The 576,716-nt window shown below is 50.8% G+C and overlaps 2 protein-coding genes and 1 pseudogene across 3 annotated transcripts; 2 read left to right on the plus strand and 1 right to left on the minus strand.

The window, feature by feature from the left end:
- Window positions 1-6,324: 6,324 nt before the first annotated feature.
- ATP2B2 (ATPase plasma membrane Ca2+ transporting 2) lies at window positions 6,325-408,750 on the minus strand. The gene is made up of 29 exons (XM_079933858.1): window positions 408,696-408,750; window positions 375,673-375,742; window positions 374,644-374,745; window positions 279,738-279,782; window positions 195,740-195,834; window positions 114,857-115,360; window positions 84,264-84,461; window positions 76,910-77,167; window positions 75,777-75,902; window positions 64,151-64,276; window positions 62,505-62,537; window positions 61,357-61,416; window positions 56,313-56,354; window positions 55,307-55,465; window positions 52,051-52,265; window positions 47,852-48,094; window positions 36,905-37,146; window positions 35,714-35,948; window positions 27,239-27,418; window positions 26,970-27,057; window positions 22,922-23,028; window positions 22,271-22,462; window positions 19,970-20,183; window positions 18,139-18,350; window positions 17,877-17,984; window positions 15,951-16,133; window positions 13,947-14,122; window positions 9,964-10,018; window positions 6,325-7,125 (listed from the first exon to the last, which is right to left on the minus strand). The coding sequence occupies exons 6-29, from the start codon at window positions 115,053-115,055 to the stop codon at window positions 6,814-6,816; spliced, it is 3,963 nt and encodes a 1,320-aa protein (XP_079789984.1). The 5' UTR covers window positions 115,056-115,360; window positions 195,740-195,834; window positions 279,738-279,782; window positions 374,644-374,745; window positions 375,673-375,742; window positions 408,696-408,750; the 3' UTR covers window positions 6,325-6,813.
- Window positions 349,010-438,895, plus strand: LOC307192977 (26S proteasome regulatory subunit 10B-like; annotated as a pseudogene). Its single transcript has 4 exons — window positions 349,010-349,089; window positions 355,830-355,945; window positions 356,037-356,269; window positions 437,756-438,895. The product of its transcript is annotated as a 26S proteasome regulatory subunit 10B-like (transcript).
- Window positions 438,896-454,098: 15,203 nt separating this feature from the next.
- Window positions 454,099-573,757, plus strand: SLC6A11 (solute carrier family 6 member 11; the record flags this gene model as incomplete). Its single annotated transcript, XM_079933859.1, has 14 exons — window positions 454,099-454,719; window positions 457,633-457,767; window positions 457,883-458,023; window positions 461,530-461,620; window positions 478,005-478,137; window positions 508,124-508,258; window positions 544,079-544,182; window positions 549,963-550,087; window positions 562,049-562,161; window positions 564,908-565,045; window positions 568,793-568,895; window positions 569,700-569,800; window positions 570,608-570,778; window positions 573,605-573,757. The coding sequence occupies exons 1-14, from the start codon at window positions 454,464-454,466 to the stop codon at window positions 573,755-573,757; spliced, it is 1,899 nt and encodes a 632-aa protein (XP_079789985.1). The 5' UTR covers window positions 454,099-454,463.
- Window positions 573,758-576,716: the final 2,959 nt, after the last annotated feature.

The raw sequence follows: 576,716 nt of genomic DNA on the forward strand, positions 1-576,716 counted from the left end.
GGGACTCATACGTAACTACACCTCCACCCACCTCTCTGTGGTTCTGGGTGCGACTGGCCTTATGGTGAACAATTTAGGATGACTAATTTTGGGAGTAGTGGCCAGACTGGTCTTAGTGCTTCCTTGTCAGTCTCTCCTCAGGACCCAAGGCTGGGACCAGGGGCAAAGAAGCCCAGGGAATAACCCTTTAGCCAGAGGCTGAGCCTCTCGCCCTGCCCTCTCCAGGCCAGAGGACCCATGCCTTCAAACTGCCCCTTCCTTATAGCTCTGGGATCCTGTGAGTCTGGCCCACCAGGTAGATTCCCCAGGCAAGGAAGGATCTCAGCCAGACTCCTGCAGCTAGAGCCCAGGACCCAATCGCCAGTTTCCCCAACCCCTAGGTCCCTGGCTTCCCATCGGCACAGTGAGAATGCTGTACAGCTGGACAGAGCCTGGGGGCTCCTCTCAGCCACACATGGTCTGGCAGCCCTTGATCTCTCATGGCTTTAAGGAGTTGAGTGACCCAGGATGGAGTCTAGGCTTCCCTTGGGTGAGTCAAAATCCGTTTCCCCTCTTGAAACTGGAGGGAAGAGTCCTAGCAGGAGATGGTCACTGCTGGAGGGACGATGTTAAGGCTCAGAGGGTGTGATAGACCCAGACCATCGAGGAGCTTTGGAGAGGGTGTCGGGGAATGGGGTCTTACAGAACTCAGGGCTGGGCCTCCGGGTAGCAACTCACCCTCCACCCCCACCCCAGCTTTCAAGACCCGTAATTTCCCTCTAATGGAAAAAGATTGCAGGGGTGTGAGGGGTGGTGCTTATGGTGGAAATACTGCAGGGAAGAGAATGGGAGGGGCCCTTGGGTCTCCTGTTCTTCAAGGGACATCCCCGATCTCAGATCTGTAGATGCACTACTGATTCTCTGGGTGATAAAATCATATCACTTCCTTCTGAGCCTCACTTTCCTCCGGTAGAAAGTGGGGACGATGACACGTTAGATAAAATACAAACACAATGCCTGGGGCATAGTTGTTATTTAAGGAATTCCCTGGTGTAGGCATTGAAGTTGGAGAGATTGAGGATTTGGGACAAACAGTGCAACTGTTATCCTATTCATTAAAGTATTTGCTGGTGGAGCTGAAAAGTTTTAAGTGCTGATTCTGGCATCAAGACTGCAAGGTATCAATACTGTATCCCCTACTTACTAGGTGGGCACACCCTTCTCTTCTCTGAGCTGCCGTCTCCTCTTCTGTTAAGTGGGAATTGTAATAATACCTCCTCTGGAAGGTTGATCTTGGGAGTAAATGGACCTTTGGATGTGAAACTGGGTTTGGGTTTGGAAGCGGCTGGGCCTACAGCGCTTGATCTGGGGATCAGTTTTCCCTGAGAAGAGCTGAATTTTCGTGTGTGTGTGTGTGTGTGTGTGTGTGTGCGCGCGCACGCGCACGCACACGTGCAACCATCAACCTTTGAACCAACGTTGGCACTGTCTCCTGGTCTGGGCACATTCTCGTTCTTTGTTGATGTCCACCAGAGGTGTGCAAAGTTCAGACTCTTAGTGTGCCAGGGTCCCTTCTGCATCCCCCTGTCCCCAGTGGGGGATACCACCTACATCCTTTGTCCACATCTCCCATCAGCTCCCTCCGGTGAATCCCAGACCCCAAAGCTAAAAAAGCTTTCCCTAATCTGTGCCCTGACCTCCCAGACCCTGAAGCTCCACCTCTTCTTCATCCTCCTGAGGCCTCTTCCCCCAGAGTCTTGCCCTCTGGGATTGTCAGCTGTTCCTCGTGGAGGGTTAATGACTCATGGCAAGCTGAACTTGCCTCCCTCAAATGGTGACCGTTCAAAAGGTGTGACTCGGCGGAAGGAGAGAGACCACCCCTGAGCCATGCACCCTTGGGCAAAGTGCCTTTCCCTCCCAGGCCCTTGGCTTTCCTCTGAGTTCAAATCCACGGAGGGCGGGGACCCAGCTGTCCCACGGAAAAAGGCCTTGTGATGTGTACTGTGTCTGCATTTCCACGTGTGCATTTATTGTTATTGCTCAGTATAGTGTTGAAAAGGCAGACAAATCCCATTAATTACAAAGAGCACAAGCCAGAGATACAGAGAAATCAAGAGTGTACAATAAGAGCACAGTCACGTCCCAGCCCCGATTTCCCCAGAGCCCCCCAGAGCCCGGGTAGCTCGTGGAAGCTGGAGGCGGCACCATTTCCTCGCTACTCTGGTATAAAATATGTGCACGCGAGAGTTAGCAAAGTGTGGCGACTAACCCCTCCCCGCCCCGAGAGGAAAGGTGAGGAGAGCACCACAGGCGTTACAGAACAGACTTAGGGAGCCGAGAAGGGCAGTCCCAAAGCAGCCTTAAATATCTTGTTTTCGGTGGAGGGGGTGATGGCTGATGCCCAGGGCCTGGGATCCCCCTCCCCCCACTTGGATGAACAGGATCTTTACATCAAAATCAGGAGAGCTTGCTTTGGAACTTGGGAAAGACTTGGGGATTTTCTGCTGTTGTTTGATTTCAGCCTCGGCTCTGGAGGACCCAGACGCCTTCAGAGAAACGCAACCCATCTCCACCCCACCCGCCATCTTCTAATGGTGGGATCTCCGACCCTACGGAGAGAGTTTTGTGTGGGAGGCACGTCACAGCGTGCGTTTGACAGCCTGCTGTAAGTAGAGCCAGAACCACTAGGGGGAGTCATCAGGGTGGTGAGAAGGTCCAGGCAAGAGATTGCTGCATCCCAAAGGACGTATCACAACTGCTGAAAACTGTGAAAAATGAGCAAGAAGTGACCCTCTCCCCACCAAAATAGTTCAGGAAAGGGATATAGGAATAAACATTTCTCCATGAGGAGAATTGGTAACTGGGCTACACGTTCTGGTAGCTCCAGGTCTGGGAGAGACCCCTCTTTCTTGCCTGGACCAGGGCAGATGGCGGGTCCACCTCAGCAAAGCCAAGGTGGGTGACTTTGGGTCCCACACTGAGATTGGGTGGGGGCTTGGTGGCCTCTCCTAACGACACCCTGGCTTAGGGGACAGGTGAGATGATGGGAGGACTATCTGGCTTCCCTCAAGATTCAGGATGTCCTTTTTATTTCTCCTTAGAGGGCTGTCTCTTTAGTGAGCTGGGGTGGACAGTGCTTACAATGGTGGGAAGATGTTTGCGCCTACAATGAAAGGGCCCAATATTTGGAGTGAGAGGAGGGCAGGAGGATGCAGGACTCGGCAAAATTTTAAGTTTACTTGGAAGAATCGATGTGAGAGAATAACCAGGAAATTTTGTAAAAAAAAAGAAAAGAAAAGAAAAAAGCGAAGGGTATTTATCCCACCACATAATGAAACATTATATAAAGTGACAATAATTAAAACTGTGTGGTTGGTGCCAGATGAGACACCCAGATAAGGGAACAGAGGAGATATTCCAGAAATAGACCCAAGTCTCTCTGAGCTGTCAGGATGTGGTAAAGGGGGAATTTCAGCACAGTTGGGGAAGAGCGGCTGTTCAATAACTGGGATGTCCGGGCTGAGACAGGTCCAGGGTCCTTGTCCCAGTGCAGTCACTATCATTGGTCTGGTCTCAGAAGCAGGGGGCCCTCCTTCTTGTCCACTCTCTGCTCTGGTTGGGACAAGGGGGCAAGGGGCTACGGTGGGGGGGCTGGTGGGAGCAACCCAGGCTGCTGCTGAGTTAGGGAAGGAAACTCTTCAGTTTCCTCCCTGTCCACCTCCAAAGGTGGGTGACTCATTGAATGGGTCCCCTGGTCTTCCGTCATCTGTTAGGCGGAGACAGATTGGTGAGCTTAGACCTTGGAACTGAATATGCTACCTTCTCCTGGAGCCCCTGTCCAGAGGGCAGACAAGAAGCTGAGGGGATGGTGCAGTCCAAAACCAGCAAAAAGTATACATTACAGAGTACATATTTACTATGTTGTTTTATGTTGGTTTTTGCCTTTTTTTTTTTAAGACCACAGACATTTCAGAACCATATTGCGGAGTAAGAAGAGTCAGCAATTGAAAGCATCACCATTGCATAGTATTAAATGAACAGAGATGGTGAGTTCTTTATTTACAGTTATTGTCTAGATAAAAAAATTCATAAAAACAGATGAATGGTCATAAATTATTTACCCCCTAATGGGGTGAACTGCCAAACGTACCCCATGCTGCTAGATATAGGACGCCGAGTGCAAGCTCTATGTACTACAGGGAGTTCTGACAAACCAATCATTTCCTGTGTGTGTGGATGTGTGTGTGCAAGTGTGAGGGCGAGGGTGTGTGTGTGTGTGTGTGTGTGTGTGTGTGTGTGAGCAACCATCATTCCTGACAAGAAAAGACCAACACTGACGTGGGGCATTCTCGGTAGCTTCCATGGCTCCCTCTCCCCTGGGCTGGGTCCCACTAGGGGAGACCCCCTCCTGCTTCCCTTGCGTCCTGGCTCCGAATAAGCAGGGAGCGTGGTGTGCAAGCGGGGCTTTCCTGGTGTCATGGAATGAGGTCACGGACACAAGGTTGGAACAAAGCGGGAGATGGAGAACCCTGAAAAAGGAAACTACAAAAAACACCATGTTCCAAAGCTGCCCCAGGTTTTACAGGAGCGGGTCTTTCCTTTCTCTGAGGAGAACAGTGGGCGGTATTGGTCTTGGAATCCCATAAGCATATCTGAGGGTGGTCACCCCTCGGGGGATGCAGTTTCCTCTGCTGGGTACATTCAGAGATATTTCTTCACGACATTCAGGAGATGCTCTTGCGCAAAGAAGGTCCTCCTTCCAGGAAGGTGTTGCCAGGTGGGATGGGCTGACTTGGGGTCCTAAACCCTCGGGTTTCTCCACAGCCATCCAGATGCAGGCCCTCCCAGCTGACTATGGCTCTTTTCCCGAGTGGCTCTCATCTTGTTTGTGGAAGAATTCTCTGGGCCTGGAGAAGGGAAGGGCCCGGGTAGACACAGAGCAACTGTGGGAAGGGTCAGTGTGAAGAATGCATTTTGCAAGCGAGGCAGAAGCGTTTGGTTTTCCTTGAAGCATGGGACATCATCGATCATGGTATTCAAAATGTCTTTTGCACTGTACAAGTTTATGGAAAAAGATCGTATGCTGAAAAGTCTCAAAGCAAACTTTGTATTAAATACAAAAGTTCTTTTATGAAAAAAGCTGATACCCACAAAGTGCTTAGCAGTTAGGAGGCTGACATACAATTAAATAAGCTCTTATTAAGTGGGATTACTAGTGCTGTTATTGTCTCAGGGAAAAAATAACCACCTTTTCTCACCTGTGATACTGTAGGGTTTCAGAATGGCTTTCTGTCTGGGAAAGCAAGACTTGCTGTTCAAAGGCTACAGTATATATTGCGACTACAGGAAGACAATTTGGTTTAAAAAAATCACACTGAATACATCTCAATATACACGTCATAAGGTTCGTTCGGATCTAAATAGTGCAGAGAAAAAGGCTGTTCTTCTTCAAAAATAAAAATAAGAGCAGCAAACCATAATGATCCTCATCCAATAGGCCAACAGCTCATCTGCTGCAGTTCGTAGGGAAACAAGCCTCGAAATTACTAACTGAAAAAAAAAATCAACACAATAGCGTTTATAATATTGCAAAACCACCTCAGTCTCTGTACAGACAGCGCCAGAGAGAATCTCTATTTGAAATGCTCTTAGTAAACTCAAGTGAGTTTCATTGAGAGAAAAGTCTTCACCCAGTGCTTTGCCAACCCCGTCACCCTGGGGCCGGGCTGGCCATCAGTGCTTTGAGCGCAGGAAGACTTCTCTCCTCCTCCCCCTTTGTCTACGGAGCACGCTGTGGGACCCCTCGGGATGGATACTCGCTAACATTTGGCTTCTGCCTGAGCCCCCCTCGGTAGTCACATAATTGAACGGAAGTAGCAGGCAAAAATCGGAGCATGGCTATTGTAAAACATCAAGGATGCAATCCAGGGAGGTGTCTATCAGGCTGAGCTGTCTTTATAGCATCTCAGCCACCAGTGTTCTTAAACCGTACAAATAGCCGAAGACGTTATCTACAGGTTTGTAAACAAATTACATTCTTCTTTTAGGACATAAATAAGTTAAAATAGAGCAATTTAAGCAGAAACAAGGCAACATGCCGGCAAAGAAACTTTATATATCCATGTGTGTGTATATATATATATATATGTATATATATATATATATATATACATACATATAGACACATATATATCTACCTATCTATATGGACGTATACAGTCTTGGGGAAGTATACGTTGATATAGATACAAAGAAATGGATATAACCTTGTGAGTGTCTGAAGTTCTTCGGTTCCATTGGTGCAAATTTACTAGGCGAGATAAGCTCTGCAATTTCAAAAAGTTGTTAAATTAACCTATACAACTGAGACCATGCTGCGCAAGCATTTCAAAAACTCACAGACCAGTGGATTGGATAAATAGTCTCAGAAAAGAGTCTGTCTGCAGTTCCCGCCTAAGAAAACAAACAAACAAACAAAAAAAACCCCTCCCCAACCCCCCAAAAACCAAACAAGGGGAGGACCGGAAGTGTACAGTACATTCATGCAGGGGACATGGCGCCGGGCGGGTGCATGGCTGGTCCATGTCGGGTGGGAGCCAGGAAGGGCTAGTTCTGGGAAAAACCGCTCACTCCCTTAAGCCCCCGGAGGAGATCCCGCCCTCGCCTCGAAGTGAAAAAGAGTTCAAACAGCATCGCAGCCAGAAAAAGGGTCTGTTGGGTGGAAACGGTTTTCTCGCCAGTATTTGGTTTCCTGCTGTGGCTCGCTGCTGCTTGGGTGAGTCGGGTGCCTGGACGGGTGGGTGCCCGGGAGGTGGGTGGTGGCGGGGTCCTCAGCTAAAGCGACGTCTCCAGGCTGTGGATGGGGCTCCCTGGACTTGAAGAGGTAGCTGATTTGCTTGTGTCGGTCGTCAGGTTGATCCCGCTGTCGATGGCGCTGTTGTTCTTGTTGAGCGAGGACGGCGGGCTCGAGTTCTGCTTGAGCGCGGCATCTTCTTCCAGGTCGGTGTCGTCGATGAGGGGAATGTGGGGCTGTGAATCTTCGACCCGGAATTCAGGATGAGCCATGAAATTATGGATGGAGGTTCGAGACTCAGGCTTTTCTAGACCTTCATAGAGAGAGCTACGGAACGCCTTCACGACGCGGATCTGCAAGGGAAGCACGGGGGTGAGGAGCGCTGCCCCCAGGGGGGCCGGCGGCCAAGCTCTGGGGGGCTCGGAGGAGGGGCGGGTGGGGGAGAGGGGGGTTCGGGCACAGCAGGTGGCTGGAATCCACAGTCGCTGGGTGTCATGAGCACGGAGAGGAGAGGGAAGAACGGAAGCGGGGATTTAGGTTGTGTTCATCCGTGAGGTTTTTAAGATTGCTTGGGTTTGGGTAAAGACTACAGTATTAGGACAGGAGGAAGGAAGGCCCATCATAACGATGATGGGAAACTGTGGTTAGAGGAAGCTTAGTCCACTCCAGCGGGCACCCAGACCTAGTGAGAGACTGAGCCTTGTTAACTTTAAAGCAGAGGTTCGACCATGCAGAAGGGGTGCGAGACCAGGTGGGAATAAAGGAGGAAGGAGGAGAGGCTATTTATTTGTAAAAAATTAATCTTAGAAAAACCACACGCGGTTAAGAAACCACACGACATGGAACAGATAACGTGTCACAAACAGAAAAGGAACAGAAAGGAGAGACAGTTGGATGAGCCGGGATGAGAAAGGACACACAAGGGCCAAACAGAGAAGGGCAACATCAAACCGAAGCAGCACAGCAAACCGAAGCCAACTCGGGGCTTTCTGGGGTGCAGAGCAGAGGCAGCCAGAAAGCACGACGGAGGCAGCGGCTGATGACGTTCAGGGGCACGAGCATGCTACGGGGCGGGGTGGGGGGCGGGAGCCACACGGCACACACAGACGACACACGGCTACACTTGGAAGCCTGGACAATGTGAATGGAGGTCGTTTGTACCCAACGTTTCTTCCCTTCATGCATTTGGGAGGTAAACACTCGAGTATAGACTCAAAGCCCTGGCCACTCATTGGAGTTGGCTTTGGGGTCCCTTATTTCCTGGGGATTTTTCCTCCTTTCTTTATTTGTGCTTTGAAAACACAATACCAAAAAACGAGGCCAAAATCAGAGGGCCAAATCCAGGCCCTGGGTAGGATTCTAAGAGGCTGTGGAACTGAGCCACAAAACGGCAAGTTCTTTCATTTTCTGTGTCTCAGTTGGAAGCTGGGTTCCCTGAAGAATGGAAGGAGGCTGGACGCTGACTCGTCCAGGCCAGTGGGCAGAGCACTGGATCCAGAGTCGGGAAGACCCGAGTCTGCGTCCGGGCTCTGCCACTTCGGGTGCCTTGACTGCGGGCGAGCCACACCACCGGCCTGGCCGTCCCCTGTCCCGCCTCACAGGGTGCACAGGAACCGGACCCTCACTTTGAAGAGAGGCATCCCTTCTCTGGACTCCTGGGAGGGGGAGCCAAGCCTGCCATGTCAAGGGGCTGATGGGACTCGGGACAAAGGCGCCTCCTCCTCTCTTCCCAGCCCCAACTCAGAGCGGAGCCAGTGGTGGGGAAAGCAAGGCGGTATCCATGCTTCCAAGGAGCAGAGCCTCAGCTGAGGCGGCCGGGGTGCTGAGGCCGTCCGTCTTGGCCTTCCCTCCCCCCACATCACAGGCCTGTAGGGGGACAGAGGACCGGACAGGGCAGTTGTGGGGAGGCCCTCGTGGTCCCAGGATTTGCGGAGCTAAACCCAGAGGTAGCTCGTTGGTGGGGCTCAGGGGGGAAAGCCCTGTCCGTGGGAGTGAATTTTCACAGTGACTGTGGCTGACGGTTTTAAGTGTCACAGCTCAGGGTTTGCTTGACTGTTTCAGAGAGCAGTCTTTCTAAAGCACATCCTAAGCTCCTCTGCCTTTTAGTTTAGAGAACACAGAGAAGAATTTAAGTTTGTCAATAAGCCTTCTTGGTCTTGTGTAAGACCCCACAGTTTTGATTTTTTTTTTTTTTAAAGTTTTTCTCCTTTGCTGTCAGCCATCACTTACTAGTTCTGGCTTTCCCTTGTCTTCTCAAAAGCATCTCTGTCCCCTCTCCTTCTTATGTGCTATGAGCGGGGGACTCCAGGGAAACCTGCCTGGTGGAATCCTGCTTTCAGTAAGAGGCATCGGGTGCCAAGAGAGAGCCAGCCAGACGCCATGCATTAGTGCTGGTCGTCCGTGATGGCCATCTGGCTGCTCTCAGGTCTCTTTCTCCCTGGATTCCCTATTTGTGGCTCTGTAGAGATTATTCAGTATTCTGATATCCTGATAACTGGGCCACTACTCCCTTGACTAAGTGAAAACAACAACAAAAAAGATGTTGCAGGCCTCAGTTTTCTTAACTGTAAAATGGGAATAATAATGATCATTGTAGCTGCTCAGCCCAGAGCCTGGCTGAACTGCAATAAGATGCCAGCCGGGAGCGCCTGGTGGAGGAGGAGGGATGGTGGCAGGACCCTGTCGTGTGACTGACAACGCGGAGGGGATGACACACAATGAGATGTAGGCCCCTCCCCCTCCCCCTGGAATGGAGACAACAGAAAGAATGAACTGCTCTGGACAAGACTGTGGGGACAAGACTTTTCGGGACACCCCGCCACGGCCGTCTCAAGTCTCCACTTCGGATCTCTCGCGGCTGAAATGGAAAAAAGTATGGGAAGAAAAAAAAGCTCTCCCATCTCCCCTCCCTGCCTGCCCTGGTGATGGGCCTTGCTGGCATGAGCTGCACTGGGGCGTGGGGTGAGGGGGAAGAGAGGAAGGGCCTCGGTCTGTGGGCTTTCAGATGTTTTGGTTCCATCAGCACAAAGCGGGTGGGGAGCCCCATGCCCGTTGTCGATGGCTCTGAGCAAATGCATGGGCCCCGGTCTGGGGCGGGTTCGACATACTCGAATGTTTACCCGGCTTCAAGGAAGCCAAGAGTCTGGGATTGATTCACATTCATTTCAGGCTCAAGGTTAAAGACTCACAACCTCTTTTAATTTCACTCTCTCTTGCTGAACTCTGTGTCCAGGGTTCTCTAGCCCTCTAGGGAAACAAACACATGGAATATTCAGACAGCGGAGAGGTCTGGGCTCCCCCCCAGAAGCAAGCCATTTTCTCGCCAACCCAAGGTTGCACTAAGTTAGTTACCAGAATGCTAATGAGAGGTCCAGCTTCCTTTCCTTCCCTTCTTCACTTCTCCCCCTAAGAGATGCAAACTCCTTGCCCTAGCAGTCCTCAGAACCGGGAATCTGAAGGGGGAGTGGGATGGGGGATGCCCTGTCTAGCAGGGTACGGCGTCCAGAAAGTGGCTGGTCTGGGGTTAGGAGTCTGATGCTCTGGGCCTGGTTGGTTTGAAGGAACAGGACCTTCACTCATGAACGTGGAGCATGCTATGAACTTGCTAAATACAGAGGTAGCTTGAGATGGGTTAGGAATTTGTGGCAATAAGAGAGAGGAGCGCTGTAGCTTGGCCTTGGATCTAAGAGCTAAATGCTAATTCTGTTCTGATCACCGATGGGAAAATGCCTCTCTTCTCAGTCCCTGCCAGGCTGGTGGAAACTCAAGCAGAGAAAGAGCTTCCCTGGCCTTCTAGACCCCAGAGGATTGGCTCCTCCTTTTCACCGGATGAGGCTGTGGGCGTGGGTACTGGTTCCACAGTGGAAATTCAACCTCTGTGGGCTCTAGGTCTGTGGGCTTATCTGGGAAGTGGTGTGGGTGGTGAGAAAAATGAGGGACTTTGGAGTCAGAGCTCTTGTCACTTACATACTGTGTGATCTTGGCCAAGTCAGTTCACTTCTCTGAGCCTGAGTGAAGGACGTGCTGAACTGCTTTGGAAAATTTTGGGTGAGGCTAGAGTATAAGGCATTAGGGGTGTGCCATTAAGTTTCTGGGAGAAAAAAAGAAACTCGCTTTTGAGTAAGTGAGAAGAGGAAAGCAAGGCAGTGGACCAGAGTTTCCTCCTGATCATTCCAATGCCAGTCTGACCAGACAGACTGTCCTGTCACCGCATGGTATGTGTCTGCCTGGGGCCCTCCGCCTCACAGTGGTGCTGAGGGAGGGATGTGTGATGTGCTGGGGGGTTCCTCACCCCAGGTCATGAGTCAGAAGTCAGCCAGGCGCACGCCACCCTGCCCCAGGACTTGGTGGTCACTTCTGATAGCCCAAAGTACGGTGGTTTGACTCCTTCCAGGGCACAGAGAGCCCAGGTGTTTTCAACTCAACAGGCACCCTACTCTACTGGAGAATCCTGGGAAGAAGATCCTGCTCGGAGGAGGCAGGGGGTGGGGGGAGCCCTTCTCTTACTTCCTGGCCCCCTGCTTCACACCCTGTGGGAAGAAAGCCTTTTGGCTTCTGTAGGGACCCTGCCTGGTATCTAGAGGGCTCTCAGAGTCCTTGGAGACCAGAGGAGGTGACATCGCTATAGAAACTATTCAAGCAAAGGAGGAACTAGGGGATATTTCCCATCGTGACTGTGTTGACCGAAATGTGTCTGTTGAAACCACAGAGGTTGTGATCAATTTTGGAACCAGTACCCTTGAGCAAGGGGATGGTCAGGCGTTTTTTGAGACCCCATGCCCAAGAAAGGGTCCCAGAAGGGACCCAGAATTACAGGCTGGATTCTACAATTGCAGGTAGGAATGCAAGATTCCTAAGGCGGCGTGATGCCTGAGGGAGAGGCAAGACGGCACTTGGGTGAGGGAGTCATGCTTGATCAGCCCCTTTGGGTCCTCTGAGAAAATGACGGGTCATGGGCAAGGCCTATAGCATCCTTCTCAAAGGCTGTTCCATAGTTGGGTCACCATGGGATAAAGGGATTAATCTGGGCTAGAAGGAGATTGGCTTAGAGATAGGAAGCAAAGGGCAGGCAGAAATGGGCATTTCTCTGAAGGAAACGTGTTGAGAACCAATTGTCACAGGACTGGCCTTATTGAATGGTTTTCTAAAGGGCAGAAGAAAAGGTTCAAGATGACTGCGCTCTTTCTTCGAGACTGGAAGAGCTAAGATGCGGGGCCTAACCCAGGGAGAGGCTGCAGGTACCCAGGAGTGTCGTGAGCCCCCTGTTGGCCAGGGTGAGGCACCACGCTTCCAGAAAGAGGCCGAACCGGGGAGGACGAAGACCTGGGCCTGGACCCGGAGGCCACCTTCTGGCAGTCAGACCGGCCGGAGGCATGCAGGAGGCAATGGGAGGGCAGTGGGAACCCCGAGAGGAAGAGATCCTTTCCCCAGGTGGCTCTCCAGCCCTGAGCACTTTTGGTCTCTGCACCTCACGACAGGAGGCAGCGCTGACCAAGGCTGGAGCTCGGCTGGCGCAGGAGTAGGGCAGCTGGGCGCAGGCCTCCCACCGAGGCGAGGGCGGTCTGTATGGAGCGGGAAAGGGTGGGAGCGAAGTGTCTCCTGCTCTGAGAAAGCCTGGCAGTGACTTGCCGGCGACAGTGCCTCATGGGAACGCGACTCAGACACCGTCTGCTCAAACGTGGCCTCACTTCACCTGGGCTCGTCTGGCCTCCCCATCGCTGTGTTTTCGTGCTGATGAACGAGCACAGGGGCTTTCCCCCGTTTCTGCATCCTCCCTGTCATTTTGTGTACTTGGCGGGACTGCACCCACGGAAAGGCCGTGGGACGTGAGCACACGCCACCGACAGCACCGTGCGGCTCGCGCCTCTTGTCCAAGGGCTCAGATGGCATCATTCTCACCCAGCACATGGTCCTCTCCTGCCCGGTGGCAGAGGTGTGTGTTTTGGATGTTCTGTGCTTGGGAGGGTGGGGGGTAGTGGCACCTTATAAAGTATCAAGAGACGAGGCCTGGAGTCTCATCAGAGAAGCCCAAGGGCTGGCTGAGTGAACAGCAACGTGAGAGGACCAGACTGCAGCTCCCTTGTGGTTTAGGAGGGGCTGACTAGAGACAGGGAAGGGAGGCAGGTGGCAAATAGAAACTCCTCGTGCCCTCTGGGGCCTGGAGCCATGGGGGGTTCATAAAGATCTAGACAAGGCCAGAGTTGAGAAACTTGTGTCAGACGCCCTGGTGTGAGGAGATGAGCTCGAGGGAGGGAGGTGATGGAGGGGGTCGGAGTCCCAGGTGTCCCTCCAATGAGGAAGGAGGAAGCCACAGGTTAGACTGGGTCCCTCGGGCCTGCTGTCAGCCAGCCAAGATGAGACCCCCCACTGTGCTCTACCTGAGGTCAAGTGGAATGGGTCAGGAGCCTTGTCCCTTCCAGGAAGGGCTCAGGCCTTCGCTGTGCTCCAAGCCCCGCTGCAGGGAGAAGTGTGTGTAAGGTAGCTGGTGCTCGCAGGTGTACAAGGAGAGAGGGCAGAAGGGGCTGAACTACTGGTAGCGGGCCTCCAGGCTGTGATCTCCTTGGGGACCTGGGTCCCCTGACCAACTGTGACCTCTGATCTATAGTGACCCCTCTGGGTTGGACCTCACTGTGGCTGACTGTGACCCCTGAGAGCCTTTCCTCCCTTGACCCACAGTAACCCTTGGCCTGACTTCGACTGCAGGACTGCGATCTCCTGGCCAGCTCTGACCCTGGCCCTCACAAGCCAGGCTTTTCCTGACCGGGTATGACCCTACACTGACTGGTGTGCTCCACGCCCCCCAGCTGACTGCTCCCCTCTGGCCACCGTGACCCTGTGGGGGACTGTGACATTCGATCACTGAAACCTCCCTGACCAACAGTGATCCTTTGACTGACCCAGACTTTTTGACTACTTGTGACCCTCAGGACCCCATGACTGCCTGGTCATAACCCCTGACCCTGACCCCAGCCGACCCTGACCCCCTAAGGGACTGCCACCCCATGCCTGGCTGTGGTCTGCTGACCGCCTGGGACCCTCCTCAATGGCCGGGGCCCCTCAGCCCCCTGGGCCTAATCACGACCTCCTGCCCCCCGAGTCCCTGGCGCCCCGGCCCCTGCCCTCCTGGCCGCCCGGCGCTGGCGGCGGTGGCACCCGAGGCGGTAAGGATTCACACTCACGCCCGGCTGCAGCAGGAGGAAGGCTGGTCGGAGAGGAAAGAGCATTGGACAACGACACGCGACTAGGGCTAGAGAGATTGGCTACGTCCTGGCTCTGGCTGGTGACGGAGGATTGTCTCCGCAGGGCTCCCTGAAAGGAGGCCCCGCTCTTGAAAGTATTGACTACTTCAATCTGCAACGGAGGAGAGAACGAGACAAGTTGCGAAAAGAATGGACACGACAGCTACACGACTGACAGGCGCCAGGCCACGAGGACAGCCGCAGCCACGGCAAGACAGCACGCCACTTAAACCAAAACGACAATACCAGGCACGCGCCAAGGCTCTGAGAGACGTCTGCTCAGCTCGGGCGCCTGGGGTCCCCAGGGCCCGGTTGAGGGGGGAGCCACAGGGGCCCGGCCTTGGTCCTGCTCTAGTGACTCAGGGGCCAATGGGCTGGGCGGGGGCCCGCGGGTGGGGCGTTAAACATGGTGTTTGGAGGCAGAGGGGGTGCTCAGCCCTCGGGACCAGGCGTGGAGCCAGAGTGGTGTGCTGGGAGCTCTGGGGTGGACAGACCCTGGCCCAGACCCCAGCTCTATCACTTACGAGCTAGACGGCCTTGGGCAAGTCACTGCCCAGCGGCAGCTTCTTGTCCTTCAGAAGGGGCAATGCCACCTACCTGGCAGGGTTAGCTGCGAGGGGCAAAGCACTGGCCCACTTAGTGGTCCGTGAGAGTCAGGCTAGATAGGACTCGTGCTCACTCAAGAAACTACAGTCCCGGCGTCCTCCTCAAAGGCTTTGTGGCCAGGCTGGTGACAGCACCAGGGCTGTGTGTGTGCTGAGAGCTGCCGGGCCCGCCTGGGAAGTGCGGGATGGGGGCTACCCGGAGGTCTAGTCCCGGAGCACAGACTGCTGTCTGTCAGGAGGCTCTGGGTGTGCAGCCTGCTCCCCCGACCCAGTGCCCAGAAAGGGCTGTCTCCTGAACCTCGGTTACCCCTAAAACTAGGTGCGGGGCACACCGACCTCTCAGGGGGCTGGGAAGGCCAATGAGATGATGTTTGGGACAGTCCCTGTAGGGTGTGAGGCAGCCCAGGTGACCTGTTTTTGTGCTAGGTGGAAATGCAGTGGTAGGCCACGTAGGACTGCAGGACCGCAGACCCGAGCTGGGGGGCCCTGACGCACTTCCCAGAGCGTGACGGGGGCAGGGTGACCATGAACGTCCCAGCACGGCTGTTCCAGGCCGGCTGGGCAGGAGACTGAGCCTCTCTCGGTTTCCTGGTCCCTCTGTTCCTCATCCTACAGGGCTGTGAAAGCACCCCGAGAACTGCAGCCCTGACTCAGGGAGAGGGGCCGTGTGGGAACACGGGGGCTGCATGTTCGTGGCGTGTGTCAGGTGGTGGCCACGCAGTCCCGTTCTGAGGCAGAGACCTGCTTCTGGCCGGACACACATCCCACACGTGTGCTCTACATGTGTGTCCTTGGGGTGCGTGTGCGTGGAAAACCAACCTTTGGTCCCCAGAACTGACTCAATGCCCCAGTGGGGGCTAGGAGAGTGTCTGAAGCCCCCCGTGGAGGAAGATGTACGTGCAGATGCAGGCCTGACCACGTGGCCGGGAGAATCTGGGGCCCACCCCGGCCTGAAGCTGCCATCCTGGCCTCACGTGGATCAGTCTCCAGCTTCACCTGACCCTCCTGGCGGCCCCCCAGCAACCCTGACAGGAGCCCCTCACTCACCTCGGCCCTCAGGGTCACCCCTCCTCCACCTTAGGGGCACCCCCTGCCCCCCGCCCCAGAGCCCACAGTGGGTGTGACCCCAGTCCGACCCCAGCCAGGTGGACAGGGAGGTAGGACCTTCCCGAGGAGGCCGCTCTTCAGCGGCAACGCAGAGTGTGTGTGTGGGGAACATGGGTGCACAGGAGGCTGGTGAGATGGTGAGAGCGGGTCTGGACCCACCCTCATCCCCGCATCCCCATCGCCACCCACCCCGCCGGGCACGGGCCCGGCCCCAGGAGCCGCCTGTACCTGGGTCTGGATCCGGTTCAGGCCTCGGAACCACAAGATCTGGCCCCGCCGCAGCTCTCGCTCGGCGTGGTCTATCTCCTCCACGTCCTCGTTCAGCTCCTCCTCCGGGATCTCCTCCTTCTGCGTGAGCCTGCCCGCCTCCTTGAGGAACTTGAGCCGGCTGGTCGGGATGGTGGCGATGACCTGCGAGGGGCCAGCAGAGGGCTGTCAGCGGAGGGCTCGGCCTCCCTTCCTCCCTCTTGCTCTTCTTACCCACTGACCTAGTTACGTTCGACTCACTCCTTAACTCGTCGCACCTCCTCCTCAAGTCAACTTTAGATTTCTTTTTAATTTGCTTCTTAATTCACTCACTCATCCAGAGGCAGGTGGAAATCGTGGGAAATCTGGGGAGTTGGACACGTGGGACTTTGGATACCCCAGACCTTACAAGTCCTGTGACTTTGGGCAAGTCATTTAACCTCTGTGAGCTCCGGCCTTCCCATCTGGAAAGCTGGGACCGGTTCTCAGAGTTGGAGATGCTGTGTCTAAGTCACTGGCCCTCAGGTCTCTGGCTTATTCTTCCTGAGGTCACCGGGTCCTGGGGTGCCCAACCCTGGGCAACAGGAGCTCAGAGCTTGCGTGCCTTGGGGGCAGTCAATCCTGGGACTCTTGGAATGGCTGCCCTCCCGGAAAGGGAAGGCAAGATGGGAGGGGGATATGCCTTTGCTGTTACTCTTCCTCCAAAGGGCTTGTCCGTGGGGCTGAGGCCTGAGCGGCAGGCCCTGTGGGGCAGCTGAGGTGGCAGAGGTCAGAGGCCCCTGACATCTCCTCTAGGGACTGACAGGGGCTGCCCTGCACACTCTCAGGGGTTCCCCGGGGGTTTAAGGTGGGCCTTGCCCGCTGGCATCTTCCTTAGGTGTCAGGAACCTGCTCATCCAGACGCCGAGGGCTCCCTGAGGGATTGTCCAGTGGGACGAAGATGCCCAGGCCCTGAGGGTGCCCAGGGAATGGCGTTGTTAAGTCAAACCTAGTTTATCAACTCTCCAAAGAAGCGCCAAAGTTTAAAGAAGATTATTCTGAAGGAAGCTAAATTTTATTCTTTACCTTCTAGTTAATTTCTCTCACTGGAATTTCCCACTCTAGCCTGGGAGCAGCTTGAAGGCAAGACCAACGTCTTAGGCCTGTTGGGGCACCCACTGCCTGGATCCAGCTCCGGGTACCATGTCCTGGTCAGGCGTCTTTGAGCTGCAAGCTGTGAGTTCCATGATGGTGCGTGTGCGTGTGTGTGTGCATGTGCCTGGTGGGAGAACGTTCTGGGGTCATGGCTAGAAGGGCCCCTAGAGAGGATCCAGCCCCGGGTTCCCCGAAGCTGGGGAGGGCCACAGATGGCTGCAGACACAGCACTGCGATGCAACAGGGTTTGCCCCTCTTACGCTCCCTCCGCGCTCTCTGAAGGAGCCTCTGCTTGGTGTCACACCAGCTACTAATGCTCTTTACCACAAGCCGGCTTCGAGCTCTGAGCCTGGGCTGGCCATGGCCTCTAGTCAGAGTTTAAAAACATCGCGCTTGTTACAGTTTTTTGGTTAGCTTCTGTTTATGACAAGTGATACTGACTTTCCAATCATATCTGTAATATAAATTACCTTTTGAAATAAATTTCAGTTCGAAAAACAGATGTGACTAAAAGAAAGTACCAAGTAAATAACAGGATGAGCGGGGTGTAGAGACAGAAGAAAAATCACGGTGGCGATACCCAAGTGACCAGCATTCGAGACCTGGGCCAACCCCACGGCTCCGGTCTCCAGAGACGGGGAGGCCCTTGCCCGGAGCCACACAGCTGATCCGTGGAGGAGCCATGACCCACTCCTGGGGCTCCTGGATTCCCCGTCCAGTGTTCTTTCCCTTCCCCTGCCGAGAGGCCCCTCCTGCAGCTCCCCCAGCACTCACCTGGCCCCAGACAAGCTCTCCTAACCCGATGAATATGCACCACAACCACTGGTCCAGCTGCAGCGGAGAGCAGCTGAACGGCTTCCCGCCAAACTGCACAATCACTATCTGGAGGCCACAGGGAGCAGAGAGAGAGAGAGAGACAGAGGGACAGGCCGTCAGGGGCCAGCTCGAGGTCCGGGCTCTCAGGGCACTGCCGAGGGGCTCCGGCGGCCCGCTGCCCTCTGCCCACCCCGGCCCGGTCAGGGTGGGGGCCCGGTACCTGGATGGCAAAGGTGCCCAGCACGATGGTGCAGAAGATGGGGTTCCGGAAGATGCCGTCGAAGACGTTGCGCTCGCCGTGGATCTTGCGGGCGTTGATCTCGTTGAAGAGCTGCATCATGACGAAGGTGTTGAAGATGATGGTGTAGTGCTCGGAGGGCGGCGAGTGCAGGGGCGCGTTCCTCCCGCTGTCGATCTGGAACATCTTCTCGCCTGCCAAGCCGAGAGGGCGGGAGCCGGGCTGAGGGACGGAGCTGGGGAGACGCCTGGCCCTGCGTGGGGGCCTCTTCTGAACAGCCGGGTGGGTCACCCAGATGCGGGAGGTGCTCTCTGGACACTGGGGGGCAGGTGGGCCTGAACTGTGGGGTGTAAGTGAAGGGGTAACAAAACCCTTTCTCCTCTAGGGGAGAAAGGCCTTGGGTGGACTTTCTTCCACTTTTCCTGCAGAAATCTGATAAAGGTGGGAGGCCAGCTGTGCTACAAGGCGACAGGGCTTATAAAAAGCAACCCCTGGTTGGCAAACTCATCCGGACTGGGAGGATGTAGAGTGACCTCGGAATACCTGGCGGGAGACCATGGCTTTGGGTCCCCCCGAAAGTCTTGCTGCTTGTAACTGAGCACGTCCTTGCTGAGACCTCTGGAAGCGCAAGGGGCTGTTACAGGAGAGACCAGTTCCTGCATGGAGGCTGGAGCTTCCAGGCCAGGCTGGCTCTGGACTCACCCAGGTGGCCTAACTCTCTGTCACAGGAGCTGCCACATGGCAGTGTGTGGGGGACACAGCCCCGGGCTGCTGTGTGGACACCCACCCATGGCATGCCTGATGCCGTCCTGCGTCCTTTTGCAAAGCTGCATGAGCTGGTGCTGGGAGGGCTTGTGGGGTTTTCTGAGTGTGAGGATCTAGCTGAGTCCAGGACTGCCCAGAGCAGGCGCTCAAGTGGGGAAGCCAGCGAGTAGAGCAGGAGCCCACCACGCCCCCCTCTCCCCCCAGCCTGACAGCTTTCTCCGCGTCTCTACTAATTCTGCATTCCCCGAACATCCTCCAAGGCTTTTCATGATCATCTTTGCAACCGTCCTGCCAACACAACGGCAGGGAACTGCACTCTGAGGAATGGGATCGTGCCCCATCGCCATCTGTACTCTGGACTTGAGGGCAAGGGCTCGTTGGCATTGAAAACCCAGCTCAGAGAGGCTCTGGGGACTCCAAGCTGGCCCCAACTTGCCATGTGGCTGTGGGCCAGCTCCTGCCCGCCTCTGGGCCTGTCCAGGTGCCAGGGGTGGGCTTCACCCGGATCATCTCTGAAGCACCCTGGAAGCCAGGCCAGTCTTAGAACCAGCTAGGGTGCCACCTCAGACCGGCTGTGTGACCTCGGGCAAGTCACCTCCCCTCTCTGTGCTCGGTGCCCTCAGTGTCATGGGGGTTGGTGGTAGAGGGTCCTAAATAAACGTGTTGTGGAAACAGCTGGCGGGTAGGCAGGCATGCGGCTCTTTTCTGAGGATGGCGTGGTGAGGATCCTTCCGAGTGTGGGAGCAATGAGAGAAGGGGCTGGCCACTCCCCCTAGAGCTTCAGGCTTCTGCGGGGCTGGCGTGAGGCACCACCTGGCACTGTGTACACAGTGTCTGCAGCTGTCATCCGTGGAAAAATCCCTGGCTTTGGAGTCAGCCAGACCTGGGGCAGGGCCAGTCTCTACCCGAGATTTGCTGTGTGACCCTGAGCAACTAACTTCACCTCCCTAGGCCTCCATCACCTCACCAGCAAACAGGCAGGCAGCTGTGAGTCCAGAGCACGGGGTCTGGGCCATGGTGTCCCTGGTGGGCAGGGTGGGGGACTCACCAACAAAGAGCAGGGTGAAGATGAGGGTTAGCTGGTAGACGGCGTGGCCCAGGATGTTCTTCATCATGGTCCGCGAGATGAGGGGCTTGTTGCGGCCGTATGGCTTCCTCAGAAGCAGGGTCTCCGTGGGTGGCTCGGTGGCCAGCGCCAGCGAGGCGAACGTGTCCATGATGAGGTTCACCCAGAGCATCTGCACGGCCTTCAGAGGGGAGTCCTGGGGATAGCGAGTGGAGAGGGGGCTGTCACGGGGCGGCCGGCCTGCCTGCTGGCCCGAAGTGCCCGGGGTGGGGCTCCTTCCTGAGGTGTCAGCAGCTTCCCACCGGAGCTTTGAGGCCGGCTCTCCCCGTGGGTCTTCCTCGGCTGGCCCACCCCCTGGGTTCCAGAGCAGACGTGGAGCAGGTTTGCTAGGCCTTCCCTGGGGAACAGCTCAGACCCGCCCACTTCAGACCTGTCTTCTCGCACAAGGAGAAAATTGAGCCCCAGGCCCGATGGCCACCAGTTCCACAGCCCAGCCCCCGTAAATACAGCCACATCCCCGCCATCTTCCCTCCTCCGCCTCTCCAGCCCCCGTCTGGACGAGCCCCTCTTCCAGGCTAAGGTCACGACCCTCCCACAACCACCTCCCGCCCAGACCCCACCTCCTCTGCTTCCCGCTGCCTCTTTCCCCTCGACCACCAATGGCTCGGGCCTCTCCTATCCCACAAACAATGCCTGGGACCCTGTCCCTTTTTTACTACCACCCAATTTCTCTTTACCCCTTATGTTTACTTTAAGCAATTATTATGTGTGTCTGTGACGCCAAAAATAATGTATTTTCCTGGTAGAAAATTTGGGCAGGTAAGGAACAGAAGAAGCTAAAACTCATCAACATTCACCATTTACGGGTTCCCACCGTGCACATTCTGGTGTGGATCCCCACACTTCTCTCTGGCTGAGACAGGGATCGCATATTCATACTGTCTGCGCACAGTCGTACCATGTGGTCTACACTGCCCGAGCACCTCCTCCAGGAAGCCTGCAGATCCTATATACCCAGCAGCCTGGACTGAGCTGGCTCCTGAGGCCCCTCCGCCTACGCCTTACACACTCACTCACCTCCTAGATATTTATCACCGCCCCTCGTCCAGGCCACCTCTCCCACCTCTGCCCGGGCTCAGTCACACTCCCCACTCCCCTCAGCTTCCTCCTGCCCATCAGCCTCCTCTATGCACCGTGGGGTCAGGGCCCCCATCTCCCCACCAAGGCCTTCACAACCCTGCCACCAACTCAATCCAAGACCTCAGGCAAACTGACGGCCCCCTTGGCACCTCAGTTTCCTCATCTCGCACTAGCTGGTCTCCAAGAAGCCTGGTGTGAGCAGCTGTACCATGGGAGTGTCCCTCAAGCCACCACTAGAGGGAGCCTCTTGTCCACAGAGCAGGAGACAAGGCCCTTACGAGCAGAAGGGACCCCCGCCTCCACCCCGCCCTAGGCACCGCCCAGGGCTTTCACTCTCAGGGCTGGGGTGTTGGGTGCTGCCACGTGCACCCTCAAGGGCTCAGAGCACAACAGAGGGGACAGCATTCCCAGGGGCACACAGCTCTTCAGGGCAGTGCTGGCCTCTGGCCCTCTGTCGTGCTCTTACGGGCAGGACCTTGCCTGCCCACCTGGTTCTGGGAGGGGCCAGGCCTCGGAACACCTGCCCTCTCCTGGTCAGGCCCCGCTGGGGTGAGGCAGGCGGCTGCGCGAGCAATGGCAGGTGCCTGGCAGGCCCATCCTCTGAGGCTCGGTTTCTGCCTCTGTGAAATGGGGATCACCACAGTTCCCGCCTCGTGAGGCGGCTGAGGAAGCAGTGAGGCTGCAGGTGCTGGGGCCTGCCTGTCGGCTCCACGAGGCCCAGGAACCCAGGCACAGAGGCCTTTCCCAACGCACTCCACGCCGGAGCTGAGGCTCCCAGGGCCCTGCCAGCTCCGCGACCCCAGCTGGCTGCCTGTCCTGCCTCGGCCTCTCTCTGGCCCTTTATGCGGGCAGGGGTCCTGCCTTCCCTTGAGGGTCACCTCTCCTGCCTCTTGGAGCAATGGCCAGGCCTGTGCCTGGGTCAGGCAGATGTGGAGGTGGGCCTGGCATCTCCACTTGCTGGGTGACCTTGGGCAAATCCCGCCACCTCTCTGAGCCTCATTTCCTGCACCCTGAGGTGGGTGGGTCTGTGATGCAGCTCCTGGCCCTCAGCGTGCAGGTGTGACGATCTGGGACACCCCATGTGGGTGTCCGCCCTCCCCAGGCTTCGGCCCGCGCCATCCTGCCTGCCCCTGGTGGACCCACCTGTGTGATGCAGGCGCCCGTGAAGGCCACGATCACGGCCACCACGTTGACCGTCAGCTGGAACTGCAGGAATTTGGAGATGCTGTCGTAGACATTGCGGCCCCACATCACCGCCTTGACGATGCTGCTGAAGTTGTCGTCCGTTAGGATGATGTCCGAGGCCTCCTTGGCCACATCCGTGCCTGCGATGCCCTGTGGGGATGGGGACAGGAGCCTGGGTGGGGCGACCGGAGAGGCGAGCAGAGCTAGCGACACTGTCCTCACCCCTACACCAGCCCCCGCACACACCCGCCCTCCCCCACACCGCCAGGCCACACGAGGCATGCACGTGCGTGCACACCACAGCCCTGCTCCTCACAGACCCAGCCCTGAGGCCAACGGTCTGCCTTCAGGAAGGGGGGCCCCTCCCCTCCCTCCCCTCCCTCCCTCCCCCAGACCCATCGCTACAGCAAGCCCCCTCTACCCTTCCAGGGAGACCCGGAGGCCAGGCCGAGCCTCAAGAGTGCTGGGAGCATCAGGTGGACGGAGGGTGGGTGGAGTGTGCACTGGGGGTGCTGCGCTCCCTGCAGGAGGCTGTGTGGTCCACGCTCCCCTAACCCCCTGCCTGCGGGCTCCTGCCGGATGCTGCCCCAGGCCCCCGCGAGCTCCTACCATGGCGAAGCCCACATCGGCCTTCTTGAGCGCGGGCCCATCGTTGGTGCCATCCCCCGTCACGGCCACCACCTGCCGCTGCTCCGTGTGTGTGCTGTCGATGATGCCTGTGGGTGCGGTGAGCATGTACTGAGGGCCCTGGGACTCCCAGCGGGGCGGGGACAGCCTCCTCTCTGGCCCCTGCCCTGCCACCCCCTCCCGTCGAGCTTCTTCCCAGCACCTGAAGGGGACGTGGCGCCCCTGAGTCCGGGGCCGGCTGCGGCCCTCTGTGGTCCGGGCCTGTTGTCTCTCCAGCATCCTCTTTGCTTTCTGCAGCCTGTGGCCACAGTGGCAGCCACCCTGGCCGGACGCACCTCCCCTCTGCCTATACCCCAGGAGCCCCTCTGCCCTCCTGGGGCACCAGGGTTTGGCCGGGGGGCCTACTATCTGCTCCCTCAGCACCTTCTGCCTGGGGGTGGGGCGGGCGGTGTCAGTCACACCCGAGGAGGCCTGGGCTCTGCCGTTTGCCAATGCCTGCTCTCCAGACGTTCATCCTCAGTAAAATCTTCAGCAAATAACAGAGCGAAAGATGACACACGGCCCCTGTCACTGCTCTGGGACCAGTAGAAAAGGATGCGTGACAGAAGTCGTCACTGGGTGTGTGTGGAGTTTGCGGGGCCCCAAGCAGAGACATCCATGGCAGGACAGAAACTCGGGTGTCAACCTTGATACATCCCTGTCCCATTCCGCACATCAGATGCATCACTGCGTCTGCGGGTCCTACAGCCCCGAAGCCCCACTGGGATCCTTATCCTCCTCTCTGCCACCCCACATGCAGCGCCTCCACTCCCCCTCTCCCTAACACCAGGCTCCCCTCCAATCTTTTTTTTTTTTTTTTTTTGCGGTATGCAGGCCTCTCACTGCTGTGGCCTCTCCCGTTGCGGAGCACAGGCTCCGGACGCGCAGGCTCAGCGGCCATGGCTCACGGGGCCCAGCCGCTCCGTGGCATGTGGGATCTTCCTGGACCAGGGCATGAACCCGTGTCCCCTGCATCGGCAGGCGGACTCTCAACCACTGCGCCAGCAGGGAAGCCCTCCCCTCCAATCTTCATAGCAGCCCCAGGGCCTTTCTCTCTGACACCTGAGTCTGAACCCAGCTCCCAGCACCAGCTGAGAGTCATACTCTCACTGCCCTCAGCCTCAGGATGACGCCGAGTTCTCGGCTCCACCCGCTTGGTCCTCCGTGGTCACACCCTGCCCATTCTCTGATCTCTTCCCTTCCCCAGCCACCCCCAGCCTGTGCTTCTGCCACGGGAACGGCTCTCCGTCCCATGCAGCTGGCCACCTGCCCGTCTTTGCACAGGCTGTTCCCTGGGCCAGCCGTCCCGTCACCCAGTCACCCGGTCTCAGCCCGGATACTGCTTTCCCTGGGAAGCCTTTGTGACACCCTGAGGACCCCCGCCCACCCTAATCAGGTCACTTTTGCTCCCACACGTGTGTCCTGCAATTGGCAAACCGCAGCAGCCTCTGGAAGGAGGGAATGAGTTCCCTGACCTGGGGCACTGTATCCCCAGACCCTGTCTCCCCGCAGCTCCCTGCAAGGGTCAAAGCTCCACCCTCTTCAAGGTCTGGCTTCAGGACGTGTGCACCGGAAGTCCTCCTGGCCGCTCCCCCAAGCTGTTCTGCTGCCCCGGATTATCCAATCTCTGTGCACTTGGCATTTGAGGCCTTCACCCCGCCGGTTCCCTGGGCCCTCCTGGGTGCTGCTCCGAGGCAAGGAGGGGGCCAGTTTTCCCCTGTGGCTCCCCAGGCTGGCCCAGCTCTCCTACGGCTTCCGATAGAGCGGGGAGCTGCAAGAGCTCCTTCCCCCAGACCTCTTTCCTCCACCACCAGTGCTGACACGCCCCGCAGTGCATGGTCCCCAGGGACCTCCCTGTGGCTGACTCCTATGGTTCCTGTCCTATCTCTGGACCTCTCAGCAGCCATTCACACCGTGGACCACGCCTCCCCCCTCAGCAGGCCTCCTTCCTCGGCCTGCTTGTCCCTGGACCCCTCTGGCTGCCTCTTCTTGGTGACAGACCCGCTGACAGGTCTCAGCCTCTGCTCACCGCTCAGGTGGGAGGTTCCTGGGTCCAGCAGCTCCTCTGCTTACCCCCACTCGTCACACCCCACCTATGTCTTCATCGGGGGCCAGCTCTCTCTCCTGAGCCCTGACTCCATGGACATCTCCACTTGGATGTCAGAGGGCCTCCAGCTCTGCCTCCTAAAGCAAGTGCATCAGTTTCCCCTCAAATTGGTCCCTTGTGCGACTCCTGACACCTAGCTGCCCCCTTGTAAACTGTGCAGCAGGCTCTCAAGCAGGTATAGACTGAGCAATCCTGGACTCCCCTCTCCCCCATCCCTCCACCCCATCTGAACAATCGCCGGGCCCAGGCCCCTCCTGCCCACAAAGAGTTCTCAGACCCGTCCCCTTCCAGTGCACCTGCACTGTCACCACCCCTGCCCAGGTGTCACCGCTCACAGCTGGACAGTCCTGGTGGGCCCTCTGCTTCCAGGCCACTCGCCACACAGCGGCAGGGAGGGCGCTTTCCCCTTCAAGGCCGTCCCTCGGCTCCCCACCTGGGCTGACTGTGCAGGTCGCTGCTTGGCGTTCAAGGCCCTGTGTGATCTGAGGCCGGCACCCCGTTCTCTGGCCGCCTCCTCTTGTCTCTCTCTCTCTCTCTCTCTCCCTCTCTCTCTCTCTCTCTCTCTCTCTCTCTCTCTCTCTCTCTGCTTGAGGCTCCAGCCCAGCCAACTGAACTTCTTTCAAGTCCTTGACAGTGCCTGGAAATCTCTGCCTCTGGGCTTTCATAGTGTAGTTCCCTGTCCTGCCTGAAACACAGGCCCTTCCCCCTGGCCTCCCACCCCACCTTCCACGGCCTGCAATATGACACCCTCCCCAGCTTGAGTTAGAGGCCGGCAGAGGGCCCAGATCACCCTTCTCTCCCACCAGTGCAGCCTTTAGCTCTACGTAGGGAAACCACCTATTCAATGTCTGCTGGATAAACTGGACCACAAATTCCAAAACGGGAGGACCACGTCGGCCAAGACCTGGGCCTGGCACATACTAGATCCTCAGGAAACATTTATCAAGAGAATGAGTGAATGAATGAATGCATGATTGAACAGGAACTGGGGAGGGGTTGGGGGTGGTCTCCTGCTTGGGTATCTGTGGTTCTGGGGCTTTGTGTTTCTGTTCCAAGGCCAGATCTGCCTTCCTTAATGTCTTTGGGCGCACCTTTAGGAGAGGAATCCCAGATGCCCTAGGGATGACCTCAGCCAGAAACCTTCCCCCATGGCCATTTTACAGATGGAAAAATTGAGCCCTGGGGCTGGGCAATTGCCCAAAGCCACAGAGCAGGGCAGGGGCAGAGTCTGGATTTAAACCCAGGCCTATGGGACTCTGAAAGTGCCCAGCATCTGACCAGCTAGATGAGCTCAGCGAGGGGTGTGCCCTCTCCCTGGAGGGACTCAGGGAAGAAGGACGCTGGGTTTTGGCTCATTTCTCAGATTGCTATTCCGAGGACAGCCCACTCCCGGCGTCCTGGTTACACATGTCGGATAGCATCCTTAGAGAACAGGCAGACCAAGGGTCTCAAACTCACAAGCTCTGGGGCCAGACTGAGAACATAAGTAAATGAAATGGGCGGAGTGTCAGACAGCAGTGGTTAAGACGGCATCAGATGGGAGGAAGCAGGGTCTGTATAAAGTCATTCAACTTGAACATTGAAAAAGACACACCACCCAAATAAACTCAGCTGTGGGCCCCATTCAGCCCTCAGGCCATGACTCTTGGCCCCTGGATAGGCAATCCCATTGCTGCCCATGGGAGGTGGGGCCCAGGGAGCAGATTCGCCGCCTCCTTACTTCACTGTGGCCCTTAGCAGGCCTCCCGGGGCGTCCCCAGGTGCGGGGAGCCCCAGGCAGGAGCCCCTCCCATCCTGGAAAGAAGCTGAAGGCGCCAGGACAGGAAGGCCCGGGGAGGCCTGGCGCCTGGGCCTCAGAGCTGCCCGTGCCCGCCCAAGTCTTACCTTTGACCAGGGTATGCTTGTCCGTGGGGGAGGAGCGAGCCAGCACCCGCAGCTTTGGCCAGATCTTGTCGATTCGTTCCTGCTCAATCTGGAGAGGGATGGGGGAGGGGCGGGTCGGTGGGGCAGGGAGAGAAGGGAGGGGACTTGCCTCGATCACTGGGCTCTGAGTGGCACACTGGCTGGCTGCTGGGGCTTCATGCATGCCCGTGCCTCCCAGCTCCCCGTCCAAAGCCCTGCCCTCTGAGGACCCTCTGCACTGGGCCACATACCTCCCCTTTCTCGTTGCGGATTCTCCGGTTGAACTCCTTGCCCTCAAGGCACAGGAAGTCCTCCCCAGGATGGATGATGCCACACTTGATGGCGATGGCCCGGGCTGTGTTGATGTTGTCACCGGTGACCATGCGGACAGTGATGCCTGCTCGCTGGCACTTGCGGATGGCTTCCGGGACCTGGGTGGGAGGGCGTGTGCCATGGAGTGGACGTCGTCTCGTGCAGGCCCTCCCTGCCCTCACGGATTCCAGAGTGAGCCCTGCTCACAGGCAACGCCACGGTAAGGGGCCTAGATGACCAGGAGGTACTGATGGCACACAGACCATCTCCTCCTTTCCTGTGGCCGTGGTAGGCATTGTTAATCGATCACAGCACCCTCTGATGAAACCCTGATGTGGTCTCACAATTCTTTTCTGCAGTGTCCCAGACAGCCACCACCTATCACCCATGATACTGCATCCTAAGAGGAAACCATTGGCTATCCTGACCTGGACAAGGACTTTGAGAAAGACCACAATAAACATCCTCTTGGATATGGCCCCAGGCAAGAGTACAGAACACTCCACTGCTGAACAGGATCATGTCCCTGCTTCATCAACATGCACATTTCCTGCAAACTCAATGATAAATATGTTTGTGTGTTTTCAGTTTTTTGCCAGGGGGGCGGGCAGGGGAAGGACATTGCATTTTAGGATAATTTATTTATATAATGTGACATTGGCTTAGAATAAATGTGAATGATTAGGCTTTGTGTAAAACATGACATCTCCCTGCGAAAGTAAGGGCTGCCTACTGCCCTCTTTGTAATAATAGACTGACATCTGGGCCATTTAGGCCAGAGCAGACCCAGCCAATCAGAAGCTGTCGCCCACCCCCCCCCCAACTTTGCAGGGCGCTGGATCTGCCCAGCAATTAGGATGCAAAAACCAGCCTGGAGTCGGAAAAAAAAAGGTTCTGAAGAACCTAGGGGCAGGACAGGAATAAAGACACAGATGTAGAGAATGGACTTGAGGACACGGGGAGGGGGAAGGGTAAGCTGGGATGAAGTGAGAGGGTGGCATGGACATATATACACTACCAAATGTAAAATAGATAGCTGGTGGGAAGCAGCCGCATAGCACAGGGAGATCATCTCGGTGCTTTGTGACCCCCTAGAGGGGTGGGATAGGGAGGGTGGGAGGGAGGGAGACGCAAGAGGGAGGGAATATGTATACGTATAGCTGATTCACTTTGTTATACAGCAGAAACTAACACACCATTGTAAAGTAATTATACTCCAATAAAGATGTTAACAAAACAAAAAAACCAGCCTGGAGCTGCCATGGCCCTTCACACACAGCACAGATCAACCGAACAAGTGATTCTGACCCAGTGACAAGTAACAAAATAATAAGGCAATATTTGCTGTAAAATGTCCTTCAGTGGGAGAGGACACGTCAAGGGCAGAAAATCCAGTTGTACTAAAAGTACTTTAGAATCTCAGACCTGGTGGGAAGGGGGGCCTGAATCCGACTCTCCTCTTCCACATCCTCGGATCTGAGAACTCACTTCCACCCCGACCCTGACAAGTCACTGCTGAGAGAGTTTAAAGGTGTCACGGCTGAATTTTGTCGTTTCCCCGCCCCCTCCCTCCCCCACCCCAGAAAGCTCTTCACACCCAGTACCTCAGAATGTGACCTTCCTTGGAGACAGGCTCTTTATAGAGGTAATCAAGTTAAGATGAGGCCATTAGGGTGGGCCTGCATCCAATGTGACTCGTGTCCTCATAAAGAGGGGAAATCTGGACAGAAACACACACACACAGGGAAGACATCATCACGGGAAGAGGCAGGGAGAGATCTGGGCGATGCTGCTACGTGCTAGCAGGGCTGAAGACTGCCAGCTCGTCACCGGAAGCTGGGGGAGAGGCCCGCGGCCAAGCCTCCCTCACAGCCCTCAGAAGGAACCAACCCTGCCGACACCTCGGTCTCAGACCTCCAGCCTCCAGAACCAGGAGACAACGCAATTCTGCTGTTGGTGGTACTCTGTAATGGCAGCCCTAGCAAAGAGTGCAAAGAGTTAGAACGCTGGTCCAAAACCTGACTGCGGACAACTTACGCCCACCGGTCCCTTTCTGCGCTCAGGAATTTTAAGAATAAGAACTGACACAGAAAGTATCTTGCCTCTATCCACAACCCGTCCACACCACAATCTCAAGCAGAGGTCACTGCCCAGCCCCTTCCCAGTCTCCCTGCCTCTGGCCCCGCCTCTTCCATCTTGCCCCTACCCTGACCACCAGCTACCTGCCCCAGGTTTAGCCTGTGTGCCGCTCCCTTTCTGGGCCTCCACCCCGCCGCTGATAGAGAAAATCCCAACTCCTGAGCACGGCCATCCTGCGGTGGAGTGAGAAACAAATGCCGGGCACAGGCAGGGCCTAGGTCAAGGTTGGGGGAGGCCCCTCCAGCTCCCTGAGTTCTCTAACAGGCCGGCTCTGTGGCGGCAGGTAGTGATCTCCCTGTTGTTGAAGGGCTGGAGCGGGGCGAGCTGATCATGGGCCTCCTCTCAGTGTATTTCCAGAGTCTGGGGAGGAGCCTTCTGGGGCCCACTCAGGGCTTGGGGCCACGTGAGCAAGGCTTCTGCCTCGTGCCATGGCGGCTGCTCACATAACCAAACGTGACCTCCTTTTATAGAGCCGGAGGGAGTGGGGATGTGGGAGGTCCAAGATCCCGTTTACATAATTTATCGATGTCCTCACAATGGCTGTAACCTGGCTGCAGCCCCCTGCTGTCTCCTGGCCCAGGGGACAGGAAAGAGCCGCTGTTCTTTTGGGAACACACACCTCATCTGGCTTCTGCCCTGAAAGGAAGAATTTAGGTTATGCTTGTTTAAAAGATGCTTGGAGTTGGAAGGGACTCTGGGTCATGACTCTGACCCTCTGCTCATTGCCTAGATCTCCTCCCACACATCCCTGACAGATGGTCAGAGAGCCTCTACTTACTTGCCTCTGTTGACAAGGTGCTCATCCCCTCTACGGTTGACTGCTCTAAGGCAGAACAAGTCTATTGTATCCTTTCACATAATCTTTCCGTTTTTAAAAAATTAATTTAATTTTGGCTGCGTTGGGCCTTCACTGCTGCGTGCAGGCTTTCTCTAGTTGTGGTGAGCATGGGCTACTCTTCGTTGCAGTGCACGGGCTTCTCATTGTGCTGGCTTCTCTTGTTGTGGGGCATAGGCTCTAGGTGCGCGGGCTTCAGTAGTTGTGGCACGTGGGCTCAGGAGTTGTGGCACGTGGGCTCTAGACTGCAGGCTCAGTAGTTGTGGCTCACGGGTTTAGTTGCTCCGCGGCATGTGGGATCTTCCCGGACCAGGGCTCGAACCCACGTCCCCTGCATTGGGAGGCGGATTCTTAACCACTGCACCACCAGGGAAGTCCCCCTTTCACATAATTGTTCTTTTTTCGGATAAGAGAGCAGTTACTTTGGGTCAGACCCATTCTCTGGTACAGAGACAGGGTCTTTGGTAAAGATGTGTACAAAGAGTTCTGGGAGCACAGCGGAGCACACTGTTACTTTAGAAGGAAGTGTGTGGGGAGAAGAAATCTGTGGGAGCTTCCTGGAGGAGGGGATACTTGATCTGCTTCTTTTCAGCCAACACTAACTGAGGCACTGATGCCTGGCACTGTGCCCATGCTGGGGCTGCAGAGATGACCAGTTCATTGTGGTCCTGGCTGCAGACAACTGTCCCATGAGGTACACAGAGAAGGGGAGGGCACTGCAGACAGTGCTGCGGGTGATCTGGGTGGCAGAGGCCAAGGGAAGATGTGGGGTAGGGGCCGGTGGCCTTGGAGCTGGAGAGGGGCTTCAGGTCCAAAGGTGTGGGAGTCAGGGCCTTGTTCCTTCAGGCCTGGGAGGCATGGAAAGTTCTGAACTGGGAGTGAGGTGATGGATGCCATGTCTTAGGAAGACGTCTGTTTTCAAGACTGTCTCAGGAAGCTGAAATCTGCCTGCTTGGAATCCCTACCCTCTGGGCTTCCACTGAACAAGCCAGACTGGGAAAAAAGGAGGAGGCTAATTTTTATGGTCCCCACACTTTACTCTGTGCAGTGGAAGTGTCTCTGCCCTGTGGAGAGAGGGCTCAGGGGTCAAAAGGCTGGGCTGGGCTTTGCCCTGGGCTCCCACCTAAGCCTTGGTTTCCTCATCTGTAAAATGGAGTGCTAGCCTCCACCCTTCACTGAGGCTGGAGAATTCTGTGACAGCAGCAAAGGTCACCAAGCTCAGGGCCAGCACAGGTTGGTGACGTGTGGGTGGAGGAGGCTGGCAAGACGCTTGACCCCGGGCTCCCTTGTTTGCTCTTTCCGCTTCAGGGTGGGTACAGGGACACAGAGGAAGGATACAGATGCAGGGTGTGCGATGGGGGTGCAGCGGGCATCTAGAGCACTTGGAGGCGCAGGTGTCTGGGGCGGTGGGATGGACTGGGCTCCCCACCATGACCCTTGGATCAGGTATATTAAGGGCCTGTGACCTGCCTTGAAGGTGTGGGGGGGATTCAGGACAGATCTGGAAACACCGGAGGAGCCTCCCCTGGCCACCACGAGTTACTCCACTTCCTTTATAGGCAATGGGCCCCTAACTGGACGACCTTGTCGTGCTTCAGTCCTGTCTGGTTTTACACTCTGGAAGGTTTTACACCTTCGTGTCACTAGGCTGTGGGTCTGGAGGGCAGGGGCTGCCAGCCGCTCAGAACCCTCTCAGGGGCCTCGTGCAGGGTAGGTGCTTGGTCAATGTGGGTCACTGTGAAACACCTTTGTGCTTAAGTCCCTCGAAGCCTGACCCGGGTGAATGGGTTTGGACGGGCACATGCAAATCCTCTACAGTTTGGCTCCAAGCTCCCTTCCCAGCCTTTTCTCTCATAAACCCAGCTAGGGTTTTCACTAGTTCCCAAACACGTAGCATCCCTCCCCACCTCTGTGCTTTTGCCTGTGCTGTCCCCTCTGCCTGGGATGCCCTCTCTCCCTGGGATGCCCTCTCTCCCTGAATCTCTGTGTGTCACAAATCTTTCCCATCTTGCACATGAAATGCTCTCTGTTCAGCAAGCTATCCTTGGTCCCTCCGACCCAGTGGGACACCTCCTGCAGCTGCTCAGCCCTTCCTTTTATCGCTTCACTCACTCATTTATGCAACGAACAGCTATGGAACATCTAACTGTTCCGGGCAGGGAGGGTGCAGAGAGGATGAAGACCCGAGCCCCAGAGGCATTGATCTGGTTGAGATGTGCTTTCCCCATAGATAAAATAGCTGTAAAAAAAGATTCCTTCGTTTGCTAAAATTATCCTAGATATTTCTCACTGAGGAAAACCAGCCAGCAAATGGGTGCTTCCTGTTTTCATTAAATAAAGGCTTTTAAACATCTGTTGTTTGTGGTGACAGCAGTTGTCTGTGACTTCGAGGGTTCCAAACACCCCCGGATAACCCGGCAAATCCCAGGCCGCTGCTCTCCTGATGGCTTCATCCTCACTGGCTTCCATCAGACTTGGAAAATGCACCACTGTAGCATCCTGGGGGAGGGGGGATTTGCAACCCTGTTTTTATCTGTTCTGTCCTTTGTCTTCTCAAGGGAGGAAGGGAATAGGAGCTTCTTTCCCTTGACAGACGGGGAAACTAAGGGAGGGAGGCCGAGTTTCTTTTCCTGCAGCAAATGAATCTGACCAGGCTTGTGGGACCCTAGAGGCGGTCTGGGTGGGGCTTTTTTTCTCTGGCCGGCCTCACGGTTGTCCTGGCAACATACACACACATGCTCACCAGAGGCAGGGACCCTCTCCAAAGGTCACCCGAGAAACTGGTGACTGTGGCTGCCTCGGAGGTGGTCACTGGGGTCTGGTGGTGGCATGGGGGGCTACTTCACCCTGTTTGTGCTATCGAACCTTTTGAATTTGGCGATGATATATCACGAAGCCTAAAAAAAACAAATCAAAAACCATACCTGCCTGTCTCCTGAGGCTCTGCGTCCACCCCCACCCCACGGGAGATGCTGAGTTAAGAGGTCAGAGCTTTAATACTTTCTTTTTTTTTTCTTTTTTTCCCTGTGCCACGCAGCATGCAGGGATCTTAGTTCCCTGACCAGGGATAGAACCCATGCCCCCTGCAGTGGAAGCCCGGAGTCCTAACCACTGGACCGCCAGGGAAGTCCCTGAGCTTTCATACTTTCAGGCAGCATCACCAGTAACTCCACTGTGTCCCTCACTTGTTGACGTCCAACTTTCCTACTGTTCAGATGGAAAAACTGAGGCCCGGGGCAGTGATACACCGGAGGTCTTCTGTGAAGGAGCGGCAGGGACGGGATGAGAACCCATGTCCCTAGACTGCTGTGTCCCTCCAGTACGTCCCTGCCCCCCAACACAGTTACAGCTTGCAAATCCACATCCCGGGGTGAGCCCAGGGGAGAGAGAAGGTCACCCACAGGGATGTGTTGACGGAGGGAAGCAAAGAAAGGCATGAGAGTAAGCCTCCCAGGCAGCTGGCTCAGAACCTTAGAGCTGGATGGGACCTGAGGGGCCCCCAGGCCGACCACCCATTTTACAGATGAGGGGACTGAGGCACAGAGAGGAGAAGTGGCTTGTTAGTGGCAGAGCTGGGGTTGGAACCAGGCTCCCTTTCTCCGACATAGGCTGAACGTGTTCCCAGCCCTGCTGTTTTAGGCTTGGGGTGGGAGTGAGGTGGCATGTGTGTGTGTGTGTGTGTGTGTGTGTGCGTGTGTGTAGAATACTATTATTGTCCCTAGTCTTCAGATGAGGAAATGGGGGCTCAGAGAGGTTATGTAACTGGCCCAAGGTCACACAGCTCGTGATGCCAAGGGACTCAAAATCCCAGGTCTATCTGATGCCCGAACTCACGCTTTTGACCCCTCTCCCTGCTGCCTAAATGTGAAAGTCCACGTCTGTGACCTTCAAGTTTCACTTAGTCTTTGGAATGCAGAGTCTTAAAACAGCGGGGCCAGGAGCTTGGAGGGCATCTTGCCTGCTCCCTTTCACTTGAAAGAAGGGGACATGGAGGCTCCAGGAGGAGCAGGGAACAGCCAGATGCCCCAGAGGATGGAGTCAGGGTAAGCGGGGGACACTGAAGTTGCCCTTGGTGGAGGAAGGCGGCCCTGAGACAGGCTGGGACCTGGGACCGTTTGCTGCAGTGCTTGCACCTGGACAGACGTCTCCTCGAGCAACGACATACAAAGAAACTGTAAGTGACCAAAAATAACCGCGTGCATGCCCAGTTGGGGCAAATTATAGACAACAAGATACAAAAAAGACCAAAAGAACCCAACTGCCACTTCCCAAGAGTCAGGAGCAAAAACAGGGTGATGGGCGCGCCCCCTGCACACAGCACCACCAAAGGGGTGGGCGGACCACCTAAGCCCCCCCTTCGGCCCGACCCCTGGACACACCCCTACCGTCACCCCACAGAAGGAGCCAAGAGCAAAGGAACCTGTTACTTGTTCTCACTCCCCCCTGCTGCAGCAGGAGCCCCAATAAAGCCTTGCCTGAATTTCTTGTATGGCCTCCTATCAATTTCTATTGACTAAGGGGGCCAAGAATCCTGGTCAGAAACAGTCCCAAGGGGCAGCATCACCAAATCCCACTGCCAAGGCCAATCTGGGCCCAGCAGCATTAGTCCTCGAGGAAGAGGAGGCCAGCTCCTCCTGCGCCTTGCCTCCCGGGCTCCCAGGGCAAGCTCGCTCTGCCCACAGCAGCATTTCGGAGACTCGAGGCAGCTCTCTCCTCTTCCCACACCCTCTTCCCAGCCTGGGCAGCTCGACCGACCACGCACGTCCCATCCTTCCCCAGCCCTGCAAATTCCCGGCACTGAATCCTTGGCTTTCCCCCCAGATGCAGAGTCAGCTAAAGGAGACTGAAGACACACTGTCATCTGAGCACCCCAGTAGGGGCACATATTACATCACTTTTCTCGATCTTTACGGGGAGGGGGTGCTGTCACCCGCCCCTTCCCTTCTGCTTGAGAATTTGACCTTTGGTTAACTTTCCAGCTCTGCTCCCCTGGAAACCTGATAGAGGCAGACTGCCCGCTGCATCACTAGGGAAAACTAACCGGTAAACTTGGTCTGGATGGGGAGAACTCTAAATGCTGATGGGGAGGCCCACATTTGGGGTCTTCTTGAGTGTGGTAACCTTTGTTATTGGGTGTCTCCTTTGCAGGGACCCTTGAATCTGGGCCTATGGGTTTGGACAGGAGATCCTGGCTCCTCTGAGGCTTCTAGGGCAGGGCAGCCTTCACCGGCTGCCAGGCTGTGGGTTGCACCCCACGTCCCAAGCAGATAAGTGTGGCTACGCTAGCCTTAAGAGTCTGAATGTTTAGGAGTAGGTACAGAGAAGACCCCGTGGGCCTTGCAGGGAAACTGAGGCTTAGAGGGGTGAGGCGACGTACTCCAGGTCACCCAGCAGGCTGGACGCCCACCCCCTTCCCCAAGCTCCACGGCGGGGCACCTGCCTCGGGCCGCACGGGGTCCTCGATGCCCACCACGCAGATACAGGTGAGGTCGTTGAGGATGTCATTCTCGTTGTCCCAGTCGGGCTCGGGGCTGCCGGGTAAGTCGCGGTAAGCCACGCAGATGGTGCGGAGCCCGTCGCAGGCCATGGGCTCAATCACCTTCTTCACCATCTCGTCCCGGTCGCGGGGCCGGAAGACCCGGGGCTCACCCGCCCCGTTGAGGATTTTGCAGCATCTGGGGGAGGTGGGAGGGGGCCGGGTAAGGTCCAGCCAAGGGCCCAAAGACCCTCCCTCCGACGGGCTCGGAGCTCACCCCCACCTCCCCAGTGACGGACGTCCCACTGGCCGTGGTTGGTCATCCAGGGCTCGTCCAGACCATCTCCCATAATGCTTCAGGGGTGGTCCTGGCCCCTGGGCCCCAGGCAGGGATGAAATCAGGACCAGCCAAAAAGAAATCAGGCGGCCTTGTTGTAATATCTGCCCCAGGCCATTTCAGCAAGAGCAGATCTACTTTGCTCTGTTTCATCTTCACAAGATTTCATCTGAAAAAAATAGTTCCACAGCGAAAATGGTTTTCAGAGGGCATGAAACCTCCGCTAGTGGTTCCTGACCCTGCCTGCGTATCAGGATGGCTTGGGAAAGCACTGAATAACCCCACCCCCCACCACACACACACTGCAGGCCCCACGCCAGAGGTTCCAATTCAGTTTGTTGGGGGTGAGTCCAGGAATCAGTGTTTTTTTTTTTAAAAGCTCCCTGGGGCGATTCTATGTGTGACCAGGGTTGAGTCCCCCTCAAGGTACAAATGGGTAAACTGGGGCCCAGAGAGGGGGGCTGACTTGCTTAGTTCTCCAGGCTTACTTCTGGCACCTGGAGTCAGAGGACACCTGCTCACAGTGAAAAGTCACGCCGTCTACCAACTCTACGCTCAGGGAAGTGACGTGAGGGGGCTCTGACAGGGATAATGGGAAGAACTTCCTGATGAGCCAGTGACTTAGGGAGAAGAGGGAGGAGTCCCTGCAGAAACCTTTAAGAGGAAACAGTAGCAAAAGCCCTGGGGGAGGGCACGTGCCGGCGGTCTTGCTGCGGGGCGTTGGGCACGGCCCTTCCCGTGACCCTGGGTGCCCCCGGCCCCTCCCCGCGGCCTGTGCCTGCGCCCCGCGCCCCGCCCCCCGCTCCCGCACCGCTTACTTCTTGAGCACGATCTCCGACGCGCCCTTGCTGTACATGCGGAAGCTCTCGTCGGGCAGCTTGATTACGGTGCTCATGGACTTGCGCACGGAGTTGAAGGTGTAGACCTTGTACAGCTTCTCCTCCGGCATCTGGCTGCGCACAGACTCGTAGTCCTGCTTCAGGTCCAGCACGAAGCCCAGCAGGCCGCACTCTGTTTTGTTGCCCACCTGCTTGGGCAGGGCGCCCTCCTTATCCGGGGGCTGCGGGGAGAGGCGGGGTGCTCACCGGGCTGCCGCTTGCCTGTGGGTGGGGCCACCCCTCCCCCCCACCTTAGGATTCTGCGTCCCAGACCCAATCCGGGCTCTGTTTGAAGGGAATTAAGCAAGATCAGCTGTTTAAAAATTATGAACTATGTCAAACATAAACCTGTGACCGAATGATAAAAAAAATTTGTGCCCAGACCCTACAGTTCTGGAGAACCTTAGTTCTAGGCCATGTTTGCTTCAGATTTTTCTTTTTTAAGAAGTAAAGCCTAACAGATAAAGTTGAACCCCCCTATATACCCCTCCGCATCTGCATAACGCACCCCTTGTCCCAGAAAGAAACTCTAACTTAAATTTGGCATTAATCCTTGCCCTGTGTGTTTTAACTTTTTATTTCGAGATAGTGCTAGTTTCACAGGCAATAAAAAATACCACAGAGAGATGTCATACATCCTTCATCCCGTTTCCCCCAGTGCTCACTTCCTGCATGGCTGTAGCACAATGTCACAACCAAGATGTTGACACTGATACAATCTAACCCGCTGGATTCAGATTTCACCAGTTTTAGTGTACTCTCTCTGTGTGTGTGTGTGTGTGTGTGTGTGTGTGTGTGTGTGTATGTGTGTGTGTTTAGTTCTGAGCAATGGCATCACATGTAGATTCCTGTGACAACCGTCATCAAGACACACAACAGTTTATCACAGCACTCCCTGTGCCACCCTTATGTGACTGCAGTCACCTCTCTCCCTTCCCCGTCCCTGCCCCTGGCAACCACTAAGCTGTTCTCCAGCCCCATGATTCTGTCATTTTGAGCATGTTATATAAATGGAATCATACAGTATGTAACCTTCGGAGACGGGCTTCTTTTCACTCAGCACAATCCCCTGGCAATGCAGACAAGCTGTCGCGTGTGTCAGGAGCGTGTTCCTTTGCATGACTGGGTAGTATTCTGTGCTCTGGATGCAATGTCCCTTGTGACTTCAGTTGAGGTTGAACCAAATGCAACTGCTATTTTGTTACGTCACAATGGCCAGCCATTGGCAATTTCATGTAGTTTGACCTAACGTACATATGTGCAGCACTGTTTTGCATGTTGAAAACGTCATGTAAGGAGGCTGTACATATTCTTCCGTAGCTTGCTTCACTCATGGAACGTTCAATTTTTGACAGTCATCCCCATTCACAGCGTTAGTTCGTTTCTTTTTAACTGGACACCACAGCCCCTGCCCTGAGCCTCAGTCAAACCACCGACCACATCTCCCCAGCGCTTCTCACTTCCTCGTGCGGCTGCCCGAACACGAGCTGTTTCATGCCTCTGTGCCTTCACCCCTGCTTCCTCCTTCCCTGCCAGGCAAACTCCTCCTTGCCCTTTAAGAACCAGCACAGATATTTCCTTGTCTTTGAGAATTGCTTTGTGGGTTTGTCACCCCGAGTAGGAGTTGCTGTATTCTTTCCCCCCTGGGTTCTCAGGGCAGCACAGAGCCCGGCACACAGTAGGCATTTGCTCATTGTTTGCTGGATCGCTCAACGCAGGCCAGTCTGGGGTGCGGGAGGCACAGGCGAATAGGTAAGAACGAGACGCCTCCACGTGGGCGCTAATGGTGGGACTGGCAGGCGGCTGAGGGAAGTTCATAAGGCAGGTAAACTCACCTCCCGTGGGCAGCCGCCACACGTGCATACACACACTCAGACCACTGGTATAAAATTAACGTGCAGCGACTCAGGTGGAGCTGGCTTTGGGAGTGGTAAAAGCCACCACGGATAAACCCAAAGACCAGAGAGATACTGAAGAGGAATAATACCTATGAGCATTCTGCGTCCCCCGACCCCGTCATGAGGGGCTCTTTGTGGGTCTCAGGCCAGCCTTGCACAGGAACCCTTCGTGTTGTTCCAAAGAGCAGCAGGCAAGAAGAAGACGGAGTCTAGAAGATGCTGCATGGACTGGCTGTGAGGGGGGCAGGATGGCAATAGGATATGTCCCTGGCCAACTGCCCCATCCACAGTTAGGACTCGGGCCCCGGGAGCAGACCTGAGCCCTGTCGGGTCATGGGCATTGACCTAGGCGTACATACCCTTAGACCCTAAGCTCTTGTCCTCAGTTTCCCCATCTGTAAAATGGAGAGGCTCTAGCAGATGATTTCTAGCTGAGAGAAAAATCAACCCACTCCTTCAAGTGGATGGTGGATGGCGGTGAAGGATGGTAGAGCAAGGCAGAGCTGCAGGTCCGTCAGAGGGGGTCTGGGGGCCACGGGTCAAGCCTTAGAACACCCTCCCTGCTCCATGCCATGTTCAACTATGTCCAGGCATCATGGGCCTTGGAAGCCTCCCCACACCGAAGCTCTTCGGTGGGATTTGATCTGGAAGCAGAGGAATCTGACAGTTTCCCCTTTCTGATGTTTGGGAAAAGAAATTCAAAGTACGCCCCTTAGTCTCTGCAGTATGCAGTTATGTTGTGTTTTTAAAATTTATATATTTATTTACTTATCATTTTTTTTTACAATTTTATAATTAACCTTCTGGTGATTTCCAGGGTTTTATGTATCTTCCAAAACAGTTTTTTCCCCCTCCACTAATGAAAGAAGATGATGACACGGAGGACTGAAATAAAAATGCCTAATTACTTATTTGCCCAAGAGAGCTAAGCAGTTATGCCTGTGAAACAGGCAGCATTTTTATTACTCTCTGTGAGATATTTTAATTTTCCCCTAAAAGGATTTCAAACAATCTATGGTTGCAAATGGCAGAGCTGCCTCCTCCATAATTCAATTTGTTACCATGAACTTGAGCTCTAAAATCGCCTAGGTGCGTTATTAAGAAGTAGGGACTCGTCCCTTTTTTCTTTTGGCTTTTTTTATCTTGACAAACCCAGAGGTTTTACTATTGCTGTAGACTTTCCATGAGGCTTGCTCTCCAGGGCTCTAATTCTGTAAGGGAGTTAAGGCATTGGTTTTGAGGGGCAGGAAGCAGGCCCGGGGGGAAGTGATTTGCTCCTCATCACAGACCTGCAGCGGGGCAGGCCTGGGGCTACCCCCAATTCCCCTGATTCCTAGTGCCACACCGTATCCAGCACATTTCCCTGTATGGGCACTAAGCCCTTTGGGAGTGCTGGGTGCAGCTATGGGTGTAACTTTGAGAGGACAATTCATGCTCCTGTTCTGGGATGCTTGGGGGTCACTAGAGCTAAGACCAAGGAATGATGACTTGAAGAGTGACAAGTTATAAATAACATCTGCAAAAATGAGATGAAAAGAAACATAGCTAGCAGGTACTGCCTCACACTCATGAGGATACCCATTATCCAAAACGAAACAGAAAACAAGCGCTGGCGAGGATGTGGAGAAATTGGAACCCTTGTGCACTGTTGGTGGGAATGTAAGATGGTGCAGCTACTGTGGAAACCAGTGTGGAGGTTCCTCAACAAACTGCACATAGAATTATCATATGATCCAGCGATTTTTACTTCTGGGTATATACCCAAAAGAATTGAAGGCAAGAGACTTGAGAAGATATTTGTACACCCGTGTTCACAGCAGGATTATTCACAGGAGCAAAAAGGTGGACGCAACCCAAGTGTCCACTGACAGATGAAGAGATAAGCAAAATGTCATCTACACATACAGTGGAATATTATTCAGCCTTAAAAAGGAAGGAAATTCTGACGCATGTTACAACATGGATGAACCTTGAGGACATTATGCTAAGTGAAATAAGCCAGACAAAAAAGGACGGATACTGTGTGATTCCACTTACACGAGGTCCCTTGAGTAGTCACATTTATAGACACAGAAAGTAGAAGGGTGGGCGCCGGGGGCTGGGGGAGGGGGGGAGGAGTTAGTGTCTAACGGGGACAGAGCCGCACTTGGGGAAGATGAAACGTTCTAGAGATTGTGGTGGCGATGGTTGTACAATGTGAATGTACTTGATGACACTGAACTGTACACTAAAACGGCTAAGATGATACATTTTACGTTATGTGTATTTTACTACAATATTAAAACAATATTAAAACATCCTCAACACCCCGTCCTCCCTGTGCCCCCAAACGCGGCCACCACTGCACGGTAATCGCAGCAAATGCCGTAGGATGCCGATTGTGAGAGCGCATGAGAAAATGACTTCCTGCTTGCTGGCTGTCTCTGGTGGCCTAGCCCCTCCCCCTCCCCCCTTGAGGACAGGCACTGGCAGACGAGCCTCCCCGATGCCCAGATGGACCACCAGGCAGCCTCGGCAGCTGCGGCAGTGACCTCGCTAGCTCTTTACCAAGCTCTGCACGTGCGTCCTCGGTTGCATCCTCATGGCTCCCCAGGGGTCGGGCTGTTATTATTCCCATGTGCACAGGGAGGCCTGGAGAAACCAGGTCACACAGCTAGTAAGTGGCCGAGCTAGGATCTGACCCCAGCTGTTCTCAGCTCTGAGCCCACACAGCACACGCCCTGCCTCTCTTCACTAGCATTTGAGATGGTTGTTTAACGAGGTAACTGGTGGGTGATTGGTGTAGAGCCCATGGTCGGGGGTGGGGGGAGGGCTGTCTTGCTTATCTCTACTTCCCACTTGGGGTAACTAATGAATATGCGTTGAATGAATAAATGAATAATTTGGTGTCTGTGGGTGTGGAGAGCTGCTGATGGGAGGCCAGGTGGGATGGGATTTTGTCAGAATTTTGGCCTCTGGAATTGTCATCTGAGGGTCTGCCTCCCCAGGAGCCTCTCAGGTGCTGGGCCTCGAGGAGCAGCAGGGGGCAGAATCATGGACTTGCCCCAGAGACTGCAAAGGCTTAGGGCGGGGTGTGTGTCCTGAACAGCTGGGACAGGCTGAAACGCCCTGGGGAGACACATGCTGGAAAGCAGGTTTCCTGGGGACCTTCCCGAGCTTGCCCATGCACTGTGCATGTGTGTGCATGTGGTGTGTGTGTGCTGTGCAGTGTGTGGTATGCGCATGTGGCGTGTGTGTGTATATTTGTGCATATACCTGTGTGATTTGCGTGTATTGTGTGGTGAGTGTATGTGCTGTGTGCGCGTGTGTGTGTGGTATAGTGTGTGTGTGCTGTGTGTTTTGTGTCACATGCACAGGGTGAGAAGGTGGGATATAGGGATTAACAGTGCTGTTGAAAATCAGAATTCCCCATTCAGGGTTATGTGCTTTAAACTGTTCTCCTAGGGATGGTGTTTGCAAAAACAAACAAACAAACAAAACCAAACAGAACCAAAACAGCTGCTGAGTCCAACACAAAGGCCCCTGTCGCTTCACAGACCAGAACGAAGGGCCGCCCCACCTCCCCCTCTTAAGGCCCTGCTAAGCCACTTCCAGGGCCTTCTGTGCCCTCTGGAGCCCCTGCCTTGGCCAGAGCCCCTCGCAGAGCTCGCTTGACTCAGGGGGTTCGAGGTTCATTGGAATATTTAGTCGCACCCTGGGTTTGGAGCCGTCTGAGTTCAAGGGCTGACTGCTTCCTAGAGTCACCTCCCCACTCTCCCCTCCTCTCAGGAGCTCTAGATCTAAGATCTGTGCGAAATACAATCGAGCAGATCCTTCCTGCCTCTGGGGGTCCTGGGGGCTGTCTGTGGATGAAGCCACCTCAGTTTGGGAACGGGGTAGACTGAAGACCTGGAGTTTCTAACGAGGTGAAGTGTGGCTCATTTATTCAGGAAAACCATCCTTCCAGGCAGATCCTCCCTGCTCCTTCTTCCAGAACCACTTCAGGGACTCCAAGGAGATTTGTTTTTCTTTCAGTAGTTCATGTTTCCAGAACATACGCCATAAACTTCCAACAATTCGGCTCCACAAGTGCCCATCTTCATTTTAATAATTCAAATGTTAACTGTAGTGTCAACCTACGTTAAAAGAGGTCTCATAAAATATAAACTGAAAGTCCGCTTGGGTGGTTTCAGCACACAGAATAAACGTGGGTGGAAAAGGAGAATGTTTTCCCAAGAAAGCTCCGTGCCTCTAAAGTCTGAGGAGGAGCTATTTCCATTTGAAAGCTCAGCTGCAGCTCAAGAAGCAGCAGGGCTACAAGAAGAAGCAGCTAGCAAAAGTCTTGACGTTCAAAGAGTCGGAAGCGACAAGGCAAATCTGAGGGTGTGCCAGGATTTCTGAGGTGGGGAAGCAATTTCTGACTACAAGATGATTCATGTAGCTTCCCTCAGAGGGCAAGCTTCGTTCCTAATGATTAGAAATAGGAGTGGAAAGAAGAAAGTTCTGCCATCCGCAGAAGGGCTGGGGCATGGGGCTGGGGCTGGCCCTCTGAGAGGCGCGTCCTGGGTCACTTTTTCTGGCCTTCCCGCTGGCAGCCTTGGCTCTCACGCCACCCTCCACCCGTGCCTGGCTGGTTCTGGGCACTGTGATGAGAAAGCCTACTAAGGGCTTATCTGCTGCCACCCAACTCCCCCTCAGCCTTCTCAGCCTCGCCTCTCATCCCTGTGGCCCTGGGAAAGGTCCAGGCCACAGACCGCCACATCTCCTGAGAGGTCTCTGGGCTTTGGCAGGCTGTGGCCCTGCCTGGAATGACCTTGCTCCCTCGCCCACTGGGTAAACTCCTCCAGAGCTCTCGGGACTCAGCTCTGTCACTTGGTGGCAGGAGCAGCCCTGGGCAGGTTACTCGATATTTCTGCAGCTCTGTTTTCTTAGCTGCAAGACGGGAATTGTCCTATTTGCCTTGATTACCTGGAAGGGATGTGGAGGGTCAAACTAGACAGTGGCTGGCAAAGCAAACTACAGAGGGTAAGGCTCGGAAATAATAATAGAAGTGATAAGAGTAACAACTGGAGCGGTCTGAGCGCTTGCTACGTGTCCAGCACTGTGCTGACAGCCACACCTTCTCATCTGATCTCAGAGCAGCCCTGGAACTGCCTCAAGGCAAAGGTGCAGCCAGAGGACTTGGAGAAGGAGTGGTGGTGAGCTGTGCAGGCTCTGGACTGGACAGACCTGGATGTGAACCCTGGCTCAGCCTCTCATCCGCTCTGGGGCTCTGGGCATGTTCTTTAACTCCTCCCAGCAACAGTGTCCTTATCTATGAATTGGAGACGTGATGTCACCTACCTCGTGGGGTCCTCATACAGGGCAACATGGGTTAAGCACTCAGCAATGAGTCTGGCTAAGTGAATATTAGTGATTATGAGTCATTGTATACTCATTTTACAGATTGGAAAACAGAGGCTTGACGAGGTTAGTTAACTTGCTCAGGATCACACGGGTGGTAAGTGCTGCAGCTGAAGCTTGAATCTTGGTCTGTCAGACTTCAGAGCCAAAGCTCCTAACCTCTGCTTACTGGACTGGGTGTCAGGACATCTGGATTCTAACTCCACTAACCCACAGGGTGACTTGGCCCAAGTCCTCTCCCATTTCTGGGCCTCAGAGTAAAGTGAGGGGGCTGGACCAGGTGGTCCTTAAGGTCCGCGGACCCATGCAGATTATACCTACACAACCTACCCCTGCAAACACTCATCTAGTTTTAAAAAAAATCTTTTAGAATAACAGGCACTAGCTAATTTGGAAGTCTCCGGATCAATGCAGACTAGAGAGTTGAGGGCAGTTTCAGAATAGATTCGCTCGGCATGCTGGAGGTACCAAGAGAGCACTGGTATTAGCCGTGGGACTGGGACCAAGGCCAACTACTACTTCTTGCTGTCACAAGAATAGGAAAGTAGAACATAGAGGTAGCCCTGTCCTGAGCCTCTTATCAATTCATATTCATCCATCCACCACCCACATATTCATCCGTCTGTCTACTCTTCCATCCATCCATCCATCCACCTACCCACCCATCTCTCCATCCATGCCCCACCCACCCATCCATCCCTCTCCCTACCTAGTCTTCATCTCACTGATACATATCTATAAATTTATTCACCAGTCAATTCACTGACCTCACCCGCCCAACCAGTACTTCCCAAGAGCCTATGCTGGGGGGGGGGGGAGCAGAGATAACTCAGCTGTGTCTCTCCCTCTCAAAGAGCACACAGCCTGCATCAGACTGCAAGAAGACACAGAAGAATCGGCACCCTCGTACAGGGGGAAATACAGCCTTGCCCATGGTCTGTTTCCCAGGCCAAGCTCATTTCCCAACCAAAGCTTAGGGGTAGTGTGGGGACATTGCGTGCCTTTCCTGCCCGACTCCTCTTGCGTGGTAAGGATGTTTTGCAGTCTAGATTTCCCAGACTGGTCTGGAGGGTGGCTGGACTTCCACCCTCAACTGAGCAGCCTGTGACTCTTCTCAAAATTCCTCTAGGCCTAGAAGGGCAGTCCCTGGGAGCCCCTTCTCCCAATATGGCTGACAGCCCTGGCTGTGAATCGGACCCTCTAGACTCCACGCCTTCCTTCCTGAGACCAACCAATACTAAAGATGCTGCAGGATTGGTTTCAAGGACCAAGAACCGAATCTGGACACCCTACTCAATAGCTGGCTTTAGGGTATCTATAAGTTGGCTTTGCCACTAATTGGTTGTGTAACTTTGGGCAAGACCCTTTCCCTCTGTAGCCCTGATGCCTCTGCTGTCTATTCGTTTATTGATTAACCTCTGCCTGGTTACCAAGGGATGATTTTACTGCTGACGAACAACAATGCTAATCACCCTGAGCACCGAATATGTGCCAGGCCTTGTGCTAAGCACTTTCCACTTACTAACTCATTTCATCCTCACAGTAATTCTATCATCTCCCCCAGGAAACTGAGGCACAGAGAGGTTAAGTAACTTGTTTACAGTCACACAGCTAGTGAGGGATTTGAACCCAGGCCGTCTGGCTCCAGAGTGTGAGCTTTAACTGCCACCCAGACATACCAGGGGCCTCTGCTGTCCCTTCCACATTGACGGCCATCAGCGCCCAGCAAAGAGAACCGTGTGGCCAGGGTTCTTTCAGGGAAGCCCCAGAAAGAAAGGCACAAGGGTTCTAGGATGCCAGGGTTCAAGGCACAGAAGGGGACACCGGTGCCCGAGAGGTAAGTGACTTGGCCTGTTTACAAACCAAGGATCCCGGTTCCCAGGTCCTTGAGCTCTTTCCAGGCTTGGCAGACACACTCTTCCCCAAGGCGGACTGATGGACCCCTGTCCTTTAAGCCACCTGGATACAGCCTCAGTCACCGACATCTGGAAATGAATTTGAGCTGTGCCACCGGTGCTGTGAAGCTGCCTAATTGAGCTTTATCGCTGCAAAGATGTTTCGCAGCCCTCCCGGCAGATCCGAGAACTCCTTTTTGACTGTAATTGCATAATATACATCTCAATTCAAGCCCATCTTGCAGGGCTCTGCCCACACAGCCACCCCCATCACCAGAAGCCTGTTCTGGGAATTGCCCCACTCCCCTCTCTGCGGGACGAGATCATTAACAGCATCTCAGTTATTTTAGGAAGGCCTGGGGAACAGAATAAAGCATCGTCAACCTCCCTTGATTCCCAAATCGGGGCTGGGAGGTAGGGGATGGGGTGGGGTGGGGAGAAGACAAAAACGCCGTCTTTTCTGGCATTCCCCCGCCCCGCGCTCCTGCCGCCCCCAGCATCCTCTATCATCCATCTGCACGCTTTCTCCCGACCTACTTTCTCCTTCTGTCAGTGCTGCCTCCCCAGCCTGCAGCTCAGGGCTGATGCAGGAGTACCTGCTCAACCGCAGGGGCGGGTGCAGTCCTTGCAGCCCCAGTGTCCCGTACCCCCCACCAGCCTTTGGCCCTTTGCCGCAGACTCGTGCTCTTCTCCCAGACTTGATAAAGCTTCTGGCACTCCCGCCACCCAGCCTGATCCTGAAGGTTCAGGCCGGCTCAGGAGCCGAAGGAGAGGTCAGGGCTAGGGCACGTTGGCGGGGTAAGCAGGAAAGCTCAGCTGCTCACCCAGATGCTCACACTGTAGAAATGGGCTCTGGATGGACAAGTTTGTATTTCTCTTCATTCGAATACTGGTTAATCACCAAAAGGCAACCTATGCTTCTAACCCAATCAGGGATTCTAGCATGATGCGTCCAGGCAGCTGAACTGAGACAGGAATATGAGAGTTTTTCTTAACAAAACGAGTACTACCACTACTATTACTGACAACAATGTCGTCGCCAGTGGTAGATTGTGTAAATGGCCACAATTAGTACCCTCTCTGAATCCACACCCTTTACAATGTGACTTTGAAGTTCCTCCCATTAGAGATGGAGTCTATTTCCCTGCTGCTTGAATCTGGACAGGCCTCTCGACTTGTGTTGGCCAACAGGATGTGGCAAAATGACAACGTGAAGAGCCCAGATTAGCCTGCTGGAGGAGGGGGACCACACAGAGCAGAGATGAACCGTCCCAGCCGAGGTCATCCCAGATCAGCCTGGAGTCCTGCCAAGATCAGCAGAGTTGTGGATGTGACCCACCTCAGACACACGAGGACATGGTCCCCCAGTTGAGCCCAGCCTGAACTCCTGACTCACAGAAATGTGAGCTAGATACACAGCCTGGTTTTCAGCCACTACATTTTGGAGTAGTTATACAGCAGAAGCTAACTAATAAAAAGACTATTTTTTTGGTAGGGAGGGCAATGACAGGGTCTAAAAAACACAATTAACAACAATCTTCTTTTTTGTGTCATGCGAACAGCACAGCTGAGTCAAAGAGAAACAGGCTACTATCTGACCACCCAAAACACATCAGTAGGATTTAGAATTATGCATCACACTGCTTAGCCTGCCCAGTGCTTCTGTATCGCCCCCGGACGCTCCTCCCTCTGGTGGAGGCTGCACCACTTACCAGAATCTTGGTGGTGTAGGCGCTGTTGATGGCAATGGCGTTGACCAGCAGCTCCATGGTTTTGGCGTTGATGGAGCTGGGGTCGGGGACCTCCTTGTGATGGACGTCGCCCACGTAAACCTGCACCACCGTCATGCGATTGGTGGTGAGTGTGCCCGTCTTGTCCGAGCAGATGGCCGTGGCATTGCCCATGGTCTCACAGGCGTCCAGGTGGCGGACCAGGTTGTTGTCCTTCATCATTTTCTGGGGGAAAGGGCAGATGAGATGGCAACAGTGAGGAGAGGGAGCTGGGAGGCAGGGTCACGGTGTAAGCACGCAGGAAATGAGGCAGAGCTGCCCCTTTGCTTCACACATGTGCGAAGGATCTTGCTGGCTACAGCCCCTGTCATCTGGACTCCTTTTCTGTGTGCAGCCCTTTTTCTCTCTCTCTCTCTCTTTTTCGTTTCTTTTAAATTATTTGAGGCATTTAAAAGAGTTGATTAGTTGACTTTATTAATTTGGATTACAGAAGTAATCTGTACTCTTTATGGAAAAAATAGGGAAAAGGATGATAAATGAAGATTGGGTCCTTTCTGATTACTTCAAATAGTTTCCTCTTACACCCTAACAGAAATAAATTCCTTATTTGGTTATGAGTTTTTTCAAAGGTACCATCTTTCACTGGTGCTTGGTTTTCACTGTCACTTTGGTTTCACCCAAACTGAATAAATTTAAGGTATACATACGTTAATAGACATAGGACACTATCTGGAAATAAACAAAATATTAGTGTCATTATTTCTGGGTGGTAGAGTTATAGGATTGTTATTGCCTTCTTTTAAAAATCTATAGCTTCTATTTTTCTACAATAAATACATATTATAACTTGTGTAATAAAAATCACAAATTTCTTTTAAATATAGATGCACAACAAAGAAAGTAGATCAACCATAATCCTACCACCTAGCACGGATACGTCTTACATATCAATATCCTTTCTTTTAAAATTTATGACAAAAATGAACTCCTACTCGACATATTATTAATTTTCTTATAGTCACTGTCCTTTCTCTCTTCCCAGCATCACACTCCTAGCTTCTTCCAGGTTCTCAAGCAAGTAACGCACATAAAGTGATTCTCAAGGAACCACCACTCTTACTGCAGGCCCTTATGACACAGTGACCCTATCTGGCAAGGACAGATGTGAAAAGGTGCATTTAGCTAAAGGCTGAGTCAGATGTTGTTCTAGTCTGTGCCTAGGAATCTGATTTCCTTTATTCTTGCCCTCATTATAACTCTTTATACCAAGGGTAAAAAAGGAGTGCAATTAGAATAATTTTATGGTAGGTCATGTTACTAAAAAATGAGTATTGGTAGAATTATGTGCTCTTGCAGTGTCTCTTATCAAAACCTGTGATAATAGTAACAATAAATGTATGTGGGATGGATGTATGTCGAATGGATGCATTTAGCAGCGATTTGAGTTTGCAACACACTTCACAGTTTGTAAAGTTCTTCCGCCCTTATTTCCTCATCTGATGTCATGAGGATCCTATGAAACCTTCATGGACTCTTGTACTCCATTCTGGTGACCAAAGAAGCCAAGGCAAAGCAGCTTGACCAGGATGACACACCTACTGAGGGTTAAAGCTGGCCTTTGAACCCAGCTCTGTTTAACCTCACAGCCTGGATCATTCCATCAGGACTCTGCCCATCTGTCCTCTGTGAAGAGGGTTCGTCTCTGGGGCTTAAGAATGTATAGGCCTGAGCCTCCCGATATGGTTGCTACGTGAGGCTATTAAGTACTGGAAACAGGGCTGGTCTGATGTGAAATGTGCCGTAAGTGTAAATTACACATCCAGTTTTGAAGACTTATTATGAAAAGAGAAATGTAAAATACCTCATTAATAACTTGTATATTATCAAATATTACAAATTGGCTTGATAATAACTTGGACATATCAGCTTAAGTACATTATTAAAATTAATTTCACCTGTTTCTTTCTGCTTTTTCTTTTTAACGTGGCTACCAGGACATTTAAAATCACACGTGCAGCTGACATTATGTCTCTACTGGACAGTGCTGCTCTAAGCGGTCACCACTGTTCTTTTGATGACGGCTCCCAGGGGCTAGGTCCAGGCTCAGAAAGGGGAGAGTTTGCCCCTCCTGGGTTGGGGGAGCTGTACTAAGTTTATCACGTGACTGTACAAGTAACACTACCTAAGGCAGCTGAAGGCACAGGTGCCAGAGATACAAACTACAGGTGTAGAGGTCTAACAATGTCTGTATGGGAAGCCCCGAAACCGAAGCTGTGAGACTTTTAAGGAGATCTCGAGCTCAACTGGGTGGCTTGTGGGGTCCCGGCTCACGGCAGCAGGAGGTCTCAATCTCCGGGCCCCAGGCCCCCGATCAGCATTGTGCTGTGACCTGTTTGGGCTTTGGTTTGTGGGATGGAGTTTCTTCGAGAACCCCAAAACAAGGAGATGATAAGGGCGGTATCCTTTACACATAGCTGCCACTTTCTGGCACCTGCCCTGAGATCTCTTTTCTGTATGAAATTACATCGGTGAGCCCAGCCCAAATTCCAGCTTGGAAACTGACGCTGATCGTGCCCTCTGGCGGCTCTGCATTCTCGGAGCGAACGCCTTGTTTTTAAACATGGCCTGGCCTCTGCCCTGGCAGGGACATCCTGGACTCAGGGCCCTGGGAAACAGGAGCGCAGAGCCCTGCTCTCCCAGGTGGGGAAACCACGGGACCAAGGGAAAATGATGAGCCCAGGGTGTGAGGACCTGGGGGGTGAGCCAGGCTTGAAGTGTCCCCAAGAGGGTCAGGCGCCCAGTGCTCATGAGATGCCAGCCCCATACCCCAGCGTTTGGGCTCTACCGACGGCCATGGGCCTGGGAGCAGAAGGAGGTGGGGCTCTGCCATCAGGGTGGCATTTTGGAGCAACCGCCAGACCCAAGGCATTCATGGGCCTACTTGCCCTTTATTGAATTGCTTTTAAAACTTCATATTTTTAGCCCATCTCCTGAGAGGAGGGGGCTTTTTTTTTTTTTTAATAATAGAAGCTACTGTTTTTATTTATTTTTTTAATTAAAAAAATTTTCTTTTCTTTTAAAAAATATTTATTTATTTATTTATGGCTGCATTGGGTCTTCGTTGCCACGCGTGGGCTTTCTCTAGTTGTGGTGAGCGGGGGCTACTCTTTTTTTTTTTTTTTTTTTTTGCGGTATGCGGAGCACAGGCTCCGGATGCACAGGCTCAGCAGCCATGGCTCATGGGCCCAGCCGCTCTGCAGCATGTGGGATCCTCCTGGACCGGGGCACGAACCCGTGTCCCCTGCATCGGCAGGCGGACTCTCAACCATTGCGCTACCAGGTGAAGCCCGGGGGCTACTCTTCGTTGCAGCGCACGGGCTTCTCATTGCGGTGGCTTCTCTTGTTGCGGAACACGGGCTCTAGGTGCGTGGGCTTCAGTAGTCGTGGCGTGTGGGATCAGAAGTTGTGCCTTGCAGGCTCTAGAGCACAGGCTCAGTAGTTGTGGCGCACGGGCTTAGCTGCTCCGTGGCATGTGGGATATTCCCGGACCAGGGCTCGAACCCGTGTCCCCTGCATTGGCAGGCGGATTCTCAACCACTGCGCCACCAGGGAAGTCTGAGGAGGGGCTTTCATAAAACCAGACATCCTTTTTATTTTAGGCTTATCCCTTTCAAACTTCAGGGAGCAAACTCCGAGATTAGTCACACAAGTACTATGGCTACAGCGGGGTCTAAGGCTGCGATGGCCAGGCTTCTGCCTACGTTTGGGGGGACAGGGGTGGGTGTGGGCCTGTAGGGTGATACCTGCATCTAATTTATTTTTTTTAAGTTGAGTCGATTGTCAATGTTTAAAAATCAGGAGAGTTTATGTTAGGTCCAGATTTCTGGCTTCTCTTGGAAAAAATCTGAATATCTGGCAACACTGGACCCCATCCCTCCAAGGCGACACTTGGCTGTGCTGAATAACAGCTGTCCCCTTAGCCAGGGTGTGGCTCTCCTGGAGGCACGTGAGTTTCAGCCACCTGCATGCATCCTCTCTCCGAGCTTCCTCTGTCCCCACTCCTGCTACTTAGCTCTTCTCTCAGCCCCGGCACTGGCCCCGCCAGCCACCCCACGGACCCCCAGCTGGGGGCAGCCAATCTCAGTGGCATCAGCTGGCCCGCCCTGCTCTCCCCTCCTCACCTTCACCGAGTAGGCCAGTGAGATGGTGACAGCCAGAGGGAGCCCCTCGGGCACGGCGACCACCAGCACCGTCACACCAATGATGAAGAACTTGACGAAGTACTGCACATAGACGGGCGTGCACTCGGGCAGCCATGGCTTCTGGTTGACCACGAAGGTGTCCACGGTGAAGTAGAGCACCAGGATGATCACCGTGATGGCTGACATCACCAGACCTGTGACACGGGTGGGAGGAGACCTGTCAGGGGATTTCCTGGGGGTGCGGGGCCCCGGGAAGGGAGATGTGGACCAAAGCCTTGGCTCAAAGGGCTCTGGGGACAGGCAGGCCCTAGCTTACACCCCAGCTCAGCTTGGTAGCGTGGGGCAAGTCCTTAATCCTCAAAGAGCCTCAGTTTCTTCCTCTGTACAATGGGGATGCATATTTATTTCACATGGTTTTGTAAGGATCAAATGTGATGAATACATGTAAATTGCCTAGCACAGTGCCCGACGCAGAGTAGGTGCTGAGTGATCATGTGAATCAGTAACTGCTTGCACGGTGCCCTCACACAACAGGATGTGCAGAGGGTACCACTTACTTCCTCCTGCCTTCACGTACATACTCTTTCCTATTCCAGGAACTAGGGACACAGCAGTAAAGAGGACAGAGTCCCTTTCAGCCCTTGGGAAGCTGAGATTCTAGAGGGGGAGGCAGACAAGAAACAAACACACGAACAAGATAATTCAGATACAGATAACGCTGTCAAGAAAAACTCCAGGATGACGTGGTAGGAAGTGACATGGGCTGAGGATACGAAAACAACCCAAATGTCCATTGACAGATGAATGGATAAAGAAAATGTGGGCTACGCGTACAATGCAATATTATTCCGCTTTAAAAAGAAGGAAATCCTGCCATTTGCAATAACGTGGCTGGACCTGAAGGGCGTTATGCTCCGTAAAATAAGCCAGACACAGGAGGACTTATCTGAATAATCTAAAAGAGTCAGACCCATAGAAGCAGAGAATAGAAGGGAGGTTGCCAGGGGCTGCACGGAGGGGAAAAGGAGCGTTGTTTTTAGTGGGGAAAAAGTTTCAGTTATGCAAGATGAGAAAGTTCTAGAGCTCTGCCGTATAGCATAGCGCCGATAGTTTAACAACGCGGTATTGTGCACTTCATAATTGCTTAAGAGGATCTTACGTGTTCTTACCCAAAACACAAAAACCGAAAAACCCATGAAAGAACACAAGGGAATTTTTGGAGGTGGTGGATAGGTTTAGTACCTTGGTTGTGGTGACTGGTATCATGGGCATATGCATATGTGGAAACTCATCATGTGTGCATTAAACGTGTGCAATTTTTTAATATATAAATTATACCTTAATAAAACTAAAAAGAAAAAGAAAACAAATGCGACATGGCCTGGTAGATCCAGTGGCTACTTTAGCTAGGGTGGCCAGGGAAGACTTCCTGGAGGAGGTGATATTTGAGCAGACAGAGGAACGATGAGCAGCCAGGTAGTGACTTGGGGGAAGGGTGTTCCAGGCTGAGGAAACAGCAGGGGCTCGGGGAGGGGAAGTGACTTGCCCGAGGCCACAGGCCAGGGAGGCACTGTAGAATTAGCACCTGCAGGTGGCTACTGGCTGCTGGCAGGATCTCTCTTGCCAGCCCCGTGCGCCCAACTACCCCCAACTGCTGCATGTGCTGTACAGCTGCCGCTGAGGCTGCCCACACCTGAAGCCTCTGCAGAGGAGGATGATGTTTGGGCAACTGGCGTCTCCTTGTCACAAAGTGCCTGGGAGTCCACCCACCCCAATTTGATGGCCAATATCCAATGGCTGAGGTGGAGGTCCAGAAGCCCAGACACCTTGCTGCAGGGCAGGTCAGACCCTGCAGAGGTACCATGCTCCAGAGCTCCCTGTAAGATCAGGTGGAGACTGAGATTCCTCCAGAAACCCCGGCTGCCTGTGCTTCTTCCTGGGCTCTGTTGCATCCCTGACCCTTTACTGGTCTCACCTGAGAGCACTCCGCCAGATCCTGTGCCCACCCATCTCAGGTTCTGCTTTCAAGGAATTCAGCCCAGGAGAGAAGCAGAGGTGGGACGTGAACCAGAAGTGCTCGACTCTGAACTCCATGCCCGGCAGGGCTGAGTAGGGGAGGGAGATGAGTGAGGACTGTGAAGGCCACGGGGTGGTTCTCGTCGCTTTGTTCCCTGCCCTCCAGAGCCACGTTTCCGTGGAGTTGTCTCCGTGGCGGGGATGGAGGAAATCCCTGGACCCATCACTGCCCCGCCCGCACCGCCAGCTGCGGAGACCCAGAGCCGGCTCGATCCCTGTCTGACAGTTGCAGAGGCGGGAAGCCAAGCTCCCAGCAGCTGGGAGCTGTCATCAGGCCCCCAAGTTTAAATATAGACAGTCAAGCCTGTAATTTGCCTCTTTTCTCCACGCTGTGGTGCCTATAATTAGAGCCGGGAGACAGCCATGGAGGAGCAGGCAGCCAGGTGGGGAGGCCTTGGCATCTGCCACATCCTTACCCGGGAGGGGAGGCCAAGGCCGTGTCAGGGCTGCAGGGCTCACCTTGCTTCCGGGCTTGGCTTCCAGGGCAAGAGGGGCCGTCATCAGCCATCACCTGCAGCTACTAACTCGGGAAACCCGGCTTCTGCTGGGCCTCAAACAAGAGGCTTCTCACCGGGCTCCTGGCACTGCCCTCTACTTCTTCAGTCTTTCCTCTGCACGGCAGCTGGGCGGTCATCATACAGCTCAACTCCATCCCTGCCCTCCCCTGCTCACACCTCTTCCAGGGCTCCCGCTGTCCTCAGAATAAAGCCTGCATCGCAAACTCCAGGCCCTACAGGGTCTGCCCCCTGTGCAGCCACCACACCTGCCAAACGCTGGCGCCTGTACGGGTAGATAATCTCCTTTACTCCTCATAGCAACCTGTGAAGTAGGGACTACGGGATCCCAAGTCCACAGACCAGGAGGCGGAGGCTCAGAGCTCGGTGAAGGTACCTGCCCAAGTTCTCAGAGCTGTAGCTGGACGAGGACACAGGCAGGCTGCCCCCAGAGCCCACGCTTCTACCTTCACTCTTCTGCCTAAGTGCGAACTGAGTGCCTACTGTATAAGGACTCAGACTGGTTTTGTGGCAGAGAAGGTGGGTCTCATGCAAGCCCTCGCTTTGCAGAGGAGGTAACTGAGGCCCAGGTAGGGGCAGGGCCCTGCCTGGGGTCCCCCTGCATGCCCCGTGTCCTGTGCCATCTCCCGGGGCCGCGTGCTCACCCGCCTTGCCGATCTGCACAGCCAGCTTGGTGAGCTTGCCCTGCAGCACCGACTTCTCCTTCTTGTGCATGCTGGCCTTCTTCTTGTCGTCAGTGTCGCCGCCCTCGGCACTCTTGAGGGGCTGCATCTCCATGGCGGCCGCCCCGTCCTGCTGTTTGGCTGCAGGGGGCAGAGCACACGTGCACACACACAGACACAGACACACAGACACACACAGACACACACACACACACACACACAGGTTAGCCTGCAGGGTGGGGATGTTGGCACCCACCCAGCTGCCCAGCAGAGCACGGTGAGGCCCTCACTCCCCAGCCTGGGCCCTGGCACGGCCGGCACACAATCCCCGTGATGGGGGGTTGGTTTCCTCCTGCTGGAGACCCTGGTCCCAGGGCCACTGGCTGCCTTGCACCTGGAATTCAGGACATAGCAGGGAGTGACACGGCTCCACCCTGGATTTCCAGCAGGAGTGGGCTAGGGTCCCCTCTGGGCCTGAACAAGCCCGCAGACCCTTCCCCCAATGGCTCTTCAACTTCTCCACATTCAGACAAGACACAGGCTTGGGCTTTGCCCAGTTGGTCCTTGGGCCATGTTGCTGGATATTAAGTAGTCACTAGACAGAAGGGACACAAAGGGGGCTTCAAGAGTAGAAGAGAGTGTCCCCATCCACAGGTGTCAAGCTCCTCCCCCTTCAGCACAGGCCCGTGGCCTGACAGGACAGCACAGGGCCTGCGGCCTGACCCCTTAGCCCCTAAAGACCTCAAAGACCCAATTTCAAGTCTTCAGCTGAATGGGCAGCATAGCTCAAAGGCTGGGGAGAAGCTGGCTTGTGGTGGCCTGTCCTCAACGGGTAATGCCTCCATTTGACCTGGCACCATGTGATCACAGCTACCCCCTCCCCCCAAAGGTGTCAGGCGCCCATAGGCATGGACGTCTGCCTCTGCTGTGGCCCTCAGAACCGGCGGGGAGGGGCCGCAGGGACCACAGGTTAATACAAAAGGGTTACCTTTGCTCTGGCTGGCGTCCACATTGCCATCCTGCATTTTACCTATACGACAAAGAATTTTAACAGACAACAGAGAATCAGACAACACACGTTGGTCACCATGAAGACGCAACAGGGCCACAGACATTCATGTCAGATGGAGGGAGGGCCAAGCCGGCTCCGCCCTTCTGTGCAGGGACGCCGGGGAGGCCCCTGAGACAAGAGCAAACCCGTGGTGGCTGCAGGCTTTCTCTTGATTCTCTGGGGGCACAGAGAGAGCGCTTCTGGGATTATTTTGGCCCTAAGCATTTTACAGATTAACCAGCAGCCTTTGAGGGTAAAGGAACCATAGTTGGTTGGCAGGAAGCAGAAGGAGTGGGAGATCTAAGGTCCCCAGTGATTAATGTGGAATTTGGTTGGTGCCTTTTGTGGGCTGAGAGGAGGCAAAGGGAAAGATGAGAGAGAGAGAGAGAGAGAGGGAGGGAGGGAGAGAGAGAGGGAGGTTGATTCTAGGATGGGTAGGAGTTTGGTCAATGTGTCCTTAGTTTCTGGCTCCAGGAGGGATGATTCCACTTTCTGCTTCTCCTGGTGAAGGGGTGTGAAGCCACAACATGGAGAAACCCCCACCCAGCCTCACTGAGAGTGACTCAGGCAAAGGGTGGGCAGGGGCTCCCCAGTGGTGGGCTCTGAGGTGCCCACACGTGTCCAGGGGCCTGGTGGCAGTGCCCTGGCTCCCAAGGGGAAGCTGCCTGCCCCTCCCCTCCACTGAGCTGCGTGCTCTTTATTCTGGGTTGACCAGCTCAGGCCACAGCAGGCAGGTGAAGTCTGGCTGATGGGATCCCCTGGGTGCCCCCAGCCCCCCACCCCAGCCCTGCCTATCAGGGACAGATGATGCCTAGTGCTGGGTCTGGGGCTCCCCACCCCCTAATCGGGGCCACCGGGGAGGCCGCCTACCCAGTCTCAGCCCAAGGCGCGTGGCCTGCATTCACAGGGTAGGAGGTATTGGTGACCTGTTGCCTGGCAGCCAGACACCTGTCTTCACTTGCTGGCACTGCAGGGGTCGGGGGGCACCCTCCTGTCCCACGGGCTCACCCTGAGGACTCTGAGAAGGGTGCCCCCAGCCCCAGCCGTTTGCTGAGAACGAGATTTTCACAGCTCATGTTCCAGGCGCATACATGACCACCACAGTTTCATCTGGGCCTCACCACATCCCTACCGGGCCGCTCCAGATCACACCCACTGACGATGAAAAACTGCGGCTCAGGGAGGGACACGCAGCAGGGTCTCTGCCAGGTCTCCGCTGGTAAATGGAGAGCTGGCCCCAAAGTCCATGCACATTTCTGCCCCCATCGGGGAGAATGCAGCCACCCTCAGTCCCCCGAGCCAGGGGGAGGGCAGGTGTTGAGGCGGCACTGGTGGGACTGGGCTCCTGAAGCTGCTGTTTCGAAACCAACTAGCCGCGTGGCTTCACCTCTCCCAGCCTCGCTTCCATCTCTGTAACCAGGGGTGGCCACATCGCCTCCCCGGAGCTCCTAAAAGTTGCCTTAGTGACAACCGCTCGCCCAGCAGCCTTTGGCGCTTTGCAAGTGTCTCCGATCTTGGCAGTTTTCCTGATACCCTACAAGGTGGGGCGGGAGGGGTTTTCATCACTCTTATTTTACAGATGAGGAAACTGGGGCCGAGGGAGGCTCAGGGGCAGCTGTCATTTATAGAGCATCCTGATGACTGTCCTGAGGCTGCGTGAGAAGTTCAATAAACACTGTCATCCCCACCACCATATCCGTCATAGGTGACTCGGAGGGGAGGAGTGGCTTCCTGGATGCCAGCCCCGCACCATCACTCCAAGGTCAGTGCAGGGCTGTTCCCACTGCCTCTCCCAGCGAAGGGTCAGTGACCCGCCCCGGGGTTTAAAGAGAAAAGTCCCCGTTGCTCTATTGTAAAATTCTTTCTACTGGATTAGAAACAAAACAGAAAAAGGCGTTTTGGAACCAATAGGAATTAACTACAATAATTATTTTTATTTTTAAAAATAATTTTACTAACTGGGCTAAGGGGCACCAGAGGACTCCTCTTCAGTAGTCTGGTGTTAGACGGCACAAAGGAGCCTCTATCTGCATTGCATATTATCAGATGCGATAGCCCGCATGTGCCCAGCAACCAAGCTAGCAATTTCCTCTTTTATTTGCATAGTGACCACACGGCCAGAAAAATAATCAACAAAGCGTATGTTTGAGGGAGGGAGCCATATCCTGGGGGTGCTTTGGTGCAGATGGCCTGGCTTCTCAGAAGCAAGCGGCTCATCTGGGGTTCTCCTTAGCCAGATGGGTACTCGCCTGGCCCTGGAACTGTGGTGGGACGTTGCTCTGGTCCCCCATGGGACGTGGAAGATGGGCTGTGATTCAGGGGAGCTGAGATGGAGGACAGGACCCAAGATGGGGAACCGGGGTGGAGACCTGGAGGCCCCTCTGTATCAGATGCTAGATGCAGCTTTGCCAAATGGGTCTGTCCTCTCCATGCACTGTGAGGGTCATGGGTGCAGAAAGCTTCGATGTGGAAGGTCCACGGTGAGAAGACCCGGTCCTAAATAGGAGACCTGGGAGGTGTCACTTCCCTTCCCTGTGCCTCTGTTTCTCTCTCTGTGAAAAACAACACTTTCAACCAAGGTGATGCTTACGAAAAGCACTGCAAAGTACCTTGTTAATGTCCAGAGTTAAGAGTGATGTATAATTAATCGTGATGTATTCTATAGTGATATATCAATAAATATAAAAGAAATAATAAAATAAAAATGGCAATTATAATGCCTCCAAAATGAATGGAACACCCCTACCTTTCAGTTGGGAGGGGCTTGGGGGGGTGGAGTGAGGGGGGCATCCTGCCACCTGAGTGTGTTTTCCACATCCAGGTCATCCTGATTTGGCTCAGACGAAGGAGGGGAAAGGAACAGTTAATTCTCTCACTCACCAAGGCTCAGATTAGCACCCCTCAGCCTTTAGTGCCCTCTGCCTGGAGCCTGGAAAGCACGTTAGAACGCAGGTTCTCATTCAGGTCTGGGTGGGGCCTGAGATTCTGCATTTCTAACAAACTCCTGGGAGACGCCCAGGCTTCTGGTCCTCCGACCACAATTCGAGTAGCAAAAGCTTAGAGTACTGGTTCCAAAGTATAGTTTGGGGGCCTACCAATCCCATGACATTCAGCCAGGACACAGCACAATCAAGGCTGTCCCTCTGCAACAAGGAAGAAACCAGTTTTACCCAGTGGGTTCTTAAACACCTTTGACCACAGGAATCCTTTCCTTGGGCAGGGGCGTTGGTGGTGGGGAAGACTTCTTAACATCCTTGTGAAGTTTACAAGACATTAGCAAGAGTGGCACACACTTTCGAGCCAGGCAGGCCTGGGTTCACATCCCAGCTTTGCTACTTTCTAGCTCTGTGACGTTGGACTAGTGTCTTGATCTCCCTGAGGCTCAGTTTCCTCATCTTTAAAGTGGGGACAAAAACCTCTGAATCATAGGGTTATTGTGAGGATTCAATGAGATGCTTGCAAAGTGCCTGGTGTGCAGGAGGTGGTTAAGGAATGACAGTTCCCCGTCTTTTCCTGCAGCTTTTCTTGGGACACTTGGAGTTTTCTGCTACAGCTGCAAGTGAGGCTGCCCCTTTTCTGGGACCCACTAGTCTGGATGCGGTCTATATGTTCCCCGAGCCCAGCAGGCTTGTCATCCTGGGGGAAGCAGGATGCCACTTCCCGTTTCCTCCCTGCCGCCCCCCAGCCCCCCACGTGGGTTTGCCTACTTTGGTTCTTCCTGTTATCTCTCGCCACCCCTCCCTCACACATGATACCTCCCACACCTCAGGCTGTCCTGATTTCTCCCCCGTGCCTGAGATAGAGCCATACCCGAATTAGCCCTTCTTGGCGAGGCCCTGCTCACAGAGCAGTCTTGCCCAGCCCCTGACATCTACGGTGTGTGTGGGGGGTGCGTCCATCTTTGGTCACTTTGACTCCGGGTGGCTCAGCCGGAGGTCTAGGGCAGGGGACGGGAGGATGAGGCGGGACCAGAGCTCCATGTTTTCCCGGAGTGGTGAAGAGTAAATGATATAATGGATGAGAAACCCGCAGCCAGAGATGCCTGGGATGCGTGACGCTGGAGAAAAGAAAACTTTCCTTCCCCTTCAGTTCTCCAGGGCAACGGTTTCACGACCAAGCCCTAACAGCTCCCAGGAGCAGTCTGGGTGACTTTACGTCACCTAATTTGGGTACGGGGACGTATCTGAGAAGATGGGAGGGTACAGAGATAAGAAATCTTGGAGGCAACTGAAGGAATTCCTTCCTGCCTGTGTGTCAGGAGGTTAAGATGCAGCTCCCAGGTACAGTGGCAGCCCTCTGCCCCCACCACTCATCCCCGAGGAGGCCAGTAAGAATGCAGAGACTCAGAACAAACGCTCCAGCACAGGCAACAGCAAGAAACACCAGTCCACATCCCAGGGGCAGAACCAGGCCCGAGCCCAAGCGAACCCCCGGCCCGTTCGCTCCGTGAGAGAGAAGAGAAAGAATGTCTACTAGTGGCTCAGCCATGCTACGGGGTGGGGTCCAGGAGCTGAGCTCTGGCCTGGGTCCCCCTGCCTCGAGGGAACTGGCGAGTCGAGGACCGGAGCCTTCAGTGGGGACCCAGACGCCAGCTTCAGCCTAGGTCCTGACCCCGGGCCTTCTTCCCAAAGCCGGGGCCAGGAACGGGCTTAGGAGAGGGCCACGCCGGGCGGGACGCTGCTTCTTGGGGGGCCAGATCTGAAGCCAAGGTCACGTCCCTCTTCCGGGCTTCACCGGGGGTCAAGGGCCCAACAGGAGCCAGTGCCGTCGTGGCAGCCATGAGTGGGGGCAGAGCTGGATCCCCGGTGGTGGCTTCTCTCTTAAGCGCCTGCCCCGTGTGAGAGGACGACCGTCCCCGAGCTGCCCATGCACATCCAAGTCTGTGCCGTCCAGACTAGGGAGAGGCAAGCCCAGAGTTGAGGGTGCGGGAGACGCCCATCCAACCGAGACCGAGAGCTCGCCCTGGGAGTGGGACACGTACCATTGACTAGGCTGGTATTTGCACTATCTGCAGCATTTGAACCTGCCGCACCATCGGCCGCTGCGGGGGTGGGAGGGATGGAAAATGCAGTGTGTCACAATGGAGAAAAGCAACAACGCAGGACAGCAACAACAATCGACATGAACCAACTTGCGGGAAATAAGATGACTACATTCTTAAAAAATCATCTCCGTTGGAGATCAAGAAACTCAGATTTGGGGGTGGAGGTGAAATGTTCCCATAGAGATGCCACAGAAGTCGGGGGGAAAAACTCAGACGTGGAGGGTCTTTGAAATAAAATATGGAGGATGATCAATGTGGTTACGCGGGGTGGCACTGCTGGTGGTGAGGTTCCGGACTGAGGCACCCCGTTGGCCCAAGCAATCAGGCGGGGGCCTTTCAAACAGGGTTCTAGGAGAGGGTCTGGCTGACCATCAGGGCCAGCGGCGCTCATGGCCAGGAGTCGATTCAAAGTATTCAGCGAGCAGTGCAGTGCGGGCACTGGCCGTTCTGAAGGGGTGCTTGCTATGACCATTGCTGTGTCCCGGAAGAACGTCCGTCCACGGCAGTGACTTAGGATTCATGCCCTTGACTCGGGCTACTGCCCATGGCCAACTCCTCCTTCCCTAACTGGCACTCAAAAGATCGCCTTGGTGACCCCCATAGGAGGTGCCCCACCCCTTAAAAGGTGACATCAAGCATGTGGTATTTTGTGCGTGAGACAGAGAAGGTACTAGCGAGTTTTCCTTAATTTAGGAATCAGAAATGATAGGATGTGCTCCAATTCACTCTTGCTGGTTTTTCTTGGGGTGGGGAAACGGGTTCTGCGGGAAGGAGAGGGAAGAGATGCTGGGTAAGGTGGCTGTGCTGTGAGGCGAGGGGAAGGTGGGACGGGCTCTGTGGGGTCATGGCGTGCTGAGCGGGCTGAGGGCGTGTGGAGGTGGTGGCGGTACCATCTGCACTGAAAGCCCTGGAAGGTAGGCAGACCGGGAGTGCACGGGGGCACAGTGGAGGTCTGGTGGGGCAGAGCCCCCCGCAGTCAGGTACCCCCTTTAGCTGTGTGCTGGGGATCTAGGGCCAGGGCTCAGGGGTCAATGGCTGCTGCTACTTCTAAAACCCCAACTACCCTGAGGAGTGTCTTACTGTACCTGGTAGCTGAAGGCCATCCCCCTTCTTCACACCTGTGTGATGATTTTTGAGACATGTTAATGAAGGAGAAGCACATACAGCCTTTTGTGTGTGCACGCGCACACACACACGCACACGCACACACACACACCGGTACGCCTGGGGTCATCCTGAAACGGGAGGCTCTAAGCAATGTCCCTGGTGGAGGTGATGGAATGGAAGTGCCGAGGAGGTCCAGCCTGGCTGTGCTGCTCGTGGGGGCCTGAGGGGCTGGGCTGGCCTCCCAGATTCCTCTGTCACGTCCCCTGCACATCCCACCTCTTCCTTCTACACTGATGTCCCCATCTCGTTGGAGTGCAGGTAAATGTTCAGCAAGGGACTGACCTGTGCTTTGGGGCAGAAGAGGCCTGTTTTTTTACTGGAGTTTTAAGAAACACCGGTCTGGCCCATGGGAGCTTCTGGGTGCTTGTGCCCCTCACCCAGGCCCCAGTGAGGCCAAGGAAGTGGGCAAAGCTGCTGCAACCTGCCCAACTGCCCGCACCTGGGGCCACAGCTGGCCACAGCTGCTACGGCATTGCGCGGACGCTGTCCTGACGTGCTCCGGGCCTCTTGGCCAAGACTTGGTCCTCAGTCTCAACCTCAGCTCTCCCAGATCACAGCTTATTTCCATTGCTGCTGGATGGGCCATCGTAATCTTAGGGGTACCCCACCAGGAAACGGGTTTTGCCCCTGGGAACAAGTATCCTTTGATTGTGACCCAGACTTGGTGCCTGGCTGACCTCTGAGAGCTGGAGGGAGGCTGGCTGCCCCTCAAACTGAAGGAGGGGTCATCTATTACCTCATCTCCTTCCCCTGGACTCCAGAAGGTCTGGGTATGGGGCTCCTCCTCTGGAGCTTGGGGAAGGAGACAAAAGACTGCAGATGTGAGAGTGGGGGGTGTCCCCGAGACCGAGTGTGAGTGTCGGGAAGTATTCAGCTGTTCTGGGCCAGAGGCTGGGCCTTGGATTTGGGCCTGGTCTGATGGGATTGGGGCTCATGTTTTCCAACCACCCCTCCTCTGCTCTGAGAGGCAGCTGTAGCCCAGGCCGACAACCTGCTGCACCAAGGGCAGCCCACGGAGTGAGGAATCTTGTTTGCAGGGGGAGGAGGAGACAGAACCCAGCTGAGATGGCAGCTCTGGGGACAATGGGGAGAGGCTCACAGCAGTTGATTTGCAGGCACACATTTGGCCACCTTCCCCAGAAGACCCACCTCTGGGGAGAGTCTATACTGGGTGAGTGTGCAGCTCTGCTCAGTGGAGTTGAGAATAGTGGAGGAATTCGCCCAGGTGGGGATTTCTACGTAATATCAGGGGTGATGATGGGAACAGGTCACACTTGAGGCTGGAGACTCAAGAAAAGGCTCAGCCCCCTTGGCCTGGCCCAGGGGGAAGGGGGGCCCCCCATGACATGACTGGACAAGACAGAGACTGGAACGAGACCCTGGAGATGGAACAGACAGAGCCTCCTGGCCCAAGAAGGGCCTTGGGGTTACAGGAGGAAGCTGTTGGCACAGGGTATGGACATAAAAGGCACTCAATAACTATTTTGTCTAGTGAATGAGTCAACAACAAAAAAAATGTGGCCTTAAGAGCTCCTTTTCTGGTCCACAAGAGCGTTGGGCTTACCTTTCTTGTCCTTCTTCTCTTCCTCCTCACCGCCGGCCCCCAGCAGGGTAAAGATGATGCCGGTCTGAGAGTTCACACCCACGGCGGTCACCACCATCCGTCCAGAGCCCTCCATCACATGAGTCCCTGGGGAAGGGGACGAAAGCCAAGTTACCATTGCACGGCCCAAGCCCCCTCCCGCAAGGAGCGGAAGGCACTCGGTCTCAGTTGACTCGAGGCAATTTGCCTGCTGAGGTCCTAGGGCACCACCTACAGTTAAGGTTCAAGGTGTGTGCTCAAGGTGGGTCCTTTAAAGATGATTTCACCTTGGGATAGTGCTGTGATGGGCCTGGAGCTCAAACACTGCTATACCTCAATTCTTAGGCCCCCAGAAAGCTCAGGCCTACCACCTCCTACCTGCTCCTAGAGAATCCCTTCTTCTCTCCTCTCTCTCCCCTTCCCCCTCTCCCAGTCTTACGGGCCAAGCAGGGACCACTCCCTCTTTTCCTTAATGATATATCTAGAACCAGACCTTGCTCTGCAACCAGCAAAAAAAAAAATGCCAACTAAGCCCTGGACTGGACTGCTTAAAATGGGGTGCACCAACTTCCCAAAGATCTGGGGAAAGAATTCAGGGCTCTATGAAGTTGAATGAGAAAACAATGACCTCTTTATTTCCACAAACATCAAACTGAAATTTCGCATTTCCCCCTATTAAGAACATAGGCAATAAACCCCAGGAGTGTCAGTGGTGGCCACAACACCAGTACATATGTTACAGAAATCATGGGGTTTTTTAACATCACTTTATAGCTGTTGCAGATACTTTTTAGGCTTATCCTTATTCTACAACTAAGGCAGTTATTACACTGACTGCTGGATCTTGTTATTCTAATAAAGAAGCACATATGTTACTACACCACACATTAATTCTTTTCTAATTACTTTAACTATTTCAATCTAATTGGCTTCCTTTGTGATCCAGTGTATTTTATTTTATGTATTTCAAAGCTTTATTCTGAATAGGGGTGGCCCCTGATGACCTCAGACCTCCCCAGGGGTCTGCGGTGCAAGAAAACTTAAGAACTCCTTTCCTAGAATTTTAGATTTTTAAAACTGGGTTCCAAAGGGTCCTGGAATTCTTTCAGGGGGCAGGACGGGAGCCATACGGGGCAAGGGAGGCCTTTGGTCAGAGTGGCCCAAGTTTATTCATCTTTGGGGTTTCTGTGTCAGCTTTTATTTGACAGGAGGGCACTCTGCTTAGTAAAGAATCTTGATAAATGGAGTTTGGCCTGTCAGGTGTTCCTTTTTTCCGATTTTCATTTTTACCACTCTGGCTAGAAAGCTCTCTACAATGCAGCATACAGTTTCTCCTTCAGCAGAGAACTAACAGTCCAATCCTGCCCGGTGCAGGGTCTCCGGCCATCCCCAGGCTGCACAGGAAGAGCTATACCTGGTCTACCAGACAGACGGCCACGGCCACTGACCCCAGCCACTACACGGCCCTGAGGACTTGCTTCTTGAACTCCTTCTGCTGTTGAGAGATTTTCCTTCTTTCCCCTCAAGATCATGGTCATTTCCTCCTGTTTTCAGGCTCACTTGTCACTGATGGCCTTCTCCTGGCCTCCCACTTTGCTTCAGACTTGAAGTCTAGGTGGACAAACTCATTAGGATTGTATCTAAAATAAGAGTCAAGAGGTTCTGAGTCAGGGCAAGAAGCACTTTCCTTAAAGCAAGGAATCTCTTTTCACTTTTCAAGAGGTTTCACCCACCCCTTCCCTTTCCTTCTGGGATCTGAGAGATGTCCTGAGACTGTGTGTGCGTGCGTGTGTGTGTTTGCACACGTGCCTGTGTGCGTGTGCATGTGTGGTGTTCCAGCCTCTTGGCCTCCAGGATCTCAGGATCTTAAAGTGCTTTACAGACAGACAGATGCCCTCCAGTAAGCTCCTTTGAGGTGGTAAAGGTTGGTCTGTCCATCCCTGATGGGTAAACCAAGTCATGAAGGCTCCCAGAGGCAGCATGGAGCCCAGCAAGCTGTACCAGGACCTGGGCTCTCAGGGGGTGAGCTCCTCAGCTGGTTCTTTACCCATTCCCAGCCTCTTCGGTCCCCGAGCCGGGCACAGTGGGGACCACAGAATGAGCTCGGACACTAACTCCAGGCCGATCAGCCCAGGCCTGGTGTCTTCCCGTCACAGACAGACCCTGAAGCACACGTACCCCACAAGGGGCACAAACAGGGAGAATCTGGGCCCCACTATGGGACTCTGGGAGCTACAATAACTTGCTGACAAAATGCTTTCTCATACACGGGCTCAGCTTGTGTGGGAGCTGGCTGGATGGACTGTTAAACACCAGCAGTATTAGAGGAGGAAACTGAGGCCCAGAGAGGTCACACGTGGGTGAGGGTGGGGTCACTGTAGATCTTTAAAGGTGAGGGCTGAACACACTTCAGTGCACTCACAGGGCGTAGATGGCAGGGACAGCAACCAGTGCTACCTTCTGTAGGACACCTACTCCGCTCCAGGCTTTGTGCCCTAACCCTAACCCTAACCCTTCACACGCAGTCATCTCATTAGTCCTCATACTGGCCCTCGGTCGACAGAACAGGAAACTGAGGGAGAAGTAGCTTGCCCAGGTCACCAGCTGGAGAGGGACCAAGCCCTTGTCCGGTTTCTCACATACTGCTCTTCCCCAGGAAAGAAGGCTTCACACTCTGGTCTCAAACGTGTTTGTGAAAAAGTTGGCTCTGCCTGGCTGGTGATGGAGAAGCTGTTCCCCACCTCCCCAGTCCTGGGCGGGATGGAAAAAGACACAGGGGGCCAATTTCCACCCAAGATAATCAGACCCCAAATCACCTTCTAATCTAATCACTCCCATCTCAGCACTGGGAGGCCAGGGAGGAGGGAGGAAGGAGGAGGAAGCCAGGGAGGTGGCCTCTGCCCGCAACATGGGGATGCGGGGACATGGGGTGAAGGCACAGCATGCCCCCCACCCAGCCTCGATGAGCCCTGGGGAGTCCTCCAGGCCCTAGCCTCAGATGGGCCAGAGAAGTTGGGGGCATCAAACTCCCCCTCTGGCCCTCCCTCCCTCTGTGCCCCGGCAGCACGCCCAGCCTTCGCTCTGACCATTGCCCCCCAGCTCAGACACCCCCCCCCCACAGCTCCCCAAAGTCCAGACACCTTGGTCAGCACCCCCTGGATCACACCTCCACCTTCTTCCGGCCCTTGACCACTGATTCCCACACTGCGCCCTCTGCCCTGGGCGCAGCACAGCTCACTGGGCCCTTCTGTCCAGCCCTGGTCCCCAGCCCCATCCCCGCCTCTGCTCACACAGTTATCACTGCCTGAATGCCCTTCCCACATCTCTTCTCCAAAACCTCCTCCTCAAGGCTCAGGACAAATGCCTCTCCTCTTAGGTGACTTCCCTGACCCCAAAAAAGGACATCACCTCTCTCCTCTGGACTGCCCCCCGGGGTTTCCCGGGGCATCACCCCCTGGGGGTGCCTCCCAGCCCGGTGTCCCCACTAGCCTGTGAGCCCCTGGAGGGCAGGTTTGAGGGCGAGTCCTCTCCTCCTGCCACAGTGGAGGCTTGTAGCTGGAATCCAGCACTGTCCTCCCTGCTACCTCCTTTTTTGTATCTCCCATGGTGGACATGTATTACATTTATAATGGAGAATCCACACACCCTCAATAAGCCATCTTTATGGTTTCACAAAGGGTCAAATTCATCCAGCCCAGCTGTCCTCCCTGGGCTGCCCCTCTCCCGCACCGGGACCTCACAGCCTGGTTGCCCCTCCTGCAGGAGGAAGAACAGAGCGGACCAGGTCACCCCCAGGCTGCCACTCCCCAGCTCCAGGATCCCCTGCAGGGGACAATGTTTAACCCCAAGGGCTGCAGACCCATGTAAGCCATGGGTCTTTGGGTGCGGACAGAGGTTGAGAACCTTTTGGGGAGGGGGGCCCTGGCTGGGCCTTGCACCAGGCTCCCAAGTCCATGGTCCCATGGTCCCTTCACCTCCTTATGCTCCCATGGAGCCCCTCAGAACACACAGCATGGGGGGTGGTTGACAGAGAGGACCCTAGGCTGACGGGGAGGGGACTGGGAACAAGTCTGGTGTCTGCTGCTGATGTGCTGTGTGACCTGAGGCCAGCCGTCTCCTCTGTGGACCTCAGTTTTGTCCTCTGTAAAATGGGGAGGTCTGGCTTAGGTCATCACCTCTCAATGGTGAAGTCTGGGCACCTTAGGTCCCAAGGAGATGAGGGCCACTCCTGGCTGGGGTAGGGCAGCCTCCATGAAAAGGCAGCATCTCGGGGAGTTCTGACGGGCCAGCAGAGGCCTGAGTAGACAAACTGACCATGTGTCACTCCCTTCCAGGGCCACGCTTGTTCACGGGGTGGACAGGTGTGGTGGAGTCCAGCCCTGTGCCGGGCTCTGGGGCCCAAAGGGCCTCTGGTGGTCCCTGCCCTTCAGGGGCTCACAGTCTAGTTAGGGTTGAGGGGAACAGACAGGCACACACATCAGCAACAACACAGGACAACAGAGACCCAAGGGTCCCGTGGCTGGCGGGGGACACAGCCCAGGCAAAGGGGGCAGATGGGACAGTGTGACAGCTGCGGATCAGCTGGGCTGAAGCTGAGGGTCGCCTGAGTGCAGAGCTGCAGGGTTGGGTGTCTCCTCGGGGTTCAGTAGGGAGCCGCCGGAAGTATTCTGGGGGGAGGGAAGAAGAGAGCTAATATTTATGGACGTTCCCCATGTACCCCATACTATCTGAGCCCCTTTTCCCACTCGGTGGCCACAGTCCCCGGGTGAGGCCATTATCATCACCCGCATTTCACAGGGCATTGCTGGGGCGGCCGGGTGGCTCCCGGCTCCTACTCTCTCTCCCTTGCTGGGAAGGCTTGTGCACAAAGTCAGAGGCAGAGCTGTTTGGGGACACAGCCCCGAGGAGCGAGAGGGAGGCAGGCGAGCGGTGAGGGAGCTCTGTCAGCATCTAGCTCCCGCCCATCTGTCTGTCCATCCATCCGTGAGCCAGAAAGGAGCTCGGGCCCAGGGAACACTGCGGGCTCCCACCAACGGGACGGCCTGTCCTGCCCCACCTGAACCTTCATCTCCTCTCCCTGCAGATGACTTCTGCGGCCTCTAACCTGGCAGCTGAGTGTCGGCCAGAACTCTCCCAACTGCAGACTCAAAGCCCATCTCTGCCTCAGACTTGCTGCAGGCCTGGTCCAGATGGCATCTCGGGGCCAAAGTCTCATGCGATGGCAAGTGGGGTGCACTGAGTCCCAGGTGGCAGAGCTAGAGGAGCCTAACTTTACAAAATGAACCTTCTTAGCCCAGAGAGGGCAAATGGCTCAGTGAGGTTGCACAGCACATGAGGCACAGGTAGGGGCTTAAACCCAGAGCTCCTCACTCTCCTGGTTTTGACTTCCTAAGCCTCTCTTTGGACAGGGAGAGCGGGGAGGTCAGACCTTCTAAAAGGCCTTTTCCTGGGGGTAGAGAAGGGAGGAAGGGACAGAGGCCTTCTCTGGGGATTATTACCTGCCTCCGGCACAAGCATCAAGCAAAGCCAATGCGATTGCCACGCCAGACGCGGTTCTGTCTTCATTATTGTTATCAACGCAGTTAATAACAGTAATAACGCATGCTCACAGAGCATGAGACAGTCGGCAAAGCACTTCATGGCCCACAAGCCCGTCCCCCTCACAACAGCCCTGTGAGGTAGGTTTCAGTGCAGCACAACCCCAAGCCCCTCCGCCCACCTGTGGCCTCTCTGGCTCAGAGAGGTTAAGCGACGGCCCAGGGTCACACAACCGTGAGCGGTGGAGCCGGGACTTGAACCCGTGCTCTATCCACTACACCCCGCTGCCTCTCATGGAGAAGAGGCAGGGTAGTGTAATGGAGAGAGCGCGGGCCGAGCGGCACACTGGGCCTTCCTGCGGTCACGGTGCTGTCCTAGGCTCCCTGGTGGCAGCGGCAGTGGTGGTAGGTCCGGCTCCCCGTGCCTGGCCTTCCGCTCGGCAGGCCCGAGAGAGTTTGTCGATGTCCTGGGTAACCTCATGCTGTTCATGCTCTGGTTCCAGGGGTGATGGAGGAGGCTGGGGTCCTGCAGGGGACCGAGCCAATGGGCCTGCTGCTTTTGAGGACAGTCCCCACCCTGGCCCGCTGGCCCCTGTCCCTTCCATGGCCACATCGATGGTGCCTGGTTGTTGGTTTCCCCGTGGAATTCACTATCAGGTGCTTCAAACAGGCCACGCCGCTGGGTAATGAAGTCAAGGGGTCCTCGGAGGTGCGCTCGCGTGTGGGCGCTAGGAGGCTGCCGGGCTGGAGTCTCCCTCTGGCCCTGGCCTCGGTGGGCCTTTACACGCCTGCTTGGGGCCTCAGTTTCCCCAGCTGCAAATCGAGACCAGACCATAGTTCTCTAGGGATCTGTGAATCCACTGACAGGCTGTAAGGTGACAAGTCCGGACATTTACTTCTCATAAGAGGGATTATTGCTTTCATGGGACTCTCATGGGGGTTCATGACCCAGGCAGATTAAAAACCACTGGCCTTCCAGGAAAGGCAAAAGAAGGCTGAGGACCTGCTCTGTGCTAAAGGAGGCTGAAGAGGCAGGACACCTAAACGCCATGCGGCTGCGCTGGCTCCCAGCCTGGGGGACGCTGTGGGGACAGCTGGCACGTGTGAATATGGATGGTGTGTCGGGTATCAGTACTGCATCAACGCTTCCTGAATTGATCACTGTGCTGTGGTTATGCACGAGGACACCTTTTCTTCGGAGACACACCTGAAGTAGGAAGAGGCCCTGACGAAGGAGAGAGGGAGGCTCCTGAGAGCAAGGGAGGCACAATGGCAACAGCAGTTGAACCAGAGGGGAGGCCATTCAGGCGTTCATTGTACTAGTCCTGCAACTTTTCTGAAAGTTTGAAATTATATTAAAATACAAAACTAAGAAAAAAAATAGGCCGAGGTCAGAGTTTGTATTCCAGGGCCCACCCATAGGGTGTCTGACCCACACAGGCTTTTGAAAAATTGGAATTTCTTCCCAACGTCTTCAACATCGGGAGATTGACCTGAAAAATCTGAATCTCTTGCTCCCCTTGCAGAGAGTGGACTTTGCGGCCACACGGGGGGCACGTCCACAGGCAGCAGGGGAAGCAAGTGAGTGCTTGGTTTGGTGTCCACACTCCCCCTACCTCACCCCGTGGATGTAGGGACCTGCGATTTCTGCACGTTTCTACTCTGCCTGGGCTGAAGCCACTGCAGACATGGGCCTGTGTCTGCCTGTGTGTCCTGGGGGGCGAGCTCCAGGCCTTTAGGATTTCCTTTGTGCCCACAGCTTTGGAGACATCTGAATCTTTCTGAAGGCTCGTCTGCCCCCACTTGTCAGATGGGGAGACTGAGGTCCTGATGGGCAGAGGTCATAGCGGGAGCCAATGCAGGGCTGGAACCTGGAGGTTCTGCCTCCAAAGGCTGTGTTCATTCCTCAGCACACAGCATCTCACACGTGCACCGTTCACAGAGGACAGTCACATCTGTCCAGGCATGTGCTCCCCACAACAGCCCTGTGGAGCAGGCAGGGGGGAAGGGCTCCTCACCGGCTCACTGCACAGACACAGACATGGAGGCTTAGAGAGGAAGGGACATTTCCAGGGTCAAAGGTCGGGCATGGCAGGCCACCTGATCGAGAACTGAGCATTCTTTGCCTTCCTCTAGGCTGAGCCAGTGTGCCAGGTGCCATGTGGGGGCGTCTGAACTACCATGAGGACCCTGCAGGGGCCCCCAGCATGGTCCCTCTGTGTTTTCTGAGGGTCCTCTGACCAGAGGGCCCAGCAAAGCCACCGGCACAGGGGAAGGGTCCGAGATGTCTGGTCATGTGAGAGTCCAAATGGCAGTTATGCAGGGTTCAGAGCACTGGGGAAGACAGCAATCCAGGGGAACCCCCTGGAGGAGGCAGGCTTGGGCAGGCTGAAGGTGGAGAGGAGCTGGATGGGGGAGAGACAGGGCCAGCCCAGAGAGGGGGAAAGGGGACACATTCAAGAAGAAGGAAGGGAGGGGAAATGGACATATAAGCTGGGGTTCCTCTCCCACTTTACAAGTGAGAAAATGGAGGCTCAGAAAGGGTATAAGAAGATCGTCCAAGGTCTCCCAGCCAGTGAAGGGCAGAGTCGGGATGTGAACCCAGGCTATCTCACTCCCAAGTCCAGGCTCCGTCCGAGGAACAGGGAAGGGAACCAGCCGACCGTGAGCATCCCTCCGGCAGCACTGTGCTAGGTAGGGGCCTCACCTACATCACACACCAGGACGCCACTGTTCTCCTCACAGGTAAACTGAGGCTCAGAGAAGTGAAGCGACATGCCCAAGGCCACAAAGCAAGTTCATTTCAGAGCCCAGATCCGGCTCAGCCTGCCCAACTCTGCTCTTTCTACAATGCAGCGCAGCCTCCCTCCTCACTCTGGCAGACAGTGCCTGAGCCCTAAGGTGTGCAGGGCCTGGGGTGGAGCTGGGCTGACCTCCCGACAGCCTCAGGCTCGGGCTCCCACCCTCTTGGACCGGCCAAGGACGGAAGGGGCCCATAGAAGTGAGACCTGTTGGACTTGTTTGGGTGATGGGACTGTGGATGGGTTTGCTCTTTATTTCACCTGAGATGCTTTGCGCAGCACAAAACTCAATCAGCATGATGAGGCTGCGCCCGAATGGGCCGAGCGCGGTGTGACGTCACAGGCTAACGCATGGGTCCCAGGTGGCACAGGGCAGGGGTGGTCAGGGAAGACTTCATGGAGGAGGTGGGACTGAGCAGACGGGCAGGAGTTAAATGTGCAGTGGGGAAGGGAGAGAGCCGTGTGGGAGGAGGGAATGGCCTCAGCAGAGGCAGGGCAGAAGGAAGGAAACAAGGTGGGTCTATAGCAGAGGTGCAGGTGAGAACAGGTGTACTGAATCTGTGACTCTCACCGCAGGGAGCAGCACTGAATGCAGCGCCCATTCAGGGTTTCGGCCTCCTCTACAACATACCCACCCATAGCCTGTCCAGGCCCTGCTCACACACAATCAGTGACGGGGAACTCACTACCACACAGGCAGCCTCTTTTGTTCCTGGAATGGTTCTGACTGTTACAGAATCCTTCTCTTTCCAATTAGATTGCTTTCCATCGGGCTGACCATGCCCCTTTCTCACTGTCTTTTCCCCAGGAGCCTGGGCTAAGCCACTGCCCTCCCTCTCCGCCAGGCAGCTGGGTTTCTGAATGTCAGTACTGCAGCTCACGGTCAAGTTTCATTTTCTTGAGTCTAGTTCACCCTGCACTCTGGCCATCTTTGTGGGTACTGATCCTTGCTTTCTCTTTGTCAGCCTTCCTGGACTTGTGGTCTCTGTGAACTTGATGGGCATACGTTCCATACCGCAACAGGACAGAGCTCCAGGGAAGGCCGCTAGAAACCTTTCACCAGATTGCCAGCAGTTCAAGAGTCAGCACAAACTGACCGAAATCCCCTGGCCTCAGCACAGTCTTCTCCATCTTGCCCACAAAGACACCACGGGAGACCTTGGCTCCCGTTTCCTGACATCCAGAGGCCCAGGGTCTACTCCATTTGCCTGGGCTTCCAGCCAGATGGAAGGTCGAGACTAGAGTGGTTGATTCCACTCCAGCTGGCCAGCCGACTTCCCATCCAACTCTGCCCTGCTGCTCTTTTCCAACGTCTTTGCACCTGTGCCCACCTCTGTGGCTGTTTGCTCATGCTTCAGGTCAGTGACCCTGAACATTTTCTCTCCCCAGTCTCCTGTCAGGGAACCATCCCTCCTCTCCTTCCTCCAAACTGTCTGGAACCTTCATCACTCATCCACTCAGGCCTAGCTCCTTCCCTCGACTTGCACTGATCCCCGTGACCCACCTGGCCCCTTCTCCCAAGGATGCTCGCCTGTCTGACAACCACTTAAGCCCAGAGGTCAGAACCAGGGCCACAGAGCAATGACCATTTACTGAGCTCTCATGTGGCTCTAAGTTCCAAAGGGCATTTGAGGCTTTCCATGATCACTTGGTCAGACCCCGCCCCGGGCCTTTGCACTCGCTATCCTTCTGCCTAGAATGCTCTTTCTTCTCATTGTTCTGGTTTTAGCTCAAATGCAACCTCTTCAGACAGGCTTTTCCCTGATCAACTAAGATTCCCGTCCCCTTCCTCAGGGTCTCTATCTCACTATAATGGTGTAATGTCTTCACCTGACTTATCACTATTTGAAATTATGTTAAATATCTGCTTGTTTGTTCCTTCCTTGTTTGTCTCTTTTACTAGATTCTAAGCTCCAGGAGGGCAGGGACCTTGTTTGTCTCATTAACCACGGGCACACAGTAGGTGCTTAATAAATGTTGGTTAGATAGTTCTTGATAATAAATGCCCCAGACCCAATTCTCACTCCTTTTTACCGTCGTACCCTGCAGACATGCTGCTCTCCTCTTCTGTATTTCTAGGAAATCCCGCTGCCCCTCTGCTAGGAGGGCCCTTTCTCCACAACTCTGCTTGGTGGGCTCCTACTCACCCCTTAAAACCCAGCTCAGTTCCACCTCTCTGGATAGTTCTGTTCTGTCGGTTTTCTCACACCTTCCTCACTCCTCTACTGTGGAATCAGCTGTTTGCTGGTCTGCTTCCCCCAGCTTACTCAAGCTGGGGGCTTCCAAGGCCAGGGGATGAGTCTGTAACATCATGGAAGGGAGGGCCCAGGGCCTGGCCCAGAGCAACTGCTCAGAGGATGTTTGCTGAGCGCTGCTGGACAATAAAGCCCTTTTGGTGCCCCTGCTTGGAGGGCGAGTATTTCACCTGTCTGGTGCCTCACCTCTGCAGGGTCTCCTCTCCTCTCTTGCCCCCTGAAGCAGCCAGACTGAGATCTTAAAAATGTAAACATGATCAGCTTACTGCTGATTCCAGAGAATCCTCATCGTACGCAGAAAATTTATAAACTCCTGACCATGGTGCACAAGGTCTCCCTCTTGCTCCCGGTCCTGCCTCAGGGCCTTTGCACTTGCTACTCCTGCTCCCTGCTATACTCTTTCCCTGGAAAGTTGCAAGACCAGCTCCTTTCCATCATTCACACCTCAGCTCACATGTGGCCGCCCCGACCTCCCCCACCACCTGCACTCCATCGCCCTGCTTTTTTTTCATCATATATGTATTACCCTCTGGAATTTTAACATTGTCTGTCTCTCCACACTATACTACAAGCTCCTCAAGGCTGGGGCCTCATCTGCCTTGTACACTGCTGTGTCCCCAGCCTCCAGCCCAATGCCTGGCACACAGCACGCATCTAAAGTAGGCATCACCAGACTGATTCTTTCTCATCTCTCACGAGAACAGGCTTCCATGTTTGACTTTTCAGAAAATCAACTTACTAGAAGGTAAGTTTCATGGGGGCAGGAATTCGTTGTCAGTTTTATTCACTGTGCTCGCCCCAGGGCCTGCAGTGCTGCTCAGTGCACAGTAGGCTCAATGTACGACTGCAGGGGAAAAGGGAGGGAGTTCTCGTTTGGGTCCGAGTTGGCCAGAGATCTGGAGACAAGAACCAAAGTCTCTGAGACCCTCCAGCCTCATACAGGGGACATGGATGCCCCCTGGGCATGGGGGCAGAACCGGCAATGGGAGTGAGCCCACCGTGGGCCACAGCTCACCTGACAGCAGCATGGGGTCCTTGTCCACAGACTTGCGCACCTGGTCAGACTCCCCTGTCAGGGAGCTTTCATCGATCTTGAGGTCATTGCCCTGGATGAAGAGGCCATCTGCAGGGAGGAGGTCGCCTGGTAGGAAGAAGGGTGAGGGGGTCAGTCAGCAGGGTCTCAGGTGGCTGGAGAGGCTGGAGTATTCTCTTCAAGGTGTGGTTGCAAGGAAGGTTCGCCCTTGGGAACTGGCTGCCTAGAGTTCCCAGGATACAGAAGCCAAGATGGTGCCCATCAAAGGACCACAGACAGCTGAAGCCTGGGGTCAGGGTGAAGGGCATGAGGCCCGGGGGGCTGAGGTTAGGTCCCGCAATAATCCTCGCTTGGGTGGGCATATCCTTCAGTTTATAAAGTGCTTCTCTTGGCATGGCATGGACTTGGGGCCCAGTTTTCTCAATGATTCAATCTTCTCTGGTCTCAACTCTGTTTTGGGGAAATTCTTTTGGAAGGGATTAATCTCTCTTGACTAGGCTGAAGAGCCCCCCCAAGACAGGCATGTTATCAGAGGAAACCAAGCCCCCTAGGGCTGAGTGAGGAGAGGCCTGCCAATCTTTCCCCCATTTGGCCTCTACTTCCTAGGACATATCTCATCTAAATCCCCGTTGGCACCAGCCTGCTCACGTTCTCCATGGCTGTATCACAGGCCTAGAATGTTCACTCATCCATGTCCACTCCCTGTAACACCTTCTCTAGCCCAACAGCCATCCATTAACAGCCGAATCAGAGGTGGGAAATGGATTTCACCTCATCAACCCATTCTGAGTGTTAGTGGTCCCTGGAGTGTTATACTGAGAAGGCGTCTGAGGATGTATCTAGGCTTTGAGCTGAGATTGATTAGGAATGTCTGCTAAGGGTAGAAGTCTGGAGAGTTGTGGTACGTGTGCCATGTATTTGCCATTTCTGATTTAAATGGATTCTGGAATCCTACCTCCAGAAAGGAGCCTTCCACCTCTCCAAGGAGCTCAGAAGACAACCTGGCTTGGGCTCAGCCTTCAGGAATCCACCCCCTGCCCTGGACCAGCCTGTCTGGGTCCCACCTGTGCCCAGATGCCAGCTCCAGCATGTGGCTCTGTGGTTGGGTCACTTACCATATTTGACCTGGGCGATATCCCCAACCACGATCTCAGCCACAGGGATCTGGACCACCTGGCCAGCCCGGACCACGGTGAACTTCTGCTCCTGTTCAATGCGGCTCTGCAGGCCCCGGAACTGTTTCTCTTTGCTCCAGTCATTGAAGGCCGTGACCAGGACCACGCAGATGACCGAGAGGAGGATGGCGGCCCCCTCGATCCAGCCCGCCTCCGCCTCCCCTTCATCTTCTGCCCCCGCCTGGGCCGTTGCACACCCTGCAGACAGCAGGAGGAAGCAGGTGGGGTGGGTCAGCCAGGCAGAAGGGGCCTCACGGCAATCAATAGTGCAAGTGCTTTAGGGTCTAAAATGCAGTTTTGCTGATGTCCTTTCCTTCCCTTCTTCCAGCAACTGTGAGGCAGGTTTCTAGGCTGCGGCGGGAGCCATAGTGCTGGACCTGCCCTCCAACAAGCTGGTCTGAATCCTGCTGCTGCCGCTCTATGGTCCTGGGTAAGCCTTCCCTAAGCTTTGGTGTCCTTATCTGCAAAATGGGAGTCACTGAGACCACATTCCAGACTCAAGGGGAGGAAGGCAGAAGCTCCAGCCTGTGCTTAGCACCAGGAGGTTCCTACTCAGCCCTTGTTGGATTTGAGCCCCGACTGCACAGTGAGGACACCGACACTCCGAGCCACTTGTCTGATCCACAGTGACCCTCCACCCCACACCCTTGCACCATTGAACCTCCAGGTCTGGGCCCCACATTGCTTAAGGCCTGCCAGACCCACCATGTGACAAAGAAAAAGAAGACACCAGACACATCTGATGCCAAGGCCTCGGACATGAAGGCAGGTCCTGCCCACGCAGTGCTGAGCCCTAGCGCCTTTCCAAGCCCCTCCGCACATCCCGTCTCCTGCATCCCCAGAAGGATCCGGAAAGTCAGAGGTATTACCCCCATGGACAGATGTGGAAACTGAGGCCCAGAGAGATGAGTGCCACACCAGGACTGGCCTAGGCCCTTCCTTCCAATGGGCAGGGGTCGGGGGGTGGAGAAGTGTCTCTCCATGGACAGCATCTGACGATCCACTCCTAGAAAACTCAGAGCGGGCCCCTTCCACCGAGGCTGGGCCCCACTGGGCCATTCGCAAGGCCTGCTGTGTGCCAGGCATTCACTTTAATCCTCAAGCTGGCTGAGAGGAGGGAAGCAGTTCAGAGAGGGACAGCAACTCAGCCAGGATCACACAGCAGATCTGGAGTCTGAATCCAGGCCTGGAATCTGACACTGGACCTGGCCTGCCCACTACCCCTGAGCCCAGTGGCCCTCTCTGCCACACGCTGGCCTCACTGGGAAAGTAGAAAGTGTCGCCAAAGACCCATGGTCGACTGTCTGGAAGTCTAATTCAGTCCCAAGGAATAGAGAACAGCGGTTTCAAGAGTCCCCAGCATGACTCTCTGGGAAATGAGGGGTCGAAAGCAACATGACCAGCAGGCCAGGTGGTACCAGGGAATGTTTTCTGGCTCAGCTCCTGGAAGGGTCAAGGCTCAGCTGGTGGGCCCGTGCTCGAGATGATACAGAGTCACTGCAGGCCGGCGGTGTGGGTCACTAGAAAATTCCACATCTCTGGCTGAACCAGCCACTCCTCATCGGCTCATAAACAACTATACCACTGTGTGGGGTTCTCAAAGCCACTTTTCTTTTCTTTGGGAATTTCAGACTTTTCCAATAATTTTAAACTGTTGAACTGAACCAGCCTTTGGTGGTGATGATAATCGTTATCATGGCGATGGTAACTGACCTCGGGCTATAGCTGTGAGCTCAAATCCCAGCTGTGTGCCCGGAGCTAGCTGCTTAACCGCTGTGCCCTGGTTTTCTCATCTGCAAAACTGGGGTAATGACAGGTGCTCCCTCCTAGGTGGTGGTGAAGTCTGGGGAGAGGCTGTGCGTAAAGCACCTGACGCAGCAGGCACACGGTAAACGCTCAGTGTAAGGGTGGCTTCTTGTCCAGCACGTGACATCATCACACAGGCAGCCTGAATGGGGCCTCGAGCCCCCACGTGGCAGAGGGGATCCAGTTGGACTTCAGAACCACGTGAAGATGGGAGGAGGGGAACTAAGGTGCCCCTCTACTAGTGAACACCACCAGTGAAATCCCCCAAACTGGGAAACACAGGTGAACCTTGCTAAAGAGAAACCCAGTACACGGAGATGCATTCTCTTGGACTCGGGGGAGTGATTCAAGATACAGAGCCCAGTGCTTCTCCTTCTGGGACCTTTGTTATCCCCTGCCCCTGCCACATGCTCTGTAAGTGGGAGGGCTGTTTTGTCCCTGTCCTGTGCTTCATCAATGGCCCCCCGCTTTAGTTACTGAAATGTTCAGGACACTCAGAGACAGTCCAGGACAATGAAAAGCCTTTGGGCCCTGGAACTGGAAAGACATGGCTTCAAATCCAGGCTCTGCTGTGTGATCTTGGGTAAGTCACTTGGCCTCTCTGAGTCTCGGTTTGGACAGCTATAAAGTGGGATGACCCCAGGGACTTTGTGAGCCCAGGGCTTAGTAAGGGCCTGGCATGTGGTGAGTACACGGCAGACATTGGTCCTCTCCTTTTCATGAGCTTCTCTCTTTGGACTGACTTCTGAGAACCAAGGGCATGGTAGCTGAGACCTGTTACCTGTTACCTTGTCTCCAAGCCCCGTCTGCTGCCCTTGCTGATTCAATACCAAGGAGCCCTCTGGGCCTTTGAGGGCACTCACTTGGCCAGCAAAAATTCCATTAGCTTTTTGAGAACTATCTGATGACTACATGGTGCCCTGGGATGGCAAGAAAGTAGGGATGCAGATTGCTTAAGCTATTGGGAGCCGCCAAACCCTGAAAACAACTCCTGCTGCTCTGGTGCAATTAAGGGAAAGAGATGAGAAACGGGAAGAAAGAGGGGCATGGGTGGGCCCTGCTGAGGTCTCCTCTGGGGCTCCCTTGGACTGGGGCAGGGACAGGATCTGGAGATCGTGACCACAGCGTCTGGGAAAACTGCAGCTGCCCTCCCTGGACGCGGGGTTTTCTAGGGTGTGGCCACATACTGTCTGTGTGACCTTGGGGAATCCACTTGGCCTCTCTGGGCTTCCCTCTAGTTGTTCATCAGTAAAATGGGGAAACTACTGTCTAGGTGGTTACCAGGGCCTGGCATCGAATAAGGGCTCTCAAAACGGGTCAAGCCACAAACATTTTCCAAGCACCTACTATGTGCCGGTCGCTCTGCTGGCACTCTGGCACTAGGGGAGCTGTCATAGGCAGGGAGTGGGAAACATGGGGTATGCCTATCCCAGCCCTGCCACAAAAGTGTTGTGTGACCTCTGACAAGTGTCTGGAGGTCTCTGAGCCAAGAAAGCCAACAGGGAAAGGTAAGGCAGCCTAGAGCCTGTTAGTTCATCACCAGCGTCGTTTTATACATAACTGAGGCAGCCTGAGTCTGACATGGCAGTGGGTGGTCCAGGCAACACGGAAGGTCCAGAGCTCAGAGCTCAGGCCAGGGCCTGGGTGCTGGGGAGGAGGTAGCACAGTCCCGAAGTGCAGGAACTTCATTCTGTGGGACTAGAGTGTGTGCATCTGCGCTCATCAACTGAGTGTGGCCTGAGCTACTGTCTCAGCTGCAGGAAGGGAGGGCAGTAGAAAGAACCAGAAGCCTTGGGTTTAAAATCCAGCCCTACTGTCTAAAAGCTGTGTGACCTTAGGCAAGTCCTTCCCCTCTCTGGGCCTTGGCTCCCACCTCTCTAAGATGGAGGTGATCACAGCCATCTGTGTGCAGGGCTGGGGGAAGGCTCCTCCTGGTACAGCCTGGGAGCCTGATCCATGTTCCCACTGCACCCCGTCTATCATCTGCCTGCGGAGTTCTAATCTTGCATTAAATTGGGTCACATGAGGTCACTTCTCCACTGACTCAACCTGGTCACTTTCTGAGGAAACGTAGCCGAGGGATAGGAGCGTGGGCTCGGGAGCTGGAACGCCTTGGTCTGAGTCACGGTTCTGCCGCTTCCCAAAGTCTGAGCTCCTCCCAAGTCATTTACCATCTCAGGGCCTTGGTTTCCTGGGTGATAATAGCACCTGCCCACGGGGTTGTTGTGAGGGTCAAGTGAGGATCAAATGAGCTGTTACCCTAAAAGCTTCCAACCAGTGGTGGCTCTAAAAATAGTAGGAATTCCCTTCTTATTACGCTTTGTGTTCACCCTTAGCTTTGTTCAAGGCTCATGCAAGTAGCCGTGAGCCATCTTCTATATTTTCTGGAAAACTTCTGCAGAGAATGCTGCCCATTATGCATCTCTCATAATATCCTACATGAAAGTTCATCCCAGAATTCGTTGTCAGGGGACACGCTGTCTTCCTAAAGGACTAGCTTTCCTCCTTGTTGATTACTTGAGCTATGCGAATCATCCTAATTCACTTTCTGCTTTGGCTGCCAGGAAGTTCAAAGTCAAATTTATACCTCAATCGTGGTAGCACATTTATCTGCTTTAAACCCTCTTTGGAAAGAGGGCATGCAGAGAAAAGAAATCAGCCAGTAATACGAGGTATAAAACTGAGGTAGTTGGCCAGACAGACTTGGCTATCCAGTTTCTCAGAAAACTCTGGCCTGGGAGGGGGTGGGGTGACAGCTGTTCAAGGAACCTCAGAGACCACTTTCTCATTTGGGGAAAGGAGGCCCATAAGGGTGATTTCTCACATGCTTTTCACTTTTTATTTGCTTGCCTGAAGCAGCGACGCTAGTAGGATTATCTACTTACACAGCACATTGATGAGGAAATGTCTAATTATAATTAATAACAAAGAAAAGTGTTTATACTTTTCTACTAACGCCAAATCAGATTATAAAAAGCTAACAACAAAAATATGTGATCCCACATATCTCATGGTGTGTGTGTGCATATATATCTGTCTGCCGATCTATCTATGTATATATGCGTAGAGTGATACAGGTTTAAAAGACTTTGTCATCATAAAGGAAAGCTGTCATTGGAGCTGGTGAAGCCCTAGCCCTTGGGGGGTGCTCAGTTTCTGGAATGAAGGATGAATGGAGGTTGAGGTTTTCTTTTCCTTTCTTTTTTAAAAATTGAAGTATAATTGACTTACAGTGTCGTGTTAGTTTCAGGTGTAGAGCACAGTGATTCAGTTATACATGCATGTGTGTGTATCTATCTATCTATCTATCTATATATATACACATATACACACACACACACACACACACACACACACATATATTCTTTTTCAGATCCTTTTCCCTTATAGGTTATTACAAAATATTCAGTAGACTTCCCTGTGCTATACAGTAGGTCCTTGCTGGTTATCTATCTTATATATAGTAGTGTGTATATGTTAACCCCAAACTCCTCATTTATTTATGAGGTTTTCCATTAGGACTTCTAAGTCCTGACTTTGAGAAGGTGGGTTTGCCCCAGAACCCTCCCTGGGTGAGCGGCACACTGTCTCCTCCACCCACAAAACAATGTCCCCATTCAGAACCCAGGACAGGGTTCGGGATGCCCTCTCAGGTCTGAGACTCGTCACGTGGGAAACCATGTTCCGCGTCAGGCCCACAAGGGTGTGCGTGACACTGAACCAAGCTAGGACCGGGACTGAGAGTCCTACCCCCGCAGGTCACACAGTGTGGGATCCCCGATGGGGATGCAGGGAAGGAAACCCGGGGCGGTCTCCCCGCAGCGGCTGCAGGTCCAGCACCTCCAGGTGCCCTCTGTGTGTGCCACGCTGTCCACACGGCCCTTCACCACCTCCCTGTAATAACCCTTCGAGGTGAGGTCTGTCGCCCTGTTTTGCAGATGAGGAAACTGAGACTCAGAGAAGGAAAGTGACTTGCTTAAGGGCACACAGCCGGGAGGTGATGGAGACAGGATTCTAACCCGGGAGAATGGGCTCACTTCAGAAACTGAGTCTTCATCCACTTTATTCTCCTTCCACACTCAGAGAGCGGTGGCTGGCCGGGGACAGGGAGAATGGCTTTTTTTTTTTTTTTTTTTGCGGTACGCGGGCCTCTCACTGTTGTGGCCTCTCCCGCCGTGGAGCACAGGCTCCGGACACGCAGGCCCAGCGGCCATGGCTCACGGGCCCAGCCGCTCCGCGGCATGTGGGATCTTCCAGGACCGGGGCACGAACCAGTGTCCCCTGCATCGGCAGGCGGGCTCTCAACCGCTGCGCCACCAGGGAAGCCTGAGAATGGCTTTCTTGGAGCAAAATTTCCCTTCCTGATCTTCTAGAACAGAGGTTGGCGAACTTTCTCTATAAAAGGCCTGAAAGTGAATATTTCAGCCTTTGTGGGCCTTGCTGTCTTTGTCACAGTCATTCAAGCCTGCCGTCGTGGTGGGAAGTCAGCCACAGACAGCATGGAAAAGAAATGGGGGTGTCCCAACGAAATTGCATTTTTAGACGATGACATATGAATTTTCATACAATAGTCACGTGCCGTGAAATAGTATTATTTTGATTTTCTTTCAACCGCTTAAAAATGTAAAAGCCAATCTTAGCTCACGGGCCATATAAAAACAGGAGGTGAGCCAGAGTCGGCCGTGGGCTGAAGTCTGTGGTCCCTGTTGTGGAATATCAGGTGCACAGAGCTCTGACGTCATCATGGATTTTTTCGTAGTTGCAGGCCTTGAGGAGCCAGCAATTTCGGGGTTCTGAGGAGAAACCCAGCGTTGGAGCTGAAACAGGGTCGCGCAGAAGCTGGAGCACCCAGAGAGCAGGGCACCTGAGCACAGGGCTGATGCCCTGTCAGATCAGAGCATGGATGTAGGCCCCGAGTGAGGATTCGGGGGCTGTGTCTCCAGCTGTGAGAGTGGGGAGCTCTTAGAGAGCAGCCTGGACAGAAGTTCGGGGTCACCCACCCTTGGGCTCCATCCAACACAACCAGAGTCTCTCAGGGAGTGGTCTGGGCAGTGGTGTTTTTAACAAGTCCCAGTGCAAAACCTGGGGACTATTTCTTCGCTGGGTGACCTCGAGCCAGTGAACTCACTTCTCTGTGCCTTGGTTTCCTCATCTTTAAGATGGGCATAATCATGGACCCTACCTCATGGGGTTGTTAGGACAGCCTCTCAGCCCAGAGCTCGGCACCCTGTAAGTGCTCAATAAACACTCACTCTAACATGACCGTTGTTGGTCCAACCTCTGCATTTCACACATGGGAGAATGGGGGCCGGGCACTCTCCGCCTGGGGTCGGGCTCAGCCACCCACTAGCTGTGGGTGAGGCCCTGCCCCTTGGGCCTTGGTTTCCTCACCCGGAGGGAGCCACGGCCGCGAGCTCCTAGTGCCCTCCTGTGTGGCCAGGCACGCATGTTGTCGGGTGGGCAGCAGGGGTCCCAGGCCCTGTCTTACCTTCGTTGTTTTCACCGGGCGGGTGGTAGAAGGATAGCCCCAGGGAGATGATGGCCGCGATCTCCAGGATGATCAGCGTCACGTCTTGCAGTGCCTCCCAAACGAGCTGCAGGAAGGTTTTTGGCTTCTTTGGAGGTATAAAGTTTTGCCCAAAAATCTGCTTTCTCTTTTCCAGGTCTGGAGCGGTACCCGGCAAACCTGCGGACAGAGTGCAGAGAGGTTGGCCTGGGGGCCCAGGAGACACACACACGTTCTGGGAATCATCCACACGGTGGAGGGAGGAGAGAAGGGGAGAGAGGCAAAAACGAGGCAGGGGGCTGGCAGGCACCCACCAGGAGCCCGGCGCCCAGTGTTCGCTTTGGCCCAGAGGGTCTCCTGAACAGAGACACTAGCGTGCTGGGGTGGGAGGACTGGAACATTCTGCTGTTAGAGTTTTGGGGCCTCGTGGTCTAATATCTACTATCATAGATAAGCTATCACATCGTAGCTTCTAGAACTCCAATAGTCTGTCGTTCATTCGCTCATTCATCCAGTTATTCATTCAACCCGTGCTTCTCTCGCTGCTGCAGGCCCGGCCAGTGTGAAGGCTGGGGAGTGTCCCGAGAAGGGGAAAGCCCCACACTCAGGGATGCAGGAGCTCAGCGGTCCTGGGAGTCCCGCAGTCTACGGCTCAGGGGTACAGGACGTGGCCATGCCGCCTCCCGTCTGGGTTTCTAAGTGCTGATGCCGACCGTGAGACACCCACCTACCGCCGCCAAGAGCCGGGCTGGCGAGACCTCCTGGGAGAGCCGGGGGCGGCTCGTTCCCAAAGAAACCCCACACCTGCCTTGCCTAGCAGTGCAGGTAAGCACTGGAGATCTGCTGTCCTGCCTGTGCACGGGAGGGAGGAGCCCGAGCTGAGTTATGCCCATTTCATAGAGGAAGAGACCAAGGCCTTCAAGAGACCCAGAGGTGGCCTTGACGCCGCTCCTGGGACCTGAGAACCCAGGCCAGCCCTGTTCGAAGCACATGGAAATGTTGTGCTTCATACCTGGGAGCTCCACACCCAGAGCAGGCAGGCACGATGTAGCATGATTCAGGGACTGCAGGGAGGTCCTTGTCTTCCTTCCTTTGCCCAGTTCTACCCACAGACAATGTCTGAAATGCTTCCCTTTACCTAAAAGCTCCAACTCCTTTAGACTCCCTGGGAGGGGAGGCCATCGTTGGTTCTGGACACCATAGTGTGAACGAGCTTCAGGCTTTTTCCTGGGAGCGGGTTTTGATGAGGGGAAGAAGGGAGAATTTGAGAGGGTGGTGGGCCTCTGAGGAAGGGGCTAGGCACAGTCAAAGGTGGCCTGTTACAGCAGTTAGCTATGCCTTTGGTCAGCCAGTTCCTTCCTCTGAGCCTCAGTTTCCCCATCATGAAAACAGGAGAGCTCAATAGAATGTACGGACCCTGAGGAGCCCAGGGATTTCAAGGTCTACAGGCCCTGAAGTGATCTTGCTGGGGTCTGTTCACATTTTGGGGCTCCTCATAAGGTTTGGAGTAAATGAAGGTTTCACTAAGAAGTTTGGTGACAGTGGGACCAGCCCACCTCCTGGGCTCCTCCTGATTGATTCAAGGAGAGATGAGTCTTTGAATCTCCTGAGTGTCTGTGATTCAAATGTTCTGGAGTCTACCAGTAGTGTGACCAGTAGAAAATATGGGTGCCCTCCAGGTCAGGGGGTCTAGCCATGGCTTAGAGGTTCTGTCATCCGGTTGTTCACAGGCCTAACATTGAGATCCTGGGTCCTGGGTCAGAGCACAGGGCAGGAGCTGCAAATGAGAATAGCTGTGGGGTCGGGCAGGTTTTGTGAATGAGTGAAGTAGGTGGGTGGGAGGCAACAGGGAGTGATGGGGACTGGGGCAAAGTGAAGAATCTCAGCCCTTCTAAAGGGGATATTTCTCATCTCCTGTGGGGGACTGTGGGCCCAGTGTGGTAGACTCTCTGGTCTTCTAAGACAAACTGGACACCTGGAATTTGATGTAAAATTTCCCCATTAAAAACATTCCAGGGCCAAACACAACATATCCGTAAACTGGATTTAGCCCGTAGGTGGCTAGTTTGAGACCAAGCACCAAGAACTCGGGTGGGGCTGGGAGTCAGATGTCATGGGCTCAAATCCCAACTGGGAGTGACTTTGTGCCTCAGTTTCCCCTTCTGTAAAATGTGGGCAACGGCCGGGCCTACCTCACAGGGGCAGGACGAGGCTTTGGCAGGCTGTCCGTGTAAGGTGCCTAGTGCTATGCCAGGCACCAGGTGAGGATATCGGGTTATTATTGTCCAGTCTTAGGAGGTGGAGTAATTAATCACGACCTCCTGGAGGCAGAAGACTGCAGGAAGACTTCCCCCCAATAAGGTGGGGAGGAGGGCGGTCAAGCTGAGGACAGGCACAGGGGAAGGCCATGGGACTGCAGACAAGCCACTTCCCTCTGGACCTCAGTTTCCCCACACGTGACATGAAGGATGGGCTTGGCGGAAGGCCGGGGACTGGTAGCTCTGATGCCTTATATCCAAAGACAGTTTTCTCGATAACACGTGGATGCAGCACCGCTAGTTTATGTGCACGCGTGTGGACGTGGCACAGAGTGGGGCCAGCCGCTTGTGAGCAGCCAGACACTGTGTCCCTCTAGCCGTCGTGACACACGTGGACATAAATGTCTCCACTGATTTAAGTCCCCTAGTCTGGCTGAGTTTCCACCCCTATCTCCGCTGTAGGAATTCCTAGACCCAGGAGACCTGTCAGCCCCTGGCTCTAGAATGTCTATGTAGGCAGGAAAGTGGGCACTGGCAGGAGGGTGGCAGCGGGCGGTGAGGACCTGGTTGGAAGGTGGGTGGCCAGGACTTCATCTAGAAGCTGTGAAGACGTAAATTATCTGTATCAAAGAAACGGGCGGTGGGGGGGGGGAGGCGGTCCAGTGGAGGTGAAGGCCCTGAATAGGGCTGCCTGATAAAATACAGGATGACCAGTTAAATCTGAATTTCAGATAAACAGCAAATAATTTTTTAGTATAAGTTATGTCCCCTATAATACTGGGGACATACTAATAAAAATTATTTTTTACCTCAATTCAAATTTCACTGGATCTCCTGTATTTCACGTTGTTAAATCTAGCAACCCTATCCCTAAAGCACCCCCCATCCCCTCCCCCACGGTTCTCCCATTGTTGGAGTAGGACAAGTCCTGTGGTCAGCCAGTCTCACTCTCCCACTTGACAGGCAGGAAAACTGAGGCCCAGAAATGGGGAAATGACTTGGCCCAGATACAGTGATTCAGCTGCAGAGCTGGGGCTGGACTCCTGACTCCTGGCCCAGGCCCTTTTCACCAAGGGAGGGGCTTCTCATCTTGCTCAAATGAGAAGTGAGTGAGCTTTAAAAAACTAAGCCTTATTGCACACACAAAAGCATGGACATTTCATACCCTCTCTGTCAACCTCATTTAAGAGATTTGATTCAGACTGTCCTGAGGTGACCTCTGAGTAGCCTTTATCTCATCTCCTTGGAAAAAGGGAGGCCAGAAAAGCCATTTTTCTCTCCTCCTGCAAAGGGTTCTTGATGGTTGAATGCAGACATCTGAGATGTCATCATGAGAGGAGCTTCCCTATCTTTCCAGGAGGGGGCGCTCTGCAGAGCAGCTGCCTGCAGCCTCAGGGCAGCTTTCAGAAACAGAGGGACCAAATTCCAGTCTCAACCTGCCACTAACTGAGACTTTGGGCAAGTGGCACCCGTTCTCTCAGAACCTCAGTTGCCTCACCTGCAAACTGGGGCAGAGGGACAACCCTCTGCTCTGCCTGCTGGGGAGAAGGTGAAAGGCCGTGCAATATGGGAAATGCCTGGCACACAGTAGGTGCCCAGAATCTGGGCAGAAAATCCCTTTGAACTCATATGCCACCCCCATACGGCATTGCCAGCAGGGGCAGAGTATTCGTCTTTTCACTGTTCTGGGACCTTGAGTGACCCTTTAGAGATGCAAGACCTACACCCCCCTCCTCCCCCCGCCCCCGCCACCCCTTTCCCTCCACTATGTTGGGGCCGCAGACAGTGGGGCACTAAATGCACACATACGTGCTCTTAGGTGATCATCGCTTTACATGTGGCTTGCATTCACTTCTCCTGGCCATTCTATAAGATGGCAATTCTAAACTCCATTTCATGGATGGAAAAATTGAGGCTCAGAGAGGTAAGGTGACTTGCTCAGGGTCACACAGCTAAAGCTGGGATTTGAACCCAGGTCTCTGAGGCTCCACAGCTGTACTATTTCTACATCGTGCCAGGATGCCTATTTTAGGGCCCAGGACCCAAAAGCTAACAACTCCACTGTTCTCCTTGTTCTCGAGACAGCCTTTGGCTATAAACAGAGACTTGGCAATAGACAAGAGCTAGCTCCCAGGGATGCCAAGCACCTGAAGAAAACGGGAAAATTTAGTCACCAGGCTGGGTGTTGCTAAATATTTCTGTTGTCGCTGTGGTGTAGGTTCCTCCATTAGCATAAATAAAAGCCTTATATTTTGAAAGAAAAAAACCCCCATAAGCCCTTCAAAAGCTACAACATTTATAGAAAAATGCATTTCTGTCTTTGGAAAGTGAGTGGGCTAAATCAACTGGGGTGCATCCAGTCCATAAAATACTATGTAACAATTTTTAAAAATGCAATCCATTTATATGTACTAACATAGTACAAACTGAGTGAAAAAATCAAGTTGCAGAGCAATGTGTATAGTTTGATTCCATTTATGTAAAACAGAAAACTCAGGAAAACCATAATTTATATTTTCTGTGGGTACATGTATATGTAAATATGTAGCAAAATGTCTGTAAGGATCTGCTCCAAACCCATGACAGTGGAACCTCTGGGGAGGAAAAGGGCACTCTGATTGGTTGCAGTGGTTGGGACTCTAGCTTTGACTGAAACATTTTGATTTTAACCAGGAGAATGTACTCATGTTTTATTTGAATGATTCAAAGTTTAATTTAAAGGGGGAAATCAATATGTACTGTAAGAAAATACATGTTTTTTTCCATGTAACCTTTAGACATGAACTTGGAGACAAATATTTCTGGGTTAAAATCTTGGCTTCAACACTTAGTACCTGTGTGTACCTCCGCCCAAAGAAATACTTAACTCAGATCCAACCACTCTCCTTCACTACCTGCATATTAGTCGTAGCCATGTCCCTACTGTTACCCTCAATCCATTCTCCACCTAGTGGGCAGAGGGATGGTTTAAAAGCATAAAGTGCACTGTGTGAATGTCAGATCCTTGCTGGAAATGCTCCAGGGGCTTCACTGCACAGAGAAAATCCATTCTCCTTGCCCAGATCTGGAAGGCCCTGTACAGTGTGGTCCCTGCTTTCTTCTGAAGTCTTATCATCCCCTCCCCACCACTATACTCCAGTGCCACCAGCCTCTGTAGTACGGCTTCAACACAGTGCCCTCCTGCCTCAGAGCCTTTGCATGTGCTGTTCCCTCTGCCTGGAATCCTCTTCCCCTCATTTGCATCTAACTCAGCTGAACCTGTCTCTCTCCCTGCCCAGGTTGGACCCCTTTTTGAATGCTCTCATACCTCACTGAAAATCTCTTTCATTTTAATTTTAATAATTAATAATGTAATTGTTTTTTCTTAGTGTTGGACTCTCCTGCTGACTATTAAGCACCATGAGGGCAGGGACTGCATCTGTCTTGGTCTGATACACACTAGCTGTTCAATAAACAGGTGCATAGGAAGAAAGGAGGTGAGGAGGGTGCAATACTTAACTCCAAAGCAATGTCTGTTCTGAGGTATTTTCAGGCTGAGGCCGGGGCTGGGGGGCAGGGGAGATACTCAGGGTCTCCTCCTGTGTCCAAGGCAGTGGTCTCCTCTGTCCTTCTTGTTGATGAGAGGGATGGAGAAGCCTCCAACCAGATCTCCACAAAAGGACTTGTTGGGGAAACACACATGTCCAGCCTCAGCCTCACCCTGTGGTATCCCTCACACTTAGGGAGGTACCTGAAGTTACTGGGGGAAACTGTTGGTGAGATCCAGTATCTGACATAAACATCAGGAAAGGAGAGGCCTTCGTTTCTGTGATAGTAGTTTCTCCTACTCTTCAAAAAGGCAGCTTTATAGAGGACCAGGAGGCATCTCTTAGAAATAGAGTCTCTCTGAGCATGAAAGAATTCTGGGGGGGATGGGAGAGCCGGGAGCAAGGGAGAAGGATGGTGGCGTGACAGTTTTTACCCATGAAGACCCCAGAAAGCAGAGAGTAACTCCCTTGAAAAAATTTTAGGAAATGGGCCCTCACCCCTGATCTTGTTTGGGCCTCTCGACTCTGCAGAGGGTGTATTAAGAGGTCCACGTTGCAGATAAGGAAACTGTGGTTCACAGAGGTTTAGGGACCAACCTGAGTTCGCATACCTAAACCTCAAAACAGTGATGATACTCATGTTTTCCCTGTGACGGCATTTTGTTATCCCCATCTTACAGATGGGGACACTGAGGCATGGGGATGTCAAGAAACCTCTCCTCTGGAGGGCAACTCCAAATCTGTCTGAATCTAGAGTCTATGTCTGAACCACTGTATCATGACCCCCAGAACATGAACCTGGGTCTCTTCACCGTATGTAACCATTGCAAGCTCTTCCAGCCGGGCTGATCCTCATGAGGGAGGCTGGAAAGGCATCAGGAATAGCCCCATTTTACAGATGAGGAAACTGAGGCACAGAGAGGGGAGAAAGTGACTCTCCCCAAGGCAAATCCTTGAGAGCTCAGGGATCTGCACTCTGGGCCAGCCACAGCTGCACTCTCCCTCCTTTGAAGAGGAACGTTTCAGAGCCTTGAACCCTGACATGCCCCTTGCACTTGGGTCACCTGGCAGGTTCTGAGCACCTGAAAGGCTATATGGCTGGAGGCTTAAGGAGGTCTGTGGAATCAGGTAGACCTGAGTTTGAATTCTGGCTTTGTCACTTTCTAGCTATATGGCCTTAACCAAGTTATTTACATCAACAGTTATGGACCTTGGTTTCCTCATCTGTGCGAGGGGGATAATTGGTACCTACTCCCTCGGGGGACTCACGTAATGCACGCAGCATTACACCTGGTGCAGGGAAATACCCTGATGAATGGAAATCACTACTGGTACTATTATTATCTGCTAAGGAGCTGCGACATTTGTTTTTGTGTCCAGGGCCACAGTCCCTTGGTCCTCTGTGACTCCAAGCTGCAGCCGTGGTGGGCAGCTCTGGAGCACAACGGCCATACCCCCATGTGCCCCCCGAATTTGTCTTCTGCTTCAGGGCTCTTCCTGTAGCTGGGTGTTCACTGGGTGTCCCCAAGCAGGGGGCCCAGAAGTGCCGGCAGTTACCCAGACCACACCCAGCGGGAGCCGGGAATCAGATGCCCCAGGCTTGCACCCTTAGAGGGACAATTCTGAAATGCATCCCACACACTCCCTGCAAAGGTCCAGCGGGGCTGAGCCCCCACTGCCCGCAGCAGTGACCAGCTCACCTCCCATCGGCATTTCTCTCTTCCCTGCTTTCCTCTCCTTGCTCTCTCACTCCTGAGATGATTCCCAAACACACCACCTGCACCCCATCCTCGACTCACACCGCTTTTGGGGAACCCAAACAAAGACAGGCCGGCGGGGAGTGAGCACGTGAGAAAGCCAGGGATCTGGCGTCCCACCTTGATTTTCCTCCCACCTCTGGCCATGTGACCTCGCTGGGCCTCTGCTTCCTCTCAACGGAGGGGCTGGGATTAGCCCTGTGAGGGCTCTGCTTGCTCAAAAATTCCGAGATCCTCCTGCACACTTGTCTTGTAACCGTATCATCCATTCATAAAACCGTTAACCGAGGGGCCTTCTAAGGCTGCTGGGTCAGCCTGTGTCCCCGCACTCAGCGGAGGTGCTGCCAACCGGGGGAGGGCGTGAGCCTGCCCTGTGCGGAGGCACACCGGGCACAGGGTGTCCCACCGATGATGTCACTTTGGTGGAAAACCTCTTATCTCCTCTTGCTCTAGCTCCAGTGCGCCTGCGCTCTCTCCGCCTGGCCGTTTGCCTGCCTCGCTGCTCTGCTGGCCCGCCGCCTCCTGGGATGGGTCACTGCCTTCCTCAGGAAGCCACCCTGACTGGTCCCGCTCTGATCCAGTGGCCCCTCTACACTGCTCAGCCCCCACGGAAGTTATTAAGTGGTATTTTTTTTGACAGTTCTATATTTTTATTGTAATTTATCCCTTCTCTGAAACCATGCTATTTGTACCCTTAAGGCTGAACATTTTGTACTCTGTATTTTATTATTTATTTTTTGTTTGTCTTTTTAACATCTTTATTGGAGTATGATTGCTTTACCAGGGTGTGCCAGCCTCTGCTATCTAACACTGTGAATCAGCTATACGTATACATATATCCCCATATCCTCTCCCTCTTGCGTCTCCCTCCCACCCTCCCTATCCCACCCCTCTAGGTGGTCACAAAGCACCGAGCTGATCTCCCGTGCTATGCGGCTGCTTCCTACTAGCTATCCATTTCACACTTGGCAGTATTTATAAGTCCATGCCACTCTCTCACCCCGTCCCAGCCCACCCCTTCCCCTCCCCGTGTCCCCAAGTCCACACTCTATGTCTGCGTCTTTATTCCTGTCCTGACCCTAGGTTCTTCGGAACCTTTTTTTTTTTAAGATTCCATATCTATGTGTTAGCATATGGTATTTGTTTTTCTCTTTCTGACTTACTTCACTCTGTATGACGACTCTGTGTCCATCCACCTCACTACAAATAACTCAATCTCGTTTCTTTTTATGGCTGTATTAAGTGGTATTTTAACTGACTCCTGGGATTACTTAATTTTGAGCTCCTGAAAGGCAAGACCTGTGTCATTTCATTGTGTGTCCTTGGTTATGGCTGGCACACAGGAAACACTCACTGTGTGCTTGTGGAGGAAAAACAGAGGGAGGGGAGAGAGAGGGGGAGGGAGCAAGAAAGGGGGAGAAGAAGGGAGGGGGAATCACTGGCTGTGAAAACACTTGGGCCAATAGCTCTAATGCTCAATCACAACACAGATACGCAACCCTCTGGTTAAATCCCTTGTTCTCACCATCATCACAGGCAACACTTAGTGTTTACTCCGTGCCAGGTTCTGTGCTAACCGCGTTCACATATACAAACTCATTTAATCCTCCAAGTGGCTCCCTGCAGGAGATACCATTATCATCCCATTTTACACACAACTAGGAAGCGACAGAGCTAGAACTGAACCCAGGGAAGCTGGCTTGAGTCCTGTTCTGAACTAGTCTGTGTGCGGCCTCCTTCGTTTGTTCGTTCATTCATTTATTCATTCAGTAAACTGTGACTGTGCACCTCCCTGCACCAGCATCCCACCAAGCACCAGTCACACACTGGTGAGCAGAAATGCCACTTCCCACCCTCCCTGGCTTTGCTACACCCACCTGGGGGCCTAACTGTGTAGAGCTGTCGCCATACATGGCCTCATAATCTTCCGGGGGCAGGTGAGATATGCACCTAATTTGGGTCCTCTGGGCTTAGAACTGTGTGGTCACAGCCTCCAACAACTAACCATGGCTCCGGCTGTACCACTTTCCACAGCTGTGTGACCTGCGACAAGTCACTCACCTTCTCTGGGCCTCTTGGGCTATAAAAAGGGGAGATCCTGCAGACCTCAGAGGGCTGATGAGAGGGTTATGTGAGGCAATGCCTGGCATAGAGTGCTTAGTATAGTGTGTGCATTGAGAATTATCCCCTAAATATACAGCTTAAAGGGCTTCAACTACAGAAGCCAATAGCCTTTGGACACTCCATGGAGGAGGAAACTGAGGCTTGGGGAGGTGAAGTGACTCATTCGAGCGCATGAAGCCATTAGCAGCGTAACCGGGACTAGAACCCAGGTCTCGAGATGCCAAGACCCCATTCCCCTGCTGTTCTACGATGTAGGCTGTGCTCTGTGACACAGGCTCTTTCGGGACCAGCTGAGCATTTGCGCCAGGAATCTATCACTGATGTTGATGCTTCGCTGCACACTGCTGGGCGTTCTTTTGTGGTTTAAGTGTTTTGTGTGTCTCTCCAGTAACTTGACAAAGGCCACCTCTGTCGCTGCCTGTGCAACAGAGAAGGGTCAGCACCGCTTTCATTTCAGGGGCAGGGTACTTCCCGTCCCCTCACTCAAGGGCCTGGCATGGCGGTGGGTGCAGCATGGGGCTTGATAAAGATGCTTCATTGACCCAGGCTCACGCTAATACCAAGAGCACGGGGACCGCCGGGAAAACACACTCAGGGACTCCAACTGGAGCAGACATGGTCGTCACCACATCCATCTCCTGATTAGTGGCAAAACCCAGTGATGTCTCTCTCTAGAAACCTGCCACATTCTCTCTGAAGTGTTTTATTTAGAGGTGTGTTGCTCTGGGAGCGTGCGCTTCCTTTAGCAAGCTGTTTCTGTAGTTTTGCTAACTCTGGGCGCTAGAGAAGTGTTGTGTGCCTGCTTTTAGGAACCTGGTTCTTGTGAGGCTTGAGGGCCCACAGGTCCCCGGCCAGCCCTGCGATGCTGGTCCTGCTGGGAGGTGAGTCCACCCTCCTCTGGGGGGTGGAGAGACGGTTACTCTGCTGACCAGCCATGCCCCTGCTCCTGCCAGGTTGGGGGCAGGGATGCTGGCAGGTCGACTGTGATGCTTTCTTGATAACTGGAAGGTGACAGAACACTCTCTCTTTTTTCTAGCTGTTAAGCTGGCTCTGAAGGAGGAAGGGTCGCCGGGGCCAGTCACCGGTGAAGCCATAGATGGCTCTGAGGCCAGCTCTTGCCCTAGTTTGCCAGGCTGTAAGCTCCATGGTGGAGACTGTCCTGTTACTTCGAATAGAGCCCAGAACATAGTAAGTGCTCATGAAACAGGCGTGGCATGAATGGCTGGCAGGCCACAGAGCCCACAGTAGGAGAAAAGCACACTCCTAAAGTCTTCACCGAACGATAAAACTGAAGTCACTTGAGAAGAGTTAGGCTTCTCAGGAAAGTTATCAAACTGTACCCTCAGAATATTATTCTTCATAAGAATGGATTCTTTTTCACTAATTGGAATGAATGAATAATAATAGCTGGGTGATTTTGCTTAAAAAAGGGTTCCTTAAAAAAAAAACTCTTAAAGAGTTTAAGTGTTTATAAAGATAGAACTACCTCACGACCCAGCAATCCCACTACTGGGCATATACCCTGAGAAAACCATAATTCAAAGACTCATGTACCACAATGTTCATTGCAGCTCTATTTACAATAGTCAGGACATGGAAGCAACCTACGTGTCCATCGACAGATGAATGGATAAAGAAGATGTGGCACATATATACAATGGAATATTACTCAGCCATAAAAAGAAACAAAACTGAGTTATCTGTAGTGAGGTGGATGGACCTAAAGACTGTCATACAGAGTGAAGTAAGTCAGAAAGAGAAAAACAAATACCGTATGCTAACACATATATATGGAAACTAAAAAAAAAAAAAAGTTCTGATGAACCTGGGGCAGGACAGGAATAAAGATGCAGACGTAGAGAATGGACATGAGGGAGGGGGAAGGGTAAGCTGGGACGAAGTGAGAGAGTGGCATGGACATATATACACTACCAAATGTAAAACAGATAGCTAGTGGGAAGCAGCCGCAGAGCACAGGGAGATCAGCTCGGTGCTTTGTGACCACCTAGAGGGATGGGATAAGGAGGGTGGGAGGGAGACGCAAGAGGAAGGGGATATGGGGATATATGTATACGTATAGCTGATTCCCTTTGTTATACAGCGAAAACTAACACACCATTGTAAAGCAATTATACTCCAATAAAGATGTTAAAAAAAAAAAGAGTTTAAGTGTTTAAACTCTGTAAGCCTTTAAAGTCTTTCTTACAGACGGAAGATACATGGTTCTGACCTGGACCTCAGGTGGTTTACACCCAACCTTAACTTCGAGGCCTCCCTGTTCCCACCTCTGCTCCTTCATCAGCCCCTTTCTTCTTCTATTCTGGCTTTCAGAGAGTGGTCCGATCTGAAGGCTCCCCTTGCCACCCCTAGGACAGGGGCCACAAATAAGTTTCATCTTGCAAGTCAACTGTGATTGATTAGCAGGGGTTACCTGGAGTTGAATTTGAGGAGTCTGAGAATGGGGATTGATTAGTGATGTCTGCCATAGGTGTGGGTTCAGGATGTGGGGGCCTGTGTTTCAGGTATTCACGGTATCTCTCATCCTGTCCTCTTTCTCTTTCAATCCCTGGGCCAAGATGTTGAGGGGCCCACAAGGTAGCCCCACCTGGTTGTTTTATTTACATCTCCAATTCAGGAGGTCTAAGACCAAGCTCTTCGTTTCCTTCAAATCTATCCCTCCTTCAGACCATACGGACCAGCCTCCCTGGGATTTCTTGGGTTTGACCTTTCTTGTTCACTCTTGAGGTCATCATCTGAGTTCGGGACCCTAGCGTCTCTCATTTGGCCCTGTCTGCAATGGCTCCTTGGTGGGTCTCCCTCCCAGAACCACCAACCTCTGACCCACAGTGAATGCTGCTCTGATTCCCCTTAAGTGTCCATTAGACATTTATTTCCCCACTCTGGAAGTTGCAATGGCTCTAAATGTTCAACAAGTAGTGTCTAACATCCCCTGTTGAACAGTTAAGACTAATCTCTCTCTCTCATTCATTCATTCACTTTTTTTTAAACATCTTTATTGGAGTATAATTGCTTTACAACGGTGTGTTAGTTTCTGCTGTATAACAAAGTGAATCAGCTATACGTATACATATATCTCCACATCCCCTCCCTCTTGCGTCTCCCTCCCACCCTCCTTATCCCATCCCTCTAGGTGGTCACAAAGCACTGAGCTGATCTCCCTGTGCTATGCGGCCGCTTCCCACTAGCTATCTATTTTACATTTGGTAGTGTATATATGTCCATGCCACTCTCTCACTTCGTCCCAGCTTACCCTTCCGCCTCCCTGTGTCCTCAAGTCCATTCTCTACATCTGTGTCTTTATTCCTGTCCTGCCCCTAGGTTCTTCAGAACCACTTTTTTTTCTTTTTTAGATTCCATAAATATGTGTTAGCATACGGCATTTGTTTTTCTCTTTTTGACTTAACTTCACTCCGTATGACAGACTCTAGGTCCATCCACCTCACGACAAATAACTCAATTTCGTTTCTTTTTATGGCTGAGTAATATTTCATGACTCGGTATATATGTGCCACATCTTCTTTATCCATTCGTCTGTCGATGGACACGTAGGTTGCTTCCATGTCCTGGCTATTGTAAATAGAGCTGCCATGAACATTGTGGTACATGACTCTTTCTGAATTATGGTTTTCTCAGGGTATATACCCAGTAGTGGGATTATTCATTCTCTTATTCCCCTTTCTTCTTTATTCACATATTTATTAAATAAACATTCCATGATCGCTGCATCCAAAATGTCAGATATGTATTGTCTCCTAAGGACACAAAAATAAATACTTCCCCTGCAGCTTCAAATCCTGCAGGTGCTGATGCAGTCCTGTTTTCCTGTGGTAGATAAGTCCAGTCCAAGGTATGTGAAATTCACAACCCCGCCCAGGTTATTAGTTCCCTTAATGCCCATGTTACTCCTGCTTTGAGGAGCTCACAGTCTGGGGTGGAGACAGACACCTTAAAAATTCATTCTAATTCCAGGTGATAAAGTGCCACCTGAAATACCTCTCCTTTTACCTTTGGTTCCTTTTCCAGGCCTGGGCCTGTCTCCTTTCCTCTGGGGTCTGCCTCAACGCCACCCTCTCCCAGCATCTTTCTCTTCTCTCATAGTCCCCACCACACCCTGGTAAATATTCCGATGGCCTGCTTGGGTCTATTTGCCATCACTCCCTTTCCACCAGCTCCAGATCTTTACCTCATTTCTGTATAACGCAAACTATCCAGCACACAGTAGGGCCGCAACACGAGCTGAACTGATTCAACTTCAGTTTTTGAGTAAATCTCTCATGTGTTCTATCTCTCTGACCCCCAATCTCATCTCTCAGACAGGCCATCGACCCATTTGCTTTGGTACTGGGCTTGGGGCTGGACTGCCTGCCTCTGCCACTTACAGGATGGGTATGTTAACCCCCAGGTGCTTCAGTTTTCCCATCTTTAAAATGGGGATTTTGATAGTAACTGCCTCACAGGCTTGCTGTGAAGATACAACGAGTTAATGTCTGTTAATGTACTTAGAACAGTATTTGGCACAAGGTAAAAGTGTGGGCCACTATTATGGTCATAAAGGGCCTTCCCTACATAGGTCCTTCTCTATTTTTCCTGTGGGCCTGAACTCATTTCATGTTGATTTGGAGTTGTCACCCTCTCCTGTTAGCACTTACTTTGCATTTTGTCCCCCTCATCATGAGTCCCTGGGGTTCTCCTGCCTGGCTGCGAGGGTCTGGATCTTGAGGGGTTACGGAGACGGGAGGGTGGGCGGACCTGCCACTGCTGTCTGGGAAGAATCATCGCCCCCACCACTCACTGGGTCACACCTGGTTGCCTAGCAACCAGCAACACACATCTCGGCCTCGGCTTGTAATTATACAGGGAAACAAAATGTTTCCGATGAACCCTGAAATCACACTCCATTGAGTTCTGTTCAGCCCGTGGCCCAGCAACAAAACCAAAAGGAACAGAACAAAGCAGCAAGACCTCTGGGGACAGGGCACTCTGCTAGGAGACCAGAGCTGGGTTTCTGGCCATGCTGACCCCTGGCTGGCTGGGCGATGCAGAGACCCTCACCCAGGTCTGGGTTTAAAAAGTGGCCCTGTCACCACCTCCTCACTCGCTAAGCCATAGCCGTTCAGTGCCTTGGTCTCTCCTCACCCTCTGGAGTGTGGATTGGGTACCTGCTTTGTAGGGCCTGGCAAGAAAGAACGAGATAACATTATCATGTCCCTCTCCTGTTCTCAGCTCTCCGGCAGCTGCCCCACTTGAGACGAAACCCCACAGCCTTCCTGCAGCTCCTGTGGTTGTCTGGCCCTCGCTGGCTTGCCCTCAGGCCCCCACTCCAAGCCTCTGTCCACACTTGCCCTCACTCCACAGGGCAGCCTTCCTTTCGTTCTCCAGGTCCTCTCTGCCTCCTGATCCCAGGATCTCAGACTATCCCTCTGTTATTACTCCCCAGGCCCTTGCTTATTTCCTCCAGAGCCCTTATTACAATGCATGATCTCAATTATTTTTCCATTTACTTGGCTTTTTTTCTTGCCACCCACACTCAAACACAAGCCCCACAAGGCCAGCAACATTTTTGGGTTCATTCGCTGCTGCATCTATCCCCAGGGCCTAGAACTATGTCTAGCACATAGTAAGTGTTCAAGAAACATCTACTGAATGAATGAACAAATGAAAGAGCTTTCTGATGCCCGGAGCTTAATAGGTGCTTGGGAACTTCTAGCCTTTTGTTCCACTCTAGGTTTTTCTGCTGACACCTTCCAACTCCGTACTACTTGGTCCAGCATCGACTGGAGGCAATTCTTTCTTAGATATTTACAGCAGAAGGTAAAAATATACATTAATTGAGAAACATGCTAGCATGAAATCATCATCCCTGGCACTTTTCAGGGACAAAACTTCAGGACAGAGCTGGTAGGATGTGTCCCAAGAGGCTCTGAAATTGAAATACCCGCAGATAGGAAAAAACCATCTAAGATCTGAGGGCGTCTAGAACACACTGAAGAGTGGGGGCTTGGGCCAGGTGGGCCTGGGTTCGGATGTCACCTCTGCAACCTGTTGGCAAATGACCTTGGCACACGGTACCTCAGTTTCCTCATCTCTAAAATGGTAACAATATTGAAAAGAGATGCCATACGTAAAAGGCACGTTCCCCAATCCCCACCATCCTCCAGTGCTCAGAATGAAACCTCGGGGCTGGGACTCACTGCAGCCCCAAGGCTGGTCTCCGTCAGCCTCCCACATCGTGGCTGCACTTTCTTTGTTACTGTGCCGAGGCCAGAAACATGGCTGGCTCCCTGAGATGGTAATTGTTAGGACAATTTAGGAAACCTTCGGGGGAGACAGAAAAGCTGGCAGTTCCAGATCAAACAGCCAGCTGTCCCGGAAGCCCATTGTCAGAACATCACAGGGACAGTTTTGCAGCCTGGCCTCACATTAACTGCAGCAGTCAGAAAACGGATTATTCCAAACCCCAGCGTTCACTCACTCAACACTTTCCCCTTGTCTGGATAATTAGATCTCCCGGGACTTCAAGAGGATGCTGGCAGCTTCATGCCAGCTCATGCGTCCTTGAGGCTGGCAAGGGGGCAGCAGGATGTTCATCTCTGTTAGATCACAGCCTCTCCCAGCTGGCACCCTCCCCCCGGGACCTGACCTCCAGGTGGGGATGAAAAGAACATACCTTTTCAGGTAAGGAGACAGTGGGAATGCAGGGAAGCTGGCCTGGTGCATGTACAGGGAGGTGGTGGAGACACTGCTGGCAGCTTTGGCCAGGGGTTGGTTTTCTGATATCTCTGTGATGCTCAAGCTGAGCTGGGCTGAGGGTTCTGGTTGGGGGCAGGTGGACTAGGGAGCCCTTAGAATGCTTACACATGTCATCATCTCTCATATTTTCATTTATGCAGAATCCTGCTAGGTGCTGAGGTTTCAGAGGCAAATGAGACTGCCCTTGTCCTCAGGAAGCTTAAGATCCAGAAGTCTACGATGGTGCCTGCCCACTCACCAGATAGCCTATAGCTGCCTCTATCAAGTGGAAGGAAAACACTTTGGCCCTTTAGGAGTTGAGCCAAAATGTGGTAATTTACAAAGCTACCCTCTGCACTCTACAGTTTGCCTCTGCAGGGATATATATATATATATATATATATTTTTTTTTTTTTTTTTTTCCCCCTGCAGTGGGGCTTGCCCAGGATTTCCCCACATGCCTCCTTCTCTGGGATGGGAACAGTTTGGTGACCACTTTTTCTCAATGAATACTCAGTGGTTTCTTGGGACTTGGCTCTCTCCCAGCTCCCAGCTCCAGCTTCTAATAGACTAGGGAGCTTTTTTTTCTGACACTGTGATTCCTCCAAACACATGCCAGCAAGGAAAGAGGTGGGGCAAGGGGCACAGGACTGGGAAAGTGAGGAGACCCAAGGACAAGTCCCGACTGTCACCCACTCACTGTGTGACCCCACACAAGTCCTCTCTGAGTCTCAGTTTCTTTATTATAAGATGGGAGGCTGAAAATGCTTGTCTCCCAGGGCAGCCACCATGGAAATTAGCACACACTACACACGAGGACACCCTCTCAACCCAGAGGGCTGCATGTTAAACGTTTGCCAGCGCAGCGCTGCCTGGAATCTTCAGCAATACAAGGACCCAAGATGGCTGGAGCAGATTCCACCCCCACCACCCACATTCCCCAAGGACGCATTTGTTCTGTCAGTCCTGCCACCCATCCCTGCACGCCCCTATTTCCCTCGGTTTTCTAGCCTCTGCTCTGACACAGAGGGACCCGTTCTGCCCTCAGATCTGCGGTACGCTGCCCAGATGGCTTCTGTTGCTTACAACCAACATGCCTTAGCTGACCCACCTTAGAACATCCCCAGCAGTGCAGAAAGAGAAGCTGAGAGAAAAACCATCACCCCTAATCTCACCCGTAACCACAACACCGGCACTTTCTGGATGTTTATTTTCAGCCCTTTTTCCTCGCATCTGTTTCTATGGAGTTGTTGCCATGGACCATGCTACACCCTGCTTTTTTCACATTGCACTATATCACGAGCCCCATCCACATTGCTTTTTGTTCTCTGTAACAACAATTTCCCACATTGTTCCATCAGGCACATGGAGAAGCTGAAGGTGGCTTAATTGCTTTCCTAATGTTAGGCATTCAGGAATTACTTTTAAAAAATATCACACAGGGCTTCCCTGGTGGTGCAAGTGGTTGAGAGTCCACCTGCCGACGCGGGGGACACGGGTTTGTGCCCCGGTCCGGGAAGATCCCACATGCCGTGGAGCAGCTGGGCCTGTGAGCCATGGCCGCTGAGCCTGCGCATCCGGAGCCTGTGCTCCACAACGGGAATAGCCACAACAGTGAGAGGCCCGCGTACGGCAAAAAAAAAAAAAAAAATCACACAGGGATGTGGTTAAAAAAAGCTGGGACTGCGGGTCAGGAGACCTGCATGTTAAACGTTTGCATTCTCATTTGGTTTGAGTTTGTTCTCATTTGGTTTTGTGCCAGACGGCTGTTGAGCTTGGGCAAGATCTTTCCCTCTCTGGGCCTCAGCGTCTTGAACCTATAATATGTAAATAATGATGACGACAGTGATAACAGTAATAGCAATAATGGCAGTTTCCCCTGCAGGCTTCCTGCACTGAGCTGTGTGTTCTTGCTCACAGCAGCTCATTTGTTCCTTACAACGGATCACAAGCAAGTACTGTTTCACAGATGAGTAGACAGGTTCTGAGAGGTGAAGTCATCTGCTTCGCACAACACAGCTGGTTAGTAAGTGGCACAGCTGGGATCAGACCCAGGACGCCTGCTGCTGAACACTTAGGCTGTATCGCTGCTTCCTAATGCCCACTGTGTGACGGGCTCTCGGAGACATACGTGTTCACATGCAAGGGAGCTCATCTGCCCTCACCACAGTCCTCATCTGTCCCCCTGTACATTCCCACGTGACAGGAGAGAAACCGTGGCTCCAAGTATAGAAGTGATTGTCTCAAGTGAGAATGTTCTGGGTGGATTACGCCCCTGCCCCAGTCCATATGCTGAAGTCCTAAGCCCCAGAACCTCAGAATGTGACCAAATAGCGTCACTGCAGAGGTGAGTAGTTGCTAAGTTAAGATGAGGTCTTGAGGGTGAGCCCTACTCCAGTATGACTGGTGTCCTTACATAGAGGAAATTTGCAGTCAGAGACAGACACACACAGAGGGAAGACGATGTGAAGACACAGGGAGAGGACGATCACCTACAAGGTAAGAAGAGAAGCCTGGGACAGACCCTTCCCTCACAGCCCTCAGAAGGAACCAACCCAGCTGACACCTCTATCTCAGACTTCCAGCCTTCAGAATGGTGAGACAATACGTTTCTGTTGTTTAAGCCACTCAGTTTGTGGTCCTTCGTTATGGTGGCCCCTGGAAATGTATACAGCAGCAGGGCAGGGATGAATGAGAGCTGAGGTTCTGCGGGGAGGTGAGGCGGCTACGATGGGGGCAGGGAAGAGGGACGTCTTCCCCCTTCACCATGTGCAGGGGCGACTCAGGGGCCCCGGGCCTGGGTCAGGACCTCACCCACGGTACACCTGGGCAGGTCCCTTCCCTCCTGGCCCTCAGTGCACCCTGGGATTGCTGGCTGAGATGGTCCCTGAGAGCCACTCCAGACCTGTGGTCCCACGGGTTTGCGAGTCCCTCAGGCTATCGTCCCATCTGCCTTGACCTGACTGAGCTGGTGTGTGTCGGGGCAGCCCTAGGGAACATTCTATTCTGCTACAGTAAGTCCCCTACATACGAAGAAGTTCTATTCCGAGAGTGCATTCGTAAGTCCAGTTTGTTTGTAAGTCCAACAAAGTTAGCTTAGGTACCCAACTAACCCAGCTGGCTATATAGTACTGTACTGTAATAGGTTTATAACACTCTTCACACAAATGATAAAAAACAAACACAAAAAATAAAGAAAAAGTTTTTAATCTTACAGTACAGTACCTTGGAAAATTACAGTAGTACAGTACAACAGCTGGCACACAGGGGCACGTTCAAATCTTTGAAAGTTCGCAACTTGAAGGTTTGTATGTAGGGCACTTACTATATTTTGTCCAGCAGAGGTTTCCCAAGATCTCATGCAGCAGCCTGTCCCTGGGGCTATTTATCCTCCTTGGACCCCTCCTGGCAACCCTTACTAACTGATTGCCTATCCAGTGTCAGACACCCTGACCACACCCTACCTGCAGGTGACACTCTCCTTCTTCCTCTCTGACTTCTCCTGCATTGTTGGTTGCCTGCTCCCTTAGCGGCTGGTGTTCCCTAAGGACCTGTGCTTGACGAGCACCCCAGGTGAATTCATTCCTGCACGTTTATTGACTGTACTCTCTGCCGGGCACTGTTCCAGGCACTAGTATACAGCAGTGAACAGCACAGGCCCAGATCTCTGCCCTCCCCCCATGCAGCTTTGGGACCTGTTAGCAGAGACAGGACTTCTCTGTAGGTGTCTTTGTCATCTAGATGTCCTGCCTCCGGGCCTGCCTTCCTATCCCCCGGGCCCTGAGGATGCACAGTGCCCAGCAGAGACCTTTCATTTCACCCAGCCTTGCTCCTCTCCTTGCTGGCCCGTCTCCACCACAAGCGGCCAGCTGCTGTCTTGAAAACCGAGTCTGCATGACACTCTCGCCCTTGACCGTCTATCACAGACTATGTCCTGCTGTATGGTGCGCTCTCCTCTTCATTACCATCCCCGGCTGGGTCCAGCCCTCTCTTTTGGATGTCTGTCCTTCCCTCCTCACTGGCTTTATTTCCTGGGGTATCTCCCCATCCAACCCACACTCACTCAGACCAATTGTCCCAGCCGCACTGTTCCTCTGCTCGAGAACCTTCCAGGCCTCCCTCCTGCCTCTTAATTTAAGCCCAAACTTTGTGCCTTGACATCTGGAGTCCTAGTATGGACTCTGGAATTGCCGGCCTGGGTTTGCATTCCTCCACTCCTTAGCTGTGTGACCACGGGCAAGTGATTTAATTTCCCTGTGCCTCAGGTTCTTGATTTGTAAAAATGGGGATACTACTAGTGCTTACTCCATAGGGTTGTCAGGAGGATCGAATGAGGTGATGACGTGCGTAAAACTCTTAGAACAGTGTCTGGAGCATCTGCAATGCTCAGTTACTCCTTAATTATTATCACTACCACTGTGGTTCCATCCTTCAAGCCGTAACCAAACAGAATGATCGGCTCTTCCTTTTACATAACCTTCTTTGCCTCCGTGCCTTTGTCTACACTTTTCCCTCTACGTGGAGTGTCCTTCTCCACTGCAAACCCTGACTATCCCTCAGCATCTTGCTCAAATACGGCCTCCTCCATGCAGCCCTCCCAGATCCTCCCATGGGAAGGGCTCACTTCTGCTTCTCAACTCTCTGGCATCTTCTCCAAAGTTATCCTATAGAAAGAGCCTCTGAGTCTCTTCTGCTCAGAAAGGGTCCCTGGGATCATTTTCTGGGGCCATAGAAATTTCTAGGGGCTTCCCTTTGGGGTGGAGGCTGACACTGGCAGGTGGGTACGAGGGAACCATCTGCAGAGGCCCTAATTTCCACTGACTATAAATAACTGTGTGTCTGAAACCACAGCAGGGCCGGGATTGTGCCAGGAGGAGTAAGATAATCGCTGTGGGGAGACGGGAGGGCCTGTATAAGTAACTCACCTGCCCTGTCGGGGCCTCTCGTGTGACAGGCAGGCCTGGAGGGACAGGCGGCCTCAGCTCTCTTGCGCTTTGTGGGACCTGGGCTGGGTGGACAACTGAGGTCGCCCTAATGCCAGAGACAGTGTAGCCTGTGGTTACCAAGCAGCATCTCTCCCCCCTCAGCCCACTTGACAGATGAGAAAACTGAGACTCAGGGAGGTGAAGTAACCAGAGACTGGTGTCCAGGGCAGACCTATTGCATGGGAACCCCACACGGGTCTTTGGAAGCCAGTGTGGGCAGGACTCCGAAGCCGCCTGGTAGGGAGGCTGGGCGGGGGCTCGGGGCAAAGGGCCGAGGGCACTGCCCCGGCCAGGGCTGGGGCGGGGCCTCAGCGACACCCCAAAGATATGAAGTTATAGTCTTTCAAGGGAAGAGGGATCTGGGGGCTGGCTCTGAGTTAGTCACCCTTTGGCCAGTCTGATGTCTGTACTGCTCTTGGGGGGGTTGGTGGTTCCTGAGGACCTGGAGGGGCCCCAGGGACTCCTAGACCTGCCCTCTTCATTGGTGGTGGGGCTTGGAGATGTCTCAGTCCATAGGGACCAGAGTCAGGTCGGTCCCCACTCGAGGCTTTCCAGCCCCGTGCGTCCTCTAACACAGGTGGGTGGGCCACGCACGAGGCCAGAACGTGGTTAGGGTGGAGTGGCTGCAAGACGAACCTCCTGAGGCCCCGCTGTGGGCCAGGCTCTCTGAGTGTGTTTCCTCATTTAATCCACAGACCAGTATGGACCCTGGGGGCTGGATTTCACCCACTCCATTTTACAGATGTAAAAACTGAGGCACTGAGAATTTACAGAACCTGAGCTCCAACCCAGGCTTTTAGACACTACAGTTCAGTATCTTTCTCTAGTACCAGAGGTTTACACATTTTTTTCTTTTCTTTTTAAAAAATTCTTTGTTTAAAAAAAAATCTCACCAGATGCTTTACCATGCAAAACAAATTAAAAAAAAAAAAAAAGGAGCTGCTCTGTTACATGGTGGGGCAGAAAGGCCAGAGCCCCCCACTCAGCATCTCCCTGACCCCTGGGGCACCTCCATGGACCCCCAGGGAACCTCGTATCAGAACAACCTCACCCAGACCTCAGTCTCTCTGCCTTCAGCGAGTTCTTTGGTTCTTTGGCCCCTGAAGAGGAGCTGTACTCACGCCTCGCCCTCATGGAGCTCACGGCCCATTTCACACTCACGTGGACAGCACAGCACAGACAAACATAAACACAATCACAGGCTGACAGTCTGCACACACTGCATGAACATACCAGCTAAAACCCAGCCTACAAAAATCAATCCACAGTCCGTGGGCTGGAGTCCTCTGTCCTTTGAGATACATCCTAGGCTCCAGGCACAATGAATCCCTCACTTCTCCCCATGCATGTGCCGGCTCTAACCCCAGGGCCTTTGCTCAGGTGCCCCTCTCATGAAGAACGTGCTGTCTTCCCCATCTCTGTGTGCTCAACTGCTCCCCGCCCTTTGAGCCCTGGCTCAGAGGAAGCCTCTCCTGACTCTGTCTCCGGCCAGGCGGAGACCGCTCCCTCCTTCGCCTGGAAGCTCACTCCCCCTTGCTGTGGAGTTATTCGTGTCAACAGGAGACAGTAGATTAAGGGCACGTTTGGCAGCCAGCCTGTCTGGGTACCGGTCCTGGCTGGGCCCCTTGTTAGCGGTGGTGCCCTGGACCCCGATTTCCTCATCGGAAAGCTGGGATACAAACAGTTTCTGCTTCACAGGGTGTGGATTGAATGAGGTGATGCCGTGAAGCCTCAGCAGAAGAGCTGGCCTTCTGTGAGCCCTCAATACGTGCTAATGAGTCTCTGGTGTCACAGCTGAACCGTGTATCACAGCTGTACCTGGTATGTATCACAGCTGGAACTGGGGTCACAGCTGAACCGTGTATCACAGGTGTACCTGGTATGTATCACAGCTGGAACTGGGGTCACAGCTGAACCGTGTATCACAGCTGTACCTGGTATGTATCACAGCTGGAACTGGGGTCACAGCTGAACCGTGTATCACAGCTGTACCTGGTATCACAGCTGGAACTGGGGTCACAGCTGAACCATGTATCACAGCTGTACCTGGAATCACAGCTGGAACTGGGGTCACAGCTGAGCCGTGTTTCACAGCTGTACCTGGTATCACAGCTGGAACTGGGGTCACAGCTGGCAGACCTGTCACAGCTAGACTGGAAAGAGTCTTCAGGGCAGGGAGACTTACAACCCAGCTCTGTACCCCCCCCCCTTTCCAGGGAATCTTTAGGGAGCTCTGGAGCAGAAGGGGGTCAGGAAGGGGCTCCACCATCCTGGACCCTGGACCAAGAGGGAATGTGCTGGAAGGCTGCCCCGTCCCGGCCTCCCACCTGTCCCATGTTCAGCCACATCACACAGATACCGCCTGAGGAGCACACGGAATCCAGAGGAACAACGTGGCCCAAGCCCGCGCATGGCAGGTGCACAGCACACGTTTGTTCAATGCGTGAATGTGTGTCAGCTTACATCTCCGCTCAGTATGACAGAAACAGGGGAAACCTGGGACAATCTTGAACCCCTGTATCCACTGGTTCTGGCAGGTGGGTATTCTGATCATACCATTTACAGATGGGGAAACTGAGGCTCAGAGGGATGGAGTGACGTGCTCAAGGGCCCCGAGGGTAGAGCTGGAACTCAGGTCAGTGCTCACAGTCTGTTACAGCCAGTAGGTGGCTTTGGGAAGCAGGCTTTGTGGATGGTGGGTCCACCTAGTGAGAGGCCTACCTGAAACGCTCCCCCCAGCCCACATCCTCCACGCCCGCTCTGGGTGCCTGACGACGAAGCACTGACCAAGCCAAGCGGCATCGCTCAAGGAAGGTGCGGTCCCTCTAGCCCTGCTGGAAGCCCCCAGGAGCCCCGTCAGTGGCAGGTCGGGCCCTTTCTCTAACTGTTCTGCATTCTCCCCAGGCCTGCAGAACCGTTTGCCCAGCACAGACTCCGCTGCCCCAGCCTGGGAAGATGGAGAGCACGTATCAATCAGCACGTGGGTTTATTTTATTGATGATTCAGAAAGATGTGCAGGTGGCCTTATGGAAAGCGTCTACACGTGATTCATCCGACTTTCGCAGAAAGCTGTGCTTCTAAGGGATTTATTTTTCCCGGTGGCGCTGGGGGTTGGGGAGGGAATATAAGCCTTGCAAATCAAATACGGCACTCATGTTTTGAAACCCATAGACTCACACGTGTTGCTTAAGCCCTTTATCTGCCCTGATAAGCTGCCTCTTTCTTCTCCACTAATTTAAACCCAACCTGTCCCTTCAAGTCACCCAGAGTCCCCAGCTGACACTGAGACAGCACCTGCCATGCACTCAGCGCTTGACACGTGTTACTGTGATCCTCACAGCGACCCTGTGAAAGAGGCACTGTTATAATCTCATGGCACAGATGAGGAAACTGAGGCACAGAGAGGTTAGGTAACTGGCCCAGTGTTCCACAGCTGGATAAGAATGGAGCCAGGACTTGACCGTGACACAGAGTTGGCCCCTTCACTGCTGGGACACTAGTCGTAGACCCCCGTCCACCCGGACGGACCCAGCTTCTGCCTGCTTCCCTGGTGTAATTATTAACAGTGTCATTATGATCACTCCAGGCTTGGTGCTCCTGAATCCTGCCTCCACACTTCTCTCCTTTCTCCCCATCCTCAAGGGCACGCAGCATGCCTGCTCTTCCTCCATACCTCCCCCGCACACAGTAGGACCACACCCCTCTGGGGTGAGCATATGACCTGGTCTGGCCTATCAGCCTATTCCATCCTCTGGCCACAGGGATTAGTTCAAGGGTGGCTCCAGGTGACCCAGTAGGGGGGAAACCCTGAGAAAGAGGTGCCTTTGGCTGCTGGGGGCCTCACGGGGTGAAGGCCTGCCCGAGAATGAAGCCAATACAGAGGACGGTGGAGGTGGAAGAGAGCAGGAGAGGGACGGACAAAGCCCTTCTCAGCACTGGCGGCCCTGGATCCAGCCATGCCTGAGGCCAGAACAGTCCCTGGACGTCTCAGGCACACAAGCCAGAAAATCCCCTTGTTGCATAAGCCAGTTTGAGATGGGTTTCTATCAAATAGGATCCTAATAGATAGAAATGGTGATGACTGTTTGGTAGAAAACCTTCAAAGCACATTCAACTCACTATCTCCAAACGGCAGAGAGCGAAGTAGCACAATTCCCATTTTACAGATGAGAAAGCTGAAGTTACCAGTCTAAATATCTTGCCTGAGGTCAAGAACCTACTTAGTGACAGAGGCAAGGCTGGGAAGCCTCCCCAGGCTTCACGCCTGGCCCTCCTCCACCCCTGCATGTATTTGAGAAGGTGGTTGGTTACCTCAGCCTCTTAAATACCTGGAGGGGCTTTGCTCCTCCAGGCCTTGCCCCTGACAGCGTCCTGGGTTGCTTCACATGAAGACGGCGGTGGGGAGGGGCTGGTGGGGGAAGGCGTCCTCCCTCATCTCTGGCCAGGTATGAATTCCCTGCATGGACCCTGTGTCTGAGCGGGCCCCCAGCTCCACCCTGCCTGGGACACTGCTACAGCTGTGTCTGCCTCACTTTCCCTGTTGACCTCTCAGGGCTCCAGAGATACCTGGGGAGATGGAGCACACGGAGAAACAAAGCATCACAGTGACAAACAGGAGACCCCCTTTGCTGCCTTCATGCCCCCCCCCCCGCCCCGTGCCTGCGCAGTGGTGGCTCTGCGCAATGTGGGCCCTGCCAGGTCTGAGGGGTGTCTCGTTCATCATCGTGTTCATGCCACATGGGGTACCATCTCCCATGATCTGCTCTCCTGTCCTCCCTCAGCCCCTCTCTCTCCCCGACTTGGGCAGGCCATAGGATTCATACAAAATTAACTGGAGGTTCCATTTCACAACACTCCGATGTATCCGGTTCCCACCCTACCCTGCGGCTGCCCTGTCTTCTTTGTCCCCTTTCTCCCCCACCATGAAATATGCAATGCAGGGAGCGCCCAGCAGGGCCTCTTGAGCTGCCCCTGCTGACAGCTGGTGGTGCAGGGTCAGGAGTGAAGGACGAGAGCCATGCATGCCGAGTGAGTGGCTCAGGGCACTGCCACTCCGGGCTCCCGGGAACCGAAGCTAAGTGTTCTCTGGGTGACGCAGGGTGTCCTGTGTCCTGTCCCCACACTGCAGCCTTCCATACTACACAGAGAGGGACGCTAAGCACCCCACCTCTTCCTTCTCCCTCCCTTCCTTCATTCTGCTGATGCTTTCTGAGTCCCAGGCATTGCAGCAGGTGCTGGGATACAGTGGAGAATGACAGTCAGCTCCTGCCTCAGGGCTCACAGGCCACCCCAACACCCACTACCCATCTTTCCAGACAATGCGACGTCGCCTCCTCTGGGAAGCCTCCTCTGATAGCACACTGACCCTTTGTTGGGCACCATCTTATTTAATTGCCTAATTTTTGTACAGGGATGGGGCCAGATCATGATTTTTTTTTTAAAAAAGAGATACTTGGGTATAATAATAACAATGATAACGAACATCATTTTGTAAGTGTCTAGGGACTGCCACACAGTGCTAAGCCCTTCATGTGGATGACCTGATTTATTTCTCACATCATCCTGTGAGGTAGGTAGTGTTATGCCCATTTTACAGATAAGACAACTGAGGCTCAGAGAGGATTCACTGAACTCTCTCAGTGTCCCTTGAAGAGTAAGCCAGTCAGGATTCAAACCTGGGTCTCAGGGGCTCTACTGTCCTAGGCTGGACAGGTATGAAAAGAAGGGAGCAGTGGAGGGCACGAAGGGAGGGGCATGACCAGGATGGAAGAGAACCAGCAGTGGGAGAGGAAAGCAATGGCACTCAATGGCCCAGTGAAATACCCAACACTGCCAGACCACGGGCGCTGAGTTCCCGGCCTGTGCGGGCAGCAGGTGGTACCCCGGATGGGAGTTGATTTCTATGGCTTCAGATCCCCTCTAGCACTTGCAGAGATCTTTTTGCCTAAAATTAGCTGGATGTGAACAGGAAGGCTAATTTATGCGGGGCCTGGAGCAGTTTCCGGGAGTGTGACTCAGAGGCTGCTCTCTGCTGACGTCAGCAGACTAGGGCAGGGGGTGTCGGGAATGGCCAACCTGGGACCCTGGGACAGGCTGGAGCTGGGACAGCTCCAGACCACTGGGCTTTGAAGTTGGGGGCTGGGGCTGGAGGCCAAGCATTTCTCTGAGTCAGAAGAGGGCTAAACAGGGCAGAACAAATGCTGAGCATGAGAGGGAAACTGAAAAGTGCCCTGGCGGCTCCACCCTCCTCAGACCCTTGGCAGACAGAAGGCACCTTCGCAGGACTGTTCCTAGGTACACGCGCGTGGCTGGGGGCGGAGGGCACACCTGGCTGTGGTGTCTGACACAGCTGTGTTCAAAGTCTGAGCTGATGTGAGCCATGGTGGTGACCTTGAGCCCTCATGCTTCCCATCTGTGAAATGGGTAACACCACCTGCCGCCAGGAATGTGGGTGATAAGGATGCAGAACAGCCTAGTAAAACGTGTAGCATCAGCTCGGACACTGGCCAGTGTCCCAGAAGCGTCAGATTTCACCGTTTCCGGAGAACGTGACTGCTTCTTCCAGAGTAGTGATAATCATACTGGAAACAACAAAAGCTGATGTTGACTGAGGACTTCTATGCCGGGAACTTGGCCTGATCTCGACGTTCAAAACCCATGTTACTGATGGGGAAATGGAGGCGTTTAGTCTCTGGGGCTGAATTCTAACCCACAGTGCTGTCCATGTGCCTGGTAGGCAGGGTACTAAGCTACTTCACTTTAGCCTCACCACAACCCTATGAGGTAGTCACTATTATTATCCCATTTTTCAGATAAGGAAACTAAGGCACAGAGAGGCTGAGTAACTTGCCCAGAATCACACAGCTGTTAAGTGACACAGCTGGGATTTGAACCCAAGTTGTCCAAGTCCAAGTCCAAGAGTAGCTTTACGCTCCTCTGTCCTTCCCCAAACCTCTTTCAGCTCCATCTGCACCCTGGGAAATCCTTCAGGGGATCAAGGCAGCAGGGGCTCTGGTTAATCCTACTGTGGGCTTTCCTCCTTCTCAGGGACGTTTCCCATGAGAGATCTCACTTGATGCTCATGAAATATTAGAAAACCAAGGCCCAGAGAGGTCAGACAAAAGCCTCAAAGGCACACAGCTGACAGGCAGCAGAGCAACAGTCAGAGCTGTCATTATCGTTTCCATTTTACAGATGAGAAAACAAAGTCTCCTTTATTTTTCTTTTCATGTAACTTCTTGCAGCACATCAGCAGTCAGGGGAATTCTATCTAAGAAAGGTGGCTCTGTGCCACATCACATGCTTTCCCTTCTCTTCCCTCCATAGCCAAGTTCAAACACCTCCTCCTCCAGGTAGCCTTCCCTAACCTCCACTGCCCACCCATCTCGTTTCTCCTCGATCCCTGGGGTCCTTGCTGCACTTGGTCTGGATTATCTGCTGTTCTGGCTGCTCAGCCATCTGAGAGCTTCTCTCTGTGGGCTGGGGACTCAGTGGCCACATCTCAGGGTTTTATGGGTCAGTTACCCACCCTCCTCTGTGCCAGGCACCGGGATGGGTGCTGGATGTTCAGAGAGGAGCAGGACAGGATTCCTGCCCTCAGGTGCACACCTGCTGTCCCCAGCTGGAGCGTGGCCATGAGTCACTCGATTTCCCAGGTCCCCGAGCCTGTCAGGTGGGAGGGGAGGGTGGATTTCTTAACCTGGGGTCCAGGGCCTGGCTTTGAGGGGCTCTGCGAACATGCTGGTAGCGTGGACCACACTGTTGCACACAGTTGACTATTCTTCTGCGGGGAGGGGCCATAGATTCCATCAGGTTCACCACAGAGTCTGGGGTCCAGAGACACTTAATAATTCCTGACTCAAGAGAATCTCCTGGTCCCATTCAAAAGGCAAAGACCATTGGGACAACCCTGCCTCCTAGCAGGTCAGGTGTGCCAAACTGACGGTGGAGGTGAGCATGGGCCATTCTGCCACAGATCGATGTTTACATGAGGCCGGGGCCCAGGAGCCCCCCCGGCTGAGCCCACTCCCATCTCAGGGCCACACGTGGCTGTTCTCAAGCCCTGAGCTAGAATCGCGCAGGGAAGAAACGACGCTTCCCCTATTTCCACCCTCCCCACCAAAACAAAACCAAACAATATCAAAAAAGCAAAAGGCGTTTCTAAACTTCTGCCCAGACTCAGCAAGGTGGGCGAAACATCAGAGACAGCAGCGAATCTGGGAAGAAGGACCAGTCTTAGCTTTTCCTCCTGACCCAAGAGAAGAGGGCCCCAGACGAAGAGGGACACTGACCCCTGGCGCCGCAGGGCACAGTGGGTGCCGGCACAGCAACGGACCGTCTGGCCCTGGCTGAGCAGCTAGGTCCACAGGCAGCCTCAGATTTCTTGTCTGTCAGTGGGGATGAGACTTCAAATGCTGCCTGCCTCCCAGGGTGTGGTCTACACCTGGTGGAGGGATTGTCATCCACTCTCTTTAGAATAATAACGGCTGCCACTGTACCTACTGAGCACCTACTGTATGCTCAGGCTTCCACTAGGCCCTGTGAGGTAGGTATCGGCCATTTTCCAGAGGAAGAAAGTGAGGCTCTGCAGCTTCTTTGCACCAAGCTGCAGGACTGGGGGTGCCAGGGCAGAGTACCTCACACCTGTGCTTTTGGGGTTTATTTAGGGAACTTTTCTTCTTCCTCGTGAGGGGAAGGTAACTGCGGGGATGGAACCCAAACTCTGAGCTCTGGTGCGCAAGCTGGGCTGGTGCCCTTCCTCTCCGCCTTGTGGCAGATGACATGGCTTTGGTCCCCTCCAGAAAGCTGAAACCTTCCCTGTCTGGAGATTGCAGGCCTGCTCATTTTGGCAGTTGTAAGAAAGCCCCACGCCCAGCTCCAGGGCAAGACACACATGGGCATCTGTCACCTTTCCCGTGACAGCCCATCTTCCTGCCTGCCCTGTCTTCCCAGCAGCTCCACGGCTGCCCCAGAGACCGAGGGATCCCCAATCAGAGTCTGGATTTGGATGAGTCGGACATGACGCAGCCCAGCAGCAGGGGCTGGGGAGCTGGAATTGGCTCATTGGTTCCATGCTCAAGCCCAGATGAGGGGGTTCCTGGGGCCTGGGTAAGGGAGCCCAGGGTCTGACGGAGCCCCGAATTCAAACCCCGTGTTTAAGCCTTGTGCACCTACCTTCGACAGGTGAGGTTTTGAGGCGCCGGCAGATGGTGTCAGTGTCCCCGTAGGTCTCCTTGATCTTGACCACGGCCTCGGTGCCCCGCAGCTCCATGAGGGAGCGCAGCTCCTCCATCGTGCACCCAAACTCGCCCCCATGGCTCGACTCATTTCTTTGGTTTTTGGAGTAAAAGTCACTGTTGGTCATGTCACCCATGTCTGCCGCGGTCCCCGCTCGGGGTGGGTCCGAGGGTCAGTGCTGGACAGGAGGCTGCCAGGCGACGGCTCCGTGTGGCTGTCCTCAGCACACCCTCACTGGACGGCTGTGGCTCCTGGCAGCTGACTCCAGGGGGCAGCCGAGGTGGGCTGGCGACAGTGGCGGTGGGCTCTGAGGGGCGTCCCCGGGCGTGGGGCAAGGTCCAGGGGCCGGAGGGGCTCAGGGCTGTAGACCCAGGAGTCTCCATTCAGCGGGGCCCATGCTGCTCCCTGGAGCTGGCATCTACATGGTCGGGGTGATGGCTCCTGCAGGGGCAAGCAGAGAGGGGACAGGGGTCAGACACTGGAGGCCTCATGGGGCAGGTACCCAGGAGGCCCGGCTTGCAGGTGCTACACACACGCCCCCCACCCCAAGTAACACCCACCACACATACACATACCTGGACGTGGATGTTCGTACAACACCCCATCGTGCACCGGCACCCACTGCAAATCCAAACGTACTGACACCCACTAGGCCCTCCATGCTACACCCCACCCCCAGGCTCATTAGGTTATGAGCCTGATGTACCCTCATAACACATGCTAACCCCCTAATTGTCCACTATGGACACACTGACTTCGCGAAACGAACCCTGGTGTACACACACCCTGTGACATGCCGCTTGGGGTGCAACACCCCACCTGCCTACTATTTTTAGGGCCCACCCACTGCCATACACACACACCAACACAGGGCCCCCTTCACACACACGGTGGCGGACACCCCCTCCCCACCAGGCACACTGTCACACGTAGTCACATTTACAGGCGTCATCTTAACATCCCCACCTCCTCCCCTCAAAAATACCAGAGCTCACAACCCTGTGTACACACATGCCATGCCCACACAATCAGGGGCCTAACCCCTGCCCCCAAGAAACAGCTCCCAGACGCCCCAGCACGGATGCTTCCCCTGTCCACGCCTCCTATATCTGCCGAAACGCACTGCTCTCCCCACTGAGTCTCACAGGCGTGGGGATGGGAGAAAGCAACCTGCCTGCACCCGCGGCCCACAGCTACACTGATCGAGGGCCTCAGCCTCGCCAGAGGGTCCGTCTCATGCATATTCACCAGGATGTCACTGTGGCCCTCAGAATGAACCGGGGTCAACAGAACCCTCACCTTGGGGCCCCAGAGTCCGGAACCACGGACCGCGGCTGCCACGTCCCTTAGGGAGCCCAGGAGGAGGAGGGAGCCCCGGCTACTCCCTGCCCGCCTGGCCACCCTTGCCGGAGTGTGGCATCTGTGGAGCTGCCAGGAGAGAACCCAATCCACCCAGATACCCAACACCGGTGGCCAAGGCCCCGGCAAGCGTTGGGTGACAAAGGGCCTCTGCTGAGCTCAGCTGGGTCTGGCACAGGGACTGGCCCCGCCCAGCAGCCGCGGAAAGCTGGCCGTCCTAGGCCCAGAACAGTGAGGGGGAAAAGGTGGGGGCAGGAAGGTGGGACTGAGCCCCACTCCAGCCCCAACTCCTCCCTCGTGTCCCCCTCCCCTGCCTCATCTCTTTCCTTCACAATCCTTTCCTCTTGCACAGAGTTTTAGACCTGGAGGTAATTTAGGGTTAATCTCATTTTCCCAGTGAGGAACCTGAAGCTCAGAGAGGGAAAGGAACTTGTCCAGAGACACACAGAGCAAGAGTGGACGGAGCCCAGAGCTGGGCTGGGATCTCCCGACTGCCAGCCCGTTGCTCTTTCCCCTCCCACTAGGGGGCGCTCCCTCCCCTCTCTCTAAAGAACAACACAGGATCCTAAATCACAGCAATCCGGGTTCAAATCCGAGATCTCCTGAACCCCGGCTGTGGGATCCTGGGCAAGTCCCTTCACTTTTCCGAGGCTCAGTTTCTTCATCTGTAAAATAAGTCATTCTCCCCTGTGCCCCAGCTACTTCCCGGTTTACTGGGAACTAATTGTGAACCACCGTGTTCAAATCCAGTGAGCTTCCACCCGGGGTACAGAGCTTCCCAGCCTGGATCAGGGGGTGCTGGAGCCACAGGAGAAGCCTGTCATACCTCACAGGAGGGCACTTGCACTCAAGGATGCAACAGGAAGCCTTATTTTCACACTGGGACCAACTGGTATCTTACCGAGTAGAACTTAAAATGGGCCTGATGCCTTAAGCAGAGACACGAGACGCCAAAGAACGTGTGTGCTTGGGATTCCCACCCGCAGTCCTGCAGGAATACTCGGGGCCCCTGGCCATCCGGGCATGCACCACCACCATAACCCGTGAGTTTTGACCCCAACGGTATATCCCCGAGAGGAGCAGGTGAGGCAGGGACCAAGCAGGCCTGTGTGCAGAGATGCCGTGGAGGTTAACTGGACGGGCTCCAGAAGACACAGCCTCTGGGTTCGAGTTCTGCCACCTCTCAACAGACTGGGAGGCCAATTCACTTTAGTTTCATTATCTTAAACAAAGGGAGGGGGAGTAATAGTATCTACTTCATAGGTATTATGAGGCTTAAGTGAATTATTTCATGCAGAATACTAAGAATTGAGTCAAGCGCATGGTAAGCACTAATTATTGTGATTATTAGCAATCATACAACCACTTTATGAGACAGGTAGTCTTGTTATTCCCTAGAACATATGAGGAAACCGAGGCCAAGAGAGGTGAGGTCACTTGCCCAAGGTCACAGAGTTGGCGAGCGGAAGAGCTGGGATTTGAACTCAGGCAGTCTGGATCCAGAGACACTGTTATTCATCAGGATGTTCTGCTGCCTTCCCTGGTGCATCGCCCTCAGAGCGTTCTTACAATGCTTAAATGAAGCGCTATATGTGATTGAAAGTGCTTTGCAAAAACCACAAGGGACTCTAACGCCGAGGTGCTGTCTTCTATCTGTCTTCCTGCTACCTGTGGCGTGTCCTACAGGCACTGATAATTACATCTCTGACAGCACGAGCTATGAGACCCGTTAGCAGTAATTATATCTGTGATGACAACAGCAGAGATGAGTTAATGGGCTACTGGTGATTTTAATGACTATTGTGTTAAGATGAACAATGATCTTCAACCAACTATCCATCCATCTACCCATATGTCCATCCATCCATTCATCCAACCAACCACTCATTAATTGTGTCGTGTGCACCTACTTTGTGCTGACAAGGGGGAAGAGAGACAATTAGATGAGTGACCTCCATAATATGATGGGTTTGCCATGACAGGGAGCCCCAGGTGCTGTGCATGTCCAGACCAGGAAGATGTGACCTGGCCCAGGGTATCAGAGAAGATTTTTCCTTTTAACATGAGTAGGGAGTTTTTTTCCCCTTCAGGAAAATGGGCCGTGTGACTTTGGAGAAGTCACCTAACCTTTCTGGGCCTCATCTGCCCAGTGAGGTTGACCCATCTGTCTTACAGGCTGCTGTAAGGACCCATTGAGGCCCTTATGTGTGGGTCTCTGTGTGGCTCCTGGCCTGGAGCAGATACTCTACAGTGCTGGCTTCTGCACCTCCCCCAGCCTCCCTCCTACCTACACACCGTTATTAGCAACTGCACCTCCCTCAAGGCTGAGATGAGGTTCATTTGTAGCCAGTTCTTAATACCACACTGACAGTCACCCCTGTCCTAATTGATGGGCACACTGGCTGCTATGGACTGAATGTGTCCCCCTGCCCCAAATTCATATGTTGAAGCCCTAATCCCCAGTGTGATGATATTTGGAGGTGGCGCCTTTGGGAGGTAATTAGGTCATGAGGGTAGAACCCCCACAAATGGGATTAGTCTTCTTATAAAAAAGAGACATGACAGAGATGATCTTTCTTGGTCGTGTGAGGACAGTGAGAAGGTGGCCATCTGTAATCCAGGAAGTGGGTTCTCACCAGGAACTGAATCTGCTGGTACCTTGAGCTTGGACTTCCCAAACTCCAGCACTATGAAAAATAAATTTCTGTTGTTTAAGCCACACAGCCTATGGTATTCTGTTATAGCAACCCGAGCTAAGACGTGTGCCTGGGCAGGGCAGAAGTCTGGGCAGCCAGTCCTGGGCCCAGAGAGGTTGAGCAACACAACTAGGGGGCACACAGCCAACTGGGGTCACAGCCCACTGAAAAGCCCCTCCCTGTTTTCCAAGCTCCTGCTGTGTGACCTTGACCAAGCCCCTTTCCTCCCTGGGCCTCAGTTTCCCATGTGGAAACTGAAGAGATTGGACTGGTGTTCTCTGGGGTCCCTTCAGGCTCTGGTGCGCCAGCTCCTTCAGAATCCAGAATGAATGTTCTGACAATATTGGGTTTATGCATTTCGGTTTCCTCTTATTAGCATTTAAATGACTCTGTATTGTTACATTTCAGTGACTCAAGAATAGGTTGGGGCACCTTAATAAAAAGTCTTTGCCAAGAGAGACTCTGGCAGAGGAAGGAGCAATGGATTTTTTTTTTTTTTGGAGTCAATTTAACAAAGAAGAAATCTATCTCTCGAAGGAAGCTTTTAAAAAAAACACCCCAAAACCTAAACCATCAGCTTTTCAAATCCTAATTGAAGGACGGGACATCGCAAATGAATTACGTGCTAAAAATAATTTTCGGATGCCGAATCGGCCTGTTTTCTGACCTGCGGAATTTAAATGCCATCTTCATATGTATTTATAAAGTTACCCTTTACTTTGAATCGCCCCTGGCACCAGTGACAGATGTGGGGACACAGGCCCCGTCTGGAGATCCCTGATGATGAAGCCTGATGCTGCCATTTGGTAGTTTTGTGATGGGGGTGGAGTGGGGGGGGGGGCAAGGTCTTAGCCCCTCCCTGGGCCTCCATCCCCTCTTACCCGCACGCCTCCCTCCCGCACAGGGCTTTGCGAGGCCTACCTGAGCTAGAGCTCAGAGCAGTTCCTGGCACAGCGTAAGACTTGTTCAACAGGGACTGTTCTTCTGATGGTGACTTAACTCGCTCCTTCCCTCTGCTCTCAGCTCACCCCCACAAGTCTGCTCTCAGACTGCCCCCCACGCTACTGTCCTGAACATGGGGCTCAGGCCAACCATGCCATCCCCACAAAGCTCCCAGCACTGCTTGGAAGGCTGGGGAGGGTCCCAGCTTGTACGCACAGCTTACAGGGCTAGCCTCTCCTCTGCTCTGGTCCTGACTGACTAATCCCCACAGGCAGGACATTTTCTTTCCTCTCCTGGATGCAAATTCTGGCCTTTCTGTGGTCCCCACCCTGCCCCGCCCCAGCTGAGGGGACCCTCCTCGGTGCTGACCGGGGAAACGGGTGACCTCAGCCAGGCAGCTGGGGGCAGAGGGACAACTGCTCTTCTTCCCTCAGCCTCACTGGGAGAGTCAAAGCGTTGTAGCCATTGTCTTAGCCGCCCCTCTCTGGGGGAGGGAATGTTCCGTGTATGTGTGTGTCAGAGGGTACCTGTGGTGTGTCAGCAGATGTGTACTGACTCTGGGTGACCCTGGAGGACAAGGTGTGCTGTGCAGGTCTACCGGAGTACGTCAGGATGAGTGTGTACCTGTGAGTGTGAGTGAGCCAGAGATGTGTGTCCCATGCCCGCCTCTGAGTGTGCAAGCCCCACGATCTGTGTGTATGTGTGTGTGCATCAAAGCTGACAACGACAGTCTCGGCTTTGAATCCTCACCGTCAAGGAGACAGAACGGGGAGAGAGGAAGGGAATTGAAAATGAATACCTCAGAGGCGAGTTTAGTGCTATTTTTAGAAAACTCCTATCCTGTTAACCAGAAAAGGAAAATCTAAAAAAAAAAAATTTTTATATATATATATATATATATATATATATATATATATATATATATATATTCCACAGAAGCAGCCACGCACCAGCCTCAAAGGCACAGATGGCGGAAGCAGGGCCAGGGCGTGGGCTGCTAGGCACTCAGGGTGTCTCACATAGCTTCTCACTCTCCTGCCTGGCTCAAGGGAGGGTAGGTCCCCAGCCCTTAGCTGCCCAGCAGGGTCAACTCTCTCTACTTCCCCTGTTCTCCAAAGGAGTTTCCAGTGTTGCATGGTAGGAAACCCCCCACATTTCTGGTCCTCTAGGTGTCTTACATACCCACTCATCCACTCACCCATCCATCCATCCATCCATTTGTCCATCCACCTGTCCGTCCATCCATCCATCCATCCATCCATCCATCCATCCATCCATCCATCCATCTATCTATCCATCCATCCACCTCTCCAATAAAAAGCTGCATCTCAGGCCCTGCCCCAAGCACTGGGACTCTGAAGAGAGCAAGGGAGGTGCACAGACCCTCCTTCTAGCTGTTGAAGTTACGCTCACTTTGCCACACAGAGTCCCCCGAAACCCCATGGTCAGGCTCTGCAGACCAAGTTGAATGATTCCTGCACAACTTTTGCGTCAGAGTTTGGGAGGATGTAATCCAAATGGCACTCGCCTGGGAACCAGATCTGCTGAGCCCCAATCTTGGCTTGACCACTACTATTAATAGAGATTGCTTAGCACACGCTTCCATGGGCTGTGTAGTATCACTGTCCCTGTTTACAGGCAAGAAAGCTGGGGCTCAGAGGGTTACAGATGGCCAATGCCGTACAGATGGGACCCGGCATAGTTTAAATATGCCTGCTTGAGTCCAAAGCCTCTGTGTTTCCTCTGTGTCCCGATGCCTTTCACCAACTCACGGTATGGCCTCGGACCAATGCCTTCTTCCCTGTGCCTCAGTTTCCTGTCCTATAAAGTGAGAGGGGGACTGGACAGATACTCAGTCTTAAGGGGCCATTTTAGCGCCATCCTCAAGGATTCTCCCGTCACCGGATACTGGCTTCTAAGGGCACACACACTTCCCCAAGCCTCCTTGCTGTCCTGCCATCCCCAGCAGAGCACCATTCTAGTTGCAAGCCAACTCCTGCTTGGCTGGAGGCCTAAGGAAGGAGAAATGCCCTAGAACCTGGGAGTCACAGGCTGACGAGAATTCACCTGGTGCCTCTGACATCCACTGCCCGCCCCCCTCAGCCTCTGCATGGCAGTGCTTGCCTTCCACGATTTGTACCCTTTATGTGCTCCTTGTTTAGAAATCTTCCCTTTAAAAAGGAGAGTTTTCCGATGAAGCAAAAACAGTAAAGTCATCAGCATATCAAGGCAAGAAAGCTTAGCTGAGGCAGAAAAGTGTTGGGGGAGACTTCACTTTGGCCTGCAAGAGAGGGGACATGCAGTGAGGAGGCTGGGGATGGTGACTCTGCCTAAGATGGACCAGCTGTCCTGGAAAGTGTCCTCTGGTTTCAGTCAAACGTCTCAGCCACCTCCCCAGCCTCATTTCTTGCCCTGCCCAACTTTCCCTACAGATGCAATGACTTCCCTGGCTGCCCCCAGCCTCCAGATCCTAACTGGCTAGGGTGACACTGTCCCTTCCTGTCTTCATCTGCCTCCTTCTCTCCTGCCTCCAGCTTTGTCTCCGTGGATTACAAGCAGAGGCCTGAAGAAAGGACAAAAAATGATAACAGCAACGCTTGGATCATACCTGCTATGTGCCAAGTACCATCCTATGCGCTCCACATTTTTTATCTCATTTAATCCTTCACAACAACCCTAGGCCATGGGTATTGCCACACTCTCGTTTTCCACAGGAGAAACAGAAAAAGAGAGTGCAGTGATTGGCATAGGTCTTTGGTTGGAGGGGTGAGGGCGGCAGAGGCGGGTCTCTCACACACACACACAGACACTCTTAAGGGCTCACTCCCATCCCTCTTTCCAGCAGACCAGGCTCCTACCCTTTTTTCTGGTTCCTATAATGAAGCACAGGGTTCTGCCATGTCAGTGCTCTGACCGTAAACAACAGCAGGTCGCTGGCTCCTTGGGGAGTCTTCAGGCTTCACCTCTGACCATGGAGGGTTGGGGCCCAGGGAGCCGTCTCTGGGGATGAAGTGTTGATGGATGGATGGAGGTGGGTGCTGGGAGGGATTGGGTAGCTAAGGTCAGGGAATCTGAGAACCACAGGCCCCCCTCTCTCTGCTGCAGGCTGACTAGCAGAGGCCGGGAGTGAGCGCTGCCCACGTGCTTGTGGTGCTGACTGACAGCCCCCCTGGGGAGGACAAAGAAACACGCAGTGGGGAACGGTCTCCACTGGGAGCTGTCCCCAAGGCCACAGTGCTGATTCGGGATCTGAGTTGGTTTTAGGGACCACGTGCCAAGGAGCTGTCCATGTTCTGTGGTGCTGACATAGGGCAAAGGGTTAGAGTGCCCTTAGAGCTACCCAGGATAGCAGTGCTGACCAGCGGAGCGCAGGGTTGGGAAGCCTGAGGAACTGGGTGCAGTAGGGAGGGCGCAGGGCATTTTCCTTGAGCTATGTGAGCAGGCATGGGTAGCTGGCCCCAGGTATTTGTGCTGTCGCTCAAAGCCAGGTTGTCAGGCAATGAGGTGTCCTAGTGAGCGGGCCTGAGCCCAGAAAATGACACCAGGCAAAAGGTCACTTGGGGCCACTTACATGCACGCACAGAAGACTCACCTTGGCCCATCAGTGCCACCTGTCACCAATGCCAGAAATCCCACCACTAATGATTCATTCTTTTGTGTTGTGCTTGGTCCCTTCCCTCTGGTTCCTGCTGGGACCATAGTTCAGTGGTGGCATCTCATTCTGTCTGAATTTATTAAATTCTTTCCTCCATGGAATGGGGAAGGAAAATTCACCCAAAGAGATGCCAAGGGATGAGTTTAAGTTGGGAGATTACTTTCGAATAGCTGGGTAAGTCCTTTGGGGTCCAAATCAGAGAAGCTGGAAGCTAAGGCTTGGGGAAAGTCATTCTATGTGGCCTGAGAACACAGAGGCCAGGAAATAGAACTATATAGAAAAGGGGAAAAGGCAGAAAAGCAGGACTCCTAGATTCCAAGGAGAAGGGGAGTCAGACTGGTGCAGGCACTGGCAGGGGTTGGTGTTTGTATGTGTTCGGGGGTGTTTTTCAGATTCTACTTCTCACTACTGCAGTGAGTCTTCCAGGCTCAAGCGGAACTAGCCCTGGTTTGGTGACTGTGCACTCACTGCCTTTCCTGCCCCAGCCCAGGTTCTCTCCCTCAGAGTCTCCTTGGTGGAAAGCTAGTGATGTCTGTCGGGACACTGACTTGGCTTCAGACCTGAAGGGGGTGAATCAGAAGGTCTGGAAGCCAGAGGAGGAGCCCAGAGCAGGAACTGCCTCCCATGGTCAAGGTTTCCTCTCCTTCCTCTCTTGATAAAAGCTTCTCTGAGTGGAGCTCGGGGACCCCAGAGCAGGGCCACTCAAAGTGTGGTTCCCCAAGGGCCACCTCTGTTGGCATCACTTGGGGGCTGGTTGAAACACAGATTCCCATGCCCAAGCCTGCAGAGATGGGTCAATCTCTGGTGGTGTGGCTGGGAGTGTTAAACAAATAGAACCACTGCCCTAGAGTTTTGGGGGTCCCATTCCAGCCCCTCTTTCGGCCTTCTTCCTCTTGTAGCCAACATTCCCCTGGTTCTGCGTTCTAGAATCCTGTCCTGCTCTTGTAGCCCAGCCTACGGCTCAAAATCATTTCCAGCTCCCTGTCCCTGCTTTTCCAAATGCCACTTCCGGCTAGGCCAGGCCCTAGGTGTCTTCTGGGAATGACTCCCACCAACCGCTCCAGGGCCCTTCTGTCTTTACACCCTTGCCCACACCTGATGACCCCCATCCCTTCTTCCCACTCTCCTATGGCTTCCCTGTTGTGGGTGAACTGCAGTCTTTTCCCACAGTCCTGCCCTTGACCCTCTTAATGCCTCACCTCTCCCTGGCAATGTCACCCACCTGACATCAACCTGCATCCTAACATGAGTGATTCCCAAACTGCCCTTTCCACCCTGCCCTTTCTCCTAAGCTCCAGAACCAAACTTTCCAGGACTCTCAAATGTCCCCTCTGAAGGTTCTCCAGGCTCTCAGACTCTTCCACATGTCCTCATCCTTCTGTGGCCTCTGTGCCAATTACGGCATGTAAAGCGTCCGCTCAGATTCCCAGAATGGGACTATCAGGGTAGCCCTCGACTCGGTTCCCTCCTTACACTCAGTCAGGTACCCAGACCCAGGGACCACTGGGGTAAGAGCTCAAGCTTCATTGTCTTCCTTGCCGCCCTGGGCTCCTGACCTAGTTCAGGTTCCTTATCCACAACCTTTCAACCGGTTCCTCACAACCCGCCCCCTCCGCCTTCACTGTCCCCAGAGTGATGCTGACAGGGACTCTCATTTACTCAGTGGCTTCCATGTGTCAGGAGCTCTGTTAGGCTCTGAAAACATCTTATTCCACAATAACCCCATGAGGTCGGCATTCTTATGCCTATTTAACAGACGAGGAAACTGAGACTCAAAGAGGTGAAATAACATCATGCCAAGGCCACAAAGCTCACAAGTGGCAGAGCCAGGAGTAGAGCTGGGATCTGTCCGGCGCTAAAAACCTCTTGGATTTGAACATGCCACCCTCTGGATTAAAAACCACCACTGGCTCCTTGGTGCCTATTAAACAAAAACATATTCCCGACCACTGCATCCAGGATCCTGCCTGATTGGCTCAGAGCCAACTTCTCTGGGCTCTGGTGTAAGTCAACTCCTTGTATTTGCTGAACAACTAACACATGTTCCGGCCTCCGACCCTCTGTATATACTGTTCCCTCCACCCGGGATGGTCTACACCCACTTTGCCACTAATCCAAACCTTCCTCTCTAAGGTCCAGCCCCAATGCCAATCTGCGAAGTTCTCTCTAATTCCTCTGCTACACATTTCAACCCCCTTCCCACTGCCAGCTTATCACATGTGGCTCATTCCTCAACTTTGCACCCTCCACCCTCGGTCTTGGGGTGGGTTCTACCAGCTTGCCTCCCCGACTAGACTGTGAACTCTCTGAGAACAGGGCCTCTCCAGCCCCCAGCACAAGACCAGCCTCCACCAATGCTGGTTCCATCACTGAGAAAGCAATCTGACTACGGAAGGACACTGGGGACAACAGATCTGGGGACACAGCCTGCATCTGGAAAGTGAAAACTGGTCAGCCGAGTGGCTGGATGAGTGGGTGCTGAATGCACCCAGGCAGCGTGCAACAGAGAGCAAGTTGGCAAATCTGCACCTGAACCTTGGGAAGCAGCTGCTCCAGCATCCCATTTCACAGATGAGCAAGTGGAGGCTTTGCCAGGTTAAGGAAGTTGCCCAGGGTCACATCACGGTTGGATTCGAACCCAGGCAATCTGCCATCAGAAACCCTGCCTAAGTCCCTCCCAGCATGACTCAGAAGGCAGAAGATGGTGGTGGCTAAGACAGTGTGACACACAGAAGCATCTTGGGTCTAGTGGGGAGATGTCCTGGCCCTCCTGGACCACACTGATCAGACCCGTGTCTTCTGCCACACCCAGTGTTACATCCCACAGGGGATCCTTGTGGTCTGGTCATCGTACTGTTCTCCCCCCCAACCCAAAGCTGGAGAACAGGGATAAGGTCAGGCCAGAATCTGTCAGGAGGCAGGTCCAGGCTCAGGCCCAGGGACTAGGCGGGGCGCTGGGAGCACAGGACGCCCTGCGATGACCGTCCCTGGCCCCGGAGCCTCCCCTCTGGCAGCCCCAGACCTCCGACCCCAGAATCCCACGCCTCACGGGCCTGCAGAATCTCCTTGGCCCCCTCACCCAGCAGGCCAGCTCTGCAGCTCTTCCCCTGACTTGGCATGGCTGTCCCGGCCACTGCGGAGACAAACAGAATCCGCCCGGCACCTTGAACAGATGGCGTCACTTCTAAAAATAACGCCGCACCACGCTCCCCGGCGCAGCCAGCCCCGGCGACAGAAGCGGGTGCGGGTGGGCGCTGCTAGCTGTGCTCACCAGCCATCTGCACAGGGACAGATGCGAACGCAGCCTCCCGGGGGCCGTGGGCCCAGGGGACCCCAGCCTCACTGAAGCTGTGCAGAGCCGTGGGCCTTACCTTCCCTGAAGCGAATGTAAGGCGGCGACGACGGGTGCGTGTAGCCTGGCTCCCCTCTCTCCCCATCATCGTGGAGCCCCGGCAGCCCCTCCTCCACACGTTGCGTGGCTGGGATTCCCACCTGGAATACCCGTTCTTTTTCGCCTGCTGCTTCTACCCCATATCGGGGCCCCTATACCCACAATCCCTAGTGCCATCTTCTCTTGGGAATTTCCTCCCACTCCCAGAAGCTTCTTCTTCCCTCTGTGAATTCTTAAACCACTTTTCAGTGGACTTGCAACCTAGTAGGGTCAGAATCCCTTTCTTTGAGCTTAGAGTCAGAGAGATCTGGGTAAGAACCCTCAATCTGCCATCACTGAGGGATCGTGGGTAAATCAAGGCACTTCTCTGGCCTCAGTTGCCGCGTCTCTAAAATGGAGACGGTCCCTTCCTTGCAGGGTGGCTGGGAAGATAGTGTGAGTTGATGCAGGGCACAGGGTTCAGCCCAGAGCCTGGCTAGTGAGAGACACACAATCAACTGGAATGATAGTGATTTCTAGACGGGGAAATGGAGGCCCTGAGTGGAAGGCACTGGCCCAAGTCCTCAGAGCAGGTGCTGGCAGAGCCAGGTTCAGGCCCAAGGCCTCTGCCAGAGCTTTGACCCCCCTAAGACATTCTCCTCTGTTTCTGGGATATTCCAGGGATATGTCTCACCTTCATCCTTGTGCAGGATTTTCCCTGAGTGCCAGTTCATCTCCAATCCTGGGAGCTGGCCAGGAGGCCTAAGGGACGCCCTGAAGATACCCCCTCCCCATTTCTCACTAAGAACCAGCCCTGAGCCCCAGCCTGACCCCTCCGGCTTCTCAAGGAAGTTCAAGTCCTGCCAGAAAGTTTAAGAGCTCAAAAGCCACAGTGCTTCCAAGGCCCCAGGAGACCCCAAACCTTGGACCCTGGAGGTATCCACATCAGCAGACCTCCCACAATGGCCCCCAAAGGTGCCACTCCCTCTGATTTCCCTTCCTCTCCCCGTGGGGCACAGCCCAGACCCCCTCCCCCACCCCATCACCGTTATTCTGCTTTTCAAAAGTCCTGCTCCCGCCATGTCTGCCCTTCCTTTCTCTCCTGCAGTTCCCCATGGCTCTGGGGGGTCTCCCAGAAGAGAAAGGGTACAGGGATCCATGGTGGGGGGAGCCTGATGTCCCCTAGATTTCAAACCTCATGTCACGCTGCTTCTAAGGCCTGCTCTCTGCTGGGTGTAATACAGGGGAGTTTAGATTTTGGGGTTCAGACGCAGTCAGAACCTATGCTCAAATCGTGCACAATTCCAAGTCCTGGGAGCTTCCTCCAGCCTACCTCACTCACTCCCGACCTCTCTAGATATCTCAGTCCCTGACACCTCCTGCTAAATCAGGGCTTTTGCTACCCCAGACTCCTTGTTACAAGTGACTGACAAAGCCAGAGCCGTCACCTCTTTCCCTCTCCAGGGTCAGGCCTGGCATGAAATGGGTGCCAGGTTCCGGGGGCTCTGGTGTGGGCATCTTTAGCGGGGGCCACAGATGCCAACGATATCAGGCCTGCTTGGAGCTGGTCCTTGTGCACCACGTCCTGAACTGCGGGGGCACTCCAGGAAGCCCCGCCCCAGGGCGGAGAACACCAAGGGGGCATCACTGTTTGCAAAACTTGAGGGAAAGCCAGAAGAGGCCCCGATTCCACAAGCTTCCTTGAATCCACAGACCAGAAGGGACCTCAGAGGTGAAAATCCCTGGGATGCCCAAGCCCCTTAGTATCATAGCATCTTAGTATCATAGCACCTGTGTAGAGTCCTGCTTGGGCTTGCATGCTTCCCTTGACGGGGGGTTCACGCCCTCCTTCCATGATAATCTATGTCCGCGCTAGGAATTACCGAGTTCTTTGGGTTGAGCTGAAATTTTCTTCTTGCTAACTTTTTATTGTTTTACAGTTAATGGGCGCTTTCCAGCTCACACAGAACAACCCTGCTCCCTCTTCTCCGCTTGAAGTTCATGACCGTGGACGCATACATATGTGTGTGCCAGGGCAGAACGTGTGCCAGGGAGCACACGTGTGGTTGCACGAGGGCATGCATAAGCCTGCTTGAACATGTGTGAGCTGGGGGCGGGGGCAGCGGGGGCTGTGCTGAGATTTGCAGAAATGAATGTATTTTGGAAATAAGACTCTAGATGGTGCCTGTAGGGGGATGTTAGGGAGTCATGGGTCATGGCAAAGACTCTTACTACCACCTCGAGACAACCTTAGTCTCACAGTTTGGGAGATGGGTGGGTGGCGAGAGGGAGCACCCACAAAGGCTCCAGAACAGAACAGAAGGCCAACCTGTAGAAGATGCCTTGTCACTGTCTCTGTGGCTGTCTGCAAGGTGGCCCTGAACCTCTGAACCCCACACCGTGCCATCAGATGACTTTATCTCCAGGGAACTCTGCCATTAGGGCCCGACCTGAACAAAATGACAGCGACGACAGAGTATCATTTTATACGAGTCGTGAACTGCTTTTCAGCTTGAAGTTCACAAAGAACCCACTGATGATTTACAGTTCAGAAGTAAGGAACTAAGGCGAGAAAGATGCAGGGGCCTCTGGTGGGCCCCGCAGAGAGTGATGTCTCCGGGGGGCGACCTGGGGCATCAGGGTTCTGCACAGAACATACAACTCTGGGGCTGGTCACCCCCAGCCATGGGTGGATGGGCTTTGGGCGGGCTTGGCCAGGAGGTCTGCCATTAACTGTCCCCGGGCCACCATCTTCCCTCTTTGGCTTGAGTTTCTCCATCTGTCCAATGAGGAGCTTGGACTAGATAGCTTATAAGAGACCCTCACATACTGGCTTGTGGTAAGTCTTGGACACTGGATTGGGCACAGGGGAGGGGGCTTCTATGGCTCTCGGAATCCGCCCCCCAGTGGCCATGTGTTTGCCCTTGGATCAGCCAGAGTTATCTTCTGGATACTGGGACATCTATGGGGGGAAAATTTCCTGTTTTAAAAAATAAAAAAATCAGCTCAGAGCTTCCTTGTGAACATGCCTTAGCACAAGCTCTTCCCTTCCATTTGCTTCTCTGCCTGTTAGACTCCTATTCACCCTGCAGGGCCCAGCTCAGAGGGCCCCTTCTCAGTGAACACTATGCTGACCCCACTCTCCAGGCAGAGACAACTGATCCCTCCACTGGGCTTGACCGTTGACACCATCGAGGTCAGGGGACTGTGTCCATCTATCTCCAGGTCCCCAGTGCACCTGACAGACAGAGTCAGTGTCTAACAGAAGCTTGCTGAGTGACCACAGGAACCCACAGCTTGACCTCAGAAACTGAGAGAGAACAAGATTGCCTGGGTCCTGGGCTCACCCACTTCTTCAACAGCTGCTTGCTTTTGAGGCGGAGAGCATGCACTGAGCGCCTACTGTGTACCCAGCACTGGCCTCCGGGAAGGATGGATGCTGTGGTCTAACTAGAGGAAATGAGATCACCTCCCTGGCAGGGAGATGGTCACAGTAATCATGGCAGCAGAGTATCAGTAACAGTAATAAAAATAATCATAAGAGCAACTAAGCGTTATCACTGCCAAATGCCATTTACCTTTTCCTACGCACGATCTCGCTCATATGCGTAACAGCCCCTGAGGTCGATACTCTAATTTCCTTCATTTTACAGATGATGAAACTGAGGTTCAGATGGTGGGGTGACTGCCTAAGGTCACAACAGGGTCTGCACTATGGTCTGACTCCCAAGGCTGTACTCTTGACCTTGGCACTTAACAGATCCCCAGGTCTGAGCTCCTGGTGTCCAGGTGGGCTGGGGGCTGGGAGGAGGCCCCCAGGCTTTTGCCAACTTCAGCATCCATACGAAAGCCCCCAGTGGGATTCTTGTCTGCAACCCTGCTGACAGGTGCGAGGCGGGGGCTTTGGCTGACCTGGCAGGCTGGGTATGAGGGGCGGGAAGCAGATGGCAGCCCCTTCCTGTGTTTGGAAGAAGTCAAGGGTGAAATCCTGGAGCCGTCAGCCTGGCCGCATCACCTGCTGTTAGAAACGGCCCCTGGGCCAGAGGGCTGGCGGCCACCCAACGTGGCTCTGCTGACGAATGGTAGGCCTGGGGAGGTGCCAGCCCAGCCCTTTTCCATGGAGAGCATCGCTATCTTCTTATAATTAAGGACTGTTACTGGAAGGGGTTCTTCACAGTACTACCTCCTTTGTCTTGCCTGTGACTCTGGGGCAGAGGGAGCAGGGTGCCCATTTTAAAGATGAGGAGACTGAGGCTCAAAGAAGACAAGCAAGTTCCTTGATGCAGGTCCCTCACAGTGCTGGGACTGTGAGGCAAGGGAGGCGCCCAGGGTGCAAAATGCAAGGCAGTGCTCATTCTCAGGTTCCTGCCCATCCCTCCCCTAGCTGTCTGTCCTGCAGTTCAAGTCCACCTGAATTAGCCATGCGCCTACTTGCCCCAGCCCCACCCCAAACACAGGGAAGAGAGTGAAAATCTACAAAGTGATTTTAAACCCATTTTGGTAATTGTGAAGATGACGCAGCCGTAATAGATTCTAAGAAGTACCCAGAATTGTAAAAGATGTTTAAAGTCGATGTCCTAGCAATCAGTGCCCTGAGCAGCAATAGATTTTGGGGCAAAGAGTTCACTTCTCACTTCCACTCACTTGGCAAACTTTCGCTGTGGGCCCACTACATGCCTGGACTTGTGGGATGCGACATGGACAGAAAGGAATCGGACACAGCCCTGTTCCCTCCCTGTGCAGCACGGGTTCTGCACACTGTAACAATTTCAGGCAAATAATCATGATAAACTAACATTTATGCAGCATTTTCTATGTGCCAAGATCTGTGCTAAGCATTTTACAGTCGTCATCTCATTTGATCCACACCACAACTCTGAGGCAGGTATTCTTAGTATCCCATTTTGCAGAAAAGAAAAATGAGGCAAAGAGAGGTGAAGCGACTTGCCCACGGCCAGGCAGAATACAGTAGGGCTGGGATGGATGCTCAGTACAATGTTTGGTGAGTGAATGAATGAAAACGTAGGGCAGGTCGTGCAGGGGTGATGTGATTGGTTAAATGTGACCATGCAAAGTGCCCTCAGAGCTCCAAGAAGCGGCATCAGGCCTCCTGAGGGCAGCGCTAGGAGTGGGTCAGGGAATTATCTGTGCTTTTGGGCAAACTTCGGCTGCAGGCTTCCAAGAAGAGGGTGACAGTGACGGCCACCGTATCAGTTAGCAGCGCGAGGAAGCTCCGATTTCTCCCTCTGTGAGCCTGACCACGTGCCCCATCTATAAAAATATCCCAGGCTGATGGCCCCTTTTACCCCGAGAAAGTGGGCTCTGAGACAGGTCGGCCCTGGGCAGGTATGAGAGGAAGAGGAGGTCTCTCCTGGGCTGCCCCGGTCAAGGGTCCCAGCCCTGAGCCCTCCTGCTTCCCGGCCACATAGTGACCATAGTGACGGGGCTCCGGCCTGCAGGGAGGGGGCTGCAGCTGGACACCCTGACACCCAAGCCTCCCCAGCTCGCGCCTCAGTTGCCAGGCAACCAGGCAGCTCAGGTTTCGGGGGCTGAGGACAGGGCTCGGGTGAGGGCATCAGTTAATAATAATACAGCCCAGCCCGGTGGGGCTGCTTGAGATACACAAATCTCAGACCTGGGCAGGGCCTGGGTGGTCCTGTGGTCATTTTGCAGATGGAGAAACTGAGCCCTGGGAGGGAAAGGGAGTTGTTGCCTGAAGTGACCATTGAGTCAGTGATGAAGGTAGGGTCATCTCGCTGAGAAATAAAAATTCAGAAAGTGATGGAAAGTGCAGTTGCCACGTGCGGGCACGGACTATGTGCGTGGCACCGTGCCAGAGGCTTCTCCCACCTCAGCCCAACTCATCCGCAAAACAACAATGAGGGGCAGATGTTGTTTTCATGCCCATTTTATAGATGGGGAAACTGAGGCTCAGAGAGATTGTGTAGCCTACTTGAAATCATGGAGCTGGTAAATGACAGAGGCCAGATAGGAATGCAGGCCAGTGTGACTCTGAAGTCCGTAAGCTTCGCCCCGACCGGTACCGCCCTCGGGGACTAAGGAGAGGATGGGTGAGAACTAAGGGGCCCGCCTCACAGCTGGTGGTCTCTGATCTCTCCAGCAGCCCCTGGAGAGGGAGGCGTATCACTCTTCCTGTCTCAACGCTGAGGATGCTGAACTCAGGGGTTAAGTGGTGGTCCCAAGGTGACCAAAGTAGTAGGTGGGGATGTAGGATCTGAACCCACATCTCTCTGGCTTCAAGGCCCAGGCTGGCCCAAGTTGCCCAGTTCGCTGGCAGAAGCCTGGGGCAGTGCCCCTCTTGCCAGGCCTTCCAGCGTCAGGCATCTCTGTCCCTCCCCCACCCTCAGCAGCGTGAGATTTCTCAGGGGACAGGACCCCACTCCCCAGCCCCGGAGAGAGCCGGCAAGCCCCAGCATAGAGCGGCGACCTTTGATTCCAGGCCACTGGACCTCTCCCTCAGTGGCCCACGCCTCCCGCAACCTGAGCCTGGGCTGGACGGGGACACGCAGGTTGCCATGGCGACAGCACATCGGATACTGACCTGGGGACCCGCTGGCAGCACAGGGGATGGGCAAGTCTTGCCTCAGAGGGATGGCTGGAGGGACGGAGGACGGGGGGCCCGGGGGCCCTGCAGCGGCCGTGGTTGCTCTGTGGGCCAGGCTGGGCACAGGATGCTATTTATAATTCTGCTGAATGGGCCCAATGACCCGACCTGCAGTCCAAGGGCCGGGAAGCCCAGCAGTCGCACAGAGGGGAGGAAACAGCTCAGGAACCTCCACCCCACTCCCCCACCCCTGGTTCCCAGCTCTGAGCACGGGGCTGAGGGAAGTGGGGAGGATAGGACACCTCCCCCACCACATCCATTACCCTCCGCATCCACCCCTCTGGCCGACCCTGCCCTCATCCCTGTGTCCTGGGCCAGGTTCGGCCAGTGTGGGAGGCTGGGGGTGGTGGTGCTGGGCTCGAGATCGTGTGTGTGTGTGTGTGTGTGTGTGTGTGTGTGTGTGTGTGTGTGTGTGTGTGTGTGTGTGTGTGTGTGTGTGTGTTCCAGGATGCCTCCCACTGGAGGGGGAGGAGGGGGTTGGGTGGAGAGCAAAGAAAGGGGAGAAAGAGAAGCCGTAAGGCAGAGAGGAACTTGAGAGGCTGGGGTGGGAGGGACGGGGGAGGAAAGGAGGTGGAGGAGGGGGAGAGAAACAGAGGCAGACTTGGAAATAGATAAAGTGAGACGCAGTGAGAGAGAGAAGCAGGATAGGGGCAGGGAGGTGGACAGCAGGAGGGAGGAAGAGGGGGAGAGAGAGAGAGAGAGAGGGAAACGGACAGACAGACACAGAGCCAGAGAGACACAGAGAAACTGGGACGATGGGAGACACAGAGAGGAAGGACAGAGCATCGCGTCCTCTCTGCCCTGGTGGTCAAGCCGCGGGTCCAGAAGCCGAAACGCAAACACGACTGGGTACTCGTGGGGCAGCTCAGCAGCCTGTGTGTCGGGGAGAGAGGGCCTGGGCCACGGTGCCTGCACTGACCACCCAGCGCCCTTGGCCCGGGCCTGGAACTCTGGGCCGGGCATCCCTCCTCCAGTCCCCTTGCCACCCGGGGACACAGGGCAGCGCAAGGGCGGCTCCAAGGTCTCCGGAACTCAGCCAGGAGAGGCATGGTGGTGGCTCCCGGGGCTTGCCGGGCTGTCCGCCCTCGGATCGGGGTTATTTTGGGAGCTAAAGCAGCCAGAGCCCACCTCCTCCTCCCTTGTTCGTTGGCCAGTGGCTGCTGACTCGAAACATTCTCTCAAGGAAAGTGTCTCCCCGAAGTCCAATGTCACTTCTGGGAGGCCTTTCCTGACCCTCCTGCACTAAATTCTCTGCTTGCATGTCCGGTCCAGTGCTCGTCCTGGGGAACCAGAGCCAGGGTGTATCTACCCGTCTCCCCCGTTAGACTGTGAGCTCCATGTTTACTGAGCAAGGACTTGACGTGCACCACCCCATTTAGCCTCTCCGCTGCCCTTGCGGAGGCTTCAGGAGCAAGCCCTGGCTTACAGAGGAAGACACCGAGGCACAGAGGCTAAGGGGTTTGCCTGTGGTTTCACAGCTGGAAGTTGCTGAACCAAGGTCTGACCCATGGCAGTCCGATTTCAGAGCCCAGTCACATGGCCACCGGGCATACAGCCTCCCCCGCTCTAAGGATCACTTCCCCTCCCAGGACTCTGCTCAAGATCCTTCCGTGGCTCCCCAGTGCCTCTAAGATCAAATCCAAATGTCCCACCTGGTACTAATTCCTTTCCTCTATTCATCCTGCCATTGTCCTTTCAGGTCTCATTCTCTCCCCCCGATCTCCTGCTTCTAGGTCCCCTCTGCTCTGGCCTTTTGTGATTTACTCACTCAAGAGTTATTTAATGAGCACCTACTGTGTGCCAGACACACTGTGCTTGCTTCTGTTGGAAAAGACAGGCCGTGAAGAGTGCTATGAAGAGACTAAGGCATGACCGACTGCCAGGGGACTTATGTTGCCAAGTAGACGTGCAAAGAGCTGGGGCCAGTGTATGCCAGGCAGAGGGAAGGGCACAGGCGAAGACCCTGAGGCAGGAAGGGGTGGAGCATGGTTTTAATAACACAAAGCATGGCTGGGCCTTGTGAGTGAGGCAGAGGGATGAGGCGAGCTCAGAGAAGGACACGGGCCAGACTGTGTGAGGCTCTGAAGCCATGGTGAGGAGCCTGGGTTTTACTCCAGGTGCAGAGGGACGCCTCTAAAGACTTTCAGGTGGCAGATTAGCACGAAGTTTGTTCGTTTGTTTTTAAGATCCATCATCTATTGGAGGATACACTGTCAGGGTGAGAGGGAGAGAGGGTGGGAAGAAAGAGCGGCTACTGCGTCATCCGGGCGAGCGCGGACAGGGTGCCGGCTGCAGGGCCGTGGGCAGGTGGGAGATAGGAAGAGGAACCAAGAGGATGAGCGGGGGAGACGCAGGCGCAGGAGCATGGCCGGTGAGGGCTCCGCCTTCAGCGAGAGGGTGGGTGACGGTGCCATTTACTGGGATGGTAAGTTGGGGAAGGAGCAGGTTTTGGGGGTTGGGTGGCACGATCAAGAATCCTGTTTTGGACTTGTTAACTTTGAGATGTTTTGTGAGACGTCCAAGTAGAGATGCCAAGCGGCCAGTTGGATGATGAGTTGGGAATGCAGAAGAGAGACTCTGGCTGAAGATAAAAATATGGGAATCAGCAGCTTAAAGATGATATTTAAAGCCATGGGACGGGGTGAGATCACCAATGAGAGAGCAGAGTGAGAGAAGGGAAGCAGCTCGGAGCCGAGCCCCCAGCATTTGGAGGTCAAGCAGAGGAGGACAGAGCCACGCAGCCTGCTGGCTGACCTGTCAGGTGACTCCCTGCTCGGAAGCCTTCAATGGCTCCCTAGTACCCTCAGAACAAGGTTCAAAATCCGCAGCTCAACACACAGGTCCTGCCTACTTCTCCAGTCTTACGGCCTTCGGCCCCTCACTTGTATCCTTCCTTCCAATTGTAATAAGCACCTTGTGAAGTTCCACACCCTCAGGCTCTCGCCCGGGCTGCTCCCCCAAAGCAGGGGGAGCTCCTTCTTTGGGCAAAGGCTAATTCTAACTCTTGCTCTTCTAAAGCTTTCTCTGATCTTCCAGGCAGACTTTGCAACCCCACGTCTGTGTTTCTATGGCCTTCTCAACGTGCTACACTGTCACTGTCTTTCTGGGAGCCCCCTGGGGGAGGAGGCCGGTCCACCTCCGCGTCCTGGACCTGGCACGTCCGAGGCTCACGGAGAGCCCTCGTGTACTCAGCATCCATCTCCGTGTCACCCAAGAGTTGGAAAAGTGCCATCTGAGCTGGGAGGGGGCCAAGAATGTGGACTTCATCCCTTCCATCCTGAGCCTGGGCTGCGGCTCTGCACAGACTCACAGGAAGGAAGCTGCAGAGAGGGAGTAGGTGAGTGGGTGTGAGAATGAGGGGCGGCCACTGGGCATTTGCCGGGCCTCCCACCTGCCGCTGCAGCAGGAGGGGAAAAAAGTGAAAAGACAAAATCAGGGCCCAGACAGCACTCAAGTTCATCTTCCTCACTACTGCCCCAGCTCGTGACTAGAGACTTCATTGTGTAGGAACTCAAAGAGGTCTTGGGGAGAGGGGGACTTCGCCTGGAGGGGTCACAGCAAAGCTCCTGCATGCTCCCAGGCCACTATTATTCTGTATTGTGTCTGATGTTACCACCCGCAGGCTCCTGCGGAAAGCCTCTCTAGCTGGGGGGCTGGGGGCGGCACCTTGCCCATTTAATGAGCACCTAGTAGGTGTCAGGCACCATGCGTTTGTTCAAGGGCACGGACTGGGCTTAGGCAGACCTGGGCTCTGATTCCAGCTCTGCTACTTCTACACGGCCTTGGGCAGGTCATGGCCTTGCTCTGGGACTCAGTTTCTTCATCTGCAAGAGGGGGATATTTACACGTGCGTGCTTAGGCTTTGGGGGAGGAGATGTGTGACAATGGCTGCGGAATGTTGAGCACAGTGCCTGTCACACAGCTGTCTCCTTTCATCTTCCTAATAGCCCTGTCAGAGGAGCGCTGCTGCTCCCATTTTACAGACAGGGAAACTGAGGCTCCGAGAGGCCCAGATTGCAGAGCTGGGATGGACAGAGCTGATGTGTAGGAGCATTTCTGTTTCCAAAGCCAAAGGTCCCTCCCCCTGTGATGCCCCATGCATTCTCTTAGTTGTCATTCAGTCAGTTGATTTGGGGGCCTCGGGTTGGATGCTGGGAACTCAAAGGTGAATCAGGCAAAAGCTCCACCCTTTGGGGGTCAAGGCCTCCCACCACTGATTACTTGATATCCCCTCCTCCCAATCAGAGAAGCTGTGAATGGGAGGGTGGGGTGGGGACTCCCAACTGTACAGGAGGAGAAATAATTTGGGAATTCCCAGCTTACAGGCCCAGTTACTCCTTTTGGGACCAGGCAGGCCGCTAGGATTACTCCTTTGAATCTCAGTTTCTCCATCTGCAAAACTGGCATAAATTGTACCTCCCCCTGAAGATAACCAGAGGGTTAAGCAGAAAAGCATTTAGGTAGGCTTGGCGCCATTGCAGGGAGCCCCAGATCAGGCTGTCTTTAGCCGAGGTCCATGTAAAGGTCCTTTGTAAAGGTTTGTGTAGGTTTGCATTTTTTTTTCTGAGAAGGAAACCTATGGCTTTCATCAGCTTCTCAAAGCAGTCCCTGACCCCTTTGTCCCACAAAGACCCAGAATCACTCTGCAGCGGGACCAAGTCAACTCCCTGCTTTCCAATGAATGCTGTGTAGAAACAGTACCAAGACGGTAGAGCCAGGAAATCCAGGGGCCTGGGGATGGTCAGAGAGAGCAAGGTTTGAGGCTGGGAGCCCAGGCTTGGGGGCCCTCAGCAAGGCAAGGCCACTTGAAAATCACCTCTCACTCTACAGCTTTCCCGCGGTCCTGTGGGTCTGGGTACCGTAGTAACCAACTCCCCTCCAGGCCAGCCTGGCGGAGGAGAAAGAGCTCGGACACTGGTCTTTCCCAAGAGAAATGCAAAGCTAATTCTTCCAGACAGCAAGTTCTGGTCACCATAATTGATCAGCCTCTTGTTTAGAGGAAATGAGATTTCATCCGACTCCTCCATTAGCCCCAGGGATGGGAGAGAAAGAGACAGTGCAGTGCAGAGAGCTGTGATCACAGATGCACCCCGAATCTGGCCAGAGAAGTAGACGGACGGTATAAGCTACAGCCCAGCGAGATGCCACTCAGAGAAGATACCTTGGGAAAATGCTCAGGGGCTCATCTGCTTGGACATCCACAACTAGACCTATTCCAGAGGTGGCCCAAAGTCACTTATTCTAGTCTGGTGGATCCTAAGGTGGGTGACCCCATTGGCGGCTCCAAAGGCAGATTGTAGCTAGAAACATCAGCTGACTTTGGGGCCTCAACCTGGTTCCTCCAGCCCACACCTCATCACGAGTGGCAACCAGCTTCCTACCTGGCCTCTCCACCCGGATGTCCCCACCCCTCACACTCAACCGATCTCAAGTCCAACTTGTCAGTTTTTTCTTTACGATAAATGCTTTTTTGTGTCTTCTCTGAAAAAGTCTTTTTCTTAGGTGGTGAAGATGTTCTCCTATGTCTCCTAGAAGCTTTACAGTTGCAGATTTTACGTTCGGATCGATGTGTCATCTCCATCTAATTTTTCCCATCTACTTTTTTTCCTATTGTGGTTAAGTCTGCATAACATAAAATTTACCATCTTAACCATTTCTAAGTGTCCAGTTCAGTGGCATTAAGGACATTCACATTGTTGTGCAGCCGTCACCACCACCCATCTCCGGAACTTTCTCATCTTCCCCAACTGCAACGCTGTCCCCATTAGACACTAGCTCCCCCTCCCCCCTCCCCCCCGCTCCTGGCACCACAATTCAACTTCTGTCTCTATGATTCTGACTACTCTAGGGGCCTCATGTATGTGGAATCACACAGCACTGGTCCTTTCGTGTCTATTTCACTTGGCATGATGTCTTCAAGATTCATCGTGTTGCAGCATGTGTCAGACCTTCCTTCCTTTTTCAGGCTGAATAATATTCCGTTGTATGTTCAGACATACGTTTTATCCATTCTTCTGTTGATGGACACTTGGGTTGCTTCCCCCTTTTGGCTATTATGAATAATGCTGCTATGAACATGGATGTGCAAGTATCTGTTTGAGTCCCTGTTTTCAATTCTTTTGGGTACATACCCAGAAGTGGAGTTGCTGATCATGTGGTAATTCTGTTTAATCTTTTGAGGAACCACCATACAATTTCCTACAGCAGCTGCACGATTTTACATTTCCACCAACAGTGAAGAAGGGTCTCAATTTCTCCACATCCTCGCCAACACTTGTTATTTTCTGGGTTTTTTTTCCCATAAATTTATTTAGTTTTGGCTGCATTGGGTCTTGGTTGCTGTGCACGGGCTTCCTCTAGTTGCAGCGAGTGGGGGCTACTCTTTGTTGCAGCGCGTAGGCTTCTCATTGTGGTGGCTTCTCTTGTTGGGGAGCACGGGCTCTAGGCACGCAGGCTTCAGTAGTTGTGGCATGTGGGCTTAGTAGTTGTGGTTTGCGGGCTCTAGAGTTCAGGCTCAGTAGTTGTGGCGCAGGGGCTTAGTTGCTCCGCGGCATGTGGGATCTTCCCGGATCAGGGCTCGAACCCGTGTCCCCTGCATTGGCAGGTGGATTCTTAACCACTGCGCCACCAGGGAAGTCCCTGTTTTGCTTTGTTTTTTATAATAGCTATCTTAATGGGTGTGAAGTGGAATCTCACTGTGGTTTTGATTTGCATCTCCCTAATTATTTTTGACGTTGAGCATATTTTCATGTGCTTATTGGCCATTTGTGTATTGTCTTTGGAGAAATGTCTAGTCAAGTCCTTTGCCCATTTCTGAATTGGGTTGATTGGCTTTTTGTGGCTGAGCTGTAGGAGTTCTTTATATATTCTGGATATTAATCCCTTATCACATATATGATTCACAGATATTTTCTCCTATTCCATGGATCATCTTTTCACGTCTTTTCACTGTTGAGAGTATCCTTTGATGCGGAAAACTTTTTAAGTTTGACGAAGTCCAGTTTAACTGTTTTTCTTCTGTTGCTCATGCTTCTGTTGTCATAGCTAAGAAATATTTGCCCCAAACTTCCCCCGTCCTCTTCTTCCCTCTCACTTTGATCTGTGTATGGTGTGAGGTAGGAGTTCAACTTAACATGTCTGAAATCCAACCCTTAAACTTCCCCACCCCCACTTAATTCTCCCCTTGGGTTCACCGCCCCCATGAATGGCCTCATCTTCTCTTCAGGCGGACAGCTCAGAACTCAAGAGTTACCCCTGTCACTTCCCTCTCCATCATCCAAGTCCTGTTGATTTCGCTCCTTCCTACATTTCCTTGAAACCACTCACTTCCCTGCATCTCCACATCCCCTGCTCTTAAGCTTTCCTCATCTCTTCCTTGGGTGGCTGCAGTAGCCTCTTAACTGGCCTCTCCGCTTCCACTCAGAAACGCAAATCTGATTACATCACATCCTCCCCATCTTGCTCTTAGGATTAAGACAGAACTCCTTATTAAGTGACCTTCAAAGCCCCGGGTGGCCTGGCCCAGCTCCACCAGCCCTGCCCAACACCCCATTCTCTCACGTTCTCTGCTGCAGCCACACTGCTCACTCTCCCCACTAGGCCTCTGTCTGCTCTGTTCCCTTGCCTGATGTTAATGCTTTCCCTGCCCCATGAGCACCTAGCAAACTCCACCTCATTCTACTATTCTCGGCGTAATCCCACCTCCTCAGGGAGGCCTTTCCCGACTTGCCTACTATGTGCTCTGCTGTCGAACTCATCATGGTTGTATTTTACACGTGTCTGTGTGACTGCTGGATTACTGTCTGACCCTAGATCAACGAGTGCAGCGTCTGTGTCTGCGTTTTAACCACTGCTATACATTCCCAGGGCCTTGCACAGTGTTTAGCGCATAGCAGGTCATCTGTAAACAGTTAAGGAAGGAGGGAAAGAAAAAAGGAAGGAAGGAAGGGAGGGAGGGTGGATGCATGGAGTGAAAAGATTGATTCCCTTTGCTTTACAAGATTCTTCCCAAAGTGGGCCGCTAGGGTGTTCATCATTTCCAAAGGGCAGGGAGTGACACTCACTTTCCGTCAATTTCACTTATTATGTGACAAACATCATGCAGCCCCTTTCTCAGCCTCAGTTCCCTCATCTGTAAAGTGGGGATAATAACATTCCCCTGTAGGACTGTCATATAAGAAGAGATGATGCATGTGAAGGTGGTGAGCCCCAAACAGGTGCTCCATAGATGACCCTGAGTCCAGCCATGCTCCCAGATACAGCCAAACTCTCCTAGGTTCTCTGTGCCGTAGTCTTGTCTTCATTAGCCACCAGATTTGGGCATGGACGCATCCCTAAATGGTACATGGAGACACAAGTCCCTTCTGAAGCATGCAGTCTTTGAGAACTGCCCTAGGTACATGCCCTGGGAAGCTTAACTCAGATACACCTGGATCTCCCCTTACCTGAAGCCTGCTCAGAGCAGGAACCTTAGAAAAATGCTCATGTTTCATCTGACTGGACATTTTTTTTTTTGGAAAGTTTGGAAATGGCCCAAGACTTAGTCTAGTCTGGTGGGTCAGAGATGGGTGACCCAGCGTGGGCCCACCATCTTCCATAAGCCTAGACTCTGGGCAGTTCTTCTCCTGCATGTGACGTGAGTCAGTCTCCGTGACTCAAGGAAGGGCAGACCCCTTGGCTGCCCTTAGGCACCTAGAGTACGTCAGGACAAGTCTTGAGAAGCTCTGGGACTTACCCAGGACCCTGATGCTGCTCACAGGGGATACTGTTCTGCCCTGGACCCAGCACTGGTGGAAGGGGCAATGGCCATGTCTGAAGTAGGAGGCTTCCTCAATTCTGGGCCTCCTGTTGTCTGCTGGGTGGGTTCCTGGACCTTTCAACTCTCCTTTCCTCACAGCTGGGGCCATTTGGGCCCTACCTACAAGCTCCAGGCTCTGGGCTCAATGGGACCCTAACTGGGAGAGGAGTCCAAGATCTGAGGCCGCCAGCTCAGGGGGCTCATGCCATCTGGGCAAAGAGGCCCCAGCTCTAGGGACGGGCTCCTGCCTTGCCCCTGGCACAGAGCTCCCTCCCACACCCCAGTCCATCTGGAGTGTAGACTCTGCCATAGTCCTTGCTGGGACCCTATTCCCACCTGGGCCCCAGCCGTGGTCCAGGGTTTCCCCTAAGTCCCCTCCCGCCCAGTCCATCCCCTTCCCTCCATCTCTACGTCCATTATCGAGGCTCACCTGGTGATCGCACTAGCCTCCTCATCGATCTCCCTGCTAACCCCTTGCTCCTACAATCCATTCACCACACAACAGCCAGAATGACATTCATAAAACATAAATGATCATGCCACTTCCTAGCTGAAAACTTCTATGGCTTCCAGCACACTCGGAACTAAGTCCAAAGTCCAGGGTTTACAAGGCGGGGGCCCAGGTGCACTGGCTCTGCCGACCCTCCCCCTTCCCCTCCCCTTTCTTTACCTCCCATGCTCTTCCCTCAGCCTCCTCTCACCTGCCATGCCTGGACCTTACAACAGAGCATCTCTTTTTGCTGCAGTTACAGACACATAGGACATCTGGCTGGGGCTGCTGGGACCTTCCTGAGAACGAAGATAACACAGATGCAAGCAGAGCTGACGAATCAAAACACTCCTTTGAGCACCAAGATACAGCCCTACCTGAAGTCAACACATCTTTTTTCCTTAAGTTAACTTGCGTTGACATTTATACGACTTGCTTCTGAAAGGAGCCCAAAGTAATCCAACTGGCCAACCCTTCCTCACCCCGCTTCATCTCCTTTTCTGTTCCTCCGATATGCCAGCACACTCCCACCTCAGGGCTTCTGCCCACGCTGTTCTCTCTGCCTGCAGTGCTCTTTTCCCAGATGTCCACATGTCTCACTCCCTAACCTCTTCAGGTCCCTGCTCAAATGTCACCTCCTTAGCGAGGCCCGCCCTGCCCACCCCGTCAAAAATGACGAGTCTCGTCATCACCCCCTACTCCCTTACTCTGGGTTATTTTAAAAAATAATACTTTCAACCACCATGAATGTTACATGTTTACTTACTGTCTGTCTCCCTCTACTAAACTTTAAACTCCGTAAGGGTAGCAATTGCGTTAGGATGTCCAACTGTCCGGATTTTCTTGAGAATGGGGGGTTTTCTGGGGTGCGGGACTTTTAGTGCTAAAACCAGAATGTCCTGGACAATCTGACGACCCCAGACAGCTTTGTCTGTTTACTGTAAAATCCCATTGCCCAGATCAGGGCTGGCACACGGTAGATGCTCAGTACACAGCTGAGTGGGTAGAATGCTGGCCTGGGCCACGGGGCGCCATGCCGTATTTGTGTACACTGTTTTGTTTCATCCTCACAGCCAGCCCGGGAGGTGGGCTCTATTATCCCCATTTTACAGGGGCTTGGGCAGCTTGCCTCCCAGTTACAGCCTGCTCTGCTTACGCCAACTGACCCTCAACCCCTGTCGCCGAAACGGCCCCATCTGGGCCCAGAGCAGCTCACCCCTCACCTTGCCCCACCCAGCTGGGTGAGAACTCACCCAGGGGTGGCTTGTTCTTGGCCAGAGGAGAGGGAGAGCAGGCAGTTCAGGGGCTGGAGTCGAGCTGCACTAAGGCGGGAACCCTAGAGCGTGGTGGCCACCTCCCTGAGCTGTGCATCCACAGGGCACTTCCAGTCCAGGCTCCACTGGCTCCACATCTCCCTGGGGGTTTGTCAATCACAGCTGCCTTCTCAGCTGGTCCTATCCCCTGTGACTGAGCTGGAGAACGCCTGTTTTCTGCCCACCCACAGGGGCCTAAACTAAAACATCCTTCCCACCCCAGTTAAGGGAAAGGCTTCTCTGCCATTCCAGGCCTGCTGCCCTCCCCCACCCCAACTCGCCATCAGAACCAGAACAGCACTGGGAGCGGGGACAGGCCAATTTACGTCTCATCTGACCCCTACAAGCAATCCTGGTGACACGTGCTCTTTCTTATCCCAACTTCATGGATGAGGAAACCGAGGCCCAGAGAGGTGAAGTCACCTGCCCCATGCGACACAGCTCATAGAGACAGAGTCAGGGCTGTCTCCCAAGCTCACGCATTATCTCCCTATTCTGTGTTGGAGATGATCCGAGTTTCTGTCGTCTCCCGAGCCAGGCATTTCCCACGCCTTAGTTCTCATTTCAACCTCGTGCAGTAGGTATGATTGTGTCCATTTTTCAGGAAGTCGGACAGCACAGGAGTGAAGTGGCTGACCAAGGTCACAAGGCCTGGATGATTCCTAGTGGAGCCCGTCTTACCAATGTGCTTCCCTCCCTCTTTTCCTTCCTCCCTACCCACCCACCTACGCACCTATCGCACCTATCTCATAACCAATCAGCATTCACTGAGTGACAGTGAGGCACCAACACCACCCCAGCACAGAACAGGAGGATGTCCTGGGCTGCAGTGGCTGTCCTGGCTCCTGGCCCAGAGCAGCTGGAAATCCCTTCCGGAAAGGCTGCCCGGATTCCAAACCAGGATCCCCTGGGTCCTATTAGAGATCTACTTGGGAGTCTCTCACTGGGGAATTCTTCTCCACAGGTTTCAATCTGGGATCTCAGCTGCTCTCCCCCCTTCCTACCCACCAAGGAGTTGTTTTTCAGAACAAAGTGGGGTGGGAGAAGGGCCACGGAAGGTTTCAATAATTCCATCACTGGAAATTTCCACGGCGGTGGAAAAGACCTGCTGGCTACCCTCCAAACATGTCCCTGAAAAAACTTCCAAAACCAAACCTCTGGACTGGGCCACTGCAGAGCCAGCAGACACTGGAGCCACCCACGGAAGGGCTCGGGGCCAGCGTGTGGGCATCAGCCCCCAGCATGGGGCTGGGCACCAGAGGCCCAGGGATCAAGGAGAACGGGGAGCTTTTCTTCTCTTGGAGGGAAGTGTGGAAGGACAAAGCAGCTGCTCCCCTGGGAGCGAGTCACAAGCCCAGAGTCCGTTTTCTCTGCCATCCACTCGCTGTGTGACCTTGAGCAGTGACTAGACCTCTCGGAGTCCAGTTCCTCCCCTAGGAAAGGAGGCAGTTGGTGGGAAGCTCTTTAGGGTCTGAAGCATCGGTGATGTGTGCTGGCTCTGACTTTGGGTCTCCTGAGTTCTGGGGACTGAGGCCAGAAAGGGTGCAGAGAAACCGAGTCCCTGGGAATACTTGAGGAATCTAAAGGGCCCAGAGGCTTCCTGGGAGGGAGAAAAGGGCCCGCAGGTCCTGGAGAGTGCGAGCTTTCAGGTGAGCAGGCAGCTCCCTCACCGCCCAGCCACCATCTGCTTCTCCCACAGGCACGCAGCTACCCCCACTGCCCTCTACGAGAGGAAGGGACACACGGAGGGGTCTGCACAAAGGTGAGGATCCTGGGGACGCCCTCCCCCCAGCATCTTGCCTGCTGTCACCCCCACAGCCATCCCTGAGGGTCTTGGTGGCATTCTGAGCTCTCCACACCCACCTGCTGCAGCCGCTACCCACTCCTGCCTCGGTGGCTCCTTCCCACCATCCCCAGGCTGCCCCACTCCCGGCTCTGCCTCTACTCACCAGCCAGGCTGGTCTCTGCCCATCCCCGCTCTGACCCTGTCCTGCTGAGGGCCCCCAGGGCCCTAACGCCCCGCTGGGGAAGAAGAGGGGCAATAACCCGGAGCATCAGGTCTCCCTCCACCTGAAACCTCTCCTCCCAATGCAGGAAACACCCTCACACACCAAGGCCCACAGTGGAGCACAGCCTCCACAAACAACCTAAGAAGAATCCCCAAAGGTTAGGAAAAGTGGCGATTTCCCCTGCAGACCTGGGTTTGAGTCCCCCTAGACAGACGCCTTCACAGCTGGGAGCCTATTTCCTCAGCCGTGATGGGGGGCTGAGGCCATGGCCCTTACACTGTTGTCCTGAGGATGGAATGAGAATGAGCCAGAAGCCCTGAGCCCAGAGCCTGGCCTACAGCAGACCCTGGGCAGACCTGACCCGGTGGGACCCCCTCCGTGAACGGGGCTGGGTCAGGGCTCAGATGGGGCGTGGCGGGGAGTGTGAGATGGGGGAGATGGTGGCGGGGGTAAGAGGCGAGGCGGGTTTTAGGAAGATGGGTGGCCACCATCATCCCTGCCATCACAGACGTGCTGTCTGCTTTTTAAACTGACTTAGTATATGCCAGGCACCACGTTGAGGGCTTCTTGCAGCTCCCTCAGTCACGTCCTGCCCGGGAAGGTTTATCACCTCGTTTTGCTGCTGTTGAACAGGTTCAGAGCGGTGAGGTCCCTTAGCTGGTGGGTGACACAGCCAGGACATTTACCCCTGAGCTCTGCGCTGGCGAGGGCGCAGGAGGGAAGCAGCGGGGTGACAAGAGGGCTTAGCAGACAAGGTGGGTGATGGTTTTGTGCCCCCTTCGCTGTGCCCCTGAGCAGCTGCTCAGGGTGAGTCGGGCACACAGGGAACAGCCCCCTCATGCCTTGGTGGACCCTCAACAGGTTCCTCTCTTGCCTCCTGCCCCGGGGACCCCTCTTCTTTGCTTTCTGCTTGTCTCCTTGTGGAGCCCGTATAAAGCAGGCCCTTGTGATCACAGCAAAGGAACCAAATTTACTCTGCCTGTCTCCAAATTTTCTCCAGGGGTGGGTGGGGACAGGGGGTGGAGCGGGGTCAGGGAGAATCTTGTCCATCCCTCCTGCCCACTCCACAGAGCCACAGAGGCCGGGGCTGCACACCAGCTGTCCTGGGCTGCTTGCTGCCCTGGTCCCCGCCAAGTCTCAGCTGGGACTTGGCTCTCAGGGCCTAGGAGTCGGGAGGTCAGTCTGCGAGTGTGCTGTATGCCAAGGGCAGGGGAAGGCCTTTGCAGAAGCTTCTGACACAATCCTGTGACATCCATGCTCCTGGCGCCCACCCCTCAAGGCCCCCGAGCGGAGGCAGGTCCAAAGCATCAGGGAATGAACCAGTGCCTCTGGAACTGGAGCTAAGGGGGCGGTGAGTGAGATGAGGGGGCGTCTGCCTTAGGGGCACAGAGGCACCCAGGAAGGGGCCAAACCAGAGGCCCCTAACCGGTCAATGGCCGCGTCAGCATCCTGCAGCCCGACCAGCACCATGCCATTTCCCGGTCCGGGGTCCTTCCGTGGGTGCCCACGATCACGTGCAGGACTTGGTCATGCAGATGTGGGTTCAAACCCTGCTCTGTCACTTACTAGCTGTGCAACTCAGTTTCTCTATCTGTGAAATGGGAATTTCCTCATCAACTGTCCAGAACTGTTGCAAGGAATGAATGAGATGACAATCCCTTTTCCACACAGCAGCCAAAGGGGGCTGCGTGTGTGTCTCACCCCTGCTTAAGACCCTTCAGGGTCAGGATCAAATCCAAACATCATTCCATGACCTACAAAGCCCCCACGACCTGGCCCCTTATCGCTTCTTCTGCCTCATCCACCTCCCTCCCTTCTGAGCACCTACAGCAGCCACAGTGGCCTCCATCTCTGAACACGCCTCACTCGTTCCCACCTCAGGGCCTTTGCACATTCTGGCTCCTTCGCTGGGATGGCTCTTCCCCCAGATGGTGGCACGGCAAGGTACTTCTCGTCATCTCCAACGTCACCTCCTAGGGGAGGGCCTCCCTGACCATCCTGCTCAAGCTGTCCCAGGCGGCCCCTTCTATTGCCCTGTTAATTTTCTTTGTAACACTCACCACTGCCTGGAATTATTTATTTTATTTATTAGTGAGACCTATCTTGTTCACCGCTGTATTCCTACTGCCTCAAACAGTGCCTGGCACGTAGCGACAGTTCAAGAAATATTTAAGTGAACAAATATGTAATGAGCCTGAAACACAGTGGGCATTAAATGCATGCTGGTCCCTTTACCTTTACCCATTCCCAGCACAGTCTTTCCTCCCAAGCAAGTGCGCACATGTACACACACACACACACACACACACACACAAAATCCTCAGATGAAACCAAAGAACAAAAATCGCAAACAAGAAAACCCCAAGCTAGAAGGAGGATGCTGGGGGTCACTAGGTCCCAAGGCCAGTCATAAGGTCTTGCCTGGATTACTGGAGGGTCTGCACTGAGGCTGCAGAAAGTCAAGGTCTCTGGGAAGGGCAGAAAGCAACCCATCACTTCTCAGCAGGAAGCTGGTGGGCCGCTGAGCCCCAAGACTAATCTGCATCCTGTCTCTGGTTCTGAGGCCCAAGGGAGGGTGAAAATGTGTCCTGTGGGCAGAGACTGCGTCTGGTTCATTCACACCAGGTCCCCAGAGTGCCCTCATGGAGTGAACGCTCACAGAATACTTGTAATGTATAAATGAATGAGGGTGGGGTGTTGCACAGCAGGAAAACAGAAAGGATCGGCCATCAGTGCCCACAGAGGTTACCGGCTTGGGAGATGGTGCCAGACACTGCCCAGTGCCACCATCTGACAGTGTCTCCAACAGTCCTCACGTCCTGTCATGCCCTTGCTCAAGAACCTGCAGTGGCTCCCACTGCCTCTGAGAAAGTTTGGATTTCTTAATGTGGCATTCAAGGCCTGCCTCTTTGCCTCTCTCCCTGCCTCCATCCATCCTGCCCCTCTACCCATCCATCTGTCCATCTGCCTGCCCATCCATCCATCCATCCATCCCTCTGTCCCTCCACCCATCCACCCACATATACTCCTTCCTCCCTCCCTCCCTCCCTCCTTTCCTCCACTCATCCATCCATCCACCCATCCATCCTTTCATCCAACATTTACTAAGTGGTTCCAAGGTTCTAGACAATGTGCTAGGTGCTGGGGTCAACCCAGCTCTTCAGTTCTATAATAAAATTATCTCACCAGATATTGATCTGCAAATCCTGTCTGCTCTACCTTCAAAACATACCCCAAATGTGATCACTTCTCACCAGTGTCACAGCCTCTACCCTGGGCCAAGGCACTGTCTTCACTCACTGTGCTCATTGGGGAGCCTCCTCCCTGGTCTCCCTGCCTCTCACTCCCATCAACCCACCCCAGTCTGCTCTCCACAAACAAATCCAGTCCTTTTCTTTTCAGAACCCTCCTGCGGTTCCTGCCACTCTCCAAGGCAAAGCCAAAGTCCCTGCAGTGGCCCTACATAATCTGTACCCCCCACCCTGTTACCTCTCTGACCTCATCCCCTCCGCTCCCCCTCGCTCGCTCCCTTCCACCTCACTGTCTTCCTCGCTGTCCCTTGAACCTACTGAGCACGCACCCACCTCAGGGCCTTTGCACTGGCTGCTCCCTTGAGTCTCTGCCCAAATGCCACCTTCTCAGGGAGGTCTTCCCTGGCCCCATACGTGAAACAACCCTCTTCATCTTCCTTCCTCTGCCTTATTTTTCTCCATCCATGAACCACTCCCTGACGTGCCACCGGCTTGCATCTTTGTTTACTGTCTATCTCCACCCCTTCGAATGCAAACCACGAGGCAGTGAACGGGTCTGCTGTACCGAGCGTGGCATCCTCAGTGCCTGGCACACAGTGGGCCCTGCACTGACGTTTGTGGCCTGAAGGAATGCCCTCCACCTTTAGGGATGGGTAGTCGTTTCCATTTTATGAAGGACGTTCCCATTCCTTTTGTCAGTGATCTGTCATAATCTGATGATTATGTCTGTTTGTAATCATCCCTCTGGGCTCTCATTAAATAGATTCGTAGGCTTTCCCTGACCTGCTTCCCCTCGCACCATCTCCATTCCTTTCTAAATGGCCCCAGTGTCAGCTGGAGCTCTATGCGGCCTCCCCCTGGCTGCCCTCTTAAGTCCCAAAGCCTTGTCAGCTCACGCTACGCCCCCCCCACCCCCGCCCCAGAACCTGCCCCTTAATTACCCAGGTGCCTGTCCAGCCTCCACCTCACGGGCCTCCAGCCTCCAGCCTCGTCTCTCCAACCCATTATCCTCACTAGAGCCACAGGATCTTCCAAACGGGCCAATCTGGCCACATCACTGCTCAGCTTAAAAGCGGCCAGCCCACTGCCCTTGGCTTGGCCCTGCCACCTCCCTGCTGAGTGCTCACCACGCCGGCCTGGAGCCTTCTGCTCTGGCTGCAGCTGCTGGCCTCCGCCCGTTTAGGCGGTGCCTTTGCCTGGGGCACCCTTCCCACCTCCTACCTTCCTTCCAGCTGGCTGGCTCTTATTTATCCTTCCATTCGGCCGCGTGACACCCTCCTGGGGCTGTTCCTTGACAGCTCCAATGATGGGAGGCCTCCTTTGGGCCCCGCATCCCTGTGGCTTCCCCTCGCTGGGCTGTTAGCACACTGATCTGCAATTACTGCTGTCCCTGCTAGACGGAGCACTCGGGGACCGTAAGGCTGCTGTCGTCACGGTTAAGCTGGGGGCTCTGAAGCCAGCCTGCTGGCTGGGTGCCCTTGGGCAGGTCACTGTATGTCGCAGAGCCTCATTCCCTCACCTGTAAAGTGGGGATAATAACTGCCACAGGGATGTTGTATTCAATGAATCCCAGAAAGCACTCAGAGCAGCATCTGTATATGCGTCAGTCACCGGCATTCAGATGGAGAAACCGGCGCAGGGAAGGACCCGAAGGCCCTGGCGCGTAGGTGCACCGGGCTGCTCCAGGCCTCCTGGTGCTGGACCTACCCTGGTGAGGGCTGGGCCACGGTCCAGAGCATCACCTTGGCCTCTCTGTGGCCTTCCTCTAAGAAGTCTCTATTTGCTTCAGCTGATTTTTAAAAACGTGTCTTATTTGCTTTGGGGGCGACAGAAGCGTCTTTTCAGGTTTGTGGTTAATGCCCTTCGTTTTCTTTCTTCTGACCCTTGTGCCTGTTTTCTGACTTTGCCTCCTGCCCTTGTTTGCATGTGGCTTTTTTTAGCTGACCTTTTGCATCCAACCTTTTTATCTGAGCTCAGACTCCCTGCCCCTCCTCTGGGTCTCAGGGCTACATGGGAGAAGCGGGGAAGAACCAGCCCCGGGTGCACGCTTGGTGCCAGTCTGTGCTGGGCACTGCACGTGTGCAGTGCTGGGGGCACAGAGAAGGCACACCACAGCTGGTAAATGGCAGAGCGAGCAGCTCCCAAGCCCTTGTCACCTGCACTAGCCTCTGTGTCTCTGAAAGACTGCCGAGCCACCAGGATGGCCACGGTACCCTGAGGACGTCACAAAGCCACGGGTGTGAACAAAAGGATTTCGAAGAAAGGAAACAAAATCCCTCCGAACATATATGTTCCAGGAAGTGAAAATACAAGCAAGGGAGGGAAACAGCGAACTGCCAGACTTCGTCAGACTGAGTCGCACCACGATCCTACGGACCACTAAGAAAGGGAAAGTGGTTCCGATAAACTGGAACACGATTCAGGTTTGTTTTCTTTCTTTTTCAGATTACACTGTACACCTGAAACCGACGGAATATGGTAAACCAACTATACTTAAAAAAAAACCAAACTATAATGTGTTGTCAGCTGCAATATTTATCCCTTTCTCAGGGCCGTGAAAATGTGGGAAAACGTGCATCCCAGAATTGAGGAAACACGGTGTCGACAATGGTTACATCAGGAAAAAGTGGGATGTGGGGAGAGGAGAATTAGCTGTTTGCTTATAAACCCTTCTGTATCATTCTGTCTGTTTCAGTGAACATGCCGTTATTTTTTAATTCAAATGACTGCAGTTTGTACAAAGGAAATAGGTTTTCCAAGCAGTCGCTGCCTGGTTTCTTTTCTAGCCGCCTCATGGGTTGGGGACGTAGTAACTGGCAGCTCCTGGTGCCTGCTGGGGGAGCTGTGGAGGAGAGGCCAGTGAGCAGCAGGCACGCACAGACTTTCCAGAGCGTGTCCTGGGTGAGGCTTGCCAGTAGAAATGTCCTCTTATTAAGGCCTGGCCCCCAGACTCCTCAGTAAGGGCTCTCCAAGTCTGAGAGTACTCGGCGGAGCCACAAACAATGCAACGAAGCCCAGTTCCTCAGAGCATGGGATAGCCCAGGGCTCTTCCTCCTGCACCTTCCTCTGCTGCATCTGCATGGTTACTGCTAGCTGGTGTCGAAACATTTAAAGACCCGGCTGTCTGTTTACTGCCCTCTCTCCAGCTAGAACGTAAACAGGAGGAGGGTGTGGAGTGCATATGTCTTGTTTAGGGCTGCACCCCTCACCCACTCTCTCCCTCTCTGGTCCCTCCCTACGAGGCCTACTAGAGGCAGGTAGGGTGAGCATGGGGTTCCCAGGCAACCCCCAGAATCATTTCTCTTCATCTTGTATATACAGGGTCAAGTGTGATGTTGAGGAAGGACACTGCTTTGCCCTTCACAGCCTCCCAAAACAGACACCCTCCCCTGATCTAGGCCCTTGAATACAACCGTGAATGGGACTGTCCTCCAGGAGCTGGTTGTCTAGAGGGTAGACAGACAACAAATAAGACAATAAACACTGAAACCAATGTCAATTGTGATAAATGCTTTTGAAAAACAACTGCTGTGACAGGGAAAATTCTTTTACATAGATCAGGGAGGACCTCAATGGTGACCTGTGAGAAGGAACCTATAATGTAAAGCGAAGGGGGAAAAATAGTCTAGATGGCGAAACAGCATGTGCAAAGGCCCGGAGGCAGGAAAGAGGCTGATGAGTTTGAGGAATGGAAAGAACACCAGTAAGCCACAGGAGACGAGTGAGGAGAGAGGGGTGTGGTGAGGGGCCTACAGGCCATGGAAGGAGTCTGGGTTTTATCCTGTGCAGCGTGGGGAGGACTGCAGAGCTTTAAGCAGAAAGCACCACGATCTGATTTATATGGTCAAAAGGATCCATCTGGCCACTTAGGGAGAACAGATGATTTGGGGGGAGCAAGACAGGATATGGGGGACCAGTGAGGAAGGTCATCCTTTCACTTATTCCACATGTGTTCATTCAACAAGGTTCTAATGAAATCTCTGACAAACACAAAGATGAAAACAAAGAAGACTCATCAGCTGAGGCCCGACTCCAGAGGTCCAGGGCCTGCCACCGGGAGCTTACAATAAAGGGAGAGGCAGGAAGTCTTCCTGCAGAAGGAGGCATTTAAGTGGGGTTGAAGGATGGCTAAAGGGTGTTCATGGATGGGCACAGCCTGGGCAAAGGCTCAGAGGTGGGGAAAGGGTCAGTGTGAACAGGAGCTGTACTCCAATTCGTATTGAATGACTAACGTCCTGACAAACTTAGTGGATGAAATAACTGATGAGGGAGAAGTAGTATGAAGGTGAAGCTGGAGGAAGGTGCTGGAAGGGTAGGTGGGGTATAAATCATGGGCGCACCGAATGGGGGCCAAGGAGCCTGAGCTCTATGTGCTTGGCAACAGGAACACTGAAGGCCTTGCCCAGAGAGGGACCAGCCAGATGGACATTCTGAGAAGGGCCCCCTGCACTGGCGGCCATACGGGGCCATGGAGGAGGCTGGGGCAAGACCCAGGGAGAGAGGGTGAAGGGTGGGGCCTGGCTACCCTGCCCGTTCTGATTCTATGGTTAATAATAAACAGCTGATACTTCATAGAGTTCCTATGTGTCAGGCACTGTTCTAAGCACTTCACACCGATTAACTCATTTAATCAGCACAAGAACATTATAAAGTTGGCACTGTGATTTACTCCCATTTTGCAGGTAAGGCGACTGAGGCTCAGAGAGGTTAAGTCACTTGCTCAAGGTCACAAAGCAGGGAAGGATTACGGCTGGGAATCGAGCCCAGGTTCTCAGACTCCAGAGTCCACTCTTAACCACTGACCTTGGCTGTCTCCTCTACCCAGGATCCCACAATCCTACATTCTGGCAGAGAAAACCCTCTCTCAACAGGGCCCCTGGCTGCCTTCTGAGGCTTCAAGAATACGTCAACAAGCCCCTCAAAGCATGTGGACTGACCAGCTCCCACTCACGGCTCTGTTGCTGACCTGTGAGACCAGGGCGAGTCCCTGGACGTCTCTGAGGGACCTGTGTCCGGTCTGCAAAGTGAGGATGAGCACGCCTTCTTTGCAGGATGTGTACGAGAACCACGTGTTGCTAGCCAGGGTGATAACCACATGAGTTAGCTAGGAGGCAGCGGGCAGGGGACGCACGGAGCCTTTGACTCACGCCTCACCTCATCTCCACAACAGCTACAGTCATTTCTCCCATTTTAGAGGTGAAAAACATGAGGCCCAGAAAGGAACACCTCACCCAGGGGGACACAGCTTGCCAGTGGCAGAGCTGGGGTTTGAACTACAGTTCGCTCAACAGGGCCTAGTACGCGCTTAAGAAATGTAGGCATCCCTCTTGCCCAAATGTGGACCCAGTGTGGCTCCGACCCCACCAGGGTTACCGGGTGTCTTTAGGGGGCGAGAATGAAGAGCAGGACATGCTCATTCCTGGGGTCCAGGCCTGTTGTTGCTGAGGTGTCTACCTTCAGGGTCTCCTGAATGTCCCCTGTGCCCATGGGTAGCTGTGTTGGGCAACTGGGCCGGGTGTGAATGGCCCTGTTCCCGGCTTGATGTCTGGCCTGAGGCCTCGCCATCTCCCCTGGAGGGCTGGGACAGCACATAACCTTTGGGGGTAGCAGCCGGTACCACGGACAGAGTCCTGGCCTTCTGGGCTCTCACCGGGCAACCTTGGGCGATTCTGGTCTGGGCCTCGGTCTGCCCTTGAGTCCAGTGCACACAGCAGGATGATGGGGGCGGGAGGGTCGGCTTCCCCCCAGCGGTGCCCTTCCCAGTCGGGAGAGCTGGCCTGAGCCACCGCACTTCCCCCAGCCCGGGTGTCCTCCTCTGTAAAGGGGTCCCGTCACGGCCACGAGGGGCGAGGGGACGCATGCGCAGACAGCGCCGCACACAGAAGCCCTTGGTCAGTGACACTGTTATTGTTAAACCGGTGACCGTGAAGGCTGCAGTGAGGCTGGGGGAGGCCACCAGGTGAAGGCTCACCGGTCACCGTTCAGCACCAGCGCCGCCTGCATTCACCTTTAGCTGCCGCAGCCCCACTGTCGAGGTCTGACTCTGGAGTTCAGAGATTCCCGGGAGAAGCTTTTGGAGGTCCCAGGCTGAGGGAAGCTGTTGGAATTCCCTCCCCCTGAGGACGTCTGTGCAGACTCCGGCCTCTGAGAGCCTGCACCCCAACGCCCAGCCACTCTTAATTCTATTACCACTGCCTAAGCATGGGGTGGCCACGGCCACCGACTCCTCCCTACACTGGCCCCATTTCAAAGATGAGGAAACTGAGGCCCAGTGAGCTCCAAAGACTGTGGTTGAAGAGGTCAAGCCTTGGGCACAGGAGTTGTTCATGGTCCAGCCCCCAACTGGGCATCTGCCATCGCCTACCACCTTCGACCGAGGGCTGCACGTGGCCTGACACACGCTAAGTACTCAGCCAATATTGGTCTTATTGATTTCTATTCTCTTCCCTTTTCAAGATCCTCTGAGTCTGGAAACCCGAAATTGGCTGGGGGTGGGATGGGGAGAAGGGCCTCGTTTTAATCTGAAGTGAGTCATGTAAGTTGATAAATTTAGAAGTGGCCTAAAGAGCTCTTAATCTCCTGCCTTCAGATAGTTGCTAGGAAGAGGCTGGTTCTCAGCAACCTCTGCGTTGCAAATACACATGACCACACGGCCACTGTCGGTGCCCCGCCCGGGTCCCCCTCACCGGCCTGCAGCACCCGTACGCCAGCTGCTGGGCTGTTATACCTTCTGCCTACCTCCTCCTCTTGAGGAATCGTCCTGGGATGAAAAGGAGCTCCTGCTGTCTCGGGCTTGCTCCCACGGACCCCAAGCCGAGATCCACACTGATGCGCGCACACAGCTGCAAGCTCTTTCACTCCAGCCCTGTCCCTTCCCCGTGACCTTGACCATCAGCAATGCCTGGGAAATTTCAAATCTTACACATTTAAAGTCCCAGGGGGCCCAACTGGCTCCAAAGTCCTTGTTTCAAAGATGGGAAACTGGTGCCCAGGGAGGGACCGTGACAGATCCAAGGTTACTTGGAGTGTTTGTCAAGGCCAAGCTGCACCCAGGTCTCTGCTCCCCCTCTCCCATCCCAATCCCTCCCGTGGCCCTGGCGCTGCCTGGTGTCCGGACCAGCTCGGCAGCGGGGCTTCTGCTCCCTCCAGGAGGGAGTTTTGCTGTGTCAACTCTGCAGCAACCACCGAGAAGGCACTTGGAGGCCAGGAAGTGCTGGCGGGTAGACCTGCAGGGTGGTTGGCAGGCTCTGCCGACCCTGGGCACAGCCCAGCGCAGCCCCTTCCCCTGTGCTGTGGTGAACAGGCAGAAACGTAAAGGAAGAAGCAAACCACTTCTGATGAGAACCCTAACCCAGCAGACACTGCACCTGGCTGCAGCTTCTTCTCGAAAGCCTTCCTCCCCTGGCAAGAACTCCCTTCTCCATAAGAGTCACACAGTCCCAGACTGACACGGGCGAGGAGGCAACATCAGGCTGCTGCCTGGATGCTGGGGTGAGGTTCCAGCTCTGGGGAGGGCCAGCTGTGTGACCTTGGGCAAACCAACGTGCAGCCTGGGCCTCAGCTGCCCCATCTATAAAACGGGTGCAGTCTGTCTTCTTATGACTTTATTGAGCCCAGTGTCCATTTTAGCTCTATTTATGGAACTAGAAGAGACTCATTAGGAGCCCATTAAATAATAATTGCTTACACGTCTGTCACGCACTGCCTTAGGCACTTTAATTTTAATTCTCACGGCAATCGTATGAATTGGATACTTCTGTTATCTCCATTTTACAGATGGTGGGCACCAAGGCGCAGAGAAGTCAGGAAACTGGCACAACGTCACATGGCAAGGAAGCGGTGGAGCAGGAGTGGGAACCCCGGAGTCTGTGCTTTAAATCCCTCCCTGCACTACCATCCTTGCTGTTTCCTTTGGAATGCCAATGATTAGGCACCTACTGCATATGGGTACTCTGCTGGGCATGTGATATACACGAGCTTGCTAACTTCTCACAACAGCCCTGGGAGGCCAGGATTCTCAGGCCCATTGTTTCAGAAGAGGAAATGAAAGCTCCTATGAGATGCACAGAGATGCCCAAGATCCCACTGTGACTGAGCTGGGGACGCAGGTGGGAGCCGGGTTTGTTCCCATCAGCCTGGTGGCCCTAAGTCCTTTATAGGTTTTATCTTATTTACCATATTTCACCGAATCTCAGGTGCATCCACTACAAGAAGCATCGCTACTTTATGTATCGTTAAGAAAGAGAAAGGCATGGCTGGGTCTACTATGATGCGCCACCCGTTGTAACAGGCACCCTGGCTCAGATACGTCAAAACGTGCATCTGGGAATCCACGCGATTCAGCTTTCATCACCACACCCTACAAAATAGGCACTGTTATCACTCCCATTTTACAGCTGAGGGAACTGAGGCTCAGAGATGAAAGACACACAGCTGGGCAGGGCTCGGGCCTCAGGTTTGAGGCTGGGTTGGCTGGGCCCAGACTTGGTCCTGAACCATCATTTACATCACTGCTCAGTCAGACCACGTGGGACGTGCCCCCCGCCCCCAGCACATTAGGACGCGGAGAAGAATCAGTCAGCTGGAGCCCAGAGCCCCTTGTTTCCCCAACAGCTTCCCAAGGATCCTCCTCTCCGCCATGGCCTCGACAGAATGCAGTGACAGCTCAGCTCCCGAGCCACCCTGGAGCCGGCCCTCAGCCCAGCGAGGCAGGGGTATCGGGCACCAGGCTGTACGAAACTCCCCAAGGCCCCTGCAGTGGAGACCCCAGGCATCCAGGCATGGATGGGTGGAGCTGCCCAGGCCAGTGTGGAGAAGGCCACCACTTCATAGACAACTTCCCTCGTGGTGGCCTAAGCGACCTGCTTCTTTCCTTGGAAGCTACATGGCTCTTGGACCCAAAACAGGGTCATCCACTCACAGCTTCCTCCCACAAGCTCTCGCAACCCCAAGCTCCACTACAGCACAACTTCTCTGGGTCTTTGAAGATCGAATCCACCCCACCCCTTTGACTAGGATTTGCCCCTTCTAAGGACATCTTTAAGGAAGTCCTCTGGGGGTGTTTCCCCAGGAGCAGGACAGAAATTCAACTTCTTTCAAATGTCTGACATGATTGGGGCTCCACCTGTGACAGTTTTCTGTCCATCATGTCACATACACTATCTTGTGAGACAGGTTTCTTTAACCCCACTTTACATGTCAGGATGCCAAGCTCAGAGAGGCAAAGCTACTGACTCAAGGTCACACAGCAGTAAACGCTGGCATTAGGATTTCAATTCAAGTCTTTCTAATGGCACGAGAGGAGGCCACTTTAACATCGATCTCTGGGCAGGCCCTGAGCCAAGTGCTTCCTCTGCATTACTTCACCAAATTCTCACACAAGTAATAGTATGATAATAACACTATTATAACACAACACTATTATTACCCCCATCTTACACATAAGGAAATATCCCCTGGGCCTTCAACTAGAACATAACCCCAGGCAAGGCACCTTACTTGAATCCCATTTGCCTCTCACAGCATCAAAGAAGGTGGGTACTAATGTTACCCCCTTTAGTGCAGGAGTAAACTGAGGTTAAGACACTAGTTCAACCACACACAGCTATTTCATGGTAGAGCCACTCATTAGGATGTGGCTTGGAATAAGCAATTACCCTCCCACACATTAAATTAAAAAAATTTGCAAAGTGCTTTTGTATACATTTTAGCTATCAGTGATGACTATGATGATTAGCATTTTAGAACTTGCCAATTACCCCACGAGGTGGTGTTGCTGTTCCCATTCTCCAGATGAGAACACTGAGGTTCACGGAGAATAAGTAGCAGATAAGAAGGGACTGTGGGCTCTCAACCCTCTGCCCCACACTGGTCTCCTGGGGCCAGCGGGGCTCACTCATGCCCCCGGGCTGCCCTGTCCATCCTCAGCTCTTCTCTCTGGGGCCCAGGAGCCCCGCAGGCCCCGGGTGAACACAAGGCTGGCTGGAGGTCGCACCCCATGGGTTCCTGGCTGCGGGCAGCTCCCATGCAGCTCCAAAAAGGTAGAAAGGAGAAAGCGCACCAGAGACCTGGGTTCAATCCCAGCTCTGCTCCCACTTGCCGTGTGACTCGGGCACCTCTTAATTCCCCAGGTCTTGGTTTCTTTGTCTGTAAAATGGGTGATAGTGAGGAAACGCGGCACTTTGCAAAAGGACTTACTAGCAGTAAATACTCAATAAATACAGTCGTCCCAAGACCCCCTGCAAATACCAAACTTTGAGGATGCTCAAGTCCCTTCCAGGGGGCCTTCCGCATCCGTGGGCTCCACATCTGCAGACGTGAAGGCTGACTACAATCATGACTGTAACGGGTTGAATAGTGTCTCCCCAAATTCACATCTACCCAGCACCTCAGAATGTGCCCGTATTTGGAAATAGTGTCTTTGTATATGTAGTTAGTTAGAGATCTCAGTCATCCTGGATTTCAGGTGGGCCCTATATCCGACGACCGGTGTCCTGATACAAAGAGGAGACACACAGAGGGTGAAGTGAAGACGGCCTCGAGATGGAGGGATGCGGCTACAAGCCAAGGAATGCCGCGGGTTGCAGGCACCACCAGAAGCTGGGAGAGAGGCAGAGGGTGGAGTCTCCCTCAGGGCCCCCAGAGGGAACTGGCCTTGCCAACATCGTGCATTCAGAAACCCAGCCTCCGAAACTGTGAGAAAATAAATTTCAGCTGTTTTAAGCCACTCAGTTTGTGGTCATTTGTTACGGTGACCACAGGAAACACACACAGCAGCTGTAACTACTGCAGTTGTTAATGCCTCTGACTTGCAGTGGCTCAGACCCTTTACCCTAAGGGCCTAAGGGCAGGAGAATCTGCTCCCACTGAGGACATGAAGCAGGCAGGATCACTGTCCCCTCCTTCAAGGGGAGAGCATGGGACCAGGGCGCTGACACAATTTGCCCAAGGTCACCTGCCAGTGCCTGAGGTGGGCCTGGAAACCAGGTCACCTGACCCTCAGACCAAGGCCGTCTCCCCTATACCCAGGGGCCTCTGCAGCCTCAGGAACGCCAGCCTTGGTGTCCCTCCCCTTGGCCCCATCAGGCCCAGCCATCTCGCCCTGCATCTGACCCTGCAGAGGTTTCCTGGATTGTGCATGATGATTCCAACGTCTGGAGACCAGGGTGAAGCCCTTAGCACATCACCTGGCACATGGCAGGTTCTCCAGAGATGCTGAAAGCATCACTTATTTTTTATTGTTGTCATACTGCAGTCCTATGTAGTGGGCAGCCTGGGAAACACAGTCCCATTTTACAGATCCAAAACCACGGCTTGAAGAGGCAAAGGGGCTGACACAAGGGCACTCTTAAGCAGCAGAGGTAGGTTTTAAGCTCACACCTTCTGATTCTCAATCTCGACGCCTTCCATTCACTAAGCCATAAATATGGGCCACACCCTGAGCCCAGCACTCTTCCACTTGCCCCTCGCCACGGCCTGAGAAGTGGGTACCATTGTCATCCATTCTACAGATGGGTGAACTGAGGCTCCACCCAACCATGTGGAACACCAGGGCCTTGCCATCTCCACCTACTTCCAGCTCTTAATGAGGGGTAAAGCCAGACATCCAGTTGTCTCCAGCCAGGGGGACATTCTCCCAAAATAATTTGTTTGAGGTTCCCACGGGGACGGAGAAATGAATTACTGCAGGTTCAATGTTCTGGCTTTGGAAAGTGCAGGGTGGGCTGGGGGGCGCCCAGATTCCAGGCAGGACACCCACCCCTGCCTCCCACATTGTACTGTGTGCTCCAGGCAGGGTTGGGGGAGGGACCTGTCCACCCCCTACAGCGTGTGTCTGCACGTGGCACCCAGATCCTGCACCTCAGACACCTCCCCTGCAGCCCTTTGGGAGCTAAGGGAGGCTGAGAGGAGTCATAGTCTGTACCTCAGGCTCCCCCATGGCCCCAACCTTGACCATGCAACTACTATGTGACAGCTGTTTCTTAATTTTAATTAAGCAGCTCTGTCCTAAATCTATCCCCCTTCTAGGGAAGGGCAGAATGAGGTTTACATGTCCCCCACTGTCAGATGGCTGGGGAGAGGCACCACCAGGACTCAAGGCCACGGTCCAGTGACTCTTTTTGGAGCCCTCATTGCAGCCACACTGGATTTGAAGGTTGCCCTGCTCCCAGAAGGGCCTGATTTAACTGTGCAGGCTGAAGCCAGGGGCTGGGGGTGGGACGGGGGACTGGAGGGCTGGAGACCCGAGTTTCAGTCTCCCTCCGGCACCAACGTGCCAGGCACCCTCAGTTTCCCCAGATGTGGCAGTGGCAGGGGAACAGCATGATGCCCAGGTCACCCCCAGCTCCAAGAGCCTGTCAGCTCCCCGAGCTCATTCTCATGCACCTCGGCTCCCCCACGGCACAGAGCCATAGAGATGAGAACCCTGGGGCTCCCGTGAAAAGGCAGCCCCCAGGACCTCCTGACTTCCTGGGAGACCCAGAAATCTGCCCCCACCAGGTGATTCCTTAAGTGCAGTCGTGCTTGAGACTCACGGACCTAGAAGTTCCCATCCTTGCTCCCCCTCGTGACCTTGGCCCATCGCAGCACCAAGGTGCTCTGCTGCCCTGGCTCCCAGCCCTGACGCCAGTCACAGCTCTGTGCACAGTCCTCTACAGGAGTCCAGGGCCCCGGCCACTGTGGGCTAAGGCAGGGCAGGGACAGGTCTACCCTGGTCACACACGAGGACACTGAGGAGCAGAGAGACAAAGCGACTTGCCCAAGGTCACACAGCTGGCCAGGAGCAGAGCCTGGGTCTGGCGTAAGCATCCTTTTAACTTGGACTCAAACATCTGGGGGAAACCAGGGGCCCAAACAGGCCTTTGCTGCTGCATGCCTGGGACCTGAGACGGGCTAGCAAGACTCCCCACTCTCCCTAGAGTACAGTATGACCTTGGACAAGTCCCTTCCCCTGGCTGGGCCTCAGTTTCCCTCTTCTCATTGGGTCTGGGCCAGGGAACTTTAGAGCGCACAGTCTGCTTGGCTTTCTAGGTGCTGTCAATTCCATGGGGTCCTGGGATGGCAGAACTGTCTGGCTGCCTAGGACAAGGCCACGCCTGCCTGTGGAGGGCTCCGCCTTCACCCACAGGAGACCCTCTGGACCCTTTCTTGGAGCCTCACCCCCAAATCCTAAGTTCTTGGCCTACTGGTGCTCAGGAAGTTGGCACCCCAAATTGGAGCTGGCCTCACCCAGGAGGGGAAAGGAGGAGAGGGTCCAGGAGGGCAGGCAGGGAGCCTGACGGCCTGGCTTCCAACCCATCTCTGACACGTTCCAGCTGTGTGACCTTGGGTAAGTGTCTTCACTTCTCTGCGCAGCTTCCGCATCTGGGGCGTGAGAATAATGAGGCTATGAGAGGCCCCACTGAAGCGACGCACGCAGAGTCATCAGCTCAGCGAATGCTAGAGGGCTCATTATCATCTACCCCTGCCCCTTGACCCGCACCTGTGCTGGGCAGGGAGAAGTGGGGTGGGGGTAGTGGGAAAACAGCGGGAAGGGACCAGCCACGGGCAGCTTTTCTGACCTTCGGTTTGAAGAGGACTTTGGAGGCTGCTGGAGGCATCCCAGGCCCCAGCTTTCTGAGACCCCACAGCCATGTGCCGGTTTTCTGGTGCCAGAGAAGGGGGTGGTGGGGCTAGTCCAGGCTCCTGGTGGTCTGGAGCTGCCTCTAGACCGGTAGCTGGTCTGCCCTGGTGGGCAGTAGCTCCCGCCCCCTCCTCTGTTTCCTTTCCAACTCCGGGCAGCCCTCTTTGCAGAACATCAATAACCCAAGATGGCCTTGCTGAGCCCAATCGTGGCTTCCTGGGAATGAAGCCTGGCCCTCCCCTTAGGCCTGTGTGGGAGCAGGTGTCCCTCTGTCCCCACAGGCAGTTCCTGAGACGCAAGCCTCTCCCCAGCGCCTAGAGAGGCACCTTCGCTCCCACGGAGGATGCCTAGCTGCTGAGGGGCAGGTGTGCGCGCAGAGCACCTGCAGAGGTGCTGCATCTGTGTGCCTGGGCTGTCTTTGTACCTGTGCAACGTACATTCACCTGTGGGCACATTCCAGCAGGCTGTGTGCCTGCCAATGCCCAGACAGGCATGCAGATGGCACTCAGGACACCACATGTGTGTGCCTGTCACTTTCACAGGGGCCAGCCCTCACATGGACGCGTGCCACATTTGCGGCTGCTGCAGGGCACCGCGGTGTGCAGGCCGATTCACCCACGGGCAGCCTACTGCATTCCTGTGTTGGTGCTACATGCATGTGAGGGCATGCTGCACTCCCAGGTATGAGTGTGAGTGTGTGTGTGTGTGTGTGTGTGTGTGCGCGCATGCTGCATTCGTGTATATGCTGTATTTTGCAGGTGAGCAGTGGTATTCAGGAATGTGAGCTGTATTCACACGTGCTGGGTGTATCTGAGGGCATGGGCACGCCGTATGTGTGTGTGTGATTTGAACAAATACGATGCACTACTCTGTGTACTATATTTGTACATGTGCACCTGTGCAAATCTGTGGATGTATATATGCCTTGATGAGAATGGGACTGGGGGTACAAAGGTGGCTAAATAATATGGGCCATCAACCTCTTTCCTGGACCCTGCCAGCAGGGTTCCCCCAGAGCTGCAGCCCCCTCCCTGCCACTGCTCCTTCAATGAAGTTAACAGGCGGAGGCCCCCAAGGCCTGTGCCCCAAGCCCCCTCGCATTGCACACGTCAAAGCAGAATTTCTCCGGAGGGCGCCCGCCACTCCTGGAAATGCCCCAAACATCAGCTCTGCCTCCTCCCAGTGATTTGGAGAGCAATGCAGGTGAGGAAAGGAGCCCGTTCTGTGCCAGGCAAGGGGGGCTCAGAGTCACACGAAGACCCTCTGCTGGTCCAGCCTGCTGCTCACTTACCCTTCTGAAGGTCGAGCCAGGCTGGGTCTCTGGGTGGAGGCCCCCAGATCCCCGGGGCTCTTGCCTGACTGGGGCAGTCCAGCCACAGAGACCCCTTGCCACGTGACCTGGGTGAGGAGAGGACAGCCGTGGTGTGGAACGGCCACTTGGCTAGAAAGAGTGGCTGCCCATAGCAGCCCACCCTTGGGGAGTGCAGAGGCCCCTTGCTGGATTTCCCAATCTTGACCCTGCCAGGGAGCAGGGAGGAGCCCCAGGTGCCTAGGGCTCAGCCAGAGGCCACCGAGGCTGGCAGAGGAACGGGGCTTTGGGGAGAAAGTGCCAACTCCACCACCCAGCATGACCGCTACACAATGGCCCGGCCACCCCGCTCCTGCCCCTCTCCTGGCCATCTCAGGGACCGGGGGACTTGTCCATGCCACCACACACCCTGGCTGGCCTGACCCGGTGGCCCGGGGCACACAGCAGCCCACCCCACCAAGGGGACCCTCCACGGGGGCATCCCTCTGCCTCTTTCCTGGGACTCTGGCCGCAGTGGGCAGGGGGCACCCTCTGGTCCTCTGTTTCCCTGGGACGCAGCTCAGAGGGAAAAGAACCTTGCCCCACACTGTCGGCTGGCCGGCCCTTGCGTAACATCCATTAGGGGCATTTGCTGTCCAGAGGCTGCCGGAATCTGCCTGAGATCCCGGGTATCCGCCTGTCCGAGGCCCCCCTGCCCGTGTCCCCAGCGCCCCAGCCCTCCCCCCAACACACGGACCCTCACACTAGTGCCTCCCTCAGCGGCGGCTCCCAATGCAGCCTCAGCTGCTGTCAGATAAACAAGCCCGGCTCCCCCCCCCCCCGCCCCCCCCACCCCCCGCTGCCGCCGCCGCCACCACCATCAGCGCTGAAAAAAACCAAATGAAATGAAACAAAATAAAATGGGTGAGGGAGGAAGGGGAGAGCGGAGTGGGGCGCTTTTTATTTTTTATTTCTCATGCTGGGGGATGCCGGTACTTACTTGGCTATGAAAATCGCCACAAATCCGGCACGGTTTCCAGGCGGGCAGCCCCGTAATCTCGGTGCGGCAGCTGGTGCCGCGGCTGAGCCCAGCCAGTGTGCCCGGGTCCCTCTGCAGACTGTACCATCCTGCCCGAGGAGGGGGGGGGGGCGGGGGGGGGAGGCGCCGGCGCCGGCTTCTAGGAGAGCATCTCGCCCGGCAAAATGCAGTCTCCGGGGAGGCAGAGGCCGCTGCGCTGCTGGAGGCTGGGGGAGGGGGCAGGAGGACGAGGGAGGGACGCGGGGAGGCCTCATTCTGGTGGGGGGACTGGGGGAGGAGAGTGGGGGGCGTGGGGGCGTGGACCGAACCACCACGGTGTTGTTTGCGGTTTTAATTCTTCCCGTGGGATCATGAGGAACTGAAGCTGGCGGAGTCCCAGGAATACGCCCGCTCCCCCGAAGTAGGAGGGAATGTCAAGGGCATGGTGAGGGTAGGCTTGGGGCTGCGCTGGAGGGGAGGGGGGGTCCTTCGAGTAGTGGAGTGGGGGTCAGTGAAAGAGAGAAGAGGATTTTGCTCAAATGGCCCTAAGTCTTCCTTTACTTTCTGGGGGACCCATTCGGCTGGGCAGGGGCTCTGGTGCCCCTTCTTTTTGATCAGGACACCCCCAGACCTAGGGGGCAAAGGTCACATGAGGAGCAGTGGACTCAACACAGTCTAAACACAACTGTGGTTGCAGGATCGACGGAGCAGAGCCTGCAGCGAACTCCCTGCTGCCGTGGAAGCACAACCCCTGAACCCCTGCAGCCCCAGGGTTGGACTGTGTGCAGCCCCATCTGCCTGGGGGTTGCAGGTCTGCAGAGGACCCCCTCAAGAGGCCATTTCTCTACTCACGGGTGCCCACTGCGTATGCCTCGCACATCTACAGAATTTGCAGGGACATCTGTGGTGAGTTGCCGGGGGCTGGTGATGTCCAGAGGGCCCTAGGGACCCCCAACAAGGAGTCTGCAGGAAGGGGATTCCCCCACCCAGCTGCCTGCTCCTTCCTGCCTCATCTCTGGCAGACCTGCTGCCTCTTTAAATCCAGCCAGGTGGGAGGACAGCCCCAGGAACAAGGGGAGGAGGGCACAGTGGGTGAAGGGGCTCCTCCCAGATTCAGGAGGCTCCCCTCCACTGCCGTGCCCCCTCCAGGAGGGTTGCCCTGCTTGGCAGGAGGGCACTGAAGGTGGAAGGACCTTCAGGAGTATCTTGGGGCACCTGTCCGCGTGGAGGGGGTGTGTGAGGGCTGGGGGGTGCCCCAGGAGGGAGTTCCAGACTAGAGCTGCCTCCTTCCCCTGCCCCCACCCCCTGACCACTTCTGAGCTGCCCGCCCAAGCGAGCGTCCCAAGCTGCCACTCCATCCCTGGGCTGGCACAGAATATCAATTTGTCTCGTTAAGCTGAAAGTCTGCACTGCACCAAAATCAGAACCTGGCCGGGCAGAGGGGCCACAGGAGGCATAGAGCCGGGAGCGCCAGTGGCAGGGCCCCTGTCAACAAGGCCACGCTGATACCCCCTTGCCCTTCATCCCCCTAACCCCACTAAGGGGTCCCCTTCTGTCTCTGGGCCAGGCAGAGTGAGATGCAGGGAGGCTGCTGAGAAGCTTAGGGTGCTGGGCACTGGGTGGCCCTGGGCTCCAGTAGGGCAGGCAGGGAAGGCACCAGGCTGGGTTCCGAGGGAGCAGCCCAGGACACCACTTAGGGAGGCTTTCATCCTCTACCGATAGCCTGCGACAGGGACCTCCCACCTTGGCCCCTTCTTGGGGGTGCAGACGGGGGACTCCACTGGCCCCTCTCCAGTCAGACTTCTAAGACAAACTCTATTTCAGGAGGGGCCAGGCCAGCCTCTGCCCTCCAACACGGGGCCAAGTAAAAGTGTCGGAGACACTGGGGTGAGGGTGAGCACAGACCGGCTGAGGGGAAAGGACCACTCCAGCTCCCATCTGTTGGAGCAACTGTCTGGGCCAGGAATCCCACCATCATTACCGTGACATTAATGGGGGCAAAACCCTTTCCCTGTGATTACAAAACAAACAGTCCCACCAGGGGCCGGTTATGAGCTACCATCTCAGCAATGACAATCCTGTCCATGTCCGGCACACTTTTGTTCACAAAGGCCACCTGCAAAACAGTAAATCGCTTGCTTCTCACAAGTACTGCTGGAATGGCTGCTGTGAGCACCCATGTTACAGATTAGGAATCTGCGTGTGGCTCAGAGGCGTGTGGTGGCCAGCACAAAGTCCCTTGGTTGGGAAGGGGTAGACTGAACCTGTGACCCAAGCCTGAGGACTCCAAGCCCAGGGCTCCCTACATGTGAAGGCCAGCATGGCACAGGCCGCCTGGGGGCCCCAGTACTCATCCACTTGGCAGTTCTAAGTCCTGCCTGCTCACTAGCCCCTGTGAGGGGTGGGCTGGGCCTTCACCAACAGACACCAAACTCTCAGGAGCTTATGGATTTTGGTTCTCAGGATGTAAGACTAACACGGCACCTGGCTAAGCTCCCAGCTTCTTGGCATTTCAGGCCTGTGTACTTCAGCCTCTGCATCCATACCCCAAGTACAGGATATTCCCTAACTTTTGAGGCAGTCCAAACGTTAAATAGCAGAGTTTGGAAGTTTTTTCTTATGTTAGGCCTATGAACTCCTACTCATCCTTCAAAGTCCAGCTCAAATGCCCCTTCCTTGGACAGTCCTTCCTGATTCCAGCAACAGAACTAGTTCATAACTCTGGCCCAGCTCTGATCACAACATACTGTGATGGTTTCACATCTGTCTCCCTCATTGGGCTGTGACCACATCAACTCTGTCTCCAGAGTCCCAGCTCCCAGCTCCCAGCACGTAGTGGGTGCTGCAATAAAGGCTTGAATGAAATCTGCTGCTATGTGATTTTAAGTTCAAATACCAGAACTAGAAAGACTCTTATCCAGTTCTCCCATTTTATAGTGGAGCAAACTGAGGCCTCAAGAAAAGAATGTAAGTGGCTTGCCAAGGTCATCCTTGAGGGTCGAATCTGGCCACAGACATTCGTCCCCTGCCCTGCCCCCTTTGCCTCCCCTTCCTGCAGCAGACACACCTGGGGCATCTGGCCTGTCCTTCCAGGATATGTTGGGGGCAGGAGGTACTGGACAGGCAGAGGTGTTGTGAAATCAGACAAACAATGGCCCAGTGTCGCAACTCTGGGAAGGTTGGAAACGACAGGTCAGGGTCCCTCACAGGGAAGAGGGGGAGAGAGGCAGGAGGCCAGCCAGGAGGATTACCCACAGCTTCTGCCTCCAGCATGATCTGGCTTATGGTGGACATGGCTGGAGGGTCAGGGTTGGGGGAAGATATGAGAAATAGGGCAGGGGTGAGGGGAGAGCCGGTCCAGTCATATTTCAAACAGTGTTTAGTTGCCCAGTTTTCTCCCCTTGGGGCAGATCCTGGGGCCGGAGAGAGAGGGGGAGTAGAGAGGGTCAGTCCACCCAGGCATGAGGGTGGGGAGCCTGGCCCCAGCTGATGGAGGCATTTTGCATAAGGGAGACTGATGAGGTAGGTCCAGACAGGTCTGAGGCAGGCAGAATGGAAAGCGATCCGAGGCCAGCTGTGTCCTCTCTAGGAGATGTGGGCCCTCTGGGGCTTTTCCCCCTTGAGGGGAAGCAGGAACGAAGGCTATACCTGCCCTCACCTTGCCCAGCTCAGGGTCTTCTGAAGCCGGGCCGGGGGTCCTGGGGCAGCTGCCGTCACAGTGAGCTGCTGGCTGGGCCTCTCAGGGGATGAGAAGCTATTTCCAAAGGCCCCTCCCATCCCTGCCTTGTCTGACTTCCACTAATCACTCACGGAGAGATCGGGCTTCTTCCCATTTTGCAGGAGAAAATTGAGGCCTGGAGATTTTGAACAACTTGCTTAGGAATTACAGGGCCAGTGAGGACCAGCGAGGGCCAGAGCTGAGATTTGAGCCCAGATCTGTCCCACTCGAGCTTTAGGCTCTTCCCTCTGTCCTTGCCTCAAGCCACCCAACTCTGAGGCCCATGACTCAGGCTCTCCTAGGCCCATGACCTCGAGGGGCCACGGAATGTCTAGGGGGCTATGTGGCCCAGCTTGTCCTAAGTCTTTCCTCTACCACATTGGGGTCCTATACCCACTCCCACCGAAGTCCAAAAGTCCTTCAAGACAACCTGATCTTGGGCTGAGACAAGACAGCCCAGGTTTGCGGTCAGACAAACCTGGGTTCAAATCCTGGCTCCTTCATTTACCAGCTATGTGACTTTGGGCAAATGACTCAACCTCCCTGAGTCCCAGTTTTCTCATCTGCAAAGTGGGGACAATAATACCTATTTGGCAGGTTTGCTAGAGGAGAATGGCAGTGGTTATTCATAGAAAAAACATAGGGGTGAACTTCTTCCGAAGGCCCCTGGGAAAGGTTGGGGGAGTGGGCCTCTCCCAGCCCCTCATCCCACTGGCTTGTAATGGTTCTCAGATACCACCAGTGGGGCCTAGGCAGGGCTGGTCTCTAGGACTCTGAAGGCCCAGACAGCTCTGCTGAGACTCGAACCCAGGTCCCCGATTCCCAGCTCCTCCCACTGGGTCTTGCTCCCTCAGGAAGGAGGGTACAGGCCTGACCCCTGGCTAACTCCAGCTGCCATTCACATCGACATCCTACCGTGTGTCTCATGTGGTGTGAGCGTCACAAAATCCTGGGAGGTAGGTCCTATTTTTACCCTTCCCCCCCACCATTTTACAGATGAGGAAACTGAGGTACAGAGAGGTGAAATGATGTTGCCCAAGGTCATAGAGTAGGGGAACCGGGGCCTAAAACCAGGGCTGCGCGAGGCCCCACGCTGAGTCCAGGGACTGTCGGAGGCAGGCATAAGCCTGGGTCCAGGGAGCCACGCGGGACCTCGATTTCCCACAGATCAGAAAACCTCAGCGCAGAGGGCCCACCCCACTCCTCCAGCGGGGCGGGGCAGGTATGTGGCTATGGCCGACTTGCCACCTCTCTGCGAGGGCAGGAATAGGGGCCAATTAGGGAGCAGGCAGAACACAGAGCCTAGTGAGTCAAGAGCTACTCTGGGAGGACTCCCTGGGGGAGGCTGCCTTTTCCAGGCCCGAGAAACACGGTCTCATCCACGGGCGGCTAGCCCTTCAGGTTAATGCCGCCTTGTTAATGCACATGCACTTACACACTGCCCACTCCCATCCGTCCATCCTGCCTCCTCACCTCGGTCTCCCTGCTGCTCCGCCTGCCATCCTCCTCCCGTTTACCCACCCCCTGCACCCTAAGGACCTTCCTTAATTCTTCTAAACCCCTCTTTGGCTGCCCTGTGCCTTCAGCATAAAACCCAAATTCCTCACCATGACTCATGAGGCCTGGATGACTGTTCCAGACCCCTCCCCTTATCCTCTGTCCACTTTCCCTACATCAAGCCTTCCTTGCTTCTGAAACACACCCTTGCATTTCCATGCTTCTGTGTATTTGTGTGTACCGTCTACACTGCCAGGGATGGCTTGCTTCCCCACTTCTCTGCCAGGAGAACTTCTATCATCCTCCAACAATCCTTCCTCCAGGAAGCCTTCCCTGATTTCCCCTCCATCATCCCTGCCTCCCCTACTCCCCCTCAAAAGATTTGCTGCAATTAAATTTTTTATGTACATCTGTCTTGTCCATCAGTCTGGGGGGATCCTTAGGGATAGGGAACAAGTCTCATTAGCCTGTTGTGTCCCAGCACTGGGCACAGAGCCTTAATAAATATTGATTGAACCGATGAATACAGGTTTGTTGAATGAAAATGCAATTCCCCTGGTGGTTTTAAACTGGTATTTGCATCTCTCTATGGCTCTGGAAATATCCTTTGGGCTTGCTTGGAGGTCCTGATTTAAGAGTTGCTATTTCCTGAACCTGTCAATGAATGGGGCTTCCTCTGTATGCCCATCTTGGGAAGAGGAAAGGAAGACCCCCCCCAACTTCACTCAGAAACCCTGTCCAGAGATGTCTCAACAGGCTCAGGATGCCTGAGCCCAGGGCTGGACTCAAGGTGAGTTAAGCAACCAGAGAGGAGCCCGTCCCTAAATGCTCTCTCCAAGGTACCTAGAGCCTGACATTTTACCGTCAGTAATTCATTTCTTTGGATTATTCAGTCATCAAATATTTATTCAGCCCTCACTAAATGTGAGGTACTGTGCTGGGGTCCCTATTTAACATTTGTGTGTATGTATGTGTTTTCACTCCTGCCAGAAGGCTGACTCCCTGGAGGAAGAAAAGGAGGAGGAAGGAGGAAACAGAGGGAGAGGGGACGATGAATCCAGGACTGTCAGGAGAAGAGGGAAGAAAATCTGTCATTTGCTGAGCGCCTACTATGTGCCAGACACTTAACACAAGAGATGTCATTCACTCGTCATCACCACCCCAGGAGAATTGAGTGTTCTCAGCCCTCAGTTTAAAGGAGAAGATCAAGCCCAGAGAGGGTGAGCGTCTTGCTTCAGGGCACAGAGCTGGGTGGCACAGGACTGAGCATTCAAACCTAACGCCCACTGCCCTGAAGCCTGTGATCTCTGCGGACGTCCTCCCACTGAGGAGGCTGTAGGGACCCAGCAGGGAAAGAGGACCTCCCAGGGAGGACAAGGGCAGAGGGGTGACAACTGAGATCCTACAAGCTGAGAGGCCTGCCTGCTAACTGGCAGGAGAGCCGGACACAACTGGAGTTGTGATCAGTAAGAAGTTCAGGCATGAACGTGGCCACGCCCGTGGTCTGCGGCTCATCAGAACGGGAGGGAGGCTGCGGGGGCCATATCAACTGTCTGCTGAGTGTTTTCCTGGGTGCTAACACACAATGAACCTGCTATGTGGAGCAGATCACTCCTGTTTTACTGATGAAGAGACCGAGGTCTGCAGAGTGGAGGGGACAAGCCCAGGACCAAACAGCTGGAGCCAGAGTTAGAACTCAGATGTCTCCTGGAAGGCTTGCAGAGGGGCGGCAGGCTTGGGGGTTCACCCCTTATGAGGTTTCCAAGCAGCCAGGGCTCTCAGCATAACCGAAGCCCTTGACCTGTCACTCAAACCCCTGCCTCTGGGACATGAAGGGGCTCAGCTGTCTCAGTCCCTCTTTGCACCCACAGGTAGCAAGGAAGTGGGGGTGGGTGCACCAAGCTTGGGAGCTTGAGCCCGATGGACTAGCTCAAACCCTGCTCCACCCTGATGGGCTGTGTGACTTCGGGCAAATCTCTGCATCTCTCTGGCCTCAGGCTCCTCATCTGTAAAACAGGCACGGCACCATCTGCTTCCTGCCTCTCTGGCGGCTCACTTGCTCAGCAACATCCACTGATGTCCACTACTCGTCAGGCTCCTTGCTAGGTGCTGAGAATACGGCGGTGAGCAGAAGGGCTCACGGTACCCGCTCTCAGGAGGGTTTAGAGACAGTTGTGAAATGAAATGAGCGCACAAACGAATGTAAATTTACCAAGGGGTCTGCGATAAAGGGGCGGAGGCCATGAGCACGTTAGGCAGAAATGTCTCTCGTGGGAGTGAGGGGGGCAGCTGGAGGTTTCCCCGAGGGGGTGGTGACTGAGCAGGAGCTCACTAGGTAAAAGGACGGGGTGGTGACAAAGGGCCTGAGGCCGGAAAGGGCATAGCCTTTCTCAGGGGGTGGAAAGGAGGCCCGGATGACTTAGACAGGGAGAGTGGGCAAGGGGCAGGAGCGGGCAGGGGCCTGTGGACCAGTTACAGAGTCCTGTCCTTATCCTGGGAATAGGAGGAACCTTAGAAGGGTGTGAAGGATTAAACAGGATGAGGAACATAAGGCCCGTGGCAAGGGCCTGCCGCAGGACAGAATTCCACAGTGCCGTGGGACAGCCGCACCACGTAACACCCACCTTCCCCAAGGAACGTGCCCATTCTACTAACCGGGATTGGGGCAGACTCTGGGCCAGGGACACGTCAGCCTCGGCTGGGAGGAAAAGCACATCCAATAGACACATACAGACTCCCAGATGTGCTGAGAGCTGAGGGGAGCCACCTGACAGAAGGAGAAACAGGCCAGGAGAGGGGAAGGGGGCCCTTGTCCCCAGGGTCGTGGGTGACTTGAGATGAGAGCTGTGGGCTCAGGACTCTCAATCCAGTGCTCCCTCCAGGGCCTTGATGGTTGCCCTGCTGGGCAGAATAGATGGTATTACTATGAATCCTAAATAGTAGTACTGAGAGGTGGTATTGGCCGAACAATTATTACATGCCAGGTACGTTTGTTCTAAGAACTTTTCGTGTTTTGGCTCATTCAATTCTCACCCCTTAAGGTAGTTCTGACTATCATCCCCATTTTATAGATGATAAAACTGAGGCACAGAGAGGTCAGGGACCTTGGCCAAGGTTGTTCAGTAAGTGGAGTTGGGATTTGAACTCAGATATCTCCTTCCTACCCTGCCAGAGGTCTGGGGAATGCTTGGGTCCCACTAGGGTGTCCAGCAAGTGGCCTACGGAAGCAGGGTAGAAGTGAGATGTGGAGTCAGAGCTGGCTGAAGAGGGAGGTGGGCAGTGGGCAATGCTGATGGCCTCCAAAGTCGTCCCCACAAAGGCATCCCACTTTTCTCCCCAGAGGGAATTGCCTTTGGGATCTGCCTGTGGAGCTGGTTTATGTGGAATCGGGGCCCGTCGGGGCTGGCAGACGCTGCCATGCCCCTCTGTCAGCCTACCCTTCCGTTTTACAGATGGGGAGCCTGAGGCCTAGTCAGGCAGCCATCTGCCTTGGACACGCCACAGCTAAGCCAGGGCTGGGAGGCAAGTGCTGGCTCCAGGGCAGACCTTTAACCCTATAAGAAAACTCTCCTGTCACCTCGTGGGGCTACCTGTTCAGCACCCCTCTTCATCAGATACGGCTCCAAAAGCAAGCACCTACACAGGGGCCAGGGCCACCTTCTAAGGAGACCCTGCATCAGTGGGGTCCTCTGTGCATGGGACTGCCCTCAAGGCTGGGCCAACACTCTCACTACAAGACCACTGACAGGCTGCCCTGGGAGGTGGGGTGAGTCCTGGACCAGGAGTCGGCCGGGGTGGGACCAAATGCTGTGGGGCAGGGGGCATCCTTCTCTCCTGAGCCCACCTTCCTCTCCCTCAGCTTTCCTGCCCTGTCACCGCCATGGGTCAATCTGCAATGACAAAATACAAGAAGGAAATGGACAAGTCTTGACAAACTGTAAGTAGCTTCCTGGATAAAAGGTGCTGTTTCTTTCTGGGGGACTCGGCACAGCAGAGGAGTAGAGCAGGGGCTTGGGGATCAAAGATATGGGATTGAACCCCAGCTCTGCCACTTACTATTGAGCTAGTCATTTGGCCAATTTGAACCTCAGTTTCTACATCTGTGAAATGGAAATAATACCTGCAGTTGTGAGAGTGTTGGGAGGCATGAATGAGTAACATAGGCATGTGACACATAGTAGGTGCTCAGCAAAGTCTGGCTTGCTTCTCCGTCCCTCTTCTGCAAGGTGATAACACTTTGAAGCCATAGGAAATCTGGTCTTTGATTTCAAACAAAACGAGAGAGAATCAGAAGATACCATTGGTTCACTTCTTCAGTGTGAATTGAGCACGTACTACATGCCTGGCAGTGTGGGGACTGCCTCCTGGGGCAGGACACTCAACTGCAAAGAAGCGAGGGAGGGAGGGAGGGTCTGAGGAGCCCTGGGGGTGCTGAGTGGTGCCTCTGCCCTGGGTGAGGGCTAGGTAGTGAGTGCCCCACCCATCTGAGGGTGTCTCAGACCTCTCAGAACCTCCCCCAAGGGAGGTAAGCATCTCCTCTGGGCCTTGGTCAGGACTCTCGGCCGCCAGCCCCACAGAGGGATCCCATGAACTCCTGCCTGAAAATCCAGCCCCAACTCAGGTCCTAGAACTACCTGGCTGGAGGCTGGGGGTGTGTGTGGCTGGGGTGTGGGCTCTGAACACACACACTCCTGGGTTCAAATCCAGGCTCCATAACTCACTGGCTGTGTGACCTTGGGCAAGTCACTTCACCTCTCTGAGCCTCAGTTTCTTCATCAGCACGATAGACATAATGTCTAGCTCAGAGGATTGTGCTTTGAATTAACTGAGATACTGCATGTAAAATGCTTCACCTGTCCACAGTTAATGGTAGTTTAAAACGGCACACAAGGCCCTCCTCTCTTTCCTTGAAGCAACTGGGACATAAGTATCCCTCCCTGTGTGGCTGGCGCAGCGGCAGTCTTGCCTGGGGTGCTCTGGAGTCACTCCGAGTGGCTCGTGAGAACTGATCATGTCTATGGCCATCTCACGTTGCTAGCTTGCGACCTGCCAGGGTGGGAGCACTTACACCACAGACACCGGCAAACGCTACGTATCAGGGCCCTCACCTCCCTACGAGCCGGTCTAGAACGTTCCCCAGCACACCACCGAGCCCTGGTCAGGAGCGCAAACCTGCTGCCTGGAGTCTGTTGCCTTCCGGGTCTCGGGACCTCTTCTGCCCTGGTTTCTCTCCACCTGCTCCTCCACACCTGGCCACCCTCACCCACCCCAGCGTTGGTAACCTGCCCTTGGGTCTCTCTTATTCTCTGCCACGGGGCTGGCTGAGGATAGCTGCTCTGCCCAGAGGGATTTCGGAGTCAGATGAGGTGAGCCTGGCGAGGCACAGCCCTAGAAGCCTGGTGGCCAGTTATCTTCTCTCTCCCTCGCTCCCTTTTCTGAACCCTTGTCAGCCCTCCTCTCAGCCTCCAGTGTCCCAGCCACAACCTTCTCGCTCACACTCTCATCCTGAAGTTCCACGATGCCTGGCACCCACTCCTCTGACCTTTCCATGCCCACCTCTTCCTCCTCCAGCCCCATAAGGCCCATCAGCAGCCAGTGAACCACTGCGTTTGGAGACAGGTGGCCCCGAGGAGGTCCCGGCCCTGGGCCTTTCCCCTGTAACACCGAACAAGCTTCTCGGCCTTTCAGAGACTCCTCGGTAAGGATGGTGATATAAATCGGGCTCTTGCCATGGGTCAGGCACCGTGCCAACAGCTCTACCAGCCGAGCTCATCCTTGTTTCCTCACCTGCAGGATGGGGATGAGAAAACTGTCTGCCCTGGGGACTTGCACGGTGATCCCCATTAATAGCTGGGGTGAGGTTGACTCTATTTGTACAGCGCTGTGCTAATGCTGTTATTCTGCTCTGAAGGGCAATGCTTGTTGAGATCTACAATTTTTAGATGTGTTAAAGAAAAAAAACGCCACAGGCATGTTATTTATAGTCAGCTCCGTACAGGTTTTTATCATTCTTCGCCTGCTCTGCTAAAAATAACAAATGACAAAGGTCACATCTGCTCCCACCTATGGGAGGAATCTACAAAGAATGAGGCTTTCGATTCACTGCCTGGGTGAAGTGAGAATTCCGCTGCTGCAGCCCCTGGAATTCCTCCCCAGGCTCGCTGGGAAGCTTGGGAGGCCTGCTGTGCCTCACTGGGCAGGTGAGTGGGGCCTCAGTCACCTCCTCCCCCAGCCTGGGGAGGGAGATGGCGGTGGGGCATCAGGAGATTGGGCCTTGGTTCCAGGGCTGCAGCGCCGGCCTCAGCTGCCCCGTATTCAAAGTGAGAGGGGCGGAGCCAGTAGGCACTGCGAACTTTCTCCTGACCCTAAATGCAAAGATGCCCTATTCCCTTCCCCTCCACCCTGCACCCCCGTGGACTCACTTACTGAACGTCCATCGGCCCCTGATGATGACAATTGTGCTGATGATGCGAATAATCAGGACAATGTTTGTGGAGCGCTGACGTGGGCCTTCAGGTGCAGTAAGCACGCTGACTCCGTGCACCGTCCCCCCCCCCACCAACCCCAGGTTAGGAAAGTTGGTGACCCCATCTGACAGATGAGGGAGGGGACGGAGCCCCGAGGGTGACAGTGCACGTGCACGGACTGGCACCAGGCAGTGACGGCTCCAGAATGTGACCGGGTGTCTGCCTCCTGGGCATAGCAGGAGGACAGAAACACCCAGAGCTCGCTTTCCCCATCACCAAGGGAGCCATGGTCCCAGCTATGATGACTCTCATGTAGGCAGGGAGTGGCCGTGGATGGACAAGGGCCTAGGGCAGCCCGGAGGAGGTCCCAGCGAGGGCCTCATTTCTCCTGGTCCTTGCCAGGAAAGGGGGACAGGCACAGAGAGAGTGGAGGTGGGGTGGGGTGCCAGTGCCTGGCCTGTTTGGGGAGGGCGGGGCTGGGCTGTGGGCTGGGAGTGGCAGAGGCCACTGGGACCCCACGGCAAGGGGGCTGGCAGCTCGCCTGGGGACCAGAAGCCCCTACACCTCAGGAATGATGCTTGCCGCCTCCACAGGTATAGCACACACTTCACATCCTTCTTTCACTCAACTCCCTTTTAAAAAACGTATATACCTTCTTAGTATATTATCTTAAGCATTCACAGCCACGAGATCATGGATTTGCTTTGCCAGTTGTGTTTTCCCCCCAAACACATTAAAATAAGTGCTCACTCTCCAGAATGCGGCCCGGGTCTGCCCTTTGCGAACCACAGCTGTGGCCTTGGCCGGCCGGTGGGTTTGAGGCGGCTGATCTGATCTGGGTTACAGGAGGGTTTCGCAAGGTTCACAAGGGGCAGGAGAGGCCTTCCTGGGGGTCGGCCCCTGCCCCATGACAAAGCCCGGGTGCCAGCGTGCCCCCCGCTGGGCACTGCCTGTCGCCCCCCCCCCCCCCCCCCTCAGCTCCTTTCTCTGGGAGAGCGCGCTCCTGGATACACCCTTTTCCAGCCAAGAGCTGCCGCGGCCCGGCTGACCTCAATGATTAACACACATTCCTGGCCTAGTTAGAAAGCCCCTCGCCTCTTGTATTTATAGCCACCTCCGGACTCAGCTCGCGCCTCTGAGGGAGGCCCAGCTCTTCTCTCGCCACCTCTGTGCCGCCCCAGCCCTGCTTGTCCTGACAGGCACTGCCAGACCCTCCTCTTTGAGAGAGAGCAGTGGAGCCGCAATTTCATTCTGGGTAACCGAGGCCAAGTGGTTCCTGCTCCCCAAACCTCATCTGTAAAACGGGAGCCGTCGTACAGGCCAGGCTTTGGTGAGGAATCAGTGAGCTCCTAGTTCTGAAATACGAGTAATGGTTAATGCTTAGGGAGCGCCAACTACATTCTAGGCCCTGTTCTGAGTACTTGGCACGTATGAACTCACTTAATTCTTACAACCACCTTATGAGAGAGATACTATTACTATCACGCCCATTTTGCAGAGGAGAAAACCGAGGCACAGAAAGGTTAGGTGACTTGCCGAAGGTCACACAGCTAGCTGGGATTCAAATCAGACTCCACAGCCTGTGTCCTGAGTGCTCTGCTGAACCTGGCACACAGAGTGGGTCCTCAGCCCCCATGTGTTCCCTGCCTTCGGGGTCTCCTTAATTAGTTAAGGCATGTCACTCATTGCCTGCAATCAAGTGGGCACTGAGTAAACAAATAACCACGGCCACGTGCTGGCTGCGGACATCAGCCCCAGCGAGGAGGTTAGGAGGCCACGGCGAATGAGGGGACAAAGCAGGGAGGGGCTGAAAATCACAGGTGGGACTCGTATCAAGGCACCCCTCCTTACAGAGGGGATGCTGAGTCCCAGATAAAGGAAGCCAGGCGGTGGCAGCAGAGCCCTCAGTTCCCACCCCCACTGCCCCCAGCCATCCCTGATCTTTCTTGCCCTCACATTTCAAAGGGGAAACATGTGCAATAAACGTATTCACATAAAGGTTTTAGGAACTTAGCCACCTTGTCCTATGAATATTTATAGTTACAAATGGGAATTCCAGGAAGGACAAGAGAATGAACATCGTTCAGTGTTTTACTCTGTAAGCGGCACTGGGCCAGGCGCTTTGTAGTCACTCCTTCATTCAACAAACATTGGCTCAGCCCCTGCGCCACGCTGGCTGCTTTATATGTTGCATGTGAGAGGTTGTCACCTGCTTCATCTCCTCACACACCTTCCCCGAGCGGCTCACATCTGGCTGCACCCCAGTCCTTCAAGCCCCCTACCTGCTCCCACATGGTCACCCCGACACGGGGCAGAGGGGCAGCGAGGGAAATGTCCCGTCTTGCTGCTGTTCCTCACATCAGCCCTAAGAGATAAACTCTGTTCTCAGACTCAAGCGAAGCTGCAGCCAGGGCTTCAGAATCCTGGAACGGAGAAGGAGGGGTCGGGCTGCCTGTCCTTAGCCGGAAAATTGATGGCCGACCCTGATTTAGTTAGCTTTTCCGTAGAATCATTGAGGTAAGCCCGTAATTAGCTCAGGGGCCCAGAGGGAGAGGCCGGGTGTGGGAGCCAGCACTGGAGCAGGCGGTAAGGGGGCTGGGGGCCAGCTTTAAGCTCAGACGCCCGGTCCTGCACCGGCGGTGAACCCCTCCGTGCCCGTGGGAGGTGAGTGGAGAGAAATCCTAAGTAACACGGAAGAAGAGATGGGCCGGAGGGGCCAAGAGTGGGCTAGGGACTGTTCCTTTAGGTTGTGATTATGTTGGACCAAACCGCATGACTTGTAAGCACCACGTCACCAGGGGCTCAGGGGGTGGCAGTGAGACCACGCTGCTGCAGATAATCTCTCCGAGGCCCTTGCCGAGGGCCGTGGAGATGCTGCGACAGGGCTGGGTGTTAAAGCAGGATTTCCCAGCTAATAGCAGGGGGAACCCCGTTTCCAGTTCTGAGGAGGAGGCTCCCAGAACAGGGCCTGCACTGCATGTAGGGTAAGTGGGTGTGAGCCAGGCACAGACAGGCTTCAGGCTTCAAGGGCACACACATCCCAGATGGGCATGGGACCCTTCTACGGGCCCAGACCCCACCAGCCCCACCTTAGTGGGATTCCTGCCGCAGGGATCAGAGCCAGGGCCCCCTTTCAGGAACGCAGCGTGACCAGGAGGTCCCAGACAGGCACCCATAAATAGTCAGCTGAGCAACGGCACAGGGTTTCCAGGCGATCCTCGGGAATAAGACATGGGATCTGGGGCCAGAAAGCCCTTCATTCATGAGCTTTCAACATGAGAACTTTCAGAGACACTAATGAACCTGTACATTCTCACAGCTAGAGGATGGCGTGTTAGTCCCTGAGGGTGGTTTATCCCTTCATCCCAGCGATCTGCCTTCTGATGCTCATTTGCGAGGTGTTTTATGGACGTTACTAAGCCCACCATGTCCAATCAACATAGGAGCAGTGTGGAAATCATGTAAAGAGACTGTGGGAATGGGGGTGACACTTACTCTTCACTGAGGTATACAGCCTAGGTGCTTGTCTCCTGTCATCTGAGATGTAAAGACAAATCGTGAACTCCTTGGGGAGTTCAGTCTGCCTTCGGGAGAACAGAGGAGCCAGAGGTGGCCCCGGGCTACACTTGGAAGGAACGGCAGCAGTGCCACTGTTGGAATGCCTGCTCTGTGTCAGGGCCCATGCGAGGTGCTTTCATCTACATCCTCTCCTACGGTAACTCTGCTGGGGGGAGGGGCAGTGTTAGCTCACTGACAAGACGAAACTGAGGGTCAGAGAGGGGAGGTGATTTGCCCAAGGCTACTCAGCCAGAAAGGGCAAAGTTTGGATTTGAATCCCAATCTGTCCGATACCGGAGCCTGTGTTCTTCTATACTTCACAGAGGCGGGTGGTGGGCTTGGAGACTGAAGGACAAGGAGGATTTGAGGCAGAAAGGAACGTGGATGCTAAATTCAGGTTTTAAAATCTAGTCCGTGCACTGGTCGGGAGCCAGGCCACAGGGACGAAGAGTACACGGTGCCTGCCCTCCAGCTCCTCATGGGCCAGTGTACATGCGCCGCTAGGACCTACTTGGCTGGCGTGCCTTCCCGGTGTGTGTCCTGCTAAACCCTGCTTGACCCGTGTTCCCTTCCCAGGTTCAGCAGGAACCCTTCTCCCCCGGCCCTGGGGCTGGTTTCTCTCTAGCCCCCCGCCCTCTGCAAGGTCCGCTGCCCCAGCCTGGGACCTGGCACTTGTCTCGCTGGATGTCTGTGGATCCTCATGCTTCGCAGCAGCCGTGCTCAGCACCACCCCACCCCGACCCCCCGTCATAACAATACTCTGTGTGCGGCTCAGAGAGGTTGAATAGCAGGTTCAAGGTCACCCAGCTAGGAAGTGGAAGAGCCGGGATTTCATCTCATGTCTATCGGACTCCATAGCCTGAGGCCTTCCGCATGACCCTGTCTCCCCTGCGGCCCCCATGCCCACCTCCTTCCGCCTCCCAGGTCATTGCACCGGAGGTTACCTGCGTTAGGCATAGGCCCTGCCGAAGCCAGCTTTGCACTTGTTAGATGGAGAGAGGAGATGCATTTTGGAACCCACCCAAGAAAAAGACACTTGAAATAACTTTGCTCTGTAGCTCTTGCTGCCAAAGCGCACTGAACCCCGAAAGGGATCAGGCCTCTGCAGGACTCACATCAGTGCTGCCCATTTGACTGGGATTTGCAGCTGACGGTGCGCTTTCCAAGTCATTACCTCATAGGTCCTCAGAGCAGCCCTGGGGTGGGTGTCCTGAACCTCCTTTTACAGATGAGGAAGCTAGAGGCTCAGGAAGGTCACAGGGGGTGCTCAAGGTCAGGTCCCCCTGTGGGTGTGACCTTGGATAAGTCATGTTTCCTCTGAAAGCCTCAGGTTCTTCATCTGCAAAGCTGATGATGGTGTTGGCTTCCCAGTGTTGCTCTGAGGGTTAAGGAAGAGAAAATGGGTGGGAGGGTCTAGCATGGAAGCTGACCTATGAGAGGCACTCCACAGCTGGTAGGTCTCCAGACAAAGCTAAGATCACAAACACGTAGAGAGTCAGGGGGAAGAAAGGCCAAGAGCCACAGCTCCTCAAGTCCCCACCTGTGCAGACAGGGAGGCGGGCTGCAGCCGACAATGACAACCACACTGGTTTTTATTGCTTAATCCTCGGCACACGCCGTCTTACTGCATCCTCGTCGTAAGCTGCAGGAGGTTAGTACAATGTTTATCCCCATTTTACAGATGAGGAAACGGAGGCACAGGCAGGTTAAGTAAATGGGAACCAAAGAGCAGTTTTTCAACAGAAAAGAAAAAACAACTCACGTTCAGAGTAGGACAGGTCTGTAAATTAACCCTCTTGCAAAAAAAAAAAAAAAAAAAAACAACAACAAAATCCCTCCAGAACATGCCTCCCCTCATTCCTCAACCCCTTTAGTTCTCACTTAGGCGACTTCCTCTACATAGAGTTTATTGCTAGCTCTTTCCCACAGACTGAGGGTCAGGAACCCCTTGGAATCGTGGCCTCCCATCTGCTGCGCCAGTGCTGGAAGTGACGCTGGGGGTCCCAGCATCCCTAATCTTTGTTAAGGCTTTGGAAGTGGGGAAACTCTGCTTCATATCAGCTGCACCCCTGACGCATGGCGCAGATGGCATCTGGTCAGCAAACATCGTATTTCAAATACGCTACTGGAAGAACCCAGGTGGAGGGGAAAATTCCCCCTCAAGTCTCCCTCCCTCACCTGCTGCAAAGCCTGGTGGATTCCCCGGGGACCCCGTGTCGCTTGCAGCCGGGAGAGGGAAACTAGGAGATTGCTTCTTGCCTCCAATAAAAAGTCAGACACACAGGTCCAAGCATTTCTCTCTGTGCCTCAGTTTCCTTTTCTCTAAAATGCAGGAAAAAAATAATAAAAGAAAGCAAACTGGCAGGGCTAGACTGGGGTGGAAGCTGCAAATCAACTGTTTGGGAGAGCAGCCAGCTTAAAATAAATTTGTTTGTTTTACTCAGAGCTTAAAATAAAGTTGAACTAAGAGCCAATGTTTAAAAATTGGGGAATTGTGCAGAATCCAGATTTCTGGCTTCTCTTAAAATATGAGAAATGCTGCTCACCCCGGGGTTGGCTGGAGTAGGTGAGGCCATATAGATGGGCAACTGGTCAGCAGTTCGGCCCTCACCCCATCTGGCTTCGTGAAGGGCAGTTTCCTGCCTGGGTTCAGGAGGTAAGAGAATTTATAACGCCTGGACCTCGATCTCTGGCAAGAGTCAGTGCCTTCCAGAGAGAGGAGTGGGTTTCTGGTACAAAACCTCTCCCAGGTATTTAACAAATACTTGTTATATGCCAGAGGTTGTTTTAAACATACCAGGTATAGTCCCACGGGCTACACACATACCAAACAACCACTTAATTCTCATAACAACCTCGTGAAGCGAGTGCTGCTGTTATCACATCTATTTTACAGAGAAGACACTGGCGCACACAGAGGTTAACTCACTTGCCCAAGGCCACGTGGCTAGTAAGTGGTGGCCTTGGAATTTGATTCCTGGCAGCCTGGCTCCCGAATCTGTGCTCTAACCACTGTGTGAAGCTACCCAACCCCTTTTCTGGGTCAGTGGCCAGTCCTGTGGCTTCATCCAGGTTTCCATGTCCCAATATGAAAACGAAATCATCACCCCTCCCCCATTTCTCCTTCCCTCCTGGCCTATATTTATAACTTCCCTCCCTCGTGTCAATCAGCTCCTTTAATCCTCTCCACACTCCTGTAAGGCACAGGAGCTACCATCATTTCCACTTTCAGATGAGGAATTTGAGGCATAGAGAGGTTGACTTGTCCAAGGTGCTGTGGCTGGAGGTGGCAGGCCCAGGCCATCTGGCTGCAGAGTCTGCACTCCTGGCACCCTTTATTCCCCCCACTCTCTCCCAACCATCCACGCTTTCCATTCATTTCTTCCCCCCTTCATTTCTTCACTCCCCATCCATCCAACGCTCAACTCAGACCCCGTGCTGGCCATGGGGACATGTATCAGGTGTATCGAGGCTGGGGAGGGGGGAGTGGGAAGGCGACACCCTGCTCCCAGAACAGGAACTGCCCATGACCACTCCCTTTGGGGCTGAGGCCAGTGGGAGAACTGGTTGCCAACTGACAGCCCTGGAGAGCTCAGGGGGAAGCAGTAGAGGGAAGCCGGTGGCACCTGGCAGCTTCCTGTAGGGCGAGTCCTCAGCAAGGCACTCAGGATTCAGGGAGACCCTGGCAGCCCTGAACCCACGCCCCAAACCCCAACCTTTACAGCTGAGCACTGACCAGCCTTTCAGTCCTGGCTCTGCCACTGACCTACTCTGGGGCCCTGACGAGTGCCTTCCCCTTTGGGGGACTCAGTTTCCTCATCTGTAAAATAAGGGCATTAGACCACTGGAGGTCAGAAACTGGCAGCTCAAAGGCCAGACCCTGCCCATGGATATATTTTGCTTAAATATCTGAAGAGTGCTTTTTTTTTTTTTTTAATAGACTTTTTGTTTTAGAACAGTTTCAGATTTACAAAAAATTTGCTAAGAATAGTACAGAGAGTTCCCACCTACCACACGTCCAGTTCCCTTTATTATCAACAGCTTACATTACTATGGTGCATTTTTCACAATTAATGAATCAATACTGATATGCTAATATTAACTCAAGTCCATACTTGAGTCACATTTCTTTAGGTTTTACCTAAAGTCCTTTTTCTCTTCCAGGATCCCATCCAGGATCCCAGATTATATTTAGTCATCATGCTTCCTTAGGTGCCTCTTGGCTGTGATCGTTTTGCAGAATTAAAAAAAAAATTAAATTTGTATGCCTCAGAAGGAATGTTCGGGGTACTAGAAATATTCTACATGTATTTTGATCTGGGTGGTGTAAATATGTGTAAAAATCATCAGATGGTACATTTGAGATCAGTGCTGTGTACATGCTTTAATGTATGTGTATCATGCCTCCACAAAAAAACAACTGAATGGCTCTCTCCAATTTGCCACAGTCCCCAGCACTCCCTATTATCTCACTCAGAATCTATCCTTCTTTATTTCATCTGCTTGGCATCTGTAGTTACCACATGGTATATAAATAAGTCTCTTCTAGTTTACTCATCTGTAAAATGGGTATCATGATATTTTCTACCTGATTAGGCTATGGTCAAGATTAATTGAAATAACATATATAAAGTTCTTAGCACAGTGCCTGGTGCATAGTAAGTGTTCAATAAATGGGAATCATAATAATTATCATTGCTCATGTAATATTTATATTATTAAAACAAGTACATAACTCTTCTTTCTCCTTAAAGCAAACTCCGTCCTCTCTCTCCTCTCCCTCCTCAGCCTCCTCTTGTGTCTCCGTCCCTCCCTGCCAGGGAAGGCCCAAGCTCAGATGGCTAGAAGGTGGAGAGACAGAGGGAAGCCTTCAGAGGTGCCCCAGATCAGCTAAGGAACCAGGAGACCCCTGAGGGTGACCCCAGATCTGTCCTCAACATCCAAGGAAACCTTGGTGGAAGTTGAGGTCCCAATCCTTCCCTTCCTAAGGAGCCTCTTGGAAAACAAGGAGTTCTGCCCTCAAAGGCTGTATCCTGCCCCCCTCAGTGGCCTCCCTGGCCAAGGATCCCTGGGCACAGCGGGAAGCTGTGGGCTTTTGGAGGGGCACTGAGGAAATCACGGGGAGAAGATAGCCTGCCCCAGCTCTCTGCTGGCCCAGCATCTTGGGGGATGCCAGCTTCCCTTGGGTGGTGCCCCCAAACTGTGCCCAGAAGCAATGAGGTCAGTAAAAGATAGGTCTTATATGCTTTAGGGTGACCTCTTGCAAGCGGAAACCAAGCTCTAGGCAGGATGTGCTGAGAGGCGGCGAAGACCAATGAGGTTCAATGAGATGGTGAGGGAAGCAGAAAGAACAGGGACTGGGGGTTAGGAGGTCGGGGCTGGACCCTGTCTTGCCCTCTGACTTGCTGTGTGACTGCTGGCAGGTCCCTTTCCCTCTCCGAGTCTCCCTTTCCTCAAAACATCATCATCAACAACAATGACAACAACAGTAATAGTAACAATAGTGATGATGGTGGTGGTGATAGTGGCTCCCGATTTAAGTATGAAGCACAGGATAAACTTTTACGTGTGAGGCATGATTTCATCCTCGCAAGTATCCCATGGAGTAGACCCTATAATTTTCTCCACTTCACATATGAAAAAATGGGGGTCAGAGGGTCAAGAACTTGTCTGAGGCTTCCAGCTGAAAAGTTTGCAGACACAGGGTTCCAACCCCGGTCTGTCTGATTTGAAGTCTGAGGCTATAACCTAGATCATCTCCTTTGCAGCTGCACCTGTGAATCAGGCAGATAACCTAAGGAGTCTCCTAATTTTCCTTCCAGCGCTGATCAGGCACCCTCTGAAGGTGGGTCCCTTGTTCAGGGAGTAGCAGGGGCAGTGGAGATGCCCAGAGCTATGCGGCTGCATCTACCATCTTATCCGATCTTCGTAACAGCCTTAAGAAATAGGTCCCACTATCACCACTCCCATTTTATAGGGTGGGAAACTGAGGCACAGAGAGCAGAGGTAAATGTGCAAAGTCACACAGGGGTCTGGATTTGAACCTGGGCTATCTCACTCTCGCGCTCACGTTAGCAGCCCTCCGCAGGAAGGGTGCCCAGAGAGCTGAGTGAGGGCCAGAGACTGACCCCGTGGGGCTCCTCATAAACTTCCAAAGGGCGTGCCTGCCCTCCAGCCTCCCTCCCGGCCCAGCACTCACAGGCTTGCGGCCCCTCCCCTTGCACTAAGTTGCTTCCGTCTCAGTGCCCGCCCTGCGCTGGAGTCCCAGGACCCCGAGGGGCCCAGCCAGACCAGGGCTGCGGGCTGTGCCGGTGAACCACTCACCCACACCTGGGCTAGAGATGGTGGCGAATCCCCCGGTGTCCCCGCTGCATCCCAGGCCACGGACACAAACCTCCACTCTGACCTCTTGGCTTCAGCACCGACAGCAACCACAGAAGTCTGCAGCCTGTGGCTATACCCTGTGAGGTGGCCACGGCGCCTGGTCCAGCTGCCAGCAGGGCTGCCTCCCTCTCTGGTCTTGGGACCAGCGAGGGGGAGGCCAGGGTGGGGAGGGGCGGGGGAGCATGGCCGGCCTCCACAGCGCCTATGCTCGGCAAAACAGTGCCACTGCCAAAAGCAGTGTGGGTGGTGAGCACTTCTCTGTGGCCCTGGCTTCCTCCTGGGCTACCGTTCACTTGAGGCTTCTGATCCTATCAGCGGTGCCCTGGCTCCAATCCTGTTACCTGGAAGTCCTTTTGTTCTGAGGACTCCCTGTACAAGTCACTGGTATAGAGTGGCCCTGGGAACGTCGGGAAAGGGCAGCCACCACATGTGCCTCTGGCCAGACCCGAGCATAGAGGCTTCCAACGAAGCAGCCACGTGTGTGTGAGCACTGGGGAGAGGCCAGGCCAGGGGCAGTGGGGAGGGCCTGGACCAAACAGCCTGGATCTCGCCTCCTCCAGGAAGCCTCTCTAGACTAAAGGGAAAAAAGGTGACACAGTCCCCCACTCATCCTGTCTCGTGGCCCCATGACACTCCTCGCTTGTTCCCTTAGAGCGTGCCCGATTCCCTTCTGTCCACTGACAGAGAACAGGAAGAAAACACACCTGTTTCCTGTCGAACGGAGAGCCAGACTTTCTCCAGCATCTCTGGAGAAGAGCAGTTCCACACGAGGGACTTCCCAGCTCCTGTAATCTTCCCCTTTGCGCGCTGACGTTTGTTTTATTTTAAACCTTTCAGGTGTGAGGAACCCGCCCTTGACTATGTTTTTCACTTGTACATGAATTGATATTTTGCTGATCACAACAGCTCCTATTTGACAACCAGTAGAACATCTATGTCGCAAACATATTATTTAGTCACCCTCGCGATTTCCTTCGCTTCTCAGCCTTTTGCTTTTTAAAAGGCAGTTTAAGTCACACAGGTACTAGATGAACACTCCCCTGTTGAACAAAGTTGGTTCAGGGACCACAGTGCTGGCAGCTTGCCTGGGGTGGCTCCTGGGTGGTGATGTGTTTCCCTCTGCTGCCCCTTCCCTAAGTAGCCCCAGACTGCTGCACGTGTCTGGCCTGCACATCTTATTTTCCTGACTGTTTTGTCTCTTGGCTCTTCCAGCAGAAAAACTCCCTCCCCTGCCACCTCATAACTTGTACCCATGGCCTCCTTGCGCTTCCTCTCCTCAACAAGTACTCAACACCCACTGTGGGTCAGGGACTAGGGAGACAGGGGTAGGAAGACTTGGACTCTGCTCAAGGAGGGCGAGAGGCTCATGAAAACTCTGACGTTGATCCGTGTGCTCAGAGAGGTTAGATCATTTCCTCTGGGTCACACAGCCAGGAGGGAATAGGGCATGAAGGTCAGACTTATTTGAGTTAAGGTCCAAGCAAGCTCTTTCCACTGACCCACTCCTTCTAGGGAGTTAGGATCTAGTGAGAGAGATGTAACTGAACAGCCAAGTAAAACACAATAGGATACATTCTACAACAGAGACGTATCTGAAGAGCTGCAGGGACAGAGGGTGAGTGGTTAATTTTCCTGGGGATGGAAGTCCTGCTGGGGATGTTTCAGGGGAGGTGAAACCCGAGCAGGGTCTTCAATTAAGCTTAAGAAATCAGATAACTCATGTGGTTAAAATTGTGTGTAAACTAAAAGTCATAATGCCCTGAGTAAGGAGCACTGGGTTTATACATGCATAAAACGCCTGAGCACAAGGTGTGTGAACTGGGTGCCGTCTCTGCTCTGGGTCACGCAACAGGTAGTGAGGTCCCTGTCCCTGGAGGTAACCAGCAAGAACTTAAAAAGTTACCAGTCATTGGGTGGGGTTGTTGAGGAGTTCTTTGGTTCCTTCTAACAATAAGATGCTACAAGTTTTTATTGTTCTTCCCTACTGAAGGGAAGGCAGGTCCCTTCTTATTTCTCCCGCTGACCCTGGGGAGGGGGCACCCTCGACCCCAGGCAGGCCAAGGCTGAGAGTGAGGCCTGAGGGAGCTCAGGAATGCCTGGGACCCCAGTGGCCTTTGACCCCATTGGACTCTGACGCAGCAAATAGTTTTGAGCAATTACCTACCAGGCCCTTGCATATTGGTAACCTCAGTAGCCCCCATGCCAGCCCCTGAGGCAGGGGGTGCTGCGCCCAGTCTACAGACAGGCAAATTGAGGCACAGAGAGGAAAGGGCCCCACACTGAGTGACTGACACTGTCTGGTCTTTCCAAGCCTGAGCACAGTGCTTCTGCTACTGCAGCTGCCAGCACCCAGCGTCGACCAAGTGAAAGGACAGACCCGGAGGGCAGGACCCCTCCCAGACCGGGCCCAGGGGGTTCTGCTCTTGGCACCTGACGTTGGGCATCTGGCCTGTCTGCATGATGCCAGGAGCCCCGCAAAGGGGGGCAAGGCCTGTCATGCAATCAGCTGGTGGGGTTGGGGGCGTGGCGGGGGAGAGGCTGGGGTGGGCACGTGGCCTACAGAAGCGCCTTTGGTCCTCATGACAACACTGTGACCTGTTTCTAGATCAGTCAGCTAAGGCCCAGAGAGGGGAGGTCACTTGCTCAAGGTCACCCAGCAGGGCCAGGTATGAACCCAATGTCCATGCTCTCTCTACCACGCCACGTGCCCACGCTACTTCCTACCTATTTTCTTGTTTCATTCTCACCTTGGTGCAGTGCGGTGAGCAGAATTCCCCCAGAGGCAGTGAAAAGGCACCAACAGTACCATCTCAAGGCTCAGGGTCAGACCTCACTCCACAACAAGAGTTGCAGAGAAAGGCTGACTTGAAGGCAGCCCACCCCTAGCCTTCCTGCCCACAAGCCCACCACGAGTGCACTAGTGGCTTCTGTTATGCATCTTCTTCTACTGCGGCTCCACTCTGAGAATAGAAATGTCCCTGGGACATTTACCTCCCTCCCCCAGAAGGGGTAAAACATTCTGCCCCCTGGACTTCAACCTGGGTGAGCGGATCCCATAATACATTCAGCTGCACAAGTACTTGTCGGGTGCCGAGCACAGGACATGGCATGTGCGAGGCGCTGGGCGGTGTCCCCATGAAGATGCTTTTGCCTCCAGCATGCCGGAGGTGGCCTGGGTACCTGGAGATGGGTAGGGAGCATCTGACTGGCATTCTCAGAGCCTTTGAGATGGCCAAGAAAGGACTGGGGTATGAGAATTTAGGGCACCTGGTGAGGCACAAACTCAGACCTCTGGATGGCTGCATGAGGTCAGAGTCTCCAGGAACCTCGCCACGGTCACCCTGAGCCAGCAGGCCTGTGAGCAGTGGGGAGCAGTTGCCCCAGCTCACTCAGCGAGCTCCTGGCAGAGCAGGCCTATGGGCTGGGAGGTTTCTTCTGCCCGGCCAGACGCTGGACTCCCTGGAGGACACCCCAAGAGCCACATGGAGCTTGCCAGAGCCCGTTTGGTCCAACAGCCCTGCTGGCAGGGGAGGAAACTGAAGCCCAGGGAGAGAAGAGGGAGCATGCCGACTGGATGCTCAGCACTGCACGAACCCTTTAGAGATGGCCCTCACTCGTGAGGTAGGAACCATCTCCACTTTGTACATGGGAAGCTGAGACTGGAAAAGTGCAAGATTCACCTGGGATCAGAGAGCTCAGACTGGCAGCGTTGGGACTCGGCCCAGCACCCAGGCCTGCTTGCGCCGAGTCCAGGGCACTCCTACCCAGTCACGGCGCGTTTGGAAACGGATTCCTGGCTCTCAGTGCAAGTGAAGTGGGCACCTCCAATATTCAAGGTGGGGGAGCTTATTTTAAGAATGGAGATCAGGCAAGAAGGTGGGGTCTACTACTGACCCCTCACTCTCCAGGGACCCGGGCTGGGGGTGCCGTGGGGATGATGGGCTCGGGGTTCCCCTGCACTTCCTGTGTACACAGAGGCCCAGGAGTGGGTCTCATCCCAGAATGACAGTTGAGTGACTGATTAGTTATCTGACCACGGAAAGAGCAGGTGAGGGTTCTCTTGTGGTCCTGGGAGCACTCATGTCCACCTGCAAGGAGACAAAGGCTTCCTTCCCGGGAAGGAAGCCTCTTCCCCTCACCTCTCGAAGATCATTGCTGGGAAGGACCCTGGTGCACTCCTATCTGTCCTGTGGCCTTCCCCTGTGACCGCATCAACAGCTGGGACCGTGGCTTCCCATGTTCCTGGAGTCCAGTTCACAGTCAGGGCTGACCAAGGGCTTGGGTTCAAACCCACTTGCTCTTCATATAAGATAATGGCTGAGAGAGCCAGACTGGGGTGTGTTAAGGCCAAGTGTTCATGAGGGATCTACTGGAAGCTAAGGAGTCAGTGATTTTGAGGACACCGTTCTTTTAGAAAATGATGTAAAATGTTCTTTGAGCCTATTTCAGAAATGTCGTGAATGAACCTGGAGCCCATTCAGAGTCTGCTTCAAACAATTAGGAGGGTGTTGTGTGTCCCCCAAAAGGGATGTTGAAGTCCTAACTCCCAGTACCTGTGAATATGACCTCATTTGGAAATAGGGTCTTTTCAGAGGTAAGCACGTTAAGAGAGGGTTATTAGGGTGAACCCTGCCCCTACAGGACTGGTGTCCTTATAAAGGGGAAATTTGGACACAGAGATAGACAAGCAGAGAGGGAAGATGATGTGCAGGTGGGGATGGGGTAATGCATCCACAAGCCAAGGATCATCAAGGATCATGAACCTTCCAACCACTAGAAGCTGCAGGGGAGGCCGGGAACAGAGTCTCCCTCCCGGCCCTCAAAAGGAATCGACCCCGTGATGCCAGACTTCCAGTCTCCAGGTCTGTGAGACGCTAAACGTCTGCTAATTTAAGCCACCCAGCTTGTGGTGCTTTGTCACAAGAGCCCCAGCAAACTAACACAGGTGGCAACGTGTTCCCAGTGTTTGTACGGTTCAGAGAAACTGATGTGCTTCCAGTGGGAAGGGGTCCGGGGTCCTCACACCTGAGGCAACCGTTCCCACTGGGGCCGCCGGGGGCAGAGACCTACTGAGCAGCAGGTGACACTCCATGCCCTGAGATGTCCTCTCCCACTTAATCCTTCCAACAGTCTCAAGAGGGAGGGCTTCTTACTCCCATTTTAAAGACATAAAACTGCAGTGGCAGAAATTTAAACGCCTTGCCAAGGATTGCATGGTCAGGACCTGAAACCCGCAGGAGAGCCGTGGAGCTTGGTCGTCTGCCACGCCCACCTCCCCAATACAGAACCTGTTTTGAGGAGTTTCCGGGGCTTGGGGTGCGTTGCCCCAGCCTCTCTGCTCCATCCCTGGTATTGCAGACTCTTGGGCAGACTGGCCAGGGCATGGGCCCATGTTTTTCTCTGTTCTCTCATTGAGGAGAACAGGATGCAAGGAAAGGATGAGATGTTTACGAATCGGCGAATCTTTAAAAGCCCTTATGTGTGTAAGTTTCCACCTTTCACACAGCACTTTCGCATGCATTGTTCCCCGGCCCCAGCACTGCCCCTCAGATGGGAATTACCGTCCACCTCTGAAGGACGGCTGACTTACTTGTAAACTGGCCTTAGTTACGACGGCCTAATATGTTGCTCTGATGTGGAAACTCTGCGTTGGATTGATTTATAGGGAACGATGCCTGTAGTTTTTACTTAAAAGAGGTTCCACTGGGACTGTTTTGGGGGTTGTTCCTGAACAGACTTGGAGTAAACATTTCCCATGGACGTTCTCTGGCTTGATGAACCCCTCTCGGTTCACTTCTCTTTGTACGTGCCTGTCGGCAAAGAGAGTGGTGGGATTTCTCCATTCTGTTGTCAAGGACTTTCTCTGCTCAGGTCGCACTGGCTCATCTTGGCAGCTATAGGAGGGCCAGGCTCTGGGAGGCCTTCTGCTTTGGCCACTGAGGAGCCAGCAGGCTCTGTGGGGGACAGCTCAGCCCTTCGTGGTCTCCCACAGGCTCCCGGAGGGCCTGCCCCACCCACAGGCCTGGGGCCTGGCCCCAGACTTGGAAATGCAGATGGCGCCAAGTCAGATCGTAGGTGGTCCACTTCCCCCAACTTACACTGCATTTTGCTAAAAGCCTGGACTCTGGAGCCAGAACTCCCGGTTTCAAATCCTGGCTAGGGTAAGCTCCATGCTTCAGTTTCTCCTTCTGTAAAATGGGGATAATGGTCGTGCCTGCCTCATGGGCTGTTGTGAAGGCTAAACGATTCGTGTTTTTTTAAAGCACTTAGAGTAGGGCCGGGCACATAGCCAGCACCATAGTTAAGTGACTGCTCTCATTATTGCTATTGCTGTTATTGTTATCAGTTCATTCAGCCAGCATGGACTGAGGGCCATACGTGCGGAGTCAGATGGACGAGGTTCAAATCCCACCTTTGCTACTAACTCGCTGAGCAACCCTGGGCATTTCACTTCACCACTCTGCGCCTTGGTCCCCTCCCTCTTCTGTGAAATGGAGATAATGAACGTACATATATCACAGGCTGCTGGTGAGGATGAGGGGCTCGGCCCAATGTCTGGCTCACAGCCAGTAAGTGCTTAGTAACTCCTAGGTACTATTATTATCATCAATATCAGAGTTACTGTGATTCCTGCAGGCTCAGGCCAGGCCCTCCACAGCTGCCCTGGGAGAAACACCTTGGACAGATCCTTTAGCATTTGGGGCCCGGTCAGCCCCTCCTGTGCCTTCCCTGGAGTCTCCCTGCCCACCCCCAGCACTCCAGCCCTAGAACCTCGACCCCGCTCTTCCCTGCATGCCTGCCACCTCCCAGTCCTCTCCCAGATGCAGAAAGATGTCTTCCTAACATTCAACAGATTGCTAGAGCCCTCCAACAGCTTTGCCGCTGCACACAGACTGCAATTCCAATTCCTCATGGGGGCCCTCTCGATCTGGCCCCAACAATTCTGGCAGAGGTGTATCCCTCTGCCTGAGTAGCCTACATGGGGCCCTCACTCACCCCTCCCCAGCCTACTGCCTTTCTCGCTCTTCCTCAACCCCACCAGGGCCACTTGCTCCTTGCCCCCGTCCCCATCCGCCTGGAATGCTCTCCCCACCACCCTGACCTCTGCATGGCTGGCTGCTTCTCCCATCGGGACCTCTGGTCAGAAGTCCCCTCCTCAGGGACTGCCCGCCGGTCCCCACCCTGCAGCCCTGTTTTGTTTTCTTCACAGTGCTTACCACGCCCAGAAGCCATCTTCTGTATTTATTTGGTCTCCTGTATGAGGACCAAGTCTCATGTGTTTCATACTCGAAGGCACCCCAAGGGTGAATCAGAGTGTAACAGAGACTGCACACAGAGGATGCTCAGTAAACACTCATAAACAGATAAACAGGTGGCCAAGCCCCGGCTCCAGGCATCCTTTAGGGAAGAGCTAATGCATCTTTGTTGTTATATAATAAAAGAGGTGGAACCCCAATGGTGAAAATTCCACGACGTTTTTGCCAACCATAAACCTGGGAAGCCTTTCAACCCATCTTGGGAGGAGGAGGGGGGTGTCACCTCTTTACCCCGTAATGGCTCATAGATGGCTCTCCTCAACCTCCTTCCCCACCCACACCTGTCAAAAGCTGCTGGGTTTAGACGCCCGTGTTTCTGTTCCGAATTACCGATTGTTTAATATTCAAGAGATGGCATTAAATAAATATGTGCACAATTATGTAATGTGTTTGGAGACAACCTGGTTAGTCCCAAAGTGCTTGGGCAAGAAACAAAACTTCGGCATGGTAAGAGATCTGGGTGATCTCTGAGGGCTGAGGAGAGAGGCATGCAGCTGGTCTGCCTGTCTGCTTCCTCCCTTATGTGGGTCTGGAGTCACTCATCTTCCTCGATGCCGGCAGGGTAGGGTAATAGAAAGTGAGCTCAGAATCTCTGAGTTGCACCCTGGCTCTCCCAGCTCCTGGCTGAAAGTTACTTCTCTCTGGGTCTCAGTGTTCTCACCTGTGAAAGGGCTGACAACACCTTCTGGGAAGGTCACCTGAGATCCTGACTCTGAGCTCTAGCTCAGAGGCTGTTCTTTCGGAAGGTAAGTTGCTTCTGATGCTCAAAGATGAGCAGTGTGACCTCTGTTCCCTGACAGGGGTGGGTCTGGGGGAGCAGGCATGGACTTTGAGGTTCTTAGGTATATAACGCAGGGCGGATCGAGCAAGGCAATAACAGAGGCCCAAAGAAAGGGCTTTGGGAGAACAGAGGAAGGTGTGGTTAATCCCAGCTAGGAGCCAGAGAAATCTCACAGAGCTGCAATATGGGCTGGCTCTGGAAGGCTAGGCGGCATTTTGACCCCAGAGAGGGCTGCCCCATTTAACTAACGTGCACTAGGCAACTAGCATTTATTGAGCACCTACTTTGTTCCAGCTACTCTTCTAATCATTTTACATGGATTATCTTTGCTTGACCTTGACAAGAGGGAGATGCTGCTGCCGCCCCATTTTACTGACGAGGGACCTGAGACTCAGTTCACTGTGTGCAGTGATGCTGCCTTCCTTCTACGCTTCCTAGCTGTTCTCCCTATTCAAACGCAGAGACACGTGGGGGGATTTCCCCACACCTGCACAATGGTGCATAAATAATTCAAGTGTCCCTGCTAGAATGGCAGAAGGAAGGCAGCTGCTGTCAAACACTGTTTTCCTGCTTATCAGACCCTCCATCAGCACTCCCTGCAAGGGTGCTCTCTTTCCAGATCTTCCCCATCTCCAGCTCCAGCAAAACCCCAGTCTCCAACTCACCCCTCCACGTCTTCTGGTTAAATGAAAGGCGTCAGGGTTTGGAAAATAGGGCCCATGTCTTGCCAGCTCTGGGGACTGGGTGACGAAGTTCAGCTCTGGAAAAGGGGAGATGGCATTGGTTAGGGGTGGGTGACCCAATGGGGACTCAAGTCAGGAAGGAGTAGGAAGGGAACAGCGGTGTGGAGCGTCCCCTGTGTGCTGGCACTGGGCTAGTGCCAGGGTCAGGTCGGGTGGAGATGGAAGAGAAGCAGGGGAACGCTGCCCCTGCCTTCTCCATCAAGACCTGCCTGGGGGGCTTCCCTGGTGGCGCAGTGGTTGAGAGTCCGCCTGCCAGTACAGGGGACACGGGTTCGTGCCCCGGTCCGGGAAGATCCCACATGCCGCGGAGCGGCTGGGCCCGTGAGCCATGGCCGCTGAGCCTGCGCGTCCGGAGCCTGTGCTCCGCAACGGGAGAGGCCACAACAGTGAGAGGCCCGCGTACCGCAAAAAAAAAAAAAAAGAAAGAAAAAAGACCTGCCTGGGTGGGCTTCACCCCTCCCAGGCCCCATCTCAGGGGAGCTAGTCTACTGCCAGCAGGCTGTCAAGGTGGGGTCTCCCTGTCCTCTGTCTGCTGTCTGGTGTGGCCTGCAAGGGCAGAGGGAGTGAGGCAGAGTGGTCATGGGCATGTGCTCTGGAGAGACAGAGGCTCTGGGGCTCGTGGCTGGACCTTTCCAAGCCTCTGTTTCCCCATCTGCAGGATAGGATAATAATATCTATTTTTACATGCACTTGTGTGTACGTGCGTGTGTGTGCGTGCAGTTTTATCATGTGTGTAGTGTTACGTAGCCACAATCACAATCAAGATACAGAACTTTTTGCCACCATAAGCTTCCTTGGGCTGTCCCATTATAGTCAGCACCTCCCCCCACCACGCCGCACGCATCCCTAACTCCTGGCTATCATGAATCTGTTCTCCAATAATGCTGCTTTTTTAATGATATCTATAAATGGAATCATGCTATGTGCGACCTTCTGGGACGGGCTTTTTTCACTCAGCACAATTCAGTGGAGATTCATCAGGTTGTTGTGTGTCTAGACAGTTCAACCCTTTTTATGGGTGAGTACCACTCCCTCATGTGGGTGGACCGTAGGTAGCTTAATCATCTATTAAAGGACATCTGGCTTATCTCCAATTTTTGGCAATTATTAGTAAAGCTACTATAACCTTCTGTACAGGGTTTTTGTGTGAACATAAGTTTACATTTATTTGGGATAAATGCACAATAGGACAGTTATTGGGTCACATGGTAGTTGTATATTTAGTTGTTTTTTTTTTTAAAACAAACTTCCCAATGGTTTTATAGTACCAGTTTACATCCTGCCTACGATGTACGAGTGAAGCAGTTTTTCTGCATCCTCACCAGCATTTGGTGGTGTCATTTTTTATTTTAGCTGTTCCGACAGGTGTGTAATTATATCTCACTGTGGTTCTAATTTGCCTATCTTTAATGACTAATGATGTTGAACATCTTTTCATGTGCTTATTTGCCACCTGTATATTCTCTTCATAGAAATTTCTCTTCATGATTTTTGTCCATTTTCTAATTAGATTGTTTGATTTCTTTTTATGGTTGAGTTTGGAGAGTTTTTTATACATATCAGATACCAGTACTTTGGGAGATTTTGTGGTTTGCAAATATTTTCTCCCAGTTTGTAGCTTGTCTTCATCTTTTTAACAGGGTTTTTTTGGTTGTTTGTTTTTGTGGATCATGAGCTTTTAACTTTGGTGAAATCCAACTTATCAATTTTTTTCTTTTATGGATCATGCTTTGGGGTCAAGCTTAAGAACTCTTTGCCTAGCCCTAGATCCCGGAGATTTTCCCCTTACATTTTTCCCCTAAAAGTTTTATAGTTTTAATTTTATAGTTAAGACCATGACCCATTTTGAGTTAATTTTTGTATAAGGCATAAGACTTAGATAGGTTTTTGTTTGTTTGTTTGTTTGTTTTTCTTTATGGATGTCCTATTGCTTCAGCACTAGTTATTGAAGAGGTTATCATCTTTCCTCCACTGAACTGCTTTTGCACCTTGGTCAAAAGTCATTTGGGCTTATTTGTGTGGGTCTACTTCTGGGTCCTTTATTCCATCCCATTGCTCTATGTGTCACCTCTCTGTTGATACCACAAAGTCTTGATTTCTATATAATAAATCTTAAAATCAGGTAGACTGACTCTTCTTACTTATTCTTTTTCAAGACCATTTCAGCTATTCTAGCTCCTTTGCTGTTCCATATAAATTTTAGAATAACCTTTTCTACATCTACAAAAATGTTGGGGGATCTTGGTAGGAACTGCAGAGAACTGACATCTTTACTATGGTGAGTCTTCCAATCCATGAACATATATGTTGCTTCATTTTTTTAGATATTTTTAAATTTTTTTCATCAGTTTTTTTTTGTAGTTTTCAGCATACAAATCTTGTACATGTCCTGTTAAATTTACACCTAAGTATTTCATTTTCTGAGTGACTGTAAATGGCACTGCATTTTAAATTATTGTGCCCACATGTTCATTGCTAGTATACAGAAATACAATAGATTTTTGTATGTTTATCTTGTACCCTATGATCTTCCTGAAATCACTTATTACTCCTAGGAGGTTTTTTTTTTCTTTAATAGATTCTTTTGGATTTTTCATGTAGATGATGAAGTTAGCTGCAAATACGGACCGTTTATTTCCTCCTTTCCAATCCATACTCCTTTTCTTGTCTTGTTGCATTGGCTAGAACTTCCAGCACGATTTGAATATAAGCGGTGAGAGCTAACATCTTGCCTTATTCCGAATTTTAGGAGAAACCATTCAGTCTTTAACCATTAAGATAATATTACCTGTAGTTTTTTGTAGATGTTCTTTATCAAATTGAATGAATTCCCCTCTATTCCTATGTTTCTGAACATTATACCATGAATGGTTGTTGAATTTTATCAAATGTTTTTCCTGCATTGATGGATTTATCATGTGATTTTTCTTTAGACCATTAACATGGTCAATTATACTAACTGATTTTTAAATGTTGAACCAACCTTACATTCCTGGAATAAACCCTATTTGGTCATGATGCATAATTGCTTTTATACATTGCTGAATTTTATTTGCTAATGTTTCATTAAAGATTTTCACATTATATTGATGAGGGATGTTGGCCTGTAGTTTTTCTTTTTGGTATTGTCTTTGTCTGGTTTTGATATCAGGGTCATTCTAGCTTCATAAGATAAATTGGAAAGTGTTCCTTCCTCTTCTGCTTACTGGAAAACATTGTGTAGAGTTGGTGTTAATTTTTTAAGCATTTGGTAAAATTCTCCAGTGAAACTATCTGGTCTGGGGATTTCTTTTTAGGGTATTTAAAAATTAAAATTCCTCAATAATTATAGTGCTATTCAAATTATCTATTTCATATGGGTGAACTGTAGTAGTCTGTATTTTTTGAGGAACTGGTCCATTTCATTTAGGTTGTCAAATCTATGTGCGTAGAGTTATTCATAGTATTCCCTTACCATCCAATTGTGTACTTGCAAGGTCTATAGTGATATCACATTTCATTTCTAATTTTGGTAATTTCTCTCTTTCCTTCTCTTTCTTTCTCTCTCCCTGTTAGTCTTGCTAAAGTTTTGTCAATGTTGTTGATATTTTCAAAGACTCAGCTCTTTGTTTCATTGCGTCTTCTCTATTCATTTTCTGTTCTCAATTTTACTGATTTCTGCTCTTTATTATTTCCTTCCTCCTGCTTGATTTGGGTTTATTTCGCTCTTCCTTTTTTATTTTGTCAAGATGGATCTTAGATTATTGATTTGAGGCTTTTCTCTTTGCTAATTATGCATTTAGTACTAGAAATTTCCGTCTCAGCACTGCTTTAGGTATGTCACACACATTCTGATATGTTGTATTTCTATTTCAATTCAGTTCAATATATTTAAAAATTTTTCATTTAGACTTTGTCATTGACCCATGGATTATTTAGATGTGTATTATTTAGCTTCCAAGTGGCTGGAGATTTTTCTGTTATCTTTCTATTATTGATTTCTTGTTCGATTTTACTGTAATTGGAGAACACATTCTCTTTGATTTAAATTCTAATTTTGCTGAAGTTTATTTTATGTCCCAGAATATGGTCTATCGCGGTGTATGTTCTGTGGACACTTGAAAAGAATGCGTTCTATAAATGTTGATTTGATCCTGTTGGTTTACGGTGTTGTTGAGTTCTTCTATATCCTTGCTCTGATATTCTGTCTAATTGCTCTATCGATTATTGAGAGAGGGGTGTTGAAGTCTCCAACTATAATTGTAGTCAGTTCCATCACTGTTTGCTTCACATATTTTATAGCTCTGTTGTTTGGTGCAGATACATTTAGGATTGCTATATCTTCTTGGTGGCTTGACTCTTTTACTGTTATATAATATTCCTTTCTTACTCTAGTAATTTTCTTTGCTCTGAAGTCTACTTTATCTGATATTAATATAGCTACTCCTATTTTCTTTTGATTAATGTTGGTAGGATATACATTTTGTCTATTCTTTTACTTTCAGCCTGCCTGTATTATTATATTTGAAGTGAGTTTCTTGTAGATAGTATATGGTCAGGTCATGTTTTTCAAGCCACTCTGTCAATATTAGTCTTTTAATTGGTCTATTTAAACCATTTACATTTAATTTAATTATTGATACATTAAACTTTAAGTCTGCAATTTTAATTTTTGTTTGCTACTTGTTCTTTCTACATCACTTAAAACTACATCAGAAAGTGTTATAATTTTTGCTTCAATTGTCAAATATAATTTGGAAAACTCAAGAAGAGAAAGAAAGGGTCAATTGCATTTACCCATATTGTTGCTTACCATATTTTTTTTCCTTCCTGATGTTCCAAGATTCTTTTTTTTTTTTCTTTAGTATGCAGGCTTCTCACTGTTGTGGCCTATCCCGTTGCGGAGCACAGGCTCCGGACGTGCAGGCTCAGTGGCCATGGCTCACGGGCCCAGCCGCTCTGCGGCATGTGGGATCTTCCCGGACTGGGGCACGAACCCACGTCCCCGGCATCGGCAGGCGGACTCTCAACCACTGTGCCACCAGGGAAGCCCCAAGATTCATTTTTTATTGTTTATTTTCTGTTTAGGAAACTTCTTTTAGCACTCTCTTAGGGTAGGTCTTCTGGCAATAAATTCTCTCAGTTTTTCTTCATCTGAAACTGTCTTGATTTCCCCTTCATTCTCTTGTTTGTTTGTTTGTTTTTTGCGGTACACGGGCCTCTCACTGCTGTGGCCTCTCCCATTGCGGAGCACAGGCTCCGGACACACAGGCTCAGCGGCCATGGCTCACGGGCTCAGCTGCTCCGCGGCAGGTGGGATCTTCCCAGACCGGGGCACGAACTTATGTCCCCTGCATTGGCAGGTGGACTCTCAACAACTGTGCCACCACGGAAGCCCCCCCTTCATTCTTGAAGAATATTTTTGCTGGATATAGGATTCTGAGTTGACTTTTCTTTCCTTTCAGCATTTGAAAAATGTTGTGCAACTTCCTTCTGGCCTCCATGGTTTCCAATGAGAAATTCACTGTCACTTGAATTGTCTCCCCCTTATAGATGAGGTGTCATTTCTCTCTCACTGCTTTCAAGACTTCTGTTTTGTTTTTAGTTTTCAGAAGTTCACCTATTTTTTACCTTGGTGTGGATTTTGTTGAGTTTATTCTCTTTGGAATTTTGCTCAGCTTTACGAATCTGTAGGTTTATGTTATTTGCCAAATTTGGGAAGTTTTCAGCCACTATTTCTTCAAGTATTTTTTCAGTTTCACTTCCTCTCTTATCTCCTTCCAGGAGTCCAACGACATAAACATGAGATCTTTTGTTACAATCTCACAGGTCCCTGAGGCTGTGTTTACTTATTTATCTTGTGTCTATTTTCTCTTGGTTATTCAGCTTAGGTAACTTCTATTGTCCTATATTCCGGTTCAGTGATTCTTTCCTCTGTCCCCTCCGGCCTTCAGTAAAGCACATCCATTGAATTTTTCTTTTAAATTTCAGTTATCATATATTTCAGTCTAAAATTTCTATTTTGTTCTTCTCTGTGCTTCTGTTTCTTTGCTGACACACTATTTTTTTCATTTGTTTCAAGTGTGTTCATAGCTGTTTCTTGGAGCATTTTTATTTTATTTATTTATTTATTTTTTTTGCGGTACGTGGGCCTCTCACCGTTGTGGCCTCTCCCGTCGCGGAGCACAGGCTCCGGACGCGCAGGCTCAGCGGCCATGGCTCACGGGCCCAGCCGCTCCGCGGCATGTGGGATCTTCCCGGACCAGGGCATGAACCCGCGTCCCCTGCATCGGCAGGCGGACTCTCAACCACTGCGCCACCAGGGAAGCCCTCTTGGAGCATTTTTATGATGGCTGCTTTAAAATCTTTGTCAGATAATTTCAACATCTCTGTCATCTTGGCGTTGGCTTCTATTGATTGCCTTTTTTCATTCAGTTTGAGATCTTCCTAGTTCTTGTTATAAGTGAATTTCTACAGAAACTTGGGCATTTGGGGTATTATGTTATGAGACTGGATCTCATTTAAACCTTCTGTTTCAGCTGGCTTCCTCTGACACTACTCCAGCAGAGAAAGGGGGTTGGTTGGGAAATCCAGCTCCCCATCAGGCTCCCACTGATACCTCCATGGCTGGGAGGTACAGGAGTGCCTTGTTACTGCTCCCAGTGTGGTCTCTCCACTATCATGACAGGGACTGGGGTGAGGTCTTGTCACCACGCAGTGGGGAATGAAAATCCTGGCTCCCTACTTGGCCTTCTCTGACACCACTCCCGTGGGGGACTTGGGACGCTTCATTACAGTCTGGTGAAGGGGGAAGTCTAATCTCCCCACTGGATCTTTGCTGGTGGGGGTGGAGCCACAATGTTTTCTATGGTGTTTAGTTAGAGTAGAGCAGTTTTTGCCTAAAAGTGTCTGTTCTGCTAGGCTGCCCCTTTCCTGGTTTCTGTTGGGGCATTTTTTTGCCTGCCCATTGGCATTTCCTCATTTCTGGCTTCTTCAGCTCCAACTCTGGGCTATATGAGGCAAAAAGAAAACTCACCAGGAACTCACTGCTATGCTGTTTCTTGGGTCCCCAGGTCCCAAGAAGCAGGTCTGTCTTCTCTCTATCTTTTAGAATTTTCTTATGCTTATTTTGTATAGAATGTCTAGGGTTCTCAGTTGCACCTAGGGACAAGTACCTTTACTCCACCATCCCGGAAGCAGGAGCCCACCTGAAGCCCTCTGAACGTGTGCTTTCCAGCTCCCTGGAGTTTTCCAGAATCATCTATATCGTCTTAACACAGCTAAACAAATCAGATTTTCTAAGATGCCTGTCATTTCCCATGGGCTCCCAGCTTTCTACCTGACCCAGGTGAATGCCTACCTGTCCAGTCAAGGACCCGAAGGACTCCGGGCTTTTAGGAGGCCTTTTCCTTTCAAAGCTGTAGGTGGTAATGGGTGACCTGGAGCAGAGCCCCAAAGATGCCGATTTGTTAAAACTAGAAATCCTGCTGGGCATCTCTTTCAGGGTCTCTAGGTCTAACCTTCTGAGGTCTCTTCAGGGGAATACAGGGATCTGGGCAGTGTCGCTAATCAAAAATGACTTAAGCCAGGGCATGAAAGTTCATAACCTTGCCTCATTCCCCACCACAGCTGGTTCCTCTTGCCTGGGCTGTGCATTACCTTTCACAAAAGGCTCTCAAGTCTGTACCTTATTTCCTTCCCTCCCCAGCTCTGGGAGGCAGGAAGCTCCCACCACCCTTTATGTGTAAAGTGCCTGGCTTCTAGAGGTCAGTGAGCTATCCAAGGCCACTTAGTTCCACACTGGCAGAGCTAGAATCACACCCAGGTCTTGTCACTCTGGCACCAAGGTCATTTTCGAGGCCTCAAATCATCTCCGTATTTTTTATCTAGGTCAAAATGGTTCTCAAAGTGTGGTCCACATGCCCGTGAGGGTTCCCAAGACGCTTACACGGGGGGCTGAGAGATCAAAACCATCTTCCTAATAACATTTAGATGTTATTTACCACCTTCACCTGTTGATATTTGCACTGCTGGTGCAAAAGCTGCTGGTGCCCTAGCATGAATCAGGGAGTGGCACCAAACTGTACTAGTCGTCATCCTATTCTTCATCACCACACGCGGGCGGTAGAAAATGCCAGCTTCACTAAGGAATGTCCCGGATGAAGCAGTAAAAATGATTAATTTTATTAACTCTCAACATGGGAACATGGAATGGGAAATATATGCATCAAGCATTCTGCTGTAACCCAAGTATGATGGGTGTTGGAGGAGAGGTTCTCCTATGAGCATTTGAGTTGTGAGCTGAACTTGCCTCTGTTTTCACCAAACCCATTTTTACATAAAAGAACAACTGACAGACACACAATAGTTATTCAGACTTGGGTATCTGGCAGACATTTTCTCAAAAATGAACAGAGTGAGCCTATCATTTCAAGGAAAACAAATGAAGTATTTGTTGCCAATGATAAGATTTGAGCTTCCAAAGTGAAAATTAGAATTTTGGAAGACTTGTATGTGCCATCATGAACTTGACAGCTTCCCCAATACTTAGAGACGTTTCTGATGAGGTCAGTGCTAAGATAACAAATGTGACATTTTATGATATTGTATCATGAAATACACAAACATTTAAAAGATCTGCATAACTCAATGAGCCAATATTTTCTAAATGACCAGTGCAGGATGTCGCAAAACCATGCATAGGTAAGAAAATTCATCAAAGCGAAAGAAAAAAAATGGATTATAATGTACAATATGAAAAGTTCATTGTCATGGCTTCAGATTCTTCATTGCAACTAATTTAAAAAATGCTGTCTGCTCTGGGCTGAATTGTGTCCCTCCCAAAGTTCATATCTTGAAGTCTTAACCTCCCAGTACCTCAGAATGTGACTGTATTTGGAGATAGGGTCTTTTAAAGGGGCGATTAAGTTAAAATGAGGACATTAAATGGGCCCTAATCCAAAATGACTAGTGTTCTTATAAGAAGAGGGTATTTGGACACACAGAGAGATACCAGGGATGTGCACACAAGAGGAAGGACCCTGTGAGGATATAGTGAGAAAACAGCCATCTGCAAGCCAAGGATAGAGGCCAGCAAGCCTTGATCTTGGGCTTCTAACTGCCACAACTATGACAAAATACATTTCTGTTGTTGAAGTCATTCAGTCTGTGGTATTTTGTTATGGCAGCCCTGTAACTGAGCAGGACCCTGTGGGGCCTTCTTGCAGACAGACTCCCCCCACCATGTCCCCCCACCTCTTGTTTATAAAAAAGTTTTAGCTTCTTAGGCCTTCCCCGAGTTCCAAAGAGCAAATTTAATCAGAGAAGTGAGAAAATGCAGAAACAAAGGAAAACAGTCAAGCAAGACAAAATAATAACAGCTTAGCCATAAAACAAAGTCAAGGACCTTTAGTTCTTCTTCAAGGGCTCTAGGTAATCTCTTGAGCCATATCCTTGAGTTGTTTTGTGGATACTAAAATCCCCTCCAGGTAGAAGAAGCTAACTGCATGCTGACCACCAGCATGTAGACCCCAGACCGGTTGAAACCAGAAGGATGATGATGTTAACTCCTGAAAAGCCACCCTATTACCTCACTACCAACCAATCAGAAGAATGTCCACAAGCTGATCAAGTACCCTACAACCCTCACCCCTAATGTTGCCTTTCAAAACCCTTCCCCAAGAGCCATAGAGGAGTTCAGGTCTTTTGAACACGAGCTTCCCATTCTCCTTGTTTGGCCCCATATTGGGTGCTTTGCAATAAGTGCTATACTTGCCTTTACCACAACCTGGTGTCAACAGATTGGCTTTACTGTGCACGGATGAGTGGGCCCAAATTTGGTTGAATAACAGCCCTAGCAAACGAATACGTTATCACTTGTTGAGTTTGGGTGTAGTATCAAAGAAGGATATCTACAATTATCTGAACGGCTATTAGAATCCTCCTCCCTTTCCCACAACATATCTCTGTGAGGCTGGAATTTCTTCAAACACAGTAAGCCAAACATCACATGGCAACAGATTGAATGCTGAAGCAGATGAGAATCCAGCTGTCTTCAATTAAGTCATTAAAAAGACTTGCAAAAACATAAAACAACACTACTGTCCTAGTTGTTTTTTTTTTTGGAAAATATAGTTATTTTTCATAAAGTATGTTACCATAATGGATTTATTATTGTTATTTTTAAAAGAATTAACATACAAGTATTATTACAATCTCAGTTTTGACTTCGAATATGGTAAATATGAAGAGATAATATTCACATAAGCACAACTCTTTGGGGTCCTCAATCATTTTTAAGAATGTAAAGTGTCCGGAGACAGAAAGTTGGAGAATGGCTGATTGAGGTCAGAATTTCCCCAACCCGGGTCAATCAAATATGACTGTCAAGATGATTACTATCTGTCCTTTAATCAATCTCATTTTCTCTTAATAGCTTGCCTTATTAAAACTTAAACACATCTATTTTAAAAGGAAAACCAGTGCCACTCACCACAAATAAAAGATGACCACAACAGAAAAATTATAACAGGATGTCCTGATGTTTAGTGGATTCTATTGCCTGCCTGAGGCCCTGAGCCCAAAGGTGGCTTGCTCTCTGCCTAGAGTCTAGCCAGTGTTCAGGCAGGGAGGGGGCCATAATTAAAGACACACTAGTTCCAGACAGAACCTTTAGCCTTGAGGTGACCTGGAAGACTGAAAGAGAACTGGAAACAGATGAGTTTTCTCACCAGGTGATGGGCTGTTATTTCATACCACCTAGTATCCTCTTAGGTACCATCAGGGGTATACCATCCACAGTTAGGGATACTCAGATTTAATGGCACTGAGGCTAAAGGGGGAGGGACAGTGATTCCCTTCACAAACAGTGCTTCTGCCTCCTTGAAGGCGGGCAGGGGAGAGGGTTCTACTCTTGCTCCCAAGCCCAAGACAATGACCCTGGCAGCTGAGCTTGAGGGATGAGAAACGGCGCATTCCAGCTCAGGCAAGCCCACGAGACATTCTGTGTAGCAGCCCTCCTCCAAAGCCAGATCAGTTCATGGCCTGTGGACACCTCAGCTCAAGCTTGTGTGTGCTCCACTCTGGATTCTACCCCCTCCCAAATCTGCTTTAACCTCGCGTGTTCCTTTTCTAGGTGATGGCGCCATGGCCAAGAATGTTCCCAGCAACACTGATGGCAACAGCTGCTCTGGAAACCACCCCCATGTTCACCAGAAGGAGAACAGATCAACGAGAGTGCAATATCTTCATGCCTTGGAATACTATACAGCCATACAAATGCACCAGCTCCAGCTGCAGCAACCACGTGGATGAATCAGAGAAACAGAATGTTGCCGGAAAGAAGCAAGACTCAAAAGGTTACATACTGCGCAATGACATTTTAAAGAACTAAAGCAAAAGCAAAACTAAACAATAGATGGTGTAAGCATACACACACGAGATAGAAATGTTTTTTTAAAAGAAGCATATGGGAATTCTCTGTACTTTCTATTCAGTTTTTCTGTGAACCTAAAATTGCTCTAAAAAATACAGTCTATAGAAAAAAAAAAAAAAGCAAGGAAATGATAAACACAGGATGGTCACTTCCTCTGAAAGAGGCAGGGAGTTGGGATGGGGACACTCACACAGGAATATGCAAGTTATTGGTGACATTCTAAGTCCACGATATACATTGTATTATTAAACTAACATATATGCTACATAATTTCCTTTGTATGTATCAAATATAATAGTAAAAAAACAAAATAAAGGAAAAAATGTACATCCTCTTACCCAGTCATTTTGCTTAAGAACTTATTCTAACGGAAGGAATTAGAAATGCAAACGATGTTTGAGCCATATCGATGTTGATCACGGTGTTTTTCTTTTTAATCATGGCAATAATCTGGACACAATCTAAATTTCTAATCTAAGAGATTAGTTACGTAAATTACTGAGAAGCCACAGGACAGAATATTATGTATCTATCAATAATCATGTTTTCAAATAATTTTTAATAACCCAGGAAAATATCTTAATAACCTGAGGTGAAAAATTCAGAGTAGATAAGATCTCAATTTCTATGACCTACAACAAGAAATGTATTATGTTTATAGCCTAGAAAAAAAAAAGATATAGTAATTTTGAAAGACATAGTGTTCCCCAAATGTCAACACTGTGGGGTGAAAGTTTCGGTTCTTCTATAAAGTGTTTGTATTTCCCTGTTTTCTATAGTAAACATATATGTAGGAAAACATACTTGCACATGGTACATCAGTCAGGAAGATGGGTTTGCCCATCCCCCATCACTCTCACAGCCCCCTCCCCTCAAATGATTATCCCATCATCCAGAGGCTGGACCTTAGTCTGAGAAGCCTCCATCAGCCTGACTCGATCAGGGGGCAGAGGAGGGAGGGAAGGAGGCCTCTCACCTCCCCTCCCTCCCACCCTTCAGTCTCCCCACTGAAGACCAAAGACCCTCTCAGTGTGCCCCTTGCCCACCTCGGTTCGACCTCTCCTTCCCTGGGCCCACCCTACCCAGTCCCTCTGTCCAGGGTTACCTATGGGGAACAGAGGAAGGGTCTGGGTCCCCGGGGTTTGCCTGGCTCCGCTCCAGCCACCAGCCAATACACCCCTACACGGGGGCACGGCGGGGTCACACCTGGGACAGCTCCGCTCCTGGCCCCAACTTGGGGCCTGCCAGGGATCCTCCCTTCTGACACCACTTTCCCATCACTTCCCCTCTCTAGAGATAGAAAGCAGCCCCCAAAGTCCCCTCACCACATGTGCATCTTCTCCCTCCATGAAGCCATGTGCCTATGAAATTGATAAAGGATGGCCTCTGGGCCTCACTGCTCCACTTTACAAATGGGGAAGCGGCGGCTCTCAGAGGGAAGACTGTGTACCTGAGGGCGCACGGCTGAAGGTGGCCAAGCCAGGATTCGAACTCAGGTTGCGTGGCTCTCAAAGCCGGCAGATTCTGCTGCCCCACGTGCCAGACCTGTTGCCCCCACCAGCGAGCGCTGTGCACTTGTGCGATGTCCTCTATGAGTCAAGAGTAAACCGAGGCTCAGTTCTGCTCTGCCATCTGCCACACCTCGACTCCGAGGCAGGGATGTTGACTTGCTGTGCAGAGAGGGTGCACTCCCGCACTCGGAACTGAGCAGCGAGCTTCCCTGGCTGGAGGTCGGGGAGGGGAGAGGGGCTTGGGGCAGAGCAGGGGGCAGAGGGGCCGGGGCAGGCACAGTCCTTGACAGGTGGTGGGGGAGAGCTATGGGCTATGAGTCAGCATCCCTGGGCCAAAGCCGACTGCCGCTGAGGCTGGGTGGCCTTGGGCAAGTCCTTTCCCCTCCACTGAGCCTCAGCTGCCCCACTACAAGGGGTTGGAACATTTGATCCTTTACAGGCCTGACAAGGTCATATGCTACGGCTGCAGGTCTGGGGGGGCTGCCTCCACATTCCTGGCCCTTTGGGGTCGACGACAGCCGGTGGGGAGGAGAGAGGATCCTTAGAGAGAGGAACCGGCTGGCCCAAGGTGACACCATTCCTAACAGCAATAACATCAACAGCAGTGATAATAATGCTTCCCTACTCATAAGATGCACACAGCTTGTTTCTCCCAAAGCACTCCCACGCCCATTATTTCATTCACAGTCCCCATTTTACAGATGATGAAACAGGATTAGAGAGGGAGAGGGAACAGCCTAAAGCCACACAGCTGCCCTGTGGCAGGGAGGACAGATCCTTATTCCCATGCATCTGTTCCATGAAACGTCTGAGTTTTAGTCCCCAGGGAGCTGTAGGCATGAACTTTCCAGATACCTCTCCAGGGAAGCCCCTTGTAAGGCCAAGTCCAAAAGTGGGAAGGACTCTCCACCCAGGAAATTCCTCGATTTAGGCATTTCCTGAACCTGTTTCCTGTGTTACAAAAATAACCACTGGGAATCCCAGGTGGAGGATTTGCCCAACGCCCTCCACATGCGTTATGCTCACTTCCAAGGCAGGTGGGAAGAGCAATGGGGGAGGAGTCCAGTCCCAGCACTTCCCGCTTAGCCACGTGCCTTGGGATGAGTCCCTCTCTGCAAAGTGTTGGGGGTGGACAGGGTGGCTCCCAGGGTCCTCACCATTCCGAGCACTGTCCCCGTCATTCCTGGAGGCATGTCTGTCATTTCTCATTCATCTTTTGTCAGCCAGGAGCGGCCATGAATGCTGGATGGCCAGAACCCTGCTGGCTAAGCTCACTGCTTGTACCCTAGTATCTGGTACTCAGTAGGACCATGTTACCACTTGCAGACTGATTGGTGGGGTTCTAAGGAGCAAATCCCGAGGACAGCTATTTTGTATCACACAGAGGGTCCCGGGAAAAGGCCCCTCGAGGCCGTCACTCATCGAGCGCTTAATATGTGTCAGGGTCTACTCTCCAAACTTTATTTTTATATTTTAACATCTTTATTGGAGTATAATTGCTTCCAAACTCTAAATAATCCTACTTAATCCTCACAGTGACGGCTAAGAGTGCAGAGATGCTACTGTTGCCCCACCCATAATCCCACAGATCTAACCACTGTGGTGTCATTTCCGCCACAGATTCTGCATCTCTTTGCCAGAGGACCTTCTCTGGTGGGCAGAGAATCCACAAATTCTAGAGAAGTAAAGCCACTCCCCCAACCCTGGCAGCCCTTGGCCAATGACTGATGGGAGCTGGGAGTTGGTATATAAATACCCCAGCTCCCTTGCTCCTTGGGTGGGAAAACCATGAGCTGTGGGCTCTATGCTAGCTCTCAGAGTCCCCCCAGAGCAACTGAGCCTCAGTTGCCTATACTGATAATTAACTTGCTTGAAAACACCTCCTGCGCGTTCCTGTCTCACTTTCCTGTTCCCCTACTTGCATTCCTGTGCCTCCCAAATAAATTATTTACACTTGAATCACTGTCTCATGGTCTGCTTCTGGGAGAACCCAGGCTGAGATGAAAGGCACTGATATTATTCCCATGTCGATAGGAAAGAAGCTGACACTCAGAGAGGGGTAACTTTCCCAGAGTGACGTGGAAAGCTCAGATCTGAACCCAGGTCTGAGATGTTCTGTTTTAATCATCACACATTCCAGGAAGAAAGAACTAACAGTGTGACTGAAAGTCTAGTGAGAGAATGGCCATGGAAGAACATTCACTCACTCACTCACTCAATCATTCAAAGACTCTTTATTGAAATCAACTGCTTGTCAAGTCCTAAACTGGGTGCTGAGGGTACACTGGTTAAATGCACCAGCTCTAGAATCTTGGGGACCTGGGCTCAAATCCAGGGTCCAACCATGTGCCAGCTGTGTGACACGGGCAAGTGATTCAACTTCTCCTGACCTCTGGTTTGTCATCTGTCAGTGGAGGATCATGGTGGTGGCTACCACACAGGCTGCTAGGAGAGTAAACAGGCTCACATGTATAAATAAGTGCTCAATATGCGTCAGCTATAAGATGATGGTAAAATCAGTGCTGAAAACTGGGACGTGATAGGTGGCAGCAATACTATTGTTTTTAGCATGTCTTATCACTTAGGCCAGTCTGTGGTTAAAATAAATAACTATGAGTTCCAGAGGAGTTGAAAATTTGTACTTCCCCCTACTTTTCCTTCCTTTCTCCCTCCTTCCCTCCCCTTCCTTCCTTTCTTTTCCCCACCCACACAAAACCCCTGCCCTCTGCTCCTTGCCAGCCTCTGTGCTAGGCATGGGGACACAGAGATGACAAGACTCTCTCCCCAGGTAGCTCTCAGGGCCCGGGAGGGATTGAGGAGGTAGAGAAGGGAACCACATAGCTCAATGTGGCGAACAAAGGCCCACACAATGGCAGGGGAGCACGAGGAGGAGCACTTGACCCTGCTCATTGATGCTGAAATTGAGGGGAGTCAGCAAGGTTAAGTCACCTGCTCAAGGCCACAAAGCAAATAAATGGTTGTTCTGACTCCAAATTTCATATGATTTCTGGTATCCTGCCATGTGGTCACATTCTGTTAAGAGCCCCAAGGAAATCATAATAACAATGACTTCCATTGCAAGATAGGTCTTGGGGACTCAGCCCAAGGGAATCTTTTGTGGCTGACTAGCCACATAGAACAGAGCCTCTGAAGTCTCAACAGTATGAGCAACTGAAGAGTTGAGAACAATATGAAAGCAATAAATATTTATTTCAAAGGGAAGCTGATAAGACATATTTTTCTAAGAATTAGAAACTGAGCAAATAGTGGAAATGTGACAAGACACTTTACTGAAGAATAAGTTGGAACTTAGGGCATTTTATCTTGCTGCAGATGACTGTTTTTCTGAATTTTCAGTCATCTCAAGATTAATTCAACCACATAACAATATCTTTATTTTTTCCTCTTTAACACAGAAATAAATTAGATCCTAATTCTATAAATCAGATTTTTGTTTTGTTTGTTTTCAGAAAGCACATTTTTCTCTGATTTTTTCTTTTCTTTTCTTTTTTTTTTTTAAGACCTGGAGCAATCTGAGATACAGCTCTCTTAACTTTTGGGGTTAAAAACTTCTCCCTTCCAGAAGGAGACATTCTAAATGCTCCAGTGAAAGTCAACCAGAACCCAGGTTTTCATACACAGAAATTCATTTTATAGAAACCTTGTCAAGACAATTCCAGGAACCCAGGCTGCCTGGGCACCAACATCACACACTCTTCTGATTATGGTGAAGATCAGTGTCACCCCAAACTCTACCGAACGAGCTGCAGAAGAGTTTTAAATAGTAGGAAATCCATGCCGGCTGAGGTCATGGTGAAAAGGAAGGGGAAACATTCACAGTTGCTCTGGGAGAGAAGGAAGCTGTTAGGCAGAGCGGCCAAGACCTGATGCAGAGCAGAGCATAAACTCCAATCAGGCCAGGCTGCTGGCAGGATATGACTCAGCCCGCTGCTCTGCTGGCTGAAAGGGCAGTCTGGCTTTTCTCGACCCAGGTCAAGCAAGTTTAAGGCTCACACAGGCCTGAGGTTGGTGGGAACGCCTGTGGACCCTTTCTGCCCCCTCCACTCTCATTTATGGCTATTTCCCTCTGGCCTGAGCCAGACAGCATAGCGGTTCACCTGACAGACTCCAGCCAGAGGCAGCCAACATGCAAAGTCACCGGAATGACTATGCAAATATTTTCTATCCCCTCCCCCACCAACACAGGGCCTCCCAAGCCGAGCTTGAGTCCTAATTAGCTCACAGGACAGTGAGTTGAGTACCTGATGGAAGAACAATTAGTGAATTCAGTGGGGAAAGAGGAAAGACACAGCCCCTGGAGAAGCAGGTAGGGCTGTTTTTAGGACCAGGCAAGGCAAAGGTGAATGGATGCCCACATACTGCAGCACAGTGACGATGGGGCAAGAGTGCCAGCCTCAGCAACTCAGATCCAAGCTAGGACCTGTGATCACCGTGGCTGCTATCTGCAAAGTATGATCCTCTGCACCACGTCCTTTCCCTTTAATACTCAGTTACCACATGCATCCTCCACAGGCCCAGCTTTGCACTACGAAGAAGTTCTGAAGTTTCGTATAAAGAAATATTCCCCCTAAAACGTGCTTCTAGTTTATGGGAACTTATATTTAGAAATAGATTTTTCTTTCCTTTTATGAGAAATCGACTTCAAACTTCTAGCCCACCAACCGGACATAACTGCTCACAATGACGTTTCATTTGACAAAGAATAAAATGTATCATAGTTACCTGTTTCGCTGTCTCTGGTTCCAAAAGCTAAGTAAGGAGCCGGCAGGACATAGAGGGGGAGGTCTGAGGGCTGGTGCAGAGGGCCGGGGCTGCGCGTGTCCTAGCCATGCGGTCACAGGCACGGCTCAGTTTCACCACCTGTACAGTGTGGAGGCCGGCCTCTGCCTGGGCTGCAGGAAGCAGGGCATAAGGTCTGGCTGGGCCGGCTCTCTAGGGCCCTCAGCAAATGGAAGTGAAGGAACATTAGCCTTGCTTTTGAACAATGTCAAAAAGTTGCATAAGGAGGGTAGCCGTGCTTATCGTGGGGCACGGTTCTGGTTTTCTGGAGCAATCTTGTGCAGCGTTGCTGCAGCCCGAGAGGGAACACCCTTCCCACGGCCTCCGCCTCGTCTCAGCGCTGGGTGGTGACTCAGTGCTGCAAGGGGCGTGGGCGGGAAACCACTTAGGCATCACCATGGAATCTGACAGATTTGCCCCCGTGGAGCTGCTCTGTAAAGCAGAGGGGAAGAGGGGCCCTGCTCCCTCCCGCAAAGTGAGTGGGGCGTGAGGGAGCAGTTTTCATCAGCCGAACCCCCTCCCTGCCAGCGCGGCTGGACGCAGAGGACCTAAAGCACGCGGTGGCACAGGCTTCCGGGGTCGGGGGGGCGAGTCCCACCTGTGGGGACTCCTCCCCCCTGCAACGGGTTCGAACACCCCTCCGACACTTCACGTCAGGAAGGCAACACAGAAGCCTTCCGAGCACCACGCCTGTGTGCTGGGCCCCCTACCAAGCCCTCTGCGTGCTTTGCTTCAGCCCATCCTCACAACGGCCGATTCTCATGCCCATTCTACAAACGAAGAGGCTGAGGCTGAAAGCACGTCACACTGCTGCCCCGAGGCAGAGCTCGGATTCCAACGAGATATTCCCAGTGCCCTGAAAAGCTTCGGGAGACCCCCAAACAGGTGTCTGTGGGCACATGAGGAGCAGGAGAATGTTCCCGAAATGCAACTGTCGGGGCCACAACAGCTCAGGCTGGAGGCGCTCATTTTAGGCAGCTGTCATTTTTTAAGGAATTTTTCTGCGCTGTCGCGTGTATTCTTCACGACCGTTCTCTGCAGCACGTGCTAATATTTCTATTTCACAGGTGAGGAGGTGGATTTTTTTTTTTGCGGTACGCGGGCCTCTCCCGTTGTGGAGCACAGGCTCCGGACGCGCAGGCCCAGAGGCCATGGCTCACGGGCCCAGCCGCTCCGCGGCACGTGGGATCCTCCCGGACCGGGGCACGAACCCGTGTCCCCTGCATCGGCAGGCGGACTCTCAACCACTGCGCCACCAGGGAAGCCCGCGGAGGTGGCTTTTGAGTTGCTTACCAAGGGCACCCAGCCATTCACTGTCCTGACCACCCCCCCCCCCGTGACCCCTGGCCTCCAGCTCCTCATCTGTGCAATGGGGACTTGAAATCACACCCTCCAATACGTCAGGGTTAAATGAGGGAACAGAAGGGAAACGCTTTAGAAACTGCAAAATGCCACCCGAATACCAAGGAGTATTATTATTTACTAAAATAGCTGAGTGGGGAGAGTGCAAGTGAGGCTGAGAATGACAGGGCTCTGGATGCGATCCTAGATCCGGCAGAGCGCTTAAGTGGCACTCTTCCCTGGACTGGAAGCTCCCGAGAGCAGGGATCGCATCTGCTTCGCCTCGGTTCCCGGCTCTGGGGATGGCCCAGAAAGAGCCCTTGAAAAATCTTGGCTGAACTATTCAGGATTAATTCAGGACAGGAGGAGAGGGTAGAGGGGAAGAAAACTACATTCAAGGGCTGGAGGTGGCCTTAGGGTGATCAGAAGATTGATCTTCCAGATGGGGACACTTTTGAGAATAAAAAGGACATTTTTAATAGTCATGAGAAGCCAGGGCTGTTCTAGGCCAACCAGGACATATGGTCACCCTGTTTGCTGATCATTTTATCTGATCCCCACGTTGCGAGGGAAACTGAGTCCCAGCAGGAGGCACGGAGCCAGGCGCAACCCAAGGCTCCCTGTGCCCTCACAGGCCTACTCTCAAAAGAGCCAGAGCAGCAGCTACGAGTGGGTGGAGCTTGCTTTGGAGGGCCTGCCGCTCTCTGGAAGGAACTGGGTGTTCTCCACATAGGCCAAAGTTTCTGCTGGGTAAATATCAACACTTCTGGTCCGGTTATTAAGGGCCTGAGGAGTTGCTAAGCGGCCATGTGACCTCATGAGGGCTACTGTTCAGCGTTCAATAAGCCTCCTTGAGTGACATTCCTCAACTCCCAAACGCCAGGGGCCCCTGGGGTTCTGGGAAAAGACATGAGAGATTATAACGAGCAGCAGCAACTGAGAGAAACATGGTTGCTTTCTGGGCTAAGGGGTGGAGGGGCTGCAGCCTTTCAGAGCAGAGCACGGGAAGTTTGGGTACCCAGTGAGAGCCATCAGCAGCTGATACTAGCAGCAGAAACACCCCAGGAATAGAGAACTAGCCCATGAACAGTGCCTGAGACATCATCTCAGTTTGTTTCCAAAGCAGCCATATGGGCAGGGAGGTTGTAATGATCACCCCAGTTCAAAATATAGGAAGCTGAGGTCCAGCGAGAAGCAGCAGCTGCCCAAAGCCTCCCCAGATGTTTGCCAGGTGTGGGGAACAGAACAGCAGCCACCCAAAGACACCCAGGTTCTGATCCCCGAGCCTGTGACTATGTCAGGTTATGCGGCAAACGGGAGTGAAGGTTGCAGACGGCATCAAGGTTGCTCATCAGCTGACCTGAAGATGGCGGAAGGGCCCGTGAGAAACACGGCAGCCTTTGGAAGCTGGGAAAGGCAGGGAATCGGATGTTCCACAGGAGCCTCCAGAAGGGGACAGAGCCCTTGATTTTAGCCCTGTAGACCTGCACCTGACTCCTGACTTAGAGAGCTATTAGCTGATTTATTTTAAGCTACTTGGTTTGTGAGAATTTGTCCTAGCAGCAACAGGAAACTAACGTGCTAGGGTTAGAAATCTGCAAGGTCTGAGCCAGAAGCGGGGGCCTTGGAGATCATTGAGCGAACTTGGAGTTAAGGAAAGGAGAGGCCCAGAGAAATGAGTGATTTGCTCAAGGTCACAAAGCATGAGACACAGATAATGACAGAGACCTCCCCAAGGCTACCGACACAATCCGCCGAGGGGCTGGATCTTCTAGGCCACTTCTCTGCTGATTCTCCACCGACAGGTCTCACTGGGACCCGGGGCCCCAAACCCTGTCCCCTCTGTCTCTCTCGGCAGGCCAGTGGCTCGTTTTATGGCAGGTAGAAGGCGCTCTCCTCCTGTGTCCCATCACCAAACACAGGTGGCCTGGAGCCAGCATTCATAGCCCACGACCTTGTAGCCTCAGTTTCCTCATCCGAAAATGGGCACAGCACCCTTCACATCAGGTGGAGAGAACACAGTGCAAAAGGACAAAGGGGAAGCCTGCGGCACATGCCTGGCACTCAATGCCTGCTCCCCGCTTTCTCTCAGTCAGGACGAGGCCTGCCATGGGTCCCCCAAGACCACTGGCTCTAAAGCGTTTGGAATTCAAGAGCCTCATTCCCAGAAGAGCGTTCTCTCTGCCTGGTACACACAAGGCGCTCAATGAATTCTTGTGGAATGGACCACAGGATTGACACCTGAATCTTCCTCTTCCTCTGCTTTGCCTAGAAGGCTCCTCATGTGTCCATCAAGATCCAGCTCACATGCCACCTCCTCCAAGCAGCCTTCCTTGACGTCAAGGTGCAAGGTCATGGGGTACTCTTTGTGCTGGGTCTCCAGCTTTTCTGTGGCACCCTGGTTTTCATGTTTAGGGCTCAAGCCATGCTGTCAGATACCCCTGGGCTCCAGTCCTGGCCTTGCCTGTGTGGTTCTGGGCCAGTTACACCTCCTCTCTGAGCTTCGTCTCCTCTGTTCCATCTCTGGGCTGTTGGGAGGAGCACGTAAGGTGCTACATGGGAAGGGTTTAGCATAGTGATGGCACAGAGTAGACTTGTAGTAAATGGCCGTTGTTTTCATTAGAAAGGTTATTATCTTAGATGCTTCCTAGCGTAAAACCACGGTCCCCAGGGCAGGGGCGTGTCTGATTCATCTCTGACAGACCTCAAATCTTTACTGAGCACCTACTATGTGGCAAGCTCTCCTCTGGCCCTGGGAGGATAGAGGGGAACAAGGTCCCTGCCCCCATGAGCTGACTTTCCAGTGGTGGGGGAGACAGACATGGAACAATCTGCACAAATAAAAACAGAACGTACCAGGTGGGGGTGTCACTGTGATGAAGCATGGAGGCACAGCAAGGGGCAGGGAATGACAGGGGAGCCTCTGCTTTGGATAAGGGGCCAGGGAAGGCCTCTCTGAGAAGGTGGTGTTTACACCCCTATCGGAGTCAGCGAGTAGAGTGAGTCACGTAGACATGTGGGGAGAAGCATTCCTGGGGAGGGAACAGAAAGGGCAAAATCCCCAAAGACTGTGTCTGGCGTGTCTGAGAAACAGCAAGGAGGCCACGTAGTGTGTGCTCAGAACACGCATGCAGAACTGACATGTTATTACATTATTTATACTATTATAGAAAAAATACTGCTATACCCATTTATTTATTCTTTCCTATTTTATTAATTGGAATCATATTCATTGAGCTTCTTCCAAGTATTATGTCACTGAATGCTCACAGCAACCCTTTGGGGGCGGTGCCATTGTCCCCACTTTGCAGATGTGCAAAACTAAGGCTCAGAGAGGTAAAGTGCTTTGCCCAAGGTCACACAGCAGGTGGATGTCTAAGTCAGGATTTGAACCCAGGACTGTGTGATATTTCAGTTCTTGCTTTTTCTCCCAGGACGCCAGGCTTCGGTGGTACTCATGCCCCCCGATTCCTGCTCCCCCACCATGAGTTACTCTGAGCCCCAGGTGGTGACCTCCCTCCTTCCTTCCCTGGCCGGGTATTTATAACTGGTTTCTATGGCCTCCAGCCTGGGTCTCTGTTCTGAGGCACAGAGGTAAGCATGGGGAGTGGACCCTGGGGTGGCCACTGTGGCCTCAGGGATCCAGTTCCAGTTCCAGGGGCCCAGGAGTGGCTGAGGAGATAAATGAAGATGCTGGAGGGCAGGCAGATGCTTGGGAAACATGGGCTTCTAAGAAGTACATCAAAAAAGTCAAACTGCAGATGCTCCACCAGCTCAGCTCAGGTCTCTCATGGCCTTGTTGGGCAGCATCTGGGTGCCTTGACGAGCCTGGATTCCCAGGGAGATCGTGCCTCAGCAGTGCAAGGGAAGGAGACAGAAGAACATTCTAATAGAAGAGCTGATGGAGGGAGGTGGCAGAGAGATCCCAGGGCAGGGCTCCAGGAGAGACCAGGCTGCAGTGCGATGCAGGGAGTGGGCGTGGAGGGGATAGGATTCCCAGAGGACAGGGTACTGGGGCCGACTTCACAGGGAGGGAGGAGAAATGGATTGGGCATTGAGTCGGGTACCACAGGGCGCAGTCACCAAGGGCTGTGTCCAGGGTGGGGAGAGTGGTCAGAAGCGGCTGGAACAAGTGTTGTACCAGAGGGCAAAGTTCTGTACCATTATTCGGTCTTTATCCTTCCCCTGCCATCATTTATCTCAGTGAGTGGCAGAGCAGAGATTCGAACCTGGATCTGTGTGAGTCTGAGGCTCATGCTGTTTATACACTCTCTTGCCAAGAAGCAGAAGGTGGGGCATCATGGTGAAAGGACCAAGGTGGTTGGGGAGGACAGGTATCAGAGGTCCAGTGGCAGAACCAGGCATGGCCCAAAGCTGGGGGGGCGTAGCGCTGCATGCTGGCTGAGGATGGTACTATGAAGGCGGCATGGCAAGCGAGTAATCCGGGGACATTTCCCCCATATCCAGAAGTAAGGCAATACCAGGAAGGAAGGACAGGATCGTAATAAGCTGCTTGGCAGAATGAAGTGTGCTGCCTGGCACGGTGATGCCTGTGGTGCCTCTGCTGGCATCTGTGCCTCTTCCTTTGGGTCAGAGCAGCCTGGATTGCCTTTGGGAAATTGCTCGTCCCTGACTCTCAGACTGTGGGACTTTGACGGGACTCCCAGGATGGGTGTAAATCCCAGCCTTGGCCAAAAGCTTTGCAGTCCCCACCCAGTGACCTGTCTGTGTATGTGCACATGACCTGTGAGCCTTTGAGAGTTAGTCTTAAGAGCTTTGCTAAGGCTACAGGGAGTAAAGTGCTTTCTTTCTTTTGGGGTGGCTGAGCTGTTAGCATGTAAACCTGAAGCTGCTGGGGGCCACAATTACCCCCACACAATGAGAGAATGCCTGAGGGTGCAGCACGAACAGCAAGAGGCAGAAATGAGAGATGGAGAGAGAGGAAGAGAATAAGTTCTGATATTATTGTTCCAGCCCCTGGATCCAGCTATACCTGAAGCCTGTTGCCCTAGGACTTTTCAGTTAACACAAGCCAATAAATTCCTTTTTGGGCTTCAGTCAGTTTGAGTCACTTTCCACAGAAAGTCTCTTGACTTACATAGCTTATAACTTTCTTGGAACAAAAAAGAGAGAATGGAACTCAGAAGAAAAAAAGGAGAGAGATGGGTGTGGGGAGGGGGGAGTGAGAATTAGCGTTTAATGGGTGTAGAGTTTCAGAGTTCTGCAAGATGAAAAGATGATCTGTTGCACAACAATGTGAAAACACTTAACACTACTGAACTGTACACTTAAAAATGGTTAAGGTGGTAACTTTTTAAAAACCAGTGTGTAAAAAAAATGGGTGAGGGGAGACAGTAGAACAGAAAGGGGAGGAAAGGAAGGCAGGAGAGGTGAGAGGAGGAGAGGGAAGAGGAGAATGACAGAAGGTGGCCACGCAGCCTCCAGGAGTGAGGCCAGCTGCTCCTGTCACCTACTCTTCTATTTTTATACCTCATGGCTCTCCAGGTAACTTCACACTTGTTATACCTGCCCTTCAAACACTAATTTGTTTTCCAACATTTTAGAAATTCCTTTCTTCCCTGAGAAACTCTGCCTGTTTCTCTAAGTTCCTTATTTTTTGAAACATGTGTGTCCCTGGGAGGGGTAATAGGCAGAATAATTGGTGACCACTGGGGCTGTGATGCTTTTGTCCACTTTCACACTTTGTGTCTTATGGAGGCCTCTCAAAAACCCGTGAGGTAGATAGGGACGTAATCAGCCCATTTTACAGGTGAGCAGACCTAGGGCGAGGACAGACACGCTCCAGGCCGCCCAGCCAGGGATGCTGGGTTTGCGTCCAGGTCCTTTGACTTCCAGTCCTGCCCTCTGAAATGTGGTGGGGAGCCACGTGGGGCAAAGTGGGAGCTTGGAGGTTATCTGCAGACCTCACTGGCTTCTCAAGATTCATCCTGGGCTTGACTGGAAAGAATCTTCAAGGAGGCACAAGGCCCACAGATGACGTCCCCGCTCACGTTCCCTCAAGGGGAGCTCAGGAATCCTGGGTATTCCGCTTCCAAAGCGAAATGATTTAAAGATGCAGCAGGCAGTTCAAGTGCTGGGAATTGCTTAACACTCTTCCTTTCAAGTTTCCATGCTGAGCGATTTGGTTTCCATTTTGGGAGGAGTGAAGTTGCCCCGGTTTAAAGGCGCTGCTGAGAAGAAGGATGCTGGCCTCTTGCAGCCTTTGATCATTGGGTGCATTTAACTCTGACTTCCCAAACCTGAACAGCTGGTCCAGGCCCTTTCAAATCTAGCAGGCAATTAAATTTTCACAAAAAGAAGTAGAAACTCCAGGGATAATGAGATGGCTGAAACTCAAAGGCGGCAGCTGGGCTTCTGAACAAACCAGGGAAAAGCACGGTGTAGTGGACGCCCTCTATAACGAGGTGTCACAGGCAGACCAGGGTGGGGAGCCTCGGGTGTGAGAGCCCCTCAGTCGGAACGTGCCAAGCTTCTGACATGGCTGTGGACAGCCAGGACCTGGCCTCTGAGGAGGGACGCGGCTCGGCAGGTGCTCAAGGCAGGGGCTGACAACCTGTGCTGTCTCGCTGAGGCTCTCTCTCTGACGTGTTCTGAAAACAAAGGAACCTCCCCACGGCCGGCCCCTCTTCTGAGTGCCTGGCCTTACAGCTGAGAAGCCCCTCAAATGCCCCACGGGCCCAGCTGAGCCCTTTCCTTCTCTCCTCCTCCTCCAGTCTCAGGATACGGCTCCCACAGCCAATCAGCTGCCTGCCACCCATGGATAGCTCACAGCCAGCCCACGGCCCAGTCCCACAGGTTCTGCATCCCTCTCACCTCTCTCCCCTACACGGTCACCAGCCCATCGGTCCACTGTCATCACTGGCCTGAATGAACGTCGTACCTTTGACCTGGTCTGTGGCCTTCACTCTCACCCCCATAATCAATCCACTCTCCAACAGAAGGGTCTTCTGGAAGCCAGATCCCATTACAGGAAGCTTTAACGGCTCTCCTGCAGTTAGGATAACGTCCAAAGTCTACACACGTCCTGCCGGCCCCTACACACCCTCCTCACAGTGCCTTTCCTGCTCTGTGGACTCTAGTCACTTTGGCCCTCCTTCAGTGTTCCCAGTGCATGAGACCTGTTCCCACCTCAGGGCATTTGCACATCCTGCTCCCTTTTCTTGTACCCCTCATGGCCTGCTTTCTTCCCGGCAAATTCTTCCGATCATCCAGGTCACCGGTGCAGAATGGTCTTCCCTGACACTCTAATCAGAAGCCATTCCCGACGTGCTTACAGAGCATCTGTACGTGTCTCTCATAGCAGTTCCTGGGATGGAGACTGTACAGTTATCTGTGTGATGATTTGATTCTTGTCTCCTCCACCAGACTGAGAGCTCCTGGGAGCAGAGAGCACTTGTCCTGTGTTTAGCTAGTCTCTCAGAGCCTAACAGTGCACCTGGTACACAGTTGGTGCTCAACTGATAGTCTGAATGAGCAACGGAGAGAAGTCAGCTGATCTCTGGACGCCTGGCCAGAATGGGATGTGGCAGCGGCTCACTTCCATGGCACATGTGCTAAGTGTCGTATGGCATCATAGTGGCTGACTCCCCAGGAGTCCCCCGACATTTCAATATGCAAATATCTGCAGTGTCTGGCACATGGATCAGAACATGTCTGCTAGTTTTATCATCCCCATTTTACAGATGAAGAAGCTGAGGCTCAGAGAGGTGAAGTGACTTGCCCAAGGTCCCACAGCAAGAGGCAGAGCAGTGATTCGAACGCTTTCTGACACTAAAATTGCTGCACTTCACTGCTAGACTATCCTGCATCTCCAAGAGCACCTTACACAAAAGCTGCATCCTTTGTGCATTTCTAGAACTTGCTTTCATGAGGGACTCAACAAGACAACATCCCTGCTCTTGGGGAACTCAGACTCTGGAGGGTAGGGTGGGTGAGATCACCAATATATAAACAGTCACGGCACTACATCGTGGGAGGTACTATGATCCTCTAGAGTGCTGTGGGGTGGCGACAAAAGCTGTTATGGAAGGGAGACCATTTGATCTGCATCTAAAGATGATTACCAGGGGCCAGAACCAGTGAGAGGGTGTTCCATGCTGGAGGGACGGCAGGAGCAGAGGCAAGGTGGCATGACGGGGAATGGTGCGTAGTCCGGCGTGGCTGCAGGGTTAGGCATGAGCTTGCTCCTGCTGAGAGAGGGGGTTGCTATTCTCTGTCTCATATCTGGTCTGATCTCGTGATGAGCTGCTCCCCTCCCTGTGGTGGGGATCCTGCCTCATTTTCCCTTCCTGGCCTGCAGGATCTCTCCCACTGGGCCTTGGGGAAGGAGGGAAAACTCGGCAGGGAAACGATGGCTGGATGTCTTATTCCCTGAATCACCTCTTGCCCTGTCCCCTCCACCCACCGGCCCTTCTCAATCTCCAGTCCCTAATTGCTTCTCAGGACCCCCATCTCATCGAAGCTCTGTTTGTTCCCTTCCGGAAGACTAGGCAGGTCTGCGACTCAACTTGGTCACTGAATTGATAGCAACGTTGGGTAAATATGAAGAATCAGTTAAACATGTGGGTACTAGGATGTTCATGGTAACATTGTTTATGATAGAGTAAAATCGGAAACAACCTAAATGCCCACCAATGGGGATTAAGTAAATAAATTATGGAATACCCACCCATATGTTCTATAATGGATATGATTGGTTTTGCCTTAGGTATGGTTACAATTATGTACGTATGTGAAACACATATGGTTTCCCTCTCTGCTTTGACTTCTGAGAGACTCAAAACCAAATCTAAGCCATAGGCTGTGAACTAACTTGCCCATGGTTCCATCTTATTTTCCCACCCTTATTTTCTGAATCCCTAGTTCATTTCTCTTCCACCTGTTGCATTATATAAACAGGCTGACACAAAACTTTTGTTTCTTTTTATAAAAATTGTTAGAGGGCTTCCCTGGTGGCGCAGTGGTTGGGAGTCCGCCTGCCGATGCAGGGGACACAGGTTCGTGCCCCGGTCCGGGAAGATCCCACATGCTGCGGAGCGGCTGGGCCCATGAGCCATGGCCGCTGAGCCCGCACGTCCGGAGCCTGTGCTCCGCAACGGGAGAGGCCACGGCAGTGAGAGGCCCGCGTACCGCAAAAACAAACAAACAAACAAAATTGTTAGAGTACTAATGACGTCAGCACCTTATAGTGAGTGTTGGCTATGGGTCAACACAGAGCCAAGAACTTTGCACGTATTAGTTCATCCAATTCTCGTACCAACCCATGAGGAAGATACTATCATCACCACTTTACAGATGGGGACACGGATGCCAGAGAGGCTAAGTCACCTTTGCAAGGACAACTGCTCAGTCCCAGTTTTGCCTGACCTCAGGACCCTGGAGTCCTAACCACTATTCAACACTACCTCCTGGTAACTTAACAATCCAATCAAGCCACCATGGAACCACTCTGACCCTCAAGTCAGAGTGTTGGGTCAAGATCTTATATGGCTTTTCTCCTTCTACTCTTATAGGTGAGAGAGCCAGGCATTGCTGGTTTGGGGTTGAACTTATCAAGTCTGAGAATCAGAGCCTCCTTGAACTTGGGCATCCCCCAGATTGCTGTTGAAATGGTGCAGGAAATACATCAGTCACTGCTTTTCAGGGCTGGCAGGGACCTCAGAGGGCACCCAGGGCAACACCTCCTTGTCTCCTAGGGGTTTTCTGGATCCTGACAAGCGATCGTCAGGCTTCTACTTGCATACCTTTTGTAAAAGGGAGCTCACCATCTACCAAGGCATCTTCTCCACATCAGTTGGCTCAGACTGTTGGAAATCTTTTGCTTACACTGAAATTTGCCTCCCTGTAACCATATATCATTAATAACAACAATGAACAAGAAAAACCAGGCCACTGTGTCAGCCACCTTGCTATGATTATTTCATTTGATCCCTGCAAACAATTGTCCAAGGGCAGTATTAGCATCCTCATTCTGCAGAAGGGGAAACTGAAGCTCAGAGAGGTTCCGAAACTTGTTCAAGGACACACAGCTCTTAAGTAGTGGAGCCAGGTTTAGAACCCAGTCTTCTTATGCTTTAAATTCCACCTGTGGAGCCCAGTTCCACCCATGGGAGCCATAGCAAACAAGCCTACACTTCTGACCAAGGTGACCCTTCAGATGTTTGGAGGCTGCTCTCTTCTGTCTCCTGGGCATGGGAGATATGGTGAGGCAGGGGCAGGCAGAGAGGCAGGCAGAAGGGCAGAAATGGATAGAGGGGGATGAGCAGACGTTATGGGAAACCACACATGGTTGTGTCTGCATGCACGCAAGCCCCACACAGAGTGTTTCCATAGGGCTGCCACTCCGGAAACTTCCACCAAGCCCTGGTGAGAAGGAAGTGTTAAGGATACAGCCAGATCTCCATTCTGGGCTAGCCTCCCCTCTCAGACTTGGAATCTTGTCTCTGGCAGCTAAGGCCAAGTGGATCTATCCATGCGGAAAAGGATCACATTGGCCAAACCACTGAGGGTTTATAAATATAAGATCCACAGCATGACCGTCACTTTCTGCTGTTACTAATCTCTGGGTTGCCCCCCTGTCGTTCATGTGGCTTAAGTTCTTCTATTACCATGCAACCAATTCCCTGCATTAAATTCCCTCTGTTTGAAGTACCTGGAGTGGCCTCCCATACCTCCACGTCTACACCTGAGCTAAGCTGACACACAGGTGAACTATTAGGCCAGCAGCCCCTCCTCCCCTGCTCCCCAATAGGGGGCATGTGCCTTACCAACATCCTTCTGCCTTCTGCTCAACCCTGGCTTCAGGCTGACCTTGCCTCCCTCTTCTCCTAAAACATTTCCTCTCCTGACCCTATCCTGCCCAGATTTTGGCATGAAAGCTTCCTTTCCATTTTGAAACTGCCTCTAGGCATCTATGATCTCTTTCACCATGTGCTGATCTGTGGTCAGACCCTCCTAGCTCTGGGAGTGCCCTCATGTACCCTTGCACATCCATTAAGAATAATGGTAATGACACCTGCCATTTCTAAGCTTCCACCTCATGCCAGGTATATGTCGGGTGCTCCATGAACATTATCTCATTTTGTCCCAATGATAAGCCTGCGTCCCAACATTTCCCAGGTGTGACAGATATCCTCTTGTCCTCCCAAAGGCATTTTCCTCTCCTTCCAGAGTAATGGAGATCTGGCTGGGCTCATGGCTGCTCAGATAGACTACACTTCTCAGCCTCCGCTGCAGCTAGGTGTAGCCATGGGGCCAATCCTGGGGTGGCATATGAGTGGAAATAATATGTGTCACTTCTGGACCTTGACTTAAAACATTTGGGTGTGTGTCCTTCCCCTGGTTCCCTTCCCTGTGGGCTGGAATGTGACATGCCTGGGACCCAGTTTCAACCGTGCAGATGAGAGTAACATCCTAAGTGGTGGCAGAGCCAGAAGAGGGAGGGAACCTTGGTCAGTGAGTGACCTTGTGGAGCAGAGCCCCGTGTCAGGCTACAGCAGCCACCTGTTACCCTAGAAAAATGCTTCTAGCTTGCCTAAGCGGCAGTACTCGGGGGCCTCTTTGTTGTAACAGCACTGCCTTTATTGCCCTAACTAATACATACATTCGATGCAGGAGGTAAGGTTCAGGAAAGGTAAGTGACTGCATTCAAGGTCACACAGACCTCTGTGATTTTCGCTGCTCCTCCTCTCTCACTTGGGCTTAGTCACCAGGTCCTGACAACTTGGGCTTCTGGAAGCCTCCTGAATCCATTCTTGCTTCTCTGCCCCCTCAGCTCTATCTCTGGCTCAATTCCTCATTGACTGTTACTACAACAGCCTCCTCACAGGTGGGCTCCCTTAAAACCTGGCCACTACGTTGCTGGGTGAATTGTCCTTCTAAACCCAGAACGGATAGTGTGATGGCCAGACTTACACAAAACCCTTTGCCAGCTCCCTGGTTGCCTGAGGATGAGGTCCAGGGTCCCATGGCATTCACAACTGATCCCCAGTGTTCTTCTCCAGTCTTCAGCCCATTGGGGCAGTAATGAGTCAGACAGACATGCCTTCAAATCTTGGCTTAATCCATTCCTAAATGGGGACTTGGGCAAGTTACTTCATCAAATGTAATGCAGTGATTAAGAGAATGGGATCTGGAGTCAGATTGCCTGGGTTCCAATTCTACAGGCCAGCTGTGTGACTTCAGGAAAGTGAGTAAAAGTCTCTGTGCCTCATCTTACACCTTCCTCATTCCATCCACTCATCCTTCCCCCTAACCACCCACTCACCTGTCTGTCTGCCCACCCGCTTTCCCATTTGTCCATCCACCCATCCATCTGTGTCTGCCTAGCCATTGCATCTGTCCACCCATCGGACCATCTGTTTACCACCTGACTGTGCACTCACCCACGCATCCGTCCACCTACCCATCTTCTCCATCCACCCACCTCTCTTCTCCATCCACCCAGCCACCCACTCATCTGTCTGCCCACCTATCATGTCCATCCATCCACTTGCCTCTCCATCTGCGTACCCACCTAAACGTCCATCCATCCATTCACCCACCTGTCGGTCCATCCAAATGCCCATCATCCATTATCTGTCAACACCTCCTGTTCCCCTGCTAGTCCAGTGGGAGAACCAAGTTAAAGAGATGATGTCAGAGGCCTGGGGTAAGAGCTAATGTTCACACTTGTATCTGAGGTCCCAGCTAACTAGGGGCAGGGCAGCATCCACAACTCTGTTTCTGTCCACTATGCCAGTGGTTCTTGGCCCCATCTGATCCAATACCCCTTTTACTATGTAGAAAGTAAATTCACAGCAATACTACCTAGCAATACACATAATTTAAAGGGCCTGTAATGCCCCAACTGTAATACAAAGGAGAAGTGAAAGGAAAGTCATCTCTAACAACACAGAGCGCACGTCCACATCACAATGCCTGGCTGTGACGGCTCCGGAAGACACGATGAAGCCATCAGACAATGGATCCTACTGGGGATGAACAGTTTGGAAGAGAAAACACCATTCAACTGAGTGTTGTCAACTCTTTTCTTCATGTTGGGCATTTTGAAGTGAGGGCTAAATAAATAAGTTCCTACATATCACATTGAATCACTGAAAACGTGACAGTTACTAACACAGGCACAGCTATTGCATCAGCATCTCAAAAACCACGGGTGACATTGCTGGTCCTGTTTTAAATTGGGGACAGTTCTTGGTGAAGTTCTGAATAAAATGAAGTACAGATTTCCCTTGATTTACTTGGTAGTTTGCTGGAAATTCTAGGATATATCAAGAGTCAATTTGTAACACAGAGTTAGGTTCTGGGCTTAGATACAAACAAACAGGATCTTCACCAGCATCAACGTTCAACAAGACATCGACCACTGTCAGACTGAGGATAGGTCCACATGCATTGCAGGGCCTGTTGCACCCCCGATCCTTGCCCAGAAATGCCGGCAGCCCCCAGCCATTGTGACAACCCAGAATGCTCTCCATTCTCGCCACTGACAGCCAGACCGGGCCCATTCCTTTCAGGGCTGAGTCTTCTGGAGCCAGTGCCTCCTCCCTGCCAGGGGCAGGGATCCAAGGCGTATCTGCAACCTACAAGCCTTCATCTTAGCCACAGCTCATCAAAGCCCGCAGAAGGACACAATGCCCTTTTGGAATGAAGGGGCCATATGTCACAGCAAAAGGAGTTTTGCAGCTGGAAGTCCAGAAACCAAAGTCTCAGCTGGGTGACCTGAGGGAATTCTATTGGCCTCTCTGAGCCTCAGTTTCTGGAATCACTAAGTCAGACTAATAATGTCTCCTGTGTTAGGAAGAGGCCAAATCAAACCTGCATTTGCCAATCCTGACTTTGTTCACACTGACAGGAGAGGCACAGAGGCAAGAGAGGGCTCGCCAGCCTGGCTTTTGGCCATCTGATGACCCCATCTATCAGCTGTGTGGCCTTGGGCAAGATGCTTGACTTCTCTGAGTCTCAGTTTCCTCTTCTATAAAATGGAGATGATAACAGGGGCTGCTTCACAAGATAGTTGTGAGATTTTCAAGAGAAAATTCAGGCCAAGTGCTTTGCAGAGGTGCTTCAGCCCGAGCAAATTCTCAAGAAATGTTAGCTCCAGTACTGTTGTCATTTCTATTTATGACTATTATGAACATGAGGAATATGTCCTAGGCTTGGGGAATGGGATGTGGTGATGGAAACAAGGAAAGGTTTTGGCACGCCCTGCAGGCCAGGACTGTGTTTTATCCACAGTACCTAGCGGGTGCTCAGGGAATGACTGAATGGCTATTGGGTTCATGCAGAGCATCACTGAGGGGTCCTCGGGACCCAGAGGGTCAATGGAGAGGGAGGGAATTGTGTGAAGAAGGCAGCATGGACTTTCTGAGAAGGGCTAAGACAGCATCTCCTGTTTGGCCAACTCCCGAAATGAGCCCTGCCCCTCAGGCGAGTTGAAGGTGTTGGGGCCTGTCCCTCAAGGGAGTAAAGGAGAACCAAGGAGTGTGGGCCTGGTTCCCTGGTTCTTTCTTGGGGGGCCCAAGGCCCAGGCCATGCCCCTGATGCTGCCGACCCTGCCAGCATCAAGTGTAGAGCTGCCACTGAATGAAAGGCACCCCTTTGCCTCTGCTCAGCCCTCAAGTGGGAGACCCAGGAGGGCAGCAGGGGCTTTCCTGACCTCGACACTGGAGCTAAGCCAGCCTGTTCCCACCTCTCTGCCGTCCACACTCCAAAGGCACGGAGGTCAGGGAAGAGCTGTTCAAAGCAGGCCTGGGCTTTTAGGCCCCTGGCAGGATCAGGGGTTGGGTGGCCTGTGGTGTGAAAATCCACCCACCTGATGTTCAAAGAAAGAAAGAAAAACCTCCCAGAGGAAACCTAAATATTCCAAGATCTAAAGAGATACAGGTTTTCAGGAGGCTGGAACTCATGGGAAGTTTGCTTCCTACACCTCAACTCTGACTGTTGAACAATCAGTTTACTACCGGCTATTTCTGTCCCCCACTGCTTCAGAAACGTCCTCTCAGGAGAGAGGCCTGGGAGTCATTGTCTCTCCTTTGGTTTGAGCACCACACATGACTTCCTGGATAAGCTCAGGCAACATCCCCTAAGAGCGGCTCCGACGATGCTCGGAACGTGTTCCGACCCCAAAACCATCTCCTTCCGCTGGCATGGTTCCTGCTGTTTAGATTGCAGGCGTGTAGCCTTGGTTTTCCATGTTCCCTGCCTCAGTTTTGTTTGAACAACAAACAGGCAGACTAAAAACCTACCAACTGACCAGTGCCCGGGGGAAAAAAAGAAAGGATAGAGATTTGCTGTCAACAGGAAACAATAAGCACGATGCCGCTATTTGCAGAGCCGTCCCATTTTGACGGAGCCTCCGGTGAACTCAGTGACGTGGAGCTGCTGCCCTCTTTTGAGTTTCTGAGTTCATATTCTGGGGACGTCAGAGCCAGACGTCAAATCCTCATGTGGCTCCACAGCCCACACTCCATCCAAGAGTAATAGTGACAAAGGTGACAACTGTGAAAACAATGCTGCTCTTTACTGAGCCCATCCTATGTGCAAGGCACTATCCTGTTATACAGGTGATACAGTTGAATTGTCTCCACTCCTCACTCACATCCTACTGGGAAGGATGCAGTCTATTTTGTAGGCGAGGGGACAGACGCTTAGAGACGTGAAGTGACTCGCCCAAGGGGGAAGGGGTAGAAACAGGACTTGACTCCTTTCCTGTCCCAAAGAGTGATACAGATGCTTTTAAATACTATCCTGACAATCAGTTTGTATTTTAGTAGTTATGGATTAGCGGCATGAAGTGGCAAAAAAATTTAACTAGAATGTAAACCCTGACCTCCTGGACATTATTCCTTATGACAAAGCTAAGGACGATGTTTAACAGAAACAGACTCACGGACATAGAGAACAGACTTGTGGTTGCCAATGGGGAGGGGCCTCGGGGAGGGGTGGAGTGGGAGTTTGGGATTAGCAGATGCAAACTATTATATAGAGAATGGAAAAACAACAAGGTCCTACTGTATAGCACAGGGAACTATATTCAGTATCCTGGGATAAATCATAATGGAAAAGAATATGACAAAGAATGTATATGTATGTATAACGGACTCACTTTGCTGTACAGCAGAAATTAACACATTGTAAAGGAACTACACTTCAATAAACGAAATTTAAAAAAGAAAGAAGAAAAAGAAAATAAATGATGAAAGTGAGTGAGCTCAAGGAAAAATACTAAGCTGAGCCATTCAGAACCTCCTGGAGTGTCGGAGCGAGAAGGGGCTCAGGCTCAGCCCTCTGGGATGACAGTGGAAGAGGCAAGACCCGAGAAGGGAAGGGTCCTGTGGAGGGTCAGCCAATCCAGGCTGGTAGGGTTCACAGCACACACCCCTCTTTACACCCCCTGGGGCTGCCTCTACCTACGGACTCTATTTTACAAGCACAGACTGGGACACCTGGTTGGCCAAGAGACTGTGGAGAATTTCCAGGCGTGGAAAGAGAGAAAATAAAATTGGGAAGCTGCACTAGCACCTCTGGGGGGCCATTATGTGGCTTATTTGGAACACAGGAATTATGTTTAAAATCCAGCCTAACCCAACACATTGCCCCTGGGATGCTCGTCATTTACTTTGGCTGCCTGGTGCCTGAACCCTTTCCTCTATTTAGGAGCTGCCCAACTTTTGACTCAGAGTCCACCTTCCCACTCAAGAAGCTGAAAATGCCTGTGGCTGGCTTTCCACCTCCTTTGCTGCACAGGGTCAGGCCCGTGACCCAGGTTCCACTGGCCAGACACCCCAGACCTGTCATTGGGAGCTAGGGAGTGCAGAGGCAGTAACCTTGGGAGTGGGGTCTTTCCCAGGCTGGTTTCACTGTGAAGTGTGGAGCCTTCCTCCTGGTGAAGCAGCCCTGAGCCTGGTTCCCAGCCCTTGCCGTGAGTTCCTTCAAGACCCAAGGTACTTTAAACAGATTCCTTTTCTGCCCAGATTATCCAGGTTCAGTCTCTGTTGTTTGTAGTCTAAAATCCAGTCAGAGCCAGCACTCTGTGGGTTACTTACCCAGGATCATTTAGAATTATAGTAAGAGGCCCCCTAGAAAGAGGTCAATGCTAACTTCCACTAGGAAGAAGTTCCTTACTGGGGAAGAAGAGAAACACAGGGATCTAAAGGACCCAAGTTGTGGTACCATCTATGCGAGCTGTGCCACTTGGGGCCAGTTGCTTGTATTAGTTTTCTATCACTGCCACAACAAATTATCCTAACTTTAGTGGCTTCAAACGATGCATGTTTATCATTTTACAGTTCTGTATGTCATAATTCCAACATGGATCTCAGTGGGCTCAAATTCAGGTGTTGGCAGGGCTGTGTTCACTCTGGAGGCTCTAGGGGAGAATCTATTTCCTTAACCTTAATCACTTCCTTTTGCCATGTAAGGTAACAAAGTCACAGGTTCTGGGGATTAGGATATGAATTTGGGGGCCATCATTCTGTCTATGACAGGTTGCCCTGTGGCCCACTAAGATTCATGTCTATCCCATATGCCCACTAAGGTAGCATGTGTTTGCAGATGAGTACTTTTAACAGCCTGTGCCTTGTCAGTAGAATTTGAGGCATCTGACAGCCTACTTTCATTTCGTATTTTCTTTCAGGCCAATCTGGCAGTGTTTCTGCTGGTATAGCATTCTCAAGAACCCTGTGGGTCTCCTGTGTATGTCATGGGGATTCACTCCATTACACAAGAGGCTCCACACATCCTTTCCTTGTAAATCCCTTCTTTATTTTTGGAATTTGCTGAGATGGCTTAGGAAATGCACATCCTTAAGCTTCTGAGATACTCTTGGGTTTGATTGAAGGGATCTGTGACTCACGCCTGTAATCTCTTCAAAGAGCCTTCTGTGTGACTGAATACTTTGAACTTTTGGGTTTTCTAAGGTACTAGCAGCAAGTTGTACAGCTGCACACAGAGCCTTTCTCTAGAGCATGATTTCTTGACAGCAAACCTCTTAATTTTAGCATCTTTTCCCAGTGAGATAGGCAGAGAACTCCCCAATCATCAAGTCCTGCTTCCTTTTTGTATAACAGTTCTTCTCTCAAATTCATCTCTTTCTGCTCACATTTTTCTATAAGCAACAGGAAGAGCCCTGCAGGCCATACCTTCCACACTTTGCTTGGAAATCTCAGCTAAACATTTAAGTTCATCATTTACAAGTTCTGTTTTCCACAAAAATGCAGGACACAGTCCTTCTAAGATTTCTGTCCCCATATGACAAGGATCCCCTTTCCTCCAGTTTCCAACAACATGATCCTCATTACCTCTGAGTCATCATTAATCAAGTTGTCAATAACCATGTTTCTACTAACAGTATAGTCTAGGCAAACTACGTTTTTTTCTATCATGTGTCTCAAAATTCTTCCAGCCTCTGCCCACTGCCCGGTTCCAAAGCCACTCCACATTTTTAGGTATTTGTTAAAGCAACAGCCCACTCTGGGCACCAAATTCAGCATTTTTAAAAACTGTTGCTGTCATAACAAATAACCACAAATGTAGAGACTTCAAACAACACGGATGCATTATCTCCCAATTCTATAGGTCAGAATTCCAACACAGGGCTCACCGGGCTAAAATTAAGTTGATGGCTGGGCTGCATTCTTTTCTGGAGGCTCTGAGGGAGAATCTATTTTCTTGCCTTTTCCAACTTCTAGAGGCAGTCTGCATTCCTTGGCCTATGCCCCCTTCCTCCATCTTCAAAGCCAGCAAACGTCATATCTCTCTGACCCCCTTTCCATCATCACGGATCTATCTCTCTAACCACAGCTGGGAAAGGTTCTCTACTTTTAAGAACTCTTGCGATTAGACTGGTCCCACCTGGGTAATCCAGGTTAATCTTCCACCTCAAAGTCCTAACCTTAATCACAGCTGAAAAGTCTCTTTGGCCATGGAAGGTAACACAGCCATCGGTTCCAAGGATTAGAGCGCTGACATCTCTGGGGGGCTATTATTCTGCATGCCATATTACCCAACTCTCTGACCCTCAATTTTCTCATCTACAAAATGGGAATAATAACATCCCTCCCATGATTGTCATGAGGACCGAATGAGGGAGCTTGTCAGAAATGGAGAATTTCAGGCCACACCCCAGACCTACTGACCCAGAATGTACATTTTTAACAAAATCCCTGGGAGATAGAGATGCATAGCAAAGTCTGGTGTTGGGAATTTCGCACTGGATGGAGAATCTCACCCCTGGACTTGAACCCTGCTCTGCCGTGAATTCACTCTGAAATAAGGGGCCTGTTCAGGTACCCTCTAGGAACACTTTGAGCCAGGACACTGAACTAGACAGTTTCCTAGGCTAATCACAGCCTGACATTTTACGATTTGATGATTAAAGTGCTGATGGTGGAACTGCAGGCAGCAGCAGTTTGGTGAGTGGGTGGGATTTGTAGCAAGCGAAGCTTCCTGGCACCCCTCAAGTCACATCACTAAGGTGACCACCCACTCTGCCTAGCCGTGAGGTCAGCTTGGTCCATTATTTGTGATTTTAAGAAGTCAATGTCTCCCCAGCAGGTTGGGCTGGAGCTGTAATGGATCCTAGCTGTTGCACCTGAACAAACGAAATAGTTGTCAACTATCCCAACTGATTTTCCCCCATAATTCAGGCAAGGATAAGAAGGTAGATTCCTCACTCTCTCTGGCCAAAATTATGTGAACACAGAGGCTGCTTCTTGGTGGAGAGAGTTGCATGTAAACCCCCCGGCGTGTTGAGCAATGAACTGGCACAGGTCGGCATCGCTGGAGCCCAGCCTGATGCTCCACTGGCCGGGAGCCGAGGGCTTCCTGCTCCTCCAAGGACAGCCCGCTTTTCCCACAACTTCTCAGCCCCCCAACATATCCCGCCACCTTGACCCAGGCCTGAAAGACCCCTCCCTCGGCTACACCCAGAAAGGCCCACTTTGTCCACCTGACCCCACCCTGCTCCCTGGTCCTTAATGGAGATAAATTCTCGCTGTCATTACTGAAGCACATACGCAAAGCTGAGTTTAAATATAACATTCTGGGTCAGCGAGCTGGCCTACTTCATCCTTTTTGTCTATCTTGGGCCCCAAATGAAAAGAGAAATTTCTCCATGTTTCAGTTCTTCCAACAGTTCAGTCTGAAACTCCAGGGGTTGAGAAGGGGAGACATCTGGAAGCTCTGTTCTCTGGCTACCCAAGTGAAGAGGAGGAGGCTACAGCCAGCACTGACTTGGTGCCCACGGGGTCAGTGCCTCCCCCCCGGGGCTCTCCAGCTCCCCAAGGTGGGCAGAAGCTGGGGAAGGCCCTTGTCTGGGGGTGAGAGGATTGCCCAGTGGTGCCAGGGACAGAACCTTCAGCAGGGATGCCAGGGGTGGGGCAGGTGACTCATGGGCTGGGAGAGCCAGCTGTGCCGCTCAAGGCCAGGGGAGCCTGTGCTCAAGGCCAGGGGAGCCAGCTCTCTGCCTGGAGCCCCTAGTGACAGACAGCCTGGAGGAGGGGGCCCTGCCCTGGATGCAGAAGCCTGGGTGGTTTCCACGAAGCAGTCCACATGAACAGAGGCACAGACATGGGTGTGCAGCAAACAGTCTGGAAAAAGCTGGGGGCTTGGAAGGGCGGGGAGAGCCAGATAAGCTTGGCTGGGCCATTCAGGCTCACCTCCCAGCACTGAATGCCAAGCTAAAAGCTTTGGATGGAGTTGTAAACTGTTGAAGAACACTAAAACCACTGTGGCGGGGGTGCCCTTATTTAAGTGTGCCCTGGATGAACCCTTTCCTAATGGAAGTGAGCACTGCTGGGCTCCTCCTCTGCACCCAGCCGTGTCCTGCGTGACTTCCCATGGCCTCCTGGATGACTCCTTAAATGCCCTGTGAGGTAGGAATTAGTCATCTCTGAAATGGAGCTATGGAAGGTCATATCACAGGCCCTCATTCTTGAGGTTGCCCTGGATTCATGCCTCTTGTTAACTGACTTTGCAGTTATTCCCATTCAAGGAGTGCAGTCAATTTCCTTGCCCGGGGCTTTGCATCTGGCCATGTGACTTGCTTTGGCCAATGGACTGAGGGGTGCCACTTGGAATCTAGACCTTAAAAGCTGTTGCAGGTTTCAATCTGCCCCCCGTGGACCGCTGCTGCCACCATGAGAAAAATATTACTCTCAATGAGTTTGCTGGCTCCGGGCAGAGCCTCAGAGACAAACAAAGCCAGCCTGGGTCAGCCAAACCCTGGCCCCCGTGCAGACGCGTGAGCTAAAGAAGTGCTTGTTATCGCCTCTGGCTGAGGTATTGTGGCTGTTTGTTACACAGCATTACGCTGGCCATGCCTCACTGATATACAGGGATAATAATAGACCCTATCTCTCAGAGCTGTAGTGAGGATCCAATAAAAATAATCCACCTAAAACTCTTAGACAAGAGTTTCAGTTTGGGAAGATGAAGAGTATTGGAGATGGATGGTGGTGATGGTTGTGCAACAATGTGAATACAGTTGACCCTTGAACAACATGGGTTTGAACTGCATGGGTCCACTTACACATGGATTTCTTTCCATAAATATGGTATTATGTCTACGATCAGTGGTTGGTTGAATCCATGGATGTGGAACCCCAGATAAGCAGAGCTGACTAGGTACATTTTAGTATCCATGTGAGAAATAAAATATTGTCTGCCACATCAGCAAACAAAGGATGTCACAGTCATCAGCTATTGCAGCCGCCACTGAAGGTGAGCTGGTGAGCTCTGAGGGAAGTCAGGAAGGAAACAAAGAATACCTGTCATCTAGCAGCCATCAGGCTGCAGCCCCTACGGTGAGCCCTGAGGAAACTCAGGATGCGAAAACACAGGATACTGGCCCCAGAGAGCTGAGGTGCATATCAAAGGAATGACTTCAGAGAGTCCAGACTCTTGCATCTTCCCATACATAGAAAAGCGCTAAATTCCTTAACTTGAGATATCTAGTTTTCCTTTAATAACAGTAATCTTTTGTTCCTACTACCTGCCCTTTGTGAGAGCTCCCCCCTCACCTCGGAGCAGTTTTCTCAGGGTTGAGTTGCTGCCTCCCGGGCTTGAAGGCCTCAGTATGTCCGCCAAATAAAACATAACTCTCCATTTTTAGGTTGTGTATTTTTTTTTTGGTTGACTCATGTCAGGTCCTGGAGCTAGTCTCGCATGGATACCTAGAGATGACTGTATACTTAATGCCACTGAACTGTACACTTAAACATGGTTAAAATGGTAAATTTGATGCTATGTATATCTTACGACAAAAACACACACTTGGTGCCTGGCACATAGGGAGTGCTTGATAAATTATTACCAATTATTGCTAATAATAATTAGCAATTATTAATAGAAGGTAGGAGGAGGTGTGTGGTGAAACTACACACTCCAACCACACTACAAGGGTGACCAATGAAGCTCCCAGGTAAATGACTCTGCAGTGACTGGCCTCTCTGCTCATTTCTTAAAGGAAGGGGCATACACTCATTCATACTAACAGGCTGGAAGGGCATCTGCAGTGGCCATGTGATAAAGAACAGAAGGTCGGAGCCGGAAGACTGTTCAGCAGTGTCTAACTCAGCCCCCTCACTGAGAGAAGCTGAGGCTCAGAGAGGCAACCCCACGGTCACTCAGGAACTTGGCGGCAGATCTGAAATTGGAAGCTGGATCTCTTGACTCCAAGGCCAGTGCTCTTTCTATTCTGCCATAGAGAGGGACACAGTAAAGTTTCATCTAACCACTAACTGTGTACACTCTCAGACGCCTGCAGACAGGATTTGGGGCTTCCTGGTGCACCTCAAACCACACGCACAAGACAACCACCACACACAAAGCAATTCCTGCCCTCAGGCTCCTTTGACACACGGGAAGGATATAAAACATTGGTTTTTTTCCCCTCTCCTCCTTCTTGTTTTAATTAAGCCCAATATATCTCTGCATGGGATCTTTACTCCACTTTTGGACAGGGTTAATTAAAAGAAAAAATACATATTAAAAGGCCAATTTGATTACTGCTACACATTCGTAATGCGATGAATAATTGATTGAATGTCTATGTTAATTGCTCCCTGAATCAGTGATTTTGCTACTGAATACTCAAGAGCTGTTGCTATTTTGAAGTTGGTAATAATTTCATCGCATCCGGATGGCAGAATGCGCCACGTGAGTGTCCTGCTGGGTTTAAACCTACCTCCATTTCCTGTTCACTCCTTTCATCCTGACTTCTCCATTTCTTCCCTGGGTCCTCGTCTACCACCCACTCCTGACACCAGCGGGTCTCAAACGGTGGTCTGATCCGACTCCCAGGGAAGCTTGTTGAAATGCGTACTCCCAGCCCCCTGGTTTTGACCTGGCAAACCTGGGACTCTGTATTGTTAATAAGTATCTCAGAGGCAGGGTTGGGGGTTTCCTTTTGAAAAGAGCTGGCTGAGGTAGAGATGCCTTATGAGGTGCCAGGCTCCAGACTCTGAGAGCAACGGTTTCCTCTCAGTGGGTTTCAACCCTCTGCTTCTTTGCTGGTGGATCTCTCTCCAGCCCAACTCGTCTAAAATGAATCCGTGGGAGTTCCCTGGTGGCCTAGTGGTTAGGAGTCCAGGCTTTCACTGCTGTGGCCCGGGTTCAATACCTGGTCGGGAAACTGAGATCCCGTAACCCGCGCAGTCAGGCCAAATAAATAAATAAAAATTTAAAAATAAAAAAAATAAAATGAATCATGATGGGCCTCCCACAACCTGCTTTTCCTCCACCAGCTGCCAGCTCAGCAAATATGGGCTCTGCCCGGCCCTACTTGCTCAAGCCCGGAAGCCTCTTCTGTTCTTACCAGCCCTTCCCCAAACATCCATGCAGCAGCCAGACTTGCCTGTTTCTCCCCATTACAAATCCTATTGAATTAGGATTCTTTTCTGCAACTTTAAAAGTAGGTTTCCAAGAGTCCTTTTTGCTTTCCCAATGGTCCTCCTATTGCCTCTCTGTTTCATAGACGCAGTATCTTACCTCTCTGAGATGCTAATTACAGTGGTTTCTGGCAGTTATCTTCTGTTTCCTGCATCATCTCTATTTTCTCTGTTTCTTTTCTGTTTTAGTTCCTGCTTCCTTCAGATGCCTGCTGAGCCTGGATGTCTATTTCCAGGGGAGAAGCACGAAGAGCTGCCTGGGAGCTCTGTGGGGTAGGGGTGATCGGTGAAGGGTGGGCTTCACTGAAGGTGGCTGAGGTGAGCTGTGCACTGGGAGGCCCCAACATGGCAGTGTCCGTGGGTGTTTCTTTGGGGACTGGTGAGTCTCCCGAGAGCTGAATCATCCAGTCCTCTGCCTGGCTGCAGGCATTCTCAGAGCAAACTAGTCAAGGGGTTTTCCCTATATCGACCTTTTCTTCTATTGACTTTCACTCCATCCCCTCCTAACATGGCCTCTAACACCATCCTCATCTTCAACTGTGCCTTCAACCCACTTTCCGTCAGTGCATCTGACCACTCCCGCTCCCTGAGACTGTTGGTTCCAGCTTCCCTGGCACTGGCTCTCCCTCCCCTCCAGGCCCTGGTGGATGCCCACTAAGGGCCCAGCTTGCATGCCCCATCTCTGGGCAGCCTTCCCGTCACCCCAGGCAGCCCTGCAGCCCCTCCTGAGTCTCACGCATCTAGCCAGGTGGTCAAGGGCACAGGCTCTGGAGCCAGACTGCCTGGATTCAGGATCTCCTGGGGTCCCTGTCCTGGGAAAGGGGCGTGACAGCAGCACTCCCTCCTTAAGAGGATGAGAGAGAGGCTGTGTGGGAAACCCAGCATAGCACCTGGCACAGGCCACGCCCAGGAAACACCAGCTCTTCCGTCTGCTACTTTACATTCTGACTTCGAGCTGAGCGTGCAGCCCATTCGCGAGAAGAAAAGGTCTCGTGTGAGGGCAGGTGGTGGACACAGCCTACTGGGAACAGGGTCCAGGGCTCTGCTGCTTTCATCTCTAGGGATGGAGGGAGGAGGGAGACCATAAGTCACCGGGGTCAGGGCCTCAGAAAGAACCTCGGAAGCATGGAGCCGGGACCAGACTCCTTTCTTTCTTTTGAATGGAATTCTGTTTAGTGCAAAACACATCCCACAACACAAAGATACATGGGATACAGGTGAAAGCTCCCTGATGCCTCATCCCACTGTCTCTTCTATGTTCTTATTAATTGAGAACATTAAGAAAAGCAATTGAAAATACTTTCTTTGTTTCAACTTATTGTTAAAAACTTCACCAAATGTCGGAGCTGAAGATTCCTTTTAGGATCACGGAGCATATGGGGAAGCCAAGGCCCAGAGAGGAAAATGGACTCGTTCAAGGTCACACAGAGAGGGGTGCAGAGGTGAAAGGACAGCCCGGGTTCCCAAATCTCAGGCCCACACTCACACTGGCCTCCTCGTGTCCCCGCTGCCCACCTCTCCCCGCAACACAAGCATTGGTTACCACTGTCTCAGGGGGCCAGAAGCTGCATAGGAATTCTGTCTTTCTTGTACTCTGCAGGCTTTCATAACCGAGTCCCCTCTCAGCCCTCAGGTCCTCTCCAGCCAGGGCTAGGGAAGGAGAAGGTTAAGGGGTGAACCACTCCTAGATCTACCCCCAGACAGATGCTAGAGGGCATGTAGAGTTTGTTTTCTTTTAAAAGCTTTAAAGGAGTGTGTGTGTGTGTGTGTGTGTGTTTGCTTTCTTTTAAAAGTCCATATTAAGAAAAGTGACACTATAATTAAACAAGCCTCAGCTAATAGAGAGCAGGTTATTTTCTTTGTGTTTTTTTTTCTGCCCGAGACTCAGTTTTCCTCATCTGTAAAATGGGAATAATAAATCTCACAGATGCTTGAGAATTAAAAGAGACAAGGGTAAATGTACCCGGCCTAATACTAGGTACACCGCTGGTGATCAATAAATGTTCACCCTTCTCTTCCTCAACCTCAGTGCACAGAGTCCCTTCGGCTGGATGCTGGAAGCAGCCATGGAAAGTAACGGGAGGCCACAGTCTAGCTCATCACTGTGTTATTTAAAACAAAAGAATTATAAGCCCCCTCTTTGCTCAGCAACACAGAAATCAGAGTAGATGGACTTGATGTTCTAGGATGTGGCTGTTTATAATCATAGACATAACGTCCACAGCACAAGAGCATTTGCTTTGATTGAGCTCTGAATTACGAGGTGCCGGGCCCCGTACTCTCCCTGCAGGATGTCATTCCTCCCCCATCCCAACCCTGCAAGGTCGGCTCCATTATCATCCCCACTTTACAGATGAGAACACTGAGAAATGAATCAGAGTAAAACGAGTACAATATAAAATTGGCCATACTTCATAATTATATCTGTAAAATAACAGAATAAAGAAAAGGCCAGAAGGGAATGCAAAATACGATAGTGGTCATATTTTTCTTCTATTTAAAACATTTCTATAATGTTGAGTTATTACTTTTAAAATCTTTTAGAAAAGTAGCTTGAAATTTAGGCAGTATGGGATCACAGAAAACCACCAGACAGACCCAATCCAAACCCCAGCTCTGAGACTTGCCAACTGTGTGCCCTTAGATGAGCCAGTCTGTGGGTCTGTGCCTCAATTTCCCATTTGAGATATGAGTGTGATATTTTGGGTGATTATTATTTTCTTTTTTCCCTTATCTCTAATTTCGAACTGGTCTTCAGGTTTCACTATAACTATACTACTTGCATAACATGGAGAAAAGACATTTAAAAGGAGTAGTTTGCATGATGTTTTAAAGATTAAATTAGGTTATGAGTGTAAGGAACCTGACAGAGCCTACGATATTCATTTTAAAAGAATAAACGGGAGGGGGAAGGGAAAGCTGGGACAAAGTGAGAGAGTGGCATGGTCATCTATACACTACCAAATGTAAAACAGATAGCTAGTGGGAAGCAGCCGCAGAGCACAGGGAGATCAGCTGGTTGCTTTGTGACCGCCTAGAGGGGTGGGATAGGGAGGGTGGGAGGGAGACCCAAGAGGGAGGGGATATGGGGATATATGTATATGTATAGCTGATTCACTTTCTTATACAGCAGAAACTAACACACCATTGTAAAGCAATTATACTCCAATAAAGATGTTAAAAAAAAAAAAAAAGAACAAACAGATCTCAGCAGGGTGGGGAAGGGGTGTCATGCTTGCACCAGCAGGTCATCGTGTTCATTTTATTGCGTGTTTGGCAAAAGATATGCCTGGTACTTCAAACCAGTGGTTCATTTATGTCACTGGTTAAGAGAAATCTAAGTTTTCAAAAAATGTGATTTAAAGAAACACATGGATTGAGGGAGGGGCTCCTGGGCTCTTGCTACCCAAAGTGTGGTCCTCAGACGCGCAGGGCCAACATCTTCTGGGAGCTCTACAGAAGGCCGGGTTCTCAGACCAGACCTGTTGAGTCAGAATCTGCATTTAACAAGATTCCCAGGAGAACCGTATGTACATTAGAACTCGAGAAGCACCGAGCTGGATGATAAACAAACGTGTCAAAGCCACCAAGTTGCCATAGGAAATGCTGAGAGGGGCCTTCGAGCCCCACACACCAGCCCAGCCTCCCTGACTTCTTAGTATCTCCATTTTACGCACAGTGACAGGGGCTCAGAGAGGAAAGGCGACTTTCCCAATGTCACCCAGCAAGACAGTAGCAGAGCCGGCCTAGGATCTCGGGGTTTTGGTGTCTCAGGCCCTAGCCTTCATTTCCAAGGCACACCCAGAGGAACACAGGGCTCTAGAAGCCCAAGGCTGGGCCAAGCCGACCGGGAGTCTGAGGCAGCCCCGGCATCCTCATTAATCTCCCAACCTCAGAAGGGGTTGTTTTCCTGAGAGGAACAACCAGTGCCTTTGGGGACAGTAGAGCCCCTGGACGGAGACTCTGACAGAGCCCTGAGCTACAGAATGTAGACTGTGTCCTGCCAGCTCACAAAAGAACAGTCTTTCCTGGCAAGCTCATGGGGACGCGTTCCCAGCAGCGTGGCAGGGAAGAGCAGAGTTACCAGGGAGCCCGGGCTCTCCATGGAGAGGATGGCGCGGACCCAGGGCACCGTGCCACCAAGGAAGAGGACCGGCTTGGCCCATCGCTGCCACTGATGAGTGCTTCACATTCAGAAAACACTGACACAAGCACCTCCTCTTCCATTCTGATTCTGTCCTGAGCTCTGTGCCTTGAACCCTGGCTACGACACAGTCCCAGAATCTCACGGAACCCGAGTCTCTGCTCCGCCATTAGGAGGTGTGTAGTCCCTGGGGCAAAGGGCTCAGCGTGTGTGAGCCTCAGTTTCTGCTTCCATGAAATGGGTATGATTACACACCTGACAAAATGGCTAAAATGAGTATGACGGACTGTACAAGTATCGTTGAGAACGTGGAGCTACAGGAACTCTCCGACACTGCTGGCGGGAGCATGAAATAGAACAGCCATTTTGGAAAGAGTTTTGACAGTTTCTAGGAAAGCTAAACCTACACCTATCCTGGGGCCCCCAACTCCTACTCTGAATAAAAGAAACGAAAATGTATGTCCACTCACAAACTTGAATATTCCTAGAGACCTAATTCATGACAGCCTTAAGTTGGAAACACCCCACACGTCCACCCGCAGGAGGATAGATGGACAACCTGTAATGGCCCCTTGCTGTCCCCTTCCATAAACGTGGTACGAGTCAACCCATCAAGCTTGACAACGTCGCTAACACCCCCTGACACGTGGGAGCTCTGGGCGCCCTGGTCACAGAGAGGCCCAGGGAGACGCATGCAACCACAACCAGGGGCTCTAATGGTGAGGATGGTCCAAGGTCCCACCATCCTGTGTCAACGGCGGGAAGCACAGATCACAGGCCTCGCGTTAGAGTCAGGAACACGGAGGCTCACAAAAGTAAAGGGGCAGAACGGCAGGGCAGTGAGGCTCATGCCCAGGTCAGTGTGACCTCATATCCTGTGCTCGTCCCATTGCAGCAACAGTGACCTTGGAAATGCACTGCAAACCAAAGGATGCTTACCAGCTACGTGATCCCCAGGAAGGTGTCCTGGGCCTCAGTTTCCCTCCTTCAAGGGAACATAAGCTCTTATGAGGGCAGGGTTTTCTGTGTGTCTTGCTCTCCTATGGCCTCAGCATGCAGCACAGTACGTGGCACGTGGTAGGTGTTCAGGAAATACTTGTTACACACAGAATTGGTGATTCCGTGAATGTGTGTAGCATTCAAGGTCAGCCTGGCCTGGCCCAAACTGACATTGCCAGGTGCCCTCCCACGCTACCCCTGCACACAGAGCCTCTTCCCCTCACCCTCTGCTTCTTATCTTTGGGCCTCACCCCTGTCCAGAGCACCTCCTCCCGACTCACCCTTCTTGCCTGTCTGCTCCCATGCCTTGCTCTGTGCAGAAACTTCCATGCCTGGGAGGGAAGTGAGAGCCCTCTCTTTTCTGATTTTTACAGCATTTCAGAGACAATCATAATAAGGTTGCTCCGAAGACCAGCTGTCAGCCAACTCCAGTCTGTGGGTCAAGTTTGGCCGCCATCTGTTTTTGTAAATAAAGTTTTATTTGAACACAGCTACCGCCTTTGTCTATGGCTGTTTACACACTACAACAGCAGAGCTGAAAAGCTGCTGCAGAAATTGACCTGCAAAGCCTAAAATAGCTACTATCTGGCTCTTTGCAGAAAAAAATCTGCTGACCTCTGACAGAGATTAAGTGCAGACTATGAGATCTTACACATTATTTTGTTACATCTTCACAACAACCCTATAGGGCTTGGGAACCACTGCTATGCCCATTTTATGGATGTAAAGGCTCAGAGATGAAGGGACTTGTCCAAGGTCATGTATCTAGTAGGCCAGCGGTCCCCAACCTTTTCGGAACCAGGGACTGGTTTCGTGGAAAACAATTTTCCCACGGATGAGGGTGGGGGATGGTTTAGGCGATAATGCAATCGATGGTTCAGGCAGTGATGAAGGCAATGGTTCAGGTGGTAATGTGAGTGATGGTTCAGGCAGTAATGCAAGCGATGGGGAGACGCAGATGAAGCTCGCCTGCCACTCACCTCCTGCTGTGTGGCCCGGTTCCTAACAGGCCACAGACAGGTAGCGGTCCGCGGCCCGGGGGTTGGGGACCCCGGCAGTGGGCGGCAGCGCTGGGATTTGAATCCACCAATGTCCTAGATTCCACGAACAGTCTAATTACAAACAAGGCAAACACACCAGGTCTAGCTTGCAAGATGTAAGTAGATTCCACAAGCACAAGAGAAGTTCTGTAGATGAGGGTAAATGGGGCCAGAGCAGCCCAGAAGGCTCTTGGAAGAGGCAGGATCTTAGCTGAGTCAGTCAGGGAGAGGAGATTTAGCTGGATGGGAGGAGGGGAGAGATCTAGAAGAGCACATGAAGGAAATGTGGAAGCGTGGTCCAGCTAACTGGGACAAAGCAGGGGCATGAGCCAGCCGGGGAAGGCTGGCCCAAAGCTGGGGTGATGGGCAACCACAGAAAGACACTCTTGAAATGATGCTTACAAGCGATGATTTGTCTGAGGACCCCAAAGGGCTGCCAGGTTCACAGGAAAAGGAGAGAAATGATGCAGGAAGTTCCTTACCGAGGCATTGCAAGGATTCCTAATTTCCTAAAAAGGGCACACGTGAAAGCTGGGTACCTTTTGACAGCGTGGGTTATAAGCAAGGTTTTTGCTGTGGCCAAAATGTTGGCGAAAACTCCCGCAAGGGCACTAGCCATGTGAACTTGGGCAAGCGATTTAACTCTATGCCTTGATTTCCTCAACTGTAAAATGGGGAACACCATGGGCTGGTGGCAGGGGTAAAGGCATTGATATTTGCAAAGCACGTCAATCAGCGCCCGGCACAGAGTAAGCGCTATAGAAAGGTTTGCTAGGTGATACAGAACATAAATGAGATCCGGCTTCAGCAAATATCAGCTCCCAATTTTTTTGCCCCAAATGATTCCCAGGCTGTTTGGAATTCGCTCGGTGCACGATGTGGTTAATTTAAACACTGCCGCAGAGTGGTGAGCCTGCACGGCATTTCAATGAACACAAACCTTATTTTTAACAAGACACACTTTGGCACTTGCAAGAACATTTAAAAATACCTTCCCTATTCCAAAGCAGTAACCAGGTCCAGGGAGAAATCCTTAGTTTTGGGGTCACTGTTTTCTCCGGGAGCTGGGCTCCGGGGAGGGAGTTGCTGGAGAGGCTGCTATGGGCGTCCGGGGCTAAGAGTAGGAAAGAGAATTCGCGGATTGTTGATCAAACACCCAAGTTGACACCTGCCAGTCTGCTTGCTCCCCTGTGACTGGGGGCCTTCAAACAGAGATTCTGCATCTTCTTTCATTCAGCAAACACACGGGGATGCCTACTGCCCTGTGGACACGGGGATGGGTCCTAAGTCCTGGGGCTCACATTCCAGTGGGGAGACAATGAACATGGAGATGAGTAAACAAGCCAACGAGATCATTCCAGGGGGTTATATGTGCTTTGGAGAAAATCAAAGGGGAAGATGGGACTCCTGTGTGCATGGTGGGGGTGAGGGTGTTAGGATGGTCAGGATGGGCTTCTGGGAGGTGGTGACATTTGCGGTGAGAATGGAATGAGGAAGAGGAGCTAGTCCTGTAAGATCTGGGGAAGAGTGCTGAGGGCAGAGGTAGGGTGGAGCCCGGTGATTTAAGAACCAGCAGAAGGGTGGGGTACTGGAGTGTGACGGGCTATGAGGAGAGCGGCCGAGATGCAGTGGCAGGGCCACCACACAGGACGTGGAGACCCAAGTAAAGGCCCCTGCAGGATTCATGGGACGAGGTGCTGGGTGGCCTGCATTAGGGTGGGGACAGTGGCTTAGGGAGCCGTGGGGAAGCCACCGCACAAACCCAGCTGCCTTCCTGTGAACAGGTGTCCCTCTGATCACTTAACCTGGCAGTTCTGTACTGGCACCGTGCTGGGCACAGAGTAGGTATTTAATGAAGGTTTAATGAATAGTCATTAAAACCACCTTCGCTTCAATGTCTGTGACAGGCTCCCAATCTCCAGCAAATTTGCTTGTTTTTAAACAAAGTGCATGCTTCCCGCACTTTCTGCTTTCAGACGATTCTTGTGTAGCTCTTCTCATCACCTTGGTTAGCTGGATTGTTGGGCAAAAGGAACACTTGATGTGATCTAGACCGACCGTGTGGCATCTTCTGAAGCCCCTGCAAGGAGGCAGAGACATCGTGGTCCTGTCACTCACAAGTCCCATGGCTGGGAGGACTGCATTTTGATCGATGCTTGGGGTTGCAGTGAAATGCTGATGTCCAAGTGCTCAAGGAACAACAAAGAGAGGAGAGTCTGCCCACTAACAAATCATTTCTTTCAGCACTTCCTGGACTCCCAAGATAATGCTGGAGACGTGCGTGGCCTATCCCACAACACATCCAGAAGGCCTCATGAAGAAAAGACTGATTCCTTGACCCTAAGCCCCGTTTATTCCCAGCCCGAGCATATTCAGTCCTTTGTGGTGAAGAAACTATGGGATTGTATGCTCCCTGCCCTGTTCCCAACTTTCATCCAGGCATTTCTTATCTCAGCTGACTGACTACAAAAGATACAAGTTGTTTTAAACATATTTCATGAACACCATCAGGTAGCTTTGTAAACATGACCTCGTTGAATCCCCCTGTGAGGGAATCTGTGATTCCCAGTTTACAGATGAGGAAACTGAGACCCAAGGAAGTTACGTGACGAACAGGATTTGTATCTGGTGGTGTTCAGATTTACCTGGGTCTTCCGCCTCCACTCTAAGGGGCCAGTACAAATGTGGAAGCTGAGTGTCATGTCATGAGCTGGGAGGGAGCTACGAGGGTCACCGAGCCTCGGTCACCAGCAACTCCTCAGCGCAGACTGGAAACCAAATGGAGCAGCTGTGCCTGGGACCCTGATGACAGCTCCTTGGGGAATCCAAGTCAGCAAGTCACTGGCCGAGCCCTGCTGCTTGCTGGGCCCTGGGAACATCGCCGCAAACTAGACAGTGGCGGCCACTACCTTCCTGCAGTGGACAGTGCGGCTGCACGGTGGTTATTAAGCAAAAGAGACTTGCCGAGAAGTGAACTGTGAGCTTGGTCTCGAGGGAAGGGCAGGTGCTGGCCAGGCAGAGGCGGTGAGAAAAGGTAGCGGGAAGGCCCAGGGAGGGGAGGGACGCGCAGAAAGAGGGAGGCAGAGGCCAGGGTGGGGAGATGGGGAACGGGGAGCGACAGGCAGGGGCGAGGCTACCGTGGTACCTCCCCTGAGGGGTCTGATGGCTGGGGGAGGAGATCTTTCCTGCTCCCCTTCTGTTGGTCTGACACAGCATACAGGGGTCCAAATGGGGGCTCTCCAAGTGACCCCTGGATCTTTACCAGGCTTCCTGACACACGTGAGCACTTCTGTACCCAGCAGAACCTGCAACTACTACAGAACCAGAGAAGCACAGATCGTAGTCCTGAAAAGCCGTGCAGAGCCGAGCTGGCCGCTCTCTCCGGAAGGAAGGCCACATTTAGCTCGTGGCTGATGTTCACATGATATGTCCTCACAACCACGGCTCCCAGGGGCTATTTTCCCTGAACATCCTGCCTTAGCTTCCTATTCTTTACTTTCTACTTCTGGGCAATCTTAAGGCTCTAACTTTCCATTCCATCACTTCCCAGCACTCACCCCTGATTCCAGAAACACAATCCACCTGCCGCCTTAGCATCACGGCTGGGATATCTAACAGGCATCCCAACATGACCCCACTCCACCAATCCTTCTGCCCTGGGCTCCCTACCTGGGCAAATGGCCACAATCTTCCCAGGTGCTCAGGAGAAAACCAGGAAGCCGTCCATGACTCTTCTTGTTCCCCCAGCCCTTGCGTCCAATCCCCTGGCAAGTCCTAATGGTGCGATCTCCAAATATATCCCAAACAGGAGCCTTCTCTCCTCCTCTCCACCACCCAGGTCCAAGCCACCACTGTCTATTACAACTCTGTAGCAGGCAGAGCAGCCAGAACGGGTCTTTTCAAAGCACAGATCAGATCATGTTACTCCCCTGCTCAAATCTCTCCAATGGTTTGCCCTGTAGTTAGAATCCAGTGCAAGCTCCACTCCATGGCCTGCAGGATCCTACATGGTCTGGCTCTGTTGGCCTCTCCAGCTTCTCCGTTGCCTCTCCTCCTCCATCACTCTCTATACCTGCCTTCTTTCCCTCTCACCAACACACAGGTTTGCTCCTGCCTCAGGGCTTTTGCACTTGCTATTCCCCCCACCTGGACCGCTTTCCCCAGATGTGCGCCTCCCTCCCTCCCATGATTCAGATCCAACCCCAATGTTCCTCTTCACAGAGGCCTTCTCTGAGGCTGCCTCCCCATCACTTTCTTTCACACCGTGGTCAAAACTAGCTTCTCTATTTGTTTATGAGTTTAATGCCACCGTCCTCTCCGTCCTCTCTGTTTAGATTGCTGGGGTATCTCCAGCATCCAGAGCTGTGCCCAGAAAATGGCAGGTACTCAGTAAACACCTGCCGCCTCACTGACTCACTCAGCGCCTTTGCTCAGACTGCTTCCTCGCTGTAGGGCTTTCCCCTTAGCAGTCCTGTTTATTAGCCAAAGACATGTTGAGAGAAGACAAATAGTGGCACTGGTTTGTTCTGATCAAAACCACAGCATCATCGCTTTTGCTCGGTGATGTCCATACGCTGCCATTATTCACAGAGTGGTATTGGAGACTTCATCTTCCTCACACCTGCAACCTGGGGCCCCTTAACTCATATCACCAGCAAGAACGAGAGAAGGATGCTGGCAAGAGAGAAGAGGAGGGAGGAGAGGTACACGTACAGCACCTCTACGTGCCAGGATCCGTGGCAGAGCTTCCTTAGTATCACCTCATCTGAGTCTCCATCACTCCAGGGGGATGGGTGTTACTGTTGCCATTCTACAGATGAGAAATTGAGGCTCAGAGAGTTTAAGCAACCTGCCCAAGGTCACACAGCTGGCAAGTGGTGGGAGTGGAACTCTAGGCTGCCTCGCCAGGAAGAGAACCTCTGTGGGTCCTCGACAGAACCTTTTCCCCATCCTCAAAGGTCCAGTCTTTAAGTGTCTGTGCATCCTTCCAGCCCTCAGAGGAAGGTACTGCTTAGAAACTGTCATCAGCCTCTCCTCAGAGGTATCAGAGGGAGCATCTCAAATGGACTGCATTTCCAAAATAAGAACTCCTGCCATTTCTCAAAGCTTGACCGAGACCTTCCAGAGAAGGGCGTCCATGTCTCTGCTTTCAACACACATGACATCCACATTTTGTCCATTTATCATGTCCTGCTCCCCAGCTCTGCTCAGGTCCCTATTCAAAAGTCACCTCCTCTGAGAGGTCTCCTCCGATCAGCTCTTCATCACACCCTCTCCCTGCCCTATTTTACTTTCCCTCACAGCGCTTGTCACCACCAGCTGTTCTGTTGTATTATAAATATCACATATTTATGTGTTTAGTCCTTTATTGTTTTCTTCTGCTAGAACATAAGCTCCAAGAAGGCCATTTTATCTGTTTTTTTCCTCCACTGTTGTAGCCCCAGTGCCTACAACGATGTCTGGTATATATTGGGGGATCAATACATATTGTTTAAATGAATGAATGAATTTAATTACTATATAGAGTCAGTACACATTTTATGCCTTTCTGACATTACCCTGTTTTTTCCTTCCTTAAATAAAGTTTTCATTATATAAGCGTTACAAATCATAGTGGGAAATTTTTTAAAAACACAGATAAGGGGGCTTCCCTGGTGGCACAGTGGTTAAGGATCCGCCTTCCAATACAGGGGACACGGGTTCGAGCCCTGGTCCGGGAAGATCCCACATGCCACGGAGCAACTAAGCCCGTGCGCCACAACTACTGAGCCTGCGCTCTAGAGCCCATGAGCCACAACTACTGAAGCCTGTGCGCCTAGAGCCTGTGCTCCACAACAAGAGAAGCCACTGCAATGAGAAGCCCGTGCACCGCAACGAAGACTAGCCCCCGCTCTCTGCAAGTAGAGAAAGCCCACGTGCAGCAACGAAGACCCAACGCAGCCAAAAATAAAAATAAATTAAAAAAAATACAGATAAGCAAAGAGGAAAATAGGAATCTCCAGCAATCTCACCATGCCAATGGTACATTTAGGAGTACTCCCTGCCAGATTTTACTTATCCAGAGGTACATTGTTTGAAAATGACATATTGCGGTTCACTGTATTGCAGGCGCTGTGCGCGGCACTGGCTCTCACGGGATCCTGGACCGGGGCACGGAGCCTCAGCCATGGCACTCTGTAAACATTTGGGCTGCATAATTCTTTGCTGTAGGGGTTGCCACGTGCCTTGGTCTCTATGCACTGGATGCCAGTAGCTCCTTCCTAGTCATGACCATCAGAAATGTCTCTAGACATTCCCAAATGGCCCTGGGGTGGGGTGGGTAAGCTAGGCAAACATCACCCCATTGAGACCCGCTGGTCTAGAGGAGGAAACAGATGTTTAAGAGGCTTACACTGTACCTTGCCTTAAGTGCCTAAGGGCTGTCACTCATCAAGATTCGTGAACCTATTTCCAAGTCCCCAGACCCATTTCTGACGGCTGTCTGTTGCACAACTTGTTGCACAAGTGTCCACACAGCTGGACACTTAGGTTGTGTACCTGACTCTGAGTCAAAGGCAGAGCCCGGAAGAACAGGGGGCCCCACTGCCTAACTCTGGCCAGCCTCACCCAGCCTAACAGCCGCAAGCACCGCCTTGGATTTCTGGAGGAAAAGGTCTCGGGCCATATGTCTTCCTGGCTACACAGGGCACCAAGCCCCCAAATCCTCTCCCAGAGCCTCCTCACCACATCTACTCACTCCCTGCACTACAGAAGGGATGGGAAAATGGAACCTGCAACGGGGAGATTCTTAGAGCAGGGGAGCTGGTGGAGACTGTCCCGTTCAACATTCCCATTTCACAGATGTGGAAACTGTGGCCAGGAGAAGGTAAGGCTGGTCACCTCCTGGCATGAATGTCCTAAGGGGGTTTTGGCACCATTTTCTGAGGGCCATGGTGAGACTCAAAGGAGACGGAGGCTGAGAGAGAACGGTGGGTGCGGCATGGTAACTACTCTCATCCAGCCTGGAGCACCGCCTTTGGGGTTCCCCTACGGAGCAATTCACCGGCATGATCTCACTGCATCTCTACCACAGTCTTTACAGGGAGAGATGCTTTTTACGTCCATTTTTACAGACAAAGTGAAACTCAGAGAGGTTAAGTGTCCAGAAATTAAGAAGAAAAAAAATGGACCCAACAGGAAATAACCTCCTCTTTTACGTTCAAGTCCTGTCAGATTCCCAAAGAGACTTGCCTTGCCCGTGGCTGGCAATACCTCATAAGCCTGTAGATTAATATTAGGAAGGACTGAGAGACAGTAGCAAGTTTCCCAGACCCTGACTTCTCTCCTGGGCATGAGCTGGTGCAGCAAGCGGGGAACAAAGCCCACAGACCTTGGAGGGTGGGTGGTGTGGGCCTGGCTCTGAGACACCAGATCTTGGGAGGACCTGGGGGGCTGTCACAGGTCAGGACGGGCCCCCGTGGAGGGTTCAGCTGACAGAGCTGTCCACACCTGGCCTGGTCTTCCCAAACTCTGGCCCCATCTTTCCTAGTGGCTCCCTCTCTATGGGATGAGAGCGGCCCAGAGAGGCTGCTAGAATCCAGGGAAAGGACTGAGGTTCCTCTGGCACCAGCGTAGGAGTCAGCCTTGCAGCAGGAGCTCATACACTGGCTGCCGCACGCTTTTGCTGGGTCTGTCCCAGGCCTGGAGATACAGAGATGACCAGGACACAGTCCCTCAGGGGGCTTACAGACCATCAAAGGAGGCAGACAGGCTAAGAAGCGGCTGTCAGGGGAGAGTAGAGGGAGAGGCGAGCCTGGGGCTGAACCCGTTTTCCTGTGGTGTGAGCATGTATCAGTACTATCCCCACACTGGGGCAGAACCTCTCAGGTTGGCTGAGCTTTGGAATAGACAGTGGAGTTTCCACACGTTGGGCCAGCCCTTGTTCTGCAGGACCTTGGAGACTCCTCTGGGCCTCAGTTTCCAAACCTGCAAAATGCTCAGCACTTGATGAGATAGGTATCAAACACTTAGCTCAGTGCCTAGCCCTTAGGAGGTACTTAGGAAGGCCCCCAATACTTATTGATGGCTAAAAATAAACAAAGAAACAAACAACGACAATACTAAGTGCTGGCGAGGATGTGGAGCAACGAGCTCTCGTCCGTTGCTGGTGGGGATGCAAAATGGGAAAAAGAACTGAACAGTGTCTAACAAAATTAAACAGAAACCTATCAGTCATACAACCCAGAAATCCCACTTCTATAAACTTAAGTTTATACAAAAATAAAGTGGCTTTATTCATAATTTCCAAAACCTGCAAACAGCCCTAAGGCCTCTCCAGGGATGACCTAGTGACTAGATAAACAGGCTCCAGTGAGTCCTGACAATGCAATACTCCTCAGCGTCAGAAAGGAGTGAACTGCTGAGAGAAGCGACCACTGCGACCACACTATGCTGAGGGGGAGAGGCCAGGCTCAGAGGTCGCATACTGTATGACTCCGTCCATATGCTGCTACGGAAAAGGCAAATCTACAGATCAGTGGTTGTTGGGGACTTGGGGGAGGGGAAGAGGCTGACTGCAAAGTGACGGGGGGCTTCCCTGGTGGCGCAGTGGTTGAGAGCCCGCCTGCCGATGCAGGGGACACGGGTTCGTGCCCCTGTCCGGGAGGATCCCACATGCCGCGGAGCCGCTGGGCCCGTGAGCCCTGGCCGTGGGGCCTGCACGTCCAGAACCTGTGCTCCGCAATGGGAGGGGCCACAACAGTGAGAGGCCCGCGAACTGCAAAAAAAAAAAAAAGTGACAGGGAAATTTCGGGGTGATGGAAGCGCTCTATACCTTGATTAGAGGGGTGGTTACACAACCGTATGCATTTGTCAAAACTCACAGAACTGTACACCAAAACAGGGGAATTTTACTGCATGAAAATTATACCTTAATTTAAAAAATTAGAAAAAAAACTTCTAGAATGATGTTGGCCTCCTGTAAGCCCAGGACCACCCCTGGATCAATCCTTCCTCCCCAGGACCGCCCAGGGCTTGTAGGTCCTCACTTCGTCCTGCCTGGAAGCCCAATCTTCTCCACCCCGAGCTAGAAAGGGAGGCAGAGCAGCTCTTGGATTCACTCTGCCCCCATCATTAGCCTGGGACTTCCCCCAGCAGCCGCCCAGGCCCAAGGGAGCAGTGGCTTCTGCAGGTTCTCCTATGTGGAGCCCCGATGCTCCCTCCTCCCCAGCTGAAATCGGTGAAGCTGAGGGAGGGGCAGCTGTGCTCCCAATCCTGGCCTCGGGAAAGAGGATCTGAAGCATGTGCACCTGTACATGTGCCTTAGACCCAGGGACTGGGGACCAGGTTTCAAAGACCAGCCATCCATGTCTGCTGACACGAAGGCTCAGCTCCTGGACTCCCTGCCTCCTGGTCCCCGCACTTCACAAGCTGTGGTGTGGTGACAATGGGCAAGAAGGGCTTCCTGCTGAAGGCTCAAAAGCGCCTTGTTATCCCTGGTGACTGGGCTCAGCAGACAGCTCAGCACTGGGATTCACTGGGATACCCTTCACTGGAGCATTCCCCAACCCTCCTCAATGGGTCTCCTCAAGCAGTCTTGCCCTCCCCACGGCAGGCATGGCCATGTCACCTCCTCTGCTCAAAGCTCTTCAATGGCCCCACTGATGTCAGGATAAAGTTCAAACACACCAGCTGACCCCCAAGGCCTCTGTGACCATGGGCTGCCTACAGTGAAGCCTCATACACAGGCTCGCCCTCATGGGTACCCCCGCTCCCCTCTCCCCTGAATCATCCTCTTGTTCCTTCTCTAGTGGATCATTCCCATTACGTCCTGAGCATGCTGTACTCTATTCCATCGTAAAAACATACCCTCTCTTGACCTCAGGCTTTTCCTCTTGCTCCATTTCTCTGTTTTCCTTGACCCCTACAATCCCTTTCTACAATGCTTACTCCAAAGGGGATGAATATCAGAACATCAGGCACTGTAATAGTCCTCATAGCTTAAATCCTGCAAAGCACTTTATAACATGAAGGCAGCACTATTCCAGAGGAGGAAGCTGAGATCTGCACTGGGGACAGCCATTTAACTAGCGTGATAGCAATCCATGTTTCCTGACTTTCCATGGCATCTCCCTCAGCCCTGGATTAGGACAGACCAGAGGAATGGAGGGGCAGCCTCAATTCCCAAAGGTGAGGGGCAACGAGAATAGTGGGGGCCAAGTTCCAGAAGGTAGGTCCGCACACAAAGGTTACATGTGAACAGGAGGCAGATCAGAGAGCCTTAACCTGGAGAAGAGGGTCTGAGGGCCAAGTCTACACTGATCCAAGGCTCAACCAGAGGGGCGGCTGGGAAGAAGAGAGAACTCACAGCCACTGAGAACAACCGCTGTCAGGACTTCACCTTTCTCCTTCTTCATCTTCCCAGATACCCTGTGTTTTTGATGTCACGGTCAGCCCTGATTTACAGCTTAGGAAACTGGGCTCAGAGAGGTGAATACTTACTGCCACCCAGCTGATCTGCCTCACTATGGTAGTAGTAGGAGGGAGGGAGACAGATGGGGGAGAGATGAAACAAGATTAGTCAATGGTTGATAATTATTGCCACTGGGTAATGAGTACATGGGGCTTTGCCATACTAGTCTGTTTTTCGATATGTTTGAAATTTTCCAAAATTAGAAGTTAAACATAAAGTTGCCCAGCAAAGTGGTGGAGCAGACATCTGAAGTCAAGCCTAGGTGATGTGCTTTTCTCTCTGCCCACAGGGACTCCGTCCATCCCAGCTTTGTGCTTTTCTGTTGGAAAAGTTTCAGGCAGTCAAAGACCCACAGCTTTGTTCTTCTTCCCCTATGAATATGGAAACTCTAGAAACAAACCTCATAAATAGTTTTGTTCTGACACACACCAAGGGTTCTATCCCTTCTGAGAACAGATCTTTTTCTTGGGGTCATGACCATTTAACACTGATGGTCGTATGTGTGGACTCCACCTAAGAGCGATGGTTTCCCATAGTGGTTATATCGGCTCAACTCAAACACGTCAGTTTTCACTTCATTTCACGCTGTCACATTGGAACACGACCATTTGCTTCGATTTACTGTCTGCCCCCTTGTAATGGAGTTCAGGGAAACATCATAAACCTGCTGTTAGGTTAGAGACGGACTTGAAATTAAATTCTGTTTTAAAAAGGAAAGGAAGGTCACCTGAAAATTCAGTCGAGATCCCCAAGTCTTTGCTTGGTACTTATTAAACTCTAGCTATCAAGTATGCAAGATTAGCCCCATTTAACAGGTGAGTGGCTTAGTTACTCACACCATCAGGAGGAAGCAGAGCTGGAACTTGTATGAGGTCTGAGGGACCCCAGAATCCGTACCCTCATAACCAATCCTCTGGTCTAGAATGGACCTATCTGAGAGCTCACCGCCCAGGCAGAGGAACATCTATTTAATGAGCACCTATACAAACCAGTATGAAACAGCTATCACCACCCCCATTTTAAGGATGAGGAAATGGAAGTTTAAGTAGTTAAGGTCATAATCTGGTTAGAGATTTTAAGCCAGGTCTGCCTGATCCCAATGTGGTTCTTTTCCCAGATACTTGTTCTAGGTCCAGATGTGATTACCACAATCCATTTCTAAGACAGTGCAATTGGAGTCAGAGCTATATACTAAGGTGACCGCAATATTCTGGGAGCACCTGCTGGTCAGGACCCTGGAGAGCTCCAAGCGCCCTGTGGGATTGGCTCCAGGACCGGTAAGCCACAGTAGGGCTGGCATCTTCTGCTATAAGTGGGCCTTTACTTACAGGGCATGGTCAGGTGTCTGGGGGGACTTTGGGGGAAGGAGGGGTGCTGGAGGTCCTCAGGGCACGAGGTGGGGTATTAGATACTCTTCTTTGATATCTTCCTCCCTCCCCTAGTGTTTAGGTCTTCCAAGACTTTTTTTTTTTAAACATCTCTAGTGAGCATCTTCTCCCCTAGGTGCGATCTAAGGTCCTAATTGCTGAGGGATGCCACAGTAGAGAATTCTCAATGGAATCATACACGTCTCCAGCTGCATACCACCTGGCAGTTTATAAAATACTTTTCTGTGGAATTATCATTTTTCATTTTCACAATAACCTTGTGACTCAAATATCACCCCTCTGCACATACAAGGAACCAGTGGCTCAGAAATAGCAGATGACCTGCCCAAGGTCACACAGTTAGGAAACCTCAGAGTGAACCTTGAGCCCTGGGATCATTACACCAACTTTCCATGACTCATTTAAAAAGACCCTGTCACCTTCCATTGAGGATATTACCTTCATCAAAATTGTGTTTACCAGATGCTTGAAAATTTTGTGAGAACAAAACAGTAAATGTGACCATAATCCATCACCTTTCCTGAATTCAAACATCACTTGTTGGACCTCCCTGGTGGCGCAGTGGTTAAGAATCCTCCTGGCAACGCAGGGGACACGGGTTCGAGCCCTGGTCTGGGAAGATCCCACATGCCGCGGATTAACTAAGCCCGTGCACCACAGCTACTGAGACTGTGCTCTAGGCCCATGAGCCACAACTACGGAGCCCGCCTGCCACAGCTACTGAAGCCCTCGCGCCTAGAGCCTGTGCTCCGCAACAAGAGAAGCCACCGCAACGAGAAGCCCGCGCACCGCAACAAAGAGTAGCCCCCGCTCGCCGCAACTATAGGAAGCCTGCGTGCAGCAACGAAGACCCAATGCAGCCAAAAATAAATAAATAAAAATTTTAAAATGCTTTAAAAAAAACCCCAAAACATCACTTGTTAATCAACAGAAAATGCAGTCTACTTAATAGAATAAAATCCAAGCTCTCTGCATGGCTGACAAGTTTCTACACGAACTGGCCTCTGCCCAGCTCTCTGACATCATCTCCCACCGCTGTCACCTTCCTTGCCACTCCTTGAAATCACCACGCTTATTCCCAACTTGGTGCTTCTGCATTGACTATACCCTCTGACTGAAGCGCATTTCCCTCCGATCTTCTGCTTGTCACTCCGCTCTCAGCTGAAAGGCCCCCTCTGCAGACTACCTGACTACCTGAGCTAGGTGGCCTCTTGTCACTCTGTCATGTCACCCTGTGCCACATTCTTTCAGGCAGTCGCCACCATCTGAAACGATCGACTTGATTTATTAGCGCATTATCTTTCTCTCTGTGTAGAACCCAAGTTCCGCGAGGGCAGGGAGTACGCAGATCTGAACACCCCCATAACTCCAGCATCAGGCGCAGCGTAGACACCCAAGAAATGCCCGCTGAGTGAACAAACTTCACCACTCATCTCCCAGTCACCACGGATTTCGATCTTCCAGGTCTGCAGTGTGTCTATGATGACCTCAAGGGAGGTGCCAAGGCTTTGAAAACGAGTTCTTAAAATTGTTTTTTAGATGAGCACGCCCCATCTCACAGTTGTAGAGTGCGAGGCTGTCACTCTAGGGTGGTTGAGAGTCACGTTGGTAGTCAAAAGAGCCCATATATTTTTTTTCAAAGAAGAAAACACAGTCCCAGGCAAGATTGTGAATTTCTTGGCTGTCATGCTTCTGTGGCTTAGTTTCAAAAGAAAACTGGAGTTTCCCGAAGAAGGCTCAAATCATTCTGAAGGACCCCCACTTCTCTCTGGCCCTTAAGATGAAATCCCGACAGTCAGCTGCCAGCAGCAGCCCAGGGACGGGAGAAACACACAGTCAAGAAAGCCTTTATCCCCAAATGAAGGAGGCTGCAGGGAGTCAGAGAGAGCCGTGATGTGTGAGGCTTCCCCAGGCTGCAAGGAATCTCAGCAAACTGGTACACAGCACACCGCAGGCATGAAGACACATGCATGCACACACACACACACACACACACACACACACAGGAGCACAGCCTCTCAGTGACCAATAGCACTTAAACCAGCCCCTGTAGCATGTGGGATTCTGTGGTGGCAGGACACTCAGAAACCCTAGGCTGAGAAGGAAAGAAAGAGGATGCCACCAGTGGAGCTGAAGGAGGGGTCAGTAATGAGTAATCAAGTCACCCCCACACACACAATTTGCCAAGTCCTCTGCCCTCTTCCCCACTAGCCAGCTGAGTGAAATGGGTCAGGCTGTGGTTCTGGAGCCTGACTTCCTGAATGTGAACCTCCGTTCTGCCTCCCACTAGCTGTTACCTTGGATAAGTTACTCTAGAAGCTGGTGCCTCAGTTTCCCCAAGGGCTAAAAGGGAATAGCAATAACAGTACCTACTGCCTGTACGTAAGCTCAGCGTACATTTTAGCTGCTGCAATTTTTATTATTGCCATTGTCCTCAAGTCTTTGAGCCCTGGTCACCTCCTCTGTCAAATGGTCGTCAGTGTCACCTCAGAAGGAGGTGGCAGGGATTAAGCGGGAAAAGGACTTGCAAACGGTGAACATCACATAATTAGGAGGGGAAGGATGAGAACAAGACCTCAGATTAGATTCCAGGCTGGGCTATTGGGGAGAGGGGCCCAGATATCACAGCTCTTCCAAAAGGCAGATATCAGGGGGAGATACGTGATAAGACCACCAGCAAAAGAGACTCCTCCGAATGCACAGCCCTCCTTGGGATTCGGGGGAAGGGGACAAGATCCTCTGAGATGTGTGTCCCAGAAAGGCCTCACGAAGAGGTAAACTGAGCACGATTCGGGGTGAGCTGAGCTAGCTGTAGCAGTATGAGGAAGATTGGCTATGCTATCTCAAAATAGGGTTTATGGGGTCAGAGCTCCTGGGTTCAAAACCCAGTTACTCTGCTTCCAAACTATGTGACTGTGAGTAAGTGACTTACCCTCTCTGAGCCTTAGCTTACTCACCTGTGAAATGGAGGTAATTACACTTCTTACTTTCATGGGTTGTTAGAAAGATTAAGAGATGACACATGTTAAGCATTTAGCCTAATGCCACAAACTTTATGTTCTTAAATGACAAAGATGTGGGGTGAACACAAAGAAATGTCGTTTTTACGCCTCCCAACTGTTCCTTCTCTTGAGAAGGAGGGAACTCCACCCCAAGGCTATAAGGGTTTAAAATTAAAGAGCCTTAGCCTCCTCTTCAACTAATTCCAAACGAATTCTTAGCTCTGAGCCTCTGCCCATGAAGCTTCCCCACCCACCCAACCTCCAGGAGAATCTGTGGTTGAATAAAGTAAATAAGCAAGTGAGCAAACAAAAACCTGGATCTGCACTAAATAAGTGTTTGTTGATTGACTGCACAACATGCATTTAACCAAGAGGATGGCATTTCTAAGTGCCAAGAATGAACCAAGCAAGGGTGATGACCTGAAGTCCCAGGCCTGGAGAAGAACACACCTGGGGTACACGGATGTGGTACCTGTCCTCTCGGCCACTAATCTAGGAAGACGTTTATCCCCTTCAGAGGAAAGCGTATCTTATAACAGGTGTGTGATCCCCCTTGCCCTGCATTTTACTGCCGGGCCCTCTGCAGAGGCCTGCACTGTCAGTCGTCCTCAGAGAGGGGCCCAGTGCCTGGTGTCATATTCCATTTCCCTTGTGGAAGCAAAGGCAGGCCCCGAATCTTCTGGAGCTCCGGTCCACGCTCTGAGCTGCTGCTGGAGAAATGCTCCTAAAATACAGCTGCTGGTGCCCTGCCCCTGCTGAATAACCTTCAGTGGCTCCCCACTGCCTTCTGGACAAGGTCTGGAGTCTGGGTGTGCCATTTGAAGCCCCTTAGGGACACGTCTTCACCAACCCTCCAACCCTAGGCTTCACCATTCCTCGCCATAGGTTCTCAGAACAGCCTCACCCTCTGGGGCACTGCACCCTCTTCTCTCCCAGCTAGACTCCTGCTCATCCTCCTGGATTGTCTCCTTCTCCAGGAAGCTTCCCTTCCCCTGGCTGCACTTCCTCCAGCCCTCCCTTACAGCCGTATCCTGCTGAACTGTGATTTCATGTCTGTCTTCCCCTGGACTGAGAGCCCCTCGAGGGTGGGCACGGTGCTGGCTTCATCTCTGTACCCTCAGCACGATGCAGCGCAGGGACCCGCACAGAGTGAAACAGGGGCTCAGGGAACCTCTGCTGATTGGACAAGCCCCAGAATCAAAGCGGTCACGATAGACCTTTACACTCCTGAAATTATGTCTTTTTTTTTTTTTTTTTTTTTTTTTTTGCGGTACGCGGGCCTCTCACTGCTGTGGCTTCTCCCGTCGTGGAGCACAGGCTCCAGACGCGCAGGCTCAGTGGCCATGGCTCACGGGCCCAGCCGCTCCGCGGCATGTGGGATCCTCCCAGACCGGGGCACGAACCCGTGTCCCCTGCATCGGCAGGTGGACTCTCAACCACTGCGCCACCAGGGAAGCCCTATGTCATGTTTTTAAGTGGAGTCTTCGCCCCCCAGGTTTTACCTAAGTGTATTCACTCAACCACTGCTGAGTATGTGATCTGTGCCAGGCGCTGAGTGAGCAAAACAGACAAAGCCCTGTCCTCATAGAGCTTACGTTCTACAGGGGAGAGATGGCCAATTCACAAGAATTCAAATAAACAGAAAGTGCTTTTCGAGTGCTGGGTGACAGGGAGTGTGGGGTGGTAGGGCATAACCCATATTCTGGAGGGTTTTTGGAGGACGAGACATGTGAGCAGGAATTCTATGGATCAAGGGGAAGGTGGGATGGGTAGCGTGGGCTGTTTTCCCACAGGCCCCTCGACTCAGAGTTTAGTTTGGCCTGGCTTGCTGAACAGTGGACTCTTTCTGGGCGAGAAACCAGCGTGTGGCAGGCACAGAGGATGCCATCAGAGAGCAGAGGGGCTGGGGCGGGTGGGGGAACAGGCTGCCACCCCAGCACGGCCCCCCATCAGCTCCCTTCTGAGCCCCTGCTGGCCCTGTGTGACATCAGAAAATATCTTTCTCCTGCTCTTGGGTTTAATTTCCTAAGTGTGTCCCTAAAGGTGCCGCTAACTGGATATCCAGGAGGGCTGGCATCCTGCAGCGTGGATTCCTCTGCACTGACATTAACCGTCTGCTGACTGGCATGGAAATAGCTGCCCAGGGCTCCCAGCCCACCTCCTATTCATCATTTTCCAGCCAGGGTGGGGCCCGCACCTGCCCCTGCCGAGTGGCTCCCCCTGGGCCCCGAGGAGAGGGCTCGGGCAGCCTGCTCAACCCCCGCCTCTGAGGATTTAATTAAAATGGAATCACTGCTCACCCAGGAACCCGGGGGTGCGCGGGGGGTGTGTGGAACAAAAGGCCCTTTCACGGTGGGAACAGGCTCGGTGGCATCAGTGGCGTCGGCTACAGCTTCCCTCACAAGCCTCTGGTTTCAAACTCCAGACGGGCTGGTGCTGTGGTTCTCCATCAGCAGGATCTGCAGCCCTCTCCCTGCCCCCTGCCCAGCCCGTGCCAATCCTGACTCCGGCTTGCAGGGGGCTCAGAGAGCCTGACGGCAACTGACTGTCCTGGGGGCAGCTGCAGACTGCATACCTTGCTCACCAGGACACCAACCCTTTTCCTCCCTGCAAAGGGGAGGGGGCCTGGGAAGATGGGACAGGGGTGGGAGGCGGGTGGTGTGTGCGCTGGGGTAGGGGGTTGACCATGGAAAACCGATGGAGGTCGGGCAGAAGCCAGATGAAGTATTAGGGGATGGAAAAACTAAGGATCCTGGGAGAGAGGCTGGCTCTGCAGTTGCAGTTAAGGACCCCCAACCTGCAGTTGAGCAAGACCCCCAGTTTCCAAGACCTGGACACACTGTGACCTGCAAAACCCAGCTGCTCTGAAAGGGGAGGTCCTGGCGCATGCAGGGAGGGCGCCCGGGGTTAGGGGCACGGGGGTCTCCTCCCGTGTGCTGGAAGCCTCCCGGCCTTGCCAAACTGCCCGGCGGAGATCATTTCAGAATCTCTGCAGGTGGAGGAGACTTTGTGTGGCATGCTTGGCAGAGGGCAGGGGAAGAGGCCACAATCTCCAGGCAGAAAAGGGGAAGGTGTCCCCAGAGGCCATGATCCAAGGTGAGTGTGAGCAAAGATGCTCCTGGCACAGGCTAGGCACAGATATGAGTCTAGTTGGGTTGAACCCCGAGCTCAAGGCCTGCATAACAGGGACACCCACCTGGCAGGTCCTTGGGGCGGGTTCTGAAGCCACTCGCCAGCCCCCCTGAGAGGAGGAATCATGCAGGGGGAGAGGCCTGGGCCAGAGTCAGGAGACTGAGGTCTGGCTTGGCTCAGCCCCAGACAGGCTGTCAGACCTTCCCTGCTCTGGGCCTTGGTCTCCTCATCTGTAAAATGGGAAGTCATAATTTGCACCCCTGGCCGTGGAGTAACAATGAACTAGATGGTCTCTAAGGTTCTTTCAATCTAACATTCTCTCTCTGCTCTTGGTTGTTCAGAAGGCATCTCTCCCTTCCACCCCCGCCCCCCTCCTCGTGAAGGCCAGAAGCTGAGCGAAGGCCCCCTTGGAGGCCAGGAGGGGACTCTCACGAGCACGCACACGCCGTACAAGCTCGCACGTGACCGCAGGGAAAGCTGAAAGGGGGACCCACACCCCGAGAACCTGGGCAGAGCCCAGAGGGAGGCTGCCTGGAGCTCAGGGTTGACGGGGACGACTCTGACCCCATTGGGAGCAATCCCCCGGCTCCCCTCCAGCCTCCCAGGGAGGGAGAGGAGCTTGCTTAGTTTCATTTCTCCCACCTAAGCCAGCTCTGGGGCACATAAATTCATTAATATGGGATTACGGGGATTACAGGCTGCCCCACCCTGCAGGTGATCGAGGGCAAACTCGAGGGGCCTCAAGACGTCCTCCCCGCCAGCTGAAGGAAGAAGCCGAGGCTCCAGCAGCTCTCCCTGGATGGCAGAGGAAGTGCTGGGCTGAAGCCCCCTCGGAACCCCACCTGCCCCTCCCCACCCCATCAACAGGGAGAAAGCATGGGACACGTGTCCACCTCTTGTCACAGAAAGTAGGGCCCGTCCTGGAATCCCACTCCTTTCTGCTCTCTTTCGAGCACCTCTTGTGGCTTCTCCAGCCCAGAACTTCCCAGATTCAGTGCTGGAAGGTCAGCGCATGACTTCTGGCTGGCTTTCTGCAGAGCGCGACCCCAGACCCTGGGGCTCGCAGAGGTGATTTCAGGAGGCACGAAATGCTGCCCCACGTGTGGAAATGGGCTTCCGGCTGGCTCCCTCAAGGAGGAAGGACTCCACTCAGGGTCAGTGGGTCTTTAACATCCACCCCCTGGCACCTGATGAGCCCCTTCTCTTTTAACAGAGAGACAGAGAGAGAGAGGACCTCAGGCCACACAGCTGGGTAGAATTTAACCACATTATTATTTTTCATTTCTTTGTATACATTTTGATGGTTAGCTTCTGCATGAGGGATATTCTAGTCCACTGAAGGTACATAATAAAGTTTATCTAAAAAAAAATGCAATTGAATAAAAATGGAACTGAGAAAACCAAGAATAATTGGGTAACAGTGCAGGTGGTTTTCAGAGGCGGTGAGACTTGTGAAGGGGGACACAAATGACCCAAGTTGGGGAGAGCTGATCCAGAGGACAAACTGCACCCTCTGCAGATGGGTAAACTGGGGCCCGGAGAGGGGAAAGGACTCGCCCACAGGGTGCTCGTGGCAAAGCTGGGATGTGAATCAGGCTGCACCCAGTACCAGCCCTCAGAGACCACCTCCTCCTTTTCCTGACTTCTCTGCCCCCTCTCTCCATCCTTTCCCCTCTTCCCCTGCTCTCCAAACCCTGTGACGCTCCATTTCAGACCATCCTTGCTCTGGTCGAGGGACGGAAACCTGAATTAGGGAGAAAGCACCCTGAGGTGTAGCAGAAAGAACTCACACCTGGTAGCAGCCCTGGGTGACTCTGCGCCTGCAGCTGAGCGCACCTGCACCCGCAGCTCACCTCCTCTGGGCCTGGCCTCCTTTCCTCTGTAAGGAGTGGTAATGCCACCCCTCTGGGCACCCGTGAGAGGCTTAGATGAGCCGGTGCCTCTCCCAGGCCCGCACAGCACCTGGAGTATGCGAGCTGCTCGGTAAATGTGAGTTCCCTAAGAGATTCTTTTTCATAAGGAGTGCAGCAGCGTTGCTCTGAATGTCCTTGGTAGGCTCAGTGACACTCTTGACAGCAGATGAGAAGTCTTAAACCGCTTTAAAAATAGATAAGGAGTCATTTATAATTTGTACACTCATCGTTGGAATGCAAATGTTGCCGCTAAAAGCCCGCGCTCCTAAGTGGGCTTGTTAAACCATCAATCTGCTTAGCAAATCCTTTTCTTCTCTCAAGTACAGGTAAAACCCTGTCGCAAGATTTCGGGAGAGCAGAGCTCAGAGACTGCTTCTGGGCACGGGATTGGGATTTCACCACATGGTAGCTGTGTGCCCTGGGTAACCCGTATGTCCACTGCCTGTCCTCCCGCCAGGTGCCCACGTCACGGGGTGGGGGTGGGGAGACGCCATCAGAGTTGATGAATTCACAGATCTTTGTTCTGGCCTTAAGTCTCAATCTGCTTTCTCCCTCTTCAGGGCTTTCTAGGAACAAAACACAAACTAACACCCAGGAAATAAACTTCTCAACTCTCAGACCACAGAGCAACCACAGAGAGGACAGAGATCTTCGGTGCCCCTGGAAAGGGTAAGATCCGGGTGCGGGTGTGATTCTGAGTCTTCAGCCCTCCCTCTCCTGACAGCTGCATGTTTGGACACATGGCACAGCTTCTCTTGGGTGTTCCAAGGGCGTGGAAACTTAACATGGCCCAAACCAGGCTCATCGCCCCTCCTCCACTGCCCCCCACACACTTCTCCCCCCAGGTTCGCCGGTCAGTGAGATGCACCACTGAGTCCCCCAGGTGGATCGGGAAGCTCTTTTGTGCTCCAAGTCCATCTCTGCAGAGGTGATGCCTCTAGAAGCCCTCCCCTCCTGTACCCCACAGCCTTGGCCCCGGCCACCAATACCTTCTGCATGGAGCCCTGTTAAGCATCCTGACCCAGCTCTCGGCCTCCCATCTCCCCCCTCCAAGCCAGCCTCCAGCTGGCAGGTGGAGTAATGGCCATAAAACAGCCGTCCCGGGCTTCCCTGGTGGCGCAGTGGTTGGGAGTCCGCCTGCCAATGCAGGGGACACGGGTTCGTGCCCCGGTCCGGGAAGATCCCACATGCCGCGGAGCGGCTGGGTCCGTGAGCCATGGCCGCTGAGCCTGCGCGTCCGGAGCCTGTGCTCCGCAATGGGAGACGCCACAACAGTGAGAGGCCCGCGTACAAAAACAAAAACAAAAAAACAGCCGTCCCATCGCTTTGCTCTTCTGCCCCAAACCTTAGTCTCCCCTAACCTTCTAGATAAAGTCCAAATTGCCTGACGCACCCTCAGAACAAGCATGATTAGGCACTGCCATGTGCCAGGTCCTGGCCCCAACGCAGACACAGGCCCACCGGCACAAAGCAGAGTCTAGGATCCATAGTTTCACCTCCTCTGGTGCCACCACTCACAGTCCACCTCACGCACAGCCTCTAAACCAGAGGCTGCAAACTGGTGGCCCCCAGGTATACTGTGTTTGGCTTCCTCAGTGTTGGGTCAGTGTTTCAAAGTCAGGAGATTTCACATAAAAACCTGGGTTCCTGGCATCTCTTGACAACTTGCAAGACTTAGCAACACGAGGCCAGCTTTCATTCCCAGCAACCGCTGCCTGGAGCTAAGTCCCACTTCCCCTTTAGAGTCGTCAAGCTCCCACCACTCCATGTTTTCCTACCCTTGCCTGCTTCTCTCCCCTAGCTCACACGCCAGGGCCGTGGATATCAGGACCTGCTCCCCGGGTCCATGAACACTTTCTCTAGTGCACTGACTCTTCTTGTCCTGAACTTTTGCCTCTACTGGTCCTTCGTCCTGCAATCACCCTACCTGATGGGAAAATATCCCCCTCTTAGGAAGCTCCACTCCAGGGCTCCCCTAGCTTCTTGACATAACGTACCACAGCCTTCTGTGTCCCCACCGTATCCCATTCAGACCTCCTTCCCAGCATCTCTTGCACCAAAGTACCTTTACTTATTAATACTTCCATCTCTCCCACTAGAGTGCAAGTCTGCCCCATATGTCTAGAGCATAACACGCTAATTCCCCCACCAAATGGGCCCAGGAAATCACTGATGGGTGGATGAACAGATGCCAGGAATAATGACACAACAGTACCCCCTCTGTGTCGGGCTCTAGGTTAAGGATTTGACGGCTATCTCATTTAACACCGAATAAAACCCAATGTTGGTACTCTTATTATGCACATTTAATGGCTAGAGAGACTGAGGCTGGAGTGGGGCGGGCGTCTTGCTGCAAAGCAGCCTGTTCACCACCCCTGAGCGGCAGCCTCCTCGCAGCTCTGAGGTGCCTTCTTCCCACTTGATAAGTCACTGCCCAGAGAGGCCAGGCTGTGAGGAAACTGGACAGTGGCTCTCGGAACCAGGCCTGGGGCATCAGGAGAGAAGTGCCCCGTGTCCCAGGAGGCCTCAGATTGTCAGGAAGTTATAGGAAAGGCCCGAGGACCCCACCATCCACGGAGGCTCTGGGCATCGGGGTCACCCTGAGCAACACCAGCTTTGGGCTGCTGTTTTCATCGAGGAGTTCAGAGTTCAGGTGTGTACTCTACCACTCGTGAGTTGCGTGACATCCTGGGTGAGATGCCCCATCTTTCTGAGCCTCAGTTTCCTCAGCTCTAAGATGGGGTAATAACTGGACCCACCTCCAGGGCTGGAGTAAATGTGAGAGGAAACAACACATGCCAAGTGCCCCGGGCCGTGTTGAATAGATGGTGGCGGTGACCCTCAGCAGAACCTCCGGCAAAGCTGCATCTGCACCATCAACTCGAGGAGCCTGGGCCCTGGCTGATGGGCGGGGTGGAGACAAGAGCAGGACTGAAGTCCTGGGCTGGTCTTTGCGGTGAAATAGGATGGGCTGCACGTCAAATCCTCTTGGCTAACGTATCAGGCTGAGGGTCCAGTACCCTCTGCTGAGTTAACCCTGTGGGTGGATGTGTGTGCGTGGGGGTGAGCACACGTGGGAGTGTGAGACTGGGGCACGTATCCGTGTGGATCTATGTGAGGCGAATGTGTCTATCCTTATGACATTGTCTTGGAACACTAATGCGTGCATACATGTGTGTTTGCACCCCTCCCCATGGGCGCTCCCGTGACTCCCCAAGAGCCTAGAAAAAGTCTGCCTCAGTCACTGCTGTGTCCCCAGGATCTGGCACGTAGTAGGTGCTCAGTAATACATAAGTGTGATAATATGTGTCTATATACATACACAGATACACACACACACACACACACACACCCTTCTGCTGCTCCCAATCAGTCTGTTTATAAAAACACTTAAGTTGGTGATTCCAGGATGAATCTCATACTGTTGGCAAATGTTCTATCTTTCTCAACTTTAGGCAGAGACCAAGGTTTGCCACTGGCATGGCAGTGGGTGGAGAGAGAGGAGAGCCCTGCTCCGGAGTCGGCCAGGCTTGTGCAGGAACCCAGCTCTGCTACGTATTGGCTGTGTGACACTGGCCAATTGCTTCACCGCTCTGATCCCCTTGTGTGAGGATTGAATATGCCTGGACAGGGGAAAAGGCAGCACAGAGCGCAACACAATGGAGTTGTCTGTCCAAGTGACTCTGACCTGGGGATCCCCCACAAAGCCAGGCACCCCCAGACCTCTAGCACTGGGGCATCCCACCTCAGAAACGATCTCTACTTCCTGTTTAGGTTATTTATTTATTCTATTATTTATTTCTATTCCCTAATCTCTGTTTCTATTTCTCCTAACCCCAAGGTCTTTTCCAAAGCCAAGCAGGATCCCAGAAGGCGGTGAGTGGGGGGCCAGGGCAATGCTCGATCAGCCAGACTCCAGTTGCCCCTCCTTCGCCCCCCTGCCGCTCTGTCGAGGGTCTCTGGGCATGTGGCCAGCACACGAGACTTTCTCAAGGTCCAATTTCCATCATAGGCTCTACACCAGCACAACCTGCTCAGCAGCATCCCATTCACAGTTGGGGAATCTGCCCAGGAGGGATGCAGCACCCCTCTTTCATACATGCACACAGGATTATGTACTCCCAAGCAGTGAAGATTCTAAGCACACAGGAGGTGCAGGGTGAGACCTTACTGCTTGACCGATGGCTGACACACAATTCATCAACCACAGGTGGAGGACCAGGAATCTCAGGGTATGGAGTCATACATGTGGCTTTGACTCAGCATCCCCAGAGGCTTTACCGTGGAGCCCGCCGGGATAAGGGACCGAGGGTACCTGCCAGTGCCACCATCTTAGAGTGATGTCCCTCTAGCACCTCCAGCTCAGTATGGCCACATCTGAGCTCATTACGTGTCCTTCCTGCCCCCCTGCCACCTGCTCCCCCTCCTTCGTTCCCTCTCTCATCAAGAGGCCCCATTGCCCATCCAGTCCCCGTGGTACAATTTGAAATCACCCCAGACTCCTGCTTTCCCCTTACAGTTGACCTTCCACCCTATATTGACGCTCAAACTCAGAAAGAAGCAGAGCTGTACCCTGTTCCTCACCTCCCGACGACCCTGGTCTAGAGAACGGCCTCCAAGAGTTTGAGGACACAGCTTCCTCCTCAGACGTCTTCCTGTGTCCCTTCTCATCCTGTCCATACTGTAGCCAGACTGAGTTTTCTAAGATGTAAAACTGACCACATTATACCACTGTTTTCAAATCTTCAGCATCTCTCACCTGCCTGCAGGACCAAGTCCAAACTCCTTCACCTGGCATTTGATGCTGTGGCCCTGTCAATCTTTTCTGCTTACTTTCTGCAGCCTCTGGTCAGGCCTACTGAGCTTGTCACCACATCCTATTATGCGTTTGTGTGTTCAGACCTCTTTGCACTCACTCATAACATCTTGGCTGTCTTTTGTCCCCTGAAGAACTCCTATTCATCCTTCAGGAGCCAATCCAAATGGCCCCTCCCCTAAAAAATCTTCTCTAGCACCCTGAAGTCCGGTTGGCCTCTTCCTCCCCTAGACAGACCCTTTCTTATCATGCATACATGACACTACAGTTATTTAAGCAACCATCCTCCTGGCAAGACTAGGGGCACTTCTGGGTAGAGGCCTCATTCTTGTCCTGCTTGAACGCCCTGGTACCCAGCAGGGAGCTTGGCAGGTACATGGCCTTCAGTTAACATCTGGCAAAGAATGAGGGAAGGAGCTAAGGTTCTTCAGGGAAGTCCTATAACTGTCTTGCTCTGGCCGTGAGTCAATAGCAACCTTCCTTCCCCAGAATTCTCGGCCACCTCAAGTGTGGGCAGAGCCAAGTCCTGCTGCTGCTTCACAGAATCACCAGGAACGGGCTCTTGAGCTGTTTCCTCCTCCAATCTCCGCAACAACAGCTTTACCAGCTTTGTTTTTCTAGAAGTCCCAGAGCCCATGGCTCCTTCCCAGCCTCTGTGGGTCCACGGCACTTGCAGCCCCTCACCCCTCCGAGTGTGTCCCGGGCCAGCTGTGCCAGAGGAGTGGGCCTCTCCCATGCCTCGGGCACCGGGGCTCCGGGCTGGAGGGGTCTGCAGGGTACGGAGCTGTCCAGACCTCTGGCTGCCAGTAGCAGAGGCGGGCAGCCGCTGCTGCAGAGCCCGCAGCTGCCCCCACGCAGGACTGCGGCTCTGGCAGCCGCAATTAACCTCCCGGCATCGATCAGTCCTGCTACTACAAGCCTCCTCGGCACGCCTGGCTGAAGCCGGGAGCTTTGCAAGCGTGCGTAAAAAGAAATAGAAAGTTAAAGAAAAACATCTAAGAAAAGGCCATCGGTGGGGGCTGGACAGTACACCCTTTGCCAATACAGAAATGATACTGGCCGGGGTGCAGGAAGGCCCCCGAACTTCCTGCAAGGGGAGGGGTGGCAGAGGGATTTCCAGATAACTGAAGGTTAACCCAATAAGAGCCAACTCCTTTGCCTACCAGGTTTCTGGGTTGGTTTTAATGGGAATGGGCATAAAACTCACAAGGTAATGTGTAGCAGACCTCCCTTGTAATTTAAGCTCTTTTGATGACCCAGAGCTGTTGAGGTGAACACGCTGGGACACTGCAGTGCCTCTGCTCTATTCCCAGGTGAGTGGGTTGTTTGGCCAGACATTGAATGACCCCGTAGTGCTGGTCACCCCTCAACCAACTGAGCTCTCCACCCCCCTGTGATGCTGTGCTGCCCACTGCCCTGTACTGTTCCTGATGTCACTGTACATTCCCAGTGGACTCATCACAGGTCTGGAAAAACCTGTGACCCAGTCTAACCTCCCAGACCACTGCTGGTTCCTTTGCTTCTCCCCATTCCCCTTTTATTCTTTTTTTTTTTTCCTCACCTATCTCTCTAGCTAGCTAGCTACCTAGCTAGCTAGCGATCATCCTTTTTTTGGCCCACTGTTCCAGACTCTGGCCTTGAAGATCTGATGATTACATTCCCGGCCACCAAAGCGCATGAGCCTTCCTTCCAGCCAATCCCTGACCCATCAGTTCTGGACTCTGGACTCTGGAAGCCTCTCATTCCCTTCGGTTATTTTTGGAGTGGCCCAATTTGGGGGCATTTCCAGGACCTTGGGGCTCTTCCAGGATTTGAGCCAAGGGATTCCCAAATTGCGGTCTGCCATGAACTGCATTTGAGGAGAGTGGGCCCCTGGGACTTGCAAAGATGATAGAGGGGAAGGAGAAAAGAACAGCCAAGCCAACTGAGGGACCAGATCAGGATCAACGGTGGCACCAGCCTCAGAAACTCAGTTGAGGGCATGCATGTGGGCAGTAGCAGGCAGACTCTGGACCCAGGCTCCAGACCCCGTGGGCCCAGCTTCCCATCCTGCTCTCCTGCTTGTCGTCTGGGTCATCTAGGCAAATTCCTTAGCCTCTCTGTGAGTCAGTTTGCTCGACTGTGAAGTGGCACAAGTCTGGAGTGAAACAGCTCACACAAGTCTCCAGGCTCGGCACCGCTTTAGAGGCGTGACCGCTTCCTCCTAACTGCCCCTCCTTCAGATCTCCCAAGGGGCACATGGAGACGCCAAGAACTAAGGAAGGAAGCTCCAGAAAAAGCCGTGAAATACGACCTGCAGCCCAGATCCAGCCAAGGAGGTTCGGGAGTCAGGGTTTCTGGAAGGCAGCACGGAACCCCTGGGAGAGTTGAAAGCGCTCCGGCTCTTCAAGAACTGGCCCTGTGGCTGCCCGGGGAGGATGGGCGAAAGCAGACAGGGCCAGCATCCCTCAGACTTGTTCACCACCTGCCTCTTGATCCCAGACATTTTCAAACCCAGGCCCCTGGGCCCACAGTTTCCAGCCCCTTTCCATGTCACTTGTGCATGGGAGTGGCAGGATGTCATGCCCTCTACCCTATATCACTAAGTGCTATCTCCTGCTGGATGCTTCTGCCCACACAACCTGAGACCAAGCCATCAATACATTTGCTGCAAAAGGAGAATGAAACAGTTGGGACACAGACTTCCAGGTAAAGTGACCGGCTCGACAGGTTCCAAATTGAGAATGTTCTAGGCCTCACTTGCTCTCCAAGGAGCCAGGATTCCTAGTTCCCTTCTTGAAAGCAAGGATGAGCCTCCATCCTCTCAAACCCACACAGCACCCTGGGTCTCATCCCTTTCCCATGTCCTCTTTTGCCCTCCCTCCCTCCCTCCCCTACATAAAAAGATTTAGGGAGGAAATAATAACACCTGCCCACCTCATAGATCCAACTGCCTCCTCCCCATCTCCACCTGGATGTCTAATGAGCGTCTGAGAGTCAACATGCCCCAAACACTACCCTTCATTCCCCCACCAAACCTACTACTCCCAGGCCCCACCCCTGGTCTCCGTTCTTCTGCAGGTCTTAGTAAATGGCACCAGCATCTACCCTGTTGTATCATAAAGAACTGAACTGCTTTTTGTCCCTGGTTCCTGGGAAGGAGACTCTAAATTCTTGGAATTTCCCAAGAGATAGCGGTGTCTTTGCTGTTCCTGAGCCCCTGGGACCACACCTGAGTTTATGCTAATGCGCTGAGTCAGGATGGGGGCTGGCCACCAAAAAGACCAACCAGGGGAACAGAGGGTTGGGGCATATGGGCCAGCCCTGCCTCCAGGGAGGGGGAGGGGTAGAGATGCAGTTTAATCATGGTCATCCTAAGTATCTCTTCACTTGGCTGGTCTCGACCTGGATCCCTTATCATAAAACTCTAATTGTAAGTATAGCACTTTCCTGAGTTCTGAGTCATTCTAGTGAATTACGAAACCAGACGGGTTGTAGGAACCCCAAATTTGTAGCCAGCCCATTAGAAGTATGGTAGCCTGGGGACACCACTGGTGGCTGGCATCTGAGGTGGGGATGGTTTTGTTGGGAACCGTGCCGTTTATCTCATAGGGTCTGCGCTAACTCTGGGTGGTTAGTGCCAGGTTTGAACGTCAGCACGCCAGCAGTGTCAGAATTACCCCCGTGTGCCAAGAGTCACCCATGATTCCTCTCCTTCTCTCTTCCCCCATATCCAATAAAAGAGAGAGTCCAATCAGCTCAACCTTCACATCTGTTCAGAACACGGCCACTCCTCCCCACCCCCACTGTACCGACCCGGTCCAGCCACCAGCATCTCTCACCTGAATTACTGCCGCTGAAGCCTCTTCCCTGATCTCCCTGCTTCCACCCTTGCCTCCTGCCGCCTACGCTCCACAGAGCAGCCAGGGGGCTGCAAGTTGGCCACGTGCCCCTGCTCGAAACCTTGAAGCCTGCCCCCATCCGTCCTGGAGTTAAGGCAGAGTCCTTGCCATCTGCCCTCACTTCCCTCCCTGACCTCAGCTGCCACCACGTGCTCCCCTGCTCTGTCCATCTGGCCACACTGGCTTCTCCATGCCCCCAGACAAGCTTCGGCCTGCCTCAGGACTTCCCCTTTATCTGGAATGTTCTCATTCCTTTCATTCAGTCTGAAAGGTCACCTCCTCAGAGAGGCCTTCCGTGACCACCTTGTGTAAAACTGCCCCACCCCCAGTCCCTCCCCACCACCTCTTCTCACCGGCTTCACTCTCCCCGATAGCCTGGACAATCTACTAGACAGCAGCTTCGTTGTTGACTGTCCACCTCCCTTAGTGCAACGGCAGCGCTTGAGGGCAGGGGCCACGTCTGTCTTGTTTGCTGCTGTCTTCCCAGTATTTGACTCAATAAATAGCTATCAAATGAATGAGTAAATAGGCCCACCAAGAAGGCTGGTCAGATGCTGAGAAGGGCATCGTACCAAGGATGGTGTGTTTCATCGAACTTTTGCTTTGCAGCTGGTTGTAATAAAGATGTATTTACATGGATGTGGAAGGAACCACAACAGGGCGGTACAAGAGTTCAAACAGTTCGAGTGAAAGATAAAAAATGTTTTGTTGGTAGGTAACCAACAGATGCTCTGAAAGAAAAATGTGCCAGGTCATTTACTTCAAAAGTTACTGAGAGATGAAAGACAAAAAAGGCAACTGGGAAAAATGCATTGAATGTGGAATCTCCTAACTTGGGTTTTGGTCTTGTTTTTCTCATTTCCAAGTTGTGTGACGTTGGACAAGTGGCATCCTCCCCCTGAGCCTCAGTTTTGTTATCTGTAGAATGGGGAGGACGCTAATAAGGCCTCCTGGCCTGTGTCCCGGTGTCGCTGGGAGGGTCCCGTGAGAGGCAGATGGAAGCAGGCCTGTAGGATGTTACTCAGTTTACTGCTGTGCTAACATCCACTGGGGCAGGAGTCCCAGGACATTTCCCAGGAAAGATGCTGAGGGAAGAGATTTTGCTGAATTAGAAGAAAATGCTAAACCAAGTTGTCATGCAGGGTGGGGCAAAATTTTCTCAACAACTGTCCCCTCCACAACTCTGAAATCCCGGACACAGTCCTGGGTCCCAGCCTGGGCCCTGATACAGGGCCGCAGGCAGGCGGTCTCTCCACCTCCCTGGACCTTGAGGTCCCTGGGGGCCGACTGCCGCAGCCACTGTGAGGCAGAGTCCTTCTGAGGGGCTGGCAGTTGGACTGTTGGAGCTCGGTGTGGGGTGAGAGTTTGGTAAAGACACCCCCAAATATCTCTGGGAGTGTCCTCCTATCTGCCCTTGCCTAAATCCCAAACCTGGAGTCACCTGTGACTCTCCTCCTTCCTGCCCACATCTTGACTGTCATTCTCTTCTGTTTACTTCCTGTCACCCACAGGCACCATCGAGTCCAGGTTACTGCCATTTCTCACCAGGACAACTGCATCAGCCTCCTAACTGGTCCCCTTCCTGCTCCTGGCCATCTATTCACTCCAAGGCAGCGGCCAGATCAGTCCTTTAAAAACACAAGTCTGTTCCCGTCACTCCCTGACTATAACCCTCCAAGAGATTCCCGATATTCTTAGGCTAAGATCCAAACCCTCCTGACAACAGTGGCCTTACGATGCTGCCCTCCTGCCTTCACCTCTGACCTTTCATCTCACCAGCCTCGCCCCCTTGCTCTTCTTTTTTCTGAAATTTTGAATTTATATATATACATATATTTTAATTTTTACTGGAGTACAGTTGATTTACAATGTTGTGTTAGTCTCAGGTGTACAGCAAAGTGAATCAGTTATACATATACGTATATCCACTCTTTTTTAGATTATTTGTCCATATAGGCCATTATAGAGTACTGAGTAGAGTTCCCTGTGCTAAACAGTAGGTCCTTATCAGTTATCTATTTTATATATAGTAGTGTGGATATCTCAGTCCCAATCTCCCAGTTTATCCCTCCCCACCCCTTACCCCCAGTAACCATAAGTTTGTTTTCTGCATCTGTAACTCTATTTCTGTTTTGCAGATAAGTTCATTTGTACCCCTTTTTTATATTCCACATATTGAACTTAAAAGCTTTTGCACAGCAAAGGAAACCATAAACAAAATGAAAAGATAGCCCTCAGAATGGGAGAAACTATTTGCAAATGAAGCAACCAACAAGGGATTAATCTCCAAAATATACAAATAGCACATGCAGCTCAATATCAAAAAAACAAACAATCCAATGAAAAAATGGGCAGAGGATCTACATAGACATTTCTCCAAAGAAGGCATGAAGACGGCTAAAAAGCACATGAAAAGATGCTCAACATCACCTCACACCAGTCAGAATGGCCATCATCAAAAAGTCTACAAACAATAAATGCTGGAGAGGGTGTGGAGAAAAGGAAATCCTCCTACATTGTTGGTGGGAATGTAAACTGGTATAGCCACTATGGAGAACAGTATGGAGGTTCCCTACAAAACTAAAAATAGAGCTACCATCTGATCCAACAATCCCACTCCTGGGCATATATCTGGAGAAATCCATAATTCGAAAAGATACATGTACCACAATATTCATTGCAGCACTATTTATAAGATCCAGGACATGAAAGCAACCTAAATGTCCATCAACAGAGGAATGGATAAAGAAGACGTGGTATATTTACACAATGGAACATTACTCAGCCATGAAAAAAGAATGAAATAATGCCATTGCAGCAACATGGATGGACCTAGAGATCGTCATGCTGAGTGAAGTAAGTCAGAGAGAGAAAGACAAATATCGTATGTTATCGCTTATATGTGGAAGCCCTTGCTCTTTGTATTCTAGTAATGCTCAGCTTCTGTGTTTCTAATACTCCTTGCTCACCACAGGACCTCTGCAGTCTGTGCCTTTGCAGGAATACATTTTCCCCTTATTTGGGCTTCCCTTTTCCTCACTTTCATCTTGGTCCATCATCTAACATCTATGACCTGGTCAAGTAGATGCATTCCCACACACCCTTCAATTTCTTTAATAAGCGCTTCCTCAAGGAAGTGCATCTTGATTCCATCACCCCTACCCCACCATTAGGCTCTCACAGCAGACTGGGCTTCATAGCACTCACTGCATTATAATTATTACTTTATTATCTGTTTCCCCCACTAGGCTGTAAGCGCCATGAGGAAGGGACCATGTCGGCCTTGCTCACTCCGCTCTCACCAGAGCCACACTCATAATCGGAGATTGATAACTAATAAAATTGTCACCCTGGAATCATTTTGGAATTATGCTCCACCTACCTCTGCAGCTTACATCTAATCACTGATTTCCTTTACATCACCAACCTCAACCCACGGACACTTGCTGAGGACCAACTCCTCAGCCCAGTGAAGCCTGGCAACAAACAGGGAGGTGTGCAGACAAGTCCCCATGATGTGGTATAACAGTGCTCTAATGGGGGGCAGCCCGAGAGGAGGAGTGACTGCCTGGGAGGTCAAGAAAAGCTTCCAGGCAGAGGGGCTCCGTGAATGGGGCCTTACAGGATGCTTAGGAGTTTGCCAGGTTGGGGGTGGACTAGAGAGAACGGCATGCACAAAAGGCCCAGATAAATAAACAGCACTAACAACATCTCCCAAATCTCCTCTGGAGTTTTATTTCCAGAACTTAGATCTAGATCCTCATCCCAGCACTTCTGCAAAGCCTCCTAACTAGATTTTTCTGCCGCTTTGTTCTCATTTTCGCTCAAGAACCTGCTACAGCTCCCTACTACCCTCTAGCTTAAACCTAAGGTGCCTGCCTGCCGTTGGACGCCTGCCTCAGCCTCTCCCTACCTCTCTCACTCTCAGGAACATTCTTGCTCATGACTCTCTGACATAATCAGCTTTGCTTCTACCGAATTCAACGACCACTGCCTTCCACACCCGACTCGCTTATCCTATTCCTTCTGCCCACCATTGATTTTATAAATCAATATCACTTTCAAGTGGGCACTAAGAAAAATTATTTTTTTGAATTTGAGTGTTCAGAAGCCCATTTGAATGATTTAATTGCTTATAGCTAAGTCACTGCTTCTTACTGCAGTAGACATGCTTGAGAGTTTCTTAGTAAAATTATTTAAGCCTCAGTCTCCTCACCTGCAGAATGGGGATAAGCATTTCATCTTGTTCTCAGGATGAACTGAAGCGAGAGATTCCCACCACACCCTTCGCACCTTTCCTGCACATGGCAGGGACTCAGCAAATACCAGTTGCCACGCACACTAATGCCTTGCTGAGGCCTGGAAATGCGGAAGGAAGGCGACAGGGCCCTGCTCTCGGAGGAGCTGAGCAGGGAGAGGAAGGGCCAATTGTATCCTGAGGTGAGAAGCACCTTGACGGAGGGAACAATCAAGCCCACGTTATGTTTGGAAAATGGTCACGATCTGGCTTCCTAGCTCACGACCACAGCAAAAGCAGAGGAGGAGGCCACGCCACCTTCGACAGAGCTTTAATCCTTCCTCACTACCACCTTTTACCTCTCCATCAAAACTTACCTGCCCATGTCTTGGTTCCCCAAACCCTGCTATCTGCTAACGGCTAACCTGGTCAGAGAAGTTCTGCAGTAGACATGCATGCCCAGGGCTTCCTAGGCCACTCCAGATAGCGTTTGGAAAAAAACAATGCAAGCAACACAGGCTTATTACGTAAAACTCAGGAAACGCCGAAAACCCAAATTGCCCATTCTCTTGTAACTAACCTACAGATGACATCTGGACAGAAGCTTTCAGAGCTACCTCATCCCTTCCCAAGGAGTGACGCAGATGGTGGCAGGGAGTGGGTGTTGGGTGGAGAAGCCTCTCTCCTATCAAACACTCTGGAGTGACTGCTGATTCCACCCAGGCACAGAGCCAGCTCCCCACACTTGCACCCCATGAAAGGACAGTTTCTCTGATTCTCCGATTTCTCCGATTTCTCCGAGGTTGCTAGGGAAGCGGCAGCCCAGGGCCGTTGGCAGAACTCCCAGGCAGTCCCCCAGGCAAAGGGGCTGTGTCTCTGAATGTTTGTAAACGGATGGACAAACAGTCATGAAGCTCTGGGACAGTCCTCTGTGGGCTCCCAGGCCCTCGTTCCGTCCCAGGCCCCACCCAGGCTTAGGCAGGGCCCTCCGCACAGGGCTCCCCCTTCTCAAGTCCCCAAGTCAATAATACCCCTCGGTGTGGCTGACCTCCGTCAGACACAAATTGAAAAATAATCTGACAGCATTAAAAGATACTCAAGCGTGAATGACTGAAATGATAGCCATGTAACCCACCCGGGAACATTGCTCTTTATCTCAAAAGGACATTGGCTGGGACTTCCCTGGTGGCGCAGTGGTTAAGAATCCGTCTGCCAACGCAGGGGACACAGGTTTGAGCCCTGGTCTGGGAAGATCCCACATGCTGTGGTGCAACTAAGCCTCTGCGCCACAACTACTGAGCCTATACTCCAGAGCCCACACGCCACAACTACTGAGCCCGCGCGCCTAGAGCCTGTGCTCTGCAACGAAGAGAAGCGACCACAACAAGAAGCCCGTGCACTGCAACGAAGAGTAGCCCCAACTAGTTCTCGCCGCAGCTAGAGAAAGCCAGCGCGCAGCAACGAAGACCCAATGCATCCAAAAAAAGAAAGAAAGAAAGAAAGAAAAGAACAAAGACATTGACTAACCCAAGCACACCTCTGTTTCAGTGGAATATTTCAGCAAGGTAAAGTGGCAACATACAGGCTCTGTGGGGACAGGGAAGGGAGAAGATCACACCTGCAGCAAATGTGTCCAAACCTCCGTTTTACATCTGTTTCTTGCTTCCTTTTCCTCCCCGGCTACTCACAGGTCCACAGGGTTTGGGGAGCAGCGGCCCAGAGCCTTGGTGTCAGGAAGGCGTTAGGGAGGCTGGGGCAGTCCGGGCAGTCGGGGTGGGGAGGGGAGGTCGACGGCGCTGAAGTGTAGGTGGGGATAGTTGACTGTACGGAGCGGTGATTTGCAAACCAGGTGTTTCCTAATCAGGGCCATTGACGGCGCTGCAGTGTACGTGGGGATTCTGAGCCCCCCAGGTGAACCAGGGGTCTTGGTCTCACACTCACCTGTCTCCTGGGCTGCTCTCAGTCTGCTTTCCAGGTGTGAGAAACCTATAAGCAGAGATCAGAAACGCCTGTCAGAGGGGCTTGTATTTTCTGGTGGCCAGGGATGCGGATCTGGCTGTTTAAAATTTAATATTTGAACTGATACCAGTACTTAGAAACCGAGGGACTGCACACTTAAAAGCCGGCTTTCTGACCCCTCCGGGGAGAGCTGCATCTCTGGGCCACGTGCAGATTGGACAGTCATGGGCTGGAGCTGCGTGGGGCTGTCCCTCTAGGCCCACAGATGCTCCCCAATCCCACCCATCTGCCCCCGTGGGCGCTGGAGTGAGCAGCGCTGCTCGGGCATCTGACTGTGCGACCTGCACAGCCCAGGCTGCTCCCCATCTTGGCCCTGCCAGGCTCCCTCCCTCACCCATCCCTTCTCTGCTCCAGATACACAAACTGAGAATTCCAGGGAAAGAACGCCAGGCCCGTCCCTTGGAATAATCAAGGGTGAGAAGATTAAGTCAGACTCCAGGCAAAGTTTGGGTCAGGGGCCCTGCCACCCCCTCTCCAGGGTCCCTTTCCAGTATCTCTGCTCTGCAGCTCTGGGGGGCTGAATCAGGTAGTGTTCTGAGGGTTTAATAAAGGACCTCTTGACAAAGATGTGAGGAGTGGTGCAGTTCCCCAGCGAGAGCCAAAGTGGCGGTCCTGTTGCTACCATCCCTAATCTGGAAGGGGGTGGGAGGAAGAAATAGTTTCCAGACCCAGGCACACGGTGGGCTGCATGGGAAGACTCCTGATAGGAGTTGTCACCTGTGGGCAAGGCATGCAGCCAGCCCAAGGTGACCCTGAGAGGGACAGCTGGGAGACTAAATACCCCAACATCTCCCCCACCCCTCACTCTACAGCTTGCCAGGGCTCCCCATTGGCCAAAGCCAACAGGAAACTGGAGGGGGAGGGACTGAACGGATGCAGCCCTACAGGTCCCCTCCCGGCACAGGGCGGGGTGGAGAAGGGCAGACAGTGGGTCTCCAGGGGTGAATGGCAGGTATCCAGGGCAGTGGCCCTGCCTCCCGTGCCCCGTTCACCCACTGGATCCACACCCCTCAGGCCGTAAGCCAAGGCTGACCAGGTCCTTCAAGGTGTCAGAAGCTCGGTTCCACTCCAACCACTATTAGCTGGCCCGCAACCTTCCAAAGCCTCTCTGTTCTGCTCACCTGGCCTCAGCCTGAGTCTTCTGCCCCATCCTACAGCTACCCCCTCTCCCCCAGCACCTGGAGCCCCATCCGTGGGGCCCTGAGCTCACCTCGCCACCCGCACCTATTCTCTTCCACTGGACACCGGTCAAATTCCTCTCACTACGGAGCCGGGCTGTCCCCTTCCCAGAAAGACAGCCCAGCACAGGGTTCACAGAGGTCTGGGAGCAGAGCTACGGGGAATCCACAGGCACGAGGCTGACATAGAGCAGTCACGGAGAGAGCGGGCAGCTAGTAAGAACAGAGCCTGACAAGAGGCAGCCAGGTGCAGGGTTTCGTGGAACCCAGAGCTGGAAGTGACCCGGGAGATCACCTGCTCTGGCACCTGCTCTATGCAGATGGGCAAACTGAGGCCAGGAGAAGTGGGGGAGGCTTGCACCGCAGACACAGCCAGAAAGTGGCAGAGCCGCTGTCCTGTTGGCCTGCCAGGCTGTCCCTGCCTCCTGGCCTGGGACACACGAGGACCCGGCTGAGTCAGGAGACTGGTGTCAGGTTCAGTTTTCTCAATAATGGTTTTACTAATAAGCACCAACATCAAGGGATCCTGGTTCATCCTGTCTTCATCCCAAATCTGTGAGGCAGGTACTGTAGTGATGCTACAGATAAGGAAGGTGAGTCCCAGAGGAGTTACCCAGCACGCCTTAGACCAGCACGGCAAGTGAGTTCTGTAGCAGGGGCAACAACATGGATGGACAATAATGATAACGAGCACTGCCGACGAGGATGTTTTCTCCAAACTGGCCCCGTGCTTAGGTCCTCACACACACTAGCCCATGAAGCGTCTTGTTGTTTTGGGAGTTTTTGTGTGTATTTTTTTTTTTTTTTTTGCGGTACGCGGGCCTCTCACTGTTGTGGCCTCTCCCATCGCAGAGCACAGGCTCCGGACGCGCAGGCTCAGCGGCCATGGCTCACGGGCCCAGCCGCTCCGCGGCATGTGGGATTCTCCCGGACCGGGGCACGAACCCGTGTCCCCTGCATCGGCAGGCGGACCCTCAACCACTGCGCCACCAGGGAAGCCCTGTTTTGGGAGTTTTTAATGAACTCTTCCCACTTGGTTAGAATGTGGAGGGTATATATATCAGCTTTACTGAAACATAATTGACATATAACATTATGTGAGTGTAAGGTGTATGTGTCATGTGATATGCTTATATATTGCAAAGTGATGATCACTGTAGCGTTAGCTAATACCTGCATCACATCACATAATTACCATTTCTTTTTTGCTGTGAGAACATTTAAGAGCTGCTCCCTTAGCAACTTTCCAGTGTATATATCCCATAGTTTTAACCGGACAGGACTAGCTATGGGTTATTTAGATGACTCCTGACTAGTTTCCACACACTCATTTTCTGACCCTCTGCGGGCCTCTCCCTGACATTTCAGCCTGTACGAGGCAGAAAGCAGAATCGGCCACCTGTCACGCCCAGTACCCTTCCGTGATGTTCAAGGGGCCTCCCCAGGCTCAGCTGGGCCCACCTGCTCCTCACCTGAGGCCCTGAACTCACACACACGGTGGCAAGGGCCCAGGCTGTGGACAGCCAGGCCTGCCTCATCGGCGGTGCCCTGTCTTCTCCAACAGGGACTGCTGGGATGAAAGCCTGATGAGCAATCTGTCCTCGCTGGCAAATTTTTAATTATGGAAGAAAGGAGACCCCGGCCCCTGGCCCAGCCAGCACTGCAGGGAGGGTGGTGCTTGGGTGTCGCCACTGTTAACATTTTATCCACACTGACAACAGCTATGAACCCTGCGTCCACGTTTTTCTGTCCGTAAATGAAGGTGAAAGGCTAAGATGAGGGGTGATTGGCGGGAAAACCGCCAGACCCCCGGCATGGAAAGTTCTGAAGTGACATGAGGGTGAGTGAGACTAGGTCTCCAGAAGGCCTGGGGCACGGTCAGGCACAGGGGTAGGGGGTGTGGGAAGCTGAAGGCCTTGCCAGCTGTCAGTCAACAGCTCTTGCCCTTCTAAACTGCAGGTGATGCACCTCGCTCCCTGGATCCTCTAACGGTGAACCAGCCGAGACAGGGCTGAGCTTGGAGCACGGTCCCTGGGTGGGGGCCCCAACCCCCGGGCTTCAGGTCACTGATCCAGGAGAGCAGGAAGCCTGTGGGATTATCCACAACTCAACTCCAGCCGATTTCACAAGTCAGCCCATAAAGAGAAATGAAGGCCTGAGTTCAAATCTTCACTTCATCTTTACTGGCCCATGTTCTCGAGCAAGTCACTTCAACCTCCTGTGCCTCAGTTTTCTCCTCCATAAAATGGGAATAGAAATAGCCACTGGAGAGGGCAGTGATGAAGAGAAACTGAGAGGATGCAGGGAAAACATGGAGGGCTGTGCCCGGCATACAGTGAGTTCTTGATAAACATTAACCATAACAAGGAAGAAGGAACCACCAGCTCTGCTTGCAAATTACTTATAAACTAGTGGGGATCTCACACTGGCTAAGAACAAAACTCACAAGGAAGATGAAGTAAGGGTAAAACGACACTACAAAACACCCGGAATGAGAACTTGGGGTGTGGACAATCATTTTGATTTAGAGGTGGCAATCAGGGGAGGTTCCCCTGAGGAAGGGACCCGGAAAATACACCTCCAGGTACCTCCATCCTTTGTGAGTTCAGGGACTAATCGCTGGTGGGAGGCCTTCCCCATCCTGAAGTCCCCTTTCAGCAAATTGGGCATCGATGAGGTTACAGTGAGGACTGCTTCTCAGTAATACCACTGTTTAGCCAATAAAGTCACGAATCATTGGCTCCCAGGGGCCCCAGACTTTCTTCCAGGAATCTTCCCAGGATTGCTTCAGCCCATGTGGATTCCATGCTTCTCACGTGGCACTAGCAGCCAAAGCCCAAACCACATGCCCTAAACAGCCTGCTAGCAGGGGTGGAGCCCTGGGTTCTAGCCCCAGCTCGGCCCCCTGCTTCCTGTGAGATGTTGACCAAGTGCCAGCCACTCTCTGCGCCACAGCTGCCCTATCTGTGCCCGGGGGATGCACTAAATTAGAATCCCCCTGAATAAGCTCTGGGAAGCACTAGACTTGTGAGAGGCTGCTTAGAGGGGGCCATGGTTCATGCTGAAGCCCCTGCCGCCCTTGTAGATTTCACAAAGCGATGAACACATCAGGCTCTGATAAGTCCTGCAACATAGAAACCGGCTTAGTTTTGCTGGACCCAGCATTTCCCGAACTAACTTCACTTTCAAACTTTTTTGGGGGAGTAATGTCTATTAACACCCACAAAACTAGCATTCCTCAGAACCCACTTTGGGAATGCTGGCCTCAAAGATCTCTCAGGTACCTTCCTGCTCTGTCAATAAGGGGATTCAATAAGAGTCTGAGGTGTGGAATTTCACCCTCTGGGTAATTTTTCCAAAACGTCTCTGCTGCATTTCTGACCAAGATGGGAGGGTGCCCTCCTCCAGCTCCCATGGCAGGTGCCGTGTCTGGATCTCCATCACAGCCATCCTTGCCCTGCAATGGTGGGTGTGTCTCTTCCCACAATGGACCATAAGCTCTTGAGGGATGGACCGTGTCTGGACACTGGTGTGTCCAAGGGCTTGACAAACTCAGAGGCTGAAACACATACATACACAGTGTGTGCTCAATAAATATGTTTAGGGATGATGTTTAAAATATTTTACACGGGGCATGTACCAAGAGGGACTCAAGCTATAAATAACCTACAGGTGCTTGTCAGTTGAACACCAGCCTGGTGGAATGAATGAATGAATGAACGACAAGACCTGTAGGAGAGAACATAACTATTAAATAGAGAGAAAAAGCACTTTCTAATGCAAAGCCCAGTGCTCTGTTTTTAACATTTTTTCCCCTTCTGGGTTTTCCTGGCTTGGCTATTCAGATCTGGGTATGGGGGCTGGGTGCTACGAAGATAACCCTCCCCCCAGTGCCCCAGGCGGGAGCCAATGCCAGAGGAGAAAGTGGGCTTTTCTGTGTCCTCAAAAGAGCTGGCAGTAGGTTCAGCATTTCAAATATCCTTCTGAAATCTGAATCCAAAATGGAACATTTTTTCGAGTAAATAATACCCTTGAAGTCAGTTCAGGGCACCACAGCCCCCTGAACTTCAGAGGTGGGGCGGCACAGGGAGCCGTCAGAGCACAGCGCACCCCAAAGCCAGGTCTCCTGGCTCCCCCAGGCTGCCTGCCTTCCAGGGGCAAGAAGAGTGGGGGCATTTCAGGCCTTGGAGTATCCAAGAGACATTTTTCTCTGATCAGACCTGCTAAGGCCACAGGGAGATTCTGGAAGGCCATGCCCTGGGGGCCCTACAGGGTCATGGGCTTTGGGGGCCCTGGGTCAAGGGTGGGGGGGTGGAGACGGAGTGGAGGAGTCTGGTGGCTGAAGGTAAGATTAGAACGGGTCAGGGTCCTCTCCGAGGGACGGGCAGCACCTGACGCCGTGGAGCTAGCGGATGGCACGGCTTCAGATTTCCATATTGGTTTCTCTCCGCCATCAGGATTTGAAGCAGATACCACCCGGTTTGAGTTACAGAATCCGGCTCATGGCTTCCTGACCTTGCAGAGGAGGTGTGAGTTCTCAGGAGGGGCCAGGCCCGGGGCACATCCAAAGGGTGCAGGAGAGAGTGGCCAGGACAGAGCCAGGACAGCAGGGCTCCACTGGTGGGAAGCAATGTCCACCTCAATTTAACCAGCAGTTTGCCTTTTTTTTTTTTTTTTTAGTGTTTTTATGGTTACTTTCTATTCATAACTGCTGTTACCATTTTTTTTCCATTTATGGTAGCAATAAGTTTCATTTTGATTTTTTAAAAAGTGAGCTCATTTGAATAGAAACACAAAGTACTTTTCAGGACAGGTGACCTCATCTACAGGTGAGGAGGAGGTATGACAATGACTGGAATCTGGGCAACTCTCATCTAGCCCAACCTGCCCACATCCCAGATGCGTACACGGAGTCCAGAGGGGAGGGATCTTCCCCGAGCACACACAGCTGGTTGATAGCAAGAGTCAGGATGAAGAACTCAGGGTCAGGGTCTTTCTGTTGGGCCATCTCTTCTCTGTGGAGCCAGGTTGTGAAGCTCCCCCAGTGTGGTCCTCACGGTGCAGGGGAAACCTGCTGCCTCCAGGGTACTGGGGGCTCTGCAGAGGCCGGACCTGAGCCATATTCATCTCTCTATGCCACAGAGCCAGTCACAGAATTGGTGTTCAGTAAGAATCTGGTGAAAGGAATGGATGGCGGGGATGGATGGGTAGATGGATGGATGGATGGGTGGGCGGATGGATGGTTGGAGAGACAGGTAAGTGGATAGAAGAAGATGCAGAAGGAGAAAGAAGGGGATGGACGGAGACATTAATGAATAAATTATGTGGCTGATGACTTAAGCTCTCCCTCCCAACTTCATCCATCTAAGGGTATTTTCATTCTGTTAGAGAACTAGCAGAAATTTCTCTAAGACAAAAGAATTCATGGTGAAATTTCAGATACCATGACAGACTGGGAGAGACAAAGAACCTTCCCCTGTCCCCATTTCACCAGTGAGACCTCGAGACAAAAGTGAGTGACACTGCTCAGGGAGCCCAGGGCCTCAGCTTCTCATTTGGCTTTTGAAACTTACTCTATGACCTTGGATGAATTCTCTCCCTTTCCTGGCCCTCGCTTTTCTCATGCATAAAATGGGGGGTGGGAGGCAAGTCAAATGAGTCCCGCTATCTCAGCCTCCTAGGACCAACCCCCACCCCCCCCGCCCAAGGCCTATCAGAGGCCAAAGCCCCTCCAAGCATGTCCGATGCTGCCAGTAGGCACTGAATCCTTCAGTCAGACTCGGCTTTTCTAAGAGGTGAGCACCTTTCTGCAAAGTGATGTGCTGAGGGCAGCCAGCCAAGCAAGAGCCCCAAGAACAGATCAGCCATGGGCTCCATCTTGCTGTGCCTTTGGCACCAGCGTATATAAAGGAGAAAACATCAGAAAGGCTGGTGACATGGAGTCAAGTCCTGCGTCCCCTAAATGATGCATCCCTTCACATATAAAACTGTCATGCACAGGGTGTGGACAAACCAAAGGTGGGAAGACAAGGGAGGGGCGGGAGGGAGAGGCTCAGAGCACAGGCCCCTGGGTCAGCCAGGCCTGGGTGCAAATCCGGCCCCTGCCCCTTCTTAGCTGTGTGACCTTAGGCCAGTCTCTCTGCACCTCATCATCATCTTCTTCCAACGTGGGGCACCTATTAGCTCGCCACTTCACTGCGCAGTTGTGAGTCAAAGAAGATAATCCGTGTGCATGGCTGGGCTCCGCTTCCCCAGTGGGCTGCATGGGGATGGCTGTTTGCTCAAATGCTAAGTGTCTGCTGAGCACCTAGACATGCCAGGCCCTCTGCTCTGCTCTGGGGCCTCAGTGGTTTACTAAGGCAGCCCTAGTGTCTAACCTCGTGGAATTTAAAGTCTCGGGGAAGAGATGGGGAGATGGTCATTTACAAAATGGTCACTCCAATGAATGTGAACTGTCCCTGAGACAGGTTCTATAAAGGGGAAAGTGGGGTGGAGCGGAGGCTACGTCACGGGGATCCCTTTGTCCTGGGGCAAGCAAGGGTCATCAGGGAAGTGACTTCAGCTGAGACCTGAAGGGTGTGCAGGCTGTGAACAGGTAAAGGTGTTGGAGGTGGGGAGTGGGTAATGGGAATAGGGAGAGAGGTTTCGCAAGTGCAGAGTGGTAGGAGGGACACAGTGTATTCAAGGATCTGGGAGGAAGCCAGTGGGGCTGGAGCAGACAGCAAGAGGCAGCGTGGTATCAAATGAAGCTGGAGACGTAGGCAAGAGCCTGAGCACCCAGCGACTCGTGGGCCATGGGCAGGGCTTAGGGTTTTTTCCTGGGAAAAATGGGAAGCTATTAAAGGGCAGAAAGTGGAAGGGTGAGGAGTCCAGTTACTGTGATGTGGAGAATGGATGTACGGAACCCAGAGGGGACGCTAGGAGCAGTAGGGCAGCCATGCCTCTGTCCAGGCGAGGGGGCCCAGGCTGGTTGGTGGCCACAGAATGGACATCAGCCAGGAACAGCCCTCATCCAAGCTTCGGCAAATGACTAATATACAGGGAAGTGGTGCCTGTGAGGCACCAGGACATCCCCTGTCCCATTTCAGCGAGGTCTCTTAAAGGCCCTAAAGCTCAATCTCAGCCCCGAGGAACAAGGCAGGCCCTCCCCGGAGTCCTCAGTGCGGGATGACTTCCCTGGAGCGGGATGTCCATGTGATAGTTAAGGTAATGCTTATCCACAGACTTTACAGTTTACAACCACCCTTCACAGCCTTTATCACATTTGATCCTCACAACCGCCGTCAAGGTGGGAGAACTCCAAATCCAACCTCTTCCCTGACTCCCTTTTGAAGAATAAAAACCATAATAATGATAATAACTATTGCTATACAGTTGATTCTTATTATTAGTGGTAGTTACGTTCTATAAAATCTCGACAAACACCGAGTTAGCGAATACTGAAACAGTGGTCCTAGCGGAAATACAGGGATAGGTTCCTGTGAGCCTCAACTGGCAACATTTTCATCAGCTGATCCATACATAACCTTGTTTTATGTGTGTTTCTGTATAAAGACACCTTATTTAGTATCCACTGTGGATTCCTTAACAGTGAACTCACGCCTGAACGATGCTCACCGGACACACGTATTTTCTTCATAAGACGCATCACAGCCTTCCTGGCTTAGGAACACTAGACAGCACTTCAGCACCGTGCGTGGGGGCCATTTAAAACAGCCAAATCACCAACAAAAAGTGCAAAAACGTGGCACCAAGTAGACCACCAGGAAGCACACTTGTTGACACACGAGAGCTGAAACAAGAAAGCAGAGCGACACCCTGTTCAACCTCAGCTGGGAACCTTCACGTCGGGTGACTCAAAGTTTTCACCGCTTTGCACATATCTGCAAATGACTGCAAAAGCACCGTGAGTACTGATTTGAGGGTTACAACTAAAATTGAGTCAGGAGGCAGATTTAATGAGTAACACGGAATCTGAGAAGCATGAGGATCCCCCATATGCATCCACCAACGCCGGGCCCTCGGGGTGCTGGGGGCGCAGAGCCCGCTCTCCCAGGGCTGACCCTTCATCTGCAGAGTGCGCGCTGCCTGCCAGGCGTCATGCACCCTCACCACCCTGTGACGGTTATTTTGCAGAGGAGATGGCGAGCTCTGGCTGCAGGTGGAGGGTCCCAGAGCGGGGGAGTGGCCCAGCAGGGATGTTAACCGCACCCCTAAGCTTCATCTGCATGCCCTCATTCTAAAAACTGTCTTTACATCAGGTTTCTTAAAACCCTGATTCATTTCCGCCTTCCTGCCAAGTAAGCAGTTCAGCTCACAAACTATATTAATCCCTGGCAGAAATTCATTTAAACAAAATATTGCCAAGCAACACAAAGGCAGAAATCCTCTTACGACCCACATGGGTATCGATGCTTGGCGTTGAGGGGGGGCTGAGCCTCTTACTGCTGGATTGTCAACACACCCCAATCCTGGAGCAAAGAGTCCAGGCAGGGCCAGAGGACAGGCCTAAGAGACACGGCCCGCCCCCAGGACAGGATGACCACTCGCCATGGTGGGGGGCAGGCACAGCTCTTCGCCTGACAGTTTCATGGGATCCTCATAGAAAAGGGAGGGCAATGCTTAAGGGCTGGACACTTTTGAGTGAAACCCAGCTTTATGATCCTGACTATTTAACTCCCCCAAATGCCAAATCCTGCATTTAAGACTTTCTAAAGCACTTTCACATCCATGGCTGACTCCACTTTCCTCCGACTGAGAGGTAGGTGGTGGTATTAGCGCAGTGGAGAGACCAGGAAAGCGAGGCTCAGGGGAGGGGAATCCTTTGCCCGATGTCACACAGCCAGGCAGGAGGCAGAGCGGGGATTTGATCCCATGTCTTTTGTCTCCCAAGGCACTGTCTTTCAATCGCTTCCTCATCTAGAGAAAGGACGGCTTCTTCCTCTGAGTTGGTCCATTCCAAACTGGAACTTGTGTTTCAGAAGCAGAAAAGGGGAAGTACATAGCTGTGCGCACTGACCCTATCCCATGTGGATCGGTTTTGCAGCCCAGCCCTGCCACCTGCCAGCTGCACGTCCTGGAGCAAGTTACTGATTCTCTCTGTGTCTCAGTTTCCTTATCTGGAAATCTCTAAAGTAGTATCTGCCACAGAGAGTGGCTGCAAGGATTAAATGAGTCAATATTTGCAAAGTGCTTAGCATAGAGTTTGCCACTTCGTAAGTGCCATGTAAATGTTTATTAAAATTAAACAAAATTAACCTAGGTGTAAATCAGAAGGGGAAAGCATTTGCCAAATCAATTTTCTAATTCAGTTGAACTCCATGTTTATATGCTCTAATTAACACTACTATTAACAGCCACGTGGTAAGTCCATCTTTCCTACCTATAGCAACTTCAGGTAGGAACAGAGTTACACGACAACTCTGCGTGTAAATAGTACTGAACCCGTTTTATAGATGAAGACTCCTGGGGCTCAGAGAGGTGAAGTGACTTGCCCGAGGTCACATAACTGGTAAGTGGCAGAGCCAGGTTTCAAATCCAGCAAAAAGACCTGTGCCTCCCATCTGATCAGCGGTGCCTAAGCTCCTGCTAACTGAGACAGGCTCCTGGAGGCCCAGGCTTTGGGAGAGAAGGTCGTTGCCAAGGGGCTGCTGTGGACACAGTGGGACAGACCATGCAGAGTGGACCCCACTCCTGCCCCCAGAAGAGAACTCCGGGCTCCATACGCCCCATGCAAAACAGGTCCTGCCTCCTTTAACAAGAGGCATGGGGTCCCCTGCATTCTGGCAGGAAGGAGCAAAAGCGGCTCCACGTCAAATACAACGTCAGGATTAAAATTCAGAAGGTGGCAGAAGAATTAACATGACTTGATGGCAATTTCCCAATCTGTTTGTTATAGAAGTTTCAGGAGGGTTGTATTTCTCACCCTAAGTGGTTTGTGCCCAAAGCTGAAATATTGTCCCATATCCAGAAGAGAGAAGGGACTTTGAAGTTAATGTGAAGCAGGCCCATGAGGTCCCTCGCCTGGATCAGGAGGCTCGGGTTTGAGGCCTGGCTCGGTCACTATCTTGCTGTATGACCTCAGGAAAAGCCTTTCCTTCTCTATGTCTCATGAGAGTGGGAAGTGGCCAAAGGCTGTATCCAGTCTGGAGACGATTTTTTGTTGTTGGCATGGAGACAGGTTTAACAATTAGGAAACTTACATATAAAAGTGCAGATTTCTGGATTTTCTTGAAAATGGGAATATCTGGCTCCTGGATCTCACCTTCCCACAAGGTGAACTATTGGATGGCATGAGTGTGACTGTTCCCTTAGAGGCACCAAAGTCCCTCTAAGTCCCACTATTCCTCACTGCTTATACCCACCTCCCCCCACCTTCCTGCAACCTGGCATCAGTCTGGCCCTGGGGACATCTGAGTTTGCCACCCATGCAGTCAGTATCCTCTGTGGGTCCTGTAAGCATTAACAGTTACTGGGTTCAAGAGTGTCCCTCCATGTTAGCTGTCATTGTTCTGAGGACCTGTGGGAACAGGGACCTCGCCTCCTTGCCCTGGTTACCCCAGGGCCCAGCACGTGGCAGGTGCATCACAATTTTTTGATGAAACAGACTTCTGAGACAAAGTTGACGGTGGAACGAGCCCTGAACGAAGTGGGAGAGCCTGGCCTTGAGCTCTACCCTGCGACAGAGGGACACCTGACACGGAGGGGTCCCTGCCCTTCTCCTGGGCTTCTCTTTTCACCTCTAAAGAGGATGGGCCAGCTCTGCCAGGCCCCCTGCAGGAGCCTTTGGCGTGAGGCTCTGCCCTCTGCCAACATGCAAATTGCTCCACTCTTTCTAGGACTGAGCTTCACAGAACTTTCTCGAGGGACAGGTTTGCTAGGGAAGTCAGGGCTCACGGGTCTGAGCTGGGTGCCAGGGAGACACGGCAGCATGTTACTCAGCTCGAGGAAAGGGAGATGACCCCTTAAGTGTGGCTTCAGGGACCCTTCCGTGGATACTAGAGGGGGCAGGCCGTACCTGACAGAGGAGGGGCCTTCCAACATCCACAGGATCACCAGGTGAGTGTCCATCCACAGGAACTGGTGAGTTCCCAGTGGCCCTGCTGTGTGGGAGGCAATAGGGAGTGGTGGGGACTGTGGGGGCTTGCAGAGTGGCCACCACTCAGCTCACAGTTGCCCAAGCTTCTAAAATTTTCAAAAGGAGTTGGAAACTCAGGTTTTTCCACAACATCTCTCAGTTTGGGGATTTGGGCAGCTAATTCCAGTTTAAAACAGCAGGTGGGATAATGCAACATACACAGAATTAAACATGTATCCACAGGATTAGCCCGAAGACCCCCCAGTTTGGAGGCTCTGAGTCAGAGTCTCAGGGGTTAGGAGTGTTGCAGGTCAAGTAATCAGGAAGCAGCTCTAAAATCCACATGCAGTGCCCCTCCCTCCACCAATGACACCCTGAGGACACCAGGCAATGCGACTTCCTGGCTCTTAGGTATGTACGGTGGTGAAGTTTCTCCATCGTACCCCTGTGCCATTTCTTCCCATGTCTGGAGACTTGGAAGCCCACCCCATCCCTTCCCCCCACCCTCTCCAGTGTTCTGAGCACTTGGGACGCAGGGACAGACAGGAATCAGACGCTGCTGTCCAGCACAGTCTGCCATGATTTGGCCTTGGTGGAAAATTCCACTGGCTCCTCCTAGGTAGCACTTTGCACACAGCGACAACACAGCAGCCAAGGGCATCCTCCCACAAAGCCCTGCTCTTCCCTGACAAGGATGGCACCTTCTCGGTCATCCTCGTCAATCCCTGCTGGCTTTGCACTGACCAGGCAAGACCACCCTCTGAAAATGGTCCCCTGGGGGGTGTTTCACTGAGTGCTTCCTGGCCTCAGCTCAAAGAGATTCCTGCGGCGAGAGAGGCTATGTCGGTGGCTCTGACGCTCACTCCCAGGCTTTCCTGCTGGGCCTCCTGGGACATGTGCAGGGGCAAAGGACCCCTCAGGGCCACCCAAATTGAAGCCTTGGGTTCCAAAACTTGCACAAGTGTTCAGAAATACAAACCATGCCACTTAGCAACTGGATGACCTCCCACAACTTCAGCCTCTAAGAAGGGGATAAAATCCTCGGTCTGCTGACCCTACAGGGGCAGGATGTGGGCAAGCCCGATGCAGAAGTGCTGTTGTAATGTAAAGGCAAGTTTCTCTTCCTGTGGCCCCTGAGTGCTCTCCTGGCATCAGTGATGAGCTGCTTCGCTCACCCAAATGCTCCCTGCCTCTGAGAGCCAGGGACCCACAGACAGGAACGTGAGGTGACAGCGGGGGAGGCTGGGCCACTTCCCAGGAGATGCACAGGGCCGGTCCTGAAGGTCTGGCTTCATGCCCACACCACCTTTCTGAGTTGGAGGAGGCTGGAAAAATGAGCTCACTCAGGCCGAGGGACCTGGTTGCCTATGGCCCCACGCAGATTAGAAAGAACTTCTAGAAACAGGGATTGTTCTAAAAGGTGAAGACGGTCCATTTCTTCCCTGATTTAAACTGCTCAGGGGACTTTCACTTCCAGCTAGGATGGAGTAACAGAGACCAGCTTACCCTCAAGCCTGCAAAGACTGAAAAGTGGGCAAAACGTACAAAACGATAATTTGTTTGCAACTGGACATCAGACAATGAGGGACAGTGGTAACCGAAAGATGAGAAATAAGAAGTGAGCCCAGTGACTGCCCCAGCTTACTGACTTGAGAAGTTTCCAGGCCATGGCTCAGCAGGGGGAACCCAGGTGGAAACTAGTGGACTCCTTGCATTGAGGAGATGGAGCTGAGGGTCCAGGACTGGACATTGGAGAGACAAGAGCAGTGCAGAGAGATCTGGAGATCGCAGAGGGAACCCTGCAGTACGCAGCTGAGTACCGATCTGGCCTGTGTATGAGGAAACTACCGAAGGCCAGGGGAAGAACCACCCAAAAGGACTACAGAGAACAAGGCCTGACACTCAGGTAGGGCTGGGAATAGTGCCCATAGCCACCAGCCAGACTGGCAATGCTCAGGATTCATGGGACACTAAGTCAAGTACTCAGAAGGGGGCAACAAATAGCTCCAAACTGAGCACTGCTCTGGTTCCATGAGAGAAATACTCAAAGCAGGACCCAAAAGGATCAAATTGCTTCCAAGTAGCTTAACTGCCTCTCAGACAAAGCTCAAGTATATTGATAGGGATACAAAAACATCTAGCACCCAACAAGGTAACACGCAGTGTCTGGAACCCATTAAAAAATTATCAGGTATGCAAAGAAGCTGGAAATTACAATCATAATGAGAAGATAAAGCAATCAAAAGTGACCCAGACTGATCTATACATTAGAATGAGCAGATAGGGATGCAATGTTATTATAACTGAATTCCATATATTCAAAAAGGTAAGTAGAGATAAGGAAGATATAGAAAAGACAGATCTAATGTCTAGAGATGAAAACTACAATGTGTGTAATGAAAAAGACACTGGATGAGACCAACAGTAGATTAGACAGTGTGGAAGGAAAGATTAATGCACTTGAAGACAGCAATAGAAACTAAAAGGAAACACAATGATTAGAGAGAAGAAACAACAGAATAGAGCATCAGTGAACTGTGGGACAACTTTAAGTTGCTTAATATTTGTGCTAGAGTCCTCAAAGGAGAGGAGAAAGGGGAGAAAATGCAGAAAAGTATTTGAAGAAACAATGGCTGAAAATTTTACAACATTGGATGAAAACTATAAACACACCCACTCAGGAAGCCGAAAGGAACATAAAGAAAACTGTATCAAGGATCTTCAAAATCAAATTTCTCAAAACATGTGATAAAGAGAAAATCTTAAAAGTAGCCATAAAGAAATAGATGCATAATATACAAAGAAACAAAGATAATGACGACAGACTTCTCACTGGAAACAATGCAAGTGAGAAGATAGCGGGGTAACAGCTTTAAAATATGGAAAGAAAAGAAGTGTACAAAGATGTCACAAAGAAAGAAAACTACAGGCCAATATCATTGATGAACATAGATGCAAAAATCCTCAACAAAATACCAGCAAACAGAATACAACAGCACATTAAAAGGATCATACACCATGATCAAGTGGGGTTTATTCCAGGAATGCAAGGATTCTTCAACATATGCAAATCAATCCACGTGATACACCATATTAACAAATTGAAGGAGAAAAACCATATGATCATCTCAATAGATACAGAGAAAGCTTTCGACAAAATTCAATACCCATTTATGATAAAAACCCTGCAGAAAGTAGGCATAGAGGGAACTTTCCTCAGTATAATAAAGGCCATATATGACAAACATACAGCCAACATCATCCTCAATGGTGAAAAACTGAAACCATTTCCACTAAGATCAGGAACAAGGCAAGGTTGCCCACTCTCACCACTCTTATTCAACATAGTTTTGGAAGTTTTAGCCACAGCAATCAGAGAAGAAAAAGAAATAAAAGGAATCCAAAACGGAAAAGAAGAAGTAAAGCTGTCACTGTTTGCAGATGACATGATACTATACATAGAGAATCCTAAAGATGCTACCAGAAAACTACTAGAGCTAATCAATGAATCTGGTAAAGTAGCAGGATACAAAATTAATGCACAGAAATCTCTGGCATTCTTATACACTAATGATGAAAAATCTGAAAGTGAAGTTAAGAAAACACTCCCATTTACCACTGAAACAAAACGAATAAAATATCTAGGAATAAACCTACCTAAGGAGACAAAAGACCTGTATGCAGAAAACCATAAGACACAGATGAAAGAAATTAAAGATGATACAAATAGATGGAGAGATATACCATGTTCTTGGATTGGAAGAATCAACATTGTGAAAATGACTCTACTACCCAAAGCAATCTACAGATTCCATGCAATCCCTATCAAACTACCACTGGCATTTTTCACAGAACTAGAACAAAAAGTTTCACAATTTGTATAGAAACACAAAAGACCCCGAATGGCCAAAGCAATCTTGAGAAAGAAAAATGGAGCTGGAGGAATCAGGCTCCCTGACTTCAGACTATACTACAAAGCTACAGTAATCAAGACGGTATGGTACTGGCACAAAAACAGAAATATAGATCAATGGAACAGGATAGAAAGCCCAGAGATAAACTCATGCACATATGGTCACCCTATCCTTGATAAAGGAGGCAAGAATATACAGCGGAGAAAAGACAGCCTCTTCAATAAGTGGTGCTGGGAAAACTGGACAGGTACATGTAAAAGTATGAAATTAGAACACTCCCTAACACCATACACAAAAATAAACACAAAATGGATTAAAGACCTAAGTGTAAGGCCAGACACTATCAAACTCTTAGAGGAAAACATAGGCAGGACACTCTATGACATCAATCACAGCAAGATCCTATTTGACCCACCTCCTAGAGAAATGGAAATAAAAACAAAAATAAACAAATGGGACCTAATGAAACTTAAAGGCTTTTGCACAGCAAAGGAAACCATAAACAAGACCAAAAGACAACCCTCAGAATGGGAGAAAATATTTGCAAATGAAGCAACTGACAAAGGACTAATCTCCAAAATTTACAAGCAGCTCATGCAGCTCAATAACAGAAAAACAAACAACCTAATCCAAAAATGGGCAGAAGACCTAAATAGACATTTCTCCAAAGAAGATATACAGATTGCCAACATCACATGAAAGAATGCTCTACATCATTAATCATTAGAGAAATGCAAATCAAAACTACAATGAGATATCATCTCACACCAGTCAGAATGGCCATCATCAAAAAATCTAGAAACAATAAATGCTGGAGAGGGTGTGGAGAAAAAGGAACACTGTTGCACTGTTGGTGGGAATGTAAATTGATACAGCCACTATGGTGAACAGTATGGAGGTTCCTTAAAAAACTACAAATAGAACTACCATACGGCCCAGCAATCCCACTACTGGGCATATACCCTGAGAAAACCATAATTCAGAAAGAGTCACGTATCAAAATGTTCACTGCAGCTCTATTTACAATAGCCAAGACATGGAAGCAACCTAAGTGTCCATCAACAGATGAATGGATAAAGAAGATGTGGCCCATATATACAGTGGAATATTACTCAGCCATAAAAAGAAACGAAATTGAGTTATTTGTAGTGAGGTGGATGCACCTAGAGTCTGTCATACAGAGTGAAGTAAGTCAGAAAGAGAAAAACAAATACCACATGCTAACACATATATATGGTATCTAAGGAAAAAAGAAAGAAGTGTAAATCTACTGCCAAAAATATCTTTTGAAAACAATGGCAAAATAAAGACATTTTCAGACACACAAAACCTAAAAGAATTCATCACCAGCAGTCATACTCTAAGAAATGTTAAAGGAAGTCTTTCAGACAGAAGGAAAATGACACCAGATGGGACTACAGATCTTCACAAGGAATGAAGAGCGTTGGAAACGGTAACTACATAGGCAAATATGTAAGATATTAAAATTTATACAAACCCTTAAAAAAGATATGGACTGTTTAAACAAAAATAAGGTAGTGTGGTGTTTATAATACATTTGACCCTTGAACAAGGTGAGGGTTAGGGGTGCCGACCCCATGAAGTAAAAAAATCCATGTATAATTTTATAGTTGGCCCTCCATATCCACAGTTCTGCATTCACAGATTCAGGCAACCAACCACGGATCATGTAGTCCTGTAGAGCATATTTATTGAAAAAAATCCACTTATAAGTGGACCCACGAAGTCAAAGCTGTGTTGTTCAAGGGTCAACTGGATACACAAAAGTAAAGTGTATGACAATAATAGTAGAAAGGTCCGGTGTGGGGGGAATAGAAATATACTAAGACATATTCCATGTGATGTGATACACTTGAAGACAGACCGATAAGTTAAAGATCTGTTCTATAAACACTAAAGACACCACTAAAGTAACAAAACAAAGAATTAGAGCTAGTATAATCACAAAGGAAATTAAATAGAATCATAAGGATATTCAATCAATCCAAAAGACAGCAGGAAAAGAGGGAGAAAAAGGACACAAAGAACAGAAGGGACAAACAACAAGATGAGAGATTTAATGCTAACCATATCTATGATCTCAAGAAATGTAAGTGGTCTAAGGTCCCCCAATTAAAAGGCAGAGATTGTCAAATTGGATTAAAAAGCAAGACACAACTCTATGCTGCCTACAAGAAATGCACTTCAACATAAAGACACAAATATGTTAAAAGCAAAACTATGGAAAAGATACACCCTACTAACTAATCAAAAGCTGGAGTGGCCGTATTAATATCAGACAAAGTGGATTTCAGAGCCAAGACTATAAGCAGGGATAAAGAAGGTCACTTCACAATGATAAGGGATTCAATTGATCAAGAGGACACAGCAATCCTAAATGTTTAAACTCAATTTAGCAATCCTAAATGTTTAAGAGAGCTTAAAATACACTAAGCAAAAACTGTTGCAAATGCAAGGAGAAATAGTCAAATTTACAATCATAGTTGGAGATATCAATTCCCTCTCTTCATAACTGATCGAACAAGGGACAGAAACAGGAGAACACTTTTACAATCTCAGGCAAAGATCTAGGGAAATATTTCTTAGATACACCACCAAAAGCACCATTCATAAAAGAATGAATTGATTCTTGGACCTTGTCAGAACTTAGAGCTTCTGCTCTCTGAAAGACACTGCTAAGAAAATGAAAAGTCAAGTCACAGACTCAGAGAAAATATTTGCAAACCGTATATCTGATCAAGGACACATATCCAGAAGATATAAAGAACTCTCAAAACTAAATAATAAGAAAACAAACAACCCAATACAAAATGAGAGAAAGGTTTTAACAGACACTTTACCAAAGAAGATACACACTTGGCAAGTAAATATGTGGAAAGATGCTCAACATCATTAGTCATGAGGGACATGCAAATTAAAACCACAATGAGCACCACTACCCAAGTGTTAGAAGAACTGAAGCAAAGGACTGGCAACAGCAAGTGTTGCTGAGGATGTGATGTAACTGGAGCCCTCACGAACTGTTGGCAGGGGCGCGTAAAATGGTTAAGACAGCTTTGGAAAACAGCTCAGCAGTTTCTTTAAAAGTTTGTTATTGTACCTATGATATGATCTAGCCATTCCACCCTTAAGTATTTACTCAGGAGAGATGAAAATATGTATGTCCACACCAAGATTTTTACATGAATGGTCATAACAGGATTATCTGTAATATTCCCAAAGAGGAAGAGACTCAGTTGCCTATCTATAGGTATACAGATAACAAACTGTGATATATTCCCTACCACGGACTATCACTCCACTGGAATAAAAGGAAATGAAGTATTAATATATGCTACAATGTCGAGGATTGTTAAAATAATTGTGTTGAGTGAATGAAGCCAGGCTAAAAAAAAAAGTACAAATTATAGGATTCCATTGTCCCATATAAACTTCTAGAAAATGCACATTAATAATTTATGGTGACAGGAAGCGGATCAGTCGTTGACTAGGGCTGGGGCATCTGGAAGTGGCAGGAGGGAGGCTGCTACAAAGGGATACAAGGAAACTTTCAGGGGGTGATAGAGATGTTCGTTCTTGCTGGTGGTGACGGCTTCACTGGTGTACACATATCACAAACTTATCAAATTGTACCCTTTAAATGTGTGCAGTTTGTCATACATCAATTATACCTCAAAAGAGCTGTTAAAAATAAAACAATTTAAAAAACTAAACAAAATAAAAATGTCTTCAGGGCATCTGCACAGCCCTTAAGCTGAAGCCCAGATTCCTACAAGAGCTTCCAAGACCCTGGGAGGGCAATCTGTCGTCCAGTGCCCTCTCCAGCCTCGCTGTAGATGCTCTGCCTGCTACCCTCACCCCCATCTCCCAACCTCAACCTCAAACGCCAGCCTCTAGCCACGCTCAACTTCTCTGCCTCTTCGAGGCAGCACGCTCAGTCTTGTCTCCTGGCTTCTGTATTTGCTGTTCCGTCTGCCAGGTACACTCTTCCCACTTCCAAATTCACCCAGGTAACTCCTGCTTATCCTTCGGTTCTGGAAACTCTCATTAAGTAACCCTCCGGGGGTCTCACGCTTATCAGTTTGCATTATAATCACCTGCTCAATTGATTTCTAACATTATGTCCTCGTTCCAAATGTGTTGATTAAAAGAACCCCAGCCTGCCCCCAGACCATGCACTCGCTAAGTGTAGGAAGCAAGTCTGGTTGGTTTATCTTGGAATCCCCGGCACCAAGCACACGCACAGAGAATTGACTATTTGCCAGAACCTGTCCTAAGGGCTCTGCCAGGATTAACTCATTTAATCTTCACAGCATGCCTCCAAGGTACACATGATTATTGTTGTCATTTTCCAGATGAGAAAATGGCAGCTCAGGAAGGTTGAGTAACTTGCTCAAGTTCACAGAGCCAGAAAGTGGTACAGCCAGCACTTGAATCTAGGTGGTCTAGCTCTTAACCACAGGGCTCTGCTGCTGATGAAGTGAACAAGTGAGAACTGCAGAAGTTTCAAACATCAGACCTCAAAATGGCTTTGGAGTCGTCAAGTCCAACCTCTCAATATGCCCTGAGGTTCTGGGGAGCCTGACACCTCTCGTGCCAGTGAGGCACCAGGCCCAGCGAATCAGGTCGTCACATGCCCCTGGCCAGGGTGATGGGTTAGGAGTGTGCACGTGACCCAAGCCTGGTTGACGAGGCTCAACAGAACCTAATTCCAGGACTTGTGCTGGAGCTGCTGAGCAAAAGGCACTGGCTTTCTTTCTGGGGTCTCTGAGCTGGTGAGACATAAGCTTGGAGCTACTGGGGTCCATCTTTACACATCATGAGGAGGTGCAGAAGAAATCAGAGCAGACAGGTGGATGCAGACAAACGAGCGGCAACAGATGGTGTCTCTGGATCCAGCTTTGCCTGAAGCTATACTGGTTTAGTATTGATAACCTATATGCTTCTTTTTTAAAAATTTACAACAGTTGGGACTGAATTTGTACAATTTTCAATCAGAATGATCAAATAATGATACAAGACAGGGTACTAATACAGGCCATGGTAATAGGGGACGCAAGAATTTCAGAATCTCAGAGCTGGAAAGGATCTTAGGGTTCTAAGTATGTAACATGCTAATCATCACACCTGCCGGCCACACTGGCCATTCAACTCAAGATGGGAGTTTTCTAAAACCAGTGTTAAGTCCTGCACCCTCGTTCTCTCCACACCTCCCTAGGAGACACGCTGGCAGTGCTCAGAGATAGCTGCTCAAATTCCGCGTCAACTAACACAAAGGGAGTGCCGGGGAAGTGCTGCACACCCGTTTCACAGATGGGAAGCTGTGCTGACTGGGCGGCTGGGCGGAAACCCAGACTTCGCATCCTCCTATCAACCTGCAGATGGAAAGGATGAGTGAAGGGGCTGCTATGGGACCAGAGGCCAGGACAGAGACTTCCTGACTGGTATTTGTCACTGACGCTTGCTTAGGAACAAACGAAGACAGAGAAGCAGCATTTTCTGGCCCAGATATACATCTTCTAGGGTGAAGAGCGGTCCTCATCCTGCTCGCAGGTCAGCGAAGGCCACGGGGAAGGTCTTGCACCATCAATCACCTCTTTGGACAAGACATCCACTAGTCAGCAGCCACTGTAGGGGTTACTGTTATAAACTCCATTTCACGGATGAGGAAATTGAAGCTCAGAGAGGTGAAGAGATTTGCCCAAGGCCACACACTCAGTAACTAAGAGTCAGGACCCACACTGAGACTTTTCTGTCTACAAGTCCAGTATACCGTCTAACACACTCGATCCCTGTAGCACACTCCTGCCTCCTGCCTTCTCACCCAGGGCTCTCTGGCTAGAGGAATGAGAGCAGGGCAGGCGCTCGGTGTCTCCTATGCTTTTGAGGAAACGGCGGAGAAAGGAGGACCAGGTTTCAGAACAACAGAGGGATTCATAGTCTCTGGATGACCAAATGAGCTTGGAAGTATTGACCAGAGGGGTGTCTCTGATAGCACATGGCCTGGCCCTGTGCCTGCAATACATTGATCTTTGATCTGGAGGAGAAAGACCAACAGTGGCGGAGCGGGCGGGGTGTGTGTGTGTGTGTGTGTGTGTGTGTGCCTGTGGCCCAAGGCCAGGAGGATTAGGGAACCCCTAGGGTGAGTGGCAACCTCAGACTTTCCACTGAACTCAGGGTAACTAACAACCTTGGGACCTCAAGTGAACAGAAGGAAACACACAGACATGGAGCAAGGTCCACTACGGGAGGGGTACAGGTGGGCGACGGGGCAGTATCACTTTTGTAGACAACAGTTTGCTCAACAGAGTCAAAGGGGAACGCTGCAGCCGAGAAAACGAATCTCACCTTGGACTAGCTGACTAGGGGCAGCGTATTGACCAGGGATTGTAAACTCAGGCCCTCCAGGCACCAAGCAGGTGACGAGTGAGGAGGGATGGGTGAAGACAGCAGCAGATGGAGAGCCTCGAGTCTCATGTCGCAGATCACTCATTCTCAGCCCAGCTCAGAGTGGCCCAGCACATGTGAAGGCCCATGTTCTCCGATCTTCCAATTTTTATTAATGAGAAGGTGGAAATCAAAATTCAAGGTAACTCCCCCATTTTAAAGTACTAAACTTTGTTTTGTTGTAATGCTCTGTGGAGCAAATGGAACATGTCCAGGGGCCAGATCTGGCCCTTAACTTGACACTTGGTGACCTTTGGTCTACACCAAGGATGGCAATTGTCCCTTCTCGCCCTCTCCCTCTCTCTCTCTCTCTGTGTGTGTGTCTCTTGCCTCAGCTGTAACTGCAAATGCATCTGGGGCTGTAGCTCCAGGAGACACACTGTGAAAGGGAGTTCCAAGGGAGCAGGAAGGGAGGACGTGGAGACACTCCCAGTGAGAAGCTATAGGTCAAAGACAGCAGGAGAGGAATGGGTGAGCCACCATGTACGATTGATTCATCTACCCACCCATCCACCTACCTCCCTACCCACCACCCACACATTCACCTACTCATCCGCCCATCCATCCATCCACCCACACATCCATCCATCCAACCATCCACCTACCTACCCATCCACCTACCGACACATTCATCTACTCGTCCATCCATCCATCATCGACCCATTCCATAGTGTGCTATTAGAGTTAAGAGCATGAATTTGGAGCCAGATGGTCTGGGAGTGAAATCCAGCTTTGCCATTTCCTGGATGTATGAACTTGGGCAGGGTATTCAACCCCCCTGAGCTTCAGTTTCCTCATCTGTAAAATGGGGAAGATACAGTAGAGTCGTTGCGAGGATTGAAAGAGTTAACTCACGTAAAGCACTTTGAATAGCACCTGGCATGTTGTATGTGCCCCATACATGGGACCTATACTTGGCTATTAGTGTTCACTCAACAGTCATTTATAGAATTTCAGGCATGCGCCAGGCACTGCATTGGATGCTCGGCGGTAAATAAAAGAGGCACAGTCACTGACCTCAAGGATCCTACACACCTGGAGGAGACAGATTAGTAGACAGGTAACCTTACATTCTCACCTTTTAGACAAAAGAAGACACTGTGTACATGTACGTGTGCGCACACACACACACCAGTGTCCAGCCGGTGTAAAAACACAGCAGAGCCCTGTGTTCACATATCATCAAAATAATGTTTCTATATTTAAAGAACACATGATTTTTTATGACCCAGTAGGTCCACTCCTATGGAAATAATCACAGGTATGCACAGAGATTTAGCTAAAAAGAGAGGCAGCATGAAATGGTGCCCAAGTCCAATCTGTTCTGAGGACTTGCCATGGTGGGCTGCATACTTCACACTTGTGACCTTGAAGGAGGCTGCAGCACCAGGGCGAGGTAGGCAAGCAGCTCTGCCTCCTACACCCTGAGCTCGGTCCTCCCCGCCCATGCATGGAGGAGGCCTGGCAAAGGTGTGTGCTCACCTGTGCCCAGACCTTGCTCCCAAATGCCATTTTCCTCTAAGATGAACCACAGATCCCAGGAATGGCTGACTGCAGGACTGGGGTGGGATAGGTTCAAGATAAGCCAGGAGGAACATCTTGTCATGCCAGAAAGTTAAGGAGGTACACACACACACACACACACCCCCCCAAAACCAAGAACAGAACAAAGACGGAGGCATGTCATAAGGATACAAACACCAGCTTGTAGGGGCTCCCATTGGCCAATTCTGGGGTGATCTGAGCACCAAAGTAATTAAATACAGCAATGAATTATAAGACTTTGGGGTGAAAAACAGGAATTCATGTATTTACATAGAAAAACTGATAAATCAATGAATCAGTGGGGGGGAAGGGAGCAGTCTTGCTTAGAGTGGGATGCCTAGTCCCCCTGGTAAATGCAGAAGAGGGTGCTAGGATTGCACACTCAGGATTTCACAGCCATCATAGTAAAGAATGTATCAGGTAAGAATTAACAGTGGATGCTAAGTCCAGGGGAAACTGGAGAGGCAGGATGTGCACATGGCCCTCAAGGGTCTCCCCAGAGGTTGGGGATAAAATAGTAAGGATACAGTGGACAAACTAAATAATACCTTTCCCAGGTAATAAAAATGAACAATTCCAATGACAGGTATGTGCCCCTAAGATACAAAAACAGGTAGTCAAAAAGTGTATGTATACATATGTTCATAGCAGCTCTATTCACAATAGCCAAAAGGTGGAAACAGCCCAAATGTCCCTCAACTGATGGACAGATAAACACAATGCAGTTGATCCATAAAATAGAATATTATTCAGCCATAAAAAGGAATGAAGTTCTGATACATGCTACAACATGGATGAACCCTGAAATCATTATGCTAAGTAAAAGACGCCAGACACAAAAGATCACATATTATATGATTACGCTGATATGTACAGAATAGATAAATCTATAGAGATAGAATACACATCAGTGGTTACCACGGGCTGGAGGTGAGGAATGGGGAGAAACTGCTTAATGGGTCCAGGGTTTACTTTTGTGGGTAATAAAAATGTTTTTGAACTAGATAGAGGTGGTGGTTGTACGATCTTGTGATGTGCTACAGCCCACTGAATTGTTCACTTTAAAATGGTTACTTTTATGTTACGTGAATTTCATCTCAATAAAAATAGGATATCAGTGTGAATCTTATGGAGCATATAACTGTACTGTGGTCATGTAAGAGAACATCCCTCTTCTTAGGAAATACATGCTGAAGTATTCAGGGGTAAAGGCATACATTGTATGCAAGTTACTCTCGAGTAGTTTTGGAAAAAATGTTTTGTGTGTAGATGGAAAAGTAGAGATAGTCTGTGTAAATGAGAAAGCAAGTGGAGTACGACGTCAACAACAGGTGAAGCTACGTACAATACACAGGTGTTCCCTATAGCGTTCTTGCAACTATTCTGTGATCCTGAAATTATTTCCAAATAAAAAGTTAAAAATAAGAAAAAGAGGGGTGTGTGATCAAAAGAAGTCAGGGAGAAAAGCTTTAAGGGGCATCACTGGGACAGTTGATATGTGAATAAGGACAGCAGATTACTCAATGGTATTGGATTAATGTTAAATTTCCAGATGTTGACAACTGTTTGTTCTTAGGAAATACACACACTGATGTAATCAGAGGTGACATGCAAGGAGGTCTGCCACATGCTCAGAAGATGTGCATGTATAAGTGTGTGTACGCACACGCACACACACACACACAGCAAAGGAGAAGGAGATAAACAACGGGTACTGTGAGCAAAAGTTGCGAGAGTGCTTTATATTATTGTTGCAATTTGAAATGACACCCCTTAAAAAAGTCAGAAAAAGGAAGAGGCCATCATGGAGACAGGTGTGAGAAACAAGGTCTGCAAGGTGGGTTTGCATTTATCTCCTCTGACACCGCCCTGGATGATGCCTGGAAACATGGTCAACACACACCCCGCACACGGTCCCCATCTCTCCTTCATCTACAGCTGCTTCCTGCTGGGGTGATAGTCCTTTCATCCCAGAACATTTCAGAGTCTCCTTCTGTGACTAGGATAGAGTCAAAGCGGGGACCAGGAGGCTCACCCTCCTGTGTTTGGGGGACCATGGCACGCACAGGATCTTTGACACGGCCCCATGGAACGTGGGAGGACCTGCCCAGCCCCCAGCAGGGTCCCTGTTGCAAAGACGTTGAGGCACAGAGCCTTGCTCAGGGCTGCTTGGCAGATGCTGTCAATCACAGGCGACCAGGGGCCCCAGAACCACCCTGCCCAGAGACAAGCACCCGAAGTCCACCCTTCTGCCTCTCTGGATTCAGTTGCCACAGCATATCAGGGGCTGAGGGCTGCCACAGTGACAGGACTGGGGGCAAACTGGCAGGAGATGGGACAGCAAATCGGTGTCAAGAGGGTTCTGACTGGAGTCATTGTGCAAGTTTGCATTTATGAGCTGGGCGAATTGCCTCCTCGGGGACGTTGATGACCCTCCTGAAATCTATAGACTCCTAGGATGCTGCAATGATGGCCCTAGCAGCTGCATCACTTTGCTCCTCAAATTCTCCTTGCCAGGAATCCCTTCATCTCTTCCTGTCCCAAACCTACCCATCTGAGAGATCAGCTCAAGCCCTTCTACCTCCCAAAGTCAGCCTGGATGATCAGAGCTTGGGAGGACACCTCCATTTCTCTGACTTCCCATGGCCCTCCATTCATCCCTTGATTCCGTGTATGTCTCTGCGTCTAATCATTTCCTGCACAGAGGCCTCTACAGCTGTTTCTTCACTCGCCTCTTCATCACCCCCAGAGTCCCTACCCGGTACCACCCACCCAGCAAACACTCAATAATGCTGGCGGACGAAATCAAGGGAGCCAGATGAGTTATGTAATGAGAACAATCCTCGAGAAAGACTTTTTTGACAGCAGCATAAAGGATGGGCTGGAGGAAAACCAAAAGCAAGCCCATCAATCATCACGCACTTATTGAGCCTCTTCTGTGTGAGCCACTCTGCTAAGAGCTTGGGAGGATTCAGAGACAGATAAGGCACCCCTGCCTGCTCCCCTCCCAGCCCCCACCGGAACTTAATTCAGGTTGAAGAGACAGCACGTGGGGAGTTACATAATAATACGAGGCATGAAGCGCCCTGTAAATCAACAGCATCGGAGATGGGGTACAGCAGGATGTGATTAACTGCCAGGTGAATGAGGGACTACAAAGGGACATTATGTGATGCTGTGATTCAGCAAAGCGGTGGGGCTTTGGTGCATGGCACGTGCTGGGGTGACTGGGGTGAGCGTGAGTGTGGGCAGCCCCTTACGCAGTGCAAGGATTTGGGAAGGGGAAGGATTGTAGGGAAAGAGATTCGAGGTGTGTCCAGCCCATGTGGAGGGCTTCTGCAGGAGAAGGCAATATTGGCTCAGAAATGGGCTCATAAAAGTGAACTTGGGGGTGGGGAGGAGGTCTGCTCAGGGTCCTTGGGTAGGTCAGTCTGGGAAAGGGCAAGGTGAGTGGTGGGATTCAGGCTGGCCCAGCAGGCTGTGGGGGATGGGAAAGCATCCTCACATCCGGCTGGAAAATTTTCTTCTCTCTCCCCCAATCATCTAGGTTCAAAAGTTGCCATTACAGAAGCCGAGGAACAGAGTTCCATGGAGAAGAGGATGGGTGGGGCTGCCTTCCGCCACCTGACCACAGCTGCTCTGGGGAAGTGGGGAGCACGGAAAGGAAAAGGGTCCCCTGGGTCTGTCCACGGTGGGGTGGGTGCCCTGCTGGCGGGGTGGGCAGCAGATGGAGAGCTCTCTTTTGGAAACTCAGGCTGGAGAAGGAGGGAGAGGCTAAAAGATGATTCTTGTACAGTGAAAGCACCAAAGGAAGGAGCATTTTTCCCTCAGTAGAGGAAGCCTGAGCATGTCTGAGAAGAAAGGAAAAGAAGTTGATGGTGATCAATAAAAGAATGGGCAGATGAGGAGATAAAACTCAGGGGTGAAGTCCAGAGAAGTGCAGAAAAGGAGACGCCTGCCTTCACAGAGGGAAGGGAGGACACACATCCGGAAAAGGTGTAAAGGGAAGATGATGAAGTTCATTCACAGTGGTCCTCATCATGTGATTCCAGGCTGCTCTCTCCTTTCCTCCACGATGTATTCCTGACAAGATGGCATAACATGGGAATCACATGAAGGACTAGCAGCAAAGCAGGGGGTGCTTTGGGCTGCAGAGATGGGTGCTCTCGGGAGCCAAAGTTGGGAGAAGGTTGAAAAGAGCCTTGTCAGCAAATCAGCAGAGAAATCAACATGAAGACTGCTGGGCTCACTGAGGCGCTGAGAGGATGACAGTAGCATCAGTAGAAGCCACAGGGGCAGTAGTCAGTCAAGAATCGGCTCCATCAAATGACGCGCTCCAGCAAAGCTGGGCCAGTTGAGGAGCTGAGGGAAGGGACGGTGATGGTCTATAGACAGGAGGCACGCCTCACACAGGCATTCCACGGTCCACGTCTTGCTGGCCAGTCTTCTTGCAGGGAAAGTCACCTCTGTGCCCTTAAATCCATGTTTGAAAACCCTACTGCACTTGTGTCTGCCCAGTACGCCCAGCCACTTCAGGGAACTGTGCCTCACTTCACTGAACCCACATGGTTAATGAGGGAGCCACCATAGGTACATAGCAAGACTCCATGTCCTGGCAAAGCTGATTGGTTCAGGGGTAGGCACCTGACCCAACTAGACCAATCAGATTCCTTCCCTGAGATTTCAGAACTTGAATTGACAAAGGGAAGTTAGCCTCTCCTTTCTTGTGGTCAAAACTTAGGACTGGTAAACTCAGATGTTCTTGATGCCTGGGTAGAGTGACGGACGGTAAAGGGCAGTTGATGGTAAGAACAAAAGATGAAAGTCTTAGAAACAGAGAGGAACAGAATAGGCAGAGCCAGAGAATCTTCCAGGGTTCTTGGTCCTCTTCTCTATGTACATTCACTGCCTAGATGATCTCACCCCATCTAAAGACCTTCTCTATGCTGATGACTCCCTAATATATATCTCCAGCCTGGACCATTGTAGCCACACACCTGTTTGACATTTCCTCTTAGATTCCTAACAGGCATCTCAAACTTAATATATCCAAAATCCAAACTCCTGATACTCCTCCCCACCCTGCTTTTCTAATCATCTTCTCCACCTTTGTTAATGAAAACTCCATCTTTCCAGTTCTCAAACTCAAAGGCTTGGTGTCATCCTTGAGACCTCTCCCACATCCAGTCCACCTTTAAGAAGTTATCCAGAGTCTGACCGTCTCCACCACTACCTACTGTCTCTTTCCACCACCATCATCTCTGTCCTGGATTATGGCATCGTGGTCTCCCTGCTTCTGCCCTAGGCCTCCTCCTAATAGGACAGGTCCTGTTCAACGCAAGTCACATCAGGTGATTTCTTGGCTTGAAACTCTCCAATGGCTTCCCATTGCCTTCAGAATGAAAGCAAAGTCCTTGCAATGACCTCTCACATCCCACTGCCATTCTGCTGTCACCCACCATATTCCTCTCCCCAACACTCCAGCCACACTGGTCTGCAGACACCCAGGCCCACTCCTGCCTCAGCCATCCTCATGGCTCTCTCCTTCACTCCTTTCCAGGCCTTGTTCAAATGTGCCCACCTCAGTGAGGCTTCCCCTGATTGCCCTGTTTGAAAACTGCAACCCTCTCCCTTATCACGCCCAATACTTCTTCCCTGATTTATCTGTCTCCACAGCACTTATCACCATGTAACATACACGGTGCTTTACTTGTTTGTTTATTGACTGTCTCCCCTGTGCCCAGAACAGTGCCTGGCACACAGCTGGAACACTGAATGAATAAATGAATGCATACACGAATGAATGAGTGAATGAATGGGTTCTTTGCAGCATGCCAATTCCCCCATTTTGCATATGGAAACCAGAATTGGATTCTATCCCCAACAATCAAAAGTGTCCTAACACATACGGAAATGACTGGGAAAAGTGGGGTGAATGACATCTATGCAGGAGCAGAACACAGAGGGGACCAGATGTGGAGTTCAGAAGGAAGTTCTCAGTCGTTCATGCTCTCGGTGGGAATGAGGATGGTGGAAATGCAGATTAATTAAGCTAAATTAAAGAGACAACGGGGCAGAGCCAGATGCCTTTATAACCAGATGTGGGGGGCCTACCTTCTTTGTGACAGATCAATACTGCTTTCAGCACTTGGGGGTTATCATACGATGGAAAAGAGGGAACCAGAGTCTGGCCAAGAGCCTCACTGTAAAAGCAACCCAAAGTCACCTTCAGTCAGTTCCCAAGTCTGCAAGTGTTGACTGTAACTCCATGGAAGTTACTGGAAGCCAAAGATGTGACATGCTGGGCAGACATGCGCTGCAGAAGTGGGAGAGCCCAGAGGCAGACGCGGGCTGTCCCCAGCTGACTGCCCTTGAGCTAGGTCACCACTAGCTTCCACACCCACATCTTGGATGCACGTGGCTCTGTCCTCTCACGAGCTCTTGCCACCACTCCCCACCCTCCAACAGGAAACAATCTCTTCCCTCGGCCTCCACGACCAATCCCATCCTGGGTTTCCTCCCACGTCTCTGGCCGTGCCTTCTCCATCACGCTATGGACGCACTTACCTGCGCCCAGCACCGCGGCTGGGGCCCTCATGGCTGGGGCCTATGCCGTCCCCTCCCCCACCCACACGCTGGGCCTCAATTTCTACCCACTCACAAATGACTCCCCACCTTCTATTTCTGACCCATACTTCTCCCCTGAGCTCCAACTCCCAATGGCATTTCCTGTCAGACAACTCAAAAGCCACTTGCGCCCATTGTGACCCAAGCAGGACTCAGGACCCCCGAACTCCCTAAATCTGGTCCTCCTCCAGGGGTCCCTGCCTCAGAGAAAGCACCACTCTCCATCCTGCTGTGTTTGCCAGAGACTGGGAATTATCCTGACGCCTCCGATTCCAAATCACCATCTCCTTCACTACTAAGTCCTGCTGGTTTTCCATCCCTGGTCTTTTCTCTGCCTTCATCTCGCCCCTTCCCCAGCCCAGGTGACGACTCCTTTTCTCTGGACCACTACAGAAGCCTCCTTCCTGGGTACCCCTGCATCCTCCCATCCCCTTCCCAATCCATTCTCCACTCAGCAGCCCCAGACAACTGTGATCACGTTGATTCACCCCTTGCTAAGACACTTCACGTGAACTCCCACTGTTTTAAATGAAATAAAATGACATAAAAACAGAAGTTCAGTTTCTTAGTCGTATTATCTACATTTCAAGTGCTCATTAGTGACATGGGGCTACTGGCTATTATATTGGACCCACAACTGCAGAACATTCCCATCATCACAGAACGTTCGGTTGGTTATCCTTGGTACAGTCAGAACTCCCTAGGGTCTCCCACACGACTGCGTGGCCTGGCCTCTGCTTATCCCTGCAGCCTTTTCCTGTGCCGTTCTCCTGTTCATCTCCCTGATCCAGCCCTACTGGCTGACAAACCCCCTCCCCCCACAGGCCCTTTGCACAGACTGTTCCCTCAGCTTGGAGCATTCTTCTCTGTCGTATTGGACTAGTTAACTCTTACTCACGCTCTTACTCAGCTCAGGGATGAACTGGATGGATGGTTGGATGGACTGACATACAGATGTAGGGATGGTGGGTGGGTGGATGAAGGTAGTAGGAGAGTTTTGCTAGCATCAAGCGTTGTAATCTTTGGGCCAGCCCTTGCCCACTGAGAGATGGAGTCCTTTAGCTGATGTCAACCCACACTCCTTCCATCTCACTCCCCTGCTTCAATGTGGGGCTATCTTCTGATACCCACATAACCCTGTAAACCAGGAGAGAATGCACGGACCGTGTCAGTCTCGGGTTTCTGGTCAGATAAGAGTGATTCTGTGGTAAATCATTCAATGGCCTTCTATACTGATTTGTTTTCCCACAGAACCTAGGGCTTTAAGGAGAGAATATTCTGATCCAGAAAAACGGGGCTATTTTTCATCATCAATGAATAAATGGGCTTTCTTGTGTCCACTCCAGCCCCACATGTGGCCTGGGTGGTGTGAATGGTCTTTGAAGGCTGAGGACCCTACATACTGCCCAGAAGGGCAGATGCTCCGGGCCATCCTCAGGCAGAAAGGTTTCCATCATTTCAAGAGAAATCTATCACACATCCGTAATTACATCAAGGAAAATAAGCGTTGTCAATCTCCTCTAGGGGTCAGACATGAGGTGAAGCTGTAACGGAAAATCTTTCAAACCCACAAAGCAGACAGGTCCCATTTCCGGTTATGTTTACTTTAGCAAACTAGAGTTTAGCCTTAACTCAGTCATTTAAGTGTTGTTATAACACCACGTACTGGCGGTACAGGGTGACCTGAACCCAAGGAGCTCCTGGCTGCATAAGTACTTGGAGGAAGGCAGCAAATGCAGCCACTCTGGACCACGGTATGGAGGTTCCTCAAACAATTAAAAGTAGAATACCGCACGTTCCAGCAACTCCACTCCTGTGTATATGCACAGAAGGACTGAAAGCAGGGACTCGCATGGACACTTGCACACCCACATTCACAGCAGCCAAAAGGTAGAAACAATCCAAGCGTCTATCGATGGCTGAATGGATAAACAAAATGTGTTCTCTACGTACACAGTGGAATATTATTCAGCCCTAAAAAGGAATAAAACTCTGTCACATGCCACAGCATGGATGAACCTTGAGGACATTATACTAAGTGAAATAAGTCAGACACAAAAGGACAAATACTGTATGATTCCACTTACACGAGATCCCTAGAGCAGTCAGACTCGTACAGACAGAAAGTAGAATGGTGGTTACCAAGGGCAGGGGCAGATGTGAATGAGAACTTAGTGTTTAATGGATACAGAGTTTCAGTTGGGGAAGATGAAAAAAATTCTGGACATGAGTGGACTTCTGGGGATGGTTGCACAACAACATGATTATACTTAATGTTACTGAACTGTGTATCTAAAATGGTTAAAATGGTAATTTTATGTTATGTATATTTTACCCCAATACAAAAAAAAAAAAGAAAAAAAAGGGAATGTCTGCTACTGGGTATTTCTACGGCAAGCGCTTAGAGCAGCCGGTGGGCACGAGTCCCACAAGGGGGCTATGACAGGGCACCGCTGACTTGACTTCCGTTCACTGGTGTGCCTCGGAGCAGGCAGAGTGGAAGGCTGGAAGCAGCAACTCTTATCCCATCAACCCATCCTGGGAACATTCTTTTCAAGACTTAAAAGTGCTCAATTTTCACTGGCTGTGGGTGAGCCATTTGGGGGAAGAAACAAGGTGGGACTATAATGTAACGCTATCCACAGGCTCCCTGTGTGGCTTGTTCAATTCACCCTCAGGGCAAGAGAAACACCCCCATAGGGATGGTGACGTGGCCTCCTGGTCACCACGCCTCCATTCCAGGAGCTGTCACCAGGGGCCCCTCGGGCCTGGGAGCGCTTAAGGGACCCACCTAGTTTTTTTTGTTTTTGTTTTTGTTTTTTGTGGTACACGGGCTTCTAACTGTTGTGGCCTCTCCCACTGCGGAGCACAGGCTCCGGACGCACAGGCTCAGCGGCCATGGCTCACGGGCCCAGCCGCTCCGCGGCATGTGGGATCTTCCCGGACCGGGGCACGAACCCGTGTCCCCTGCATCGGCAGGCGGACTCTCAACCACTGCGCCACCAGGGGAGCCCCACCTAGTTTTTAAATGCTGCCATTTTAGCTTTCCTATAAGCTAGAACTAGTAAATAAAAGGCCTGACAAGTCACAAAGAACCAGCTTGGCCACAGGTCAAGGTACAATCTTTAGAATTATGGTGGTCAAATGGAAATGCCCAAGCTATGTACTTGCTGGACACAACTTCGCTCAGCTTCAACTGTACCAATCATTCTTAGCTTCCCTCTGCTCCTCCCTTTCCCTTCTCCCTCCAGGCTCCTCCCTCTACTACTATTGGGATTTGAAGTCCTTTAAGACAGTCTGGCCTCTCAGTTCCTCAACTCCCCAGCCTGACCTTCTTCTCGAAGACCTAATGTAGTCCACGCCCCAGTAGCACTGGCCCCACCTGGGAGCAGGTCAGAAATGCAAACTCTCAGGTCCCACCCCAGACCCGCTCCATCAGAATCCCCAACATTAGGACAAATGAACTCTACTTTTCAAATTCCCCAGGTACTCCAGAAGAATTCAACCTGCCTGCATCCGCTGCACTCTAGTCCCCTAGACCCCTACTACTGAAGTGTGGTCCATGGACCACCAGCGTCAGCATTACCTGGGAGGCACCAGAGATGCAAGCCCTCAGGGCCCATCCCATTCTGCAGTGTACCTGGACCCCAGGTGGTTCAGACCACATGACAGTCGGAGGACAGCCCCATGTTCCCTCATCTTTTTGGAGTCACCTGCCCACGTAGCCCTCTTGGTACCTGCCCTCCCACTTAGCCACTTTGGAAGCTATCCTCTGTATTTCCTCTTACTGAGAGAAGTCCCTCCCTCCCTGCCTCTCTTCCTTCCTTCCTTTTAAACGGCCTGACTCAGTACCTGCTTTCAGGAATACCAGGAGAAAACCTCCCCATGATAAACTGTGGAAACCTGATTTAAAACATCTATCCAAGTCACACGCCACCTTCTTCTCTGTCAACGCTTGATTTGCAATTAATCGGCACACTTAATAACCCTTTCCAACTCGTTACAAGCCAATGCCATGAAAGGACAAAACCTTTTTCCTTTTGGAAACATATCTGAGGGCAAGGAAAATAAACCCTCGATCGATGAGCCCAAGCAAAATAAGCTTTGAGTTGCACAGTGATGTCCTCAGGGATGGGTTAAAGTTTCTGGAGAAACTTGAATAAGGCGTCTGACTTAGTTCATAGGCAGTCGGGGTGGCATGGGTGGAGGGGTTTGAGGAAGGAGGGTGGTGGGGGGAAAGATGGGGAGGCAGTGTCTGGGGAGCCAAGAGATGGGGGCTCTCGTGGGAGGGGACTGCACCTCTCCACGGGTCTGGGCCAACTTCTGTCCATCAGTTCTCCTTTGTACCCCCTAAAACAGGATGGGGCTGGAATTGAGCACAGGGAGAAGCGTCCAGTCCATTTTCAGACTGAGAGCCAATGCATCTAAGCAATCCATCTAACCTTCCCCTCAGTACCGGAACTGGCGGAGGCAGCGGCCATAACGGGTAGCTCCTTATTACTCAAAGGATAATGTCCAAATGCCTTACCTTGACATTCAAAGCCTTTCACCACCTAGCTCTGGCCCTTCCTGTCCATGATCCTTCCACACACACCAGTCAAAGGCAGCACTGATTCCTGAGCACCTACTATCTGCCAGGCACTGCTAGAGGCACTTGGGATAAAGAGGTGAGGGAGACAAGGTCCTTGCCCTCAGACAGCTCACATTCCAGTGGAGAGATGTGAGACAGACAACAGAACAACCGAACAAGTCCAATGACTGGAGCTGTCAGAAGTATTATGAAGGAATCCAACAGGGCAATGGGCTGGGGTGCGACTTCTCTAAGGCATGATGTATATTGAGACCTCAAGGACAGAAAGAAGCCAGACCTGTGAGGATCAGGAGGAAGAAAGTTTCTTCCTCCAGAAGAGAGCACAGTAAGTGCAAAGGCCCTGGGGCAGGAACAAGCTTACAGTGTTCAGAAAACATAATCAGCCAAGGTGGCTGGAGTGTGTGAAGGGGGGCAGGGCAGGAAATGAGGACAGAGGCTGGCTGAGCCAGATCACCAGGGCTGGTTGGACATAGAAAGATGCTTAGACTGTTTTTTTCTTTTTTCTTTTTTTTAAGTGGAAGAGGAAGTCATTGAAGGTTTTATTTTTGGAGGAGGCTCAGTGAGACATGATCAGATTTACATTTTAAAAAGACAGCTCTGGCTGCTTCTGTTTGGAGAACAGATTGGAGGGGCTTGGGGTGGAAGCAGGGAAGCAGTCAGGAGGTGAGAAATGATAAGGTTGGAAGAAGGGGGCACATGTACTTCCCCAAGAAGCAGTGTTTCTCATACCCCCGTGCCTTTGCACATGCTGTTCCTCTTCCTACAGTGCCATTCCCACCATTTCCATCTAAAAAAACCCCACCTGTGCTTCCAAGGGCTGCTCAGTGCCAGCCACACACCACTGGCTCTCATGCCCAAACATGACAATTTGCTGCCCCTTCCTCTGGCCTCATTTGGAAATTGATATCTCTCTCTGCATTAGCCCTTATCACATGCTGTGGCATGGAAAAAACCTGGGCTGTGGAGTCAGACCACAATTGGCCCAAGGCCCGGCTCAGCCACCGCTGGCTGTGGGACACCTGAGAAAGCGGCTGAAGCGTCTTGCCCCTCAGTTCCCTCATCTGGAGAATGGGAAAACAGTGCCCCTTACTGAAGACCCTAAGAGGAGGATTCCCATGTGAGTGATGTATAAAGGGAGCACTCTCAGGGGAGACCAGTAAGGGAGGGGGAAGCAGGACAGAGACATGAAGCGAGGAGCAAGGGTGTCACCTCTGGCAGCAGCTCCAGCCCGATGCTGCAGGGAGCTCTGGGCAGGGGAGGGCGGGGGGGTTGGGATCACATCTCTGGGTTGCCGGGCCCAGGGAAGGGAGCTGGGCTTTCACCCTCCCACACCCACCAGGCACCACCTAAGGGCACCCCCCCCCCCCCACCAGAGGGGACATAAACTCCCAGGCATTTTTGGTTCTGCAGGTGCTGGCAAGTCTGCTCCAGGAACCCAACCAAGGGCCAAAGAAGAGTCGCAGGTGCAGGAATCTGAAGCAAAAGCACACCACTGCTGGGGGAGGGGAGCACAGACACAGCAGGGGACGCGAGGGATCAAGCTTCACCCGCTACACCTGGTCGGGGCCTTGACAGGCTCACTCCCCCCGCCGCCTCCCTCCTGCCCCTGAGGGAGTGGAGGCCCAGGTATGACCCTTTATCAGGAGACTCTGGGCTCTCCGAGGACAGGACTGGGTCCCCTCCATCGTTCACGGAAGGACGTTACTGAGTGAGGGGACGCCTTGAGGTTACTGATACTGTCTTGTAAAGGCACCAACTCGCCTCAGAGCCCGTGCGCCAGCAACACAAGTGAGCATTTTACAAGGGGGCGCGGTGACTGCTCACAGCTCCCCTGAAAGCTCAGGAAGGGCATCGCCCCCATGTTGCAGATGAGGAAACAGAAGCCCAGGGCAAGGTCCCAGAGCCAAGGAGTGGTCCACGGGGTTTGAGCCCTGATCTGCTTCACTCCGGAGCGGGGACCCTGTGTCCTTGCATCCTGGGCGTCTGTCGCCCCCCTGGCAGTTTTCTGGTGGGAAGATCACGTCTCCTGTTCCCGTAGCCCCCCGGGGCCCTGTGGCTGTGAGGACTGATTTGTTCTTAAAACAGAGCAGCCTCTGGGGTCCCCAAGGAGACCCCACTCGACACGTCCGCTCCCCCCAAAGCCAAGCCCCTCTCGCCTGGCCCCCCACCCCAGGGCCAGTGAGTTACTCACTCATGAAGGCCGGAGCTCCTTTCCTGAAAGACTGGTGTCTGCGACAAGCAGGCGTCACCCAAGGGCACCTCTGCACAGCTCCCTGGTCATGGGACTCGGCTTCTCTGCAGGTTTAGGCCCCCCTCCGCCTGGCATGACCCCACGAGCTTTGCTGAGACTTAGGGACTAATCCTACTTCACCAAAACTCTTTTGTGATCCTCGGACCTGGGTCTGCTGGGCATGTTTTTAATTTGCCTTCTCGCAGAGGTAAGAGAGATGATAAAAGATCGTTGGAAACACAAGAGCAAAGGTATCTGATCTCCCAGGTGCCTTGAAAATAAAAGGAAATGGAGAAGGCTGCCTTTGCCTAATTTGGGGAGGAAGAAAACATTCATCTTTTCCCACAAATTTTAGTCTTCTTCCAGTCTCCCCTTCGCAGGAAAAGCCGCGAGTAAATGCCCAGATGCCTAAACCAGAAACCTAGGAGTCACCCGGATACCGCCTCCCCCCGCCCCACCCCGTTCACTCATCACATCCAAGTTGCTCTCAAGTCCGGCCGCTCTCTTTCATTCCCATCGCAGCTGCTGCCCACATCCCAGCCTCCTGCCCAGATGACTGCGGTGGCTCCTCCCTGGGTTTCCTGATCCCCCCAGCCCTTTTCCATCTGAGCTTTTGGTAAAGCACTCCGGTCTGTGACACCTCATAAGCCTCTCCCCTGCTCTCCTGCTTCAAACACCCATGAAATGTCCCTTTGCACTGGGGTTGAAGAATAAATTCCACGCAGGCCTAACAACTCCAGGTCTGGCTCCTCCCATCGCAGCCTGTACCACCCCCTCCTTGCTCTCAGAGTTCAGGCCACAGGCCCTTTGCACAGGCTGACCTGCCTCTTCATTCTCCCCTTAGCCTGGCTAACTCTTCCCTATCCTGCAGGCCTTAGCTCAGCATCACTTCTTCAGGAAAGCCTTCCTTGACCACGCGGCCCACCTGCACCCCTACTATCCTCCCATAGCCCTGTGCACGGCATGCACGCCTCTCTCGCCACAGACAGAACTTCACACAGAGCTGTGTGATCCCTTGACTAACGTCTGTCTCCCCACTGCACTGGGAAGGGACCTCATCTGGTTTTGCTCATTGTTGTGTCCCCAGCATGTCCACAGTGCCTGGCACATAGTAGGACTTCAGTAAATATTGCCTGGACGAGTGAATGAAAGCAAAGACATGGGAATTTGTGGCTGAAACCTCTCTTGAGCTTGCACGGAGGACCTGCCAAAGATTAATTTCTTCCTAAAATTTATGTTCCATGTCCCCTCCTGACACCTTAAGCTTCTGAAGGAAAGACAGGCATGGGGCTACCTCTTGCTCAGGGGGTCCCACCCACCCCAGCACAGGGAGAGGCAGGCGGCAGAGCTGGTGGCAGAGAGAAAGCCATCACAGAGGAAGAACAGACCAAGGGCTCCACCTGACCCACGAGGAGAGGGGTCTGTGCTTCTGTCCTCATTGTCGGGAAAACCTAGAGGAGAGTCTTTAGGATGGAAGAAACCTCTAAGAGCCTCTTGAAAGGCCCCCACTATCCATTTCATAGAGTAAGCAAAAGTCAGATACGTTTAAGGACTTGCTTCTGATTTTAAGAAGCCGGTGGCAGAGCAGGGATGGAATCCAGTACAGCGCTTAAAGCTTTCCTGCTGTGCACTGTGCTCCTGGCTGCTGGCCTGGGTCCCCAAAGACACTTACTTAGAAGTGCCTGAGGGATCTGGTGGGTCAGAGAGTCCCTCTTCCCCTCCTCCCCACCCCACAAAACTGCTGCTTCTGAAAGCAGAAACTTGGCAGCAAGTGAGAGAGACAACCAGAGGGTCAGGGGAAGCAACCCTTCCAATCGGGGGTAAAAGCATGGCCTTGCGTCCAATGCTGGATGCTCCTCTGAACCCTGAAGAACTCTCTCCTTCTCCACGACACTGGCCCCTTCCTCCCTGGAACTCCCAGTGCTGATCTGCACAGAGCCCTAGCCAGTAGCCCAATGAGTTCTCCAATGCCCGCCTCTTACAGGAAGCCCTCCCAGGCCCTTGCCGGGGGTGCCCGGCTCTCACTGGCTCCCAGGCCCTGTGACCTCTTGTTGTGCACTAGGAATTTCCACGTGTACATCTGTCTACCCAGACGAAGGAACTCTGGGCAGATCCGATGGTCTCCTCTGTCTGCTCAGCACGCTACATGGTGCCCAGCTGGAAGCCCAGAGGAGGAGACAATGGATGGATGGATGGGCCCGGCTCCCAGCAAGCCCCCCGCCATCTTTCTCCCACTCACCTCCCAGCCTGTGCAGCCCGACGTGTGCTTAATCTCACTGTCCTGGGAGAGCCGGCATGTGGCCGAGGGACACAGGCCCCACCCCCAGACTCACTCTTCTCCGGAGCCTGGTGGGGATAGCAGGCCGGGAGGAGAGGGTCTCGCCCCTTCGGGAACACAGAATTCTGCCCACACGACTCTCCGAGCTTTAAAATTCCACCACCTGATTGATGTTTTCCAGGCTTCCCACTTGAGTGGGGTTACCAGGCAACGAGGGTTATTTCTTCCCCCAGCTAGACTCCGTGAGGATCCAGGCAGTGTTTCCACCCTCGCTGGGGTCCCAGAAGGATGGAGCTCTGGAGATTCAGGAGACCCAGCCTGGCCACTGCCCAGCTGTGTGACCTTGAGCAGACCCTTTCCCCACCCGGGCCTCAGGTTCCCCATCTAGAAAATGAAGGGGCTAGGCAGGACCCTCTCAGAGGTGGTCCCCCTGACACCACTCCTTGCTGGGCACCACCCAGAAGTCCTTGGCAATGGACCTAGAGGAGTTAGATAGTCTCCCCATTTTGTAGATGAGGAAGCCGAGGTGGAAAGGCAAAGGCACTGGCCCAGGCCCCCAGCTGGTTGGCAGTGGGGGGACCTCAGCCTGGGCCTCTCTAATTCGGAGCTGTCCGTGCTCTCCGACACCACAACATGACGCCCTTGGGTGACTCCAAGACATCTCTGGGGGCTGGGTAGCCTGGATGGTTTCGGAGGTCAACACTTCTTAGTATAAATCCCTCCAGAAACAAGGTGGCAGGGAAAGACGGCTTAAAGCATGGCCCTTCTGACTTTCCTGCCTTAGCCTGTCAACCTGGGCTGCATTCCACATCCCGAAATGCCACCAAACTGCCACAGTGACATCCGAACACTCCCACGGTCAGCACTGGCCAGGGACTTGCCCGCCTCCCTGGTCCCTGGATCTTCACAAAGAGCCCCTGAGCTTCTGGGAACCCCACTCTATAGATGCGGGAATGAGGCCTTGAGAGGGAGGGTCCTTGCTCAAGCCCCAATTCAAACCCAAATCCTTGGAGGCGAGATCCAGCATGCTTTGAACAGGAGCTGCATTCGGAAAGAACAAGATGGAGAGAGACGGGCAGACATGATTGGTGGCCAAAAAACTCTCAGCTCAGGACTCTCTCCAGTCCTCTGGGTAAATTCCAAGCTCCCTTCCTCACTATGCAAAACAAACAAGTGAGACAACCTAATTAGAGGGAGGAGAACTCAGTGATCTATTTTCAAAATCAAGGGCTGCTGCTTCATTTTAAAAAAGAAATAGCTGAACTAGGATAGAAAGCATGGGGGTGGGCAGGGGTGGGGGAACTCGCAGGCCCTCCTGGTAGCTGCTGGGGCCCCACCCTGGCTTCTGGCCTCCTAGTGCATGGGACCTTGGGCAGACAGGCGGCAGCACTGGGGAAAGGTGGGAGAGTGACGCCGGGGGCTCACAGTAATCCACTAGCGCCCACACTTTAGGGTCAACTCCAGGCTTCTGTGCATTGGATCCTCACGACAAACTTGAACTATAGGTCTCCTTGTCATCAACATTGGGTGGAAGTTCAGAGAGGTTAAGTGACTAGGCCATGATCACACAGCTTGAGAACTGCAGAGTTGGGATTCAAACCCAGACTGATCTAATCCTGATTTGGGCTCTAACTGCCACACACTTCAGGAGTGAAATGCTATGGCTCTACCAAGAATTTTTTTAAATTAATTAATTTTAATTTTTGTCTGCGTTGGGTTTTCGCTGCTGCGCACGGGCTTTCTCTAGCTGCAGTGAGCAGGGGCTACTCTTCATTGTGGTGCACAGGCTTCTCATTGCGGTGGCTTCTCTTGCTGCGGAGCACGGGCTCTAGGGCGTGCGGGCTTCAGAAGTTGTGGCTCGTGGGCTCTAGAGCGCAGGCTCAGTAGCTGTGGCACACGGGCCTAGTTGCTCCATGGCAGGTGGCATCTCCTGGACCAGGGCTCGAACCCGTGTCCCCTGCACTGGCAGGAGGACTCCCAACCCCTGTGCCACCAGGGAAGCCCGTCTACCGAGATTGTCAATACTAACAAGGATATTAATGTTAATGTTGAGCAATTAAATCACACATGATATGCCAGATCACTTTAAACTGGCCCTCGGGCATTCCAGAACCTGCTCTGATTCACACGCTTGTAAAGCTAAATTCAGCCCCAGGACGCGAATATCCAACGACTGAGACACTAAGAATACAACAGGGGGAGGTGACCCGTTTTTGGAATCAGGAAGGGGGGCACCTGTGGGAAGCCAGGGTGTGGTGCTATTTGCCAAATGCTTTTCTCTTCTTGTCCAAAAGAGGACTCAGTCTGGGACCTCAGGCAAGAAAATGATGGCATTTCAAACCCAGGGCCACATCTTTGGGGGTGACAGCAGAGATGCTACAGGACTTTGCTAAGCAGGCATGGCTGGGGGCATGCCTGAGGCTGGCCTCCTCTACCCTGCCCAGCCCCTTCTGACCTGTAGCCCATGGCCCATTTTATTCTGCATCTAGAGGTTCCCACTTCTTCCCTCCCCTCCCAGAGCTGCCTCCCCATCCCTGTGTCCTGGGCTCACCTCCTTTAGCCCTTTAAACTGTGGATTCTAACTTTGGTTTGTGTCAGAATCCCCAGGGGAGTTACAAACAAGAGGCTGGGTCCCTGCCCCAGGCTCTGGGCCCCTGAGCTGAGCGGGTCCAGGTGCCTATATTTTTGATAAGCTCCCAGGCAGTCGTAACAAGGGTGATCCTCCCAGAACAACAGCTCCCTCAGGGACTGCCTCACAACTGTGGCCTTGGTTTGTACTCACCTCGGTGCCCTAGAGGTGAGTCCTCATTTTACAACCAGGCTGTAAACCCCCGAAGAGACAGGGATGTGTGTCACACTTTTATCCTCTAAGTCTGACCCTGAACGCTCAGTAGGTGCTCAATAAATTCTTGACGGTTGGCTGAGGTCAGCCCAGCTGGGAGGAATGACTAATTCACGAGGTAAAACACTCGAGAGCCAAAATTATCCAAAAAGGCAAAATCTCTGGACCAAAGACAGAAGGACATACAAGGATAGATGAAAGCCGGGTATCTGGACTCAGAAAATTAAGTACAAATCAGTGGGGACATCTGTTTGGTAGTAGTTTATGTGAGAAAGATGTGAGGGGCTGATATGAGCTAACAGCGTGATGTGGTTGCTTAAGGTAAAAAAGCCAAACAAAATTTGGTTACATTAAAAGAGGTAGAATATCTAATCATCGGAGCTGATGGTGTCCTCTCTTTGGACTAAGCCAGCCTCAGCTGGAATGTGAGATTCAACTCCCTTGAAGAGGGATATTGACAGGTAGCTATCACTCTGAAAATAATGATTAAGATGGTGGTTTGGGGTTGCAGGGCTGGGGGGGCATCTAAAAGTCATATTACTGAGAGAAGAGAGTAAAAATAACAAATCAGGGAAGTTTAGCCTGGAGAAGGTAAGTTCTGATACTAGTTTTTAAATATCTAAAGGACTTTGTGTGGAAGAGGGCCTGGACCTTTTTAAGTTACTCTAGAGAACAGAAGTAGGATTGGTGGGTAGAAGCTGCAGCAAGGAAACATTATATCTAATACTAGAAATGAATACAAAAACAATTAATGTTTTCCAACCACAGAGCTCATGCCCTATGAGGTAGTGACTTCCCTGTCACTACAGGTATCCAAGCAGAGTTGGCTGGCCTTGATGCAGGGAGGCTGTAAAAAGGGTTTCTGCGTTGGGTGGGAAGGTATGTCAGATGATCGCTAAGGTTCCTTTGGCCCCAAGATCTCAGGATGTTTCAGGTTCAAATACGGTCATTTCTTCTGTGAACAGTTACCCTCTGGGCAACAGGTGGAACCAGCAGGCCGGCTGGAAGTATGCTGCCCTAGAGACACCCCAAGAATTCAGGATCCCTCCTGTTCTCCCAGCCAGCCAGGAGCACGGCAGAAAGCACACTCAGCATGCAGGGGCAGAAAGCCAGGAGCCCGGAGAACTGGCTTCAGTTCAGCCACTGACTTGCTGTGTGTTATGGGGCCCTCTCTATGCCTCAGTTTCCAAAGTACACAGTGAGGAATGTAGGCTATACCAACGTGTCTCAAACTTCCACGCGTACATGGATCACTTGCACGTCTTGTTGAAGTGAAGATTTCACCTCGGCGGGTCCGGTACCCATCCCGTCTGAGCCCTGAAATCCCAAGTCCCAGGAAGCCTGGTCTGAGATTCTGCATTTATGGCAAGTTCCCTGGTGATTCTTATGTGGCTGACAGGGGCCCCCACTTTGAGGAACAAGGATCTAGCAATCTCCAGGTCCATCTTTGTTGGGACAGTGTGGGATTCCAGAATGCCTGCTCCCTCCCCCACAAAGGAAAGGAAGAGCTTGGGGTGGGTGCCCACATGACTTACAAAGCCCTCTTCTTCAAACTGGGAAACAGGTGAGGAAGCTCTGAAGCCACCTAGCGTAGGATGAGGTGGTGACTGCACTCGCCTGCTTGGCTAACAGGAGCCCTAGGACACTGGCGGCCTCGGAGGGGGCCCTTCCCTGTAGGAAAACACACCCCCTGAAGTACCCATGATGCGTCATTCCCATGGACCCCAAGTAATGGAGCCGAAGCTGCTGGGACCTCTGCAGTATGCACTGTGGGTGGGCGGGCCTCAAGGTACACGGTGCTATTTGTGGAAATGTCTGTATTTGCCCGTTGGAGAGCCTCAGAGCGAAAGCAGTATGATTTTACGCAATATGACAGCCAAGCAAACATTTAACAAGGTGTTTTGGGCCTGCAAAACACCTTTGGGCCTTTCCTTTGAAATCATAAGCCCCCACTGGTTAAATCACACGCAACAAGATGCTGAAAGCCCATGTCCACCCTGGCTTTCCCAACCTCCTGGCACTCCAGTTTCCAACCCCATAAACAAAGTGTGGACAAGCTCAGAAGTTCAGGAGAGGCCCCTGGATTTTGTCCACAACAGCTGGGTATGTATGCAGCCCACTCCACTTTTGGCTTCTTGCTCTGATGACGTGGAGGAAGAGAAGGACGCCGGGGAAAAGGTCAGGCAGGTGGGGCTCAGCTCGGTGAGCAGCAGCTTTGATGGGCTCTCTGGAAAGCCCAGGTGTCTTCAGCTCTGCTCTTTCTAGGGTTCTCGGCCCAATGGCCTGCCTCAGGAAAACAGCTTTGCGCTCAGCACAGGGCAGTTTGGATTAATCATTATTCATGCCGTTCCCATCACTTGGAGCCGGATCCCTGGCGCGGGCCCAGGCACAGTCACTAAATTGTAAAGGTTTGCAGATTACTGGCCAGTAAGCGGCCATAGGACCAGGGTGTGCAGAACAGGATTATTAGGGTCATAAACTTTTATTAAAGGTCACTAACAGATTTATAGAAAGCACTGTAAAATGACACTTGTTTTTATTAGCATGGATCCTAGCCCTTGACAGAAAGTGTCTGGGCTGAAGCAAAGCTGGAGGGTTTTCTCCAACAACAGAGGGGCCTTTGATTCAGGTTCTTATAACCCACAGGGGAATCAACGCTGAAGTCCCCAGGGTTCTCTGCAGAGGGGGTAAGACGCTCCCAGAATTCTTCAGAGAAGGCCTGTTGGGAAGTTCAAGGCCGTCATGTGTGGCGCCGTCACAGGACATGGCGTGGCTCCTGCCCCTGCCACCTGCTGGATGGCGACCTGGCCCGTCATTTGTCCTTCAGAGCCTCAGTTTCCTCCTCTGAAAAACAGAGGTTGTAACGTCGACTCTAAGGAAGGCTGTGATTGCCAGTAGGAGCAACTCGGGACATGCAGGGCTTCCCATCAATTCATCATCATTGCTTTTATTTTCTAAGTATGTGTCAGCTGCCTGAGTAGATGTGGTTTACCAAACCGTAAAGGCGGATCTCGACCCCTGCATTGGAAAGGGTTAGCCTCACATTCAGGCTGGAACACCAGCCCTAGGTACTCCCACATGGAGCATGTCCAGGTAGCTCAGGGGTCTTCAGGGGGTCTCATATCAATATCTAATTTCAATGTGTTTCTTCTTAAAAAAAAAAAAGCCTTTAGAGGTGGAGAAAAACTAGAGGAGAACATACAAAATGATGGTGTCGGGGTGGAGTTATAGGTCTCTTTGCCCTTCCATTTCCCTACACTTTTTGTAATAAGAGAAGTGGTCATATAAAAATGAGGGGAGTGCAGGCTTTGGGGCAGAAGACCCAGGTTCAAATCCCAGCTTTCCTTTCCTTGTGGTGAGACCTTGGACGAATCAAATAATCTCTCTGAGTCGTGGGATATACACAGCGGGTAAGACCATCTGCCTCATGGATTACATTCAAGCGTGGAAAACATGTTGGGGGGCGGTTCCTAGCATCCTCTCTCTCCTGTCTTTGGGGAATTTACTCTCTTCCCCATTGTTCCTGGCGGCCACCTAATGCTCAGGAGGGGAAAGTGAGTCTGAAAACGAGGCCAAACTAGAAGAAGCAGAGCTCAGAAACAGAGGGAACAAGAATAGGTCCTAGATCAAGCCTGACCTGAATCTAGAGGTCCCTGGATTATTCAGCTATATGGACCAATAACTATCCACTTCAGTTATTTGGTGCTTATTAAGACCTAACTGACTCATGAGATTATATATAATACATATTAAAAGCCTAACAGTTATGGACACACAGCCATAACTTGATAAGTAGTAGTTTTTTTATTCTTCTTTAAAAATAGGAGTACTTTTTTCATTATTTTATTTCCCAAATTTTTAGTTTAGAAAATTTTAATCCTACAGAAGATTTGCAAGAATAGTTCAATTTGTGTTCACCTACTTTTCACTTATATATACCAACTGTTAACGTTTTACCCCATTTGTGCTCTGTTTCCCACCTTATCCCCCTCCCTTTCCCTTTAATTGAGACATGGGTCCGTTTCAATCCTAAGGACTTGAGCGTGACTCTCCTAGAATGAAGACATCCTCTCACACAACTGCGACTCCAGCATCCCACCCAGGAAACTCAACACTGTATCATCCAACCTACAGCCCACGTTCAAGTTTCCCCAGGTGTCCCCATGTCTTTACAACTACACTTTTTCTATCCAGGATCATGCATTATGTTCGTTGTCACGTCACTTTAGTCTCCCTTAATTTAGAACAGCTCTCCAGACTTTTTCTTTCTTGCAATATCATTATTTGGGGGAAGTCTCTTACTTGGATTCATCTCATTGTTTCTCACAATTAGATCCATATTAAACAACTACACAGGTGATGTTGAGGGAATGGATTTAGTTGTAGTAAACATTGTACTGAAGTGTCACAGACATACAGAGAAGTGGCCAGCACTGCATTTTCACAAACTGAACACACCTCTATGTCCAGCCCCTGGGTCAAACACAGGAATGACCAGCTTCTCAGAGGCCCCTTCCTGCCCTGTGAATTCTGTCATCACAGATTAGCTCTGCCTGTTCTTGACCTTCACACGGATGGGATCATTCAGCAAGCTCCCTCTGGGGTTTGCCTTCCTTCAGTCAACACCATTTTGTGAGATTTAGGCGTGTTGCTACATGGATCTGTGCTTCACAGCATTTATGATTACTGATTTATTATTTTCATAGGAACAAAGAGTGAATCAGGTCACATATGCTTTCAGCCATAAGAACAAACTGGAGGGCCTGGCACTGTCCTGGCCCTCTAAGCCGGCCTGGCCTGCCACTCACTGGGCACCTCCTTGCTCATAAGTTGAGCAGCAAATACCACCAGGGATCCAGGCGCAGTCCAGGATGCCTGATGACCTGGCCCTGGCCCACTCCCACTCACATTGACCTCACCCACCTCAAATCTTGGCCTTGACCCTGAGCTGGGCCACCCATTCCAGCAGCCTCTGGATTTGCTGTTCAGAACTGCCAGGCCTGGCAATCTGCCCCACCTCCCTCTTCATTCACTAGCACCTCACCCGGGGCACTCCAGCCACACTGGCCTCTTTTCAGTTCCCACCTCAGGGCCATTACACGTGCTGAGCTTTCTGCCTGGAATGCCCTTCCTCTACTCATTTTCTGTGATCATCTTTCAGGACTTGGTGCAAATGCCACTTCCCCAGAGAGGCCTTCCGTGATGACCATGGTGAATGTCAGGTCGCTGTCACCCTCTCCCATAGCACACAGACTTCCCTTTTGTTATGACCCTGTTATGACGAATGGAGGTGCTGTATTTGTGAATGTATCTATTTTCTCTCTCTTTTCCTAGCTCCATGAGGGCAGATATTTGCTTTGTTTTTAGGGCCCATTTAACACTTAGCACAGGCACCTTCTAAGTTCAATGAAGAAGGAGGAAAGGAAGGAGAGAGGAAATAAAGGAGAGAGGGAGGGAAGGAAGGAGGGAGGGAGGGAGGGAAGCAGGTCCTGGCCACTGATCCTCAGCTGGCTCCCTTTGCAGGTTCCAGGTACTTCTGCTGCCAGGGATGGGGTGACACATCACCCTGGGGAGCCCTGTGGCCACCCCAGGGGTCCAGCCTGATTCTCCATGAGCAAGGTGGTGGCAAACAGCTCTTGTGAGCAGATATCACACCCACAGGAACACCATCATCTTCCCGGTGGGGAGCAGCCCGTCGCTCACCATTAAACATCGATCCCCTGTGCAACAGGGTGGGGCACAGAACCATGCACACACTCCTGTGAGGACCAAACTGGTGGCAAAGTGTCTCTGCAGGTCGACTGGACTCCCTATGCCTGCATTCAATAGGAGGGTCACAGAGATTTCCTTAAGGAAGTGAAGGGTCTTTGGCCCATGGACCCCACTTCTAGAAAGCCATTCCACAGGAAACAAAAGTAACGATGTGTACACAGACCTAGCCACAAGGCAGTTCTCTCTATTATATGTGTTATTTATAATAGGTAAAGAATGAAAACATATCTAGGTCCATATTAGAGGATTGCTTAATTATATTATGTGGAAGGTAGTTAAGCCATTTAAACTATGTCATGGATGAATATTTATTGTCAAGGAAAGATATGTGAGGGGAAGAAAAGTTATAAGACAGTAGGTTAAATAGGATCTTATTTTTTATCAAAACAATATTATTGACTAACAACACATAAAACGTGCTGTGTGCCAGGTCCTGTTCTAAGGCCTTTCATGCACTTTCCCATTTACACCTCCCACAGCCTTATGAGGTAGGCACTACAAACATGCCCATTTTACAGATGAGGAAACTGAGGCACAGAGGTTCAATGACTTATCCAAGTTCACAAGGCTGGCAATGGGGAAGCTAGAGTTAAAGCCCAGGCAGTGGGGCCCCAGGGTCTGCGCTCCTAACCGCTGGGCTACACTGCCTGCTGAAGAATGTGCTAGCAGAGTTTCTCCCCATGGGCTAGTATTCTGGTGCTTAAAAAATTGTTTCTATTGTTACTTTGATCATTGGTATTTTCTATGATAAAATGAGTATGTGCTGCTTTTATAATAAGAAACCATAAAAATGTTTAATAAGCCTGGATGGGCATCCCTCTGTTAACCAGGGGGTGTGTCCTCACCAAACGATCTGTAATGAAATTCTGTAGCATAAACCCTGTGTTTCCCGGACCCCTTTCTGGGAATGAAAGAGGTACTGAGCAGTCCCCTGAGGCGGCTGGCTTGGAGGAAGAAAAGAAAGGAGATACAGCTGCCTGCAGCAAGCTAACATCTGCGGAGTACCTACTGAGCACTGGAGCTACCTGGGTGGTTAAGGGACTGGGCATGGCTTCTGGGAGTCCAGGTCCAGCCGAGGAGCTGGCTTTTCTCCTAGAAGGGCCTGGAGGGCACAATGCCTGAGACAGCGCAAGTCTGTGAGGTCTGAGGAGGGGGGTCCCTTCTCCCCTCTCACAAGTATTGAGAGGTCCTGGAGGCAGAGAGAGAACTCGTGCTCCCCAGGTAGACTAGAATTTGAATCCCACCTCCACCCTCCTGCTCGATGTGTGACCTGGGTTAACCAATTCACTGTGCTGAGTTAAAAGGGGGATAGTAATAGTACCAACCTATGATAAGCAGAATTCTAAATGGCCTTCAAGATTCCTAACCCCTGGTGTACATACCCTGAATAATTCCCTCCCCTTTGGTGTGGGCAGGGCCTGTGGATATGATGGGCTATCACTCTTGTGGTCATGGTAGGTTATACAGCAAAGATGAAGGAGTTTTGCAGACGTAATTAAGGTTCCTAATCAGTTAGCTTTAAATTAAGCCAAATAGGGATTATCCCTGGGTGGGCCTGACCTAATCAGGTGATCATTTTAGAAGAGGCTCTAGAAGCCAGAGACTTGGAGTCTCTCCCTCACTGGCCTTGGAAAACCAGTGAGTTCTATAGCTGCAAGGAAATGAATTCTGCTAACAAACATATGAGCTTGGTAGAGGACCCTGAGCCACAGAGGAGACCCCCCAACCCCAGTCTGGACTGCAGCTTTGTGAGACCCTGAGCAGAGGACCCAGCTAAGCCTGGCCTGGTGTGCAATAAACATTAGGCCAATGAATAAATGAATGAGTGCATAGTCCTGGTTACATTACCCTCTATTAGATCCTAACACGCATCTTAAAAAAACAAAAAACAAAAAACCTTGAAGATCCCTTGGCACCAGAGACATCCCATCTCCAGCCACCAACTTGCCCTGTGGCCCTGGGGGAGATCACCAGCCCTCTTAGGGTCTCACTTTGCCATCTGTAAAACGGGGGTGGGGGGGCTGCACAAGCTGGCCTCAGTTTCCTCCTGCTGCAGGAGGAAACTTGTGGTCTCTGGAGGGTTCTGGAGGCCCAGGTGAGTGGCAGGTTGGGTATGGGGTTGTCGCAGACTAGTGTGGCTGAGACCCGTCCCTGAGGGATTTCTCCTTCTATTGAGCCCTTTATTGAGTCCTTATCATTCCTTGCAGGGCTTGGGGTAGACTTTGCTGGGATGTACCAGCTCTGGTCCTTGCTAGCAGTGCGACCTTGGACAGGCTGTCTACCTCCTGATGCTTTAGTGCTCTCATCCAGAAACGGAGGACCGCAATCCATCCTCAACCTGTCAGTCAGAGGCTGTGACCAGCGGGACAGCCCTTTTAGGTCCCACTCTGTGCCCCACAAATGCAAGGACCAGTACAAGTTTTGTGGAGAACAGAGAGTGCTCTCAGGACTCGCCCAAGGCTGACCCCCTGCAGGTGGGATGTCTCAGTCAGCAGGTTCCTACGGCTTCTCCAACCCTCCCTGACTGGCCACATTCCCAGGCTGGGTCCCATGCTGGAGGCCCAGCCCCAGGTCATTTGTCCCTATAGCCAACATGATTGCAATCTCTCCACCATGTACAGGCACCTCCCTGTTTCCAAGGTGCTGTCACATCCCATGCACCCCCATTAATCCCCGCAACAAGCTGGGAGTCAGGCTCACGTCCCCCTACTCCACATATGGGGGGATTCACGTGCAGAAGGGTGAAGTGTCCATCTCACTCGCTCAGTCCCTCTCCTGTTCACACAGACATTCATGGGGCAGCTGCTGGGTGCAGGGGCTGTGTTTGATCCTCAAGATACAAAAATGAAAAACAGCCTCAATAACAACAGTGACATTTATTAAGCACCTTCTACCTGGCAGCAATTATTAGGTACCTGCTATTAACTCACTTAATTGTTACAACCACACACTGAGAGGTAGGCACTATTTTTAGGCTCATTTAACAGAGCGGGAAACTGAGACTTATCAAGGTTAAGAAATTTATCCAAAGTCATCCTGCTAGTAAATGGAGGAACCAGGATTCAAACACACAGTCTGGCTTCAAAGCCTGCAGAGTTAACTATTCTGCTAATCTGGTCTCTGTTTTTGAGAGTTTGCAGAGTAGATCTCAGAAAGCATTTGTTAAATGAATGTATGACTGGCAGTATAGGATGATCAGAGATACCTGAGGCAGTCAGAGAAGGCTTCCCTGAGGAGGAGGCACTGAAGCTGGGTCATGAGGGATGAGTAGGAGCTCACCAGGACCCCACATCCAGATTCCCTGTTCTTTCAACAAGCCATACTGATTCCATAATGATCAGAGACTGATGGGAAGGGGTACAGGGTTCTCATTCACACCTTACAAAGGTCTGCCATGAAGGACTTTCCATTTGCCTCCACCACCAGGTCTGAAATCCTCTTTGCCCTGTGTCTGACAGCAAGTTTGGAGACTGAGTACCATTTAAATGCATGTGTTACCTCAGAAGGTAGGGAGGGCCCCAAGACTAAAACTTAAGACAGAAAGCATGAATCAGAGATGCAGAATCAGACACTGGCCGAGACCATGGGCTTTGGAGGAGACAGACTTTGGTTCAAATCCCAGCTTCCCCATTAATTGGCTGTGTGACTGTGGGTAAGTTACTTAACTCCTCTGTGCCTCAGTTCCTTCCCCCATAAAATGAAGAGCACAACACTACGTACCTTGTAGGGCTGTGGTGGTGGTTAAATCAGTCAGTAGATGTAAAGTGTTTACAAAGTGCCACAGGAAATGCTTAGTAAGTAGAGTATGGCTTTTAAATCAATATTCTAAACCTGGGAGCTTTCTGGGAAGACAGAACAGCCGCATGAAGATCTATGAAGAGGACAGACCTGGGGATGAGGGGGTCCCAGTGGACTCTGAGTATGAGGACTCCCAGCCAGGGTAGAAGCAGGGCCAGATGGAGGTTTTAGGTGAATAAATCCAGGAGAAACACCAGAAATTCTAGAATCCTCCATACCTAGTCTGAACCTGGTTAAAGAAGGACTGAGGGCAGAAAGCCTCACAGGTCAGCTCGCAATCCCACTGGCTTCAGACAGGACAACCACCGGGTACCCTGCAGGAAGCAGTTTTGCAACTGGGATGAGGACTGGAATGGAAGACCGACCTGTTCTTTGTGTGCGCCTGGTTCCTGGACCGTAGACTGTTAAGTGCTGTGCCCTCTCTATGGAATCTGATATATTAAAAGATGGGGGTACAAAATGAATGTGGTTACTAATAGTGATCAGTCATATGCCCATCAAGTCTCTGCTGTGTGCACTTCACCTCGTCATTTACCTTCACATTTACTTTAACAACATCCCTACCAGGTACTGTTATTAGGTCCACATTACAGATGAGAAAACTGAGGTTGAGATAAGTTAAACCACTAAGGGGTAATTCTGGGATTAGAACCCAGCTCTGTGTGGCTGCAGGGCCTGTGCCCTTAACCATGCTCTGTCATCCCAAGGATGATGCAGAAAAAGAGGCGCAGGAGGGCAATACTGAGGAAAGGTACTGCTACTGAATTATGATAGTGGAAAACTTCTTCACGGGCTGGGAAGATGGGAATGGGTGTCAGTGCTGGTTAAACATGAGTTTTTCTGACTTTATAGCTCTGCCCATTTCTTCATGTGGAATAGAGGTAGGGGGTGCGGTGATTGGATAATATGAACTCCAACCTCAAGATTCTCTGCCCATCAAAGCAGTCGCCAGGAGAAGCATCAGACTTGCTCCTTCTGGCTGCTACCACTGAGAACATTGCTGCCAACACCCTTTTCCAGGTTGGTGGTGAATCACCCAAGAAAATGTATCTTTATTTCTCATTTTGACCCGAAGCCTCATCATTAGATTTATAATCTACACTAGACTGTCCTATTGACATTCTGCCCTTTTCAGAAAACTCACCTGCCCTTGCAGTGAGCATCTACTGTCTGCTGAGTCCCAATCTCCCCTAGAGAATGGTTCCTCCCCCATTCCATGGGCTTGGGTGAAGCTGTCAATCACTGTGCCTCCCCGGGCCAATCAGGGAAACCCATCCCTCTATCCACAGTGATTGGTCTAAGGGGAAGGCATGTGACCTAAGTTGGGCCAACCCCAGTCCACCCACAAGATTCACTTTATGAACAAAGGAGGGAGAAGACAATCCTTTGTCTAAGTTTGTAAACTGGCTGGAAGAACCCCGTCAGCCCAGAACTACTGGTAGCCATCTGATCTACCATGAGGAAAGAATGAAGCCAACACTGGAAGCAGAGCTTAGAGAAAAGGAAAACCGAGCCCTTACGATAGGACTTGAGCCTCTGGTTTCAGCTGTACCCGACGCCCTCACACCTGTACTTTGCAGTCATGTGAGCCAATACATTCATTTTTTGCTTAAACTAATTTGTGTTGTGATTTGGCCACTGGCAACTGAAAGATTTCTTTCTATTAAATACCAGCCTCAAAGGATTCATCAATTAATTGCCTCATTCAACAATGATCTATTTAGTACCTACTCTGGGCCTGGCACTGATATGCCATCTGCCTAAATGGAAATTAGGATAAAGATTTATCATCTTACAATATTTAGAGCAATGGGACCAAGGCTCTAAAGGCAATTTCTAAAGAGAAGCATCCAACGTGCCTGGGTTCAGGTCCAGCTCTTAGGAGCAGGTTTGTAGAAGTGAGGACCTCAGCAGTGACCACAGCAGGGGTCATACTAGCACCAAAGGCTAATGGAATATACGGCAACAAGTTCCCATAGAGATCACTGTCAACTGGATGGCTATTTTACGTGGGACCATGACACAGCCAAGACAGTGGTTGAATTTCTGCTGTTGGGAGTTCATCACGGAAGACAGTTGGTCAGGACAGGGGTTCAGGTCAGAGGGGCAGGGGAAGGGAAGCTAAGCCTGAGAGATCACGAATGTTCACACTTCCGAGGGAATTTCCCAGAAGGTAAATTGAGCTGTAGAGTCACTCAAGACCAGGTGACAAAGTCTCTAAATCCAGACGACACATGACATTCTGCTCCTCTGAAGTTCCTTCCTAGAGCCCACTTCGTCATCTGTAAAATGGGTGTATTAATTTCCTACCATCTAATCCTCAGGGTTTCTGTGAGGATTAGATGAGGCGCTCCATAAATGGCAGGACCCAAGCTCGTTTTCCAGTGGAAGCGGATACTCGATTGAAGGAATAAAATCTGTACTCTGGAGTCAGACCAGTACGTGTGATTGCTGGGACCAGACGGGTTGTGAAGAGGCACAGAAGAAAACAGATTATCTTCAAGAAGGTGGCTGAGCAAGCAGAGGGAAGCTGTGGGTTTTGTAGAAATGAGTCTTGAAGAGCAAGCACTGCTTGGCCCCCCGGGGAGACTCCAGCTGCGGTGTCTCCACTTCACTGGGACATTACCAGCCCTCAGCTGACAGTCACCTCACCGCCTGCGAGTGTTTGTATGTGTGTGTGTGTGTGTGTGTGTGTGTGTGTGTGTGTGTGCGTGCACATGGCCACAGTCTCCTTTGTGCAGTCCTGGCTGAGAAGGTAAGTAGGGGTTACCTGAAGCCACTGTCTGCTTGCTAACGAGTGTGCCTTGGAGCTGCTTCTGCCCTGAAGGGGCACCTTCTCCTAATGTGCACAGAGGTGCCCTCTGGTCTAGTGGTAGGAGTGTGCAGGCACAAGCGCGTGCACACACACGTGAGCACATACGTGCACGACAGCTGCAGGTGAGGGACAAATCTTTGACAACCAGAATCCTAATTCCATTCTTCGCTTATTTGTCCTTGAAGCCCCAACTCAAAGGCTTCCCATTTCTAAAGTGAAATTCCTTCTTATACGACATCTTGGATTTTTTTTTAGCTAAAGACACCAAAGGACAACCTTCCACCAAGCAGGTCCCCTCGGAGCCGGGGTGACTTTGTTCTAATGAGCCACTCATTCTCTAATGGATGAACTGTGAAATGCTGATTCCATCCCTTCCTCCCTCCTGGGCTCCTCATCTCTCTCCCCTCCCTTTTGGATTCCCACTAACCTGGGACCTCACAGTAGCCCCCAGGAGAGTCACGTGGGATGGGAGGCCGAGTTTGTCTAGGCAGAGAGGTCAGTGCCCCTCTGATAAAGGGCGGTCAGGCTTACACATTCTCCACAGAAAAGCCCCGAGACACCAAACTCCGTGCTCGGATTCCTCAAATAGATGCTGGGATTCTGGAGGACAGGGAGTGGGTCTTGGGAGCCCCACGGGAATCTGTGACAGGTGGCCCAAGAGACTAGAATTACGTCTGTTTTTTTAAAGTGAGCAATTCTCACGCACTCACTACATCCCAGGGGCTTATTGCATTCTCACCGAATGGTCACAACAACCCTATTTCACAGATAGGAAAACTGAGAGCATTTTCTAAATAGTAGTTCCTATGCCGTCCGAAGAACAAAAGGCTTTAGGCTCGATTCATAGAGACATCTAGCTCTGGAATGCTGGGGTGGCGCTGGGGTGCGGTGCTGGTGCCACCTAACAGGCTCGCTTTACAGATGGGGAGACTGAGGCCCAGAGAGGAGCCTGGGCTGTTAGAGGGGCACAGATGAGGGGCTGGAACCCTGTCCTCTGAAAGCACACAGAGGACTGAGCATCCCAGGCCACAGCTGATATCGCTGTGCACGGCCCACAGAAGTGGCTCCACGTGGACCCCCCGGCACACACACACCTTAGGAAAAAAAGACCATGGGCTTGGAGACTCAGTTCTGCCTCTTACTGGCAGCCTTGGGTAAACAATCAAACACTCTGCACTCCAGTCTCCTCATATGTAAAATGGGAACGACACAAATACATTTTCCCTCAAAGTATTGCTGTGCGGATTAAGTGAGATAATCCACGTAAAGTGCTCAGTGTGGTGCTCGGTGCGTACTAACTGCCCAAGTATCGTTGACCTGTGTTATCTCAGGGGCTAAAGAACACTCTTCATGCTTCTGAAACAAAATGAATCGAATAGGAGATGCCTTTCCAACGGCATTTCAGGCCAACACTGTTTTCTTCAGATTAGAAACCCCTGGGAATAAGTGTAGAGGAAATTTGCTCGAATTAGACTTAGTGGAAAAACAAAGAATTAGATGATAACATCATGGGAATAAAAAGGGTCACTGGGACTCAAAACATCTGCCAGTTATTAGTTGTGTGGCCTCAGAAATAATAAAAGGGGCTTCCCTGGTGACGCAGTAGTCAGGAATCCACCTGCCAATGCAGGGGACACGGGTTCGAGCCCTGGTCCAGGAGGATCCCACATGCCACGGAGCAACTAGGCCCGTGCACCACAACTACTGAGCCCGCGTGCCTAGAGCCCATGCTCCGCAATGAGAGAAGCCACTGCGATGAGAGAAGCCACCGCAATGAGAAGCCTGCACACTGCAACGAAGAGTAGACCCTGGTAGCTGCAATTAGAGAAAGCCCGTGCCCAGCAATGAAGACCCAATGCGGCCAAAAATAAATAAATTTATAAAAAATAAAATGAAATGTTATTAAAATAAAATAAATGTTTAAAATAAAGACCTATGTTCTTTTAAAATAAAAGAAAGAATATTAATAATGGTCAATAGCCAATATTTACTGAATACTCCCTTTGTGTCAAGCACTTGTTTTGATTTATATATACACCCAAATATATTCATTGTCATCATTCATGTCATATACTCGTGAAATTCTCACCATGACCCCTGTCAGGAAGGTATTGGGGGTTTTTCCTGTTTACCTCTCCCAGCCTCAGTTTCTCCGATGGTGAGAGAGGCCAGTGCACGCTGGTCCACCCCGTGGGGTTCCCATCCATCCATTCACGTATGCATCTGTCTATCAGGAATACCCAGAAGACAGGCACGTGAGGCTGCTTCTCAGACCCAAAGTCCTAGAATACGAGAGTTGGTCGGTGCCGCCAGACGTCAGCCACCTGGAGGAGCTCCAGCCACAGGGGGGCCTGTGGGTAGGACGCCCCAACTCCAAGGTGCGGCACCTGCCCTGAGAGAACCTGTCCTCAACAGCAGTTGACTCCTGAGAGCACAGCTCTAGAATAAGGGGCATGTCTTACTTTTCAACACTCTTCCGCACGTCCTTTGCCTCAAACGCCTACTGTTCAAGATCAGTAGGGAAAACACTTGGTTCAGAAATTAGCCTGAGTCCATTTTAGTTTAGATTTGTTCCTGTTGCTTTGCACCAAATAACCGGAGTCCTCCAAGAAAGCCACCAGAAAAAGAAAATGTGCTCTCAAAGGGGGACGAAGTTGAGGCAAACAGACCTCCACGTTGGCATGATTTATCCCTTGTGAGCCCACCTACACACAACGGGAGCAGCCAAGTCAGCAAAGTCGTTTTACAAAACCCACAAAGTGCTTACGCACCAAAACACAGGCCATTAGTTTCCCCTGGACGTCAGATGGGCAAGATGGAGGCCCTGGCGTGATGAGGATGCAGCAGCGAAAAGAGAAGGGGATGCAGCCCAGAAAGGTGTTCGTGGGGCCCTCAGTTTAAAGAGGCAAAATGGAGGGTCATGAGAGCCTCTCCCGTCACTGTTCCAACGTGGAAACCACCTGCGGAGACACTCGTGCTGCCGTGACCTGGTGTGAGGGGCTGGGAAGGAGGGCAGGCCGTGACTGGTGGAGGGGATCGACTTTGAGCTCACAGAATTGTTGGTAATTGCAATTAAGTAAGATAAACCCCTCCCAAAATAAGATAACTCAGTGTTCCCCAGATTCAGGGATATCCTGGGCCAGTAAAATTTAAAAAGCAAAACAAAACCAACCAACGAACCAACGAATCAAAAAAAACATTAGGTAAATCAATCTAGTGTTACCAAATACAAACATGAAAAGAAAAAGACCTCCTTCTAGCATCAGCATCATCAAAGAAAGTCCATTTTAACACAGAAAGAGTAGGGAGATTGAAATCCCAGGTCAAAAGGGCCTTCTTCTCTCTTACTTTATGGAAAGCTCCCCACCGTCGTCCAATTTGCCTCGGAGCAGAGAACCTTGCTGAGGACCAGCAGTGGCCTCATGTGGTTGCTGGGAAACCACGAAGATGATGTACTTTGCACACAGAGGAAGCCCGGTGGATATTAGTACCCTGCCTTATTTGTCACACTCTGCCGTGCTGTTATGGTATTTGCTGCACATCCGATCCTCCCCACCCCACAAGTGGTGGGCTTTGTGTGGGCAGGACTCAGGTGCTCAACGGAGTAGGTGTTCAATGAGGCTGGAGTGAACAGGAGACGGAAGAACATTCTAGAGAGAGCAGAGGCCAGTCCCAGACATCATGCAGAGATTAAAACTAAGGGAGGGGGCCAAGTCCCTGCCCACATACACCAATCCACCTCCATCACCCACCACCTACAGAGAATTCTGTCCTCATACTGCAGAGTGGACACAAAGGCTCTGGGGACAAACTGTGGAAATAATGTTCATGTCAAAAGAATGAGAGTCTTCATTTGGAAAGAGCAAAGCAGAAAAGGGACTGGGAGGGAGCTAAGTCATAGCTATGACTGTTCATCATTGGGGATTGACACAGAAGAGGATACACCCCGATTCGTGAATGAGGCCCCTTTGAGATCGATAGGAGGAGCAACGTCCAACCCACAGGGTGAGCCGTCACTACTGCAGAACCTTGTCCCATCATCCTCTGAACAACGGACACTTACTGAGCACTCACACGTGCCAGTATAAGTGATGGACAAACGGATGGATGGATGGATGGATGGAGGATGGGTGGATGGATGATGGGTGGATAGATAGATAAACGGATGGATGCGTACATGGATGGATGGATGAACAGATGGATAGATGGATGGATGGATAGAGACATACATAGAGATAAACAGACATAGATATATATATCCCCGTATCTCAATATCTCCTTACAAAAAACAAGGTACTATTTTCTCTATTTTATGGATGAGGAAACTGAGGCTTCCAAAGTTTGTTACTTGCTCTAGTCACTCACTCAAGGTGTTAAGCAATTTTGACTCTCTACCTTTTGATGATTAAACTGTGTGAGGCAGATGCATAAAACTTTTCTCAGAATCACCTCCGGAGACAGAGAGGTGACTTTGCACCTGGAGACAGCAATGCTGTATGGCAAGAAAGAGAAGGGCAGCAAAATCCACTCCTAGAGGAAAATCACTCACATGGCGATGGGAAAGATGGTCTGATAACGTTCACCTGGCTTTGAATTACAACATACCCAAATCCATTTTAGAAAAGCCTTTGAATCATGACTTTTAAACTCAGTCCATAACCCCCTGTTGAGCTCCTCTCCGTCCACCTGTGACTCCCAAACACCCAAACGGCCTGATGCGAGCCGACAAGTGTTTGCTGAGTCTTCACTGAATCACTGTCCATGGGGAAGGCCCTTTCTGAAGCCCTGCTCCAGGCCTCCACTTCTTCCTAGCAGATGCTTTCCAGTAAAAATGGGAATATTTCTTTAAAAATAAGAATGGAAGCAGTACAGGCCTTGGGGTGGGGCTGCGGGGGGGGGGTGGATTCTGGCTGAGCCACTTGCTGGCTCTGTGATTTCTGGAAGGTTCCTTAGCTTCCTGGAGGCTCAGGGTCTCATCTGCAAAATGGGGATAGAGAGATCTCTACCTCCCAGGACTGTTCATAGGGTGCCATTCATAAATAACCACACAATGGATCATGCCGAGAAGGAAAGCATTCTAGGCTTTGAGTACCATGAGGCAGGCCCTTGGGGCCATCACTTTAAGCCACTCTCCCTTTGCTGGTTCCCAGGCCCCACATGCCCCAGCAGCTACGGGAGGACCAGACCAGCAGGTCCATCTGGCCAGGAGAGGGCTTGGGCCCCGTGGCTGCTCCAGCTGTGGTTTTCTGGACCCACCACCAAGGCAGCCCCTCTGCAGATCCCTTGGGCTTTACCCTGACAGCCTTTGCTATTAGCACCCAACTCACATTTATTTCTCCGGGTCCTCCAGGTCTCCTGTCCTAGCCAGGTCCTCTACCTAGAGCCTGACACAAACACCAGGAGGGGAAGTGCTCAGGTCTATCCATGACAATGAACTGCCACTCTTCAGAGAACAGCCACACCCAACACAGGTCCATTTCCGTGATGCGTCAGCCCAGTGCCGAGGGCCAGCAGCGGAAGTCACCAGGAGGTCCCCACGGTCTCCCTGTGAATGCACTTAGGAGGTGCTCAGCAACATCTGATAATCAATGAACATTTAATTTCCATTCCTCTGCCCCAGACCTGAACACTGAGGCAGAAGGATGGAGATTTTCCATCCTCCCACGTCTCCAGTGGATGAACCCAGTGATGTTAATTTCCCCAGGATCACACAGCAGCTCACATCCAAATCTCAATAACCTGAGACCACACTCATCCCAGGAAAAGGCTGCGGGGGGGCAATGGTTTTCTTTGTGTATATGAGTCTAACGTCAGTGCAGGAGTCACAGGTGCCGGGAACTTTCCCACAGAGTATCTCCCTTAACCTTCCAACCCCCACTTTACAGTTGAGAAAACTAAATCCCAGAGAGGTCATGTGACAGAAAGTGGGAATGTCAAGATTTGAACTCAGGTCATTCTGACCTTAGTCTATTTTACTGGCTGGCTCAGGGAAGGTTTTGATGAATCATAATAAGTTAGGAAGAGAGAGTGGGAATGGAATCAGTCTTTACAGTGGCTCTATTTTCTTTTTATTAATTTAAAATCTGCATATTTTTACAAGATGTACCAACTTGAGGAGCTTGGAATTGGCGAGCAAACAAAACCCAAGCCCACGTGACTTCGATTTCTGCTCAGAGAGCAGACAGAGTTAATACACAGATGCAGGCATTAGGCTCTGCTTTGGCAGAGTGAGCCTAAAATAGCTGCTGTCCTCTTCCCTGCCTCTCTCCCCAACCATCATTCATTAATTTCTGCTTTGTGGGTGCCGAGGCTCATTGGCTGCAGACAAGTCATCTGGCCTTGCAGCTTTTTTCTGCAACTGGGTGATAAATGTTTGAGGGGACCTGGCAGGAAACGGATGACGGGACACATGGAGGTCACGATCACAACGACTGGCTGCCCACATTCCAGGGGATCCCTGGTCTGAACCGATCCCCTCAGTGACCCCAAGAGCACCTTCAGTTTCACTGTCTTGGCTAGCACTTGGAAGGATGGTTTGTGGTCCTCGGGTAGGGACAGGAAGCTGCCCCAGCAAATCGTGTGCTGTGACCCCCCAGGATGGAGATTCCTAGGTGACACTGGGTAAACTGTGTCCATGCTTCCTCATCCTGAGAATGGCGCTGGGTCGAACCACACGTTCAGGGCCAGCCACGGGCTCAAACCAGGGCCTCAAGACATGTTTGGTGAATGAATGAGTGAGTGAATGAGTGAGCTGCTTTCATCAACCGTGTCCTCACTGGTCAAGTTATCCCACCACACAAACTGCCACGTGGGTTAAGGGAAGTGAACCCGCTCTTCTCTTACCTTAAAAGCTAAGTGCTGTACGAGTGTTACTTGTGACTGAAAATTCAGCACCTGCCATTAAAAAATCTCAACCATATCAACCCAGCAATCGTTCCCAAGAGTCTATTTGCCGTTCTGTTCGAAGCCACATGCCGGGCTTATGGAGATGAAGGGACGCAGCAGGCTGCAGAGGCTCTCCCATCCGAGAGGAGCCGCCCCCGTGGACCCCAGGATACACGGTGGGCTCACTAATGGGCTGAGGGGGGAGCAGAGAATAAAGAGCACGTGCCACAGCACCACCACCCCTCCCCCCCCGCCACTCACGCAAGCTCCAGGGAATGTCTATGTGTCCCATAACGGACTCTTCTGCTTCCAGCCATCTGGCACCGTGTGCCTGAAAACTTACAGGAGGGGCTGGGGCCTGAGATCAGATAGAAAAGGTGTGAATGTATGTTTCCCCCAAAACAGGATTAATAGGAGGATTAAATGAGATAATGGCACAGGCATGCCTGACACACTATATCACGAACCACAAAAGGATGACCTCATTCCACAACCAACAGCCAGTGTGGACAAGAAGACCTAAGACTGGACAATCGTAGCCTCCTGGGGTTGGGAAATGTGTGAAAGAAAAGTATGCGGTAGCCTCAAGGTCAAGGGTATTCGATCCACACTTTGCATCTCTTTCGAGGGGTGAAGCCGGTATATCATCACTAAGGACCTCACACTTCCATTGGCCAACCTGTAAAATGGGTACAATTCACTCCTTCCTTCAGCAGATATCTGAGTGCCTCCTATGTGCCAGGCCTGCACAGGCCGGGGTCCAAGGGCAAAACAGCCACAACTCCCCGCCCTCATGGGCCTTCCATTCTGGGTAGGGGGGCCCACTTAACAGCCTGCAAAGTGCACGCCAAAGCTTGGCCCGTCCTTTATTTGACTGTGGTTCTTTGTTCTTTTCTAAATAAATGTCGTACCAAATGCCTGATTCTGCTTCTTGTTCTTTCCTCACGGTGATGTGGTCTGGAGACAGAACCACATGAGTCCACAGAGACTGGGATCCACCTCACCTCTTTGTTTCTGTTACACGAGATTCCTTGGCACAGCTACTCTGAGGTTGAATCAGCTCCCTGTGGTGGGACAGTCAGTAGAATGTGAACCCATACGGGCAGGGGCTTGGACTACTTTGCTCATGGCTATGTCCCCAGAGCCTGCATAGTGCGTGGCTCAGAGTAGGTACTCAATAGATGATTCTTAGGTGAAAGGATACATTCAGGTTGTTTCCAGGTCATTTCCAATGCTTTGATATCAAAGAATGTTCGGTGACCATCTGCATAAGCCTCCTGGTGCACAGGACCATGCTGTACGGCAGATACTAGCATCACTGTGGACTCACCAGGCCAGAGAGCCTGTGTATTTATTTTTAACTTTTATTTGTAAATAATTATAGATTCACAGGGGGGTTGCAAAGAAATGTACAGGGAAGACTCAGACACCCTTCCCCTAGCCTCCCCCAAAGTCAGGATCTTGCATAAACAGAGCACAACGTCAAAACCAAGAAATGGACATTCCACAATCCCCAGAGCTTACTCAGACTGCACCAGTCATACGGGTGTGTATGTGTGTGCGTGTAGCTCTCTGCAATTTTATCACGTGTACCTTTGTGAAAACACCAGCCCCACCAAGACACTCAACTGCAACAGCCCCGCCGGGCCCTCTCGCACTTCCCCTTTATGCTGCATGACCCTCTCCCCATCCCTAACCCCTGACAACCGCTAACTTGGTCTCCATCCCTATAATTATGTCATTTCACCCATCTACCTAAATGGAGTTATGTAGCGTGTAAGCCTTTGGGACTGGGCTTTTCCACTCCTTGAGGTTCATCCAGGTGGTTGCATGTATTAATAGTTCATCCACGAGATGCTCATACCATACGGCGTTTAACCTTTACATGTATTTTTAATTCTAAGAAATACAGCAGAGTTGCCCCCTCAAATGGCACGGAAATCCTGATCAGCAGTAGACAGAGCATCTATTTCCCCCACATTCTCACCAACACTGGAGTGCATCAAACTTTTTAATTTTTGCCCATCTCGGGAGTGAAAATTGATCTCACATTATCTGTGGGCATATACTTTCCTGATTCCACAGGTAAGACGCTTGTGGAAAACTCTGTGCACAGCAAGGGACTCCTGAGCATCAGGATGACTGTAAAGAGAGACAACCACCCACCGTTTGACAGCCCAGAGGCCGACGCTGGCGCTGGCATGTGTGCAGACTGAAGGCGTTGACGGCCCCAGTTAGAGGCCTGTCTGGATCCCAGCCCTCGCCAGTGCGACTCTGCCATCAAGAGGTGTCATCATATTTCGCCAACCCCTGAATCTGGGGTGACTTCTAACTTGCTCTGGCCAACGGAAGTGACACTGTGCCGATTCTGAGCCCAGGTCTCAAGAGCCCTTGGGTGCCTCTGCTGTCTCTCACAGCCCTGCCAACACCACATGGACAGACCCAGGCACGCTTGCTGGAGGAAGAGACACGGCACAGGTCAGAGCCGAGCCGTCCCGTGGAGACTGTCCTAGGCCAGCCCAGAGCCAGCCCACCCCCACAGCTGTGAAAGAGCCTGCCAGGATCACAGAGCTGCCCATCTGACCGACAGCAGACCACAGACATGCGAGGGAACCCAGTACAAGCCATTCAGCTGATGTGTAGATTCATCAACAATAATACAAACCAATTGCTTCAAGACACAGGAGTTTGAGGCAGTTTGTTACACAGCAACAGCGAACTGATACAACAGTGCCGGAGAAATCTCCAGCCAGACACAGCTCCCTGGGCACGGGGACAACTGCACAAGATAGATTTGAAGGAGCCTCTGGCAAATGAAGATTCGTACATCTCTGTTCCAATACACAAAAGTCCCAGGCAAGTTCCCCCGCTCAATCCCCAGCCCCTGGCCACCCACTCTGAGTAAGGAACTTTAACAACTCTGTCAAAGACAGCTGCCGTCTTAACATGACAGCGGGTGAGAAACCCAAAGTGGTGAAACTGCCTCTTCCCCAGTCTCACCGTAGGAGACAAGGGTGTTTACAGTTAAAAATACTCTTTCCCCTCCTCTCAAACATGGAAACTGTCCAGGGTCAGCCTCCCACACACTTCCACTCAATTTCTGACTCTGGTTATAAAACCTTGTGCCCAAAAATAGATTTCAAGGGGATTTCATAGACATGTTCTCAGGCATAACTGCAGTGTTCCTGCAAACTTTGGAGAAATTCAATTTCAGTCTTCGAACACAGGCTCTTCAATGCCCTGCCCCCCAGGTTTTAAACCTCGGGAAGAGTTGTGATTGATTTCTCTTTCTCTCTGGTTCTCCCACAACGCGGGCAGGTGTCAGACGCAGCTGTTCTCAACGTGCTTCTGCCTGTTTGGTTTCAGCAGTTTGCCTCTGCCCACCTCTAAATTGCCCGCCTCCGGTTTGCACACCTGCCTGGTCCTTGCTGGCTGCTGGCCTGCTCTGGCTCCTCTTTGCTCTTCCTTCTAACCACTGCCCTTCCCTTCCTTTGCTTTCCCAGAACAAAGGCATCCCCGACACCCCCTCACTCCATTCTGATCCCTTTTGTCATTGCAGCCTCCCCCTTTCACCTCACACAAGTACGGCTTTTGGAACAAGGAGGATGCTAGAATTCGACTGGCCCACCCCCTTAGTTTGCAGATGAAGCCTGGAGAGCCGGGCTGGTGGGGTATGCGGTCAAGGTCAAATGTGGAGGTGGTGACAAAGGCAGAGCTGGAACACAGTACCCCTCACCAAGGAGTCACCTCTAGATGGGATTATCCACCAAGTCCTAAACCAACAGCAACCACAATGTTGATCATTGTAATAGCTCCACTTATTAAATTCTTCTTATGCGCCAGGCACTGGGCGCATACTTAATTATTATCATTTTATAGATGGAGAAACTGAGGTATGGAGAAGGGAAATGTCCTGTCAAGGTCACAGCTGTTAACTGGCAGATCAGGGATGTGAAGTCAGGTTCGACGCTGAAGACCGTGGCACCTCAGGCCCACCCTGAATCCTGTCATAAACACCTCTTCCACTGAGATGTTTCTCCCCCTGTCTGCACGGCACCAAGCTTCTCGAGGCCCTCCTGCCAGTTTCCAGGCTCTCCTATCCCATGCATTCCACCACCTGCTGGTCTTAGGTGGGCCCTCGAAGGCCTTCCGGCCCTTTTGCAGAACGGAGCCAGCTTTTCAGAACAGATCTGCTTTCTCAGCCAAACTCCACCACTTCCTGGCTCTGTGATGTCGGACAAGCAAACTCACCCGCTGAGCCTCAGCTTCCCTGTCTACAAAATGGGGATAAAATGATCCACTTCATAGAGACACAGGAAAGATATGACAAAATAAGTACAAGTACGATGCCCAGCACATAGTAGGCCTTCAAGAATAAGTCCCCTTCAGGCCTAGTGGGTGCCTTCACTGCCTCATATCCACCACACTCACACCCACTCTCTGAGCACACTGTGTTTTTCTCCACCACCCACCTCTGCCCTTCACAGCATCTGGTCCCTAACGGGCCTCGTCCTACTTTTCTGGGCACCTATGGAGGCATTTACCTTCTATGACACGTCCGGTCAGTGCCACAGTCCAGGACCCAATTCTACACATTGTTTAGGTTCTAGTGTTTCCCCTACAACCAAATTACAACATCTTTGAGGACAAAGCCATTCCTATACTTTCCGAAATGCCTAAACCACCCCATGCCCCAGTCGACAGAGCACTGGCATTGCTGGTGCACAGAGAATCCTAAAATGTCAGGGTTCAATGGAGTCTCCAGAAACACCTACTGATTCATTTCATTCATTCCTTCAACCAATATTTTGCTCAATATCCACCACGTGCTAAGCCCTGTGCTAGCCTGTAGAGGACACAGGAAGGAGTCAGTCTCAATTCCCTGACCTCTCACACCTCCCAGCCTAGCAGAGGAGCCAGGAGTGTGAGCACAGCTGGGCAGCCCCTGGGGACTGCCTCCCCAGTGGCCATTCCCGTCCTGGCTGGCAGAGCCCTGACTGTGTTGGGTGTCTACCTGTGCTCCCAACTGATGCAGAGATAAGTCCTTTAAAGCCCTTAGTCACATTCCCTTGGCAGTGATTGGTTTAGGCACGGCCACGTGACCCAATTGTAGCCAATGAGACAGAAGGGTTGGCGTGGGGGTGGGGGTGGGGTGGGGGTGGGGGCTTCTGGGAAAGAATTCCTCCTGATAAAAGACACACAGAGATGCCTCTGCCCTTTGTCCCCTGGATGCTGTGGCATCTGCAGGGCATGCTCGGGACAGAGGAATCCTTTTGGATGATGACGGCAGAGGAGAAGGACAGAAAGACTGTGGGTTTTGATGGCATGGCGTGATCTGCTGAATTAACCGACTCCAGAGCTTTTGATCATGTGAGATAAGAAAGGGTCATATTGTTTGTCAGTTGAGTCAGGGGATCCAATTCACTGAAGCCATAAGCAGACTCCCTGGTTCAACAGTGAAAACACAAGAGTTAACACTCTGGCGATGGCCTGCAGGACATCCTTCTGAGCCCTGAGCAGCTCTGCCTTGCTTTCGGGCGTGGGTGAGGGGCTGCGAGGAAAAGCTTCACAAAGAAGTCGCCGACAATCAGTCTTCCTTTCCAAGAGTGAGAAAGGGCTGGCCTGTCAGCCAAGGTGGCATCTGTCCAGATGGGAGGCATGAGCTAGCCCAGGGTGTGTGCAGAGGAAAGGTCTGGACTCTGCAGGAGCCCACACACTGCAGATGGAGACAACAGCTCCTTGGCCACGTGCTCTCCAGGCCTCACTTTGTTCCTCTGTAAAATGGGGACAGAGACCTTCCTTGCACGGTGGTGGTGAGGCTCTAATGGACCCGTGCATATGAACACGCTTGTAATTATCTGGCTCCGTGTAAATCTTCACTGCCATCACAGTTAGCCTTTGCCTTGGGAATGGCTCACCCGAAACCGGGACTGGAGGCCTCTAAAACCAGCCCCCTCCTTGCCCTCCCCATCTGTTCCACTCTCTCCAGCCTTCCAGACCAGCCACCATCTCCCTTTCATCTCCCTCCTCCTTCGGACCCTTTGCAGGCTGCCCTTCTGCCAGAAGGGACTGCTCTACCTGATCATACCACGGCTCTCGTCTCTGTTTTCAACCCAAACAGTTTTGCCTGACTCAGCAACTTCACTTCTAGGAATGTGTCCTCAGCAGATGCCTGGACACATGCCCAGGGGTCCAAGGACAAGACATTCATCACGGTGTCGTCCATAATGGCACAATTCAGGACAAAACCTAAGTGCCCATCAGGAAAGGATCCATTAAATAAATTGTGGCAGAGCCACTTATAAGAGACAAGGCAGAGGCATATTTATTGATATTTAAGATGTCCATACTCTATTACGGAGTGAGAGAAGATACAGAAAAAAGCAATATCTATCTATTTACCTATCAATCACAGACAAATGTCTGGAAGGACATTTGACAAATGTTAATGGAGGTTAGCTCTGTTTTACGGCATTTCATTTAAGTTTTACTTCATTTATACTTTCCAATACTGTTTATAATTATATAATCATTATGTAACATGTCTATAATTTGGGGTGGGGAGGGAGCTACTTTTATTTTTTATTTATTTATTTTTTTTGCGGTACGCGGGCCTCTCACTGTTGTGGCCTCTCCCGTTGCGGAGCACAGGCTCCGGACGCACAGGCTCAGTGGCCATGGCTCATGGGTCCAGCCGCTCTGCGGCACGTGGGATCTTCCCGGACCGGGGCACGAACCCGTGTCCCCTGCATCGGCAGACGGACTCTCAACCACTGCGCCACCAGGGAAGCCCCTACTTTTATTTTTAAAAGGGAAAAAGAAATAGAGAATTGCAGCCAAGATCCACCTTCTTTGGACAATCTCACCTAAAGTCAAATGTGAGGGGATTCAAAAGTTTACGCTAGTTCTGCTGACCTGAAACCTCAGCCATGATACCTCACCTCTACGTGGAAGCTCCCCAGTGTGGTGAGCTTGCTACTGTGCCAGGCCAAGCCCTAATGGCTAAAATCCTCTCTCACATTGAACAGCAATCTCACTCTCAGTCCTAATTCTGGTCTTCTGTGTCTCTCAGGACAAACCAAATGTCCCCCTCTCCCCCCATGCACTTGTCACCCTCCACAGCCACTCATCAAGTGACATGATTTCCTGGGGGATGCCCCATTCTAGGCAGAGCATGGGCAAAGGCCTGGAGATGTGCAAGTACGTGGCCCCTTTCAAGGATGCCGAGGACTTGTCGGGCAGAGCATGGACCACGTGGGACAGAAGCAGATGAGGCTGGGGTGAAATTGGTAAGGTCCACATATTCTGTGCTAGGGAGACTGGCCTTCGCCTCACAGAGCAGTGGTTCTCACACGTTTTGTCTTCACAGCACCTTCAAACACTACACAATTTTTGGCATTACGTGTGAAGGAATTAAAAGACAAACATATCTTTAAACAAGCTGTCATTATTTTAACTCACGCCTTGCCCGTATCAGACAGGACGGGCCAGGTTGTGCTGCAGTAACAAACAAGAGCAAAGTGTCCGTGACTTAAAGCAAAGGCTCCCTTCTCACTGATGCTGCATGTCCATCACGGTCTGGCCAAGGGCTCTGCTCTGCGTCACCCTCGCTCAGGAATCAGGCTGGGGGAGGCTCTGTCTCCATGCTGCCTCGGTTGCCAAGGGAGGAAAAGGGGGCAGTGGCTAACAGCATGTGGGTATTAAAGTTCCCATCCAGGGGTGACACGTGTCACTTTTCAAGGTTCACTGGCCAAAGCAAGACACACAGCTATAACTGATATCAAAACAGGCAAGGAAGTTCCACTTACCATGCACCTAGAAAGTAAGGAGCTGGAAATATTTCCATAGCACTAATGACTAATTCAATTAATACATTACAAAGAAGAGAGAAGAGGAAGGGTTGGGGAGGAGGAAGAAGACAGCAAAGGAGGGAGATGATATTTACGGTCCAGGTTTTTTGCTAAACACTCTACAAATCTTAATTCTTAAAACAATCCCATGCACTACTTTTATTCTCCTCTCTTACTGCTGAGGAAACGGGCACAGAGAAGTTAAGCCCCTTGCCCAAAGTCACACAGCTAGTTAAAGGTCTGTCCAGAATTTGTTCCTAGGCACTCTTAACTACTGTGATGTTACCAAACAGTCAAATGTGAATCAGTGCCGATAAAAACACGTGGTCCCTTCGGAATTCAGCTGGTTGCCCTTTGCATTGATTTGCTGAGCGAGAACTCCCTTGGCCTCCTGTTCTTGATCTACTGCTGATGACAACGTTTGGGGGATTCATTCAACGTGGCATCTCTCTCCAATGCCGGTTCATCACACTCTGTGCCTTTTCTATCCCACCTACGTACTGGACCTTCTTTACACCCCCAGCCTTCACAGTTCACCCAGTTTCCTCAAATAGCATCAAAAGCACGTTTTTTGAAGTTCCTCACACATCGATGGCCCACTTGTGAGTTGTGGACAGCCATCACTGCTTAGGCAAGGGGGCCTCGTCCCAGGATTCTGTTGTTGTTGTTGGGTGGGGGGCAGGGACTATTTGTGTTTTATAGGAAATCCATTCATCCAACACATTTATTAGGCACCTACTATGTGCCAGGGCCTGAGGATGCAAAGTTAAAAATAAAAGACCCAGTCTGTGCCACCTCTGAGAAGCACAGTGACAAGGGGGCAACGGCTACTGAGGCTGTTTCCCCTTTCTGGGTACCGCCCCCTTCCCCTCACATCCTCCCCTACCAGGGCCTGACACGTCACTCCTCTCCGACCTCCCAACCCCATGAAACCAGGAAGTATCGGTTAGCAACATCTTCATACCAGTGGGCTTCCAGCTACCGGAGCAGGTGCCACACCGTAAGGCCAGCTTGGAACTTGGAAACCCGAGGACGGGGTTTGAGATCTGGCTTCATCAATGAGTAACCACCTTATGGGGAAAGGAAGCTGGTATTTATAGAGCCATATTACGGGCTTGCTGTGAAGAAGACTGAAAGACACAAAGATACGGGAAAAGTTATGTAAGTTACAAGATGATGATGGTGGTTAACAGTAACACCTGTGTGCCAGGCACTGTTCTAAGAATCACTTATCTTAATTCCTCTTATTCCTCACAAAAGCACCCAAGAGGTAGGCATGGTATCCTGTTTTACAGATAAGGAAACAGAGAGCTGAAGCCCCTCGCTCACCCAGGATCACAGAGGCAGGATAGAAAGTGATGGCACCAGGACTGCGGGGCAAGCAGGCTGGCTCACAGGGAGATGCTATGTGTACACTTTGGGCTGTTTTCTCTCTAAATGTGGATTGATTTTCTCTCTAGATGTGGATTGAACAGTAGTTGTTTGCTCTTTCTAAAGAACTTTCGATTCTTCAGAACTGGTATTAATCTTGGGGGCGAGAGGAGTTCCTTCTTGGCCCAAATCATAAACATTCACTCACTCTGGTTCATTGTTGTTGCGCATTGAGTTGTGTCCTGACCAAAGATACGCTGGAGTCCTAACCCTGGCACCTGTAAACGTGACCTTATTTGGAAATAGGGTCTTTGCAGATGTGATCAAGTTTAGATGAGGTCATCCTCAATGAGGGTGGGCTCTATTCTAAAATGACTGTTGTCCTTATAAGGAGAGAGAGATTTGAAAATAGAGACAGACAGAGGCCGGGCAGCTGTGTGAAGACAGAGGCAGAAATTGGAGTGATGTAGTTCCAGGCTAAGGGACAACAAAGACTGGCAACCATCAGAAGCTTCCTTACAGGTTTCAGAAGGAGTGCGGCCCTGCTGACCCCTTGATTTCAGACTACTAGCCTCCAGAACTGAGAGAGAATAGATTTCTGTTGTTTCAAGTGTCCCGGTTTGTGCTAATTTGTTATGGCAGCCCTAGGAAACTGATACAATAGTGTATTGAGCACCTACTGCTACAGGCACCCTGGGGATATGACGGTAAGTGAGACAGGAACTCAGACCCTACCATGTTCAGTTTGGTGGATCTGGCTTAGTCCTAACTCTACTCTAGGAAGAAATAAACAATAATAAGTAGTAGTTCAAGTGGCAGGAGACATGAATTCTAGGTCTAGTTCAGACCCCTCAAAATGCTGTGTGACCCTGAAGAAGTCGCTTTCCCTCTCTGGACCTATCTTTTCACTTTTTCTGTGAAATCAAGGACTTGGCCCAGATACTCTTCAAGGGATATCCTAGCTCTACAGTTCTATGACCTGCTGGGGTGAGGACAGGTGGGAAGGGGCAGAGAAAGCATGGACAGTCTCCCATGCTCCTGTCCGCCACCTCCTTTATGGAGCTCATGTGCTCTGCCTGCCCTAATCACCCCAGGGCCAGATACCAGACAACTAGGAACAGTCCCTATGCCCCAGAGCTCGCTGAAATTATTCTAACTAGCCCAACCTAAACCTGCTTACCTTGCCTCTCCTGTTCCTTTCCGTGGAAACCACAATAAAGGCTGCTGTGGGTGTTTTTTTTCTCTGCTCCCTCGGCCTCCTGACTGACACTGGCGCTTCCCTGTGTGGCCTCGCATGGCGTGGTGTGCCCCCTCCTCTTGGGAACTGTGAGTCACAAACTGGCTTTTCAATGGCAGTCATCTCCTGGTCTATTGGCCTTACCACACCTGAATCATATAAAATCTACATTTTCAAACAGGGATGATATTGCCTACCGCATAGGATTGTCATGAAGAATAAAGTAGATAAACATGGAAAATGGTCTCACACAGCATCTGGCATATGGCAGGAGCTTTAGAAATGTTACTTCCTTTTCTCTCTCCCTTAGCTCTATCTTTTCCCCTCTGTCTTCCTACCCCCAACTCTCTCTTCCTCTCTCCCTCCCATGACTGGCTATATAATTTGTGGGACCCAATGCAAAATGAAAATTTGGGGTCCCCTGTTCAAAAAGTATTAAGAATTTCAATATGGCAACCACAGAGAATTAAATCAAGTGTAGGGCCACTCTCAGCACAGGGCCCCGCCTCACTCACAGGTCACACGCCCACGGAGCTGGCCCTGCTCCTTCCTCCTTCCCTGTCTTCCATCAAGTTCTCTTCTGCTTCTCAAATCTTTCAAGCCTGATTTTCCAATCTCAAGGCCCCAATTTGATCCCCTTTGTTCTTGTTCTCTACTAATGGATTCAAATTTTCAGATAACATACAGCTAATAATTCCACTTCATTGGTGGGGATAGGAAAGGAGGCCAGTCTGAATTAATGAAAAGTCTAAGAAATAAGACTTTACTATAGAAATACCATTTTATTATTGATATTTGCAGATTTATATTGTGACAGAGGTGACATGGAGAGGAGGGAGGAGAAGAGGAAGTTAGAGTTTTGGGATGTGATTTAACAAATAGAAAAGATTTAACTTGTAATGAGCACATTCCTTATTTGAAAATGATGCTACTAAACACTCTCTCCCTTAAGTAGGTTAATATTTCTCTTGTCAGCAATCACTTTGCCTGGTGAAACATTTTTACTGCTACAGATGATGGTAAAATTCTTCTGCAGTGATTCTATGTAACGAAACAATTTCCCTGAAATTGTTCCATAGTACAGGTCAGGTTATAAATTCTTTTCAAAGGGAAATCTAGTACAACAAATTGTCTCTCTACACCCTGCTTCTAGAACAGTCACATCTTCAGAGCATCCTTCTAAAATTCCACAGCACACCAGTCTCGGACTTAATCTTCACTGGCTCTGCTGTTTCAGATCTAACTCTGGTCCTGTCACAGTTAGACCCAGACCTATCTTGGGGTGGTAGCTCCAGTTTACATAACCCACACCTCCAAGCCTTAGCAACCTGGGCCTGGATGCCCTCCTCTCAACTGTATAGTCTATCAAAATCCTAACTCATGTTTCAAGGTCCAGCTCAAAGGTCCTCTCCTCCAGGAAGCTGCCTCTGACTTTTCCAGGCAGAACCTGTGCCTCCGTCTGCCCCCCGCGGCACATCTATTACAGCATCTGTGTTCCTAACAGTCGTTTGTGAGCCTCTTTGAGAGAGAGTGAGAGCGCCCGTGGGCCCTGGGTCTTGTCCATCTCTGGGGAGGCAGGGCGACCCAGCAGTTAAGTCGCAGAGGTGGTCCCAGCCCCACCACTAACCAGCTGCATGCAGATGGTAACAGCAGCTTCACAGCCCCAGGAGGATTAAATCAAATGATAACCTGAAAGTGCTTAACAGAGCCTGGCAAAAAGCAAGCTCAAAAAACACTAACAGTTCTCCGCGAACACTGATGTATAAACACGAGGTCACAGGATGGCCACGCATCCCAGTTTGGCTGGACAGTCCTGGTTCATGTCTGTGGTCCTGGTGTTATTATTAATAATGCCCGCTCTTGTTCTCAAAAGTATCTCGGTTTGGATGGCGAATTATATGGTCACCCTAGACAGCTGGGACCAGATCTGTTTTATTTACCAGTGTCTCCCTGGCACATCAAACAGTGCTTAGCACATATTAAGTGTTTAATAAAAATTTATCAAATGAATGAATGTGTCTCCAGGGCCCAGCAGGTACCTGGCACCTGGTAGGAGCTTTATAACTACAAGACATGGCTGATTTCACAGTATTTCCAAGCACCTCTTGACTCAGAGAAGGCATGAATCAAGGCTTGGAGAATGAATGAATGAATGAATGAGTTCCCCCTGCCCCATCTCCTCTGTTGTCAGTAGTACCTTTGAGAGAAGGAATGACATCTCACAGAGGTAGGGAGAAGAGTGGGTCAGATGGGGAAGGTGAGGCTGATGCTCCCCCATGAGACTGTGGGGAGGAGGGGGGAGTCTTCCTGGGGCCGCAGCAAGGTCCTCTCTTCATTTCCCAGCTAGAAATTAGGGATTGTTCTCCCCATGGAAGCAGCAAGAAACCACAGCCTACATTAGCCGAACCCGTAGGTCCAGAGGGCGCTTGAGGGTCTGGGACCCTTGCCACCACTGAACATTCCGTACAGGGCACAGGGGTTCAGGGTTTCAGCAGATGCTGCTCCCCAGCAGCCCACATAGCCACAGGGGAGAACCCACCTAAGTCTAGGTGTCAGAAGCAGAAGGGAGAGGATGGGAATGGTTTCTTCCCTTCCAGGCCCAGAAAGGAAATTTCACATGTTGGTAGCCAAAAATTTTTGCACACAGACCGTGTACTAGGCATGACTGTAAGAACTTTAAGAATATTAACCCAGCCATCAAAACAGCCCTGTGAGGTAGCTACCCCCATTTTACACACGGGAAAAGTGAGTCAGAAGGGAAATGACTTGTCAGAGGTCACACAGCTAGTAAGAGACAGAGCCCAAATCCCCCAGGTGTAGGAACCAAACAGGAGTCCTCTCCATCCCTCCCCAACCCCCTATAAGAAAGCCCAGTTCTTGCTCCTTCTTGGGGTTGGCTGTGTGACCTTGAGGCTGGCTCACCCTCTCTGGGCCTCACTTCCCTTTTCAAAGACTTACGATCCAGGATACTAAGACACACCCGATAGCCAGACATAGTTTCTCCAGAGACCACAGCGCTTCAGAGTGACCAGGCCCTGGGATGAGTCCAGGTGTGCAGGTACATACTGACCCACTTTGGGGCCCTAGGGGGGTACCTGCCTGAGCCCACCTTCTCAAGGACCCTTTGAAGCTGGGCTGAAAAATCAAGCTTCGGATCTGAGAGTCCACCTGAGTGTGCGACTTTGGAGCTCTTGTGTCACCAGGTAGGGGACTCCTGGTGCTTGAGGAAGGGTTGCGGTCAGGGAGAGGGGCGTCAGGAAAAGGCAATGCCGAAGATGCAGAGAGCACCAGGCAGAGGGTCCTGCAGCGCTCCAGCCCTTAGAAGCCTGGAAACCGCCTTTGCGGAGGGGAGAAGCCCCCAGCCCCGGGTCAACGTCCATAGCTCTGCTCACGTCCCTAGACTGCAGGAATCGGGGCCTGGAGAAAGGGGGCCCCCCAATACTGGGGGGGAAGACAGGCAGAGAAGTCAGAGCCAGCTGGGAAGGAAGAAATTGGGGGGGTTCTAGCGCCCTGAACGCCCCCCCACCCCCGCTCAGGGGCTGTTCGGAGCCCCTGAAAGTTTGCGCGCGGCAGGCACACGGCGCGCCCCCTCCCCGCGCCCGCAGGCGCCGGGTCCACAGGCGCCCACCCCGGCCCGCCCCGCCCGCGCCTGGTGCCCGCTCAAGGTCACCGCTGACAAGGCGCCTGCCTCCGCGGGGCGAGGGGACCCAGGACGCGCTCCGGCTCGGGCTCTCGCCCGGTAGGGGTCCCGGGGCCGAGCGCCCGTGGAAGGGAAGCCGGCCAGGAGGGAGATAGAGACCGAGGAAGAGGGGAGGAGGCCCAGAGCCCCGGGCCCGGCCGCCCCTGCCTCACCTGCGCCGGCTCCGCGAATGAGATGCTGCTGCTGCCGCTGCCGCTGCCGCTGCCGCTGCCGCCGCCACTGGTGCGCGCCCGGCCCGGCCCGGCCCGGCCCGGCCCCGCTGAGGCTGCGGCTCCTGTGCCGCGGCTGCCCCGCGCTCGCCTCGCCCCGCGGCCCCGCCGCCGCCCGCCTGCCTCCCTCCCTCCGCCGTCGCCTCTGCCACCGCTGCACTGCGCTCTGCCCGCCTCCCTCCCTTCCTCCTCCCCTCCCGCTCCCTCCTCCCCCGCTCGCTCCCCCTCGGCCCTCCCCAAACTCTGCACGGAGAGCGCCCTGCAGGACCGGAGCTCGCTGTCCAGCCCTCGCCCTCCCCCACGCGCACGTGCTGGGTGTCCCGGGGAGGGGTCTCTGGCCTCTCCCAGGGCTCCGCCTTCAGGTACCTCCATCGGTACCGGCCCCTTACCCCACCCCGCCCCGCCACCCCCCACCATCAGCTTGGCCCTTGGGGGCACCCCTTCCCTCCCTTCCCCTTGGGTCAGGGTGCCCCACCCCTCCATTCCCAACACACCTGGAACCTGTGGCTGTGTAGTGGGTACATGAGAGACCTAGCTTTGAGGGGAGGGGCTGGCTGGACCAATCCTAGGGTGTTTAGCCTGAGGGCACTCAGACCCCAAGAAAAATGGGGCTAGTGCAGGAGCACCTGTGGGCCCCCAGCCTCCAGCCTGGCCTGGCCTAGAGCCTAGAGAAGGCCAGGACAGAGGCCCTGCGAAGGAGAAAGGTGAACGCCCCAGGCACACACTGAAAGCGCTTCCCCAAGGCAGGCTTCCCCTCCTTGGCACAGGCCGCAGGTCGCTGAAAAGCCTAGGGCCACCAGGAGGCCGGGCCACCTGACTCCCAGTGCCTCAGTCTGCTCCACGCCATCAATTAATCATGCCCACTTGCTTATTTATTTATTGTCTTTATAAAAAGCCAAATGCACTGCTCTGCTCGCAGGAAGAGAGAAGATGGGCCCCCATGAGGTGGGGGGGGGGCAGGGAGGGCCGGACCATGGTAACGCCCCATCCCCAGGCCTTGGTTTGTTGAAAGAGGAGCTAGGGTGTGGGGGAGACCCTGGGCTCTAGGTGTCTGGAAAGCCTGCTTCCTAGGAACAGCTGGGATCCTGCTACCATTCATGGGGCCCAAATTCATCACGGCCTGTGCTCTGAAGCCCTGGGATGGCGCAGAGGATATTCACTCTTGGGGGTTTAGGCATAGAGGGAAGAGGGGGCCTGGGAGGCCGTGACCAAAAGGAAATCCAGCAGGTGTGAGAGGAGGTGTCTCCAGGCTCTTGGCTCAGAACGCTCCGTTCTCACTGCTCCACACTTGGCTTGGCAGGCGGCACCGCATCTCCTGCTGCAGCCCTCTGCTCTCCCCAGGTGCCCAGAGGACATCTCCCCACGGACGCCCCCCTTCCCCATCCCACTGAATGACACTGCAGGCCTCCAGATGACCAGCTCCAGGCTCTCCCATCACCAAGTCCTCACTGACGGAGCCTCCACAGTCCCTCAGGAATCTGTTGAAGGGCCCCAACACCTCTCTTCTGGATTCTCACAGTTGCCTCCTCTCTGCCTCCATCCAGCTCTCACACTAGCCTTCATGAAGCCAGACATGGATCACATCTGCTCCTGCTGTAAAACCTTCCATAGCTCCCTAGTGCCCTCGGAAGTCCCATAGCCTCGGTCTGCCATTCCAGGTTTCCTGCTCTGGCCCCAGGTGCCCTTTCCACTCTGTTCCCACCTTGGTTTCCAACTCCCCTCCATGATGCACATTTGGCCCTATACCAGGTCTCTTGTCTCTCTTCTGCTCCTGTGATGAAAATGCCTTTCTCCCTCTCTCAGTCAGTCCCTGTCCAGTCATAGCGTCAAGGCTCAGCTTTAGTTACTATTTCTTTTATGAAACCTTCAGAAACCAGCAGACAAGTTGAAAGCCAAAAGAAATGGGTGCGAAAAGCTGCAACAGGTGGGGCAACTCAGCGTAAAAGTAAACGACACCACAGAAGTCCTAGTGACAAAACTCACCAGCTGGGTGACCTTGGGCATGCCCTCAACCTCTCTGAGCCTGTTAGTTTATTTAAAGGGTGATAATTCCATAGCCTCCTCCAAGGTAAACACGCAACACATGGTAGCTACTCTTGAGCACCTACTGTGTGCTAAGGCTCTGGGATTTGCAAGGATGACTTGGTAGGGATTTGATGGACAGCAGAGAGAATGCCTATAAGGACCAGGCAATACTGAGTGAGGTGGGCTGGTTCTGACTTACGGCTCTCTCCTCTGGAATCTACCAATAAGAAAAAGCAACAGTGCATGTGAGGTGACAAATAGCAGCTGACACTGGCTCTATTGGGGGAGGTAACAAGGAGTGGTGGGGACTGTGGCATCTGCCCTGTCAAATGGGTACAGCTGCTACTCAGCTCCATGCAACTGTTGGCCAAGCAGGGATGTGAGTCTAGACCACCATTTTTCTATTTTTTCAAGAGAAGCCGGACATCTGGATTTTTATGTGAATACTCTTGATCTGTAAATGTCATCAACAATTTATAAAAATTTAAAACTCTGAGAGGAGCAAACACTGTATAGCTGTGGCAGGTTTTTGGCCAGCAGGCTGGCAGCTTATGACCTCTGGATTAGCAGGAGAAAGATCAATGTCATCTATTTACACAGACACACACGCCCCTTCTCTCTCCGGCAGAATGTGGCCCTGTCCACCTAAGAGGCACAAGGGGCCGTGGGAGTGGAGTGGACAGGATGGGGGGGTCAGGTGAGGCACTGGGCTCACTACTGCACATGGGAACCTAGACAAGCCCCCTCTCAGTTTCCTCATTTGAGAATGGTGGAGGGGGGAGGAACTGCTCGGCTGTGGCAAAGTTTATGTGAAGTGACAAGTGTGTGAGAAGTGAGGACATGGGGGTTCCAGTGACAGCTCAGAAGAGCATCTGGTAGCAAGGGAGCTTCGGCGATCTGGATGCCCAGAAGTCCCACTCTACTAAAAATAGGCCCCTGACAGACCCTTGCAGCTTGAAGACTTCTTGAGCGACAGAACTGGCAGCAGATAAAGAGGGAAATGGCCGCTTCCCTCCACCAGACCAGGAAGAAGAGGCAGGGAGGTGACCGGCGCTTGGCGAGCTGGTGGGCTCATCATCTCTGAGTTCACAACAAGAAGAGAAAGAAGTGCGGGTCCCCAGTGGCCTGTTAGAGGGTCAGGGCCAGAAGTGGCTGAGAGCTAAACTGGCCAGGATGGCGTGATCCCAGGACTGCGAGAAAGCCCCTCAAAAGTGATTTTGATGGGATGGGATTAAAGCCAACTTTATTTTCCAATCCCCCACAAGGACAGTGTCTTACTATTTTAGTCATAGTAAAAGTCATTCAATGCACACACACAAAATGATATTCCTACTAAGCAAGAAGGAGGGGACATCTAAATAAATTGATGAGCAAGGTCTTCATCAGGTAGAAGCCACCTTTAAAACTGCATTCTCTCAGACACATTTTTAATCTCACCTACCTGGAGAACTTGGTACCGGAATCTGTAAAGAGATTCCTGGGCTGACTCAGGTCCACAGTCGGAATCTCCAAGGAGAGGAGGCTGACGACCTCCTGCCCCACCCCCATCCTGTCCTCTAGAAGCTCTGGAGACTGAGCTGAGCAAATGTTTATTGAGCAGGGGAGAGGAAATGGCAAGCCGGATCCCTCCCATTAAGGGTCTCTAAATGCAGCTGGGAAAACCCAACTCCCCAAATACAAGGCAGGTTGATCAATACACTTGAGTCACAAAATACCACCAACGGAGACTGAACGGGGATTTCCTCTGGGGAAGACAGGAGGGCAGAGAGAACATTCTGCGTATACCCGGTATAGTTCAGGCTCTGTGAGAATCTTTTACACTAACAATCTCCCATGTTTTATTTGTGCAGTTTTAAAACTTAAATGAGAAGGAAAAACACCCAGTGCTGAGGCAGCCAGGGGACGGATGATTAATTCTCAAGACAGCCAGTGAGGAAGACTTCGGAGGTGGAATTTTACAGGGTTTTGAAGAGGACAGATGACAGAAACAATAGCTGAACTCTACTGTGTCGATTACTATTCTTAGTATTTTGAATATACTGATTTCATCCTCCCAACGAGTCTGTCAGGCAGGGGTTTGTTAGCAGACGCTACTGATGCACCACCCTGCCCTCTACCTGGCAGGTACGCCCAGCCCCTTGCTCTCTGGGGTCTGGCTTCTCACACCTGCACCCTTCTCCGGAGGATATGGTCCTTGGACGATGGGAACCACTAGGTAGCAACAGCCTCTATGGTGCAATTCACCCTCCAGGGCTCCCCCAGGGATCAGGCTGAGGGTGGACTTGTCCTGAAACCACATCTTTGCCAAGCACCTTTCCCTTCCCTGTCCTGCCCCACTCCTTCCCCTTCAGGTTTCTCCTGAGAGCACTCTTTCAGTAAATGCCATGCACAAGAATGCCCATCCCAGGCTTTGCTTCTGAGGAGCCAGACCTGAGTTCATTTTCCTATTCCCATTTTGCAGTTGAACAAGCGAGGGCACGGATCAGCTAAGGCAATGATCTAGACAAAGGAAGAGCCAGGCCAGCTGCCTCTTCTCCAGTCCCAGAAGGATTTCTCCAAGGGGACGAGGGGCATGTCAAGGGCATGTCAGAGAGAGAGACGAGAGAGAGAGACGGGGCATGAGAATGTGGGGGTGAGGGGTCTGATGTGCCTGGAGCGTGGGTGTGTCAAGTGAGATGGGGAGGGAGGCAGGAAGGACAGTGGCTGTGCAGCCATGGAAGGGGTTTGGCCCCAGCCAAGGACTCATCCATTCAGTTATCTGGTGTGTGTGCACCAACGGTGAGCCAGGCCCTTGCACGATATGCAGGATTCAGAGATGAATGTGTATGAATCCTCTTCCTCAACAGGGGCTAGTGGAATGGGAAGGGGGTTAAGGAAAGGGGATAGACCCAAACCCAAATGCTCAGGAAAGCAAAATCGGGCAATTGTAGCTGGTTCTGTAGTTAGAGAAGGGAGGCACAGAGTGAGACAGAAGGAGGAAAGAAAGAAATAGGGGAAATGTGTTCAACTCCACCTCTCCATGAAAGAAAATGATGCTTGGGCTGACCGTGAACCAGCATGGCAGGGAGGGACAAGTGTGTTCTTCCGCAGGACTGTGTTTATCAAGATGAAATTCAACACAGACCAAGAGCCTGTTCTGTACTGTGGTTGTGAAGATGCACTCCTTCCAGTTCCCATCGGGGACTCTCCATCTGCCTCGGAAGACAGGGGTTGGATGCAGAACCCTGGGGATTCAGATTAGGCTTAATATACACCAAGGTGGCTGCTGGAAAAGCTAATGCAGTTGGAGGCAGGAAACCCCATCGGGATGGGATCTGCAGCGCAAGCTGGGGAGAGAGAGGAGGGTGCTTAGGCCACACGTATGAACCATGACGTAGCAAAGGGACCAGAAGCATCTGTAGGACTAGGGAGGGTAGGATAGGGCCCCCAGAGGTCAGACTGCAGCCCTGCCAGGATGACCTTCCACCAGAGCTACGATGAAGCCCCTCACAGAGTCAGAAGGTGCAGCAAGTAATCTCTGGGGCTTCCTCCGGCCTGGACCTAGGATGGGATCTAAACCAGACTTTGAAGGATATTAGGACCCCAAGAAGTGAGACCAAGAGGGTGTGGGTGAGGAGAGCTGCCAAGCCTGGGGGAGGGAGGAGGAAGGGCTTCTCTCCTATAAATATGTGGTCTTTAAATGTCATCTTTGGAGAAAATACAGCAACCTTTTGAGGGTGAGAGTCTGTGTGGCATCTGAAAGAGGTGCTGGTAGTGCCCCACTGCAGTCCCCTGGCAAATGAGTGCCAGTCTTTGCAAGAAATTCTGTCTGACCGGGGGAGCATCAGCCCATCCGTGGGGCAAGGCTAGAGAGTCATTCCTCCCAGGAGCAGCCCTCAGCTAGTGGCTGATGGGAGCTGGGGTGTGAGTTCTCCAGCTCCCCCGCCCACTGGGCAGGATAACTCTGAGCTTGCTGGTCTCTAGCAGCAACCAGACCACCTTGGTGGGAGTCAGCTCCAGCAGTCCCAAGGGCAAGCAGCTTGATGATGACCCTTTGCTGGCCTCCTTCTCTTCCCTTCCCTGTCTCACTTCCCTCGCCCCTCCTGGTTTCCTGGAATCACCTCCCACATGAGCTACTTAAGCTTGAATCCTGGTCTCAGTGTCTGTTTGGGGGAACCCAAAGCAGGAGAGCATCACAGTTAAACTTAGGGGCTTTGCAGTCAGAGGACTCAGGTTCAAGCCCCAGTTCTGGCCTTCACCTGGACCAGGTACTTAACTTCTCCAAGCCTCCATCTCCTCATGTTTAAAATGAGGGTGGGGTCATAATTGTACCTGCCTCACAGATTTCATGCGATCATTCATTCATTCCACAAATATTCATTGAGTGCCTACCATGTACCAGGCACTGTTCTACGCTCTAGGGACACAGCAGGGAACAAAACTAAATTTCTGAGCTCATGAAGTTTACCTTATTGAGGAAATCAGATACTAAATAAACATATAATATCAGGCAGTGATAAAAAGCCAAGGAAAAAATAAACCTGGGTAGAGAATGATGGAGGTTATTTTAAATGTAAGTGAATTAAATGAGAGAGTTCACACAGTGTCAAGCGTACTGTGAGGCACACAATAGCCATTCAATAAATGTTTGCTAATAAAATCGTCACCACCATCCCCACCATCACCTTCTCTTCCCACCCACCCCTGCCGTTTGCTCATTGACTCAGATGAGAAATACGTATGGGTCCCTCCTCAGTGCCAGACCCTCTGCGAGGTGCTGGGGATACTTTGGTGAGCAAAACAAACATTATCTTGACTTTTGTGGACTCGTAGTCTAGTGGAGAAGAATAATAACAAAAAACCCCAAATATCACTAGACATTGACATGCTAAAATCACTACTTGTAAGGGAAAATAAAACACACTGCACTATGAGAGAAGGAACGTGAACAGCATTGCAAAGGTCCTGGGGTGGGGTAGGAGAAGGACAAGAGTAAGAATCAGAAAGAAGTTAAGTGTGACTGGAGCAGAGAGAGCAAGAAGGATTGTGAGCAGGAAGAGGTAGGCAGGGGCCAGACCATTCCAAGCCATTCTCCCATTTATCGAATGCCAATCAATATGTCAGTCTCTGTTTTAAGCTCTTTGTATGTATTATCTCATTAAGACTCAAGCAACTCTTTGAGGTGAGTATTTTTATTATAAATCTTATACCCCCAAAACCCTGAAGCTCAGAAAGGCAAAATAACTTGTCAAGGTCGCCCAGTGAGTGGTGAAGTCAGAATTTGAACCCAGATCTCTCTGACTCCAGGGTCAAACTAGAATAACAATCTCCATCTTTATCTTAAAAGGCACAAGAACAGTGATTCAAGATAGTGCCATAGGGGGAAACTGGGTTTCAAAAGGTACGTGGAACCTCTATGATTTCTTGAAATTGCATGCAAATCTACAATTATTTCAAAATAAAGAGTTTAAGGAATTTTTTAAAAAAGCAATAGAGAGCCACTGAGAGTTCTTAAGCAATAAGGTGACCTGATCAAAACAGCATTTTTATAGGATTCCATTGGCTTCCCTGAGGACCAGAGGGGGAAGCAGAGGCACTGAAATGATCCAGGTGAGAGATGATGCTGCCTTGGATCTTGTGTGTGGGAAATACAGGGAATTAAGAGATGTTTGTGAGGTTTATGGTGCCTGGCCGTGGAGCTGGTTTGGTTGGGAGGGAGGTAGAGAGAGAAAACTGTGAGGTTGGTGGAAGATCAGTGACATAGGCTCGGGCCGCAGTTCTCAGCCTGGAGTCTGACTTGCTGGGGACCTGGGGTGCTGTCACTTCCTTGGGGCTCAGTGTTGTCATGGGTAAAATGTGGGGGTGAGCTGCACTAGACAGGCTCAAGGCCACCCCAGCTTGAGAAAATGCCACGCCGTGCTAACCTCTACATCAGGAAAGGGGCCTGGGGACCAAAAAAGCCCCCCAGTGCACACGCTGTCATATTGAACACCATGCCGTTGGTGTTTTCTATGTCTGTGCAGGTGCCCTGCTGGAAATTCAGCTCTCCCTGGGCAGATGGGGCATCACTGTGCCCCTGGCACCTGGTGCAGGGGCTCATGTGGAGGATAGGCTGCAAAACGTTTAACTAGGGTGCACAGCCCTTACAGTGGCCTGATGTTTAAAAAGAGCAGATAGTCATGAACTGGCCCAGACTTAAGGAAGCATCTCTAGGCTCAACAGAAAAGGCTTTTTTCCATCGCACACTTTTCAGTGCAGGGTAGACTCCAAAAGCAGGGCAAAGTGCCCTCCTTGTCATGCTGACAGAAGAAAGAAAAACAGGATTCCAACCCCACTTTCACCACAAAGGGAGGGAACTTCCCACTGGATACAGAAGGGCTGGGTCCATGGGCCAAAGTCCGAAAGGAGAAAGGAAAGGCTAGCCCCCGGGAGCTCTTGAGTGTCCAGGGTCCAAAGAGGAGCATCCAGTCCTAAAAAGACACCCAAGTTCACTGCAGAGTCACCAGCCCAGGTCCTGAGACATCTGGGAGGACTCTGGGAGAAATGCCAGAAGGCTGGAGACAGGGAAATTGTGTCTTGCTTTTCAAACAAGGAAAAATGTGATGTCCAGAAACTACAGCCCTGTATGCTCAAAGGCAATCACTGTGACAAGAGGGACGAATGTGGGTGTCAGTGGCCTGACCTGTGCCAGGCCCCACCCCAAGCACCTTGGGTGGGCAGTTATAGAAGACAAGGCCCTGCTTTTAAGGAGCTTGCAATCTGTTGGGGGTCAGAGACATACAGTACATTAAGATCAGAGGAGACAGGAAGTCCCATTTGTTTAAGGATATCTTGGAAAGCATCATGAGGAGGTGGATTTAAGTTGGATTTATACCGTAAAACCTCAGTCATTAAACCACTGTGACACTGGCAAATAAAGAGGCAGGTGTAACAACAGAACAGAATAGAAAGTCCAGGAATAGGCTCAAATCCATATAGGAAGCTGGTATACGATAAAGGCAACATCTCGAATCAGTGGGGTTCAAATGGACTTATTAATAAATGGCACTGGGACGAATGGGCAATCATTTGGGAAAAGATATGATTAGATCCATACCCTATACTGTATGCCAAATGGATCAAGAAGATTGAAATTCTAACTTAATAACAAAAACATGAACCCATAAATTATCAATATAAAGCTTGGGCAAACTCCTTTAATACTTTGGAGTGGGTAAGGTCTTTCTATCATCCAAAATCCAAAAGTCAGAAAAGATAAGAGTGTTGAATTTAACAAGATAAAAAAATCTTTCCCATTTCTATGTGGGGGAAAATACATAAATGAAATTACAAGAGGCAAATGACAAATTGGGGGAAAAAAGTGTATCTTACATCATGGACAAAGGGTCGATTGCCACAATATATAAAGTGCTTCTAGAAATCAAGATGGAAAAGACCAGCAACGTAATGGAAATGGGCAAAGGACATGAATAGGCAATTCCCCCCAAATAAACCCAAAGGGCTCTTAAACATATGAAAATCTGCTCAATCTCCCTCATAAGAAAATTTTAATTTAAAACTGCACTGATAAACCATTCAAAAGTCTGACGCAAGCTGTAGGCGAAGGTTGGGGGAGCAAATACTCTCGTACATTGCCAGTGGGAGGGCAAATCAGTACAACCCTCTGGAGAGAGGTTTGCACAATCTGTCAAAATGACAAATACAGCTACCCTTTGACCCAGCAATCCACTTGTAGAAATCTGTCCTACGGATACACCAGCCCACACAGGGAACATGTTACTTCTATAGCATTGTCCAGAGCAGCAAAGGGCTGGAATGACCCCAAGTGTCTGTCAGCTGGAGCCGTGGTAAATAACAATGAAACATTTACACAATGCAATAATCTGCAGCTACATAAAGAATGAGGAAGCTCTGTATACAGTCATTGGAAGAGAGTTCCAGGCTAAACTGTGAAATGAAAAGAGCAAGATACAAAACAGTCTGTATCAGTAAATGTAGCACTCGTAAGAAAAAATGGATTTGTTGAGATATAATTTGCTTACCATAAGGTTTATCTGTTTAAAGTGATGATTCAATGGCTTTTAGTATCTTTAAGAGTTGCACAACCATCGCCATAATCTAAACTTTATAACATTTTCATCAAAGTTCCAAAAGGAACTTTAGTACTCTATATTTTGTATAAGAAAAGAGGAGAAACAAGAAAATGGACACGCAGGCACACATATGTACACACACCATACATATCTGCATGTGTTTGCATAATCCTAGAAGGATACACAAGACACTAACACAAGTGTGACTGGGCATTGTAGAGTTGTGTGATGTGGCTGGAACTGAGTGTGCACAGGAGGGGCTGGTGGGAAATGAACCAGAACAGGCTATTTGGGGCCAGATTGTTTAAGGCCTTAAATACCAGGCTAACCAGCTTGGATTTTAGCTTGTCAAAGCCCAGTGCTGTGCAACAGAACTTCTGGCAGTGAGGAAGCATTCTGTATCTGTGCGTTCCAATACGGTAGCCTCACATGGCTCCTGTGCACTTGAGATGTGGCTCATGGGACTGAGGAAGTGCATTGAAAATTTTATTTCACGTTAGTTAACGTACATCTAAATGCCACCTGTGGCTAGGGGCTGCCACACTGCAGGGCACAGCTTAGACTGTGCGGAGCCGTGGAAGGTTCTGCAGGTGGGGAATAACACAGCCTGATTTTAGTTTGAGGGCATGTGTGAAGGATGGATTCCAGGGGAGCCGCTGGAGGTTGAAGACAGCTGAAGGGGAATGGCTACAGCAAGGTCATGCAGAGGGGAGAGAAACTGACCCTGACCTGAACCCAAAGCAGGGGCCCAGGGCTGGATAATAAGGGATGGGTTTGAGAAACTTCTAGAAGGGGATGTGGATAAGACAACAGACGGTGAGGGCGAGAGCAGAGTTGAAGATGACTCTGCAGTTCTAGCTTGAGTAGCTAAGGGGATGGAGAGAACAAGAACGGAGGGATCCTGGTGGGTGGAGTAGGTGTGGGTGGGGCCACCAAGAAGTGCACACTGGGTCTCACAGCCTCAGAACAACCGAGGGCATCCACGTTTAGAATACAACCTCAATTCCCCACAGGGCAGAGGAAGCCACCAAGCTCTGGCCACCGCCCACCTCTCCGCACTCATCTCCCACTTCCCCAGCTTCAGCTCACGCTGACCTCCTCTCTGTTTCCCAACACACCTAACTCCCTCCCACCACAGGGCCTTTGCACGCACTACTCCACTTATCTCAGGGCCTGGCACATAGTAGGACTCAAAACATACTTGGTGATGAATGAAGAAGGCAAAAGGAGGGAGGATAGAGAAAGCGTCTCGGCTCCAGCTTCCCCAAGAGAACTTTCCAGAGACCTGGGGAGGAGTGCTGTGGCCAACACGGTGACCTGTCCTGAGGACTCAGGGGACAGGGTCCTGGTCTTCCCAGCCTCTTGTGGCCAACAGCAGTGACAATCTGGAAAATCAAGTCCACCCCCTGCGGCCCAAAGCCGCTGCTCCTTGCTGAAGAGGGCGGCATGTCATCAGAGTGAGAACTGCACTCCCATCAGAAAGAAGCCCCAAGGACGAGAGGCCAGCGTGAACACTGCATCTTCCAGTGGAAGTGTGGGGGATGAAAGAGAGATTCAGGGCTCTGACACCAGATCACCCTGGTTTGATTCCGGGCTCTGCCTCTGGCCAGCGTGGGAGGCTGATCCTCCGTTTTCTTAACTGAAAACTGGTGGTAATAATACCTGTTTTGCAGGGTGGTTGTTAGACGCGGATACAAAAGGCTTGACACATAGTAAAGCTGCAATAAATGTTATCTATCAGGAAGACTTCATGGCCTGTGAGACCTCAACCCCCTAATAAAAAAAAAAAAAGTCACAGACAGTCCAATGGGGGAGGCGTGAGCACATTCTGCCTAGAAATGACATGTCACAGTCAGAGAGATAATAATTAGCATAATGACAATGATAAATGGCAACTATGTAGCCCTGGTAGTGTGCCAGGCACTGTTTTAAGTGGCTTGCTTTTATCAACTCATTTAATCCTCACAAGATCCCATGTCACAGATGAGGAAACTGAAACATGGAGAGCTTGAGACACTTGCCAGGTTATAGCCTGTAAGCGGCATAATGGTCCCGTCTGTGCGCTCAGCCTAGACTCTCCTGGCTCTCGTGAAACAGGGACTTCAGGAGTAGGACCCGTCTCACCCCTGAACCGGACAACTGGGCCCTCATGGGCGTCAGACATCTGGTCGGTCCAGTTTGTTGGGCGAGAACCAGGTACCGGCCACGTGGTTGGAGCAGGAACGTGGGATCCGCTGATTCAGGGGGAGCCGAGGGCCCAGGCCTCAGAGTGAGAAGGCCTGCTTGGTGGGCAAGACGCCTCCCCTCCGAGCCTCCGTTTCCACACCTGCAGGCAGGGGAAATCGTGCTTACCTTGCAGGGCTGTTGTGAGCACAACATGGGCTTTTCCTGGTAACACACTGAGCATGCTCCGCATGTACCGAGTCCCTCCCCCTTAGGATAAAGCCAGGGTGATGGTATTGGGGTGTCAGGGGCAGGGTGGAGAGAGGAGGAGTTGGGGCAAGGCCTGGAACAGGGCCAGAGCCCAAGCTCTAGGAGGGGAGGGCTCGGGAAAGGGGCTGCCGCAGATGGTGAAATACCCCACCCCATCTCCCTGGGGTGGAGCCTGAGGCTAGGCCCCCTGGGGGAAAACCTTAGGAGGGGAAATGCAAAGTTTACCAACACCTTGATTACAACCACATAAAATTATGTATAAATGTGAAGAACGAGGAGAAAAGATAGAGAACAAAACAGTTTGGGGTTTTGTCTCGTTTTAATTATTTTCCTTTAATACTGTTCTATCCTTTCAAGAAAAGCAAATCAGAAGAGAATGAGTCCTGATGGCCTCTGTCCTCTTGGCCTTCTTCCTGTACTTTCTACCCAAAACAGGCATCTTTCTGTTGACTGTGGACTCAGCAGTCTCCTGAGCTTGAGAGCTGCCAGGGACCAAATCCTGTATTTCTGTGGACTTGCATGATGGAATCTGAGACGTGAGCTACCGTGGGGGATGTGCGGGCTTCACTGCATCATTACCTGTCTGCTGAGCTCCTGGGAACTGGGCCCCATGCTGCTTGGAAGGAAATCCTCTCCTCCAGGTCCAGAGCTCACAGGCCCAAGCGAGACTGAGACCAGCCAGGACGGATAAAGTATGCTACCTTAGGCCAGGACGACCCAAGAGGTTTCTGGAAGGAGGAGAGCTGGAGTTCAATCTTGGGTGAGAAGTAGGAGTTGCACAGGGCCGTGTGCACACGAACGAGTGGGTGGAAGGGTGCGCCAGGCAGCAGGAACAGCAGGAGGGGAGGGAGTGCGGTGCGTGGAGGCGACTCGAGCAACTCAGCGTTTGCAGGATGAAGTGGGAGCTTGTATAACGGGAGATGAAGCACCATTTCCCCTCAGGAGAGGCCTCAGAAGTCCCATGAGGATGGCTGGATTCCATCCCGAGGGTGTCAGGAGCGGTGGGTGGGCTTAAGCAGGCTACGACATGATCAGAGTGAGAGCGATGCATTTCTGGGAGAGCTTCTGCCACTCCACGCCCCCTCCACAACCAGCACACATGCACACCGAGGCCACGTGTGTGGCTGCAGGACCTAAGTCCTGTCCTCCGGGCTTCCACACTTCCCTGGCGATGGCTGCCACCTACGACCTGATGTAACACAACCTGAAAAGTCTTGATGTTCAAGGCTTCAGGTTCTGCGAACCACATCAACGACCTACTTTATATACACTAAGTGAGAAATTTGATCAAACAGGTGCCCCTGTAGATTGTCCCGGGAAAGACGAACGGGGCAGAACTAGGGGGTGTAAGTCTAGGGCCAGGGAGGCAGATGTGGAGTCAGTAGGAAGGTGAACGTTCTCACAGTCAGAGCTGCCTGGTGACCGAATGGTCTTCCTTGAGTCACTCAGCAGAGCTGCTTAACAGAGCTGACTCCCCAGGCTTCCAGACAGGCCTGGGCAGGGCGGCTGTTGACCACGGCTAACACCCACCAGAAGAGAGGATGTGATCGGGACTACGGACAGGGCTCCCCCAGATAAAAATGGATCATCCCTTCCCCGACTCCATTGCTCCATGTCTCCAAACTGTCGTTATTGTTTTCAGAACAGAGCCTCTTAAAGGTTTGTGCGGAGCAGAGAAAGACCTGTCAACAAGTCTGAACGTACTTGTTGAAGGTAGTTTGTTGAAAAGTGAGGCCTCCCCTCTCTCTTTTTTTTTTTTGTTTTGCTTCCTACTGTATATATTTATTATCCCCTCTGGCATTCAACTAGACCAAAAAAGAAGTTGATGGGGGAAAAAAATCCCTCTGCATAACAAGTTCTCTGTGGGGTGGAGGAAATGTGCCTTTCAATACAAAACCTGAGGGCATTCGGAGACAGTCCTCATTGCTCAAAGATGAGGCCAAATCTAAACGACTCTCCGGAGCGTCCAGTACATTGAGTCACATTTGTAAGGCACCTCCTTTCTTCACCTCTCATCGTGCAAGGAGCTGTTTTCCCCAGTCCTGGGCCTCCTTCCCGGACAACACGATGTGAAGCTGGCGGTACACGTAGTCCTCTGGCCGCTGCCCACCCCCATCTGGCCCTCCCCCCGTCTCTCCCGACCCATGTTCCCGAAGAGTCTCAGGTTTCATCCCTTCTTTGCCTTGAATCCCCGGGACGCTTGTGCCCACAGGACATCTGGACCAAGGTGGAGAAAGCACTGGGGTTGGAGTTAAGAAACACATCTGTGTTTGAGTCCTGGTTTTGCTCCTTGGTGGCCGTGTGACCTTGGACAAGTGGTCAACCACACTGAGCCACAGTTTCCTCACCTGCCGAGTGGAGTTACTCATTTCTCCGTCCCTGCGGTGCTGGAGGAGGGTGTGAGGGAGGAGCCGCCAAAGCCTCGGACGGTGCCAGGCACGCTCAGCTGCCCGGTGAGCCTGAGCTGGACCATAAAGGGCCATCTGCGGGTGGAGTCTCGGCTGTGGTGCAGCAGTGGGGAGGCTCCTAAGAGCCCAGGGGGCTCCCTCCATTTGCCCGCCCTCCTTGCCATTGACTTGGGGCTGTGCGACCAGCCCTGGCAGACGAGCCACGGGGATATACGCATTTCTGGGCTGAAAGAGAGAAAAGCTGACGCCCTGCTCCCCTCCTCTTCCCTCTGTGCCACAGGACACTTGTGGGGCCACAGTGGAGATGACAGAACCATGAGGTCCCAGAGTCACCAGATGGGGAAGAGACTTTGCATGAGCAAGAAATACACCTTTTTAATATGAAGCCACTGAGATGTCAGAGGTTCTTCTGCTTCATTAATTAATATACCAGGTAAACCAAGCAACATTTATTGGGCAGTTATCGTACATGATACATGCCAAGCATGGCGCCAGGTGCCAAGGTTACAGCAGTGATCAAAGGGTGTGTACACAGCAGAATCGTGCCTAACGCAGTGGCAGGGGAGACGGGGCCTGGGATGGGCGTGTGACCCAGTCTCCAACTGTCCTTGGATAATCCTAACTGTTGCAATGGTCTAGAAAGCAGAACTCCGTGTGGGTTACTCTTAGGTCCAGTCAAGTTTGCAAACCAGTGAGCCAGACTAGAGGGAAAGACCCTGAACGCAGGGGTCTGGTTGTTCCAAGATTTTGAGGTGACAGTTGCAGCCCTGGAGGTGGCAAGGGCACCGTGTTCCTACCAGTCCGCACCTGTCAGCTCTGTCCTCATACAAAGACCTTCCAGGCATTGCTCGCTCTAATGGATGCTTCTGTGGGTAGAGCTAGGGTGAGCATCTAAATTAAATGAATAGAATGGAATTCCGCACCACTGTCCCTGCCCTCAGAGGATCATAGGACGGGGGGGCGCCTACAAGCAAGATTTGGTGTATTTGGGATGTTTTCACGCAGTGCATTTTCCTCGTGGGGATGGGTGGGTAATCAGCCTTCACCACCGCAGCAGTGCCCTCATCTATCCAATGACCATTTTTCTGAACGCCTACTATGTGCTGGGCCTGTTGTGGGTACCAAGGGATGAAGACAGGAAGGGGAGCATCTTTGAGACCCAGAGGCTCTGCCCTGGGCTCAGGGACAAGCATGAGCTCGGAGCTAAATGACATCCCATTATGCCCCCTCTGTGGGCATGAGAGCATGTAGATGTAGATGGCCCCATGCCATTTTTACTCAGTGCACAGAGTCTACCACCAAACCCAGAAGTGCCTGCCCTGTGCTTGCTTCCTAGTTCCCAAAGAGCTTTTCCAGGGCGAGACTGATGTCTCCATTCTGCAAGCGGGAAGACAGAACTTGGAGAAGTCACACAACCAGTTGAACAGACTGTGAAAACCCAAGTCCACATCTCAATTCCTAACCCAGGCTTCCTTCCAGTCCACCAAGAAGGAAACAAAACCACAAACGCACCTGAACAGAAGAGAGGACAGGCCCCACCTCCAACACTGCAGCGTCCTATTGACACGAAGGAGTGCCCAGCCCTAAATTTAGCAAAGAGAACCACATTCTGGCCTCGGGCCTCCTGTTCCAAAGTGCTGAGGGGGACCGGACTTTTCCCCAAGCATCCCGGAGGCACTGGGACATACGGTACTATTTGCAGCCTGAACACATTAATCATTTAAAGGCCAAGATCCAATCTGGAGAGTGGCTGGGTGTCCACTCATCCACCCTCACAAAGCACACCCCAGATCGATGCTTGCCTCGAGCCAAAATCGGAAACGCAGCCTCGCCACGCAGGCCATTATGGGGAGCAGCTGAAAGCGGAAGGATTCAGAGATCACGGGCTCTGGACGGGGGCCAGCCCTCCGTGGTGACGCCCCACAACAGAGTCCAGCACAGGCAAAGCACCCGCATACCTCAGGCCCATTATCTTGGGCAATCCTCCCAGCAACCCCGAGAGGGGTGAGTCGCACCAGCCCCACGTGCAGATGGGGACACTGAGGTTAAGAGAGGCTGAGTGATTCACGCGGCCACATAACTCGTCAGTGAAGCAGCCGCAACAAACAGGGCTGAGCTCCCCACTGGCTGCTCTGCCCGCAGATCTACGCTCTGTCGTCTTCGGGTTGACCACAAAAGGGCCCATTAGGGACTTCCCTGGTGGCGCAGTGGTTAAGACTCGCGCTCCCAGTGCGGGGGGCGGGTTCTGTCCCTGGCCGGAGAAGTAGATCCCGTATGCATGCCGCGCCTGGGAGTTCACATGCCACAACTGAGGAACCGGCGAGCCACAACTAAGACCCGGTGCAACCAAATAAATAAATATTAAAAAAAAAAAAGGGCCCAACATTGGTGCTCCCTGCACCTGCCCCGTCACCCTCACCCATGGGTCATCAGTTATAACATTGTGATGTGTCCTGCATCACGGGTGGAGCTGCCGAGGCACCGTACGTGTATCTGCAGACCAGTCAATCGCAGAGCCACGAGTTACTGGAGACGTGGGCCCACAGTGAGGTGGCCTCATCCTACCCTGCTCTTCCCAGCTTCCTCAGGTGAGCTGTGAAGCTCCAAGGGGCCAGGCTTTGAGAGAATGGTGGGCACCAGACTGAAAGGCGATTTGGGGCCAAATGTGGGGTCACTGGGGAGAGGCGCCAGTGGGCAGGCCGTGGGCAGCTGGGGTTTGGGAAGAGGGATGTGCTGGTTCTGACTGCGTCCTAGGGAGACCCCGCTGGCTGCACTGCAGGGGGCTTGGTCAAAAGGGACAAGCTGCAGGTGGCGGGAGGGAGGGAGGGAGGGGCAGTAAGAAGCTGGGGCACTCAGCCAGATGGTGTGGCCTGGAGGACAGAGGGTCAAACAGGCTGCACACAGGCGCTAGAGAAAGCACTTGACCACTGAAGGTCTGTATGTGTGGGGAAGGAGTGGGCAGAAGGAGTGGAATACCACGCCAACCTCGGTTCCAACAAAGGAGGAGGAGAAGCACATCCACTTATTCAACGCAGATTTACTGAGCAGCTATTCTGTGTCAGGCCCTGAGGTTAAGGATTTAGTCTAGAACAAGAAGACCCTTAGAGAGCAGTTGGTTCAAACCCAACATCATACAGGGAAACACGGGCTCAGAGAGGGACGGATGTTGATTCAAGCTCACACAGCAAAGGGAACAAACCGGAAGTCACTCAGCTCTCTGGATCCCCAGCCCAAAGCCCTCAATGCCACTCCAATGCATCCTTCTCAACACACTGCCTGGTGCCAGACAAGGATTTCTGGAGGCATTTCTGGGTCTTGGACCCAACCCAGTGGGCTCATTCTTTGCAGCTATCCTGTGTTTACACACAAGCTTACTGCCATCACTCTGCTTCTTGGGTACAAGACGGCTTTGCCCGGAGGTCCCAGACAATCACCTCCCCGACAAAGGATGCCAGCCTTGCTGGGTCCCTGTTCCAGCTCCTCACTGGAGTTTTCTGACCTACCTGCCCTCTGACTCTTCCATTCCTCCCTTGGAGTTGGGCTTCACACCATCTCCCCAAGCTCATTCCAATAACCTCCACAGGACTTTCTCTTGAGTAAATGACCTGGGGGAAAAAAGAGGAAAAGCTGGGCTATTTCACCATCCAGCAAGGTGAACTCAACCAAATTACCTCCTTCAGGCCACAAACAGGTTTCAGCACCTGTGTTTAATGAGGTCTCATTTTTTGAGCCAGAGATCGTGCTCGGATGGCTAGGTACTTCAATGCACTGGGCCTCAGTTTCCTCATCTGTAAAATGAGCACGTCCTGCGGATCCCTGAGTGAGGGTTCAGCCTGGATCCTGGCACAGAGTCAGATCTCAGCAGATGCAGCCATCCCACGACATGCTGGGACCTCTGTGAGACGCAGGCTGCCCGCCAAAAGGCTGGCTGTTTTGCTGGTTCGTGGTGTCATTTCCCACACATTAGCCTAAAAGTCATCCGGGGAGATGGTGAAAATCTACAACCTACAGACTGCTAGAGCATCCTGCCCCCAGAGTCGGGGGTGGGGTCTGGGAACCTGCGCTTTGCCAGCTCCTCCTGGGTGGCTGAGGATGCCAAAGGCCATGTCGTCAAAAGGCACAATGTAGGTCACTGCATCCTCAGGTGACCCCCCTGCAACGATATGGCCTTTGAGAAGCGGATCGTGCCAGCCCGATTCCACATCCTTCCACGATGATGTGACAGGACAGCGAGCTGATGATGTAGGTGGCCTTTGGGACGTGTTCTTCATCTAGCGGGGAGGAAGGAATGAGAGAAGCCGGGACTTCCAGGGCCCTGCAGGTGAAGCACACCTGGGTGCTGGGACACTTCCTTGCTTGTCTCAAGGACAGTTGTGGCTGTGCCTCAATTCCCAGGCCCCATGGGACAGTCATTTCTGTTTAACCCAGCTCCACTTTAGGACCCCCAGATATGTGCTTGGTTTATTCATTCTGTCACTCACTCACTCAATCAACAAACACAACACGAGCCCCTCCTTGGTGCCTGAACTTACATGTGTTTGATGCTGGACTTTATGGCAACAGAAACATCATGACCATCCACTTCTCACTTCTCTGAACCACCTGTAAAAGGGCAAAACAATAACACATACTTTAGAGGGTTGCCGTGAGGATTCAGTGAGATAAGGCACGGGAAACGCTCAGGCCCCCGAGCGCTTCCTGTAGTATGTGCTTCACACGTGCCATCTTATCTGTCCCCTGAACCCCCTCCACTCTCTATATCCCAGGAGCAATGAACTTTCCTCAGGGGCCCTGTTCTCTCTTGCCTCCAGGCCTTTGCAATGCTGTTCCCTCTGCCAGGAACACTCTTCCACTCTCCGAGCTCCCCTTCCACCTACATACACACTACCTGGCTAACCCGTCCTTGAGGTCTCTGATGTCACTTCTTCAAGGGAGCATTCCCTGACTGCTGCCCACCCACCCCCACTCGTTGAGGCCCTCCCCCCGCCATGCATTCCTACAGCACAGTCTTTCTCAACCTCGGCGGCACTTTTGACATTTGGTCTACACAATTCTTAGTTGTGGAGGCTGCCTGTGTGTTATGGGATGTTTATCAGCATCCCCAGCCTCTATCCACAAATGCCAGTAGCACCCCCCAAGCTTTACAACCAAAAGCATCTGTAGACATTTCCAAATGTGCAGTGGGGGAAGCAAGACCCACTGGGTCAGCGCCTTGTTCCTCCACCATGAACACACAGCCTGCAGGTCACTGCGTGTTCAGCATCTGTCCTCCCTGAGAGACTAAGCTTCATGAGGGCAGGAGCTGGGATTGCCCTACCCATCGATGAATCCTCAGCACAGAACTCACTTGCAGGCAAAGTACTGACACTCAAGAAACACTTTTTGAATGGACAGATGGACAGAGAGATGGATGGATGAAGTGATTCACCCAAAGTCGCACTCCTAGCAGACGGCCCTGCTGGACTTTGAACGCATTCTCTGCTGGCGGGGCCGCACTCTTTCTACTTTACTGTCTGGAGCTTTTTTTTTTTTTTTTTTTTTTGCGGTACACGGGCCCCTCACCGCTGCGGCCTCTCCCGTTGCGGAGCACAGGCTCCGGACGCGCAGGCTCAGCGGCCATGGCTCACGGGCCCAGCCGCTCCGCGGCACGTGGGATCTTCCCGGACCGGGGCACAAACCCGTGTCCCCTGCATCAGCAGGTGGACTCCCAACCACTGTGCCACCAGGGAAGCCCTGTCTGGAGCTTTTGATCCTGCAACAGACGCTCCTCTCCAGACCTTAGTAACAGCAGCTCATGCTCATGGAGAGGCCACTACAGGCAGGGCTCTGAGCCGAGCGTTTTTCATGGCTTATCTGGCTAAATCCTCAGCCTGACTCTACGGGGAAGGCACTGTTATAATCTCTATGTACAGATAAAGAAACTGAGTTGCAGACAGGTTAAGTAGTTTTACCAAGTCAGGCAGCCAGGGAAGGGGCAGTGCTGGGAGCTCCCTCTACAGGAGGTGGCTCACAGTCTGGCATCAGGCATCACGAGGCCTCCTGAAATAAGGACCAGCACCCGCCTAGCTCGATTCGCGGCCCAGGCAAAGGGACCTAGAGTGAGCTCATCAAAACTGCTGATGCCGCATTAGGAGTAGTTGCTAATACGTGGGGAGAAAGGAAGGGAACCCTCAGAGAGTGCTCCTGACCAGAGGAAAATCATGATCCTGCAAAACAAAGTACCAAATTCTTGGAGATGGGAAAGTAATGACTTTGACGTTAGTAAAGATGAAAAGGCAATACCAATGGGGGAATGAGCCCAGACACAGAAGCAAACAACCCAAGGGTTATAGACGCTCACAAGCTGAGTCAACAATAGGATGCTGTTGCCATCCCTAAATGGCCCTCATTCCTTCACCCTTTCCGCCAGCAGCACCAAATTTTACTTCCCCTAAAGCCATGCAAAGCTCACTCCCGTTTCATAAACCTTCATGGTTCCCCTTAGCCTTCAGGCCGAGTTCAAATTCATCCCTCCCAATAATCTCAACCCACCCAATCTCTGCAAGCTTAATTCCTTAAGCTACCACATAGACCCTATATTAGGGTTCTCCTGAGAAGTAGGAAAAATATGTATATATACTTAGAGAGAGAGACAGAGAGAAACAGAGAGACAGAGAGAGAGACAGAGAATTCTCCCTTCCCCTGCCTTTGCTCCAGATGCGCAGGCTCAGCGGCCATGGCTCACGGGCCCAGCCGCTCCTCGGCATGTGGGATCGGGGCATGAACCCGTGTCCCCTGCATCAGCAGGGGAACTCTCAACCACTGCGCCACCAGGGAAGCCCCCCCTGCCTTTTTGTTCTATTTGGGCTCTCAAAGGATTGGCTGGTGCCCGCCCACATTGGGGAAGGCAATCTGTTTTACTCAATTCACCAATTCAAATGCTAATCTCTTCTGGAAACAACCTCACAGACACAATCAGAATCCCGTTTTACCAGCCACCTGGGCATTCCTTAGCCCAGGTAAACTGACGCCTCTTGGTACAACCAAGATGGTCTGCATGTTCCTTAAACTGTGATAGATTGTATTTTCCAAAGAGGACCACAACAGTATCTCCCAGCCCACACGCTCTTCTTATAATGTGACGCTGACATTCTTCCCATTGAGAAGCGGGGTTTATGTCCCCTCCCCTTCAAACTAGGTGGGCTTCTCCGACTGTTTTGACCAACGGAGTTCAGCAGAGACAACATTATTTCACTTTGAGGCTTGGTCCTAAAAGGCATTATAGCTTCCACCTGGGTTTCTTTAGACGGTCACCTTTGGAGCCCTTAGCTGCTATGTAAGCCAGCTAGTGGCCCTGAGGCTGCCATGCTGTGAGGAAGCCCAAAGTAGCCCATGCAGACAGTCCACAGGAGAGGCCCTGAGACTGCGTAAATGGAGAGAGAGACAGAGACAGAGAGACAGAGAGAGAAAGGGAGAGGGAGGCTAGCTTCTAGCTGCTCCAGCCCCGGCCCCACTGTCCCAGCTCAGCCACTCTCTCCCTCTCACTGCAACCCTATGAGACACCCCAAACCAGAACCATCTAGCTGGGCCTTTCCTGATTTCCTGACCCACAAAAACCATGAGAGAGAATAAATTAATGGTTACTATTTTAAGCCACTAAATTTGGGGGTGATTTATGATGTGGTAATAGCTAGCCAGAACACTTGCCCTGGCCATTTTCAACTCCACAGCTGTTCTCACTCAATTCCTCCTGCCTGGTACACTCTTTCCTTTTCTTTTTTCCTTTTCATTACTTCTTCATTGGATTCAAGCATCTTTCTTTGAGGCCCAGCTTAGGATACTCCTCTTCCATGCAAACCTCCCTGAATGCTTCCGTTCTTGGCCTCACTCCCTACATTACTCCCTGTGGCACTTACCATCCCTACTGTTCATCTGGCACTTAGCAGATGGATTGCTTTTATAAGCATTGTCTTTCCTGCCCATCTTCAGGGACCAGATCTTTTCTGGCTATCCCCTGAACCCAATATCGAATGAGTCCCATAACCCAATGCTGCCCGTGAGTGAGATGCCCACGCACACTCCTGCATAAGAGCGCCTCTGTGTCCATGGCTGGACTGATGCTTGAAGATCATGGAGAAATCAGGAGAAGCAAAGAAGACCCTTCAGGTGACTAAAGGGGGCGATCCTTTAGATCCTCCAGAGAAAGAGGAAAGAAATGAGGGTCACTTGTCCCAGAGAAGAAGACTACAAAATATCCAGCTGGGTTTCAGCTTGTGGTGAGCTGGGCTGAGGGGGACCGGGTCTTAGAGATAAGTGATGTTATAGCTCCCAGCTACTTAAATAACACAGGGGGCTTGTTAAATTACAGTTTTCTGGGCCTCATCCCAGACTTGTGATGGAGCCTATAATTCTGCATTTTAAAGAAGCATCCCAACTGATTCTTATGATAAGGAAAGTCTCAGAGATATTACTCCATGTTGAGAATACAACGTGTATAAACTAGAGTAAGAGGTGTCAAGCTTTCATTCACTCATTCATTCATTCATTCATCAAGCATTTAATGAGCATCTACTATGGGTCCGGCCACGTGTTAGGTGCAATGGAATGAGTAACAAACAAAACAGACAGTTTCTGCCTTCTGGGAGCCTACAGTTTAGTGGACAAGACTTTAGCGACTTAGTGACATAGATCCATTAATTAATAAGTGCTAAGAAGAAGTCAAGGTTACTATAAGCATGTAAGCAGGAAACCTAAAGAAGAGATTTTTTTTTTCGGTCCATACAGCATCTGTATTTTTTTTTTAAGCACATGACCTAAATTCCACCAATCAAATGCTCCCACTTAGGAGTTTTTATATATGGAGTGAGGGAACAAAGGAGCAGAGAGAGTAGGTGATTCATCCTGAAGGGGCAGGAGGTAAGCACAGATTATCAGGCTAGCAAGCAGAGCTTTCCACAGTAGTTGCATTCTGTACTAGTTATCTACTGCTGCATAACAAATTACCCCAAACTGAGCAGCTTAAAAGAACACACACATTTATGATCTCATTGTTTCTGTGGGTCATGAATCCAGGTACTGTTTAGCTGAGTCCTCTGGCTCAGGGTCTCTCATGAGGCTGCAGTCAAGGTATCAGCCAGGGCCCTAGGCTTCACCAGGAAAAGATCAGCTTCCAGGATCATTCAGGTGCAAGATTTGGTTCCACAGAGGGTGTTGGACGCAGGGCCTTGGTTCCTCAGTGACTGTGGCTTTTCCACGGGGCAGCTCTCAACACAGCATCTGCCTTCCAGCAGAGCAAGCACATGAGAGCAAGAGAGGAATCAGGAGCCTTTTTATAACTGAATGTAAGAATTAACATGCCCTTATCACTTTCTACAGTAATCTATTCATTAGAGGTGAGTCACTAAACCCAGCACACACTCCAGAGGGGAATACACAGGCTTGGATACAAAGAGGTGGGGGTCACTGGGCGCCACTGTATAATCTGCCTACCGCACACCCAATGGATCCTATGATTAGATTTGGGATGTTTCCAGTGTCTTCCTCCCTTGATCCCAGCCCACTCCCAAAGACCCCCTCTCCAGCCTTCCAGGAGATTCCATATACTGCCTGAGGTCCTCTTCTGCTTAATCCTTTCCTGGTGTCTGTCACTGGAAATCAAGTATGTTGACTGAATGGGGATATCCAGGCAGGGGCAAGAATTTGGTGTCCTGTTAGGCAAATGAGTAGAGGGATGCTGTATTGGTTTCTTAACTAAGTACAAAGTACCACACACTGGGGGGCTTAAGCTACAGAATTTTATCCTCTCTCAGTTCTGGGGGATGGAAGTCCAAAACCAAGGCCATGCTCTCTCTGAAATCTGCAGAGGAGAATCCTTCCTTGCCTCCTCCTAGCTTCTGGTGGTTTGCCAGCAAACACTGACATTCCTTGGCTGGCAGCTACAGCACTTCAACCCTAACCCTCATCATCGCATGGCCTTCTCCCCTGTATGTCTGTATCTCTTCTCCTCTTCTTTTAAGGATATATTGGATTAAGGTCCCACCCTACCCCAGTATGACCTCATCTTAACTAATTATATCTACAATGATCCTATTTCCAAATCAGGTCACATTCTGAGGTACTAGGGTTAGAACTCCAATATGTCTTTTGGGGGATACAATTCAATTCATAACAAATGCCAAGACCCAGAAACACAGTAGGTGCTGGGCAAGTATCGATGGAATCAGTGGATGAATAACATTGGCAAAAACGGTTCATCCATCTAATCAACTAATATTTATTGAGCACCTACTATGTGCCAGCCACTGCTCAAGGTGCTGGAGACACAGCAATGACAAAACAAAGTCCCTGCCCCTACTGAGGTTCCATCTAGTGGCAAAGATGGACAGCCAATAAAGAAATATGTGATCTAATGGCAGGGACCATTAGGTGTCACAAGGAAAAATAAAGCAGGAAGAGAGACTCACGGGACAGGGGTGTGGGGAGCAAAGGCCTCTCCATGGAGGTGACATTTGTCTTCATTTTTGAAATCTTGTCCAGAGCTGGGCCCACAACAGCACATGGGAGAAGACAGGGACTGAGTCTCTGGGGCTGAGAGCTGGGTAACTGGGAATTGTGAGGAGGGTGGTAGAGATGGGTCACAGGTTAGGCATGCCTTGACCCAAGAGGAAGGCAGAAGCCCATTTCTCGAAGGGACCACATGATCAGTGTGAATGTAGCAGGATGGTCAGCTTGGGGTCTGGCCCCTCCTGGTGACAGGTTGGGAGGGACTATGGGGCAATAATGATAAAGATGATGATGACGATGATAGTACCTGTAGATTACTCCATGTATTAAACATTTTACATCTTATTTAGTCCTCACAATGACCCTGTTAGTTAGGTGCTATGACCTCTCCCATTCTAAAGATGATGAAATTGAGGCCCAGAACAAAGGAGCAACTTGCCCCATGTCCAACCTATGCCCCAGGCCTCACAGTGGCAGAGGTAAGATTCAACCTCAGGAGAGTCAGACTCCAGAGTCTCAAATGCAGATGTATGTGGGGAGTGCGGGTTAAGAGACTGCAGGTGTGAGCACTGGGAGGCTTCCATAGTAGAGAATTCAGGCACAGTTAGTTTTACCAGTGTTTTGGTTTGCAAGGAGAAGAAACTGAGCTTCACAACCACGGCAGACTGAACAAGAAGCAAAGACTCAGCTTAAGCAGAGCTCACCTCAATTGATCATGTATGTGATCATGGGCAACAACGAAAGGAAACAAATGGAAAGAACAATGTTAGAAGATGTACACTGCTAGATATCAAGATATATGATCAACTTGCAGTAATGGAGACTGTGGTATTAAAACCCAGGTAGGCAAATAGGCCAGTGGAATGGGATAGATCTCAACAAACAGAGCTGGATTAACTGAGTAATCACATGGGGAAAAATGAGCCCAGATGCCTACCTCACACCACAGTCAAAAATTAATTCCAGCTGGACTCTGGATCTAAATGTGAAAGATAAAACAAAGCAGTGTTATTCAAAATAGATAAAAATTAGAAACAACCTAAATTTCCATCAACAGTAGGATAGATAAATAAATTGTGGTATACTCACAAATACTGAATGGAAAACATTTACTACTGCATGCAACAACAATCCCACAACCATAACGTTGAATGAAAGAACTTGGACACAAAAAGATATATCCCACGACTCTACTTATACTAAGTTCAAATAGGCAAACCTAAGATCCAGCCAGGGAAGACCTTCTCACACACAGGGCAACAAGTAGAGTACTCAGAAGGCTATTTCCTTGGTAGTGGGGTCAAATTAGTCCTAGACTAAAGGATGTTCTGTTTCCACACAACAAAGCTTAAAGGTGAGCTGCAGAGGTATCAAACTGTTTCCTGCTAACTTAACTGCATCTCAGAACAAAGCTCAAAAAGATTTAAAGAAAATTCAAGAAATTCGTCACTCAACATTAAATCCACAATAACTTTTTAAAAAAATTACTAGGCATGCAAAGAAGCAGAAAAAATGTGAGCCATACTAAGGAGAAAACTAATCCAACTGAAACAGATCCAGAAATAATGCAGGTGAGAGATTTGGTAGAATAATATTAAAACAGCTATTTGAAAATACTCTGTATGTAACAAGAAGATAAAGGAAAGAATAGGCATGTAAAGGAGAGATATGGAAGATATAAAAACTCCCAAATCAAACATCTAGCGATTAAAAGTAGAATGTCTGGGATATGGATGGGATTTACAGCAAGTTAGTTCCAGCAGAAGAAAATATTAGTGAACTTTATGAATAGCAGTAGAAACTACCCAAAATGAAATACAGGGAGAGAAGAAGGAGGAGGAGGAGAAGGAAGAAGAAGGGGGGGGAAGGGGGGGGAGAATAAAGCACCAGTGAGCTATGAAACAAGGGGCCTAATATTCATACAATTGGAGTCCTCAAAGGAAAGAAAAAAGAGGTTGTTAGAGGGACCAAAAAAAAAAAAAAAGTTCTAAGAAATAATGGTCAAACATTTAAAAATGTTGATGAAAACTATTAATCCACAGATTCAAGAAACTCAACCAACCGCAAGCAAAGGAAACAAAACTACACCATAATCTGACTGCTTAAAACTAGTGATAAAGAGAAAATCTTAAAAGCAGCAGGAGAGAAAGCATACACTGTGTATGGAGAAACAATGGAAAGAAAAGAATAACAGCAGACTTTTCACTGGAAACAATGAAAGCTAGAAGAAAGTGGAACAACATGATTAAAGTACTGAAAGAAAAAATTGTCAACCTATAATTCCATCCACAGTGAAAATGTCTTTCAAAAATGAAGGAGAACAAACAACAAGGGTTGGTGAAGATATGGAAAACTGGTACGTTGCTGATGAGATTGTGAAATGGCACAGGTGCTATGGAAAGAAGTCTGGCGGTTCCTCAAAAGGGTAAATATAGAGCTACTATATGACCCAGCAATTCCACTCCTAGGTATATACCCAGGAGAACTGAAAACAAATTTCCACACAAAAACTTGTACAAGCATGTACATACATAACAGAATTATTTGTAATAGCCAAGAGTGAAAACAGCCCAAATCTTCACCAACTGATGAATAAATAAACAAAATGTGGAATATCCCTATGATGGAATATTTGGCCATGAGAAAAATGAAGTACTGATTCATACTATAACATGGATGGACCTCAAAAACATACTAAATGAAAGAAGTGAGACACAAAATGCCACAGATTATGTGTTTCCAATTATATGAAATGTCCAGAGTGGGCAAATCCATAGACACAGAAAGTAGATCAATAGTTGCTGGGGAGAAGAGGGGAATGAAGAGTGAGTGGGTGAGTGCAAACAGGTATGGGGTTTCTTTTGGGGGGTGATAAAAATGTTCTAAAGGTAGACAGTGGTGATTGTTGAATTGTACAGCAAATTTTACATTTCAAATGGGTGAGTTTTATATGTAAATTATGTTTCAGTGGAGCTGTTATTTTGAAAAAAGACTTTTTTCAGACCCTTTTTTTCAGACTCCATCACAAGCACCTCAAGAAATGTTAAAGGAACTCCCTTAGGTAGAAGGGAAACTATAATCAGATGGAAAATATGGACCCATACAATGGAATGAGGAGTACTGGAGATGAGAAACAGATGGGTTAATAAGAAATATTCTTTAAAAACTCTCTTTAAAAGATAATTAACTGTCTAAGGCAAAAATAATAATTTATTGTGGGTTTACAAAATAAAGTGAATAAAATGCATGGCAGCAATAGCTCAAAAGCCAAGAGGGGGGCAATGAAATGTCCTGTTGTAGATTCTTCCATCCCATGACAAGTGGCATACTTGAATGGAGACTGTGATAAGTTAAAGATGTAGTACATAAACCCGAAATCAACTGCTTAACAATTGGGCATATAATAAGCCAACAAGGGAGATAAAATAGAACCATAAAAATAGTTGATTGGGCAAAAGAAAGAAAAAAACAGAAAAGGGGGGCGGGGAATAAAGAATGGGTAGGACAAATAGAAAGCAACAGCAAAATGGTAGATTTAAACCCAATCTTACCAATAGTCACATAAAATTTAAATAGCATAAGCACCCCAGTTAGGAAGTAGATATTTTCAGACTGGATAAAAAAGCAAGACCCAACCATATGTTGTCTACAGCAACCTACTCTGAATATACAGATACAAATCCGTTTAAAGGGAAAGGACAGGAAAGGATCTACCAAGCAAAGACTTATTTAAAGAGAACCGAGGTGGCTATATTAATATCCTGCAGTGAAGCAGGATTCCTTGGGGAAAACTGGTTAAGAAGTGGCTTCCTAGGTGCTATGGGGGACGGGACCACCCCACAGGGCTAGGAGGTTGTGGACCTCAAATGCCAGGCTGAAGAGGTGGCATGGACCAGGCAACAGATTTCCTGCGGGGTTTGGAATGCATGGGGGTGGGGGACTGGAGACTGAGACGCAGTTAGGCAAGGGGTTATGGAGGCTTGAACTACTACAGAGGCAGCTAGAGATGCGTGATGTGTTTGAGAGACCTCAAAGGAGGGACTGAAAGGCAGAAGGTGGAGGACAGGAGAAGGAGGAGAGAATTTGAGCCAAAGGGACCAGGAGACACGTCCATAACATAAAAATGGGAAAATGAGGAGGAGGAATGGTTAGTGGGTGGGAAGGTTCGAGTTGGAGGAAGGATGCTGATCCCTTTAGCATTTACTGTCATCTAGTATATGACAAGCCTTGAGCTGTTGGCACTGGGGAGAGTTCAGAGATAGGGAAGGCTCAGATCCCACCTTCCAAAAGCAAAATGTTAAGTGTGTATTACCAGCATCTGCATCATCCCAACCTGCATCATGAATCTCTAAGCTCCAGAATGCAACATTTCCCAAACTCATTCGACCATTTAAAGAGCAGAAGCATAGCAGCAGTTGTCAATTATTGAGCACTCGCTGCATGCCAGGTGCTTTCCCTGCAGCCGGGCTGTCAGGGCACCTCTAAGATGTCAGGGCTCTCCCTCACAAAATCCCAGGTGCACGTTTCTCATTCCTACAAATGTCCATCTTTTCCCATGATAAGGTGCTGGAAGACAGGGAATAAATGTCAAGTCCTGTTGGGAAGAAAGAAGTGACAACTTGGATAGGTGAAGCATACCACTGGTGAGCCCAACTGAGTTAGGGTCTCTAACTCAGCTCTCTACCCTCTGCGGGGGGTCCAGGAATTCCCTTGTCAATTTCCCAGCCACTGGCCACCTGCTGGTGCTGGTGGTGTTAAAACAGCAGCAGCAAAGTGAGCTCCAGGAGATGGCCACTCACGTTTAGGAGAGGTTTCCCTCATTTCTTCCCCTGTGGGGTTGTAGGAAAATTATCCCCATTTTACAGATGAGGAAAGGCTTATGGGGGTTGAGAGAGTTGCCCGAGGAAACACTGTTAGTAAGTGGTAGGATGTGAACCCAGGTCAGTCTGACTGCAGCGTCGAGCCCCTTCCCTCCTGCACAGTGAGGCTTCTTAGGGTCCGCGGGTTACAGCAACACAGTTTGCAAATGCCCCTCTGCAGGAAAATAAATTCACGGTCCTCTTACACAGAGAAAAAGGGCAGGAATACAAGATAAGCCTGCAATATCTTGTGCCAGAAAGTAAAGACGTATCCAGAGAATGTGGGAGGAGGGCACATCAAAAGGACACAGGAGCCAGTGTGAAGGAGCTCCCACTGGCCAGACCTGGGACCACTTGAGCATCAGAATAAACAATCACCGTAATAGACCGTAACCTATTAAATACGATGGGAATCCATGTGTCCACACTGAGTCCACACATAAATGAGTGAGTAAATGGGAGAGGAGAAAGCTTTTCCATATGGTTGGATTGCCGATCGATAAATTTAGAAGGAAAGGTAGAATCAGAAAATCACCACTTGGCAACCGTCTTAGTACTAATACTTGATCAGGCAAGAATTAAGTATTGATTCTGATGTGGGAGATTGTGATGAGGTAGACAGCGTCCTTGTTTGTAAGAAATACAAAATATTTGGGGGTATCAAGTTAGCAAATGGTTGGGGGGAAAAGCTCTTTGTACTACTGCTGCAACTTTCTGTAAAATTTGAAGTGATTCCATAAAAGAAAAAGGAAACAAAGCTACTTTGGGGGAAACTTGCCTCAGCTATTATAGAATGAAGGTGTTTGCATGGGGGAAGGAGATGGGGCACTTTCTGAAGAGACCCACAGAAAGGCTTTCCTTTCCCCTTCCAGGCAGGCAGGCAGGCGTTGGGGGTGCTTTCCAGGTTCCTCCCACCTTGGGCAGCGCCAGCAGCTGCAGGTATGTCAGGAAAAGGCCTGGGGCTCACTCCAGAGACCTAGGTTTGAGGCCAGCCTTCGCCTGCACACCTGCAGCAATGCCGAGCTCACCACCTGTGTGGTAAGCTGACTGTCATCATTAGCAGGTTCTTCCTCTTGTAACCGACAGCTCAGGTCTGAGGGAGGCTGATCTGCACCCTAGAAGGACTGGGTCCCTTCGGACTGAAGCATCAGGTCAATTTTACTGGCAAGTGTTCCGATTCCTTCAGCCTCCCAATGTGGGGTTTGCAGTGATGGCGCCCCCTTGTGTCCAAGAAAAGAGGTGCAGTTGCCTTAAGCCAAGATCCTTCCAGCGGGGGAGAGAGGCATGATACCTCCGCACCGTCCCCACCCTAAATTCACTCCTCCTTGAACCAGCCAGCCCACTTACTCCCATTCATTTAGGCTTTAATTCTTTATATTGTTTGTTTGTTCATTTATTTGTTCATTCAAGCAATCACTGCTCTCCACGTGGCTGTGCCTTACCCAGGAAGTACAAACATGGGTCATTCCCTGGACTTAACATCAAAGAGCTCTCAGTATGATAAAGGGACTGATTACTACACCACATCAGGACCTGTGCCCTGTGCTAAAGGTAAGTGCAAGGGGCTCTGGGAGCACCCAAAACAATCTGGGAAGTCTTCCAGGATTCAGTCTTTCCACAGTTTGTCTCCTTTCTGCCCCCTGCTGTCACCAGCCGGGAGCTCTCCGAAGCCCATACCGTCTTCTCGGGGGCTACTGGCTCTGTCTAGGCCTGGCTGACAGAGGGCCACTCTCCCGGGGTCCTACACCTGGCCACAGAGGCTTCACAGCTCAGCGAGTCCCTCCAGGCAGCCCTGAGGCATAACTTCCCCTGCTGGTTATAGTACTGATGACAACAACGATATTGATATTAATAATAGCAGCTACCATTTAGTGAGTCTGAGTTTGTTTCAGGCACCACGCTCAGAGCTGCACAATATTATGTCATGTAATCCTCCACTACCGCTGAGATTATTCCCATGTTACAGATGAGGAAACTAAGGCTCAGTGAAGTTAAGGAGGGAATCTCGCTGGTCACCTTCCAGTCACTGAGTCTGAGGCTCCACGTGGTCTGCACCCATTTCCCCCATTTTCCCCCTGCTGTTCCATCCCTGGAAGGTTCCCACTTATCTCAGAGATCAGCTCTGATCCCATCACCTTGCACATTCTGGGGGCCTGGCTCCCTAGTGCTTCGTAAGCTAAACTATTATTGGACATCTCCTCCCATCTCAGAGAAGACCAGGGAGAACCACAAGCTGGCAACAGCAGGGCCGGGACGTGCACTGGGATCAAGGACTTGTACATTTCTCCGTGTCCCCCATGTCCATCCTCCTTGGTGGAGGCTCAAGCAATATCTGTTGCTTTAAGGAAACTGCCTCTTGTTTTAACACCTGATATTGGACTAAAGCCATCAGAACTTTTATTTACAATGCCCAAGCTGATTTTGGTTTTGATATCTGGCTGAACTCCTCCTGTGATGCCAGGGGGTATAGAGCTGGCCATCACGGGGCAGCGGTGGACATTCCCTAGGGCCCAGCCTGTGCTGGGCTTGGTTACATTCATCACATCGGCAATTCCCCGCCACGGCTCTTCGTGGAGGAGTGAGGTCTCAGAGGTGAGAACCGTGGTGCCCTGGACACGCTTGGGTCCGCTCTCCAGGCTCTGCCCTTCTTCCTGCTCCTCTAGCACGCCATGCTCATCCCTGTGCACGGGCTCTGCCCTCTGTTCGTTCCCCAGAACCTTCTCCTGACCGGCTCCTGCTCGTCATTCAGGTCTCAGCTCAATGTCACCTGCTCTGGCCACCCTGCCTGTCCCATGTCACCCTCTGCCCCACCTTCCTGTTCAGCCTTCTTTGTGGCACCGACCATGTGCTGAAATCCTCGTGCGTTCCCGCTTGCCTGCTCACCGACTTTATCTCCTGCAGACACATGAACTCCACGAGGGCAGGAACTCTGCCATCCGCACACCCAGGGTCCAGAACAGGGCCTGGCACATCCTAGGTGCTCAGGAAATATTTGCTGGGCGAATCGAATTGCTTGTGACCCCTCTCCACCTGACCTCTGATGACTCTTTCACAACCCCCCCTTCATGCCTCTCTCTGCTGCCACTCTAGCCAAGACCCTAGTCATTGGTGATGCTACCTGTAGCCACTCAGGTGTTCAGGCCACCCTGGAGAGTTGTCTTTCGGACCACACTTCCGTTCACACCCCTCCCCTCTTCAAAACATTCTCATCATCATTATCATTAGGACTCTTATTTGATGAAGACTGAACCCATCATCATTGTTGGATTAAAAATCCCTCTGTGTCCCAAGGTTTGTATGATTTCACTTCATAGGTGGGGACACAGAAGCTCAGAGAGGTTAGTGAATGACCAAGCTCACACAGCTACTAAGTGGCAGCACTGGGATTTGAACCCCGGACAGTGTGATTCTCAAGACCCCCACTCTAGGCCACTGTGTCCTATAGTGCTCGGCCCTAGCTACCATCAAACTGAAGCATGCATCAGAACCCCTGGAGGCCTCATGAAAGCACAGATGCCTGAGCCCCAGACCCCGAGCGTGCGATTCAGAAGGTCTGGGGCACTGCCTGAGAATCTGCATTCGCTAGCACATGCCCAGGTGAGGTTGCTGCTGTGGACTCACGCTGTGAGAACTACCGACCTAGAAATACGGTATCTGTGGTTTCAGGAGGTTCGTGGAGCTCCTGTAGCCTCTCACGCACTTCGGGCAGTGGGAGGGTCCGTGGACCACACCTGAGTCTCAGTCCCTGCTCCCTTTGCAAATCTGACTCTTCCTTAATAAAGTCAATTATCTGACCTTGAAACATACCATAGCTGACACTCCATGGGAAGGCCTCTGCTTGTCTAGCGACACAATGATAAATATAGGGTCTGGAGCGATTTTTCTCGGAGGTTTCGTGTCAGTATTTTAACAATCGTTGAACAGAGCCTTGGGAGCCAATTACAGAACTAAGACAGTTTTTTTTTTTCCCTAAAACCACTTGGTTTCCAACTCCTAAAACTCGTGGGCATCTTATACTGATGGGTCCAGAAGGGTTTTGACATAGTTTCCCCCAAGTGTGAGCGGTGCATAGAATTTGAAATCTTGTTCCAGGAAAGCAGATGCACTGGTGCTCCACTCCTCCTCCTCCTCCTCCTCCCCCTCTTCCTGTTCCTGTTCTCCCTCCTCCTCCTCTTCTTCTTCCTCCTTCCCCAACTCCTCCCTCCACCCTCTTCCACCCTCCCCCTCCCTCCTCCTTCCCCTCCCCTCCTCCTCCCTCCCCTCCTCCTCCCCCTTCCTCCTCCTCCCCTCCTCCCCCTCCTCCTCGCTCTTCCTCCTCCCCCTCCTCCTCTTCCTCGCCCTCCCTCCTCCTTCTCTTCCTCCTCCTCCTCCTCCCTCTTCCTCCTCCTCCCCTCCTCCTCCTCCTCCCCTCCTCCTCCTCCCTCTTCCTCCTGCTTCTCTTCCTCCTCCTCCTCCCTCCTCCCCCTCCTCCTCCCTCCCCCTCTTCCCCTCCTCCTCCTCCCCCTCCCCTCCTCCCCCTCCTCCCCTCCTCCTCCTCCTCCTCCTCCTCCCCCTCCTCCCTCTTCCTCCTCCTTCTCTTCCTCCCCCTCCTCTTCCTCCCTCTTTCCCCTCTTCCTCCTTCCCCTCCTCCTCCCCCTGTTCTTCCTCCTCCTCCCCCTCCTCCTCCTCCCCTCCTCCTCCTCCCTCTTCCTCCCCCTCCTCCCTCCTCCCTCCCACTCCCCCTCCTCCTCTTCCTCTCCTCTTTCACCAACTTCCTCACTGAAGCGAGTCAGCCTAGGATTCAAATCCACAGTTGGAGCCCTGCCTGCTGCCAGCCTTCCTCCTCACTCTCCCGTGTGGCCAGCAGCTGGGAACCTGCACTGTCTGGCTGGCTGCAGGGGTGGGGGGCCTGGGGGGCCGGGACCCTCGGGAGCTTGCCTGTCTTCCCCTCCCCACCTGGCAGAGGCCCGTGTCCTCCCAGGCCGTCACAGTGATGTGGTGGAGTTGTCGCTGATCCAGCATGGACCAGTAACAGGCACTGGGTCCTCAACACCTGCCACCCTCCGCTAGCACCCACCATACCTGGAATAAAACAAGACTCCCTCTCAGTCCAGCCCCTGCCACCCTCGCTGACCCCACCTCCCCCGTGCTCCCCGCCACTCTGTCTGCTCAGCCACGCTGGCCTCCTCGCGGCCCCCAAGTGCACCAGGCAAGGCCCATCTCAGGGCCTTTGCACGGCCGTTCCCTCCTCCCCAGAGAGCTGCACGGCTAGCTCCTCAAGTGATTCAGGTCTCTGCTCAAAGGCCACCTTCCCAGACACCTCCACCAAGGCAGCCCCTCCCAGCCCTCTCCCCACACCCTGCTATCCTCTCCCACAGCACTAGTCATCACCCTCATCACTGTACTTGCTGTGTGTCCATTATTGTATGTCTCTCTCGCCAGAGGGCAAGGAGCACAGAGGCACCAGGACCAGGCTTGGGCTTTGCTCACCACTGTAATCCCAGTGCTGGATTCACAGGAGACGCTCAGTAAATCGTGAATGAATGAATGAATGAATGCTACCACCAGTGGAGGAGACCATGAGTACTAGCTGGATGATTTTACACCTATCCTCCCACCCATGCTGCAAAGTAGGAATTACTGGCCCTTTTTTAAAGTAATGATGGCTCAGCTAAGTGAGGAGACTGAGTTACCCAGGGTCACACAGCAGTAAGGGGACCTGGGCCAAGAAGCTAAGTCTGTGTGACTCCAGGCCCATGGATGGGCGGTCGGCTGGATGCAGGTGAGGAAGGATCCCAGGAAGAACCAGTCCCGTGGTGATAGAGGGCAGGTGGAGGCCAGAACTTGGGGTCAGGCAGCATGGGCTGGCTGTTGCATGGGGTCTGGGGGTGCCTCTAGAGGGAGACTGAGGGCCGAGGCAGGGCCCTAGGTGGACCTCAGGACAGGGCTTGAAGCAAAAGCTTAGCCCCCAGAATGGGGAGGGGGCTTGTAGAGACTGCCTGGGGGCTAGGGCTGATCAGGATGGGCTGGCCCCAAACCTTTTCAAGCCCCACACACATGATTTATGGAGCTGGGATGCTGACATGACCCTGCCCTGGCGGGATGGGTTTGGGCAGGACCAGCGCAAGAGATGGGGTGTCAGCAGAGGCCAGGGCTGGGGTCAGAGACCCTGCTAGTGGATGGTCAGCTCCTGGAATTGCCAAGGGGTCCCGGTGGAGATGACAGGAATTAGCACTGAGAGGAAACAGTGCAGGGTCTGCCAGGATGAGACAGGGACATCTCCCTGGGAGGCAGAGAGGAAAGATGAAGATGAATCAGCTCAGAATGACCTGATCGGGACTTGGGATCTGTCCCAGATTCAAGCCTAGGAAACTGTAGGCAGAAGCAGCAGGGCCCACAACAGCAGCCTGGCCGGAGTGGAAGGCTGCCAGCCTCTCCTGCACCTGCTCCTGCATATACACCGCTGCCTCAGTTTCCTCATCTGTGGGATGGGACAGTGATCCAGTCTTGAAGGTGGGGGGGGAGCCCTAGGACATATGAGAAGTGTCATCACGGTTCCTGACCCACAGTAGGTGCTCAAACCATGGTGGTCCCACAGCTTCCCTCGGGACCCTTGGGAGGAGAGTATCCACTTCCCTCCAAGCAGCTCCTGTGGCTCCCTTCTGGGAACTCCCATTCCGAAAGCAGCACAGAAGTGGGGCTCAGGTGTCAGCTCCAGGTCTGTGCTTGAGAGTCAAAGTGAATAAGGTGTGATCCTGACTCAGAAGTCCCATGCCTGATGGGAGGGGCATTTGGGCAAATAAATGATGACATTGAGTCCCTTTGAATATATTCAAGATATGCAAACCCCGCCGCTCAGCCTGGGATTCGGTCGTTGACCGCCTTCAGTCACTGGGAGCCAAGGCCACTGAACAAGGGGCGTGACCTAGTTGAGAAACTCTGACAGCCGCGGGCGCAGGCTCTGGACCCAGACCTAGGCTCCTCCCCTGGCTGGGAAAGCACCCTGACTTCTCTGGGCCTCAGTCTCTTCTGCTGTGAAGTGTGTACCCTCCTGGACCACGTGGCTGGTGGCGAGGAGGAGACAAGATTAAACCCATGAGCCCCGTGCCTGTACGGCGGTGCGGGCTGTTATGGTTCCCAGACTTTCTTAGGAAGTGGGAGGCGTGAGCCCCCCGGTGGGCACAGAGGTGGGGGAGGACAGGGGAGTGCATGAGCATGGGAAGAGGAGGGGCGGTGTCACGCCAGCAGAGCCTCCTCCACGGCAGGGACACTGTGGGGACACTGGTGTCCATAAAAGCAGGACAAGCCTGCCACCCAGTGCTGCTAGGTGCCACCACAGCAGCTGGGCCGAGCAGCTGCCTCTCCTGGCTCCACCGTGAGTCCCCCAGCCCGGGCCTGGACCTGAGAGCCACAGTGGCCTTTAGGTCTCTGATGACCCAAGGCTGCCACTCTCCCCTCCTCACCTGAGAAATCATTCTCACACCTGACTCTTCAATCAACTCACAAGTCAACAGGGGGGCTCGAGACTCCAGGTGGGAAGCCCAGAAGGTGCGGCTGGAGTGACTCACGGCAGGAAATAACTGAGGACCCAGAGCGGCCACAGGCAGAGGACTCGATGGAATATCAGGTACTCGTTAAAAATGTTGAATGTGAGGTCTGGGAGCTTATGGGCAAGGTGTCAGTGATGCTGTATCAGAAAGGCAAAGGGCCTGAGAACAACTTTCTGCTGGGTCCGTCCTTGCTGTTCATAGGCATTTGGATTAGGTGGAAGAATGGTTCATGAATTCTCCTTTTATACTTTTTATATTATATATAGTTATATACACATATATGAAACATACATATATTTCACTATTATGTTCCTATATAATTATATATTCTATATTTTATTTTACTTATTTAATTTAAAAATTTTTATTATTATTTTATTATTAGTACTCCATTACACAGCACTGTCCTAGGACTTTGAGACACATTATCTCATTAATCCTCACACTGCCCTGTGACCTAGGAACCATCATTTCCCCCACTTTACAGATGAGAAAACTGAGGCACAGAGAGGTGAAGTAATTGGTCCAGGGTCATAGAGCCAGGATGAGTCAGAGCCAGGATTTAAACCCTGGTCCTGGCCCCGGGGCCTGGGCTTCTAAGCCACGATGCCATAGAGGCTTCATGGTCTTACAAGCTTCTTCAGGTCATCAATACAAATACTGGAGGAAAAGATACTTTCTTGAAAAAATAATTTTTTTAAAGGTCTACCAAGAAACAGTTTCATACATCTCCTCTTTAGTCATCCTTTATAAATAGTTTTATATTTTTAAAAGAGAGAGAGGGGGGGGAAAAAAAGAGGGAAATCTCTACCACCGACAGGGCTGGTCCACGGTGGATTTGTGGAGGGAATGCTGACTTCTGAACCTCTGCTCTCTGTTCTCTTTCTCTCCCTTGTTAGGATCCTGTCCCCATCTTCAGCCTCTCCTCTTCCTAGTTTTGAAACACTTGCTCTCAGGAAAAGTCCTGATCAATGGATCAAAAAAGAGTGATAGCAAATAAGGCTTTAAAGGTGGAATTTCAGGCAGAAGGAGGGAGGCAAGGGAGAGGAAGGGAACCCTGGGGTTTATTGAGCACAGACACGGTTCCAGATATGTTCTCATATTCTCTTATGTGAACCCTGCTGCCAACCTATGGAATGGGCACGACCCCCATTTAAAAGATGAAGAGACTGAGGCTCCCATGGGTGCAGGGACTTGTCTGATGCCACCCAGCTAGAAAGTGGTAGAACCAAAATTCACACCCAGTCTCCTCGACTTCTTGTGTGGAGTTCAGTGCGTGTTCTCTGAGCCCCTGGAGTGAGACCAGCACATGCTGGGAGCTGGGGCGGGGGAAGTGGGCAGATGAACGTGACCCAGCTCCTGGCCTCCAGCAGCTTGGGCTGGACTGGAACCTCATGTCCAGTGAGGCTTGTAGGTCCAGACTCCTGGTTCAGGCTACGCCAGTCCTGGCTTTCAGACTGTTGGAATATTACACACCCAGCAAAAGGATTCTTAAGAAGACAATGCTCTCCACTTGGACACTAAAAAAATTAACAAAGGGAGGAGTGAGCATATGTCAAAAAAAGAGAGGTGAGATTCAGTGTTTTAAGTGACTCCACCCTGGTTAGCTGTGTGACCTTGGGCAAGTTACTTAATCTCTCTGGGCTAAGTTTCCTCATCTGTAAAGCGGGTTGATGCCTTGGCTCAGGCTACTCCAGAAGGCTGGGAAATAACATAACAGGTATGTAAGCGATCTGTAAACTGAAAAGCATTTCACTACACAGATGATATTACACTTTTAATAAAGAATTGTTGATTGCTTTTGAAATTTCTCCTGTAACTGAAGCTGGTGCTAAGGGCTTGATCATTAGACTATGAGAATCTGAGAGTGGGCTTGATCTCGGTAACACTCATAGGGGCTCAAAAACAGGGAAGGAGTGTTAATCCTCCCCCACACCTGCTCCCCAGCTCCCATTATCAAAACGCTGATACCTCTCCTTGATGTGCTCCCCAATGCAGCAGGCATCTCCTCCCATTTTGTAGTCAGCCAAGGTTGACTTGCCCAGTATCTCTCAGCCTGTAAGCATCAGAGTCCAGACACACCAGATTCTCTGCCTCTTGCTACACCTCCCCCTGCTCTCCCCCCACCCCGCCCCCATCCTTCACAAGGATGAAGACAAGAAGCGAGGCTGGCGTGAAAAGACAGCCCAGCGGCTTAGGACCAAGATCCCAACGAGCAAAGACCTCGTTTATAAAACCAAAGAGAGCCCTGAGGAAAGTTAATTGGAATGAAAGAAATCCCAAAGAATTTAGCACTCAATTTGAGAGACTATTTTTGGCTGAACCAAGATGAAAAGACAAAAGTAAGTGCACCAAAATTGAAGAGAAACTAATTTGGAAGACATAATGGGGAGCAAACTTCTCAAATTTCCTCAGAGCCCGGGAGACACGATTATTCAGGAAATAATTAGATGCTATCCTGGGGGTAATGAAAGCTAAAAATGAAGACGAAAGAAATTGAAAACTGCCAGAAAGGTCATGGGCTGCTCTCAATATTTTTTGCCTTTACAGATCTGAAGATACAAGAACTAATCTGCAAAAGAACAATAAAGCAGTACAAACTAGTCAGAGAGGAAATCGAGTTGGGAGAATCTAAACATCTCGCCCATCTGTTGGGGATGACCCTGCTGGGAAATGCAGAGCCAGGTGTGTCCTGAGCCTTAAAGGGTGGCAGTCCCTTCGGAAGGTGGCTGGAGGTGCACAGAAGCATGACACTGCCCCAAAGCTGAACTGCCCCCCGGCCTGAGGGGTCAGCACACTTATTTTGTAAAGAGCCAGATAGTACATATCTTCAGCTTCGAGGGCCCGATAGTCTCTGTTGCAACTACTCAATTCTGCTGGTGTAGCATGAAGGCAATAGCCGTATGTCAATAAGTGGGTGTGGCCATGTTCCAATAAAACTTTATTTATAAACACAGGCAGCAGTCTGGATTTGGCTTTCGGGTAACAATCTGTTCCATCCCACCTGAATTACCACACCTGGTCTTCCTATGTGCAGTCGAATCCTGCTTCTATCCACACAAAAACATTGGATATTAGAACATGCTTTCTAAAACCTAACTAATAGTAATAATAATGATGATGATTAGAAGATAGCTGCTAGCATAGAAACACCGAGTATTTAGTATATACTAGTCATGGTTCGTAGCACTTAAATAACACCTACTATCTTCACAACAACCTTTATGAGGAAGGTACAATTTTACAGATGGGGCACTGATGCCCAGAGAGGTGAAGTGATTTTCCCAAGGTCACACAGCTGATGAGCATCAGAGGCAACATCTGAACTCAGACAGCCTGACTTCAGAGTCCATGCTCTTAGCCACTATAATTTACTGCCTCTAATGTGTTTGGCTCCAGATTCTTCAGGAGCTTCCCACAGCCTACAAGATTAAGTCAAAATTCCTTAGCTCAGCACACAATGGCATCCGTGACTTGGTATATCTCACCTCTCCAGCCTCATCTTTCTCCAAGCCTCACCCCTGCCCCATGCATAGGAACCACTTGAAGAGCCTATATCCCCATTCATCCCTCTATATTCCCTATATATTCCCTATATTCCCTTCATTCATGCCTGGGATTCTCGTCTCCTGCACTAACACCTATTCTACCTTGCAAACTCAGCACAAGTGTGACCTCTAAACAGGTGTCTATTCCAGGTTGATCAAGTCACTTCCTCTCTTTGGGTCCTAGTTTCAATGACTGTAATTGGTGGAAAGTAGTAGAACGGCTGATTCCCCTCAAGAGTCACTACCACTTTAGTATAAATTAGCCTATCTGATTAGCTTAGTTTCCTAGGAGCATCTTGAAGGAATGCAATACAGAAGAAATAAATTCAGGTGTAGGGGAGAAAAAGATTGTATGTCATATGACTCAATTTATGTTGAAAGCTTTGATTCTACCCAAGTCTGAAGTGCAGCTCTGCTTGGCTGGGAGCCTGATGACTTGTCTCTCCAGCCCAAATTCTTCCAGGGGACTGAGCTCTGTCAGACTGGGCTCTGAACTCTTTACCTGCTTAAGGGGAGCAACTGCTTCACTAGAATCCAGATTCCTTAACTCTAAGAATAGCGCAATTTTCCCAACCCCATACTGCATAACGAACTGCACTTGTCAGGCTAGGCAGCTTGATTAAAACATCCGTTCACAATACCAACTCCTTCTGCTCTAATTCCAATCCTCCAAGGAAACCTTGACCTATAAATTGGTTTTCATCCATTCAAATCTGATTCAAATTATTCCCCAATGCACTATTCAAAACTTTTTATTCTTTCACCCATTCCTTTATTTCAAAGTAACTTTGAACTAGGAGTTTTAAGTCTGATTCTAGCATATTATCTTTTCGTCCCTCTATCCATCTATCCTTCTTTCCATCTCTTCTTCCACCCATCTGATCTCCCATCCCTTCTCCATCTATCTATCCTCTCTTCATCCATTCTTCCATTCATCCTTCCATCCATCTTTCCATCCAACCTTCTTTCCATCCATTAATTCACTCAAAATTGGTTGGGTGCCACTGTAAGCCATGCCCATTACTGGGGGCTCAGTAGTCAGTGCTGAACCCAGCAGGAAAGAACTTAACCTCTTGGAGTTTACAATAGAATAGGGATGACAGACAGGAACAAATACTTGTTCTCCTTCTGGCTGAGCATCTCCCCTCCCCTACCATTATTTACAGGAAGTGATGGGTACTGTTTCCTGGGGTACCCAAGGTCCTGCCCTGCCCAACTTCACTTTCCCTTACCTCCTCCCCTACATGTCTCTGTGCCTCAATGGTCTGCATCTGCTCCATCCCCAGGGGTAAGACCATTGCACTTCCCTTTCTAGGCAAATTCCTCATGCCCCTCACTTCAGTCCTCTTCATCTCATTCTTTCCTGCCCTCTGCAGCCCCTTGCCTTACTATTAATTACCCAAGTAATTACCACCCACATTACTGTCTATTTGATGTTCATATCCAACAACTACCTCTCTGGTCTGAGCCACTGAGACTCTGGTCTGGACCACTGCAGTAGCCTCCTCACTCATCTCTCTGACTCTCCTGCTGCCCTCCCCACATCACTCCACACCAACCATACTTCGCTGTTTCTCAAACACACACCTACCCCAGGGCCTTTGCACTTGGAATTCCCTCCACCTAGAGCCCTCTCCTTCCAGATCTCCCATGGCTCACTCTCTCCCTTCATTTGAGACCTACTCAAATATCCCTCCTCAGCAAGGCTTTCTCCGACCACCACCAAAGAATAGCATCCCACCGGTCACCACTCCCCATCTCATTTCCCTGCCTTATTTTCTCTCATGACATTTTCTACCACTGTGCACATAATATATTTTTTATCTTTTTGTTGCTGTCTTCCCCCACGAGGATGCAAACCCCTGAAAGCAGGGGCTTTTTCTGGTTTTGTTCACTGCTGTACCTGCAGCATCTCTCACAGTGCCTGGCACAAAGTAGGGGCTCGATACCTCTATGGAATGAATGAATGCAGGAATGAATAAATGCCCCCCTCTCTAGTCAGTCTCTCCCTTCAGCCTGCAAACACATCCAAGCGTCTATTTTTAAAACAAATGAAACAAAACAAAAATCTCCCCTTGCCTATTTAGCTTACCATCTTTGTTTTTCCTTTCATCACCACCCAGATGCAGAACTCTTTTCTCCATAACTGCTATCAATGTGCACGTGCAGCTTGGAGTTCTCCTTTCTCAACTCACCATTCCCTGCATATGCTGATGAATGTTCTAGATTCCAGGTGGCTTGGGGCAGGGCTTCCCATGTTTCCCCAACTCTGGAAGCACCTCCCAGCTTTTGCCACATCCTTGCACTTCCTTTACACTCTTCAATTCATTACCTTTCTTTAAATAACTCATCTATTTATTTAAGTTATTTAAAAAGAGATCTTATAATGCTACCAGAAATAGGAAATTAGTGTGACTCTCCATAATTACAATGCAACTGTAAAAATGAAATAAAAACAAAGTGATTAAATTCTAGATAGAGGTTGAAACCTGCTGGGGGCTGTGGGCTGCAACGTCCCTCACCTCCTTTGCTCTTTGTGGAAAGAGAGCTCAGGGAGTGTCAGAGACACGTCAGCGACCCGGGGCCGTCACATGGTGACCACTGTTAACAGTGCTGCATTGTATCCTGGAAGTTTGCTAAGAGAGCAGACCTTAAGCAATGTGTTAATTACCTTGTAGTAATCATTTCACAATCCGTATGTATATCAACTCAAAGTGCTGCACCCTTTAAATATACACAATTTTATTTGTCAATTATGCCTCAATAAAGCTGGGAGAAAAAAAGGACCCGGGAGTTCCTTCTAGTTTCTTCTATGTTCTCCCCACCTTCTAGTGGAGTCATCAGGACTGGAGGACCCTGGAGATGCACTGACATTCTCAGCGTCACTCAATGGCATTTAATGTCCCTGAACTCATGGCACTTAACGTCCTGCCTGCCTTCCCTCCCCCAATTCAAACTCATTTTCTGAGCGAGGCGTACGTCTCCCTTTGGAAGATTCTAGAATGGTGGAAAGGGAGCTGGGCTGCGAGCCACGCCAAGGCCAGTCCTTGCCCCGTTCCAGCCCTGCACACAATCTCAGAGAACTCACTTCTGCTCTCTGGAACTCGGTTTCCTCACCACTGAGAGCAGCAGCTGATATGGAGGATTTTTGACATTTATAATCCGTTGAGACCTCATGTTAATCACTTGAGTGATAAATTTAATATCCCACTAAATTAATACATCACAACTCACTTAACCCCACTATGGAACATTCATATAGTTTTTGGCCTTTCACAGTTCTAATTCTCACTGCTGTAAACATGTTTTTCCCCTCATAACAGCATTTCCCCCTATTTCTGAATTATTTCACAGGATAAATGTCCAGAACTGGCATTCCTGGAACAAAGCATGTGGGTCTAATCCTCCTTGGCCAGCGGCCCTCCCACAGGCTCAGACCACTTCACAACCACACACGGAGTGCCAGGGAGTGGCTATAGGAAAGGGTCATAAATGTTAGCTGCAAGAATATCTGGAACCCTCTTGAGACATCTCAGATAGGTGGGGGCTTTAGGAAGATGTGAATTTCAGGGGAAAAGCTGGTCCACCTTCAAGCAAATCTGTGATGTGGCTCAAAGCCAACCCCTTGAAAGCCCCAGGGGCCTCAAACCCTCTCCTTCTTTTACCCAGATCTAGGTTCCTCCTTCTCCCCAATTCTCTGACGCCTGAAACGAGCAAAAGATTTTGGAGAAAGAAACATTACCCCCTTGCTTTTCCTCCTGTGGACCTGTCACATCACTCCCTTTCCGCTAATGAGGAGGCCTACAGCCCTGGTGCCTCTCACACCCTCCAGGATGGGAATCTGAGGCTGCACCCAAAACTGGCACCCTTGGAGATCACTGTGGATGTCTGGGAGTATCTTATTCTTAGTTCTGAGGAAGGAGGTATGTTTTTTCTACATGATTTCTCAGCTTCACCCAGGAGCATATCATACTATCTCCCCCATGAGGGACATGTGTCAGCTCCCTGTGGGCAGGGGTTTGTATCTGTCTTGTCCACCAGCGCAGTTCCTGCATCTACACCAGTGCTGGGCACAGAGCAGGGGTTCGGCACATATGTGTGTTGCCCCCAAGTCCCTCCACTGTGATTTGCGTCTGGTGTAGGAAGCGCGGTCAGGCCATTACAAATCATAGCTTTCAGCCCCAAAGGTCAAGACAATGTTCTAACAACATGACAGCTTAGGGAGAAATATGTTTTCTCTAGTCTGGAGAGCTTCAGGATTATTCAAGTTCAAATCCAGACTGTAAATAAAGTGAAGTCATTGAGAATCTTTCTCCCCCCCCACCCCGCACTGCACCACTTGTAGGATCTTAGTTCCTCAACCAGGGATTGAACCCGTGCCCCCTGCAGTGGAAGCACGGAGTCCTAACCACTGGACTGCCAGGGAAGTCCTGAGAATCAGTTTTTAAGAAGATGATTAGAAGTGTTTCTTTCTCTTCTTTGAGAAAGGGGACACTCATTCTGAGGAGAGAGGGGAAAGGGAGAGAAAATGAGAGAGGAGAAAAGAGAGAGAAAGGTGAAAGGGAGAACAGACAGATAAGAGAGGAGAATATGTGACTTGACGGACAAATGCAATCTAAGAAAAAAAAGTAAAAATGTTCCCGACCTATGTTGAAAACATTTGTTCAATAACTCAGTTTAAAACACTGGCAGGGAAAGGTAGAGCCAGGTTTTAAAAATCGTTTTTAAAGTTGGTTACTATTATGTTTCTGAATGTGTTCCAGGGTGGTGTGGCAGAGCTGTGCCCCTGCGCCCTGGGTCCTGCCATCAGGAACCTAGGCGGAGCCGCCAGCCTCCAGGACAGAGAACCAAAACCAGGGCCAGGTCAGGACCCTGGAGAGCGCCGAGCTGGCAGGAGGCTGGGAGGCGCTCAGCTTGTCCAGCAAATCTGGCCAGGCGGGGACAAGTCTCCTTCCCCCAAACCCCTTCTGAGGATTAAGGACTGGAGACTTCCCCTCCTGGCTGAGGCCTTGTGCTAACCAGGGATGCAGAGACTGAAAAATGGAACCTTGGAGCTGAAAGTAGCTGTCACGGGTCTCCCTCTGAGTCTAACCTCGGATCCAACTCCATCACCCAGCACCCCACCTCACTGCCGACTTCTGGGTCCTGTGTGTACTTGATTCTAGACACCACTGGTCCCCTACTCTGCCCATATTATAGGTGAGAAAACCGAGCCCCAGAGAAATGAAAATGAACTACCCCAAGTCATCCTGAGATGATGACTCACATTCTAAAGAGGAAGCAGATGTGCGGAAAAGGTTTGGGGGGCTGCTGCACTATGACTTCCTCAGAGGGCCGCACTGGATGCTTTGGGGTTCCTGCAGGTATCCCTATCTAATAGCCCCAGACCAGCGGTGCATAAAGACTCCAGGCTCTAAAGTGCTTCGTATTTCTCTTTATCTTGCTTTCCCTCTTTTCCCATCAGAAAGCCTACTTGAAAACCAACAAATGGTTTACTTTCTATGAGTCCTAGTCATTGTGCCTGTCCTGACTCCTTGCCAGATGGACAACTTATGAGCTCCCACATTGCCAAAATTTTCTTTGGTTCTGGTCTGGATAAAGCTTAGTCCCTTCTGGGGCTCATTCCTGTGCAGCTAGTCAGCTGTGACTGCAGGAGAAGCTGTGAGGCCCTGGTGACTACAGCAACACAAGAGAGCTGGATCCTGACGCCAGCTCTCTGAAGCAAGAATCACAATACGGCTTGGAGAGAGAAAACGCTCAAGGTCAAGAGCAAGTACACAGTTCTGTGACCCAGAGCTGTGGACAGGGACTGCTTCAGAGCCCGGAAGAGAGAATCACACCTCAAAGCAAAGCCAACACGACTCATCTTCGGGGGCCTGTGGGATGCTTTTGAGTGTCTGGCACTGGGTCTTATCCCGAGTGTATGTTATGAGAGGCATAAAAATGTAGTCTCCTGTCCCCAGGTGTCCCCTCATCTAGGCACGATGAAGTCAGAAATTCCACTCTTGCAGATGACAATCTTTCTTTGGGGTTGGGTATTGTTCTTGTCTTTGTGCTCATTCAGAATGCAGCTAGCACCTCAAAGGTGAAAGACTTCCAAGTTTGCTCTCTAGCCTTGGGTAGTGGGAGAGTGGGAGAGTCAGGATTCTCCAGAGAAACAGAACCAATAGGATAGATAGATAGATAGACAAACAGATATCCTAGATATTATATATATATATATATATATATATATACACACACACACACACACACATATAATCTATCTATCTAACCACTTGCGGGGCTTTTAAAAACCCCAATGCCAAGGCCACGCCCCCGACCACAACATTACATCAGAATCTCTGGGGATGGGGCCTAGGCCTCGGTAGTTTTGAAGCTCCCCAGGTGATACCAATGTATATACAAGGTTGAGAACCACAGCTCTCCTGGGAGAGCAGAGAAGAACCTTAACCACCTCTGTCCCCACTGAGTGGAGCCCAGGACATGCCCACAGGATGCAGTATGTCAATGCCTGTTGCACTAGTGGCAGTTAGGCTGGGCTCCACAGCAAAGAAAACTCACAGCATCTAAGGTTTATTGCAGGAAAAAGACACAAGATAGGAACAGCATGGCCTGACGTGCAGCACGATGACTATGGTTAACAGTAACGTGCTGCACACTTGAAACTTGCCGAGAAGGTAGATCTTAAGTGTTCCCCCCCGACACACACACAGAATAACTATGTGAGGCAAAGGGTATGTTAATTAGCTTGATTGTGGTAATCGTTTCGTACTTCACAATCATTTCTCACAATGTTTTGTATATCAAAACAACATTGTGTACCTTAAATGTATCTTCAATGTACACAGTTTTTATTTGTCAGTCATTCTTCCATAAAGCTGGGGAAAAACAGTAGTAGCAGTATTAAAGGAAGGATGTGCATCACAGCCAAAGGCTGTCTCACAGCAAGGGGGCCCAAGAGGCCAGGTGAGGCCTCCAGTTGTCACACTGACAAGGCACAGCCATACCGGATCAGGGACCACTGATGTCTACACACGGGATATTAGAAGCAGGAGGCTCACGACGGGGTGTAGACCAGCTTCCCATGCCCCCCTGGCCGGGCAGCCGTGCTCTTGCCAGGTAACCACGCTGACAGCAGAGTCCTTGGAGGGGCTCTCTGAGACCAGATACACATCACTGACCCCATTATTAACCATAAGCGCTGTTGACAAGCCGGTGGCCTCGGACCCGTGGTCACAGATCAGTGCCCTTTATGCCTTGACCAGGGCTCAGTGCCAGGCAGGTACCCCTCTTACTTCAGCAAAACAGCCCAGGGCGACCCCAGGCCTGCTGCAATCCTCCCACACCGTACCTGTAAGATAAGTCAGCCTGCTTTTCCTTAAACCTGACGCTCCAAGTGTGGCTTGGACCCCACAGCATCGAGGTGACTGGGGAGCTTGTTAGAAATGTAGAACCCCAGGCCCCCCACGCCGCCCAGACCTACTGAAGGAGGTCTGCATTCCCATAAGACCCCCGGCGAGTCCTATGCTGAAGCCAAGGCTCACGGTCTGAAAGCTGATCACACTCACATCACCTTCTCCTCCCACCTTGCAGGCCGGCTCTGCACCCAGCACTAAGACCAGTCTGATCTGCCCCAGAAGAGGGAAGCGTCCCTCCTTGTGTCCCAGCCCTGAGCACCATCCCCACCCCGGGTCAGGCAGAGCGATGTCTCCATCGTGGGCAAGTCCACAGCCCGCTCCTCTTGTCCGGGACCATCATTACTGAGGGCTGGGGGCCCTGTGCTGGTGTCCAGGGTCGTTTGGGCCCAGGGGACCAGAGGGCAATGCCATCACTGCCCTTCCTCCCCCTCCATCAACACGTGAATTCAGACAGGGTCAGGTTAGAGTTGCGGCTGGTGCAGCCTTGAACGGGAAATCAGTCTGCCCGATGGACTGTTACCGCCACGCCTCACAACGGCCACAGCTCATGTTGAATAGCACCTTAGAACCATCGACCACTAGCCAGGATTTATTTGCGCATTTACTATGTTCCAGGCTCTGTGTCGGGGGCTTTAGTCACATCAGCCCATTCACTGCACCAGGCTATACAGCAACGGTTATCCCCGTTTTACAGAGGAGGAAGCTGAGTCTTAGGCCAGGTGTCTTGTCAAGGTCACCCAGCACCACGACCCAGACTCAGGTATCTGATTGCAAAGACCTCACTCATAATTCTGACCTTACTCTTCTTTGAGAAATGACCCCTCCAGTTGTGCTGGGGTTACAGGAGTGAACACAACACGTACAATCCCTGCCCATGTGGAAGGTGCAATGCGGAGGGAGGATGGGGGGTAATTTCTGAGCATGCACTGTACTTTGCTTACGTTCACTCAATTGTGTATATGACCACCCTAAAAGGTAAAGGACATTGTCATCCCCATTTGGCACACTGAGGCAGGGCTCAGAGAGGTTAAGTAACTTTCCCCAGGGTCACACAGCTGGGTCCAGCAAGGCATGGAAGGGGCAGGTAAAGAGCCCACCTATGGTGCCTCGGTGACAGCTGAAGGGCTCCAGGTGTGGATGTGAGTACTGGGGCTTTTCCAAACTGCCCTGACTCCTTGCCCCTTCCAGAGCTGGAGTCCTCTGAATCCTGCCAGAGGAAGGCTAGCGTCCTCTTTGCCATATTCTGGAATTCCTAGAGGCAGTTTCCCTGTCCCTAGTTTGCTGTGCGGCTTTGATCTCTCTGAGCCATCATGCCACCTACCTGGCAGGGTCAGTGTGATGATCATATCGGACAGACCACGGAAGAGCGTTAGGAAGTAGGGGTGCCAACACATGTCAGTTACTTCTCCCAAACCTCAGGACGGCAGTGAGGTCATGGGAGATCCACACCCCCCCCACCGGGAGAACCATTAGCTGATAGGGGAGCGTGCCAACAAGTGGACCCAGGCCCAGAGATGCAGCCCCTCTGGACCCAGCGTTGGTTTTCCAGTGTCTGTGGCCTCCCGAGTACTGCCCAGTGGGCCTCAAGGGGCAGAGGCCCTTCCAACACTAGTGCAATATTCATCTTGGCCACATGAGGGCAGCATGCACCCACACAACGCCCAGCTCCTGGCACAGCAATTCTGGGGCAAGGGGCTCTTACTGCTGCTGCCAGGGAAGTGGGCGCTGAACTCATGCACAGAAAGTGGGGAGAGCCCTCCCCACTGTGCCCACCCACTCTACTCTGCCCAGTGTTCCTCTTCCCTACCTTCTGCTTCACAGATACCACCAAGTCCTCTCTGTAATGTAAGTGCTTAGTTTAAGGTTTAAAGACACAAGCTAAATATTCTCCTATCACTTTCCATTCGGCCATTTTTCACTGAAAACCTGCTTCATGCCACTATTCTAGGTGCCGGGGACTCAGCGGTCACAACCCAGACAACGATCCCTGTTCTCACTGAGCTCACAGTCTAAGGCAAGTTATTAGCTGCCTCCCCTCACATATTTTATTACAAAAAATTTCGAACATGCAGAAAAGTTGAAAAAATTGTACAGTGAACACCCACAGACCCAACACCTTTATCACATATCTATCCACTTATTTCTTCCTCTATTCATCTATCCGACTTTTTTCGTGCATTTCAAAGTAAGTTGTAAATCTCTCTCTCTGCTCTAAAGCAGGACTAGAGTTCACGCTCTTTTAAAGGTAAAATTGATACACAGTAAAAGGCACAGATCTTAAATGAACCAATGCATGAGTTATAAAAAGTACACACTTGTGTACCCAAATCTAATCAAGGCATAAACCATTATTTGCTGCCTTTTAATTGTTCTGTAGCTCTGGGCTGCTTATTTAACCTTTCTGGTTTAGTTTCCTCAGGTTTTTTTTTTAAAGAATAAACTTGTCAAGAGCATGAAATGAATCAATATACAAGAGTCCCTGGACCATGGTAAACACATGGTTACACAGTCATCCTGTCTGGCATGGAATTCACTATCTTCTAGCTGTGTGACGTTGAGCAAGTTGCTTAACTTCTCTGAGCCTCCTCTGAAGTCAGTCATAAAACTAACTTTTTAGCAATGGTCTCAACCATAGCTGAACACTAGAATCACCCGAGGAACTTTTAAACATAACCTACATGTCCTGATTGTTTGGAAATGTATAAATACACTTTCAGGTGTAGAATAACTAGAGTTAGGAGAACTGAGTTCAGGTAACTCTTCTGCAGACCTGGGCAGACCTTTGGTAAGAGGTACATAAGGTCTCTGGGCCTCCGTTTTTTCATCTTTAGAATGGCTGCATCATGGGCTTGTTGTGAAGTACAGGTGGGCTCGTGGGTATGAGAGGAGGCTGGGAGCTGTAAAGCATTCTACACTTATGAGACATCATTACTTAGGAACACTGGAGTCAGAAAGGACCTTCCAGATCTTAGTTTGACAGAATTAACTTGTTTTAGAGAAGCAGAACCAAGGCAGAGGGAAGAATCAAACTTTTTATCACATCTAAGTAAATTCAACCTGGCCCAGATGATACCTCAGATCCCAGGGGGTGCAGTGACTCCAAAAGCTCATCTCCTCCCTTCCTCAAGCAGCCCTTCCTAGGAGACACCAGTCTCTTTCTCTTTCCTTTATTGTCTGCTTTACATAATTAGGAACCTATTAGAAACTCCCATGTTATCCACTGTGTAGACAGAGAGAAATGAAATTTGTGGCACATGGACATTTACTACCCACTCCTGTGCCCCAAACAGACATTAATAACTGATTGCTGAACTTTTTCCCACTGAGTCCATGGCTGCCTTAGATGCCTATCCCACAGCGTACTCAGAGAGACATCCCCAGATAATCAGCGTTGACAGCTGAAATGAAACCTCTTTGCTATTTTTCCTGATATGAAATTTCGCAAGCCAGACATGCTCCCCGGAGCCTGACACAGAATGAAAAAGTCACCCACCAGTGCCTGAGAACAGTGAGTGCATGATAAGTACTTGTCACTTCACCTGGAAGCTAACACAGGTATTTGTTACTGCAAAGGTGGCAATTTCTGGGACAGAGCCAGATCAAGAAAAGTTGAGATAGTGTCTAGAGAGCTCATGGTACCCAGGAGAGAAGGGGGTTGAGGGTCTCGCCACACCAAGTGGCCAGAGCAGGGCAGGTGTGTCTGGGGAAGTACTGACCTGCAGGTGATGGGGAAGAAGGCAAGCCTGGAAGGTGGGCTGGGGCAGGTGAGCCAGTCCCGCCCAGGTGAAGGCAGAGCAGCAAGGAGAAGGTGCCTGGTGGATGTTCTAGCCGGTGAGACACAGCCACCTGGGAGCAGGTGACGGGCAGGGGTCCAGGTGGCTGGTAGTCAGTTGGCACTCACTGAGGGTGGAGGTGTGAAGGAGAACAGGAGAGAGTAGCGTACCCAGCAGGGGCTTGGCTCCAAGAATGAGGCTTCATTCAGTTCAGCAGCAAACAAACACACAAGGTCAGGGAGGCTGGGTCATCCATGCCCGCACCCTGGAATCAGCAGTCAGCTGGGGGCCATGAACCCATCCCTCCATTGCCCTTATTGCTCTCAAGGTGCCCCGGCCGCCAGCCTGGGGAGCTTCCCTGAGCAGCTCTCTCTGGCCCAACAGAGCTGCACAAACGTTGCTCTTCCGTCCTCGTCAGCAGCTGTCACAGCACATTTGACGCCGCAGCGTCATCCACGCTCCAGGAAGCCGGTGAGGCCGGGCGCTTCAGGGAATGGCCAGATGTAGTGATGCCTTAGATCTCTGGATGGTATCAGGGGACTTATGTCCTGGCCAAAGCAGTGGAAGATGGGATTGGGTGGGTTTCCAGAGCAAAAAAGGAAGAAAAATCTACGTGAATGCCACCACCTTGATTGCACTGGGCCTTCTAAACACGTCCTAAACCGAGTAAGAGCCGAGATCCCTCTGTTCTCGTCCTTCATTCTGTGCTTAAGTTGCTGTGTGTTACAGAGGAAGTCACTCTGGGCCTCAGTCTCCTCATCTGTGAAACGAAGACAGTTACACTCACCCTGACGAATGGGGCAAAAATGAGGCTCAGATGTGAGCAGGCTGTTCGGAGGGCACAGAGGGATGGACCAGGAATGACAAACACATGTTCTCTCAGGTGTCACCTCTGCTTGGTAGTGGCTGCCTGATCATCACCGTGTTGAGAAGGATTCTGAAGCTGAGGCCAAGCCAGACCAGAAAGCAGGCTGTGATTGCTTAGCTACGTCTGCCACGGGGGCAAGATGGGCGGGCACTCCCTCCTATGCTGTCTGTCTGTCATTTTTGACCTAAATTGTTGTAAGGTATCATTATTGTCATTTCTTCTTTAGCCCACAACCAAAACCACTCTGAGAAGAGGCCAATATACAGAATTCACAACTCAGAGTCAGTCCCAGGGGCGCCTTCTGGGCAGTGACTGGGGAGATGGTGGCCCTGCTTCCCTGAGTCATATCTCCCAGCCATCCCACCCCTACTCCTGCCTCATTTCCAGCTATGTCCCTTCTTCATTCCAGTGAAAAAAAATTTTCTGTTACTGTCTATCACACCACGTACTTTCAGGTCTCAGTACCTGTCCTTCTGCCCGGAGCGCCCTTTCCCTCCCTGCTTGGCAAACTCCTATGCATCCTTCAAGACCCAATGCCCATGACAGTTCTTCTGGAAGGCCTCCCTGTCTGATACCGCCTCCCCCAGGCAGAAGTAGTAGTCGCTCTCTGGGCTCAAACAGCTCTCCATTTTTGCTATATTAGAATGAGACTGGAGAGGCCAAGCGGAGCTGGCTTGATGTGGGCGTCCCCTGGCCAGGCACACAGTGGGTGCCTGGCTAGTGTAGGGATCTGCACCAACACCTTCACCGCACTCACCCAAGACTGGCCATGTGTTTGGCTTTCAGAACGCAACACCGGCTCCCTCCTGTCTGTTTACAAGCCCTTGATTCCCGTTTGGCTTGGCCCACGTTCCCCCAGACACCACAGAGCAAGGCCGTACCGGGGGAGCCACGGGATGCTGTGTCCCTGTGTGCTGGGGGTGTGCAGGAACCGAGGGGCAGTGGTCAACGGACGAGCCAACCGGGAGCTCCGAAGGCTGCCCGTCGCCACGGAGACAGGGCCCTGTGGCCCAGCCAGGCCCGGGCTGGTCAGTGAATGAATAAACGTGGCCCATTTTTCTGCCTTTGTTCGGAGCCTCCCTGGGGCTTCCTGCTGTCAGCCCCAGCTGTGGGGAAGGCGGAATTTGCCTGATATCGTGGAGCCGCCGCCTGGCAGCTCCGAGCCTAGCCTGGGCTGCCCCACGCCAAGATTCATGCCCAGCGAACAAGCCCCACTTTGTTCCTGTGGGAAAGTCCAGCCCCTCAGGAAAGAGCCCTCTCTCTGGCCGGCCCCTGGTCCGGGGACTCAGCGAGGCAAACAAAGCTCCCTCCGCTGGCGATGATGCACAGGCCCCAGCGCCCACCTCCGCGCCCAGAGAGACCGGCAGACCCACTCAGGGGCCCAGAGAGACCAGCAGACCTACTCAGGGGTGCAGAACTCCGGCGCAGCCCTTTCCTGCTCCTGCGGGAGGATGAGACGTGAGCCACCGGTGCCAAGTCTCCCCTACCTGTCCCTGCCTCTGGCTTCAAAGTGAGGGCTGTGGAAGAGGCAGGTGGGCCTGGGCGGGGAGCAGCGTGAGGACTCGGCTGGTACGCACGTGAGGCCTGGGGGAGGGCGGCCTGGCGCAGACCCCAGCCCGAGGTTGAGGCCCAGTGGATTTGCAGACACTCCCGCCTGTGCCCCAGTGCTGGGTGGAGCCCTGATCCCACCTCTGGCCACACAAGTGGCCTTGGCCTCAGCACGTCACCTCATCAGTCTCAAGACAAGGCTGCTGACCCTGGCTGCCTCCTAGGATGTCACTGATACTGGCAGTGATAAGGAGCAATTTGACGTAGTACTGCTCCTGGGCCAGGCTCTCCTCAAAGGGCGTCCTGTGGGCTATCTCATTGGAAAGGTTCTCACGATGAGAACTCACCAGGCCAGGCGTCCACAGGGAACAACGGGCAGGTAAATGAAGGAGTGCAGAGCCCAGGGAGGGGACAGCAGGGACTGGCAACTGTGGGTCCTTGAAGATCCCCACACCACCTGGTAGGTCCCCAATGACTCAGTGCCTACAACTGTTACCACGTGGCAATGTGGGTCCAGCCTGGCTGGATCTTCTTTCTATCTATCTATCTATACTGAGTCTTACTTGCAGCAGATGGGCTCCTTAGTTGCAGCAGGCAGGCTCCTTAGTTGCAGCTTGCCAGCTCCTTAGTTGCAGCAGGCGGGCTCCTTAGTTGTGGCATGAGAACTCTTAGTTGCGGCATGCATGTGGGATCTAGTTCCCTGACCAAGGATCGAACCCGGGCCCCCTGCATTGGGAGCACAGAGTCTTATCCACTGCACCACCAGGGAAGTCCCCTGGCTGGATCTTAGAGGAAGTTGGAAATTTGGATTTTGATGTGAAATATATCAATCTGTAAAAATGCAAAACTAAACAGTATGTCATTTTATATCTAAAGTAAAACTGTGCCTGAAGCATGGGGATGATAAGCACAAAATTCATCATGGTGGTGACCTCCTGGGGGTTGGGAGCACAGACTGGGAGGGTATCCAGAGGGCTCAGCAGTCTTGGGGTTGGTCTGTTTCTTAAGCTAGGAGGTGGGTACGTGGATATTTATGACATGAATCTTCATACCTTATATAAACGTCATATATTTTCTTTGGAATGCATGACACGGACTCCATAATAAACTATTTTAAAACCACCTGGAGACCAAACAAAACCTACCTGGAGGCCACGTCTAGTCCCCAGGCCTCCTGTCTGTGACACCTGCCCTGTGGCTCAGGTAACATTATCCCCACTGCACAGATGAGGAAACTTGGACTCTGAGTGTTTAAGCTACTTGTCCAAGGTCATTCAGCTCCCACGGGCTGTGTGGTTTGGGTTCTCCCAGAAGCAGAGCCTGAGACAAGTGTTTGAGGGCAAGAGGTTTATTGGGAGGTGATCCCCAGAAACACAGCCGGGGAGTAGGAAGTGACACAGGGAAGGAAGGTGTTACTTCCCCTGGCACTTCTGGCCTGCTGCTGGGAGGGCAGAGGGGCTCTGGGGCAAGAGAGAGCCCTCAAGAAAGGGATGCAGGGCTGGCAGGTAGAAGTCAGGCCGGTGTGCCTGATGTCGGGGTGGGAGGCTAGAGCAGGATGCCGATGACAGTGCTGGGAACCCCAGGTGGCTGGGTTTCCTACGCTATGATGTCACTTGCCTGCTCAAATGCACTTGCTGAGTAGCTCCCTACACCACAGCTGCTGAACACGAATCTTGTGCGGGGTTGGAGGGGTGGGAAGGTACAGGCAGACGTGGTTTTAAGACAATCCCATAGAATCCTCATCCACTAAAATCTTGGCCGAGGAGACCCTTTGTATCCTAGGCTGCCACTCACAGTCGCCACCACACTCGCCTCCCACCCTTGCCTTCCTGTCCCTGTCCCTGTCCCAGCCCCCTAGGCTACAGCCCCCTCAACCTGCCCAATTATTCTCCAAGAAGCAGCCGGCCCAGGAAATGCAATGCTTGCAGAAAGGTTCATGTGCAGCAATTTCAGACTTTGAGGATTTAAGAAACTGCCCGAATTGAGAGTTTCTGAAATTACTCCACTCATCTCTTCTTGGCCTTACGCTTGCTTTTTATAAACTGAGATGACGGAAATGTTTCTCTCTTCCACAGAGAGGCATAAAGGGAACCAATTCCATTCTGTAACCCAAAACAGAGGCCTTCATTTTCAATTTTCTCTGCCGCCACAGAGGAAATAGAGGTTTAAAGCTGTTAACCTTCAAACCTGCGCTGTTGGGTCTCATGTGGACATCCAGGGAATCTAAAAGCTCATCTTGCTTCCCTGGAGCTTATCTGAATTTAGTCCCCAAAACACACATGGCAACTGAAGCCTAGAGTTCACGAGGGGTCCTTGGAGGTTGGAGATGTGTTTGCATTGTGTTCTCAACATTGAGTGAGCACGTACTATGTGCTAGGCCTGGTGCTGGGTCATGGGGATGCACAGGGCAAGTGCATGGCTGGAGAGACAGACAGAGCAGTGGGTGACTTCCTTACCATAGGGTGCATGTGATGACTGACGGGGGGATGTCCGAGGGTCAAGGGCATGACCCTGAGCCCGGAGCCCTGGCACCGTGAGGTACTGAGGGATGCAATACTCAGTTGCCGACCCTGGGGCGAGTCCAGGTTGAACCTGAAACAGAATCCACCTGGGGCAGTTTCTACACTCGCCCCTTTCCCACTCTTTCCAGACTCATTTCTAAAGACAACTGATGAGAGGAATCTGAGCACAAAATGCTTCAGAGATTCGGCCTCTATTTTTCAACTGGCTTCCAGTGTTCCTGATGCACTGGGGAGAGCACCCCAGCTGGAAGCTAAGGCATCTTTAACACGTTCCTGTTCAACCAGAGCAGGGCTCGGCCAAGAGATCACTCAAACCAGGGAGGCATTTAGTCAACATCATCTGGAGACAACAGCTCATCCTTCCTGCCAGAGAGGAACACCAAGGAGACACAATTCAAGAGGAGCAGAGTGAGTGTCTCCTTAACTGGGCTCCTAATTTCTCCTACACACTTTCGAAAAGCTTCTTTTGTGGGGCGAACACCAGTGCCTTGACACCTTCCAGGAAGAGGGTTATGATCCAGTAAGTCTGAGAACACGCAGGGGTCCCAGCAGGATGGATTGGGATTGACTGAAAGATACCAGTGATGTCATGAAAGAGTGGAATGTTTCCTTAAAGGCAAAGGCCATAGAAAGGGACCTGGTTTTCGTGTGGAGTTCAGAGACAAACCTGGTGATGTTCTGACACGTGCCTGGTGGGGGCTCATGCCCCTGGCAGTGCTAAGTCTCCTCCAAGAGACACCAGGTCGCCCGTGCTACTAATTATATGGTAGAGGCCTTTTGTCAGCAACACAATATTAAATCACTGGGTTCTTTGGGGTAGTTACACTCCTCTTGCCCATCTAGACCATTCTGAACATTCTGGCTAGAGCTTATCTGCACAATAGATGCAAGAAACTGCTACAAATCAATGCTAGTCCCCTCTGAGTGTTGGCTTCTGGATCAAGCTGGTGGAAGGTCAATTCCCAGATTTACCAACCCCCTAGAAGGGGGTCCTACTGGAATCAGTGGCTGCCAGGGGAGCAGTAAGAAGCACTCACACTCCATTTATGATAAAAACTCTCCAGAAAGTAGGCATAGAGGGAACTTACCTCAACATAATAAAGGCCATATATGACAAACCCACAGCCAACATCGTTCTCAATGGTGAAAAACTGAAAGCATTTCCACTAAAATCAGGAATAAGACAAGGTTGCTCACTCTCACCATTATTATTCAACATAGTTTGGAAGTTTTAGCCACAGCAATCAGAGATGAAAAAGAAATAAAAGGAATCCAAAACGGAAAAGAAGAAGTAAAACTGTCACTGTTTGCAGATGACATGACACTATACATAGAGAATCCTAAAGATGCCACCAGAAAACTACTAGAGCTAATCAATGAATTTGGTAAAGTAGCAGGGTACAAAATTAATGCACAGAAATCTCTTCCATTCCTATACACTAATGATGAAAAATCTGAAAGAGAAATTAAGGAAACATTCCCATTTACCACTGCAACACAAAGAATAAAATACCTAGGAATAAAGCTACCTAAGGAGACAAAAGACCTGTATGCAGAAAACTATAAGACACTGATGAAAAAAATTAAAGATGATACAAACAGAGGGAGGGATATACCGTGTTCTTGAATTGGAAGAATCAACATTGTGAAAATGATTCTACTACCCAAAGCAATCTACAGATTCAATGCAATCCCTATCAAACTACCAATGGCATTTTTCACAGAACTAGAACAAAAAATTTCACAATTTGTATGGAAACACAAAAGACCCCGAATAGCCAAATCAATCTTGAGAAAGAAAAATGGAGATGGAGGAATCAGGCTCCCTGACTTCAGACTACACTACAAAGCTACAGTAATCAAGACGGTATGGTACTGGCACAAAAACAGAAATATAGATCAATGGAACAGGATAGAAAGCCCAGAGATAAACCCATGCACATATGGTCACCTTATCTTTGGTAAAGGAGGCAAGAATATACAATGGAGAAAAGACAGCCTCTTCAATAAGTGGTGCTGGGAAAACTGGACAGCTACATGTAAAAGAATAAAATTAGAACACTCTCTAACACCATATACAAAAATAAACTCAAAATGGATTAAAGACCTAAATGTAAGGCCAGACACTATCAAACTCTTAGAGGAAAACATAGGCAGAACACTCTATGACATCAATCACAGCAAGATCCTATTTGACCCACCTCCTAGAGAAATGGAAATAAAAACAAAAATAAACAAATGGGACCTAATGAAACTTAAAGGCTTTTGCACAGCAAAGGAAACCATAAACAAGACCAAAAGACAACCCTCAGAATGGGAGAAAATATTTGCAAACGAAGCAACTGACAAAGGATTAATCTCCAAAATATACAAGCAGCTCATGCAGCTCAGTGTCAAAAAAAGCAAACAATTCAATCCAAAAATGGGCAGAAGACCTAAATAGACATTTCTCCAAAGAAGACATACAGATTGCCAACAAACACATGAAAGGATGCTCAACATCACTAATCATTAGAGAAATGCAAATCAAAACTACAATGAGGTATCACCTCACACAGGTCAGAATGGCCATCATGAAAAAATCTACAAACAATAAATGCTGGAGAGGGTGTGGAGAAAAGGGAACCCTCTTGCACTGTTGGCAGGAATGTAAATTGACACAGACACTATGGAGAACAGTATGGAGGTCCCTTAAAAAACTAAAAATAGAACTACCATACGACCCAGCAATCCCACTACTGAGCATATACCCCGAGAAAACCATAATTCAAAAAGAGTCATGTACCACAATGTTCACTGCAGCACTATTTACAACAGCCAGGACATGGAAGCAGCCTAAGTGTTCACAGATAGATGAATGGATAAAGAAGATGTGACACATATATGCAATGGAACATTACTCAGCCATAAAAAGAAACAAAACTGAGTTATTTGTAGTGAGGTGGATGAAACTAGAGTCTGTCATACAGAGTGAAGTAAGTCAGAAAGAGAAAAACAAATACCATATGCTAACACATAGATATGGAATCTAAAAAAGAAATGGTTCTGAAGAACGTAGGGGCAGGACAGGAATAAAGACACAGACATAGAGAATAGACTTGAGGACACGGGGAGGGGGAAGGGTAAGCTGGGACGAAGTGAGAAAGTGGCATCGACATATATACACTACCAAATGTAAAATAGGTAGTGGGAAGCAGCCGCATAGCACAGGGAGATCAGCAGCTCGGTGCTTTGTAACCACTTAGAGTGGTGGGATAGGGACGGTGGGAGGGAGGCGCAAGAGGGAGGAGATATGGGGATATATGTATATGTATAGCTGATTCACTTTGCTATACAGCAGAAACTAACACAACATTGTAAAGCAATTATACTCCAATAAAGATGTTAAAAAAATGTTTAAAAAAATCAAGCAAACTAATGAATATAAGAAAAAAAAAGAAAGAAGTACCCACACTGAGTCTAACCCCAAGAGATGCTTAGGCCACTGGTCTAGGGTGTGGCCTGGGCATTAGGATTTCTTTGAAAGCTCCCCAGGTGGTTCCGATGTGCAGCCAAAGTTAGGAACACTGGCCTAGAGGGACCAGGCAGTAGGCCCAACTGACTCTCTCCTTCTTTAAAAGCAACAATTCACACTCTACTACAGATTCTGAGAGCCCGTGTCTTGAAGACCTCTCTTTAACCCAGTGTTTCCCAAACTTATTTAACCATGGAACCCTTTCATCTCCCAGCACTTACTGACATCGGGAAAATAGCATTCTGCAGAACATGCCTAGGATGTGCCAGGGATAGAGCATTCTCCAGGGTGAAGGCATCCGTGGTGTGATGGGAATAAAGGGCCTATGGAGACAGATCATTCTGACTTTTGCCTGTGATGAAAGGTTGTATAATTGATCAAAATATTTGATCTCTCTACACTGACCTCTGGTGTGGCCATGTGATTTCCTCTGGGCAATGAAACATGAGAGGTAGTGACACATATCCCTTGCAGGCAGAAGGTTTAAGAGTCATTGCCTGGTGCCACTGAGTTCTCTCTTTTACTTTTACTGTGAGACAGCAACATCTCAGACAGGGGTTGCTCTGTCAGCCTGAGTCCTAGAGTGAAAGAGACATGACACACCCCACGGTCAATCCCCACTGGAAAAGTAGCTTGAGCAAGACATAAATCTTGGTGGTTGTAAGCCACTGAGATCTTGGGGTTACTTGTTATCACAGCATAACTTAGCTTATGCTGACTGATGCACCCACGGAAATGGTGGCAGTAACATGCTTGTTTTTGCCATAAAGGGCTGAAAAATTAGGCTGAGTATTCGGATCTTCTGTATTATTTGAATTTTTCCTCTTGAGCATGTATTTCATTAAAAAAGTAACTGGTTTAAATGTGTTTCAAGTTTTACCCTCATATTGGCCTTTGTAGATGAAATCTTACTTCTGCTCAGGCTGGCAGGGTCAACTAGAAGCTTTTTTTTTTTTTTTTTTTGTGGTATGCGGGCCTCTCACTGTTGTGGTGTCTCCCGTTGCGGAGCACAGGCTCTGGACGCGCAGGCTCAGCGGCTACGACTCACGGGCCCAGCCACTCCGCGGCATGTGGGATCTTCCCAGACCGGGGCACGAACCCGTGTCCCCTGCATCGGCAGGCGGACTCTCAACCACTGCGCCACCAGGGAAGCCCTAGAAGCTTTTTAAGGACATTTTTGCTCAAGCAAGACAACAAAATGCCTTTCCTGGCGGAGATGCCTAACCTTTTAAAGATATCCTTTCGGAGCTTTGATGTGCAGAAGGAAACACTTTGGGGGACATGGCTTTAAAACCAGTGGATCTTATTTTTGGTCTCTGCCCAATACACACAGGCACTGGGTCACCCACCTGGAGGGGAAATAGCTCAGTCAAAATGTCAAGGCAATAACTTCCACAAGACCTTTCGGTTTCCTGCTCTGGGGACAATTAGGCAGCAAAGAGTAATGTATATCCACCCTCTGGAAAGATGTCCAAGAATAGCACGGAGCTCATCCTTTCACTGGTCCACTTAAGGCAGCTGGATCCCCTCGGTTGGACCTCCTGTGCGAACCTCCCTCAATCAGCTACCATGATGCCTGTAATTCTACCAGGGAAGCTTTATCCCTTCCAGCCTCCCACAGTGCCCTATGATGGAGCTGAGCAGAATGGAACAGTGAGCCTGCTGTCTTATGAATAGAGATATGCAACTGGCATCAGGTTTGAGGATCTAAAGTGTAGATCCTTCATGGGATGGAAGTGAGCCGGAGGAGTCACCTGGAGCTACTCCTTCCAGAACCAGGCAAGGGGGAGGCTAAGACAAGAATAAGCCTGGTGCCACAGACCTGGTCAGGGCTCAGCACTGAGCATGGCTAGTATTCAGCTGATATCTACTGGGGCACCTAAACCTTCTGCTACGACACAGAAATTGTCCTCATGTTGTAACTAGCTGCCGTCTTTGAGGATTAACGCTTTAATGGTGGAGTCTCAGGTGCAGTGACCAGTGGTGGGAAGGCCCCAGACACTCTGTAAGGTCCACTCCCCCCAACCCTCTCCTCCATCTATCAACCAAAGGATTGGAGACTCTTGGGCAAAAGATACCTTGAAAGTGATTTGGTTTTTTTCACCAGCTGAGCACAAGGTCCATGGGAAGGGAACCTAGGTAGTGGGCACCAAAAAGTGAAAAAGAAACACAGAGGGAGGTAGAGGGGGGAGGGGACCAGAGACAAGGTTCTCCAGCTTCTATGTGCAGAGGAGCACCTTGCATTCTGAAGGGCAACATGGCAGCATCAAGCTGGGAGGAGAACGTCTCTTGAATGCTCGTACTCAATGGGTTTCCATCAAGACCAGAGCTCCTGATGTACTCAGGGTGAAAGGTATGGGAAAGCAGTGGGAAGCCCTCTAAAGCCCTAAATACCTAAAGAGTATCCAAAATATATAAAGAGTTCCTACACATCAATAAGATGACAGCTAGCCCAGTAGACATCTGGGTAAAAGACTTCAGCAGGCGCTGTAGAAAGAGAATGTCCAAATGCCCAACAAGTAAATGCAAGGAGGTACGACCTCATCACTGATCAGGGAAGAGAAAATTAACACCACAATGAGACACCTCTACACACCCACCAGAATGGCTAAAATGCAAGACAGACAATACAGGTGTTTGCAAGGATGGGGGAGTACATGTTGGAAGTGTATAGACGGATCTCACCAACACAACACTGAAGGAAAGAAACCAGACACAATACTACAGACTCTAGAGTCTGTTCTTACAAAGTTCCAAAGTGGGACTCAGGAGAGTGGCCTGGAAAGGATACAGCAGGAGCTTCTGGGATGCTGGTTCTGGTTCTAGAACCTTCTTGAGCTGGTGCTAGTTTCATGGATGTCATCAGCTAGTGTCATTAGCACAAATCATGTACAATTTGTGCATTTTTCTGCATGTCTGTAAGACTTTGGTAAAAATTAAGGGGAAAACCTTTAAGAAGGTATTTCTGTGTTCACTCCCTCCATTTTCACATATGTGTGAGGGCAGAGAAAGTTTTGAGAGAAATATATTTCCTGAAAAATATTTACCTGACAACATTCCTGCCCCTTTAGGCAACAATGAAAGAATAACCATGTCTGCTAAAATATGCCTCTCCAAAAAGATTGTGCTGGGTCTGCAGAATCTCTGTGTGGACAGGTGAGAGGGCTCGCTCTGCAAATACCCAGCACCCACAGTGTGCTAGGAACTTCCACCCATGGCATCTCATGTCATGCTCCCAACAACCTGTGAAGGAGAGATAATGACCCACATTTTACAGATAAGGAAGCCAAGGCTCAGAGAGGGTGGATGGCATTCGTAAGGCCACATGGCCACATGCCAGACAGGGATGTGAGCCCTTGGAATCTGGCTCTGAGTCCAGCATTCCTCTGTCAGGTCACCGCTGCCTGCTCACATTGGAGCAAAAGTTGTGAAACTTAAAAGGAAAAGAAATTCTAAATCAAACACCACCTTTCATTAATTATAAGTTGTTTCCTTTCCACCCCTCCATTTCTGTTTAATGCACACAAATACACATGCAGCCACGATCAAAGCAGTCTACCTGCGGTCCCAGGGACCAGGTGCCCCAGGGGTCCCCAGCGTGTTGGGCTGGGTGATAGGGAAAGGCAGACCAGGGCCATGTCCACAACAGTCTAAGGGCAGCTGTGTCTTCTTCCTCTAGAACAGCCCAGAACCCCTGCCCGTTGGCCTGATACAACCTGCAAAACACCTCTACGGATGCCAAGTCCTGACAAAACAGGACAGCAGGACTCTTTCCCACCTGGAGAAAGTGGGAAAGGGTTTTCTGAGACTGAGTGGTAAAGGGACAGGATGCCTGGGATCAGGTGCCAGCTCCAGCCTCCCAGAGGTCTGGGGGCTTCAAGCTGGTGAGGCGATACCTCTGCTTCCTCTTACCTCCTCCAGGACCACCCTCACCCCTCTCTCCTCTAGTTCTCAGTAACTCTGGTGTGTTACCTTGGCCGATACCCCATTTCCCTCTAAGCCTCAATCTTGTCATCTAGCAAATAGGAAATCTGGACTCTATGAATTTCATAGTCCCTTTTGGCTTTCATATTTCGGCATTTCTCAGACCTCAGTGAAAGCAAAACACCCAGGCCCCATCCCTGAAGATTCAAGATGGTGTCCAGGTTCCGGTGGGGCTGGGACGTCTGTGTGTTTCAACATGATCCCTGAAACACTCGCTGGTGCCTAATCATGTTTCATGTTGACCTTCTAGGACCACAGGCCCCAAGCGTGACTGAGTCAGTATTTTTAAGCAGCTCCCAGAGAAGTGCCGTGAGTAAAGGTGAGAAACATGGGGCTCCAGTTAAGACAGTTTCTGCTGACCCAAGCTCCCCTCATTGGCACCCACATTTAGCTACCTCACCGTGCCTCAGTTTCCCCATCATACCATGGAAATAGTGGCCGGCAGAGGTTCAGTAAGCTCCTGGAGCGGTGCGGCAGGGCGCCAGATCCCGGATCCCCATCCGAGAGGATTCTAGGCTGCCTCTCCTCGACAAGGCGGGGTCAGGGCGGCAAGCCCAGCCCCACCTCATAAATCACGAGCCAGGAAACGCAGGGCAGCACCCGTGCCTCGATATATACCACACATTAGATGCTTCACTGGTGCCCCACAAGGGAGCTTTGTGAAGCGAGGGCTCGGGAAGAGAGGTGGGCAATTAACATAAATGAAACCTCCGGCCAGCTCTCCCCCAGGGTCTTCCAGCTCTGCAAGAAGTGTCCTCACACGGGGGCTGGAAACACGGCTTTTTTTTTTTTTTTTGGAGGGGGAGCATTTGGCTATGGGTTTGAGGGCACACAAAAGGCTCTCAAAAAGGAGACAGAAATCTATTACCCGCCTGGCCAGAAATAGCCCTGCTGGAGGCTGGGCTCAGGCCAAAGGCTGAGAGAAGCCATCCCAGGGGGCCCAGGGAGGCCTCTCGAGGGGAGCTGCTTGCCAGGTCCCCGGGGGCTGCTGGCTGCAGGGACGGATTCTGAGGGAGTGTCTTCACCTCCGGAAACCTGGGACATTGGGTTTGCTCTCAGGCTCCCCACCAGCCAGGTGTCCAGTGGAGGAATGACTCAGGGCATCTCTGGGGAGCAGCGACTCTGGGGTGTCCGTGTTCAGGGCTGTGTCCTGAGCAAGTGCTAGGCCAAGAGGGCTCTGGCGAGGCTCCCTTGTCCCCTTCACCTGCCCAGGGGGTGGCGCTTTGCCCCATGTAGACAAAGGTTCCGTCTAGGTGGCAGGAGGCCCTGGCCAAACTGCTCGGCCTGATTAACAAAGATGGTACCCATTTGGGAAGCATCCCTCTGTGGCAGGCACTAGAGGCAGCTTAGCCTAATGGTTAAGCAATAGCTTTAGAGTCAAATCTAGCACTTCCTAGCTGTGTGACCTTGGCCATGCCACCTCACCTCTCTGTGCTAGGGTTTCTCCAGCTCCAAGATGTGGCTCATGTGGCTGCTTTGAAGATTCAGTAAGACCATGCATGTAAAGGACAGTACCCAGCACACAGTAAGTGTAAGCGCTCATTACACAGTAAGTGCTCGTTACAGTAGAGGTTCTCTGTATTATCTACTTAGGTTTTTACAACGTGGAGACATAATTATGTATCGGTTAGCACCATGCCAGCTACTGGAACAAATAAACTCCCACGATTCAGTAGCTTTAGAAATATTTTTTACTCACGTGCTCCAATGATGTCGTCTCCGGTCGGCAGGCAGCTTTGCTCCACATGGTGATTCAAGGACCCAGGCTTAGAACTCTGCATCTAGGAGGAAGTTGAAAGAGATGATGGAGAAGATACACGTGCTTCTTAGTCGCATTGGCCTGGAAGTAACATACAGTCCTTCCACTCACATTCTGTTGGCGAGAACCCGTCACCGAAGTGCAAGGAGCACTGAGAAATCCTGTCCCAGGCTGGGCGGCCACTCCAGCTCTGTACTGTGGAAGGGGGAGCACAAACCATGGAGGACAGTTAGCTTTCTCTGACACCTGTCATTTAAGGATAAAAATGCTGAATCGCAGAGAGATGGACTGCCTCAAGCAGAGAAGTTTGTAAATGGTGGTGCTGAGACCTGAGCTCAGGTCCATCTGCCTCCTAAACTTGTCCCTCCTCCACCGAGCAGCCCTGCCTCCGGCCGGGGCGTTGCCTCTCCTCCTGTCTGAGGGAAAGGGTGAGGACTTGACTCTGAAATTGTAGCTGCACCAGCCACATGGTCTGAGCAGATTCAAGGGTCTTAGTTGACACTGGAAAAGGCTGCTATTGGGACAGATGGAGTAGAGTGGAAGGAACCCAGACAGTGGCCCACGTTTAAGGCCTCAGTGGGCAAGATGCTGGCTGGGAGCCAGAGCCCAGGTCTGAGGGTGGCAGGGATGAGAAATGAAGGGTAGGGAGAAGAGGCCGAGCCCACTGGGCTGAACTAGCATGTGTCTCCCGGGGAGCTGGTCCCTGAGCTGGGGGGCAGCCAGCAGGCTCTAGGAATGGTGTGGAGGGTGTCTTGGTTTGGTTTTCCCAGAAACAGACTTGAGGCATGTGTATTTGGAAGGTGATTCTAGGAAATTTCAGTAAGGGAGGTGGGGCAGGAGACAGGGAGGCGAAGGCTGTTTTTAAGCAGATGACCCCTGTGGGCAACTAGAGCCCAGCTGTGCTGCAGACCTCTGGGGGACAGTGTAGAACGTGCCTCAGAGCTACCCCGAGAGGAGTTTTAATCCACCAGGTCCCCACAGTAGGCACCATCAGCACACAGATGGGTTACCAGTACAGAATCAACAGCATCTGCTCCCTGGGTATTATCCCAGGGCTCAGAATTATGGGGAGCAGCTGGGTGTGGGGCTAGGGTGGCTGGTATAGTTCCTGCCTTGGGTAGGATTGGCTTAGAAATTGGGGTGAATCCATGGCCGTGTGCAGGCAGCAAAGGGGCAGGTATGACCCCACGATGTGGGAGGGAGGGAAGTAACAGTATCCTCCAAGAAAGTGCACGAAGGCATGGAGGACGCCTGAGGCACCCCAGCCACTGTCCCGAGGCTCACCATTGGCAGGTCACATCCGCTCCCGCTCTCCCTCTGTCCTTTCCAAGTCCATACCCAGACGGCCTCAGCAAACCCAGAGCACACAGCAATTCACCACATGGCATAGCCGGACAGCGAAGCCAGCACCCATGCAAGCCTGGTGGCCAGGTGGCCAGGACACCTCCCTCTGAGGGGAGCAGTGCCCCCCAGGGAGCCAGCCCAGCCCCAGGGCAGAAAGCCCTTTAAGTCACACGTCCGAGGACTTTCCTCCCCTATTTCAAAAGGTTCTGTGGAAGATATCAGCCAGAATAAATGCGGAATTAAATGCACGGAAAGGTCATTTAGTGTAATTTCCCTGCCAGAAATGCAAAGGCCGCTGGGGACTGGTGAGAACGGCCGCTGGGGACTGGTGAGAACAGCAGCATTCTTCAGCCAATTCCTGAGGTCCCGGATTTGTGGCCAGAGAGGTTTGGAGAGTTTGGAGGGGGTGGAACGGGTTGCTGGGCATGAGCCCATGACTTTATCCTATCAGACGTGCACAAGGACACCCAGAAGGCATCTCGGTGTTCCGTAGAGAAGTGCAGGCTGACACCCAGCAGTGTCAGTACTGAAACTCCTTAGCCTGTGCATAGCAGGCTGAGAAGGAAAGAATACTGATTGGCGATGGGGGTTCAACTTGGAAAGAGCCCACATGGCAAACACTGAAAAGAGACAGAGCTTTGGATCAAACATCCAAAGGTTCATTGATTACAAGCTATCTGACCTTGACCAGATGATGTCACCTCTTGAGCCTCAGTTTCCTTATCTGTAAAACTGGAACTATGATAGTAGTACCTATCTTCCCAGCAGTCAGAAGGATTAAGTGGGACAAGCTACAAAACATACCTGATATATAGTAGACAATCAATTATTTATTAAGGAAGACAGACAGTTGTGATATAACACATGTACTAGTACCTTACAGAGTACCTACTACGTGTGGACACTGCCAAATACTCTAGGGGCATTTGCTTGTTTACTGCTCTCAAGCAGGAAGCTGGGCTCAGGTAGAAGTGGAGACTGGACAAACTAACCGAGACGTAAGGGAGGGTCCAGGTGGGTGGTCAGCAGGGGACACTGGGCATACCACACTTGGGGTTGGGTGCAGCAGGCATCTATGTCAGAGGTGACATAGATGGGTGGGGCCAGAGAACCCACGTTGCAGTGATACTTGAGGTCTAGTAGGCAATGGATGTGGCTCAATTGGGATGCCAAATCCGTGGCCTACCTACCCCCACTCTGCAGCCTGTGTCTCTGGCAGACATAACTAATCCACCACAGAGTGGTACCTGGAAGTCTCCCAATCCTTCTCAATGAGAGTTGTCAAATGAAATTAAGTCAACTTGCTGTCTCTGTATTTACAGATGAAGCCTTGGAGAAGGGGTGGGTGTGAGAGACTGGAGTCCTTCACCTAATATTGGGGGTACTGCTCTTGGACCCCAGCCGTAGATGAAACTCAGCTTCATCACGCCAGTGGGGCAGGGACTCCTAATGCCTCCTTCCCCACACACACCCCTGTGGGCCAGGATTGACTAAGGAAGGCAGCGGGGGCTGAGTCTCCAAGTTCAAGAGCACCAGAGCTGCAGCTGAGCAAAGGTGGGAGGCGGTAGAGACCACTGACAGCCCCTGACCCAAACAGGGCCACAGTTTCCCCATCTGGAAAATGCATCGGATGGAGTAAGCTCTCCAACAGTCCCTTCTTTCCTAAAACCAAGCTGGCCAACCCTGCTGCTGGGATGTCTCCAAAGAAGATATTTGACAAAGAGCGCAAACTTGAGTCTGACCCCCAAGGAGCTTCCCCGGGAAGAATCGAGGGTGCAGAGCCAAGATTGGAACCTCTGAAAGTCGGACAAAAGCCAGGCTTCATCAGGCATATTGTGGCCATCTTCTCCAGCCTTCTGTAAGCATGAAGTGTTCATTTTATGTTTTCCTGGAGCCATCACTCAATTAGCCAGCCAGCAGGGGCCACCTGCTCCACGCCACCTTGAGCACAATGTAGGAAGAACAAGAAGCTTCTGCCCTGCAAGGACCGGCATTCCGTCTGTGTTCTGCTTTACCCAGACACTGCCTGTCTCTTCTCCCTCGCCCCTCTTTTTCCCATGTGTCTTTTGTATTTCTTTGCTCCACTCGTCTGAGCGTGCTCCACTCCAGGTTGCCCATAAATTCCTCTGCTCTCTGTTTTGTGTGCATTGTGACTGCTGATGCCTCCTTACAGGCGCTGTCAGCGAGTCAGGTCGAGCGTGCGCATGGATTTTCAGAAAGGAGGAGAGAATTGTACAGAGCAGAATGCCAAAGCCATTACGGAAAGTGTCTGAAGTCTTTCCACTTTATGTCTAAAAAGGCTCTTGGGGGCTCCCCTGGTGGCACAGTGGTTAAGAATCCGCCTCCCAATGCAGGGGACATGGGTTCGAGCCCTGGTCCGGGAAGATCCCACATGCCGTGGAGCAACTAAGCCCGTGCGCCACAACTACTGAGCCTGCGCTCTAGAGCCCACGAGCCACAACTACTGAAGCCCACGTGCCTAGAGCCCGGGCTCCGCAACAAGAGAAGCCGCCACAATGAGAAGCCTACGCACCGCAAAGAAGAGTAGCCCCTGCTCGCCACTACTAGAGAAGGCCCGTACACAGCAAGGAGAACCCAACACAGCCTAAATAAATAAATAAAGTAAATAAACTTATGAAAAAATACAAATCAAAAGGCTCTGTTCAAGGCCTCCCGTGGGTGCTTCTTCCTCTTACACCTGATCATTACCTGCCCAGGATGATTTCTGCCTCTTATCACCACGTGGAATCAGGTCCAGGAGGCGGCGAGCCAGCTGTGGCATCATTACAGCACTGGAGTCAAAAGGGAAAGGAGTCCATGGTTGCAGCCAGGACAGATGGGGAGGTTAGAGGCCAAGGTCGAGGGACCAGGAATATTTAGCTGAGGATGCAGGGCCACAGCCACAGTTAACCAGTTGCTAAGGCAAAACTGAGCTGGGTGGTAAGAACCAAGAAAACTGCACATCTTGTGGTGAAGTCTGAGAGCAAAGCCTCCAGGGCCACCCCCCTGTGGGTCTCTCTGTGAAGCCCAGCTCCACCAGGCAGTCATGGGGCGTTTCTGAGAGCAGAGGCCAAGAGCTCCAACCACACAGCAAGTAGGTCAATCATCTTGACTGTCCATCACTTTTCCACTTGTGTACGTCTCATCTTGTGAGCCAGACAGTAAGACTGGGAGAGAGGGGTGCAGTGTCCTGTCTTCTTTTTAATTCCCCGGGAGCTAAGTGCAGAGGACAGTGGAAATAACTGGGCCTCTAGAGCTGGCTGGGGCAGGTTTGTTAGCAGCTCTGCTACTTATGGCTGTGAACTGGGGCAAGTTACCTACCCTGTCTGCACCCCAGGGGCTCATAAGGTGCGCTGCAAAGGGATTTGGGGTTAAACGGGCTTATATATAAAGCACAGGGAAGCTGGGCTGCATATGGTCACTATCTGCTGGCCCTTCTTCCTTGTCAATCAGTTTGGTTACTGCTTGCTTTTCTCGAATGATTGATTTATTTATTTGAAAATGTCAGGGCGTGTAGGCATAGAGAGTATCTCATCCTTCCAACAGTTTCTGTTCTTTTGGGGTGAAAAGCAGATGCAGGAGGTGAACGGTTGTGCTCGGTGTAGCAGTGTGATTCAGAGGCACGGTAACTTACTAGTGCACATGTCACCTTCCCTCTGTGCCAGTCAGCTCAGGCTGCCACAACAAAGTGTCACCGACTGGGTGGTCGACACAACAGGAATTTATTTTCCCACAGTCCTGGAGGCCAGAAGTCTAAGATCAAGGTGTCAGCAGGGTTGGTTTCCTCTGAGGCTTCTCCCCTTGGCCACCCTCTGCAGCCTCTTGACATGGTCATCCCTCCCTGCGTGCAGGTCCCCCGGGGTCTCTTTCTCTTAGGGACACCAGTCTTATTGGATTAGGGCCCCACCCTACTGGCCTCATTTTAACTTAACCAGCTCTTTAAAGACCATATCTCCAAATAAGGTTATATTATAAGGTACTGGGGGTTGGAACCTCATCCTATGAATTTTGAGGGGACACAGCTCAACCTATTACACCTTCCAACCCTGTAACTACTCCCCAACATGGGGTTTCAGGCTGTCTTGCGAGCTCAGGCGTGCAGTTTCCCAAGACTCACAGCAGCTCAAGAGCTCCAGCCACAGGTGTGACCTTTGCCAGGTCACTGCATCTGTCGGTGAGGCTGATCAGCAGTTTCCCTCGTACCAAACTCAAAACATAGCTGAGCCACCCTAACTCCAAGCCACAGGGCTTCCCAAAGAAGACAGCAGGCACCCTGGCCCCAAAATGAGAGGACATGACCAAAGAAAACGCTCGTGGACGGAGCGTTTAATTTAATCAAATTAAATGTCCTGCCTCTTCCTTACCCATCTCCACATTCAGCAGAATGGAGAGCCTGGGGTGCTTGGCAAACCTGAAGCATCAAGGACAGATTCAGTGGCATTCCCTAGACATGGGGGTGGTGTAAGGCCCCCCATGAGCCCTGGGCTGAGATGAGGGGACTCACCACCCAGTGTGGGGAGTTCCAGGCACCTGCATCAGTGCTGAGCTGCTCTGCACATATCCAGGCCCCACAGGCCCTCTCGCAGGCCAGCTGCACTGCTCACCCAACACGTTCTCTCTTGGGTCTTACCCACCCCCTAGACCTAGACTCCAAGGACGCCCAGATCCATATTTCCCACCCTGACCTCTCCCACAGACTCAAAACCACAATTGCAAGAGCTGGCTGGACACATCCATCTGGCTGTGCCACTGGCGACAGACACACCAACGCCAACCTTCTCATTTCCCCTCCCTGCCAAACAACTCTTTCTCCGGGGTTCCCCAGAGAACATCTGCCCCGTTGTCCCAGCCAGGATGTGAGTGCCCCCCTGAACTGTTCCTTCTCACTCTTTCATCCCCTTCCTCTCCCTCTGTCCCTCCCTGAAGTGGACCACCCGCATCTGTTGCAAGGACAACAGCAACACCCCTTCCCTCACGGTTCTCCCCTCCACTGAAATCTCTCTCCTCACTGCCATCCAGGTGATTTCCCCAAAACATACATAGGCAATCTGATCACTCTCCTGCTTAAACAAGTCCAAGAGGATTAGATGATAAGCTGCATGGGGGTTGGGACCTCACTCGCCATTCTTATGAGTCATGGTACTGGGAGGAGACACATGGCACACACACCAAGCTGGGTAACGGAGGGCAGCCTAACGAACGGACTACTTGGAAAGGTGTGGGCAGAGTCTAAGGAGAGCAACAGAGATGGTGCAGCGCCCAGGACAAGTATCAGCAGGGAGTCATCGCCCCCCGAGGCCTGAGGACCAAGGAGACCCCAAGAGAGCTATGTGGAGAGGGTAGACGGACAGCAGCTGTGGCTTGGGAGATTTGGGCACTGTAACCCCACAGGCAGGGAACTGGGGTGACGAATAAGCCGATCTCTCTTTCCCTTTACTCCCTGATCCCTTGCTAGTGCCTCTAATTTGCCACCTCTAACCAGCACCCAGAGGGCACAGTGCCCGCTGATGCAGTGTGCGCGGGTCAGCCTCCCAGGGCCCAGGGCGGTGCAGAGTAAGGTGCCTGGTGGACCTGAAGGAAGATCCCAGCACACCAGTAGCACCACTGGCACCCAGGGACCAACCACTCAGATAGCAGAATAAACTTATGAACCAACAAATGTTTCTAGATGAACGTGAGGAGGATGGAGGCCATACTTACTGGCCAGGTAGTTGGAGACCTTCACACATCTGACCCAAACTCCCTTTCCAATTGCCATACGCTCCACTTCCAGCAAGGACATTGCTTCTTATTCAAGGCACTTCTCAAATGCCACCTCTTCTGGGAAGCCTTACCTCACTTCTCCGGAAAGTTATCCACTTCCCCACAGACCTCATTTACCCTCTGCTTTCATTACATCAGGCTATGGTCTCTATTCAAATCTCTTCACATCTCTCTTTCTCCCTACCAGCGTGAGCACCACCATATTTCTCTCCACATCCCCAGCACCTGGTACATATTAGGTGCTCAACAAAATATTCAGTAGTTATTTACACAGGATGGACTTGTGAGATATGATTGTTCCCAGCGCCCACACTGGAGACAATGAGTTTTTCTATCCATTGCCAAAGACGGTGAGGGGTTTTTACCTTCTGATTTTAAAAAATCAATGTGCTATCTGATAGACTTGAAAGCACCAAGGTAAAAGACACACAGGTGCTTCAATTCAGATCTAAGCAGAGCCGAAGCCGGCGAAGCTGGCACTGAGGGAGAAGTTCCCCACTGACAGGGCTGTGCCGCCAGCTCAGCTCCTTAAGCCTCATGAACTGATGGAATTGAAAACTACTGCTTCGAAGCAAAGTTTACAGTGCACGCACTGACAAAGAGGCATTTTGTGGACACGGGCTGTGAAGCTTGTTTTCATTTTAAAGTTTTAAAAATCTAATTTCCATGCAAATGGCAAAGGATGTGTTCGGGAGTGTTGAGCTGGGGATTTGTTTGAGCACCAAGCGGCATGACTAATATTTGGGGGGTGGAAAGTGGCCAAGGACACTTAAGGAATTCCAGTATTACAAAGGAAACCAAATATGTTGTGATTAGAGCATTCACTGTCCCAAGCAAATAAATGAGCTGGCTCAGAAGAGAAGCCTCTTTGCACTGCCCATTGGCTTCTCAGCAATTCTGTTCCCAAGAACCTGTGATCGTGTAAGAAGAATCATTGTTTAAATTTTGGTTAAAAACTCATTTATTCAAATGTTCTCAAAATGGGTTTTTAACTATTCAGAGGAAGAAAAATGCAAAATGTTAGGCCTGAGGGACAGGGGCCTAATAGAGTTTTAATAAGTAATTTATTTTTGTATTCCATCCTGGTGAGCCTGAACTTGGATAGTGGGAGGAAGGGAGAGGTAAGGAGTGAGATGCCTGGGATCTCCCTCCTGACTAAAAAGGAAAAGAATCACGAAGAATCTGGTGTGAGGATTCAGGTATATAATCCCAGGTTTTAAGAAACGTTTCTTGGATTATGGCATATAAGAATTCAGCTTTGCTCTCAAGTGGAAAGAAAAGTTCTTGTATTTGAATGGGGTGGGGGGAGTGAAGCAGGAGAGACAGTTAGCATAGGAAGTTCTGAAGCAGAAATAGTTTGAAAAGGGCAATTACCTCATTCTATCTGAAAGAGCAAATGAATAGTTAAAGGCTTTTAAAAGAATCAATTTGAAGTCCCTACACAGAAAAGCAAGATGTTGAGCTGGGGACCCAGGAGGCCCAGAAAGCCGCTGTGTCTTCCTAATGTCACACCAAGGCCCCACCTCAACGTGAGAAACTGTTTAAGATGAGAAAAGATGCAATTTGGATCTAGACATTTGTAATTTTCCCTATCTCAGTCTAAATCTGATACAGCAGTTGAGTAATATTTCTATTGTTTTGATAAGGAGATAGACTCATCTGTGTGTGTGTGTGTGTGTGTGTGAAAGAGAGAGAGCGAGAGAGAGAGAATATATCTTGGTCCATTGCCCCAAATCTGCAGTAATCACTACCTCCCCTGGTGGTCATATTCATAATTGCACGCCTGCGTCTTCACATGGCCCCTTGGCAAAGGCAATGAGCTTTGTTTTACAATGATTGCTGGTCTGTGTTTGTCTCAGGGTACGAATGACGTGGGAACATGAGTACCAAATGCTCCAAAGGTTCCAATTAATAGGACCGTGATATCCTTAGGACATGCCTGGAACTTCCATTGTGAAGTGGAACCCCTGGCTCTGGAAGGACATTTGCCTTTTTTTCCTTAATCCTGGGTAATGACTCTCCCAATTTCTTTCTTCTTTCCCGACTTCTTGGCACTCAGCACCAGAAGTACAGTTAAAAGCTCCTTCTCTGCCCGATGAGGAGAGCCACGTTCTTTAACATTAAGTCCCCTTAAAGGGCTAGAGAGCTATTGGTCCTTCCTTCCTGGATCAGAAACGCGGGCTGTACCCGAAAGATCTGTGGCTTGACATCTATTGATCTGAATTTTTGTTTCATTCCTATTTCTGCTCAAACAACTCCTGGTTTGCATTTCTGTCACTGTTTTAGTCTAGTATCCTGGCAACCACCTCCGAGGTTCTTACTGTCTGACAAGAAAGGCAGTGGGGAGGAAGAAGTGGGAGAAATGTGTCTTAAGTGGGGTGGGGGGAGAAGGTAGACATGAGGGAGGGTAAGGTAGAGAGAGGGGAGGAAAGAAGGGGAAGAGAGAGGAAGCAGGAATTATGCAAAAGGAGAGAAAACATGAATTTAGGAAGAAAAGGGGATGAGATGGGGAACGGACGGGGGGGAAGGCTTGTGTTCACCTGGCTAGGAGTCACCAGGGCCCTGGTACCTCAGTGGTGACCCAACATGAGCAAGTGGGTAAATAAATGAATGTCCTAACATCTGACCCACTCCAGCCAGAGATGGCTCACTTGGTGACCCTGGAACCCAGGACAGTCCCTACTCCCTGAGATGGGAGGACAGGCAGGCTGCCGGTGAGAAGCCAGTCCTCTCAGTTAGGAGGTGACTTTAGTTCAGGGGCTCGTGGCCCTATCTGGCCCTCACCCTGACCTTGCTGCTACCTCTAGCTCACACCCAGATTCTGGAGAATTCTTCTGGTTTCCAATTCATGCACTATTTTTCCTGGTCCCAGCTTCCAGGGAGCTGCTGGTTGAATGAAGTGATTTCCAGTGAGGTACCATCACCCCTCAAAAGGAGCTCAACTATTGGCTACTCTGAACCTCGTAATACAAATATATATAATAGTTTTCCTTGGATGCTGGGAGACTCTTAGCAACCTATATTTTCCAACCCATCTTAGGACAGCTGAGAGGCTTAGCCAAAGACACCTCGGGCATTCCAAAATATGTTCCCACCTCGCTAAAAACCAACAACAAACTGTACACATGCACTTAACAATGTGCAAAGTGTTGTTATATACTACCATAAATTTTTCTCCTAAAGCGTTGGGATGACTTTCCTGGTCTTGCCATTGGCCAGTGGGTGTGTTGATAAACTAAAACCAACACTCTGTGTTTTAGGATACTTTACATAGAGCGGATGTTCATGTTGCTAAAAGGGGAATTTTTATGCCATCATTCTTTGAAAAACATAACTTGCCAAAATGAAAACAAGAAGAAACAGTAAATCTGAATAGTCCTATATTCTTAAAGAAAAGACAAACAACTCTTTCTACACATTAAATAAAAACAATTTTTTGTCACCAAAATAAAGCGGCAACATTTCTTAACATATTGAGATCAACACATCCCTGGTACCAAAACCAGACAAGGATATTATAAGAAAATAAAATTATTGTACAATACCATTCATGAATAGAGATACAAAAATACTATACAAAATATTAGCAAATTGAATACAGTGATATATTTTTAAAAAAGGATAATCTATCATGACTGAGTGAAGTTTATTTGAAAAATACCAGTACAGTGTAACATTCAAATATCAATCAATACAGTTCACCATACTGAGAAAAATCTTATCTCAAAAGATTTATTAAAAACATTTGATAAGGGCTTCCCTGGTGGTGCAGTGGTTGAGAGTCCACCTGCCGATACAGGGAACACGGATTCGTGCCCCGGCCCAGGAAGATCCCACATGCCGCGGAGCGGCTGGGCCCGTGAGCCATGGCCGCTGAGCCTGCGAGTCCCGAGCCTGTGCTCCGCAACGGGAGAGGCCACAACAGTGAGAGGCCCGTGTACCGCAAAAAAAAAAAAAAAAATTTGATAAAATCAATAACTATCTATAACAAATTCCTCACCATTAGGAATAGAAGGGAACTTCTTTAACTATATAATGAGTATGTACAAGATATCCACAGCTAACATCATAGTTAATGATAAAATACTGCATTCTTTCCTCTAGTGTTTGGGAACGAGATAAGGATGTCCACAATCTCATTCACAATCTTAGGGGAAAAGCAAACAATGAGAATTAACAAGTGAAATTGTCAAGACCACTAGATACAGGATCAACATAAAAATTAATACATTTAAAAGAATTTAAATAATATAAATTATGTTCTTAAACTACAATATAATTATGTTAGAAATCAGTAATAGATCTGGAAAGTCCTCAAATATAGGAAACTAAACAACACACTTCTAATTAACCTATGGATCAAAGAAGAAATTACAAGGAAAATTACAAAATATTTTGAATTGAATGAAAATAAAAATACAACACATCAAAATTTGGGGGATGCAGCTAAAACTCTGCTTAGAGGGAAATTTATAGTAATACATGCTTATAGTAGAAAAGAAGAAGAGTTTCAAATCAATGACCTAGGTTTCTAACTTATTATTCTATTCAAAGTTATTCTAACTAAGAACAGCAACTTAAACCTAAAATAAGCAGAAAAAAAATAAAGAGAAAAAAAATTAAACAACAGTGAAATTGAAACAGAAAAGTAACAAAGCAAAGCAAAACTGATTATTTAAAAAATTATTAAAATTGACAAACCACTAGCCAGACTAATCAAGAAAAAGAAAGATGACATAAATTACCAATATCAGGAATAAAAGGTCATGACCATAGATCCTACAGAGAGTAAAGGCTAATAGGGAATATTATATATAAGTATATACCAATAAATTCAGCAATTTAAATGAAATGGATAAATTCCTTGCAAGATACAAATTACCAAAGCTCACTCAAGAATAAATATATATCCTAAATAGCCCTATATCTAGTAAGAACTTCTTTTGTAGTTAAAATCCTTCCCACGGGGGCTTCCCTGGTGGTGCAGTGGTTAAGAATCCGCCTGCCAATTCAGGGGACACGGGTTTGAGCCCTGGTCCGGGAAGATTCCACATGCCACGGAGCAACTAAGCCCGTGTGCCACAACTACTGAGCTACCGGGCCTGCGCTCTAGAGCCCGCAAGCCACAACTACTGAGCCCCCATGCCACAACTACTGAAGTCTGCGCGCCTAGAGCCCGTGCTCTGCAACAAGAGAAGCCACTGCAATGAGAAGCCTGAGCACCACAACGAAGAGTAGCCCCTGCTCACTGCAACCAGAGAAAAGCCCGCGTGCAGCAACAAAGACCCAACACAGCCAAAAATAAAATAAATTAATTAAAAAAAAAAACTTCCCACAAACAAAAACTCCAGGCCCAGATGGTTTCATTGGTGAATTCTGTGAAACATTTAATAAAGATAATATCAGTTTTACATACACTCTTCTGGAAAATCAAACAGAAGGAGAAATCACACCCTAAAAAATTCTATGAAGCAAGCATTAACCTGGTAGCAAAACCAGACAAACACATTACATGAAAAAGCAAAATAAAACTACAGATCAACATCTTTCATGAACATAGATGCAAAAAAATGAAGTTTAGTAAATCATAACTACAATATGTAAAAGGATCACGACCAAGTGGAGTTTATCCCAGGAATGCAAGGTTGGTTTTACATTCAACATTAATGTAATTCACCATACTTATGGAAGGAAAAGAAGAAAAGTGCATATTATCATCTCAAAAGATGTGAGGAAGAGGAAGAGGAAAAAGAAGAAAAGGAGGAGGAGAAGGAAGAGGGGAAGGAGGAGGGGGAGTAGGAAGAGGAGGAAGCAGACGCAACAGCAGCATTTGATAGAATCCAACAACCATTCATAATAGAAACTCTAGGCAAACTAGGAATAGACGGGAACTTGATCAACCCGTTAAAGATGATCCACAGAAACATATAGCTAATATCACCTTACTGAGAGACTGAATACAGTCCCCACAAAGATCAGGAGAGAGAAAAAGATGTCTGTTCTTACCACTCGTACATGATATTATACTGGAGGTTCTACCCAGTGCAACAGGCCAGAAAAAACAAATAAGAGGCATACAGTTTCGAAAGGAAGAAATACAACTGTCTTTATTTGTAGCCGAAATTATAGTCTGTAGAAAATCCTAAGGAATTTACCCAAAAAAAAATGCTGGAATAAGTGAATTTAGAAAGGTTGCAGGATACCAAGTTAACATAAAACAAATCATTCTATTTCTATGTACTAGAAAGAATCAATCAGGAATTCTTATTTTTAAAAAACACTATTAATGATAGCATGAAAAATATAAAATACTTAACAAAAGTTTGAATAAAAGATATACAAGGCTAGTACCTCAAAAACTTCAAAACATTGCTAACAGAAATGATAGAAAACCTAAATAGATGGATAAATATACCATGTTTGAGAATTGGCAAAATCAATACTAAGACAGCAATTCTCACCAAATCAATCTGTAGATTCAATCGATCTCAATCAAAGTCCCAGAAGGTTTTTTTTTTTTTTGGTAGAAGTTGACAACTTGATTTTAAATTTTATATTAAAATGCAAAGGACCTTGAATACCCAAAATAATTTTGAACAAGAAGAACAAAGTTGGAGGACTTAGACTACTTGATTACAAGATTTATTATAAAGCAACTCTAATCAAGGTAATGTGGCATCTGTATAAACACACATCAGTGAAATAGAATGGAAGGTCCAGAAATAGATCCATATACCTACGGTTAATTAATTTTCAACAAAGGTGCCAAGGGAGTTCAATGGAGAAAGGATAATCTTTTCAAAAAATGGTTCTGGAACAGTTGCATATTTGGAAGTAAAAAATGAACCAGATCATTATCATATCACACCATATATAAAAATTAGCTCAGAACGGATCACAGATCTAGATGTAAAAGCTTAAACTATAAAACTTCTAGAAGAAACCATGAGAGAAAATCTTAGTGATCTTATATTTGGCAAAAAAAAAAAAAAAAAAAAAAACTAAATAGGAAACAAAAGGATAAACTATAAAAGAAAAATTAATTTAGTTGGTTTCCAGCAAAATTAAAAACACTTGCTCTTCAACAGATACTGTTATAAAAATGAAAAGGCATGTCACAGACTGAAAATATTTGTAAAACAGAATCAACAAAGAATTTTTATGTAGGATATATTTTTTTACATGTATAACTCAATAGTAAGACAAATGGCCCAATGAAAATGGTAAAAGATTTGAACTGACATTTCACCAAAGAAGATGGCAAGTAAGTGCATGAAAAGATGCCTTACATCATTAGTCATTAGGAAAATTCAATTCAAAACCACAATGAAAAAAAAAAACACAATGAGATACCACTTCACAACCACTAGAACGGCTCAAATTAAAAAGAGTGACCACTCCAAACGTTAGTGAGTATGTGGGGCAACTGGAACTTTCATACTCTGCAGGTGGGAATATAAAATGGTATGGTCACTTTGGAAAACAGATAATAGTTGCTTAAAAAGTTAAAAATAGTTTCCCGGGGCTTCCCTGGTGGCGCAGTGGTTGAAAGTCCGCCTGCCGATGCAGGGGACACGGGTTTGTGCCCCGGTCCGGGAGGATCCCACATGCCACGGAGCGGCTGGGCCCGTGAGCCATGGCCGCTGAGCCTGCGCATCCGGAGCCTGTGCTCCGCAACGGGAGAGGCCACAGCAGTGACAGGCCCGCGTACCGCAAAAAAAAAAAAAAAAAAGAGAGAAAGTGCTGGAGCACAAGGAGATGGACAGCTGTCTCAAGGAGTTAAGGGAACAATTAAAAGAACTTGCCAAGCAGTATGAAAAGTCTGAAAATGATGTGAAGGCCCTACAAAGTGTTGGGCAGATTGTGGCTGAAGTACTTAAGCAATTAACTGAAGAAAAATTCATTGTTAAAGCTACAAATGGACCAAGATACGTTGTGGGTTGTCGTCGACGGCTTGACAAAAGTAAGTTGAAGCCAGGAACAAGAGTTGCTTTGGATATGACTACACTAACTATCATGAGGTATTTGCCAAGAGAGGTAGAGCCACCGGTTCACAACATGTCTCATGAGGACCCTGGGAATGTTCCTTATTCTGAGATCGGAGGGCTATCAGAACAGATTCGGGAATTAAGAGAGGTAATAGAATGACCTCTTACAAACCCATAATTATTCCAACGTGTAGGAATAATACCTCCAAAAGGCTGTTTGCTATAGGCACCACCAGGTACAGGAAAAACACTCATGGCATGAGCTGTTGCTAGCAAGCTGGACTGCAATTTCTTAAAGGTTGTATCTAGTTCTATTGTGGACAAGTACATTGGTGAAAGTGCTCGTGTGATCAGAGAAATGTTTAATTATGCCAGGGACCATCAGCCATGCATCATTTTTATGGATGAAATAGATGCTATTGGTGGTCGTCGGTTTCCTGAGGGGACTTCAGCTAATAGAGAGATTCAGAGAACTTTAATGGAGCTACTGAATCAAGTGGATGGATTTGATACCCTACATAGAGTTAAAATGATCATGGCTACAAACAGGCCAGATACAGTGGAGCCTACTTTGCTTCGTCCAGGCAGATTAGATAGAAAAATACATACTGATTTATCAAACGAACAAGCAAGGTTAGAGATATTGAAAATCCATGCAGGTCCCATTCCAAAGCATGGTGAAATAGATTATGAAGCAATCGTGAAGCTTTCCGATGGCTTTAATGGAGCAGAACTTAGAAATGTGGCTCACTTAGAAAGGTTTGTACTGAAGCAAGTATGTTTGCAATTCTTGCTGATCATGATTTTGGATAGGTCTGGCTTACAACATCCCTATTTCCTGGCACTCCTGTGAGTGGTGCTTGTAAAGCTAAAAATGGAGCATAGCACAGCAGTGACATTCAACAAACAGTACCTGAGATCTGGTCACTACAGGACCACACAGGTAGATACCCTCTGTTTTCAGCCCAGGATCACCCTCTCAGCACAGAAGCTCTGCCTCAGTTTACATGCAAGGCCTCTCTTCCCTCCTTGATTACCAGAGAACACCTACTTCCCTGACTCCTGACCAAGTATGGATTCTTCCTATCACCTGTGAAGAACTACATCTTAAAGAGGTAGGAAGAAGTTGGCCCTGGAGCCAGACTGGCCTGAATTTCATCTGAGTCACTCGTTAGCTGTGTTATCCTGGACAAGTGTCATAACTTCTCTGAGCTTCCAATTTCTTATCCGCCTGATGGGGATAACAACCCTACCCACTTCTTGGGATTGTGGTGAGGGGTTAATGGGCACTAGCTGTACAGGCTCCTTGCACACTGACTGGCATACTGGATGTGCTCAATAGATGTCTGTTCTCTTTTCCTCCTGCTATTCCCATGTACTCTATGCAAACACTTTCATTAGTGGCCCCTAAAAAGTCCTATCTTACCCCAGGCCTTTCTATAATCTTGATAGCAGATTGGCATAGCTATTTAAAAGTACAAAAATCAACGTTAACTTTCTCAACAGTAATAAAAGAAAATAATGGCTAACTGTATTGTACGTAAAATCAGTCCCAGTTCACGCCCCCATGCCGCTTACAGTCTAGCGGGAAAGGACATTGATCCACAGACCGCAGATCTGGGCATGAGAGGTGCCTGTGACAGCTCATATGCTTCTCAAAAGGGCCTCACGAGATGGATGCTATTATTATACTGACTTTTCAGATGAAGAAACTGAGACTCAGAGAAGTTACAATTCTTGTTCAGGGTCACCTGACGAATAAGAAGCAGACTAGGATTTGAGCCTAGATCCTTCTTCCCAACCTCCAGTTGTGAAACAAATATAGGGATGGTAGATGGACCTCAACAAACTTCTAGAAGATAGAATCCCTGCTGGGCAGAGGCTGACCATTTAAAATTTTCAAATAGGACTCAGCTTCAGTTATTAAGACTGTTGTTGAGATGTATCTGAGAAGGCTGGAGGGAGGACAGACCCCCAAAGAAGCCAGCATTGTGATACTTTGTTTCAAAAAGCAGGATCTTTCAGAACTGCAAGTTCCAGGTAGCAGAGGCTGAAGTGGCATGTGGTCTAACCCTTCCATTTTACAGATGAGTAAAATGAGGCACAGAGAAGGCAAGAGACTTGTTGAAAATCACAAAGAAATCTCCTTAGCAACTGGTTTCTCCCCGTCTATACATCAACCCCAGGAAAGACTCTTATTGGCTCTTTTGGGATCACATGCTCATCCTTGTACCAATCACTGTTGCCAGAGGGCAGCTCTAGCACCTTGAGTGACAGCCCCACCAAAACCAACCAACTGCTCTTGCTTGAGATGTCAAAGGACTGACTCCTTCTCAGGTCCTGGGTGGGAATGTTACATCTTCAGAGAGGCCTTCTTCTACCATTCTACCCAAAGAACACTCCTCCCTGACCCTGTTGTCACTTTGATTTTTCTCCAGAAGACTTATTACTCTTTGATATTATTTATTTTTCATTCTTTATTAGAATATAAAGAAGCTCCTTGAAAAGAGGGGCTTTGTCTGATTTCTTGACCACTGTATCAAGTGTTTAGAACAGGACTTGGCATATAAAGGTGCTCAATAAATATTTTTGAATTAAAAAAAAATGAGTAGGGGAGAAGTTTCCAAATGATCTGGAAGAAGACAAAAGGCAAAGCATGCTGGACGGACATACACCACCCACAGCAGCCACCAGTGAATTCTTAGTGATTCATCTTTAGGGAAATCAATAAAGCAACTACTGTTTCAGCGAGCAGTAAATAAATAAATAAAAGTCAGTGGAAGGTCTGTGATTTCTGGTTTCTCATCTGTCTCACTGACTGGCCTGGGACCCTCTGCTTGCTTAGCACTTACTAGAGCCTGGCAGATAGTAGGTGCTGAAATAAGGGTTTTGGATGAATAAACCCAACAGTAATATCTTAGTCTGTGTTTCTGAAACATTGATGTGCGTTCACATTACCTGGGGATTTGTTAAAATGCAGATTCTGATTCAGTAGGTCTGGGTGGAGCCCGAGAGTCTGCATTTCTAATAGGCTCCCAGGTGCTGTTGCTGCTGCTGGCATGAACCACACTGTGAGTAGCAAAGCTCAGTCTATTAGCAAGAAATCTGTGGGCATCTCACTATACAAACAGGTGAAATAAAGAGCCAAGAGGAGCCTTCCAGAAACAATAATGGTAGGGGGATCGGGAGACCCGGATTCTAGTCCCAGGTCTCCTGTCTATAAGCCCATGAACTTGGACAAGTTTCTGCAGTCTCTGAACCTCAGTCCCAGCTGCCAGGTCAGGACTCCCCAACCAGCCCTTCTCTCCTCACACAAGGTGTCTGAGCTGCAGCACTGGGGGCAGGGCAGGGAATCTAAGGCGGAATCAGATCCAGCACTGGTCCCTCACCATCCATGAGCTCTAAGAATATATACTTTAGCCTGCCTTGCAAGGATGCGAGAGAGAGTTAAGATCAACATACGTTGGAGAAAAGAATCCCTGAGCTCTCACCTCTGCCATCCAGCAGATTTTATACTTAACGCTACTTCATAAATTCCCGCTATCCACATTCTGGTTGTTTTCAGTTTTCTAAGGCTGCTCCCTCGCACTAGCCAGACCTCCCTCTTTAATACAGATCTTCTGAATCTCACCCCACCCTCTTCCTGGATAAAACCCAAAAAAAACCAAACACAACAAAAGACCCTCTTCTGCCTTTGCCTATGACTCACAAACAATAATAAAATGATAGCTTCACACTTATTACATAGACTATATTGGTATTTCCCCAAATGCAGTAAACATCAATTACAGCATGCATACACAGACAAGTGTCATTCTCATAGTTACATTATTAGCAGGTTACCAACTATTTGTGGTAAATGATACTGTCTTTCCGCTTAGGGTAGCAATGTGAAGTCTCCTTTAAATATAAACAAAATGAGTCTATAATAAGGAAAAGCAAATCAAAACCGCAATGAGCTACCACTTCACACCAAGTAGAACAGCTACAGTAAAAAAAAATAATAGTAAGAGTTGGAGAAATTGTAACCCTTGTACAACAGTCTAACAGTTCCTCAAAAGGCTAAACACAGATTTATCATACGACCAGGTAATTCCACTCCTAGGTATATCCAAGAGAACTGAACACATACGTCCATGCAAAAACTTGTACACGAACGTTCACAGCATTAGTCATAATAGTGTAAAACTGAAAACAATCCTGCTGTTCATCAACAGATAAATGGATAAATAAAATGTGGCATATCCACACAATGCGTTATCCAGCCGTAAAAAATAAAGTGCTGATGAATGCTGCAATGGGGATGAATCCTGAAAACATTATGCTAAAGGAAAAAAGCCAGACAAAGACCACATATTTTTATGATTTCACTTACATGAAATGTCCACAATGGGAAAATCCATAGAGATAGAAAGTAGATCAGTGGTTTCCTAGGGCTGGAGGAGGGGTGAGCTGGGGAAAAACGGGGAGTGACTGCTAAAGGGTACAGGGTTTCTTTCTAGGGTGATGAAAATTGGGGTGTTCAAAAACTGACTACGGTAATGCTTACACAGCTGTGAATATATTAAAACCACTGAATTGTATACTTTAAATGGGTGAGTTGTATTGTGTGAATTATATATCAATAAAGATGTTATAAAATATCTAAAAATATTAGGTAATACTATAGGTGGCATACATATATGAAAAAAAGCATTAAGGACACAGATAAAGCAAAGTTTAGGAAACACTGGATTGGATCAGCAATCCTAAAAATCCTGAGGTAAATGTTGTTTTTTCCTGTTATACAGGAAAATGGACTCTTGAGAGGTGAGTGTTCATCCAAGAACGAAAAATTTTAAGTGGATTTCGAACCCAGGCTACTGACTCCAAAACCAGTGCTCTTATCTGACATGTTATACTGCTTCCTAGACTCCCAACCCTTGAATTTAGCTCCCATCCACACTTTTCCTGATGATGCCTCTCCCCTAATGGTGTCTCTCTGAGACTTCGGTCTGAACTACACCAGTGAGCATTACCTACAGCTTTGACCTATGTAATCAACAGACTATCACAGAAATGATGGTGTATAATTTCTGAGGCTAGGTTGGATCCCTTCCTTTGGAGAATACCAGCTGACACATTCTGAAGACAATCAGCCCTGTGGAAAGATCTACACAGCAAACAACTGAGGCCTTTTGCCAACAGCCATGTGAGTGCATCATGTTGGAAGCAGGTCCTCTAGCCCCATCAAGCCTTCTGACGACTGCGGCCCCAGCCCATCTCTTGACTACAGCCTCATGAGAAGCCCTGAGCCAGAACTACTCAGTGAATCTGCTCCTTATTTCCTGACCCACAGAAACCATAAGGTACTGTGTATTTATTGTTTTAAGCTATTAAGTTTTGGGGTAATTTGTTATGTAGCAGTAGATAACTAGTACACCCTATGAGTAGTTCCTGCCAATGATATGTGAGCTGAAAAGTTACACACTACTTCCAGGTCCACGATATGAACGTGCCTTTTCTACTTTCTCTTCCCCTTCCCACAGAGCTCTTTCCTTTCCTCCCAGATATTTGCACACCCACGTTCACAGCAGCATTACTCACTATAGCCAAAGGGTGGAAGCAATCCAAGTGTCCATCAACAAATGAATGGATAAACAAAATATGATCCATCCATATAATAGAATAGTATTCAGTCTTAAAAAAGGGAAATTCTGGCTCGTGGATGAACCTTGAGGACACTGTGCTAAGTGAAATAAGCCAGTCACAAAAGGACAAAGACTATGTGATTCCAGTTACACGAGGTCCCTAGAGCAGCCAAAGTCACAGAAACAGGAAGTAGAATAGTGGTTGCCAGGGGGTTGAGGGAGGGAGAAGGGGGAGTTAGTGTTTAATGGGGACAGAGTTTCAGTTTGGAAAGATGAAAAGTGTTCTGGAGATGGATGGTGGTGACGGCTGCACAACAGTGTGAATGTCCTTAATGCCTTTGAAATGTACACTTAACAATAGTTAAAATGGTAAATTTATGTCATACCTATTTTATCATAATAAAAAATGTCATGATATGCCCAAAAGGTTGTTACTCCCTCTGCTGACTCCCTAAGCACCTGTGGTAAGGGCTGGGGCTTGTGGGCTGACTAACTCTTTTTTCAGCCACTGTTTGTGAGAGTCCTACTGCGGACAAAAAGGCTGGGCACCCTGTATTTAGGATGCAGGTTCAGCTGCATGGGACAGGAACCCAGAACAACAGTGGCTTAAATGAGACGGAAATCCCTTTCTCCTGCACACAGTCTCTGGAGGCAGGTAGTGCACAGCTGGCATGGTGACTCAGCCCCGTGTAGTCATTCAGGGACCCAGCCTCTGCTCTTGCAGTCTGCCATCCCTAGGGCGTTTTTCTCAACCATGTGGCTCAAGGTGGCTTACCACCACGTGTATAGGATCCTAAGCTGCAGGGTGAAGAAGGGGCATGCCTCCTCTCTTTAAGACACTGTCATCTGGGGTCTCTGTCCTAGAAGTGGAATGCCATTGCTGCCTAATGTATGTTCCATCCCCAGCATCCCCCAACAGGATGTCGGTGGTTTTCTGTCTTGTCATGGCAGCCGTGGAGAAGATCGGCAGAGATCTTGTGAGCCCCATGTTGAAACTAACAGAGCCCCAACATGGGTGGAACCTGGATCCCTGTATCACTGCATGGAAGGCTGCCTCTCAAACATCTGATAGAGCTTTGCATACTGAGAGTAAACCTCAAATGTGTGAAGGCACTGGGATTTCAGTGTTTATGTATTACGGCCGCCAGCATTCTCTTAACTAACACAGAGCTTCATGACTGGAGCTTGGGAAGTCAGATAACACAACAAGGCTGAGGCCAGATCAGGCAATGGGAAGATGACTTTGGAGCCAGGAGACCCGAATCCAAGCTCCCGCAACCCCACTTACAAGCTACGTGGGCCATTCAAACTCTTTTGGCCTGGTTCGCTCAAATATAAATTGGAGATGATGATAATACAAACCACACACTATTTGTGGTGTGAACTGAATGAGGGAATCTGCAAGAAAGACAGTTGAGAAAAATCTACTTGGGGCAGCGACAGACACCTGTCCCCTTGCCATTCTCTAAAGAGGAGAACAGATGGGCGTTTAGAAATGGGCACAGCACTCCATAACTCACAGCTTGATGAGAAGCAAATGGCCCACAGCGGGGGGGGCCTGATCTCTAAGTCATGGCTGAATATTCCGCCTCGGGCAGGAAGCTGTCTGTCTTGGGTTTGGCAATAGCTTTGATTCAAGACCTCAAATAGGTTCCTGAGAGTTTACTTGGTTGGGACTCAGACTGGGTTTACAGCATAGACCAACGTTTTCCCCAGGCAGCCCAAGAATGAGGGTCTGGACCTCTTCTCGTTATATCTCAACAGGACAGCACTGGTGCAGAAAAGCTGGGATACTCACGCTCTGGCTGCCACTCTGCGGAGTATGGCCACCGCGGGTGCTCACAGCGGCATCTAAAGCACAGATGCTTCAGGGACTGGGCAGAGCACGTAACACTGTGAAGAGGCTGGCTGCCATGTAACAGTGAGTGGCTGCTGCTCTGAGCTATGTAGCAAATCGGGCGTGCTTACCGGCTCCTTTCAGCCCACAGCTGAACTAAAGGCTCGAATCTGAATTCATTGCCTCTGTGGCTCCAGTTTTTCTAGCCCAGTGCTAACATAAATATGTCACATAAGTAATTTAAAATATTCCAGTAGCCACATGTAAAAACTATAAGGAGAAAGATGAAATTCACTTTAATCTTATATTATATTTAACCCAATAGATGATTCTGATCATCAGTTCCAATATGTGTGGGGTTTTTCCACCCCACCAAGCAATTCTCAGACACCAGCTGGGTGTCCTACCATTCAGCTCAATTCAACACTATCTGATGCGATAGCAACAGATTCCAGGGGTTAAGGGCTCTGTCCCATAAGACTGCACCCTCCCCCCTTTCAGACGCCCATCACAAGTCCAGGCTGTCACCTGTGCTTCTGACCAAGAGGCTATAAATCGCAGGATCCCATGCCCCCCTCCTTGCGTTTGATTACTTTGCTAGAGTGGCCCACAGAACTCAGAGAAACAGTTTACTTACTAGATTATTGGCTTATTACAAAGGGATATAACTAAGGAACAGCCAGATAGAAGAGATGCATAGGGCAAGGTATGGGGAAGGACGTCTCCCTGTGTTCACTGATTCAGAAGTTCTCCCAACCCCCGTCCACTTGGGTTTTTATGGAGGCTTCCTTATATACGCACAATTCATTGGCCATTAGTGATTAATTCAAACTCCAACCCCTCTCCCCTCCCTGCGATCAGGGAGTGGGAGTGAAAGTCCCACCCCTCTCTTAGTGGTTGGTTCCCTGGCAACCAGCCCTCATTTTCAGGTGTTTTCCAAAAGTCACCTCACTAACAAAAACCCAGTTGTGGTGGAAAGAGACTTGTTACGAATAACAAGATACCATTTCCCCTTTATGGCTCTCAAGGACTTCAGGGACTGAGGACAAGAGACCAAATATGACAAAAGATGTTTCTGTTGCCCTTTTCATTCAGGAAATTCCAAGGGTTTTGGGTGCTGTGAGCCAGGAACTGTGGATGAAGACCATATATATATGAGAACTATAGTTTGGTCATCTGAACGATCAAATACATATTTCTTATAAATCACAATATCACACCCACAAATCCAAAAAATCATTTCAACATGTAATCAGTGTTAAAAATATTGGTGAGCTATTTTACATTCTTCTTTTTTACACTAAGCCTTCAAAATCTGGAATGTGTTTTACATCTCCAGTAGGACCAGCTACATTTAAAGCACTTAGGAACCACGTGCAGCTGGCGGCTGCTCTGTTGGACACTTCTGTTTTAGGTAGTTGGCATCCCCCGAACCCACCGAGCATCTCCACACCTCCATGCCTTTGCCTACACTGTTCCTTCTGCTTGCCACAGCCTCCTCTCCTTTGCCCATCTGAACGCCTACTCATACTTCAAGGGCTTAGCGCAAATGTCACCTCCTCCCTGAAGTCTTATGCAACCCCCTAGGATGCTCCCATAAGACCTTGTTTCCCCCTCTATTCGAGTGCCCACCATGCTGGATTATGTTTAACTTGTTGAAAGGCCAAGACCACTTCTGAACCATCACCAGCACCTTGCTTGCTAAGCACCTTGCTTAGCACATGGCAGACCCTAGGGGCCACTGTGGGCTCTCTCTGGGATGAGGGTGTTAGGGCACAAGGAAAATTTCGTTAAAAGTTCCCCAATAATTTTTTTTTTTTTTTTGTGGTACGCGGGCCTCTCACTGTTGTGGCCTCTTCCGTTGTGGAGCACAGGCTCCGGACACGCAGGCTCAGCGGCCATGGCTCACGGGCCCAGCCGCTCCGTGGCATGTGGGATCTTCCCGAACCGGGGCACGAACCCGCGTCCCCTGCATCGGCAGGCGGACTCTCAACCACTGCGCCACCAGGGAAGCCCCTTTTTTTTTTTTTTGGTAATGGATCACAAAAAAGAAAGTGGTGTATAAAATGTTGCTTGGGATATCATTGTTACCAGAGAAACGGACCCAGAGAGCTATGATTTGGGGCTGGACATATCGTTAATAGTCATTCAGTTCTTAGTGTATGGTCCTCACAGGAAATATTTGAGGAACCCTGATATACAGCTATAAGGCACTGTATATCTGGGGCCCATGGGGAGCGTAGCAGTCTCCCAGCTGGGTAACCCAGGGTCAGGGTTGACATGTGTCGTAACAGGATCAGGGCCACCATGTTGCACAATTCTCGAGTGACAATGTGAATGGTGCCGCTGGAGCTGAGCACACACAGCCTGTTGTCAGATGCAGTGGTTCTGGAAGCCCCACCTGTAGGTAAATGTACGCATCTTGATATGCTACTGGCTTTAGACACCTGAGGCAGGATAACGGGGAGATTAGGTACAAGTACAGGGAAACTCGGAAGTGAGGAACCAGTTGCGTTCACAACACAGATGCTGCCCAATTCCAGAAGGGCTGCAGCTCAGAGTGCAAGTGTAAAATCAGGGTTTGGGAACTTAGAGTCTCCTCCAGAAATGGCCCAGATGGGGACTCCTCTTCCCGGGTTGGCATCCAGGATATAATGACTAAGTTTTGAGCAAATGTTCTCAGGCTTAGGTGAGGAAGAGGACGTGGACTTCCTCCTCTGTCCCCTCCTTTTTCTGCTTAGATCAAACAGGGAAAGACAAAGTTCATGTGGGTGAAACCACTGGCTAGAAGAGGACTGCAATCAAACCTGGCAGGTCAAAGAGTATCATCACAAAACTGAGATCGAATTCTGGCTCCACTGTGTGAGTGTGGACAAGGTGCTCAACGTCTCTGAGCTTCAGTTCTGTTATCTGTAGAACAAAGATATAACCATCCCTACCCCACAGTGGTGTCACGCAGCATAACAGAGAAGGGCTGCGGGAGGGCCCAAGCGCAGCCTGTGATAAGCATATTGGTCAGCTTTGGCTGTGGAACAAGCCCCACTGTCTCCTTCTGGGGCTGAGGCTGGTGGGGGGGCAGCAGCCACGTGGGCTGTGTTCTCACAGCAGTGTCAGCGGGTAAGAGGGCAAACCCAACTGTGCAAGCACGTGTCAAACCGCCAGTGTGAATCACGTGGCCGAGGCCAAAACCAAGGCAAGAAGCAGGACAGTCTGTCCATCAGGGGGCCATGGCAAGAATGAGGCTGTAGACACAGTTACGGGGGAGTGAAGAGTCAGGACCGATCATTCAATCTACTACAGTATACAGACAGAGTCATCACCTACTCACGCTCATTTCAGTTCTTTCAGCATTTCCTTCCGATCACAGAGGGCTGTGCCAGACACTGTGGCAGAAGATACGCAGACAGAGCAAAGACTTAAGAGATCGCTAGAGGTCAAGGGGAGGGCAGCATTGCCAGCAGGCCTCCCCCATCCTTCCATCTGAATTCTGGCCTTAGCAGTAAAGACCTTGCCCGAAGCCAGCACTGAGGGCACTTAGGGAAGAATGCTTCTACAGGGACCTTCCCCAGGGCCATGTCCTAGATCTGGTGTGGAAGGATGGCAAAATGATGCCTCATGCTGGAAGGTTGAGTCATCAAGGAGCCCTGAGAGTTTAGAGGTAGAGAAAGCATTTTAGAATTCATGAAGAAGGCGAGCATTAATCTGGGCTTGAGGGAATGAGCTCCGTCGGATGAGCAAACGGGGGTGTTCAAGAAAGGGAAGGACTTGAACAAAAGTGTGTGAGCCTCTCCTGTACTCAGAGGCTCAAGACAACAGGCACTGACTATTACAGCTTTTAAGTCAGGAGGTGGGAGGTGGGCTGGCCCAGGCTGGGTTTGCTCATCCCTCTGTGGGGTGCTGCAGGCTCTGCTTCAGTCTGCGGGCACCTCAGCTGGGGCAGTTCTGCTCTGTGTGTACCTTGTTTTCCTCCTGGATCAGCAGACGGACCAGAAACATCCTTTTTCCTGTTCACCAGGTGAATAGAAACACAGTCTCTCGAGGCTTGGAACTCACACGTCATCTCTTCTTCCTCGCTCTAGTGGCCAAAGCAAGTCAGATGGCCGAACTCCAGGGCTGGGAGCGTCCTGAAGAAGTGAGTGGCTAATGGCGTGATCCAACAAAAGATGAAGAATTGAGATTCTTGAGGCAGACTTATTAAAAAAAGGATGGTGGTAATAATGAGGCAAGGTGTTTCTGGGAAACCATGCTCTCTCTGACTCTCATGATTGGGAAATCCCATCCCTAAGTCCCCCCCACGGTGTCCCTGCCGTGTGCTGCATCCAGCTTCCACTTTGACATCTCCGGCTCTGAGAAGCTCACCGCCTCCTGGAGCAGACTATTCAGAATGGACAGTTTGCAGGAAGTTCTTTCTGGTACCGAACGCCTTTTTGCTTCCTCTCTTTGATCCTGGTTCTGCCATGTAGGTTTTTGGTCCAGCAGCCGTTCACATGATTGAGGACAGTGCTCTGGTCCCCCAACGAGCCAGCAGTGGGCACACCTGCACAAAGTGCAGCAGGACCATCACCCCACGGTGGGGTGCCAGAGCTCCACCAACCAGGAGACGCACCTGACAGCTTCCCTTCCCTTGCCCTCCATATGCAGTCCCAGGCTGAGTCCTCTGGATTTCACCCCTCCCCAGCCCCCCACCCCCGCCATATCACTCTACTCCACTTTCTGCTGTCGCTCTCCACTGTCCCCTCCCTCCTCTAAGCTGCCATCAGCTCTGGCTGGGACCACTGCAGTAGCTTCTTCACCGCCCCCACCCTGCCCCATAATCCACTGTTCACACTGCAGTCAGTCACAGTAATCTCATTATAATGCAAATCTGCTCATGTTGCCCACTGCTAAAAACTCTTCCCTTTCAGGCACATCCTGTTGCACTCTGTGCTCCAGCCCCAGCCCTCGAGATCACTACTCAGGACCCCCAAACCCCTCCTCATCCAGGTCACTGCTCCTGTCCCTTCAGGCTGCAGCTCACCTGTCACTTGCTCCCTGACCTCCTTGACGAGGTCCAACCTCTCAGTTACAAGGTCTGTCAGCACCACAGACCTCTCCTCCGTGGTACATAGCACCAACTTCCCAGTCATTGCCATGACTACTTGACTAGCAGCTGTCTCCTCCCAGAACAGTGGGTGGTACACTGGCTGAGTGGGGTGGAGCTGATTGGTAGTGTCTGTAGCATCGGCAGATTCCTGTGGTGTAAATACAACCACCACACCACGACAGAGTTCAAGCTACCAACAACTGTGGCTTGCAAAATCCCTGAAAACTTCATCATCAGCTTTCACCAGGCCGTCTGAGCGGGTTCCAGCATCCCACTGGGGCAGGCCTTGTGCCTGTCCCCTCGTGACCAATACCGTGTCTGAAAAACAACTGAAGAGCCATAGGTATTTGGTGAATGAATGACTGAGCAATCCTGAAGTTTAAACAGGCCTTCAGGACAGCGACTGCTGTTTCTAGAAGACAGAAGACTTTGAATGCTTGGCCCAAGAAGAATAGGGAGTCATGACATTTCTGTTCTCTAAAGACTAATTCTATATTTATTTAACAGAATGTCTGTATCAGGCACAAATCCAAGTACTTTGCAAACGCTAACCCATTCAACCCTCGTAGCAATTAAAAGGCAGATACTATTAGCACCCTCATCTTACAGATAAGGAAACTGAGGCTGAGAGTAGTTTGCCAAGGTGGCGGAGCTGGGCTTTGAACCCAGGAAGTATGACTGCAGAGCCCACGTTCCTAACCACTACGCAATGCTGCATCAGGACCAGCTCCGGAAATGAGACTTGGCTCATATCCCCATCTGTGCTCCAACCTAAGCACATCTACCCCATGGACATGGTGTGTGCTCGTCAGGTCACTGAACCTAAACAAAGAAATAACCAAATAGAAAAGGTCCAGAGTTGAGGCTGTGAGATGATAAGGGAGATGTGGTCTCTTTTGGATAAAGACAGAGAAAAAGATGAAGTCTTTTCAAGAGCCATGAAATAATCATGGGGATGGACTTTAAATATTTATTTACTAAATTCTAACAGGAGAACACTGACCTGGTTAACTTTCATAAAGGGAAATGTTAAAACTTGACAGGTGAGTTTGAGACATTAGTATTTGTACAATGCTCTCTGCATATGGTCTTGCTTCATCTTTAAGACCACCATGGGAGATGACGAGAATCAGGCTCATTTTACAAACTGAGGACACCAAAGCTCAGAGGCGAGGGGATGCACCCGAGGCCACAGAGCTCGTCAGCAGAACTGAGCTGGGGTCCCCCTGTGCTGCTGGTTCACGTTACTTCCCAAGCAGGCCTTGCAAAATCATAGCTGCTCAGAGGAAGTCAACTCCTGTAGCTAATTATGCTGACCAGCTGTACAAAGTGAAAACGTAATTAGGTTCAAAGGAGGTTTCCACAGATTCTGGGGTATAGCCCAATATTGCAATAATAAAATCCAGGAATATATCTCTAAGTTTTGATGTAGCTGTTCATTTAACAAATGAACTCCTAGGTGCCTATTATGTGCAGGGTCCACGAAGATCGAAGATGATCCTGACTATCTATATATTCTATATGCAGCATTGAGGACCACTGCAAAGAAAATGAAAATACTGATGTGGACCTTTAGCATGGGAGAAGATGGAATTAATTTAGAAGGAAAGTCTGGGACAATCAGATTGTGGTGGTAATTCAAAATGCCAGGGTCAGCGATTTGATTTTATCCTGTAGGAAAAGAAGGCCCGATGAAGACTTCTAAGCAAGGGAATGACATCACCATCACCAACATCACCATCATCACCATCATCATCATGATGATCACAATAAAAATAATAAATACTATTCACAGGGCACCTATTGTGCTCAAGGTTTCTATCCCTCACACCCACCCCATGAGGTCAGAATTAATATTCACCCCACTTTACAGAGGAGGAGCCTGAGGCAGAGGTAACACAGCTAATAAGGGGCAGAGCCTGAATCCACCTGAGTTCAGTTCACTCTCACTCTCTGCAGGATCTCTGCTTTTGAATATATGCTGGACAGCACCTGGGAGTGGAGGTTTGGGAGCTGTCAGCATTTAGTTGGATGGCTAACAGCGTGAGAAAGACTCAATTTAAGTGGAAAGAGAGGAAGACTAGAGAAACAGAGAGAGAAACAGTAACAGAGGCAGGCAGTACCAAGGAAACCAAGCAGGTGTGAAGTTTAAGAGGGAGAGATGGGAATAATGGTGCCGAAAGTTACCTACAGGTCAGGCAGGATGGCGATGGACAAGGAACTGTAGGATTTGCCACTTTAAGAGTGCTTCCAGGGCTTCACAGACAGCATTTTCAGGGGAGTGGCGGGGGTGGGCGCCAGATTGCTGTGGGCTGAGGAATGAGTGGGAGGTGAAGATAGGGCAGGCAGCATGTAAACTCACTCTTTCAAGAAATATGATAGTGAGGGGGAGGGGAGGAAGGAAGCTTGAAAGGGGAAGATGGTGACTGGAAGGGTTTTCTGGGGGGCATGGAGGTGAGGAGAGCAGTTGCTAGCTAGAATGAAGGAGACGCTGAGGCCACAAGACAAGGAGGCTCTTCCTCAGAGGTTCGGGGGAGCTCCAAGGGATGGATGGAGAGCTCAGTGGGTGGTGTTAGCGACAGTTCATGTGGCTGGGCTTCTTCAGGGCTGTGAAATGAGAGGTGGGTCTGATTATCTCTGTGGCCCCTTGCAGACCTAATCTTCTTTTGCTTTTGTTTTTCCTTCCTCCCTTCCTTCCTCTGGCCTTTCCTTCTTCTCTCCACAAATATTTAGTAAGCATCTACTATGTACTAGGTCTTGTGCTGGCTTCTGTACCTGTTATAATGAACAAGACAGTGTACATCATCCTTTCAATTGAGTGGAAAGACAGATATTCAACAAGAGTATGCACAAATATATTTGTGAGTGACTACACATTGTATAATACTAATAATCACTAATGTTCATAGAGCACTTCGAAAACACTAAATACTTTATAAGCATTTTCTTATTAACTCACACACACACACACAAACTCATAAGAAAAGCACTGTTGGTATTCCTTTTTGCAAATCAGTAAACTGAGGCACAGAGAGGTCAGATGACTTCTTCCCAAGACTGAGTAGACTAAGATAGGTGGAGCATGAGATTCAAATTACAGTTGCCAGTCTGGACAGACGTGCTTAACTGCCACACTGTCCGGAGTCACTGTGTTTAGAGCAGTGGGTGCCAGGCTGGACAAGATCTGGAGGTGTCCCTTCCCTAGGGGAGCTCACAGTCTGAGCACCGGGAAGAAACCCGGAGTTCATTTACTCCGTTCTTCCTCCAGGTGTGGTCCCTGCCAACAGCATTAGCATCACCTGGGCACATGTTCCAAACGCCAAAGCTCCAGCCCAGCCCCACCCACTGGATCAGGATGTGCAGTTTAACAAGATCCGCAGGTGCTTGGTGTGTACGTTAAAGTCGGAGAAGCCTGTTCTACAGCCACTTCTCCTATTAGAGGTGAGAAACTGAGGCCCAGGAGGTTGGAGGTTACAGAGTGGTGGAACTTCAGGGCTTGGTGCCTGGAGCCCAGCCTAGGCCTGAACAGACCCTTCCACTCTTAAGAGGCCATGTGGGTAGGACATGAGAAGGAAGGGGTAGCGCGACAAGGTGCTCGGCGCGCGCAAAGTGCTCGGCGCGCGCAGTGCGGCGCGCGCAAGGTGCTCACGGGGCTCCCGGGCCCGGCCTAGCCGGGCTGAGGCGACGCGGGCGCCGGGCGGGCCGGGCCGCCGGGCCGCCGCGCGGCGTCCCCGTCCCTGCGCTGGCCCGGCCCGGCCCCTCAGCTCCACCCCCTGCCTCCCCCTCCCGCCTGCTCGCGCCTCCTGAAAAGCCAGCCCGCCCGGGGCGGCGGCGCAGAGCCGGCCCGGCGCACGAGGCAGCCAGCGCGGCCATGACGGCGGAGAAGGCGCTGCCTCTGGGCAACGGGAAGGCTGCCGAGGAGGCGCGGGAGTCTGAGGTGCTGGGTAGCGGCGGCGGCAGCGGGGGCGCGGCGTCCGCCCGCGACCCGCGCGACAAGCGCGACAAGGCAGTCCACGAGCGCGGCCACTGGAATAACAAGGTGGAGTTCGTGCTGAGCGTGGCAGGGGAAATCATCGGGCTGGGCAACGTGTGGCGCTTCCCTTACCTGTGCTACAAGAACGGCGGAGGTGAGGCGACGCGCGGCCCTGAGGAGAATGCGTTGGGGGAAGCCAGCCCTGTGGGGGCGGGGAGCTAGGGGTGAGCGCGAGACCCCTCCCGCGCCTGCGTGTAGGGGGCCCCTCGCGGAGAACGCCGGCCCGGCCCACCTGGCGAGCGAGCTTACCCCTGAGCAAGGCCGCTGTCCCAGTGCGCATGCGCGCCTCGCACCTGCGTGTACCACCTGCTAGCACGCGGGGACTTGTCCGCCAGGTGTGTTCTGTCCCAGCGTGAGGTGCAGACCGAGACGAGGAGCCCTTCATGTTTGGGGCAGGAGACAGACCCTTTGAGCCTCAGCTTTCCTGACTGGAAACCTGCATGAAGGAAAGGGGCTCATAATCTGAGTAGGCTCTGGTTTTGAGCGCTTGTTGAAACGCCAGCCTCCGTACTAAACTTTACTTACACCGTCTCATTTCATCCTACAGTCATCTTTGTAGGTAGTGCTATACCCGTTTTGCAGATGAGGAAACTAAGGGCCAGAGAAGTCACTCACTTAATAAGGGGTAAAGATGGGATTCTGACACCAAAGGCCTGGTTTTAAAGTGGGATTGGATGACAACAGGGAGAACTTTTAGGTGAGGCATTGCTGTTTGATTCCCTGCCTTTCATTTGCTCGTAGGGCCTTTTCTAGGGCCTATTTTCAGGACTGTCTGGTGGGAAAATGGGCAGCAAACAGTTTCTTTTACTGGTCTCAGTCACTCATGACAAATAGCAACAATAATAATTGGATGTTTAGAAGATGCTTAAAGCTTGCAGGGGTCAGGGAAAGGAAGGTGATGAGAAGGTTGTTTCTAGAGACAACGTGTCCGACTCAGTTTGGTGGAGATGCAGCAGTGAGTCCTCAAATCTCCCAGCCCAAGGAAGGGGCTCCAGGCTTTAGGAGCCCCCGACCTGTCATATCAGCAGGACAGCTGGGAGTTCCGTGGCAGAGGACTTTGTGAAACCTTGAGTGGCACAGTTTCCGCAAGGAGAAGTCTGTGTCTATGTTTTCCTCCCTCTATTTGCTGTGTCCCTCCAGCAGATCCCCAGACCCCAGTGAAGGTGGCTCAGAGGTTGGCAGGGACCACACTATTAGGCTTCGTGGAGCGGGACTTCCTGTGCGGGCAGCTGCAGGGAGAGTGAAAAGGGTACTGCTTGGCCAGGGCCCTTTCTTTGGAGACATTCATCCTGAAGGCACAGCCTGCTCCAAGCCTGCCCTGCACTGGTAATGAAGTGGCCGCCAGTGTTGGTGGCTTGGCAAGGGGGAGAGATGGAGCAGACCCAGAGACCCCGAACGTGCCCTGTGCCCTCATCTGGGAATCCGCCTCTCTTTGTACATTCAGCCTGTGTAAGCTGCCATGTCCGCTTAGATGCCTGTGGAAACCCTTTGGGATAGTCCCAGGCAAGAGCTGTTTTAACATCTTTTTTCTTTTTCTTTTTTAAATACGGGAAATTCTTATGCCAAAACAACAACAAAAAATGCATTCCTAAAATCAGAAAATAGTGTAAGTTGCATTAATTACAAACTCTGCCTTAGATGAAAAAAAAGGTTGTAGTGAGTCAAGTTTAAAAATGAGTCATTTTCTTTTTACTCTAATGAGACAAGAGTCTCCGTTGGGTGCACAGATATCCTGGTTTAATTGAGCTAGTTATCCAAAGGATTACTAGCTTTGTGAACAGAGAGGCCAGAAGGCTTTCAGAAAGTGTCATCTGTTAGGTTCTAGAGGATTCACAGGTAAATTACAGCATATTCGGGAAACTTCTGTGGCTTGTTTTAATCACTTAGATTTATATTCAGCAAACAGACCCTCTTATCTTTTACACACTTTTTGCCTTCTAATATAGTTGGGGTATCTGCTTATCAACTGTTTACCTTTTTAAAAAAATCTACACAGCTCTACTCATAAATTGCAACAATAGTTTAGTATTTCTTTCCCAAGGTGAAACTTTGTAAAAATAGAAAACTAAGACCTTTTCAAAACCTGGTAAATATTGTCCTATTATCAGGATTGATCAAAATCGTTGCTTTCAATCCTGTGGTTAAAGGGACTCATTTAGCAGAAAGCAATTTCAATGAAAGCCTTCATTTGTGAGATCAGATGGTGGGGAATAGCGTGTGTTTTCATGCTTTGTTATTAGACGAGAGAGAGAATGAGGGATTTGGGAAAATCCCCTTCTTCTTGTAATGGCTCATGTTCACCTCAGTTATTTAATTTGTTTCACAGAAAGGCTCAGGCAGTGGGTATTGTGTTTCAAGATGGGAGCACTAAAGCTTACGGTGGTCTTTTCTCAGATTGACTCAAAGCCAGCCTCTCTGGACGGATTCTTGCTACGAACTGCTTATAACTCAGCTTCATACCTGGGGCTCATGTACAAGGGGCTGTTACTGCTCATTGTATATCTCCTTGAGAATGCCTTTCTTTATGAAGACTTTTTGCAGGTCACTTCCCAAGTAAGAAGAAGAGGTCCCCCTCCCCTGGCCTGTTGAGGTTACTTTAGAATATAAAAGAAGGATGTAGCGTTCAGGGAGGGAATGAATTTGACCTGCGCTGGAGGGTAGAATGCATAAATAAAAGAATCAAGCATATAACACAATTTCTTCTACATTATCATCTTAGCTGCACAACAGTTCTGTGAGATAAGTGGTGCCGATATTAAGTATTAAAGCCCTATTTTACAGTTGAGGAAGTTGAGGCTGGGAGATGTGACATAAACTTGTTCAAGGGAGTAGGCAGCAGAGAGCACAAACCCAGGCTCACATTTTCTGACTCTGGTCCTCATAGCAGGAACTTGAACTCAAGCTCAGAGCACATGAGGTATTGCCTCTGGTAGGTGCTTATTAAAGGGCTGAACGTGAAGTGGTAGAGGCAATTTTAACCTCATTCGCTTACTTTGCATCCTTGCAGGGGCATTCCTGATTCCCTATGTGGTGTTTTTTATATGCTGTGGGATTCCTGTTTTTTTCCTGGAAACAGCTCTGGGACAATTTACGAGTGAAGGTGGCATTACGTGTTGGAGGAAAGTGTGCCCTTTATTTGAAGGTAAGTGCTGAGTTAATAACAAAGTAAAAGGGTTCCTGGGTGATGTCAGGTTGTGAAGGGCAGCTTTTAACAAGGCGGAGAGAGACAAATCACTGGCTTTCCTTCGTTCTTTCAGGCATTGGCTATGCAACGCAGGTGATTGAGGCCCATCTAAACGTGTACTACATCATCATCCTGGCGTGGGCCATTTTCTACCTGAGCAACTGCTTCACCACCGAGCTCCCCTGGGCCACCTGTGGGCACAAATGGAACACAGGTATGGCCTCCAGGGAGGGTCTCTCTGATGGTCCTGCTGGGGGACCTGGGATTGGTGGTATGTCATGTCTCTTGCCATGAGTCCAGATTCCAATGAAAGTGTACCTGTTCTGTACACTCTTCAGCTCTGAACCTGAGCTGAGTACTGGCCCAGGGATTGGCACAGGGAGAAGAACTGTGATGCTCTTTCCTTGCTTTGCCAAATACAGAGACTGGACCCTTCCTGCACAGAGTAGGGATGCAGGGAAGAAGTACTAAACTGAGGTTCGGGGGGTTGGGCTGCAATTGCAGCCCTGCCTCTGAGTGTCAGATTTTCCTCTGTAAAATGAAGGGGTTAGACTAGATCAAGGGCTGCAGACAGGGGGCCTGTCAGCCAGTTAGGCTTTAGATCAGTGACCAGCAAATTTCAAAAATGTATTTGGTTGTCAAAATTGAAAAATCAGAAGGCTTGACATGAAAATCCAGATTTTTCAGCTTCGCTTGAAAAATTAAAAAGATCTGGCCAAACCAGAGCCACATTCCCACATTCTTACTTGGCAGCAGGGGCTGCAGCTGATAACCGTCTGTTGCCTTTGCTTGAAGCTTCTGTCCTCAAGCTGGCCACAGTCCCCACCCAGCTCACATTGCTCATTTACTCTACCTGTCCTACCCAGGTAGATACTTGAATTCACCACCCTCCTCCTGCCTTGAACGGGTAACTTTTTACATTACTTTGGATTCTAATATACTGTTTACTTTTCAATTTGTCATCCTGTCAGGATTGAATCTTACAATCTAGGGAAGGCAAATACTTCTCAACCCCTGTCTTTGGAGGCTGTGCTCAGTGCAGACATCACTAGTCGATTGTAGAATGCTTTCCTTTTGAGTCTAGTCTTGGCCTCAGAACTCTGCTCAGTAGTCTAGGCAGCCACTACCTTTTGACTGGAATCAACACACATGCTTTAACCTGTTTGCCATTTGTGTTGTAACCTGTGGTTAGGTTGTCAATGGAAGTGGCCAGTCATCCTGAAAGCTGAGACACAGTAAGACTGGGTAGGATGTTGGTCACCAGCAGAAGGAACAGTGGGCATTAGACCAAGAAAACGCTGTGAGCTAGCTTCTATCCCTGCATGACTTTGCCTTGCTTCCCCCACCCACCACATTTTGTGGGGTCTTGTTTATCAAACTAAAATTCAAGGACATGTTCTTGGAGGGCTGTGAGTCCTCCCTGATAATTTAATTGTGCATCTTTATTTTGAGGATATTCTAAAAATATGTGCATGTTCTGGATCATCTGCACAGCCATCTTATAAATGAGGACGGTTGGGGGATCTCAGTGCCTGACTTTGTCCGTGTTTACAATTTAAGATGCATTCTTGGTGAACAGGATGATGGTGGCCAAGGGAAAAAGAGCAGAGAGATTTAATTCATAAATGGTCATTGATGCTAAGTCCAGCCAAGAATGCAACAAACTGTAGAAACAAAGGTTTTGCAAATTTGTGACCGGAGAAAAATGGTGGTAGAATTGAATCTCAAATAGTGCATGGAAAAATACGCAAGCTTGGGCTTCCCTGGGGGCGCAGTGGTTGAGGGTCCGCCTGCCGATGCAGGAGACACGGGTTCGTGCCCTGGTCTGGGAAGATCCCACATGCCGCGGAGCAGCTGGGCCCATGAGCCATGGCCGCTGAGCCTGTGCGTCCGAAGCCTGTGCTCCGCAACGGGAGAGGCCACAACAGTGAGAGGCCCGCGTACCGCAAAAAGAAAAAAAATACGCAAGCTTAATTCCATAGACCCTGCCTCCTACCTGTCAGTTCTGTTTTTCTGTTGGGAAATCGATTTAATGTCACAAGATGGCATTATCATACACATCCGTTTTATGCTATCAATTTGAATTGTTGGTTCCATAGTATAGTTGGCATTTAACTTGTAAGTTCTGGTTTTATAGGTGTTTGAATACTATAATCACAGACTTTATAATTCATTACTTATTTGTAAAAGATTAAATGTCATTTTAATAAAAAATACCATGTCAACCTTGGGTGTCTGAGACATTTTTTTGCTCTAGAAAAAAATATTTGAGAAACAGTGTTTTAGAGAATCTGATCAAAGCTAAGGGCTCCTCTCCAGAAAAAGGCACAAGTGTACATTCAGGCATTTTGCCTATAATATTAGGTTCCCAGACTTCTCTTAGGACTGTCTGTGGACCCCACAGACCATCTCCTTTCCTAATATGGTTAGCACTTGCCCAGAGAAGTGGGAAGGGGGCAGACACTTGGGGAACTTTTCCCCAGTGGGCTGCAAAGCTTTCTTCCACTGACTGCATTCCCTTTTCTCTGAGGGCGCGTGAACACTTGTGTGAAACATCACGTATAGGAAGGCTTCCTGTTCTGGAGATTATAGATGGAGTTGGAGGGCTCGTGCACACATGAGGAGAGCGAAGGGCCAGAGTGAGGCTGAACACGGGCTCCGTGCTGGCCACTGTGCTGGGTGCATGGGCTTTGAAGCGCATGGGTGCAGGAGGCCCTGTCCTCTGGGAGCTCACAGTCTGGTGACTGAGGTAGCTCCGTGAACAGGGAGGTGCAGGAAGGAAACCCAGATCCCATGGTGGCAGACAGAACCAGGCAATAACCATGGCAAAGGAGGTGGAGCCTTGGTTGGAGTTGATTCCGTTTTCTTCCCCTAACTGGCTGGTGACTTGTGAGGGGGGAATGGGTGTGGGTGGGGTCCCTTGACTACTTCTGAACCCTGATTCCTCCTCTTCAGAATAAAGGGCATGGAGAAGGAGGTTCCTTGGAGGACCTTTAAATTCTAACTTTCTTAGAATTCAGGAGATAGAGATCACGGAAGGCTTCTTGGAGGAGAGGTTAACGGGCTGACCTGGGCCTTAGAGGATGAACACTCAGATGTTTTTAACTTGAGATTCAAATCTCTCTTGGTCATCAAGTTTCATGAAATGAGAAGAGATATTCAATAAGTCCTTTCCTGGATTGAGGGAATGATTAAGGAATTAGGGATTCTTTACACATTTGGATGTTATTTCATCCAGTCATCAGGTCTTTATGAGGCAGCTGTGACATTAGCCTCTTCTTCCATGAAGAAAAACTGAGTCTCACCTGCATTACTGGCCCAGGGACACCATGGCTGACGCCCCCCTTTAGCCCCCTTGTTCCTGCCGGGGCCACTGAGCAGAACAGGTAAATGCTATGGACAGGCCTTAGGCAGGGAAGTGGAAAAGGTGAAAGATTCAAGAACCAGGCCAGAGGAAAGAATTGGAAAGGCCATATTCGTGGGAATAGGAGAGAGGAGATACCCTGCCCCCCAAACTTCTCCTCCTGTTTGAACCGAGCCAAGCCTCCCTCTTAAACTGTTTGTAAGTGATTGATTTTCCCCACAGTGCTCTCTGAGCCATGTTTACCCGGAGCGGCTGGGTGAAACCGCTTGTTTGCTCCATCGGCCCTGAAGGTTTTCCAAGCTCCAGCCCTCACAGAGGGTAATTTTCCTGTGTTTCTTGTCTTGTTTCCACTGTAGAGAACTGCGTGGAGTTCCAGAAACTGAACGCAACCAACCACAGCCATGTGTCCCTACAGAATGCCACCTCTCCCGTCATGGAGTTTTGGGAGTAAGTGGAAACGTCTTGTCTCCTTTGGCCCCAGGGGGGCTCTGTCCTGGTGCTGCTCAGTTAACGTTGCCCCCACCCTTGGAAAAAGCCTGACCCTGCCTCCAGCCTTGTACTTCCTGGCTTCTATGGGCATCTGGCTGCTTTGGAAGCCAGAATGGAGATCTTGAGAGGTTTCCCAAAGGGGCAGCTGAGAGAAATGCTTTCTTGTTCTTTGATGACATGTCAGCATGCCTACTTACTGGGACAAGAAGTGCTTGGTAAAATGATGGGCAGTTTAAAAATTCATTTTTTAACAAAAGATAAGATTTGGCACGTTTACAATAAACTAAGTCAAGAATATATTTAGACTTGAAAGCAGAAGTCTCCGGGGGGGGCAGGTTAGCTTTCTGTCAGTAGCAGCAATGTCATGCGGAAAGGAAGTACATCAACATTAACGGGTAGAGGTTGTGAAGAGGCAGGTTTTCAACGTACTTAGGAAGAGCTTTAGCCTCACAGAGTTGTCTGCAAGTACTTCCGAAGGTTGTAAGCCCTTGTTCCTGGAAGAGTTTGACCAGTGTAGGCCTGCTGATGGTTGTTGGGAAGGTGCCTGAATCCACAGACGTTATAGGCAGTAGTTGTGTGGGTGGGCATTTTCCCAGAGACGGGCATTTTTCATCAGTATTCCAAAGAGGTCTGTGGCCCTGGAGTTACGAGAGCTGCCACGTACGGTTGTATAAGTTGTTCACTGCACACCCCTAGAGGGCATGATTTACATTGTGAATGTGCAGAATTGTGCAGTGCCCCAGGAATTGAAGAGCAGTTTCCTCTGTGGGTTGAAGGGTGGCTAAAGGCTTTCTGAGGCTTTTTAATCTGGAAAGGTCTGGCTTCATTGAAGACCCTCCCCTACTTTAATGATAGTGTAGAGGGACAGTGGTTTTAGGAGTGATTTTTATTCTATTCCCAGATACCATTCTTCTCCTTCCCTCTCTAGAGGTCATTATGCTGAATTTAGATTTATCATTCTATAAAATGAATGTAAAGAACATGAGTTTATAGTTATAAATATAACTTATTTATATAAATATTAATATAAATAAAATACTTCCCTCTGTACATACATGTGCCTATATACATATATATTCATATTATGTATATCTCCCAAATAATAGCTAAGTCTTCCTTGAATGTTTTAAAATTTTATATTAATGGTATCCATTACTCCCTCTTTCTTATAGCTTTGTTTCTTTGCTCAATATTGGTTTTGAGATGGTCTCCATATTGATACATGTAGCTTCGGTTCATTCATTCTGTTCCTGCTGTATAGTATTTCCATATATAAAGAGTCTACATTGTGTTTACCTGGCTCCTCTTGATGGGCATTTAGACTGTCTCGCATTTCCCAGTATGATTAAGCTGAGTGAATGTCTTGTTTGTGCTTCTCTGTACAAATCAAGTTTTCTAGGCCATACACCTAACAGTGGAATTACTGGGAGGTAGGGTTCATGCACTGTCACTTTTATCAGATTATGTCAAATTGCTTTTTAAAGGAATTGTTCTAATTTACTCTCCAAATAAGAGTAGAACGAGAATTTCTACTTCTCCCCATTCTAGACCTAGGCACTTGTTCTGGTCAGAGTTTTTAAGTTCTGCCAGTGTAATGGATATGAAATTGTATCCCACTGTGTTAAATTTGCATTTCTCTAATTACTTTATGAGGTTGAACATCTTTTCATGGTTTTTTTGCTCCATTTGGGTTTCCTCATCCATTAACTTTCTGCTCATATCCTTTTCTCTTTTCTCATAGGTAGGAGTTCTTGATACATTGTAGGTATTAGTACCCATGCTGCAAATAGCTTTTCTTAGTGTGTGGCTTTTCTTTCTTGTTTATGTATGGCATAAATTGTATTGAATTCAAATTTGCCAATAGTTTTCTATTTGGTTTGCACACTTGGTGTCTTATTTAAGATATAGTTCCCTACCCCAAAGTTGTAAAAAAAAATGTTTTTCTGGGTTTTCTTTTTTTGGGGGGTGGTGTTCTTTTAAGAGTTTTAAAGTTTTGTTTTTTCACATTCAGGAATATAATCTACCTGGAATTTTCTTTTTGCATATGGTGCAAGGTAGGAATCCAGCCACATGTATATATGTATTTGCTGAATTGTTCATCCTATCCCTACTGATTTGTAATGCCATCTTCCATATAAAGTTTTCCTACAAGCACATGTCTGTTTAGGGGCTCTCTGTTCTGCTCATCTCTTTTGCTAACTGTGTGTCAATACTATACCTATAGTTTAATTTTAAGCCTTGACCTCATAAGGCAAGTCCATCACTTTGCTCTTTCCAAAATTGTTCTGGTCTTCCAAATGAATTTTAGAATCAGCTTGTCGAGTTAAAAAACAATAATAACAGAACAACTCTGTGGGGATTTTGGTTGGGAGAATATTGAACTTACAGGTTAATTTGAGGAAAACTGACATCTTTGTGATTCAGCCTCTCTGTCCATGAACATGGTATACCCCTCCATTTATTTAGGTCTTTTTTTTTTTTTTTTTTTTTTGCCGTACGCGGGCCTCTCACTGCTGTGACCTCTCCCATTGCGGAGCACAGGCTCTGGACGTGCAGGCTGAGCGGTCATGGCTCACGGGCCCAGCCGCTCCGTGGCATGTGGGATCTTCCCGGACTGGGGCACGAACCCGTGTCCCCTGCATTGGCAGGCGGACTCTCAACCACTGCACCACCAGGGAAGCTCCTATTTAGGTCTTTTAAAATGCCTGATGAAGTAGTGCTGCCTGATGTGGTTGTCAGAGAAGCAGCATTAGAATCACCTGGTTAGAAATGCAAACTCTAGCTCTCTCCAGACCTACTGAGTCTTAGTCCCAATAGAGCATCCATATGACATTATGCTAGAGCAGAGGCTGCTCTTGGGGGGTGGGAGGAGGTGCTGTGTGACCTTTTCCAGCCTCACTGGGCTATGGTTTTCCAGTGGAATGTTTAGGACCTGCACATTTGAGTGTCTGCAAAACATGGTCTCTGTGCTCCCTTAGGGAACACAACCTCAAATCCTACACTGGATAAGTTCTCTGTGTAACTTATGTTGCTTTGTACCATTCATTTCCTTTGTAACATGTATGGAAAACCTCGATTAAATTATTATTTGTGCAATACGTTCGATTATTGTGTGAATTCCCCAGGAGGCAGTCATGAAGCAGTACCTTTTCTGGTTTTGCTCACTACTGCCGGTCTATGGAAGGCCCCCAGTGAATATTTACAGAATGTACAGGTACATGGGAGGAAGGTGGCAGGCAATATTTTCTAGAAAATACTACATGAGGAGAGTCAAAGTGGGCTCTGGCAAGAGCTCATCCTGTCCCTAAGCTCCCCAGAACAGCACTGATGGCTTTGAGTATCCCTTTGTCATATCCATGTCACCCACTCATTTGGACACCAAGTGGTGGGAGGGGCAGCGAGTCTGTGTCCTCACTTGTAACTGGGCCTTTTTGTCTGCTACTTGGTTATTCAAAATGAAAGTCAATGTGAGAATGAACCCATCGTTCTAGTTTTCTACTCTGATTGCATTTGTATCATCTATGCAATGTTGAATTCTGCATCCTAAAAGTACTCAAATGCTGGTGTGACGCTCCTTCCTTCGTAAGGTGTTTTTATCAGACAGCTCTCATTCATCTTCTCCTCGGAGCTGAACTTGGAATGTAGAGACTCTGTGAGATGTTTGTAGCATCCTATGAAAAGCTATTTGGAGCCACATAAATTTGAGAAGGGCTGAAAGCCATGCCCTTCAGTAAGAATATCCATTACCTTTGATCAACTCAAATTCCCAAACATATTTTCCCGTGCAATCATTTGGACTCTTTCCCCTCATCCCCCACCCATCGCCCACCCCAGAATGCTAGCATTCCACTAAATACAGCCTGGCAAACGCTCTGCTAGGAGAAAGTTCTTCCTTGAATTCAGTCATAGTTTGGCTTCTGGGGCTTTGGATAGAACGTGCCTAATTCCTTTCCCATGTGACAGCCCTTCAAGTATTGGATCAAGTGTCCTTAAAAATGTTTCTTTCCTAGTTCTCTTTGCTGTTTCCTTGTGTGGCTGGTTCCCATCTATAGTGTGCTCTTACTGTCTCGCTCTCACTGCCTCTAGCTCCAGGGACCTTATTCAGGGCCACATTGCTTGGTCAGAATGGACTGCCTCAGTTGTGTGCTTGTTCATTCATTCAACAAACGTCTGAACTCCTGGTGCACGTAAGGACACTTGGCGTAATTGGCAGTGGTGGGAATGTAAGACGCCGTTCTAGCCCTCTAGAAGCGGAGGAGAGACAAGCCTGTAGATTCCCATAAAGTCAGTTACAAGGTGCTGTTTCCCTCCGCAGGGCTGCCCATGGCTTTACCCTGACCTTGGGCATCTGGCATCTTGAAAGTTCATTTTCCCTTTCAGGGAATAATTCATGTTACTGGCTTAGCCAGGGAGAACAGCTCAGGCTCTGGGTCAGTCCTGGGTTCTGGCTCAGGCAGGGGGCCTGTGGGGCAGGGGCGGTTTGTCTTCCTCATGTCAGATTTCAAAATCAGGCCACCCTGGTTTCCCTTAGTAACTCATTATGCATCTGGCACCCACGAGTTTATCTCAATATGTTTGCGGTTTTACATGTTGAGCCTGTGTCCTCTGGAGGGATTGAGTGCTATAAGAGTGTAACCGGCATTGTAGCATCAGATGGGCTTTGGTCTATTTTCACTTCCCTTTCTCAGTCGTCTCATCCCTCTCGCCCAGGGTTTTGCAAGCAACTGCATTCTCGCCATGTATACAGTTGAAATCGCTTTTGTGTGGCATCCATTCAGCACACATTTGTTGAGAGCATATTGTGTGCTGAGCCTGCATTAAGCTCTAAGGGTATTCAGTTCTCTATCTTTATTCAGAAGGATGCAGTCTTGTCTTTCTGGTTTATCTTTCCTGGAGGAGGTTTTAAAAAATTGTTTATTTCTAAATCATGTGGCCACTTGAACTGATTTTAAGTTGGACACAAAATTTGGGCTCCAAGTTGCTGAAGTGAAACTCTTAATTCTTGCTGTGGGCCCGAGGCCGCCCCTGCTTCCTTCGTCTTCCCCTCTGCCCTCCTCTGCACCAGCCTTCTTTCTGTCTTTCGTATGTCCTGGGCTTGTCCTAGGCTCAGTGTCCAGCTTTTGCATAGAAGAGTCCCTTTGCTTAGAAGTTTCCTCACCAAGTCCTTGGGTGTCTGGCTCGTTCTTATCATTGAGTCTTAATTCACGTGTCATTTGGGAAGCCCTCCCTGCCCATCCTGTTGCTTCCACTTATCAGCTGAATCGGCACCCCGGTCCCTCTCAACCCCATCTGTCTGTTTTATTGTCTGCGTAGGACTTACCTGAAATCCTTGTGTCTTTTTTACTAGTTTATTCTCTCTCTCCCTCCATTAGACTATAAGCCCTATGCCAGCAAGGACTGTCCTGTTTTGTTCCCTGTTGTCCTGCCAGCACATTCTAAGTGCTCACAAAATATTTATTCAAACACATGGATGGAAGATTGAATGAATGAATGAATGTTTTTTAACCTCGTGGAGTTGTGTCCTCTTACTTTGCTTTTGCCCTGTCTGTTGAAGAGTATAAGTTCCCAGGTTCAGAAACGTAATTCATCTCTTAGATCAGCTCCCTTTTATAGAACTCCTAGTATTATCCAGTCTTGATCATTAAAGATATTTGTATATAAAATCAGCTATGAGGGCATTTGTTTTCATAAATAGTGGATGTCTTACACCGAGTAATGGGAAGCAGTGATTTACGGAACCACGAGAGTTCTGACTGAGATTCCTTTTACATCCTGATGGATGAAGTAAAGCAAGGGAAGTTGCAGTTAGTTGCTAAGCAGCTACTGTGTACCCTGGCCCTGAGCATGGCCCTCCAGGCCTATCGCTTCATTTAATCCACCCACTCAGGGGATACATGATACAGCATCACTGAACAGATTCCCATCTCACTCAGGGGATTCTGAGGCAGGGAGAGGTTAAGGGACTTATCCAAAGTGCCTCTCTTGTCTAGCAAGAGCTGGAGCTGGGCTGAGAGCCGGCCCTCTCTGATCCCACCTGCATCCCTCCACCCTTCCGTACATGCTCCTCCCGCCCATGTCTGAAATGCCATCAGCTTCCTGTTTTATCACGGGGCAGAATCCGACTGGTGTGTCCCTTCTATCTGCAGCCCTGTGGCCCTAGGGTCTTGAAGAGAGAGTTTTGCTGTAGATGGAGATGTATAATTGGTGGAGGGAGGGAGGAACGAATGAGGAATGACTTGTCTCCAGCGCCCAGCACAAACAAAACACAAAACACCTGTTGGCTTTTGTCTTGTTGGATTTCAAGAGGTACCTTTAGGAAATGACTTGAATGTTGTTTTTAACAGAATACTGTGGTTTCCAGCTGAGCCAGGCCTTGAGGGTGAGGCAAGCGGACTCTGATCTACTGTGATGAGAGATGGAAATTGATGCTGGCCTCCTGGAGTATGTTGTGGCCCTGCAGCTGGTGGCACAAGAGGTTCATGAATGACTTGAATTCAGGCTCAGGCAGAGAGTAACTCAGAAGGGGTTGTTCCCAAATTTTAGCGTGTTATCCCGATTCCTTATTACTTCTAATAAAACCAGGAGAAAGTGTTTGAAACTCTCCAGATTTACACACACACACACACACACACACACACACACACACACACACACACACACGACACACACACACACATACACACTCTGCTCCATGCTTTCCCTGGAAGACCTCTAAGATGAGGAAGAAGCACCAGAGCTGGGACCTGACTCTCCCATTCACTCCTGGGGGCCCTGGGCAGGTGATTCTGAACCTCACTTTCCTCCCTGGCAAATGGGTGCACCTCACCACCCTTCCAGGTGCAGTCAGCATAGAGTGATGGAAGCAGGCGGGCAGTAACCAGTCGACGGTGGCTCCGCTCACCCCTGCATCTTGCCCTTTCTCAGCCTTTCCCCACTCTCCCACCCAACAGCTCAGGTGGATGAGGTGTCATTCAAAAAACAGAGGCCTCCTGGTGGGATACCCTGGACCTGGGGGCAGATGCCCGCTCCTGCTCTGGATCTCTCGTCCAGGGCTTTTCCTGATGTCACGTGTGCCTCTCCTGCCCGCAGTCCCTCCGTCGCAGACAGTGGCTCTCTGCCAGCCTTAACACAGAGTGTCTTGGAGGGGCCGACCCCGCCAGGTGTCAGACCCTCCCTGAGCTTTTGGCCACTCATAACACAGAGCTGCTGTACCAGGGGAACCCGGGGGTCTGGGAAGGCTGTGCTGAGTCCTGGTAAGGAGGAGAAGGGCGCTGGGATTCCAGCCACGGAGCAGTGAGGCCCTTTCCGTGGCGTGGGATCCCTACTTATAGACACCTCTCCTTACTGCTTCCTATCTTGCTGGATATTACCCTCCAGCCATGCAGGACCAGAACAGGCATTGAACTTGGGGTCAGGAGACTGGTGTGCCAGGCCAGGCTCTGCCACTTTCCAGTCTGTGATCTATGGCAAGGTCCATATCTACTTGGAGCCTCAGTCTGCTCTGGGCAGTGGGTGTAAAACAAGACAACATACGCGAGACTGCCCAGTGCTCCGTGCCAAAGTGTGTTCTACACAAAGTTAGGAGGTATTGCTTTGGAAAGGCAGAAACGTGATGGGGCACTTCCTTCTTAACAACTTTTTAATAGCTTTGTGGTATAATTTACATGCCATAAACTGCACGCTGTTTAGGTGTGCAAGTAGGTGATTTTCGAGCAAACTTGCCAAGTGTGAAATTGTCACCGCAAAATAGGTTTGTACTATTTCCATTTCCCCAGCAAGATCTCTCATGCCATTTGTAGTTAATCTCACTGTCCCTGCCAGGCAGCCATTCACCTGCTATCTGTTTCTGTGGATTTGTGTAGTCTGGACGTTGCATATTCAGTGGAGTCATGCAGTGTGTGGTCTCTGTTACTGTCCTCATGAAACTTAGCATCATGTTTCCAGGGTTCATCCATATTCTAGCGTGTGTCACTGCTTTGTTCCTTTTCGTGGCTGAATAATATTCCATTGTATGGATCGACCCCAGTTTGTCTATTGGTTGATGGACATTTGGGTGGTTTTCAGTTTTGGGCTCTTTTTGAATAACCTAGGAGTGGAATGGCTGAGTTTTATGTTTAAATTCTTAACAAACTACCAGACTTTTCCAGTGTGGCCAGAACATTTTATATTCGTACCAGAAATATGTGAGGGTTCCATTTCTCCGTATTCTTGAGGACATTTATCATTGTCTGTCTTTTTTTTTTTTTTTTTTTTTTTTTTTTGCGGTACACGGGCCTCTCACTGTTGTGGCCTCTCCCGTTGTGGAGCGCAGGCTCCGGACGCGCAGGCTCAGCAGCCATGGCTCACGGGCCCAGCCGCTCCACGGCATGTGGGATCTTCCCGGACCGGGGCACGAACCCGTGTCCCCCGCATCGGCAGGTGGACCCTCAACCACTGTGCAACTAGGAAAGCCCTGTTGTCTGTCTTTTTGATTACAGCCGTCCTCTTGGGTGCACCCTAGTGGTATCTCATTGTGGTTTTAATTTTCACTTTAATGGGGAATAGTTCTAAATAAGATTGGGAAACATTGGGTTAGACAGAGCTATAGAGGTGTCTTTATTGCAGGACTTCTCAGAGCCTTTAATAGTCTAATGAGCATTGGGCCTCTCTAAGGAGGGCTATAATGTGCAGCCATTTCTCAGTGAGGTCCCAGTGTGACCTCAGGGTGTATTAAAGGATTAGTGTTCTTTGGGAAGCATTAGCCTAGGACAGAGGTCAGGAAACTATGGGCCAAATCCCATCTGCTGCCTGTTTTTGTAAATAAAGTTTTATTGGAAGACAGCCATAGTGTTCATTTACATATTGTCTCTGGCTGCTTTCACACTGCAAGGATAGAGTTGAATAGTTGGGACAGAGACCATATGCCTTGCGAAACCTAAATCTGTACTATTTGGCCTTTTACAGAAACTGTTTGTTGACCCCTGACCTAGGAGTGCCTGGTGCGTGTAGATGCTCACTGCACCTTCATGGGGAAGGAGGGACCCGTCCTCAGGGTACAGGTGGGGACCAAGGAAGCACTTGGTGAGGCTTTGTATTATTTGAGCTGGTGCTTGAAGGACAGGCAGAATTTTTAAGGCATGTGAGAATTTACAGGGACATTCTTGGCAGAGAGAACCGTGGAATGAATCCTGGAAAGTGGAGGGGACTGGAGGGGACTTCTCGCGACCTGGGAGGAAGATTTCTGCAGTGATAGAAGAAGTTGGCATGGGAGCTCCAGACCCCACAGACCAGCTTCGTTGCCTAGTTGTCTTCCCTGGGTGACACAATTTCTAGTCCATCTTCCCCAAGATGGGGCCATGGGTCCGAGCAGTGTCTCTGAAGTTGGATAGATGTGGCTTCAGGTTCTGCCTCTGCCTTTCTGGGCATGTTGCTGCCCTAAGCTACAGTTTTCCCATCAGTAAAGTAGGAATCATGGTTGCACTGGCCTCAGTAAGCATGAAGGGAGTGCAGACTGTCACTGACCTTGTCATCACCTTTCTCTTCCCTGAGGGCAGGACTCACCTGCCTTCCTCATCACTGCAGGCCTTGCTCTTAGGGCCCTCAGCAACGCGCAGGTAGCATCCAGTCACTCTCCTGAGTGAATACATGATGCAGAGGCCTAGGAGGGCCCTTGCCCTGAGTCCTCAGCTCAGTTTAGGGCCTCGACCGAGGGCTCTGCAGGAGCAGACCCCGTACACGGGGAGAGTTGGGGGCCTGCACTGGGCCGGGGAAGTGAGAGCAGGACCCCGAAGGTGGAGGGATTATGGAGGGGGCAGGGAAGGCGCATTTGTTTGGGTGATGGGCTGTCTTTGTTTGTTGCTTTGGGAGACCAGAAAGGAGGACTGAGCAAGGCTATTTATAGCGCAGTCCCTCAGTGCCAGCTTTTAGGGCGGCCTCTGCATCCCTGGCAGTGCTACCCTCCATGGCAGGTTAAAGAAAGGTGATGCGTTTGCCGGCTCCATGCTGGACACTGAGATGAGGCCTCCCCGGTCGGCTTGGGACCCGTTCCCACAGCGCCCCTCCCAGGCCCTCTGCGGTGGTGGGAGAGAAAGGTCTACTCCATCTTTGCTTTCTTTGGTCAAACGACTCTCGGCTCTGGAAGCTAGTGTGTGGAAGGAAAGCGCCAGGTATGAGGCTGTTTCCTTCCCTCTGGACTCAGCCCCTCTGTGTATGTGAGACACAGAGAGGACAGTGAGGGTGTTGCAGGATCGGATTCCAGCCACTTCCCTCAGACTGCGGAGGATATAGCAGAAGCCTTGAGTGGGAGGCATCCTCTCTCTGGGGTCAGCTTCTGCCGAGACAGAAGGATGTGTGGCCATCAGAAGAACCTGGTTTCAGGTCCCAATCTGGGCCAGTTGCTTCACCATTCTGGGCCTCAGTTTCCCCACCTGTAGAATGGGTATAAGAATGCCCTCATGGTAGTTATGTTGGTATGAGGACTGAATGCAGTGAGATGTGAGGGCTCTTGGGTGGCACCTGCCACAGTCCCCTCTGCTACCAGCTCCTTCTTGTTCCTTACTCTGAGAGTCTCTTAATGAGGATAGTTTGCTTTTCAACTCACCTCTTGGATTCCCAATTCTTTCCCTCTTCTTCCTGTAGAAATGACGTCTCCACGCATGGATTCTTTCCCTGCTGCCCATCTCAGAGACTTCTACCTGCTTCTTTCCTCCCTCGCCCCCCATTCCCTTCTGCATTTGAAGCTTCCCCTCCCTCCTGGCTCTTTTCCATTAAGTATCCCAGTCATGCCAACCTGAAAATTAAACAAGCGTAGGTAAGACAGCTCTGATGCCCTGTGGCCAAGAACTACTAGTTCGCATTCTCATCAGAGCAACTTCTCCAAAGAGCCGCCTCAACAGGTCTCACCTCCCCTCTGCTCCCTGCGTGCCGCTGTCTGAAGTCTGCCCCACCAGGGCTAGGCAGCTCTCCTTGCTTCACCTGCCACTCTGGCCCCGAATCCCGCAGCGCTCTCCCTCTCACCAGGCCGCTTGGAGGCACTTGGCAGATGGGTTCCTTGCCCTCCTGGAACGCTCTCTCCCTCTGCCTCTGGGGATGCCACCTTCTTCAGGGATGCCTAACCCTTCTCTCTCTCCTCAAAGGGCTCCTCTCAGCCTCCATCTGCCCTGTAAGTGATGGGGTTCTGGGGGTTCTGTGGCCAGCCCTCTCCCTCCCGTTTCTCCGGCTCTCCCCAGGCGGCCTCATGCTCTCCCAGGACACTTGATGGCCAAGGGCTCGGGTCTGAATCTCCTGCCTGCATCTCTATTGTGAGGTTTGTACCCAGACACCTAGCTGCCTCTGGGCCTTGCAGCCGACTGGGTGTTCCACAAGCATCTCAAAATCACCTTATCTAAAAGATTGACTCTCCGGGGCTTCCCTGGTGGCGCAGTGGTTGAGAGTCCGCCTGCCGAGGCAGGGGACGCGGGTTCGTGCCCCGGTCCGGGAGGATCCCACATGCCACGGAGCGGCTGGGCCCGTGAGCCATGGCTGCTGAGCCTGCGCGTCCGGAGCCTGTGCTCCGCAACGGGAGAGGCCACAACAATGAGAGGCCCGCGTACCGCAAAAAACAAAACAAAACAAAACAAAAAAAGATTGACCTTCCACCTCCTCCTCCTCTACACCGATTGACAATTCATTCCTGCTCAGCTAATGACCCCCATCCATGAAGGTACAAACCTGGCGTCCGTCTGGACCTCCAACTTCCCTGCTACCTGCCACCCCCAGGCAGCCACCTTGCACCCCTGCTGCTCCCCAGCCCATCTGTTCCCCTCCAGGGCCATTTCCCTACCTTCGTCCAGCCCCTCCCTCTTTATTGTCCAAATTAAGGCAAAAGTCTCCACACTGGGCACCTCGCTCCATTCCACCCTTACCCTCCAGTCTTTCCAGTGCAGCCAAAGAGAGCTTTCGGAAACATGCACCTGATGTAGTCTTCCTCTTTTTTAAGATTCTTCTCGGCTTCCATCACCCTCAGGATGAAGCCCCAGCTCCTCAGCAAGGCTCAGAGTCCAGCTCTTGCTCATCACTCCAGCCTCATCCTTTGCCCCCACTTCTTACCCCGCTTCCTGCTGCACATCGAGCCCTTGTTCCAGCCTCCTGGCTTTTGCCTTTGGTGGACTTTCTGCCCCAAATGCCTCCCTCTTCTTTGTTAACCCTCCAGGGCCTCCACAGCCCCGCTCCCACGTCCAGATACTGGCCAGATCTGCAGTGAGGTTCCTCTGCTTTTCCCTGTCCTGACCCTCTCCACACTCTGCTCTGTTCACTTGTCCGTCTTCCCCCGTGGACCATGAGCTCTTGAAGGACCCCAAGTGTAGCACAGTACCTGACACACTGAAAACACCTTAATAAGTATCACTTGAATAAATTCATAAATGCGTGAAGGATGCGTGCTGTGTACTACTTTTGCCCAGCGCACGAAGTCACGTGAGGTAGCTTTGGGGGGGTGCATTCAACATGGCTTTAACTTGTAAAGGAAGGAAGGGCTTCCTTACAAACTGCCCCCCGAAGCTTCCCAAACACCTCTTAGTGTCATGGGGGAATCTAGGAGCTAGCACTGCAGCTGCAAGTCTGGGCCCTGGAGCCAGGATCCCTGGGTTCAGATCCCGCCCGTCACTTGCTGTCGGCATGACTTTGGGCAAGTTACCTAACCGCCTGGCACCTCGGTTTCCCCATCTTTGAAATGATGATAACAATTGCGTCTGCCTCGAGGATTGTTGGGAGGGTGAGATGAGTTCCTGCTTGAAAACCTATGGAAAGGAGGTGACGTCCCTTCCCCAAGGTCACATAGCTTGTCAGGAGCAGAGCTGGCTTTTGAGCCCAGCCATCTCTGTGTGTGCCCAGGGCTGGAGAAGCAGAGGCATTACACCTCCAGGTACTGGGTGGAAATCTCCAGAAATAGTCTTATGGCCTGAAAAAAATGCTTCACGAAGAACCTGCTTTCATGCCTGGCTCGTAGTAGGTGCACAATATTACTCGGGTAAATGAATCCTTCCGAAGGGCCCCATCCAGTCTTCAACATTTCCCGCCCCCTGAACGGTGTCGGGAGGTCTGTTCCTGGGTCCTTTTTTGCCAGGGTGTTGGCAGGAAACTCTTCCTTATTCAGACCTTTCTTCTGTCCCGGCGCTTCACGGGGGAGGGTCATTAAGAAAGTTTTTTTCCCAGGAAGAGCTGTGCTTTCTCCAAGTCTCCAGAGTTGAGTGTCCCAGCTCCCATGCTCTCAAAGGCTGTCCTTGTAGATTTGAAAACAACCCCGCAGTCCTGCAGGCTGAGAACCTGGTCCCCGAGCCTCCTTTCTTTAGAAACTCAATGTCCCTTGCTAGTTAGAGTCAGTGCTGGTTAAACCTAAAGAAAATAGTTTGAGGATGTTTTCAAATAATGTCTGGTGGAACAAAAGAGCAATTCATCCTGCATAGCTTTTAGTAATCTGCTTCCCATTTTGGGAATTAGATTGTTCAATTAAGTGAGAGGGCGCCGAAGCCAGCTGCATGACTCAAAAGTTTGCAGCATCCAAACTGTGGAAGAGGGGGGCCTGCACCAGCTCTCTCCTGGCGGGTCTGCTCCCTTCTTTCTCCCTCTGTCCCTGTGCTGTTTCCAGTTTTCAGATTCTCTGTTCAGGAAACAACCTCACCAGCAAGAGGGCATGGGTGTGCATGCAGCCCTGCTAGGCCTGTCTCAGTGTTTCTTTAATGGAGATTTCGAGGCTGCAGTGACAGGCACAGAGAGTACCCTGGGCATTTCCGTCTGCCGTAGCCGCTTTCTTTCCTGCTCTGGGTTGTCCCTTTTCATTCGCCACCTGATGGGTGTTTGGGAAGCTTCGGGGGGCAGTTTGTAAGGTGGTACTTATGCATCCGCGGCTGCGAGGCTCTAAGTCTGAAGACAGGGGAGTTTGTGAGCACCCTGAAGTTCCTGCAGAATTTGGGGAGTGAATGGGCACATCAGGGTATTTCTCTGGGGAGAAAGTACATCCCTTCAGTACCCTCTCAGAGGATCCCTAACTCCCTGTCCACGTCCTCTCAGAAACAAACAAACAAAACAAAACCCTTGGAGTCTGTACATCTTCCTCCAACACCAGGAAATTCTCCTTCTCCGGTGTTGCTCAAGCCTTGCTGTGCATGAGCAATCCTCCGGGAAACGTAGGAAAAGGTAGCTTCCCGGGAACCATTTTGTAAGGATTCAGACTCAGTGGGTCCACAGGAATTTTTGTATTTTTGGCAAGCACCCCACAAGGGCCATGCTCTGGGTCCTGCTGCTCTGTTTTAATGATAGATACTCTTAAAGGTTTCATTTAATACAGCCTGTCGTTTTAAAACGAATTAAAGCCAAAGACTGCTAAGATATAAGAAGCAAATAAAGTAACCGTTATAGCTAAGCAGCTGTCTCCTTTCTTTCTCAGATAACTTGGACTTTTTTTGGTCCAACTTATCCTAGTACAGGGCAAGCCCCATACCATGCGTGCCTTTTTATCTTCAGTATTAATATAGTGCCTGGTACCTAGTACATGCTCAATAAATGTATATTTAGGAGATGTCCCCCCTTCTGCCTATAGGTGTGGGAGCTGGCTTCCTTTCGAGTAAATCCCCGGCTGCACACAGCCCAATTTTATTTGGGGGCCTGCCTGATTTCTCCGACAGGGGCTGGGGCTGGAGGGAGCCTGCAGACCAGCGCTAATTGGTGTCATTGAGTAATTAATGCAAAATCAGGCCCCGAGTGGATTCCCAGGGAGACAGACACTGAGGGAGGCTTTCATGCTTGGTGGGATGGGAGCTGCTTTCTCAAAGGACGTTCCCAGAGCGCCCAGGCGACTGGCGTGGCCCGGTGGGGGTGGCTTGGCAGCCGGCATGGGGTTCGTGGAGCGAGCGTGGAGGGGGTTTGTGTTGGTGCCATGGTTCTGCACAATATGGAGCGTGGCGAGTCTGACTTTAGAGAAGCACAAACCCCAGGCTGGGTTGTAGGAGCCAGGCCTGTGTCAGCCCTGAAGGACTGGTGGGGTCTGAGGGAGGGCCATGGCTGATCACGTTGGCTCAGCGCAGCCAGGGTCCCCCTCTCCTGTGGCCTGGGCCCTCTGGGACCCTCCCCTCCTGCCCCTTGGCACACTATTCAAGGCTCCCGAGGATGCCTCCTCTGTTTATCTGTCCTGCTTTTCGCTTCTGGTCTCTGGGCTTCCTCGTTGCCCAAGTATCCCATGCTCCGTTTTCTGGCCTTTGCTTTTGCTAGTCCCTGGGCCTAAAACAATCTTTACCCCCTCCTTCTCCTGGCTAAACTCTATCATCCTTCAAAATCTGGCTCAAATATCATTTCTTCCAGAAAGCTTTCTCGGACACCTGTGGCAGTCAGGAGAGTTTGGGTTATGCTGCAGTAACAAAGATCTTACTTAGTAGCTTGAAGCAACAGAGTTGGGTTTCTTTTTGTTTTTGTGGCTTTTTTTTTTTTTTTGAATGAAAGGTTATTTAAGTTCTACAGTACTTTACAATTTTCAAAATCTTCACACCCATGATTTATATAATCCCATAATAACCCCTTAAAAAAAAAAAACCCTACCCCTGTCTTGCTCCTCCCCCCTTCCCTCTCCCCACTGGTAGCCACTAGTTTGTTCTCTGTATCTGGAAGCCGGCTTCTTTTATGTTTTATTCACTAGTTGGTTGTATTTTTTAGATTCCACATAGAGTGATATCATCCAGCATTTGTCTTTCAGCAGAGTTTGCTTCTTGCTTCTTGCATTTAAAAAAAGCCACCCCGCTCATGTGGGGTGGCAGGAGGGCTCATGTACTCACTTGGGAACTTGGGCTTCTAGAGGTCCACCTTGACACATGCTTCTGTTATGAGAGCCACACTAGGGCGAAGAGAACATGGCGGACCACACCGCCTGCCTCTGAACGCCTCCGTCTGAAGGGAAGTGTGTGCCGCTGGTCAAAGCAAGTCCTCTGGCCACCGTTGAGTTCAGCAGGGTTGTGTAATCTCCCCTGAGGGAGGGACCTGGGATGTTTATGGACCGTCCTGCCGTCTTCCAGCACCCCTGAGGTGGGCTAGGTACTTCTCGGTCTTCCCAAAGTCCCTGTGCTTCTTCCCATTGCAGCTCTTACCATACTGTTTCCATAAACCATCTGCTAACCCGCATCCTATCCCCCATGGAGCGAATCCATGAAGGCTGTGGCTGAGTCTTTCTCCTTTCTGAGGCTCCCACACCCGGCCCTGAGTTTGGCTCAGAGAAGACCCTTGGTGAATGGTGGGCGAATGAGTGGGCTGTCCTTGCCCCTCTGCAGCACTAGCTTTGCTTATGGTGGGGTCAGTGTGGGCTATCTCCAACCCCCGTGACTCTCTGCCCTCCCTTCTGCAGGCGCCGGGTCCTGGCCATCTCAGATGGGATCGAGCACATCGGGAACCTTCGCTGGGAGCTGGCCTTGTGTCTGCTGGCAGCCTGGACCATCTGTTACTTCTGCATCTGGAAGGGGACCAAGTCCACAGGAAAAGTAAGAGGTGGATCTTTAGCTAGCCGTGGGCAGGGGAGGGGCGAGTCGTCCTTGTACAAGCCACAGGGGACCCAGAGAATGCCAGGGGGCTCACGTGGCGAAGGCCAGCTCCTGAGTTGGAGGCTAGGAGGATTGCTAGACAAGGAGTCCAGAGCTGGAATCCCAGTCCACCGCCTGTTTGCCACACACCTCGGGGTGTTCGGTTCTACCTTCTGAGCCTCAGTTTGCTCACCTGTGAAATAATAGAGCCTGGTCCTGTTTTCTAACTGGGTTGAGAGTCATATAAGGAAAGTAGAGTTAAGGTGCTTTGGAAAGCAGGAAATGCTGAACTACTACCATGGGGTTTTTGTAATGAAGACCTGCACTCCAGGCGTGTGCTAGGGCAGGTGGTGCTGGGCGCCTCCGCTACAGATCCCGAGTTCTCACCAGCCTCCATCTTGTAGCCTTGCTGTGCCGGCTGCAGCAGGTGGCCTCCAGGGCCAGTGCCTCACAGGGGAGGAGAAATGGGGGGAGACAGCCAGCTCTGCACTGCCCTGGCCTGGAAGGTACTGCGGCTCTTCCACTCACAGGCCACCGGCCTGAGCCTAAGGCCCAGGCTTACCAACCGCCAGGGAGGCTTAGAAGTGAGGGCAGCAAAGGGCCGTCTGATGCGTACAGCCATCTGTACCACAAGTCTCACTAGAGGTTATAACTGTGTAGCTCATGGCCAAGTCCAGCCCACTCCTGTATCATATCAAAAAGAAAAGAGGCGGGGGAGAATTAGTTACCAACGTTCAGAAATCAGGAAGTTTCATGTGAAATATGTGGAAAAAGAAGTAGGACTCTGTTGTCGCTCGGAAAGTTGGAAGATTGGGCCATGCTGGGATTGATGACCTACCCGGTAGCAGTGGGCTGAGTGGGAAGACTGGGCCACGCTGGGCTTGCACGCCTACCCGGTAGCAGTGGGCTGAGTTGGGCCGCAGCCACCTGCTTCTAGGGATACTAGGTTGACCAGTCCCCACCATTTCCATCACCCCTGGTCCTGTGGCTGGGCGTCAATGCCGTTAGTTTCCTCATTTGTGGAAAAGAGGAAAATCAGACTTTTTTTAAATGCCTGTGTCACCCTGACCGTGTCACTCCCCGCCTGCCTGCTTCTGGTAGGCAGTTGCTCATAAACTTTATTCTAAGTTATTGGCTGGGGCAGTGGGTGAAGACGAAACGTCCAAGGAAATAGGAACTTAATAACTCCGGGACGTTTTGCAAAAGATGGTCCCCTTGGCTCCCACAGGGGTAGGTGAGATGAAGAGGAAACTGCTAGAATGTGGGAGGCGGGCAGACCTGCAGGAGGGGCTTAGGAGAACACAGAAGAGATACCAACAAGCCCCGTGCTGTGGGCTATAAGGAGGCCAAGGATGGACTAGAAAGTCGTCATAGCTGTGCCTCAGGGACCGGAGAGTAGAACAGAGACTCTCATGTCCCCTCAGCCGAGGTGATTTTGCTGATCTTTGCTTTCTCTGGTTTGTGTCTTAAAGACAATAGGATTTTTTTTTGTTTTTCCAAACATAAAATTCATTGCATTATCGACTACATGCATCCTGCCCCCATGCCCCCCTTGCTGCCTCTTCTGGCTAAAGAAGAGGAGAAAGACTGGAGGGGGTGAGAACCAGGGTCTGGAACCATGGTCCACACCTCAGGTCTCTCTCTCTCACTGGCTGAGACTTTGGGTGCATCACTTAACTTCTCTGAGCCTGTTTCCTCTTCTGCAAAACAGGGATTGATGAGTGACCTCGTCTCAGGGATGGTTGTAGGAGTGAGATGCAAGGCTGCACATTTCAGCACTTAGCAGAATGGGGAACTGATCATATGTGCTGAGTAGACGGTGATTTAAAAACATCTTGTTATAAAACTTATTCATTCAAGAAGTAGTTTCTGAGAATCTGCTTAATACCTAGCATTATTCAGTGGGTATGTAAAGATAGATAAAGCACAGCCTCTACCCTACCCAGGTGACATATGTGAACGTGCTTTGTGAACCATAGAAAAAAGGGAGGAGGTATCATGGGTGGTGCTCTTATTGCTCCTACTGTGATGACCACCTTTCTGCGAGTCCGTGCTGGGCCAGCGAGGGCTGCAGTGATGAGGTTTTGGTGCGGGTGCGCGCATGGGCTGTCCACATGCATGTGTGGCTTTGGGCTCTCGGGCCTGGACCTGGGCCACGGCAGAATTTCATTCCACTTGGCCCTCAGGAGGAAGCTCAGTCCCCAGTGGGGCCATTTGCCATTGGCTGGGACATCGAGCCTGTGTGTCAGAGAATCCTAAGGCAGGGACCAAGTATCAAGGAAGAACCGGTGAGCTATGTTCCGAGAGATTTCAGAGAAGATTTAGGGAAGGCAAGGTGACGGTTGTTAAGTACTTCAGATGCCCCTTCCATTCAGACCTTGAAACAACCCCATGAGACGCAGGGGCTAGCATTATCCCCATTTTACAGATGAGGAAACTGAGGCTTCGCGGGGTTATGTAACTTGCTCAAGGACACTCAGGTAGGGAGGGGAGGGCCGGGATTAACCCCAAGCCTCGGTGACCACATAGCCCATGCCTCTGGGTGAGTGGACCATCGTTCCTGTCGTCTGTGACCTGAGGGCAATGACCGTTTCCTCGCGGATTGGTTATGAAGAGGCCGTTGACGAGACTGCCTAGAACATAGTAGGTGCTCTATGATTGTTGGTTGCAGCTGGATCTAAATGGGGCTATTAAGGGAAATGCTGAAGTCGTATGAACAGTTCAGTATTTTCCTCAAGACTGGGTTTCATGGGCTCTTCCCCATGTTTCATGCCCAAGACCAGGGTAAGTGTCCAGGATGAGATGTGGTTTGCTGGACCTGTGAGGTTCCTTAGAGATTATCTGGTCCATCTGCACCCGTATTTTATGCATGAGGAAACTGAGGCTCAGAGAGGAGAAGGGACTTGTCCATGGTCTCACAGTGAGTTAAGTGTCAGGTTAGGACCTGGTCTGGTGGCCCAGCTCCCTGGCTGTTTATAAATGACAAGGTTCTGTAGGTCACATCTGACAGTTTGGGGAGACCAGGAGAGCCCGGATCAGCATGTGGGCTCCTCAGGAGAGGGTCTGATGCTTTTGTTACTGTTTATCATTCATCTCACCTTGAACATGAGCCCAGTGTCCAAAGGCTTTTCGATTTTGTACAAAAACAGTTAAAAATAAACACAGGGTCATCTGAGTCTTCCTGAGTGGGCAGAGGTTGCCCCTGCCGCCTGCCTGCGGGACCCTGGCCAGAGCCGCCCTCAGGAGTCAGTTGAAGGAAGCAGCGAGAACTCCATATTCCTGCTGTTGTCCAGGCCACGCCCGAGTTGGCTCTTCCTCTGCATCCCAAGTTCCAGCGTGCTCTCCATACCTGGGCTGCACCAGAAATTTCTGAAATTTCATTAACTTGGAAAAAGTTCCTGGCCGCATCCTGTCTCCAAGGCAAAAACTATAACCCCAGCCTTAACTCAATTGAGAGCCCATCCCCTGCTCAGGAGTTCATGCAGACGCTGCAGGCTCAGCCTCTTGGCAGGTGGCTCTGTAAGTAGGGATTTCGGATCACATCACAAATAAGCAGATCACAGATGAAGCCGTGGCAAGGTGATAGGTGAAGGTGTAGCAGTGCTCTCTAGCGGCCCGAGGGGCGGTGTGTGGGCCCCGACGCTGTGTTGGCGTCATTGCTCCCACCAAGGACAATCGCTGTATGTGACCTTCACTCCATCACCTCCTGCGCCTTCCTCAGTGCTTTTCATCCTTCTGACATCACAGAGGCCCGCATGCAGCATCTCCCAGAGTCAGGGCAAGCAACATCAACTCTCAGAAGAAGCTGCTCTGGCTGGAGAGAGAGTAGCTAGGTTCCAGCTTTGGTACATAGCGAGCGGCACATGGCTGTTGCTTAGTGAACATTTGAGGAACGGATGAATCCTGCCTGGGCAGGGCCTCCTTGCGAGGTGCTGGGACACACTGGGGAACAGTTAGACAGTCGGGTCCTATGAACGTGGGGCTTCTAATGGCGGAGAACTGGCTCTGGAATGTTAGAATATAGCTTGTCCGAGCTGGGAGGGTTTAAGTCCAAACCCTATTATATAAATAAGGCAGTGGAGGCCCAGAGAGGCCACGAGATTTGCCTAAGACCACCCTGCTTGGGAAGAGCAGCGCTGGGATCCAAATCCAGATCTGTCTGCCTTCCCTAGGCCTGGTACTCATCTGTTCTCATACCTCCAGCTGTGGGTTCACGTCCAGGTTCAACGAGAACACATGGATCCGATTTCTGAGCGCGTGGCAGGGGCTTAGTAAGCCATTTATTTTCTTGCCCTGGTTTTAGTTCTACAAGGTTATTTTTCTTCTCTCTCTGGACAATATTGGAAATTCTCACAAGTCTGGATTAACAAAATAAATAAGAACGTTTCTCAATTGTATATCAAGTCCTGAGAAAATATAGGATTCTGAAACACTTGCTTTCTTCAGGAGGAAACGTCCAGGCTGTTTATAACTGGTCATCTTCTGGATGATAATCATTTTCAACTGATAATGGAAATCAAGTGGCTAAGACATGGAGACATCTTTGTGATTTTCTTGTGTCCTTGTTTTTTGTTTTTAAAGATTTTATTTTTTAGAGCAGATTTAGGTTCACAGCAAAATGAGGCAGAAAGTACAGGGATTTCTCATGCACTCCCTGCCCCCAACACTGTATAACCTCCCCCATTATCAATATCCCCCGCCAGAGTGGCACATTTGTTACAACTGATGAACCTACTTAAACACATCCTAATCTCCCAAAGTCCGTAATTTACATTAGGGTTCACTTTTGGTGCTGTACATTCTGTGGGTTTGGACAAATGTGTAATGGCATGGATCCACCATTATAGTATCATATAGAATAGTCCCATCGCCCTAAAAATCCTCTGTGCACTACCTGTTCATCTCCCCCCTTCCCCATCCCTGGCAACCACACACACACACACAAAACCAGTCTTTTGCTGTCTCCATAGTTTAGACTTTTCCAGAATGCCATATCATTGGGATTATACTGTATGTAGCTTTTTTAGGTTGACTTCTTTCACTTAGTAATGTGCATTTACGTTTCCTCCATGTCTTTTCATGGCTTTATAGCTCATTTCTTTTTATCACTGAGTAATGTTCCACTGTCTGAACGTACCACAGTTTGTTGATCCATTCACCTATGGACAGACATCTTGGGTGCTTCCAAGTTGGACAATTAGGAGTAAAGCTGCTGTGAACAGTCGCGTGCAAGCATTTGTACGGGCATATGTTTTCAACTCCTTTGTATTAATATGAAGGAGCATGACTGCCGGTTCTTATGGTAAGAGCATGCTTAGTTTTGTATGAAACCATGAACTGCCTTCCAAATTGGCTGTACCATCTTGTATTCCCAACAGCAGTATGAGAGAATGCCTGTTATCTGCATCCTTGCCAGCATTTGGCATCGTTGGCGTTTTGGATGTGGGCCATCCTAATAGATATGTAGTGGTATCTCTTTATTGTCTTAATTTGCATTTCCCTGATGACAGGTGATATGAAGCATCTTTTCATATGCTTATTTACTGTCTGTATATCTCTTTGGTGAGGTGTCCGTTAAGGTCTTTGACCCATTTTGAAATCGGTTGTTTGTTTTCTTATTGTTGAGTTTTAAGAGCTCTTTGTGTATTTTGGATAACAGTCCTTTATCAGATGGGTCTTTTGAAAATATTTTCTCCTCGTCTGTGGCTTGTTTTCACATTTTTTTGGCATTGTCTTTTGCAGAACAGACGTTTTTAATTTAATGAAGTCCAGCCTATCAACTAGCTCTTTCATAGATTGTACTTTTGGTGTTGTATTTTATCTAAAAGTCTTTGCCATACCCAAAGTCATCTAGGTTTTCCCTTATGTTATCTTCTAGGAGTTTAATAGTTGTGCATTTAGATCTATGACCCGTTTTGAGTTAATTTTTGTGAAGGGTGTAAGGTGTGTGTCTCGATTCATTTTTGCATGTGGATGTCCATTTGTTGAAAAGACTGGCTTTGCTCTTTCCTTGTTTTTTTTTTTATTTGCCCACCAAATCCATCTTGCCCATCGCCGCCACCAGGTCCTCCCTCTGGTCTCACAGGCCTCAAACCACTAACTTGTTTTGACAACTTCTCACCTAACCTCTCCAGTTGTTGACCAAGTCTACTTTGTAATCACCCTAGAAAGCATCCTGTCTTGTCCATTTTTATTGTCCATCCATCCACTCAGCCACCCACTAGACATTCAACAGTAGCTCCCCAGGACCTCCAGAGTGAAAATTGCTCTTAGAACTTCCCATTTGCACAAACATATTGCTGACATGCAGAATGACACAACTGAAATCCTTTATGTTCTATGAAACAATAATTTCAAATAAATTCAAGGTGCTCCTGTCTTTATTCTATGTTGTCATCCTACAGCATGGAAGCAACGTTAGGGAATGGTGATAGCCTAGTACCTGCTATGCATATTCTTTGAAGACTGAAAAAACCGGTCCTTACTACGTGTCCTTCTCGTGTGGCTTTGCTAGGCCTTAGTCCGACCTGGGGATCGGTCAGCATTGGCCTTTGGCCAGATTTCACCTATGGCCTGCTTTTGTAAATAAAGTTTTATTGGAACACAGCCACATCCGTATGTTTCTGCGTTGCCTTCAGCTGCTTTTGTGCTACTACAATGGCAGAGCTGAGTAGTTGCAACAGAGTTTGTGTGACCCACAAAGGCTAAAATATTCACTATCTGGCCCTTCACAGAAAAAGTTCATGGATCTCTCCTCTGTTAAACTAATTAATGCAAACTATTTGCCGTGTAACAAGAAACTAACACCTAAACTGCTGTCACCCCAAACGTGGACCACTTCAGATGCTGAAAAGCTACAGTGATCGTTTGCAATGGAGAGCTTTTCTGAAGGAATCTTAAAATCTCACCCCAGCCTTTCCAGCTCCTAAATGTTCTGGTTCTTGTATCCAAATGCTCACTTGCTATGGATGTTACTCATTGATTCTTCTGTTCATTCATTAAATGTTTATCGCTCACCTACTGTGTGCCAGGTACCAGGCTGGGGGCTCTTTTCAGTGGTGAGCGAGTCAGACTGTGAAGCTGACTGTTGGTGGGGGAGATGGAGAACAAGCAGCTATAGAAACGCTGTGGGCGGAGGACGGGGGCCTTGAGGGGGAAGAATTAGGGCAGGAGACATTCTCACGGGGGGGGCCAGGAAAGCCTCCCTGAGAGAGGCCCCAATCTGTGATGGGAAGGATGTGAAGGGATTGGCCTGGTGAGCAGCGCAGATGACATTCTCAAGTGGGAAGGACTCGGTGAATTTGAGAGGCAAAGTAAAGGTGGAGGCCAGATGGAGTCGATGTTAGCAAGTGATGGGGCAGGGGACAGACTAACAGCCATGGTGAAGGGTCGGGGATTTTATTCTAAGGGCCGTGGAGAGCCGCTGAAAATTTTTAAGCAGGGGTAGCACGATCTGACTTTCATCCTGAAAAGCTGGCTCTGGCTACTCGTGGACAATGGACGGGTGGGAGCGGAGAGGCTGGGGAGCTCTAGTAGCGGGTGACCAGGGGGAAGGTGCAGCGGGATGGAGAGAAGTGTCCAATCAGAGACACCTTTTGGTGTGGCGTCCTCCTTCTGCGGGACCCGATGCTGCACAGGAGCCTAAGACCTTTCTCTCTCTTTTGAGTTTTGAATGGGGCGGCTTGCCCAGCTCTTGCCTAGATGCTCTGCCCTCTGCAGGCAGCCCTCCCTGCCCACCAGCTAGTCAGGTGCCCCCTCATGCCACCCGCACTCCCTGCCCAGCTGGCCGCTGTTCTTTGCTCTGTCCCCCTGGCGGTTCCTTCTTCTGTCCTCCTCTCAGAGGATGATTTATGGATTTTTCCCCCTCGTTTCCTGGTCTCCAGGAGCAGTGGTTGGGAGGGGAGGGTGCTACAAAAATAGTTCTGGCCTCTTCCCTGCCTCCTCCTAGTGCCACTTTAAAGGAAGCTGCAGGATTAGCTGGGGTTTTAAGCAGAATCCTGCCTGTTCACTGCTTTAGGCCACTGTTTTTATTCTTTTCAGAGCTCCAGGACACCAAGGCAGGAAAGAAGAAAACACACACAGACACACTCACACAGAAACAGCTGCAAATAGCCTTGAATTGATTTATTTTTTTCTTTTCCTTCCTTCATTCACAAACAAGTAGAGGAGTTGGAGGTAGTACAAGGACTCTTTCTTTTATTAAAGTGTAGTTGACTTACAATATTAGTTTCAGGTGTACAACATAGCGATTCAATGTTCTTATAGATTATACTCCATATAAAGTTATTGGGAAATATTGGCTATATTCCCTGTGCTGTACTTACATCATCCTTGTAACTCATTTATTTTATACCTAGTAGTTTGTACCTCTTACTCCCCTTCACCTGTCTTCCCACTGATAACCACAGCCTGTTTCCGTTACATTTGTGCAAGGGCCCTTAAACAGCCCGCGTTCTCTGCATGATGGTGATGGTAAAGCAGATGTTTCAGTGGCACTTTGATCCAGGCCCTGTTCCAAGGCGCTTGCTACATTAGCCCGCTGAGCCATTAAGACAACCCTATGAGAAAGGTACGATTGCTATCCCCATTTTACAGATGGGAAGACAAAGGCTCACGGGGCTTAAGCTGCTTGCCCTAAGATCGTGAGGGATCACACCCCTTCGGGAGCAGGGAGGAGCAGGGCGGGGCCTCTTGGCCGGTGAGGGTGCCTGCTGCCTCCAGCTTATCCCAGACCTGCCAGACGGAGATGCAGCCTGGAGGGGCCATCCGTGGCTCCTCCCTCGAGTGTGTGCCTTTTTCTCCCTCCCTCCCACTACCACCAAGGGGGTTTGGAGCTGCCAGCAGGGAAACCCTCAGGAGCCCCCCACAGAACATTTATGCTTCAGGAGCGCCCCATAAAGTGGCTGATGGATTCAATGAGGCATAAAGCAGGAGTAAAGGGGGCAGGGGGGAATGAAAGGGAAAGATGTGTGAAAGGGGAGAGAACAGGCCCAGGAAAGGAACTGGGCAGTGCTGTCTCTCGGCCCTCAAGTGGCCTTTGTTGCAGCCTGAAGCAAGCGGGGACGGCGTTGGTGGTGGGGCTCTTCCAGCGCCCGGCTGCTGTCTGCATTCAGAGAGGAAACTAGAGCGTTCATGAGATGCATGCAGAGAGCCCCGCAAGGAGATCCCCTGCCTTCCGCCCCCAGAGCCCGAGGACACCCCAAGCCACTGCTGAGGGGCCTTTGTGCGATGTTGGGAGCACTTCTCACACAACTGGTCCGGGGAGAGCCGTAGATTGTAACATTAAGTCAAAAGAGTTTAGCGTCTTGATTCAGCCCTTTCTTTGGCCTTGAATGACGGCGCTTCACCTTTAGCGGGAACCCTGGCAGCGAGGAGGGTTGGAAAGGAGGGAAGCTTTGCGACTCAGTAATACCGTCTTTATTAAAGCACAAAGGCCCCCCAAAGTCTGAGTGGTTTCTGGGTGGGAGGGGTCCCGCGGCGCTGGCCGCCTCCTGAGAAAGCCCTCGGAGTACAGAGGGGGGCCCAAGGGGAGTGGGCGCTGTTAACCCTTCTGGAGCGCCCCGGGGAGCCCGGCCCTGCCCGCAGCCCATCCACGTGCGGCCGTCTCCCTGGGAAACGAGCCGCCCTCCCGCATGGCAGCGTCAAGGAGTCAAGTCGGCTTTGCACTCCACGTGAGACCAAGCGAGGTGTCATGGGCTGAACCAGAAACGGGCAGAAGTGTTTACGTTGAGCCTCCTGAATATTAGCACCAGGCTGAGCACTGCAAGGGGGAGTTTAAAAGAATGGCTAGCTGTGTACCCTGCCCTCCAGAATTGGGCAGAGAAGCTGAAGACAGAGCTAGTGATGAAGGATGGAATGAGCCGACGTTTGGTGTCAAGAGTCCTGCCCCACAACCCGCCAGCGGCGTGAGTTAGTGCGGCCACCATCGCCCTCCCTGGCTGTCTGTGTTACTCCATTTCCCTGGGCCTCCGTTTCCCCTTCTTTCAAGGGTAGCGTGACAGGTGCAGTGACAGGTGGGGGGGCTGCGCTGGTGTCACTAGGGAGAGAACTTTTAAGTCCTGGCAGCCAGAGCATGCCGGGGGTGGGGTGGGAGGGGTCAGCATGTCCAGGAGGCTCCGGGCAGGTGACGGGTGGGCTGGCTCTGACAGATGTGGTGGGAACAGTGACAGGCAAAGGCCCAAAGAGACATCTGGGGGAGCAGTGAGGGATGGCGTGAGCCTGTGCAGAATGCAGGCCGGGGGCTAAGCAGGGGACTGGCGTGTTGTGGAGGCGTCCGTCACTCCACTGTGCTTGTCTCTCACCAGGGTGTCTGCAGATCCCCTCTGCTCCCCACCCCTGTGGCCATCTTTGTCGGTCAGCATTCAACCAGAGCAGCAGAGCCAGGAGATACGTATTCAGAGATTCCGTTGAGGAATTGGTGGTGGTGAGGGCTGCCTGGGCAAGTCTGGCGTCCAGAGGGTGGGCTGTAGCTCTCTGCAGGAAACGATGCCCACAGGTGGGCGTTCTCCATTAGGGAAACCTTGGTTCTGCTCTTAAGGCCTTTGAACCGATTGGATCAGCCTACCCAGATCATCTAGAACAATCTCCCTTACTTAAAGTCAACTGATTATGGACTTTAATCACATCTATAAAACACCTTCACAGCAACACCCAGATTAGTGTTTGCTTGCATAACTGGGACTGTAGCCTAGCCACCTAGCAGAGCCTTCCCAGCACCTTCATCCACGTGCCCCCCACCTCACCCCCAGATGTTGGCACAGCAGGCCACCCAGACCCAGGCCGCGTGTTGGCCACTGCCAGACTCTGCTTTCTTAACCATGGCTTTCGTCATGTACCTGTTCCCTCAGAACTCCACCATAGCTTCCCAGCATCTATAGCACCTACTCTGAGTCTTAAAAATTGCCCAAAGAATATGTAACAATAGCTATTTCAAAGTGAAAAATGGTCCCCCCCAAATCACTTCCCTGTTGCCCTCCAATCCTTGTACACATTTCGTATAACCATAGTTTGTACCTCATTTAATCATAACATGATAGAATTGAATGTTTTGCCTTTTTCATCACAGAGCCTTCCTGCTGCCCCCATTTTGCCAAAAGACGATTTTTAAATTCCATTGAATAAATCTTTCATGACATCGTAAACTCTTCCATGACTTACTGGACTCAAGATACTTAGAGTTTTTCCAGTCGTTGAAAATGCTAATGGGAGTGCTTGATTCATGTGGCTTTCCTTCCCTATGGGAGATCATTTTGCTAGGAAGGCTACAGGGTGTGAAACCTCTGACAGAATCAGTCTTATCTGCCCCAAGAATCTTTGTCTACTTTCCCTTCCCACCCCCTGCTTCCTGCCGGGCTTCCAGCGTCTCTCTCCTCATGCCCAGATGCTCATGGTTGAAGGCCCAGCTCAAGTCCGGTCCTGGCATTTGGGAAATGTTAGGATTGGATGAAAGAGGTAAGTCTCCTTCACCCCAAACACCTGTTCCCTCAGACCCGCCTCCCTGTCCCCACTTTCCACCAGCGCTCCCTTCTCCATGTTCACTTGACAGATGAGCAGGGTGACCGGGGGCACTTTGCCCCCTTCCAGCTCTTGCTTTCTCACCCTCCTGCTGTCTCTTCTCCTCCAGGAAGCCTTCAGGGGCCCCTCGCACCCTCATCCTTCGCGGCTTTCTCTTCACTCCGAGGCTCTCACCTCGGCAGCATCCGGCTGCCCTGAGTTTGCCTCTCGTTGTCTCGTGACTGCTGGGCTTGTGGGCCCAGAGTGATTTCCTACCCTGTAGGGCAAATATTTATTAAACATGTCCTGTGTACCGTGTCCTGTGCCCAGGACCACAGATATCAACTCTAAACAACCTTAGAGGCTAGAGTTTAGAAGACAGGTAAACAGGCAGTTACAAAATATCACTGTGCTGGGGATAAATGCAGGAAGCAGTGGGATCCACGCTGGCTGGGGAGGTACGGGTGGTTATTAATTACCCAAAGGCAGAGGAGGAAGGAGATTCCAGGTAAAAGGAACCACGTACAAAGGCCAAGAAGCTAGCTTGCATCCTTTGTCCTCCCTCCTCCCTTTTTCCTTGCCTCTTTCTTCCTCTTTGTGTATGCTGACAGAGCACCCGTGGCTTGTCGGGGGCCCTTGTGCATTTCTCTGTCCCCGGGGTAGCCCACGTGGTCGGTGCTGGGAACCATCGCGTGTTGATTCAATCAGCCAACAAGTGTGTGATGCCTGTCACATGCTAGGACCTGCTTGATGGATTGAGGTGAAAGTTCTAAAGCACTTCCTGGCAGTCACACGACCAAGCTCTCGTCCCCGCCCTGCCCGCCCCCTGCCCTCCCTGTGGCTAAAGAAACAGCAGAGGGAAAACCGTTCTCGGGGGAGAGAAGTGGAAAAGGAGGCAGGGTGGATGGCAGCTGCGTGTGACCTGTGTGCAGCTGTAGGTGCGAGACCCTCTCTGGGGATGATGAGCAAATGGAGGGTGACTGCAGGTCGAGGGGGTGCAGGGAGATGAGCAGGGGGCACAGAAGCTAAGGGGTCAGGCTGCCCAGGTTCAAAGCTCGGGTCCTCCCCCAAGCTAAGGAAATGCCTTTTACAGAGCACCTACTGTATGCCTGACATTGGGCTCGGCACTCTCTGTTCATTGTCTAATTTAACTTTACAGCAGACAGTCAGGTGAGGGTCAGCACGCCCACTTTATAAATTAAGTCCCGGAGGCGTAGGTGATGGGCATGGGTCACGTGGCTAGCAGAGGCAGGATTCGAACCCAGGTCCGCCAAGGTGGAAGCCGATCCCCAACCACTGTTCTTCCCACTGGTGAATGCAGAGCCCTCAGTAAGTGAACCTTCAGCCGCCCCCCGGCCCGAGTGCTCACTACGGGCCCACCGGTGGTGGGAGGGTGGGAGAGAGCAGAGCCCGGCGGACAGGAGTTTGCATCACAGCTCTGCCTCCAGCATGACCCTGGGGGTGGGCCTTTCTTTGCCTCTGAGCTGTTTCCTCAGCCTTCACTGGGGGCAGTCAGAGGACCCATCTCGTTGGGTTGCTGTGAAGCTTAAGTGAGGTGCTGCCTTTAAATTATCTGCTTATCACACAGTAAACACACAAATCGCTATTGTTTTTATTTTATGGCTTGTAATTTCTATAAACCCATTCTCCAGCTTAAAAGAGTTTTCAGTCTAGTGGGGCAGTAAGATTGGATTCACTCACTTGGAGATAATTAACAGCATTTTGTAGTATAGATGAACTGTCAAATGATGGCTCGGTCAGTGCTGGTACAGAGTTTGGATAAAGAAGTTGCTGTGGCCCAGAGCTGTCTGGAAAGTGCCCCTGGGAGAGGTGGGACGTGAGCTTCACGCTGAAGGATGGCTATGTGCAGGAGGAGGGGTAAGGAAGGGGACCATCAAGCATGGCTGTGGAGGTTGGAAGCGATAGGCTGGGCCAGACTCCAGGGTCGGGCTAGACTAGGTCCCGTGGGCAGGTGGGCAATGGGGAGCCATTGAGAGTTCTTGAGCAAGGATGTATTTGAGGAGAGTGGAGGGGTCCCCGACACGCCTCACATTGCACTCTGTGCTGGGCAGCAGCTGCCTTCCTTCCTGTTGGACAGCCGCCCGTGGGTAATAAACGAGAGCCCTCCAGTGAGAACATTGGAGCAGGTAGTAACTCACTCTGCAGAAGCCAGGCACTGCTGTGGCCCTGAATCACAAGTATGTTGTGTAACAGTTATGACTGGCCCGGTGCTCTGACGGTCATCGTATTGACACCGGGAAACCAGTGCTGCCTCTGTGCCAGCACTGGCACCACAGCCTTTACGAGCCCCGTTTATAGACCCAGCACCCCTGTTGATGGTGAGGATTGTAACACTGCCTTTGCCACCTAGAAGTGCAAGTCATAAATAATCTACCAGCACAGGTAAGTCTGAGAAAATCTATATAATATCCCAGCTGTATTTTAAAGGAAAAGCAGAAAGGAAGCAACTTATAATAAAACAACATGTGTTTCAACATGTAAAGGCTCAGACACAGACATAATCTAGTCGACGGGTACCAGCACCACCCTGGAGTGATTGCATTTGGCTGCGAGATGGGAGAGCCACATGTTGTCTGTACTTTTCCTCTACGTTTTACATCTTGAAATAAGAGCCAGCACCTACATTATTATAGAATCTCCGTGAATACCATGGCTACAAACATGGACTCATAGAAGGGAGTGGCACTGGCTACTCAGGTTCCACTGGTGGCATCGCCGGTAGTGACGTGATCTTCTTAAATGATGGATAACATTTGGTAAAGCACTGAATAAAAGATAGCACCATCCACCTTCAATTTATATGGTAATTGCATTTCTGGAAAATTCAGTTTATATTAAAATGAAGTGAAATATACTTTGAGGTTATATGTAAAGCAGAATCAGATTCTAGGCTTAATAATTATAAGCAACCCACACCCATGAGCGTCTGGTGGCACGTTTAGAAATCATGAAAAACAGGGCAGTATTGTTGTGCGGGACTGTCCCCGTGCATGCAGGATTGCCAGCTTTCCTAGGCCTGAGTCATTAAATGCTGACCCTCAGTCTTTGTGGTCACCTAAAATAGCCCTATGTGTCTCCAGGTTGCCCTTTAGGTGACAATACTGCTTTTGCAGCAACTGCCAACTTATCTTAAATTGTTTAACCTTTGCAACAACCCTTTGAAGTAGATGTTTTCATTCCCATTTTCTGGATGTGCACACTGAGGCTTGGAGAGGTGCCGTAACCTGCTCAAGGCCCCAGAGCTGGGACCAGAACCCTCTCTGTTTTTCTGCCTCAGGAGAGCATTTAGTACTGCATTAGTGTTTTATGGAACAATGTGCCTTAAGGTTACTTCAACATGCATTTATTAAACACCTACTGGATTATAGGCACCCTGGTAAGTCCTGGAGACACAGAGGCAAATACCTAAGATGTGGTCCCTGTGCAAAGTGTGGGCTGGTACAGAGAGAGGGTGGAGTGGGGGGTCATGGCTCAGGAAAGGAACAGAAAGAAGTTCAGGGTGGCCAGTGCACAGTCCTTGACAGGGAACGGAGGGAGACGGGTTGGAGTGGCAGGCAGGGGTGGCTTAGGAAGGCACCTAGTGAGATGCAAGTGGTGGAGAGCCACAAAGGGCTTAAAGCAGAGGAGTGTCGTGACCGGGCTTTCTTTAGAGAAAGGCCACCATGCTTGTGGCATGGGGAATGGGTACATGGGACCTGAGGCTGCATTCCACATAGTAGTCGTTCGGTGGGAGGTGGTGGCAGCTTTCGGAGAGAAGAGGACGGTTTGAGAAATACACAAGGGTAAGCATCCACCCTCGGTGACTGAACGCAGAGGGTGTCGGGGGCAGAGAAGTCCAAGCAGCTTCCTGGCTTGAGTGCCCGCGCTTGGTGGAGCTGTTGAGTGAGTTGGGGTGGTGTCAGGGGAGGGAGAAGTTGGGCCGGAACTGAGGGAGATATGCCTCTCTTTGGGGACCCGTTACGTTTGCAGTGCCTCTGAGACTGGCAAGTGGAGATGTCCGGGTGGTGGACGGGAAGCCTGGAGCTCGGACAGAGGGATGTGGAGTAGAGTCATCAGTTTGTGTGTTAGGATTTCTTTACCTGGGGCCCAGGGATGCTTCGGGGGGGGGGGGGCCCTGAAACCCCTCGGAATTGTATAAAAATGATGGGATCAGGGGACTTCCCTGGCAGTCCAGTGGTTAAGACTTCGCCTTCCAATGCAGGGGGTATGGGTTCGATCCCTGGTTGGGGAGCTAAGATCCCACGTGTCTCACGGCCAAAAAACCAAAACATAAAAAAACAGAAGCAATATTGTAACAAATTCAATAAAGACTTTAAAATTGGTCCACATCAAAAAAAAATCTTAAAAAAAATGATGGGATCATGTGAATAAGTACATTTTTCTAGGGTATGAGTCCATAGCTATCATCTGATTTTCAAAAAGGCCTGTGTCCCCCAAAAGATGAGAAACCTCTGACATGCCATATTTTACCTGTTCTAAGTTACACTGGTGTTTTATATGCCAGAAGGTACATAATACGTCCAGTGAAGAAGGATGTACGTCAGAAGCAGAAATACTGCTAGTTAATCTGCTCTACGTTACCTTCACGTTGGTTATTCCTTTGTGACACGTGAAATAACCACACCGGACTCTTGTTGCTTTGAAGATTATTTATCTCTCCCAAAGGAACCGGCAGGTTCTCCTGTCTGCAGGGGTATTGTTTGAGGTACGACAGCGATCAGTTTGCATGTACTGCAGTAACAGCATAACCCAGCTTCGTCTACTGGTGCGTATCTTCTCAGATCCATAAAGTACTTGGTTGTTTCTCTGCAAGAAAATACAGGATCGTGATCATTTCTCTAATGATTTATATTTGCTTTACAGTATCAACTTGAACCCTCTGTCTGTGAAACACAGTGTAATCTTTTAAAAAGACGTTTTAAACATCAAACAGCAATTGATTTAAATTAAATTGATTTAAAAATATTTTAACCAACAGAGCCCGTAACTCAGCCAAAGTGATGATGAAAGGATCAGCTCTGAGCCAGGTCCCTTACACTCAGAGAGTGCTAACTACATGCCACCTGGGGGACATCCTGATTTCAGAGACAACAAGATAAATAGTGCTAAAAGAACGCATTTTAGAGTTGATGGCATTAAAGCTCTGGGAACGGGTGGGATACCCAGGGAGAGAATTCAAGAGAAGCACCGAGGCGTAAAGATATGGGACTTGGGGAGATGAGCGGTGGAGGAAGCCGAGTTCTCTGGGAAGTAGAGAAAGGCTGGTTGCGGGGGTGGGGGGGGGACCTGGAAGAGAGTAGGAGAGGGAGGGCCCCCTGCAGCTGGCCACGCCTGGGGAGGGCAGCATCGGGGCTGCAGGGCAGTGGATCCCGACTGTGCGTCTCTCCCTTTCAAAGGCTTTATTCGTTTGAGTTCAGAAGTTGAACTCAAAGAGGACACAGTGAGGTTGTCGTGTAGGTGACACTATTATCCAAGAAAGAGACACAGAAGGAGGAACAGATTGGGGGAGAAAGTAACAATTTTTGTTTTGAGCATGAGGTTGTAGGTAGGAAATCCAGGTGGATGTACACAAAAGGGTGTTGAAAGTATGGGTCTTAAACTCAAGAGATACCACTGGGCTGGTGAGAGACATTGAGGATCATGAGCACATCAGTGGCCCCAAGAACCGCAGGAGTAGGTAAGAAAAGCCACGGGAGTGTGTAGAGAAAGAACAGATGTGGGAGGAGGCCGGACTTCCGGGAAACCGCTTAGAAATCTGCAGACCCAGCAAGCAGCCCCCATGACAGCCAGAGGGCAGGGCTCGCTCCTGATCTACCTTCGCATCCTCTATGCCTACTGCAGTAACTGGCACATGACAGATGCTAATCAGAGTTGGCTGACTGGTTGATGAATTGATGGAAAGAATGTGTGAAAAAATGAACTGGTAAAAGACTAAAACATGAGGAAGGGAAGCAGGAATGCAGAAGCATCTAATGGGGGAAAGTTTTTAAGCTGGGAACTGGGAGAAAGACGTGTCCGTTAATGAGGTGCCCTGGTGTCCTTGGGGAGCGGCCCTTGAGTGGAGAGTTGGGAAACAAGACAGATGGCCATCACCTGAGGCAAGAACAGGAGGCAAGCATGGATTCTTCTTTCAACCAATGAAGCTGTTTTGGAAGGAGCGTGTTGCAGCTAGCACAGGTGGTCTGGGAAGGACCCGTGTTGCTCAGGACGCCTGAGAAAGGGCCCAGGAGAGCCCCCCAGTCGTTGCCCTGTGGGATGGATGAGAAGCAGTCTGTCTTAGGGAACAAGTGATGCTTACAGGATCCAGGCAGCATCTTGCCCTTTCTGGCTGCAGACACAGCCCCTGAGCATGGACGCTGTCCTCTCCCCTCCATCACTAAGAGTGTGTTGAAGACTAAAGTAAGAGGACATGGAGTGGTGTTTCTTGTTCGATAACCTCCCTGCACCAGTAAACCCTTGCCCGGGATTTAGGGGTGTGCTTTCATGGTGCCCTTGGTTGCCATGGCGACAGCAGCCTTCTAGTCCAAGAGAGATGGATGGTGTTTAAATCACTCTAAGCCAAGGTACCAGTGTCTTTTCCAGGCCGTAAATAATAGCTCCTAATGCTGGTGGAAGCTTGGCTGGGCTCTGCACGGAATATTTATGTTCTTGGGCTCTTCGGGGGATTCGTTTTCATTTTTGTGGTCTTCGTGGTGGAGATGTGTAAAAATCAATAGCATCGACTCGCTCGCTCATCTTAATTCACCATGAAATAGGCTTAAACACCAGACTCCCCCTTCCAGTGATTTTTTTTCTTTTTAGGTATCCTGTGGACAAGGACTTGAATTGGGCTCCGCAATCTTTGTGCATGTGGTTGTTCTTTAAGTCTCTTGTCCCCTGCGGACATGGCTTCCCTGCCACCGTGCAGATCTTGTTTCTTTCCTAGAGGTGAGGTTCCTAGGCTGAAGCGCCCTGTGTGCCGACCCTTCTTGTTCTAAAGAATGTATTCACACAGCATGTTCTAGATCAGGACTCCTTGGGAGCAACAGGACAGCCTGTTTCCCTTCAAAGCCCAGCTCCAGGAGGACCTCTCTGGCGACACATTGCCACCTGAGCTGCCTCTGTGTCCCTGAGCTCCCACTGCTGCTGTCCCCCCAGTGGTCCTTCGTCATGACTGTCACCGTCTGGGTCTGGCTCATTCATCAGCATGATGTCGAAGACCAGCACAGGACCTGGCACCCAGTGGGCTTAATAAATGGCTGGTGAATCGAATTGGACAGAATGTCCTTTACTTTCAGATGGAGAGGCTCGAGCGAGAGCAGACTGTTTGCACTGAAAGCCCGTTGTAGACACATGGGTTGATGTCCTGTTTTGTCCCATTCATTCTCACTGGGTAATTGGGGTCAGAATGGACTCATTCACCGAGTGTTTACAGCTTTCATAGGCCTCAACGAGGAGCACGCAGAGCACGCAAAGATAAGGCCCTTACCCTCAGTAAGGGAGAGGCAGGTGCACGAGAGTAAAGAATGAAAAAGGGCTCAGGAGGAAGGAGAGCTGTTGAGTAGGGCTGCTGTGCCTGCTGCTGTGTAGACACTGGCTCGTGTAGCTCACACCTGCCATGAGGGGTGGGAACTGTTATCCACATTCCATGGACTTAAGAACCCACGGTTCAGGGACTTCCCTGTTGGTGCAGTGGTTAAGAATCCACCTGCCAATGCAGGGGACACGGGTTCGAGCCATGGCCTGGGAAGATCCCACATGCCGCAGAGCAACTAAGCCTGTGCGCCACACCTGAGCCTGCGCTCTAGAGCCCGCGAGCCACAACTACTGAAGCCCGCGCACCTAGAGCCCGTGCTCCGCAACAAGAGCAGCCATCGCAATGAGAAGCCCGCGCACCGCAACGAAGAGTAGCCCGTGCTCGTAGCAACTAGAGAAAGCCCGTGTGTAGCAACGAAGACCCAACGCAGCCAAAAGTAAATAAATTAATTGAAAAACAAAACAAAACTTACGGCTCAGAGGGATTGAGTCAATCTGCTGCATTATTGTCTGCACTTTACAGAAAAGAATAGGAAGACCTAGAAAGACAGCTTGCCAAAAATCAGCCACATACATGGAAAGCACCAGAGGCTGGGTTTTGAACTTGGATTTTCTGGAGTCAAGGCCTATCCCGTATCTGTGTGCTGTATTGCCCAGTGTGCTGTAGGCTATGGAAGGAGCATTTTGTCCTTCCTGGATGGCCTCATGCTGAGACCTGGAAGACATAGTAACTGAACTGGTCTTGAAGACTGGCGAGATGTTGGTAAGTAGAGAAGGAGGAAAGGAGCTTCTGGGTGAACAGAAGCAAAGTCTTGCACGTGGGAAAGTGCAGGGTTTGTTCGGGGAACACAGGGAGGTGTGGTGTGAGATGAAGCTGCCCTTGAATTCCCCGTGGGGCTGGGTAGTAGTTGAGCGTCGGCTTTGGAGTTGGATGGCTCTGAGCTTGAATCCTACCTTCTTCTATCTGGGCAACCGTGGGCCAAATACTCTAATTCTGGGTGCCTCCGTTTCCACCTCTGTGCAATGGGAATGATACTACTTTCTGTCTTTTAGAATTCGATAGCGTAAGAGCAAAGCGTGTAGAGCCAGCAACAAAAACTAGTCCCATCATTACGTCATTACCGAGTATCCCCTGATCTTCCATTTCTCCCAAACTGAGCACTTTCCCTCTTGAGCCCCCTGCTTTCAACCAGGATGTCCCTGACGACTAAATAATAAAGCCATGGGATCTCAAGGTTGGAACAGGCCATGGGTGTGGATGATCTTTTTGGTGCCAACCATCAGCAAGAAGAAAGAGTCACACCATTCCCTGGCCTCCTGAGATGTTGGGCTTCCTGCCCACAATGCCCCAACCCTGATGATGAGATTAGATGTTGAGTGAATCCTTCTCTCCTGAACTACCAGGGCTGGGGGTGACATTTTGGGGTCAGTGTCCGAGAAGTCTCTGCAAGTTCCTCTCCATAAGCTGCACGTGAGCCCCCAGCAACCACGTACCCCTCAGTGGGGAGCCCCTGAGCCCCTTCCTCGCGGGGTTCCTGGAGCCCCACAGCGGTTGGTGATGTTCGTTTTCCTCAGCTTCTCCAGAAACGCGGCTTCCCCCTTTGCAGGGCAAGCTTCATCCCTGACATAAACATGTCTGCAATGGCACATCTGGGACCCGTCCTTCCCTCCAACTCAGCTTTTGAATCCCTTCTATTCTTTTAAATTGGAATTCTGTCTTAACTGGTCCAGCCTGATAGAATGTCTTCTATTCCATCTAAGGACCCTCTGCCCCCTGGCCCCTCAGCCGCTGCTGGAGCTAGGACTTCAGAGGATTCCATCTGTAATGGCCCCTATGGCTCACTCCCACTGCCTTCCATCCTTTATCCCGGAGTCTGGCTGCTACACCTCCTCAGGATGGCTGTGTACACTTCTCTCTGTCCTGACGATTTTTTTTTTTTTTTAATCTCTGAGTCCTGTTCACCCGATTCACCCAGATTTTCCAGCCAATGAATAACCACCTCTTAACACCAGCCTTCCACTGCCACCACATTGCCAGTCACTCCCTTTGTCAGTAAGGGAATCCCATAGGGATTTCTGGGCGACACCACTCTGTCCCTCCCCATATAGCTAAGACAGCCTCTCTGTTTGCATTTTTGAGCCCCCAGATATGTTGTTCTTGGCCAGCCAAGGCCACTGGGCTGGAGGGCATTGCGTCTTGCCTCAGTGATACCAGCAAAGGCAGTCAGAATCCTTCCAGTTATTGAGCGGTCAGTGTCTGTGTCATGTGCTTGGCGTGGTGATCTCTAATCTTCACATCGACCTTGGAAACAGGTGTTATCTTCATTTTACACCGAGGAAGATGGAGGCCCTGGAAGGCTGCAGAGACCTTCTAACCCAGGCACACAGCTTTGTACTTGGTGATGGTGTCCACACTGTCAGGTCAGTCTAAACTGTGACAGAGAAGGTTGGAACTGTGGATTTCCAAGAAATGGTGATCTCTGGCAGGTCTGTTCTAACTTCTCTTTTAATATGATGGACTGGACCTTCCTGCAGGCTTCCTGACTCTATTTATTCCTATTCCTGGTTGACCCCAGGTGTAGGATGGTCGCTTTCGAGAGTCCACGTTCAGATCCTCAGGTTGTCCTCAGCATCTTCGCTTCATTCCGAGTAGAAAGGAATAGTGCGGATCATCTGGGTGGGTGCATTCACTTAAGGAAAGGTGGCATAGACTAAGATTGGGAGCAGGCCCTACCCACAGTCACAGAGGTAGTCAGGGGTTAGATTCAAGGGTTAGATATTTAGGTTACATGTTTGACTCCTTGTAATGAAGACCTCAAAGAGCAATAGCAGGAAGAAGATGGTTCACTTCTCTCTCCTGTAACAGTCCAGGCATAAGCTGCCTGCTTGTGGGGACCCAGGCTCCTTCTGTTTTGTTCCTCGGCCTTCCTGTGGGTGTTGTCCCTATTTCCATGGTCTAAGATGGCTCACTACCTGGTCTTCATTCCAGCCCGTGGGAAGGGCAAGAAGGAAAGGAAAGGGTACAGCCCTTCCCTTTAAGGATACAACCTGGAAGTTGTACGTGGCACCTTTGTTTGTATCTGATTGGCCAGAACATAGTCACATGGTCACACCTGGCTGCAAGAGAGGCTGGGAAATGTCTTTATTCTAGGCAGCCGTGGATCCAGTCAAAACTTAGGGGTTTTGTTACTGCTGAAGAAGGGAGAGTGGATCTTTGGTGGGGGACAGCTCAGAGTCTCTACCGTTGTGGTGGGATGGGGACTTAGAACCCAGTTATCCCTCCCTCCCTTGTTGCCTCTCAGTTCTAATCCTGTCCCTTGTCACTTTCCCTCACTTACTCCTCAGCCCAGCTCAGGGCTGAGGCCATGTTACCTGGATCCCAAGGCAAGCCAATGTTCTGGCATGTTCTTTTAGGCTCCACACAGGTGCTAATGACAAACCACTGTCACTGCACAAAAATGAAAACTTTAGCTCCTCGTGGAAATATTGCTGCATTGCTAAAGTACTGTTACCTCCTTGAATAGTGAATACCTTCAGTATTTTCTTGTGCAAACATGATTCCCTCCACCTATTTAGAATTTGGTTACTTGAAACAGAATGTTTTTTCTTCGTTTACTGTTTCTGCTGCAGCGGTCTAAGAACACCTCTAAAAATGATGAAGAGGCCAGATGTGTCCATGGTGACCTCCCTTTTCAGATTCTCATTCTCCTGGCAACTTGTTCCTAGAGATCAATAGCATCTTAATGGAAGTTATGCCAGACTGTTTGGTGCCTGCTGTAGCGTTCTTTCCTAGGAGTTCAGGTAGTGCTCTCTCAAAATCCAAAGCTGGGAAAAATCTGTTGGTGTTCAAAACAGTGATTCTCTAAGGATTGGATGTTCAGTACCCTGCTTTCCAACCATATGGGATGGGCAGATGTACCCCAGACACAGAGGCAAACATGGCTGGGGTAGCAGGCAATGATGAGTTGCTGCCAAAAGTCAGGCAAGCTGGGCCCCTGGGGTTAAGGACAGACAGAGGAGCAAACGGGAGTTGAAGACAGGAAAGTATTGTGTCGCCAGGTTTGCAGCAGAGAGCCCAGCACGTGTGGTGGAGAGGGCAAACTCCTGATCACTGACAGCTCTGTGACCTGGAACAAGCCACCTCTCTCTCAAGCCTCAGTTTTTTCTTTGTCTGCAGAGTGGGGATAGAACTTATTCAAGTGGTATTAAGATCAGTTAGAGATACTCTGTGACACATCTCAGGCACCTAGTAGGTGCTCAGTTAACCTCAGTGTCTTCCAAGCTCCAGCTAGCTGGCTAGAGGAAGGTTCAGCCCAAGTCAGGATCAGGACCCTGGAGAGCTCCAGGGAGTCCTGGTCCTTTGAAAAGGATTGTGCTCTAGACAGGGGTCCCCAAACCCTGGGCCTCGGACCACGCGGCCTGTTAGGAACCGGTCTGCACAGCAGGAGGTGAGCAGTGGGCAAGCGAGCGAGCGAAGCTTCATCTGCCGCTCCCCATCGCTTGCATTTACCACCTGAACCATCTCCACACACACACCCGCCTCCCCCAACCCCACCCCCGCACTCTCCCCCACCCCCCGGCCATCTGTGAAAAAATTGTCTTCCATGAAACCAGTCCCTGGTGCCAAAAAGGTTGGGGACCGCTGCTCTAGGAAACACTGCTGTTGCGGGGATGGACGTCAGCTTCATCCATCCTGTCTTTCTCACACATAGGGGAAGTGTTCTTTCTCCTGGCGGTCCACAGGGTGATTTTGGGGGTATATGAGCCCAGATTAAAGAACATCCCGTCACATAATGAGACAGTATTCCCTTTTCATGTGTCTTAAGGCAAAAGGTGCAGTAAGCTGGCTTATTTTTTAGCACCTCTCTGACACCTGCTATACTTGGTTTTGAACTAAGAGAGAACACAGCTCAGACTCAGAACCTTTGGCTTAGAATTTAATCCCGTTTTATCTTCATTGCATTTATTTTTGCATTTATCTTCTATTCGTGGTAAGAGAGAATGGTTTTCAGTTTATCGCGGCAACTTACAGTTTTCTTATTACATAATATTTATTTAATGTAAAAGAGCATATTGATTTATAGAAAATATTAAGTAAATAATGCAAAGATGATACGTGTATGTGGCAAAAAAAAAAAAAATGGGCCAGATGGTAAGAGTGATTACAGTTTGGGTTAGTTAACCTCGCCTCATTGTCGATGGTAGAATGCCAGCCCAGGGAGAGCATGGAACTTGCCCGAACTGCTCAGCAAACTGTACCTTCTGACCCTGTGGTCTTGGGTCCTTGCGCCAACACCACCCTGCTAGCTCAATGCCTTTTGAACAATGCTCAGCTTTCCAATTGACTCCATTATCCTAGAAAACGTAGGGAGGGGCAGCCCTTCTTCAACTTTCGTGGCATTCTCAGTGATCCGACCATCCCCTCCCCCTATGAAATAAATAGCTTTGTCCTGGAAGTAGGGAGAAAACACCCCACAATTCCAGTATTGGAATGCAAATGAGCAATTAGAGTCAATTAAAACAGGATACAGTACAATTACCACCAATTGTGCTAACCTTTATATTCAGAAGGACTTGACCTGCTAAAAGGAAATTAAACAATAGTGAAACAAAAAACAAAAAAAACCCAACCCAACCTCTTTCTGAACCAAAGGGTGTGCTTTGGTCAGGAGTCTCCTTTCAGAGGCCTGAGAGGTCTGACAGCTGAGACCCTCCTCCCCCCACACCCACCTCTCTGGGTCCAAGCCATCACTGGCAGTGGCCAGGAACAGCCAGGCTTGATGGTACCTTGTCAGTGACCTTATTATGCCCGTAAGCAGACCCTGCATAATTTAGCATAATGCCTGAGCCCTGCTTGGCTCCCTTCCAGACAGATCCTAGGGCGTCAAACATCTTGAAACTGAACTTTGCGCCTGAACTTCCTTGCCCTCCATCAGCGGACTCGCCTGTCTTTTAAAGCCGCATCTCCTGTGGTTTACTTATTTATGAACACTCCCTAAAATCCGATGCAATTTTCTGAACCCCATTTTATGTGGTTCTAGCATTTCAGATGGACAAAGCACAAGAGCTATTCTGAAGACCTGCATTCTAACCTCGGGGTCCAGATGTCAGACTACTGATTTGTTTCTCTAACGAATATTTATTGAGCACATTGTATGTACCTTATGCCAGCCTGGGCACTGTGGATACAGCAGAGAATGTAAAAGACCCAACTCCCTTTTTCTGTGGAACTTACATTTTAGAAATGTTAAATTTGCAAGACAATAAAACAGCTGACAGAGAACAGCTACAGTGCTGGGCAGATGCTGGCGTGACTGAGGGATGGATGTGGGGTGAGGGGCAGGGAGGACGTGGCAGACAGGCGTGGTTTATAGTGAAGAGGGTGGCTCCTGACGTAAGACTGAGGTACTTGAAACCCACCACCGGGGGCCTCCCTGCCTGATGTGGACAGTAGATTGGACGATATCGCAGCTGGAAGGCAGGGCCCCTGGCTGTGAGGAGTCCTCAGCCCTGTGGGGATTCAGGCGTACCCAGGACTAACGCCTTGGGTGGCCCAGGAGCCGGGGATGGACGTTCCGGACAAAGGGAGGCATGAAAAGGCAGGGAGGCCTGAAGGAGGCCTGGCATGCGCCCCAGCGGCGGGGAACCTGGCACAGTGAGAGCAAAGTGGTTGGGGGAGGGGTGGAGACCGACGGAGTCGCACAGCAAGTGGGGGCAGCGCCAGGGTTGGAGCACAGGGTTCCTGACGTGAAGCCCAGCCCTTCGCTCTGTATCCCACGACCCTGAGTGAGAGACTGGGAGGTGGACTCAGGAGCAGGAAGACACAGGCCAGATTCTTATTTTTAAAACTTGGGCTATGGAATGGGGCTGTCACATGACTGAGAAGAAAGGTGAGGAAGGGCCCTGCCGATGAGGATGAAAGCAGGGTGTAATTTCGAGTATAGTTGGAGATCACGTTGGCAGGACTTGACGCTCCTGCTGGGATGTGAGGGCAGCCTCGGTGAGGCTGACTGCAGCCTGAGCACCCGCAGGACAACCTGGAGGTGCCTAGACATCCCAGGGGACCAGATCTGTGCTCATTTCCACATCTTTGGCTGGTTCCATACCTTCCCCGCCTGACTCAGCTCTCCCGTTCCTGCTTAGCCTTGGAGACCCAGCTCCAACCCCGCTGTCACTGCCAAGAGAAGGCCAGAGCCCTTCCTGGAGACCCTCCAACCTGCCTCTCTAGCCTCCTTTCCCGGTTTCACGCTGCTGTGGTGGGTTCATAACCCTGGGCACCTCATCCGTGTGCACACATCCAGCAGTTCTTGAGCACAACACCTGGTCTCACCATTCTGAGGGCCGGGACTAAGGACCTGCAGTGGATGGTGAAGGCATGAGTGAAAAATGGACTAGAGCAAGGGGAGCAGATAGTGGGTTCTTCCCAGATGAAAATGGGGCTGCCTGGAGTCCCACGCGGAGGGTTCTGGGGCCACATCCAGGCTTAGCTTCAGGGTATCATGATAGGGGGTGATGTCTGGCATGGGCACAGGAGGGATGTGGCAGCATGTGTACCATTTACGTGCAGGTTCTCGATAGCAAGATGTGTACTGTTTGGACAGTCTCCAGCTACTCTTGGGAAAAATCAAAGGTGATGTGCACGTGTCTAGGACGGTTGAGGGTAGAGACCGATTGCAAGGGGCTTTTAGGAGAGCTGGGCCAGCCATGCGTCTCAGTTTTCATACTGCTCTCCGCTTGCGTGCATTACATAATGACCCTCCTGAACCACCTTTTGTACCCGGCTCCGGGCTCTCAAACATCAGCTTACTAAGGGATTGTTCTAGCTGAGGCCTGACACCCAGTGGTTTCACTTTGGCAGGCTGACTTGTCCGCGCTGTGGTCTTCGGGCAATTTACCTGAATATTTTATTTCCCTTACGGTTTTACAAAATGAGTGTCAAAAGGAGGGTGTGGGTGCCAGTGGAGAGAGTGGAGTTCTCCTAAATGTCCTATAGAAGCAGAGCCTCCATTTAGAACTCCGAACATTGGAATTGTTTCAGAATACTCATCAGCCACTTAATAAATCCTGCCCGTGTGCCGACTGAGGAGCAGTCTGCTCTGTGTACCGCCACGGGCATGGCAGGCTGCGTGTGGCCAGGTTATAAAGGACCCCTGATGCCACACCAGTGGCCCAGTCCGCTCACCACAGACCAGACAGAGCACAACCAGCACGTTTAGTCACATCAAGATGGTCCCATAGATGAAGGCCAAATGTCTGTGATTTTCGTTTGCTCTTACGTTTTACGGGATAACATCTTTTTCCCTAAATTTTGTGAGCATTGGGGGTTAAGCTCCAGAAATATCATTCATCAGGTCCTGGGCATTTTGGATAATTAATCTTCTGCCGTACAACAGAGACCAAAGTGGAAATTATACGATGAAAGCAATAGATTTTAGCCTTCCCAGCTTCATAGACTTAAGCTGGTTGATTAGGGGGGTTCATTTTGAAGGAGGAGAATCAAGCATTTGTGTGAAATGCTGAAGATCTGTGATAGATTGTGCCTACAAAGCTAAGGGAAGTGGAGGTTTTATAGCAATCTTAATTAGCTCTCTGGGCAGGAACCATCGACATTTACTGTTTACTGGTCTCTAATTTATTATTATTACTAGTATCGTCTACTGGTCTATAGTTATATATTTGACTTACTTTCAACTTCTTTGGGTGACCATATATGTGACAGCAAGAAATTGTTTGTATTGATTATATGCCTTGTCGATTGAGCCAGTGGTTGATCTGGGGCCATGGACATCGAAATTTGTGGGGCAGAGTTGTGGGTGGCCTGAGGTGGGTACCATCATGGTAGGTTAGGAACGGTGTCTGGATGAGATCATCCAGGGTGTGTTGGCAGGACCCATGGACACCACCCCCTGCTGCTTCTTATTTCCCGTTGTTCAGGACTGAGGTTAAATCCCTGCTTCGTCAATTACCAACCAAATGACGTAACTTCTCTGAGAGTCACGTCTCTAAAAATGGGGAAAATAACACTGAATTTGCATTGCTGTCGTGGGAGTCACATATACAGCCTCATGGTTGATTGCATGACCTTGAAGTCAGACAGGCCTCCTTGTGAATCCCACATCGGCCATTCCTTAGCTGGGCCACCCTAGGTGAGTTAGCAGTGACCTCTCTGACATTCCTCATATCTAAAAAGACAGTACTCATAACTGTCTGAAGAATGAATGCCTGGTGTGTGGAAGTGGTGAATAAACATAGCAATTTCTATTGTCATGTGCAAAGTGCGCAGCATATAGTAGGATTTTATTTGTTCCTTCTTCCTTCCGTCTCCATTTCCCATGTCCTGAGCTCCTATTCATCCTTTACGGGACAACATTTGGATCACCTCCTTGGAGAAGCCCTCTCTGACTACCCCTGAGATTAGCTACTCCCTTCTCTGTGCTCCACCATCCTTTGCGTTCCCCCGATTACACAGTGCATTAATTATCTACCTACATACCCGCCTGTCTTTTCTGTCAGTGGGAAGCCTCTTGAAACAGAAACTTTCATCCTGTGACTCCCATTCATTCAGGAGTCTAGCTCAGTGTTCGGTACATAGGAGTGTTTAGGGTTTGTGGGTGAATGAGTGAGTAAATAAATAAATGAGTGGAGTGAAGGCCTGAGCCGCTAGTGAAAGAAACCCTGCATGGCAAAGGGGTGAGAGGCTCCAGAGTGATGGAGGGATTAAGATCTTAGGTCCTAGAGCACAGGTTCTTTACTTGAGGAATCTGAGCCTCTGGACCATCCAAAAGCTGGTGCACGTATCTGTGAAAGTGCACACTTGGGGGAAAGGGGGAGAGGGTCCATAACTGTCATCAGATTCTCAGAAGTGTCTGTGGCCCCCAAATATTAACAAGTTGATGCTCTAAATAGGTGGAGGGATGAAGTGATTGGAGGAGAGGATGTGACGAGGGAGAAAAAGTAAGACCAGGAGGGGACACTGAGTCCTGAGGGCACCTCAGGTAGAACAGGAACTCCTGTGCTCTGTCAAGGTGTTGCTGTCTCCTTCCACGCAGCTTTTGTTCAGGAAAGCTTAGGGAAGATTTCATTCCTTTCACCGCCTTGATTCTTGCAGATTCCATGGGCTGCAAGGGTCTCTCAGGTTCATGGGGTCCAATCGCTTGCTTCCAAGCAGACCAAGCGGAAATGATTCCAGGAAAACACTGGGTCTTTCCCACCCTAAGCAGCTCCCATCCTCCTCTCCCCCTCCCATTCCCTTCTCTGTTTTCTCCTCTCCTCTCCTCCCCTCCCCTCTTGGGGCTTCCCTGGTGGCGCAGTGGTCGAGAGTCCGCCTGCCGATGCAGGGGACACGGGTTCGTGCCCCGGTCCGGGAAGATCCCACATGCCAGGGAGCGACTGGGCCCGTGAGCCATGGCCGCTGAGCCTGCGCGTCCGGAGCCTGTGCTCCGCCACGGGAGAGGCCACAGCAGTGAGAGGCCTGCGTACCGCAAAAAAAAAAAAAAAATGTTGGTCTTGACCCATTAGTGAATTGACATGAATTTAAAGGGCCACGACCAGTGTTTAAAAATGACAACAGTATGATAGAAAATACTAGAGTGCATCACACATGTGAGATGAGCATGAGTTTGTGAAACTTCCTGTTTCAGCTCTCTGTGTGTATGAGTTGTGATATCGTATATATTGCTTTCTTCTGTTCTGGTCCAAAAAAGATTGGAAAGCACTGATACAGCACCACTGTGGGCTCTCAGTAGGTGCTCACTGCAGGACCCAGCCTTGCGGGGGTGGATGCGAGGACAAGCTGTGTTAGGGCTCACTTCTTACCGCTGCGCTGGGCGGCCCTTTGCTGCCAGCAAGAAGTTAGGGGCCTGCCGCGTTGCCTGCCACTGTCGCTCCTTCTTGATTGTTCCCTCTCCTCTCCTGGCAGGTGGTGTATGTCACCGCGACGTTCCCCTACATCATGCTGCTGATCCTTCTGATCCGGGGGGTCACGTTGCCCGGGGCCTCCGAAGGCATCAAGTTCTACCTATACCCCGACCTCTCCCGGCTCTCCGACCCACAGGTAAGAGTCGCTGGCTCCGTGCACAGCTGCCCTCCACCTCTGGGAAGCCTCCTACACGGCGCCTCAACGACCCACTGAGGGAAGTCTGTGGCCCCTTCTCAGAATAATACTTTTCAATGCGTAAATTACATACACAAGGAATCAAATACATTGAAATACAATCACCAAAACATGAAAAAAAGAGATTTATGACATGGTAATGTAGCAATATCCAGCATGAGGAGAATAATTTCCATGATTTCAAAGCAGTGATGAGCATACATGATATTTGGAGAACTCTGTACAGTGATATGAAAATATGTGGGATCTCTACCGATGACAGTACTGTGGTCTGTCGCCTGCCTTTGTAATTGAAGGAAATGCTAAATTTCAGTGAGAGGTCATTTAAAATAAAAATACACTTTTTTCTCCACCTAAGAACACAGATCTCTGCAGGCGTGCTTCTCCGAGAGAAACTGGGTCTTTGTTGGTGATTCTCCTTGCGGGGGTAGGTCACAGAAACAAAATAACTGGTGACCTGGCTAAGCTGTCAGTTGTCTTTGGAAAGGCATCAGCCGTTCTGAATTCTGGGTGGAACTGTTTATGCCGAAGCCTCTCCAGGTGGGTAGGGGTGGTGTGCCTGCAGGGGGGAGGTGTTAGACAACAGATGAACGCAGCATCTTAGGGGCCCAGGTCTTCGCAACCTCCACTACTTGTTAGAAACTCCTGGGGAGCTTTTGAACATCCTGATTCCCACCCAGAGCACAACCCCTACCATTTAAAACAAACCCTCTGGGGGTGGGTCTCAGGTCTCAGTATCTTTTGAAGGCCCCCTGGCAATTCCAATGTGTGAAATAACATGCCCAACAGATATCTTAGCGGGTGAAGAGGCGCTCGTTTTTCTTTGAAAACAAACACAGATCGTGCCGTAGAGTGTGGAATCTGCGTTCAGCTGATCACGAGGCTTGCAAGAGATGTCAAGTCTTCCGTCTCTGGCTTGCGGCCGCCCCCTCTTAGGAGAATGGGGTTGTGAGGAGCGCTGGTTCGCGCAGCTCAGCTTGTAGCTCATTACGGTGGGTTCAGGTGGACGGCGGCGGGGCCCGTGTGCTCGTTTCTGTCTCAGTTTGCCCCGCCGTGAGGGCCCCGAGGCTCAGGCCCCAACAAGGAGCAGCCTGAGTTGCAAGCAGAATCCCAGGAAGAAAGAAATTAGCTCCTGACGACTGGCTTCACTAACTCCAACCTCCGATGCCAAAGGCTCAGTTGAAGAAGCAGTTTTGGAAAACAGATTTCCACAGTGACTGCCCTGTGCATTTTCGTTAGGTCCACAAATTCTGCCTTGATCCGGATGGCCGTCCTGTTCCCTCCCCCGCCCACCGGCTTGCTTCTCCCGGTCCTCAGGGCTGGCCAGTCCCGAGCATCTCCCAGAGTTTCCAAACCTGGCTGATCCTCAGAACACCTTGGCACATGCTGAAATGCATTTTCTCGGGGGGCTGAGATGGCACCTGGGCATCTGTATCTTTAAGCTTCAGGGGCCATTCTGATGATCAGAAAAGTTGGCAAAAACCCAGCTGATACCTACAACGTTGGAGCCCTACACATAGACACGTGTGCACACACAGACACACACCACACGCAGAACAGAAGTGAGGCCAGGCGGTTCACCATTCAGACCCCCTGCCCGAATCATCCCAGTTTCCTGCCAGATCTTTCCTTTAGGCCTCTGGGTCCCAGGCCAGCATGTATCGGCGAGGCTGTCCTATGGAGCGGCTGCTTGGAGTGGTGGAAAGCACACGGGGCTGGGAGTCAGGACGTGGATTCTTCCTCTGGTGATGCCACTGGTCCTGAGTGACCTTCGCCAGGTTCCTTCTCTCTTTCTCCTTCTGGGCCTCAGTTCCCCGCTGATGACATGAAAGGGTGAATTCAGTCAGTTGTTTTCAAAGTAGATTTGGAGAGCCCTGAGTTTTCCATGAGCGTGAGTCGGCAAACTGTGACCTGCACGCCAAATTCGGCCCTCTGCCCGTTTTTATAAATAAGGTCTTATTGGAACGTGGCCATGGTATTATTTTTTTTTAACATATTGTCTGTGGCTCTTCAAAGGCAGAACTGGGTAGTTGAGGCAGAAACCATAGGACCCCCTGTATCAAGGGTTCCAAGACCTCCCCCCATCACCACCCCACATCCAGTGATTTAGTAGAAGGGCTTGCAAGACGTAGAAGAAGTTATTCTCTTGGATTTGGTTTATTTCCATCATCAGTGGGAGAAAAAGACACATCAGGCAAAGTCTGGAGGAATCCACACCGGGCGTAGAGCAGTCTCTCCCCTTCCGGACGGGAGAGGCTGCACAGAACGTCCTCTTTCTTCCAGTATCGAAATGCGGCAGCACGTGGGCAGCACGTCTGCCCAGAGGAGACTGCTCCGGACTTGGAGTCCGGGTTTTTAATGGGGGCATTTTATTAAGTGCATGATCGATCCTCTGGATTCCAGACCCCCATCAGGAAATCCGGCGTTCACTGTAAAGTGCATTGCTTGTGTGGACAGTCCAGGCAGGCTGGTCCAGCAGAATTGAGTGCCCCAGGCATGCGGACAACCGCATCCCTTGGCGTCATAGGGAATGTCGAAGCGGAGTTCCTAGACACCAGGGCAAGCCATGCCTCCTGGAGAGCAGCGTCAGGCCTGCTGTGGTAACGCTTTCCTGCATACCTGCAAAACATTAAATATTCACTGTTTGGCCTTTTCTAGAGAAAGTCTGCTGACCCCTGAGTTGAAGAACCTTCAGACACCTGTGAGGGGAAGGTTGATGGGCTCCGACCCCCACCTGATCCCCCCACTCCATCCTTGTTGCCCTCTGCCTCTACTGCCACCAGCCTCATTCAGGCCACCACCATGTCCCATTTGACAACTACAGAAGCCTCCTAACTGGTCTTCCAGAAGTGGCTCTTAACCCCTCTAGGCTACTCCCCACCCAGCAGCAGAGTGATCTTTTTGAAATATAAATCTGGTGGGCACCTCTTTGTTTAAATCCATTCTGGGGTTCCCTGTGGTCTTTGGAATAAGATCCAAGTGGAGGGGCCTCTGAGGTCCTCCGTGAGCTGCCTCCTTGCTGCATCCCACATCACTCTCCTCCTCTATCATTCCACACCTTAGAATTCCAGATTTTGGGCTCCTTTCTGCCCCAGGACCTTCGCACATGCTGTTTCTCCACTGGGAACACTCTTTCTCCCCGAGACCCTCCTTCCCCACCTTGCCTGAGCAACATGCAGTCACCCTTTAGGGTTCAGTTTAAACATTATTTGGTCAGGCAGGTCTGTCCAAACTGCCAACCATGCACCCCTGGACTGACTTTCCAGAGCACTTATCATGTTTGCGATGAAATAATCACATATGTATGTCATATATATGTATGACCTGTATGATTTATTTACTTTCCATTTATTTTCAACAGATATTTACTGAGTGCCTACTCTTGTGTCAGAGATTATTATAGGTATTAGGCATATGGAATTAGACAGTGGACAAAAGAGTGATCCCTGCCCCATGGAATTTATATGCTGGTTGGGGAAGAAGGTAGTAAACAAAATCAAGTCAAAGATGCCATCCATTAGATGGTGGCAAGAACCATGGAGACAAAGTATGGACGTGGGGAAAGAGTGCTGGGGAAAAGAGCTGTGATTCCCAACAGGTGGCCAGGAAGGGCCTCTCTAAGAAGGCACCTTGGAAGCTGGGTCTGTATCTGCCTTGCCCACCACTGTGTCCCTAGGCCCTGGATAGCTCAGTGCCTGGTACATAATAGCTCAGTAAATGTTTGCTGAATGAATATAAGAGCCAGAGCTATTTTGGTTTTTAAAGAAAGATTTTGTTGCTTTAGCAAGAAGTCTAAAAACCTCCAGCTCACCAGATCTGTGAGCTGTAATGTTTTTTGTTTCTCTCTCAGTAATGGCCAGAAAATGGATATGTTTGTGTGTGTCTCCACAGTCATAGCTGATTGTCTGGACAGAGATACGGATAGTGACCCCAAAGGGTAAGGAAAACAGAACTCCAGGTAGCTAGTGTTTTTTGGAAGCTGGGGTGTGTTGCAGGAACGGCTCAGGAAAGGGAGGTCTGGAAAGGGAGGTGGGAGCAGCCCCGAACCTGCTCTTGATCTGCTCTGGGCGCTGAAAGGCAGGCAGTAGAGTGTACAGTCATGATGAGTCTGCATAAGGGTTTTGATGGCTCCTCAAATTTGGAGGCTAGTGCATCACGCAAAGCTTGTCTCCTCGTGGGGAGAGAGGGCAGCATCTGAGCAGGTCAGTAGAATCACAATGCCCCAGCTGGAATGTCTACTCGACAGATAGAGAGATCCAGGTCAGAGAGGCTGAGCCACTTGCCTGTGGCCACACAGCAGCTTCGCAACCCAGTGAAGACTTAGAGCCCAGGGTTCCTGGGTTCTGGGAAGGACAACTCCTAAATGAAGGGAGTGAGGTCTTAAGAAGAAAACAGATCCACAGCACCCGGTTACAACTGTTCCCATTTGTACATATTCCAGACCATGAAGAAGCAGAGGCCACTGGTTTTGACTCCTACCTCCCGTTATTGGAGATGTGGCCTCAAGCAAGGTTCCTCACCTCTCTGGGGTGAGTTCTCTCTTCTCTAGAATGAGGATCTCAGGCTGTACTTGCCTGCCCCATCAGATGACCATGAAGGTCTAGGATGATGACCCAGCCGTGGAGGAATATTCTTTTCCTTTTATAGTTATGTACTTATTTTAATGTGCATTAGAAAAAAATCTGGGATATCAACCAAATCAAAATACACACACACACACACTCACACACACACACACACACACACACACAGAGTTGACCCTTGAACAACACGGGTTTGAACTGTGTGGGTCCACTTATACATGGATTTTTTTTTTTTTTCAGTAAATGCTACAGTACAATGTGTGGTTGGTTGAATCCCCGGATGCGAGCCCCAGGTACAGAGGGCCGACTACGGGACTTGAGCATCTGCAGATTTTGTTTCTGTGTGAGGTCCTGGAGCCAGTCTTCTGAAGATACTAAAATCCACAAATCCTCAAGTCCCTTACTGTTGGCCCTCCATATCCATAGGTTCTGCATCTGCAGACTGAACCAGCCACAGACCATGTAGTATTTGCCATCTGCAGTTGGTTGAATCTGAGGATGTGGAACCCGTGAATACAGAGGCCCGACAGTATACACACTCACGTGTATATATGTGACACCCCTCCCTCACACACATACTCTGAAGGGTAATTTGGCAAGAACTTTGAAAACCAGAAGTGAGCATAGGCTGCCGCCCAGAACATCCCTTATGTGTGTGCATAAGGAGGCGTGCACATAGAGGCTTGCTAAAAAAAACAAAAAGAAATAGTTTATCATAGGAAACATTGGAAATAAATATCCATCAAATAATGACTGGTAAAAAAAATATATATATATATATATGTGTGTGTATATATATATATATATATGCATGATAAAATAAACAAGGTTAATTTTTTTATTTTGCAAATTATGTTTATTATCTTGCCATAACATTCTTTTTTGTAACATCTTTATTGGAGCATAATTGCTTTACAGTGTTGTGTTAGTAAGGCAGTATTAAATGAATATTAGAACAAACATGGACATGGCAAAAATAGTGCAAGTGAAAGGTGGTTGGCTGAAGTTTGGGCCACAGCCGGGGCTGGAGGGACATCTGGGTAGTGTTAGGACTTTAGGTGGCCACATGCTCCCACTCGACACAAGAGGCCAGCTCTCACAGAGAAAGTTGGTCGGAGAGCTGCTGGCTGGACATATTTTATCAGGAGGTCAGTAAAAGCCTCGGTCTTGTGTCTCTTGGTAGTGTTCTCCTTTTAGCCAGTGCAGATTTTTTTTTTTCTGAATAATCATCTTAAGTTAGTTTCCCATTTGTACTTCAAATTGCACCAAGAAGGAAAGTTCCTGGAAAGTGTCACTCGGTCTAGTTGTTTGGCGGCTCTCGGAGTGTGAACACACTTGTTTCGTGGGGATGATCTAGAAGTTGCAGCGTGCAGGCTGTGAGGGACTCAAGCGTTGATTCCGGGGCCACCTGGGTGGAGAGCTGGGAAGGAGAGGTGATGGGGACAGGTGAGCCACGGGGAGGTCGTTGGTCCCCGGGGCTGCTCCATCCGGTCCCTGGGGAGTGGGGGGTGGTCAGTGATCTCAGGTGCACTGAGGGGTCAGCAGGGGGTGAAGTGAGCACTTGGTTGGGAGTCCTTCCTGATCTGCAGACCCCACGAGGACGGGCATCCCGTTAGTCCTGTGTACCACTCATCTGTCACCAGAGCCTGGCACGGCTGCACCTTACGTTATTCCAGATGCTCGCTGCATGAACCTATGTGCCAGACATCAGCGTGTAGAATGAGTGAGACCCCCCTTCCCCTCAGGGGGCCCACAGTCTGGCGTAAGAGGGCAGAGTCACCCCTCCTCGCCTGAGTTCCTCTCCCTGTAAGAAGAGGGAAGAGGCACTGGGCGAGATCACAGCTTCCCGTCCTTCCTTCCAGTCAGTTGAGAAGAATGTGGCCGCTTGTTACTGATAACCGTCCTTGCGCCAAAACCAGTGAACGATTCAGCCTTTTATACATACACCCACGGGGATGGGAAGCGGCTGCACTCCTGCCATGCCTTTCCCTCTCATGCCTTCTAGAGGCTTACTTGGTGGGGGCCTCAGGGGCGGGGGTTGCTGACGGCTGAGGCTGCACGCGTTAGAACCCCTAGCTCTCCTGGTCTCTCCTGCAGCCTGAGGCACCGGCCCTGTCCTGGGGCTCCAGTGATAACTGAGGGGCTGCACATTACCATCAGAGCTTCACTTCTCTGCAGACATGTTGGGGGTTCCCTGAAGTCTGGGGCCTGGGGTGGGGGTGGTGGTGCCCATGCATGTCATCAGGGGGAGGGGAGGCAGTGACCCACAGGAGAAAGACGGTCCCCAGGGTGCCTTCCCTCCCCATAGGATGCTCTTCTCCCGGCATCTGGACCAGAATGGTGAGGAGCTTAGATGCAGCCCTGCAGCCTCCCCAGGATCCAGCATCTCTATTAATTCCAGGTCCGGGCCCAGCTCCCTTCCCTCCTGCTTACAAGGGGCTCAGACACGCCTGTTTGCTGTGTCATTTACATTTACAAAGGGACACAGGGAGCCTGACTGGTGCAGAGCTCTGGACCCCAGCTCCGGGGCCTTGGACAAGGGAAAATTCCCTTTGAGAGACCCTCCTGGCCCCTCTGGGCTTGTGTGGCAGGGATTCTCCATCACAACTGATTGTTGGATGATGGGCACTTAGGTTGTTTCCATCTCCGGGCTATTGTAAATAGAGCTGCAATGAACATTTTGGTACATGACTCTTTTTGAATTATGGTTTTCTCAGGGTATATGCCCAGCAGTGGGATTGCTGGGTCATATGGTAGTCCTATTTGTAGTTTTTTAAGGAACCTCCATACTGTTCTCCATAGTGGCTGTACCAATTCACATTCCCACTAGAGTCTGTCATACAGAGTGAAGTAAGTCAGAAAGAGAAAGACAAATTCCGTATGCTAACACATATATATGTAATTTAAGAAAAAAAAATGTCATGAAGAACCTAAGGGTAAGACAGGAATAAAGACACAGACCTACTAGAGAATGGACTTGAGGATATGGGGAGGGGGAAGGGTGAGCTGGGACAAAGTGAGAGAGTGGCATGGACATATATACACTACCAAACGTAAAATAGATAGCTAGTGGGAAGCAGCCACATAGCACAGGGAGATCAGCTCGGTGCTTTGTGACCACCTAGAGGGGTGGGATAGGGAGGGTGGGAGGGAGGGAGACACAAGAGGGAAGAGATATGGGAACATATGTATATGTATAACTGATTCACTTTGTTATAAAGCAGAAACTAACACACCATTGTAAAGCAATTATACCCCAATAAAGATGTAAAAAAAAAAAAAAAAATGATTGTCGGGCCGGGTCAGGGAGTATTCACAACAGCCCTCTCTTCCTGTCTCCCAGCTAGTGAAGCAGGAGAGAGAACTCCAGAAAGCGAAAGTAGGTAAAGAGCTAAGCTGTGGGAACCTGGGAGCTGGGAGAACACCTGCCTCACAGGAAAACGCGGGGTCGAGAGAGCCATGGAAGTTGTTTCCAGGTCTAAAAGGCTGTAGTGTCCATGAGGGCTTCCCAACCACCTGGTTTAAAACTGCAGCCCCCTTCCACCCTCCACGCATTCTGCCCACCTTCCCGACTTTGGTTTCTCCCTGACACTTGCCAGCATTCAGATGTTGTTCATTGTGTATCACTGTGCCCCACACGCTACAGTGTAGGCTCCATGAGTGAGCGCAGGTGACTGATCTGTTTCGTTCGCTGCAGAACTCCAGCCCCCAGAACTCTGCCTGCCCCACAGTGCATGCTCGATAAATAGTTATTGAATGAGTGAAGGAAGGACGATTCCCACCAGAGCCTGTGTGACTTTGCATTACGGTGACGTAGCATACATTGTGGTTGGGGGTCTGCTCTCCAGAGAGAGGGGTTTTCAGTGCAGTGGAATCTGGTGTCGAGGGAAAGAAATTTGAGACACTACTGCCCTTGAGCTGCTGGGCGGCCTTCAGCCCATCCCTTTACTTCTCTGGGCTCAAGGAACTCACCTGTCCGTACAGGTATGAATATCTACTGCATAGAGTAGCCGTGAAGCCAGTGTGCCTGGGAATGCAAACACACTTCTAGTTTTCAGTTTGGGTGCCCGGCACATAGGAGGACGCCGAGAAGTCGGCGGTGTTCCTCATCCTGTGTCCATGCCACTGGCGCTGGCCAGGGCAAGCCTAGGCCTCACAGCCCAAAGGGGAGGCCTTGAACTCAGAACTGAGAGCTTTTATCATGGGTCCAGTAAATTAAGTTTCTCATCAAGCCCTTGAAGCCACACAGCAATTCGCCGCCTTTGTCCCCTGGCAATTTGCATTCCGTGGTCTGTTATAACTTTCTAAACATCTATTTGTCTTCTCTGTCAGCCCTGTGTTCTCTCTGAAGTATGAAGTGCTTCCACTCCATTTTTTTTTTCCCTCAAATTTTTATTTTCTGCCTTTTCAGTCTTTGGGGAGTGGAGGGGCTCTTGCAGGAAATCACATTTTCCCTGCCCCAGATTCCTGCCACTCTCGCGCTTCATTGTGTTTCAAGTGTGTGTTTTCAGGGCAAGAATAGAAAAGCCTGTCACAGATCCAAGTCGTGGGGTCTGCTTTCCCAGGGCGTGTACAAGTTCCCCGAGTCGGCCTCCTCTCTGGAGGGAACTGGAGCCTGTAGCTAAGGTGTCAGATCCTGGGGATGGGGTCCAAGGATGCCCGAACAGTGAGAGCCCGTAGAACACCAAATCTATCCCCCTCCCCACCCCAAAGGGGGACAAATCAGGGAAAACAAGACCTCGGTTTAAAACCCTACCTGCTTACCCAGCTGGGACGAAGTGAGAGAGTGGTGTGGACATATATACACTACCAAATGTGAAATAGATAGCTAGTGGGAAGCAGCCACATAGCACAGGGAGATCAGCTCGGTGCTTTGTGACCACCTAGAGGGGTGGGATAGGGAGGGTGGGAGGGAGGGAGACGCAAGAGGGAGGAGATATGGGGACATATGTATATGTATAACTGATTCACTTTGTTGTAAAGCAGAAACTAACACACCATTGTAAAGCAATTATACTCCAATAAAGATGTTAAAAATAAATAAATGAATAAATAAATAAAAGAAAACCCTACCTGCTGAACCTCAGGGATGGGACCATGGAATTTGGCAGTGTACTCTGATTCCAGGCAGGGACCCAAGGGAAAATGGGCCTCTTGGCTGTTGGACGTTCAAACCAATATTTACAAAATTGATATCGACTTAGAGACATGGGATGTGTTTTGGAAAAGATCACAAACCTCACTGACATGGGGGTTGCAAACCTCACGCCATGGGACTGAAAATCCCCCAAGGTCTCCTTTCGGTACGTTTGATTCAGGGTTAGGGTCACTGCCCCACCATGCCGGTTTGTTTTCCTCTCAGTACCAAGCAGGGGGATGCAGAATCAGATCACACGTTGTTCTTGTCTTCAAGGAGATGACAGTCTCTTAGGAAAGACACACAATAACAATAAAGTCAGTGGTGAAGGGCTGTGCAGTGGTCGGAATTCACCTGACACAGGTGTGCTCCTTCCAGTCGTCAGGTAAACGCCTCTGGAATTAGAGATGTGTTATTGATCTGATATCATGTACACTTAAAGAAAGTGACTGTTTCTTTCTTTACTGCTTGAAATTCCTTCAGAATTGCCTGCTGTTAGAATCAGAATTCCTGTACACGCCAGTGAGATTTTGTACATCGCTGGGCACCCACTAAATTCTTCCAACCACAGGTTTACTCAAGGTGAAGGTTTGTGCTTTTTAGTTTTCGGCAGTTTTAGCGGCACCTTATTAACCTGCAGTCTTGGTGGTTGACGAGCTGCTCAGGTATCCGTAAGAGTAGTGATACTGGTTACTGCTTATCATCTCTTGATGGCTGACTCTATGTCAGTTACTGTGCTTTATGAACTTGTCATTTAATTTATCCAATTCGCTTAATCAGCAAATAGTCAGGTGTTGAAAATTATTCTGTCTCAGACTCAGGAGCTAAGTGCTATATGTAAGTACCTTAAATTCTGATGACCAATAAGAAGTCCTTAGATTCTGTGACTGAGAGAAAAGTCCTATCTTATAGGACCTGAGAATCTTAAAACCCATGACCTAAAGGCTTTCACGTGAGGAGTCAGGGCTCCAGCACTAGTGTCTTGCTTACACAGCTAGCACTTGAACCCAGGTGAGTCTCACTCGGCCATGTAGAGGATTCAATGCTGAAACTTTGTCATATCTGATCTTTCTGGGCTCACTCTCTCTCTGCCCAGCACTGGGATGACAGTCCTGCTTCTGGGGTCTTTGAGCATCCCAGACCTATGTGACTATTTTGCAGGAATCCTAGAATCTCAGCATTGGGTGAGATTCCCACCCGAGGTGCCCAGTGCAGGAATCCCCTCTGTAGAAACCTGGTCAGCCACTGAGTGGCCCCTCCTGTGACATGGAAGCCCCTCACCTCTACTTTGGGACAGCCCTCTACTCACCTGGGTCCCAATGTTGAGATATTCATTTATTCTTTCACTTGCTTATTCTTTCTTGACTCATCTGCTCTAAGTTGTCAGTCCCCCACTTTGAGAGTATCCACCAGGGTTGAACACACTAATTTAAATGGAGCCTAAACTACTGAGGCACAAGCCAGCCTCCTCTGGGCTAATAGAATAGCCTCCAAGATGGGCCCCATCCTCCAAGGTGGGCCTCTTACTCACTCACTCACTCTTTTCCTCACACAGCAGACCCAGGGAGCTCTGAAAAAGGAATCTGGATCATGCAACTTCCTGATGTTGTTATTCAAATGTATTTTCCTTTAATGCTTTGAATATATCTATAATAACTCCTTTACAGTCTTTGCTAAATCTGACATTTTTTAGGATATAGATCACGTTTTTCTGGTTTCTTGTTTTGTTTTGTTTTCTTGCATGTCTGGTAGTTTTTGACTGAATATTGTGAATAATATGTTGTACACACTCTGGATTTTGTTATCTTCCTCTGCAGAGTGTTGTTTTTTTATTTTAATAAGTAGTTCAGTTATTGGCGGATCACCTTAAACTTCTATAGGTTCAACGTTGTTTTTTAGTGTGGATCTGTGGAAATCCCAAGCTGTTTCCCAAGCTCCTTTAATTTGATGGGAGTGGATAGGACTTAATGGGATTCTGAACTCTGTCTCCCCAGTAGATCTTGCCAGGGCTTGGCTTTAGGCTTTATTAGGATGGAGCTAGAGTAGTGATTACTCTAGAGTGATGGCTCTCAACCAGGGAAATTTTGCCTCCCAGGAGACACTTGCAAATGTCTGCAAACAGTATTGATTGTTACAACTTGGGGGGTTACTGGCATCTAGTGAGTAGAGGCCAGGGAGGCTGTTAAACATTCTACAATGCACAGGACAGCCCCTGCAACAAAGAATTACGGGTCCCAAATGTCCATAGTGCCACAGTGTAGAAACCCTGCTTTAGGACATGGTTCTTCCCCCAATGGAAGGTCCTTCTGTGTCTCAGCCAGGTACCAAGGGTGAATACTTGGCGTTGGCCAGATCTGTCTACTCGGGCAGGGAGGGAGCCCCGATCCCCTGGCGCTGCTCTTTCCCTGGCGGCGTCTGGCCTCTAGTGTCTCTTGCATTTTCAGCCCCAAGCGGTGCTATCTGGGAAGTCTTGGTGGTCTCACCCTGGATGTTTACATCAGCCACAGCCTCGTGGGAACCTCCACATGGACATCTGGGGCATCCGCTCTGCACAGTTCCCCCTTTCCTGTGCCCCACACTGCAGATTCCAGCTATTTCAGCTGCCCTGCTCTCTGGCCCTGCCTGTTCAGCTTGGCGGGACTGTGTGTTCTGCTTGGCTCTAGTTGTTGTCCCCAGGCAGAGGGCTCAGCACACCCCTCTTGGATCTTCCCATCTCTCAGGGGTAGCAGTCTTGCCCTGCGTGTTATCTACTGCCTGAAAATGGTTATATTTTTGTCTGCTCTGATAGTTGCTTATGGCAGGAGGGCCATTCCTTACCAGTCCCTCAGGACCAGAAGCAGAAGTCTGACCCTCCTGCTTACAAGCCCTAGCAGCTTCCCCTTGCATGAGGATTAAAATCCAGACTGCTCACCATGGCCCAGGCTGAGGAGCCCTCCGTGGCCTGGCCCCATGTCCCACGTGGTGCTGGGCATCCCAGGCTCTTTCCTACCACAGACCCTGTCTGTCTGGGCCACTGCCCCATCAGATATTCCCATGTCCAGCTCCTTCTCACCCTACAGGTCTCCGCTTCAAAGTCCTCTCTGATCAGCTGCGCTCAGACATCCCCACTAAACCCCGTGACTCTAACCAAGCCCCTGTTTTATTTTATTCATGGGGCTGGTGGCTCTCTGAAGCAATCGCGTGTTCATTTGTTGAAGCCTCACTGTTAGCCTCCCTTAATTAGAATGTGGACTCCCTGGCACCTGGCACAGAGCCTAGCATATGTTAGGCTTCCCGTCAATACTGGATGAGTAGGTGGGTGGATGGGTGAGTGGGTGGGTGGATGTCATATGGTGGTTTAGATGAAGGACTGCTAACAGAGGAGAACAGAATTATTTCCAATTATATGTCCCAGAGAAGATTTTATGAAACAAGTAGCCTTTCATTTCATCCTTGAAGGATGGAGAAGGGAAGGCTATCTGGAGATAAGCAAAGACCAGCAAGTCTACATATACGAAGGAAATGGTAAGAAGTTCAATGTGGCTACAGGATAGGTTTTGTGACAGGAAATCACAGGAAATAAGGTTGAGACAGTAGACTGAGACCCCTCCTTCTGGGAGCATCATGTGTCAAGGCCAGAGAGCTGAAGATTTCATCCAGTGGTCGGTAGGGAGCTGTCGAGCATTTCGGGGCAAGAGGTTGACCGGCATGAACAAAGCTGTAACGTCAGAAGATTATGCAGACAAGAGAGGCTCAGCAGAGCTTGCCATCAGAGAGCTGTAGAGTCAAACGGAGCTGCATTTGAGTGCCTGCCTCTCCCTCACCCACTGTGTGACCTTGAGCAAGTGACTCACTCTCTCTGACACTCGGTTTCCTCTCTTGTAAGCCTCTAGCAGGCAGGGTCCCATCTTTTACTCGCCTCCTGCGCCCTCGTAGATATGGTACGGTTAGATGAAACAGCACAGGGGAACTTCTCCAGGTGCATAGAAAGAGCGAGAAAATAGAGTATGTTTGGAGGTGAAGAGGGAAGAAGCAGAGATACGTACCAGATGACCTTGATCTGGGGGAGAGGGGAAGCTTTGCCATGTCATAGGGGATATGAGAAGCAGCCCTCCAGCTGTGATGTCACAGGTGTATGGGCAGGTGTGGCTGGAGTTAGTGCCATTGTGTGAGTTTGTCTAGCTACTTGCAGAAGCCCGAGAGGCGCTACAGAGAAAAGAGACTGATGTCAGCAAACATTCAGGATGCACCTACTGTGTGCAAGTCCTGCCCATGGGGTAGAAGTATGAGGGATGAGTCAGGCACTGGTTTTACCCTTGAGATGTCACCAGGAGTGGCCACAGCTGGGGCTGGTGAGAGCCACAGAGAGTGAGGACTCCAGCTCTACAGCACAGGAGAGGAGCAGCTGCAAGCCCGTCTCCAGGGGTTCTTAGGCCAATGTTTTAGAATTCCAGTCTTATGTTTATTCATCCGGCAAGTATCACTGAACACATACTGTATGCCAGGTATTGCGCCTGGTCTTTGCTTTGAAAATGAATCAACAGAAATGTACAAAGTATCCGCTCTTGCCAGACATTTGCTGGGCTCTGTGGGAGTGGGGTGGAGGGGTGGATGAGCGATATATTCTAGGACAGGAGTTTTTTCATTGGGGGAAGGTCTTTGGCCACCCCTCCCCAAAGTTATATATAAAATATTGTATATTAAGCATGTTCTTTTTCAATTAATAAACTTTTTTAAAGCAGTTTTAGCTATACAGAAAAATTAAGCAGAAAATACAGAGTTCCCATATATCTCCTCTCCCCTGGTCCCACTTTTTCCCTATTATTAACATCCTATATTTCTGTGGTGCATTTGTTAAAATTGATGAGTCAGTATTGACACATTATTATTGCAGTAGTTACTAAATAAGTCTATTGTTTACATTAGGGCACACTGTTTGTGTGGTGCAGGCTATGGGTTTTGACAAATGCATCATCCAGCATTATGGTATCATACAGGAAGGACAGTTTCGCTGCCTTAAAATTGCTGCACTAGGCATCCCTCCTCCTTCCTCACCAAACCCCTGCCAACCACTGATCTTTACTGTCTCCATAGTTTTGCCTTTTCCAGAATGCCATACATTATGTAACCTTTTCAGATTGGCTTCTTTCACTTAATAATATGCATTTAAGGTTCTTGCATGTCTTTTTGTGTCGTGATAGCTCTTTTCTTTTTATCCCTGAGTAATATTCTGTTGTCTGCTTGAAGCACAATTTGTTTATCCTTTCACCTATTGATGGACATCTTGGGTACTTCCAAGTTTGATGATTGTGAATAAAGCTGCTATGAATATCTGTGGGCAGGTATTTCGTTAGCATCTTTTTCTTAAAAAGAGTCCATTCACCCCCAACAGAGATCCCTGTTCTTGAGCTTTCAACCAAAGCTGCAGGTACAGTGTGGGGTCCCATCAGACTGCTTGGATTTCATGGCTCGTCTGCTTACTAACTGTGTAACCGCAGGCACATTACTTAGCCTCTCTGTGCCTTGATTTCCTCATCTGTAAAAAGGGTTGTTGTGAGGATTAAATGAGATAATGCTCATTCATTGTGTGCATAGCATTGTGTCCAGCACATAGTAAATGCTCAGTAAATGTTAGCTGTTATTTTCTTTAAGAGATGAATATGCCTTTAATTTTATTGACCAAAACTTCAGGCATTTTTGTGGTGCTACATCGTATGAACTTGTTAACCTATCTTGTTCTCACAGAATATGCTTTTAAACGCCTTGAGAGAACAGATACAGATGTTAACGTAAGCTATTATGCTAGCTGTCATCGTACATGTAGGCAGAGCTAACTGACATTTCGAGAAGTCTAAAACCTTATGACTCCAAGTGTGGTCCCCAGACCAGCAGTAGCATTAGCCTTATTTGGGAGTTTTTAATAAATGCAGATTCTCAGGCCCCATCCCCAACCTGCCCCATCAGAGTCTGCATCTCAGCAACATCTTCACTGGTTTTACAGTGTGGGAGTTTGAGGAGCACTGGTCTAGGAGCATTCAGGTCTGGCTGAGACGTATCAGACACATCAGTGAAGGCTGTGGTCGGGGAGGAAGAGGTCCTGGGGCCAAGTAAGGTGAGCAAGGTTTTCCCGGGTGTTGGGGCCACCTACCTGCTCTCGCTCATGTTCCGGGGCAGAGGGTGGGAGAGATCACTCTGGGAATTCCTGTACCCGTCTCTCTCAGGATCGTTTGAGAATGGAATGGATCCCTTCAGGGATCACCCACCCTCTAAAACTACACTGTCCAGCACAGGAGCCACAAGCCATATCTAACCATTTAAATTTAAAGTCATTGAAATTAAAGTCAATATTCCGTTCCTCAGGTTCAAGGGTCAGATTTCAGATGCTCAATAGCCACGTGTGGCTGGTTCCTCCCATATTGGACAGAGCAGGTATAGAATGTTTCTATCATCGCAGACCGTTCTGCTGTACTTTTGTGCTCTAGAGGGATAAAGCCTCAAGAAGCAGAAGAGTCTGTGGAAACTCAAACTCCAATCGCACCGGATGCCAAATGAGCCCTGCCTGTCTGAAGGCATGCTGTTGGCATTGTGGGTTTCTTTCCTCTACCCCTTAGGGGCCTGGTTATTTCCAGAAGAGTTCAGAGAATGCACATTGAAGAATCAGGATCAGAACTGTGGCCACAGCTGTCTTGGGCAGAGTGGACTGCAGTGGAGTTCCACCCAGTGACATGCCGAGGAGGCTGCGCTAGCTGCATTTGCAGTGGCCGCAGGACGGGAGGAAAGGGTCTTCCCCCAGAGCAGTGGGAAGACAGAAGACGCAGGTGCCCAGTTAGTCAGAGTGGCTCTTAACTAGCTTTTTTCTCTTTCTGAGCAAGAAATACCATGGGACACAAATTTCCCTCCAGCTTCCACACTCTCCCCATCCTTGTTATTGTTTTCCACCCCTTTTTAATTCTGCTTTATTACTGTATAGAGTTGATACTTATTTGGATTTTACAACGTGTTTACTGATTTCTTTGCTTCCTGTTATTTTTACTCTTTTCTAATAGATTAAACTTCTTCTTGTTGGAGTACATCCTTTAGTAGTTCTTTCAGCAAAGGCCTTTGGGAACTGGGCTCTCTTAGTTCATACCTGAAAAGGTATTTATTTCACTGTCACCCTGGAATGGGAGTTTAGCTGGGTATGCAATTCTAGGACAGTAGTTTTAAAGTGTCAGTTTAAACTTGGATGCCCACTTGGCAGGAGCACTGTGTGATCATACCCATACCTGATATTTCCATATCGAGTCCTGGGCTGAGGGGCAGAGTTTTCTGACACCTCATTCACCATAAGACAATCCCTTTCTGGCTCCTAGGTTTTTGCAGTAATCCCACTCAGTTTCTGGTCATGCCCAGGGCCTGGAATCTTTTTTTTTGAATAATTTGTTTTATTGAAGTATAGTTGATGTACAGTATTATGTAAGTTACAGGTGTACAATATAGTGACTCACAATGTAGTGATTTTTAAAGTTTATACTCCACTTATAAAATACTGGCTATATTCCCTGTGATGTATAATATATCCTTGTAGTTTATTTTATATATGATAGTTTGTACCTCTTAATCTCCTACCCCTGTGTTGCCTCCCTTCCCTCTCCCCACTGGTAACCACTAGTTGGTTCTCTATATCTGTTAGTCTGTTTCTTTTTTGTTATAGTCATTAGTTTGTTATATTTTTTAAATTCCACATATAAGTGCTATCATACAATATTTGTCTCTGTATCATATTTTAGATTCCACATATAAATGATATCATGGAATTATTGTCTTTCTCTGTCTGACTTACTTCACTTCGTATGATCATCTCTAGGTCCATCCATGTTGCTGCAGATGGCATTATTTCATTCTGTTAATGGCTGAATAGTATTCCATTGTATAAATGTACAACATCCTCTTTATCCATTCATCTGTTGATGGACACAGGTTGCTTCCATATCTTGGCAATTGTAAATAATGCTGGTATGAACGTTGGGGTGCATGTATCTGTTCGAATTCGTGTTTTTGTCTTTTTCAGATACATACTCAGGAGTGGAATTGCTGGGTCATATGGTAGTTCTATTTTTAGTTTTTTGAGAAACCTCCATACCGTTTTCCACACTGGCTGCACCAATTTACCTTCCCGCCAACAACGTGCAAGGGTTCTCCTTTCTCTACATCCTCGCCAACGTCTGTTATTTGTGTTTCTCTTGGTGGTAGCCGTTCCAACCGGTGTGAAGTTATAGCTCATTGTGGTTTTGATTTGCATTTCCCTGGTGACGAGTGGTGCTGAGCATGTTTTCCTGTGCATGTTGGCCATCTGCATGTCCTCTTTGGAAAAATGTCTATTCTGCCCATTTTTTAATTGGGTTGTTCGGTTTTTTTGATGTTGAGTTGTATGAGCTGTTTGTGTATGTTGAATACTAAGCCCTTCCTGGTCATATAGTTCGCAAATATATTCTCCCATTCAGTAGGTTTCTTTTCATTTTGTCGATGGTTTCCTTTGCTTTAAAGCTTTTATGTTTAATTAGGTCCCATTTATTTATTTTTGCTTTTATTTCCTTTACTTTAGGAGACAGATCCAAAAAAAATACTGCTGTGATTCATGTCGGGCAATGCTCTACCTATGCTTTCCTCTAGGAATTTTATGGTTTCCAGTCTTAAATTTAGATCCTTAATCCATTTTGAGTTTATTTTTGTACATGGTGTTAGAGAGTATACTGATTTCATTCTTTTACGTGTAGCTGTCCAGTTTTCCCAGCACAAGTTATTCAGGAGACTGTCTTTTCTCCTTTGTGTGTTCTTGCCAGGGCCGGAAATCTTAATTCTGTCCTTGGGAAGGAATTTAAATTCTAGATCCTCAGGTGTCTCTCTACTTGGATGTCCCCATGGGTTGCTGGGTCTATTCCTAGTCTTCATCTTTTAGCTTTGACTCTCATTTCTGGCATCTGGAAGAATTTTCTATCTCCCTTTCCAGACAGGTTATGAATTTTCAATATCTGTTACATTTCATAATTATTTGTTTTCTGTATCTCTCATAAAAATATGTTGGACCCTTGGTATTTGCTTTTCTTTATCTGCTGGTCTTGAACATGACATACTGAATGTTTAAGCAGGAAATTAATATTAAAGGAAGTATCCCTGGGTGCTTAATTCAACAGTTCAGTTTTGTTCATAAAGTCGTATGTTTGTGGTGATGATTTCATATTCCACACTATCCATGATTATGTTTTCTGACAGTGAATTTATCTCTAGCACATGGAGTAAAATCATATTCGTCAAGGTTTTTGACAAAAAGTCCCCTGGGCCCCATTTATTTACTGTTTTAACAAGTTTGAGAGTCAGTTTCTAGATTCACCTTCTTCTTTTGTGGACAAGTTGCTGAGTCCCAGAGAGAGGACATGACTTACCCACAGCCACAGCTGGGGGAGAACAGGATGAGGACATAGAACCTCCAGTTTGAAACTATTATCTTTCCACCCCTTGAGCCTGTTTCCCCAACTATGAAATCAAGAGGTTAGAGCAGACATGGAATAAGGTCCTGACTCACTAGCTTTGTAACCTTGAGCAGGTCACTTAACCTCTCTGGGCTTCTGTCTTTATAAGCCCGACCCTCTCCACCTCGGGTGACTGCTGAGAGTACCAGTGGGGCTGACCCGTATGACAGAGCTCTGAGGAACACAGGGCTGCCGAGAGGTGCACGCCGTTCTTTTCTGGGAGATGCTAAGACCGCCTCCCGAGATACCTCCTTAGTGAGGAAGGCGCATGCTTTGCAAATGCAACATATTCTGATGATTTCTGACCCAGCACAAATGGGAGCGAGGAGAGCAAGGCTTTCCTCTGTCTGCGAGCAGCAAGGTGACGGGGCTTTGATACGTCTGAGTTTGCTGGGGAATGGGACTTTTGATGCTGAAAACTCACTGGTGTGTGAATCTCATGTTCCGCCTGCCTCACTTCTCGTGTGCGAGCAAGAGCTGAAAAGACCCTCAGGGCCAGTCCTGAGTCCTGCGTGATGTTCACAAGGAGGGTGGAAGCTGCTCCGGCTCCTTGATGAGACACCCCACTTGGCTCAGCTGCTCCCTCCGTGCCGTTCCCACCCTCTCCTGCCTGCAGGAGGTACTGTTGCCCAGTGGGAAACTCCTAGGCTCAGGATCAGGGGACCCAGCTCCATCACTGACCTTGAAGGGTCATTGTCCCTCCTTGTGCCGAGTTCCCTCAGCCATAATGAGGGCATCAAGTAAAATCACTGGTTTTCAATCTTTTCACGATCAATGACCCTTGACTTTTCTTTCTCCCCTTAGGACCCATTCTGGGCTATTTCATACTGACAGGAAGTTCCTATTAGCGGTTGTATGTGGATGATTAATAAAGGTGCCAGAGCCCAGGAATTAATCTTTAAAATGTCCTTCTATGAAAGTTAGACCCAGAGATTGGAGATGATTTATCTATGAGCATGTGAATATTTTTATGTTATAAATCACCCACATGTCTCCAAGGTTATAGATGATAGCACGTTAAGAGTTCTCAAGGCCATGTAAGTAAGTCGGGGAAGAGGGTTGGATGAATGCCGTTCTAAGCAAATATGTGATTAACATCCTTGGGGGCTTAATCCAAACTACACGGGCTCACCACCCAAGACTACCCTTCCAGAACATAGACAGCATCTCTTTCAACCATACCTCCCCCATGGGGGCTTCCATGCTGCCCAGCACCCAGTACGTGCTCACTAAACACCTGTCGTAGAATGCCATCATCTCAGCGCTAGGCTCCTGCCCGGAAAGGGGCTGCCATGATAATTGTTTATACCTCGAAATAGGTGACAGAGTAGAGAAGACACAAAGGGAGGAAGAAAGTAAATGTTCTCTAAGAGGGACAGATGAGGAAAACACATTACAGACACGGACATCTTAGTGAATGCCTCCGAGACAGAGCATCAAATGTATCCGTGAAACCGTGCAGAGGGCGACGGTGGGGGTGGGTGGGGGGGTGTGCCCTTGTGCCTTCTTGGTCACCACTCCTGAACCTCTCTTGAACCCTGGAAGGTTGTTCCACCTCAGCCTGAAAGGAATTGTGGCTGACAGTGAGGTTTAAGCCCTGCTCAGATAAATCCACAAATCACAGCTGGAGGATTTAAAGAATTCACATGTGTTTTTAATCTTTGAGGTGAGGTCGAGGAGACTTGTGAATCCCAGAAAACTTCGAGATTTCTGGTCGCTGACTGAACGCTGGGTTTGGCCCCTGACTGTCACCTGGGCAGAGCTACGATTTCCTCAGTTTAGTCCCCACCGACGCGCTCGTGAGGTACCGGCCACAAAACACACATCTTCTCCCGGACGTGTCCCTGGGAAGCGTGTCCCTCCCCCTTAGCAATTGTGGACCCATCTCCGCAGTGAGTCCGCAGTTCCCACTGCTGGATGGGATCATCCTCTCCAGCATCCTGTTGGTCCTACCTGCCCAGGGAACACTCACATACTACTCGCTACCCAGATTCTGCCATCAGCATTTTGCTGTGTTGGCTTCATCACAGACCTTCCCAGGACTTGCATCTATCCATCCATTTTATCTCTTTGGATACATTTCAGAGTAAGTTGCAGACATTGGCACACTTCACTCCCCAAAGACTTCAACATTCATGTCTTGATTTATTTTTAAACTGGTCATTCTGTCATTCTTGGTTTTGTTGCTCAAGCAGATGCCCAGGGACGTCACTGAGAGAGGCGTGAGGAGTGAGGACAGTCCCTCTGTCAGGTGGCTTTGCCCAGAGCCGAGGCCACCCTCCTGTAGCATCACTTGGGAGGGAGTGTTGTGGCGGCCTGTCTTGTCTCCTGTGCGTGCTCACGTGAGGTTCGCCATCGCTCCTGTTTTCTCACCCTGCACGACCTTGACGTGCGTGGTCAGGAAGACGGCCTCGCAGCTCATGGGTGGGGGGCAGCCTGCCATATTGTGACGGTCGTGCACACACACAGTCTCTGGACCTGCTTCTGCCCTCTTCCTGGGCACTCTGGGCTTGCTGCTCTGTTAGTCAGCCTCCCGAGCATCTGGTATCGTTGAAGGCTGTCACCTCTCCGTTCAGATGAGCAGAGGAGGGGCAGTGTGGAGCAGATGGCTATGTGACCGTGAAGGCTGGCAAGGACGTGGGGTGGGAGTGGGCGGTGGAGGGAGCATTTGTGAGCGGACACAGGCAGGTCCGCGGATGTCAAGCACCGCATCTCCCTGGATGTGGGCCTGGGAGGAGCAGAGACTCGGGTGATAGGCTGGTCGCCTGGGGCTCTCTCCTCTTGGTTGAGATGGTGGAAGTCTATTGGGGAGATTAAAGGGAGGGCTTTGGGGTCAACAAGTCTGGGTTTGGGTCTTCCTCCTACTGGCTGCCTGATCCAGGGTCACTTCTATAGCCTCTCTGGGCCTCTGTTTCCTGGCCTGTAAGTGGAGATAATAACAGCATCTGACTTGAGGTGTGGCGAGGACCACATGAGACGAACAGTCAGCTTCGTAAGCCCCAAGCAGAGAGGGAGTCTGCAAGGGCTTGGGATCCTGGATTTCTGTGGCTGAGATGATTAAGGAACCCACCCACCTTCTTTTTTCAGGAGCAGAGAGTCTTTGCATCCCCAGGCGATGCTCACACAGGCAGCCATGAAGGCCCACACAGCCTCAGCGGGTTTCCCCTTTGTTCTCACTCCTAATGCCACCCGGAGGCGATGGCCCCAGGGAGACAGAGAGGTGCCCTGAGGCCTTCAGAGCCCCGCTCCCTGAGGTTTGTCTGTGGGCCCGGGGGAGGAAGGAGGTGTGACTGAGAAGGAGGCTTGTTGGGCAGCTGTCGGGGCAGTTCTGAGCCTCTGCAAGGGGGCCAGCGTCCTGCCCCTGGTGGAGCTTCCATAGCAGGTGGGGGAGGCGGCGGGGCTCTGGGACCAGCCCCTGACTGTGCCGAGAAGAGCTGACTTTTCTTCTGCTTACCCTCCTGGGACACACCTACGCAGCCCCCAGACCCTTCAAAGATTCTTCTCAAGCCGGAAGTCATGAGCCGTCTGTGGCCACTCAGCCCCTCCCACTGGAAGAGCAGTTACTGTGAGCCGGGTGCCAGCACGCGCTCTACACACACTGAGTCTTGTCTCCAGAACCCCCTGGAGCTGTTGCTCTTCCCATTGTGCCCACAGAGAAACTGAGGCTCGAGGAGTGACCTCCTTGAAGTCGCCCAGCAGAGCTGGCACCCAGCCAGATCTGTCTGACTCTGTGTGACCAGGGAAGGCACTTGGCTGACCTCCTTTCCCCACATACACTTGCTAGATTGCTAGCCTCTGAGCAGGGGATCAGCGTTCTGAATTATCTCCGTATTGGCCATGCCTGGCAGATATATATGGTGCTCAGAAAACGTTGCTGAGGGGAATTGACCCACTGACCATCAAGTTTCTTACCAGCAGAAAACCTCAGAGATCTTCTGCCCTAACTTCCAAGGCAATGCGAGAATCGCATCCCCAACTCTGCTTGGTTACCTCTACTAACAGGGAACTCATCCCAGGGCTGGGGGTCTCAGCCAGGGAGGAAGCTCTTCCATTGTTGACTGTGACTGACCTCCCCACCCCTCCCCCGCCACCATGGATCCCCTCTGGGAGGCTGCTCCGGGACGAAATTTGAGCACTTTGCCTTGCCCCAGTCAGAATTATTTTCACTTGGAATCGAGTAGCATCGTCTGCATCCACCGTGTGGCTACCGTAGGTATTTTCCCACCTCAGCCAAAGACGAAGTGATGAATGAAATACCAGCTGTCTGAATCCATGGGACTCAGGAAGGAGCGTTCCATCCCCTCTCTCAGTCCTTAGCGTTCCCACTAGGAAACTCCAGACAGTCCTTTCTTTTCCCTACCTCCAGGCCTTTGCTTATGCCACTTACCTCCAGCCTTCCAGGCCAGGACAAGTACCAAAAATCCATTGGAAGTGTGAATCTCCATGAGCATGGTGGTGTTCTCCTTCTTGCTTTTGTAAAGACTCTCTGCCCTGTGCATTTGACTTGAAGTTTGTTCGTAATGTGGGTAGGAGCTTAAATTCCGTGGTGTTACAGTGTCTTCCTAGGCTTTCAAGACTGTAGGATTGAAACACCCCAGCAGAAAACCCCAAGGAAAATGAGTCACAGCTGACCCCCAAACATATCCTTGCTATGTAGGTCTGCGGTGTACATCCCCGTCAGGTTTTAACTCGCTTACCAACTCTGACAGGTGGTGGACTTTCTCCACCATAGCTGGGGGCAAAAGGACTGTGTGATTGATTACCAATGCCTGCCACGGGCAGGAATGATAGGTGGGATTGATCAGTAATGTCTGCCATGGACAGGAATAGGGATGGGATGTACATGCCATATATTTGTCATCTCATTGCATTCCAGTTTCCTTATTTTGAAGATTAGAAAACTGAGGCCAGGAGGAAAGAAAGAACTTTAGGGAAAACATAGGAACTTTCGGGACAACCTAGAATTGCAACCAGGTGTCCTGACCCTCTCAGTCTAACACACTGTCCACTTGGCCTGGTAGCTAGGATTCTGCATAAGCCTTGAATTCCCCATTCCTATGTGCTGGAGACTAAGCAGATGTGGCATTCAATACATATTTTTTGAGTGCTGACAATGTGCAAAGTGCTGGGGAATGCATCAGTGAAACAACAGAACTTCCTGCGCTCCTGGCACTTCTATTCTAGTTGGGGGGAGACAGACAAAAATCAACGAACATAATGATGTCATTAAATGTATTGACTTGTCTGTCTCCGGGCAGACGCAGAGGCAGCTGCCTTCACCAACCGTGCCTGCTTGCTGTTTTGTGTTCCTCTTGAGGAAGTCCCTTCTCTAGGCTGGAGTACACACCACTGCTTGGCTCTCCCAGGGCCTGGGGCCTCCTTATGTGCCCTTTCTTTCCCTGGCTCTCTGCCTCTGTACCAGCTCCATGGTTCTTAGGAGAGAAGTGATTAAGGCGGGAGATGACAAGGTTTCATTTCCATCTCAGTGCTTGCTCGGATGACACAGGAGAACGCACCTGCTTGGGGCTCGGTTTGGCCCAGAAGACCCTGGCCTTGTGTTCCCAGCAACGGCAGCTGGGTTCTGCAGCCCCACCGCTGATGCCAGCTCAGACTCCCCTGCCTCACTGGTTCTCCCAGAGGAAGAGGTGGGACCACTGCCCAGGGGTCATTTAGTAATACGTCGGGGAGTAATTCTGGTTTCCTCTATGACGGGGGCACCTCTGGCATTTAGAGAGTGGGACTGGGTGATGCTAAACCTCCTACAATGAACAGGACCGTCCTGCACAATGAATGTCCTGTCCAGAAGGCCAGTTGCACCCTCTTAGAGGAACACTTTAGGGGGAAGACCTTGCCCTAAAATGTAGCCCCCAAGGCCGTGTGGACAGTCCCGGGAACAGCGCAGGACCAAGAACGTGCTGTCTCCAGGCCTTGCTCATGCCCTCCATTGCTCCAAACCTCCTCTCTTTAGCCCTTTAGTAAAATGGGGCTCCGCTGTCTCATGCAGTGGTTTAAGGGGTAGACGCGCATGGCCCCAGGATCCTATCACATAAGGCAGGGAGGTCACTGCCATCAGCCCAGTGCCAGCAACTGCCCGTCCACTCCCTCCACACTCTGTGACCAGGACACAGCTGTCCAGCCTCCGGGCAAAGGCCCAGCACCGTGACCCCGCTCCCTGCTCCACACAAAGGGGCCACCGGGGTCAGCCGACACACCCAGGCTCCCCTCACCGCCCACGGTGCTACCCTTCAGCCCAGTGACACTTTGCTGGCAGGGCCTCTGGGCAAGGCTGGCTGCCCGGGGAAGGGCTGGCACCAGAGCCAGAGGCTGCAGAACATATTTCCAGTGGAGCTTGCAGGCCAAGAGCTTCTGCCCCTTCCCACCACTGTTCCCGCTGGCCCTGCCCGGCTGCCCGGCACATTAGCATTTAAATATATCCAGAATCGGCTCCCCCAAAGCCCTCTCCCCTCCCTGAATGCACCAGGGAGGGAGCACTTGAATCCTCCTGCCTCGACTCCCTTCCTCATAATGGCCATACTGCATTCATCAGTGTCTGTATGTGGCATTAGCTGAGTGGAGAAGAGAGGGCGCCTAGCAACCCAGAGGGGGCTGCGAAAGAGGTGGGAAGGAAGTGATATTCATGTAATCATTCACTTCTACAAAAGCCGTTGTCAGGTACACACTGGAAACACAGCTGTTGTATTATTCTCCTAACCTACTTTTAATCTTCTGAGACTATTTCCCAATACAAATGACCAAAAGAAAGAGCTTAATTCAGCTATTTTCTGCCGGGCCATATACGTTATGTTTTCACCTCAGTGGAAGGCTCTGCTTACAAAAGTGGTGTTGTGTGTGCGTTTCTGTGTCTGTGTGTGGCTGTCTGTCTGAAAAGAAAATGTTAAAGAAAGAGAAGGCTGTGGGTCATGAGCCCAGGACGGCCACCAAGCCCCGTCCTGGCTACTTGGATCCGAGAGCCAGACGCCGCGTGTGCTGTTGGGTCTGGAGGTTTTAGCATCTTCTTGGCAGGGCAAGGAGCACAGGAGCAGTGGGGTGCTGGCTTCCTCCGCCCCTCCCTGTTGTACCCTAGCTCACGGCCCTAAGGGCGGGTGACTCTGCTTTAGTGATGGACGGTGGCCGCATTTGGTACTGCTCAGAAATCTGATTAGCTCACCTGGTAGGGAGGGGGCTGGGATGGTGGGAAAGACCTGGGAGCCTGTTTTCATAACATGTACAGTGGAGAAGCTACCGTACATGCTGTGTATAGCATTAGCCACATGAGGAGTGGAAAAGCATTAGCCACCAAAAGGAAGCAGATTAAGGGAGCTGTGCCAGGTACCCCGTTACGTACTTTACGTTCATTGTATCTTTCTTTTGTGAACAAGGAAGTTGGGGCTCAGAGAAGTGAAGTAACTTGCCCAGAGTTGCACAGCAGGTAAATGGCAGTGCAGGGCTCCAGCCTGGGTCTACCTGACCCTGAAGCTCATGCCCTTTCCATTAAGCCCCAGAGAGGTGCGGAACCAGGCACCGGGGAAAAGCCCAGGTTTGATATAGTCCCCTTCATATGATGCTCCAGTCCCTTCTCCCCAAGGCGGGCCAGGTTCCGGAGGTTTTGTCCCTAAGCCCAAGGGGACTCCTCACACAGTGGCCAGTGCGTACATCTCTCCAAAGCTAAATAGACAACAAACTCCCCCTCTCTGGGTGTTAGTTTTTTATCCATAAAAGGGAGATAATAATTGCACTGATCTCAACAGTGAGTCTAATATTTGTGAAGTGTGTAGAACAGCCCCTGCTGTGTCATCGGTGCTTCCAAAGGTGAGCAGGTGCTCTGATGACTGGCTCCTCTCACTGGTGCTTTCCTGGCAGGATGGGTTAACGCTGCGTTTGTCAGAGACCTCAGAGCATCAGTGCAGCAAACGCCATCTCCTCCAGGGCACAGGGACAGATGGACCAGGCCCACCTGCTGGCGCCAGCTTTGATCCCTGGCAGAGTTGCTGCCCTTCTGCTCTGACTGGCGGCTCTTTGTCGACATGAAAGCACATTTCTGGGGGATCTTCTTTCTGTAGCCCGTGCTGCCTTAAGACACTGCAGCAGGTCACATCTGCAACTGCCCCTTCACAGAGCAGGGCCCCGGCCCCGCTGCCCCACGCCCCTGCCTCTCACCATCCGCCCACTTGCTCGTCTCCACCAGATGCCGTGTTCCAGCCTATCTGCCCGTGTTTGTGGCCTGTCTCTCCTGCTAGAAGGTAGTAAGCTCCCTGAGGGCAGGAGCTCCTGGAACTTCGCCTGGCACATAGTGGACACTTGGTGCTTGTGCACCGTGGGGAGAAAAGGGAAAAGAGGCTTTTTTCTTCTCCTCCAGATTTGTGAAGACCGGTAGATCCTGAGAAGGGATTAACATTGACTAAGTGCCTGCTGTTGGAGCTCACGGCTGGGTTTCTGAGCACTTCCTCAGGGCTCTCCAAGAGCTGGGCTCTGTGCTGAGTATTTGTTTCACACACATCATCTTATTTAATCTTCTGTGCGCAAGAGAAGGAGGGAGGGGCTCACCACTATGCACACTGACCCTCTCCCAGGTCTCCCCAGTCAGGGTAGTCTCTTCTCTCCAAGGGGTGAGAAAAAGACATGACGCTTTTGCCCTCAAGCTTCTAGGAGATTAGACATTCTACATATGAGGTCAAAGGGGGAAGAGGGAGAGAGGACAGGCGTTTTCCGTGTCCCCCCCGCCAACGGCTGTCTCTAACCTGGGCGTGATGACGCCCACCCCAGGGCAGTCACAGGATGTAGGACGATGCCTTGTACACTCTAAAGTGCTGTCCGTGTGGACAGGGGCAGCGGGTACTAAGCGTCCGTCTTGACAGTGTAGCTCCTGAGCTTGGTAGGGAAGAGTGTGTCCTGGTCCGTCCGTCCTTCCTTGCTTCTCCTGGCTGGGCCCCACCGATCCAGTTGGGAAGGAGGGTTACACCCTGATCCACTGCTTTCTGCACCTACCGTGTACCAGGGCTCATCGGAACAAGTTGGTCTGAAAGCGGTGCAGCCGCCCCAGAGCTAGGAGGGCGGGACCACTTCTCTTCCAAAGGGGCTCTGCTCCCTGGTTCCCATGCACATCTGTCCTCCAAACCTCTGAATGTGGACGGCCCCTGCCACGCAGCCAGAACGCCCCCCACTCATTGCTGCAGAACATGGGGAGCGATCCGTTTCTCAGCTACTGACCCAGCTTCCTTAGGGTTTGTTCTGTGGAGACTGTTTTCTCTTCAAATTCTCTTGAGAACTGGGAAGGCCTTTCTCCACTGAGCTGCCCCCTTTGTGGCATCCTGGGAGATGCTGGTCAGTGGGGCTCAGTTGCCTGGTCTTCCTTTCATGGAGGTGGGGTTGTTTTTGTCTTGTTGACCTCACAGCCACAGAGCTGTTTAAACCCCTGCCGAGAGTCCAGGCCTGCGCAGTGCACCAGGAGGCCCCAGCTTTTCTCTTTAAAATGTGGAGCCAGAACGCCTGGGGTTCAAACCTGACTCTGTCCCTTGTTAGCTGTTTGACCATCTATGGATCGCTTCCTCTTCTCTAAAGAGTACTCTAAAGTACTGCCTAGTGAGATGGTTGTGTCAGTTATGAGATTGTTCCATGAAAGCCTTGCGTACATGGTAGGTTTTCAACAAATGGTGACTCAAGATTCCCAATTCCTAAGGCATCACCAAACTGGTAGAAGGTTCATGAATGTCCTGTTGGCCTGTTTTATTAGCCTCTCTTTGCAAATCATTCTGTCAAATCATGCCAGTGGCCACCATGATCTAGTCTGATCTCTGGGTGTTTGTGGAATCCCTAGTTGAAGAAAGAAATCGCCTTAGATGAAAAAGACTTGGGCTAATGCCTGTAGCAGAGGCAAGGCTTTCTGTTCACTAACCATCTATTTTTTCTCTTCCTGAGTGAAATGGGAAGAGACTTTCCCAGACTTCCTTGTCTTTAAGTGGGGATCACGGGACTTGGTTCTGGTCAGTGGTGTGTGGGCAGGGTGGTATTAGTAATCACAAGTCTGGTTCTAAAAACCTCCCAAACACGGGACTTCCCTGGTGGCGCAGTGGTTAAGAATCTGCCTGCCAATGCAGGGAACATGGGTTCGAGCCCTGGTCTGGGAAGATCCCACATGCTGTGGAGCAACTAAGCCCGTGCGCCACAACTACAGAGCCTGCGCTCTAGAGCCTGCGACCCACAACTACTGAAGCCCACGTGCCACAACTACTGAAGCCCACGTGCCTAGAGCCGGTGCTCCACAACAAGAGAAACCACTGCAATGAGAAGCCCGCGCACTGCAACGAAGAGTAGCCCCCTCTCGCCACAACTAGAGAAAGCCCGCGCGCAGCAGTGAAGACCCAACGCAGCAAAAAGTTACTGAATTAATTTAAAAAAAAAAAAAACCCACCTTCCCAAACAAAGCTCTCGTAGTCTGTTCCTCTGCGTCAGAAGCTGTGCTGACCTGGGGGTATCATGATGAGGTAGGAGGGCTTGCTCGCTGTCATTGGGTGGAAGAGAGCCAGCCCCTGCACAGTCTGCCATGTGCTTTGTGTAGGCGGGAAATAAACTTCCATTGTGCTAAGCCATTGAGGCTCGGGGGGTTATTGTTTATTTCAGCGTAGCCTGAACACATACAGCTCCCCCAGTGAGTTCATTCGTTTCTTCCTAAACAAAGGTTGTAGGGAGGCTAACAGTTGGAACCCTGTGGCATTTTCGCAGCCACAGGTGTGTTCAAGAACATAGACGTGCAGCAGGTATGCCTGTCTGCTGAGGAGTCCGATGGTGTAGAGTCCACGTGAAGACATGTCATGCTTCTTTGTGAGACTTTTTCAAGAAATCGAATCCTGAAGCTTCGCGGGCTCTGCAGGCCCAGTAAGCATGTATCTCAGCAGAAAAGTTGAATCAACACTGGTTTATCAAATGTGGAAAATAGAAAAGGCCAGTGGACAGAGCTTTGGATCTGGAGTCAAGGAGACGATAAGTTAGTACTAAAATCCTGATGACTTGCAAATCTGTGTCTCAAGCCCAGACTGCAATATTTAGCCCTAAACTTTCTGCCTATCTCCTGAACAGCTCACCTGATGCCTTGTCTAGACTATACTCGTACCCTTTTCCCCACATTGTACCTCGAAACTCCCTTTAAAAAACTGGCTCATCCTCTAGTGTTACACCCCCACCCACCACATCCCTCAGTTCTGGGGATCCGTCTCTCACCCCCAGTCAAGACCAGTCTTCTTTAATCTGCCCTCTGAAAATGTCTTGAGAACCAAGGAGACAAGATGGCAACAGAAAAAAATTTTTTTTTAATTTTCCAGAATCTCCACACCTAAACAGAGAAACTAGGATAGTAAACCAAAAAGCATATGGATGGTACCTTCAGCATAACTAGGTGGCTCCATGAACCACAAAAGGTGAACAGGTCAAATACCAACAGCAGTAACATCTGCATGGTATCTACTCTATGGGATGAGATGAAGATGAAGAGGTAGAGGAAGAGGAAGGCAAAGGGATACAGAAGGCTGAGAGACAGGAAACCCATACATCTCTAACATGTATTCACCCGTAGAAGGAGAGGGCACTGGGAATAGAAGGTTGGTGCACCCATCTGAGAATGTCAGCTGAAACTAGGAGGGATGTGTTCAGGCTGCAAGTCACAGGTGAGTGTGAGAGGACTGTGGGAGGTTCAGGCAGGGGTCTGGGACCTGGGAACTCTACAGACTGACCAGCTGAGGCTCTGTGGTCAGACAGGACCCCCACATTGAGGAGAAACCACTGAAAGCAGAATCCAAATTGAGCAGGACAAAGACAGTAGAGGAAACAAAGAGAAATTCTGGATAAGAGTGGAGAACAGTAATTGCAGAAAGTACTCTCTGCGTGGCTATAGTTTTAAAGACTTTTTGGTACTGTCGGAAGAGGCAACTCTAGACCTTTGAGGCCAGAAAATCTACACAAGAAAACCTCCTACTAAGAGTACCAAAAAAAAAAAAAAAAAGCACGTCACCTACATGTGAGCACCAGAAAAGGATTGCGATCAAGTCTCATACAAAGCTATTATAAGAAAAAGAATTAGGAGCAGAATAGTGTTCCTACAGATAATGGACACATTCCACAAAGACCCAGCAACTTAATATTTCACAACAAGCTAAAAGAAATGAAGAAACAATAGATGCTATGAAACGCTAGCATAAATGAAATTGTTAGGCAAAAAGAATATTTGAAAGGAGAGCTGACAGGAAGGACAGCTTATGAAAGAAAAAACAAATGAAGAAAGTTTTTAAAGAATGTAAGAAAAAGTGATAGGTATAGAAATAAAGAAGATCCAACATACAAACAAGTCCCCAAAGGAGAAATCCAAAGTGATGGAAGAGAACACATACTAAAAACAATTATTCAGGAAATTTTTCTCCCTGAAATAAAAGAGGAGACTCGAATTTGCATCTTGAAGAAGTATATCACAAGCTTGGGAAAAATAACCCAGAATAATCAACATTAAGACATGTTTTTATTAGAATAATATTAGAATTATTGGACTTCCAAGAGAAAGCAACAAACCTGTTGATAATTCAGACAAAAAGAGTAAATGCTTTTATAAGGGGAAACAAATTAGAGTGGCATCAGACTTTTCTACCCCATCACTTTGTGCCAGGAGACAACTAAGCAACATCAAAGTACTCAGGAAGAGAAAAAGAGAACCAAGGATTTTATATGCAGCCAAACCAACTTTCAGGCACAAAAGCCACAGATCAACTGTTAGGAACATGAAAGAACCCAGGAAATATATTTCCCATAAGCCTTTCCAGAGGAATTTACTAGAGAACAAGCTACAACAAAACTGACTGGAGAGGTATTAACATAATGGCTGGGGGTGAGCATTAAATTTATGGTCACCCGTAGAACTCACACTAAATAATGGCAAGAGGGGGACAGTATAATATGAAATGGTTGTATGTTCTGATAATGCAGATACAGTACAAGTATTAAAAATTGGGAGAGAAGGGAGTGTGTATATGAAAAGTAAAGTAAATTCACATAATGCCTTTAGGTATTAACTGGAAACAAATGAATATTTCTTCAAATTAGATTCTAGAGGAAAGGGAAGAAAGAAAGAGATGTGGCTAATTTCAATATTCCTCATAGTAGGGAGCCAACAGGGGGAGGGCTAAGGGTATTGTATAAAGGTGTTGATTTAATGGTAATCATCTGAATAAAAATGACAGCCTTTTCCCGACAGAGGTAGGGGAGCAAGAAAAAAAAATCATTGAGAATACATTCCTCCCTCACGTGAACCTCCATACCCAATGTGTCCTCTTTCATCACTTCTCTATTCTTTAAAGGCGTGCCTCCTCCAGACAGCCTTCTCTGATTGCCCTAGCACATGTTAATCTTTCCCCTCCTCTACCACTCCCAGGTACTGGGTATCTTGTTCTCTGAATGTTTCATTTTATCTCACCTGCAGACAGAGATGGAGTGCTATAAATAATTGTACAGTACCTCTTTCAGAGCCTGGCACAGGGTTCTGCATACAGAAGGCACTCAATAAATGCTGGGTCATTGGTAATTCAGGATTGATTGAAGAATTTGGGCTTAGAGCTCCTAGGTTTTTCTAAGATCTTAATGTTGCTGTTAGTCAGAATTCTTTCTGCTTGAAGTGACAGCAGTCCCATTCAAACTGACTTAAGAAAAAGAGGAATTATAGGCCTCTGAAACTGAAATACTCTCAGGTAGGCCTGATTTCAGGTGTGGCTGGATCCAGGGACTTGAGTCATATCTCCAATATTAGTCTTTCTTTGCTCTAAACTCTGCTTTCCTCTGCATTGGCTTTATTCTCAGGCAGGCTCTTCACTCATGGTCAGCGATGACCCCCAGCAGTTACAAGCTTAATCTCTCTAAGAGAAAAGAATGTGTCCCATTTGCAGTAGCTCCACTAAAAGTCCCAGGATTGAGTTTCATTGGCTTGGTTTGCATCATATGCTCATCCCCGAGCCAGGCACTGTGGCCAAGAGAAATGCTTTGATTGGCCTGGGTGGGGAAGAGGTGGCTTTTCAAAGTAAAATTGGGGTGCTGTTACCTGAAAAGGGGAGATGGGTGCCGGGTGGGCAAAAACAGCAGATGCCTGTTTTAGTGCTGGGTGCGATGAGCAAACTGCAAGAAAAATCCCCTGCGGGTGGAAAGCGTGGTTTGAGGCCCCATCTTTGGGACGTGTGGGTGGAAAGCTCTCTTGGGTGTTTTTGAACTCACGGAGGGGTTTATGTACCATGTGGGGAGGGTGGGGCCATTCGCCATGGGGCCCCGTTGTGATGAAGCCCCCAGGTTTCCCACGGGTCTGGAGGCTTCCCTCACTCTGGTCTGTGCACTCCGTGAAGGTTCTGGGGAGAGGGACACCCCGTTTGCCGAGGCTCTAGGAACCACACGTGTTCGAGTGCTGAGCGTCCCAGCACCTTGCTGCTGGGATCTGGCCTTGCTTTCTGGGTTAGGAGCTGCCCTGTGTTTTGCTTCTCCATATGGTTTACTGGCCTTACCGAGGAGAAAAGGGGGTGCACTGAGGTGGCAAATGGGGAGACTGAGGCACAGCAGGAGGACTTTAAAATACATCCATTTCTCTCCCAAATCTTCAACATTGTTTTTTTTTGCATTGGGCCCTTCCTGTCAACATTTAAGCATCCTCAAGTTTCTGCTATTTTTAAAAAATCCTCCCTAAATTATTTTCTCTCACACAACCACCCTGTCTCCCAACTCCCCTTTCTTGAAAAAGTTTTTTAATATTCCCTCTTCCCATCTCCTCCTCGCCGTGTCTCAGCCCGCTCTGATCTGCTGGCACCCCCCCCACACACACACATACACACACTTCATGAAAGAGCTTTCCCTGCGTTCCTCATTTAGCGCTGAGACACTGAACCCGAAGGCTCTTTGTTAGAGGAAGACAATGTACCACTTTTTAGGTTGAAAAGCAGCACTGTGATCTTCACTTCTAATAAATGTTTCTTGAATGATTTAACAAGCAAGCAAACCCAGGGTAGAGTGACCTGTACTGTGTAATCAAATCCCCAAGAGAGAGGAAGTTGAGAAAATTTGCCTGGAAAAGGCTGTGTTCCAGAGGGTTCTTCAGATCTGTAAAGTGCTGCCACAGGGGAGAGGGAGAGGTGGCCCCAGAGCCAGGGAAACAGGAAGGGAGATTTTCTCTCATTTTAAGAAATGCTCTAATGGTCAGAGTTCTCTTAAGAAAAAGAAAGGGGCTGTGTCAAAAGGTAGTGAGCTCCACATCACTGGTGGTAGTTAAGCAGAGACCATTCTGTCAAAAGTACTCAGAAGAGAGTCCTGTGTTGGGTGGGGGGTTACACCAGATGTTTTTTTTGGGGTTTTTTTTCGGTACGCAGCCTCTCACTGTTGTGGCCTCTCTCGTTGCGGAGCACAGGCTCCGGACGCGCAGGCTCAGCGGCCATGGCTCACGGGCCCAGCCGCTCCATGGCATGTGGGATCCTCCCGGACCGGGGCACGAACCCATGTCCCCTGCATTGGCAGGCGGACTCTCAACCACTGCGCCACCAGGGAAGCCCTACACTAGAGGTTTTTTGAAATTCTGGGGTTGGTTACATGTGTTTCTCTAGCGGTGTGTCTCCTTGGACTTGCGTCTGCCGCTCCCAGCTGTGTGGTCTTGAGCAAGTTGCCCCGTTCTCTAGATGGCAGCTGCTTCTCAAGCTTCAGTCTCATCAGCTGCATTTGGGTTTTAGCTGTGGATTTTCCTTGGTAGCTTCTAGGAGCAGCGCTCAGAGAGAGTCCAGGGGGGTGTTAGAGAAGCCACCATAATTCCTGTTGTGCGTGTCAGGGCTTCCACGGCAGGTTTTGTTGGAGGCAAGCTTGGAGACTAAGAAAGTAGTTTCCACGTGTATCACATAGGAAGCCCAAATGCACCTCTTTGGAAAGGTGGTAAAGATTTGGTGGGAGGGCCTCCCGCATCTCATTTCCCTGTCCTCTGGCCGAGCACATGGGGCAGAGTGAGAGAAGTCTCCAGACCTGGAGGAAAAATGGGGTTTCATTGTAATTGGGCCCCATGGTGAATGGTCCCCTGGTATATATACATGGTAAGTAAGCTCTGTGAGTTCAAAAATACCCGAGAGAGCTTTTCTCGTGGTGGTCTTAATCGCAAAGCAGAAAAAATCACTTGTTTTGGCTTCAACAGTCCTGAGAGGGAAGTTTATTCCCCACTTTGCAGTTCAGGAGACTAAGCCTCAGAGAGGTTAAGTAACTTTTCCAAGGTCACACAGCTGGAGCAGAGTCCTAAAACCCAAATTCTTGCTATTTGGTGAACTACTGTCCATAAAGTCCAGAAAATTCTGGTTTTAACTAAGGTCGTTTATATTTAATCACCCCAAGAATAGAACTTCTAAAAAAAAATGCATTCCTGAGATGAGGACATTTGATTGTCCCTTTGTGGAGTCTTTTTGGAGGTTGGGTGTGGGTGGGGGCTTTCAGAGAACAGGGCCATCCCACCCACCCACCCCCTCGCCGCACATCTGACTTCTCTTTCTGCCAACTTCTTTGTGCCTTCCTACAGGTCTGGGTAGATGCTGGGACGCAGATCTTTTTCTCCTATGCCATCTGCCTGGGTTGTCTGACTGCTCTGGGAAGTTATAACACTTATAACAACAACTGCTACAGGTGAGCATTTCCCCAGGCCCTGCCAGCTCTCCACCAAACCCGAGAGCCCGCCATGCTGCCCGGCTAGTTCACGGTCATCTTCTCACCTTGCAGGTCTGGGTGAGGGAAAGAGGCCTGTTAAGAGAGGGGCGGCAGGGCACCAGCCATTCCAGGTGGAACTGGAGAGGACCCTGGGCTATTTGTCAGCCTCTCCCCACCCCAGGGACAAAGAATGGTCCAACAGAGGAGCTAGGAGAATAATAAACATGATCAGAGTGCGTTCCAGGCTGCAAAGTGAGTCTACTCCGGGAATGGGACTCAGGCCTCCATCCTACCCCATACAGCAAAGCTTTATCCCAGGATGAATGATTGGCCCAAGGTTACACGGCAAGTAAGTGGCAATGCTGGGACTTGAACCCAGGTCTTCTGACACGAAGGGCCTTGTTCTGCCTTCTGTTCAGGAATTTCTTTCCTGCTTCTTCACACTTGACTGTAGGGTCCTGTCCAGTCCCACTTGGAATGGCCAGTGCCCTGCCGCCCCTCTCTGGACAGGCTTCCCTCCCTCCCTGGCTTCCTGCAGCTGGCCGCACCCAGCGTGGGGAAGGGGCCCACATGGGGAGGTGAGCCTGAGGCTGTGTGACCCTGGCTGCCTGGTCCTCATGCCTGCAGCCTGGTTTCTACCCAGAGGCTGAGTCCACAGAGGCCCAGGGACTTGGCTAGGGTCACCCAGCAGTGCCTGGCGGAAGTGAACTTTGCACCCTGGTCTCTAACTCTACGCCTGTTGGCTGAGGTCGCTGCACCCCTGAATCAGTGCCTGGTCATAGACAGTGAATACGCAGAGAAGGCTGGACAGCACATCTCTGTCCCCGAGTTCCAGAGCTCCTTATTCTAATGTAGAAACTCGTGGACTAATGGCAGTGAAGCCGTCCCTGAACACAGGTTCATTGGAAAAGGAAGGGTTTTTCAGCAAACAATTCTGAGACAGGATAAGTATTTTGGTGGAAGTAATTAGGATAGATCCTCACCTTGCCCCACATATGCACCATAATAAGTGTCAGATTGATTCAACAGTTAAATATTTTTTAAAAGAAAGCCATCCTAAAATGAGGAGTAAAATATTGTTTTCATAATGGGAAAGATATGGAAACATCAAAATCATTAAATCAGGAAGGAAGTGACAGATTGATTCACATAAATATCTAGAACTTCTAAATTTCTGGAAAGATACAGAGGAAACTTAAAAAGAGCCACCTCTGAAGAGAGACACAGGCGTCAGAGATGGGGAGACAGGCTTTTTCTACCTATACCTATACCTTCCTGTACAATTTAAAGGTTTTGTTTTGCCTAGTCTTTACTCTTGAGTACATATTGCTTTTATAATTTTTAAAAAGTCACATTAATACAAATGTTATCTATATACCTCCTGCATTACATCTCCAAGCAAAACATGAAAATCATCTACAAAGTTAAAGGGCATACGAACAACATATAATATGATACTCAAAGTGTTGGCACCCCTAATACCTAAAGATTACAAACGGGCCCATATGAAAAACCCTAAAACACCAAGAGAAAAATCAGCAACACACTCTTAAAATAATGAGCTTATTTTTCTTAACTAGCACATGAGCTGTGGTCTAAAAATGACCCCTGTTTGGTGCAGGTGAGGGTACAGTGAGAGGGGCCATGTCACAGTCTATTGGTGGGATGGGAACTCGGAGGTGACAGCCACATCACTTGGTTGTTGTGTGGCTCGAGTGGGAGCATCATTTCAGAGAACTTTTGTCAGTGATGAAGTCCCTCCCGTGTTATCCCCATCTTCGAGGGAGGGAAATTGAGGCTCATGGATGTCATTCCTCTAGCTAGGTGTGGTAGACCTGGACTCTGGCCACGTTCTTCTAATCCCCATCCTACCACTCTGCTGCATCCTCCCTGAAAGCTGGCTTTGTGATCGCTTTACCAACCCATTTGTTAAGTCAGCCGTGTGCTGTATGTGTCACTAAGTGTGAGATGCCCAAATCGCTACCTTTGGAGATACACACAGCTCCAGTCTACAGAGACTGCCACTTGGGGAAACCAAGGCAATGAAAGGGGGCAGATCCAACATGCTGGAGGAGAGGCCACAGGGGAAGCCAGCGGGCTCTGCTGTCCCTGGGCCGTTAGGCAGAGAAGTCATTTGGGTACTGTTGGACAGAGGGATGTTAGAGAGGTGGGAGGTCAGACCAGGTTGTCCAGAAGAGCCTCTCACCCTCCAAGGCATTCACAGGAGGTGGGTCTGGGGGATGAGATGTAGCACACTGTCAGCCACGATAGAAAATAGAACCACGGGTAAGAAGAGAAGGGCGCAGGCACAGGGAGAGCAGCGGGCAGACCCCTGGTCTGGGTTGAGGGTGACACCCTCCGGGTGCTGTCTGCGTACAGCTGTCAGCACGTCAGCAGCCAGTGTCCGGCGCGGGCCCTCCGTGCCGGGCGTTGCGGAAATCTCTAGGTCACTGTCCATCACCTCCAGCTTGGCCGTCAGCTCCATGAGGACACAGTCTGGGTCCTCTTGTTCACCACCATTCCTCAAGCCTAGGAGAACACTGGCTGAAGTGTAAGGAGGCAAGGAAGGAGCCACACCGTTATCCAGATGAGGAAACTGAGGCCGGGGGTAGGCCCCTTGCTCGATGGAACGTGGCTTTGAACCTGGGCCTTTCTGGCTCCTGCACCCCTATCCCTCACTCCCAGGCCTGGCCAGTTCTTCCCCAGCTACTGCAGTCAGCAAGGATTTGGCCGAGAATGCGTCGTTATCAGGCTGGGGTATCATGCCTCGTCTCAGGGCAGTGACAATGGCAACTTTCTTCCTCGCCAAGCAGGTGGGTGAAATATGCTGACTGCCCCAGATCCCTTCTGCTTCCGCCTCCAACAGGCAGGTTTTTTCCCCTCCTGTCAGTAGCAGAAAGCAAATCCCCTAGGTGACATTGCAAAATCTGAGGGCTCCTTTTATTTCTGTTTCCAAATTTTTCCCTGAGCACATCTTCCCAACTCAGAGGGAGTAAATTAATACCCTCTCTTCCGACAGCATAATAGCTTCTGGAGGTCTTCAAAGCCCAGCTCAGCTCCTGCCAACTTCAAAGCGCTTCTTACGTAGCTCTTCACCTAGAAGGTGCCCCGTGGGGAAGGAATTAGAGGGCTGGAGATGGAGCAAACCAGATGGGGAAAATCCTCACTTCAGAACACAGGCTGCTAAGCTCTCTCTGCTTGGAGGTTGGGGTGCTCCGAGGAAGGGGGTGCAGGGCACAGGACTGGAAGCACCTCGAGTCTGCTCAGAGCTTCTGTCCCTCTGTGATGTGAGGAAGTCACTCAGCGTGGAGGGGGGGGGGGCGGGGAACCTTGCAATAAGGGACATTTGTTTTCAACAGCCACATGGACGCCCAAAGATTGTTTTCCAAAAGTCAGGATTTAGAAATCTGAATTCTTAGGGAGCATTGTTACTGTGTAGCGCCTAGAAAAAGAGTGGGCTTTGGTGTTTGAGACAACTAGATTCACATCCCGGCTTCCCCGGCAGATGACAAAACAGTTTGAGTGTGTGACTCTCCTCCCTGGGCCTCAGGATTCAGTGACAATATTCAACACTGCAGGTCCAAAAAACACAGGAGAATTCCAGAATGGAGAGGCTATGGAGAAAACACTTTGCTCACCAGTGCTGCCTTGTTTTGGACTGTTGGATAAGTCAGGGGCCAGAAACAGGCATGCAGGGCAGATTTACCCCAGCCTTAGGAATAACTTTGCCCTCCTGGGCTGAGCTGAATTTCCCTTAGAGAGGAGGTGATCAGTCTTGCAGATAAAGTCTCCAGGCCTGCCAGCCCAGCCTCTGTCCACAGTGCCAGAAGAGTTCTGTAAAGGGACCTGTATCAGTCACTCACTGCCGCAAGAATGCTGTGTAACAAGCAGCCCCAGAACTCAGTAGCTCACCACAACAAGCATTCGCTTTTATTGCTCACCAGTTTGCTGGTCAGCTGGGGACTCTCTCCTTCAGGCTGTGGGTTGGGCAGGTTTGGCTCCAGGGTCCAGGCCAGGCTCAAGCCTGCTCCATGTGTACATTCTGGGGTCCAGGCTGCAGGGACAGCAGCTCGCCTGGAAAAGTCCTTCTCATGGCACATCACAGAAGGGATAAAGGACAAGACCAATTGCACAAACACATCTCAAGCCTCCTCTTGTGTCACACCTGCTGATAGCTCATTGGCCAAAGCAAGTCACGTGGCTAAGCCCAAAGTCATTGGGGCAGGGAAATATACTCTACCCCAAGGAAGAAGGTATGGAAGTGACCACTTGCTGAAAAATGACTTAATCAATCACAAGGCCCAAGAGACCCTCTTATCCAAGCCACCTTGTCGTATAGCTGGTAAGGTCAGGCCCAGAGAGAAGGTATTGCAAGGGGAATTGGAACCCAAGGCTCCTGACCCCAAGTCTAATGCTCTTTCCACCATGCCCTTGATTCCCAGGGTCAATGCAATGCAACACAACTGGGGGCCACAGTCACCAACATCTGTGTAAACTTTGGTTGCATTACAAAAAGTATGGTGTCAGGAGAAGAGGAGGTGAGAGTCCTGCTCTGTTCTTGAGTCTAGTGCTCAGTCCTGGATATGACATTGGAAAAGGGTCTGGACAAGCTGGAGTGAATTTCAGATCACCAGCAGGATAAGGAACACTGATAAGGGAACTGGGAGGTCTAAATGAGCGAGCTAAAACCTCAGGGGGATCTGAAGGGGATATCTTCAGAACTGTAGGCTGTTTGGGAGAGTAGAACTAAAACTCCCCAGAGGAGGTGGATTTGGGTCGAACCCAGCATGAGGAAGTTCTTACACTGTGAGCGGCAAGAGCGGTCCGGGAAGAAAAGCACCACGGAGCAAGGTGACTGGTCCTGCTTGCTAGGGTGGGAGCAGAGGCCAGCTCGCCGCCATTGCAGGGATGCTCCAGGCTGGTCGTGCTTCAGGGAGATTGGACAAAACACCCAGAGCCCCTCCCTCTGAAGTGGAGCATCACAGGTGTTGTAAGCCTGATTCCTATGTGCACGCTCTGTGGCGGCTGAGATCCTGAGAGGCTGATTCCCTGACCCATCTGCGTGAGGATGCACAGCCCGAGGTTGAAGGGACGTGGATGTGAGGGTTCCATCTTCTTCATCTTGGCAAAGCCCTGTCATTTGTAGTCTGAAATCTCCTGGGTCACGGCTTTATGCTGCTGCTTTGCTGTGAGCCCTTCCCAAGAGCAGGGAGCAGTCACTGCTCTGGTGAAGCCCCCAGGAGGAGTCTGGCCTGGGAGGGGCTGCCCCTCACAGCAGAAGAGCAGACGCTTGCAGTGAGGTCTGGGAGATGCCGCTCTGGTAAAGAGCTGGGCCAGGAGGGGTGTGTCTCCCAAGGCTGCTCCACTGTCGGGGAAGCAGTTCTTTCTCTCAGAGGCTTATATCCTCATGTTTTGAGCTCCTAGAAAATCAATCCTCTCTCACTTCCCTTGGTTTTCTCTCCTACCAGGAATTTGGAGGAGCGATGGTTTGTCTCCAAGTCTTTCCTCACCGGTTGTGCATTTTCCCACTTGCCAGCTTCCCTTCCTTCCCACCCCCTCTCCATGCTTCTGGTCTGTGACCTACCTTACCTTCTAGAAATGCAGGACAAGCGGTGTGATCGTGGGCCAGCCACCTACGCTCTCTGAACCACAAGGGCTTCCTCAGGCAGTGGGACAGCCATGGTGCTCAGACAGAACGTTCCAGTACTGCACTGGTTCCACCCACCCTGACCCAAGCTTCTCTCGCTGCTTTCCCACAGGGACTGCATCATGCTCTGTTGCCTGAACAGCGGCACCAGCTTCATAGCCGGGTTTGCCATCTTCTCAGTCCTGGGATTCATGGCATATGAGCAAGGGGTGCCCATCGCCGAGGTAGCAGAGTCAGGTAAGTTTGCCAAAGAGGAACTATGATCTTCCTCAGCTCGCTCTGCTCCTGGGCTCAGGTCTCAGGAGGGGGCCCACTGTCCGTCCACAAACCAGGCTCCTGGGAGGGAGCCACCAGCCCAGAGAACCGCCACCTGGTCGACCACAGGAGCTTTCACTGGCCTCCCTGCCTCCCCTGTTGTCCCCTCTGTTCCATGCACCTCTCACCCTGCAGAGTGATTTTTTTTTCAAAATGCAAGCCTGGACCTGTCCTTCCCTGACGAACTGCCTGTTTTGGCTTCTCCTAGGGCTGACCTCTCAGTGTGGCCCCAAGGCCCTGCACTGCCCAGCTCCTGCGGTCTCTCACCCTCCACCTCGCTCCCCTGTGCTCACTCTGCCCCACCACACTGTGGTCTGCTTTCACTTCTGCAACATCGCTCTCTCCCTCCCTGCCACCCCAGGGCCTTTGCACATGCTGTTCCCTCTGCTTGGAGGACCTCTTTCCCTTTCCTTGTTCTAGATGTAGAATCACCATGAGTGTGACAGTCCTAGTGTAAGATGACGTGTGTTTGTATCAAACACACCACAGGTAGGGTCATTGCTGCTAAGGTAATTGTGCAAAATGGTGAGTAACTCTCCCCTTGATTGACATTTTTTTGAATTCTGGGAAAATTCAATGTACAGTTAAAAGTACAAAAATAGTTTGCGTTTCCATAACAGAGTTAGCCTCTCACCTCCAATACATCTAAATAAGGTTTTCACCTGCAAGAATGTCTGGAAGGACAGTTAGTCAGGAGCTTCACAGGGGGCCCAGCCTCCCTGGCCTCCATCTACTCAATGCCGGTCATGCCGTCCATTTGTTAGGACGCACCCCTGGGGCTTCGTTCCCTCCACTGAGTACACTGGTCTAGGATGTGGCTGCTTCTGCCTGGCGCGCACAGAGAGGGAAGCACCACTCTGACCCACCAAGCTGGGCAGGGTGGTAGATGTGGACACTGGAGCAGGAAGCTGGTTGCCAAGCTCTGCTTCATGACCACATGGGCTCCAGCTTCCTCTGCATGGTGTCTGTCAGAGGGACAGACAGTCCCTGCTGAAATCAGGGAGCCAGAGCTGGACCAGAGGATATTAATATGATCGAAGCTGTCAATCATCGAGCGCCTGCCATGGGCAGGAACTGTCACATATGATCCTCGACTCAGCCCTCCGAGGTGGCAGTTTTGCCACCCCCATTTTACAGATGAGAAAGCTGAGGCGCAGAGACGTGCCGTCACTTATCCAAGGTCACACAGACTGGAAAGAACAGGGCTAGATTTAATCCAGGCCATGCTCTCACCACTCCATCCCGTTGCCCACTGGGGGCAGGCACCTGGCACTTCACAAAACATTCATGTTCCTCCCTGGCATTAAACCATGGGGCAGCCCTGTGAGGAGGCAGCATTACCTTCTCTGTGAGACTTTTGCCCTCTCTGAGGGACCTTTGACCTCTCTGAGAATCTGCTTCCTCCTCTATAAAATGAGCAAACTAATTCCCACCTCAGGTGTTGAGTGCTATAGGGTACCTACAGCACTGTTGTTACTCTTTTTATCGTTATTTCCATTTTATAGATGAAGCTCAGAGAAGAGTCATGGAGAGAAAGCAAGAGAGCCAACTAGAAATAAATTTTATTGTTTTTTTTTTTCTTATTTCAAATTGAAAGCACATTCACTGTAGAAAAATGCTGAAATATTGACAAAGGAAAATCTCCAATCTGAATCTCACTACACTCTGGGGTTCTCCTGCCAGGATTTTCCATACATACATAGCTATATCTATATTAATGAAAACTAGATCATATTAGGTTGCATTTTTCGATTCACAATAAAGCATGAGAGCTTTCTGCCACAGTAAATAAAGATCTCAACCATGAGTTTTAATGGCTGTGTGGTATTCCACTGAATGGATGTACCATCATTGATTTACTGTCTCACTTGTCAGGCCCTGGGGTGGTGGTTCATATACTACCTCACGAAATGCTCATAGCACCTCTGCAAGGCATGCTTTATCAAGGCCTGCATTTGTGGCTGTGCAGAATGTGCCCTGCACAACTCCAGGGGGCGTCATTCACATAGACAGCAGTCCTGGGCTTTATACTGCCCATTACAGAGGAGGACTCTGTAACTCAGAGCATGAAGTGGGTCCCCTAAGGCCACACAGCCCATAGGTGGTACAGCCTGGCTCTAGCCTCTTCTGCTTCACCCTCCTGTGTCACTCCTGGTGTCAAGCAGGTAAGCCTGCTCTATGGTTAGGGGTGTGAATCAGACCAAGATCCCCTTTAGCAGTTCCCGCCATTTGGATAAATTGCATGTTGTAAGTATGTAGCCCCCCCACTCACCCTTCTCATCAGGTTCTTACAGTGAAATTTACAACTTTAATTACCTAATTAGAAGGAAGGTGGTTTTTTTTAACCTCTTTATTGGAGTATAATTGCTTGTGTTAGTTGTGTTAGTTTACACTGTATAACAAAGTGAATCAGCTATATGTATACGTATATCCCCATACCCCTCCCTCTTGCGTCTCCCCCCCACCCTCCCTATCCCACCCTCCCTATCCCACCCCTCTAGGTGGTCACAAAGCACCGAGCTGAGCTCCCTGTTCTCTGCAGCTGCTTCCCATTAGCTATCTATTTTACATTTGGTAGTGTATATATGTCCATGCCACTCTCTCACTAGAAAGAAGGGTTTAAAGTAAAAAATTAAAGTTTTTATCAGAAGAAGCTGAAAAAAAAGTACAAATTAAACCCAGAATAAGTAGAAGCAAAGAGATAATAAAGGTGTGCTCGCTTCGGCAGCACATATACTAAAATTGAAACAATACAGAGAAGATTAGCATGGCCCCTGCACAAGGATGACACGCAAATGTGTGAAGCGTTCCATATTTTAAAAATAAATAAATAATAAAGTTAAGACATACAAACAGTAGAGAAAATTTTCAAAGCCAAAATTTGGTATTAGAAAAGATAGCAAAATTTATAACACCCTGGCAAGACTAATTAAGGAAAAAAATAGGAGAAAACACAAATTACTGATATCAGGAATGAAAGAGGAAATATGGCTACAGATACTGTAGACATTAAAAATGAGAATAAGGAAATATCATGAACAACTTAAAGCAAATATACTTGATAATGTAAATTAAATGGACAGATTCCTAAAAATCCATAATTTACTTAAACTGAGTCAAGAAGAAATAGAAAAACTAAATGGCTCTATATTTTGAAAAGAAATTGAATTCATTGTCAAAAATCTTTCTGCCAAGAAGACTCCAAGCCCTGCTGGTTTCACTGGCGAGTTCTACCAACTGTTTAAAGAAGAAATAACATCCCTCTTACACAAACTCTTTTAAAAATTAGAGGAAGTAAGAGTATCTGAGGACGACAGCTGTATAGCTACATATATCCCCATTTTTTCCCCCAAAAAAGAAAACAACAAGAAGGGAAAAGAATATTCTACAGAAAACCATGCCCCCTGCATAATCTGAAGCAGAAAATGTCAAAGCTGCAGATAACTGTAACAGAAAGAAAAATCACCAATCCCAGTTCACAGTCTCCACTGCAGAGGCAAACCAAGAAAAACTGTGGGACAGACAGAAGATACAGGCTAGCGAAAGGACCTAAGTGATTTGGAGCAACCACCAGAAAGATTAAATCTACTCTAAACCTGAATGTACTGGAAAGGATCCAGACACATCCCTTAGCTGGGACTACAGAGAAGGGATTCAGTGTAGGTGTGATTTCAAGGGGCACGGACCATTTCAAAGGGACAGGAACATTTTAAAGGAGGTACCATTTGAAACACAAAGCTTCTTGGGGAGAAAAAAGGCAAAAAGAAAGGAAAAACACCCTTTTACAATGAGATGGTGAAGGGAAACCAAGAAAAGGGGATAAAATGTAAATACCTGCAAAACAAAAGAAAACCATAAAGTGAGGGTGTGAAAATGGGAGCTCACCCTTCCCCCTTCACCAGAACAAAAGGCTGCTAATGTGCCTGGACTTTGCAATACTGGCAGAAGAGGGCGCTGTTAAGCTGGGACTATTGTAAAATACCCAAGAACACGAATAAGAGAAAAGTCAAGTCCCTGCAGAACTACTATGGAAAATCAGGAGTGGAAAGTTCCCACGTGTCTATGAAGAACCACACTGTGCCTCTGAAAAACAACCATGAAATAGAAGAAAATTGTAAGTCAACACTCCAAACAGAATTAAATATACTCAAACAAGCATCTGAGGATGGGAAAAAACTCTTTGAACCAGAAATTTTAACAAATGCATGAGGGGGAGAACAGGAATGAATGAAAAGGGAGTTGATTGAAATCAGGGAAAAAATGAGAGAAAAGGAAAGATATTGTTATCTCAGAAATGAAGAATAGGGCTTCCCTGGTGGCACAGTGGTTGAGAGTCCATCTGCCGACGCAGGGGACACGGGTTCGTGCCCCGATCCGCGAAGATCCCACATGCCGCGGAGCGGCTGGGCCCGTGAGCCATGGGCGCTGAGCCTGTGCTCCACAACAGGAGAGGCCACAGCAGTGAGAGGCCCGCGTACCGCAAAAAAAAAAAAAAAAGAAAAGAAATGAAGAATAAATTGCAAAGTATCAAATGGAGAATAGTCTCAATAAAAGGCATTTTGAAAAGGAAGGAAAACAACCAGGTGAATGAAAATGACATAAAGAAGTAAAAATGATCCCTCCAAAGAAGTAGAGGGAAGACCAGCAAAGAAGAAAATATTCATATTATCAGAGCCCCTGAAGAAAAATAAATAAATGAAAGAGTGGAACAGAGGTAATATTTAAAACCATAATCCAAGAAAACTTTCTAGAAACAGAAAAAGAGCTGAATATACACATTGAAAGGACTCCTTGGGTACTAGGGAAAATTAACCCAGAGTGATCAACTCCAAGACATTTTAGTAAAGATACTAGATTTCAAAGGTAAGATAAATTCCTCAAGCCTTCCAGGCAAAAAAAAGATCAAATAACTTATAACAGCAAAAGTATTAAACTGGCATCATACCTTTCAAAACTCACATACAAGACAACTATGGGGCAGCATTTTTTAAAAATTCACACAAAGAAGTGTGAACCAAAGATCTGATATCCGGCCATGTCTTCAAATGTGAAGGCTATAGAAAAAACATTTTCAAGATACAAGAACTTAGAGACTTATACAATCTTCAGCCCTTTGGAAGAATCTGCCAGAGGGCGAACTTCATCCAACCCATTAACAACTGGGAAAACTTCAGAAATAGGACTGATGGTAAGCACTTAAAATATATATAAGTATACATATAAGACCAAAACAAAGGTGAGGAAAAAGAGGACTAATGTAGAAATATGCTACATACTGTTACAAAGTAGAAATCATTAACCAAAAAATAGAGGAGGCAAGAGAAAATATCAATAGAAAAAGCTCACTGATGTATGAGCAATAGGTGATAGTAACGGATACTGCGGGTGAAACCTGGAAAGCCAGATAGTAAAGATTTACATAAGAGAACAAGGGCCTAAGAGCATTTTAAAAAGGTACAAGTATAAAAGTAACCACTAGAATAAAAACATAAACCTTCCTAAATACCAAAATAATAATAATAAAAGTATAAAAAAAGAACACAGAATACACAACTCATAGAGATACATATAAAAATATACATAATTATAAAATATATTGTCAGTTAAGACCAAATATATCAATAAATGTGAATGACCTTAACTATTAAAAGAAAAAGATTTTCAATTTGGCTCAGAAAATAAGACCTACGCACAGGCATACTTTGTTTTATCGTGCTTCACTTTGTTGTGCTTCGCAGATACTGCATTTTTTACAAATTAGTACTTTGTGGCAACCCTGCATACCCCGTTTACTGCGGATAAAATGCTATCAAATGGCACGGAATGCTACAGAGAAATCACTCTGGAAAAGAAGAGTCAACCAATGCCGCAAACTTCACTGTCGTCTTATTTTCAGACATTGCCATGGCGACCCCAACCTTCAGCATCCACCACCTGATCGGTCAGCAGCCATCCACGTTGCGGCAAGACCCTCCACCAGCAAACAAATTATGACTCACTGAAGGCTCAGATGATGGTTAGCATTTTTAGTAATCATGTGTTTTTTAATTAAGGTATTTATTGTTCTTTTAGACATAATGGTATTGTACACTTAGTAGACTACAGTATAGTGTAAACATAACTTTTATATTTGCTGGGAAACCAAAAAAATTCATGTGACTCACTCTATTGTGATATTCACTTTGTTGTGGTGGTCTGGAACTGAGCCTGCAACATCTCTTGAGGTATGCCTTTATGTGCTGTATATAAGAGACACATCTAAAACAAAACGATTCCAAAGCCTAAAAATAAAGGGATAGATGATGATAACAATTCTGATGTCAGACAAAGTAGCATTCAAGCCCAAATGCATTAAGCATGACAAAGGATGCTTTTTAATGTTAAAAGCCACAATTCACAATGAAGATATAACACACACAAAAATGTATGCACTAAATAACACAGCAATAATCTTTATGAAGCAAAAACTGCAGGAGATGCAAGGAGACAGAGACAGAAATAAACTAACAATAAGAGAAAACTTTACTAACACATTTATCAATAAAAGTGAAAGAATGAAAATAAATTAATTACATCCCCTGTTTAGAAAAATAAGAAAAACAACAACAAAATGAACTAAAAGAAGGCACAAGGAAGGAAATAATAAAGATAAAAGCAGAAAGTAATGAAGTAGAAAACAGAAAAATAGTAGATCTGGTTTTATAAAAATAATAAATTAAGCAACCTAAATGTCCATCAACAGAGGAATGGATAAAGAAGATGTGGTACATATATACAATGGAATATTACTCAGCCATAAAAAAGAATGAAATAATGCCATTTGCAGCAACATGGATGGACCTAGAAATTGTCATACTGAGTGAAGTAAGTCAGACTGAGAAAGACAAATATCATATGATATTGCTTATATGTGGAATCTGACAAAAGGGTACAAATGAACTTACCTACAAAACAGAAGTTGAGTTACAGGTATAGAAAACAAACTTATGGTTACCAGGGGATCAGGGGGTAGGGATAAATTGGGATATTGGGATTGACATACACACACTATTATATATAAAATAGATACCTAATAAGGACCTACTGTATAGCACGGGGAACTCTACTCAATACTCTGTAATGGCCTATTTGGGAGAAGAATCAAAAAAGAGTGGATTTATATATCAGTATATGTATAACTGATTCACTTTGCTGTACACCTGACACTAACACAACATTGTAAATCAACTATACTCTAATAAAAGTTAAAGTAATAATAATAATAAATTAAAATTCTAGGTTTTTAGAAATAAAAATAGACAAATCACCAGATGATTAAGAAAATAAAAGGAGGGGGGAGAACATGCAAATAGCAAAATTAGAAATGACAAAGGGGAAATAGCCATTGAAGCAAAAGACATTTTTAAAAATCATAAGAGATTATTTTGCAATCCTCTTTGCATATAAATTTGAAAACCTAGATGAAATGAATATTTTCCTAGGGAAATAGAGATTGCTAAAATTGACCCCATTTGGTTTAGAAAGCTTAAACAGGCCAGTTTCCATAGAAGAGATAGACAAAGTTATTGAGGAACTACCCCACAAAAAAACAACAGGCCCAGATGGTTTCTCAGAAGAATTCTACCAAACCTTTGGAACCAGCTAGGCCCAGTGCTCTATAAATTATTCCAGAGCATTGAAAGGGGAGGAAACTTTCCTAACTTATTATATGAAAAGTATAATATTGATACCTAAACCAAATAGACAATGCAAAGAAAGAAAACTACAGATGAATATCACTCGTGTGTATTGCTGCAGAAATACTAAATAAAATATTAGCAAACTCAAATCCAAAATATTAGAATCCACACTCACATTAAGAAGGTAATATACCATGTCCAAGTAGGGTTTATTACAGGAGTAATGTAAGGTTGATTTAACACTAAGAAAGCCATTAATATCACACACTATATTAATAGCCCAAATAAAATAAATCATAAAATTATCTCCATAGATACTGAAAAAGTCTTTGAAAAATTCAACATTTATTCACTATAAAAAAAAATCAAGTAAATGGAAATTGAAGCATATTTTTTTAAATAGGTATGCATATCAAAGTTTAAAAAGCAAGTATCTATGATATTCCACCCATCATGTAAGAAAGGAGATAAAAGAAAATACGTCTGTGTGTTTGTGTAAAAATAAACAGAAAATAAATAAATAGAAAGGAGAAAACTTATTAAGTTTTATCAATAATTATTTATTAATAATTAACAAATTATTAATATTTAATTAACTATTAAATATTGTTAATTATTAATAATCTTGTTATTTATTTATTTAAAAATAAATAGAAGAAACTAGAAAAGAAAGCGCATGGTTACCTGAAGGAGTGGGTAGAAAAGGGATAGAAAAGGGGGAAGAATAAGAAGTAAGGATGAGAAGGAAGCACCCCTTCCCTGAGTATATATCTTTATTAGTTCTGACTCTTAGAGTCACAGTAATATTTCACATACCACCCAAAATAAATAGTTGCTTTTTGTGGGTGGAACCAAAATGTAATACAAATAGTGACAAACGAACTTAACTATATTACAAACGAACAATGCAACCATACTTAAGAGAATGGGGAAGAAAAGAGCTAACATAAGTGAATTTCAGGAAGCAGTATGTTGACTGGAAACTGTAAGGCTAAAAAAAATTACTGTACCCTTGTTGGTAAAGGGAAATGGGTTAGCAATTCTAAACTATTACATGGCTATGTTAGAATTGAACAAACAAGTCAATATAGATAATTTGAGGCAGATTTTTCACCGCCTGAAAAAGATGTTACAAATAAGGAAAGTAAAGAAGCTAGAATGAACTGTATTAGAATTGGAGGTATAAGTTTGGACTTATGGTTTTAATATTTATACAGGTAGATATAGACACATAAGCATGTATGTTTCTGTGGGTAAATATACGTATACATGTTTTCTAGCTTTGTGTGCTGAGAGGGTCTGTGAGCAATGATACTCCAGTAGCAATGAGCATACCTAGTGGTCAGATCTTGGTTTCTAAATGCCATTTAGAAAGGAACCAGAACCCCTTGGAGAAGCAATTGGTTTGAGTGCTGGGGAAGGACAAGATGAAGTTGGAACATATCATGGTGGCCCTAAAATAAGAAAGTACTCAGAAAAGTGTTGGAGGTATGTCAAAAAGACACAGGAATCAATCTGAAGAAGTTCCCAATGGCCAAACCAGGGATAATTTGAATAGCAAAATAAATAATGATAGTACTGGATTATGACCCCTAGAATAATCTAAGTACCCAGGAGTCCATACCTGAAATTAATAAAAATTGAATAAATAAGTGGGTGTGACAGGGCAGCTCTTTCTTACAGAAAAATTCTTATTAGTAAGTATAGAAGGAATGAAGAAAATATAAACCCATTAGGCAAACACCATAGGGATAATCGTTGCAGGCAAGATCCACCAATGGATGATAAAATCAATGAGTAAAGGTTTGACTTGAAAGAGGATATTTTCATGATCTCAAAGTATCCTCCCCAAGATGGTTACCAATTACAAAGGGAAACATGGTAACTTTATAGTGGAGAAAACTGGCGTTCACCAACTTACCCAAATGATCAAGGTAAACATCTCCTGTACTAAGTTTTATTGACATCCTGTGTCCCCTTATATGATAAACTGAGAAAGACACAGTATCACTTCTATAGTTTTCTTGCCAAAAATATGTATACTCTCAGTTTAATAATGAGAACATGAGACAAACTCACATTGAGGAACATTCTGCAGAATAATGACCAGTACTCATCAAAAGGTCATGAAAGACAGGGAAGGGCTGAGGAACTGTCACAGGATGGAGGAGACTAAAGACAGCCATGAAGTGCAAAGTGGAATCCTGAATTGGATACTAGGACAGAATAAAGGACATAAGGAAAAAAAACTGATGGAATATGAGTAAAGTCTGTAGCTTAATTAATAGTATTGTACCAATGTTAATTTCCTAGCTATTAAATATTAAATGCTTTACCCTAAAATCTGAAACAAAGCAAAGATGTATGCTGTCTCCACTTCTATTCCATATAATACTGGAATTCCTAGAGAGTGTGATAAGGCAAGAAAAATAAATAAAAAAGATTAAGATTGGAAAGGAAGAATAAAAACTGTCTTCATTCATAAACATCATGATTGACCACATAGAGAAGGCCTAAGAAACCTACAAAAAAAAAATTACTAAGTGAATTTAGTAAGGTGACAGGATAAAAAGATAATAAACAAAAATCTATTGTATTGTGTATATGCTAGCAACAAACAATTGGAAAATTTTAAACTTCTGATTTTCACAAGACACAATTGAAAAAATGAAAAGGCAAGCCACAGACTTGGAGGAAATATTTATAATACTTCTCTCTCATAAAGGATTTATATCCCAGGGACTTCCCTGGTGTTCCAGTGGGTAAGACTCCGCATTCCCAATGCAGGGGGCCTGGTTTGATCCCTGGTCGGGGAACTAGATCCTGTGTGCATGCCACAACTAACAGTTTGCATGCCACAACTAAGAAGCCCATATGCTGCAACTAAGAAGTCCACATGCCGCAAGTAAGAAGTCTGCATGCTGCAACTAAAAGATCCCGCATGCCACAATGAAGATCCTGCGTGCCACAACTAAGACCCAGCGCTGCATGCATGCATAAATAAATAAATAAATAACAACATCAAGTGTTGACAAGGATGTTGAGCCACTGGAACTCTCAAACATTGCTGGTAGGAATGTAAAATGACACAGTTAACTTCGGAATTCAGTTGGGCATTTCTTAGAAAGTTAAACATATAATTACCATATGACCTGGTAATTCCAGGTAGGATGGATAAAGCTAATCTAAGGTGAAAAAATATCAGATCAGTGGTTGACCAGTGCAAAGACGGGGAATGAGGGTGGAGAGACTGCACAGGGGCCCCGGGTGATGATGGAAATATTCTATATCTTGATTGCAGTGGTGGTTATCTGGGTGCATCCACTTTTCAAAAGTCATTGAACTGCACACTTAAAAATGAATGCTTATTATAGGTAAATTAGACTTTAACAAGGCTGTTTTTAAGGTAGAAAACAATCAGAATGAATGTTTTTTGAACATTTACCTTTTTAAATACTTTCCATATTCTGTATCATCGCACTGAATTCCCCAAACCACCCTATTAGGTAGGACTACATTGTTTCCATTTTCTAGCTGAGGAGACAGAGGTAGAGCTCACAGTAAAGAATGAGGATCTGAGCCCTCGACCACTGTGCTAGAGGGCTAGAACATCACAATCTCGCCCTTGACATTCATAAAGCTTATCCTGAGGATGTGCTAACAAGCCCTCTGCTGGGAGCAGCTAAGAGAAGTGAGTGTGGATCTGGGAAATGAGAGGAGACGCCCAAAGGAAGAGGTGGCCTGTGGGGACCAGCATTTGTCTAAGCCTGGACTTCTAAATACTTACATAGGAATCGTCGGGTGCCTGGTCCTTGCCTCACCCTAGACCGACTGTATTAGAATCCCTGGGGTGAGCCTGAGAGCCTGCATTTTAACAAGAATGTCCCCCTCCTACCCCCACCTACCCCAGTAGGAAGAGTAGAGACAGGTCTGTGCAGAGGAAGGTCTGGGTGTCAGACCAACCTGGGCTTGAATTTGACCCTTCCAGACCCTTGCTTCCCCCTCTCTGCCTCAGCTTGCTCATCTGTACAATGGGCATCATAATAGTACCAATAGCATGATGTGGCTGGGAGATTACGTGATTTGAGTAAAATTAGGCACAGCACCTGGCACAAAGGAAGCACTCAATACATGTTGGATTAAAATAACAATTGAATGCGGCATTGAACTCCACTCAGCACCTTTCTCTCTCCTTCCTCTCCAGGCCCCGGCCTGGCCTTTATCGCTTACCCCAAGGCCGTCACCATGATTCCCCTCTCCCCACTGTGGGCCACCTTGTTCTTCATGATGCTCATCTTCCTGGGCCTGGACAGCCAGGTAAGAGGGGAGCCCAGGCTGGAAGGGCAGGGAGCCAGGTATGTCGCTCTCCAGAATAGCTCTGAGACCTACACACCACATCCTGGTCCTTGTCGTCAGAACCGCCCAGACCCTGGAGGACACGGAGATGTGGAAGAGCATCTTCTTCTTCCTTCCTTTATCTGTGGATTGGGGCCCCATGGCATGCCACTGGCGGCCACATGGGTCCTCGGTACCACCGCCAGCTACCGCTGCCCCCGACATTCCACCTGCCTGCCTCTCTTCTCAGTGTGGGCTTCTCCCGACCCACCCTCCACTTGGCAGCCCGCCTTCCTCCGTGAAGGCTGTAGAGTTAGAACTAGCGGTTTATCTGTGCACATTTTCCTTTCTCTCCACACGAACACGTACACTTACACCTTCTCACACTGTAAAACCCACCCAGCCCGCCCTCCCACCCTCCTCTAATCCTCTCCTTGGTTTTCCTGCCAGAAACCTGTGGCCTCCAGTCTCTCTTCTGTCCCAGAAATCTGCCCCTTGCCCTGCTGCCCCATCGTGGCTGGGTTTCCTAAGAGCCCCAGAGAAGGTTTTCCAGCCAAAGCCAGGTGCTCTGCTCTCAGACAGGGGTCTCTTGGCAAGGTGCTGCCCACCCCCCTACCGGTGACCTTGTGTGAGTCACGTAGCACCCAGGCCTGGTGGCTGGTGTGTCTGTCTATTCAGCCAAGTCCTGTTTCTTCCCCTGGATGGTTTCTCAGAAACTGCTGAGCCGAGCTGCCGCAGCACCGGGTGTTTTTGCCGATAATCATCCCGTCCGTGGTTGCGGGCAGAGGCCTCAGGAGGGGTTGGCAGCTTGTGTGACAGTGACAGGCCCGCCTCCGCAGGGTGTGCAGGGTCTGAGCCTCGGCTCTGTGAGTCCCCGGGCTGAGCTAGGCCAGCATTAAGACGGAGACACTTGGTTTGCAAAGGGGAACTGGGGGCCCAGAGGTCTGGCCTGGATGGCTGCTCTGCTCACCCCCAGGTGTACATGGCATGGGCTTTGTGCCTGGGCTGTGTCCTCAGTTCTCAGTCATGATAGCGACATGGGCTGTGGGGGGGGGTCCCCTTTTGTTATCCTCATTTTGCAGAGGAAGAAAGTGAGGCGCAGAAACGCAGAGTGACTTGCTGGACGTGCACCCAGGTCTGTGTGCTGCTAAGCCGCCCGCCTTGATGTCACTTCAGTTTAGGTGCTGGATCAACAGGCTCCCCGGAGCCTCCTTCCTTCCCTGGGGACCCTGCAGAAAGGACGAGCACGGCCAGCCTTGCTGCAGAGGCAGGGCAGCCTGGAGGCTAGGAGTCCAGGTGTTGAAGCCAGACAGGGCTGGGTTTGAGTCCCAGCTGCACGACTCTGGCCAGCTGTGTGACTCTGGGCTAGTCACCTCACCTCTCTGTGCTACAGTCCCTTTGCACAATAAGGATAGAAATCCGTACCCTAAGGAGGTGGACATGAACCAGAAAGGATTTGGAGCCAAAGAATGGCTCCAGGGAAGTGGGGGGAGTGCCCCACAGAGGTGACAGCCAGCCTCTGGAACAAGATTGCCTGGTTCAGATTCTGGCCCTAATATGTTATACCTCTGATCTCAGGGAAAGTTGCTTACACTCCTGTGCTTCCGTGTCTTCATTTACAAAACGGGTAATAATAGGACCTAACACCTAGAGATTAAATAAATTAATATGTTAACTGCTTAGAACTGAGCCTGGCACACGACAAGCACCATGTGTTTGCCACTGTTGTTATTATTCATTTATTAAACATTTTCTGAGCATCTCCTCTGTGCCACTGGAAATAGATGAAAACGATGTGGCCTCTGCCTTCCAGGGTCTCACCTTCTTGCTAGGAGACAGGTCAACAGCAGTCACGGGCCCCACGAGATGAGGGATATGGACTAGAGGGAAGAGAGGGGAGATCTGTTCTGCCCAAGTAGGAGGCAAGGAGGAGCAGCGAAGAAAAGGCTCATGCAGGAGGTCTGCCCACAGTGCTGGAAGAACCCGGGCAGGGGGGTAGGGGTGTGCTGGGATATTTGGGCTGGGTGTTGATGGGTGAGTAGGAGTGTAACTTAGCCCATACCCAGCCCTGTCTCAGCATGGCGGGACACAGATGCCTAGTGGCTCAGGCTCTGCCGTTGAAGCCTGCCCAGCCCAAACGCAAGAGCTGGGTGTTAGCTCACCTGACTGCCCTCCCCCCAGCAGAGGGTCACTTGCCCACCAGAAGCAAAGGGCAGGGTAAATGTCACAGGCCTGGAGGACAAAGCAAGTCAAGTCCCACCCACAGACCAGAGCCTGCCAGCAGCAGAGCCCTCAGCTCTCAGGACAGTTACAGGGATTCCCATCTTGCTTCCCAGGCAGAGGCTGGGTCTCATTTAAGTCGTTGACCCCAGAACAGGGCCCAGCACATAGGCACGTGATAGGCAGCTTGGGGGGGATAAGGAATTCTAGAGTCAGGAGACCTCATTTCAAGTCCTGACCCTGCCACTTCCTTGCTGAGAGACTTTGGGCAGGTCGCTTTCCGTCTCTGAGCCTCAGGGTCCTCATGTGTTAAATGGGCCCGCCGGAGTTCTGTAAACGCCGGGATTATTTTTATTCTTGGGTCCTCCATCAGGGCAAGTGTGGGAATGAAGGTGAGACCCAGTGGAAAGGAAGCCCAGGGTTTAAGGCTGCTCTGCTTGCCTGGAGCCAGGGCCAGTAAGAACGGCCTTTCTCTTGGGTTTCACACCATCATTTCTACCCTGTCCAGTTTGTGTGTGTGGAAAGCCTGGTGACCGCTGTGGTGGACATGTACCCCAAAGTCTTCCGGAGGGGCTATCGGCGGGAGCTGCTCATCCTGGCCCTGTCGGTCACCTCCTATTTTCTGGGCCTCGTGATGTTAACGGAGGTGAGTGATGAGGATACAGGTAAGTGATGTGAACAGGGTAGCGCAAGGGTTAAGCGCCTGGGCTTTGGGTTAGCGGATCTGACGTTGACTAGCTGTGTGACCCTGGCTCCAGGTCCAGCACTTCTCGGGGACTCCGTGTTCTTATGTTTGTAATGGGTTGTTGTGAGACTCCATGGCCGTTTTCATTAAGCCCTTAGCACAGTGACCTGCACGTGTAAGTGCTCAGCTCAAGGTCTCCACTTCACTGCCAGAAGGAATAAAACTCCCAGAGGGAAAGGCTGGGTTTACCTGGTCATCGTGAACGTCCGGATGCCGGGGCCACCCCTTTTAGTAACTTCTGGGTGAAGGGGACAGTGTCAGCTACGGAACCCTCAACTATTTACTATTATCGGCCTCCAGTTCAGAGGAGGCTTTTCTGGGGCATCACTGAGAATAGGCATGAGGAATTGGGCACCTTCAGGCACTGTGTGTTCCCGCCCCAGCCCTTCATGTGTACCCTCTTCTTGTCTCTGCCTGGGGTCAGGCGGGGCTCATCATGACCCTAAATTAAGACTGTCTCATAAAGCCATGTTTCTCTTCGCTCCTGCAGCCATCCTGTCAAATAAATACTTTCTTAAGTACCTTGGGAAGGTGTGATTAGATATCTTTTTATCCACACTCAGAAAATTAATTAATTTTAAAAGCCAAACCACCCCCCACCAAAAAGCCTAAAAACTGTTGTCTAGGGACAAGAAGAGGTTTTGTAAGAAACATGGAAAGAAATGAGGGAATTCAGAATCTGTCAAAGCAGCTGATATGGTACTGAAGTCGGTCTGTTGATTGTCATCCTCCACTTCTCAGTTCAAATGCCACCTCCTCCTGGAAGCCACCTCTGCTTTCCTTCCCACTCAGGACTTCATTCTAAGCTCAGCTCAGCCTCCCTCTGGCCATTACAATGACCTGTCTGTTCACCTGCTGCCCCCACAAGGCCCCGAGGTCCTCAAGAACAGGAGCTGACCTTGACCTGCTCTGCACCCTTGGGACCTGGCATGGAGTGCGCTCTGGGGCGTGGTGGCTGGTGTTATTACTGCTCCTAGTCATTGTCACATTAATGGGAGTGATAATCAGCATTTGAGCAAATGAATGGTGAAGAACTTCCCATTTCCTCCTCTGCTCTCCCCACACGGAGAACCAGGGAGGCAGCGAGCAGGGCCTCATTAAGTGCTGATTAATTAGGCAAAGTAGAGTCTTTTGTCACGCACAAGTTGGGGGGTTAACCTGACGCCTTAAAAAGGCTGGTGGCACTACAAGAAGAGAAGGCATTGGCTGGCGTCCCCGGCTTGCAGCAGGCAGGTAGAGCGCCCTCCTGGACACCGGCCCTGGGTGCCCTGCTCACAGAGCCTTCCAGCCCACCCTCCTCCAGGCCTCGGGTCTGCCCCGGGGCACCTGCCTCCCCCCCCCCCCCCCCCCCGCCCATGAGGGAGCCAGCGCTGTGTCTGCCCAGGACCAGCGTGTCCTTGAGTGATCACACCGGGAAGGTCACACTGCCAAATGGGCCCTGTCGGCCTCAGTAATTGCTGGCAGGATCTTCTCCCTCATTTAAAGCTCTGCTCTAGAGAAAAACTAGTCCGCAAATATCTGATCTTCCACTGAGGCAGTGTGATGGGTGGTGAAGGGCACGGGCTCTGCAGCCGGACACTTGGGCTCAGTCCTCAGCCCCACGGCTGGGCAGCTGGGTGACCTGTGGTGCGTATTCTCACTGGCCCGGGCCTCGGGTTCCCCCACGTGAGCACTGAGTCTAACTGTAGCACCTGCCCTGTGATCACACTGTGCAGGAACAGCTAGACTGAGACCTGGGACCAGGTACCACAGAGCTGGCAGGTGGAGAGCACTGCGTTAAGGCTTCCTTCTGGGTTATTTTAATGTATGATGTTTGTGGAAGGAGACCCTCGGGAGAGCAATTAGGAGGGCAGTCCTGGGTTTAACTCAGAAAGCTCTTTACGCTCAGAGACCCGAGCACCTGCCATATCTGTCACAGACAGGAGGCCCCAGACCAGATACGGCCCAGCGATCCATGTTGTTTCCCCCTCACGGTGATCTTTTAAGAAGACGAAGAGGTTACCAAAATTAAAGAGAAAGATTTCTCAAGAAAATTTGGATTTGGGGCATCTTCCAGAAAATCTGCAGACCTGGCTGCCCAGGCCTACGTCCCCCAGCAGCAGTCGACTGGAGTTGTGTGGCCACGTGGGGCCTATGCTCTCCAGTTAGCCACAGTCCCCACCACTCCCTGCTGTCACACACTAGGACCACTTGGACTCAGCACTGAGATGTTGCCCCTGGTCTAGTTGAAGAGATGAATGAGGAAACAAATAGTCCCAGGGTGTGTGGTCTTTCACATGACAGAAGGAGGCCCGGGGACTTGGGGAACACAGAGAAGAAGCTTAGTCCCAAGAGGTCCCGGTGGCAGACACATAAGGAGGCTGTCCAGGCTTCATCCTGGCCTCTTAACCCCCCTCCTTTCCTGGCATTTGGAACACCTCCCCCAACCCGACCCTCCCTCCCTTTTGTACTTTTATTTCTGCTGCTTTTGATTGTCCCGCTAAGGACTCTCATTGTGTTGTAGGATTTTCTTTACGGATCCCAACCCTTCCCACACCTGCATCTGGCCTCCCCTCCTCTGCCCACCCAGACACCTCCCCTGCCTCCCAGAGATCCTTCCAGAGCACCTTGGCCAGCCAAGCTTGCACCTCCCTGGCCTTCCACTGAACTTAATCATCAGAGATTTGCATAGCACAGAGCTGGCCCACTTTGTTCCTGCATCCCACAACGATTGCGCACCTACTGTGTGCCGAGTCTTTGGCCAGAAACAGGGACACAGCTGTGGACAAGCCATTCAGAGTCCCTCCCCAACAGGGCACTCACTTCATATGATTCAATTTGCACTTACGGGGACATACTGCAAGCCGGGCCCTGCGCTGAGGGTGGGAGACACACAGAGGACAGTGCGGGGGCCTTCCCAGCAGGAGCTCAGAGCTAACAGAGTAGCTGATGGCAGAACACTTTTTTTTTAAAACTATGAATCCTTAAAATGTGCTATGGAGGCCCAAAGAAAGAACGAGGCTGTCAGGGAGGGCTGCTTGGAGGAGGTGACATTTGAGATGAGCTTTGAAGGAACTTACCCAGTGAAAGGGAATAGCATGTGCAAAGGCACAGCAGTGAGACAGTCCCTTGGTGTGTCCAGGAGGGAGCATGTTGAGGGGGACTGTGGGAAGGGGAGCTGAGGCCCAGTGAGGAGGGCAGCCCTGCCTGGCAGGCTGAAGGAAGCCAAGGGGTAATTGTAAACTGTAGGGTGACATGGTTGGATTTGCAGGTTGGAAAGGTCCCTGTGAAAGCTGGTGTGTGGAAGGGTAGGAGAGGGAGGCTGGAGGCAGGGAGGCCAGTGGGGAGGCTGTCACAGCCACCTGGAGAGAGGTGCTGAGCCTTCCCAACCTCCAGTCTCTGGTCTTCTGTGTTGTCTCTGACGTTTGGGGAGCAGGGACAAGACAAACCATCGCAATCTCAGCGACCCCCCAGAGGGTGGTCTTAGGGGGCGCCCAGGTGTGGTGGGCGCAGTGTTCCAGGACCCTGGGGAGACCAGTCTGTCCTGGTGGAAGTGAGCCCCGGCTAGTGGTAGCCGCAGGGCGGAGAGCCCTTCCCAAGGCCAGCTGGCTGACCCTGCTCTCCAGCTGTCTGTCCCTCTGTCCATATTTCTGTCCTCTCACTTCCCAGGGTGGCATGTACATCTTCCAGCTCTTTGACTCCTACGCCGCCAGTGGGATGTGCCTTCTCTTTGTGGCCATCTTTGAATGCATCTGCATCGGCTGGGTGTACGGTGAGTAGAGGCTGAGCCCTCGCGCACCCCAGAGGCCGCCATGGTGCCCAGCACATGCACACCCGGGACCCGGCTGGGCCTGGGTTCCCTCTGGCTGGTCTCCATCTGCATCAACCTCTCCGTCCTCCCCTCAGGGACTTCTTGTCCTTTCCCACTTGTCGGGAGACCCTCCTGCTTTTATATCCCTGCAGCAGAGGGAGGGGTTCCAGGCTCGGACACTGTGACCTTGATTCTGTCCTTCTGCCCCTGATGCTCAGTTTTCCCACCTGCAAAATGGAGTAGTGTCTCCGAGCAGGAGGTAGTGTAGGCAAAGCAGGCGGCCCAGTGCCCGGCCCTCAGTCGGCGCATGCCTTCTGGTTCCCCAAACCGTGTGAGTGCGTGAGGGTTGCTGGTCTCGATGATGATGCACACTGCCAAGTGTGGTTCGGGAATAGACACCCCACAGGCCACCCGTCCGGCCCTCACCTTCAGAGCCCTGACCCCCGCCCCCGTGCAGGTCAGCCAGCCCCTGGCCCTGCCTCAAAGGGACCACCTTCCTCCTTTCCCCCAGAAACTCCTGCCCGTTTCCTGGACCTCACTGCCCAGGGTCAGATGGGGTCTTCCCAATATTGAACCAGAGTCCCTTCTACCGCAGTTTATCCTGACACCTCACATATGTAACACCTTGGTAGTTTTTAAGCGGTAAATAGGGTTCCTACCGCAATGTGTCTTGGGCTGGGGAAACCAGACACTCATAGCCTTCCCTCTGAGTCTTGTACAGAAATCTTCTGGGGTGTGTATGCCCATCTTCTTTATTCTGGACAGGAAGCAACCGCTTCTATGATAACATCGAAGACATGATTGGCTACCGGCCGTTGTCACTCATCCAATGGTGCTGGAAAGTCGTGACCCCCGGGATCTGTGCGGTAAGGGCCCTGCCGGGAGCCGCCTGCATCCCACCCACCCACCCACCCACCTACCCACGTACTTCTGCACCCCAGAGCCCAGACCTGGCTGAGGCCGAGACTGAGGAGGCGATGTCCCCCTGGGGACCCTCTGCGCCCTCAGAAGGTCCGAGGCACCTGACACTTTTCAAAGCCGGCATTGTGGGGACAGTCTCTGGGCTTGGCCAGGGGGCCTCACTAGGACCCCAGCCCTGCAACCAGCTTGCTGTGTGATTGTGAGCAAATCACCTCCCTTCTTGGGACCTCAGGTTCTATGCCTGCACACGTATAGAGGCGGCTGGGACCTGCCTCTGTGGGGGCCGAGGGTCCTGTGAAAGGCGTTTGGCTCTGCTGTTCACAGTGAAGCAGCAGTGTGAGGGTGAAGGGGCCACGCTCTGCCCCTCACGTCAGACCGGGAGAGGCCTTTGTGAGAGGACGTTTAACTAAAAAGACAAAACCCCCTGCTCTTCACCCAGTCCTTGGCACTGGAAGTATCTCAGAGCATCTTCACAAACCATCTTAGTTCTGAAAGGCAGCTTTGAAACCAGCCCTGAGAAGTAGCTAGGAAAAAATAATAATTCCTGAGTGGGCAGAGGCGGGGGGTGAGGCTCCTGGGGGTCGCGGAGGGTCTCCTGGGATCTGTGGGGGTTAGTTCCCCGTGTTTCTCGCTGTGGACCCAGCAGGGCATCACCTCTCCGAGGCCGCCACACGGGGTTGGCTGTCTCCCCTGCTGGCTGCCCGCACGCAGGCTGAGGGCCGCCCCAGGGACTTTTCCCCGTCTCCCCGCAGGGCATCTTCATCTTCTTCCTGGTCAAGTACAAGCCCCTCAAGTACAACAACATCTACACCTACCCCGCCTGGGGCTATGGCATTGGCTGGCTCATGGCCCTGTCCTCCATGCTCTGCATCCCGCTCTGGGTCTTCATCAAGGTGTGGAAGACGGAAGGGACACTGCCGGAGGTGAGCAGCCTGGGAGGAGGGGTCAGGAAGGGCGGCTCAGAGGTGGAGCGTATGGCTCAGGGCAGGGCTGGCAGTGCTGGGAGGACTGGTGAGTGTGGGCACAGCCATGGGCACGTCTGGGTCCCCGCTTCCTCATCTGGGCAATGGGTGTGATGAGAACGTGTCCCTACGTGTCTCCCAGGGAAGCCTGGCCAACTCCTCCCTGGCGGGTATTCGTCAGTACTGCTGTGCTGAAGCCTTGGGGTTGAGACATTTTCCCTGAGCTCAGCCTCAGTTTCCTCATCTGTAGAATGGGTCAACAGCAGTCCCTCACTTACAGAGGTTGTTTGAGGACTCAGTGAGTATGCAGAGGGAAAGCACTTAGACCAGGACCTGGGAGAGAGAGAGAGACCAAGTGTTAGCTCTTACTGCTCTGTTGATTCTGTTCATTAAGGACCCCATTCCCAGGGCACAGGGCGAGGGTCTGACATTTGTGGAACATCTATCCTGTGTCGTCGCTATGCCAAGCTCTCTCTGTGCTGCATCTCCTCTAGTCCTCAGAGAAATTAAGTCATTCGCCTAGGATCACACAGCCAAAAATTAGCAAACCAAAATTTTTTAACAATCTTATTGAGGTATGTTTTCTATATTATATCATAAAATTCACCCATTTCAGGTATACAATTCAGTGGGGTTTTTTTTAGTAACTTTCTGTGTAGTGCAGTCATCACCATAAATCAGTTTGCAAATATTTGTATGTATGTATTTATTTATTTTATTTATTTATTTTTAAGATCCCTGGTGCCCATTCCCAGTAAGCCCTGTTCCCAAGCCCAGACACGCACCAATCTGTCTCTGTGTGTGTGCCTCTTACGGGCGTTTCCTGCCAGTGGAATCCTGCAGTATGTGGTCTCTTGGTAGCAGAGTGAATTTGGACCCCAACCCGTCACACCCCCCCACCCACTCTCTCCTCACTCTCCTTTCCCACCCGCTGGCAGATCAGAAGGTCTGAGTCAGCTTCTCGCCCATTTTGCAAACTGTCTGCCGTGTGGCAGACGCTGCTCTAAGCCGTCTACAAGCACTAGGCCACTGACTCCTCACAGCAGTCCTGTGAGGCGGAGGAGCTTCCTGTCCCCACGTCACAGGTGAGGAAGCTGAGCACAGAGAAGGGAAGCAGGTTACCCAAGGGCACACAGCCTCTGAGTGATGCAGCAGGTACCCTGTGCCCCCTGCCCCCGCCTCGTTCCTGCCCCAACGCAGCACCCCAGGGCTCTCGGGGCTGACCTGCGTCTCACAAGCATGCGGCCTGGGTGCAGACACGCACAGGCAAGAGCCAGCTCTCCTGCCCACCCAGGGGCCTGAGCTCCAGAAAAGCCACCATCCAGCCAGGAGGGGCAGGCTGAGAGGGAAGGTCCCTTTCTCCAGCCTGCTCGTGCCCTCAAGCAAGTCAGGGTCCTCCGCTCCTGCAGGGAATGTAGGTCAAGGGCAGTTGTTAATTCTGGTTTGGGACCAGACGTGTCCAGAGGAGAGCAGCCCTGGAGCCCTAACCCCTTGGCCATGGCAGGCCCCTGACAGTTAGTTCCCCTCCTTCCATTTCCAGAAGGTTCTGCCCGCTGATGGGAAGGTTCTGGAAGGAAAAATGGGGTCAGAGAACTGCTGTGAGGGTGGGTAGTCTGTGCTAAGAGCTGTGGATGGGTCAACAAATCTGAGGCCACCTCATGACAACGCTAGAGGCAGGTGCCACTGTGACCCCCTTGGACAGATGAGGGAACGAGACACGGAGGGTTAAGTTCTTGCCCCAGTTAAGTGGTGGGACTGGGAGTCAAGCCCAGGTGTCTGGTTCCAGAGCCCGTGCTCCCAGCGCCTGTCCTGTGTCAAGAGCCTAACACCATACCTGGCACCCAGGAGGTGCTCGGCATTGCCGAGGGGTGGGCGGGGGTGCGGGAGCTGCCTGTTAATCCCATCCGGGCAGGATAGGTCCAGCTTCTCTCAGGCACGGCATGATCTGAAAGAGAAAACAGAACCTTGATCATAAGAAACCAGCCACCCCAAAGTCTTCCCAGCCTTCCTGGGGAGAAGGTTTATGCCCAGGAAAGGCCTCCCAAATCCTGGCCTGATGTCTTCTGGAGGTGCACATGAGGCTGAGGTGTGGGACCCGAGGCTGGGCCGGGGGGCAGGAGCGTGTGTCCAGGGTCTGCCCGTGGCCTCCGCTCCCTCATCGGTAGAGTAGACGATGGCCACCCTGTCTGCGCCCAGCCCAGAGCCGGCCACTCCGCCAGGCGGCGTGAGGCTGTGGCCTTAGGGATAACGTTTCCGTCTTTAGACACACACCGCCTGTTCCCCTGGATGGGGGAGCGTGATGACAGCCTTTTGTGGGAAACGTGCCTGTTTATCCAGCGATCATTATAGGAACGGCTCTGGAGGTGCCGTAGCTCATCCTCACAGCAGCCCTTCGGGCAGGTACTCCTATCCCATTTCACAGATGGGAAAACAGCCCAGAGATGTTAGGTGACTTGCCCCACATGTAGGGAGGCTAAGCAGCTTCTCTGTCTCCACGGGTACAGCTCTCACGTCCCGGCCACCTGCAGCGGGCCAGGTACAGCGTGGGCACTTCCGCTCACTGTCTCCTTACTCCTCACCCAGTGATTGTCCCCATGTCCGGGGGTGGGGGCGGGAAACGGAGACCCGGAGGTCCACGCATCGTCCAGGACAGAGCTATGAGTGGCAGGGCTGGGGCTGGGGGCTTCACTGGCCCGAGGTGTCCACCGTGCCGTTGGGAGGTGCCGAGGCAGGCCCAGGACCCTGGCAGCCGCTCTCAGACAGCTCTTTTCCTCTCCAACCGTGTAGAAATTCCAGAAGTTGACGACCCCCAGCGCCGATCTGAGCACGCGGGGCAAGCTTGGGGCAGGCCCACGGACGGTGATGGTTAATGACTGTGACGCCAAACTCAAGGGTGATGGGACCATTGCAGCTATCACAGAGAAGGAGACGCACTTCTGAGCGCCCCTGCCACCTTGATGCCTCTTCCGCTCCTCGCCCGCCCCGTCTCCGCCGTCCCCGCCGTCCCCGCCCTGTGTACAAATGAATACCTGAACCACGTACTTCACCTAATGGTAGAGGCTTGCTCGTTTTGCACAGGATTCATTAACAAGTTAATTTTAAGGTGGCCGCACCCACTCTGGTTTCAAGTCACATCCCCTCCTCGCCCCCCAGTTGCCATGTGAGTAACAATATGAAGAGATAATCCTGTACAGGGACTAGTATCATCCTCTCGTGCTAGGACGCTTTTAACCAGCATTTTCTAGGGGTTAGGAAGTTGTATCATAGGGCCAGACTTTTATACTCGGGCTGTGGGGCAGGTGGGCGGGAGCGATGCCTGTCCCCCTCCGTCAGCCTTTGAACCCACCGGTTCATGTCCCACCTTTGTCCCTGACCGCGCAGCTGTCCTTCCTCCGCGCTGCCGTGCTTCCCCTTCAGCCCCTCCCTAGCTTCCTAGAGGTGGGTTTGCAGACAGCAAGGCTGTGTCAGAGAAGAAGTCCCAGCAGACTCAGGACTCCTGGGTGGCAGGCCCTCCTCTTCCCTGGTCCCACCGGGTGATCTGGGGCACTTCCCTCCCCTCTCGCGTGTCCCCAGTGGGGCGGGCTGGATCAGGTGACCTCTGAGGTTCTGCCCACCCGGCTTCATCTCTTGGGGGTGCTCTGCGTGCCTCCTTGGCTTGCAGACCCGCTGTTGAGCTCGGGTTCTTCTGAAGACTTCCAGGTGGGCAGTCCCTCGCCCCTCACCCCCTTATTTAAAGTCAAGTTTGTCATGGAAACTTTGTGGTTTGATTTCATCCATGAGCATTCCCATCCTCGAGACCAGCCAGGTCCTCGGCCCTGTGGCAGGGCTCCTCCTGGCCGTCTGCTCACACCCTCTGCTCTGCCTCTCTGTCCTCAGAAGGGCTGGCTGGAGTTGCCTGTGCGCTGGTTCTCGGGCCCGGGCAGCAGCCTCTATTCTGCTTGCGGCTGTCTGTCCTGCCACGGCCCCCACCGGGATCTGCATTGTAGGACCTTCCAGCAGCCTCCAGGGAGGGAGCTGTGGTCGGGCCTGGAGCCTGGTTTCCTCCTCCCGCCCCTTCTTTGTCCTCCTGCCTCGTTTGGTCCCTCTCGCTGTCGTCCCTGCCCTCCTCCCTCTCCTGCCATCTTGTGACCTCCAGTCCCTCCCCATCCCTTCCTGTCACCAGCAGAACCCTGGAATTTTCACAAGGCTTCTTCCCTACCTTTTTCCCGGAGCCAACGCACCTGCCTCCCTGGCCAGGGAGCTGAGAAGCCTCAGCCTCACTGATGGGGAGATAGGGGCTCCCACCTGTCCCTCGGTACAGCCCTAGGGTGTGGGGAGGTGGCTGGTGCCGCGCCAGGCCTCCCTGGCTGACCCCTCTCTTCTTTAATTGGATTTGACGGCAAGCCTCTGCCTTGGATCCGGAGTTATTTGGGGACAGGGAAGGTGCATTCTTTATCCTTTTCCTTTATGTTCCCTATCTTATTCGGTGGAAATGCGAGTTTCCTCCAAACAGAGGATTTAGTTTCCTGTAATAAACCTGCGTGTTTGATTGGCCCAAACGCCCAGCTTCTCTGCCCCGGCCAGCCCCCATCTGAAGCCCGCGTTTGCTAAGAGGGATGCCAAGCGCCCCCCGGCGAGTCGGGATGAGCTGTCTGCTCCGGTGGAGCCAGGAAATGGATGCAGGAAGACCGGGGCTCTCGCTGAGCCCCCGCCTGTGTCCATCGTCGTCTGCTTTTCTCCCAACAGGTCGGGGAGGGGGTCTCCCCACTGCTGCTGCTACCAGTTCTCCACCAACCACTGTCGCCAGTGCACAGCCCCACAGCCTAGCTGGGGACAAGCCGCATTGTACTTGTGGCACTTAACACTTCACTTACTTCACGGGACTCATGGTGCAGGGCGGAGGGAGGGTTTTTGTTCTTTGCTTTTTGTAATTTCCTACTAGTATTTGGGTAACTTTGGGGGGCGGGGAGGGAAATGAGGGGGCAGGTGAAACGTCATTGCAGTGACTTTTTTGATATTCATTAGAAACAATACATCCTTTCTGAAATATTTACAGTATTATTAAAAAATGAAAAAGGTTGTACTGTTTTGCACAATGAACGTTTTTATTGGGTATTCAAAGGGTACACGATTGTCAGCTTACTCATTTTTAAAAATTAAAGAAGTGAACAAACTCTCTGTGGCTGTTCCTGGCAGAGTGGTATTCATCGGGTGGTTCTTCCTGTTTTATTACTTCCGTGATATTCCTGCCAAACCATCTTGGCATTTGGAGGTTGCTGTTTCAACTGGGGATTCCAAGTTAGAAACACCCAGGGCTGTTTCAGGAGCCCACACTGCCTTTCATGTGATCCCCATGCACTGAAGGTCTACTGTGTGCTAAGTGCTTTACAAAATTTCTCTCTTTAAATCCTACCACAACCCCACTTTATTTGTCTATTACTTCCCCTGCTTTACAGACAGGAGAAATTGAGGCACAGAGAAGTCAAGCCATTTGCCCAGAGCCTCACAGCTAGTAAATAGCTGGACCAGAAAGAGAAGTCAGCTCTGTCTGAACCCAAAGCCCAGTCCCCTTGTCACTACACCTTACTCTCCCTCAGGCTGCAAGACGCAAAGAAGGCGAGAGCCACCCCGTGATGGCAGCGACGGTTGCCACAAAGGTCCTGCACCTGTCCTAGGGGGCAGCCCTGCGTGTCTGAGGCAGGCAACGGGGGGTGGAAGGAGACAAGGATTTGGAGCGTGCAGCTCTGCTTTGGGCTCTGGGATCCACCTTTGACAGCCTCAGTTTTCTCATCTCTAAAATGGGGATAATACCTCCTGCTTCAAACTTGGGATGACTGTGAGATCCTATTCACTCTGGGTGTGAATGGTAAAGCTTTGTGTTCACACTGGTTATCATTATCCTGAAAGAATTGTGCCTAAG

Source organism: Stenella coeruleoalba (genome assembly GCF_951394435.1).
Source record: "Stenella coeruleoalba genome assembly, chromosome: 10".
NCBI classification, from domain to species: domain Eukaryota; kingdom Metazoa; phylum Chordata; class Mammalia; order Artiodactyla; family Delphinidae; genus Stenella; species Stenella coeruleoalba.

Coding starts and splice junctions, on each gene's coding strand:
- ATP2B2 (XM_079933858.1), bottom strand. CDS start 115,055: ATGGGTGACATGACCAACAGTGACTTTTACTCCAAAAACCAAAGAAAT. Junction 62,538..64,150: donor AGAGAAGAAGGACAAGAAAG/GTAAGCCCAACG, acceptor ATCATCACACAG/GTGTGAAGAAGGGGGATGGC. Junction 61,417..62,504: donor GGATGGCCTTCAGCTACCAG/GTACAGTAAGAC, acceptor CCACCCCCGCAG/CGGCCGATGGTGCGGCAGGT.